This window comes from Schistocerca cancellata, unplaced genomic scaffold, assembly GCF_023864275.1.
Source record: "Schistocerca cancellata isolate TAMUIC-IGC-003103 unplaced genomic scaffold, iqSchCanc2.1 HiC_scaffold_1147, whole genome shotgun sequence".
NCBI classification, from domain to species: Eukaryota; Metazoa; Arthropoda; class Insecta; order Orthoptera; family Acrididae; genus Schistocerca; species Schistocerca cancellata.
Window position 1 is genome coordinate 7415803 of NW_026047146.1, and position 476640 is coordinate 7892442.

General features: G+C 40.8%; 5 protein-coding genes and 1 long non-coding RNA gene across 7 annotated transcripts; 3 read left to right on the forward strand and 3 right to left on the reverse strand.

Moving 5' to 3' along the window:
• Positions 1–12588: 12588 nt before the first annotated feature.
• LOC126159795 (zinc finger protein 729-like) lies at positions 12589–413158 on the reverse strand. Its single transcript, XM_049916576.1, has 2 exons — positions 413152–413158; positions 12589–16609 (listed from the first exon to the last, which is right to left on the reverse strand). Exon 2 carries the CDS (start codon positions 16528–16530, stop codon positions 14596–14598), a length of 1935 nt encoding a protein of 644 aa, XP_049772533.1. The 5' UTR covers positions 16531–16609; positions 413152–413158; the 3' UTR covers positions 12589–14595.
• LOC126159796 (uncharacterized) lies at positions 65057–170895 on the reverse strand. 2 transcript variants are annotated; one of them, XM_049916577.1, is made up of 7 exons: positions 170661–170895; positions 170371–170566; positions 167724–167812; positions 152545–152607; positions 128011–128103; positions 127209–127301; positions 65057–65130 (listed from the first exon to the last, which is right to left on the reverse strand). In XM_049916577.1, exons 3-7 carry the CDS (start codon positions 167793–167795, stop codon positions 65083–65085), a joined length of 369 nt encoding a protein of 122 aa, XP_049772534.1. In that variant the 5' UTR covers positions 167796–167812; positions 170371–170566; positions 170661–170895; the 3' UTR covers positions 65057–65082. The 2 variants fall into 2 exon arrangements, 1 of the variants encoding a protein (XP_049772534.1); XR_007534632.1 differs by lacking the exons at positions 65057–65130; positions 127209–127301; positions 128011–128103 and adding an exon at positions 152410–152430.
• Positions 413159–422600: 9442 nt separating the features above from the next.
• LOC126159797 (uncharacterized) lies at positions 422601–457603 on the reverse strand. Its single transcript, XM_049916578.1, has 5 exons — positions 457493–457603; positions 456260–456348; positions 447389–447451; positions 438177–438269; positions 422601–422673 (listed from the first exon to the last, which is right to left on the reverse strand). Exons 1-5 carry the CDS (start codon positions 457545–457547, stop codon positions 422629–422631), a joined length of 345 nt encoding a protein of 114 aa, XP_049772535.1. The 5' UTR covers positions 457548–457603; the 3' UTR covers positions 422601–422628.
• A 9953-nt stretch (positions 457604–467556) lies between these two features.
• LOC126159811 (uncharacterized) lies at positions 467557–469215 on the forward strand. The gene is made up of 2 exons (XM_049916613.1): positions 467557–468054; positions 468983–469215. Exons 1-2 carry the CDS (start codon positions 467703–467705, stop codon positions 469213–469215), a joined length of 585 nt encoding a protein of 194 aa, XP_049772570.1. The 5' UTR covers positions 467557–467702.
• Positions 469216–469258: 43 nt separating this feature from the next.
• LOC126159812 (E3 SUMO-protein ligase ZBED1-like) lies at positions 469259–470751 on the forward strand. Its single transcript, XM_049916614.1, has 3 exons — positions 469259–469785; positions 469833–469986; positions 470097–470751. The coding sequence occupies exons 1-3, from the start codon at positions 469259–469261 to the stop codon at positions 470748–470750; spliced, it is 1335 nt and encodes a 444-aa protein (XP_049772571.1). The 3' UTR covers position 470751.
• Positions 470752–471207: 456 nt separating this feature from the next.
• LOC126159798 (uncharacterized) lies at positions 471208–471611 on the forward strand. Its single transcript, XR_007534633.1, has 3 exons — positions 471208–471279; positions 471393–471461; positions 471583–471611. It is a non-coding gene; the product is annotated as an uncharacterized LOC126159798 (long non-coding RNA).
• Positions 471612–476640: the final 5029 nt, after the last annotated feature.

Genomic DNA, 476640 nt, shown 5'->3' on the forward strand with positions numbered 1-476640 from the left:
CACAAACACCATATTTTCACTTATTATCAGATGTCATGCTATTTCCACTTCACTATCAAAATTTACTTTAGAATTCATAGTTCTCTTGTCCACAATAGGCAAGTAAAGTTCTTAATTAAATACATGAAGAGACAAGAGATAGGTGCATTCATTTATATAACAGTTAAGAATCGATTTTCGAACAATCAGGGGACAGGGTGGTCCATTGATAGTGACCAGGCCAAATATCTCACGAAATAAACGTCAAACGAAAACACTAAAAAGAACGAAACTCGTCCAGCTTGATGGGGGAAAGCAGATGGCGCTATGGTTGGCCCGCTAGTTGGCGCTGCCATAGGTCAAACAGATATCAACAGCGTTTTTTAAAAATAGGAACTCCCATTTTTTATTACATATTCGTGTAGTACGTAAGGAAATATGAATGTTTTAGTTGGACCACTTATTTCGCTTTGTGGCAGATGGTGCTGCAATAGTCACAAACGTATAAGTACGTGGTATCACATAACATTCTGCCAGTGCGGACGGTATTTGCTTCGCGATACATTACCCGTGTTAAAATGGATCGTTTACCAATTGCGGAAAAGGTCGACATCTTGTTGATGTACAGCTGTTATGATCAAAATGCCAAACGGGCGTGTGCTATGTATGCTGCTCGGTATCCTGGACGCCATCATCCGGACCGTTCGCCGGATAGTCACGTTATTTAAGGAAACAGGAAGTGTTCAGCCGTATATGAAACGACAACCACGACCTGCAACAAATGACGATGCCCACGTAGGTGTTTTAGCTGTTGTCACGGCTAATCCGCACATCAGTAGCAGACAAATTGCGCGAGAATAGGGAATCTCAAAAACGTCGGTGTTGAGAATGCTACACCAACATCGATTGCACCCGTACCATATTTCTATGAGCCAGGAATTGCATGGCGACGACTTTGAACGTCGTATACAGTTCTGTCACTGGGCACAACAGAAATTACGGGATGATGACAGATTTTTTCACGAGTTCTATTTAGCGACGAATCGTCATGCACCAACAGTGGAAACGTAAACCGGCATAATATACACTATTGGGCAACGGAAAATCCACGATGTCTGCGCCAAGTGGAACATCAGCGACCTTGGCGGGTTAATGTATGGTGCAGCATTATGGGAAGAAGGATAATTGGCCCCCATTTTATCGATGGCAATCTAAATGGTGCAATGTATGCTGATTTCCTACGTAATGTTCTACCGATGTTACTACAAAATGTTTCACTGCATGACAGAATGGCAATGTTCTTCCAACATGATGGATGTCCGGCTCATAGCTCGCGTGCGGTTGAAGCGGTATTGAATAGCATATTTCATGACAGGTGGATTGGTCGTCGAAACCATACCAAAGCCCGCACGTTCACCGGACCTGACGTCCCCGGATTTCTTTCTGTGGGGAAAGTTGAAGGATATTTGCTATCGTGATCCACCGACAACGCCTGACAACATGCGTCAGCGCACTGACGATGCATGTGCAAACATTACGGAAGGCGAACTACTCGCTGTTGAGAGGAATGTCGTTACACGTATTGCCAAAGGCACTGAGGTTGACGGGCATCATTTTGAGCATTTATTAATGTGGTATTTACAAATAATCGCGCTGTAACAGCATGCGTTCTCAGAAATGATAAGTTCACAAAAGTACATGTATCACATTGGAACAACCGAAATAAAACGTTCAAACGTACCTACGTTCTGTATTTTAATTTAAAAAACCTACTTGTTACCAACTGTTCGTCTAAAATTGCGAGCCACATGTTTGTGACTATTAGAGCGCCATCTATCACAAAGCGAAAAAAGTGGTCCAACTAAAACATTCATATTTCTTTACGTACTACACAAATATGTAATAAAAATGGGAGACCCTATTATAAAAAACGCAGCTGGTATCCATTTCACCTATGGCAGCGCCATCTAGCGGGCCTATCATAGCGCCATCTGGTTTGCCCCTTCAAGCTAGACAAGTTTCGTTCTGTGTAGTTTTTTCGTTTGACGCTTATTTAGTGAGATATTTGGCCCAGTCACGATCAATGGACCACCCTGTATACAAAGTGTTTGGAATTCACACTAAAGACTAATTTATGCAATGAGTAACCTACATAGATCATGTACTTGACACACTCCCTTAAAATCTGGAAAACACAGCTATTTTAAATTACCCAAGAGTCTCGTAGTACACACTGGTGGGAAGTTATAATGTATAAAACAGTATTATCTGGAGGTTGTGTGTGCCAGCTGGGGTGGCCATGCAGTTCTAGGCGTTTCAGTCTGGAACCGCGTGACCGCTACGGTCGCAGGTTCGAATCCTGCCTCGGGTATGGATGTGTGTGATGTCCTTAGGTTAGTTAGGTGTAAGTAGTTCTAAGTTCTAGGGGACTGATCACCACAGATGTTAAGTCCCATAGTGCTCAGAGCCATTTGAACCATTTTTGGAGGTTGTGTTAGCCTTTTGTAAACAAAGAATAACTCACACTGCAAAATTTTACTAGTAGTCAGGCAAACGCATGCATATAGTGTAGCATACGTTACTGTTTGGCAGCACCTTTGCACGTCAGATGATCTATATTCTTTGTATGTAAGGGATAAAATGGTTCAAATGGCTCTGAGCACTATGGGACTTAACTTCTGAGGTCATCAGTCCCCTAGAACTTAGAACTACTTAAACCTAACTAGCCTAAGGACGTTACACACATCCATGCCCGAGGCGGGATTCGAACCTGCGACCGTAGCGATCGCGTGGTTCCAGACTGCAGCGCCTAGAACCGCTCGGCCACTCCAGCCGGCTAAATCCTGGTCCTCGTAATTTGTGGTGGAATGTATCGTACCTCATGTGGACTGATCTGGTGAAACAAGCGATTTATGGTTACGAATTTTGTCACATGCCATTATAGAAAATGTATTACGCCTTTAAAAACTACACTTTCCTCGATTCTCCACCTACTTTACAATAGACTTCAGACGTGAAATTCTGAACATCACAGGTAAGTCCATAGTCAGAAGACACTGCTACGTGTTGAGAACACAGATCCAGCATGACATAAATACAGGGTATCAATAGTAGGTCAGGAGAACGAAAGCATAGATAAGTTGAATTATATAGTGCTTCTGTATCAACAAATAATTTAACTTCATTACCAGACAATGATACTTGAAATGCACTAAGACACAGGGGGTGTCAAACGTAGTTTCCCAGCAATGGTTTGTGAAAGGTAATGTTTAATTATGTCCAGTTCTATATGAAGTTAAGAGACAAACAATTTTCAAACAACAGTAGCACCTTCACTGTCGTATTGATGAATAAGAAATACTTACTGTTTTGCAAAGAAGGGTAGATGCATTGATTGTTGTAATTACACAGTGATGCGTTAACTGTTCTTGTCACTGCAACAGTTACTGTGAAAGCATGCCATTCATAAATGTTCATTTGCATTTAACTTTAAATATTTCCATGAGTACCTCTTTTTATGCTTTGCGTTACTTTTTTCTGTATTTTGTTTACTGTATTTCATGTGTGATAGAAATGATGTCATGATAGTCACTGTGCTCTGAGACTTGCCAAAAACAGTGAGATCGTTTGTTGTACTAATATGTGGTAAATTACCTTTCTTTAAGCTTTAACACAGTATTTCATTTGAAATACTCTGATCGTCAGTGTGCATCGTTCTTATACAACAATGATTTTATTTCTTCCTTTTGTGGGTAAGCCAGTGACTGTGATTTCATATCCTTCTGGGAAAACTTACTTATTACATGCAGTGCAGTGACGCATGTTATCTTTCCATCCACTTTTGGTATCATGAACTACACTGCGTGTACTCTGGCCAAGTAATACAATACTATTTCTTAATTTTAGTTGCGCTTTTACTGCATCTACCAGTATTCAAATGTGTACGCATAATTAAAACGAGTTGTTCCCACAAGACCTGATGGGAGTTACCTGTATTCGAAATGGTTAATATACAAGTGGACATAATTTTGATACAACCCCACAGATATGAATAAAGGTATGCATGGATCCATGGTTGTACCATTTTGCTGTTAGACAATCCTATGGTGCTTGCACGTGATAATGAAGATTATGCTAGCCTTTTTTTTAACCTGGCTATCTGCTAAAAATGCATGTAGAATCACTGATTCTCATTCTCAGTAAACAAGGACGAATAGGGACAACCTCTCAATGACATGGTTTCTTACACTATTGCTAATGTGCGACGAACAGTCACCCTGTACTGCTGGAGAAATTCTGTAGTCACATATCATTGCAGTTAGTTTCTTAACCCTTCCCTGTTACTCCTGTCCCTACCATCATGTCCCTCAATCTGTTCTGTTCTTCTTCTTCTTCCGTCAAGAAGGGACTAGTCTGAGCACATCTTGACCATGTGACTCTCATAGTACGATAGTTCCAGTTCTATTTCACTACTCCAGCCAATACTATGAGTTATCGCTGCTGCCTTGTTGCAGTGTCTGCCTTAACTATCATCCAAAGACTTATTGCACGGTATGTGCCGACTCTCAATTGGTTAGTTAAGCAAGGAGCCAATGTTATTTTCTAGAGGAATGATTTAGCACATCAGTTGTCAAACAGTAAGTGTTTGATCACTGACAGGAATATAGCTAAGTACTTCATCTAGGCCCCCAATAAGCCTACCTATGATTTATCCACATCATCTTGTCTCATATATCTTAGCAATGGGAATATCACCACTCCATTCACGTGTTTCACAAATTACACTCCTGGAAATTGAAATAAGAACACCGTGAATTCATTGTCCCAGGAAGGGGAAACTTTACTGACACATTCCTGGGGTCAGATACATCACATGATCACACTGACAGAACCACAGGCACATTGACACAGGCAACAGAGCATGCACAATGTCGGCACTAGTACAGTGTATATCCACCTTTTGCAGCAATGCAGGCTGCTATTCTCCCATGGAGACGATCGTAGAGATGCTGGATGTAGTCCTGTGGAACGGCTTGCCATGCCATATCCACCTGGCGCCTCAGTTGGACCAGCGTTCGTGCTGGACGTGCAGACCGCGTGAGACGACGCTTCATCCAGTCCCAAACATGCTCAATGGGGGACAGATCCGGAGATCTTGCTGGCCAGGGTAGTTGACTTACACCTTCTAGAGCACGTTGGGTGGCACGGGATACATGCGGACGTGCATTGTCCTGTTGGAACAGCAAGTTCCCTTGCCGGTCTAGGAATGGTAGAACGATGGGTTCGATGACGGTTTGGATGTACCGTGCACTATTCAGTGTCCCCTCGACGATCACCAGTGGTGTACGGCCAGTGTAGGAGATCGCTCCCCACACCATGATGTCGGGTGTTGGCCCTGTGTGCCTTGGTCGTATGCACTCCTGATTGTGGCGCTCACCTGCACGGCGCCAAACACGCATACGACCATCATTGGCACCAAGGCAGAAGCGACTCTCATCGCTGAAGACGACACGTCTCCATTCGTCCCTCCATTCACGCCTATCGCGACACCACTGGAGGCGGGCTGCACGATGTTGGGGCGTGAGCGGAAGACGGCCTAACGGTGTGTGGGACCGTAGTCCAGCTTCATGGAGACGGTTGCGAATGGTCCTCGCCGATACCACAGGAGCAACAGTGTCCCTAATTTGCTGGGAAGTGGCGGTGCGGTCCCCTACGGCACTGCGTAGGATCCTACGGTCTTGGCGTGCATCTGTGCGTCACTTTAGTCCGGTCCCAGGTCGACGGGCACGTGCACCTTCCGCCGACCACTGACGACAACATCGATGTACTGTGGAGACCTCACGCCCCACGTGTTGAGCAATTCGGCGGTACGTCCACCCAGCCTCCCGCATGCCCACTATACGCCCTCGCTCAAAGTCCGTCAACTGCACATACGGTTCACGTCCACGCTGTCGCGGCATGCTACCAGTGTTAAAGACTGCGATTGAGCTCCGTATGCCACGGCAAACTGGCTGACACTGACGGCGGCGGTGCACAAATGCTGCGCAGCTAGCGCCATTCGACGGCCAACACCGCGGTTCCTGGTGTGTCCGCTGTGCCGTGTGTGTGATCATTGCTTGTACAGCCCTCTCGCAGTGTCCGGAGCAAGTATGGTGGGTCTGACACACCGGTGTCAATGTGTTCTTTTTTCCATTTCCAGGAGTGTAGATGTATGCTTTGCAAATTATGGACTTACCACTCCATAAGAGAACTATCTGGAACCTTGATCATTCTTTTAAGATATTCATATGGTATGTTTTAATTGGACAAAGGTGATTCCAGAAAGTTTAGTACTGCTTCCAATGTGCATCATAGCCTGAAAGTAATACTACTGCTCTCTCTTTTACTGTCTTTCTTTACAACAACTTACATTTAACATAATGATGTAAGACCATTAAACAATGATATAGTTTGAGAAATGTGATATGCCTTGTTCGATGTACAGCCCTCCTGTTTATTCCATATCATTAACTGCTCAACAATTTATGTGTGAAAGGAACCAATGAGACTCGCTAGATAGGCAGTTAGTGTCTTTCAACATCTACCCCATGCAAATGAGACGGAGGATGTTGCTTGGCCTTCAGGTTCCTCCAGGGGCATCGTCCTAACACGGTATGGTTAGCCATCACAGAGACTCTGGTCTGGTCTTACCACTTACTTATGATTTGTCTTTGTACTATGGTCCTTTCTACCATCATTCATCTTGCTGTCACACAAAAACATGAGTGCCCCACTTGCACACTGAAAACTACAGTACCTCACTTATGGTTGTAGTGGCTCCACTCACACACAACACAAACACCTATGACACACAACATTCGCTCTTGGACCCTTACAGAGTGTTCCCTGAGTGGGTATCTGTAATTCATACACTATCATGTTATTTTGACTCATCATGTTTCACCTACCACTGACACTGCTTTGAATACTATGCGTACACAGGCAATAATGTTCCACATTGTTTCCAATCTGAACACTGATATGCCCTTGAGTATCTATCTCTTTAGTATATTTTTAAAATAATACTGGAGCCTCCATTTGATGCTTATGAACACTTGTGCTATATTACTCATCGTCGTTGAGCAAAAGGGGACCTCAGAGATTATCTACATATTCCACTGAATGAAATGTGTCATTCAGCAGTACATAATCACATTTATCAAGCAGTTCCCGGCTGATGCACCTGGCACCACATCAATTTCAGCCTTGCTCACTCCTTCAAGAAGAAATATGAATAATGATGTCTTTTCCCAATGTGGCCGCCACCAATGTTATCAGTTACGCTCATACTCTAATTAAATACTCACTAAACCACAATTTTGTGCATTTGTTCCTCCAGTGTTGTGTTTTACCTACCAGTTAGGCTCTGCTATTTTGATGACATGAGTGCAAACACATCTGATGACCACCATTCTGTGTATGGAAAGATTTAGAATGCTTCAAGCAATCTGTTCAACTGGTCTGTGCTTGCCCATCTGTCACTGAGCATGAGAGCAGTGTCTCTGTATATACATACATTACTGATACTGGTTACTTTTGTGACTCTTTCATTCCCACTAATTCGTACTACATTATGCACTCACATGTAGTACATTATAAACAGGTATACAGTTGGACACAGCCCAGTGCCTTACACACCTACAAAGATAATGTACTTGCCAGCATTGCATCACTGAGAAAAACTATGAATGATTTGCCTCTTTTAACTCATTTACTTACCTCGTGTATCTATAGGCGTTTCTGCTCATTTAACATTCCTTTACTAACTTTAGCTTTGACAAATTTTTATAGCACCAGAATAAAATTCTATGGCTTTATGACACAAATCTTGTATGGCAGCAGCACACTCACTTCGATTCCTACTACTCATGAGTTCATTACACCTTGATAGGCTGATGAGATGACGAAAAACGACTGATTCATCTAGCAACAAGCTCCTGCCCTTCCTATTACTTCCCTTTATGATTAAATGTAAGTTGCAGTAATTGTAATGCATGATGTCACCTCTTTTCCTGTTAATGTATTTGTTTCTCACTTCATACTGTCATGTTCTGCCATCAGTTTATTATCACCTAATTTAATTAGGACTGGCTTGGACCATTTGGGTCCCTCATCAGTCACAAGACTACAACCCTTTTCAAAAATTGACTACTGTGAACACCTGTCTTCAGTCTATTACATAGGCTACCCTGCATGGTGCACAACATGCTTGTTTGCTTGAGACATCACGAGCATGGACAGTTGATCATGATTCCTTTCCTAGTTCACCTCCCATCCTTATTACACCATCTGTTATATTTTAATACATTACAATTATAATTGTAACCAATACTAGCAACTTTAATTTCGTTAGAGACAATTGAAGCTGGTTTGGCCATTTTCCTATCAGGTTAGCCCTCTACTCTTTCCCATAGCTTACCAAGGAAGGTATCACTACTGGGTAGGTCTACTGGCTCCTATTTTGACATCCTTGTCCTAAATCTAACATCTCCATATTCATGCCAGTTTACATAATGGACACTTCCAAAATGTGGTTTCATTCTCATTAGATTTTCAGAAAAGTGGGGATAGAAACTCACATTTGATTTAACAACAAAGTATACAATTAGTACAGCTACAGTAAACCATACACATTAGCCAACTGTTGACCAAATTCTGCAATATGCTAGGCTATAACGTCTTATGTCCCTTCTAAAAGGATGCCAAAAGCAACTGGCTGTGAATTCAGTCCTCTCAACATTCAGCCCTACTCAACATAAATCATCACTATTTTTTCCAAAGAATACCGAACTTTTAAACTTGTGCAAAGCTTCAAGACAACTAGCACCTGTGAACAAGCTATAAATACTGCTGATCAATCATCTTGACTGTGAAGCCATCGAATCTTGGTACCCTGTTGAAATTGCCCCCACATGAGTGCTAACTTTTGCAGCATGCAAGAAGAAATGACCAGACAATGGGTACTACCATCTCTGTCTTTTCATACTGATCTAATTCTCCTTCACTACATAATAGACTCTGTTCATCCTGTGAACAACCAGTCACAGTACCACTCCGCCTTGCTATGCGAGTTTGATTTAATAGAAGTGCAGCTGTGCTGAAAACAAATTTGGTATCCCTGATCAGACTGACGCTGATCGCTGTGATAAAGCTTCCCAGCGAGCTTCATTCTTTGTTACGCAGTATCATGAAATCCTAGTATGCTTGCATGTATGGCTCACTCACAATGAAGACAACCTTTCAGCTAACTACTGACAAACCCACAATATAGTCACTGTGCTAATACTGCAATATTAGGGACTTAAAAACACGATCCAGCGTGACTTAATTCGCAGGGAACTGTGCAAACTCACTGCTACTCTGGAAATAACCAAAGCCTTACAGATCTTGTTGTTTAACACCCAAGCAACAGTTGAATGTTCAAACCCTGCTCACTACCATTCAGCCACGACTGCAAGAGAGACTCAGCCCCAACTTAGTGCCAGCTGAAACCTTCCAGCAAACCATAACTAATAATTCATTTCATGCATCAGTACACATGCAAATGCCCATGTAGGGATCAACCTTGCTGTATTATTGCACTGATGCTATTGTACAACTGTCATGATCTACAGATGTGTTAAATGAGCAGATATCCCTGCCCATGACTTGCACCAGTTGCAAATTTGAATGTTATCACCTTTTCTTTCCTTGTCGCCTGTGTAGCTACTTATGAACGCCATGTTTGGCAAATGGACGTCCTGTTTGTTTGCAAGTGTTGTTCATTGGACTGTCATGTAGTTCGAGGTTCAACTGTGCATTTATAATAATTATTACAAGAGGCCTAACTTATTACCCTGCGCCAGTGTCATGAATTGTGAAATTGCACTGCTTTTAGAGGGTCCTAAATAATTCCGTTGCTCTAGCACAGTTGTTGCAATCCACAAATCTTTATTTATGTCCACTGGGAACAGATTACCGTATTTGGTAGCACAGTCAACTATAGCAACAGTTCTCTGCTGTAACCATACATTTACACATCTGACTTCTCGAGTTTCTCTAACAGTAGACTTTTATTTAACGTTCTTACTATGATGTATCACACCCACCATTAGCTTATCTGCTCATTTAACTTACACACACAACAGCTTTAAACTTTTTCTGCTAATTTGCCTGAAACACCTTTTGTGATGGCACCTAACCGACAGCCTGTCTACACTACCAATCAAATCAAAGACTCGTTTTCTGCAAACCACTGACGAATACTAGCTTGGGAAAATTGCAAGTTACCACTGACCACAGCAACGCACACTTCACTGAGTGGAGGAAGCTGGAATACCTACATACAGCGGTTGCCCTGGTGTCATCTCTCTTGCAGTCACTGTAGTTGTGCTCAGAATTGTTATATGGATCATATGTAATCAAGGATATTGTGAAGTATTCAGATCACCAAAACCGGTGGTGCACAGGAAGCAGCTGTTGGGTAATTTTATACTTAAGTGGATTTTGGATCCTGGCACAATTCAGTCACGACTCTTATTTACGACTAAGCATTAGGAGAAGGGCTGCTAATGTGTATTAGTTTGTTTCCATTGTATAATTTTGTCATTTTTCTTATTCTGTAACATGGGAGAGTTACATTCCACTCAGTTAAGGACCAAACCAATGAGGTAGGATTTAACAATCAGTATCAGTTGAGTACATGAAATAAGATTTAATAACACAATGATAGTGCTACAGTTGTCTTAATGAGATTAGCTTATTATGGATATATAATCGGTTTGTAATGTATCCTTCAATAACTTTGTAATTTTAACTTTTATACTACAAACTGCAGAGATTATAGAAAAATTATGAATCTTATCAATATTATTTAGCTAAACCTCCTTTTGTATTGAAATACCCAGCCCACCTTCTGCTGCACCCCTTCGATGCAGTGTTACAGTCTTCCATGATCTTCATAACTGGTAACAACAAATGGTGGCCCCAATGCTGTCATTCCTGACCACAATACTATATCACTGCCCACGGGAATCACCATTGCAGCAGCCTAGCCACTGCACAGCTGATGCATCTTGACAGCCCCCATGCTGTCCCTGCTGGCTCAGAACGTGGTTGGCACATCTGTTGCCCCTGCACTACAACACCACTGTACCAGTGCATCATCTCACTTGGCTGTATATATTTCTACAATAACCTAAATCAGCCAATTCAAACTCATAATTATTGTACTATTATCTGTAACTTCTTAAATACTTTTGAGTTTTCTATTCCTGTCCACTTTTTTACTGTATTTTGGAAATTCTTTGTTTCCCATATTAGAAGCTTGCATCCCTTAGCAAGAGCCACCCATCCAAAGGATCATTTTCAAATAATAAACTACTACTTTTGTAATTTTGAAATAATTAGCCTGCTGCTACGGATTGAGAGTGACATGTGTGTGGTAGGCTGACAGACTGAGTGGGAAACACTAAATGAAATATGTTTCACTGCAGAGCTGTGGCTAGGCAGGGGCTGGTTCTGTACCAGTTACCACTGTATATGCCTTGCTCACATTCATACCATTCTGACAGTGAGGATGCTGAAGGGTTACACTTCCAGGAAGCATTGCTAGTGAGGAAAAATTCTAGAAACCCATCCAGCAACCAATCAGACAGCTGTTAATGGTCACACAGGTTCATAGAGCATAGCCAGGTTCAATTTGGCTCTCTTTCAACCAGCTTTCAGTCTGATCAGATGTGCCCTTCCATCCCATTCTCCAGCACTATGCCCTCAGTCTGTTAGTGATCTTACAGGTAGAGTTCTGATGTAAACACCAGTCAGAAGTTTCAAAGCACTCTCCATTGTTGTTTTTTTTAACAATATGCTTGACTGCCATGTGTTCCTGGATCCACATCCTACAATTGACTTTTCCTTGACAATTCCTGTGCAATAATTTATTCTGTAGTGATTAGCTTAGGTAATTATTTAAATAGGTGCAGTTACACTCTTTAATTAATTGGTATGCACTGTGTTTATGTAGACTCAGGTCTTTGGGTGGTTTCCCACACAACCACTGAATATGTTTATTTTCTGCTTACATCTCTTGTACTAGAGAAACGCTACATAACCCATCTTTAGCTGCACATATAGATATTCAGTCCGCATTGTGAACCTTTTTTAACATGTTACTACAAATTTTACTGTTTTGCTTAGAGATTCATAATATGTAAAGTCGCCACACTTAGTAGTATATTTTCAGATTCATCTGAATATAAGGCTATTGTCCAGAAGCCTGGTTTTTCTTTCCTTTTATTGGAAAATATTTAGTAAAATATTTAAAAATAAATTAAAAAAATATTTAATAAAAATGCATCTGGATGTACTATCATGAGAAAGATGGAATAAATGTAATCACATCTCTACAAAGTGTAGTAAAACAGAACAGTGCCAATCACTTAATTATAACCAACCCCAGTTGTTACACATATGAAGGAACATGTACTAAACCACTTTCACCAATAACAAATAGCTAGGGAATCAAAAATAAAAACAATCATTCTGAAATTAAAAATGAAGCGTAAGTACACATTTCCTAAAACGTCATGTTTATTTACACAAATTAAGAAAAATATGCAAAATGGAAACATCTTTGACTATAACACTGGACATATTTAGTACTCACATTCTCAGCTCTCCCAAATGTTGTTCTTGCATGTACCTTATACAGTATTAAACGCTTAACAAAGAATTAAGAGGTGCATAACACTTATCTACAATATCTCTGAATTACGTACAGAGCTTTGTGAAACAAAAAAATTTCACAAAAAAATATGGCTATTGTGCACTGGTGTAAATGGTAACCAAGCACAATGATTTTGTTAGATTACACATTTTCCCATCTGACCCATTTACATGAAGATGCATTGATGAGCAAAAATATCATGAACACTGCCTGTGAGGAGAATGAATGCCATGTTGTACACACATGATGCAGTATTCAGATTACAAGTATAGCAGATCAGAGATTAAGAAGGAATTGTTCTACCAATTAGATAGGCTGTGAAAATGTAAATCCAATGACATAAGTGACTTTAGCAAAGGACAGGTTACAGTGGTATTGCAGTTGGGAACTAACACCTCAAAAGTGGTGAAGCTGGTTGGCTGGACCTATGCTACTGTTGTGCACATCCAGAGAAAGTGGTTGAAAGGTGATAAATCCATAACCTTATCAAAAGATGTAATACATCTATACCTCATCACAAATCATGGAGATCAGAGGCTTGTCTGCTCTGTAAAGCTGGAAACGTGGCAATATGAGGCATATCTAATGACAGAAAATAATGCTGGAGAGGCCATACACATTTTAAAACACACAATTCAGTGTACATTTTTGAACATAGGGCTCCACAACATATGGTCTCTGTATGTTTCCATACTAACCCATCAAATTGTTCAATTGCAACTGCATTGCACAAGGGATCATTGATGCTGGAATGGAGGTCAATGCTAATGTAAACTGCCAACTGTCAGGACAAGTGACATTTCTTGTTACACCAGGTGAATGCCACATCCAGATATGCAGTCATGTAGGTGAATGGCACCAGATCGAGGACCCATTATGCTATCGGGCAAGTCACTTGGGCTCCTTTGGGACATCTGGTAATAATTGGAGGCATCATGACAGTTGCAGACATGTCACCTTTATTGGAACTACATAGATTCCTTCATGCCTGATGTGCTCTCCCACAGTGAAGGCAGCTTTCAGCAGGTAACTGTCCATGTCACATGTACAGAACGACTACACAGTGGTCTGAGTAGCATGGTAACTAACACTGATGTCTCGACCACACCATTTAGCTGATTTGAATGTGTGCAATACAACTGGTGCAACATACATCCAGAAATATGAAAACGACATGTCAAGTCCATATCATGTAGAATTGTTCATGTATTGTGTTCCAAAAGTGGACAAACATGCTATCAATTAGATTGTTATATTTGTTGTTACGTTTACAAATGCAGGATTAATATGAACAGAACATAAATGTACACGCTATTAATGACACACACAGCAGATCTCTTCACAAAACATACATTAGTAAAATAATGCCATAACCACGTTTCTCCAGTGTTAAGTTTACTAGCCTTTATGAAGGAAGTGCCATGGATATATTTTTGATAACATTGTTTCTAAAGTGCAGTTAAAGTACTACATAATGACTATGTCTAGAATATTAAGCAGCAAGTCATCACATTTCCTTGGCCTTATACTGAATATTGCATTGTACTTATGATTACTGACGAAGGTAAATCATTTATCACAATTCACAATCTTCTTGTCCCAAGATCGATAGGAAAAAGCAGCAGTGTTAATGACAAAAACACATTTGATTCATGTTTCTGGAGTATTTAGTAATAGAAGTTCTTGACATCACAATCTGTAGATATGGATTTTTATATTGTCACATTATCTGTTACCACTCTATAGTACACATCATTGCACATTTTTTTTCCACAATTCTACCACATTTTAATGTTATTTCACAGGAACTGCAATTTATTGTTCCCGGTTACATCCATTACTTTATAGGCCTTGAGGGCACAAACCAGGAAAACCTATTTGTGTACACCAACACTTACTTGTAGTTTCTTTCTGACGTGAAGCAATGCATGTGTCTTGAGAGTACCCAATTTAGTGAAACTTTTGTCACAGACATCACATTTGTGAGGTCCCCTTCCAATGTGTTCTAATGCATGTGTCTTGAGATCGCCTGACATAGCAAATGACTTCCCACTAATCTCACATTTGTGAGGTTTCTTTCTAATGTGAATGAATGCATGTGTTTTGAGAATGCTGGACACAGCAAAAGATTTCCCACAAATCTCACATTTGTGAGGTTGCTCTCCAATGTGAAGTAATGTATGGGCCTTGAGATTGCCTGCCCTAGCAAAAGACTTTCCACAAATATCGCATTCATGGGATTTCTTTCCAGTGTGAATTAATGTGTGCCTATTGAGATCATTCAACAAAGCAAAGGATTTCCCACAAATATTACATTTGTGAGGTTTCTTCCCAGTGTGAATTAATAAATGTTTCTTGAGATAACTTGACAAAGCAAAACATCTCCCACAAATCTCACATTTGTGAGTTTTGTTTCCAGTGTGAATTAATTGGTGAGTCTTCAGATTACTTGGATGTGCAAACGATTTGTCACAAATCAAACATTTGCGAGGTTTCTTTCCAGTGTGATTTAATAAGTGTGCCTTGAGATAGCCTGACCTAGCAAAAGATTTCCCACAAATCTCACATTTGTGAGGTTTCTTTCCAGTGTGAACTAATTCATGTGTCTTGAGCCTATCTGACCTATGAAAAGATTTCCCACAAATCTCACATTTGTGAGGTTTCTTTCCAGTGTGAATTAACTCGTGAGTCTTGAGACTACCTGATTGGGCAAACGATTTGTCACAAATCACACATTTGTGAGGTTTGTTGCCACTGTGAATTAATTCATGTCTCTTGAGATTGCTCGACAAAACAAAACTTCTCCCACATATCTTACATTTGTGAGGTTTCTTCCCAGTGTGAATTAAAATGTGAGTCTTGAGATAACCTGCCCTAGCAAAAGAGATCCCACAAATCTCACATTTGTGAGGTTTCTTTCCAGTGTGAATTGACTCATGAGTCTTGAGACTACCTGACTGGGCAAACGATTTGTCACAAAACACACATTTGTGAGGTTTGTTTCCAGTGTGAATTAATTCGTGTCTCTTGAGATTGCTCGACCTAGCAAAATATCTCCCACAAATCTTACATTTGTGAGGTTTCTTCCCAGTGTGCATTAATTCATCTATCTTGAGATGACCTGACTGAGAAAACGATTCGCCACGAATCTCACATTCGTGGGGTTTCTTTCCTGTGTCAAGTAATTTCTCTCTCTTGGGATGACCTGACCTACCACACAATTTGCCACAAATACCACATTTGTCCGTACTGTTTGCAGTAAGTAGATCACCCTGAGCACTGACATTAACAGCTGTAGACAAAGTTCCATAGTCACTTATTTTATCAGCATCATTTCTCATAGGTGTGTTACACACGTCATTACAGGACTTCCTTGAAGTTTTCCAAGTTTCCTTGTATGAAGAGCACACATTGTGTTCTGTAACAGAAACTTCTGGCAAACTATCCAAAAGGATACTGCTTTGATGCTCACCACTATAGCCATATTTTTCATGGTTGCCAGCATTTAAGACGTGATCATTCTCACTCATTCTCAGATGTTTTTTCAAACTAAATTTACTGTCAAATATCTCACCACACCACTTACAAACATACAAAGGTGGTTGCATGCCATCAATGTGCATAAACACATGCTTTATGAGTCTGTATTTTGAAGGAAAGCCCTGTTGACAGAAATTACAGCTATATACATGTAATTCCTTTTCCCTCGTACTACAGTCATATTGGGTAGCAACTGAGCATTCTTTATCAACAGTCACCTCTCCTATATGGGTACCAAACTCGTGTGTTGACTTCTCCATATCTATCATAAATTCATCCTGGACCAGTCGATGGTGAGACGTTTCTTCACATGATACGCCACACCTCCCATCAGTACTCTGAGTCAATCTGAAGAGTGAGGAGCAGAATGTTACATGTATATATATATATATAACAAAGAAACAATATTTGAATGTCCATAAATCCAGTACTATAGGGCACAAGTCATAAAAGTGCATAAGAAATTACATATTTACTGTTAGCGATTTAAAATTATAATATTACACCAGAAGGAAAGAACTGATGAGGTAAAAATGGTTTTAAACGAAAATAACCAGAGGAAATTCAATAATGATTAATCTGAGTCACTGTCACTTTCATTTGAAATTTTTAGATCAGAATTAAAATAATTGCATGTGTTACAATCTTTTTAAAATACAGTGCTACAAGTTAATAGTCTACACAAAGTAATTAAATTTATCAAAAGATGTAGCAATTATTAAGTTCAAGGCATTTAAGATTTAAACAAGAGAAATAATTTTTAAATGTTCCTCTTCCATTATCTTAGCTCGTTAAGTGCCTTTTCTTTGTTTTGCAGACAATTTCACCTCTGGCAATGATAAATTTATTTCACCTAGTAAACAGATTTTTTTTGTTTGATTCCCAGTGATTCATGAACTAGTGCAAGCTTCGCTATTTTGATTAGGTATCTAGTATGGATGGTAATTAGGTGGATAATGACTGTTCATGAACAAGAATCAATGTCAGAGGAATCAAGGGGGAAAAAAATGCAAACTGATGAATGAATGTCAATGGTACACTTGCAGATGGTTTCAATCTAAGACTGCGTTTTTGGCACTGCAACTTATATGAAGCCTTGAACAAATGGAAATATTGTCTGAAAGGATGGAAATGGTTGTAAATTTTCCAGTACATTTGCAGTGAGCCTTTTTGAAAAGTTCTACATCTTCCCAACATTTGGTCATCTGGCATTGCAGAACACCATTGACTGAAGGACACACATATTAATGGCCACATCATCACCCATTGAACACTGCAGGCTGACACTTCATACTGAGTGGCAGTGATAACAGCTGATGCATGAGCTACCCCCGTACTATCTGGGTCCCATTATTCCACCTGCAGTTAAACCCTTTCCCACAGATCAGAACTGTGATGTCTTTCAGGTCCCCAGTAAGTGGAACATGTTGGAAATAAAAGATTACAGATACTGAAGGCGTGCCTGCTTCAGTGTTTTCTTTTGTTCTGACTATAACTTTTCACTTTTTTGCAATGTGTTGGGTATATAGTTTTGTTTGGCATGGGTCTGGTAAATTTCGTGTGTTTTTAAACTCTTAATTAGGATCACACGATTTTTTTAACGTAACTGGTATCATTGTATGTGTCGGATTCTAGAAGTTGACAACTGTATCACTAAATCTTGTTATTTCTTTTTAACTCAATTAGATACAACATAGGAAAGTGAAGTAACTGAATATTAATAATGAAGAAAGAAATCGAAAAAAATATGCAAGTAAAGTTTCAAACAAATACCTTTCTGTTTCTCAAAGTACTAGAAATGAAACTTACAATTAAAATTTTATGCTATGCCAGTCAACTGTAAACAAACCAGAATAATGAAGAGAATTTGTGGAAAAGTTCAACAATAAATAAATTTTGATGTTACTTATTTATCAGTTGTTTTAGATACCTCCATGTAAGCATGTACTGGGTACTTGTGTCAAATCCTTAATCTTTACTGCACAACAATTTTTGTTGCAGGTACATTCATACACTATTCATGCAGTGTCAATGGAAGTGCACATATATTTTATCGACACACGTACTACACCCTGGACAATAACACTGCTAATGGTTTAGACCACATATGTTATAAACGTTGGCACTACAGCTCTTACCTCTACTTTATTCCTTCGTTGTCTCGATTCTCAAACCAAAGAGCTGTCATTATGAACAAAAACCCTTTCTTACATTGTATCTACCTACTCTGGTACCCCTCCATCCAACAACTAGTAAGGTCGGGAGAGTAATAGGACTTTGACACCTTTACTTGGTCTTTCAGCCAATGCTGGTTGCGAAGTCCCACTGCATATATATAAGCTAGTTACTGGGGTCACCACTCCCGAAGACAACCAACCCGCCTCAATAATCAATATACGTTGAAGTACGGTTCTTTTAGTCTCAGAACTCATGGATGATGATGTTTGGTTTGTGGGGCACTCAATAGCACGGTCGTCAGCACCTGTACAAAGTCCTACTTTTTACACATTCTACTTTTTTACACAGTCAAAGGTAGCCACTGTCACAGATAATGATGAAGATATGATGAGGACAATGCAAATACCCAGTCACTGGGCAGAGAAAGTCCCCAACGCGGCCAGGAATCAATCCTGGGACCCCATGATCTAGAAGCAGCAATGCCAGCTACTAGACCATGACTGCGGACAGAACTCATTGAGAATAATAAGTCTGTTCAGGCTGGTTTGAGTGGTTGGAGAGACGTGGCACACACTGCATACTGTATAAGACACTGGCAGCAGTCACCATAGTTATTACATTGTAATAACAATAAACACACACTGTTGATAAAAACCCCTGCTGAGTAGCAATCATAGAACGAATGTGGTATGTCTGCAAGACATCATAGCAACTTTATTATGACTCTAATGAGGACAAATAGTCTGAACAGCACCCTGTTTTCATGACAAGAAATCGATCTGAGGCGTTTTCAGTGATTATAATTAAACTGACAATGTTCTGGGTGCTGCAGTGTGGGCTCTATACCTTTGCAGGATGCTGTAACATTGTAGGGTGTTAATTAACTGGTGTCCTCACCAAGTACACTGAAAAATAATTTTTCAATTTCCGCCACCAGGTGAAAATATGGCGCTGTAAGCAGTGACAATGAGGTATCAGTGCAGGAAAAAGAGGAGAAACGATCAGACCAATGATAATGGTGGTTCTGATATGTTTATTAGGATATGATCAGAAGATACATGTTCAAAATGGTCTACTGAATCTACAACATGCTGATCCATGACATGACATGGTTAACAGTTACCTAAAGCATATCCAGTTCAATAAGGTTGATTGTCATCATATGATATCCTTCTCATCAGGAGTATCTGGATACATCCCCAAAAAATCTTTCACATATCCCAACATCCACATGTTGCATCAATTTAGGTCAGGGGATCTCGAAGGCCACATATCTTTAAACTACATAGATATAATGCGGATGATACCGAAGGTTTCATGAAACCAATCGTTCACTCAACAACTGACATATCATGCCACCCCATCTCACATAATGTCACAGACACTATTATGTTCTTGAAATGCTGGAATCTCGTTGCATAACAAGGTCTTTATAAGGTTCATATGTGGCTTATGAAATCACACCACACTGTCACGTAAGCCGAGTGGAGTGGATGTTCCTGCACAAGATTTGTGAGGACACCCCATATGTGACAGTTCTGTGTATTCATAGCCCCATGCAGAGTAAAATATGCCTTGCCCACCCAAAGAATATTCCCCAGCAAAAGGTCGCTCATTTCCATGCATGCCAAAAATGAAAGCAAAGTCACAGCGTTGTATCCTATCATGGGGTTTCTTTAGTCATGGGGTTTCTTTAGCAACACATTATTTTTTTTTTTTTTGGTTGTGGTTTTAGGGCGCAAAACTGCTATGGTCATTAGCGCCCAATCCCCGCAACACATTCTGCGCCTTATAGAGATACTAGTGTAAAATGTGCCACAAAATGTTTTGAACTGTTGATTGGGGTGAGTGTAAGTGTGGGTACTCTAGCACTTACTGCAGAATTTGAGCCATCTGCTGCATGGTCGGTTGTACTAAAAGCAACTTGAGCAACCACTATGAGTGCCTGCTGCACCACTCAATTCACCTATTTCTTCAAATTTCTTGATTGTACTCTTCAACACATTTATTTCAATAATATTCCTCCAATGCAGTGCCGCTGCTCTGATAAAACAAGTGTACCACTAGTGCACAGTGTTTCTTGTCAATAACCACTTCATTGCATTGGAATGCTTAAACCTTAACTAGGGGGTATACTTTGGCAAGAAAAAATTGCCCAATTAGAAACGCGCTTTCTAGGCTGAAAAACGTTTTACTGGATGGAAGTACATTCTTCCATGTCCAAACATTATATCATTTCCCTAGGAGCTGTAAACCTTATCAATCCCTTGAATGGTTATGGATTTATAAACCTGTGCATAACTTCCTGGCACTTTATGAATCTCAACCTAGCAAAAATCAAAGAATTTTTGAAAGATCTTTGATGCATGGAAACATGTACACTACATATTTTTGTATCACGTAAGTATAAACACAAATTCCATCAATTACATTACATTACGCTAGCTTCCAAAGCACTGAAATCATGATTGTGACGTGCTTTTGCCAGCCAAGCATTGCTCTTGTCACATGATCTCACCAAAGATGGCACAAATATTCAGAGCATAGGAAATGATGTAGTCAGCCAATGACAACATGAATGTTAAGATGTGCAAACACACAAACTGAAGACATTAATGATTTAAATTAATATACATCAGTACAACTACAAGAAAAGCTTAGTGTTGCTATATACTATCGACTTTTCAAAAGTTTTTGCTGTTTTTTTTTTTTTCGAGGTGTGGTTAGGCAGGACCCTAAGAGCACCAGCTTTAATTTTAGCAGCTTTATATTTCTGACAAGCACGATTATAAATGTAACTGATGTGCACTGGACACTTCGTGGGTTACATGGCTGTTTACATGTTCTGTACACCACTGACTTTTCCCATAGTAAAGCTTGTTACATGTGAAATCGCTCAAGGACTTATTTCAGTCTTGTTTTTGAAAAGGCAACTATACTTTTAGCCAGCATTAATGCATAAACTGCAATCAATGAAAGAACTATAATAATTATGAGACACTAAACTCGAAACTTGGTCATTTTTTGTGTGTATTATCTTTTCAAGATATATGAAATGCAAGTGTGCCACCAAAATTTAAAATTATGGCATAAATTGCTGGTCTTTTGGGACCAAATTTTTCAACATTGCTGGTCCTAAGCGTTAAGTCTTGAATGAGAATATAATGCTCCACGATTTAAGGAATTCATCACGCAGTCTGACACACATCATCATCTTACATTTACGTTGAAAGGAACACTTCTGAAACCTACATTCGCGATATTGCACCATGTCCTGTTAGAAATGTAAGCAGCTGTGATGTCACAGCCCAGGAATGAGACATACTGAAAGCAGTTCATTGTTAGAAAATATTGCAGAATTTTTAACATCGATGTCGGCAGATGCCTGTGTGTACACTCGTTTTGTTGTTTTGAATGGCGCATTTTCTCTGCAACAAAAGATTTCTTTTGGTGATATTCCATCGTTTTTGTTTTATCGCTGCAGTATTACTCTGCAATGGCGGGATAATGTAATATTTTTTTTATTAGTGTATCAGGTCTTAGCAATCAGAATTACAAAAATTTAACTGAAAAATAAAATAAATTACTGGAATTCTGAAACATCCCTAATCCGGATCTGAGCAGATCTGAGTCCTTTTTGTGTGGCTATATTAAACACAACGCTAGCCCGGTTAGCCGTGCAGTCCAACGCACGGCTTTCTGGGTGGGAAAGAGCACCTGGTCTCCAGCACAAATCCGCCAGGCGGATTTGTGTCGAGGTCTGGTGATCCGGACAGTCTGTGGATGGTTTTTAGGCGGTTTTCGATCTGCCTTGGTGAATGCGGGCTGGCTCCCCTTATTCCGCCTCAGTTACACTATGTCGGTGATTGCTGTGCAAACAAGCTCTCCACGTATGCGTACACCACCATTACTCTGCCATGAAAACATAGGGGTTACACTCGTCTGGTGCGAGACGTTCCCTGGGGGTCCACCGGGGGTCGAACCGCACAATAACCCTGGGTTCGGTGTGGGGTGGCAGAGGGGTGGACTGTCGTAGTCATCGTGGGGTTGTGGACGAAAGCAGCTGCAGTGGGTATGGAGCCTCTCTGTCTTTTCTAGGTCCCCAGTTAACATACAATACAATATTAAAGACCCGGTGTACAGCAGTAACCCCAAAACCATTACTGAGCTGAAAACCGACACTGAGGGGGTCATCGACGACATTGATGTTCCGACACTTCAGTGGGTATTGCAGGATTATGCACTCTGGCTGTACCACAGCATCGCCAATGTTGGCAGGCATATCAAACACGTCATAATCTAAATCAGAATATTTGTAGAAAAGTTTACATGTTGAATAAAGTGTGTAAACGCTGTAGTTTGTAACTAATTTACGATTTTTTTCATACAGTTTAATAATTGTCACCTTGTATCTTTGCTAAGTGACAGACTGGGAACTGGACTAAGGTCTCCATATCCATCACTGCTACCTGTGTTTTGACTGAGCAATTCAATTACAAAAGTTGGTGTGGCTTTCTGCCCTAGTTGAGAATGAGGTTATTATTTCCTTTGTCATAATTCATAGGAAGTTGAAATCACTGTGAATGTTCATCATCCTTCCCCCACAGTATCTCCCTGACATCCTTTACTCTCTGATTCTTTCATGGAAACAATTTGTGATAAACAGAAAAATTAAGGGACCGCCCATTGAAGCTTTCCGCTTTTGGTGAGGTTTGTTTACTGGAGAGTGTACGTCATCCATGTACTAACACACACACACACACACACACACACACACACACACACACACACACATACTCTCTCTCTCTCTCTCTCTCTCTCTCTCTCTCTCTGTCTCTCTCTCTTTAGAACCTTTTACTCTAAATAATTAAGTGTACAGTCCCCGCCTGGTTTCAAGATATTACACTACATTACATTACACTACATTACATTACATTAATACTCGTTCCACAGATCATGAATATGACATTTTGCCATGTGGAGCTTGTGAGTTTAACTTTAGGTTTCTCTACACAATGAATATTTTCTATTTTACAATTACTATTTTATAATTAAAAATTCATCTGCTGAGTAGACGATGTCATCAACATTAATTCTTTTGATTTATTTTTAGATGCTGGTTGGCTATCTGTCAGACTGTTAATGCTACCTGGTAAACGACCAAACAATTTTGTGGGAGCACAATTCATCTCTTCCTGTGCCAAAGTCAGATTTAGCCCACTGCACTTTTCTGTTATCTTTGAACTGTGATTCATCATTAATAACAAATTCCGTAAGTTAATGTACATATTGTAAATGCACTGCTGATACCTCCAGTTCCTTAAGTATCTGCAAGGTGATCTTGCCTGCTCTCCACCTATTATTCTGATTATGCGCTTTTGTGCAATTAATACTTTTTCTCTTAATCATGAGTTAATTTACTGATATGTTTGTCACCAAAATTTGCAATAACCCTAAAAGCATAAGATGCTGAACTGAAATGTTTCGTCAGCTCATTGATGCGTTTCTTCAAATTAATTTTTCATCAATGCACACACCCAGAAATTTCGAATATTCTGCTTAGCAACAGATTTCTGTTCCAAATCTATATTTATCAATGGTATTATGCCATTCACTGCACAGAACAGTATATACTGTTTTCTCAAAATTTGTTGTGAGATTATCTGCAGACAACCACTTCATTTCCTGAATGACATAATTCACAATTTCCTCAGCTAATTATTGTTTGGGTGTGATTACTGTATCATTAGAAAAAGAACTAGTTTTGCATCTTCATGAATGTAGAGTGCCAAGTCATTAACATATATTAAGAAAAATTTGGGGAACAAAACGAATACTGTGGGACATTGTTCTTGATACCTCCCCAGTTAGAGGACCGCTGACTTTACTGTTACTGTTAATTTCTACCTTCTGGATTCTTCCATTTAAATACAAATTAAACCGTAAGTGCATGTCCCACTCACAACAGGCTTTCAGTTCTCTGTTGGAAGTGCTATCAGTTCCATGCGAGCTTTTACTTTGAGTGAATTTATTATTTTCCTAATTTCAGTTGAGGTGGGTTGAATTTCAATTCTATCAATTTTTTTTGTTTGGGGTTTAAGAGCGCTCAACTACTGAGGTCATTAGCGCCCAGTCACAATTGTTAGAGCACGTACAATCTAGTAAAACACAAGGGGGGGGGGGGACACCAGAAAGTTCTTGCAAGGATGCAGATAAAATAAGTGAAAGAGTTAGATGTCTTTGGACAAGCCATTTAAAGTAATGAAACGAAGTACACGAGCAGCTGCTCGCGTGTCATCAGCTAAAACATCCTGTAAAGTAGATGGCAGAGACAGGACAACACGCGATTAACTAAAACGGGGACACGACAATAAAACATGGCACACTGTTAATGCATGACCACAAGGGCACTGCGGGGCTGCGTCACCGGAGAGCAGGTAGCGGTGGCTAAACCGGCAATGCCCAATCTGCAACCTGGTCAAAAGGACCTCTTCTCGCCGAGATGGTCGGGAGGAGGTTGTCCAAGCAGTTGGGAACGGTTTTACTGCCTGGAGCTTGTTTCCTTTAAGTGATGACCAAGTATCCCACCACAAGGACACAAGCCTCTTACAAACAACCCCACTAACGTCTGTTGACGGGAGACAATGGGAGGCTGGCCGAGGCAGGAGGACTGCAGCCTTGGCTGCAGCATCAGCAGCCTCATTCCCAGGCACTCCTACATGGCCGGGCACCGACAGAAAGCTGAAAGGAGAGCCATCGTCAGCAAAAGAATGGAGGGACTGCTGGATCAGTTGCACCAAGGGATGGACCGGATACGGAGCTCCAAGGCTCTGAAGAGCACTGTGTGAATCAGAGCAGAGTACATACGATGAATGGCGGTGGCGGCGGGCATACTGAACGGCCTGATGGAGAGCAAAAAGCACAGCCATAAAGCTGGAACACTGGTCGAGGAGCCGGTATTTAAAAGTGACGGCCCCGACGACAAAGACACAGCCGACACCATCGTCAGTTTTGGAGCCATCAGTGTAAACAAAAGTGTGTCTTGCAAGTCGCGCACGAAGTTCGACAAACCGTCAGCAATACACTGCAGCCGGAGTACCCTCCTTCGGGAGCAAGCTGAGGTCGAGATAAATATGAACCGGAGCCTGGAGCCAAGGTGGTGTCAGGCTCTCACCCTCTCTGAAGGTGGTAGGGAGGGCAAAATCCAATTGTCGAAACAGGCGACGAAAGCGGACTCCAGGGGGCAGCAGGGCAGACACATACAACCCACACTGACGGTCGAGAGAATCGGCGAAAAAGGACTGATAAGAGGGGTGGTCGGGCATTGACAACAGCCGGCAGGCATACCGACAAAGCAGTACATCGCGCCGGTAGGTCAATGGTAATTCGGCAGCTTCAGCATAAAGACTCTCAACGGGACTAGTGTAGAATGCTCCAGTCGCAAGACGTAACCCCCGATGGTGGATGGAATTGAGACGGCGTAAGAGGGACGGCCGAGCAGACGAGTAGACAAGGCTCCCATAATCCCGCTTTGATCGGACTATGGACCGATACAAGGGGAAGCAGGACAGTGTGATCCATTCCCCAAGATGAACCACTAAGAACTCTGAGGCCATTAAGGGAACGTGTACAACGGGCAGCCAAATAAGAGACGTGCGGTGACCAATAAAGTTTCCTGTCCAGTGTGAGCCCTAGAAACTTAGTTGTTTCCACGAATGGGAGAACAACGGGACCGAGATGTAAGGATGGCGGAAGGAGCGCTTTATAGCGCCAAAAGTTGATGCAAACCGTCTTCTCTTCAGAGAACCGGAAGCCATTGGCCACACTCCATGAGTATAGGCTGTCGAGACAACGCAGAAGAAGGCGCTCCAAGAGGCATGTTCTCTGGGCACTGCAGTAGATCACGAAGTCATCGACAAAAAGAGAGCCTGAGACATTAGGTGGAATGCAATCCATTATTGGATTGATCACTATGGCAAAAAGGGCTACGCTCAAGACAGAGCCCTGGGGCATTCCGTTCTCCTGGAGGAAGACGTCGAACAATACGGAACCCACACATACCCTAAACTTTCGATCTGTTAAAAAGGAATCAATAAAAAGGGGCAGGCGACCACATATATCCCACCTGGGCATAGTGCGGAGGATACCTCCTCTCCAACAGGTATCATAAGCCTTCTCCAAATCGAAGAACACGGCTACCGTTTGGTGCTTTCGCAAAAAGTTGTCCATGATGAATGTCGACAAGGTCACAATGTGGTCAACAGCGGAGAGGCGGCGACGAAAGCCGCATTGAACATTGGTAAGTAGCCGTCGAGATTCTCAAGAATCCAAACTAACCGAGCGTTAACCATGCACTCCACCACCTTACAGACACAGCTTGTAAGAGAAATGGGTTGGTAACTAGAAGGAAGGCATCTATCCTTCCCAGGTTTGGGTATAGGAACAACGACAACGTCACGCCAACGCATGGGGACTTACCTTCGGTCCAGACGCGATTCTAGGTACGAAGAAAGAAGCTTTTGCCTGCCGGAGAAAGGTGTGCCAGCATCTGAACGTGAATGGCATCTGGCCCCGGAGCAGAGCACTGGGACAGGGCAAGTGCACATTCGAGTTCCCGCATAGTAAAGGGGGCATTATAATTTTCCAGATTCAGCGAGTGGAAGGAAGGTCGCCGAGCCTCTTCTGCCTCTTTCCTTGGAAGGAAGGCAGGGTGGTAATGGGCGGAGCTTGAAACCTCCGCGAAAAAGCTGCCGAAGGCGTTGGAGATATCCACAGGATCAACAAGGACCTCATTACCTGAAGTCAGGCCAGGTACCGAGGAGTGCGCCTTAATGCCCGACAGCCAGCGCAGGTCACCCCAGACGACAGAAGAGGAAGTAAAACTGTTAAAGGAGCTGGTGAAAGAGGCCCAACAAGCTTTTTTGCTGTCTTTGATGACTCCACGGCATTGCGCTCGGAGTCGTTTGTATCCAATACAATTCGCCAACGTAGGATGGCGGCGAAAGGTGCGTAAAGCACGTCGTCGAGCACGGATAGCGTCTCTACAAACCTCATTCCACCAGGGGACGGAAACGCGACGTGAAGAAGAGGTAGTATGAGGAATGGAACGTTCGGCAGCATTGATGATAACAGCCGTGAGGTATTCGACCTGACTGTCACAACTGAGAAAATCATGGTCCGGAAAGGTCGCCAGGGAGGAGTAAAGTCCCCAGTCAGCTTTCGGTATATTCCAGCTCGAAGGACGTGGGGATGGGGTGAGGTGCAGGAGACGAACGACACAGGGGAAGTGGTCGCTCGAATAGGTGTCAGAAAGGACATACCACTCAAACCAATGGGCAAGAGTGGGAGAACAGATCGAGAGGTCCAAGTGGGAGTAGGTATGAGTAGAGTCTGAGAGGAAAGTCGTGGCGCCAGTATTGAGGCAGACAAGATTGAGATGGTTGAAGACATCCGCCAAGAGGGAGCCTCTCTGACAGGATGCAGGAGAGCCCCAAAGGGGATGATGGGCATTGAAGTCGCCAATCAATAAAAATGGCGGAGGAAGCTGGACAATTAGGTGCATCATGTCAGCCCGACTAACTGCGGATGACGATGGAGTGTAGACGGTACAAACAGAAAAAGTAAAGGCAGAAAGAGTAATACAGACAGCTATTGCTTGGAGTGGGGTGGTCAATGGGATAGGATGGTAATAGACATCTTCCCGAACGAGCAAGATGACTCCACCATGAGCTGGAATACCGTCCACAGGGGTGAGGTCAGAACGCTCCGAGGTATAGTGGGTAAAAGCAATACGGTCAGTTGGGCGCAACTTTGTTTCCTGGAGACCAAGGACGAGCGGACAGTGCAGGCGGAGGAGCAGTTGTAATTCCTCCCGATTAGATCGAATACCTCCTATGTTCCAATGTAACAAAGCCATCGCTAGTCCGAAAAAAGGGGGAACGAAATGGGTGAAGAGCTGGTCACCTCGACGGCCGCGGCGGGCCAAGTTTCGAGGGAACAACGCTACAACCGGTGGGAGGCAGATGCTGTTCCATCGAGTAGTCGCCAGCTGTGGCCGCTTTCCCAGGTTGCGTAGGAGGGGCAGCATCATTCGCCGACGAGAGGCCTCCTGAGCACCTGGCAGCAAAGCATCCCGGCGAAACTGAGGACGGCTGGGAGCAGCGACTCACGGATGGAGCGTCAGACGAAACGCGCCGGGATAGAGAGGGGGATAAAGACTTCAACTGGGAGGCCTTCTTGGAAGTCCGATGAGGCACAGGGATGGTGGGCTGGACCCGAAGAAGGTCCTCATGCGCGGGGTCCATTTTGGAACGCCGGACCTCGGAAGCCGGGGTCCGGAACATTTCCCTTATGGACGCCTGAGAAGAGGATCGCTTCTCAGGCGGCGGAGGGGGAGGAGGAGGAGGAGGGGTGGCTCCTGGGGCAGGGGGGCAGGGGCCGCGAGGGAGGAGGATTTGGAAGGGAGGGATTTGGGAGGCGGACACATAGACCCCGGATGGGGTGAGGAGGTGGAGGCAGGACAGGATAGGGGTGAGGATACTGTGGAAGGAGTGGACACGACTGAGGAAAACGAAGTTGTCAACGTCACGGGATGGAGGCGGTCATACTTCTTCCTGGCCTCAGAATAAGAGAGACGATCCAAAGTTTTTAATTCTTGAATCTTCTTCTCCCTCTGATACGCGGGGCAGTCTAAAGATCTAGGCGAGTGGATGCCAGGACAATTGACGCACTGAGGTGGTGGGGTGCATGTATGTTCCTCACGAAGAGGATGGCCACAATCGCCACAAAGGGGCTCAGCCTCACACCGTGACGACATGTGCCCAAAGCGCAAACACCGAAAGCAGCGCATAGGAGGCGGGACGTAAGGTCGCACTGGTAGCACATCACCTTTACCTTCTCCGGGAGAACGTCCCCCTCGAAGGTGAGGATAAAGGTCCCAGTGTCGATGTGACCGTCTTTGGGGCCGCGCTGGACTCGCCGGACGAAATGCACGCCTCGGCGCTCCAGGTTGGTCCTGAGCTCCTCATCAGATTGCAGCAGTAGGTCTCGATGAAAAATAACCCCCTGCGTCCTATTCAGTGCCAGATGCGGGACAATGGACACGGGGATGTCCCCTAGTCGGTCGCACGCCTGGAGTGCCGCCGACTGAGTGGCGGAGGTGGTCTTTATAAGAACGGACCCTGAACGCATTTTACTGAGAGCCTCGATTTCCCCGAAGATGTCCTCGATGTGCTGGACAAACAACATGGGCTTGGAGGTGGCGAACGTCCCCCCATCGGTCCGAGAACAGACTAAATAGCAGGGGAAGTACTTTGCCCCAAGCCGGCGGGCCTGTCCTTCCTCCCAGGGAGTGGCGAAGGGGGAAAGGGCAGCAGAACCAGAACCAGAGACAGTACCTTTCTTATTAAAAGACTCGGCCGCAGAGCGACCTGATACACATTGACGTTTCATCTGCGAAACGTCCGCCCCGATACCACCCACTCTGACCAGGAGCTCTCCCCACGGGCGCCACCCAGTCTCAGCAAGGGCCACCTGGCAGGATGACCGTTGCCGGGAGTCCTGATGCCCCAAGGAGACGGCCATCTACTCCTTGGCCGATGTGGGGAGGGTGCAGCTCAGGTATTGGCAGTACAATCCCTGTGTTGTCAGGGGGCTACAACCTAGAGCCTACAAGACGACCGCAGCATAACAGGCTGGCTACCGTGCTGGATTTTGGGTGCCATGGAAAGTCCATCATGATCCAATTTGAGGAATAGTGGGTGTGGCTACAACGCCGTTACAATGCAGACTGCCAAGGTCTTAATGCACTGAGGACCAGTGATACACCACGTAAGGCGTCCTTCCCCAAAAGGCTCGTACTTCTGTACAATTTTGAATAATGGAGGTCAAACCCCAAGGGGGACCATCACATGGAAGGCCGAAACGGTTGAAACTCCTTTTAGTCGCCTCTTACGACAGGCATGAATACCTCAGGCCTATTCTTACCCCAGACCCGCAGGGTGATCAATTCTATCAAATTGCATAGATACTGCTTCTTCCATGTACAACCTATTATTTCCTTATGAACAGTTGGATCCTATTTTCTTTCACCATTTACAAAATGATTATTGAAATTACCTCTTACTTCTGGTTTTTGTTAAACTTTCCATTGAGTTTGATAGAAATACAGTCCTGTTTCCTTTCTAGCAATATCCCAAACTGTTTTATCATCAGAGGTGCGAATCCGAGACATTATGCACACAATTCTTGACTTTTTTGATACCTTTTCTTAATACAGTGCAACAGTTTTTTTTAATGCTTGGCTATTTCTGGATAATTATCCTTCTGGCTGTAAAATAAATTTCCATTTTCTGTGTACAACATATTCTTATCTGTTTACTAAGTCACAGCTTTTTAGATTGTTTCTTACGATTACGTTTCGTTGTTTCTTAGGGAAATTATTTTCGCATTAAATTTGAAATTGGCATCAGGTTCCCTGTAGATCTCATCCCATTCTCTTGCTAGCTTTGCAATTGTCAAATTGAATGTGCTATTTTGGATGACTGTTTTGCATTATTTGCATGGAACTATGTGATATAGTATAACTAGCTCTGCATCATGGTCAGACGGACCATTCTGAAAGAAAAAGTATTTATTTGATTAAATTTAAATTCAGTTTATAACATATCTCTCTGGGTGCTGCTTTCCTGTACCACACTGAATACCACACACACAACAATATGCTTCTCTCTTACTACCAGATGGCACAATAAAGAATATAAGTATTTCAGAAATCGTTGAAAATTTCTGAATGGGGTCCTACACACAGCTACAATTATAAAAATGCCATTTAATTTATGCTCACAGGCACATGCATGTTGCTCTAAGCAACATTTTTTTTTTTTACTTTCTAAATTTTTCATAGATCTGCACGACAGGCAGTAAGTGTTTCCTTTGCCGTACAGTACTTTCAACCCATCATTGCTTTTTGAAGTTTGTCACATGTTGTTTATTACACAATTTTGTTTGAGCCACATCAGATCAAAATAAATAATACAGAAACTATTATTTCTTTTCCTGATGCTTTGAATTTACCTCAGAGGAAGAGCACTATTTACTACAGTATTGGATCCTCCAATGGAGTGCATCTTTCATCGTTGCATTTGCTGTACGTGTATGCCAAAGGTTTCAGAATTCTTCCTCTTGATAGGTCGCCCCCCTGTGAAAGCTATTTTATAATTTAAAACTAAACCTACATTTTGCCTTGTAGGATTCTCGCTATGGTCCTGAAATTTCAATACACTACAATGAAGAACATCTTTCTGGAGATCGTCCAACTCCGTTTCCTGGACACAGGTTTCCATCGACTGCACTTATGCAACTATTCTCAGTAAGCACCAGATAACTATGTTGTTGATCTCTGGAGAGCTGATAAGATTTCCTCTCTTTCTACTTTGCCTTTAAGGTCATGAAGAACTTCGTTTACCATGTATATAACACCTTCTGCTGGCTCTGTGTGTTTTGGAACCTAGTCATCTTAACTCAGAAATAAAAACTGCATCTCTGCTTCTGTCCAGTGTGCACACTGACAGTGACTGTCAAAACATCTGCAAAGCCATGTCAACAGCAGCATGAATTAAGCAAAGCATTACCATATGATCTTGTCTGTCTGATACCCACTGCTTATTATGCTATTCGGAAGGCACCTGCGGTGAAAATGACACTGCAGCGAAGGTATGAGCTTAGAGACATGCACCAAGTCAAAATAGGCCAAAGAGTGCTTGTTGGCATTCAAAAAATGGAGGGAAGATGAAGACTGTGAAAACTGGCATAACCCTCTCAACCACCATTTGTCGCTCTATGATGTAGAACAGCACAAACTTTATGCAAGGAAGCAATCTTGTTACCTTTCACAAGTTACGTGTGAAAAGTTTTTGCAAGCCCAGTGCATGTCTTGGCCAAGTGATACATGATGTAGGGTCATTGCGCAAGGGTTTAACAAAGCAGGATGACCATGTGATAATGAGTGGAACAGGAACCGATATTGACATCGATCAAGTCTACAATACTGGGTATGACCTGTTAAAATAGCATCTACAACGAGTTGTACAGATGTGGGCTTGGTTGCTGTTTTCATGTGGGTGGACAGAGAGAGAGAGAGAGAGAGAGAGAGAGAGAGAGAGAGAGAGAGAGAGGCGACAGGGAGGGGGACAGAGAGAAGACAGTAACGGAGCTAGTGCCTGAGGTGCACAGGATGATTGTACATGTAGCAGCTCTTGTTCCAAGTGCCCTCTGCTCTGCATTCACAGAGGTCAAAATTCCGCTCAGTTCAGATGCATGTCATTTTTCACTGATATCAGCGTTAGCATCCAGCCATGAACACGACCACACCCATGGCCACTGCTCCAGCAACTTACGAAAACACACACTGCCCTGTTCTCCTCACATCTCTGAGCCCATTGTCATATCACATTACTACAACTAACATGAATTAAGTGTTGCGTTTGTTTGAATTCTTTAAAATGCCTGTCCATACAACGAACGTTTAAGTACTGATGTACCTGCAACTCTTATTATGTTTCGTTACTATTGTGTCAGTAGTGGGTTGTACTTTCTTTTTTAAATATCTATGTACAACTCTCTCACAGCATTTGCATCTTGATAATAACTAATGAAGACGTCTACTATGTATTATATACAGTTAATACACTTTTTGGCCATGGCATGCTGTAATGGGAGTGGTGGTGATGAAGATACTGAAGCAACTGGCTGCTGTTGCTGTGGCATTCCAGAAAATGAAATGAGGGTACAGTTGGTAAATATGTGAAGAGCAACTGGCTTTGATACAGTTATCAGCCACACCACCTAAACTTCCTAAGCCAACGAGCATAGACATATGTAAGGTGACGATGATGGCTGATGATCTATATCTACATTAGTACTCTGCAATTCACAATTAATGACCTGGCAGAGGGTCATGGAACAATCATTTTAGGTCATGGAACAATCATTTTAATCTACTTCTCTACCATTCCACTCTCACTGCGTGCAGGGAAAATGAACATGTACATCTTTCCATGTGAGCTCTGATTTTTCGTACTTTGCTATGATGATAATTTCTCCCTACGTAGATGGGTACCAATAAAATATCACACTGATGACAAAATTCGTGTTTGAGATTTCACGAAAAAGTCTTGCTGTAGTGAAAAACGCCTTTGTTTTTTACCACGACCCCAGTTCATGTAGCATATCTAAAGCACTGTCTACTTTATTTCTCGATAAAACAAAACGAGCTGTCCTCTTCTGAATTTCTTTGATGTGCCCTACCACACTGCAATACTCCACACGAGCACAGACAAGCCGTTTCTTTAGTTGACCTGTTACGTTTTCCAAGTGGTCTGCCAAGAAATCAGTCTTTGGTTTGCTTTCTTCAGAGCATTATCAACATGAATGTTATGATTTTATTTATTCGTGACTGTAATTCCCATGTATTCAATTGAGTTCACAGCTTTTAGGTTTGTATGATTTATCTTGTGAACGAAATTTAGCACATTCCTTTCAGTACTCATGTGGTTGACTTCATACTTTTCATTATTTACAGTCAATTGCTATTTTTCATACCATACCGATATCTTTATCACTTCACAATTCGCTTTGATCATCTGATGACTTTACAATAAGGTAAATGACAGTATAACGTGCAAACAATCGAAGAGAGCTGCTCAGATTGTTTCCTAAATAGTGTATGTAGGTCAGGGACAAGAGAGGGCCTATAACACTTACTTGACAAACATCAGATATTACTTCGATGGCTTTCTGTCAGTTATTACGAACTGTGACCTTTCTGGTACAAAATCACGAATCAGTGCACACAACTAGGGTGCTACTCCAGGGGCACACAATGTAATCGAAAGTCACTTGTGAGGAATTGAGCCAAAAGCCTTCTGTAAATCAAAAAATATGGAATCCATGTAATGTCATCTGTCCAAATCAGCCATTACTTTGCGAGAATACAGAGATTGTTATGTTTCACAAGAATTATGTTTGTCGAATATGTGTTGGCTGTTTGTCAATAAATGATGTCTTCAAGGTAATTCATAATGTTCAAACAGATAATATTTTCCAAAAACCTATTGCAAAGCGACTTTAGTGGAATATGTCGGCATTTCATCGGATTACTCCCATTTCCTTTCTGGGTTCTGGTGTAATTTGTGTAAATATCCTGTCTTCGGGTACCGATCTTTCTGCAGTTGAAGAGTTGTATATGACTGCTAAGTATGGAGCTATTGTATCAGCATATTCTGAAAGGAACCTGAATGGTGTACAATCTGGACCAGAGGCATTGCTTTTCTTAAGCGTTTTCAGCTGCTCCACTACGTTTAGGATACCCACTTGTAAGTTACTCATGTAGGCGGTTATTCTTTACCAGAATTTTGGAATACTTTGCAGGAATTTAGGAAATTCGTCTTCACTAACTCGCTTTAGTAGCACTGTCGTCAGTAACTTTACCTAACTTTACCATTTTTATCACGCAGTTAAGGTATTAATGCACCATGTCAGCTGTATACTTTACATACAACCAGAATTTCTTCGGGTTTTCATCCAGATTACGAGACGGAGTGTCATTCTGGAAACTGTTAAAAGGCTCTCTCATTGAAATTCGAGATAAATTTTGAGCTTCTGTGAAACTTCGCCATACTTGTTGTTTTTGCATTCTTTTAAATTTGGCATGTGTATTTCATTGCTTCTGCACCAAAGGGATGAATTGTTTCGTGTCAGCACCACCTCTTAATTTGACATTTATCTCTGTTATTACTTATTTTACTTTAAACAACATCTGGACTATGTTTAGAAAGATTTATCTGGAGGAGTGGAAACTGTCTCTTCGCAATGTGTCAAGCGAATTTTTATCTGCTTTTTCAAAAGCATAAATCTTGTGTTTATTTTAGTTAGTTTCGATGTTTCAGTGTTCACTGTTGTGAACTCTTCATGGCTCCAGAACACTGCAGTCACTAATCCCTTTATCTGTTATGCTCCCAGTTTGGTCAGGGCTATTAAGATATCAATGATGTTTTCGCAACCATTTACACTTCAAGTGGGCTCCTGAACTCTTTGTACGAAATAATTTTCAGAAAGGCCATTCAGAACGGTTTCGAACGACGTTTTATGCCTACCACTGACATTAAACATTTATTTACGCCAATATATCGAGGGTAGACTGAAATACCCACCAACTATAATTGTACGATTGGCATACCTATTTGAAATGACAAGTTTTCTTTGAACTGTTCACCAACTGTTTTATTGAAGTCAGAGCGTCGGTAAAGGGAACTTATTAATTTACTCCAGTTGGTAGGTATAAGCTCCACCCGTAGTAATCATAACGTGTTGGCTTTCAGTCAGCATCTTCATCTTCATTAGTTAAAACGTCTGGCCTCAGAGGCTGTGGTCGATCTGTGAAACTACTACTTCATGACATTTCATTGCCAACTGCAGGCAACAACTTCCGAGGTGAGTCAACGACTGGCTACCAGGCCGTGCAGGTCCCAACATTGCTTGTCCATGACTGATTTCCAGTATGATGAGTTCCACGAACAAACATAAGGCATGGCCACGGGCATCCCTCTGAGTCCAGCTGTTGATAATCTTTTCATGGAATTTTTTGAACAACAGGCGCTGCAGTCTGGCAGTAAAACCCCTTTAAAGTGGTATCGGTATGTGGATGAGACTTCTGTGATATGGAATCACAGTGAAGAGAAGCGTATGGTTTCTTGGTGTATCTGAATAGTATTAATACAAAGATACAATTTACTATAGAGGAACAGAGAAATGGACAACTAAATTTTTTGGATGTATCAGTAATTAAACAGGCAGATGGGAGTCTAGGGCAGAAAGTGTATACAAATGAAACACACACCGACCATTACCTTCATAAGGATTTGAACCATCATCCCAGGCAGAAGAGAGGTGTTATTAGAACACTGGTGGAGAGAGATAGTGAGATCTGTGAGCCAGTTTAATTGCAAGATGATCTATATCATTTGCGAATGACTTAAGAAAAATGGATATGCAGACAACGAGATATATCAAGCACTTCATCCCAGAAGGAAAGTGTGTGACAACATTCAGCAAGAACAACTGTCAGCTGGAAACGTTTTTGTTCCATTTATTTATTAATATATATTACGAACCGTATTGGGAAAGTTCTGGCCAAGTTTCTAGTTGAAATAGTCTTTAGATCCACAAAGAAGATTAGTGAGTGGAAACATAGGCTTCTGAGGCCGTCGTCACAGTCAATAAAATTCTTCTGGGTTTGAGGCCGCATTGTCAATTATAAAATTTTGTAATTGACAATGCGACCTCGAACCCAGAAGAATTTTACTGACCAAGATTAGTCAGTGCTTAAGATCGGCGAAAGACGCACGACACCTCTTAAGCAACTCCTGAGGTGTATGAAATTCCGTGTGGCTGTGGGAGGGTTTATATTGGAGCAAAGATAAGAAGTGTCGATACCCGCTAAACTGAACACAAAACTGTCAAATGGGATGTACTGACAAATCAGCTGAAGTAGAACAAGCTTTTAAAGATGCTGATCATGAAATAAAATTTAGTGAGCCTTCGCCAGAACACCTATTATTTTGCAGGTATGTATACGAAAGCTATACAAATTCAGGACCACCACAATAATTTCAACAGAACAAAGGAAGGCTTAAAGTTAGACAGGATATGGTGGTCCACTTTGTTCCAACGACGTGACGATCGATTACATTCAATCCAGAATAATGACGTTAGTCAGAGATAGACTTACAGTCGGCCCCATGTGACGTATGGTGATGCCCTCTATGCACTCTATATAAATGAGATCTCCACGACCTGGCTGCTATCATTGACTCACCTCCGAAGATGTTGCCCGCAGTTGGCTACGAAACATCAGGAAGAAGTTGTTTTACAGATAGACCACAGCCTCTCAGCCCCTAACTTTTAATTGATCACCTGTACTACCTTACAGGAACTATCCACTTCAATTTCACTACACGGTAAACTACTTCGAATAGCAATGAACACTGTATTTCAACTATTCTTTGTGAACATGGTTAGGTCTCTTGAAAAATTTCAGCTGAAGTTATTTCCATACATTTATTGTGGTTGTATCTACCCTCTTTCGGTGTTGTACTTGCATCCTCTGAAACTGAAGATATTTCAGCACTTATCTGAGTCTCTCTAACCTAAAAAAAGACCAGACTCCTCTACATATTCCCCATACTCGTGGAACTGCTTCCTTTGTGTAGTTGACTCCTGACCCACTTAGCAGAACCCATAAATCCACCACCTTTTGGCACTAGGCGACGTATCTGCCACCTACACAGTCGCAGAACAGTCCGGGACTGATTAAGTCCTTCACTCTACTCTGCACCAAAGAACCATTTTCAGTTCTGCCCATGATGCTACAGATGGTGAGCTCCACCTACATCTCACAAGCAAGACTGGCAGTCTTTACTAGTTAGTCGCCTGAAACCAGAGACAACGTCTTCCAATCCGATGTGGCACATATTGTTAGCACCAACGTGAGACACCACCTACAGATGGCTCTGCCATGCTTTTCATGGCATCCGGAAGCACCCATTTCTTATCTGTAAAGACACCTGCCAGTATGCACACGGAATGCACATTGGATTTCTTCCCCTCATATGCAGTCTTATCTCTAAATAGTACCATTATACATCTAACATCAGAGCTTTCAATTACCAATAATACCACTCTCTTAGAATGCACAGTCTTGCATGCTGACCGGACTCCTCTCGAACATGGCAAGTGACTTCATCTGGATCATGAATTTCATTAGCCATAGAAAGCACCCAAATCTGTTCATCAGACGAAATAAGCAGGCACCATGGAAATTCTTTCACTGCCACCCACATGCAGGATGACTTCCCACTCAACCACAAGTGAGAAGTCAATCTCAGAGTGGGCTGTGTCCAAGGTGCCTGCAGCAGTGGACCAATTGGTGGACAACACTGCCTGGAGCTGTGAGCGAAGAATCACCAACTTTATTCTCATCTGAACACAACAATTTTTATATCTGTCCATTCTTACAAAAACATGTGTCAGCTCACAGTACTCTGATGTGCTACTGCTGTTACTATGAGAGCTACCACTGGATTGGGTGATTTAAGTGCTGCAAGTAACACAAAACATATGGGTGATGCAATGTAGACAGTGGTTCTATGCACTACACAGTTAATAAAGCGTATAAATGTGTATGATAAATACACAAATGTGCACAAAATACGAGATCTGAAGCTAAATAACAATAATAAAATAATACAATGATGATGATAATAAAATAATATACAATTATAACAGTAGTAGATGTCACGAAAATATAGTTACAGCAATTGATAAATAGCTTGCTCGCTTGTGACAAACATCAAAGGATAACGATGTCAAGCCATGTATCAGAAGTCCCTATTGCGAGCCTGTTCAAGTATTAATGCTGATGAACAGAGAAAATGAGCAAATAAACCTCTAACAATATGTGCTTTCGTTGCAGCAATGGATAAGATGTTGCAGGAGTAGGCATCAATGTTGTTCAATCAACCTACTGTTTGAATACCAGTGGGTGTAAGCATGTTATTGTCAGTGTAGGGAGTTCTAATAAATTTCTTGAAAACCATCGACTTAGTGATGAAAAAGTAATATAATAATGACATTGACCATCCAATGTGTCAAAGCAGATTTCAGCATTGTTCCACAGAAAAGTTTGCTCTCCCCTGATGTTACTGAGTCATCATATGATCTCTGTAGGGGATTCAGTTGGTACAGTTAAAATATTTAATAACAGACGGAGCACACATCTACAAGAGCAGATTTTTAACATTTTAATGAAATGCGGTACAGGATAAGCTAGGGTGTGGGCAAAGATGGCACTCACATATCCTCCAATTCAACGGCACATTGTGCAATAATCTACTTTTGATAGTTTGCCAAACAATCCACTCATTGGAAACTACCATAGCTCCACTCCATGATGCATTCTGTGCACTGATGGAAGCGGAAATGTACTATTCAACGTCACCTGATGTGCACACTGAATTACGATCTAAAATAAGTTTGTTGGTATACCCAGCTGTAAGGAAGAGTTTAAAAAAAACCCTCTATTTCAATGTAAATAAACAATTACCACCATAACCAAGTGGACAAAATAGTCTCACCACAAGGGTCTTTAAATGAGTGGTCCTGCAATGATGAAGGTAGAAACCAGAAGAACAACACAAATGGTTCATTACTTCCATTGGGGCTTCATGCTGCAGATCATAATTTAGTTATTACACTGTTGACATTCTGTGGGAGTCCACTTAGAGCATGTATATATTTTTCAAAAATTCTGTTTCAGTCAAAATATCATCTACTGCAGGAGATTTTTCATGGAGTTAAGGCACTAACATACTGAACTACCAGCAAAAGCCATGATATTCCACCACCTGAAAATGTAAAACCAAAGAGCACATTCTTATTTGTTAACATCTCAGTGGAAAATCAGGATATCTGCAGATATTTCTGCTTTGATCGCCACATGCAAGTCAATATATTTTATTTCTGTGAGACATACTTAAATGTACCACAGCTGTTGGTCTGAACTTCTGAACAGGACAATCTGAATTTAAAGCATATTTTCCAAGCATGTGTAGTAGCTCACATGTCACTCAATGAATTCGTTATATGTGAGGACTGCCAGAGGAACTCTCTGTATAGTTTGCTGGTTTCAGATAAAACTAATAAATTGAATGAGGGTCAATAGAAACAAAACTTCAACAAGTTTCTTCAGAAAGGCAATGCACCAAACCGTGCCTGTGTCAGTATATTGTACACTATGTACAAATCTGCACATGTCCTGCACATACATTCAGAGGACACAAAGCAAGTGCGTTTGACAAAAAATGGAGCAAATCAACACTAAATTAATGGAACTGAAGGTCTTGTTAAGGGAGATGCTACAAATGATGTGTTGTTGAATGCTTGAATACAGCAATGTGAATTGTGTGTCAATGAGAAATTAAAGAAGTCAATGCAAAACTAATGTATGTGTGGAACAACAATGTGATAGCTAAGACACTTCACTCCCATCACCACCAATTGTCTCAAAGTATAGGGAAGTTGTAAACTTTCAAAAATGGCTTAGTATACAGCAGCATGTTGCCGAAAAAGTGTAATGTTAAAAACTGAGGTGCGAATGGCAATTCGACTTTTGTGAAGGTTAGGTCAACTGCAACGAGACGAGCATCTCTCAAGCAGTTAGCCAATGTGGAGATGCTGACATCAGAACACCATATACAGTGCCGCTATGTGTGAGAAATACGGGAGTTATGCCGACTGATGGTGGGGCTTATAAACCAAACTGCACCTTCCAGTGTGACACCAACGTGGATTCTCTTTCCTGACTTTAAACTGCACCCAAGAATGAAGAGCAACGCCATGGCCTGGCTACTGGGACACATTGCCTATGCTATTTTTGAGATACAACAGAGTGACGCCGTGCACCGACAGGCTGAAAGAGCTGTCAGGGACTATGGATAATAGCAGAAACAGGAGGAGGAGTAATGCTGAGTTAAGACAGAACATATGGGGTCATCAGGACAAAACCATATTTGTTAGGTAAGCACTCAATATGCTTAACCAAGAAGGCAATAAGAATAGGGAAAGTAATTTCAAAGATTGCCTAGGTTGTTACAGTTAATAAGTTCGAAAATGTCAAATGTTAAAAATATACCCTGAAACTCTAAAAACATGCAGTCCAATATTATGCATGACCAACACATGTAAAACCCCAAAAGGATGAACGGAAGTCTCATAGAGCGACAAATACAGGATTTTAACTGAACCAGCAGTAGCAGCTGCACATAGTGCAGGTAAAATAGTCGAAGTTCAGCCTGAGACAGTGAACAATCTACCTCTAGTAACTAAATGAAATCATAGATCGATTACGACTGCTTACAGCTTCAGCTGGTAAAGAGAATGCAGATCACATGAACAAAATATTATCAGTCTTACCTGAGCTTAGAAAAATATACATTGTCGAGTAATTGAGGAGAGAGTTGTTCATGAACTTTACAGACCTGCATGCAGAATATTTCTGATAATACGAGGAATGGATTATGTATGGCAGGCTGATCTCAATCACACAAGACTACTAACAATCAAATAATGGTTTCAAGTACATTCTCACAGTTACAGACACACATTCCAATTTCGCTTGGGCCTTACCTTTGAAAGGAAAGATAGGGAAGGAGGTTTGAGAGGTTTCTGAACGAGTGTTGCACACAGGATTAATCGACTGTCCAACAACGTTGAGACATGATGGAAGTGAATTTTACGACAGGCAGTTCAAAACAGAATTGGAATGATGTGGGATAAATCACTATTCAACAATCTCCCATTTGGAAGCTAGTATTGCCAATTGGTTGAACTGAACAATCAAAAACCGAATGTGGAAGCAATTGTTCTTCAAATGGCATATGTGCAAATGGTTGAACATACAGCCACAAATCATTGACAAGTATACTCGCATTATTCGCCACTGAATTAAGAACAAACCTACTGATGTCACAAATGAATTACGGGAAAGCTTTGAACACAATATTTTCCTCATAGAGCTGGTCATAAGATGTCAAGGGAACAGAACTTTGATGAAATGGGTTAGTTCCTCATCAAAGCTCAACAGCTGGGTGAACACTCACAATCCTATGTAATATGAACAGCAAAGCTCAAACCATGCAGCAGTGGGACATGAGTGCTAGGAAACGTATCATCAAAGTTGGAGGTGGTATTCTCGAGAATCTGCCATCAGAAGTTTGTATCTCTGGATACAATTTCTGTGCAGCTAGAACAAAATTGAAATGGCACCTGGCTTATGGTGATAAGGGCTTTAAGGTTCTGAACAATGTATGCAAAGAGGACAACACTGCCTACACTACAAATAAATCTCCTCATATTGCAGACCAAATACTCACTCATTGATCAGGCTGTGCAGGTATGTCATTGATGAGGCAGTGTTTTCTCGAACTTAAATTGGGTATCGGACTAACCTTCAAGCAATACTGAATGCAGCTCACTGCATACTAAAGAAGAAAAACCTATGGGATGTTTAAAAAATTGGCATATATGAAGACAGTAACTGTTCTCGAGAGAACAGATACTGTAGATGACTGTGCAGCTTTTCCCTGAAATAAATTATAACTAACTGAAACCCTCAGCTGCCGACAGGTGTTGTTGATATACCTCGATGTGGACAGCTGAAAATGTGTGCCCCGACCGGGACTCGAACCCAGGATCTCCTGCTTACATGGCAGACACTCTATCCATCTCAGCCACCGAGGACACAGATGAATAGCGCGACTGCAGGGACTTATCTCTTGCACGTGTCCCATGAGACTCACATTCCCAACTGGCCACAATTCTACCTATGTAATGTACCTTATAGACATTTCCAGGGAAAAGCTGCACGGTCATCTACAGTATTGGTTCTTTCGAGGACAGTTACTGTCTTCATATATATATAGTAAAAGGCTACCCAGCCATTGATCTTCGTCTGTGCGAATGCGCACAGGTTGCCCAAACTCTTATGAGAATCGCCAAAGCGTGCGTGAGTAATGAGTCAATGGGCACATGTCTATAACGTACATTACATAGATAGAATTGTGGACAGTTGGGAATGTGAGTCTCACGAGAAGCGTGCAAGGGATAACTCCCTGCAGTCGTGCTATGCATCTGTGTCCTCGGTGGCTCAGATGGATAGAGCATCTGCCATGTAAGCAGGAGATACCGGGTTCGAGTCCTGGTCGGGGCACACATTTTCAACCGTCCACATCGAGGTATATCAACAACACCTGTCGGCAGCTGAGGGTTTCAGTTAGTCATCATGTAAAAAATTGGTGACAGCGCAAAGGGTGCCTTGAGGCAGAAAGAAGGAAGGAATCTGTGTGTTAAAACGCCCAGGTTACTGCCAATACCAAAGACATCTGGTGGAAGAATTTCGTTTCTGATGCCTCCATTTGCTGCACTGTCAGCCACTGGTTTCATTAGCTAGGAGAGCTGAAATCATATTTCGAGCAGTACAGAGCGCCCGAAAATGCGAAAATTAATTACAAACAGCAAAAGGCATAATATGACCATGGAGGCCATCGCTATCGTTAAAGGCCTATCTTTACAAAACAGGAAATGGCTTGGGCTGTACATTAAAAAAAAAAAAAAAAAAAAAAGGCCCACAGCAATGGTACTGGAAAGAAGAATTAAAAACATAAGAGCTGCTTAAACTCGTCTGAAAATTTAAAATAACGAGATTTCACAGCGATTTTATGTTGGATACACTGCCTGAGACAATGTGGAAATACAAGAAACGTGGAACTGTCAATTTAGATGTTGTTCGGGGTATGGAGCTCTTGTTGATTTAAGGCCACCTGAAGAATTGTGTTGTCGCCACCTGAAGAATTGTGTTGTCACTTCACCAATAGGAACCAGCTACTGTACAATGTTCGACTCTACCATGACATCAGTTGATACCTCTGATGATATTTCTGCATGATACTTTTCCTGAAAATTGCATAAAAACAAGAAGTATGCAAGTCTCCACATCACCTGAATCTGCGATGTAACGACGTTCACTCTAACCATAATTGATCTAAATTGAAAGCAAACTACTTTCCTACAACATATGAGCAGGGGTTAGTGATATGCTGCATTGACTGGTCTGGAAACACACAAAAGCATGGCTAACGTCACTGAATTAATAATAAATTGCATCTAGGGCATGTGGAAGTTGTGGCAATACCTCCAGGCTCTTGGGACACTGATAATTCATATGCATACTTGAAACGTTTTCTTAAAGGATTTGAGGTACATGCAAACATCAATATGTTGAAATCAGAGATAAAAGCAAAACACATTGAGGACCTTAGTCACAAATATTCAACAGGATGGCTACTAGGTTCCTCGAAGGGTCAAGTGATGGTGCATAATACTGATAAAATTTTTTAGTTATCAACCGGTGGCCATATCGCCTGTCAGTACAATTCGTGTAGAGTGTGATATTGCAACGAATCTCGACGACAGATTAGTCCATACTATTTATGCATTTTTGCCTACAGTGTGTCCTGCTTATACAAGTGAAGAAAATGAAGTCCACAATGAACATGGGCTTCTACATGAAGCCAAGGTGGCGAAAGGTTCACAACCATCAGGAATGTGGCAACTATCGTGAAGTTACACTGCTGAAGCAGAAGCCAAAAGTGAACTCCAGGAGGTAACAACGGAGTATGGCGTGCCCCATACTGGCAGACAAGGGAGTCATTGAATAAGAGGGAATAGGACAAGTGGCCAGGTGTGAAACGGCATGCCTATCCAATGAGGACATCATGCCAGTATGACTATCAGTTCAGCGTTTTCTGCATAGACTCTCAACCGGGCTTGTAAAAAGCCGCCAGTAGCGAAACATATTCCATGATGGTGGAGTGTGTTAAGACTGCACATGATGGACAGAGGTGCAGAGGAATGAACTAAACGCCCACAGTCTAGTTATGAATGGGCATGGGATGAAAAAAATGGAGGAGGGTGGTCTGATCCTCTACCCTGGAAGTACCACTTAAGAGATGTGGGACACTGAGGGACTGGGTACTATGTACAGCCAGGTAAGAATACATGGGATGACCAAGAAAGTTTCCTATCAGACATGAGCCCCAGGAATTTTCTAGTTTCAGCGAGAGGAAGAACAAAAGGTGCAAGATTTAAAGAGGGTGTAGGATACTCATTCCGCCTCCAAATATTAATATAAAAGGTTTTGGCAGTGGAAAAGTGAAAGCCACTGCACATGCCTCACGAGAAAAGACGATAGGAACGACGCGGAAGACGCCGCTCAAGGAGACAACTTGATGTAGAACTGCAACACATTGTAAAATCATTGAAGAAAAGGGAGCTGAGATGCCTGGTGGGAGAGTCCACAATATGGTTAATTGGGATAGCAAAGATAATGATACTCAGTATGAGTATTCAGGCTTCTCCTTTTCCTGGATAAATGTGTTTGACACAGCCAAACCATATAAACCTTGAGAAAACTCTGTTTTTCATACTTCCTGTAGTAAATGGGGCAAATATCTCTGAAGCCCCACATGTATAGACTACAGAGAATACCAGCCCTCCAGCAGATGCATCAGGATGATGGTTCAAAATGTGATGAGCACATTTCTGCAAGCAAATCACATCGCTGCATGCCTCAGTCCACCAGGGACCAGGACATGATACAGTAAACTTGAAGTGCATGGTATTGAACATACTGCAGCAGTAAGGATAACGTTCAGAAGACGCTTTACCTGGTCATCACATCTGTGTACAGGTCCTGAGGGAGGAGTAAAGCCTCCAGTCGGCCTTGGAAAGCTGCCAATTGGATTTGTACTTAGGTGGGATAGGAGTCTGCGAATGTGTAGCACATAGAACGTTATCACTTGAGTATGTGTCAGAGGGAATGGGCCATTCAAGACGATGGATGAGCTGGACAGTGCAGAACGAGAGGTCCAAATGGTAATAAATGTGCGTGGAATCTGAAAGGAACGTGGGTGCTCCAATGGTAAGAGAGACGATTCAGAAGGTCAGTTAATAGGGAAGCTCTTGGACAGGTTCTCCATGAGCCCCAAAGCAGATAGTGGGCATTAAAGTCGCCAAGCAGCAAAATGGAGTAAGGGAGCTGAACAATGAGCTAGCGCAAGTCCAACTTGGTAACAGCAAATGATGGTGGAGTGTAGATGTTACAAAGAGAAAAGGTGAAATGAGGAAATGCAGACTGCAACAGCTATCAGTGGAATGTTTAATGAGATGGATCACCAGCATGGTTCCCCTGCGAGGTGGAATGGTGTCCTTGGGGGAAAGGTTATAGAGGACCTGAAGGAATTTTTTTTTCTTGGAAGCAGAAAACAAGCGAACACTGAAATTCCAAGGGCAGCTGCAATTCCTAATTGTCGGATCTAATGCCAGGTATGTTTCATTGGAGAAAAGTTATAATGGGGATTGGGGAGGAGGGAACAAATGAAGGTTAGTCACCCTGATGGCTGCGGGGTGCCAGCCTTCAAAACTTCACTGCTACAGGGAGCAGAGGCTGGAGAATACTGTTCCATGAGATCTACAAACATACTGGCATTTTCCCTTGGTCAGCCAGTGAATTCCATGGCAGAAAATCAGTAGGCAGTGGGCACCAGCAAAACGGAGGTCAGCTGGGTGAGGGTGTATGTGCCAAAAGCACTGAAGGGGATTTCCAAGTCAGGAAACGAGAAAACCTGTTTCTTTCTTGTTTCATTTCTTAGAGCTTTCTAGTAGGAAGATGAAGACCATGTTTTTGGCTGTAGAAAGTCTTTGCACGAGTATTGCTTTTGATCTTTCAGCCTGACAGTTGTGCAGCAGGTGATTTCGCCAACAGGGCAAAGATCTGATGGCCTGTTGCGCAGCTGTAGGAGGAGTTGGGATGCTACTGTGGCCTGAGTGATTTCACTACTGCAATACTGAACTTGAGGTTGCCAGTCTCGGTGGGCATATCCTCCATTATGCATGGCATAGCAAAAACGGTACTTTAAATGCCAGATGGTAAAGTGCACGGATATAGACTAGCTAACAACTGCAAGTAAGAGGGTGGGGTTTTATGTCTTTGACTCGGATCTCCTGGATGGGAACAGGATAAATCTTGAGGAGTGATGCTGTAAGCAGTTGTTGGGCTTGAAAATCGCAATACATGTTCAGAAGCTAAGTTGCATTACAGAAATGAGAAAAGAATTTCACAGGGCCAGCAACTGCAACACCACCTTTCGGAATAATGCACGCATAAAACGTAGCAAAGGACTGACCACCTCTGGTACGTGATACCATGAGGAACTTACGTGCAGCTGAGAGGGACTTCAAATCTTTAGCCTCATTCTGTTTATGTTTAGAAGACACACTAAAATGGTGATATTGAGTCACTGAAAAACAAAAAATCCCCATTATTGCCAACATCTCCAATGGCATGCCCCCTCCACCCTAAGTGACTGTTCACACCTAGGCCACACCTCCTGAACTCCAGGCAGAGGGACCAAGAGGCATTTGGGAAGGTAACAGCTTAGGCAGTCACCCCTCTCTGTGCCTGGCCTGTATCAGAGGGTATGTGCGAACCGTACCTGTTGACCTGGAGCTGGGAATTATGCATTACCTTGTGAATTATGCATTACCTTGTCACCTGTAATGTGTGTAATGAATGGGCAAGCCTTCAGGAACAGACTAGGATGAAGGAGAAACAAACAGAATGAGGATTCAAAGGTTAGGTCTTCACAACCTTACTGAAAGTGGCACCAGCTAATTATGTTTCTTCTTGATAGTGGCCCATAAACTGTCACCACTACAAGCTTGTGTGTTTCCTGAGCATCACTGTGGCACAGCACTGAAAGAGCTGTTCAACACTATATTCATTCACCTACAAGGATGGGAATCAGCTCAAATTTTTCGGTATATAGCCACTCACTCTTTCTTCTTTTTTGTTCGACGACAGTATGACATTAGCTTGTGCCCATCAAGATGAATATGTTGAATTTCATGTGATGTTCTGCATTAAGCACAATACAGCTGCTGATATACCACCTGAACTTTTATTTTCCTGTACGGATATTAGACATTTGCTCTATTTCTCTACCAAGTCACATAATGGTTGTTGCAGAAAATAGCATTACTGACCATACTATCTTGTAATGTCGTTGCTTACTGGTAATACTGAATAATTACAGTAGTGCATTTTATATCTGAAGTACTTTCACAAGTAATAATAATTTTTATTTCTCACAAAGTTCTGCAGTGAATTATGAAAACTTACCTTGCGCTATCAGATGGGTATCTTGTTGAGGTTTCCACCTGAAATATTTGAAGAAATGACCAGTGATTTACAACAGATAAGACAGTAAACAGATTTCTATTAATGCCCACCAACATGTGATTGGTCCACAAAATGCTGTGAGGATTCAAAATATCATTAAAGAGGACATGATAAACTGTAGCAGTTAATGAAACAGAATGATAGTAAGAATTCACTCTCCATTTTCTCACTTTGTTTTCAGTACTGTAAATACCTACACAAGCCAATAATTCATCTGTGGCCATACTTCTTATTAGACACTTCACAAAGGAAAGTGACAATAAGCATCTTTAATCTGTCATGCTTTTACGCCTTGTGTACGATTTTCATTCACTTTTGTTTATTATGAAAACTGCCACTCACTGACAGATGAATCGACCATCCTAAGTGAAACATTTAGGTCTCTGTCCTCTGGGCAGCCCATACCAACTTGTAGAGGTGAGGAGTGACTTCTAAACCCAACAGCAAGTTAAAGAAATGGCTCTGAGAACTATGGGATTTAACTCCTGAGGTCATCAGTCCCCTGGAACTTAGAACTACTTAAACCTAACTAACCTAAAGACATCACACACATCCATGCCCAAGGCAGGATTCAAACCTGCATGTTCTTAAGATTGGGAGGTAGCAGTGTAGTACTTCTGGATACTATGGCATATCGCAACCACAAACGAATGTGCACTGTCAGTGGCAAGAATAGGAAATAACAGTAATCAAAAAGCCAAGTTCCAGTCATCCTTGAAGAAGAGCAAGGAGGGCGGACAGAATGATTTGTAAGCAATCAGCTGCTGCTCCAAGAGAAACATCTCAACAAAACAGTGATATCTGAAGCAACATAAGGGACTGAGCTGACACATGTCTACTGTAAAAAGTCACTTAGTAACAGGTGATTTACATGACGACATAAACCCACTCATAAATTCAAAAAATTAGGACTGGATAGAGTTCCCAAGGAAACCCCGAACTTGGAATGCCGAAGACAAGTCTAAGGTTTTATGGAGTGACAAAAGTTAATTTAACGTATTTATTTTCTGATGGTGTCCAGTATACAGGGTGAGTCACTAACTATTGCCACCAAGAATAATTGTGAAATTATGGTAGGAGTTGAGAAGTTTGTGGGACAAAAGTTGCAGGATAGAATGGGGGCCATAATATGACATTGGTTTTATGTTGCTTCAGAGATATAAAGGTCAGCTTTCTTTTTTTTAGATGGGTTGCTATGGTTTGTTATATATTTTATGATAGCGGCTACAGAGACAAATTCAATTGTGTGTAACAGTAAGGTCTTTGAAGGTCAACAAAGCGTCATAAAGGTGGCATGAACGTCCACTTACAGGTGTTCAAAGTGATGGTCATTGGTATGAATGTAGTGCTGCAATGCTCTTTTCATGGATTGAGTGGTATTCCCTATCACATTGACACTTGTCGAAGAACATGCTCTGACAATTCTCTCATATTTTCAGGTGTAGTTGGAATGTCTTTATAAACAATCTCCTTCGCAAATACCCAGGGATCAATGTTGGGGCCACTCCTGTTCCTTATTTATATAAATGATATGCCCTGTAGTATTATGTGTAGTTAAATATTTATGTTTGCTGATGACACTAGCTTGGTAGTAAAGGATGTTGTGTGCAACATTGGCCCAGTTTCAAATAGTGCAGTACATGACATCAGTTCATGGCCTGTAGAAAATAAACTAATGCTAAATCACAATAAGACTCAGTTTTTATGGTTTCTAACATACAATTCAACAAAACTTGACGTTTTGATTTCACAGAATGGGCCTACGATTAGTGAAACTGAACAGTTCAAATTTCTAGGTGTTCAGATAGATAGTAAGCTGTATTGCAAAGCCAACATTCAGGATCTTGTTCAAAGACTTAATATTGCCATTTTTACTATTCGAAAGGTATCAGAAGTGAGTGATCGTTCGACACGAAAATTAGTGTACTTTGATTATTTTCATTCGCTTATGTTGTATGGTATTATATTCTGGGGTAACTCTTCCCATTCTAAAAGGTTATTTTTGGCTCAGAAACGGGCGGTTCGGGTAACAAGTGGTGTGAGTCAAGCACCTCTTGTCCGCTTCTGTTCACGAGTCGGGGTATTTTGACATTGGCCTCTCAATATACAGGGTGGTCCATTGATAGTGACCGGGCAAAATATCTCACGAAATAAGCGTCCAACGAAAAAACTACAAAGAACGAAATTCGTCTAGCTTTAAGGGGGAACCAGATGGCGCTATGGTTGGCCCGCTACATGGTGCTGCCATAGGTCAAACGGATATCAACTGCGTTTTTTAAAAATAGGAACCCCCATTTTTATTACATATTCGTGTAGTGCGTAAAGAAATACGAATGTTTTAGTTGGACCACTTACTTCGCTTTGTGACAGATGGCGCTGCAATAGTCACAAATGTGTAAATATGTGGTATCACGTATCATTCCGCCAGTGCGGACAGTATTTGCTTCGTGATACATTACCCATGTTAAAATGGAACACTTACCAATTGCGGAAAAGGTCGCTATGGTGTTGATGTATGGCTATTGTGATCAAAATGCCCAACGGGCATGTGCTATGTATGGTGCTCGGTATCCTGGACGACATCATCCAAGTGTCCGGACCGTTCGCCGGATAGTTACGTTATTTAAGGAAACAGGAAGTGTTCAGCCACACGTGAAACGTCAACCACGACCTGCAGCAAATGATGTTGCCCACGTAGGTGTTTTAGCTGTTGTCGCGGCTAATCTGCACATCAGTAGCAGACAAATTGCCCGAGAATCGGGAATCTCAAAAACGTTGGTGTTGAGAATGCTACATCAACATCGATTGCACCCGTACCATATTTCTATGAGCCAGGAATTGCATGGCAACGACTTTCAAAGTCATGTACTGGCTCTGAGCACTATGGGACTTAACATCTGTGGTCATCAGTCACCTAGAATTTAGAACTACTTAAGCCTAACTAACTAAGGACAATACACACATCCATGCCCGAGGCAGGATTCGAACCTGCGACCGTAGCAGTCACGCGGTTCCGGATTGAGCACCTAGAACCGCTAGACCACCGCAGCCGGCCGTCATGTACTGTTCTGCCACTGGGCACAAGAGAAATTACAGGACGATGACAGATTGTTTGCACGCGTTCTATTTAGCAACAAAGCATCATTCACCAAGAGCTGTAACATAAACCGGCATAATATGCACTATTGGGCAACGGTAAATCCATGATGGCTGCTCCAAGTGGAACATCAGCGACGTTGGTGGGTTAATGTATGATGTGGCACTATGGGAGGAAGGATAATTGGCCCCCATTTTATCAATGGTGCAATGTATGCTGATTTCCTACGTTATGTTCTACCAATGTTACACAAAATGTTTCACTGCATGACAGAATGGCAATGTACTTCCAACATTATGGATGTCCGGCTCATAGCTCGCGTGCGGTTGAAGCGGTATTGAATAGCATATTTCGTGACGGGTGGATTGGTCATCGAAAACATACCAAGGCCCGCACGTTCACCGGATCCAACGTCCCCAGATTTCTTTCTGTGGGGAATGTTGGATATTTGCTATCGTGATCCACCAACAACGCCTGACAACATGCGTCAGCGCACTGTCGATCCATGTGCAAACATTATGGAAGGCGAACTACTCGCTGTTGAGAGGAATGTCGTTACACATATTGCCAAATGCATTGAGGTTGACGGACATCATTTTGAGCATTTATTAATGTGGTATTTACAGGTAATCACGCTGAAATAGCATGCGTTCTCAGAAATGGTAAGTTCACAAAATGTTCAAACGGCCGAGTGCTCTGTATTTTAATTTTAAAAAACCTACCGTTACCAACTGTTCGTCTATAATTGTGAGCCATATGTCTATTACAGCACCATCTGTCACAAAGCGAAAAAAGTGGTCCAACTAAACCATCCATATTTCTTTACGTACCTACACGAATATGTTATAAAAAATGGGGGTTCATATTTTAAAAGACGCACTTGATATCCGTTTTACCTACCGCAGCGTCCTCTATCGGGCCAACCATAGCGCCATCTGGTTTCTCCTCCAAGCTAGATTAGTTTCATTCTTTGCAGTTTTTTCGTTTGACGCCTAGTTCGTGAAATATTTGGCCCGGCCACGATCAATGGACCACCCTGTATATATTCCTTATTGTTGTTTCTTGTTACCAATATTAGTTAATTCTAGTTAATTCCCAAGAATAAGCAGCTTTCACTAGGTTAATACTCGCCAGAAATCAAACCTGCATTTGGATCGGACTTTCTTAACCTTTGTGCCAAAAGCTGTGCAGTATACTGCTGCATCTGTTTTCAATAAGGTACCACCCGAATTCAAAACTCTTTAGCAGTAATCCACGCGCTTTCAAATCGAAACTGGAGTTCTGGATTACTCTTCGTATTGTCAAGGAGTTCCTTGAAAAATTAAGCTGATTCTTATAGTATTGGTGATAACGTTTACTTACACATATGGACCGACATTTTCAGGTTCATGAATATTTATTTTTATCTCTTATTACTTTTATGTTGTTATTTCATGTACTGACACGTTCCATGACCTTTGAGATTTGCTCCGGTAGAACTTCACGTGTAAATAAAATAATAATAATAATAATAATAATAATAATAATAACAATAACAATAATAATAATAAACCCCGTGGAGGCCCGGGAAAAGAATAGGCCTCCGGTATGTTCTGCCAGTCGTAAAAGGCGACGATAAGAACAAACCACTAATAGGACTAACCCCCCTTTTAGTGTGACTACTTGGTTCAGAACAGAACTAAAGAAGCCTCGGACAAGTGCCGTCATGGTCGGGGACGACGCTTGAACCCTATGCCCGCCCACAATGCTAACGACACTGCTAGCCAACTGGAAAAGGATTTAAATCCGAATAGAGGTGTTTTGCAGGATATGCTTCCTGCAACCACCCTAGAAGGAAAACAAAGACAGAGGATGAGATGGTCAGATGAAGTTAATCGACACCTCATGTTCTGTTATTACCAAGCAACAAACCTAGGAACCAACACAACTGGATACAGAATACAAGTATACACAACATTTATTACCAGATACCCGGAATTAAAATTTTTAACAGAACAACGACTAGCTGATCAGATCCGTGTAATAATAAAAAATAACAGGATACCCCAGTCAGAATTAGAAAACATCAAACAACAAGTACAACAAATACTGGAACAAAATAATGTGCAATCAGAAGAGGAAGAAGACACAGTAATGGACTCAAACATCCCAGAGCAAACAAACAAAGACCAACACGCATCAATTAAACAATCAGAGGAAAACGAAATCTTAAGACAGCCACCAGAACAAGCACAAATAGAACACGAAGAGAGACACGTGTTAGATATAGAAGAGAAATTTCAGCTGACATATATAGAATACAAAGACACAAATACAGACATTAGACCATTCTTGCATAGACTGCCAAATAACCCACAAGTCGAAACAACAATAAAAACTATCAACACAATCATACACAACAAAATAAATGAAAACACAACTATGGAAGAGTTACAACTACTGGTTTATATAGGAGCACTCACTACACTAAATATACACACTAGGCAGAGATCAGAACAAACCAACACACAGAAGAAACCCATAAAACCAGCATGGCAACACAGGTTACAGATCAGAATAGAAAAACTGAGAAAAGATATCGGACAGCTAACACAATTTATAAGAAATGAAATATCAGACAAAAAACGAAAAAGGTTAGGTAAAATCTCACAACAAGAAGCAATAGAGCAATTAGATGAAAAAAAAGCAGAAATTGCAAGCATTGGCCAAACGACTTAGAAGATACAAAAAAAGTGAAAATAGAAGGAAACAAAACCAAACATTCAACACAAACCAAAAGAGATTTTACCAAACAATGGATAACACACACATTAAAATAGACAATCCACCAAACATAACAGACATGGAACACTTCTGGAGCGGCATATGGTCAAACCCGGTACAACATAACAGGCATGCACGGTGGATACAAGCAGAAACAGACACATACAAGATGATACCACAAATGCCTGAAGTGATAATTTTGCAACATGAAGTCACCCGAGCAATTAATTCTACACACAATTGGAAAGCCCCTGGAAATGATAAACTAGCAAATTACTGGCTAAAGAAGTTCACCTCAACACATTCACATCTAACTAAATTATTTAACAGTTACATTGCAGACCCATACACATTCCCTGATACACTTGCACATGGAATAACCTATCTGAAACCTAAAGATCAAGCAGACACAGCAAACCCAGCTAAATATCGCCCCATAACATGGTTACCAACAATATACAAAATATTAACTTCAGTCATCACACAGAAATTAATGACACATACAACACAGAACAAAATTATAAATGAAGAACAAAAGGGCTGCTGCAAAGGAGCACGAGGATGTAAAGAGCAACTGATAATAGATACAGAGGTGACATATCAAGCGAAAACTAAACAAAGGTCCCTACACTACGCATACATTGATTACCAAAAAGCCTTTGATAGTGTACCCCACTCATGGTTACTACAGATATTGGAAATATACAAAGTAGATCCTAAATTGATACAGTTTCTAAACACAGTAATGAAAAACTGGAAAACCACACTTAATATCCAAACAAATTCTGATAACATCACATCACAGCCAATACAGATTAAGCGTGGAATATACCAAGGAGACTCGTTAAGTCCTTTCTGGTTCTGTCTTGCTCTGAACCCACTATCCAACATGCTAAATAATACAAATTATGGATACAATATTACTGGAACATACCCACACAAAATCACACATTTGCTATACATGGATGATCTAAAACTACTGGCAGCAACAAATCAACAACTCAACCAATTACTAAAGATAACAGAAGTATCCAGCAATGATATAAATATGGCTTTTGGAACAGACAAATGTAAGAAAAACAGCATAGTCAAGGGCAAACATACTAAACAAGAAGATTACATATTGGATAACCACAGCGACTGCATAGAAGCGATGGAAAAAACAGATGCCTATAAATACCTAGGATACAGACAAAAAATAGGAATAGATAATACAAATATTAAAGAAGAACTAAAAGAAAAATATAGACAGAGACTAACAAAAATACTGAAAACAGAATTGACAGCAAGAAACAAGACAAAAGCTATAAATACTTATGCTATACCAGTATTGACCTACTCATTTGGAGCAGTGAAATGGAGTGACAAAGACCTAGAAGCACTCAATACACTTACACGATCACAATGCCACAAATATAGAATACATCACATACATTCAGCAACAGAAAGATTCACATTAAGCAGAAAGGAAGGTGGAAGGGGATTTATAGATATAAAAAACCTACATTATGGACAGGTAGACAATTTAAGAAAATTCTTTCTAGAACGAGCAGAAACTAGCAAAATACACAAAGCAATCACTCATATAAATACATCAGCTACACCATTGCAATTTCATAACCACTTCTACAACCCTTTAGATCACATAACATCAACAGATACAAAGAAAGTAAATTGGAAAAAGAAAACACTACATGGCAAGCACCCGTATCATCTAACACAGCCACACATTGATCAAAACGCATCCAACACATGGCTAAGAAACGGCAATATATACAGTGAGACGGAAGGATTCATGATCGCAATACAGGATCAAACAATAAACACCAGATATTACAGCAAGCATATTATTAAAGATCCCAATACCACAACAGATAAATGCAGACTTTGCAAACAACAAATAGAAACAGTAGATCACATCAGAAGCGGATGTACAATACTACCAAATACAGAATACCCCAGAAGACATGACAATGTAGCAAAAATAATACATCAACAACTTGCCATAAAACATAAACTAATAAAACAACACGTTCCCACATACAAGTACACACCACAAAATTTACTGGAGAATGATGAATACAAATTATACTGGAACAGAACGATTATAACAGATAAAACAACACCACATAACAAGCCTGACATCATACTCACCAATAAAAAGAAGAAATTAACACAACTAATTGAAATATGCATACCCAACACAACAAATATACAGAAGAAAACAGGAGAAAAAATTGAAAAATACATCCAACTGGCTGAGGAAGTCAAGGACATGTGGCATCAGGATAAAGTCGACATTATCCCAATTATACTATCAACTACAGGAGTCATACCTCACAATATCCACCAGTACATCAATGCAATACAGCAACATCCAAACATATATATACAACTACAAAAATCTGTAATTATTGATATATGTTCAATTACCCGAAAGTTCCTAAATGCAATATAACATATACCATACAGTTACAAGGAAGTCACGCGTGACCGAGGTCCGCGTCATGTTCCATTTTTAACCAGACTTAAGTCTGAGAAAAAAAAGTCAATTATAATAATAATCTACACCTCATGTTCTGTTATTACCAAGCAACAAACCTAGGAACCAACACAACTGGATACAGATCACAAGTATACACAACATTTATTACCAGATACCCAGAATTAAAATTTTTAATAGAACAATGACTAGCTGATCAGATCCATGTAATAATCAAAAATAACAGGATACCCCAGTCAGAATTAGAAAACATCAAACAACAAGTACAACAAATAGTAGAACAAAATAATGTGCAATCAGAAGAAGAAGAAAATACAGTAACGGACTCAAACATCACAGAGAAAACAAACAATGAACAAAACGCGTCAATTAAACAATCAGAGGAAAACGACATCTTAAGACAGCTACCAGAACAAGCACAAATAGAACACGAAGTACAAATACAAATACAAATACAGACATTAGACCATTCTTGCATAGACCACCAAATAACCCACAAGTCTGAACAACAATGAAAACTATCAACACAATCATACACAACAAAATAAATGAAAACACAACTATGGAAGAGTTACAACTACTGGTTTATGTAGGAGCACTCACTACACTAAATATACACACTAGGCAGAGATCAGAACCAACCAACACACAGAAGAAACCCACAAAACCAGCATGGCAACACAGGTTACAGATCAGAATAGAAAAACTGAGAAAAGACATTGGATAGCTAACACAATTTATAAGAAATGAAATATCAGACAAAAAATGAATAAGGTCAGGTAAAATCTCACAACAAGAAGTGATAGAGCAATTAGATGAAAAGAAGCAAAAATTACAAGCATTGGCCAAATGACTTAGAAGATACAAAAAAAGTGAGAATAAAAGGAAACAAAACCAAACATTCAACACAAACCAAAAGAAATTTTACCAGACAATAGATAACACACACCTTAAAATAGACAATCCACCAAACATAACAGACATGGAACACTTCTGGAGCAACATATGGTCAAACCGGGTACAACATAACAGGCATGCACGGTGGATACAAGCAGAAACAGACACATACAAGATGATACTGCGGATGCCTAAAGTGATAATTTTGCAACATGAAATCACACGAGCAATTAATTCTACTCACAAGTGGAAAGCCCCTGCAAAGATAAAATACCAAATTTCTGGCTAAAGAAGTTCACCTCAACACATTCACATCTAACTAAATTATTTAACATACCTAAAAACAAAGATGATGTGACTTACCAAATGAAGGTGCTGGCAGGTCGACAGACACACAAACGAACACAAACATACACACAAAATTCAAGCTTTCGCAACAAACTGTTGCCTCATCAGCAAAGAGGGAAGGAGAGGGAAAGACGAAAGGATGTGGGTTTTAAGGGAGAGGGTAAGGAGTCATTCCAGTCCCGGGAGCGGAAAGACTTACCTTAGGGGGAAAAAAAGGACGGGTACACACACACACACATCCATCCGCACATATACAGACACAAGCAGACATATTTAAAGACAGAGATCTTTAAATATGTCTGCTTGTGTCTGTATATGTGTGGATGGATATGTGTGTGTGTGCAAGTGTATACCCGTCCTTTTTTCCCCCTAAGGTAAGTCTTTCCGCTCCCGGGACTGGAATGACTCCTTACCCTCTCCCTTAAAACCCACATCCTTTCGTCTTTCCCTCTCCTTCCCTTTTTCCTGATGAGGCAACAGTTTGTTGCGAAAGCTTGAATTTTGTGTGTATGTTTGTGTTCGTTTGTGTGTCTGTCGACCTGCCAGCACCTTCATTTGGTAAGTCACATCATCTTTGTTTTTAGGTATATTTTTCCTACGTGGAATGTTTCCTTCTATTATAACCTAAACTATTTAACAGTTACATTGCAGACCCATACAAATTCCCTGATACACTTACACATGGAATAACATATCTGAAACCTAAAGATCGAGCAGACACAGCAAACCCAGCTAAATATCGCCCCATAAGATGCCTACCAACAATCTACAAAATATTAACTTCAGTCATTACACAGAAATTAATGACACATACAACACAGAACAAAATTATAAATGAAGAACAAAAAGGCTGCTGCAAAGGAGCACGAGGATGTAAAGAGCAACTGATAATAGATACAGAGGTGACATATCAAGCTAAAACTAAACAAAGGTCACTACACTATGCATACATTGATTACCAAAAAGCTTTTGATAGTGTACCCCACTCATGGTTACTACAGATATTGGAAATATACAAAGTAGATCCTAAATTGATACAGTTCCTAAACATAGTTATGAAAAACTGGAAAACCACACTTAATATCCTAACAAACTCTAATAATATCACATCACAACAAATACAGATTAAGCGTGGAATATACCAAGGAGACTCATTAAGTCCTTTCTGGTTCTGTCTTGCTCTGAACCCACTAACCAACATGCTAAATAATACAAATTACGGATATAATATTACTGGAACATACCCACACAAAATCACACATTTGCTATACATGGATGATCTAAAACTACTGGCAGCAACAAATCAACAACTCAACCAGTTACTAAAGATAACAGAGGTATTCAGCAATGATATAAATATGGCTTTTGGAACAGACAAATGTAAGAAAAATAGCATAGTCAAGGGAAAACACACTAAACAAGAAGATTACGTATTGTATAACCACAGTGACTCCATAGAAGCAATGGAAAAAACAGATGCCTATAAATATCTAGGATACAGACAAAAAATAGGAATACATAATACAAATATTAAAGAAGAACTAAAAGAAAAATATAGACAGAGACTAACAAAAATACTGAAAACAGAATTCACAGCAAGAAACAAGACAAAAGCTATAAATACTTATGCTATACCAATATTCACCAACTCATTTGAAGTAGTGAGATGGAGTAACACAGACCTAGAAGCACACAATACACTTACACGTTCACAATGCCACAAATATAGAATACATCACATACATTCAGCAACAGAAAGATTCACATTAAGCAGAAAGGAAGGAGGAAGGGGATTCATCGACATAAAAAACCTACATTATGGACAGGTAGACAATTCAAGAAAATTCTTTCTAGAACGAGCTGAAACTAGCAAAATACACAAAGCAATCACTCATATAAATACATCGGCTACACCACTGCAATTTCATAACCACTTCTACAATTCTTTAGATCACATAACATCAACAGATACAAAGAAAGTAAATTGGAAAAAGAAAACACTACATGGCAAGCACCCGTATCATCTAACACAGCCACACATTGATCAAGACGCATCCAACACATGGCTAAGAAAAGGCAATATATACAGTGAGATAGAAGGATTCATGATTGCAATACAGTTGACATTATACCAATTATACTATCAACTACAGGAGTCATACCACACAATATCCACCAGTACATCAATGCAATACAGCTACTTCCAAACTTATATATACAATTACAGAAATCCGTAATTATTGATATATGTTCAAATACCCGAAAGTTCCTAAATGCAATATAACATATACCGTACAGTTAAAAGGAAGTCACGCTTGATCAGGGTCCGCGTCACTTTCCATTTTTAACCAGACATAACGTCTGAGAAAGGAGAGAAATAATAATAATAATAATAATAATAATAATAATAATAACAATCCACAGGTGTCAAGCGGCGACGACACATCTTCTCTGTGTCAAATCCAACGATTTGGGAATTGTCTCTGCAACTCGTTTCTAACTATCAGCGAAAAATGTACCGGGCACCCATCATGTTAATACCACATTCTGCTCCTTATTCCTACAGGTTTTTGTTCCAATAACAGACCTACTGTTTCTTGCAGGAATGTGGTGTACTTCCTACTATTAAGACTGCCTTCTGCCTATAATTCTGTCCTCCAGAATCCCACACTACACCATCACTGACCTTGTGTGCAGCTGGGAGCAACCAACATGGATTTTCAGTTGCACAGTAATGAACGTTGTGCAATTTAACATTTTCATGGTTCATGAATGTAGTCTTGTCAGTAAATAAAATTAAATTAATAAATGTGTCATCCCTCTGAATCTGAAGTTGAGCCACCAGCAGAATTTAATGTGATGCATACAATCAATACACGTTAAATCTTGGTGGAGATTGATATGGTAAGGGTGGTATTTATGGTGATGCAGAACATGAACAACACTACTCTGGCTCATGCCAGATTCTCTTGTGATTTGATGCAAAGTAGCACGAGGATCTTGAACCACAGTGCAACAGTACCAGCTCTCACTGAATTTCACTGGCATTCTCTGTAAATAAGAAGCATATCGACCTGTTCTTCAAAGGAATACATCATTCACATTCACTTGATTCAACGATAGTAGTCTCACTGTTCCTGTTAGTGTTCTATTGCAAAACCGTCGAATGGTGTTTACATGTCAATGGCACGTTAGATGGATACACCCTATTTGGCGAATATTTACTATTTGCATGAGATATGAGAGAGAATTGTAAGAGCATGTGCTTCGGTAAGTGCTGATGTGATAAGCAATACCAGTCAATCCATGACAAGAAGATTGCAGCACTGTAATGATACCAATTATCATCACTTCCAACACCATCTGTCAATGGACGTTCATGCCACCTTTTTGCTCTTCGTTGACATTCATTCAAAGACCTTATTGTTGCACATCATTCGATTTATCTCGATAGCCGCTATCAGAAAGTAAGTACCAAACTATAGCATCCCATTAAAAAAACAAAGTTGACCTTCATATCTCTGATGTGACCCCATCTAGCAACAAAACACCAACGTCATATTAAGGCCCCCATTGTATCATGCAACATTTGTCTCACAAACTTTTCAGCTACTCTCATACTTTTGGAGTTATTCTAGGTGGCAATAGTTACTCACCCTGTATGCATAACAATAAAGCTAAAGGGGAAAAAACAAGGATCACGTGTAGATCACTAGGCATGTTGGTTGAATTGTAATGTTGTGGGGATGTTTCCTGTACAGTCACATTTTAGAAAAGAATATGGTTCGATGTAGGAGACACAATATGTCACATAATTGGCTATTTCAGCAGATCATGATTCGAAACACACCTCCACCCATTTTCTAAAAAATTCTTTTCAGGCCAAAAACAAACTTTTTAAGTGCCCAAGCAAGTGCCTGGATCTAAATTCAACTGAGCGCCTCTGATATGAGCTGAATTGATGTGTTCATGGTAGAAGCTACTTAAACAAGGTTTAATTTGTTATCTTACTGGATCCATGGTCTGAACTCTGAATTAACCTGTTAGAAAAGCTTGTGGATTCATTGCCAAATTGATATGCAACTGTAATCAAAGCTCATGGGTATGCAACAAATACTGATTTGTTCTTCAGATCTCAAAATATTATTTTTACGCACTTAGACCTACAAATTACTTTTAATTCAGAAGAATTACTTCTCTCTTGATGTAACATAACCTTGTTTAAACTATATGTAGACTTTTACTAAATAGATTACAATTTCATGTTTTTCAATTACTCAATGGCAGTTTTTTTCCATTACACAGTTATGTCTATGTACTTGTAATTAATGCTTTCTATAAAACATTTTTGGGTGCTACTGTAATAGGACTGTGTTTACACACATGATGAGATGAAAGGAGCATATAGTAAACAACAGTGGCACTATACACAATCTGATGACCCTCTGGACAGCAGCAACAATCCTTAAGTGCATTGTTTCATGTCAGCTCATCACATCAAATCACATCAAATCAATCTCCCTTCAAAGAAAACAACTACCATATTTTACTGACTGTACGGTGAATCTTAATTTTCAAGCAATTTTTAGGAAAATTAAATTTTTATCATTTTTTTGTTATGTTGCAAAGTCAGCCTAAAAATTTCTTAGTTTATAAAACCAAAATGACCTTTAAAAATAACTGAAATTCGTCATCTGACCTTTCCTCTTTCCTCAGCATCACTGTCCTCTTTATATATAAGATGGTCTTCACAACCATTAAGAACATTATTTCTTGAAAGATTTAACAATGATATTTTCTCTCACCCAAGATGACAACTGCTTTATTGACTGACACACTTGTTTCTTTGTAGATCGTTTTAGAACTCCATTTGTCATGAACTCATGTTAGGCTTAATCCATCATGCATTTGGTCCATTCCCCTTCCACAGACTTTAAATACACTGAAGTGCTACAGAAAACTGGTATAAGCATGCATATTCAAAGACAGATGTGTACCCAAGCAGAATATGACAATGGTCAGCAATGCCCATATAAGACAACATATGTCTGTCGCAGCTGTTATATCAGTTACTATAGATCTAATGTAACATAATCTCTAATCTACTACTGCAACAATGGCAGGTAATTGAGATGTAACTGAGTCTGAATGTGATGTTATAGCCAGAGCATGAGTGATGGGCCACAGCATTTCTTAGTGTAAAGATGGAATCTGTTAAAATATAAAATTTCTGAAATCGCTGTCACCAGAAAAAGATACTACATGAACGAAACTAAGAAAAAATGAAGACAATCATTCAGTGTGATGGGAGTGCAACCCTTGTGGAAATTACTGCATGTTTCAATACTGGGCCATCAGAAAGTATCAGCATGCAAACCATTGAACAAAACATCACTGATATGGGCTTTTGGAGCCAAAGGCCCACTCGTGCACCCTTGATGACTGCACGACACACATCATTACGCCTCACTCTGGCCTGTCAATAGTGACATTGTACTGTTGATGACTGGAAACATGTTGCCTGGTCACATGGGTATCGTTCCAAATTTTATTGAGCAGATGGATGTGTACAGGTACGGAAACAGCCTCATGAATCTCTGGACCCTGCTTGTCAGCAGGGAACTGTTCAAGGTGGTGGAGGCTCTGTAATGGCAAGGGGCGAGTGCTGGAGTGATACAGGACATCTGATACATTTGGAAACGACTGAAAGGTGACACATACATTAGTATCCTGTCTGATCACCTGCATCCAGTCACGTCCATTGTGCAATCTGACAGACTTGGGTAATTCCAGCAGTAGAATGTGACACCCCACACATCCAGAATTGCTACAGAGTGGCTCCAAGAACACTCTACTGAGAAACACTTCTGCTGGCCACCAGATTCCCCTGGCATTAACATTACTGAGCATAACTGGGATGTTTCACGACATTCTCCTCGGAAAAGATATCCAATCCCGCATACTCTTTCTGATTTATGGTCAGCACTGCAAGATTCTTGGTGTCAATTCTCCCCCAGCACTACTTCAGACATTAGCTGAGTCCATGCCACATTGTCTTGCAGCACTTCTGCATGCTCACTGGGGCCTGTAATGGTTCTTTATTTACCTGACCATTACGGCACTCCAACCCCAGTTCTCGATACTAGTAATATCGCACTACTTTCCTGCGAAGTAACAAACTTTTAGTGACAATATTCACATTTGGTTTTATTAATGTAAAGGTACTCTGATGTATCGATACATTACAATGATATGGTTCTTGTGTGTATGCATTTCTGTGAGACTGTCATAATCTTTGACTTAGTTGTAACCATTTCAGTGTGAATGCGCACAGAGCAGTCTTTGTTTCACTTTGGAGAAGTTGTTATTTTGCTTTGTAAAAGAACATTCAAGTCTTACGTTTGGTTAAATTGGAAATTAAATGTTTGAAGATTGATACAAAACTGTTTTCTTGATCTGACAATTAAGAAGAAGTATATGTGAATTTACATTTAGTTTAATAAAAATGTGGATCGTGAACACCAAGCCAAAAATTATTTCTATCATACCATTGTTCTGATCTGGGATTGTTTGATCATTAACAATTTCCTGAAAAACGCATTTGTTATGTCTTCAAATATTGCTAAAATACAGATCTGGACCTTCTAGCAGTCAAAGCGGAGTCACCCTAGAATCAACAAGATGAGCCATAACAACTTCGACGAATTTTATATAGGAATCCATTCAAGGTAAGTACCAAAATCAATGACTTTTTTACAGTGACTTCATTATTTCCATTCTGACAATACCATCCACAGTCAATAAATTTGTTGTTGCCTGATAAAGTGAACGTATGCTGTGGGAACAACATTATTGATCTGATTTCTAACCTACTTTGCAAGTGGTGGTATTGTTAAGAGGCCCTACCTGATATACCAGCTTCTATGGCTCTTCAGTCAAGAGTTCAAGAAGTTGCAATTGTGAAGTAAGTCATCCTGCAATAACAGCAAGCTTTGTATTTAACTGCTTCAATATCTCTTTCACAGAATATTACAAATGACTACTACAGTGATATAGCACAAGGAGAGAATTCTTCTTCAATGAAGTGACTTTCCTTTGCTTCAACACACTGTTACTCCACAATTTCATATCAGCCTCCTCCATCGAAGCCTCGTCATGTACGTGAACAACACCTGGAAGTGTTCAGAAGGTTTTGACACTGTTTAGCACTTGAAGATGATCACTGGATGAAGTTTAGTACAATCAACACAACATCAAAGAACAACATTTTAGTGCATTTTTTATGTTCACTTGTTTTTATAGTTACCATTTTAGCAACTTTCATGGCAATTATTTTGTTACTTGGCACATCAAGCCCTTATTCATTATTTAGCTTAGTTCCACGCTGGTTTTCTATCACTGTTGTACAATAATGTGATGGAAAGGTAATACTCTCTCTTCATACACTTATGGCATTTTATGAGATGTTTTGGCCTTTGAGTGCATGCTAAGTCCTTGACATTCCAGAAACCTGTAGCACCAACCAACTCCACCCTTAACATCTGTTAACTTCCAATGTAGCACTAACTTACATGCATGTATTTGAGTCATCTTTGCAGTAACTCCAATACCATTTAGATGGTGTGCTTGAATCCATTTCAATACATCATCTAGTTTTGGTCATTTTCTATTCAGTTCTCTATTTGAACATTTAGCCTTCCTCATGTTTTTCAGTTCTCCGTTACTAGCCTGCCAATAGCAAGTGGTTTTTTTATTGCTGAAGGACTGAAATGCTGCTCAGCTGCTCTGTTTCCACGTTGTTTTTCATATGCTATTATTTATATTTACAGCCTGCATCAAATGCATACCTTTTATTTTTTCCATTGTGAAGCTAGCTACTAAAGAAAATATTATTCTGTTACCAAAAACACAAAAGACTTATGATCATTGCATCAGTGCAGTGAATCCAAAGTTGCTAGATAGAAACAGATTTCCTGCAGCATTGAATATATGGCCATTTTTAAGGCAACCAGGAATTTTGACTCAGACATTGAACCATTGAAGTCATTATATTAAATTCGAGTATAACACACACCTCAATTTTGGAGGCAATTTTTTGAAGAAACAAATGAATTTTACAACTGTAATATATGGTATCAAGTTTTTATAAGCAACACTAGAGATTAATTTCACCAAATAATTAAGGCAACTGAAAATTTATCATGCATTCAAAGTTTCAAGTACTACAAGTGAGATAGTAATGTGAATCTAACATCAAATGCACATGATTGATTGAAACACAAACATCTATACATTTCATCTTTTGCTCTAGTGAGCTATGTTCCTCCCGAGCCAAGAGAAATGCCAGTAACCTGCTATCCATTGGGAATACTTTCCTGTGAGAATAAGCCGACGACTGTGCGGCATTATTTAAATTCACATTCATACAACTTTTGCACTAGCATCTTCAAGAAATTTTACGACTTTAAGGTCAATGCTATGATGGCAAGTACAATTTTTGCCACACATTGATGAACAAAAGATGAATGCGGCCAAAATAAGTGAGGAACAGCAATAAACAAAGCATTAAACAAATAAAATATTCTAACTCTGCTGACTGTTCTCTCAACAATTTAGATGCATACCCAACTGCTAATTTGTCACTTTCCAGCAATAAAATATTATTCACAAATATTACATCGAAAAACACTAAAATTGAATTCAACAGTACTATATCAAACTGTGCATCTGAACTTCAGGAGTTAAATATAGCACTGTATAGTTTTTCATTAATCAATTTTTATAAACACTGATTACAATAACGTTAAACTGTACTACTGGTAAGCCAAAACTGCCAGAAGCATAAACAATACAACAAACAGTAAGGTGAATACATAGTTTGTCTGGAACTCAACTGGATCCAGCCTATCTAAAATTTCACTAAGACTACTCAAATCATGTGACCGAAGCTAAATATACTCCACAATTCTATACACCAAGAGACTGCATATTTTACACTACACCCTTACCTTTATCCTTAGTGAATGTGTGTGAGGTACGTTTTTGACAAATTAAGTACTATTCAGTGTGTTCAAAACATGTCAAGTTCAATTGGTTGTAATTCAAACTTGGTATGAGCAGTAGTAACCTAAAGTACTATGTAAATGAGCAGGAAATTATGATCTCAAACTGGTAAGAAACACTTGTTTGTACACAAATATTTCCACGTATTTACTTACTTTAACAGCTGCTTATGATGGCAGTTTATCATGTTTCACTGATATTTAATGTAATATTTATCTTAGAATGTTTCATAAGGTTCTAAAGCAACCAGCATGGGGAGGTGCTTATCTCAAGGCAGGCTTCACAAAATCATCGCTATAGTACCAACTAATCTAGAAGGTATGTTGAGGAAGGAGGATGGATAATATGCAAATACAGCACATGAGACACTGGAACTGCTCCTCAAAACTCATTTTCCTCAATATGCTCTGGCAGATAACATAGACCAGAATGTGACCCCTGAAAGACAATGGTTCTCAGGCACTCAAAGAGAGGATTGGAAGTCAGCCAAGGAGTGTCTATTTACGTAAAATCCAATGGGCGGTGGGAACATTCTAACCGGTCACGTCACCTGGCCCACATGGAATCTTTCCAGCTCTCTTGAAAGAAGCAGTAGAGAATCCTGTAAGAATCCTGTGCGGGTTATTCAGGGTTAAGTTAGAAGCGGGAGTCATTCCAAATGTCTGGAGGGCAGTGAAGGTTGTCTTTTTGCAAAGCCAAGGAGGAATAATCATCATCCCTGTATGAAAACTGGTCTCTGTATTTCGAGCTGAAATTACTAAAATCTGGGTGTGTCTGGAGGAGATTATACATAGCATCTACATCTATTTAGACAACCAGGCAGCCCTGAAATCATTGGCAGCTCCTGCACCAAGATCTAAGCATGTCACAGGGCTCTGGTAGAGCTAGGGGGAAGCAATAGGGTAAACCTAAAGTGGGCCCCTGGCCACTCAGTGATTGGTGGCAACGAACAAGCTGGCAGATTGGCCAGGATGGGGGCAAAGACTCCATTCACTGGACCATGGAAAGGAAAGCCCTCCAGTTCACTGAACGTTACATTGAACCCTATAATGCTCGATTTTCAGAGTGGGAGTTCCTCATCGTCCTTTCACATTGCCCTGCCACAGCTCCTGGGCCAGATCGGACCCACAGTCAGATGATGAATGATCTCTTGTTTGACTACAAGCAACATCTCATCATCTCCAACTAGATGTGGAGCGATGTCATCTTTGCATCGTAATGGTGGAGAGCACCATTATTTCAGTGCCCAAACCCAGTTAAAAACCACTTAATGTGGATAGCTATCGGCCCATCAGCCTCACCAATGTTCTTCGTAAGCTGTTAGAACATACGGTAAGTCGGTGGTTGTGTTGGGTCCTGGAATCACATAGCCTGCTGGCTGCATGCGAGTGCGGTTTCCACCAGGGTCACTCTACCATTGATAGTTTCCCTCGAGTCTGCCATCAGAACAGGCTTTTCCAGATGCCAACACCTGGTTGCCATCTTGTTTGATTTACGAAAAGCTGAAGACATGACCTGGCAACATCATATCCTTGCCACATTATGTGATTAGGGTCTGTGAGGCATGCTCCTGATTTTTATCCAAAATTTCCTATCACTCCGTATTTTCCATGTCCAAGTTGGTTTCCTCCTATAGTTTCCCCACATATACAGGAGAATGGGGTCTTGCAGGGCTCTGTATTGAGTGTATCTCGATTTTTAGTGGCCATTAACGGTCTTGCAGCAGCTGTCAGGCTGTTGGTCTCACCTTCTCTGTATGCAGTTGACTTATGCATTTCGTACTGCTCCACTAGTACTGGTATTTCTGAGCAGCACCTACAGGAAACCATTCACAAGGTGCAGGCATGGGTTCTAGCTTATGGCTTCCACTTTTCAGCTGTGAAATCGTGTGTCACACACTTGTATCATCGTCGTACTATTCATCTGGAACCAGAACTTTAATGATGATCCACCACTCACTGTAATGGATACATATCGATTCTTATGACTGGATTTCAGTGCCCGATTGACATAGCTTCCTCATCTTCATCAGCTGAAGCGGAAGTATTGGCAGCACCTCAATGTCCTCTGCTGCCTGAGCGACACCAACTGGGGTGCAGATCACTCTATGGTGCTGCAGCTCTATCGAGTCCTTGTTCAGTCCCTTCTTGACTATGGGAGTCCGATTTATTGTTTGGCAGCTTCCTCGGCGGTACGTTTACTAGACCCAGTGCACCACTGTGGCGTTTGACTGGCAGCAAGGTTTCAGGACGAGTCCAGTGACCAGGCTGGAGTGCCTCCATTGAAGATTACGTGTGCACAACTGCTAGCCAGTTACGTTGCACACATTCATAGTTCTCCTGAGCAGCTGAATTACCGTCTCCCTTTCCCATCCACAGCTTTTTATCTCCTGCATCAGAGGCCCAGGTCAGGGCTTAAGATGGCAGTTCGCATCTGATTTCTTCTGTCTGAAGTGGCGTCCTTGATTTTACCACCTATGCTCAAGATCCATTCACGTAAACCTGCGTGGTGTACACTGAGTCCGAAGCTTCGCCTGGATGTTTCACAGGGCCCTAAGGACTCAGTTAACCCTGCAGCTCTTTGCTGTCACTTCCTCTCGATTCTTGACATGTACCGGGACCATGAAGTGGTTTACACTGACAGCTTGATGGGTGATGGTCACGTTGGCTTTGGGTATGTTCATGTGGTACATACTGAACAGCACTCCTTGCCAGACAGCTGCAGTCTTTTGACCGCAGAGCTGGCAGCCACTTCTCATGCTATTGTGTGCATCTACTCATGTCCTGTTGAGTCGTTTCTTCTCTGTACTGAATCATTGAGCTGCCTTACAAGCTATTGACTAGTGCTACCCCGACTGTTCCGTGGTGGCGTCCATCTAGGAGTCCATCTATGCCCGGGAACGGTCCAGTTGTTCTGTGTTGATTGTGTGGACCCCAGGGTATGTCGGAATCCCAGGAAATGAATTTTCCGACACGCTGGAAACCACTTATGGAGATCAGCATCCCTGTAACTGACCTGTGATCCTTATTATGTCACAATATTTTTCAGGTTTGGGAGATGGTATGGCATAATCTCACTACGCACAACAAACTGCGTGCCCTGAAGGAGACTACGAATGTGTGGAAGACCTCCATGCGAGCCTCTCGCAGGCACTCTGTTGTCGCAAGGACCCACCTCTTTGTCACTGTGGCTGACATATGACTGTCATCCACATCTTGCTGGACTGCCCACTTCTAGCCACTCTGTGGTGGACTTTTAACCTTTACAGCATCCTACCTTCGGTGTGGGGCAACAGTGCTTAAACAGCAGATTTAGTTTTATGTTTTATTCGTGAGGGGGGGGGGGTTCTATTGTACCATCTAAGGGTGGGCATTTAGCCTCCCTCTATTTTAACTCTGTCGCACTTTCTTTGCATTTGTCTTCATGGTCATCTATTCCCTAGATGTTTTCATTTTGCCTTATCTTTTTTGGGGGTGAACATTTTAATGTGTTGCAGAGGGGCTGGCTCATCCTCTTTTATTATTATAATCAGCCAGCCCAAACCACGTGCTCTTTGTTTTTAATACCCCCTTCTACTTTTCCTTATGGTGTATGTTTTCCCTGTTGTTTCTTCCATTCTTTCTTGTTCTAGGTGTGGTGTTGGGTGTTTTTGTACCTTGAGCCTTGCTTCCATCAGGAAAAAAGGACTGATGACCCTGCAGTTTGGTCCCTTTATACCCAAAACCAACCAGTCAATCAACTTTGCTCTTCATAATGTTGTTACATTCCATGCAGGATTCTCCATTACTTGATTCCATAAAATATGACGCTTGCAAGACATCAGCGCTGCAGTTGATCTGACACTGAAATTTGCACCATAATTATAATATTTTGCAGTTATAACCAACTGAAATACAGCTTTTAAAGATGAACGTGCATAAGTTGTCTGTTACTCCACCCCACTCTAGCATCATCATGCCTGAGCAACAACACTACACTGTTGAGTGGATAAAGTGTTTGCGAAATACTGTTTTGGTGCTGCTTTTATGTTTGTTCACTGTCTAAAAGTGTGTGGTTTCTAATCTGTAACTGCAGACAGATCTCTTTACTTCAAATATTCTTATGTTGCAAGTCACAAATAAAGTGTAAATGAGTGAAGGTCATGTCACAGTAGTGGTATAGCTCTCACTTTGTTTCTTTTTAGTTTACAGCTGGTGCTGTTAAAGTGAAGTACATTTTGCAGGAAGTGCACTGTTCTTAACATAATTGGGGTGATCGAAATGTAGATCAAAAATAGGTAACTTAATTTCGTAAGTCTGAAGTTGGCTAGGTTACTTATTTTCATCTTGAGGTGTGTATATGTAGCTCCAGAATATGGATACAGTAATATTGTTAAAATACAGGGTGTACATAAAGTCCAGGAACACTTTCCATTATTTATTGCACAAGAACTAAACATTGTACTGATATCACACCCATTGCATTTTGAAAGGAAACTGACATTTTTTTTTTACAAACACTCAATATGCGAACCATGAGTAACACAGCAGACATCAATACGGTAATCAAATTCTTGCCATATCCAGCCCAGCATGTCTCTCGTATGTGCTCCACATTCACTTCACTCACACTGGCATGTCCACTTTTCTTTGCCGGGCACAAGCAACCTGTTGTAACGAATTTGTTATGTCATTGGTAAATGGCCTTCGTTGTTGGTGTCTTCTTACCGTACTTGGTTTTCAACATCTGTTGAACAGCTGTAGCACACTTGGTTTTGTCAAACTCCAGCACACAGAAAGCTCACTCGCAGCTGAACTTGCTGTGTTTGCAACTATTACTGACTATCAGCATATTACCAAATTACGCTGTGGCAGTAGACATCAAACATTTTGGTGTTTCTCTTCAAAATGAGATATGTATGATATCTGTACAATGTTTGGTTCCTGTGAAATAAATGTTCCCAGACTTCATGTGCTCCCTGTAATACGCTGCTGCTTCTAAAAAGTAACACATTCAGAAGCAGTGGTCTGCACCTTGCCACAACAAAAGAACTGTAAAACAGTAGTAACATAATACGTGATTTAAATGGCAGAGAGGTGGTGTGCCCATAGGCCCAGTATAGCCCTCTTTTGTGTGATAAGACAGGTCAGTATTACACAGCACATGGTGCAGAGATGTCATATGAAATAGCAACATGTAACCAAGTGCCACTATTCCTTGCAAGTTCCACAAGCTGGAATATCAGTATGTGTGTGTGTTCGTGGGGCAGAATTATTGGTTGTTCTGTCATGTTTTGGCTCACACAAGGCAAGCTGCAACAACAGTGAGGCAGGTGCAGAACCACTGGAGACAAGGTACTGGAGGACACAATGTGACCACAGTGTGAGATCACCATATTGTCTGCTTGCAAGGTGTTACAGGAAATGCATAGTGGAGCAAGGTGATGCTTACAGCAAGTGGTTTGAAAAGTGCAAATAATGCAACAAAAAGGAGAATTAACTTGGGTAACAGACAGGATATTAAGAGGAGAAGACTTAATGATGGTGGATCGGAATATATATCACAATAGGAAAGGTAGTTCATGCAAAACAGTCACCAACGCAAGTGAGTGGAATAATGCTGGATTGGTTTCATTGGTTTTGTAATAGGACATATGTCTATAGAATAAAAACTGTGCTGAACAGCAGCTTATTATCCCTGTAGAGTACATGACTCTAACAACATATCTTATATGCATCTTCTGGCAATATTACAGTAAAAATAAGTAACATGGATAAAACTAACTACAGTTCTATCTTTATCAGTGATGAAAAAGTAGAATACACACTGCTATATTATTAAAAGAGAATTTGGAGTACAATAATTCAGTTGAATATTGGGTAGTAATTTCGACAGCATGATTCAGTATCGTACGCAATACAGGATTGTGTTCAAAAGGAGGATTCTAGAACAGAAATATGTAAATTAAGGTAAAGCTGTACATAGATTACCATGCCTTGGCGCACAATGAAGTCAATTTACTTCATAAACTCCACATAAATAGGCGTGCCAGCCAGACGAAAGGAAGGTAAGACAGATGGTACTTTATGGAAACAAGCTACTTTCAAATATGAAGTCCAGTCAAAAGAAGTCCATTAAAAAACATTGCTTGACATATTCTGCATCACCCAGCAATGAAAACTCTCTCTTCAACATAAACAGGAAAGAGGAGTGAGCACTCCTGAAGATGGTTGAGGAAAATAATTGTGTAGGCCACAGCCTTATCAAATGAGAGGTATCTGATTTAGGAATTCAGTTTGAGTTCCTCAAAGTAGGAATAAATCTTCAGAAGAATGTCTGTACCACAATCTCAGACTCTGCAGAATGTATAGATTCTTTATGCTTGAAGATTTAGATGAGATACAAATGCACAACATAGAACTTATGTCAGTTGTCACGAAAAAGCAGACTGAGCATATAAACTGCTAAAAAAAAAAATCAGAAATGGATAGAAAGGAACAATATATATGTTACATATGTGGATCTACAACAGGTTCTACTTTGTCATACATTGACACATTCCATGGTATTCTGCCAGAGATAGCTGCCATCATATAATTTTATGGTTCATGACCTCAGTACTTAAATAACACCGTAAATTTAGGAGCTGGATCTGATGCAAGGTGTGGTTCAGCCAAAATAGTTTCCTGTCGCATTAAATTTGTGATGCTTGAAGAAGGTATGGAACACAAACTAATTATATGGTCCGACCACCATGTTGGGCAGAACAATAACTGGAGAATTTTAGCACTTTATTTCTATCTGGTCAACTCCAAGTACTGTGGAGAAACACACAAAAAGTTTTTGTTTGTCACAGTTTCCTACCTTGTGACAGGAACCTTGCAATGATTGAGAAAAGAATGAGTCATAAGTTATGGCTCCTTTAGAATGGAAGCATGTCATAGCTTAGGCCACTGTAGCACCTTCAAAATTGACCATTCAGGAGATGTTGCAGGAATTGAAGGCCATAGGATCTGTTGAGTTGTTTCTCAAAACAGCACCTGCTTAGAAAATGACCAGTGTGCTCTGGCTGAAGTTATGCAGTAACAATCCTTGAGGCATATGCTTGCTTCATCCACGTGAAAGACATTTTATTTTGAAACATGGTTGTGAACATGAATTAAAAGAAATTATGTTGTGTTTTGATTTTTGGCTGCTCTACAGTGGTGTACTGAAACTTGTGACAAGAAGAAAAGTGATCTGTTGTACTTGATGAAGTACATGGAATCAAAATAAAGGCATTTCATGAAAACATTCAGTGTGCCAACTGGGTGTAATGTGCCAGCTTTGGGTCTCAACTTGATAAGACTCATGTTCTATAACTTTTTTAGGACCAAATTAATCAGTTTAAAATAAATATTTGTTTGTATCTTCCTATAATTTTCCTATTTAAAACTTTGGAATTCTAGGCAACCTTATCATTACAGCAAAATACAGAGTGATCTGCAGTAATGCCATAAATCAGTTGCTGTAATTATTTTTGTTTTACTAGTTATTTATTTTCTAAGACCTATCTTTAGTGCAATTTTAAAAAGCTTAACCATTTTCATTAGTCTGCCCATGCAAACAATACAGATCTGCTATTACTTTGTTATTAACAGTTTTTGTCACTTTCATAAAAAGTCCGAAACGTGCAAGACAGCATTATTCATGCACATGCTTCATTTTGCTATGTTCATCTATCAAGTGACACTAATTCAGAATATGATTGATTGGTGCCTTCTTCCAATCACTAGGAAACTTTCATGGCCTCAGTGGTGTTTGATAAGCTAGTGTTATAGAAGGAACAAGTTCAGTGTAATATGAGCAGTATTGTACAGCACCCCATATTATCCAGGTGTGGTTTTTTTTTTCCTAGTAAGTGGCTACACAGTAGAAAATTGACAGAAGTTGATCATCTCAAAATCTGTCAGTTTGGTGGTGTTGCCGGTACTGAAACAAGGAACTCCATTACAATATCCCATGATGAACTAGGTTTGGAAGAGCAAACTGTATATTTTGGGCATGTGTGTGATACCTTCAGTTTTTGTGCCAGTAGGGTGACTGATGGTGATTTAAGTCCAACTGCTGACACTGTTAGGACTCCTTACTGAGAATAACAATCAATATGCATAATGTTAATGTTACGAAATTGGTCCTATGATGTATTGAGTTTCAGGCTAGTGAACAGATCTGATGTTATGTGTACTTCTACAGTCCCATGCATGGGTCAAGGCCATCCACCACTGAGTATCTACCCTGTTAAAAGCACCATCTGTCTACACTAGATTTTGACAGTCAAGCACCATTTAAAAGTATGAAGTTAGGCATACATTGCAATAGTTAAGGTATACTTAAACAAGATGTTTAAACTGAATTTAAATGCAGTGAAAACTAAATAATAAGGAAATATAAACACGGTGGCAAAGTTAAATTGAATGGTGTATACTGTCAATATAAGACTCAGAAGTAGAAATAGCCATACTTAAAATCATTATTTTGAATTAAATAGATTTACATAGCAAGGTTGAATACTTCAGACTGAAGATAATGCATTTCAGTTATATGAATAATTAGGGATATTTGACAGATTTCCCAGTTACATAAGCTACTTCGAAACCAGAACTAAAATCTAAGTTACAACTACGGGTTAATATAAGTTCATCTTTGATGCTGTGTCACTGATCAAAGTTCAGCACAAAACAGAACTATCAGTTGCGCAAAGTGAAAGTTCTTCAGTCACAAAAACATACAACAATTGAATGTAATGAGAAAATGTGAAAATCCTCACGTTTTGCTAAAATCATATCGTCCATGCACTTTTAGAGAACTGAAATGGCACAACTAGTTGGCTGCCCAGAAACTTCAGTTCAACTACTGTCAAAATCTACGCAGACTTAACAGTAACTGTTCACCAGCCCAGACAATGTGAGAAACACATGAGGCACTGCTTATTTAAAAGCTCAAGAAACCATACCATGCTAGTCATCTTCAAACCATCTTACAAAAGTAAATTAAAATAACAATGATCGAAAGTACATAGTTTTTGTTGAAACCAAACAACTTGAAATAAGCACCTTCCCATGTTAGTCACTTTAGAAGCTTACCAAACATTCTAAGATAAATATTACATTAAATACCCGTGAAAACATGATAAACTACCATCATATGCAACTGTTAAAATAAGCAAATACAAGGAAATATTTCTATACAAACAAGTGTGTCATATCAGGTGAGATCATAATTTCCTGCTCATTTACATGGTGCTTTAGGTTACTATGTAGCACATACCAAGTTCAAATTACAACCAATTGAACTGGACCCATCTTGGTCACACTGCGTAATATTTAATTCATCAAAAAAAAAAAAAAAATACCTAAACACACATTCACTAAGGATGATTGATTCGATTTGTTTTTATTTTTGCAGGGAATCTAAAACAGCTTTGGTCTAATCTGGCACTACCTACACCGAAACAGTTTGTTTTGCAGTATTGCTCCCTGTATATCTAGTAATGCCAACCAGTGCCCTTATATAGTGCTAGGAGTTCCTTTACCAGTTCTTTATTAGACCCAATTTCTTCACTTCTAGTTGACCTGAAAATTGTTTCTCTTGTTCTCCAATACCGTGCAGCAGTTTCTTCAGTCTCATCACAGATGCTACATTTAGGATCTTCTTCCATTATACCCATTGTATGTAGGTGTTGTTTGAAATTCCCATGGCTGGTCATCAGTCCTACCATAAGTTTAATCTCTTTCCTATTGAAGCCCAGAATTAGAGATCTTATTTCAAAACACAGCTATGACAATATTACTTTATCATGTTTTTGCTATAGACCTTGGTCCAGTGTTCTGTGTGCTGTCTTCTAAGCCAGTTCCGTAGTTCTAGTTTGATCAAAGCCTTGGTAATTGTCAGGACACGTTCCGGTCCAATGAATGGAGTCTTTGCCCCCATCCTGGCCAATCTGCCGGCTTGTTCGTTGCCACCAATCACTGAGTGGCCAGGGGCCCACTTTAGGTTTACCCTATTGCTTCCCCCTAGCTCTACAAGAGCCCTGTGACATGCTTAGATCTTGGTGCAGGAGCTGCCAATGATTTCAGGGCTGCCTGGTTGTCTAAATAGATGTAGATGCTATGTATAATCTCCTCCAGACACACCCAGATTTTAGTAATTTCAGCTCGAAATACAGAGACCAGTTTTCATACAGGGATGATGATCATTCCTCCTTGGCTTTGCAAAAAGACAACCTTCACTGCCCTCCAGACATTTGGAATGACTCCCGCTTCTAACTTAACCCTGAATAACCCGCACAGGATTCTTACAGGATTCTCTACTGCTTCTTTCAAGAGAGCTGGAAAGATTCCATGTGGGCCAGGTGACGTGACCAGTTAGAATGTTCCCACCGCCCATTGGATTTTACGTAAATAGACACTCCTTGGCTGACTTCCAATCCTCTCTTTGAGTGCCTGAGAACCATTGTCTTTCAGGGGTCACATTCTGGTCTATGTTATCTGCCAGAGCATATTGAGGAAAATGAGTTTTGAGGAGCAGTTCCAGTGTCTCATGTGCTGTATTTGCATATTATCCATCCTCCTTCCTCAACATACCTTCTAGATTAGTTGGTACTATAGCGATGATTTTGTGAAGCCTGCCTTGAGATAAGCACCTCCCCATGCTGGTTGCTTTAGAACCTTATGAAACATTCTAAGATAAATATTACATTAAATATCAGTGAAACATGATAAACTGCCATCATAAGCAGCTGTTAAAGTAAGTAAATACGTGGAAATATTTGTGTACAAACAAGTGTTTCTTACCAGTTTGAGATCATAATTTCCTGCTCATTTACATAGTACTTTAGGTTACTACTGCTCATACCAAGTTTGAATTACAACCAATTGAACTTGACATGTTTTGAACACACTGAATAGTACTTAATTTGTCAAAAACGTACCTCACACACATTCACTAAGGATAAAGGTAAGGGTGTAGTGTAAAATATGCAGTCTCTTGGTGTATAGAATTGTGGAGTATATTTAGCTTCGGTCACATGATTTGAGTAGTCTTAGTGAAATTTTAGATAGGCTGGATCCAGTTGAGTTCCAGACAAACTATGTATTCACCTTACTGTTTGTTGTATTGTTTATGCTTCTGGCAGTTTTGGCTTACCAGTAGTACAGTTTAACGTTATTGTAATCAGTGTTTATAAAAATTGATTAATGAAAAACTATACAGTGCTATATTTAACTCCTGAAGTTCAGATGCACAGTTTGATATAGTACTGTTGAATTCAATTTTAGTGTTTTTCGATGTAATATTTGTGAATAATATTTTATTGCTGGAAAGTGACAAATTAGCAGTTGGGTATGCATCTAAATTGTTGAGAGAACAGTCAGCAGAGTTAGAATATTTTATTTGTTTAATGCTTTGTTTATTGCTGTTCCTCACTTATTTTGGCCGCATTCATCTTTTGTTCATCAATGTGTGGCAAAAATTGTACTTGCCATCATAGCATTGACCTTAAAGTCGTAAAATTTCTTGAAGATGCTAGTGCAAAAGTTGTATGAATGTGAATTTAAATAATGCCGCACAGTCGTCGGCTTATTCTCACAGGAAAGTATTCCCAATGGATAGCAGGTTACTGGCATTTCTCTTGGCTCGGGAGGAACATAGCTCACTAGAGCAAAAGATGAAATGTATAGATGTTTGTGTTTCAATCAATCATGTGCATTTGATGTTAGATTCACATTACTATCTCACTTGTAGTACTTGAAACTTTGAATGCATGATAAATTTTCAGTTGCCTTAATTATTTGGTGAAATTAATCTCTAGTGTTGCTTATAAAAACTTGATACCATATATTACAGTTGTAAAATTCATTTGTTTCTTCAAAAAATTGCCTCCAAAATTGAGGTGTGTGTTATACTCGAATTTAATATAATGACTTCAATGGTTCAATGTCTGAGTCAAAATTCCTGGTTGGCCATATATTCAATGCTGCAGGAAATCTGTTTCTATCTAGCAACTTTGGATTCACTGCACTGATGCAATGATCATAAGTCTTTTGTGTTTTTGGTAACAGAATAATATTTTCTTTAGTAGCTAGCTTCACAATGGAAAAAATAAAAGGTATGCATTTGATGCAGGCTGTAAATATAAATAATAGCATATGAAAAACAACGTGGAAACAGAGCAGCTGAGCAGCATTTCAGTCCTTCAGCAATAAAAAAACCACTTGCTATTGGCAGGCTAGTAACGGAGAACTGAAAAACATGAGGAAGGCTAAATGTTCAAATAGAGAACTGAATAGAAAATGACCAAAACTAGATGATGTATTGAAATGGATTCAAGCACACCATCTAAATGGTATTGGAGTTACTGCAAAGATGACTCAAATACATGCATGTAAGTTAGTGCTACATTGGAAGTTAACAGATGTTAAGGGTGGAGTTGGTTGGTGCTACAGGTTTCTGGAATGTCAAGGACTTAGCATGCACTCAAAGGCCAAAACATCTCATAAAATGCCATAAGTGTATGAAGAGAGAGTATTACCTTTCCATCACATTATTGTACAACAGTGATAGAAAACCAGCGTGGAACTAAACTAAATAATGAATAAGGGCTTGATGTGCCAAGTAACAAAATAATTGCCATGAAAGGTGCTAAAATGGTAACTATAAAAACAAGTGAACATAAAAAATGCACTAAAATGTTGTTCTTTGATGTTGTGTTGATTGTACTAAACTTCATCCAGTGATCATCTTCAAGTGCTAAACAGTGTCAAAACCTTCTGAACACTTCCAGGTGTTGTTCACGTACATGACGAGGCTTCGATGGAGGAGGCTGATATGAAATTGTGGAGTAACAGTGTGTTGAAGCAAAGGAAAGTCACTTCATTGAAGAAGAATTCTCTCCTTGTGCTATATCACTGTAGTAGTCATTTGTAATATTCTGTGAAAGAGATATTGAAGCAGTTAAATACAAAGCTTGCTGTTATTGCAGGATGACTTACTTCACAATTGCAACTTCTTGAACTCTTGACAGATACACTGCACTGAAGAGCCATAGAAGCTGGTATATCAGGTAGGGCCTCTTAACAATACCACCACTTGCAAAGTAGGTTAGAAATCAGATCAATAATGTTGTTCCCACAGCATACGTTCCTTTTATCAGGCAACAACAAATTTATTGACTGTGGATGGTATTGTCAGAATGGAAATAATGAAGTCACTGTAAAAAAAGTCATTGATTTTGGTACTTACCTTGAATGGATTCCTATGTAGATTTCGTCGAAGTTGTTATGGCTCATCTTGTTGATTCTAGGGTGACTCTGCTTTGACTGCTAGAAGGTCCAGATCTGTATTTTAGCAATATTTGAAGACATAACAAATGCGTTTTCAGGAAATTGTTAATGATCAAACAATCCCAGATCAGAACAATGGTATGATAGAAATAATTTTTGGCTTGGTGTTCACGATCCACATTTTTATTAAACTAAATGTAAATTCACATATACTTCTTCTTAATTGTCAGATCAAGAAAACAGTTTTGTATCAATCTTCATACATTTAATTTCCAATTTAACCAAACGTAAAACTTGAATGTTCTTTTACAAAGCAAAATAACAACTTCTCCAAAGTGAAACAAAGACTGCTCTGAGCGCATTCACACTGAAATGGTTACAACTAAGTCAAAGATTATGACAGTCTCACAGAAATGCATACACACAAGAACCATATCATTGTAATGTATTGATACATCAGAGTACCTTTACATTAATAAAACCAAATGTGAATATTGTCACTAAAAGTTTGTTACTTCGCAGGAAAGTAGTGCGATATTACTAGTATCGAGAACTGGGGTTGGAGTGCCGTAATGGTCAGGTAAATAAAGAACCATTACAGGCCCCAGTGAGCATGCAGAAGTGCTGCAAGACAATGTGGCATGGACTCAGCTAATGTCTGAAGTAGTGCTGGGGGAGAATTGACACCAAGAATCTTGCAGTGCTGACCATAAATCAGAAAGAGTATGCGGGATTGGATATCTTTTCTGAGGAGAATGTCGTGAGACATCCCAGTTATGCTCAGTAATGTTAATGCCAGGGGAATCTGGTGGCCAGCAGAAGTGTTTCTCAGTAGAGTGTTCTTGGAGCCACTCTGTAGCAATTCTGGATGTGTGGGGTGTCACATTCTACTGCTGGAATTACCCAAGTCTGTCAGATTGCACAATGGACGTGACTGGATGCAGGTGATCAGACAGGATACTAATGTATGTGTCACCTTTCAGTCGTTTCCAAATGTATCAGATGTCCTGTATCACTCCAGCACTCGCCCCTTGCCATTACAGAGCCTCCACCACCTTGAACAGTTCCCTGCTGACAAGCAGGGTCCAGAGATTCATGAGGCTGTTTCCGTACCTGTACACATCCATCTGCTCAATAAAATTTGGTACGATACCGATGTGACCAGGCAACATGTTTCCAGTCAACAACAGTACAATGTCACTATTGACAGGCCAGAGTGAGGCGTAATGATGTGTGTTGTGCAGTCATCAAGGATGCACGAGTGGGCCTTTGGCTCCAAAAGCCCATATCAGTGATGTTTTGTTCAATGGTTTGCATGCTGATACTTTCTGATGGCCCAGTATTGAAACATGCAGTAATTTCCACAAGGGTTGCACTCCCATCACACTGAATGATTGTCTTCATTTTTTCTTAGTTTCGTTCATGTAGTATCTTTTTCTGGTGACAGCGATTTCAGAAATTTTATATTTTAACAGATTCCATCTTTACACTAAGAAATGCTGTGGCCCATCACTCATGCTCTGGCTATAACATCACATTCAGACTCAGTTACATCTCAATTACCTGCCATTGTTGCAGTAGTAGATTAGAGATTACGTTACATTAGATCTATAGTAACTGATATAACAGCTGCGACAGACATATGTTGTCTTATATGGGCATTCCTGACCAGTGTCATATTCTGCTTGGGTACACATCTGTCTTTGAATATGCATGCTTATACCAGTTTTCTGTAGCACTTCAGTGTATTTAAAGTCTGTGGAAGGGGAATGGACCAAATGCATGATGGATTAAGCCTAACATGAGTTCATGACAAATGGAGTTCTAAAACGATCTACAAAGAAACAAGTGTGTCAGTCAATAAAGCAGTTGTCATCTTGGGTGAGAGAAAATATCATTGTTAAATCTTTCAAGAAATAATGTTCTTAATGGTTGTGAAGACCATCTTATATATAAAGAGGACAGTGATGCTGAGGAAAGAGGAAAGGTCAGATGACGAATTTCAGTTATTTTTAAAGGTCATTTTGGTTTTATAAACTAAGAAATTTTTAGGCTGACTTTGCAACATAACAAAAAAATGATAAAAATTTAATTTTCCTAAAACTTGCTTGAAAATTAAGATTCACCGTACAGTCAGTAAAATATGGTAGTTGTTTTCTTTGAAGGGAGATTGATTTGATGTGATTTGATGTGATGAGCTGACATGAAACAATGCACTTAAGGATTGTTGCTGCTGTCCAGAGGGTCATCAGATTGTGTATAGTGCCACTGTTGTTTACTATATGCTCCTTTCATCTCATCGTGTGTGTAAACACAGTCCTATTACAGTAGCACCCAAAAATGTTTTATAGAAAGCATTAATTACAAGTACATAGACATAACTGTGTAATGGAAAAAACTGCCATTGGGTAATTGAAAAACATGAAATTGTAATCTATTTAGTAAAAGTCTACATATAGTTTAAACAAGGTTATGTTACATCAAGAGAGAAGTAATTCTTCTGAATCAAAAGTAATTTGTAGGTCTAAGTGCGTAAAAATAATATTTTGAGATCTGAAGAACAAATCAGTATTTGTTGCATACCCATGAGCTTTGATTACAGCTGCATATAAATTTGGCAATGAATCCACAAGCTTTTCTAACAGGTTAATTCAGAGTTCAGACCATGGATCCAGTAAGATAACAAATTAAACCTTGTTTAAGTAGCTTCTACCATGAACACATCAATTCAGCTCATATCAGAGGCGCTTAGTTGAATTTAGATCCAGGCACTGGCTTGCGCACTTAAAAAGTTTGTTTTTGGCCTGAAAAGAATTTTTTAGAAAATGGGTGGAGGTGTGTTTCGAATCATGATCTGCTGAAATAGCCAATTATGTGACAGATTGTGTCTCCTACATCGAACCATATTCTTTTCTAAAATGTGACTGTACAGGAAACATCCTCACAACATTACAATTCAACCAACATGCCTAGTGATCTACACGTGATCCTTGTTTTTTCCCCTTTAGCTTTATTGTTATGCATACAGGGTGAGTAACTATTGCCACCTAGAATAACTCCAAAAGTGTGAGAGTAGCTGAAAAGTTTGTGAGACAAATGTTGCATGATACAATGGGGGCCTTAATATGACGTTGGTGTTTTGTTGCTAGATGGGGTCACATCAGAGATATGAAGGTCAACTTTGTTTTTTTTAATGGAATGCTATAGTTTGGTACTTACTTTCTGATAGCGGCTATCGAGATAAATCCAATGATGTGCAACAATAAGGTCTTTGAATGAATGTCAACGAAGAGCAAAAAGGTGGCATGAACGTCCATTGACAGAAGGTGTTGGAAGTGATGATAATTGGTATCATTACAGTGCTGCAATCTTCTTGTCATGGATTGACTGGTATTGCTTATCACATCAGCACTTACCGAAGCACATGCTCTTACAATTCTCTCTCATATCACATGCAAATAGTAAATATTCGCCAAATAGGGTGTATCCATCTAATGTGCCATTGACATGTAAACACCATTCGACGGTTTTGCAATAGAACACTAACAGGAACAGTGAGACTACTATCGTTGAATCAAGTGAATGTGAATGATGTATTCCTTTGAAGAACAGGTCGATATGCTTCTTATTTACAAAGAATGCCAATGAAATTCAGTGAGAGCTGGTACTGTTGCACTGTGGTTCAAGATCCTTGTGCTACTTTGCATCAAATCACAAGAGAATCTGGAATGAGCCAGAGTAGTGTTGTTCATGTTCTGCATCACCATAAATACCACCCTTACCATATCAATCTCCACCAAGAATTAACTTGTACTGATTGTATGCATCACATTAAATTCTGCTGGTGGCTCAACTTCAGATTCAGAGGGATGACACATTTATTAATTTAATTTTATTTACTGACAAGACTACATTCATGAACCATGAAAATGTTAAATTGCACAACGTTCATTACTGTGCAACTGAAAATCCATGTTGGTTGCTCCCAGGTGCACACAAAGTCAGTGATGGTGTAGTGTGGGATTCTGGAGGACAGAATTATAGGCAGAAGGCAGTCTTAATAGTAGGAAGTACACCACATTCCTGCAAGAAACAGTAGGTCTGTTATTGGAACAAAAACCTGTAGGAATAAGGAGCAGAATGTGGTATTAACATGATGGGTACCCGGCCCATTTTTCGCTGATAGTTAGAAACGAGTTGCAGAGACAATTCCCAAAATGTTGGATTTGACACAGAGAAGATGTGTCGTCGCCGCTTGACACCTGTGGATTGTTATTTTTATTATTATTATTATTATTATTATTATTATTATTATTATTATTATTATTATTATTTCTCTCCTTTCTCAAACGTTATGTCTGGTTAAAAATGGAAAGTGAAGCGGACCCTGATCAAGCGTGACTTCCTTTTAACTGTACGGTATATGTTATATTGCATTTAGGAATTTACGGGTATTTGAACATGTATCAATAATTACGGATTTCTGTAATTGTATATATAAGTTTGGAAGTAGCTGTATTGCATTGATGTACTGGTGGATATTGTGTGGTATGACTCCTGTAGTTGATAGTATAATTGGTATAATGTCAACTGTATTGCAATCATGAATCCTTCTATCTCACTGTATATATTGCCTTTTCTTAGCCATGTGTTGGATGCGTCTTGATCAATGTGTGGCTGTGTTAGATGATACGGGTGCTTGCCATGTAGTGTTTTCTTTTTCCAATTTACTCTCTTTGTATCTGTTGATGTTATGTGATGTAAAGGGTTGTAGAAGTGGTTATGAAATTGCAGTGGTGTAGCCGATGTATGTATATGAGTGATTGCTTTGTGTATTTTGCTAGTTTCAGCTCGTTCTAGAAAGAATTTTCTTGAATTGTCTACCTGTCCATAATGTAGGTTTTTATGTCGATGAATCCCCTTCCTCCTTCCTTTCTGCTTAATGTGAATCTTTCTGTTGCTGAATGTATGTGATGTATTCTATGTTTGTGGCATTGTGAACGTGTAAGTGTATTGTGTGCTTCTAGGTCTGTGTTACTCCATCTCACTACTTCAAATGAGTTGGTGAATATTGGTATAGCATAAGTATTTATAGCTTTTGTCTTGTTTCTTGCTGTGAATTCTGTTTTCAGTATTTTTGTTAGTCTTTGTCTATATTTTTCTTTTAGTTCTTCTTTAATATTTGTATTATGTATTCCTTTTTTTTGTCTGTATCCTAGATATTTATAGGCATCTGTTTTTTCCATCGCTTCTATGGAGTCACTGTGGTTATTCAATACGTAATCTTCTTGTTTAGTGTGTTTTCCCTTGACTATGCTATTTTTCTTACATTTGTCTGTTCCAAAAGCCATATTTATATCATTGCTGAATACCTATGTTATCTTTAGTAATTGGTTGAGTTGTTGATTTGTTGCTGCCAGTAGTTTTAGATCATCCATGTATAGCAAATGTGTGATTTTGTGTGGGTATGTTCCAGTAATATTATATCCGTAATTTGTATTATTTAGCATGTTGGTTAGTGGGTTCAGAGCAAGACAGAACCAGAAAGGACTTAATGAGTCTCCTCGGTATATTCCACGCTTAATCTGTATTTGTTGTGATGTGATATTATTAGAGTTTGTTAGGATATTAAGTGTGGTTTTCCAGTTTTTCATAACTATGTTTAGGAACTGTATCAATTTAGGATCTACTTTGTATATTTCCAATATCTGTAGTAACCATGAGTGGGGTACACTATCAAAAGCTTTTTGGTAATCAATGTATGCATAGTGTAGTGACCTTTGTTTAGTTTTAGCTTGATATGTCACCTCTGTATCTATTATCAGTTGCTCTTTACATCCTCGTGCTCCTTTGCAGCAGCCTTTTTGTTCTTCATTTATAATTTTGTTCTGTGTTGTATGTGTCATTAATTTCTGTGTAATGACTGAAGTTAATATTTTGTAGATTGTTGGTAGGCATCTTATGGGGCGATATTTAGCTGGGTTTGCTGTGTCTGCTCGATCTTTAGGTTTCAGATATGTTATTCCATGTGTAAGTGTATCAGGGAATTTGTATGGGTCTGCAATGTAACTGTTAAATAGTTTAGGTTATAATAGAAGGAAACATTCCACGTAGGAAAAATACACCTAAAAACAAAGATGATGTGACTTACCAAATGAAGGTGCTGGCAGGTCGACAGACACACAAACGAACACAAACATACACACAAAATTCAAGCTTTCGCAACAAACTGTTGCCTCATCAGGAAAGAGGAAAGGAGAGGGAAAGACGAAAGGATGTGGGTTTTAAGGGAGAGGGTAAGGAGTCATTCCAGTCCCGGGAGCGGTAAGACTTACCTTAGGGGGAAAAAAAGGATGGGTACACACACACACACACACACACACACACACACACATCCATCCACACATATACAGACACAAGCAGACATATTTAAAGACAGAGATCTTTAAATATGTCTGCTTGTGTCTGTATATGTGTGGATGGATATGTGTGTGTGTGCAAGTGTATACCCGTCCTTTTTTCCCCCTAAGGTAAGTCTTTCCGCTCCCGGGACTGGAATGACTCCTTACCCTCTCCCTTAAAACCCACATCCTTTCGTCTTTCCCTCTCCTTCCTTCTTTGCTGATGAGGCAACAGTTTGTTGCGAAAGCTTGAATTTTGTGTGTATGTTTGTGTTCGTTTGTGTGTCTGTCGACCTGCCAGCACCTTCATTTGGTAAGTCACATCATCTTTGTTTTTAGGTATGTTAAATAATTTAGTTAGATGTGAATGTGTTGAGGTGAACTTCTTTAGCCAGAAATTTGGTATTTTATCTTTGCAGGGGCTTTCCACTTGTGAGTAGAATTAATTGCTCGTGTGATTTCATGTTGCAAAATTATCACTTTAGGCATCCGCAGTATCATCTTGTATGTGTCTGTTTCTGCTTGTATCCACCGTGCATGCCTGTTATGTTGTACCCGGTTTGACCATATGTTGCTCCAGAAGTGTTCCATGTCTGTTACGCTTGGTGGATTGTCTATTTTAATGTGTGTGTTATCTATTGTCTGGTAAAATTTCTTTTGGTTTGTGTTGAATGTTTGGTTTTGTTTCCTTTTATTCTCACTTTTTTTGTATCTTCTAAGTCATTTGGCCAATGCTTGTAATTTTTGCTTCTTTTCATCTAATTGCTCTATCACTTCTTGTTGTGAGATTTTACCTGACCTTTTTCATTTTTTGTCTGATATTTCATTTCTTATAAATTGTGTTCGCTGTCCGATGTCTTTTCTCAGTTTTTCTATTCTGATCTGTAACCTGTGTTGCCATGCTGGTTTTGTGGGTTTCTTCTGTGTGTTGGTTGGTTCTGATCTCTGCCTAGTGTGTATATTTAGTGTAGTGAGTGCTCCTACATAAACCAGTAGTTGTAACTCTTCCATAGTTGTGTTTTCATTTATTTTGTTGTGTATGATTGTGTTGATAGTTTTCATTGTTGTTCAGACTTGTGGGTTATTTGGCAGTCTATGCAAGAATGGTCTAATGTCTGTATTTGTATTTGTACTTCGTGTTCTATTTGTGCTTGTTCTGGTAGCTGTCTTAAGATGTCGTTTTCCTCTGATTGTTTAATTGACGCGTTTTGTTCTTTGTTTGTTTTCTCTGTGATGTTTGAGTCCGTTACTGTATTTTCTTCTTCTTCTGATTGCACATTATTTTGTTCTAGTATTTGTTGTACTTGTTGTTTGATGTTTTCTAATTCTGACTGGGGTATCCTGTTATTTTTGATTATTACATGGATCTGATCAGCTAGTCATTGTTCTATTAAAAATTTTAATTCTGGGTATCTGGTAATAAATGTTGTGTATACTTGTGATCTGTATCCAGTTGTGTTGGTTCCTAGGTTTGTTGCTTGGTAATAACAGAACATGAGGTGTAGATTATTATTATTATCTTCTTTACTTTTTTTTCTCAGACTGAAGTCTGGTTAAAAATGGAACGTGACGCGGACCTCGGTCAAGCGTGACTTCCTTGTAACTGTATGGTATATGTTATATTGCATTTAGGAACTTTCGAGTAATTGAACATGTATCAATAATTACAGATTTTTGTAGTTGTATATATATGTTTGGATGTAGCTGTATTGCATTGATGTACTGGTGAATATTGTGAGGTATGACTCCTGTAGTTGATAGTATAATTGGGATAATGTCAACTTTATCCTGATGCCACATGTCCTTGACTTCCTCAGCCAGTTGGATTTATTTTTCAATTTTTTCTCCTGTTTTCTTCTGTATATTTGTTGTGTTGGGTATGGATATTTCAATTAGTTGTGTTAATTTCTTCTTTTTATTGGTGAGTATGATGTCAGGTTTGTTATGTGGTGTTGTTTTATCTGTTATAATCGTTCTGTTCCAGTATAATTTGTATTCATCATTCTCCAGTACATTTTGTAGTGCATACTTGTATGTGGGAACGTGTTGTTTTATTAGTTTATGTTTTATGGCAAGTTGTTGATGTATTATTTTTGCTACATTGTCATGTCTTCTGGGGTATTCTGTATTTGCTAGTATTGTACATCCGCTTGTGATGTGATCTACTGTTTCTATTTGTTGTTTGCAAAGTCTGCATTTATCTGTTGTGGTATTGGGATCTTTAATAATATGCTTGCTGTAATATCTGGTGTTTATTGTTTGATCCTGTATTGCAATCATGAATCCTTCTGTCTCACTGTATATATTGCCTTTTCTTAGCCATGTGTTGGATGCGTCTTGGTAGATGAGTGGCTGTGTTAGATGATACGGGTGCTTGCCGTGAAGTGTTTTCTTTTTCCAATTTACTTTCTTTGTATCTGTTGATGTTATGTGATCTAAAGGGTTGTAGAAGTGGTTATGAAATTGCAATGGTGTAGCTGATGTATTTATACGAGTGATTGCTTTGTGTATTTTGCTAGTTTCTGCTCGTTCTAGAAAGAATTTTCTTAAATTGTCTACCTGTCCATAATGTAGGTTTTTTATATCTATAAATCCCCTTCCACCTTCCTTTCTGCTTAATGTGAATCTTTCTGTTGCTGAATGTATGTGATGTATTCTATATTTGTGGCATTGTGATCGTGTAAGTGTATTGAGTGCTTCTAGGTCTGTGTCACTCCATTTCACTACTCCAAATGAGTAGGTCAATACTGGTATAGCATAAGTATTTACAGCTTTTGTCTTGTTTCTTGCTGTCAATTCTGTTCTCAGTATTTTTGTGTCTTTGTCTATATTTTTCTTTTAGTTCTTCTTTAATATTTGTATTATCTATTCCTATTTTTTGTCTGTATCCTAGGTATTTATAGGCATCTGTTTTTTCCATCGCTTCTATGCAGTCGCTGTGGTTATCCAATATGTAATCTTCTTGTTTAGTGTGTTTGCCCTTGACTATGCTATTTTTCTTACATTTGTCTGTTCCAAAAGCCATATTTATATCATTGCTGGATACTTCTGTTATCTTTAGTAATTGGTTGAGTTGTTGATTTGTTGCTGCCAGTAGTTTTAGATCATCCATGTATAGCAAACGTGTGATTTTGTTATTATTGTTATTATTATTATTATTATTATTTTATTTACACGTGAAGTTCTACCGGAGCAAATCTCAAAGGTCATGGAACGTCTCAGTACATGAAATAACAACATAAAAGTAATAAGAGATAAAAATAAATATTCATGAACCTGAAAATGTCGGTCCATATGTGTAAGTAAACGTTATCACCAATGCTATAAGAATCAGCTTAATTTTTCAAGGAACTTCTTGACAATACGAAGAGTAATCCAGAACTCCAGTTTCGATTTGAAAGCGCGTGGATTACTGCTAAAGAGTTTTGAATTCGGGTGGTACCTTATTGAAAACAGATGCAGCAGTATACTGCACAGCTTTTGGCACAAAGTTTAAGAAAGTCCGATCCAAATGCAGGTTTGATTTCTGGCGAGTATTAACCTAGTGAAAGCTGCTTATTCTTGGGAATTAACTAGAATTAACTAATATTGGTAACAAGAAACAACAATAAGGAATATATACAGGGTGGTCCATTGATCGTGGCCGGGCCAAATATTTCACGAACTAGGCGTCAAACGAAAAAACTGCAAAGAATGAAACTAATCTAGCTTGGAGGAGAAACCAGATGGCGCTATGGTTGGCCCGATAGACGGCGCTGCGGTAGGTAAAACGGATATCAAGTGCGTCTTTCAAAATATGAACCCCCATTTTTTATAACATATTCGTGTAGGTACGTAAAGAAATATGGATGGTTTAGTTGGACCACTTTTTTCGCTTTGTGACAGATGGTGCTGTAATAGACATATGGCTCACAATTATAGACGAACAGTTGGTAACGGTAGGTTTTTTAAAATTAAAATACAGAGCACTCGGCCGTTTGAACATTTTGTGAACTTACCATTTCTGAGAACGCATGCTATTTCAGCGTGATTACCTGTAAATACCACATTAATAAATGCTCAAAATGATGTCCGTCAACCTCAATGCATTTGGCAATATGTGTAACGACATTCCTCTCAACAGCGAGTAGTTCGCCTTCCATAATGTTTGCACATGGATCGACAGTGCGCTGACGCATGTTGTCAGGCGTTGTTGGTGGATCACGATAGCAAATATTCAACATTCCCCACAGAAAGAAATCTGGGGACGTTGGATCCGGTGAACGTGCGGGCCTTGGTATGTTTTCGATGACCAATCCACCCGTCACGAAATATGCTATTCAATACCGCTTCAACCGCACGCGAGCTATGAGCCGGACATCCATAATGTTGGAAGTACATTGCCATTCTGTCATGCAGTGAAACATTTTGTGTAACATCGGTAGAACATAACGTAGGAAATCAGCATACATTGCACCATTGATAAAATGGGGGCCAATTATCCTTCCTCCCATAGTGCCACACCATACATTAACCCACCAACGTCGCTGATGTTCCACTTGGAGCAGCCATCATGGATTTACCGTTGCCTAATAGTGCATATTATGCCGGTTTATGTTACAGCTCTTGGTGAATGATGCTTTGTTGCTAAATAGAACGCGTGCAAACAATCTGTCATCGTCCTGTAATTTCTCTTCTACATCTACATCTACATCTATACTCCGCGAGCCACCTTACGGTGTGTGGCGGAGGGTACTTATTGTACCACTATCTGATCCCCCCTTCCCTGTTCCATTCACGAATTGTGCGTGGGAAGAACGACTGCTTGTAAGTCTCCGTATTTGCTCTAATTTCTCGGATCTTTTCGTTGTGATCATTACGCGAGATATATGTGGGCGGTAGTAATATGTTGCCCATCTCTTCCCGGAATGTGCTCTCTCGTAATTTCGATAATAAACCTCTCCGTATTGTGTAACGCCTTTCTTGAAGTGTCCGCCACTGGAGCTTGTTCAGCATCTCCGTATCGCTCTCGCGCTGACTAAATGTCCCCATGACGAATCGCGCTGCTTTTCGCTGGATCATGTCTATCTCTTCTATTAATCCAACCTGGTAAGGGTCCCATACTGATGAGCAATACTCAAGAATCGGACGAACAAGCGTTTTGTAAGCTACTTCTTTCGTCGATGAGTCACATTTTCTTAGAATTCTTCCTATGAATCTCAACCTGGCGCCTGCTTTTCCCACTATTTGTTTTATGTGATCATTCCACTTCAGATCGCTCCGGATAGTAACTCCTAAGTATTTTACGGTCGTTACCGCTTCCAATGATTTACCACCTATGGCATAATCGTACTGGAATGGATTTCTGCCCCTATGTATGCGCATTATATTACATTTATCTACGTTTAGGGAAAGCTGCCAGCTGTCGCACCATGCATTAATCCTCTGCAGGTCTTCCTGGAGTACGTACGAGTCTTCTGATGTTGCTACTTTCTTGTAGACAACCATGTCATCTGCAAATAGCCTCACGGAGCTACCGATGTTGTCAACTAAGTCATTTATGTATATTGTAAACAATAAAGGTCCTATCACGCTTCCTTGCGGTACTCCCGAAATTACCTCTACATCTGCAGATTTTGAACCGTTAAGAATGACATGTTGTGTTCTTTCTTCTAGGAAATCCTGAATCCAATCACAAACCTGGTCCGATATTCCGTAAGCTCGTATTTTTTTCACTAATCGTAAGTGCGGAACCGTATCAAATGCCTTCCTGAAGTCCAGGAATACGGCATCAATCTGCTCGCCAGTGTCTACGGCACTGTGAATTTCTTGGGCAAATAGGGCGAGCTGAGTTTCACATGATCTCTGTTTGCGGAATCCATGTTGGTTATGCTGAAGGAGATTTGTATTATCTAAGAACGTCATAATACGAGAACACAAAACATGTTCCATTATTCTACAACAGATTGACGTAAGCGAAATAGGCCTATAATTATTCGCATCTGATTTATGACCCTTCTTGAAAATGGGAACGACCTGCACTTTCTTCCAGTCGCTAGGTACTTTACGTTCTTCCAGCGATCTACGATAAATTGCTGATAGAAAGGGGGCAAGTTCTTTAGCACAATCACTGTAGAATCTTAAGGGTATCTCGTCTGGTCCGGATGCTTTTCCGCTACTAAGTGATAGCAGTTGTTTTTCAATTCCGATATCGTTTATTTCAATATTTTCCATTTTGGCGTCCGTGCGACGGCTGAAGTCAGGGACCGTGTTACGATTTTCCGCAGTGAAACAGTTTCGGAACACTGAATTCAGTATTTCTGCCTTTCTTCGGTCGTCCTCTGTTTCGGTGCCATCGTGGTCAACGAGTGACTGAATAGGGGATTTAGATCCGCTTACCGATTTTACATATGACCAAAACTTTTTAGGGTTCTTGTTTAGATTGTTTGCCAATGTTTTATGTTCGAATTCGTTGAATGCTTCTCTCATTGCTCTCTTTACGCTCTTTTTCGCTTCGTTCAGCTTTTCCTTATCAGCTATGATTCGACTACTCTTAAACCTATGATGAAGCTTTCTTTGTTTCCGTAGTACCTTTCGTACATGATTGTTATACCACGGTGGATCTTTCCCCTCGCTTTGGACCTTAGTCGGTACGAACTTATCTAAGGCGTACTGGACGATGTTTCTGAATTTTTTCCATTTTTGTTCCACATCCTCTTCCTCAGAAATGAACGTTTGATGGTGGTCACTCAGATATTCTGCGATTTGTGCCCTATCACTCTTGTTAAGCAAATATATTTTCCTTCCTTTCTTGGCATTTCTTATTACACTTGTAGTCATTGATGCAACCACTGACTTATGATCACTGATACCCTCTCCTACATTCACGGAGTCGAAAAGTTCCGGTCTATTTGTTGCTATGAGGTCTAAAACGTTAGCTTCACGAGTTGGTTCTCTAACTATCTGCTCGAAGTAATTCTCGGACAAGGCAGTCAGGATAATGTCACAAGAGTCTCTGTCCCTGGCTCCAGTTCTGATTGTGTGACTATCCCATTCTATGCCTGGTAGATTGAAGTCTCCCCCTATTACAATAGTATGATCACGAAACTTCTTCACGACGTTCTGCAGGTTCTCTCTGAGGCGCTCAACTACTACAGTTGCTGATGCAGGTGGTCTATAGAAGCATCCGACTATCATATCTGACCCACCTTTGATACTTAGCTTAACCCAGATTATTTCACATTCGCATTCGCTAATAACTTCACTGGATATTATTGAATTCTTTACTGCTATAAATACTCCTCCACCATTGGCGTTTATCCTATCCTTACGGTATATATTCCATTCTGTGTCTAGGATTTCGTTACTGTTCACTTCCGGTTTTAACCAACTTTCCGTTCCTAATACTATATGCGCACTATTTCCTTCAATAAGAGATACTAATTCAGGAACTTTGCCCTGAATACTCCTGCAGTTTACCAATATTACGTTAACTTTTCCTGTTTTTGGTCTCTGAGGACGGACGTTCTTTATCAACGATGATAATGTTCTCTCTGGTAAGCCGTCAGGTATTTTATCGTTTCGCCCAAGGGGGGGTCCCTCTAACCTAAAAAACCCCCGTGTGCACGCCACACGTACTCTGCTACCCTAGTAGCTGCTTCCGGTGTGTAGTGCACGCCTGACCTGTCTAGGGGGGCCCTACAGTTCTCCACCCAATAACGGAGGTCGATGAATTTGCAACCATTATAGTCGCAGAGTCGTCTGAGCCTCTGGTTTAGACCCTCCACACGGCTCCAAACCAGAGGACCGCGATCGACTCTGGGCACTATGCTGCAGATATTAAGCTCAGCTTGCACTCCGCGTGCGATGCTGGTTGTCTTCACCAAATCAGCCAGCCGCCGGAAGGAACCAAGGATGGCCTCAGAACCCAAGCGGCAGGCGTCATTCTTTCCGACATGTGCTACTATCTGCAGCCGGTCACACCCAGTGCGTTCAATAGCTGCCGGAAGGGCCTCCTCCACATTACGGACGAGACCCCCGGCAAGCACACCGAGTGCACACTGGCATTCTTCCCCGACCTACCCGCTACTTTCCTGAGGGGCTCCATAACCCACCTAACGTTGGAGCTTGTGCCCAGTGGCAGAACAGTACATGACGGCCGGCCGCGGTGGTCTAGCGGTTCTAGGTGCTCAATTCGGAACCGCGTGACTGCTACGGTCGCAGGTTCGAATCCTGCCTCGGGCATGGATGTGTGTATTGTCCTTAGTTAGTTAGGTTTAAGTAGTTCTAAATTCTAGGTGACTGATGACCACAGATGTTAAGTCCCATAGTGCTCAGAGCCAGTACATGACTTTCAAAGTCGTTGCCATGCAATTCCTGGCTCATAGAAATATGGTAAGGGTGCAATCGATGTTGATGTAGCATACTCAACACCAACGTTTTTCAGATTCCTGATTCTCGGGCAATTTGTCTGCTACTAATGTGCAGATGAGCCGCGACAACAGCTAAAACACCTACGTGGGCAACATCATTTGCTGCAGGTCGTGGTTGACGTTTCACGTGTGGCTGAACACTTCCTGTTTCCTTAAATAACGTAACTATCCGGCGAACGGTCCGGACACTTGGATGATGTCGTCCAGGATACCGAGCACCATACATAGCACATGCCCGTTGGGCATTTTGATCACAATAGCCATACATCAACACCATAGCGACCTTTTCCGCAATTGGTAAGCGTTCCATTTTAACACGGGTAATGTATTACGAAGCAAATACTGTCTGCACTGGCGGAATGATACGTGATACCACATATTTACACGTTTGTGACTATTGCAGCGCCATCTGTCACAAAGCGAAGTAAGTGGTCCAACTAAAACATTCATTGGACCGGAACGTGTCCTGACAATTACCAAGGGTTTGATCAAACTAGAACTACGGAACTGGCTTAGAAGACAGCACACAGAACACTGGACCAAGGTCTATAGCAAAAACATGATAAAGTAATGTTGTCATAGCTGTGTTTTGAAATAAGATCTCTAGTTCTGGGCTTCAATAGGAAAGAGATTAAACTTATGGTAGGACTGATGACCAGCCATGGGAATTTCAAACAACACCTACATACAATGGGTATAATGGAAGAAGATCCTAAATGTAGCATCTGTGATGAGACTGAAGAAACTGCTGCACGGTATTGGAGAACAAGAGAAACAATTTTCAGGTCAACTAGAAGTGAAGAAATTGGGTCTAATAAAGAACTGGTAAAGGAACTCCTAGCACTATATAAGGGCACTGGTTGGCATTACTAGATATACAGGGAGCAATACTGCAAAACAAACTGTTTCGGTGTAGGTAGTGCCAGATTAGACCAAAGCTGTTTTAGATTCCCTGCAAAAATAAAAACAAATCGAATCAATCATCCTTAGTGAATGTGTGTTTAGGTATTTTTTTTTTTTTGATGAATTAAATATTACGCAGTGTGACCAAGATGGGTCCAGTTCAATTGGTTGTAATTTGAACTTGGTATGTGCTACATAGTAACCTAAAGCACCATGTAAATGAGCAGGAAATTATGATCTCACCTGATATGACACACTTGTTTGTATAGAAATATTTCCTTGTATTTGCTTATTTTAACAGTTGCATATGATGGTAGTTTATCATGTTTTCACGGGTATTTAATGTAATATTTATCTTAGAATGTTTGGTAAGCTTCTAAAGTGACCAGCATGGGAAGGTGCTTATTTCAAGTTGTTTGGTTTCAACAAAAACTATGTACTTTCGATCATTGTTATTTTAATTTACTTTTGTAAGATGGTTTGAAGATGACTAGCATGGTATGGTTTCTTGAGCTTTTAAATAAGCAGTGCCTCATAGTCTTTGGTAATATATTTGTGTTTCTCACATTGTCTGGGCTGGTGAACAGTTACTGTTAAGTCTGCGTAGATTTTGACAGTAGTTGAACTGAAGTCTCTGGGCAGCCAACTAGTTGTGCCATTTCAGTTCTCTAAAAGTGCATGGACGATATGATTTTAGCAAAACGTGAGGATTTTCACATTTTCTCATTACATTCAATTGTTGTATGTTTTTGTGACTGAAGAACTTTCACTTTGCGCAACTGATAGTTCTGTTTTGTGCTGAACTTTGATCAGTGACACAGCATCAAAGATGAACTTATATTAACCCGTAGTTGTAACTTAGATTTTAGTTCTGGTTTCGAAGTAGCTTATGTAACTGGGAAATCTGTCAAATATCCCTAATTATTCATATAACTGAAATGCATTATCTTCAGTCTGAAGTATTCAACCTTGCTATGTAAATCTATTTAATTCAAAATAATGATTTTAAGTATGGCTATTTCTACTTCTGAGTCTTATATTGACAGTATACACCATTCAATTTAACTTTGCCACCGTGTTTATATTTCCTTATTATTTAGTTTTCACTGCATTTAAATTCAGTTTAAACATCTTGTTTAAGTATACCTTAACTATTGCAATGTATGCCTAACTTCATACTTTTAAATGGTGCTTGACTGTCAAAATCTAGTGTAGACAGATGGTGCTTTTAACAGGGTAGATACTCAGTGGTGGATGGCCTTGACCCATGCATGGGACTGTAGAAGTACACATAACATCAGATCTGTTCACTAGCCTGAAACTCAATACATCATAGGACCAATTTCGTAACATTAACATTATGCATATTGATTGTTATTCTCAGTAAGGAGTCCTAACAGTGTCAGCAGTTGGACTTAAATCACCATCAGTCACCCTACTGGCACAAAAACTGAAGGTATCACACACATGCCCAAAATATACAGTTTGCTCTTCCAAACCTAGTTCATCATGGGATATTGTAATGGAGTTCCTTGTTTCAGTACCGGCAACACCACCAAACTGACAGATTTTGAGATGATCAACTTCTGTCAATTTTCTACTGTGTAGCCACTTACTAGGGAAAAAAAACCACACCTGGACAATATGGGGTGCTGTACAATACTGCTCATATTACACTGAACTTGTTCCTTCTATAACACTAGCTTATCAAACACCACTGAGGCCATGAAAGTTTCCTAGTGATTGGAAGAAGGCACAAATCAATCATATTCTGAATTAGTGTCACTTGATAGATGAACATAGCAAAATGAAGCATGTGCATGAATAATGCTGTCTTGCACGTTTCGGACTTTTTATGAAAGTGACAAAAACTGTTAATAACAAAGTAATAGCAGATCTGTATTGTTTGCATGGGCAGACTAATGAAAATGGTTAAGCTTTTTAAAATTGCACTAAAGATAGGTCTTAGAAAATAAATAACTATTAAAACAAAAAAATTACAGCAACTGATTTATGGCATTACTGCAGATCACTCTGTATTTTGCTGTAATGATAAGGTTGCCTAGAATTCCAAAGTTTTAAATAGGAAAATTATAGGAAGATACAAACAAATATTTATTTTAAACTGATTAATTTGGTCCTAAAAAAGTTATAGAACATGAGTCTTATCAAGTTGAGACCCAAAGCTGGCACATTACACCCAGTTGGCACACTGAATGTTTTCATGAAATGCCTTTATTTTGATTCCATGTACTTCATCAAGTACAACAGATCACTTTTCTTCTTGTCACATGTTTCAGTACACCACTGTAGAGCAGCCAAAAATCAAAACACAACATAATTTCTTTTAATTCATGTTCACAACCGTGTTTCAAAATAAAATGTCTTTCACGTGGATGAAGCAAGCATATGCCTCAAGGATTGTTACTGCATAACTTCAGCCAGAGCACACTGGTCATTTTCTAAGCAGGTGCTGTTTTGAGAAACAACTCAACAGATCCTATGGCCTTCAATTCCTGCAACATCTCCTGAATGGTCAATTTTGAAGGTGCTACAGTGGCCTAAGCTATGACATGCTTCCATTCTAAAGGAGCCATAACTTATGACTCATTCTTTTCTCAATCATTGCAAGGTTCCTGTCACAAGGTAGGAAACTGTGACAAACAAAAACTTTTTGTGTGTTTCTCCACAGTACTTGGAGTTGACCAGATAGAAATAAAGTGCTAAAATTCTCCAGTTATTGTTCTGCCCAACATGGTGGTCGGACCATATAATTAGTTTGTGTTCCATACCTTCTTCAAGCATCACAAATTTAATGCGACAGGAAACTATTTTGGCTGAACCACACCTTGCATCAGATCCAGCTCCTAAATTTACGGTGTTATTTAAGTACTGAGGTCATGAACCATAAAATTATATGATGGCAGCTATCTCTGGCAGAATACCATGGAATGTGTCAATGTATGACAAAGTAGAACCTGTTGTAGATCCACATATGTAACATATATATTGTTCCTTTCTATCCATTTCTGATTTTTTTTTTTAGCAGTTTATATGCTCAGTCTGCTTTTTCGTGACAACTGACATAAGTTCTATGTTGTGCATTTGTATCTCATCTAAATCTTCAAGCATAAAGAATCTATACATTCTGCAGAGTCTGAGATTGTGGTACAGACATTCTTCTGAAGATTTATTCCTACTTTGAGGAACTCAAACTGAATTCCTAAATCAGATACCTCTCATTTGATAAGGCTGTGGCCTACACAATTATTTTCCTCAACCATCTTCAGGAGTGCTCACTCCTCTTTCCTGTTTATGTTGAAGAGAGAGTTTTCATTGCTGGGTGATGCAGAATATGTCAAGCAATGTTTTTTAATGGACTTCTTTTGACTGGACTTCATATTTGAAAGTAGCTTGTTTCCATAAAGTACCATCTGTCTTACCTTCCTTTCGTCTGGCTGGCACGCCTATTTATGTGGAGTTTATGAAGTAAATTGACTTCATTGTGCGCCAAGGCATGGTAATCTATGTACAGCTTTACCTTAATTTACATATTTCTGTTCTAGAATCCTCCTTTTGAACACAATCCTGTATTGCGTACGATACTGAATCATGCTGTCGAAATTACTACCCAATATTCAACTGAATTATTGTACTCCAAATTCTCTTTTAATAATATAGCAGTGTGTATTCTACTTTTTCATCACTGATAAAGATAGAACTGTAGTTAGTTTTATCCATGTTACTTATTTTTACTGTAATATTGCCAGAAGATGCATATAAGATATGTTGTTAGAGTCATGTACTCTACAGGGATAATAAGCTGCTGTTCAGCACAGTTTTTATTCTATAGACATATGTCCTTTTACAAAACCAATGAAACCAATCCAGCATTATTCCACTCACTTGCGTTGGTGACTGTTTTGCATGAACTACCTTTCCTATTGTGATATATATTCCGATCCACCATCATTAAGTCTTCTCCTCTTAATATCCTGTCTGTTACCCAAGTTAATTCTCCTTTTTGTTGCATTATTTGCACTTTTCAAACCACTTGCTGTAAGCATCACCTTGCTCCACTATGCATTTCCTGTAACACCTTGCAAGCAGACAATATGGTGATCTCACACTGTGGTCACATTGTGTCCTCCAGTACCTTGTCTCCAGTGGTTCTGCACCTGCCTCACTGTTGTTGCAGCTTGCCTTGTGTGAGCCAAAACATGACAGAACAACCAATAATTCTGCCCCACGAACACACACACATCCTGATATTCCAGCTTGTGGAACTTGCAAGGAATAGTGGCACTTGGTTACATGTTGCTATTTCATATGACATCTCTGCACCATGTGCTGTGTAATACTGACCTGTCTTATCACACAAAAGAGGGCTATACTGGGCCTATGGGCACACCACCTCTCTGCCATTTAAATCACGTATTATGTTACTACTGTTTTACAGTTCTTTTGTTGTGGCAAGGTGCAGACCACTGCTTCTGAATGTGTTACTTTTTAGAAGCAGCAGCGTATTACAGGGAGCACATGAAGTCTGGGAACATTTATTTCACAGGAACCAAACATTGTACAGATATCATACACATCTCATTTTGAAGAGAAACACCAAAATGTTTGATGTCTACTGCCACAGCGTAATTTGGTAATATGCTGATAGTCAGTAATAGTTGCAAACACAGCAAGTTCAGCTGCGAGTGAGCTTTCTGTGTGCTGGAGTTTGACAAAACCAAGTGTGCTACAGCTGTTCAACAGATGTTGAAAACCAAGTACGGTAAGAAGACACCAACAACGAAGGCCATTTACCAATGACATAACAAATTCGTTACAACAGGTTGCTTGTGCCCGGCAAAGAAAAGTGGACATGCCAGTGTGAGTGAAGTGAATGTGGAGCACATACGAGAGACATGCTGGGCTGGATATGGCAAGAATTTGATTACCGTATTGATGTCTGCTGTGTTACTCATGGTTCGCATATTGAGTGTTTGTAAAAAAAAATGTCAGTTTCCTTTCAAAATGCAATGGGTGTGATATCAGTACAATGTTTAGTTCTTGTGCAATAAATAATGGAAAGTGTTCCTGGACTTTATGTACACCCTGTATTTTAACAATATTACTGTATCCATATTCTGGAGCTACATATACACACCTCAAGATGAAAATAAGTAACCTAGCCAACTTCAGACTTACGAAATTAAGTTACCTATTTTTGATCTACATTTCGATCACCCCAATTATGTTAAGAACAGTGCACTTCCTGCAAAATGTACTTCACTTTAACAGCACCAGCTGTAAACTAAAAAGAAACAAAGTGAGAGCTATACCACTACTGTGACATGACCTTCACTCATTTACACTTTATTTGTGACTTGCAACATAAGAATATTTGAAGTAAAGAGATCTGTCTGCAGTTACAGATTAGAAACCACACACTTTTAGACAGTGAACAAACATAAAAGCAGCACCAAAACAGTATTTCGCAAACACTTTATCCACTCAACAGTGTAGTGTTGTTGCTCAGGCATGATGATGCTAGAGTGGGGTGGAGTAACAGACAACTTATGCACGTTCATCTTTAAAAGCTGTATTTCAGTTGGTTATAACTGCAAAATATTATAATTATGGTGCAAATTTCAGTGTCAGATCAACTGCAGCGCTGATGTCTTGCAAGCGTCATATTTTATGGAATCAAGTAATGGAGAATCCTGCATGGAATGTAACAACATTATGAAGAGCAAAGTTGATTGACTGGTTGGTTTTGGGTATAAAGGGACCAAACTGCAGGGTCATCAGTCCTTTTTTCCTGATGGAAGCAAGGCTCAAGGTACAAAAACACCCAACACCACACCTAGAACAAGAAAGAATGGAAGAAACAACAGGGAAAACATACACCATAAGGAAAAGTAGAAGGGGGTATTAAAAACAAAGAGCACGTGGTCTGGGCTGGCTGATTATAATAATAAAAGAGGATGAGCCAGCCCCTCTGCAACACATTAAAATGTTCACCCCCAAAAAAGATAAGGCAAAATGAAAACATCTAGGGAATAGATGACCATGAAGACAAATGCAAAGAAAGTGCGACAGAGTTAAAATAGAGGGAGGCTAAATGCCCACCCTTAGATGGTACAATAGAACCCCCCCCCCCTCACGAATAAAACATAAAACTAAATCTGCTGTTTAAGCACTGTTGCCCCACACCGAAGGTAGGATGCTGTAAAGGTTAAAAGTCCACCACAGAGTGGCTAGAAGTGGGCAGTCCAGCAAGATGTGGATGACAGTCATATGTCAGCCACAGTGACAAAGAGGTGGGTCCTTGCCACAACAGAGTGCCTGCGAGAGGCTCGCATGGAGGTCTTCCACACATTCGTAGTCTCCTTCAGGGCACGCAGTTTGTTGAGCGTAGTGAGATTATGCCATACCATCTCCCAAACCTGAAAAATATTGTGACATAATAAGGATCACAGGTCAGTTACAGGGATGCTGATCTCCATAAGTGGTTTCCAGCGTGTCGGAAAATTCATTTCCTGGGATTCCGACATACCCTGGGGTCCACACAAAAAACACAGAACAACTGGACCGTTCCCGGGCATAGATGGACTCCTAGATGGACGCCACCACGGAACAGTCGGGGTAGCACTAGTCAATAGCTTGTAAGGCAGCTCAATGATTCAGTACAGAGAAGAAACGACTCAACAGGACATGAGTAGATGCACACAATAGCATGAGAAGTGGCTGCCAGCTCTGCGGTCAAAAGACTGCAGCTGTCTGGCAAGGAGTGCTGTTCAGTATGTACCACATGAACATACCCAAAGCCAACGTGACCATCACCCATCAAGCTGTCAGTGTAAACCACTTCATGGTCCCGGTACATGTCAAGAATCGAGAGGAAGTGACAGCAAAGAGCTGCAGGGTTAACTGAGTCCTTAGGGCCCTGTGAAACATCCAGGCGAAGCTTCGGACTCAGTGTACACCACGCAGGTTTACGTGAATGGATCTTGAGCATAGGTGGTAAAATCAAGGACGCCACTTCAGACAGAAGAAATCAGATGCGAACTGCCATCTTAAGCCCTGACCTGGGCCTCTGATGCAGGAGATAAAAAGCTGTGGATGGGAAAGGGAGACGGTAATTCAGCTGCTCAGGAGAACTATGAATGTGTGCAACGTAACTGGCTAGCAGTTGTGCACACGTAATCTTCAATGGAGGCACTCCAGCCTGGTCACTGGACTCGTCCTGAAACCTTGCTGCCAGTCAAACGCCACAGTGGTGCACTGGGTCTAGTAAACGTACCGCCGAGGAAGCTGCCAAACAATAAATCGGACTCCCATAGTCAAGAAGGGACTGAACAAGGACTCGATAGAGCTGCAGCACCATAGAGTGATCTGCACCCCAGTTGGTGTCGCTCAGGCAGCAGAGGACATTTGAGGTGCTGCCAATACTTCCGCTTCAGCTGATGAAGATGAGGAAGCTATGTCAATCGGGCACTGAAATCCAGTCATAAGAATCGATATGTATCCATTACAGTGAGTGGTGGATCATCATTAAAGTTCTGGTTCCAGATGAATAGTACGACAATGATACAAGTGTGTGACACACGATTTCACAGCTGAAAAGTGGAAGCCATAAGCTAGAACCCATGCCTGCACCTTGTGAATGGTTTCCTGTAGGTGCTGCTCAGAAATACCAGTACTAGTGGAGCAGTACGAAATGCATAAGTCAACTGCATACAGAGAAGGTGAGACCAACAGCCTGACAGCTGCTGCAAGACCGTTAATGGCCACTAAAAAATCGAGATACACTCAATACAGAGCCCTGCAAGACCCCATTCTCCTGTATATGTGGGGAAACTATAGGAGGAAACCAACTTGGACATGGAAAATACGGAGTGATAGGAAATTTTGGATAAAAATCAGGAGCATGCCTCACAGACCCTAATCACATAATGTGGCAAGGATATGATGTTGCCAGGTCATGTCTTCAGCTTTTCGTAAATCAAACAAGATGGCAACCAGGTGTTGGCATCTGGAAAAGCCTGTTCTGATGGCAGACTCGAGGGAAACTATCAATGGTAGAGTGACCCTGGTGGAAACCGCACTCGCATGCAGCCAGCAGGCTATGTGATTCCAGGACCCAACACAACCACCGACTTACCGTATGTTCTAACAGCTTACGAAGAACATTGGTGAGGCTGATGGGCCGATAGCTATCCACATTAAGTGGGTTTTAACTGGGTTTGGGCACTGAAATAATGGTGCTCTCCCACCATTACGATGCAAAGATGACATCGCTCCACATCTAGTTGGAGATGATGAGATGTTGCTTGTAGTCAAACAAGAGATCTTTCATCATCTGACTGTGGGTCCGATCTGGCCCAGGAGCTGTGGCAGGGCAATGTGAAAGGACGATGAGGAACTCCCACTCTGAAAATCGAGCATTATAGGGTTCAATGTAACGTTCAGTGAACTGGAGGGCTTTCCTTTCCATCTGCCGTCTGAGGGTGCAAATTGCTGGGGGTAATTCTCTGAAGAGGAGGCTCAACCATAGTGCTCAGTAAATTGCTCGGCAATTGTGTTTGCGACGGTAGGTAACACGCCATTGATGTTAATGCCAGTAACACCTTCGGGGTCTGGTACCAACAAACACATCTGATCTTCATCCAGACTTGGGATGGGGACGTATGGCACTCAATGGTCGAGACATCCCTCTCCTAACACGCCTGTTTCTGTCTCTTTATTAGTCGGCGAACGAACGTACAAGCCCTTTAAAAGCTATTAGTTGCTATAGGGAAGGGTGGCACTTACGTCGCTGTAGAGCTCGCCAACGCTCTTTAGTGGCTTCGGCGATTTCCGACGACCCTCAAGGTACAGACTTTCGCCGGGGCCACCCTATAGAACAAGGGATCGTGTTTTCTGCCACAGAAACTATCGTTCTAGTGACCTGCTCAACTACCACATCGATGGTAACATGTGAAGTAGTTTCAGTGGTGACAGCAGAGATGAAAGCTTCCTAGTCTGCCTTGTTTTAAGACCATCTCTGTAGACGTCTTGGGGAATGGCACTGGGGGAATGACAGGAAGATCAGTAGGTAGTCACTACGATGCCAGTCGTCATGGGCTCTCCAGTGGACAGATGGGATAAGTTCTGGGATAAATCAATGGCGGAGTAAGTGCGATGAGCCACACTGAAATGTGTGAGGTGCCCAGTATTTAAGAGGCAGAGGTCGAAATGAGGCACTGTAGTTTCAACATCTCCACCTCAGCCAGTAAGTGCCAAGGGGTTAAGGACATTAAAATCTCCAAAAAGTAGGTAAGGTTTAGGGAGTTGTTGAATCAATGCACCTAATGCATTCAGGGGAACTGCACCATCTCGAAGAAGATATACATTGCAGACAGTTATTTCCTGCATCATCCTTATCCTGACAGCCACAGCTTCAAGAGTGGTTTGAAGGGGCACAGGTTCACTGCATACTGAGTTCAGGACATAAACTCCACCTGACACACTATTATCGTCACTAAAGTTCTTGTAATATCCCCTACAGCCATGAAGGGCAGGGGTCTGCATTACCGGGAACCAGGTTTCCTGGAGGACAATGCAGAAAGCAGGTGTGAAGCTAAACAATGCCATGGCTGAGTCAGGTGGTGGAAAAAACTGCAGCTGTTCCACTGGAGGATGACGTTATCGTGAGGCCAAGAAGGCATGAAGCACGCAAGGAGGCAGGTTATGCCTCAGAGTCACCTGCTGCCACCACCGACTGAGTATTTGTATGCATTCCTATTGTGGATGAGTCATCAGTGAGATCCAGGTCCTCAGGAGATGCTGAGCTCTCTATCTCATCCGCAGGTGCAGAATTGGTAGGTAGTGGTGGTGGTGTTGAGGCCACAGGAGGGTTCTTTTTCTTAGCAGACTTCTTTGCTTCTTTGCCTTCTCACTTCTCTTTAGGGGCTTGCTGGGAATACTCCTCTAAGTAGCTTCAGGCATCAAAGAAGACCGTGAAGCTCTTTGTCCAGCAGCTTTTGGCTCCTTTAGCCACTGGTTAGTGTCCTCTGTGGCATTAGTGGAGACCTTGGGAGAGAGTGTCCAAATGGACCCCTTCCTCACAAGACAAGCCAGAGGAGGCTGTTGCTTCTCTGGCTGGGAGGAGGGAACTTATGTCCCCTGCAATTGGGAGAGTCCTTGCTCCCAAAGTAGGTACTTGTGATGGCAATGGTAATGTACACTCCTGGAAATGGAAAAAAGAACACATTGACACCGGTGTGTCAGACCCACCATACTTGCTCCGGACACTGCGAGAGGGCTGTACAAGCAATGATCACACGCACGGCACAGCGCACACACCAGGAACCGCGATGTTGGCCGTCGAATGGCGCTAGCTGCGCAGCATTTGTGCACCGCCGCCGTCAGTGTCAGCCAGTTTGCCGTGGCATACGAAGCTCCATCGCAGTCTTTAACACTGGTAGCATGCCGCGACAGCGTGGACGTGAACTGTATGTGCAGTTGACGGACTTTGAGCGAGGGCGTATAGTGGGCATGCGGGAGGCCGGGTGGACGTACCGCCGAATTGCTCAACACGTGGGGCGTGAGGTCTCCACAGTACATCGATGTTGTCGCCAGTGGTCGGCGGAAGGTGCACGTGCCCGTCGACCTGGGACCGGACCGCAGCGACGCACGGATGCACGCCAAGACCGTAGGATCCTACGCAGTGCCGTAGGGGACCGCACCGCCACTTCCCAGCAAATTAGGGACACTGTTGCTCCTGGGGTATCGGCGAGGACCATTCGCAACCGTCTCCATGAAGCTGGGCTACGGTCCCGCACACCGTTAGGCCGTTTTCCCCTCACGCCCCAACATTGTGCAGCCCGCCTCCAGTGGTGTCGCGACAGGCGTGAATGGAGGGACAAATGGAGACGTGTCGTCTTCAGCGATGAGAGTCGCTTCTGCCTTGGTGCCAATGACGGTCGTATGCGTGTTTGGCGCCGTGCAGGTGAGCGCCACAATCAGGACTGCATACGACCGAGGCACACAGGGCCAACACCTGGCCCCATGGTGTGGGGCGCGATCTCCTACACTGGCCGTACACCACTGGTGATCATCGAGGGGACACTGAATAGTGCACGGTACATCCAAACCGTCATCGTTCTACCATTCCTAGACCGGCAAGGGAACTTGCTGTTCCAACAGGACAATGCACGCCCGCATGTATCCCGTGCCACCCAACGTGCTCTAGAAGGTGTAAGTCAACTACCCTGGCCAGCAAGATCTCCGAATCTGTCCCCCATTGAGCATGTTTGGGACTGGATGAAGCGTCGTCTCACGTGGTCTGCACGTCCAGCACGAACGCTGGTCCAACTGAGGCGCCAGGTGGAAATGGCATGGCAAGCCGTTCCACAGGACTACATCCAGCATCTCTACGATCGTCTCAATGGGAGTATAGCAGCCTGCATTCCTGCGAAAGGTGGATATACACTGTACTAGTGCCGACATTGTGCATGCTCTGTTGCCTGTGTCTATGTGCCTGTGGTTCTGTCAGTGTGATCATGTGATGTATCTGACCCCAGGAACGTGTCAATAAAGTTTCCCCTTCCTGGGACAATGAATTCACGGTGTTCTTATTTCAATTTCCAGGAGTGTAGCTGCACCATATAAGGACGTCAACCAAACGGGGTGGAATCGTCCAAATTTATGTTTAGCCTCTTGGTAAGTTAACTGGTCCAGGGTCTTGTACTCCATGACTTTCCACTCCTTTTGGAGTACTGTGCAGTCTGTCTAGCTGGGGGGTGCTGCTCCATGCTGCTGATACAAGTGGGAGGAGGTGCACAGGGAGCCTCGACATGTACAGTTGGAAATGCATCAGGAAGACATGTGCCCAAATTTCCAGCACTTATTGTACCACATAGGGGAGGGACGTATGGTTTAACATCACAGTGGTAAACCATCACCTTGACCTTCTCAGACAATGACTCACCCTCAAACGCCAAGATGAAGGCACAGGTAGCGCCCCTGTTCTCCTTGGGTCTCCTGTAAATGCATCAGATGAAATGAACACCCACCATTCTAGATTGGCATGGAGCTTGTTGTCAGACTGCAAGAGGTCGCAATGGAATATAATCCCCTGGACCATGGTGAGGCTTTTATGGGGAGTGACACAAACAGGAATATCACCCAGCCTGTCAGAAACGAATAATGCCCGGGATTGGGCTGGGGATGCTGTCTGAATCGAGACTGCACCACTTCTCGTCTTGGACAGCACTGTCACTTCCCCAAACTTACCCTCAAGGTAACAAAAAATTGAGGCTTCGTACACAGAAAGGAGTCCCTGTCCATTCTGCTACAGACTAAATGACAAGGCGAATATGGCTCTCTTCTTTCTGTAGCCCTACGTCCCTCCCATGGCATAGCAATGGAGGGAAATGATTTAGGATCATATCTGTCAGCATTGTACTCGATTTTGCCCTTCTTAGAGACTGCTGGCGCCATACAGTCACCAGCAAGAGGTGACAGTTTGCTTAATTGGGGGTCATCTGCCATGATGCCACCCACTCCGATCAGGGGCTCTCTCCATGGGCACCACACAGCCACAGCAAAGGCCACCTGGCATGATGGCTGTTGCTGGGAGTCCTGGTGCCCCAAGAAGACAGGCATCTACTCCTTGGCATACATGGGCAGTTTACAGCTTAAGCGTCAGCAGTGTGATCCCTGTGTTGTCAGGGGACTACCACCAAATGGTTACATGGTGGCCCTACCACAACAGACTGGCTACTGTACTGGATACTGGGTGCCGAGAAATCCAGTACTGTCATGGGGGCGGAAGAGTACAGGAGACAATGGAAGAGGACATAACCGGGAAAGTGTCCTCGCCCAAATAATTCTACTGCAGGTGGAGATGCAAAGCCATGACAAGAGGCCTAGGAGATCGTATCTAAGGGCACTACGGATAACTCATGCACCACGTAAGGTGTTCTTCCCCAAATGGCCTGCACTTCTGTATAATTTGGAAAGTGGCAGGTCAAATCATAAAATGAGACCTGAACTTATAGGGCTGGAAAGTGAGACACTCCTGTCAGTCACCTCTTACAACAGGCAGCGATATCTCAAGCCTATTCTAACCCCTGGACCAGCAGGGGGAAGCAAAGTTAACACTTGCCATATTGCGAAGATGCTAAGTCACAGATAGGCATAACAAAAAGTGTCACAAATAAAACTTTTGGCCCATAGTTCCTCCATCAAAAATAAGTGACACACACACACACACACACACACACACACACACACACACACACACACACACACGACTGCAGTCTGAGGCAATGCTGTGAGCAGCAGCACCACTGCATAATGGAAGTAGTGGCTGAGCAAGGGTACAAGAAGGCTGGGGTGGAGAGGCATAGTAGGGTAGGGGTAACATACAGTGCAGTGCAGGGTATGGCAGTTATGTGCTATCAGGCGGTTGAACGGTGGGCAGGGGAGAGGTGGGCAGGGGAGAGGTGGGCAGGGGACAGGTGGGCAGGGGAAGGTGGCAGGGGAGGACAGGTGGGCAGGGACAGGTGGGGGCAGGGGAGGGACAGGCAGAGCTGGGCAGGGGACAGGTGGGCAGGGGGACAGGCTGTAGGGCAGGGGGGACAGGTGGGCAGGGGGACAGGTGGGCAGGGACAGGTGGCCGTAGGGGACAGGTGGGCAGGGGACAGTGCAGGGGGCAGGGGGACAGGCTGGGCAGGGGCAGACTGTGGCAGAGCAGGTGGGCAGGGGAGAGGTGGGCAGAAGGGGCAGAGGCTGGAGGGGGCAGGGGAGAGGTGGGCAGGGGAGAGGTGGGCAGGTGGCTACCAAAAAAGGAGAGAAGTAAAATGACTGGGTGTGATGGTGGGATGAGGGCTGTATGGTGCTGAAATGGAACAGGAAGCTGGATGGGTGAGGACTATGACTAATGAAGGTTGAGGCCAGGAGGGTTACATGACAGCAGGCAAAGTTTCCACCTGCATAATTCAGAAAAGCTGGTGTTAGTGGGAAAGATCCATATGGCACAGACTGTGAAGCAGTCATTCAAATGAAGGATGTAATGTCTGCCAGCATGCTCAGCAACCAAGTGGTCCACTTTTTTCGGTGGCCAGCCATGTGTACAGATGGCTAGTTGGTTGTCATGTCCACACAGAATGCAGCACAGCGGTTGCAGCTTAGCTTGTAGATTACGACTGGTTTCAGAGGTAGCCCTGTCTTTGATGGAATAGGTGTTTGTGGTGGTGGTCAGACAATGTACGGGGTAGGTCTTGCATCTAGGTCTATTACAGAGGTATGAGCCATGAGGTAAGGGGTTGGAGCAGTTGTTGTGTAGGAATGGACGAGTAGATTGTGTAGGTTTGGTGGACAGTGGAATACCACTGTGGGATGTGTGTGAAGGATAGTGGGCAGAAAATTTATCACTTCAGGGCATGATGAGAGGTAGTCAGAACCTTGATGGAGAACATAATTCAGTTGCTCCAGTCCTCTGTGGTACTGAGTTACAAGGGAAATGCTCCTCTGTGGCCAGACAATGGGTGGCTGGAAAGATAAGGCATGAGATTTGTTTTTGTACAAGATTGAGAGGATAATAATGATCGGTCAAGTCTCCAGTGAGACCCTCAGTATATTTGACAGACTAGAAGATTCTTTGGGCTATGAGGCACACTTTCATTTTGACCAGTTCTTTAAAAGTAACATTTTTACAATTTTTAATATTAGGTTGCAAAGCCAGGCTAAAAAAATTCTTAGTGTATAAAACCAAACTGACCCAAAGGCCCCTGAATATCAAAATTTAGCTTCTCCTTCATGACCACTGTCTTCTTCATGTAAGAGATGGTCTTCACTGCCTGCTAGATCATTACTTAAGCTGTACTTCTTGAAATACGTGACAATGTCTTCTCTTACTCTATACCATGACCTTTTCCCACTGACACACGTTTCATTCTAGGTCCTTTCAATTATCTCTCTGGTGTGAGTCCTTGCTGGGTTTTTCCTGCAGCATGTCAACTGAATTTGGTCAGAAAATACACCAAAGCAGAAGTGAGCTGCAACAGAGTCAGCCACAGATAGGTGGGAGTATTACATGCTGCAAAGCAAAACACAACCAACTGGCATCGCGAAGCTGAGTCAGTTGGATGTGGTACAGCAACAGGCAATGCTGCAGTACATTAGTGGAACGTCGATGGACTTTCCTCACCTGACATCAGTTGTGTTTAAAATATTTGCCTGAAGCCCTTAACGAACATAGTCTGGAATGTATAAACATTCAGCCATTTGTGTATGAAATGATTCTTGTCTCCATATCAGAGCCAACAACATCCACAAGTCTGCGACACCCAGAGTGACATCCTAGAATGTAGTGTGGGGTCTGCCGTTTTACCATTAGACAGCCTGCCGTGATGCACGAGGGAGCTGGTTGCTCACTGGAGAAAATTCACGGCCAAAATCAGGTGCACCACTGTGGTGTCATCACTGTCGCAACCAGAGACACTGCTGACAGCAGCACTGAGTGACCCCACATTCAGCCTTCCACTGTCAGCAATGCCAGTTGTCTACTATTTCACATGAGAGGCAACTGGAAGCCACTACAAAGCTGTTCCTGATTTACTATGGCTGAGGGCTGGAAAAAAAGGAAGTAATTAAACATATCTACAGTTGTCCTGACATCCCATTTCACTCTCCACATGTGACACTCCAAGGGTCATGCAACACTGATGTCAGAAGTTTGCCTTCTTCTTAGAGCAATGTTTGAACCTACACCCTATGTTACAGTGAATTAAGGGGTAATAGAAAAAATATCTGACAGTCATGAATTTTATGAAGTAGATTTTATTGCAAATAGGGAACCAGTGGATTTTTCTACCCTTAGAGGTAATGGAAGGCATGATTGGTTAGTGACTGTTAGATGTGCACAGTCTAACATGAAAGGTCAGTAAGTCCAATGTATGAGATCACTTCTAGGAAAAGGTTACACATGTAATCACTTGGGCCATACAACTAGGCAGTGCTGGGAGTCAATATGGCTCATAATTACACATAAGAATAAAGTTAATGTATTTTGTCTTCTTGTCTTGTGAATGTTAGTTCTCAAAGTGAGTGTTGTCAAGGACAAAGCTTCAATAGAACCAGAGACACAAGGTGTGCCATAACCAGAAGCAGTATGCATATTGTTAGGAAAGGTAGCAGAAATACCAGCAGATTATAAAGAACTTCATGGGTTGACAGAATCACGAGCGTCAAACAGAGTGTAAATCTGTCAGACAAAAGTTGAATTGTTCCTTGTCCTGGTAAAACTGAGGGTAACAGGAGACGTATTTAGGATATATAGAAGCTCTGAAGGGAGCCATAAGATTTAAAGAATTTAAAGAAAGGTTAATTCAAAGACATATGGAACAAAATAGTGCCAGTCACTATAGACAACAATTAGAGGTAATAACTAAGAAAAATACATGAACTGTGGAAGAATTTGCAGAGAGAATAAGGAAAATTAACGGGAGAACCTGTATACTGGGGCAGGTTGCTGAAGTCAACGACATTATTTCCCAAGAAGCAGAGCAGAGGATCTTCAATGCTTTTTTGAGAGGGCTGCATGCAGAAATAACACACTGTGTTGTTGACAGGGTGTCCAACAGATTTGTGCACCGCAATGTGGCTAACTACAAAGTGTGAGGAGTTCAATTTGTTGACTGGAATGCAGGGCAGATGGTCAGTGTTTGCAGCTAATAGAAGACATTTCAAGTTTGGATGAACAGGCCCTATAAGGATGAAATGTTGCCAGCCTCAGGGTGATGTGAATAAAGTAAGAATGTGTAACAGTTCTAAAAGTAGAGGAGCAGGAGAAATAAGATATTAAACACTAGCTGGGACTCTTTGTCCACCTATGGTGAGTCCCAGTAAGACTAGATGAAACAAAACTGTATGCAGAAGTAGATGCGATAAGATCTGTACGCGATAAGAAGAGTAGTAGGAAGAAAGGGATTCCATGATGATATTGGATGTAGGGATCATGTTTCAGCTGCCACAAGTGATCTGGTGAAAAGTAAGCACCTGGACCCACCACAGTACAGACTGCATGGAGTGGGAATAGAGACTTCACACCATTAGGATGGTGGACATAGGCATCCACATGGATACAGCGTAATTTAAACAATAATTAGAGATTGTGGAACACACAATTAAAGGCTATGACATGATTCTGGCACTAGATTTTTCTATTCAGTATTGCGCCATAATTAACTTCCAGCTACCTAGCGTGAAACATGACAGAAAAATGCTTCAGTTAGGTTAAGTCATGGTAGAGAGGTGGCAAGGAGGGTTTGTTGCAAAAGATGAACTAATTAAACCATGAACAACCATACTAAGACTTGATTTTCATGATTATGTATCTAAGGGTACTGTGAAATTACTTTGGGTCAGTGATGAGTCTAGCTTACCAATAGGAATTTTGTGTTTGATGGAACCATTAGAAGAGAATGAGGTATTAGAACAGGTGGGTTGTTTATTTAACAGACATATCATGCAGATACCTGTTTCTATGTAACATTTCAGCACAGAGGGCATACGATTAACAAACCAGTTGTTAATCGTTAACATGAATATCTTAGAGGAAGAAGAATGGGACATGCGGGCTGTCAGAAAAGGAGAATTGCCAGATATTACTGAAACTGTATGGGGAGCAAAAGTAAAGCGACTAGAGAAAAGCTATAGGGAACAGATGAAAAAACTACTTTTGGAATTCACTGATTTATTTTTTCCTAAAGGACCATTACCAGGTACGCATATTGCACAACACTACATATCAATAGGAAATGAATCATCAGCCTACCATAAACCATAAACCATACAGAAGAGCTAGCAACTTTCATCCAATTTTGGTGTTATAAATCGATCAACAGCTGAATGATGGAATAATTGAAGAATGTAATAGTCAATGGGTGGCAGGAATAGTTGTGCCAAAAATATAGATTGTGTTTGATTACAGACACCTAAACGCGAAAACCATAGTGGATGCCTACCCTTTCCCACACATCACAGAAACTATGCATCATTCTGAGCAATGCTAATATTTTTCAACAATGGATTTGAAGTGTGAGTATCACCAGATACAGCCTGCACCACACGACTGACACAAAACCGAATTTCTGGCACCCTGGGGACACTACCAAATCAGAAGGGTGCCATCCTCACTAAAAAATGCACCTGTAACATTTCAGAGATTGTCGGATGCAATACTAATAAGTTTGAAACTATAGAAATCCTCTGTGCATCTTGATGACATAATCGTCAATGGAAGTGATATCAAACTGCATATTCAGTGATTAAGGGAAGTATTTCTAAGGTTAAAAGCAGTGAAGTTCACACTGAGTACAAGAAAGTGTGATTTTGCTATGGAATAGGACATACCAGAAGATGAGTTAAGACAGACCCAAGATTAATTAGAGCTGTATGTGAATTTCCTATAACATAATCTGTAAAAGAGTAGCAATCATTCTGGACTTGCGTACTATTACCACCAGTTCATAAAAGGATGTGCAGATATTGCCAGAAGGTTACACAATTTAAAAGGGTACTAAATTTGTGTGGTCAGAACAGTGCCAACATTCCTTTGAGTTTAAAGAAGCTTTAGCATTGAGTCCAACTGTGGCATTTCCAGATTTTAATAGAGAATATATTTTATTATGTGATGCATAAAACCATGAACCAGGCTGTGTCTTATCAGAAGAGGTGGAATGCATAGAACATCCAGTAGCTTACGCTCAAGGCAACTGAATTCTGCAGAACGAAATTATTCCATAAGGGAGAATGGAATGTTAACCTTATTTATGGATTCACATATTTCAAATTTTAACAGTATGGTAAAACATTTAGAGTAATAACAGATCATGCGGCATGAAAATGGTTGCTGGGGTTAAAGAATCCTTCCCAATAGGTTGACACGATGCACAGCACGGCTAAGTGAATAAGATTTTGAACTTGTGCATAAAACAGAGAAGAAAGATGGAAATGCAGAAAGCTGAAGTAGAAAAGCAGCAGTATTACATATTACTCAGAATATCAGTGAACTGCAAACGCAAGTAGAAGTCTTAGATAGGGAAGTAGTTATTTAAATGGTTGCAATCTGTAGAAGGTAGTGTTTCAGCTAGGGGTAAATTTGTTGCAAGAAGAGAAGTATTTAAAGGTTCTAAGGAAAGTACAGAAAGAACAATCACCAGAGTTGAGGTTGGTTTCAGCACCTGAGCACTTGCCTTTAATTTGGAGTAGCCAAGGCGTAAGTGAGGACAGATGGAAGAAAAGTTTCCATTTCTATTTCTGTAACAGTAGCATGGAAACAAGCACATCATGACCGCTACGTAATTCGTGTATTGCTCGTCAACTGGGGAATACTGAAGAAATTTGTGAGAGTAATAACTCCATGACTGTTATTAACTGCTAAAGACAAAGGGAGATATGTAGAAATGGAGGAAGAAAAGTTACAAAAATGCCACCAAGAGAAAATCACAGTCTGTCTGAGTATGGTAATAAGAGTGGGGCAGGATTCCTGTGCAATGAAATTGCTAATGGGACAAAGAAGGAAAGAGAATGCAATTAAAAAGTGGTCCAGCCAGTATTGTACTTTCAGCAGGTCGAGGCACATGGGTTGGACCCTAGCTCTGACAAGATGGTAGTAGCATCTAGATGTTTCAAGAAGTGAAGGGGTACACCAGCAACGAGGGCAGGATGAAAGGTGAATGCTTTCTTGTTAAATGGAACAGCGTGCAACATAATGGGGCCTACTTTCTGCCTGTCCACAATGACTGCTGGGAGAACTCACTTGAGTATTACACAGCCACATTTGTACTGGCCAGAGGAGCCCATGCGAGTGCCACCTGCTGCAAACCTAACAAGCTTAAATCAATCTCTAGGGCCAGAACTAATGTAATCTATGAACACACTTCTGAACCAGCAGGAGGGACCAATCTCCCTGGAAACCTTATTGCAGCATGTAAATTCATATTGTGAAGATCAGCACCAGAAAGAGACAACACCGACTATTGTCACACCAAAGACTGCAGCGGCACTTATTCTAATGGGTCTGATATTCTTCTGGTACATAAAAGACAAAGAACATGACCCAGTTTGGACCCAGCCATAGTTCAGATCCCACTGGGTTGGATAACCTGAGCAGAAAAGCAGCAGAATGCACAGTGATATTCTACGAAGACTAACATTTATTGTCACTTTTAAGTGGGAAGTAGAGAGTTAGAAAAACTGTGCAAGGAGCATAGTAATGAAATTGTTCCATGGTATTTGAGTTAAAGTGCAGGGCAAGGGGCCCTATGGAAATGTGTAAGATTCAGTGAATGGTTTAAGGTAACTGTTAGAATGACACTTAGGAGGTGAAATAAGGCTGGAAATAACAATCACCAGTAACTCTGTCCCTCAGATTGACCAAAATATACTACTCATTACACCAGTCTTGATTAAAATGTCAATGTAGTGTATCAACCATAATTGGTAAAAAAAAAATACACCAGAGCAGAAGTGAGTTGAAACAGAACCAGTTGCAGATGGGTATGAGTGTTATGCACTTCAAAGCAAAACATGGCCAACTTGCTTCACAAAGCAGAGCCAGCTGGGCATAGTAGAGCAACAGTCAATGCTGCAACATGCTAGTGGAAAGGTGGAAGCTTTTCATCAGTTGCCACTTGCCTTAAACCCTAAACAAACAATTTGGAGAGCTGAAGTACTCATTGGTTTGTATACTACATAATTCTTGTCCCTTTATCACAACCTACACCACACACCTGTGACAGAAAGTGACATCCCAGAATGCAGCATGGGCTTCACCATTTGAACACAAGACAGGGCAGCCTGCCCGGGGTCACAAGCAAGCTGCCTGCTCACTCGAAACATTGCCTTCTGTGAACATGTGTCAGAGATATACAGCAGGTCTCCGACAATAATGGCAACTCTGGCAGAGTCATTTGCACACAGTTTACTTTGATACAACACATCCAGCAGACGCTGCAAGCCCATATGCCAGTTGCCGTGCAGTACCTTACAGCCAAATAACAGTCCTCTCTTCGTAAGTCACACATGGTCAACCCTGCCTTGGACTTTGGGATACAGTTTGAGTCTATGAACTGTTGCCCCATACAAGAAACAACAACACGATTCACACTAAGCCATCATGCCACATCAATTTTTGACTATCTTGCTTCCTTTCTTTCTATGGCCCTCCACTGCCGGGTCTAGTAGGCATTTCCTCTGTGTCCAACTGCATTGTCAGTAGCTGTGTACATGGTGATTGTGAATGTGGGGCTACACAATAAACACTAACCCATTTCATACCATCACTGACATCACTGGCATAGTTGTCAATTGACCAGACTGCCATCTTCCATGCAGAACACGATCGTATGGACAACTGGTTTACAGCTTGTAGGATTGTATCATGAATGAAAAACAGGGCAGGGAAGTAGTTGTTTGTTGCTTTAATTTTAGATACCATGTAGTTTTCGCCATTCTGTATTCAGTCCTCAATTTGCACATGTAGTCTTCATTTTTTCAGTTCTTCCTTACTTGCAAGCCAATCACGAATGGCTCTTTCTGTTGGAGGAGGACCAAAATACCACTCAGCTGCTTTGTTTCCATATTGTTCTGCATATGCTATTACCTTCCATTTATAGCCCACATCATACGAAACCTCTATTTTTCCATTAGGAAACTACTAAATAAAATACTCCTCTGTTACCAATAACACAAATCATTTTCAGTTCAAGTTCACTGGCACTGTAGACTGCAATGACACATCACTGGCTAGGCAGTGTTCTGGGTTTGTAATACAGGACAGGAGGGGGGCAGTGTTAACAAGCTTGTGAGGCTCCACAACATGTTCATCACATCAGTGCACTGCTGCTGCCAGTTGACTCAAGTGTTGCCAGATAGAGATAGGTTTCCCACAGCATTGAATATATGGCCTTTTTTAAGCCTGGCAGGAATTTTAAATCAAACACTGGACATTTATACATTACTTTTGAGAGTAACACACACCTGAATGTTGTAGGAAATTTTTTGAAGAAAAAAGTGGTATGGTATGATTTTGTTCTCTAAAATATAAGGTCAAATTGATGATGTATCTTTATGAGTGACACTCTTTGGGTGTCAGTGACCTGCCCTTCTTTCCCAACCTTCCTGTATCTGTTACTAACTCTTTCCAGATAAGGGATCTGCTAATTCCAAAAGCTATGGAAGTTCCTTGTACTTTTGTGTGTAGGTATTTCCAGAACTAGCTATTTCACCTCCTGAAGCTAGGTGAAGACCAGCCATCTTGCCTGGCAAATTTGTAGTTTTGAACAATTCCAAAATGTGAACACGAGAGTAAAATATAATTTTCTGAACCTAATCTTTGTCTTTGCATCATGGTTTATCTGTAGTATCTATTTTCCTGTCTGCGGAGGAAAAACGTAAATAATTTCCCACATCTAATTTTTGAAAGTTAGAAGTACGGGTTACAATGATATGAAGAATCTGTCTTCACAATACATACCTAATGTACTGATCACTATGACACTTCCTGTGTGCTGATTTGAACTGCGTAGACCATGTTACAAAGTACATTTTGTCTGGCTACAGTGCTAGAGGCATTTTAAGTTTAAATTCATAATGTTTGCTGCCATATATGCAACTGAAAATACTGATTAAGTTTAACGTCAAGGATTCTTACTACTCAGAAGGTGGGTCAGGAAGAAAGTTTATATTTTTTGTTCGTTAACTTTAACCTACACATTTTTTTAAAAAATGTGCTGTAAAAGAAAGAATTTACAGGGGATTTCTTTTATGGATGAAGCAATAAGTTTCATTTGCTGAATAATTTACATGGTAATACATCTGCATTTGAAGGCTCGTGCAATTGTTACACATTATTAATACTAGCTTTCTGTTAAATATAATGGATAGTAAATTTGAGAGAGAGAGAGAGAGAGAGAGAGAGAGAGAGAGAAATGTTGCAAAACTATAAACAAATCAATTACAGTTGGTTCAATGTAGAGAAAGTGACAAGAAAAAATCACAAGACTTCAGAAGAAAGGAAAGAGAGCAACTTAGCAAATGTATGAATTTAAAGTAAAGAAAAAGTGAAAGAGTTGTGAACTCCTAAACTTCACTCCACATTAAATAATGAAATTTACTTGTCAATAAGTAAAATGGAAAAAAAATGAATTGACATTGACAGGCAATAAAAATACGAAGTAGTTAATGGTACCTTCAGTGATGTAGTGTCAGAAATTAATAAGCAGATTTTATATTTAATATTTCACTGTTTCATTAAAATCTCACAATCTGCTGAATTGGGGATATGTGCAAAATGGATCTCTCAAATCTGGAGATCTACAGACAGACTTTGTAGATAATGCTTCTTGGCATAATGAGACAAAGGTCAAAGTGCTCATCATCACATGAACAAATACAGTCTTCACAGGTTTTGCTTGGATGCTGCAGAAACATTTTATCATGCCATCATCACTAATGAGATCTAACACATGAAAGTTTCTATTGCTGTGTTCTTATATATATTACAGCTGAAGTAAAGAAGATGATCTCATGTCTCAAAAAAGTTTACAATTTGTTGAGATGGTTGTACTCCCCTATTTGAAAACAAGTACATGTTATCCAGTTTGTGTTCGAAAGTATTTAAAGTGAAAATGGACTGTTATTCTTTGCAGCATGTCATGGCAAAGTTGTGATGGATGCTATTTTGGTACAAAATGAGGAGAGGAGTGTGGAACCAGACAAAACACAGAAAATGGTATGCTGGCTGAGCTACAGATATTTATAAATGAGCACAAACTCTGATTCAAGCAAAAACCATGTTTTATGGTACTGGAAGATGGTTTCTGTACAACTTAGTGAGTATAACCCACATTCAGATCAAACGATTTCCTCATATTCAAAATAATATTGTCGTCACTCCAACCCTGAAGCTTGAAAAAACCAAACATCTTCTCATAACTGAGGATGCAACCCATCAAAGATGTGCTGGGTATTCGGAGGTGGAAAATGATTCTTGCTGGGATCAAATGCTGCAGACGAAGACACAATAGCAACAGATGCTGTCAATGATGTGCATATTGATCTGATAAATCCTGGACTGTTTGTCATGGCAGAAATTTTAAATGAGAGAGGTATAAAACAATTGATGGCATCTCTGAAGATGCAGAGGCTATGGTAATGTTTTTGAAACCTGTTACAAAGGCTACAATGTATTCACACAATACAAAAGTGACAGCACTTTATGTTATAACTGAACAGATTTGAATATTAATAAATTAACCAATGATTATTTAAAAAGCCATAGATATTACTTATGTCTTTAGAATTGGGACCTACAACTGTGTTACGAGATAAATCTTTTTTGTAATAAGAAAATGTAATATAATTAAAAATTGAAAGACTTATGTATTTAAATCATACAATTTATGTATAGTTTTAGTTTTTTATTGTATCAAAAATTGCATTATGAATAATTCTATTTGTGTGAGGCATGTATAGAATCTATGATGTCCCAAATGCAATTAGTTTTTGACTTATCTTCAAGATTTCAAGTTTTAGATATAGTTACTGCATGCCTAATGTAACACATTCCTTGTGTATTTCTATTTTAAAGGAAGGGTGCAATTCAAATAATTTATGATTTAAACATAATTTTAAAAAATTCTTTCAGGAGCTATTTTAATTCCACACAGCCAACCGTGTGAACACATTATCAATCATTTAGAAAAGTAACGTTACTATAACAATTAAAGGAACTCAATTTTCATACATGTGACTGCCAAAGAGGAAACTTGGAATCACTCTTTCCTCGGCTGAATTGTACTTTCGATTCAACTGGCATTTAATGAGTAACTATACTGTTGTATTCCATTAAGAAATAGTTTTATCTCTATCCACTGCAACTACCAGGCCTACTAATCATACAACATATTCAAATTATTTCCAACATCAACTGGTGGATATTTAGTGCTTCAGCCATTTCTACAAGGAAGTAAACAAATTTATTAACTAATTTACAGGTTCATCATTGCATTTTATTCATGTGAAATTACTCTTAGAAACAATGCTCATTTTTTGATATTTCAATGCACCCTTTGAATTGTTCATTAAAATTATTTCAACCAATACTGTACCTCAGAACAAGAGTAATTAGTTTTCATGTTGGATAACTGTCAGAACACAGCTGACCCATCACTACTCCTCAGATGTTCTGAGAAAAAATGGTGCACAGATTACATTAACCTCTCAACAGACCCATGTCATTTTATGACAAGAAATTAAGAATCTTCGGACATTTATTCGGCCATAACCTCACTTGGGGCCCATATATATTTTGAGAAAATATTAAATTCTTTATAAACTTGACAACTAAAGACAATATGAATCATCACTGAAGACTTAGCACACATGCACTGAGTTAACTGTGTTGCAAAAGATATGTACAATACCAATCCGTGTTAGCACCATCTGTACCCAGACAATGCGCTTAACAGACCAAGTGTTATTTTGAACATTATACATATTGGTTAGACAGAGATGAATGGAAACAGTTTACCAGTAAAATGAAAAAACGTTATGCCTATGTCCCCATTTGTTGCAAGTATTTGGATGGTACATGGTTAATTGGATTTTTCTGTAAGTTTAATAGATAACAGATACAAATAAGGGAGACTTAAATAATCAATCAAACGTTCTCCTTCACTGTTTACAGTGGTCTCCCAATCCTGGGATGACTTTCATTCTGTAACTGTAGAAGTCACATGGTTTTAAGGTGAAGAACACTTTGAACAAGGTTCACATTGTATTTACATCTTGAAAGGAAGTTCCTTGAAGGTTTTTCAATAGAGAGCAGATAGGAAGAAAATCTGAGGGTGCAAGATCATTTGAATTAGGTGGGTGTGCAATGATTTCGAAACCCAAATCATGTGTACTGTTTTTTTGTCAGTCTAGCAGACTGCAGGCAGGCATTATCCTGGAATGGTGTCTTCTTGGTCATTGTTCATGTACTGCATTTGCAACACATCTCAGTTGTTGACAGTAAATGTCAGCAGTAATCAGTGGTTACATCTCAAGGATGCAATTCGAAGTACACCACACAGGATGTACAACATTGTCTTTTGTGGATGATTTTTGTTGCTGCTTTGTTTGGGGTCAACCATTCCTTTCTTTTCCTTATTTTAGCACAAAGCCACCATTTCTCATCAGCATAATTATACAGTCTAGGGATGATTAGTGTTGCTCACAAGCAACTGATGACAGGCAAGCAAGAATGCACATATGGCCATCCGTTTTTGTGGTTTTGGTTTAGTGCATGTGGTATCCACACACCCTATTTTTGAGCTGTCTCCATTGCATGCAAATATCAGAGAGTCATGAAATGATCACAGTTCATTCAATTTGCCAGTTCTCAAGTACAGTAACATGGCTCATTTTGAATTAATGCATTTAAATGATCTTCATCAAACCCTGAAGCTAAGTCAATAATGGCAAAACAATTCTCCTTAGAATTACGAACCCATATTCTTGCAAAGCTCTGTCCAATGGCATTAAACATAAACAGGGTGCAAATGTTTCTGGCTGCCTCCACTGCTATTACCCCTGTACAGAATTCAAACAAATGAATATGTCAACAGCACTCCTATTTCTCCACTTGGCACTCCACTTTCTAGTGACCACAGTTCCACTAAGTATCTCCAAATGACAAACGGAGAATATGTAAACTCAAATATATGTAAACTCCAAAAGCAACAGTGAACTACAAATAAAAAATGACGATAAATAAATCCTCAGCAACTGGAATACCAACATGCAAAATGAAAGTGCTATCAACTTAAGCACTAGCATAATATTTAGAAAAAACTGAGATAATATCAGGCCATGATAACAATAATTTCTTAACAGTAGCTGAAAAAACTGGGGGGGGGGGGGGGATTGACCACTGAAATTACATCCATAAGACTCAGTCAAGAAGTCTATACTTTACTAGACATCAGTTCCATCAGATGAATGGTCAAATCAATCACAAGAATCATCTAGTGGCAGAAGCAGGAACTCTTCTTATGATCTAATAATGTAATTACTAAAATATTCTGCTGAATTTACAGCATAACTGAAATATGCAGTAGAAGCGGAGAAAACCTACTGCCAATACATTACAACCTTGATCTACCTTTACTTGGGAAACTACAGTGTTACTGTGTTAAAAGAATTACAATTACAAGAACTGAATCTTAGCTTAACAATAAAAAACTGTGTCATAGTACTAAATGATACCTTGGGAGGAAACCTGAGTACAAAATGGAGAAACAATACATACAATTCCCACAGGGCTCAGCATTTGATTTATCCTGACCTACATAAAAGTTGTGGTAAAACCATTGCAGATGCCTTCAAAATCTGCAATTCTTGCTGATGACAAGAACACTGATAACTGGCAAACACATTCTTACTATAAACAGCCAGGAGAATAATGGAACATGCTTGCAACTGGTTTACAGGCAACAGAACAAAAATTCAACATTTATACTTACAAAAACACACATAATGCAATTCCAAACAAATCCAAATGACTTACAGATACAAGGAGATATCAAGGACAGACATTAGATGAGGATCCATGAGTGAAGTTCTTGGGCATTCGGATTGATGATAAATTAAGGAGGCACCAGCATGAGAATGAGTTACCCAAAAAGCACATACCTTTCTGCCTTGCAATTAATCAATGTTCCTCCAGAGTGTCAACTTGCAGAAATGCTTCCTAGCATCCTTTCACTCAGTAGTATCATACAGGATAATCTTATAGGGCATGGCAGCTATGAACAAATTAGTATTTACAAGCTTGTAGTAGGAATGTGATGTGATGTTGACAACTGAAAACCTTGCATAAACCTCTTCATTGACCTAGAGAATCTTTCATCTATCCGTAATGTCTATTTCTTCCAGTAGCAGGCCATTTCTGATTGCTTTACATGTTATAAAATGAGTCTTCAAGGGATGACTAACTGGTAGCAGCAACATTAATAAGGGTAATGTGCTGTGCAATATGAGACAGGAAGTTTTTTTGGTAGTGATCATGATTTGTAATTCAAATTATGTAATGTGATGAACAGTTTAGTGGGATTAGCACTGAACTGAATCTGAAGAGAAGGGATTTCTGGAACAAATTTAAGAAAGTTGACAATATTAGAAAACACATAGATGGACCAACAACAGAAGAGATGGAAAATTATCAGACATACAATTTTTCATATGGATGGTGTACCACTGCATTGGAACCTGCACAGAACAGCACTTCTTAACAGCAAGCACCCTGAGTGATTGATGATCTAACAGGGCTGCAGACCTGACCTTGAAATTTGCTACAGCTCACAGTATGGTATCTTTTTTATTGGTGGGAGTTTGTGAAAGACTCCACCTATGTGCCTCCTCTTCCAACAACTTTGGATGAACTATGATGCTACATGGGAACAGCAGTGAGTTTCCTAAACTGACATGCTTGCAAATGCATGGATCAAATCTATCGCCTGGATGCTTATGTGTGTTGAAAGGTATTTTGATATTTGTGATCAGTAAATAACGAATATGATCCTAAACACAGCTGTGAAAAGCACCTTAATGTTGTATGTGCACACACAAAATGTAAGCAACAGGAAAATCATATGGTTCCTTCGTAAATAAAGGCTATGTAGGCATGTGTAGAAGTAAAAATGTGACCCCAATTCTGTACCTTTATTTATGACAAAGTTATAGCCTTGTGAAACCTGATGATTTTAAACATCATAAAGAATTGCTTATACACGTATAACTTCTTTCAGTAAAATATGGTAACGTTAATTTGTCTTGATGGGTTGCATCGATTACTGAATGTTTCATAATTTTTTTCATAAAATTAAATTTCTTTTCAACACTGTAACCTCTGCTCCAGCTATAATTGGGGTGTGAATGATATTCGTTTGTTCATTCTTTGATTTACACATTGCATTCCATAAATGAAAATGTGGATGGATGTGGGATGAGCCAGGTTGCAAATCTGAAGGCAGAAGCTCCCACAGGAATTTACTGTTGCGAAGAATACTTACAACCAGCTGTTTATGATGTGCTAATCTACCGAAACTGTTAATTATGGGAATTGCTAATAGATTATTTTGTATATATGTATACATGTTTTGACTACTATTAAAAACATCACTGTCGCTCCTATTAAATTAGTCAGCTACTTATTTTGCCTAGTATCTCCAAATACATCAATACTTTGCTATCCACCTAATGGTGCGTGGCAAAGCGTACCCCATAACCCTGCTGGTCATTTCCTTTCCCATTCCACTTGCAAATATGAGAAGAAGAAGAAGAAGAAGACTGTATGTACGCCTCCATGACAGCCCTGATTTCTCAGTTTTTATCTTCATAGTCCTTATGTGCAATTTAAGAAACAACAAAATCGTTCAGCAGTCAGCTTCAAATGGCAGTTCTCTAAATTTCTCAATACTGTTCCTCAAAAGAACAACCCCTTTTTCTCTGGAAATTCTTGTTTGAGGTCCTGAAGCATCTCCGTAACACTTGTGTGTTGTTTGAACCTACCAGTAACACATGTAGCAGCCTGCCACTGAATTGCTCCTCCAACAAAGTGTTACTTTGCTACACTGCTAGCTTGCTCTAGCTTCTCATACAATTACCAAATATAATTCCCAATTCCACAATTAATACAGAATAATGCTGGCCATGTGCCAGTATCAAAATGGTCAGTCTATTTTTCTGCATCATTATTAAGCACTAGCATTTTATGTTCTCCATATCACGAAGACAGCATGTCGTGCTAGCTGACAGAACTACGATATTCACCTCACAGCTGCATGTGCTACTCAAGATCACTGTTATGGTCACACATCCTGCTCTTACATTTGCTGCTCAGGTGTCTACCACTACTTAATTTATGTTACATATTTTCAGAGTAACAAGTGGGGTACACATCAGTGATTTCAGTGCCAACAACATGACATGGTTTTCCAGACCACACAACCAGCCACACACTGTTCTGCACACTTGCTATGGGAGCAGCACTCCCTGCAGTGAACACTATCCCTGAACGTCTGGCCCCGGTGCCATGGAGGCATCTTGTTCGACCTGTGATCTCTTAGGATGCATACGAAGGCCAGTATGGCCTTTTGTATTTTCATGGTACGTGGCCACCAACTACAGTCCAGCCACTTTGACAACTACAGTTATGGCCTAGAACACACTACAGTTCGCTGTTTTGGTCAAACTTCTCATATGCACATCCATGACTACTATGCATGGCATTCTCATTTCTGCAAAACCCTTTTTGTGGAACACTACTACTGTTTCACTTACTGTCTTGTCTGCTTGTGATGCAACGCATCCCTTTAATTTGTTTAAAATGGCATAGTATGAGTCTATGTGACAGTAAGTCTTGGCCTGTTGGCTGTGAATCAGCTACACTCCTTTATATATTCTGAGCTGTCCCTAGCATGATAGCTTGGTTCCTTGACCTGTATGCTTGCATAATCACCACACATTTCAGTGCCTGAAGTATCCTTTATAACTGCAACAAGTTGTTTTATGAACAATGAGATGAAGAATGAGCCAGTACCTAACGTTCTGCAATTGTGTGTTGAATGTTCCCCTGTCTTTGCCTTATTTCAGGTTGTGGCCAGAGTATCAGGGCTGATCTGCAACACACAAATCTTATCTCACTTTTTCAAACCCCCACAAATTTTTAGGACAAACTCAAGAATAACTACGATTCACACAAAAGATAAGAACAGCCAATGTTCTTTTGAATTGTATTTATCAAAAGTTATTGAAAGGAGGAATATTTCTCAAATGACCTACACTATTAGAACTTACACTTCATTTAAACGTGAATTCTGTTTATCCATCACACACAGCCATTATACAATATAGTTTATATCAACAAGTTCAGCCACCAGTCCTCTTCCACTTCTATTTAAAACAGCATGTACCACATGACATGAAAGTCAGGTGCAGGAGTACAAGAATACTCTACAATTACGAACAGAAACAAGTTCCAGATAACTGACAATCTGTAACAATTCCACTGCAATGCATCCTATATTCTACACTATTGCTTGACTACAAGCAATAAATCAGAGATGTAAATACTTACAATATTCTCTGTTACATTCATTTCCAAATTTAGTTCAGGATCCTCCTTGATAAAATCAGTGGACCAAGATATTCCCAATGGATCTCTAACAGACTGAAAGAAGAAAACAACCTGAATTATAACTGCTGACTAACTTCTGTACGTATGACAAATTTTTGGTCATTGATCAAATGAATATGGCATTCCACACATTGTCAGCAAAATTAACCAAATTTAATGCTATTTATACAGCTTCTTGCTCTGTTAGCATGTACTTTCAGTGCCTGCTCTTTAGGCAACAATTCAAATTTGTGTCATGTGTACTGGACGAAAATCATACAGAATTACATAGAGCGAAAGCAGGATTTCAGTAATGATGTAAATACTACAGTGAATAATGACTGGGAACTTTACATTATACCCATCACATATCCAAGATCCACATCATCTGTTATAGCACTTTGAGAAAGAGACATAACAACATTAACATTTACTTCCAAAAGCAAGTCTTCTTTGCTCTGTTGACACCAAGTATGTACTGAAAGCATTCATTACATAGATCCTTAATAAAAAATTAATGCAAGGTTAATGGTTTGTAAGGATCTGCTTGTTACAAGTGCTGTTAAAATACCATCGGTAATAACCTACAAATAGCACATCTAAATAGTGTCAACTGGAAGACGACAAAAAGTCTTGAAAATAACTGGAATCATAGGTTACAATTGTTCACCATCCATGAAAATTCAGCTTGAATTGCCCATTTTTGTATCATGACTTTCTTACTACACTATCTAAACAATAAAGTGCTTGCATGAAAACTTACATTATGCTCAGATCCAACAGCATTTTGTTTCAGTTTGGGATCTTGATTTACCAAAAGAGTAGGGCCATCAGTCTTTAATGGGTCTTCAAGAAACTGAAAAAAGGAAAAAGTTAAGGGGTCAAGGCTTTGTCTGTCTTTTATTCCTACATGGCTCTCTCATAGAGTGGTAGGGTGGAGAGGGCGAGGGGGTTCCAGAAGGGGGGTGGATGGAGAGGGAGACCGGGGGGTGGATGGAGAGGGAGAGGAGGGTGGATGGAGAGGGAGAGGAGGGTGGATGGAGAGGGAGAGGAGGGTGGATGGAGAGGGAGAGGAGGGTGGATGGAGAGGGAGAGGAGGGTGGATGGAGAGGGAGAGGAGGGTGGATGGAGAGGGAGAGGAGGGTGGATGGAGAGGGAGAGGAGGGTGGATGGAGAGGGAGAGGAGGGTGGATGGAGAGGGAGAGGAGGGTGGATGGAGAGGGAGAGGAGGGTGGATGGAGAGGGAGAGGAGGGTGGATGGAGAGGGAGAGAAACTTTCAAACATATATTGTGTAGAAGCTGTCAAGATCATAACGCTAATAATCACATATATTCATCAATTAGAAACAGGCAGTGACGGTATGTGATGCGACAACTCAAATATTTGAAACCAACGCTTTATTTATTCTTGAAAGCAAGCACAACAGTAAGTGATGACCGCAAAATATCAATCAAAACTACTTCTTACATATGGAGCAGCAACGAGCATGGACAGTAACCACACACATTTTAAAAGTGGATGTGTCCTATCACCTGCTAAACCACTGGTTCGACTTCAACCAAGCCAGGTACACATAACTATCTAGACTAAAATACTAAGAAGGTAAGAAGTAGCAACCTCCTATGGAGGTGGGCAGGATGATGTGGCAAGAGGAAGGGAAGAACAACGGACAGACAGGGAGGTGGCAGGAACAAATGGACAGAGAGAGTTTAGCAAATGGACAGAGGTGGTTGGCTGATTGAATGATTACAGGCCCTGAACTACTAGACCATCCATCACTCGTTCCTCAAACAGGCACATAGGTCTATGTGACAGTTGGTAAGAGCCTACCACACACAATCCAGAGCAAGAAAACCCCTAAGTTTATCAGAGGTCAATAAAACTGATAAGGGACAAAAAGAAAAAGGGAGACCGAGGACAAAAGACAGGCAAGGTGCCCCATTTAGGGAGCAACCAGAAGCACTGGAGAGCAGAATGTAATGAGGGGACATATATCGCATAGTTCCCACCACTTACTAGAAATACTCCACTCAGAAATTGCCTTGGAAAGACTAGAAACACAGAAGGGGCAAGAGAAGTAAAAGGACAAAAGATTAATGCGAGAGGGGGGAAGAAGAGTAAAAGAGCAGGTAGGCTGAGAACAGAGCCGGTCCACCAAACCCAGACAACCGCAGTCTGGTCTGGGCAGAGGAGGCTACAGAGTGTTCTGCCAACCCCTCAATGGGCTTAAAGAGAGCGGTAAAAGGCCTCCCGATGAAGTAAATATAAAACTAAGTCAGCCACTGAGGCAACATCTAGCACCAGGGGTAGCACGTCAGGGAGACTGAGAGCAGCTTGGTTAGACAGTACAGCAAAATGTACACCTCTGTTTAATGGGAATTACTACAGTGGGGTGGCACTGGAGGAGATTACTGTGAATCAACGAGATACAGCTGATGTGGATCTCGCAAAGGGTGGTAGAATGCTTGGAGGACCTCCATAGATGTCTCCTTATCACTGGTTGTATGAAGTCACAGTGATCCATTCCATATTTCAGGTTCCTAAAACTTGATTGTGTAATACTGATCAGAGGTCTGTTTCCATAATACTAATTACTAGAGCCAGTTTACTGGTAGCTCGTTTGGGCAAGCTACCAACAAGTTAATTCCCAGGCATCCCAACATGAACCAGAGTCCAAACAATTGTCACTGAGCATCCACATTTCTCAAGGTCATACTGGAATGTGCAAGGGATGCTGAGGGTAATACCGATTGAAAGCTTTCGAACTAGTCAAGAGGTTGCTGCAAATGAAGGACCCACCAGTGGAGGAAAGGATTTGTTCAAGAGCATGAGAGATGGCTACGAACACTACGGCTTCCAAGGGAGGCAGTTCAGTATGACCTGTAACAGCGTAAGCAAAGCCCATGTGATCAGCAATCATGAAGCAATCAGTATAGACTACTGCTAAACTCAAGGATGTACCAAGGATGGAGAAAAATTGGTGGTAGAGGGCCTCAGGAGGGACCGTGTCTTTCAGACCACATGATGGGTCAAGACAAAGCTGTGACCGAAGGGTTCCCCACAGAGTTGTATGTGAGTGGGCCCAGAGGAGAGGTGGAGGAAGAAGTAACCGTAGTTAAGAGGGGACAGGGTGTGGATTGCGATCAAAATCCCTGATCCGGGCCACCATTGTAGAAGATGGGTCTCCATGTTTGGAAAGAGAGGTTGATAGTTTGGATGCTTAGGAGAGTTGCAAACATAAGTAGCATAACTGAGAAGTTGTTCTTGGTACCTGTACACAGTGAGTGGACCCCAGCCTCCATGAGTAATCTGTCCACAGGACTACTTCAAAGGGCTCCTGTTGCAAATCAAATCCCACAATGGTGCATCAGATCCTGTACCCACAATACTGAGGATGATGCTGAATCATATGCCAGACTCCCATAACCAAGACAGGATTGTATCATGGCTTTGTAAAGCTGCAGAAGGGTAGTGCACTACGCACCCCTGCTGGTGTTACTCACGTGACAAAGTGTACTGAGGTGCAGCAAGCACTTTCACTTACAATGCAAAATACTGGGAATTCATGTCAACAAAGAATCAAAGACCAGTCCTAAAAAGCAGTAAGTTTCTGGCACATTGAGTAGTTTGTCAGGAAGATAAAGTTCTGGTTGTGGATGAACCATATGATGTTGACAGAAAACCATGACATGGGTCTTGGCAGCTAAAAACCAGAATTCATAGGTGAGTGCCCATGACAGTGTCTTTCATATGGCACCTTGCTGTCTACATTCAGCGACACCCACACTAGAGGGGCTATAGTAAGAGGCAAAAATAGTCAGCATGCAAGGATGGTGATACTGATGACCTCACAGATGGAGGTGACCATTGATGGCTTGCAGAAAGACAAGGACCCTCAGTACAGAGCCCTGCAGGACTCCATTCTCTTGGATGTGGGGAGTGTTGAGCGAGGCACCAACTAGAACCCAGAACACGCACTGTGGCAGGAAATTCTAGATAAAAATTGGGAATGGATCCCACAGATCCCACTTGTGTAAGATAGCATGGATACGGTTTCACTTCCTGGAGGCATACAGCTTTTGCAGGTTGAAGGAGGAGGCAATAATGCATTGATATTGAGCAAAAGCTGATTGGCTGGCAGACTGCAGGCAAACCAGATCATCAGTAGTGGAACAGCCTTGGCGAAAATCACACTGGGATGCAGTTAGAAGATTACGAGACTCAAGGAGCCACACAGCTGCCAGCTCACTGATCATTCAAGTAATTTATGGAGAACATTGGTGAAACTAACTGGGCGAAAACTGCTCATATGTAAAGGCTTACCCAGTTTCAGCACTGTGACAATCGTGCTTTCTAATTGTTGCAATGGGAACTGGCTCTCGCTCCAGACACAGTTGTAGATGGCAAGGATATGATGCTGACAATCCACTGAAAGGTGCTTGATCTTTTGGTTGTGGATGTGACCTGGCTCTGGGATTGTATCAGGGCAGAGGGCTAGGACACTGATGAATTCCCACTCAATGATTGGAGCTTTATATAGCTCTAGGTGGCATGTAGTAAAAGATAATTGCTTTTGCTCCACCCGTTGCTTGAGAACATGAGACAGGTTGATAATTCACAGATGCTGAGACTTGGGCATATGCAGAGCAAATTGTTCAGCAATAGTGTCTGGGTCAGTGAAGACAGTGCAATTTCAAGGCAGTAGCAGACACACCTACTGGTGTATGGTATATGTAGACACATCTCATCTTAGGTCAAACCTGCGAAGGAGAGGTATCTGACCAGAATGAGATTTTCACTCCGCAGCGGAGTGTGCACTGATATGAAGACAACAGGAGATGAGGTACTGCTGGAAGTAAAGCTGTGAGGATGGGGCATGAGCGATGCTAGGGTATGCTCAGATGGTAGGGCACTTGCCCACAAAAGGCAAAGGTCCCCAGTTCAAGTCTCGGTCCCACACAAAGTTTTAATCTGCCAGGAAGTTTCATATGTGTGGTCCGATGGTTGAAACATGCTGCTCCCAGCGTTCTTGTTTACATCATTTCATCAGGTGGCAGACACGGGCATGAAGCCACTTAAAGTAAATAAGATGCTTCATTGGTTGGTGCCACTTATGGTGCTGGAGCGCCTGCCTACTATCGCTAATGGCCTCTGCAATCTCTGATGACCACCAAGGTACTCTCTTCGGTCAGAGAAGGACACGAACAGGCGATTGTTAAATCAGATGCCAAATGAATGGCTGTAATTATATTCTGGACTGCGTTGTTGATGCCTCTATGCGGTGGGGAGAAAAGGCCAACAGCAAAGCCAAAAGCACTCCCGTCAGCAATGGTAAGAGCCCATCTGGGCATGCATCCAGGATAGTGATGCTGAGGTAGGGACAGGGAGATTTTGGAATGGTCACAACCAGACAGGTCATCATAAACTCCCCATTGGATGGATGGGAGAAGCCAAGGGCTGCAGGTGAAAAGGTTAATGGGCAAGAAAATTCCGTGTAATATGCTGAAGAGTGTGGCGGTATCAGTATTCAAGACGAGAAGTTAAAGTTGTGCCAATAAGTTTCCAAGTGCAACCAGTGATCATGGTTAAAACCCACAAAGGGTTATGTGTACTGCACTTGTCCAAGATTAGGAAAGATTGCGGCGAGGGGGGGGGGGGGAGGAGGGGACCTGAGAAACCAATGCAAATGATATGTCATAAGATGCTTTGTCATCAAGAGGGAGGTAAACACTGCAGACAGTAATATGCTGAAATGCACTTACCTGAGCAGGCACAGCCTCCAAAGGTGTACCAAGGGGCTGAAGTTTGCTAAAGAGTGTATCCAGAACATAAGTGCAAACTCCATTCCAAGTTCCATTGTGTGGTGCGAACTGTGTCATCAGGGGTTGCTGGATTCTCTGTATTGGCCACAGGAGTTGAACAGGTGAGATCTGCCAGTGTGGGGGTACTGGAAGGTCCTCCTCCTTCAAGCACTTTTCTTGTCTTTCCTCTCTTTAGAGGGTTTTAATGATGCCAAGTGCTTCTCTGAATCAGTTTCAGGTGAAGATAATGATCATGAAGCAGTGCAATCAACAGCCACTTGCTGGTGTCCAGTTTTAGATCAGTGCAACCCATGGAAGGAAGTGTCCCCAAGGACCCCTTCCTGATAAGAGTAGCCAGAAGAAGTGTATTTGTCTCATGCTTCGAGGTGGGGACAAATGTCCCTGGTGGATGGGAAGCTATCAATCCCAAAACATGTGTGGAAAAAGCACCAGGAGGGGAGCCCCCAAACCATCTGGGGGTCAGGGACGGATGAGTGGACCTGAGGGCCCAATACAGAAAGAGTAATAGGCAGGAGTACCATCGGCAAAGGGGAAATGTCTTTGTAGCTGTAGCATATGACATTGTGTACATGCTGGGGGCAACAGCTCGCACTTCCTTTTGGCCTCTTTGTCAGTAGGTTTGTCTTGAGTCTTGTATTCTCGTATCTTATTCACTCTCTAGAAAACAGTATAATCTGGTGAGCAGGGAGTGTGGTGCTTTCCACAGTGGACACAGGTGGGGAGAGGGGCACACAGGACAATTGCAAGCGATACTTATCCACAATCTCTACAGATAAGTTTAGTGCTGCAATGCAGACACATACTTAAATTCCAGACACTTTAAGCACCACATGAGCGGGGGGGAGGGGTAGGGGGAGACCTATGATTTCACACTGCATCAGTTTACCATCATCTTGACCTTTTGCATAAATGCATCACCCTAGAAGACCCTTGGGGAGGGGAGGGAAGGGGACATGGACAGAGAATGGAGTGAAAGGTAATTGAGGTCAAGGAGGTTAGAACTAGAGTAAACGAATAGCCAGATGAAGCCAAGAAGTCCACTAGTTTTCCTTAAATGAAAGTTCCTTCATTCTGAAAAACAATGCCACATCATTATTGTACAAAATACGTAACATGTAAGATATCATAACAACTTTCTGCGTCTCTCCAGTATCACTATTATGGTAGTGAAGTGGTGAATTATGGATGCCATGTAAGCTATAAATTTAATGATTTTACAGTTGAGTGTAATTGTGAATTTGACCTAAATCTGCACAAATAAAAATAAATATAATCGTTTTGCTTGCACCACTAGCAATCTTCAGGACTCACAGCGAACAACTCATGTATGCCATCTGGGCACCCATGGTGGTTGTCCTAGGAATCCGAAACTAGAGAGAAATTTTCTGCGATGATGAACAGGCACAACAAATGGCCTTTGATGTGAAAAGCAGTGACCACTTGTTTTATTGTTTTATGTGCAGTAGAACACAAATTCACAGCTGGTTTACTCTCCACCATTTTTCCTAGTCAAATGGTATAATGATGCAGCCACACTCTTGGTACAATTATAGCTGTCAGTGAACATCTATGCACGCCACCAAAGTTAAGTTTACAGCAACTGCCCTCTTGTTACATCCATATTTGTTCTTCCATGATTTTTCTGAGATCTCCTACCTGATGGGTGGACTTTCTCTGCATCCACCATGAGAAAGTCCACCCATCCAGGATCAGGAGATCCTCAGAAAAATCATGGCAGAAAAACTTATTGGCCACTGTAACAAAGAGGGCCAGCTTTGCTATATAAAAAAAGAAAGAAGCTAATTGAGTGGTACAATGTGTGCAGAACAAATACAGCACTTCTGCAGTGGCAATATTAGCAGATGCATAAATATATTTGTGTTAATAATTTCCTTTTACTGTGTTTGTGGAAACCAATATTGTAAGCTTTTCTCTATCAGTATTTAGCTCTTCCTTGTTTGTGGGAATGTGAGAGCTTTACCCTCATTTACTAATTTTGTCATTCATCTTAACCGTGCTGTAGCTGTCACTGCCATGTGACTTAATGTGACTTAGACAAGCACCTGTTAGAAACTTAGGTTGGTGGAGGGGGGGGGGGGGGAAGGGGAACATAACCAATGTGACCTACAAGTGGCCAAAAGTACATTTGACATTCTGGCAGCAAATTTTCTCAAACAACTGAGCCACATATATATATATATATATATATATATATATATATATATATATATATATATATATATATATATATATATGAGAAGCAGAGTTGCTGCCAGGTAGTCAGTCTGAAAGCTACAATCTTCACAATAACTTAAAAGTGATAAAAAGTGAACAACTGCATTACTGGCTATTACCACGGACTTCATTCAGTATTGAGCATAGTGTTCTTAGAAATATGGGGAGTGTGGATGAGTGTGTTTTAGTGCTAAGTGTACCAGTGTTGCATTTTTCAGTGTGAATAAAGTGTTTGAGAATAATTGGCATCTAATTTATCTACATCGTAACAATATAATAAAATGGATCATTATGTAACACAGAAAAAAGTAGAAACATCTGATGATTCTGGTCACCATTCAGTCACAAAAATACCACCAGATGTAAAGGAAGAGCCCAGCACTTCATCGAAACTTCCACAACAAAGTTCATTGACTGATTCCTTTATTCCTATGGATATTGGCAATTATTTGAATATATTAGCATCAGGAAATATTAGTGCTGATATAAAACACAAGCTTCTTGCAGCCCCAAGGAAACCTGGAAATGGTTATGTCTTTCCTACTTCTGAGCACAACAAGGGAGTTCGGGTTGAATGTAGACATGTGCACGATAATCGTTTTGAACTATATCCATGGCTGGTGTTCTCACAAGCCAATAAGGGACTTCTTTGCATTAACTGTCCAATTTTTGTGAATAATAAAATGGCTGGAGGAAAGAAATCCATTATAGCCAAGAAACGTGTGACTGAAGCACTAAAAAAGTTTGCCAAACTTGGTAAAGATGGTGACCCTGAGACTCACTCTCAGCTCAAGCACCATGTTGAAGTGCCAACAGGTGCAAGATTATTTTGGCAACACGAGGAACACAAACTTGAGGTCATAAATCAATTGACAAGACACAGAATGGAAAGCATAAGGGAAACAGACTGTCTTGTACCTATAATAAAAACAATCATATTTCATGGAAAGCAAAATATTCCCCTACAGGGGCACACAGATGAGAGTATATTAGAAAATGATAATGATCGTGAAAGTATAGTGAGTAACATGGGAAACTTTAGAGCTCTTATAAGATTTAGAATTGACGCTGGAGACTTGCAACTAAAACATCATCTTGAAACCACTAAAGCAAATGCCACTTCCATATGTAAAACAATGTGTAACGAACATAATTCATGCTGTGAAACAGTGATGTTATCGAGATTACTGGAGGAAATCAAAGACTCTCATTATTACAGCATAATCTTTGATGAGACTATGCACATAGCGCACATTGCCCAATTGAGTTTAGCTGCAAGTATCAATGAAGATAAGGATTGTAGTGGAAACATTCATGATGAATCTCGAGGGTGTCAACATGAAGAGCGTATTGTTACTGGTGAAGTATTAAGTACAACGATTCTAGGGAGAAGCCTTTCTCTGTCCCTGGAGAACTGCGTGGGTATAGAATGCTATGGTTGCTCAGTATGTCAGAATCGATAGGAACTGTGGCTACAATATTAAAGAAAGCTATCAACGAGCAAGTAGCACCATGTTGAGGTCATCAGCTCAACTTTGTTGTCTCTCGCAGATGCGAAGTTGCAAGTGTGAGAAACTCACTTGGTACTATTGAAGAAGTAGTATCATTCTTTACAGTGTCTAGCAAGCGGTTTGCAACCTTGAGGAGACACCTACAACACTTGCTCCACTCACACTGTCAAATGAGATGGGTTGAGCGACATGATGCTGTTATTCAATTCACAGCTGATCTCCAAATAGTTTGCCAAGTTCTTCAAGAAATACAGTTTTGAAGGGATAGAACAGCAGCTGCCAAAAGCAATATTTTTGCTTGAGTTCTCTGTTATTGTGAGTTTCTTATCACTCTGTTTACACTGAGTGACACTATGTGCATAACATATCCAGTCAGCAAAATCTTGCAAGTCTATCTTGGACGTCACAATGTCAGAAGTAAAATTAGATTCAATGTTCAAGGTGTATGATGACATGAGAGATAATGCTGATATCCGCTTTGCTTGTATTGTTAGAAGCAAAGGCAGTTATCGTAGAGTTAGACATGAAGGTAAGTGTTACTTGTCTTACAGACAGACAAAGACACTGGGAAAACTGATCTTAATGATGATGCTATGACATATTGGAAAAACTTTTTATTCCAACACTGGACAATGTTACAACTGGCATGAGAGAATGTTTTGCCGAAGAAAATATTTATGATATAAAATTCAACATACTTTTGCCTTCACAACTACTGAAACATGATGGTAGTGATCCAGTGCACAAAGTGAATGAGTGCTTAACTGAACTACCATTCTTTGAAGAAGAATCACTCTGTGATTAAAAAGAGACTAATGGGACAGATTCTTCCATACAAGCAATGACCATAAATGAACTTAATGACTGGGATTTGTTATGCAAGCATGGTCTCTGTGTCCTAGATCTGACTATCCTCCTTTGCACATAGTGTACAAGATATTTGCATGTCTACCTGCATCTGTTGCTACAATAAAAAGAAGTTTTTAGACTTTGTGGTGTACAAAGACATTTTGCCAGGAAGAATAGGTGCACAGAATTCATCATTTTAGGAACACTACCACAATTTTATCTTTTTTATATCATAAGATGGCATTGTCTTCTATATGTGTATAATCAGTTCGAGTAAAACTTTCTTAAACTTTCCATTTGAATTAATAAGAAATAATGACAGAAAAAGTAAAGGTGGCTAAAGATATCTTTAGTGTCCCTTCCACGTTTTTCTTTATCTGCCACCATCTCATACAGCCATTGGTTAAGAATTTTCAACTGTCATTTTAACTCCACCCAATTTTAACTCAGTCAATGTGAAATGTCAGCTATCTTTATTGCATCAAAATATTCGAGGACTGAGAAATAAAATTAATGAATTAACTATCTGCATAGATGAATTAGAGTCTTCAAACCCAGCTGACATAATCTGCCTCTCTGAACATCAAGTGACCACTGGTATAGAACTTTTAAGTGTTACAGGGTTTAGGTTAGCATCTCACTTTTGTAGATCAGAAATGGAGAAAGGAGGAGTTGCCACATTCATCAGGAACTGTCATAAATTTAAGAACATAGACATTCATAAATTTTGCCTAGAACAGCATATGGAAGCATGTGCAACAGAATTAGATTTTCACAAAAAATCTATCATAATATTAAGTGTATATTGAGCACCTGCAGGTAACTTTAATCTGTTTGTAAACCACCTTGAAGCTGTACTGGCCCATTTAACAACCAAAAACAAAGAAATAGTGGTTGCTGGTGATTTCAATGTAGATTTCCTTAAAGACTCTCCCAATAAGAACTTATTTGAGTTAGTAACACTATCATTCAACTTAATTCCCACAGTAAAGTTCCCCACTAGGATAGCCATTTGCTCACAAACAGCCATTGATAATATCTTTATAAAAAAGTCCAATGAACATAATTATATTACAAAACCAATAGTCAATGGCCTCTCAGACCATGACATGCAGTTCCTTCTGTTAAATGTTAATACTGAACAGGATATAAAATCTGTTAAATCTGTGCTCAAGAGGGTAATCAGTAAGCCAAAAATTGATTATTTTAGGACACTCCTCAGAGACATTCACTGGACTGATGTTTACAGTGCTCATGGCATGAATGAAAAATATAACATTTTTGCTAATAAAGTGCTTACCTTATATGAACACTGCTTTCCCCCAAAACTTACCAAGGTTAGAGCAAAGTCTACAAAGAAGCCATGAATTACTCGAGGAATAGGGGTATCTTGTAAAACAAAAAGAAAACTGTATCTGTCAATCCGCAACATTTCCAATGTTGATGCTATAGCACATTATAAGAAATACTGCAAAATATTAAAGACTGTAATACGGATGTCAAAGCAAATATATTACAAGGAAAAGATAGTCATATCAGATAACAAAATAAAGACAATATGGGATATAGTGAAGGAGGAGACCGGTAGAACCAGACATGAAGAGGAACAAATAGCATTAAGAGTAAATGATACATTGGTGACAGATGTGTATAGTGTTGCAGAACTGTTTAACAAACATTTTATAACTGTTACTGAAAAGATGGGGTTGTCAGGTTCGGTAGATGCTGCTATGGATTACCTTAGACCAGACATTTCAAGTAACTTCCATAATATGAATTTGACCCTCACTACCCCAACAGAAATAATGTCCATCATAAAATCTTTAAAATCAAAAACATCTAGTGGGTATGATGAAATATCAACAAAGTTAATTAAAGAATGTGATTCTGAGCTAAGTAACATATTAAGCTATCTGTGTAACCAGTCGTTTATCAGTGGAATATTTCCTGAATGGTTGAAATATGCTGAAGTTAAGCCACTGTTTAAGAATGGAGATAAAGAAATAGCATCAAATTTCCGTCCAATTTCACTGTTGCCAGCATTCTCAAAAATTTTCGAAAAAGTAATGTACAGTCGTCTTTATAACCATCTTATCTCAAATAACATACTGTCAAAGTTACAGTTTGGATTTCTAAAAGGTTCTGATATTGAGAAGGCTATCTTCACTTACAGTGAAAATGTGCTTAATTCATTAGACAAAAAATTGCAGGCAACTGGTATATTTTGTGATCTGTCAAAGGCATTTGACTGTGTAAATCACAATATCCTTTTAAGTAAACTAGAATATTATAGTGTAAAAGGAAATGCTGCAAAATGGTTCAAATCTTATATCTCTGGCAGGAAACAAAGGCTGTTATTAAGAAAGAGACATGTATCAAGCTATCAGGCATCATCCAACTGGGAACTAATTACATGTGGGGTCCCACAAGGTTCCATTTTGGGGCCCTTACTTTTCCTTGTGTATATCAATGACCTTTCATCAGTAACATTACCAGATGCCAAGTTTGTTTTGTTTGCCGATGATACAAACATTGCAATGAATAGCAAGTCAAGTGTAGTCTTAGAAAGATCAGCTAATAAAATATTTGTGGACATTAATCACTGGCTCCTAGTCAATTCTTTGTCACTAAACTTTGGAAAAAAACACACTACATACAGTTCAGAACCTGTAAGGGGTGTCCCACAAGTATATGCCCAAAATACGATGACAAGCAGATAGAAGAAGTGGACAGTGCTAAATTCTTGGGATTACATCTTGATAATAAATTCAACTGGGAGGAGCACACCACAGAACTGCTGAAGCGTCTTAACAAATCTCTGTTTGCAATGCGAATTTTGTCAGACATAGGGGATATAAAAATGAAAAAGCTGGCATACTATGCTTACTTTAATTCCATAATGTCATATGGGATTATTTTTTGGGGTAATTCATCAAGCCAAGCTAAAGTTTTCCGGGCACAAAAACGTGCAGTAAGAATTATATGTGGTGTGAACTCAAGAATATCCTGCAGAAGCCTGTTTAGGGAACTAGGGATACTAACTACAGCTTCCCAATATACACTCCTGGAAATTGAAATAAGAACACCGTGAATTCATTGTCCCAGGAAGGGGAAACTTTATTGACACATTCCTGGGGTCAGATACATCACATGATCACACTGACAGAACCACAGGCACATAGACACAGGCAACAGAGCATGCACAATGTCGGCACTAGTACAGTGTATATCCACCTTTCGCAGCAATGCAGGCTGCTATTCTCCCATGGAGACGATCGTAGAGATGCTGGATGTAGTCCTGTGGAACGGCTTGCCATGCCATTTCCACCTGGCGCCTCAGTTGAACCAGCGTTCGTGCTGGACGTGCAGACCGCGTGAGACGACGCTTCATCCAGTCCCAAACATGCTCAATGGGGGACAGTTCCGGAGATCTTGCTGGCCAGGGTAGTTGACTTACACCTTCTAGAGCACGTTGGGTGGCACGGGATACATGCGGACGTGCATTGTCCTGTTGGAACAGCAAGTTCCCTTGCCGGTCTAGGAATGGTAGAACGAAGGGTTCGATGACGGTTTGGATGTACCGTGCACTATTCAGTGTCCCCTCGACGATCACCAGTGGTGTACGGCCAGTGTAGGAGATCGCTCCCCACACCATGATGCCGGGTGTTGGCCCTGTGTGCCTTGGTCGTATGCAGTCCTGATTGTGGCGCTCACCTGCACGGCGCCAAACACACGTACGACCATCATTGGCACCAAGGCAGAAGCGACTCTCATCGCTGAAGGCGACACGTCTCCATTCGTCCCTCCATTCACGCCTGTCGCGACGCCACTTGAGGCGGGCTGCACGATGTTGGGGCGTGAGCGGAAGACGGCCTAACAGTGTGCGGGACCGTAGCCGAGCTTCATGGAGACGGTTGCGAATGGTCCTCGCCGATAGCCCAGGAGCAACAGTGTCCCTAATTTGCTGGGAAGTGGCGGTGCGGTCCCCTACGGCACTGCGTAGAATCCTACGGTCTTGGCGTGCATCCGTGCGTCACTGCGGTCCGGTCCCAGGTCGACGGGCACGTGCACCTTCCGCCGACCACTGGCGACAACATCGATGTACTGTGGAGACCTCACGCCCCACGTGTTGAGCAATTCAGCGGTACGTCCACCCGGCCTTCCGCATGCCCACTATACGCCCTCGCTCAAAGTCCATCAACTGCACATACGGTTCACGTCCACGCTGTCGCGGCATGCTACCAGTGTTAAAGACTGCGATGGAGCTCCGTATGCCACGGCAAACTGGCTGACACTGACGGTGGCGGTGCACAAATGCTGCGCAGCTAGCGCCATTCGACGGCCAACACCGCGGTTCCTGGTATGTCCGCTGTGCCGTGCGTGTGATCATTGCTTGTACAGCCCTCTCGCAGTGTCCGGAGCAAGTATGGTGGGTCTGACACACCGGTGTCAATGTGTTCTTTTTTCCATTTCCAGGAGTGTATTTATTCCTTAATGAAATTTGTCATTAAAAATATATCACTTTTTCAAACCAACAGCTCAATTCATGGAATCAATACTAGAAATAAGAATAATCTTCACAAGGATTTGAAGTCAGTTAGTCTTGTACAAAAAGGTGTGCATTATTCAGGAACACACATTTTCAATAACTTGCCAGCAGCCATAAAAAGCTTAACAACCAATGAAATTCAGTTTAAGGGAAGCCTAAAGGGTTTATTGGTGGCCAACTCCTTCTCCATTGATGAATTTCTTAGTAAAACCAACTGATTTGTATATAAGTACAACATAACTTCTGCACAATTTCAGTGCAGTAATGTGTTCACTGAAAATTTGTGTGTGTGTGTGTGTGTGTGTGTGTGTGTGTGTGTGTGTGTGTGTGTGTGTGTAAGTATAATCTAACTTCTGCACCATTTCAGTGCAGTAATGTGTTCATTGTAAATAAGTATTACAGTAGTTGTATTACATGTTTATTACCTTATAAATAAGTAAAAAACTTTTTTATTTTAAATTCAGTGCATTAGTATTTGTAAAATGACTCTTAGTGTTCATTAAAAAATGACGATCATTCCACTTGGGACCTGTGGAATGGTACATTAGCTTATTTGTTTTAGTTGTAAATATTTGTCATGTATTGTTGTTTTTCTGACATGTTCCACATCCTGGAGGACCTCCTCACTACGGATCAATTGGAATGAAAGTAAATCTAATCTAATCATATGAGATCTGGTGCAAGTTCTGTTGGCCAGCTCTGAACTGTAGCTCGTTTGCAACAACAAAATCTGTTGGTTGGGCTCAGAGGACATCCTAGGCTCACTTTTTGGCTGTTGGCTGAAGAGTCAATGAACGTTTCTTAGTGGGACAAAAGAACATCTTTTAATTTGTAGAGTCAAGCTGCAGATGAACTACTATCACCAAATTTGAAGCAGAGTTTAAGACTCAGATCAGACCTCTTATTAGTTTTGTGATCTCCACTACATATTCTGTGGAACATCTTAAGGTCTTCAAGTAGCAGCAATGAGTATGTTTTGGAGATGTAATCTCATCTTTACAAAACTGTAATGTGTAGATTTGTGCAGTCTATTACAGAGTCGTCTTGTTTGTTTTGAATGGCCAGCAAATGCTTGTCACAGAGCTTCAAACTGCAGTATGTAACACCAGCAGAGCACTGTACGGGATGCACAATTACCTACTGAAAGAAAAGCATATGTTATTCACACCAGTGGAACATATCAGGTATCGGTAGTCAATCACTTAATGCTCCTAGTATGCATTGTTGCTGCTTTCAGATGCAGTGATGCAACTGCACTATCAGTGACTGTTGACCATAATGGCACAGTGAGAGGAGGAATATTGCACTGGCTGAATGTTCGTTGCCATCATTGTGGGTTGACCCCAGCAAGCAAAATTATGTCATACTGTGAAAATTGTTTTTATCAAGAAATGATCATAAGTACGGAATGCCAATATTACACATTCACGTCCACAACACTGCCCAAAGGATTGCTGTAAGGAAAACACGTTCAGATAGTTGGAACACGATATGACAATACATCTAAATGTCTGAAAGAACGGACCCCACATATATAATTAAGGTGATGTCAGACCATGATCCTTGCAATGTAGATGCACACCACACTTGAACTCTTACAGAAACCAATTAGACACCATGTGTACTGAGGATCATGAGCATGAGCACTGCATTAGTGGTGTGTGAATAAGTTGAGTATTGGGTGTGACAGAAAGCACACTAGAGTAGTCCATGCAGATGTGATGACCACTGTGTCTAGATGGCATAGTCGTTACTGCATTGCCTAGTCAGCATGAAACTCTTTCAAATCCTGGTTCAGCACAAATTTTAAGCCCTCCCCATTGATGTAAATTAATGCCCATAGACAACTAATGTCTCTACTTCCTTTGTGCCCTGAGTCATTGTGCTATAGGATCAAAATACTATCTGTCCCCTTGGACATGTCCAAAAGATTAGACAACACATGCATATTTCATGTGTCGAGATTAGATATTAATAAAATTTATTTTGCAGTGATAGTGACTCCTTCCATTTATGTTTAACCAAAAATACGTAGCTTTACTTCGGGCTACATTTCATAACCTTGTTTAGTCAAAACTCTTTGCTCCTGAATGTAGCATTACTGAGCTGAAACAACACCCATAGCAGTCAAAACCAATTTGCATGTATGCATTGGGTTACCATTACTTAAAACAAGGATTAATTTGGTACATAATTTGACAGCTAACAATACCGTAATTTAATCGGGGTTGTTTCAGAATCAAGTTACAAATGTAGCGCTCGCTCTCGCTCTCTCTCTCTCTCTCTCTAATTTTATAATCACATTCCTTCCATGTCTCTGTAGTCAAGAGTTCCAATCTCATTTTTTTTTAACTTTAAAGCACATTTGCAGACTGTTGCACAGCTCTCAATTCTTTTTAATGAACAACTACACAGTGCAGTAATGCATTGGCCTCCACTGGTGAAACATCAAAACGCTATCAAGTTATATATTGCTTTCTCTGTGTGTTTTATAGTTAAGTCTTGAATAGTAGTACTGGAATGGATATCAGATGTGCACGCCGTGTGCAGATGGAGAAGCTGGCCTCAGTTCACGAACAGCTGAAAATGCTTTTTGCCATGTTCAGCAGCTTTCAGACTGCTTTCTATTGTAGTAGTGGTGGCTGAGAATTTGGCGTGTCACATGGGATGCCTAAGGTGCCACCTATTTTGCCCATTGGCTCTGCTGTCAAGACACTTTGTGGTGTACACAATGTGGCTGAGTTGTCCTCACCAAATGGTGAGGGATGGGTCGTAACAGTTAGTGCTGTTTGAGAGAGAGAGTGATGTGGAGGCTGCCTCACCCATTGACCCAGTGAGTGGACTGGCAGGTGTTCATTCATCAGGGACCAGATAGGCCCAAGTGGAGAGAAGTTTTCTAGTTAATCAGGACCTCTAATGTCAAACGCATTATGGAGCTCCTTAGGGAAATGGTGTCCAGTACTGGAAATGAATCGTATATGTACTGAATATGTCTGCCAGGGAGCCTCATCCGAGATGTGGAAAATGTCCTGCCTGTGGCTATCAAACACATAGGGTGTGTTTGGGTTCTGAGGCCATCTTCAGTTTATATTGAGAGGTAGCACAAATGGCGAAGAGCCCCTGTGTCACACGTAAGTGCATGCAGCACACACGGTTTGTATCAGCATTCCCAGAACTGATCCGAGTCCTTTGGTTTGGTGTGAGTGGAGGGTCTCAACCAAAGGCTTCATCGATTCTACATCTACATTTATACTCCACAAGCCACCCAACGGTGTGTGGCGGAGGGCACTTTACGTGCCACTGTCATTACCTCCCTTTCCTGTTCCAGTCGCATATGGTTCGCGGGAAGAACGACTGTCTGAAAGCCTCCATGCACGCTCTAATCTCTCTAATTTTACATTTGTGATCTCCTCGGGACGTATAAGTAGGGGGAAGCAATATATTCGATAGCTCATCCAGAAACGCACCCTCTCAAAACCTGGCGAGCAAGCTACACCGCGATGCAGAGCACCTCTCTTGCAGAGTCTGCCACTTGAGTTTGTTAAACATCTCCGTAACGCTATCACGGTTACCAAATAACCCTATGACAAAACGCGCCGCTCTTCTTTTGATCTTCTCTATCTCCTCCGTCAACCCGATCTGGTACGGATCCCACATTGATGAGCAATACTCAAGTATAGGTCGAACGAGTGTTTTGTAAGCCACCTCCTTTGTTGATGGACTACATTTTCTAAGGACTCTCCCAATGAATCTCAACCTTGTACCCGCTTTACCAACAATTAATTTTATATGATCATTCCACTTCAAATAGTTCCGCACGCATGCTCCCAGATATTTTACAGAAGTAACTGCTACTAATCATACAATAAAGGATCTTTCTTTCTATGTATTCGCAGTACATTACATTTGTCTATGTTAAGGGTCAGTTGCCACTCCCTGCACCAAGTGCCTATCCGCTGCAGATCTTCCTGCATTCCGCTACAGTTTTCTAATGCTGCAACTTCTCTGTATACTACAGCATCATCCGCAAAAAGCCGCATGGAACTTCCGACAATATCTACTAGGTCATTTATATATATATTGTGGAAAGCAATGGTCCCATAACACTCCCCTGTGGCACACCAGAGGTTACTTTAACGTCTGTAGACGTCTCTCCATTGATAACAACATGCTGTGTTCTGTTTGCTAAAAACTCTTCAATCCAGCCACACAGCTGGTCTGATATTCCGTGGGCTCTTACTTTGTTTATCAGGCGACAGTGCGGAACTGTATCGAACGCCTTCCGGAAGTCAAGAAAAATAGCATCTACCTAAGAGCTTGTATCTAATATTTTCTGGTCTCATGAACAAATAAAGCGAGTTGGGCCTCACACGATCGCTGTTTCCAGAATCCATGTTGATTCCTACATAGTAGATTCTGGGTTTCCAAAAACAACATGATACTCGAGCAAAAAACATGTTCTAAAATTCTATAACACATCGACGTCAGAGATATAGGTCTATAGTTTTGCGCATCCGCTCGACGACCCTTCTTGAAGACTGTGCTCTTTTCCAATAATTTGGAACCTTCCGTTCCTCTAGAGACTTGCGGTACACGGCTGTTAGAAGGGGGGCAAGTTCTTTCACGTACTCTGTGTAGAATCGAATTGGTATCCCGTCAGGTCCAGTGGATTTTCCTCTGTTGAGTGATTCCAGTTGCTTTTCTATTCCTTGGACACTTATTTCGATGTCAGCCATTTTTTAGTTTATGCGAGGATTTAGAGAAGGAACTGCAGTGTGGTCTTCCACTGTGAAACAGCTTTGGAAAAAGGTGTTTAGTATTTCAGCTTTATGCGTGTCATCCTCTGTTTCAATGCCATCATCATCCCGGAGTGTCTGGATATGCTGTTTCGAGCCACTTACTGATTTAACGTAAGACCAGAACTTCCTAGGATTTTCTGTCAAGTCGGTACATAGAATTTTACTTTCGAATTCACTGAACGCTTCACGCATAGCCCCCCTTACGCTAACTTTGACATCATTTAGCTTCTGTTTGTCTGAGAGGTTTTGGCTGCCTGTTTGTCTGAGAGGTTTTGGCTGCATTTAAACTTGGAGTGAAGCTCTCTTTGCTTTCGCAGTAGTTTCCTAACTTTGTTGTTGTACCACGGTGGGTTTTTCCCATCCCTCACAGTTTTACTCGACATGTACCTGTCTAAAACGCATTTTACGATTGCCCTGAACTTTTTCCAGAAACATTCAACATTGTCAGTGTCGGAACAGAAATTTTCGTTTTGATCTGTTAGGTAGTCTGAAATCTGCCTTCTGTTATTCTTGCTAAACAGATAAACCTTCCAATATTATATTCCTATTAACTTCCATATTCAGGGATGCTGCAATGGCCTTATGATCACTGATTCCCTGTTCTGCACATACAGAGTCGAAAAGTTCGGGTCTGTTTGTTATCAGTAGGTCCAAGATGTTATCTCCACGAGTCGGTTCTCTGTTTAATTGCTCAAGGTAATTTTCGGATAGTGCACTCAGTATAATGTCACTCGATGCTCTGTCCCTAGCACCCATCCTAAACATCTGAGTGTCCCAGTCTATATCTGGTAAATTGAAATCTCCATCTAAGACTATAACATGCTGAGAAAATTTATGTGAAATGTATTCCAAATTTTCTCTCAGTTGTTCTGCCACTAATGCTGTTGAGTCGGGAGGTCAGTAAAAGGATCCAATTATTAACCTAACCTCCACCCATTATAATTCACAGGAACTATCCACTTCCACTTCACTATAGGATAAACTACTACTAACAGCGACGAACACTCCACCACCGGTTGCATGTAATCTATCCTTTCTAAACACTGTCTCTACCTTTGTAAAAATTTTGGCAGAATTTATCTCTGGCTTCAGCCAGCTTTCTGTACCTATAACGATTTCAGCTTCGGTGCTTTCTATCAGTGCTTGAAGTTCCGGTACTTTACCAACGCAGCTTCGACAGTTTACAATTACAATACCGATTGCTGCTTGGTCACCGCATGTCCTGACTTTGCCCCGCACCCGTTGAGGCTGTTGCCCTCTCTGTACTTGCCCGAGGCCATCTAACCTAAAAAAAACCGCCCAGCCCACGCCAGTATGGTGCAAGTCGAGGAATCTGCAGCCCACACGGTCACAGAACCGTCTCAGCCTGTGATTCAGACCCTCCACTCGGCTCTGTACCAAAGGTCCACAGTCAGTCCTGTCGACGATGCTGCAGATGGTGAGCTCTGCTTTCATCCCGCTAGCGAGACTGGCAGTCTTCACCATATCAGATAGCCGCCAGAAGCCAGAGAGGATTTCCTCCGATCCATAGCGACACACATCATTGGTGCCAACATGAGCGACCACCTGCAGATGGGTGCACCCTGTACCCTTCATGGCATCCGGAAGGACCCTTTCCACATCTGGAATGATCCCCCGGTATGCACACGGAGTGCACATTGGCTTTCTTCCCCTCTCTTGCTGCCATTCTCTGACTGTCCAGACTGCAGACTGCTGGACACGCATTATGAGGTGGAGAATTCTAGGAATACTTGATGGATCAGGGGTGCACTACACAAAGCAAGCTTTTATTTTAGGCTAGGCAGTTGTTTGGGGTCCTCTGACGAATGCATGCTAGTCAGTGCAGAGATACAGAAATCAGACTGCATACAAAGTAAAGACCATACTACTACCAAACTGTTAACAGTAAATGCTTGATGTATTTGTAGATCCTGAATTTAATGCCCTCCAGGAAAGTTGTCATGATCAAAATACTTTTGGAACTGAGAGCTGGCTGAATCCTGAAGTAGAAACACTTGAAATATCTAGCAAAACAAGGAATTTACACTGAAGAGACAGGGGAGACACCACTGGGATGGGAGTGCCAGAAGAGACGAGGGGAGAGGAAGGAAGAGAATGAATATGGATAAAATATGTGCTAAAAATCAAAGCACATGCTATTGGTGGTAACTCCTCAAACACTAGTGCAAGTTGGATTCTCAGATTCAATAATCTTTTTAACAGTTGATTCGCTGGGAAAATTTCAAATTTTATATCAGACTAAACAGTTTCACATGACCAGTAATTATGGGATCCATTTCCATTCTTGCAGATGAAATTATTTTTTTCAAGAGCCATCATACAGAATTACAATCTCATTCAAGATTTTTACACCAGCTAGGTATGTCTGTAGTTTTGGACGTGTTTCCTGTCACCTTTCTTACAAACTGGAATGACCTTTGCCTTTTTCTATACATGTGACAAACCACTGTTTCGTAAATGAACAATTCAGATGGCAGAAAGGGGCCAGTTCGGCACCATTTTTTGTGTAACTGAATCTGCTAACTACACTTTATGGTCGTGTGACCTCCCCTGTGTTCAGCATCTACTTTTGGTGTGTATTTCATATGGAATTTAAGATCATGTAACTATTTATTCTGGTTTCTTTTTTTTTTTCTTTTTGTATTATGTCCCCAATGCTATCATTGCCTAATGAGAATAACTCTGGACTATATTGTTAAATACTTCTGCCCTTTTCTAGTATTTGGTGGCTCAATGGGTAATTGTGACACTACAAATCCAATGGTCCTTGATCATTGAATGGCAAGTACTTTGTAACTGGTTGGGTGAATCGTTTCAGAGGTGGAAAGAGGGTAACAGCATACAGTAGTCAGTAGGAGTGTGTGTAGTAGATAACTCCAGTGTTTAAAACCTCCGGGCTGATAACAGCTTTATCTCTAGTTTAATTTTATGTATACTTTTCTGTCATGTATTCCCTTCTTGACAAAAGGAGATGACCGATCCTTGGCTCTGTCACATACTCCAGTTAACAACTTATTAGCATTACAAAGGGGCTTTCCAAACTTAAAAAGCACGAGAATGCATTCCACATGGAATCTGCAACTTGATTATCTTCTTTCTGGCTGCAGTGCATCTACGTCTGTATAAAAACTCTGCAAGCTACCAAATGGTGTATACTACTACTACTACTACTACTAGGCATTTGTATGGTGTTCTATATGTAGTGTCCTTCACAAATGAACCACAGTTTTCCCAATAAAAAAAAGTTTATCATTCCCCATCCTACTACTATCCTTGTGTGCTTGTTCCACTTCATATCACTTTGCAATGTTATGCCTAAACATTTTATTGACCAGACTGTCAATCTGTACAGTACCATTGTTGTATTCTGACATTATGGAATTGTTTTTCCTACTCATCTGCATTCATTTTAATCTTTCTACACCTGCTATTCATCACCCTAAATGAAAAGTCTGTCCAAGTCATCTTGCATGCTCGTAGTCACTCAGTGATGACCCTTTCCCACACACAATGCCATCAACAAACAGACACAGAATGCTGTTCATCAGATCATTTCATGTATATATAATGAGAATGACCTTATAAAACATCTCGCTATTGAGGTCAAAGTAATGGCCTCTGTTACTTGAGAGGTCTTCGCACCATTGACATATTGGGGAACCTATTCCATATGCTCATACCTCCATTGAAAGTATGCAGTGGGGCACAGTGTCAAATGCTTTCCGGAAATGTAGGAATGTCGAATCTAGCCTGTTGCCAATCATCCATGGTTTGCAGTACATAATTTGAAAGACCAAGATGAGTATCGCACAAAATCCATGCAGATTTGTGTATAGAAACTTATCTGTCTCAAAGAAATTAGTTATAATTGAACTGAGGATGTGTTAAGGAACTATGGAGCAAATAAATGTTATGATATTGGTCTGTAATTTTGCACGCACATTCCTTTACTATTCTTATATACAGAAGCCACCAGAACTTTTTCCCAGACACCTGGGTCTTTGCACTAGGCGAGAGATTTGCAGTAAATGCAAGCTAATTAAGAGGTCCATGCTGCAGAGTACTCTCTGGATAAATGCTTTCAGATTCTGTCTGGACATGGCAACTATTTTGTTTTCAACTCTTCGAGTTGCTTCTCTACTCCAGAGATCCTATTCCTATGTCCTATTCCTATGTCTCATTGTCACACGTGAGTGTGTGACAATGAGATAACAATGTCTGTATGATCCTCCTGCACAAACTTGAAAACTCAGTACAGAGAGGGGTTAGTGATTATCATCTGCTTTCCTCCAAAGATACACCAGACTGGTAAATGACTGCCTGTATAGATGTCTCTGACTCAATGATATTATGCGGAACCAGAAAAGTCTCATGTTCTTTGTAAAATCAGTTGCTCATGTATGATTGTGGTGTTATATGCTTCAAACACACATCTTTTTACAAACACATGAATTTCCATTAACTATTGCCAGTCACCACCGTACATACTTTTTTTGAACTGAGAGTACAACTGTGCTTCCTCAGCATTTTCAAATTTTGTTATTAAACCACAGTGGGTCTTTTCTGTCTGCAATCCAGTTACTCGCCACATACTTATTCATTGTGTGATTTATAGTCCATTTAATGTTTGCCCATATTCCTCTAAGTAAATCATATTGGAAGTAAATGACATTCACTCATTGCCTAAATGGGATGCTGACAACTACTTACCTGCTCTTTCTAGCAAATTTATTCTCCTACCATTCTTGAAGGATCCATTAAATCCATTTACCATTGTTGATTTGCTGGAATCATGATCACTAACCCCTCTATGCACTAATACCATCTATAAGGACATGCTTGTTCATAGTTACAAGGTCTGAAGTATTTCAATTTTGTGCGGGCTGTCGAAGTAGCAGCTTACAACAGTTTTCAGACAACTGTTCAAAAGTACTTCACAAGACTGCCTGTCCATACCACTTGCAATGTATGCACAGACATCTTAGTCTCTACTCAGTAGGTTAGGATCACCTACTTTTTCTGCACTACTTTGTGTAGATTTTTCTTGAATGATTCTGTAACTGTCACAGCAGTATAACATGGTGAATAAAAACATCCAATGCTGGTGTTCACATACACAGACCCATTCAGGAAACTGCTCATTAAAACAGGAAATCATAGCTTGAGTCTTGCTACCAATTATCATGTAACTTCGCCAATGCTATCTAATGTAATTCTTATTTGCGCTTATAATGTAAAGAAGCAATTCTACAAAAACATAAGCTAAACTGTTTCGCCAGCTCAAAGGTAATATTTAAATCCATATGGGGTAAAGTGTAACAAAATATTCTATTTTACCTGTTTCCTCGTTTCCAACCTGGAGCATACTAAATACTGTAAGTCTTGTCATCTTAACCCTAAAGTAAAAACAGAACTGCTAAAGTGAATACACACACAATTGATAACCATCTCATTTTCACCACAACTCAGCAATGATTAATTCCATGCAGTCATATAAATTATAAAATTACCTCTTCCTTCGCACCCTCCTCCAACTCTTCTTTTACATTCATGCTGATTGGGTACACTTCGGCCTATGGCAAAAATAACTAATTGTAATAAAAACAATTTTGTCAAAACAAAACAAAAATTTTGTGAAAAACTGACATACTGAGCCTGTGGCTGTATACGAAGTATAGGTTGATTCTTACACATAAGATTACAGCAACCAGCCACTTTTTATAAAATGGTTGAAATGGCTCTGAGCACTATGGGACTTAACTGCTGTGGTCATCAGTCCCCTAGAACTTAGAACTACTTAAACGTAACTAACCTAAGGACATCACACACATCAATGCCCGAGGCAAGATTCGAACCTGCGACTGTATCGGCCACGCGATTCCGGACTGTAGCGCCTATAACTACTCTGCCACTCCAGCCAGCCCACTTTTTATAATGCTATTTATTCACTTAAATAGCACAATTACCGATTTCAAACTGACTGTTCCATCTTCATATGGCTAGTTCACTCTTTACATTACATTTTGAGTTTTATTTCCCCATCTGACAAAACTTCTTTGGAGTGGTAATGCCCTACAACCAAAACAATATGTGAGACAGTGTCTTTTTAATCGTAATTGTGCCTCACAATAATTTTAAGTGATGTAAACAAATTATCATTAAATGGAAGATGTTTTGGTTACCTACAATGAAGAAATCGTGTCATTGCGTTCCACTGAAGGTTGTTTAATATCGTGCAACATCGATAATTGTATGATGCATTTTTTTGTGAATATATATGCACACAATGTAATGCACCACTTACACAGAAGTTTCATCATGTGGAGGTATGCATACAAAGATGACGATATTACATCCATAACAATGCCAAAGTCTTCCACTCTCAGAGATATTTCATTATGTACTTGCATGTGATGGATATTTACAAATTGTTAATGTTACATTACTTACTACTTACATTGAAAGAGAACTGATTAAAATGAAAATAAACAAATGGAGCAGTCAGTTATAAAGTGTTACTGCAGTGATATTATGTAAATATTATGGTATACATCGGAACAAAGTTAATGAGAGACCTACATAAATAAATGTTACAACTATGGACACGTTATTGCATACATTGAAAGCAGTAAATGGGTTCGGATGGATGTGCACATATAAATATTGCAAATATTTTAAAAATGGACCTTTATTTATTTATTTATTTACTTTTATTTTGAACTTTAAATTGGAAAGCAGGTGAATGAAATTTTGAAGAAAGACAGCATTGGCTAACTCTGTTTGTCCATAGAGGAGATTTTGTGGTGATTTGCTTTCATATACACTCCTGGAAATGGAAAAAAGAACACATTGACACCGGTGTGTCAGACCCACCATACTTGCTCCGGACACTGCGAGAGGGCTGTACAAGCAATGATCACATGCACGGCACAGCGGACACACCAGGAAACACAGTGTTGGCCGTCGAATGGCGCTAGCTGCGCAGCATTTGTGCACCGCCGCCGTCAGTGTCAGCCAGTTTGCCGTGGCATACGGAGCTCCATCGCAGTCTTTAACACTGGTAGCATGCCGCGACAGCGTGGACGTGAACCGTATGTGCAGTTGACGGACTTTGAGCGAGGGCATATAGTGTGCATGTGGGAGGCCGGGTGGACGTACCGCCGAATTGCTCAACACGTGGGGCGTGAGGTCTCCACAGTACATCGATGTTGTCGCCAGTGGTCAGCGGAAGGTGCTCGTGCCCGTCGACCTGGGACCGGACCGCAGTGACGCACGGATGCACGCCAAGACCGTAGGATCCTACGCAGTGCCGTAGGGGACTGCACCGCCACTTCCCAGCAAATTATGGACACTGTTGCTCCTGGGGTATCGGCGAGGACCATTCGCAACCGTCTCCATGAAGCTGGGCTACGGTCCCGCACACCGTTAGGCCGTCTTCCGCTCACGCCCCAGTATCGTGCAGCCCGCCTCCAGTGGTGTCGCGACAGGCGTGAATGGAGGGACGAATGGAGACGTGTCGTCTTCAGCGATGAGAGTCGCTTCTGCCTTGGTGCCAATGATGGTCGTATGCGTGTTTGGCACCGTGCAGGTGAGCGCCACAATCAGGACTGCATACGACCGAGGCACACAGGGCCAACACCCGGCATCATGGTGTGGGGAGCGATCGCCTACACTGGCCGTACACCACTGGTGATCGTCGAGGGACACTGAATAGTGCACGGTACATCCAAACCGTCATCGAACCCTTCGTTCTACCATTCCTAGACCGGCAAGGGAACTTGCTGTTCCAACAGGACAATGCACGTCCGCATGTATCCCGTGCCACCCAACGTGCTCTAGAAGGTGTAAGTCAACTACCCTGGCCAGCAAGATCTCCGGATCTATCCCCCATTGAGCATGTTTGGGACTGGATGATGCGTCGTCTCACGCGGTCTGCATGTCCAGCACGAACGCTGGTCCAACTGCGGCGCCAGGTGGAAATGGCATGGCAAGCCGTTCCACAGGACTACATCCAGCATCTCTACGATCGTCTCCATGGGAGAATAGCAGCCTGCATTGCTGCGAAAGGTGGATATACACTGTACTAGTGCCGACATTGTGCATGCTCTGTTGCCTGTGTCTATGTGCCTGTGGTTCTGTCAGTGTGATCATGTGATGCATCTGACCCCAGGAATGTGTCAATAAAGTTTCCCCTTCCTGGGACAATGAATTCACGGTGTTCTTATTTCAATTTCCAGGAGTGTACATATAATTCAAGCAAATGGATTGTCATGGGGTGACCTTTCCTCACCTTTTATTTATTTACTGCTAAAAGTTGGTTCTGAGTACTAAATACTGGTTTCCCTTTTTAAATGGCATTCTTGAGCTTCCATGCATGCACATTCACTTACTGAATCACTTACGCAGTTTCTAAAGTATACCTTAATACAATTTTCACTGTGTCTGAAGCCAGTTATATCAATCTGTGCACTCTCATTCTCTATTAATCACTTAACTGCTCATTGGGGGCAAGATTTAAATAGACTTGCTCTGTCTGCCTGAAGGCAGCTCTAGAAATCAGTGATCCAGTTTACTTTATTAAATTATCTACATGCACTTTGAAGTGTATTTTAAAAATTTCCTTTTTCTAGTGGTTCCAAGGCAGCTATAAATTCCTCCGTCTTCCAGTATAGCTATTCAGTTTTAAACTTTGAGATGAGTTATGCAACTGTCTTGTCTTAAAGAGACATCTGTTTCCAAATAATTATTTGTTCATTTGTTGAAGCATTTTCTTTAGTTGCATTTTGTGATGGTGGAAATTTTGAATCTAAAATCTAAGAACTGGTGTCAGACACAACTTTTGTCTTTAACTATTGCCTTATTTAAATTATCACTAAACTAAGGTGTGTAATGTCTTAAATTTTAAAAGTTCAGATTGTTGTTTGTAAACCTGTTAATGTATCTGTTTTAGTTATTTTTTTAAATAAATATGTTTCAATAAACAATGGTGACTCATGTGAACCCCAATCCATCCAGTCTTTCCACTTAATTTCCCCTTTTCCTGCTGTATGTTTGGTTGGTAACAGAGGATGGTTATTTTCCTGGAAGTAAAGGGGGAAGGTATCCTCATACTGTCATTCACAATGGTGTGTGTGTGTGTGTGTGTGTGTGTGTGTGTGTGTGTGTGTGTGTGTGTGTGTGTGTGTGTAGGTACCCACTGCTGAACATGGGATCCCATGACTGTCCCAGTTTGTCCTTATTGAAGAAGCAACAGTTAATCTACAAATTTAAAGTGCATCAGTTTCCATGTAAGGGCAGTGTTGCCAAACTTGAGGCTCGTATGGCAGTGTGGACAACTGCTTGGTGATTAGTACCAACTGCACCGTGGAGGTATATGTTGCTCTAGCTGACTGAGCTCCGGCCATGACAACCTTGTGTCAGAATGTAGAGTGTTTAGGAAGTAGTCAACCCCACTGTAAGCAAAGACACACAATTCAGGCACAATTGATCCATTGGGATAATCACTTATGTGGTATTCCACAATGTAATCTCTATTCTAAGTCAGTTATATTGGCTCTGCAGTTACAGGGGTAGGTGCATGACTTGCAACGTGGGGTCAGTCACCTTGAATTAAGAAAATTAAGAGCAATAGGTGGTGAACAAGATTCTCCCACCAACAGATAACTCCTGGAAGTAGTAGCAATGCCACAAACACCTTTAAGGACCAGAATGGAATTCATTTGGGAAATTACCTTACCAAATTATGTTACTGCTTGAAGCTATAACGGAAATTTCAATTTAGAATTTAAAGACAGGTGAAATCCATTCTGTGGATCATGGTCAAATTTATATTTCATGCTGACACTTTGGCCATCTCCAATAATGTTGTTGTTCAGGCATTGTACCCCCTGTGTTAAGCTGTGTTTTCAGTCAAATTTTACACAAAAGTGCAACATTGAGGGAGTTGTGTAAATCAATTATTGGGCTGACATTGTCATCTCATATTAAGAGGCTGCTCAAGCATAAACATTTTTGGCTAGTGCAGTTTCCTCATGAACCTTTTCCTAGGTACATAGATGAATGCATATGGCTATTCCATCCTTGGAATTGCAAGTAACAGAGATATAAATACTCAATAATATATTACAGAAAATGCAGCCACACGACTGTTTATTGCTCTACCTTCGCTAATAAATGCACATCTTTTACTGAATTAGAGGCTTTCGTGTCCGCCATTGAAACCTGAGTTTCGCAGACCAGCAGTGTTGGGGGCTTAAGTGTCATTATCAGGATGGGGATCAAGATTCCAGGCAGTTTAAAAGGGGACCACCCATACGGAACAAGCGTAGGATGTGTTTCCAGTGTAACAAAGAGGGGTATTTGGTATGGCAATGTCTGGTTCTATGGAAATAGATCAATGAGCTGACATCACAAGGAATGGAAGAGGCATAGTAGTGCTCTACTGCCGAAGTGCTGTGTCTGTGCCAAGTCCGAGGTAGGGGAACCCCTGCCTTACCTTTGGGCACAACTTAACCAGGAACCAGTGTGCACCCTCCTCAACTCTGGCAGTTCAGTTTCTCATTTAGATTATCTGTCATATTTGGAGTTCTGCCATATCTGTGAATGGTCTCATTTGCATCCGTCCTCCCAATGTTGAGCTCTCACTGGGCAGATGTAGCCTCCGATTAGCAAAACTGAGTATTGGACAATTTTCTTGGCCTGTGAAGTGGATAGTAATTATAAATCGTTCAGTGAACTTAATTTTGGAATGTGTTTTTCTAAGTGGTAGTGTGTTGGTGTTAGATTGTCAAGGCAGGGTTGTTTATTTTTAATTTAACCCAGCTGAAAAATTCACATTGTGCTCTTGTCAGGTTGCCACAGGAATTCATTTTGTGTTACTGCAATGTTCACAATTTGAGGTCTGTCATCTTGGTCCAGTAGAGATGAAGCAGGTACTCTAAGCTCTTGATTGTTTACCGTAGGTGTTGACTAACAGATTGGACATCACCAATAAAATCCAGTACAAGATTCACCTTACAAATGACATTCCAGAGAGGCAGGATCTTTACAGGCTTTCTCCATTAAAGACGAAATGTATATGTGCTTTAATTAATAATATGTTGTTCGATGAAGTCATCAGGCCCTGAACCTCAGCCTATGCTTCTGCCATATTCTCAGTATCTACAGGCAGCAGTGGGGTGTTTCATCCAGTCGTGGGTTACCATGCAGTTAATGAGAAGGTAGTTTTGGAATCTGTGCCACTTACCAAACTGCATAATTCTTTTACTTGGTTCGGTCGGGCTCAGTATTTTACTGTCCTGGATCTCAATCTTACATATTATCAGATCATGTTAACAGAGGATTCCAAGCATATCACTGCCTTCTGTGCAGATTGGAACCTCTACAATTTTAACAGGGTGCCCTTTGGTTGCCATTATGTCTTGCCTTCTAGATTTTGTTATTGGTGATTTCACGTTCAAGTGTGTCTGTATTTAGCTAGATGGAATGGTAATTTAGAGTTCTAGTCTGTCTGAACACTTGCAACATCTTGAGGCAGTCCTGGTTTATCAGAGGGAGGTGGGACTTACTGTGAAACTATCTAAAATGACACTGGCACATAGGTTTCATTACTGGGACATCTTAGTTGACTCTTATTGCATTAGAATCGACCAGGAACAAACAAGTGATTTGCGAAAAATTCCAGCTCCTAGAAATAAGAAAGGTGTGGCACACTTCATTGGCATGAATTATTTTTCGAAATTTTGTGCCCAATTTTACTAAATTACTGGGACACCTTAACGATTTAAGAAATTTCAAATGGGATGAAAGTCATCCGGTTAGGTTAGTGTTGTTTAACGTCCCGTCGACAACGAGGTCATTAGAGAGTGAGCGCTACCTCGGGTTAGGGAAGGATGGGGAAGGAAATCGGCCGTGCCCTTTGAAAGGAACCATCCTGGCATTTGCCTGAAACGATTTAGGGAAATCACGGAAAACCTAAATCAGGATGGCTGGAGACGGGATTGAACCGTCGTCCTCCCGAATGCGAGTCCAGTGTGCTAACCACTGCGCCACCTCGCTCGGTGAAAGTCATCTGGAATCTTCTGAAGTGATTAAGGTGGCACTTAGCAACCCACTAGTATTAGCCATACCCAATTTTGAGCTCCTGTTTCTCTTGCAGACAGACACCTAACTCTTCTGGAGTAGAAAGTGGCAGGTGTCCTCCTGCAGGAACAGAATGGGAGAGGAGGTGTTGCGGGTTGATGCCCTATAACCTATGCATCTTGGAAATTTTCATCTGCAGGGATGGAGTATTCTATGTATGAATGGGAAGCCTTGGTGGTTTTGTTTGCCCTTGAGAAATTCATAATTTATTTGGAACACCAGGAATTTTGTTTTGGGACTGACAAACCCTTAGTTAGGTTTTGGCTCATTATTTCCTTAACACCTTCTTAGGCAGTCATTTGGGCATTTATAAAACTGTTGTCAAGATCAGACCACACATCACCTGGTCTTCCCAGTGTATGGAAGCCCAGAGGTTGGTGGGGGCCAATGTCATTCAACATGTCACCTTGTCCTCCCTGTATAAGTATGTCCAGAGGTTGGTGGGGGAGTGAGAGCAATAAGGGAGCTGAGATCAACCCAAATTCCCTCATGGGGCTTTTGGAGTCTACCCATCAGGAATGCCTGATGCATAAATTTCTTATAGATTATATAGGTCTGCTTCCTCATGTGTGTGGGGGTATTAGGCACCTATTAGTTATCATGGATGACTTTTCTCATTTTTTTGACTCATTCCAAGCAGAGGAGTGACCATCCTGGTAGCTATCCAGCATGTGTTATGAATTTTTTCTATTTACAGACCACCCAGGATGCTTGTTAGCTTTTGTTTCCCAGCTATTCATGACATTCTGCAATATTGCTCAAAAATGGGAGTTGGGGCACCAGCAAAATAGTGCCTCAGTTCCTGGGACCCTGTGAGATTGTCAGGGTGGTGAGCCTGGTAAACCTTCTGGTTCTCAATTTACACAAAAGTAAAGCTTCATGCATGCACATTACACAGTCGAAGGAGAGTCAATGTAAAGGGCTCCTGAATGGTAGGGAAGGGGGAATTTGGTTTGGTGGTGGAGGTTGAGCCATGGTGCACTCCCTCTTTGAATTTCAGCCCCATGTGTCAGGCAGATGTCACTTCTCACAGCTCTGAGCTCATGGTGCCAGTGGGCATTGTGGAGCCAAACTGGGTGTAGAGGAACAGCAGTGGATCTCACAGACAGTTGGTGTCTTAAAGGTGTACTGGAGGGTGAACCATGCAGGGCTCATGGGCAGCATGTGCTTTTTGGCTGAACTTTATGTATCACTTTCATTATCACCATCACAACAACAACAACAACAACAAAATCAATCTTCTTTCAATAATGGTAACTGCCATAGTCTGATCAGCCCCATCATTAATATCACTCATCTAAAAGCTGGTATGTCCACCTCTGGCACAGGTAACTGAAGGGAGACATTGTAGCATGGAAGCAATGAGGCCTTGGTACATCACTGGATGACATTGGCACCATATCTGTACACTCAGGTCACCTCATTCCCATACATTCTGAAAGGAGGAATGATCTCAGAAGTTACGTTAAATCACATCCCAAATGTGTTTGAGCAGGTTCACAGCTCGTGAGTTGGGTGGCCATCACATCAAATGGAACTCACCACTGTGTTCCTCAAACCATTCTATCACCCTCGTGGCCTTGTGAAATGATGCATTATTTTGATGAAAAATGACACTGCCAGTGGGAAATATGATCAACACGAAGGGGTGGACCTAACATGAACCATGGACCTTGCCACTGGTAGGGAGGCTTGTGTGCCTCAGCAATACAGAGCCATTCGCTAGGTGCAACCACAATGGAGGGTGTCTGTTGAGGGGCAAGACAAATGTGTGGTCCCTGAAGATGGGCAGCAGTCTTTTCAGTAGTTTCAGGGGCAACTGTTGGGATGAATGACTGATCTGACCTTGTAACATTAACCAAAGAACCCTGCTGTGCTGTTACTGCAGACAAATGAAAGCAAGGGGAAACTATGGTCATAATTTTTGCTTAGGGGATGCAGCATTAATGTGTGGTTAAATGATGGTGGCATCCTCTTGGGTAAAATACTCCAGAAGTAAAATAGTCCCCCATTCAGATCTCCGGGTGGGGGTAACTCAGGACCATGTCATTATCAGGAGAAAGAAAACTGGCATTCTACGGATTGGAAAGTGAAACGTCAGATCCCTTAATCAGGAAGGTAGATTTAAAAATGGAAATGGATATGTTAAAGCTAGATATAGTGGGAATTAGTGAAGTTCGATGACATCAGGAACAAGACTTCTGGTCAGATGAATACAGAATTACAAATACAAAATCAAATAGTGGTAATGGAGGAGTAGGATTAATAATGAATAAGAATGGGAGCACAGGTAAGCTACTACAAACAGCACAGTGAACACATTGTTGTAGCCAAGACACACACAAAGCCCACACCTACCATAAGTAGTACAAGTTTATATGCCAACTAGCTCCACCGATGAAGAGATTGAAAAAATGAATGATGAGATGAAAGAAATTATTCAGATAGTGAAGGGAGATGACAGTTTCATAGTGATGGGGGAGTGGAATTCAATATTAGGAAGAGGGAGGAGGAGGAAGAGGAGGAGGAAGAGGAGGAAGAGGAAGAGGAGGAGGAGGAGGAGGAGGAGGAGGAGGAAGAGGAGGAGGAGGAGGAAGAGGAGGAGGAGGAGGAAGAGGAGGAGGAGGAGGAAGAGGAGGAGGAGGAGGAAGAGGAGGGGGAGGAAGAGGAGGAGGAGGAGGAGGAGGAGGAGGAGGAGGAAGAGGAAGAAATGGAAAAGTAGTATGTGAATATGGGTAAGGAATGAAAGAGGAAGGTGTCTGGTAGAATTTTGCACAAAGCATAACTTCATCACAAACTATGTGCTCAAAACTATCCATACACCCCCAAAAACATACTTTTTCATATTAGGTGCATTGTGCTACCACCTACTGCCAGGTACTCCAACTCAGCGACCTCAGTAGTCATTAGACATCATGAGAGCACAATCTGGCGCTCTGTGGAACTCATCGACTTCAAACGTGGTCAGGTGATTGGGGGTCACTAGTGTCACACATCTGTATGTGAGATTTCCACGCTCTTGAACATCCCTAGGTCCACTGTTTCTGATGTGATAGTGAGGTGAAAACGTGAAGAGACACTTGCAGCACAGAAGCATACAGGCCAATCCCGTCTGTTGATTGACATACCGCTAACAGTTGAAGATAGTCATAATGTGTAATAGGCAGAAATCTGTCCAGACCTGAAGGAACAGCAAAAAGGTAGGACTTTTAAGAGATGGGATCTGGATAAACTGAAAGAATCAGAGGCTGTAGAGAGTTTCAGAGAGCATTAAGGAACCACTAACAAAAACTTGAGAAACAGATACAGTAGATGAGTAAAGGGTAGCTTTGGGAGATGGAATAGTAAAGGCAGCAGAGGATCAAGTAGGTCAAATGATGAGGCTAGTAGAAATCCTTGGGTAACAGAATATATATTGAATTTAATAGATGAAAGGAGAAAATATAAAAATGCAGTAAATGAAGCAAGCAAAAAGGAATACAAATGTCTCAAAACTCAGATTGACAGGAAGTGCAAAATGGCTAAGCAGCGATGGTTATAGGACAAATTTAAGGATGTAGAGGCATACATGACTAGGGGTTAGATAGATACGGCCTACTGGAATACTGAAGAGACCTTTGGAGAAAAGAGAACCACCTGTAATAATATCAAGAACTCTGATGGGAAACCAGTTCCAAGCAAAGAAGGGAAGGCAAAAAGGTGAAAGGAGTTTATAGAAGGTCCATACAAGGGTGATGTACTTGCGGGCAATATTATGGAAATGGAAGATGATGTAGACAAGGATGAAATGGGAGATATGATACTGCATGAAGAGTTTGACAGTGCTGAAAGACCTAAGTTGAAACAAGGCCCTGGGAGTAGACAACATCCACTGAAACTACCGACAGCCTCGACAAAACTCTGCCATCTGGTGAGCAAGATGTATGAGAAAGACGAAATACCCTCAGACTTCATGAAGAATATAATAGTTGCAATCTCAAAGAAATCAAGTGTTGACAGGTGTGAAAATTACCAAACTATCAGTTTAATAAGTCACAGCTGTAGAATACTAACATGAATGCTTTACAGATGAATGGAAAAACTGTTAGAAGCTGACCTCAAGGAAGATTAGTTTGGATTCTGTAAAGATGTTCGAACACATGAGGCAATACTGACCATACGACTTATCTAGAAGATAGATTAAAGAAAGGCAAACCTACATTGGTAGCATTTGTAGACTCAGAGAAAGCATTTGGCAATATTGACTGGAATACTCTCTCTGAAATTCTGAAGGTGGCAGTTGCCAAATACGGGGAGTGAAAAGCTATTTACAATTTGTACAGAAACCAGATGGCAGTTATAGAAGTGAAGGACTGAAAGGGAAGTAGTGGTTGGGAAGGGAGTGAGACAGAGTTTAACCTTTCCCCCGTGTTATTCAATCATAAAGGAAACAAAAAAAAAATTTGAATAGGTATTAAAATCCAGGGAGAAGAAATAAAAACTTTGAGGTTTGCCAACGACATTGAAATTCTGTCAGACACAGCAAAGGACCTGGAACAGCAGCTTAGCGGAATGGACAGTGCCTTCAAAGGGGGATATAGAAGCAAAACAATGATAATGGAATGTAGTGTAATTGGGGGGTGATGACAGTATTAGATTAGGAAATAAGACACTTAAGGTAGCAGATGCGTTTTACTATTTGGGGAGCAAAATAACTGATTATGATCAAAGTAGAGAGGATATACAATGTAGAGTGGCTAATGGCAAGGAAAGTGTTTGTAAAGAAGAGAAATTTGTTAACATCGAGTATAGATTTAAGTGTCAAGAAGTCATTTCTGAAAGTATTTTTATGGAGTGTATCCACATATGGGAGTGAAAAATGGACGATAAATAGTTTAGACAAGAAGAGAACAGAAGCTTTCGAAACATGGTTCTAGAGAGGAATGCTGTAGATTCAATGGGTATATCATGTAACAAATGAGGAGATACTGAATAGAATTGGGGAGAAGAGCAATTTGTAGCACAACTTGACCAAAAGGAGGGGTCTGTTTTTAGGACACATTCTGAGGCATCAAGGGATCATCGATTTAGTATTGGAGGGAAGGGTTGAGGGTAAAAACAAAGATGGAGACCAAGGCATGAATACTAAACAGATTCAGGAGGATGTGGGTTGCAGTAATTACTCTAAGATGATGAAGCTTGCACAGGACAGAGTAGCATGGGGAGCTGCATCAATCCAGTCTTGGGACTGAAGATAACAACAACAGAAGGGGTTTGATGTGCTTTGCAACCTGTTTACAATACTGCTTTTCTGACAGGGCCCTGCACGCGCTCCATTGGATCATGGGTGCCCACATGGATATTTCCCAGAGTATAATGGAGGCCCCACCACTACAGCACTGAAGGAGCTGTTCCCCTTGTGGGTGACAGAAATGCACCCTCCCAAAGACATGATGAAGGTATCGGGATTTGCCAGACCATTCAGTGCTCTGCCATTGTGCAAACATCCAGTGCAAATTGTTACATGTGTATTTCAGTTGTAGTTGTCAATGTCATGGCATTAACACTGGCACATTGGTGGGTCATCAACTGCACAGATTCATCATTTGGAGTGTTTGCAGCATTGTGCATTCAGACACACTTGTACTCTGTCCATGATTAATATCTGATGTTAATTACACCACAGTTTGCCGCCTGTCTTGTTTTACCAATGTGCCCAGCCTATAATGTCTACCATCTGTCATGAAGGGTACTTGCCCAACCCCATAGTGTCTGTACATGATGTCACCTTTGTTTCACACTGTGTTGAAGGCAACTGCCACAGCACTCTTCAAACATCCAACAAGCTGTGCAGCTTCCAAAATGCTCATCCCAAGCCGCCAGGCCATCAAAATCTGCTCTAGGTCAGACTCGGATAGATTGTGTGCAGTCCCTATTTTGAACCCTGTCGGCATGCTCACTGATACTCCATGCACTGCACATGTCTGACTAGAAGACAAGGTGGTGCTATTGCCTGGATGAGTTTATATTGATACCAAATCCGTGGTCATGTTTTGGCTGATGTATATATGGATTTAGTATTACAACCTCCAAATGGATGCTGGGCAATGCCAAGGGAACCATTCCACAACATTCAAGGCAATTGTCAAATGCATCAATTTATTGCAAGGGTGTACTAGAAAATAATGCTTCCAAAATTTTGATTCTGTTCTTAATATCAGTTGTCATGCACATTACTCTCTTGATGTTACCATTTTGCTGATGCAATATGCAGCTGCCTCTTGCTGTAGGGTTTGAACTGCAGTGTGTAACATGCGTGTGTGTTATTTAACCATGTCAGCACATGAGAAAACCCTCAGAAAACAGAGCAAAAATTCAAATAGTTCATCCACATGTGGAGCACCCTCTCCTTCAGCAGGACAATGCCAGAACATACACAACTTTTTTTGCGCCTGGAACAGTCTGACGTCTTTGATTCATCTTCCATAGTGAGCCAATTTGAGGCAATGAATTTTCAAATGTTTCCAAAATCTAAAGAACACCTTCAAGGACTTCACTTTGATAGTGATGAATTGGTGTGAGCAGAGGTGAGGATGTGGGTCTGCCAACAAAGTCAAACATTCTACACTGATGACACCAACAGCCTGGTGTCTCATTAGGAGAAAGGTGTCCAGTGCCATGGTGACTATGTTTGAAATAAATATGCAAACACAAAGAATAAAGACGTAAAATGTCAATAAAGTCTGTTTTAATTAAAATGCTTCAAAAATTTTCAAATAAAAATTGTGTGCCATTACTTTCCAGTGTGTGCTAATGCCAAAAATATACATCAATTAAAAATTAAGCAATAATTAACAGGCACAGAAGGTGGCTTTCAACTAATATAATATGAACATGCATCTCTTAAGGTCACAGGGAAGTTCAGTCCATCAACTAACACAGAACATAGTGTATGAGAAGTTTCCTTGTAGGTAGAAGTTACATTACGGGCACCATTTGGATTTTTTGGTTAACATTAGGCTGTGCTACTGGTCAATTTGTTACCACATACTTTACTTGGCTTTCACATTTCTAGGCTTCATCAGCTCACAGCCACACTGCCACCTTTCAACATAGGCCAGGCCTTGAGCTGCACAATGGATCAGTCTCTCACCACAACCAGTATTTCAAGGGGGGAGAGGGTCTAGCACCACATTTTAACCTTGCAGCCTTTGAATAGTTTTCAAGTTCAGGCCCAAGGTCAATGACTATTCAAGTTGCTTTTCATTCACATGACGTATGTTGTGCGTACATATAATTCTGTATGCCAAACCATTATTACGTCAGCAGTCAAAGCCAAAGCCTGAACTATGTTGGGTCTAACCACTCTTTTACCTTATTTCATACAATTTAGTGTATTTACTTTCCTACCATTTCATCACAGTGATAGTTTAGGATTATTGTTGTGATACAGGTTGTCTAATGAATTGCAAGCTGATCACATAGTTTGTACAAACTATAATGAAGCACTTACATATATTCAAATGCAAATGCTGCATTAATGCTATCACAGTACTCCTGCAGTTGCACTCTAGATGGATGTTGAAACAGATTTTTCCAGCACAGACAGTACACAAGTAGTTTGTGTCATTGTGTAAGGACCTTCAATTCTGGTTGGCACAATAAAAATACTAGTGGCACCAAGTGAAATTGTTTGCCTGCTGATAGCTGAGTACCCAACAAATGGTTGCACTGCATTGGATTTTAAGTGACATGTATATGTAAGATAATTTTCCACCAGTAAGTGTAACATTCTGGCAGTTTCACAAACAATACGAGTAACAACATGCAGCAAACACAGAAAGTGGTTATGAACAAACCTGTCAGTATTTAATGTGTAGCCCCATGGCTTCACATATACTTTAGTGCCAACATAAAAATTCATTCTGCACCTATGGGCTGTGTAACTGTTTAAGCTTCCATGTGATTTGTCTGAGATTTAACTTTACTGCTGACAGTTCCAGAACATATTGAAAGTCAACACCTAATGTTAATAGTACTACAGAATGTACTTCTCAGATTAGTGACCACGTGAATGACACTTCAAAATTATTTACAAATAATTTATTTTTTATCATCAATAAATAAATTACCACTCTCATTCCACACCACAATACACTTTAATGATGCATTAACTGCACCCATACCATTTATAAAGTTAATGACACTGCTAACTTTTACAATAGTCAGTTATTCTTAAGTTGCTCATTAAGGTTGTCATTTAAAAGAACCATATCGGAGCTGAATATACCCACTTTATCAGCATAATTTGGTTGTGCACCAAAAAAAGTTTTCCATGTTTACTGAACATTAAATTTAAACTGTTGCTCAATTCTATGTGGGGCTTAATACAAGGATTATTTCAATGCACTGTGCAAAATGCCATATTTAAGACAAAGTTCACCAGCTTTTTTAGTAAATAGAATTACTCACGTTTCCAGCTGTATGACATCAATTGTATGTATTCACACACCATACTGCTCACAGAAATTAATTAAACACTGTTAAGAAATACAAGTAAACTGCTTACCATGAAGCATAACTCAGTATGTACTTCATCTGTTCCCTCTTTTTTTATCCACATAGTTGGCTCCTGGTCCATGGCTTCAGTTCTACAGTCTGGAAAAAAAAAATTCAGATAAGAACAGCTGTAGGTCTACTCAGTTTCCATTGTTACCATGTGGTATAGCTCAAATGCAGTATTTTCACTCGCCTACTGGGTACAGTAAGAGGGTGATTACACAGGAAACAGATTCAAAGTGGTTAAATGGCTCTGAGCACTATGGGACTCAACATCTATGGTTATAAGTCCTCTAGAACTTAGAACTACTTAAACCTAACTAACCTATGGACATCACACAACAGCCACTCATCACGAGGCAGAGAAAATCCCTGACCCTGCCGGGAATCGAACCTGGGAACTCGGGTGCGGGAAGCGAGAACGCTACCGTACGACCACGAGCTGCGGACTCAAATTGGTTAAGGAAAGGATTTTTCCTTGACAAACTATTCACATTTCTCAGGTCATGAAGAGTGAGAACAATCATAAAATAATATGCACTGGAAACAGAATTTACAGTTGCTACTGCTCCTTTCTAACAATAGTTTACGGATACTGTTCTATTGTGATAATTATGAAAGATTGTGTATTTTTTTGTGCATGCACTAACTTCAGCATTACAAACAATCAAAGCATTCAATAGATTGCAGTGAAATTACGGAATTAAACCAAATACTTCATTATACACTTTGCTCATAGCGTTAATTTTAGTCTGATATGGAGGTGATGAAAATCCAGACATACAGACTTTTTTTTTTCAGTGAATATGCATTTTCCACATAGGTATTACCTTCAAACTTTCTTTATCTGTATTCATTCAGAAATGTATACGGAAATACGGAAGCGTCCGATCCCGCCCGTCTGCTTTGACCCATGACGTCACAAATATGGCGGAAACAAAAACAAACACACACACTTTCCACAAGAAGCCTAATGACACTAACGGGACAAGCGCGGGAAATGGGGTGATTTGGGTGGGAGGGAAAACTAAATAGAGTCGACAGAAGCATCCGATCCCACGCGTCGGCTTTGACCCGTGACGTAAGGGTGTCGTCGTGTGTGACGTCATGACGGCGCGGAGTTTGGTTTGAGTGTGGCTGTCTCCAGTTCTGTTTTATCTTATTTTATTTACTTTTCTGATCTGTTTGTTCTATCTCGTGAGATTTTTTAAAATTTAAAAACGCTTATTACTTATTTTAATTATCTGTTTCCTCCAATTTCTGTTTTAGTTTATTATATTTATCTTTCTGATCTGTTCGTTCTATCCCGTGATATTTTTTTAAAAAAAAAGACAAAAAACCCTAATCAGCTACTGGAGCATCTTTATCTTCTATGGGTTGCTGGGGTTATGACCCCTGGGGAGGTGGGTGGGTATTCATGCATGGCTGTCTACACTTACACGTTGTAGCTACGCAAGGCGTCTAAATTTGTTTATATTTAGTTTGCCCCCCCCCCCACCCAAATCACCCCATTTCCCGCACTTGTCCCGTTAGTGTCATTAGGCTTCTTGTGGAAAGTGTGTGTGTTTGTTTTTGTTTCCGCCATATTTGTGACGTCATGGGTCAAAGCAGACGAGCGGGATCGGACGCTTCCATATTTCCACTAAATATAAACAAATTTAGACGCCTTGCATAGCTATAACGTGTAAGTGAAGACAGCCATGCATGAATACCCACCCACCTCCCCAGGGGTCGTAACCCCAGCAACCCATAGAAGATAAAGATGCTCCAGTAGCTGATTAGTGTTTGTCTTTAAAAAAAAAAAATCTCACGGGATAGATCGAACAGATCAGAAAGATAAATATAATAAACTAAAACAGAAATTGGAGGAAACAGATAATTAAAATAAGTAATAAGCGTTTTTAAATTTTAAAAAATCTCACGAGATAGAACAAACAGATCAGAAAAGTAAATAAAATAAGATAAAACAGAACTGGAGACAGCCACACTCAAACCAAACTCCGCGCCGTCACGACGTCACACACGACAACACCCTTACGTCACGGGTCAAAGCCGACGCGTGGGATCGGACGCTTCCGTCGACTCTACAGTAAGCATAATCATTTTAGAATTTTTACCAGCTTTTAAAGAAAACCAGATACATGTAACGCAGATTGCACACTCCAATGTGGAAGTTCTCATTCTTGATTACCATCAAGATTGGACATTGGTTAGTTTTTTCTTACAAAACTGATTTACTGAAACGACTTCCTACTAACTGCAACTAAGATGAATGATCTATTAAAAAGTTCTGATGACATGTAATGCTTTATGTTAGACGAGTTACAGTTAATTTGTACCTTGTATTTCGCCAGTTCGTAAATAACGTACAGTACTCTTATACAGAACCCACATGCTACAACAAACCGTATTTACACATGATTTGACGAATACTAACGACACGAGTGATCAAAGCACAATGAAAACTAACAAAATGCAACAGAACTACAGCATTTCCTTTCAAGCGAACATACTCGAACCATGAAATGATGTAACTGTGGGCACTTGAAAAATGCTTACGTCAGCCCTAAAATCTGGAGGCGCTAAATGTCTACATCACAGTAAATTAACATCACAATCATTATTACAGGTAAGTAAGTCAACATAACCGCACTAACATTGCGAATGGTTGAACTTCACTGTCCGCCTTTTCTGGTCAGATGATGGTGGAGATCACTGCATAGACAAACTGCTCCTGACAACACGTCACAATCTCAGCCGTTTCTTTTACCAAGATAAAGGTAGCGATTTTATCGGACACACCAAAAACAACAAGGACAAATAACTCAAGTATTTGGCTGCTATGAAGATAACCTGAAAAAATTACAACATTCACACACCATCACCGAGTACACCATAGGTGATGTGATCACTATTAAATACAGAACAAAATCTCCTTCTTATGTACCCATAAAAAAAATAATAAAAATAGCAGCAGCCTCAAACATAGCTATCACAGCGACATCACAACATATCGCGAACTATTAGACTCAGACGCAACTGTTATTGTGATAGAATGAAGCACCGTGTTAAACTACTTCCCGAAACAATTTTCTTCGCTTATTCTTGTTTACGGTACATAAACGCTCATAAATTACCCTGAGAATGTCACACACACTTTTCCGCCAAAGCACGAAGTTGCAACTGACCGCACCAGCTAAACCAAAGATCTTGCAGGAAGACAAACCACTTTGCCGTGGTCTATGAGATAAGCAGTATGGAAAAACTGGGAAGATGAAATGCAAAATTAAATTCCATAGAATACCTACTGTACCCCTTTGGTAATTCCTTATCGCTATTTTAGTTCAACAACTAGGTAACTTAAAATAGCTGTTATTGAAGAAATGCGTTTGAAAATTTCTGGGAATCTTAAATCTTCACTGTACCGTGTGGGAAGCACTGATCTGAAAAGTTTTCCTTTGTTACAGTCACGACGGGCATGTACAAGGTGCTTGACAATGAGATCTAGTTGATTTTTCTTGTTTGAGTTATGAGCCCTTAACTCTTCGTCAATGTTTTCTTTAAATCGCATACCAAATAGAAGTTCTTTTATGACATTCCCATCCGAAGAAGAAAGGAAGATTAGATTTAACGTTCCATCGACACCAAGGACATTAGAGACAATGCACATGCTCGGATTGTGTTAAGAATGGGGAATGAAATCGGCTGTGCCGTTTCAAATGAAACATCCCAACTTCTGCTTGGAGCGATTTAGGCAAGTCACGGAAAACCTAAAACTCTATGGTCAGATACTGGTTTGAAACATAGTTCTCCCAATTGCGAGTCCAGTGTGTTAACCACTGCATCACCTCACTCGGTCTAAGCTATATAGCTGGTTTCCTGTTCACATCTTCTTTCGTAACAGCAGCATAGCAAATCACATGATACTGTCATTTGATAATTTTCTCACGGGTTGTTTCATGAACAATAAAAGGTTTGCCACCCCCTTCTTCTCGCATATTCATCATAGTATTCCTGTCAACAGGCCCATCCACTTTTATCAACTTTTTTTAAAATTCTGTAGTGACTGCCAAATGCAATGAGATAAATTCCACTTCACTGTGAGGAAATAACATGAATTTTAAACCAATGAATTCTAGGTTTTATTCCAGTGTTTGTGCACATCAGTAATGTCACCTTTATTGGCTGTCTACAATAGCTCTGAACTTTGTTACCATCAGTCAGCTTTAATTGCTTCAAATTAAAATTTGCTCATTTTTGTGCCTCTTCATCTGATTCATCACCAGATGTCAGTTGATATTCCAGAATAGAAGGAGAGACATCCGATGGCGAATATGAGGCATGATTGTTGTCACTGGTGAGGAAAATATAAGGAAAGTGACTGATATAGGTGGTTTCCCATTCAGCAAACATGAAGAATCAAAGCTACTTACAGAAGAACAGAAACATATTCTAGTGTATTGTGTGCTCTATATTTCAAACTTTCCTTACTCTTCAGCTTGACAAAAATTTAAAAAAAATGTTTCCACTCTGTGTCCATAGAAAATGAAGGAAACAGGGAAGAGAAATAAAACGTTGAAATTTGATTCAAAAACTACAGTATTTCAGAAGAATATTGTTGTACCTACAAGCAAGAGACTACAAATTCTATAGAACAAATTCAATCATATTTTTCCTCTGGAACTCATAACTAACAAATTAGGTCTAGAAGAGAGCTCTGAAACCAAATAAATGCCTCTGATTTTTTTACTCTTTATGGCATAAACGGACAAAACCATAAAGAATGGGCAAAAATACTCACCAAAGGTTGTTGCCAATATATACAGTGTTACCATCACACACATACCACATAAATATTTCCCTGTATGAAGCTTAGGTATTACAGTTGTATAGTTCAAGATAGCTGCCTCTGGCATTACTGTTATCCTATCATTCGCAGTTCTTATTAAGGAACACGTGGGCAATTCAAGACAGCTATTTGTAGCAGAGAAATGCTCACTGATATTATATTTGCATATTTGTTGAAGTGAGTATTGTGATCCAATAGTAAATCCTGAGAGATACCTAGCTGTAGCGCAGGGAAAAGTAATAGTGACGACTCAAAGGTGGAGAAGATCGAGTAACCTAGTTATCGTAGCAATGTGACGATATTTTTTAGCAGTTGTAAAGATTGGTTGAAATACTATGAATAACTGTATGGCAGCTAAAGATACAATGCCAAGACTAGTAAAAATAACCTCAATCAAAGCAGCCAGAAATATTAGAAAATGTCAATAGAAAAATATTACAAAAATACTTAGTTAAAAAATATATTATGAACAAAATAGAGTCCATAACCTCCATATAGTCTAATGTGTGTTAAGGTATGATTTCCCAGCTTAACATTTTCTCTGGAAGCATGTATCAAATTTTAAAGAATTTCAAGTAAAGCAAGCTTGATTCCATTTTAGCAATGTTATCCTCATTCAAAAAATCTTTCACCCAGAATTTAAATGCATATCAGCTTGAAACAAAATGCAGTTTTGAGAATTTTCGGAAGTTGCAAATGCTATGCATAGGATATTTCGCAGTAAACCGGCGTTTGTGTTTATAAGAACATTTTTTCATTCTGATGGGATCTGACGTCATTTCAAATTCAGCTTTAAATATCTGGGAGCACTAATAAATTTTCTGTTGCTATTTAATTGTAACAATTGTGACCAAAAAACCAAAATGAATTTATTATGCTGGAATTAAGAAATCTTAAAATTCTAGTAGTTGTGCAGTAATGTAAATATCTATGTGTCTATACTCAATGTTCTCTAAAATTATTGTCACTCCTTGGTAAGGGAAGTTATTGCTGAAATATAGAATCCGATTCATTTAACAAAGTTAAACTGAATTTTACCACTAAATTTGTTTAAATTTCATACTTGCAAAATGATAGCTCATAGAACATGTTAAAACAGTGTCTATTCATTAATTAATTAGTATCAAAACCCAATAATAGAAAGTTGCAACATCAGGTTCATCTAAACTGGCTTACCTAATATCTTTTTCTTGTCAAGGCTATACGTTTCCTCCTTTCGTAGTGTTTAAAAAAGTATTCATGTCCAAGCTCAGTGCAAAATACATACCACAAAGTTCCACATTCTAGTTTCAATATATTTTACATATAACATGAAGTTTCTTTTTTTGAGAGATCTATGTGCCAATTATGCACCAAATCGATGATGATTGTAGTGTCTACTAATTTATTGACAAAACTTACCTGCTGATACAGGACACAATGTAACAAAATTCACTGTTTAGATGGCATATGTCTTTTTTTGTTGTATGACAACAAACGGACATATACATATGAATGTAAACATTGGATGAAAGTGCACTTACAAAGGCAGCTGTCGACTGCAAATCTAGAAACTCATTCGGAATTTTCTATGCCCTCTAAGGAAAGTTAGCTGGTATTTTATTCTGTTAGGTTAGAATTTAATCACTCAGTCACAGTCTTTGGCCAAATCGGAAACAGGACAAACAAGTAGATTACTGCAATGTTCAACATATATCTCAGGTTGCAGTACACATCAGTTTTTTATTTCAGCCATACTTCCATCTTGAACTTCATTGGCTTTGTAGCTCGCAACTGAACTGTCACTTTCCAACATTTCAAGGTCTTACGCTACTAGTACACTGCAGATTAGTCTGTCAGCACACCTACATTTTCTTCCATTCACATTTGTTGGCTTCGCCAACTCACAGTAAAGTGGTCAAACTCCAGCCCTAACCTAGGACTCAGGCTTCACTACAAGTCATTGTGTCACTACATCTACTTTTTTCCATTTATCAAACAACTACAGAAATCAGTAACCTACCCTAAAATTCATAATAACCAGACACATAAAAGTTATTTTATGCTCTCCATATTAAAAATAATATAATCAATTCATTTCACTTACTGAAAGAAATAATTATGTTAAGTGATTCTTATTGGCTTCCATATACTGCCATCCAATTACCTGAGACCAGCATCAATAAGTTTCTATCAGCACACAATGCAAGTGCCACCAACCCTGTATGTGTATTCTAGCCAAATTCTGTTATGAAATATTAATCTTAATCACCTGTTACACATCAGGTGCATGTTAGGTAATGGTAACAAATGATTAAACACACTCGACCGTTATTACATGTAATTTACTTATTGTTACCACAAGTCAGTATTCATACTTCAACATCTACATCTACATTTATACTCCGCAAGCCACCCAACGGTGTGTGGCGGAGGGCACTTTACGTGCCACTGTCATTACCTCCCTTTCCTGTTGCACTCGCATATGGTTCGCGGGAAGAACGACTGCCAGAAAGCCTCCATGCGCGCTCGAATCTCTCTAATTTTACATTCGTGATCTCTTCACGAGATATAAGTAGGGGGAAACAATATATTCGATACCTCATCCAGAAACGCACCCTCTTGAAACATGGGCAGCAAGCTACACCGCGATGCTGAGCGCCTCTCTTGCAGAGTCTGCCACTTGAGTTTGCTAAACACCTCCGTAACGCTATCAGGCTTACCAAATAACCCTGTGACGAAACGCGCCACTCTTCTTTGGATCTTCTCTATCTCCTCCGTCAACCCGATCTGGTACGGATCCCACACTGATGAGCAATACTCAAATATAGGTCGAAAGAATGTTTTGTAAGCCACCTCCTTTGTAGATGGACTACATTTTCTAAGGACTCTCCCAATTAATCTTAACCTGGTACCCATCTTACCAACAATTAATTTTTATGATCATTCCACTTCAAATCGTTCCGCACGCATACTCCCAGATATTTTACAGAAGTAACTGCTACCAGTGTTTGTTCCGCTATCATATAATCTACAATAAAGGATCCTTCTTTCTATGTATTCGCAATACATTACATTTGTCTATGTTAAGGGTTTGTTGCCACTCACTGTACCAAGTGCCTATCCGCTCCAGATCTTATTGCATTTCGCTACAGTTTTCTAATGCTGCAACTTCTCTGTATACTACAGCATCATCCGCAAAAAGCCGCATGGAACTTCTGACACTATCTACTAGGTCATTCATATATATTGTGAAAAGCAATGGTCCCATAACACTCCCCTGTGGCACGCCATAGGTTACTTTAACGTCTGTAGACGTCTCTCCATTGAGAACAACATGCTGAGTTCTGTTTGCTAAAAACTCTTCAATCCAGCTACACAGCTGGTCTGATATTATTAGGCTCTTAATTTGTTTATCAGGCGACAGTGTGGAACTGTATCGAACGCCTTCCGGAAGTCAAGGAAAATAGCATCTACCTGGGAGCCTGTATCTAATATTTTCTGGTCTCATGAACAAACAAAGCGAGTTTGGTCTCACACGATCGCTGTTTCCGGAATCCATGTTGATTCCTACAGAATAGATTCTGGGTTTCCAGAAACGAAATGATACGCGAGCAAAAAACATGTTCTAAAATTCTACAACAGATCGACGTCAGAGATATAGGTCTATAGTTTTGCGCATCTGCTTGACGACCCTTCTTGAAGACTGGGACTACCTGTGCTCTTTTCCAATCATTTGGAACCTTCTGTTCCTCTAGAGACTTGCGGTACACGGCTGTTAGAAGGGAGGCAAGGTCTTTCGCGTACAGTGAGTAGAATCGAATTGGTATCCTGTCAGATCCAGTGGACTTTCCTCTGTTGAGTGATTCCAGTTGCTTTTCTATTCCTTGGACACTTATTTCGATGACAGCCATTTTTTCGTTTGTGCGAGAATTTAGAGAAGGAACTGCACTGCGGTCTTTCTCTGTGAAACAACTTTGGAAAAAGGTGTTCAGTATTTCAGCTTTACGCATGTCATCCTCAGTTTCAATGCCATCATCAGCCCAGAGTGTCTGGATATGTTGTTTCGAGCCACTTACGGATTTAACGTAAGACCTGAACTTCCTAGGATTTTCTGTCAAGTTGGTACATAGATATTTTAACCATAATGAACATCACACATATAAAAATTCTAAACAAAAACCAAAATTTATTCACATCCTGCAGATATGCATCCATCATTAACATATACCAACAAGAGCTGATAGTTTGCTGCACACACGACAGAGATGCAACATGCCCAAAAAATACTGGATATCAACTTTGAGACACATCTAGTCCCACAAGTGCCCCCTTCCCCTCCGCCCGCCTTCTGTAGCAGATCAGATCTTCAAAAAGTATGGAAATTTGTGTGCAACTTGATGACCTATGCTTTTGCAAACAGTTGTCATGGACAGTGTAGCATGAAGGGTGTCCTCAGTAGAGTATGCACATTGGTGTTGCTGCCATCTGTGGTTCGATGAAATAGCTCGTCGCTTTTTTTGACAAATGAGATTGGTGCTAAGTTGATAGCTGGTCTCTTGGTAACAGGTAAGCCGTTTTTGCCCTTTCGAGTGACACTGTTTATGGGTTATCATTGTTTACTGTATGCACTTTATGCAGACAACAAGCCCACCACTTTGGTTTTTACAAGCCCTAAAGAAACCTTTCCCTGATGTGGCTTTGGCAGTTAGAATTATCAGTCCATTTTCCACAGATGGGAGACATGTTTAAGGGACTGAAAACATGATGACCAACTATCTTTCGAGGTCAATGGAATTTTCTATACCATTGATTGGGAAAATATGTGTCAGAATAAGCAGTCAATATGCAGACAGAGGAGCTTATGTGAGTGGAGACATGGGAATTCAGCTCAAAAGAATTGTATTTTAAGGGAGTCAAAAACTTCATTGTTGTGCAGTACATCTCAACTACCTCCCACACCTTATCATACCTACTGCTGTTTTTTGCAAGCAAGTGTTCATCAAACACTCACTGTGGATCTAAACCCACAGTTAAACTTGTCAAGGACCGCTACATTTGGCCGTGTACTTTGAAATGCTGTTGATCATGCGCTAGTTCATGTGTTTCACTTCAGGCAGCAAAAGCTATCACTATGTACAGTGGCCAATAGGTCATTTTTCTGATCCCAGGGTGCGTTTTTCCTATGTACACATGGAATCTATGTGCCTACTTACTCCAGCAGAAGGGCTCTGGTAAGGTCTCAAGGCAACTGAGAGATACACCTGTTGAGCTGATATGTCTCCAATTATCTACATTTCTGTTGTTGAACCAGCCAAGACTTTTCTTTATACATGACTCACTTGTTTTGACTGCCTGGTATACATTACAATGGACCACAGACAACAGTTCAAATCACCATCATTCCACAAACTGGATATGTTATGAAAGTCTTGTGGCACAGACTGTATTTCTCCTAAGTATGCTCTCATCAGGTAGAAAAACATGTTATTATCAGATTAATATCTGCCACGTCCTGATTTACAGGACTAGACAATTAAGCTCATTTTTGGTTTATGATGGCGTGCTGAAAGCATTATCTACCTCTGTCACAGAATGTCTTGTCATATTTGAACTCTCTTAAAGTGACCAAATGCCACATCACCTACCAAGTTTCTCAAAGTAGCAGCGTAGAGCAGTCGTAAATATCAAGTTAATTCTACATATCACTTTATAAATTCGGTACTGTAGCTAAATTTAATATGATCTTCTCTCCCTGTGTAGTTGGGGGATTGAAATTCCGTTAAAAAATTTCACCACAAAGAAAAATTGATTGACTAATTAATAAAATTGATCATGACAGTCCCTTTGCACAGTGAGTAATTTTTTTTCCTGCAGTCAGATTACACTCGTTAGGTAACCATTACAGATGCTTCTGTGGGGTCTCCGGAGGCTCCCCACAGACTAGGTAGTTACTTCCTCTGGTACCAAAATGGGTGCTAACTGTCTTAAAATAGTTGAAGATATCCAACTATAACTCTAATCTGCTCTCGGTTGCCTTGTCATGCTGGTGGAAGTAAGTCACTTAGAATTCTGGTATGCCACTCCCAAACCATTCCTGCTGAGACCTGTCGGTGTATGGGTGCAGGGAGATGTTTCACTCCCCTCACCACTCCCACATCGACTCCACCCCAATCATCAACCTTCCATTGGGTTTCATGTGAACAGCTGTCACTCCTACCACTGGGTCTTGGACTCCTGCCCTCGTATTGGGTCTACTGCTCCGGTCTTACAACCCACTACTCACTGTGTCAGGTAGCTGATTCCACACCTGCAAAAGTTGTCCTACCTTTCTCAGAAGGAGTGGGAGCTTAAATGCCACTGGGGTAAATACCACAATGCTCAACAACATGCTCCCCTCACCTCTTCTGCAAACGAAAACGTTCTGAGATGTGTTTTCGAAATGGGAATCCACAGAGGGAATGTGATGTTCTTGTCAAGAAAAATTATCGAGAATCATGACCTGAAGGTGACTGCAGAAGAATTCTACTGCTGCCAACATACATTCCGCTTGGACCACAAAGATAAGATAAGAAAAATTAGCGCTCATACAGAGACGTGTACGTAGACCATGTTTCTCTCTCTCTCTCTCTCTCTCTCTCTCTGTTTGTGAATGGAATAGGTAAAGAAATGAGCAGTAACGGTACATGGTATCCTTAGCCACTCACCATACAATGGCTTGTGATGTATGAATTTAGATGTATATGTAAATTTAATGTACATATTAAGATGTTAGTTCATCCATTTACAGGCACACAAAACGTTAAGGAAGAATGTCGTCTCCAATTTATCGAGAAAACAAAGACAGTACTTCTGCTGCTGATTGTCTCTCTGTAGAAATGTTCATATTAGCCCCTAATTCTCTCATTGCAGTCACGTCTCGAGATGTATGTGAAAGGTTGTAATGTGTTTCGTCAGATTATCGGTTACCTGTGATATCCTCACGAATCCACTCATCTTCGATAACAGGATTTGGATACACCTGATTTCGAGAGTAAGAAGTGTCCTCCGCCAAGTTGCAGACACCTGCTGTTTGTTTGACAATCTCATCGAGCTCTATTCCCTTTGTTAGAAGGCTGTCTAGTCTTGCACTAGACAGTGAGCTATCACATCGAAAAAAATTGCACACTAATGTACAGCAGAAAATTCACAACCAAGCACAGTATGCATGGACCACACAAAGAAATTCAGCTGTCTACGCATATCCCCTTGTACATGTCGTAATTCCTTTATGGTATTCTTATGATTACCACACCAGAAATACGACAGTGTAATGGTGTCTGAATCTTTGTTGATGGCACAGTGTATCTCACTCTCTCCCTCTCTCTCTCTCTCTCTCTCTCTCTCTCTCTCTCTCTCTCTCTCTCTCTCCCCCATTCTCTGTCCTCATTATATTTGTAAGATCCACTGGAGCAAAACTACAAACCACAACAATTTCATGATCGCCACCTGGTAGAGAACTGAGTAACATTTTACTGTATCTCTCTCCTGTAATATCAAAAACAAATACCATATCCTTGTTGACATCGACCATATAAATGTATTGGCCCACTGGACCAGGTGGCCAGGTGGTCAGTGATCGAAGTCATTTCCACGGATCTGAGTAAAGTTTTGTAGCGTGTACTGGAGGAAGACCACAGCCCACAGACTATCAGTCATAAGGAGAGTGTTCTTGTGTTGTTGTTTCATATGCAATTTGATACACTGTTTTTGTTCTAAGACACTGAAGCAGTTTATGACTAAAGCTATATACACAGCCACACATGTTGTTTTTCTACCATAAATTTGGGGTCCATGTGAGGTTCGATCCAACTCTAACACGTTTTGATCCATTGGCTCTCACACAAAAGAATAGACAACGCATGATGTAAATTATGCTGCTACCACAATATATGGAATGGTTGGAATAAGAGACAGAGGTGGTGTTTCTTAATGACAAAAATGTTGAATATACTACAATATATGGAAATTGGAAGAGTTTGTGGCGTGGCACAATGTTTCCAAACAGCTGTCCAAAGGTGATAACCTCTACATTTAATCTCATCTTCTACAGTGATTACGTATTCTCCATCAATTTCGCAAGTGTACCACGTTTTCCTTAATTTCAACACATTTTATCGAGTTGCACAAGGTCCAAACCACTACCTTCGACGAGTTGTCAAGTCAACAGAATATCTCATAATGTCACTGTCGCAGTGTTATCAGCCAATGACATTGCAGCATGGTTCTCAATTTCTGTATCACTGCAAAACCAAACCCGTCATTAATCTGCAAGGCCCATATACAAATGGATATATCATGAACCCTATTACTCTGCCTACAACACATGACACAAATACTGTTTCTTAATGTAGGAAATAGCAATCAGCAGAGAGAAGGTGCAAAAACTACCTTCCTTAGGCAAAACACTTCATAAATTCAGTGAGATTTAATGAAGATTTGCCATATAACTCTATGTGGATGCGATTCACAAAGTATTCTCGCATTTGTAGGACAAACTCGAGAATGAAAGAGCTCCCTGCATTGTCTTTGACCAACCCTTTCTGCAACACAGTTGCCAATTTAATTTGCAACTGGCCACATGTAGAAGGGTACTACACCCACTACATTCAACATCTCATGAAGGAACAGAGTGAGCTCGAGCTGAGTATGTGACTGCTGCTCAACGAAGAGTGTTCCACATCAACTTTACTCTCAGCACCCATCCAAGTCCACAGGATCTCCCTGGATGTGTGCATGTCGAGGAGGTGAGCACTCCTTATCAGTGTATAGTAGATATGAGGGCGCTATGTTGATGTAACAGATGGTTAACAAGAAATGTGTGGCTTATGAATGATGGAGCTCCAGACGAATGGAGTTTGAAAAATTTTACATAAATCAGCTGTGATATAAATTCTGGCCTATTGTTCTAGTGTCTGGAGTCAGTACTAAGAAGGTATTGGCAAGATAAAAATGATTGTAGAACATAAACACATACACTCCTAAGGCTATACAGTTGTGCACTTAAACACACTATAAAGTTAAATCCATGTGGTTTTCTGAAATATTAGTCATGCAGAATGCAATGCTCTCAATGCTCTACTGCAGGACATACATGTCCAACATCAGACATACATCCATCCTGCCAGTTTTCTATTCCACTTTCTACGTTGACCGACTTTAAGATGATAAAACTACTTCCTTATATAACAAAGAAAAACATAGATTTTTGTGATACATGCGCAATATAGCCTTCCAAAGTGCATAGCGTCCACTGTTCACAACCGATTACAGTTCAGAAATTATGCTATGCTGGCATCAGTCCTATAAAATGATCGCCAGCAATGGAAAATGCATCTTATGAGGAATTAAACAAATACATAGCAACGGTATGTGACATGTGAAATTATGGACCAATATGCTCTACCTCTGTGAACAGGACAAGTGTCATGCAAATGCACACACAGGATTAGCAGTATCTCACAATGCTACGTCAGTGACTTAGAATCAAAGTAGTTATGAAACTCATGACTCGATTCATGTCCAAAATGTGACACTAAAATGATGTAATTCATATGCATCTTCATCCATCTGAAGGATGGGTCCAAAATAGGATTTCCATCGGTTTGGTGGACATGCTGCACTAACTCCATGTACAGTACACTCTCTCTTCCTGACAAAGATTCAGACACACACACACACACACACACACACACACACACACACACACACACACACACCTGCCAGGCAAATGTATACACAGGCTCTGCAGTACCTAAAAAACGGACCTGTCAGTGACCGAGAATCAAAGTAGCAATGAAACAGCGACTTTATTCATGTTCAAATTTGACCAGTACCTTCGTTCATGTAAAAGAGGATGCTGAAATAGGTTTTCCATCTTTTTGGTGGACATGATTCGTCACACATACGTTGGAAGTTCTCTGTTGGCTGTGGTATGGAGAGGTTTGCTGTTAACAATTGCAGGTAGCACTCTAACTCACACCCTAACAACAGTCTAGAAAATCATCCACGACGGCAGCCAACTTGCAGGTACTCCTACCACTTCAGTAGACATACTATATAATGTCATTGAAAAAAACCATGCAGCAACTGTTGTGTAAGGTACCAGGATCACATTGTTATTACTGGTAGAGAACACAGATAAGCACATTGTAAATGATGCTCGTTAGAGTTTAAAACACTTAGGCAGTATTGTACAAGGTCAAACAAGCAATCCATTCAGTAGTTGCATAATGCAGCCACAAACTTGGTAGTACAATACTCATTACCTGAGAAGGATGTAAAAGATTTTCGTAGTCACATGCCTAGATTTTAGAAAAATAGGTTGCAGTAGATACTGGGAGATGAAGAAGCTTGCACAGGATAGAGTAGCTTGGAGAGCTGCATCAAACCAGTCTCAGGACTGAAGACCACAACAACAACAACAACATGTAAGATAGGTGGTTACAGATAAGTTCGTGGTCATACCTGGGCTTGTGATCTGACATATATAAATTTGTTACACTACATTTCTATGTCATCCGCATTAAACATTCTATTCGAGCTGTCTTGTTATAGTCGATCATCACTGTTTCCCTGGGTCACAATGCTTCCATTTCGATTTTTTCTCATATCTCTTTTGCTGTCACACACTCGTTCCCATGAACAAGAACTTGCCAGCAGTAAACAGACAAGTAAGTACTCTCTCATTCTCCCCCAATTTTCCCGTATTTTGTCGTATCTCCCCTGAGTTTATATGTACTTTCCCTCAATTTTCGTACTTTTTACCATTTTCAGGTCTTTTTCTGCACATTTCTTCTATTTGCATATGCTCACATTGCTGACCAGGTGTGGTTTGATTTTATACATGTAATATACACCAACCTTCTAAAAAAAATCTTACGAATTTCCCTCTTTCTGATGATTTACATGCATCCAATTCCGATGGAATGAGCATGAAAGTAATCGAACTACATAGTCATTTTGTAGCTATGTGTGGCTCTACGAGTGCAGCGTGTGAAGGATATAGTGAAAACTCGAAGTCTGGAAACATTTTAATGTCTCACACCGATGCATCACAGAATGTGTCAGCAGACTCGTGTAGTGCTGCAGTTGATGGGAAACAGTTATGCATGCTGACTTGATTCCCACTGTAACTTGCAGGGAGCAACAACAAGGAGATAAGTAGTGTACACAGGTCCATGGGAGCAACTTCTGTCACTTGTCGCCTGCTCCAGTGGAAAAATACATATATATTTAATGAGATCACCACATTGTTGATGTTGATACGCAGAAACTATTTGTTTCCGATGTATCGGGAGAAAGAGATGCTGTAAAATGGTGTTGTGTTCTCTACCAAGTTACATTCGTGTAGTTTGTATAGTTCGTCATCTTACTCCACTGAATATTACAAAAATAAGGAGGAAAAACAGAGAGATTGTGTGAGAGAGAAAGGCGATGGGAGACACTGTGCTGTCAACAGTACACTATCGTATTTCTTGTATGATAATCACTGTTTTTCTATACCTTACAGTTACGACTTCTTATAGTGTTATTGCTTTCATTATTCATTTTCCTGGTTCACTCTCCTGATGTGTCTCAATGCAGACATTAGTTATGTGTTTTATACATGGAACAGAAAATACTTATAACTACAAACATGAAATTGTAACAATTATATACACAATATGAAAGAATTTCAGGTTGTGAACTATTTTTATGTTAAAATGAAAAGCAATGGCGGCAACGTTAAAAGAGACTGGCGCCTCTTTCATTAAATGACTAAATTAATTCGGAACTTTTACAAAGGTTAATGCAATGTCTTCTGAAAGTAGCAACGGCCACGGCTTTGGCTTGGAGAGGAAATCTTTTGGTAAAATTCATTACTGACTGTGAATTGAAATATGCGTCCTTGCAGAAATTAGTATTAAACTGATTATCAGACTGTGTGATATTAAAATGATTGAAGGTTCTATTGTATTTCACAAACAAAAGACTACGGCGCATGAAATTTCATAACCGAAAGAAAAGCTTCCATATTTGAAGAAACACACAAAATTGTGAATCTATAAACGGTGGAAAGAGGTAAAAATGAAATACGACTAAACTTTAACAGTATATTTTCAGGAAATAAAAGTCAATTTACACTATTTCACAAAGTATATTATTGAAAACAAAAGATCCTCTACATGAAATGAGAGATATTCAAACGCATGCACTTGGTATTCTGATTTCTAATAACAGTTCAGATAATTAAGCACCAATCTAAGAAAGATCTCCTACAACCAATTCTTCGAATCCACTGAATTAACTACGTTACAGAATCAAGCTATCCGAGAGAGAGACAATGGCAAAGCGGAAAGAACAAAAGAGCAGTGGGAAAAAAAGATAACATCACCCTTGTTTGATGACTGTTTATACTACTTAGACGTTATGATCTTTGTATGAATATCGATGTATTTTCTACAGGTATCTGGCATAGTTACATTACTTTGGGTAAATTTCATGTAAAAGTTGGGGGCGTTGTAAAATGCCCCATAAATGTTGAGATGATGCTGCTTTGACTGTTGGAGATCAATATTTAACTAGTGTCGTTTCATTTACTGTTTTCATAGTACAGTCTTACATGTTACATGGATACCACTTCTTTCATTTGTGAAAAAGGGTGATAATTTGAGTACATTTACATTTACATTTTATTTAACATGTTACATGACAGTACAAATATTACAGAAATTCATAGGCGTTTTGTCATGTTACATTCTGAAGTCCATAAAACTTTCACATCAAGCAGGATTATTACACAGAACGTTCAGTTTTTAAACTGTTCTTTCATGTAAGAGTCTTTTATCATACAGCTTTTTCATTTTAAGGTCACATTATGTGAGTTTCTCATAAACGTTCTTTCTCACAAATCAAAATTGTAACTCTTTATAAAACTGACTACGATTAAGAATTATCACATTTTCACAACACCCAATAGAATGGTTTGTAGTTGCAATGATATATGTTCCAATGGGTTGCCAGAACGATGGTTCTTGCTGGTAGACATCAGATGATGCCATGACCCTCAGGTACAGACAGGAACATTGGAAGACATGCCAGGATTTGCAATTGGTTACTGGATGCACGTGGCTAGGTCTTGTTCTTTTGCAGGACAAGCATCTCGGGTATGGGGTACATGGAATACAACAGATTAAGCATTAATATACAAGCATATAATTGTGCGGTTTGGCTGAAAGAGGATGTATTAGTACATGTATTGTCCTATGGATGGATATAATGATTGTATATTCTGTTTATGGTGATAGTTTACAGTTCGCCCTGCCATTTATTTCTTTTGTTTGCGTTTTGTTTGCTGTGGTGAAGTTAAGGTACCGTTCCTGTAGTGTTGTCCACGTTGTCATTTCTGTTCGATTTCATCATGATTGTTACTTGTTTGCAATGAGCATTGCAGTTTATTTATTGGCATATTACGCTATCACTATTAGCATGTTTTGAATTGCTGCTAGTACTGAGCAATCACATGGCTCGCTTTCCACCTCAACAATCCAGAGCTTCATGTGGAACATTGTGAGGTGTGGTTTGCGTTGCTCTCTGTGTACACTCGGTTCGTAGCAGTGTGAGTTTCCTAGAATGGCTACTTGTGCTTTACCTAAGAGTTTTTTCATTTTTATTTATTTACATGTCAAGTTCCATAGGACCAAATTGAGGAGCAAATCAACAAGGTCATGGAACATGTCAGTACATGAAATTACAATATAAAAGTAATAAAAGATAAATATAAAATTTTTATGAATCTGAAAAAGGTCGTGCCATAACTTTCAGTAAACGCAATCAACAATGCAACAAGAATCAGCTTAATTTTTGAAGGATCTCCTCGATACAGTAGAAGGAGTGACCCATGAGGAAACTCTTCAGTTTCGATTTGAAAACATGTGGATTAGTGCTAAGATTTTTGAAATCTTGTGGTAGCTTATTGAAAATGGATGCAGAAGTATAAAGGATACTGCACCTGCATGCATGACTGAACACTTCATTGAAGTTAAGCGTCAATTTTATGGCACATTTTGCAACAGTAGTATTTTTTTTCACTTTTCTCACAGACGAGTTCTGTTGCACAGCTTTGTTTATTTGTACATAAAGTCCACTTACTATGGAGTTTTCTGGAAGTCTTTAATTGCACTGACTTTGGCATTCGTTTTGTTACTCATTTGCATTTACATAGTCTTTTGAGTCAATTACTCTGATACTGAAACTATGCATTTCATCTAACGTCCAAATTAGCTTGTTTGTTTTCTGTGTGGAGAATAATTGGAAATGACACAACCTTACGCTACTTGCTTAACATTTACATTGGAACATGCTGCTCGTGAAAAGTAATTATATCAGTTTTTGCAATACCTTTGAAAATTAGCGATGCAAACTGTTCGGCCATTACTGTATGTGTTATGCTGCCGTGCTTGGCATGTATTTGTTTCGTTCGTATTTGGCAAACAGTTTATTTCTTTATTCCAAGTAAAACCCAGTTCATGGGCCATTTCCAGTCTTATAAAATATTGATGAGATAGTATGCATAAAAACAACTCTAAAATGGGAAACTAATGCCCAAGGACATCAGTAAGTGCCAAAATAAGCATATAGTTCAATTGAAAGATAGAGGACCTAAGCCCCTTGCCTGCTGGCTAAACATTGATGTAGGACATCATCCTATAGAAAATATGTCCTTCAGTATTTATGCACATGAGTACATATACTATTATTCAAAGCTTTTATCTCTAGCTTGAACAACATGTACTTCTGATATGAATAGTGCAGCTATTTACAACTAATAACATATTTTCGAAACAAAGTATAAATTAATAATCTTAAAACAGACACCCTATCTACAATTTCTGTTTAGAAAACTATACTACAATTGACAATTTATTATGTGAGGTATCTTTATAACACAGGTTTAGGCTTTACAAGTAAATCTGAGTGTTGACAATCATTATTTAGTGGTCTTTAAATGCATTTCACCTTCTCTTTACAATATCCATATATCTGCTTTGAGACATCTGCTTTCACAACTAACTCTACTATGTGCATAAGATACAAATGAAATATTTACACAGATATATACAACACAAATGTTACATTTATGAGATAAATTCCTTGAGATGTTTATGTTTGTATTTTTATTTGGTAGTCAGTTGGCTAGTAAATAGCTTCCTTTATGAGGAATGTCCTCAATTTTGTGTAAACCATTTTACTTCAGCTGCAACTTCTTATTCTTCTTTTTCAACAAGGAGAGTTTAAAAATAGCTTTTAGTAAGTCTCTGTCCCCAATTTGGTAGCTCTGTACCGTACCCAAGTTTTTATCATATTTATGTTTTCTAAGCTGTGCTTAGTGAGCTAACGAAGCTTCATTACATTTTTATTTTCCTCCCACGCAATTTCTGTTCTAGGAATTTGTGGAAGGGATTTAATCCATTCATTATTTTCATGTGTCTTTAGCGTAAGTTCTGCAGGTGTAAAAGTGGTGGATGAGTGTGGCAAATTGTCAATAATTTCCTTGAAGGGTTCTATATATTCAATCCACTTTGTCTGTCTATGAGGTCTTTAAGTTCTGATAATCTACTGAATACCCTGCATACTTTTTCAGTGAGATTCCCTTCCAGGTGGTAGCGGGATACTAAAATTTGCTTCAGGTTTTGTTCTTTCAAAAAGGATTTCTTCTTACAGCTGGTGAAATTACTGGCACTGTCGGAAAGTATTGATGAAGGCTTTCCTATTCTAGGCATGTAATCATTAGCAATGCGTTTGATTACAGAAGCAGAGACAGTGGTTTCTGTAGCATACAATTTCACATGTTTTGTGACTACACCTATAAATGCTACTACATACTTAACACCCCCACGTGACCTTGGCAGGAGTTCTCTGACGTCAGTCGCCATGGTCTCCAGTGGTTTAGTTGCCAATATTGCACATAATTGTATCCAAGTACACACATTCATGGATTTGGCTTTCTGACGTGTTATACACTTTCTCAGTATTTGAAGAATATACCATTTCATATTGGGAAAATAACAATAACGTTTCAGTTTCTCATTACATTTGTTTATGTCATAGTGGCCCCTGGAATAGTGTGTACACCTTACCAAAGGCTCTTGGTATTCCAGTGGAATACGTATGCACCATTCATCTTTTCCTGTATCACTACGTTGGAACAGAATGCCATTGTGTGAAGTGAAATGTGGATTTACTGGTCCGCTGAGCTATTGCTTCATTGTGTTGAACCCTGTGTCATCCTTCTGTAAGGCCTCCACATTGCGACACATATTCACATATGACCTCCAGTATGAAGGTTCTTTGAGCAACAGTACTTTACATTCAGTAATCTGTTCAACAACAAGTTCTGAATACTCATGCAGTCCTTACAGTTGGCCATATAGCACGTCTACTACCAAGTTTTCGTTTCTGCTAATGAGAACAATCTCTAAGTCATATTCTTGAAGCACACAATGACTAGCCCGCCAAACGCTGATGCAGCAACTTGCATCTCACGAGGAAACTCAAGGCTTGCTGATCACAAAACATCTTGTCGTGTTTACTATTCACATTGTAATTAAATTTCTTTCATGACCATGTTATGGCTAATGCTCAAATTCGGTGGCATAGTAAGATCTCTTACACTGCAATAGAATCCTACTCGCAAACCCTATGAGTCTAATGTCAACACTGCTGGCACTAGTATCCATCTGGAAAAGGCAAGCACCAAGTCTGGGGAATACGCATCCGTCGTCAGACAGAAATCTCTGCTCATAGCCAGGTGATGCAGAATTTGTGCAACTAGTTGAGCACATTTCATTTTATCCAATGCAATCTGGCACCTGCTTGTCCAACACCGAGGTGAGTTTTCTCAAAGTAAGCTTAATAGTGCTTCACTATTAAGTAACTGACTCGGGACTAGGCGACGAAAGAAACAAGCTAATCCTAAGTAAGCCTTTAGCTGTTATTTAGTACAGGGAGGTGGCATGTTCTTCAATACCTCAATCTTACTCGGTTCTGGTTTTATGCCTTCAGGGGTTATGATATGACGTACGAATTTTATTTTGTATATTACAAACTTGGATTCCTGCATATCTGCAGTGACACCCGCATTCTGGAGCTTGTGAAGTATGTGTCAAGTAACTCAATATGCTCGTTCTACGTTGCAGTGGCTATCAGCAGATCGTCTACGTATACTGTTACTTTATCCAGTAACTCGAGACCTAATAACGTATCTAGAGCGGTGATAAACACACCAGCACTCACTTTTAGCCCAAAAGGTGGTACATGAAACTCATAACTTCTGCCATCGTAAATGAAAGCTGTATATTTTCTTGGTTCCTCGCATAGAAAGATCTGCCAGCAAGAATTTCGTTAATCTATCGAAGATAGATATTGCACACGATAAAATTTCTGTATTTGTTGTTCTAGGTCTTCTGGCCTTGTTTTTAAAGGTAATGTAATCTTACTGATCGCTCGTGCATTCAGCACTAATCGTAAACTATCTTCTGGCTTAACTTGCATGTGGTATACGTTCTTTTTATTATAGCTGGTTTTTCTGCAAAGACCTGTAGATATCTATACAAGAAATTGCATATCTCATTTCTCTGCTGTTCACTTAAGTAATCTGATTTAAAATCTTGCCTGGTAGTATTGTCTCGAGATCTTTCTACTTGTCATCAACATTAGCACACTTGGTTACATAAGCTAGAGCAGTTTATCTATCACTTGTCAGTGGGGGTCCTATGCCGACAAATTTGACTTCATTCGCTGGCAGAATCTGCCATGGCGAAGCTTTTGTTTGAGCAAATTCAGAATTGTATTTTTTCCATCAACTATAATGTAGCATTTGCCTGCTATGAAGTCGAGTTTTGCGTCCTTCCCTTAAAGAAATCCTACAACAATATTACAGTTGGCTGAGAAATCCTCAACCACTAGGAACGTGCAGCACCAGATCCAATTCCTGTCAAGATTTCCAACTCAGCCTGCCAACTAATCTTCTTTACCCTGGTGCATATTGCACCAATAATTCTACAATTTTGGGCTGGTAGCCTGGGAGGTGTACTCTTCTCACATACTTGTTTAAATATACTATAAGAATTAACGTTCGCCATTGCAGCGGTGTCAGTTATTACTACTGCTGGTACTTTACCTACTTCAGCTTCAAATGCAGACTGCACCAATGTATTATTTTGCTCTCTGCAGTAAATTTCCTCATATAACAAGTCATCACGTATATCAGCTCCGTTACTATAACGGATCAGGCTGATCTATTTTTGAGCATTACCCCTACACTATTCTCAATCACTATCGAAGGGCTCGATGACACCGAAATTAGTTTGTTGGCAGGCTGTTTGAAGGTTGATTACTTTCAGTCACTTCAGTTAGCCTCACAGGTTGGTTTTGTACACGCCAGTTCACAATATTATTATTGTTATTCTGATTACTTTGGTTTGGGTAGTTATTCTGTATCAGATGCTGTTGCCCACTGTTTCATTGTGCATTATACTATTTCCAGTTAGCTTGTTTGTTGTTTGGCCATGTTGGTACCGTTATGTTGTTACCCTAATTGTCCCTGTGATTGCTATTCCGATAACCAGGATTACACCGATTGTCATACCTTCCTTTCTTTCCGTAGTGCTGCTGGTTTTACCTTCCTGCGCATGGGCACTTCTGTAACCTTGCTGGGGTATATTTCTGTTGTTTCCATGCCTATTACCGACACCTTACTGTTTTGGTTTGGTATCTGGTTCCCATTAGCACCATTATTGTAGTGCTTGCCGATTGTCCGCTGTGTGTTCTCATGTAACAAGTCTGTTGTGACAACAACAGACATAAACTACTCAATGTCATTTTCAGCAGCATGCAATAGCTTTTGTTTTAAATTTAAAGGTAATTTTGCATTTAAAATTCGAATAACATCTTTTACTGATGTAATCATCGCAGTATCTTCTCTCACTGATATGCTTCTCAAAGCACTTTCGTAGAGTATCCTGTTTACTGTTGTAAACCTCGGGTGAGTACACTTCTTTTCTTAATCTCTCTTAGTGCTTTGGAGGCCAGTACTTTGACAGAAACGCTCGAATTGCTCATACGTTTAACATACCTGTGTAATTTCTGATGCCCACAGCGCACCTTCACCTTGTACATCCTTGGCAACAAATTGTATTCCTTGGGTGTCTGTCCCAGATCTGGGGAGTATGCCTCTGAAACTCTTCATGAAAACAACAGGGTGTTGACCTCCTTTCTTTTCTGGGATGTATATGTGAAACTGACAATGCTTGAGCAAACTCTCGCAACAAGACGTTTGTCAAAGCATTTGCTGCCCCCGTATTACACGATGATTATCCTCCATTCGTGTCAGTATTGTACGATGTTTCTCTTTACGACATATACTACTGTGGAGACAGTAAATGCATATGTGGATTGTTTGTTGCCGTTGCTGCTGGGTTTCTGCCTGCATTACTGGGAATGACTGACAACTCGCAGTTCAATTTGCCTACGTGTTTTTCCACATCATGCTTCCACTTAGGAAGATCACGTTTTAGCATAGCTTCAGTTTGTTCTAATTCTGTTTTTACACCAATATTCCTCTTGTTGTGCTGAGATAAGACATCAGCCCTAGAATTTTGAGTTACGGTATGTAATTTGTTCCTAAGTGCCTTGTTAATAAGTTAGTCCTTCTGATGTAACCAGTTCACAAAGTCGCTATTATTTCTTTCACTTCATGCTGTTAGCACTCGGTAACCTGCTTGTCTTTTGTCATGCAGCCAAGTAACAAGCTCTTCATTCTGCTGGCGATTTTGCAAAACAGTCTGTTGCGCAGTACATTGCAATTCAGACTGCATTTCTTTTAGTTCGCTCATTTTCGAGTTCATCTGTCTTACCAACTCGGATATGTCTTTACATGCAGTTTCTAACTCAGCAAAATTATCAGTAACAGTTTTTATCTTCGAATTTATTTTTCTTATTTCAGCAGGCTGCTCTTCTCCTAGCTGCCGAAAATCTCCACTTAACTCTTCCTCTAAGCATTCGAAATCAACACTCATCTGGTACTGAATTTGGCCACTTATTTCTTCCTTTTGTTGATTTCCAATTTGCTTAAAATCTTCGTTCATTTTGTCCTGAATAACCGTACTAATTTTTACTGTCTGCTCTAGTGCAACATGTATGAAATTTTCATTCATTTGCACATGTGGTTTTTTTGCAAGTTGTTAGAAACTTTGCTGTATAAGATCTGTTAGTTCCTTATACCACTCGGCAAAAGGACAAGATACAGGAATTGGTAACTTAGTATTGGCTTCCAAGTGTGCCGGCATATCAGTTTTGCTTGTGGCAGCTCTTGTAGCCTCTGGTTCAACTTCCGGAAGCTGCCGATGGTCGGTATTTAATTCCAATCGTGTGCATTCATCTCGTCCTCAACTGCCTGATCCTCTCCTACATTCCCCATATCCATGAGTTATACAGACCAAAATCGTAAACGCAAAAATACACTTTCCTACAAACACGTATTCTACATCGAAAAATCACTGTCAGATGTGATAATTACCAACAAAGCTAAACAATCTAACCACGCATAGCGATTACGGGAATCCACTAATAAATTCTACCATCTTGTGGCAAGCAACTTTCATAGCTAAATATCTAAAAGTCACACGAAATAATTTTATAAATTCACACAGGAAAGCAGTTCAGGCCCATCTATTTTCTAACACGAAATGCAAGATTTAGCCTTGGACTGTTTTTCCATACGTTACAGTAGCCACTTCTTATTGTGTTGTTGCTTTTATTATTCCTTTTCTTGGTTCACTCTCTTGATGTTTCTCAATTGCAGACATTAGTTATGTGTTGCATACATGGGACAGGATATAAATATAAAGACAAACGTGAAATTGTAACAATTATATACACAATATAAATTCATTTATTATTTACTCCTTGGCAGTCCTCGTCTGAGGTCTTCATTCATCTTCACTGTCTGTTAATTAGGATTTAATTATTTTACTTGCAAACAAAATGACAGACAGTTTCGGGTTGTGAACTATTTTTATATTAAAATTAAAAGCAGTGGGGACAACGTTAAAAGAAACTGGGTCCTCTTTCATTAAACGACTAACTTAATTCAGAACTTTTACAAAAGTTAATGCAATCTCATCTGAAAGTAGCAATGGCACACAGATTTGGCTTGGAGAGCAAATCTTTTGGTAAACTTTGTTACTGGCCGTGAATTGAAATATGTTTCCTTGCGAAGTTAGTATTAAACTGATTATCGGACTTTTTAATATTAAAATGATTGCAGATCTATCGTATTTCACAAACAAAAGACTATGGCGTATGAAGTGTCGCACGAAAACTATAATAACAAAAATAAATGCTTTCGTATTTACTAAAACGCACCAAATTCGAAGTGTGTAAACGAAACAGGTTTATAAATGAAATATGGTTAAACTTTAACAGTATGTTTTAAGGAAAAAAGAAGTTAACTTACACTATTCGACACAGCCTAATATTTAGAAGAGTGGATCCTCTACATGAAACGTGCGATATTTAAACACACGCACTTGGTATTCCGATTTCTAATAGTTCCAGTCGCGAATAATTAGGTAAGAGCCTAAGAAGGATCTGCTACTCCTAATTCATCGAATCCGCAGAATTAATTGTTTAACACGAATCAAGCTAATCGAGAGAGAAACACAATGGCAAAAAGAATGAGCAAAAGAGCAGAGCAAAAAAGAAAAGAGTGGTGGCCTTGTTTGACAACTACTTATACTAATTATACATTATCCAGAGGCCTCAGGTGTGTTTACATTACTTCGGTAAACTTCGTCTAAAAGTTGGGGAAGTTACAAGTCCATGTATACTCTGCATGGTTGTGAATTTCTCCCTGTACGTTGGTGTTCTACTTTTCACATTGTGATAGCCCTCTACCTACTCAGCGACAGGTGGAGAACTAGACAGAATTCTAACTAATAGAACAGTGCTGTTGGAACTTATTGATATTTCGAGGTAATTAATAGGGGTCTCACTCTCGAAATCAAGTGGATTCAGACGCTATATATCGAAGATTGAAGGATTCCTGAGAATATGGCAGGGTAAGCGATATTGTGAAGGAAGAAGAGTCGAAAGGTGAGCTCAACACCTTTCTTCTAAGTATTGTGGCCAAATTTATTATAATCTCTCTCATACTTCTCGTGAAGTGATTTCAGTACGAAAATCAGGGGCTAATATAAAGGTTTCTACCCAGAGACAATAAGCAGCTGAAGTTTCATCTTTTGTTTTCTCTCTACGCAAGAGACAAGATTCTTCCTTGAGTTCTGTGTGCCTATAAAAGCATGAACTGACATCTGAATAGGTAGACTAAAGCTACATCTATATCTCTATGCATACCCTACAAGCCATTGCATGGTAAATGGCTAAGGGTACCCTCTACCAGTACTAGTCATTTCCTTTCCTATTCCACTCGCAAACAGAGCGAGGCAGACAAAGACTGTCTATATACCTCTGTATGAGCGCTTATTTCTTGTACTTTCTCTTTGTAATCCGATCACAAAAAGTATGTTGACGGCAGTATAATCCTTCTGCAGTCAGATTCATATGTTGGTTCTCAATAGTTTCCTTGAGAAGAACATCATATTCCATTCAAGGATTCCCATTTGAGTTCTTGAAGCATCTCCCCACTAATTTGGCAGCAACCAATACGAAGACTTCTATAGGATTCTATTCTGAGGGAAACCTAGATCCGCAGACTCGTAGACATTTGAGATGTTGCGGTCAGTAGACAGGTATTTTAATACTGTTCACTGGGTCTTTCTTTCCGGGATATTACGAAAACACGTCTTAGAACGTTTAGATTTGCAGAAGGGATGAAGGGGAGAATATTGTTCAGCATCCTGGTATTCACCCCGGTGACATTCAAGCTACCACTCCTTCTGAGGCTGATAGAACAACTTTTGAGAGGTGGATTCATTGACAGCTGCCTGGCATGGTGAGTGGTTGTTGTTGGATGGGAGGGGTAGAGCCCTGACAAGAGGGCAGAGGTTCGCAACCTGATGATGGCATTGGCAGCTGTTCACATGCGACCCAGTGGCATGACGGGGGGGGGGGGGGGGGGAGGGGGGTGCTGGGGCGACACAGAGGTGGAGTGGAGAGTGAAACATGCCACTCTCCCCAGGTCTTAGCAGGAGTAGTTCGGAATCAGTATACCAGAATTCTAAGTGACTTACTTCCACAAGCGTGACGAGGTAATTTAGAGTCAGAAAACAATAATGTTGGATGTCTTCAGGTATTTTACGGCGGTTAGCATGCATTTTGGTATCACTGGAAATGACTACCTAGGTTGTGTGGAGCCTCCAAGAAGTCACAGAAGCTTCTGTAACGGTTCCCCGACTGCAAGAAAAAGAAATTCCTCACCATGCAAACACACTCTCATCACCATTTTAATTAATTAGTCCATCAATTTGATATAAATGACTGCCGCATGGATGGTGAATGTGAGGGGAGAGTACCACAGGTCTCATTCGAGAGTTGAAGTTGTCATGAGGGGTTTTTTGTGTCGCGGCGAGACCTTTTAACGGAATTTCAGTATCCCACCTACACAGGCATATATGGTCATTATAATAAAATTAGCTGTATTACCGAATTTGTAAAGTGACAGTAGTATCATCCTGTGACAGAGGTAGGGCATACTCTTATCAGTCTGTCATGAACCAACAGTGAACTTAATGTTCTAGCACTCTGGTGGTGGACATGGAAGATATTAAGCTGATAATAACATTTTTCTACCTGATTAGAAAATGCTTAGAGGAAACGTAACCTACGCCATAATGTTGTACAGGATTTTCGCAACAAATAAGCTATTTGAAAACACGTGTATGGTCCAGTTTCTATCTACAATTCACATGAGAAATTCAAGGTGTATTGACACAACAATATCCCCATTTGAGACTGGTAAAGTGTATTTTTTTAAAACTAAGGAGTCTACGTCAGTTAATCCATGTCACACATGCTTGTCTTGCATTGTGTCACAGCAGTGGTAGGAATGGTCACCAGGTGTCAGGGATAGGAAGACGTGGCTTAAGGCCCAAGAGGTCATCTATTCAGTTACACAATATGCACGGTAGATAGCGCTGAACTGCACTGGAGGTGAATCGTCAGTTTTCGTTTTTGTCTTGAGATGCTATGTTCCAATAAGTTTGTAAGGTGGCAGAATAAATGGTCAGATTCGCACCTTACGTGAGACCTTTACAAATCGTAATGAGAAGGTGAAGATGACACCTAACGTAAATCGACAGTTATGAGAACATTTGCCTATCAATATGTACTGCAAAAAGGAATGACAGTCTGCTCGCTTCCTTCCTCTTGCGACGTCCTTCCTATGTCATCCTCTACAACACCAACTCCTGTCTCTTTTACCCACTGCAGGCGTCCCCCAGGGCTCTGTCCTCTCCCCTCTATCTCTTGTACATGGCTGATATGCCCAAGCCACCCCCACCTGTCCACGTTCTCCAATATGCTGATGACATCACCTTCCTGGCTCTCCATCCTACCCTTCAACGGTCCCAATGCACCCTCCAAACCTACCTTGACCAGTTCACCACTTGCTGTAACCAGAGGTTCCTTCATCTCAGTCCCTCCAAAACCCAGGCAATCATCATTGGCTGCACCAAACACTCCTTCCGTCTCCATGATTTCTGTCTCACCCTTTGTGGTCATCCCATCCAGCTCACCCCCACCCTGAGATACCTTGGCCTCATTCTAGACCATCACCTCACCTTGACCCCTCACCTCCTGACCATCCAGCAGAAAGCCCATTTCCACCTCCACCTCCTGAAACTCCTCTCTGGTCGGACATGGGGATTGCATCCTGCCACCATCCTCCACACCTACAAATCCCTCATCTGTCCTATCATCTGTTATGCCAGCATTGTCTGGATCTCGGTACCCACCCACTTTTACAAGTCCCTCCAAATCCTCGGACGCCTTGCACTCCGTCTTGCCTTCTATATCAGCCTTACTTCACCCACACACCTCCTGTACGACCTCATCCCCTTCCCCTACCACCTTCTTTTCCTCTAACATCTCTGCATCCTTTACACTGTCTGCACGCTTGATCTCCCCAATCTCTGCTTTCCTCCTCCCTCTCCACCACCCACCCATTGACAGGTCTATATCAATGTATCCCTCCCTCTCTCCACCTCCACTCCCCCCTTCATTTCCAGCACCTCCACCTCCCAGATGTTGAAATTCGCTGTGACATATACACTTCTTTCCAACTGTAACCTGGCTTTGTTCCCCCCTCCCCAGTGCCCCCCTTTTCCTCTCCCCTCCTTCTCCCAGAGCGGATTTTCCTCCTCCCCCTGAGTCCCTACACCCCATGCTCAACTCTTACCTCCCACATCCTTCCCTTCCTGGTCCTCTTTGGCATGCCCCCCGCCCATCTCCCCCCTTTTCCCTCCCTCCCTGCTTTCCTTCTCTCTCACCTCCGTGTACCTGGCGGATCTTCCTTTTTTCTCATCGTCATCAGTGTGCTACATCAGTGTTGCATTTGGTGCCGTTCTCCTGTGCTTCGAGAGCTGTGATTTTAATTGTGTGTTGGACTTGTACATAGTGTTACTGTCATTGATTGTTATGTGCTACACAATCTGTTGATACCTTTATACTCCAGTCATACTTCGCCTTGTGTTCTTTTAATTGTCCCAGTGTGTGGTTTTGTGTGCACTACTTTTTTAAGGTTTTTACCACCATTTTACAGTCGCCCCATTTTTGTCTGTATGTTCCATAATGTTCCCCCCTTTTTTATATCTATGCACACCATATTTTCTCCTTTATGTTACATTCAAGTGTCTTCTATTGTATATTCTATGTCTTTTGGCTGAAGAGCAGTGCATATGCTGCTGCCAGCCAACCCAGATGGGGAATTGAAATACAATATATATATATATATATATATATATATATATATATATGCTCACTGGAACAGTGGGTCGCTGTTCTAATATTATGTCGCTGTTCTAATGTTATTACCCATCCTTACGTTTCTCCCAGCATGTATTCGCATGTATATTGGCGGGAGGCTACTGTGATAGGTTGCTATCCTATCATTGTTACCCAAACTTCCCATATAGGGCTATTGGCTAGAATGGCTGGAGCAACTCTCTGGTGCTGGGTTAACAGCGAAAATATCTTCCGACATCCTGCAATTATTCACGAAACTGGATAGAGCTATTGTCTAGAGCTAGATCAGTGGCAAAGCCAGAAGAAAAAAACTTGGATTTGCTTGCCAATGTTTGAATTTCCAACCAATAGGAATAGGGACATTAAAACGTTCCTCGATTTAGAAAGAGATGTCATTGAACACATAGTATTTCCATAGAAACATTCCTTGATTTAGAAGGAGATGTCATAGAACAGATAGTATTTCATAACGACGGAATTTATGTGCTAATCCGTCAATATGAGGGAGCGAGGGATGCAGTAAAGGAGGAATAGTGCATCGGAAAGGAGATACCCCTATATAAAAAAAAAAATCCTGTCGTTTCCATAGAAACGTTCCTCGATTTAGGAGGACAAGACATAGAACCCATAGTATTTCATAGCGACACAATTCCTGTGTTAATTCGTCAATGTGAGGGAGCTAGGAATGCAGTAAAGAAGGAATAGAGCATCGGAAAGGAGATACACCTATCCAAAAAGAAAATCCTGTCGTTTCCATAGAAGCGTTCCTCGATTTAGACGGACAAGACATAGAACCCATAGTATTTCACAGCGACGCAATTTCTGTTCTAATTCGTCAATGTGAGGGATCGATGGATGCAGTTAACAAGGAATAGTGCATCGGAAAAGGAGACACCCCTATCCCAAAAGAAAATCCTGTCGTCTCCATAGAAACGTAACTCGATTTAGACGGACAAGACATAGAACCCATAGTATTTCATCGCGACGCAATTTCTGTGTTAATTCGTCAATGTGAGGAAGCGAGGGATGCAGTAAAATAGGAATAGTATATCGGAAAGGAGATGGTCGTATCCCAAAAGAAAATCCTGTCGTTTCTATAGAAACGTTCCTCGATTTAGGAGGACAAGACATAGAACCCATAGTATTTCATAGCGACGCAATTCCTGTGTTAATTCGTCAATGTGAGGGAGCGAGGGATGCAGTAAAGAAGGAATAGTGCATCGGAAAGGAGATCCCCTTATCCCAAAAAAAATCCTGTCGTTTCCATAGAAACGTTCCTCGATTAAGACGGACAAGACATAGAACACATCGTATTTGATAGCGACGCAATTTTTGTGTTAAGTCGTCAATGTGAGGGAGCGAGGAATGCAGTAAAGAAGGAATAGTGCATCGGAAAGGAAATAGTCGTATCCCAAAAGAAAATCCTGTCGTTTCCATACAAACGTTCCTCGATTTAGAAGTACAAGACATAGAACCCATAGTATTCCATAGCGACGCAATTTCTGTGTTATATCGTCAATGTGAGGGAGGGATTGATGCAGTAAAGAAGGAATAGTGCATAGGAAAGGAGATACCTCTATCCCAAAAAAAAATCATATCGTTTCCATAGAAACGTTCCTCAATTTAGAAGGACAAAACATAGAACCCATAGTATTTCACAGCGACGTAATTTCTGTGTTAATTCGTCAATGTGAGGAAGCGAGGGATGCAGTAAAGAAGGCAAAGTGCATCGAAAAGGAGATAGTCGTATCCCAAAAGAAATTCCTGTCGTTTCCATAGAAACGTTTCTCGATTTAGGAGGACAAGACATAGAACCCATAGTATTTCATAGCGACGCAATTTCTGTGTTAATTCGTCAATGTGAGGAAGCGAGGGATGCAGTAAAGTAGGAATAGTGCATCATGAAGGAGATACCCCTATCCAAAAAGAAAATCCATCGTTTCCATAGAAACGATCCTCGATTTAGAAGGACAAGGAAGAGAACCCATAGTATTTCATAGCGAAGCAATTCCTGTGTTAATTCGTCATTTTGAGGGAGCGAGGAATGCAGTAAAGAAAGAATAGAGCATCGTAGAGGAGATACCCATATCCCAAAAGAAAATCCCGTCGTCTCCAAGGAAACGTAACTCGATTTAGAAGGACAAGGCATAGAATCCCATAGTAATTCATAGCAACGCAATTTCTGTGTTAATTCGTCGATGTGACGGTGCGAGGGATGCAGTAAAGAAGGAATAGTGCATCGGAAAGGAGATAACCCTATCCCAAAAGAAAATCCTGTCGTTTCCATAGAAACGTATTTCGATTTAGAAGGACAAGCATAGAAACCATAGTATCTCATAGCGACGCAATTTCTGTGTTAATTCGTCAATGTGACGGAGCGAGGGATGCAGTAAAGAAGGATCAGTGCATCGGAAAGGAGATAGTCGTATCTCAAAAGAAAATCATGTTGTTTCCATATAAACGTTCCTTGATTTAGAAGGAGTTGTCATAGAACTCATAGTATTTAATAGCGACGAAATTTCTGTGTTAATTCGTCAAAGTGAGGGAGCGAAGGATGCAGTAAAGAAGGAATAGTGCATCGGAAAGGAGATACCCCTATCCAAAAAGAAAATCCTCTCGTTTCCATAGAAACGTTCCTTGATTAAGGAGGACAAGACATAGAACCCATAGTATTTCATAGCGACGCAATTCCTGTGTTAATTCGTCAGTGTGAGGGAGCGAGGGATGCAGTAAAGAAGGAATAGTGCATCGGAAAGGAGAGACCCCTATCCCAAAAGAAAATCCTGTCGTTTCTATAGAAACGATCCTCGATATAGAAGGACAAGGAAGAGAACCCATAGTATTTCATAGCGAAGCAATTCCTGTGTTAATTCGTTATTTTGAGGGAGCGAGGAATGCAGTAATGAAAGAATAGAGCATCGGAAAGGAGATACACCTATCCCAAAAGAAAATCCTGTCGTTGCCATAGAAGCGTTCCTCGATTTAGAAGGACAAGACATAGAACCCATAGTATTTCATAGTGACTCAATTTCTGTGTTAATTCGTCAATGTGACGGAGCGAGGGATGCAGTAAAGAAGGAATAGTGCATCGGAAAGGAGCTAGTCGTATCCCAAAAGATAATCCTGTCGTTTCCATAGAAACGTTCCTCGATTTAGAAGGAGATGTCATTGAACACATAGTATTTCATAGCGACTTAATCTCTGTGTTAATTCGTCAATGTGAGGGAGCGAGGGGTGCAGTAGAGAAGGAATAGTGCATCGGAAAGGAGATACTCGTATCCCGAAGGAAAATCCTATCATTTCCATAAAAACGTTACTCTGTTTAGAAGGAGAAGTCATAGAACCCATTGTATTTCATAGCGAATCAGTTTCTGTGTTAATTCGTCAATGTGCGGGTGCGAGGGATGCAGTTAAGGAGGAATAGTGCATCGGAAAGGAGATACTCGTATCCAAAAAGAAAATTCTGTCGTGTCCATAAACACGTTACTCGACTTAGGATGAGATGTCACAGAGCACATAGTATTTCATAGCGACGCAATTTCTGTGGTAATTCGTCAATGAAAGAGCTAGCGAGGGATGAAGTAAAGAAGGAATAGTGAATCGGAAAGGTGATAGTCGTATCCCAAAAGAAAATCCTGTCGTTTCCGTAGAAACGTTCCTCGATTTAGAAGGAGATGTCATAGAACACATAGTGTTTAAAGCAACGCAATTTCTGTGTTAATTCGTCAATGTGAGGGAGCGAGGGATGCAGTAAAGAAGGAATAGTGCATCGGAATTGAGATAGTCGTATCCCAAAGGAAAATCCTGTCGCTTCCATAGAAACGTTCCTCTATTTAGAAAGAGATGTCATAGAACACTTAGTATTTCATAGCGACGCAATTTATGTGCTAATTCGTCATTGTGAGGGAGCGAGGGGTGCAGTAGAGAAGGAATAGTGCATCGGAAAGGAGATACTCGTATCCCGAAGGAAAATCCTATCATTTCCATAGAAACGGTACTCGATTTAGAAGGAGAAGTCATAGAACCCATTGTATTTCATAGCGACGCAGTTTCTGTGTTAATTCGTCAATGTGAGGGTGCGAGAGATGCAGTTAAGGAGGAATAGTTCATCGGAAAGGAGATACTCGTATCCAAAAAGAAAATTCTGTCGTGTCCATAAAGACGTTACTCGACTTAGGATGAGATGTCACAGAGCTCATAGTATTTCATAGCGACGCAATTTCTGTGGTAATTCGTCAATGAAAGAGCTAGCGAGGGATGAAGTAAAGAAGGAATAGTGAATCGGAAAGGTGATAGTCGTATCCCAAAAGAAAATCCTGTCGTTTCCATAGAAACGTTCCTCGATTTAGAAGGAGATGTCTTAGAACACATAGTGTTTAAAGCAACGCAGTTTCTGTGTTAATTCGTCAATGTGAGGGAGCGAGGGATGCAGTAAAGAAGGAATAGTGCATCGGAATGGAGATAGTCGTATCCCAAAAGAAAATCCTGTCGCTTCCATAGAAACGTTCCTTGATTTAGAAGGAGATATCATAGAACACATAGTATTTCATAGCGACGCAATTTAAGTGCTAATTCGTCAATGCGATGGAGCGAGGGATGCAGTAAAGAAGGAATAGTGCATCGGAAAGGAGATACCCCTATCCAAAAAGAAAATCCTCTCGTTTCCATAGAAACGTTCCTTGATTAAGGAGGACGAGACATAGAACCCATAGTATTTCATAGCGACGCAATTCCTGTGTTAATTCGTCAGTGTGAGGGAGCGAGGGATGCAGTAAAGAAGGAATAGTGCATCGGAAAGGAGAGACCCCTATCCCAAAAGAAAATTCTGTCGTTTCCATAGAAACAATCCTCGATTTAGAAGGACAGGGAAGAGGACCCATAGTATTTCATAGCGAAGCAATTCCTGTGTTAATTCGTCATTTTGAGGGAGCGAGGAATGCAGTAAAGAAAGAATAGAGCATCGGAAAGGAGATACACCTATCCCAAAAGAAAATCCTGTCGTTTCCATAGAAGCGTTCCTCGATTTAGAAGGACAAGACATAGAACCCATAGTATTTCATAGTGACTCAATTTCTGTGTTAATTCGTCAATGTGACGGAGCGAGGGATGCTGTAAAGAAGGAATAGTGCATCGGAAAGGAGCTAGTCGTATCCCAAAAGAAAATCCTGTCGTTTCCATAGAAACGTTCCTCGATTTAGAAGTAGATGTCATTGAACACATAGAATTTCATAGCGACGCAATTTCTGTGCTAATTCGTCAATGTGAGGTAGCGAGGGATGCAGTAAAGAAGGAAAGGAGATAGTCGTATCCCAAAAGAAAATCCTGTCGTTTCCATAGAAACGTTTCTCGATTTAGAAGGACAAGACATAGAACACATAGTATTTCATAGCGACTTAATCTCTGTGTTAATTCGTCAATGTGACGGAGCGAGGGATGCAGTAAAGAAGGAATAGTGCATCGGAAAGGAGATACACCTATCCCAAAAGAAAATCCTGTGGTTTCCCTAGAAACTTTCCTAGATTTAGATGGACAAGACATAGAACCCATAGTATTTCACAGCGACGCAATTTCAGTGTTAATTCGTCAATTTGAGGGAGCGAGGGATGCAGTAAAGAAGGAATACTTCATCGGAAAGGAGATAGCCGTATGCCAAAAGAAAATCCAGTCGTTTCCATAGGAAAGTTCCTCGATTTAGATGGAGATGTCATAGACCACATAGTATATCATAGACACGCAATTTCTGTGTTAATTCGTCAATGTGAGGGAGCGAGGGATGCAGTAAAGAAGGAATAGTGCATCGCAAAGGAGATAGTCGTATCCCAAAAGAAAATCCTGTGTTTTCCATAGAAACTTTCCTCGATTTAGAAGGAGATGTCATAGAACACATAGTATTTCATAGCAACGCAATCCCTGTGCTAACTCGTCAATGTGAGGGAGCGAGGTGTGCAGTAGAGAAGGAATAGTGCATCGGAAAGGAGATACTCATATCCCGAAGGAAAATCCTATCATTTCCATAGAAACGTTACTCGATTTAGAAGGAGAAGTCATAGAACCCATTGTATTTCATAGCGTCGCAGTTTCTGTGTTAATTCGTCAATGTGAGGGTGCGAGGGATGCAGTAAAGGAGGAATAGTGCATCGGAAAGGAGATACTCGTATCCAAAAAGAAAATTCTGTCGTGTCCATAAACACGTTACTCGACTTAGAAGGAGATGTCACAGAGCACATAGTATTTCATAGCGACGCAATTTCTGTGGTAATTCGTCAATGTGAGGGAGCGAGGGATGCAGTAAAGTAGGAATTGAGCTACAGAAAGCAGATACCCCTATCCCAAAAGAAAATCCTGTCGTTTCCACAGAAACGTAACTCGATTTAGAAAGACAAGACATAGAACCCATAGTATATCATACCGAAGCAATTTCAGTGTTAATTCGTCAATGTGAGGGAGCGAGGAATGCAGTAAAGAAGGAATAGAGCATCGGAAAGGAGGTACACCTATCCCAAAAGAAAATCCTGTCGTTTCCATAGAAACGTTCCTAAATTTAGAAGCACAAGACATAGAGCACATAGTATTTCATAGCGACTCAATTTCTGTGTTAATTCGTCAATGTGAGGGGGCGTGGAATGCAGTAAAGAAGGAATAGTGCATCGGAAAGGAGATACCCCTATCCCAAAAGAATATCCTGTCGTCTCCATAGAAACGTAACTCGATTTAGGAGGACAAGACATAGAACCGATAGCATTTCATAGCGCCGCAATTTCTGTGTTAATTCGTCTATGTGAGGGAGCGACGAATGCTGTAAAGAAGTAATAGTTCATCGGAATGGAGATAGTCGTATCCCAAAAGAAAATCCTGTCGTTTCCATAGAAACTTTCCTCGATTTAGAAGGAGATGTCATAGAACACATAGTATTTCATAGCGACGCAATCCCTGTGCTAACTCGTCAATGTGAGGGAACGAGGGATGCAGTAAAGAATTAATAGTGCATCGGAAAGGAGATAGTCGTATCCCAAAATAAAATCCTGTCGTTTCAATAGCAACGTTCCTCGGTTTAGAAGTACAAGACATAGAACCCGTAGTATTTCGTAGCGACGCAATTCCTGTGTTACTTCGTCAATGTGAGGGAGCGACGGATGCAGTAAAGAAGGAATAGTGCATCGGAAAGGAGATACCCCTATCCCAAAAGCAAATCCTATCGTTTCCATAGAAACTTTCCTCGATTAAAGAGGATAAGACATAGAACTCATAGTATTTCATAGCGACGCAATTCCTGTGTTAATTCGTCAATGTGAGGGAGCGAGGAATGCAGTAAAGACGGAATAGTGCATCGGAAAGGAGATACCCCTATCCCAAAAGAAAATCCGTTCGTTTCCATAGAAACGTTCCTCGATTTAGAAGGACAAGTCATAGAACCCATAGTATTTCATAGCGACGCAATTTCTGTGTTAATTAATCAATGTGATGGAGCGAGGTATGCAATAAAGAAGGAATAGTGCATCGGAAAGGAGATACCCATATCCCTAAAGTAATTCCTATCGTTTCCATAGAAACCTTCCTTCTTTTAGAAGGACAAGACACAGAAACCATAGTATTTCATAGCGTTGCAATTCCTGTGTTAATTCGTCAATGTGAGGGAGCGAGGGATGCAGTAAAGAAGGAATAGTGCATCGGAAAGGAGATAGTCGTATCCCAAAAGAAAATCATGTCGTTTCCATAGAAACGTTCCTTGATTTAGAAGGAGTTGTCATAGAACCCATAGTATTTCATAGCGACGCAATTTCTGTGTTAATTCGTCAATGTGAGAGAGCGAGGGATGCAGTAAAGAAGGAATAGTGCATCGGAAAGGAGATACCCCTATCCCAAAAGAAAATCCTGTCGTCTCCATGGAAACGTAACTCGATTTAGAAGGACAAGACATAGAATCCCATAGTAATTCATAGCGACGCAATTTCTGTGTTAATTCGTCAATGTGACGGAGCGTGGGATGCAGTAAAGAAGGAATAGTGCATCGGAAAGGAGATACCCCTATCCCAAAAGAAAATCCTGTCGTCTCCATAGAAACGTAGCTCGATTTAGAAGGACAAGACATAGAAACCATAGTATCTCATAGCGACGCAATTTCTGTGTTAATTCGGCAATGTGAGGGAGCGTGGGATGCAGTAAAGAAGGAATAGTGCATCGGAAAGGAGATACCCCAATCCCAAAAGATAATCCTGTCGTCTCCATAGAAACGTAATTCGATTTGGAAGGACAAAACATAAAACACATAGTATTTCATAGTGACGCAATTTCTGTTATAATTCGTCAATGTGACGGATCGAGCTATGCAGTAATGAAGAAATAGTGCATCGGAAACAAGATAGTCGTATCCCAAAAGAAAATTGTGTCGTTCCCATAGAAACGTTCCTCGATTTAGAAGGAGATGTCATAGAACACATAGTATTTCATAGCGACGCAATTTCTGTGCTAACTCGTCAATGTGAGGGAGCGAGAGATGCAGTAAAGAAGGAATAGTGCATCGGAAAGGAGATAGTCGTATCCCAAAAGAAAATCCTGTCGTTTCCATAGAAACGTTCCTCGATTTAGAAGGAGATGTCATAGAACACATAGTACTTCATAGCGACGCAATCCCTGTGCTAATTCGTCAATGTGAGGGAGCGAGGGATGCAGTAAAGGATTAATAGTGCATCGGAAAAGAGATAGACGTATCCCAAAATAAAATCCTGTCGTTTCCATAGCAACGTTCCTCGTTTTAGAAGTACAAGACATAGAACCCATAGTATTTCGTAGCGACGCAATTTCTGTGTTAATTCGTCAATGTGAGGGAGCGAGGGAAGCAGTAAAGAAGGAATGGTGCGTCGGAAAAGAGATTCCCATACCCCGAAAGAAAATCCTGTCGTTTCCATAGAAACGTTCCCCGATTTAGGAAGACAAGACGTAGAACACATAGTACTTCATAGCGACTCAATTCTTGTGTTACTTCGTCAATGTGAGGGAGCGACGGATGCAGTAAAGAAGGAATAGTGCATCGGAAAGGAGATACAGCTATCCCAAAAGAAAATCCGGTCGTTGCCATTGAAACGTTCCTCGATTAAGGAGGATAAGACATAGAACTCACAGTATTTTATAGCGGCGCAATTCCTGTGTTAATTCGTCAATGTGAGGGAGCGAGGAATGCAGTAAAGACGGAATAGTGCATCGGAAAGGAGATACCCCTATCCCAAACGAAAACCCGTTCGTTTCCATAGAAACGTTCCTCGATTTAGAAGGACAAGTCATAGAACCCATAGTATTTCATAGCGACCCAATTTCTGTGTTAATTAATCAATGTGATGGAGCGAGGTATGCAGTAACGAAGGAATTGTGCATTGGAAAGGAGATACCCATATCCCTAAAGTAAATCCTATCGTTTCCATAGCAACGTTCCTTGATTTAGAAGGAGTTGTCATAGAACCCATAGTATTTCATAGCGACGCAATTCCTGTGTTAATTCGTCAATGTGAGGGAGCGAGGAATGCAGTAAAGACGGAATAGTGCATCGGAAAGGAGATACCCCTATCCCAAACGAAAACCCGTTCGTTTCCATAGAAACGTTCCTCGATTTAGAAGGACAAGACATAGAACCCATAGTATTTCATAGCGACGCAATTTCTGTGTTAATTCGTCAATATGAGGAAGCGAGGGATGCAGTAAAGAAGGAATAGTGCATCGGAAAGGAGATACCCCTATCCCAAAAGAAAATCCTTTCGTTTCCATAGAAACGATAGCCGATTTAGAAGGACAAGACATAGAACCCATAGTATATCATAGCGACGCAATTTCTGTGTTAATTCGTCAATGTGAGGGAGCGAGGGATGCAGTAAAGAAGGAATGGTGCGTCGGAAAAGAGATTCCCCTACCCCGAAAGAAAATCCTGTCGTTTCCATAGAAACGTAACTCGATTTAGAAGGACAAAACATAGTACCCATAGTATTTCATAGCGCCGCAATTCCTGTGATAATTCGTCAATGTGAGGGAGAGAGGTATGCAGTAAAGAAGGAATAGAGCATCGGAAAGGAGGTCCCCCTATCCCAAAAGAAAATCTGTTCGTTTCCATAGAAACGTTCCCCGATTTAGGAGGACAAGACGTAGAACACACAGTACTTTATAGCGACGCCATTCCTGTGTTAATTCGTCAATGTGAGGGAGCGAGGGATGCAGTAAAGAAGGAATAGTGCATCGGAAAGAAGATATCCCTATCCCAAAAGAAAATCCTATCGTTTCCCTAGAAACGTTCCTCGATTAATCAGGATAAGACATAGAACTCATAGTATTTCATAGCGACGCAATTCCTGTGTTAATTCGTCAATGTGAGGGAGCGAGGGATGCAGTAAAGAAGGAATAGTGCATCGGAAAGGAGATCCCCTTATCCCAAAAGAAAATCCTGTCGTTTCCATAGAAACGTTCCTCGATTAAGAAGGACAAGACATAGAACACATAGTATTTCATAGCGACGCAATTTCTGTGTTAAGTCGTCAATGTGAGGGAGCGAGGAATGCAGTAAAGAAGGAATAGTGCATCGGAAAGGAAATAGTCGTATCCCAAAAGAAAATCCTGTCGTTTTATAAAGGCACATTTGCATGCCGAGCGTGAGTTTCCTCGGAAACGCGAAATATTAATTAAATAAATAATCAGTGACAAATAAATAAAGCCTATGGCACACAACTGCAGCGCTGTGTCGCTGATGAAACAAAAGCACAATTACGTTACTCTTATGTTTGATTAAGAAAAGAGAGAGCTCTGGTAGAAGTGGTGCGAGAAGCACGTATTTTATTCTATTGTCTGGCACACCGCCATATTTCATGTTATAGAAGAATACTGCGAGTTGCAACCAGACTAGGCACTCGATTCTGTAAAGAATTTATATTTATAAAAGTAAGTAGGTTTATGAACTGTAGGCTTATTCATTGAATATATTTGATTTAACTAACTGTGTAACTTTTTTATGTTTAGTAGACAATCACCTCTGTACGACGTTTTGGCATGGCTGGCAAATTATTGTAATATTGAGATTTAGATTATGAGTCCGCACCTACCGCAGCAGTCTTTGGAAACTATTTAATTACGAAGTCCGATTATTTCAGTTTTATTTCACGGTCAACTACGAGTAACATTGCCTTTATGAGAAAGCCATTGTCAAGCGTCTGATACGGAATAATTAAACGTCCACGTTCCAGATAAGCAAATATTTATTGCAATTACAATCACAAACACCATCATACAGATAGAGTAATTAATATTTAAATAATATTTTTTATATTTTATTTATTTTATATTGGCGACTGTGTGTCGGACTTGTTATTTTGTCATTTGTTACATTGTTCTTTTTGTTTCATGTGAAAAATCAACTTTCTGGACCTGGACGTGACTGTATGAGAGATAACAAAAAATCTGAAGATATTTTCCAATTCTAAAATTTTGCGGGAAGACGCAATGAAACTTCCAGCAAAATAAGGTAAGACGCAGCATCTTTGCATTAGCAGGCTTGACCAGACGTATAATTCAGTGTATTAGCTTTTCAGTAGATTCTGTAGTGTTTCTTTCGTGCATAACAGTTTTCAGTGATAAATTTCATTCTCAGTACTTTTCCTTAAACAATAACGTATGCAACAATACCAATACATGAGAGTACAATATGGCCGACTTCTGTACGATACGTAGTAACATGGACAGCAGCCATTACCAATAATCTCAAATTCAGTTTATATTTTTAAATTAACAGACAGCCATTGTTGCTACGAGCAATTCATGCTCAACTGCATTTTATTTTAAAATCAGTGTCAAATATTTTCTTGAAACATATATCACGTGTGGCATGGTAATAACTAGAAATCAATACGCAAAAATGGAACAGCAAAGACGTACTATTCAGACGCAATCCGACTCGGACGAGAGACAAATGTTAGAAAATGACTTTACGACAGCAACCGGTAGTGACGATTTATCAAACATTGACGCAAGTGTTGACGGAAATTTTGACAATAGGCCGTCCACCACAAAAATTTCAAAGTCTCAGTCAGAGCCCATGTTAATGCATGACGTCACGTCTAATGACGCGACGGGGGCACAGACCTTGCAAACGGTAAACATTGCCGACATGTTACAAATGTTAATGAAACAGAACGCCGAAAACATGGCAACCTTACAGACGCAAAATGAACAATTAAAGACACATAATGAACAGTTAAAGACACAAAATGACGGAATCAAATCTGATCTCATAGCAATCAAGATAGGTAATGACACTTTATGTAAGCGTGTGGAACTTATAGACGCCACACTGACCAAACAGATGACCGAACTCAGTACTAAATTTTCCCAGCTTAATACGAGACAAGAAAAGACTACAACTGACGTAGCACTTTTACAGACACAAGTAAAAAACCTTAATGTCACGTGTGAAGTTCTTACTGAACAAATTCAAACATATCCTTCAGTACATGACAACCTTGAAAAACGAATTACTGACGTACAGAATAAATTTGACAATGCTGAACAACACCTGACTGACATCTTACAATCTGATGCCACAGCTCATTTTCAAAATATTAATAAAGAATTTCATGATTGGGTAGTGAACAAAGACAAACATTTTGATAGATGCTTACGTGAAAATTTACCAACAATTGTGCACGACTCCGTAGCGCAATACATTACTAATAACAAACAGCTGATCAGTGACGCAGTACAATCCGTCACTGCACCCATGAGACAATTCACCGATCGACCACAGTCTGAATGTAACGAAAATATCAGTCAAAATGCTCAGTTCAGGAACCAATATACATTCGAGTATGACACACACATACCGCACACGACAAACACACAAGAACAAAACACACCACGACTACAACACATACCACGTTGTGCAAACACAAACACAAGCTATTATCATGGTAAACCACAGCAACATGTTCGTAATTACTCGCCAGCTGAACATACCAGTAATTACAGTGGAATAAATCCATATCACAATACGAAGGAAGTAGAAAGCTTAATGAAACACAGGCAATTTCAGATTTTTATCCCAGAAAAACGAACCATTCATCCGGTGATTTTTCTTAAATCTTTTAGTAACGCATTTCCACGCACTTGGAGTGACCGGAAAAAGATTTCATAAATTGTCGGTTACATCCAAGGCGATGCAGCTGTCTGGGCATACAGTCAAGCTGACGTATGTACCACGTACAGTGAGTTTGAGCGTGCTTTTCTGAACAAATTCTGGTCGCAATCCGTCCAGGAGCGACTCAGAAGACAAATTTTAGAACCTGAAACTTTTAACAGTAAAAATGGCAACTTACGCAGATATTTTGAAAAATACTTGAACATGGGACACTTTTTAGACGAACCAGTCGCAACGCGTGATATACTCCATGCGTTGAAGGCCAAATTGCTTTTCATCATTAAAGAAAAACTCCTACATATCCCGGATGACGATTCAGATTATTTTTTAACAGCCTTAGATTCGGTTGACATGTTACTTGAAGATCAGCGCTTCGCGCGGCAAAACAGCAGCCACAATGTTTACACTAGTGGTATGCAAAACATGCAGGCTTGCCAACTCAATTCTGGCGCGCCCACAGTTGGATACGCGGTACAGCAAAAACAGCAAACTCACATGCCGTTTCAATACGAAAATCAAAATCAATACGCGTATTCCAATACAAACAATAGTTACAACAGTAATAACACTTCATGCGGCAATCCATACAAAAGGCACCGCGGTAATAATTACAACGGTAACAACGGATACAAAGGCAACAACAAAAACACAAACAGAAATAGAAATAATAATAACTACGAGCCAAGACAGCATCAAGGTTGGACTCGTAACGATCAGTACTTCCATTCAAACTCTGCTTTATCACAGCAGCCACCAGGACAAAATTGGAGCATACCTTACGACCGACAGGTAAGTTATAATGCGCAACAGCAACAACAACCGCAAAAGTTTGGAGATCATAATAGGCAATATCCGAATGTGAATATAATAGAAATGACACCTGATGCACAACCTCAATCTGTGTCAGTACCTAGTACAAATGCTAATTCGACAAACTAGAAACAGTCACTTCTATGCCCCAGGTCGTGGCTGAAGAATTCTTGGGGGGCGACTTCAATGTTAATCAGTTATTTGACGCCACAATTGAACAACAAAATATTGATATGCCTAATAATACTAAACAAAAAACTACCTGTTTTATTTATAAGATACAACCACAAAGAGAATATATCAGATGAACTTTTGCAAGACAGTACACAATGTCGTTCAAACACAAATGAAATTGTTTTAGCATCTACTACTGGTGTAGTAGGTGGGATTCCAACTACTATTATCCTAGATACAGGTGCAGCTGTGAGCGTTTTGTCTTTTAATTTCTATAAAAAGATGTGTGAATTGGAACCTGTGCCTGAGTTTCCTGCCCAAAACTGTAAAATAACTACTGCACTAGGTAATAAGTCATGTAGGGTTACGAAGCAAGTTTTTGTAAACGTTAAAATAGGTAATGGAACCGTACAATGGCCATTCCTGGTTGTACAAAACCTTGTGACTAATTGCATATTAGGAATAGATATTATGAGCGAGAAGGACTCTATTATAGACTTCTCCAAAGGTAAATGTATTTTAAATGATAAAGGCAGTGTAATTATTATTGATTTGGACAGGAGAACTCTAAAGCATGACAAACACTGTACAGGGTACAAGGTTCAGTTAGTACTTGACAATGACATTCAAGATATGCAAACACACTCATCTGACACAGAGCTAATGGACTTGAAAACATTGCTTGATCATAAGATAAGTGAAGCTACAGCTCTCAGTGTACATGAACGTATAAAACTACAGGAAGTGTTATCCAAATATTTACAAGTTTTTACCAAACGATTAGGTGTTATCAACACGTATGTATACAAGATTGAAGTTAAGCCTCACAAGATCTTCTACCACAAGACATATAACGTACCGTTATCTCAACGACCTGCTGTGTGGCAAGAATTAAAACAAATGTTAGACTGGAAGGTCATTGAACCATCCACCTCACCTTATTGTAGTCCTCTACTTGTTGTCAAAAAATCAAATGGAAGCATTAGGTTAGTGTTAGACGCACGAGCAATTAATGAAATAATTTTACCGGTTCACACAAAACCCGAAAATTTAGAAGAGCAATTACAGAAATTTCTAGATGCAAAATATTTTTCCACAATAGATCTCGCTAATTCGTTTTGGCAGGTGGGTATCACTCCTGATTCACGGAAATATACTGCATTTATGTTCGGGGGGCGAACCTATCAGTTTTGTGTTCTACCTTTCGGACTGAATGTCAGCTCTGGGGTATTCATTACAGCCCTGGATACCGTGCTTGGCGATGATTTAGTTGAGACAGTCACACACTATGTAGATGATATACTGATAGCTACACAGTCTTGGAAGGAACACGTTGACACACTTCAAAGAATTTTAGAAAAATACGCACACCGAGATCTTAGAGCATTTCATGCTGAATAATGTCAAAGTCATACCCATCAAAATATTGCTAAGCAACTCGAAAAACTCTGTTGTTACAACACAGATAATAAGTAGTGTAGAAATTTTCTTTTCAGCGGTTCCAGAGTCGCAGTTGAAGGCAGAAGAACTCTTCTTTCAGCGCGCGCCACCACCACCTGGAAGACGGAATATCAAAATAAAATTTATGATTACGTAGCAGTGAATGATATATTAATTTTTCACGGAACATTTGTTATTGTAGGTACCACTGACTTGGTATGACACCTGACGAACCGACAGACGTCATCTGTGAAGCGATCTTTTACTTTGAGAAATAGATTAGACGCACATCTCTCAACACGAAAAGCATCTATCAGTAGTCAAGGCCACACAGACACTCTACACACATGCACAAAACGCGAGGAATCGAACATTTTCTCTCTCTTACTATTTTGAATATTTATTGAGTAGTGAAAACGCCTGGTCTTGCCTACTGATGTAATGAATGTTGTGTCTAACCTATCTTAATTTCAGATGACATCACGTGACACAATGTAATAACCTATAGCTATGTAATGATGATGCAGACATGTTTATGTGCAACTGTATTATGTTTATGCTAAGAAAATATGTGACGTGTGTATGTATAATTACTTATTTTTTTAACTGATGTATCATGTAACTGTTACTATGTAAAAAATTTGAACAAAACGAGTGCCAAAAAGACATTGCATAGTGAACCTCTGTTCACGGACATTTACGAACATTACTAACTCTGCAACTACGCAGAAACCTATGTGAAGGAAACGGTTAATGCCATTCATTATGCATCGTACCTATGTAAACGCGATGAACGATTTCCTTGATTAATAACTACGAACATTTAGGTGAGCTATATTCAACAAAAAACTGAAAATTCGTGCATCGTCTAGTGACATTACTACAGTACCTAACTTCAAGATGTTAACTGGATTAAATGGACACAAAGTGCCTGTCCAGAAAACAACACGACGGGTGGAAGAATTTTGGTTGGAACTTCAGGGAATGAAATGTTCTCGAAATGTGATGGACACTCTTACCTGGACTGTCCAAGGATCGACGCCAGCTATGTGCCGTCCGAGGTTCTGCAACCAAGCTTCCACGGAATGTAAAAAACGAACTGCACGTGGACCAATTACTCGACGGGACACGTCTGATCTGTAATAAGCAATGCTTTTAGTCACAACGAACTGCATCACAATGACTATAGTGGAAATGGGAAATGGACACGCTTATGTATTAATCACGTTGTTATACAACGATGTTACTGTGATCAAAAAAACTTTACCACGACGATACTAACCTGAAAAAAATTATTCTGCAGCAGATGAATATGAACTGTAATAACGACAAGATGTGTATAGGTCAACGCACCTGAAACATACGGACATTTTTCTTTGAAGTATTTCAAAACAATACTATGTAACTAAGAACATTCAACAATCTAAGTTGTATTGTGTTATAACAAATATTGTAAATTTAAAACTAAGTTACCTGTCATAGAATGTAGTCTTCATATGTAATCTTGGTTGAATATTTTCTTTGTGCAACGACTGAGAAACGCGCGCACACGAACAATATGAACTGCAATACTGTGCCGCGTGATCTAACTGTACGATATAACGGCAGTGCCGGAGTCACACAGACGCTTCTGCGCATGCGCGCACTCTATCTGCCAACATAAGAACTTTTACGGCGCACCCACATCATTCAAATTTTGTATATAATGTGTATAATGTAAGTCATGTAAATAGTTGTAGATAACTTAGATTTTCTTGTGCCTTTAGGTGAATTGCTCGCCTGCAGGTGTGACCTTTCGCCTCGCAATTCAGGGGCAATATAAAGGCACATTTGCATGCCGAGCGTGAGTTTCCGCAGAAACGCGAAATATTAATTAAATAAATAATCAGTGACAAATAAATAAAGCCTATGGCACACAACTGCAGCGCTGTGTCGCTGATAAAACAAAAGCACAATTACGTTACTCTTATGTTTGATTAAGAAAAGAGAGAGCTCTGGTAGAAGTGGTGCGAGAAGCACGTATTTTATTCTATTGTCTGGCACACCGCCATATTTCATGTTATAGAAGAATACTGCGAGTTGCAACCAGACTAGGCACCCGATTCTGTAAAGAATTTATATTTATAAAAGTAAGTAGGATTATGAACTGTAGGCTTATTCATTGAATATATTTGATTTAACTAACTATGTAACTTTTTTATGTTTAGTAGACAATCACCTCTGTACGACGTTTTGGCATGGCTGGCAAATTATTGTAATATTGAGATTTAGATTATGAGTCCGCACCTACCGCAGCAGTCTTTGGAAACTATTTAATTACGAAGTCCGATTATTTCAGTTTTATTTCACGGTCAACTACGAGTAACATTGCCTTTATGAGAAAGCCATTGTCAAGCGTCTGATACGGAATAATTAAACGTCCACGTTCCAGATAAGCAAATATTTAATACAATTACAATCACAAACACCATCATACAGATAGAATAATTAATATTTAAATAATATTTTTTTTATTTTATTTATTTTATAGTTTCCATAGAAACGTTCCTCGATTTAGAAGTACAAGACATAGAACCCATAGTATTCCATAGCGACGCAATTTCTGTGTTAATTCGTCAATGTGAGGGAGGGAGGGATGCAGTAAAGAAGGAATAGTGCATAGGAAAGGAGATACCCCTATCCCAAAAGAAAATCCTATCGTTTCCATAGAAACGTACCTCAATTTAGAAGGACAAAACATAGAACCCATAGTATTTCACAGCGACGCAATTTCTGTGTTAATTCGTCAATGTGAGGAAGCGAGGGATGCAGTAAAGAAGGAAAAATGCATCGGAAAGGAGATAGTCGTATCCCAAAAGAAAATCCTGTCGTTTCCATAGAAACGTTCCTCGATTTAGGAGAACAAGACATAGAACCCATAGTATTTCATAGCGACGCAATTTCTGTGTTGATTCGTCAATGTGAGGGAGCGAGGGATGCAGTAAAGTAGGAATAGTGCATCATGAAGGAGATACCCCTAGCCCAAAAGAAAATCCTGTCGTCTCCATGGAAACGTAACTCGATTTAGAAGGACAAGGCATAGAATCCCATAGTAATTCATAGCAACGCAATTTCTGTGTTAATTCGTCACTGTGACGGAGCGAGGGATGCAGTAAAGAAGGAATAGTGCATCGGAAAGGAGGCACCCCTATCCCAAAAGAAAATCCTGTCGTTTCCATAGAAACGTATTTCGATATAGAAGGACAAGACATAGAAACCATAGTATCTCATAGCGACACAATTTCTGTGTTAATTCATCAATGTGACGGAGCGAGGGATGCAGTAAAGAAGGAACAGTGCATCGGAAAGGAGATAGTCGTATCCCAAAAGAAAATCATGTTCTTTCCATAGAAACGTTCCTTGATTTAGAAGGAGTTGTCATAGAACACATAGTATTTCATAGCGACGAAATTTCTGTGTTAATTCGTCAATGTGAGGGATCGAGGGATGCAGTAAAGAAGGAATAGTGCATCGGAAAGGAGATACCCCTATCCCAAAAAATATCCTGTCGTATCCAAAGAAACGTAACTCGATTTAGAAGGACAAGACATAGAACCCATAGTATTTCATAGCGACGCAATTTCTTTGTTAACTCGTCAATGTGATGGAGCAAGGGATGCAGTAAAGAAGGAATAGTGCATCAGAAAGGAGATAGTCGTATCCCAAAAGAAAATCCTGTCGTTTCCATAGAAACGTTCCTCAATTTAGAAGGACCAGACATAGAACACATAGTATTTCATAGCGACTTAATCTCTGTGTTAATTCGTCAATGTGACGGAGCGAGGGATGCAGTAAAGAAGGAATAGTGCATCAGAAAGGAGATACACCTATCCCAAAAGAAAATCCTGTCGTTTCCCTAGAAACGTTCCTAGATTTAGATGGACAAGACATAGAACCCATAGTATTTCACAGCGACGCAATTTCTGTGTTAATTCGTCAATGTGAGGGAGCGAGGGATGCAGTAAAGAAGGAATAGTTCATCGGAAAGGAGATAGCCGTATCCCAAAAGAAAATCCAGTCGTTTCCATAGCAACGTTCCTCGATTTAGATGGAGATGTCATAGACCACATAGTATTTCATAGCCGCGCAATTGCAGTGTTAATTCGTCAATGTGAGGGAGCGTGGGGTGCAGTAGAGAAGGAATAGTGCATCGGAAAGGAGATACTCGTATCCCGAAGGAAAATCCTATCATTTCCATAGAAACGTTACTCGATTTAGAAGGAGAAGTCATAGAACCCATAGTATTTCATAGCGACGCAGTTTCTGTGTTAATTCGTCAATGTGAGGGTGCGAGGGATGCAGTAAAGGAGGAATAGTGCATCGGAAAGGAGATAGTCGTATCCCAAAAGAAAATCCAGTCGCTTCCATAGAAATGTTCCTTGATTTAGAAGGAGATATCATAGAACACATAGTATTTCATAGCGACGCAATTTAAGTGCTAATTCGTCAATGTGATGGAGTGAGGGATGCAGTAAAGAAGGAATAGTGCATCGGAAAGGAGATACCCCTATCCCAAAAGAAAATCCTGTCGTTTCCATAGAGACGTTCCTCAATTTAGAAGGACAAGACATAGAACACATAGTATTTCATAGCGACTTAATCTCTGTGTTAATTCGTCAATGTGACGGAGCGAGAGATGCAGTAAAGAAGGAATAGTGCATCGGAAAGGAGATACACCTATCCCAAAAGAAAATCCTGTCGTTTCCCTAGAAACGTTCCTAGATTTAGATGGACAAGACATAAAACCCATAGTATTTCACAGCGACACAATTTCTGTGTTAATTCGTCAATGTGAGGGAGCGAGGGATGCAGTAAAGAAGGAATAGTTCATCGGAAAGGAGATAGCCGTATCCCAAAAGAAAATCCAGTCGTTTCCATAGCAACGTTCCTCGATTTAGATGGAGATGTCATAGACCACATAGTATTTCATAGCCGCGCAATTGCAGTGTTAATTCGTCAATGTGAGGGAGCGAGGGATGCAGTAAAGAAGGAATAGTGCATCGGAAAGGAGATAGTCGTATCCCAAAAGAAAATCCTGTCGCTTCCATAGAAACGTTCCTCTATTTAGAAAGAGATGTCATAGAACACTTAGTATTTCATAGCGACGCAATTTCTGTGCTAATTCGTCAATGTGAGGGAGCGTGGGGTGCAGTAGAGAAGGAATAGTGCATCGGAAAGGAGATACTCGTATCCCGAAGGAAAATCCTATCATTTCCATAGAAACGTTACTCGATTTAGAAGGAGAAGTCATAGAACCCATTGTATTTCATAGCGACGCAGTTTCTGTGTTAATTCGTCAATGTGAGGGTGCGAGGGATGCAGTAAAGGAGGAATAGTGCATCGGAAAGGAGATAGTCGTATCCCAAAAGAAAATCCAGTCGCTTCCATAGAAATGTTCCTTGATTTAGAAGGAGATATCATAGAACACATAGTATTTCATAGCGACGCAATTTAAGTGCTAATTCGTCAATGTGATGGAGTGAGGGATGCAGTAAAGAAGGAATAGTGCATCGGAAAGGAGATACCCCTATCCCAAAAGAAAATCCTGTCGTTTCCATAGAGACGTTCCTCAATTTAGAAGGACAAGACATAGAACACATAGTATTTCATAGCGACTTAATCTCTGTGTTAATTCCTCAATGTGACGGAGCGAGGGATGCAGTAAAGAAGGAATAGTGCATCGGAAAGGAGATACACCTATCCCAAAAGAAAATCCTGTCGTTTCCCTAGAAACGTTCCTAGATTTAGATGGACAAGACATAGAACCCATAGTATTTCACAGCGACACAATTTCTGTGTTAATTCGTCAATGTGAGGGAGCGAGGGATGCAGTAAAGAAGGAATAGTGCATCGGAAAGGAGATAGTCGTATCCCAAAAGAAAATCCTGTCGCTTCCATAGAAACGTTCCTCTATTTAGAAAGAGATGTCATAGAACACTAAGTATTTCATAGCGACGCAATTTCTGTGCTAATTCGTCAATGTGAGGGAGCGAGGGGTGCAGTAGAGAAGGAATAGTGCATCGGAAAGGAGATACTCGTATCCCGAAGGAAAATCCTATCATTTCCATAGAAACGTTACTCGATTTAGAAGGAGAAGTCATAGAACGCATTGTATTTTATAGCGACGCAGTTTCTGTGTTAATTCGTCAATGTGAGGGTGCGAGGGATGCAGTAAAGGAAGACTAGTGCATCGGAAAGGAGATAGTCGTATCCCAAAAGAAAATCCTGTCGTTTCCATAGAAACGTTCCTCGATTTAGGAGATGTCATAGAACACATAGTGTTTAAAGCGACGCAATTTCTGTGTTAATTCGTCAATGTGAGCGAGCGAGGGATGCAGTAAAGAAGGAATAGGGCATCGGAAAGGAGATAGTCATATCCGAAAAGGAGATCCTGTTGTTTCCATAGAAACGTTCCTCGATTTAGAAGGAGATGTCATAGAACCCATAGTATTTCATAGCGACGCAATTTCTGTGTTAATTCGTCAATGTGAGGGACCGAGGGAGGCAGTAAAGTAGGAATAGTGCATCGGAAAGGCGATACCCCTATCCCAAAAGAAAATCCTGTCGTTTCCATAGAAACGTTCCTCGATTTAGAAAGACAAGACATAGAACCTATAGTATTTCATAACGACGCAATTTCGGTGTTAATTCGTCAATGTGAGTGAGCGAGGGATGCAGTAAAGTAGGAATAGAGCATCGGAAAGCAGATACACCTATCCCAAACGAAAATCCTGTCGTTTCCACAGAAACGTAACTCGATTTAGAAAGACAAGATATAGAACCCATAGTATATCATAGCTACGCAATTTCAGTGTTAAGTCGTCAATGTAAGGGAGCGAGATATGCAGTAAAGAAGGAATAGAGCATCGGAAAGGAGATACCCATATCCAAAAAGAAAATCCTGTCGTTTCCATAGAAACGTCCCTCGATTTAGAAGGACAAGACATATAACCCATAGTATTTCATAGCAACGCAATTTCTGTTTAATTCGTCAATGTGAGGGACCGAGGGATGCAGTAAAGTAGGAATAGTGCATCGGAAAGGCGATACCCCTATCCCAAAAGAAAGTCCTGTCGTTTCCATAGAAACGTTCCTCGATTTAGGAGGACAAGACGTAGAATCCATAGTAATTCATAGCGACGCAATTCCTCTGTTAATTCGTCAATGTGAGGGAGCGAGGTATGCAGTAAAGAAGGAATAGAGCATCGGAAAGGAGATACCCATATCCAAAAAGAAAATCCTATCGTTTCCATAGAAACGTTCCTTCTTTTAGAAGAACAAGACACAGAAACCATAGTATTTCATAGCGACGCAATTCCTGTGTTAATTCGTCAATGTGAGGGAGCGAGGTATGCAGTAAAGAAGGAATAGAGCATCGGAAAGGAGATACCCATATCCAAAAAGAAAATCCTGTCGTTTCCATAGAAACGTCCCTCGATTTAGAAGGACAAGACATATAACCCATAGTATTTCATAGCGACGCAATTTCTGTGCTAATTCGTCAATGTGAGAGAGCGAGGGATGCAGTAAAGAAGGAATAGAGCATCGGAAAGGAGATTCCCCTATCCCAAAAGAAAATACTGTCGTCTCCATAGAAACGTAACGCGATTTAGAAGGACAAGACATAGAACCCATAGTATTTCATAACGACGCAATTTCGGTGTTAATTCTTCAATGTGAGTGAGCGAGGGATGCAGTAAAGTAGGAATAGAGCATCGGAAAGCAGATACCCCTATCCCAAAAGAAAATCCTGTCGTTTCCACAGAAACGTAACTAGATTTAGAAAGACAAGATATAGAACCCATAGTATATCATAGCGACGCAATTTCTGTGTTAATTCGTCAATGTGAGGGAGCGAGGAATGCAGTAAAGAAGGAATAGAGCATCGGAAAGAAGATACACCTATCCCAAAAGAAAATCCTGTCGTTTCCATAGAAACGTTCCTAAATTTAGAAGGACAAGACATAGAGCACATAGTATTTCATAGCGACTCAATTTCTGTGTTAATTCGTCAATGTGAGGGGGCGTGGAATGCAGTAAAGAAGGAATAGTGCATCGGAAAGTAGATACCCCTATCCCAAAAGAATATCCTGTCGTCTCCATAGAAATGTAACTCTATTTAGGAGGACAAGACATAGAACCGATAGCATTTCATAGCGACGCAATTTCTGTGTTAATTCGTCTATGTGAGGGAGCGAGGAATGCTGTAAAGAAAGAATAGTTCATCGGAAAGGAGATACCCCTATCCCAAAAGAAAATCCTTTCGTTTCCATAGAAACGTTCCCAGATTAAGGAGGACAAGACGTAGAAAACATAGTACTTCATAGCGACGCAATTCCTGTGTTACTTCGTCAATGTGAGGGAGCGACGGATGCAGTAAAGAAGGAATAGTGCATCGGAAAGGTGATACCCCTAGCCCAAAAGAAAATCCTATTGTTTCCATAGAAACGTTCCTCAATTAAAGAGGATAAGACGTAGAACTCATAGTATTTCATAGCGACGCAATTCCTGTGTTAATTCGTCAATGTGAGGGAGCGAGGAATGCAGTAAAGACGGAATAGTGCATCGGAAAGGAGATACCCCTATGCCAAAAGAAAACCCGTTCATTTCCATAGAAACGTTCCTCGTTTTAGCAGGACAAGTCATAGAACCCATAGTACTTCATAGCGACGCAATTTCTTTGTTAATTCGTCAATGTGATGGAGCAAGGGATGCAGTAAAGAAGGAATAGTGCATCGGAAAGGAGATACCCCTATCCAAAAAGAAAATTCTCTCGTTTCCATAGAAACGTTCCTTGATTAAGGAGGACAAGACATAGAACCCATAGTATTTCATAGCGACGCAATTCTTGTGTTAATTCGTCATTGTGAGGGAGCGAGGGATGCAGTAAAGAAGGAATAGTGCATCAGAAAGCAGAGACCCCTATCCCAAAAGAAAATCCTGTCGTTTCCATAGAAACGATCCTCGATTTAGAAGGACAAGGAAGAGAACCCATAGCATTTCATAGCGAAGCAATTCCTGTGTTAATTCGTCATTTTGAGGGAGCGAGGAATGCAGTAAAGAAAGAATAGAGCATCGGAAAGGAGATACACCTATCCCAAAAGAAAATCCTGTCGTTTCCATAGAAGCGTTCCTCGATTTAGAAGGACAAGACATAGAACCCATAGTATTTCATAGTGACTCAATTTCTGTGTTAATTCGTCAATGTGACGGAGCGAGGGATGCAGTAAAGAAGGAATAGTGCATCGGAAAGGAGCTAGTCGTATCCCAAAAGAAAATCCTGTCGATTCCATAGAAACGTTCCTCTATTCAGAAAGAGATGTCATAGAACACTTAGTATTTCATAGCGACGCAATTTCTGTGCTAATTCGTCAATGTGAGGGAGCGAGGGGTGCAGTAGAGAAGGAATAGTGCATCGGAAAGGAGACAGTCATATCCGAAAAGGAAATCCTGTTGTTTCCATAGAAACGTTCCTCGATTTAGGAGATGTCATAGAACACATAGTGTTTAAAGCGATGCAATTTCTGTGTTAATTCGTCAATGTGAGCGAGCGAGGGATGCAGTAAAGAAGGAATAGTGCATCGTAAAGGAGATAGTCATAACCGAAAAGGAAATCCTGTTGTTTCCATAGAAACGTTCCTTGATTTAGAAGGAGATGTCATAGAACCCATAGCATTTCATAGCGACGCAATTTCTGTGTTAATTCGTCAATGTGAGGGAGCGAGGAATGCAGTAAAGAAGGAATAGTGCATCGGAAAGGAGATAGTCGTATCCCAAAAGAAAATCCTGTCGTTTCCATAGAAACGTTCCTCGATTTAGGAGATGTAATAGAACACATAGTATTTCATAGCGACGCAAATTCTGTGCTATCTCGTCAATGTGAGGGAGCGAGGGATGCAGTAAACTAGGAATAGTGCATCGGAAAGGCGATACCCCTATCCCAAAAGAAAATCCTGTCGTTTCCACAGAAACGTAACTCGATTTAGAAAGACAAAACATAGAACCCTTACTATATCATAGCGACGCAATTTCAGTGTTAATTCGTCAATGTAAGGGAGCGAGGTATGCAGTAAAGAAGGAATAGAGCATCGGAAAGGAGATACCCATATCCAAAAAGAAAATCCTGTCGTTTCCATAGAAACGTCCCTCGATATAGAAGGACAAGACATATAACCCATAGTATTTCATAGCGATGCAATTTCTGTGTTAATTCGTCAATGTGAGGGACCGAGGGATGCAGAAAAGTAGGAATAGTGCATCGGAAAGGCGATACCCCTATCCCAAAAGAAAATCCTGTCGTTTCCATAGAAACGTTCCTCGATTTAGAAATAGATTTAGAAATAGTATTTCATAGCGACGCAATTCCTCTGTTAATTCGTCAATGTGAGGGAGCGAGGTATGCAGTAAAGAAGGAATTGTGCATCGGAAAGGAGTTACCCATATCCCAAAAGAAAATCCTATCGTTTCCATAGAAACGTTCCTTCATTTAGAAGGACAAGACACAGAAACCATAGTATTTCATAGCGACGCAAATTCCTCTGTTAATTCGTCAATGTGAGGGAGCGAGGTATGCAGTAAAGAAGGAATAGAGCATCGGAAAGGAGATACCCATATCCAAAAAGAAAATCCTGTCGTTTCCATAGAAACGTCCCTCGATTTAGAAGGACAAGACATATAACCCATAGTATTTCATAACGACGCAATTTCTGTGTTAATTCGTCAATGTGAGAGAGCGAGGGATGCAGTAAAGAAGGAATAGAGCATCGGAAAGGAGATTCCCCTATCCCAAAAGAAAATCCTGTCGCCTCCATAGAAACAGAACGCGATTTAGAAGGACAAGACATAGAACACATAGTATTTCATAACGACGTAATTTCGGTGTTAATTCGTCAATGTGGGTGAGCGAGGGATGCAGTAAAGAAGGAATAGAGCATCGGAAAGGAGATACCCATATCCAAAAAGAAAATCCTGTCATTTCCATAGAAACGTCCCTCGATTTAGAAAGACAAGACATAGAACCCATAGTATTTCATAACGACGCAATTTCTGTGTTAATTCGTCAATATGAGGGACCGAGGGAGGCAGTAAAGTAGGAATAGTGCATCGTAAAGGCGATACCCCTATCCCAAAAGAAAATCCTGTCGTTTCCATAGAAACGTTCCTCGATTTAGAAAGACAAGACATAGAACCCATAGTATTTCATAACGACGCAATTTCGGTGTTAATTCGTCAATGTGAGTGAGCGAGGGATGCAGTAAAGTAGGAATACAGCATCGGAAAGCAGATACCCCTATCCCAAACGAAAATCCTGTCGTTTCCACAGAAACGTAACTCGATTTAGAAAGACAAGATATAGAACCCATAGTATATCATAGCTACGCAATTTCAGTGTTAAGTCGTCAATGTAAGGGAGCGAGGTATGCAGTAAAGAAGGAATAGAGCATCGGAAAGGAGATACCCATATCCAAAAAGAAAATCCTGTCGTTTCCATAGAAACGTCCCTCGATTTAGAAGGACAAGACATATAACCCATAGTATTTCATAGCGACGCAATTTCTGTGTTAATTCGTCAATGTGAGGGACCGAGGGATGCAGTAAAGTAGGAATAGTGCATCGGAAAGGCGATACCCCTATCCCAAAAGAAAGTCCTGTCGTTTCCATAGAAACGTTCCTCGATTGAGGAGGACAAGACGTAGAATCCATAGTAATTCATAGCGACGCAATTCCTCTGTTAATTCGTCAATGTGAGGGAGCGAGGTATGCAGTAAAGAAGGAATTGTGCATCGGAAAGGAGATACCCATATCCCAAAAGAAAATCCTATCGTTTCCATAGAAACGTTCCTTCATTTAGAAGGACATAACACAGAAACCATAGTATTTCATAGCGATGCAATTCCTGTGTTAATTCGTCAATGTGAGGGAGCGAGGTATGCAGTAAAGAAGGAATAGAGCATCGGAAAGGAGATACCCATATCCAAAAAGAAAATCCTATCGTTTCCATAGAAACGTTCCTTCATTTAGAAGGACAAGACACAGAAACCATAGTATTTCATAGCGACGCAATTCCTGTGTTAATTCGTCAATGTGAGGGAGCGAGGTATGCAGTAAAGAAGGAATAGAGCATCGGAAAGGAGATACCCACATCCAAAAAGAAAATCCTGTCGTTTCCATAGAAACGTCCCTCGATTTAGAAGGACAAGACATATAACCCATAGTATTTCATAGCGACGCAATTTCTGTGCTAATTCGTCAATGTGAGAGAGCGAGGGATGCAGTAAAGAAGGAATAGAGCATCGGAAAGGAGATTCCCCTATCCCAAAAGAAAATACTGTCGTCTCCATAGAAACGTAACGCGATTTAGAAGGACAAGACATAGAACCCATAGTATTTCATACCGACGCAATTTCGGTGTTAATTCTTCAATGTGAGTGAGCGAGGGATGCAGTAAAGTAGGAATAGAGCATCGGAAAGCAGATACCCCTATCCCAAAAGAAAATCCTGTCGTTTCCACAGAAACGTAACTCGATTTAGAAAGACAAGATATAGAACCCATAGTTTATCATAGCGACGCAATTTCTGTGTTAATTCGTCAATGTGAGGGAGCGAGGAATGCAGTAAAGAAGGAATAGAGCATCGGAAAGGAGATACACCTATCCCAAATGAAAATCCTGTCGTTTCCATAGAAACGTTCCCAAATTTAGAAGGACAAGACATAGAGCACATAGTATTTCATAGCGACTCAATTTCTGTGTTAATTCGTCAATGTGAGGGGGCGTGGAATGCAGTAAAGAAGGAATAGTGCATCGGAAAGTAGATACCCCTATCCCAAAAGAATATCCTGTCGTCTCCATAGAAATGTAACTCGATTTAGAAGGACAAGACATAGAACCGATAGCATTTCATAGCGACGCAATTTCTGTGTTAATTTGTCTATGTGAGGGAGCGAGGAATGCTGTAAAGAAAGAATAGTTCATCGGAAAGGAGATACCCCTATCCCAAAAGAAAATCCTTTCGTTTCCATAGAATCGTTCCCAGATTAAGGAGGACAAGACGTAGAACACATAGTACTTCATAGCGACGCAATTCCTGTGTTACTTCGTCAATGTGAGGGAGCGACGGATGCAGAAAAGAAGGAATAGTGCATCGGAAAAGTGATACCCCTAGCCCAAAAGAAAATCCTATTGTTTCCATAGAAACGTTCCTCAATTAAAGAGGATAAGACGTAGAACTCATAGTATTTCATAGCGACGCAATTCCTGTGTTAATTCGTCAATGTGAGGGAGCGAGGAATGCAGTAAAGACGGAATAGTGCATCGGAAAGGAGATACCCCTATCCCAAAAGAAAACCCGTTCATTTCCATAGAAACGTTCCTCGTTTTAGCAGGACAAGTCATAGAACCCATAGTACTTCATAGCGACGCAATTTCTTTGTTAATTCGTCAATGTGATGGAGCAAGGGATGCAGTAAAGAAGGAATAGTGCATCGGAAAGGAGATACCCCTATCCAAAAAGAAAATTCTCTCGTTTCCATAGAAACGTTCCTTGATTAAGGAGGACAAGACATAGAACCCATAGTATTTCATAGCGACGCAATTCTTGTGTTAATTCGTCATTGTGAGGGAGCGAGGGATGCAGTAAAGAAGGAATAGTGCATCAGAAAGGAGAGACCCCTATCCCAAAAGAAAATCCTGTCGTTTCCATAGAAACGATCCTCGATTTAGAAGGACAAGGAAGAGAACCCATAGCATTTCATAGCGAAGCAATTCCTGTGTTAATTCGTCATTTTGAGGGAGCGAGGAATGCAGTAAAGAAAGAATAGAGCATCGGAAAGGAGATACACCTATCCCAAAAGAAAATCCTGTCGTTTCCATAGAAGCGTTCCTCGATTTAGAAGGACAAGAAATAGAACCCATAGTATTTCATAGTGACTCAATTTCTGTGTTAATTCGTCAATGTGACGGTGCGAGGGATGCAGTAAAGAAGGAATAGTGCATCGGAAAGGAGCTAGTCGTATCCCAAAAGAAAATCCTGTCGCTTCCATAGAAACGTTCCTCTATTCAGAAAGAGATGTCAAAGAACACTTAGTATTTCATAGCGACGCAATTTCTGTGCTAATTCGTCAATGTGAGGGAGCGAGGGGTGCAGTAGAGAAGGAATAGTGCATCGGAAAGGAGATAGTCATATCCGAAAAGGAAATCCTGTTGTTTCCATAGAAACGTTCCTCGATTTAGGAGATGTCATAGAACACATAGTGTTTAAAGCGATGCAATTTCTGTGTTAATTCGTCAATGTGAGCGAGCGAGGGATGCAGTAAAGAAGGAATAGTGCATCGGAAAGGAGATAGTCATAACCGAAAAGGAAATCCTGTTGTTTCCATAGAAACGTTCCTTGATTTAGAAGGAGATGTCATAGAACCCATAGCATTTCATAGCGACGCAATTTCTGTGTTAATTCGTCAATGTGAGGGAGCGAGGAATGCAGTAAAGAAGGAATAGTGCATCGGAAAGGAGATAGTCGTATCCCAAAAGAAAATCCTGTCGTTTCCATAGAAACGTTCCTCGATTTAGGAGATGTCATAGAACACATAGTATTTCATAGCGACGCAAATTCTGTGCTATCTCGTCAATGTGAGGGAGCGAGGGATGCAGTAAACTAGGAATAGCGCATCGGAAAGGCGATACCCCTATCCCAAAAGAAAATCCTGTCGTTTCCACAGAAACGTAACTCGATTTAGAAAGACAAAACATAGAACCCTTACTATATCATAGCGACGCAATTTCTGTGTTAATTCGTCAATGTAAGGGAGCGAGGTATGCAGTAAAGAAGGAATAGAGCATCGGAAAGGAGATACCCATATCCAAAAAAAAAATCCTGTCGTTTCCATAGAAACGTCCCTCGATAGAGAAGGACAAGACATATAACACATAGTATTTCATAGCGATGCAATTTCTGTGTTAATTCGTCAATGTGAGGGACCGAGGGATGCAGAAAAGTAGGAATAGTGCATCGGAAAGGCGATACCCATATCCCAAAAGAAAATCCTATCGTTTCCATAGAAACGTTCCTTCATTTAGAAGGACAAGACACAGAAACCATAGTATTTCATAGCGACGCAAATTCCTCTGTTAATTCGTCAATGTGAGGGAGCGAGGTATGCAGTAAAGAAGGAATAGAGCATCGGAAAGGAGATACCCATATCCAAAAAGAAAATCCTGTCGTTTCCATAGAAACGTCCCTCGATTTAGAAGGACAAGACATATAACCCATAGTATTTCATAACGACGCAATTTCTGTGTTAATTCGTCAATGTGAGAGAGCGAGGGATGCAGTAAAGAAGGAATAGAGCATCGGAAAGGAGATTCCCCTATCCCAAAAGAAAATCCTGTCGTCTCCATAGAAACGTAACGCGATTTAGAAGGACAAGACATAGAACACATAGTATTTCATAACGACGTAATTTCGGTGTTAATTCGTCAATGTGGGTGAGCGAGGGATGCAGTAAAGAAGGAATGGAGCATCGGAAAGGAGATACCCATATCCAAAAAGAAAATCGTGTCATTTCCATAGAAACGTCCCTCGATTTAGAAGGACAAGACATATAACCCATAGTATTTCATAGCGACGCAATTTCTGTGTTAATTCGTCAATGTGAGGGACCGAGGGATGCAGTAAAGTAGGAATAGTGCATCGGAAAGGCGATACCCCTATCCCAAAAGAAAATCCTGTCGTTTCCATAGAAACGTTCCTCGATTTAGGAGGACAAGACGTAGAATACATAGTAATTCATAGCGACGCAATTCCTCTGTTAATTCGTCAATGTGAGGGAGCGAGGAATGCAGTAAAGAAGGAATTGTGCATCGGAAAGGAGATACCCATATCCCAAAAGAAAATCCTATCGTTTCCATAGAAACGTTCCTTCATTTAGAAGGACAAGACACAGAAACCATAGTATTTCATAGCGACGCATTTCCTGTGTTAATTCGTCAATGTGAGGGAGCGAGGTATGCTGTAAAGAAGGAATTGTGCACCGGAAAGGAGATACCCATATCCCAAAAGAAAATCCTATCGTTTCCATAGAAACGTTCCTTCATTTAGAAGGACAAGACACAGAAACCATAGTATTTCATAGCGACGCAATTCCTGTGTTAATTCGTCAATGTGAGGGAGCGAGGTATGCAGTAAAGAAGGATTAGAGCATCGGAAAGGAGATACCCATATCCAAAAAGAAAATCCTGTCGTCTCCATAGAAACGTCCCTCGATTTATAAGGACAAGACATATAACCCATAGTATTTCATAGCAACGCAATTTCTGTGATAATTCGTCAATGTGAGAGAGCGAGGGATGCAGTAAAGAAGGAATAGAGCATCGGAAAGGAGATTCCCCTATCCCAAAAGAAAATCCTGTCGTCTCCATAGAAACGTAACGCGATTTAGAAGGACAAGACATAGAACCCATAGTATTTCATAACGACGCAATTTCGGTGTTAATTCGTCAATGTGAGTGAGCGAGGGATGCAGTAAAGTAGGAATAGAGCATCGGAAAGCAGATACCCCTATCCCAAAAGAAAATCCTGTCGTTTCCACAGAAACGTAACTCGATTTAGAAAGACAAGATATAGAACCCATAGTATATCATAGCGACGCAATTTCTGTGTTAATTCGTCAATGTGAGGGAGCGAGGAATGCAGTAAAGAAGGAATAGAGTATCGGAAAGGAGATACACCTATCCCAAAAGAAAATCCTGTCGTTTCCATAGAAACGTTCCTAAATTTAGAAGGACAAGACATAGAGCACAAGGTATATCATAGCGACTCAATTTCTGTGTTAATTCGTCAATGTGAGGGGGCGTGGAATGCAGTAAAGAAGGAATAGTGCATCGGAAAGTAGATACCCCTATCCCAAAAGAATATCCTGTCGTCTCCATAGAAATGTAACTCGATTTAGGAGGACAAGACATAGAACCGATAGCATTTCATAGCGACGCAATTTCTGTGTTAATTCGTCTATGTGAGGGAGCGAGGAATGCTGTAAAGAAGGAATAGTTCATCGGAAAGGAGATACCCCTATCCCAAAAGAAAATCCTGTCGTTTCCATAGAAACGTTCCTCGATTTAGAAGGAGATGTCATAGAACACATAGTATTTCATAGCGACGCAATCCCTGTGCTAACTCGTCAATGTGAGGGAGCGAGGGATGCAGTAAAGAATTAATAGTGCATCGGAAAGGAGATAGTCGTATCCCAAAATAAAATCCTGTCGATTCCATAGCAACGTTCCTCGTTTTAGAAGTACAAGACATAGAACCCATAGTATTTCGTAGCGACGCAATTTCTGTGTTAATTCGTCAATGTGAGGGAGCGAGGGAAGCAGTAAAGAAGGAATGGTGCGTCGGAAAAGAGATTCCCATACCCTGAAAGAAAATCCTTTCGATTTCATAGAAACGTTCCCCGATTAAGGAGGACAAGACGTAGAACACATAGTACTTCATAGCGACGTAATTCCTGTGTTACTTCGTCAATGTGAGGGAGCGACGGATGCAGTAAAGAAGGAATAGTGCATCGGAAAGGAGATACCCCTATCCCAAAAGAAAATCCTATCGTTTCCATAGAAACGTTCCTCGATTAAAGAGGATAAGACATAGAACTCATAGTATTTCATAGCGACGCAATTCCTGTGTTAATTCGTCAATGTGAGGGAGCGAGGGATGCAGTAAAGAAGGAATAGAGCATCGGAAAGGAGATAGTCGTATCCCAAAAGAAAATCATGTCATTTCCATAGAAACGTTCCTTGATTTAGAAAGAGTTGTCATAGAACCCATAGTATTTCATAGCGACGCAATTTCTGTGTATATTCGTCAATGTGAGAGAGCGAGGGTTGCAGTAAAGAAGGAATAGTGCATCGGAAAGGAGATACCCCAATCCCAAAAGATAATCCTTTCGCCTCCATAGAAACGTAATTCGATTTAGAAGGACAAAACATAGAACACATAGTATTTCATAGTGACGCAATTTCTGTTATAATTCGTCAATATGACGGATCGAGCTAAGCAGTAATGAAGAAATAGTGCATCGGAAATAAGATAGTCGTATCCCAAAAGAAAATTCTGTCGTTCCCATAGAAACGTTCCTCGATTTAGAAGGAGATGTCATAGAACACATAGTATTTCATAGCGACGCAATCCCTGTGCTTATTCGTCAATGTGAGGGAGCGACGGATGCAGTAAAGAAGGAATAGTGCATCGGAAAGGAGATACCCCTATCCCAAAAGAAAATCCTGTCGTTTCCACAGAAACGTAACTCGATTTAGAAAGACAAGACATAGAACCCATAGTATATCATAGCGACGCAATTTCTGTGTTAATTCGTCAATGTGAGGGAGCGAGGAATGCAGTAAAGAAGGAATAGAGCATCGGAAAGGAGATACACCTATCCCAAAAGAAAATGCTTTCGTTTCCATAGAAACGTTCCTAAATTTAGAAGGACAAGACATAGAGCACATAGTATTTCATAGCGACTCAATTTCTGTGTTAATTCGTCAATGTGAGGGAGCGTGGAATGCAGTAAAGGAGGAATAGTGCATCGGAAAGGAGATACCCCTATCCGAAAAGAAAATCCTGTCGTCTCCATAGAAACGTAGCTCGATTTAGAAGGACAAGACATAGAAACCATAGTATCTCATAGCGACGCAATTTCTCTGTTAATTCGTCAATGTGAGGGAGCGAGGGATGCAGTAAAGAAGGAATAGTGCATCGGAAAGGAGATACCCCAATCCCAAAAGATAATCCTTTCGCCTCCATAGAAACGTAATTCGATTTAGAAGGACAAAACATAGAACACATAGTATTTCATAGTGACGCAATTTCTGTTATAATTCGTCAATATGACGGATCGAGCTATGCAGTAATGAAGAAATAGTGCATCGGAAATAAGATAGTCGTATCCCAAAAGAAAATTCTGTCGTTCCCATAGAAACGTTCCTCGATTTAGAAGGAGATGTCATAGAACACATAGTATTTCATAGCGACGCAATCCCTGTGCTTATTCGTCAATGTGAGGGAGCGACGGATGCAGTAAAGAAGGAATAGTGCATCGGAAAGGAGATACCCCTATCCCAAAAGAAAATCCTGTAGTTTCCACAGAAACGTAACTCGATTTAGAAAGACAAGATATAGAACCCATAGTATATCATAGCGACGCAATTTCTGTGTTAATTCGTCAATGTGAGGGAGCGAGGAATGCAGTAAAGAAGGAATAGAGCATCGGAAAGGAGATACACCTATCCCAAAAGAAAATGCTTTCGTTTCCATAGAAACGTTCCTAAATTTAGAAGGACAAGACATAGAGCACATAGTATTTCATAGCGACTCAATTTCTGTGTTAATTCGTCAATGTGAGGGAGCGTGGAATGCAGTAAAGGAGGAATAGTGCATCGGAAAGGAGATACCCCTATCCCAAATGAATATCCTGTCGTCTCCATAGAAACGTAACTCGCTTTAGGAGGACAAGACATAGAACCGATAGCATTTCAATGCGACGCAATTTCTGTGTTAATTCGTCAATGTGAGGGAGCGAGGGAAGCAGTAAAGAAGGAATGGTGCGTCGGAAAAGAGATTCCCATACCCCGAAAGAAAATCCTGTCGTTTCCATAGAAACGTTCCCCGATTTAGGAAGACAAGACGTAGAACACATAGTACTTCATAGCGACGCAATTCATGTGTTACTTCGTCAATGTGAGGGAGCGAAGGATGCAGTAAAGAAGGAATAGTGCATCGGAAAGGAGATACCCCTATCCCAGATGAAAATCCGGTCGTTGCCATAGAAACGTTCCTCGATTAAGGAAGATAAGACATAGAACTCATAGTATTTCATAGCGGCGCAATTCCTGTGTTAATTCGTCAATGTGAGGGAGCGAGGAATGCAGTAAAGACGGAATAGTGCATCGGAAAGGAGATACCCCTATCCCAAACGAAAAACCGTTCGTTTCCATAGAAACGTTCCTCGATTTAGAAGGAGTTGTCATAGAACACATAGTATTTCATCGCGACGAAATTTCTGTGTTAATTCGTCAATGTGAGGGAGCGAGGTATGCAGTAAAGAAGGAATAGAGCATCGGAAAGGAGATACCCATATCCAAAAAGAAAATCCTGTCGTTTCCATAGAAACGTCCCTCGATTTAGAAGGACAAGACATATAACCCATAGTATTTCATAGCGACGCAATTTCTGTGTTAATACGTCAATGTGACAGAGCGAGGGATGCAGTAAAGAAGGAATAGAGCATCGGAAAGGAGATACCCTTATCCCAAAAGAAAATCCTGTCGTCTCCATAGAAACGTAACGCGATTTAGAAGGACAAGACATAGAACCCATAGTATTTCATAGCGACGCAATTTCGGTGTTAATTCGTCAATGTGAGTGAGCGAGGGATGCAGTAAAGTAGCAATAGAGCATCGGAAAGCAGATACCCCTATCCAAAAAGAAAATCCTGTCGATTCCACACAAACGTAACTCAATTTAGAAAGACAAGACATATAACCCATAGTATATCATAGCGACGCAATTTCTGTGTTAATTCGTCAATGTGAGGGAGCGAGGAATGCAGTAAAGAAGGAATAGAGCATCGGAAAGGAGATACACCTATCCCAAAAGAAAATCCTGTCGTTTCCATAGAAACGTTCCTAAATTTAGAAGGACAAGACATAGAGCGCATAGTATTTCATAGCGACTCAATTTCTGTGTTAATTCGTCAATGTGAGGGAGCGTGGAATGCAGTAAAGAAGGAATAGTGCATCGGAAAGGAGATACCCCTATCCCAAAAGAATATCCTCTCGTCTCCATAGAAACGTAACTCGATTTAGGAGGACAAGATATAGAACCGATAGCATTTCAATGCGACGCAATTTCTGTGTTAATTCGTCAATGTGAGGGAGCGAGGAATGCTGTAAAGAAGGAATAGTTCATCGGAAAGGAGATAGTCGTATCCCAAAAGAAAATCCTGTCGTTTCCATAGAAACGTTCCTCGATTTAGAAGGAGATGTCATAGAACACATTGTATTTCATAGCGACGCCATCCCTGTGCTAACTCGTCAATGTGAGGAAGCGAGGGATGCAGTAAAGAATTAATAGTGCATCGGAAAGGAGATAGTCGTATCCCAAAATAAAATCCTGCTGTTTCCATAGCAACGTTCCTCGTTTTAGAAGTACAAGACATAGAACCCATAGTATTTCGTAGCGACGCAATTTCTGTGGTAATTCCTCAATGTGAGGGAGTGAGGGAAGCAGTAAAGAGGAATGGTGCGTCGGAAAAGAGATTCCCATACCCTGAAAGAAAATCCTGTCGTTTCCATAGAAAAGTTCCCCGATTTAGGAGGACAAGACGTAGAACACATAGTAGTTCATAGCGACGCAATTCCTGTGTTACTTCTTCAATGTGAGGGAGCGACGGATTCAGTAAAGAAGGAATAGTGCATCGGAAAGGAGATACCCCTATCCCAAAAGAAAATCCTATAGTTTCCATAGAAACGTTCCTCGATTAAGGAGGATAAGACATAGAACTCATAGTATTTCATAGCGACGCAATTCCTGTGTTAATTCGTCAATGTGAGGGAGCGAGGGATGCAGTAAAGAAGGAATGGTGCGTCGGAAAAGAGATTCCCCTACCCCGAAAGAAAATCCTGTCGTTTCCATAGAAACGTAACTCGATTTAGAAGGACAAAACATAGTACCCATAGTATTTCATAGCGCCGCAATTCCTGTGATAATTCGTCAATGTGAGGGAAAGAGGTATGCAGTAAAGAAGGAATAGAGCATCGGAAAGGAGGTCCCCCTATCCCGAAAGAAAATCCGTTCGATTCCATAGAAATGTTCCCCGATTTAGGAGGACAAGACGTAGAACACACAGTACTTCATAGCGACGCAATTCCTGTGTTAATTCGTCAATGTGAGGGAGCGAGGGATGCAGTAAAGAAGGAATAGTGCATCGGAAAGAAGATACCCTTATCCCAAAAGAAAATCCTATCGTTTCCCTAGAAACGTTCCTCGATTAAGCAGGATAAGACATAGAACTCATAGTATTTCATAGCGACGCAATTCCTGTGTTAATTCATCAATGTGTGGGAGAGAGGAATGCAGTAAAGACGGAATAGTGCTTCGGAAAGGAGATACCCCTATCCCAAAAGAAAATCCTGTCGTCTCCATAGAAACGTTCCTCGATTTAGAAGGACAAGCCATAGAACCCAAAGTATTTCATAGCGACGCAATTTCTGTGTTAATTACTCAATGTGATGGAGCGAGGTATGCAGTAAAGAAGGAATAATGCATCGGAAAGGAGATACCCATATCCCTAAAGAAAATCCTATCGTTTCCATTGAAACGTTCCTTCATTTAGAAGGACAAGACTCAGAAACCATTGTATTTCATAGCGACGCAATTCCTGTGTTAATTCGTCAATGTGAAGGAGCGAGGGATGCAGTAAAGAAGGAATAGTGCGTCGGAAAGGAGATAGTCGTATCCCGAAAGAAAGTCATGTCGTTTCCATAGAAACGTTCCTTGATTGATAAGGAGTAATCATAGAACCCATAGTATTTCATATCGACGCAATTTCTGTGTTAATTCGTCAATGTGAGAGAGCGAGGGATGCAGTAATGAAGGAATAGAGCATCGTAGAGGAGATACTCCGATCCCAAAAGAAAATCCTGTCGTCTCCATGGAAACGTAACTCGATTTAAAAGGACAAGGCATAGAATCCCATAGTCAATCATAGCAACGCAATTTCTGTGTTAATTCGTGAATGTGATGGAGCAAGGGATGCAGTAAAGAAGGAATAGTGCGTCGGAAAGGAGATAGTCGTATCCCAAAAGAAAATCCTGTCGTTTCCATAGAAACGTTCCTTGATTTAGAAGGAGATGTCATAGAACACATAGTATTTCATAGCGACGCGGTTTAAGTGCTAATTCGTCAATGTGACTGAGCGAGGGATGCAGTAAAGAAGGAACAGTGCATCGGAAAGGAGATAGTCATATCCCAAAAGAAAATCATGTTGTTTCCATAGATACGTTCCTTGATTTAGAAGGAGTTGTCATAGAACACATAGTATTTCATAGCGACGAAATTTCTGTGTTAATTCGTCAATGTGAGAGAGCGAGGTATGCAGTAAAGAAGGAATAGAGCATCGGAAAGGAGATACCCATTTCCAAAAAGAAAATCCTGTCGTTTCCATAGAAACGTCCCTCGATTTAGAAGGACAAGACATATAACCCATAGTATTTCATAGCGACGCAATTTCTGTGTTAATTCGTCAATGTGACAGGGCGAGGGATGCAGTAAAGAAGGAATAGAGCATCGGAAAGGAGATACCCCTATCCTAAAAGAAAATCCTGTCGTCTCCATAGAAACGTAACGCGATTTAGAAGGACAAATCATAGAACCCATAGTATTTCATAGCGACGCAATTTCGGTGTTAATTCGTCAATGTGAGTGAGCGAGGGATGCAGTAAAGTAGGAATAGAGCATCGGAAAGCAGATACCCCTATCCCAAAAGACAATCCTGTCGATTCCACAGAAACGTAACTCGATTTAGAAAGACAAGACATAGAACCCATAGTATATCATAGCGACGCAATTTCTGTGTTAATTCGTCAATGTGAGGGAGCGAGGAATGCAGTAAAGAAGGAATAGAGCATCGGAAAGGAGATACACATATCCCAAAAGAAAATCCTGTCGTTTCCATAGAAACGTTCCTAAATTTAGAAGGACAAGACATAGAGCACATAGTATTTCATAGCGACTCAGCTTCTGTGTTAATTCGTCAATGTGAGGGAGCGTGGAATGCAGTAAAGAAGGAATAGTGCATCGGAAAGGAAATACCCCTATCCCAAAAGAATATTCTGTCGTCTCCATAGAAACGTAACTCGATTTCGGAGGACTAGATATAGAACCGATAGCATTTCAATGCGACGCAATTTCTGTGTTTATTCGTCAATGTGAGGGAGCGAGGAAAGCCGTAAAGAAGGAATAGTTCATCGGAAAGCAGATAGTCGTATCCCAAAAGAAAATCCTGTCGTTTCCATAGGAACGTTCCTCGATTTAGAAGGAGATGTCATAGAACACATAGTATTTCATAGCGACGCAATCCCTGTGCTAACTCGTCAATGTGAGGGAGCGAGGGATGCAGTAAAGAATTAATAGTGCATCGGAAAGGAGATAGTCGTATCCCAAAATAAAATCCAATCGTTTCCATAGCAACGTTCCTCGTTTTAGAAGTACAAGACATAGAACCCATAGTATTTCGTAGCGACGCAATTTCTGTGTTAATTCGTCAATGTGAGGGAGCGAGGGAAGCAGTAAAGAAGGAATGGTGCGTCGGAAAAGAAATTCCCATACCCCGAAAGAAAATCCTGTCGTTTCCATAGAAACGTTCCCCGATTTAGGAGGACAAGACGTAGAACACATAGTACTTCATAGCGACGCAATTCCTGTGTTACTTCGTCAATGTGAGGGAGCGACGGATGCAGTAAAGAAGGAATAGTGCATCGGAAAGGAGAAACCCCTATCCCAAAAGAAAATCCTATCGTTTCCATAGAAACGTTCCTCGATTAAGGAGGATAAGACATAGAACTAATAGTATTTCATAGCGACGCTATTCCTGTGTTAATTAATCAATGTGATGGAGCGAGGTATGATGTAAGGAAGGAATAGTGCATCATAAAGGAAATACCCATATCCCTAAAGAAAATCCTATCGTTTTCATTAAAACGTTCCTTCATTTAGAAGGACAAGACACAGAAACCATTGTATTTCATAGCGACGCAATTCCTGTGTTAATTCGTCAATGTGAGGGAGCGAGGGATGCAGTAAAGAAGGAATAGTGCATCGGAAAGGAGATAGTCGTATCCCGAAAGAAAATCATTTCGTTTCCACAGAAACGTTCCTTGATTTATAAGGAGTTGTCATAGAACCCATAGTATTTCATAGCGACGAGATTTCTGTGTTAATTCGTCAATGTGAGAGAGCGAGGGATGCAGTAAAGAAGGAATAGAGCATCGTAGAGGAGATACCCCTATCCCAAAAGAATATCCTGTCGTCTCCATGGAAACGTAACTCGATTTAAAAGGACAAGGCATAGTAACCCATAGTCATTCATAGCAACGCAATTTCTGTGTTAATTCGTGAATGTGATGGAGCAAGGGATGCAATAAAGAAGGAATAGTGCATCGGAAAGGAGACAGTCGTATCCCAAAAGAAAATCCTGTCGTTTCCATAGAAACGTTCCTTGATTTAGAAGGAGATGTCATAGAACACATAGTATTTCATAGCGACGCAATTTAAGTGCTAATTCGTCAATGTGACGGAGCGAGGGATGCAGTAAAGAAGGAACAGTGCATCGGAAAGGAGATACCCATATCCAAAAAGAAAATCCTGTCGTCTCCATAGAAACGTAACGCGATTTAGAAGGACAAGACATAGAACCAATAGTTTTTCATAGCGACGCAATTTCGGTGTTAATTCGTCAATGTGAATGAGCGAAAGATGCAGTAAAGTAGGAATAGAGCATCGGAAAGCAGATACCCCTATCCCAAAAGAAAATCCTGTCGTTTCCACAGAAACGTAACTCGATTTAGAAAGACAAGACATAGAACCCATAGTATATCATAGCGACGCAATTTCTGTGTTAATTCGTCAATGTGAGGGAGCGAGGAATGCAGTAAAGAAGGAATAGAGCATCGGAAAGGAGATACACCTATCCCAAAAGAAAATGCTTTCGTTTCCATAGAAACGTTCCTAAATTTAGAAGGACAAGACATAGAGCACATAGTATTTCATAGCGACTCAATTTCTGTGTTAATTCGTCAATGTGAGGGAGCGTGGAATGCAGTAAAGGAAGAATAGTGCATCGGAAAGGAGGTATCCCTATCCCAAATGAATATCCTGTCGTCTCCATAGAAACGTAACTCGCTTTAGGAGGACAAGACATAGAACCGATAGCATTTCAATGCGACGCAATTTCTGTGTTAATTCGTCAATGTGAGGGAGCGAGGAATGCTGTAAAGAAGGAATAGTTCATCGGAAAGGAGATAGTCGTATCCCAAAAGAAAATCCTGTCGTTTCCATAGAAACGTTCCTCGATTTAGAAGGAGATGTCATAGAACACATAGTATTCCATAGCGACGCAATCCCTGTGCTAACTCGTCAATGTGAGGGAGCGAGGGATGCAGTATAGAATTAATAGTGCATCGGAAAGGAGATAGTCGTATCCCAAAATAAAATCCTGTCGTTTCCATAGCAACGTTCCTCGTTTTAGAAGTACAAGACATAGAACCCATAGTATTTCGTTGCGACGCAATTTCTGTGTTAATTCGTCAATGTGAGGGAGCGAGGGAAGCAGTAAAGTAGGAATGGCGCGTCGGAAAAGAGATTCCCATACCCCGAAAGAAAATCCTGTTGTTTCCATAGAAACGTTCCCCGATTTAGGAGGACAAGAAGTAGAACACATAGTATTTCATAGCGTCGCAATTCCTGTGTTACTTCGTCAATGTGAGGGAGCGACGGATGCAGTAAAGAAGGAATAGTGCATCGGAAAGGAGATACTCCTATCCCAAAAGAAAATCCTATCGTTTCCATAGAAACTTTCATCGATTAAGGAGGATAAGACATAGAACTCTTAGTATTTAATAGCGACGCAATTCCTGTGTTAATTCGTCAATATGATGGAGAGAGGTATGCAGTAAAGAGGGAATAGTGCATCGGAAAGGAGATACCCATATCCCTAAAGTAAATCCTATCGTTTCCATAGAAACGTTCCTTCATTTAGAAGGACAAGACACAGACACCATAGTATTTCATAGCGACGCAATTCCTGTGTTAATTCGTCAATGTGAGGGAGCGAGGGATGCAGTAAAGAAGGAATAGTGCATCGGAAAGGAGATAGCCGTATCCCAAAAGAAAAACATGTCGTTTCCATTGAAACGTTCCTTGATTTAGAAGGAGTTTTCATAGAACCCATAGTATTTCATAGCGACGCAATTTCTGTGTTAATTCGTCAATGTGAGAGAGCGAGGGATGCAGTAAAGAAGGAATAGAGCATCGGAAAGGAGATACCTCTATCCCAAAAGAAAATCCTGTCGTCTCCATGGAAACGTAACTCGATTTAGAAGGACAAGACATAGAATCCTACAGTAATTCATAGCGACGCAATTTCTGTGTTAATTCGTCAATGTGCCGGAGCGTGGGATGCAGTAAAGAAGGAATAGTGCATCGGAAAAGAGATACCCCTATCCCAAAAGAAAATCCTGTCGTCTCCATAGAAACGTAGCTCGATTTAGAAGGACAAGACATAGAACCCATAGTATCTCATAGCGACGCAATTTCTGTGTTAATTCGTCAATGTGAGGGAGCGAGGGATGCAGTAAAGAAGGAATAGTGCATCGGAAAGGAGATACCCCAATCCCAAGAGATAATCCTGTCGTCTCCATAGAAACGTAACTCGATTTAGAAGGACAAAACATAGAACACATAGTATTTCATAGTGACGCAATTTCTGTTATAATTCGTCAATGTGACGGATCGAGCTATGCAGTAATGAAGAAATAGTGCAACGGAAAGGAGATAGTCGTATCCCAAAAGAAAATTCTGTCGTTCCCATAGAAACGTTCCTCGATTTTGAAGGAGATGTCATAGAACACATAGTATTTCATAGCGACGCAATTTCTGTGCTAACTCGTCAATGTGAGGGAGCGAGAGATGCAGTAAAGAAGGAATAGTGCATCGGAAAGGAGATAGTCGTATCCCAAAAGAAAATTCTGTCGCTCCCATAGAAACGTTCCTCGATTTAGAAGGAGATGTCATAGAACACATAGTATTTCATAGCGACGCAATTTCTGTGCTAACTCGTCAATGTGACGGAGCGAGGGATGCAGTAATGAAGGAACAGTGCATCGGAAAGGAGATACCCATATCCAAAAAGAAAATCCTGTCGTCTCCATAGAAACGTAACGCGATTTAGAAGGACAAGACATAGAACCAATAGTTTTTCATAGCGACGCAATTTCGGTGTTAATTCGTCAATGTGAGTGAGCGAGGGATGCAGTAAAGTAGGAATAGAGCATCGGAAAGCAGATACCCCTATCCCAAAAGAAAATCCTGTCGTTTCCACAGAAACGTAACTCGATTTAGAAAGACAAGACATAGAACCCATAGTATATCATAGCGACGCAATTTCTGTGTTAATTCGTCAATGTGAGGGAGCGAGGAATGCGGTAAAGAAGGAATAGAGCATCGGAAAGGAGATACACCTATCCCAAAAGAAAATGCTTTCGTTTCCATAGAAACGTTCCTAAATTTAGAAGGACAAGACATAGAGCACATAGTATTTCATAGCGACTCAATTTCTGTGTTAATTCGTGAATGTGAGGGAGCGTGGAATGCAGTAAAGGAAGAATAGTGCATCGGAAAGGAGGTACCCCTATCCCAAATGAATATCCTGTCATCTCCATAGAAACGTAACTCGCTTTAGGAGGACAAGACATAGAACCGATAACATTTCAATGCGACGCAATTTCTGTGTTAATTCGTCAATGTGAGGGAGCGAGGAATGCTGTAAAGAAGGAATAGTTCATCGGAAAGGAGATAGTCGTATCCCAAAAGAAAATCCTTTCGTTTCCATAGAAACGTTCCTCGATTTAAAAGGAGATGTCATAGAACACATAGTATTCCATAGCGACGCAATCCCTGTGCTAACTCGTCAATGTGAGGGAGCGAGGGATGCAGTATAGAATTAATAGTGCATCGGAAAGGAGATAGTCGTATCCCAAAATAAAATCCTGTCGTTTCCATAGCAACGTTCCTCGATTTAGAAGTACAAGACATAGAACCCATAGTATTTCGTTGCGACGCAATTTCTGTGTTAATTCGTCAATGTGAGGGAGCTAGGGAAGCAGTAAAGAAGGAATGGTGCGTCGGAAAAGAGATTCCCATACCCCGAAAGAAAATCCTGTTGTTTCCATAGAAACGTTCCCCGATTTAGGAGGACAAGAAGTAGAACACATAGTACTTCATAGCGACGCAATTCCTGTGTTACTTCGTCAATGTGAGGGAGCGACGGATGCAGTAAAGAAGGAATAGTGCATCGGAAAGGAGATACTCCTATCCCAAAAGAAAATCCTATCGTTTCCATAGAAACTTTCATCGATTAAGGAGGATAAGACATAGAACTCTTAGTATTTAATAGCGACGCAATTCCTGTGTTAATTCGTCAATATGATGGAGAGAGGTATGCAGTAAAGAGGGAATAGTGCATCGGAAAGGAGATACCCATATCCCTAAAGTAAATCCTATCGTTTCCATAGAAACGTTCCTTCATTTAGAAGGACAAGACACAGACACCATAGTATTTCATAGCGACGCAATTCCTGTGTTAATTCGTCAATGTGAGGGAGCGAGGGATGCAGTAAAGAAGGAATAGTGCATCGGAAAGGAGATAGCCGTATCCCAAAAGAAAAACATGTCGTTTCCATTGAAACGTTCCTTGATTTAGAAGGAGTTTTCATAGAACCCATAGTATTTCATAGCGACGCAATTTCTGTGTTAATTCGTCAATGTGAGGGAGCGAGGGATGCAGTAAAGAAGGAATAGTGCATCGGAAAGGAGATACCCCAATCCCAAGAGATAATCCTGTCGTCTCCATAGAAACGTAACTCGATTTAGAAGGACAAAACATAGAACACATAGTATTTCATAGTGACGCAATTTCTGTTATAATTCGTCAATGTGACGGATCGAGCTATGCAGTAATGAAGAAATAGTGCAACGGAAAGGAGATAGTCGTATCCCAAAAGAAAATTCTGTCGTTCCCATAGAAACGTTCCTCGATTTTGAAGGAGATGTCATAGGACACATAGTATTTCATAGCGACGCAATTTCTGTGCTAACTCGTCAATGTGAGGGAGCGAGAGATGCAGTAAAGAAGGAATAGTGCATCGGAAAGGAGATAGTCGTATCCCAAAAGAAAATTCTGTCGCTCCCATAGAAACGTTCCTCGATTTAGAAGGAGATGTCATAGAACACATAGTATTTCATAGCGACGCAATTTCTGTGCTAACTCGTCAATGTGAGGGAGCGAGAGATGCGGTAAAGAAGGAATAGTGCATCGGAAAGGAGATAGTCGTATCCCAAAAGAAAATCCTGTCGTTTCCATAGAAACGTTCCTCGATTTAGAAGTACAAGACATAGAACCCATAGTATTTCGTAGCGACGCAATTTCTGTGTTAATTCGTCAATGTGAGGGAGGGAGGGATGCATTAAAGAGGGAATAGTGCATCGGAAAGGAGATACCCCTATCCCAAAAGAAAATTCTGTCGTTTCCATAGAAACATTCCTCGATTTAGAAGGACAAGACATAGAACCCATAGTATTTCATAGCGACGCAATTTCTGTGTTAATTCGTCAATATGAGGAAGCGAGGGATGCAGTAAAGAAGGAATAGTGCATCGGAAAGGAGATACCCCTATCCCAAAAGAAAATCCTGTCGTTTCCATTGAAACGATAGCCGATTTAGAAGGACAAGACATAGAACCCATAGTATTTCATAGCGACGCAATTTCTGTGTTAATTCTTCAATGTGAGGGAGCGAGGGATGCAGTAAAGAAGGAATGGTGCGTCGGAAAAGAGATTCTCCTACCCCGAAAGAAAATCCTGTCGTTTCCCTAGAAACGTTCCTCGATTAAGCAGGATAAGTAATAGAACTCATAATATTTCATAGCGACGCAATTCCTGTGTTAATTCGTCAATGTGTGGGAGAGAGGAATGCAGTAAAGACGTAATAGTGCATCGGAAAGGAGATACCCCTATCCCAAAAGAAAATCCTGTCGTCTCCATAGAAACGTAACTCGATTTAGAAGGACAAAACATAGTACCCATAGTATTTCATTGCGCCGCAATTCCTGTGATAAATTGTCAATGTGAGGGAGAGAGGTATGCAGTAAAGAAGGAATAGAGCATCGGAAAGGAGGTCCCCCTATCCCAAAAGAAAATCCGTTCGTTTCCATAGAAACGTTCCTCGATTTAGAAGGACAAGTCATGGAACCCATAGTTTTTCATAGCGACGCAATTTCTGTGTTAATTAATCAATGTGATGGAGCGAGGTATGCAGTAAAGAAGGAATAGTGCATCGGAAAGGAGATACCCATATCCCTAAAGAAAATCCTGTCGTTTCCATTGAAACGTTCCTTCATTTAGTAGGACAAGACACAGAAACCATTGTATTTCATAGCGACGCAATTCCTGTTTTAATTCGTCAATGTGAGGGAGCGAGGGATGCAGTAAAGAAGGAATAGAGCATCGGAACGGAGATAGTCGTATCCCGAAAGAAAATCATGTCGTTTCCATGGAAACGTTCCTTGATTTATAAGGAGTTGTCATAGAACCCATAGTATTTCATAGCGACGCAATTTCTGTGTTAATTCGTCAATGTGAAAGAGCGAGGTATGCAGTAAAGAATTAACAGAGCATCGTAGAGGAGATACCCCTATCCCAAAAGAAAATCCTGTCGTCTCCATGGAAACGTAACTCGATTTAGAAGGACAAGGCATAGAATCCCATTGTAATTCATAGCAACGCAATTTCTGTGTTAAATCGTCAATGTGATGGAGCAAGGGATGCAGTAAAGAAGGAATAGTGAATCGGAAAGGAGATAGTCGCATCCCAAAAGAAAATCCCGTCGTTTCCATAGAAACGTTCCTTGATTTAGAAGGAGATGTCATAGAACACATAGTATTTCATAGCGTCGCAATTTAAGTGCTAATTCGTCAATAAGACGGAGCGAGGGATGCAGTAAAGAAGGAACAGTGCATCGGAAAGGAGATAGTCGTATCCCAAAAGAAAATATGTTGTTTCCATAGAAACGTTCCTTGATTGAGAAGGAGTTGTCATAGAACACATAGTATTTCCTAGCGACGAAATTTCTGTGTTAATTCGTCAGTGTGAGGGAGCGAGGGATGCAGTAAAGAAGGAATAGTGCATCGGAAAGGAGATACCCCTATCCCAAAAAGTATCCTGTCGTATCCATAGAAACGTAACTCGATTTAGAAGGACAAGACATAGAACCCATAGTATTTCATATCGACGAAATTTCTGTGTTAATTCGTCAATGTGATGGAGCAAGGGATGCAGTAAAGAAGGAATAGTGCATCGGAAAGGAGATAGTCGTATCCCAAGAGAAAATCCTGTCGTTTCCATAGAAACGTTCCTTGATTTAGAAGGAGATGTCATAGAACACATAGTATTTCATAGCGACGCAATTTAAGTGCTAATTCGGCAATGTGATGGAGCGAGGGATGCAGTAAAGAAGGAGTAGTGCATCGGATAGGAGATACCCCTATCCCAACAGAAAATCCTGTCGTCTCCATAGAAACGTAACTGGATTTAGAAGGACAAAACATTGTACCCACAGTATTTCATACCGCCGCAATTCCTGTGTTAATTCGTCAATGTGAGGGAGCGAGGGATGCAGTAAAGAAGGAATAGTGCATCGGAAAGAAGATACCCCTATCCCAATAGAAAATCCTTTCGTTTCCCTAGAAACGTTCCTCGATTAAGCAGGATAAGACATAGAACTCATAGTAATTCATAGCGACGCAATTCCTGTGTTAATTCGTCAATGTGTGGGAGAGAGGAATGCAGTAAAGGCGGAATAGTGCATCGGAAAGGAGATACACCTATCCCAAAAGAAAATCCTGTCGTCTCCATAGAAACGTAACTCGATTTAGAAGGACAAAACATAGAACCCATAGTATTTCATAGCGCTGCAATTCCTGTGATAATTCGTCAATGTGAGGGAGAGAGGTATGCAGTAAAGAAGGAATAGAGCATCGGAAAGGAGATAGTCGTATCCCAAAAGAAAGTCCTGTCGTTTCCATAGAAACGTTCCTTGATTTAGAAGGAGTTGTCATAGAACCCATAGTATTTCATAGCGACGCAATTTCTGTGTTAATTCGTCAGTGTGAGAGAGCGAGGGATGCAGTAAAGAAGGAATAGAGCATCGGAAAGGAGATACCCCTATCCCAAAAGAAAATCCTGTCGTCTCCATGGAAACGTAACTCGATTTAGAAGGACAAGACATAGAATCCTACAGTAATTCATAGCGACGCAATTTCTGTGTTAATTCGGCAATGTGACGGAGCGTGGGATGCTGTAAAGAAGGAATAGTGCATCGGAAAAGAGATACCCCTATCCCAAAAGAAAATCCTGTCGTCTCCATAGAAACGTAGCTCGATTTAGAAGGACAAGACTTAGAACCCATAGTATCTCATAGCGACGCAATTTCTGTGTTAATTCGTCAATGTGAGGGAGCGAGGGATGCAGTAAAGAAGGAATAGTGCATCGGAAAGGAGATACCCCAATCCCAAAAGATAATCCTGTCCTCTCCATAGAAACGTAACTCGATTTAGAAGGACAAAACATAGAACACATAGTATTTCATAGTGACGCAATTTCTGTTATAATTCGTCAATGTGACGGATCGAGCTATGCAGTAATGAAGAAATAGTGCATCGGAAAGGAGATAGTCGTATCCCAAAAGAAAATTCTGTCGTTCCCATAGAAACGTTCCTCGATTTTGAAGGAGATGTCATAGAACACATAGTATCTCATAGCGACGCAATTTCTGTGCTAACTCGTCAATGTGAGGGAGCGAGAGATGCAGTAAAGAAGGAATAGTGCATCGGAAAGGAGATAGTCGTATCCCAAAAGAAAATTCTGTCGCTCCCATAGAAACGTTCCTCGATTTAGAAGGAGATGTCATAGAACACATAGTATTTCATAGCGACGCAATTTCTGTGCTAACTCGTCAATGTGAGGGCGCGAGAGATGCGGTAAAGAAGGAATAGTGCATCGGAAAGGAGATAGTCGTATCCCAAAAGAAAATCCTGTCGTTTCCATAGAAACGTTCCTCGATTGAGAAGTACAAGACATAGAACCCATAGTATTTCGTAGCGACGCAATTTCTGTGTTAATTCGTCAATGTGAGGGAGGGAGGGATGCAGTAAAGAAGGAATAGTGCATCGGAAAGGAGATACCCCTATCCCAAAAGAAAATTCTGTCGTTTCCATAGAAACATTCCTCGATTTAGAAGGACAAGACATAGAACCCATAGTATTTCATAGCGACGCAATTTCTGTGTTAATTCGTCAATATGAGGAAGCGAGGGATGCAGTAAAGAAGGAATAGTGCATCGGAAAGGAGATACGCCTATCCCAAAAGAAAATCCTGTCGTTTCCATTGAAACGATAGCCGATTTAGAAGGACAAGACATAGAACCCATAGTATTTCATAGCGACGCAATTTCTGTGTTAATTCGTCCATGTGAGGGAGCGAGGGATGCAGTAAAGAAGGAATGGTGCGTCGGAAAAGAGATTCACCTACCCCGAAAGAAAATCCTGTCGTTTCCCTAGAAACGTTCCTCGATTAAGCAGGATAAGTAATAGAACTCATAATATTTCATAGCGACGCAATTCCTGTGTTAATTCGTCAATGTGTGGGAGAGAGGAATGCAGTAAAGACGGAATAGTGCATCGGAAAGGAGATACCCCTATCCCAAAAGAAAATCCTGTCGTCTCCATAGAAACGTAACTCGATTTAGAAGGACGAAACATAGTACCCATAGTATTTCATAGCGCCGCGATTCCTGTGATAAATTGTCAATGTGAGGGAGAGAGGTATGCAGTAAAGAAGGACTAGAGCATCGGAAAGGAGGTCCCCCTATCCCAAAAGAAAATCCGTTCGTTTCCATAGAAACGTTCCTCGATTTAGAAGGACAAGTCATGGAACCCATAGTATTTCATAGCGACGCAATTTCTGTGTTAATTAATCAATGTGATGGAGCGAGGTATGCAGTAAAGAAGGATTAGTGCATCGGAAAGGAGATACCCATATCCCTAAAGAAAATCCTGTCGTTTCCATTGAAACGTTCCTTCATTTAGAAGGACAAGACACAGAAACCATTGTATTTCATAGCGACGCAATTCCTGTTTTAATTCGTCAATGTGAGGGAGCGAGAGATGCAGTAAAGAAGGAATAGTGCATCGGAAAGGAGATAGTCGTATCCCAAGAGAAAATCCTGTCGTTTCCATAGAAACGTTCCTTGATTTAGAAGGAGATGTCATAGAACACATAGTATTTCATAGCGACGCAATTTAAGTGCTAATTCGGCAATGTGATGGAGCGAGGGATGCAGTAAAGAAGGAGTAGTGCATCGGATAGGAGATACCCCTATCCCAACAGAAAATCCTGTCGTCTCCATAGAAACGTAACTGGATTTAGAAGGAAAAAACATAGTACCCACAGTATTTCATAGCGCCGCAATTCCTGTGTTAATTCGTCAATGTGAGGGAGCGAGGGATGCAGTAAAGAAGGAATAGTGCATCGGAAAGAAGATACCACTATCCCAATAGAAAATCCTTTCGTTTCCCTAGAAACGTTCCTCGATTAAGCAGGATAAGACATAGAACTCATAGTATTTCATAGCGACGCAATTCCTGTGTTAATTCGTCAATGTGTGGGAGAGAGGAATGCAGTAAAGACGGAATAGTGCATCGGAAAGGAGATACCCCTATCCCAAAAGAAAATCCTGTCGTCTCCATAGAAACGTAACTCGATATAGAAGGACAAAACATAGAACCCATAGTATTTCATAGCGCTGCAATTCCTGTGATAATTCGTCAATGTGAGGGAGAGAGGTATGCAGTAAAGAAGGAATAGAGCATCGGAAAGGAGGTCCCCCTATCCCAAAAGAAAATCCGTTCGTTTCCATGGAAACGTTCCTCGATTTAGAAGGACAAGTCATAGAACCCATAGTATTTCATAGCGACGAAATTTCTGTGTTAATTAATCAATATGATGGAGCGAGGTATGCAGTAAAGAAGGAATAGTGCATCGGAAAGGAGATACCCATATCCCTAAAGAAAATCCTATCGTTTCCATTGAAACGTTCCTTCATTTAGAAGGACAAGACACAGAAACCATTGTATTTCATAGCGACGCAATTCCTGTGTTAATTCGTCAATGTGAGGGAGCGAGGGATGCAGTAAAGAAGGAATTGTTCTTCGGAAAGGAGATAGTCGCATCCCAAAAGAAAATCCCGTCGTTTCCATAGAAACGTTCCTTGATTTAGAAGGAGATGTCATAGAACACATAGTATTTCATAGCGACGCAATTTAAGTGCTAATTCGTCAATGTGACGGAGCGAGGGATGCAGTAAAGAAGGAACAGTGCATCGGAAAGGAGATAGTGGTATCCCAAAAGAAAATATGTTGTTTCCATAGAAACGTTCCTTGATTTATAAGGAGTTGTCATAGAACCCATAGTATTTCATAGCGACGCTATTTCTGTGTTAATTCGTCAATGTGAGAGAGCGGGGGATGCAGTAAAGAATTAATAGAGCATCGTAGAGGAGATACCCCTATCCCAAAAGAAAATCCTGTCATCTCCATGGAAACGTAACTCGATTTAGAAGTACAAGGCATAGAATCCCATTGTAATTCATAGCAACGCAATTTCTGTGTTAAATCGTCAATGTGATGGAGCAAGGGATGCAGTAAGGAAGGAATAGTGAATCGGAAAGGAGATAGTCGCATCCCAAAAGAAAATCCCGTCGTTTCCATAGAAACGTTCCTTGATTTAGAAGGAGATGTCATAGAACACATAGTATTTCATAGCGACGCAATTTAAGTGCTAATTCGTCAATGTGACGGAGCGAGGGATGCAGTAAAGAAGGAACAGTGCATCAGAAAGGAGATAGTCGTATCCCAGAAGAAAATATGTTGTTTCCATAGAAACGTTCCTTGATTGAGAAGGAGTTGTCATAGAACACATAGTATTTCATAGCGACGAAATTTCTGTGTTAATTCGTCAGTGTGAGGGAGCGAGGGATGCAGTAAAGAAGGAATAGTGCATCGGAAAGGAGATACCCCTATCCCAAAAAGTATCCTGTCGTATCCATAGAAACGTAACTCGATTTAGAAGGACAAGACATAGAACCCATAGTATTTCATAGCGACGCAATTTAAGTGCTAATTCGGCAATGTGATGGAGCGAGGGATGCAGTAAAGAAGGAATAGTGCATCGGAAAGGAGATAGTCGTATCTCAAGAGAAAATCCTGTCGTTTCCATAGAAACGTTCCTTGATTTAGAAGGAGATGTCATAGAACACATAATATTTCATAGCGACGCAATTTAAGTGCTAATTCGGCAATGTGATGGAGCGAGGGATGCAGTAAAGAAGGAATAGTGCATCGGAAAGGAGATACACCAATCCCAACAGAAAATCCTGTCGTCTCCATAGAAACGTAAATGGATTTAGAAGGACAAAACATAGTACCCACAGTATTTCATAGCGCCGCAATTCCTGTGTTAATTCGTCAATGTGAGGGAGCGAGGGATGGAGTAAAGAAGGAATGGTGCGTCGGAAAAGAGATTCCCCTACCCCGAAAGAAAATCCTGTCGTTTCCCTAGAAACGTTCCTCGATTAAGCAGGATAAGACATAGAACTCATAGTATTTCATACCGACGCAATTCCTGTGTTAATTCGTCAATGTGTGGGAGAGAGGAATGCAGTAAAGAAGGAATAGAGCATCGGAAAGGAGGTCCCCAAATCCCAAAAGAAAATCCGTTCGTTTCCATAGAAACGTTCCTCGATTTAGAAGGACAAGTCATAGAACCCATAGTATTTCATAGCGACGAAATTTCTGTGTTAATTAATCAATATGATGGAGCGAGGTATGCAGTAAAGAAGGAATAGTGCATCGGAAAGGAGATACCCATATCCCTAAAGAAAATCCTATCGTTTCCATTGAAACGATCCTTCATTTAGAAGGACAAGACACAGAAACCATTGTATTTCATAGCGACGCAATTCCTGTGTTAATTCGTCAATGTGAGGGAGCGAAGGATGCAGTAAAGAAGGAATAGTGCTTCGGAAAGGAGATTGTCGTATCCCAAAAGAAAATCATGTTGTTTCCATAGAAACGATCCTTGATTTATAAGGAGTTGTCATAGAACCCATAATATTTCATAGCGACGCTATTTCTGTGTTAATTCGTCAATGTGAGAGAGCGGGGGATGCAGTAAAGAATTAATAGAGCATCGTAGAGGAGATACCCCTATCCCATAAGAAAATCCTGTCGTCTCCATGGAAACGTAACTCGATTTTGAAGGACAATGCAGAGAATCCCATAGTACTTCATAGCAACGCAATTTCTGTTTTAAATCGTCAATGTGATGGAGCAAGGGATGCAGTAAAGAAGGAATAATGCATCGGAAAGGAGATAGTCGTATCCTAAAAGAAAATCATGTTGTTTCCATAGAAACGTTCCTTGATTTAGAAGGAGTTGTCATAGAACACATAGTATTTCATAGCGACGAAATTTCTGTGTTAATTCGTCAATGTGAGGGAGCGAGGGATGCAGTAAAGAAGGAATAGTGCATCGGAAAGGAGATACCCGTATACCAAAAAATATCCTGTCGTATCCATAGAAACGTAACTCGATTTAGAAAGACAAGACATAGAACCCATAGTATTTCATAGCGACGCAATTTCTGTGTTAATTCGTAAATGTGATGGAGCAAGGGATGCAGTAAAGAAGGAATAGTGCATCGGAAAGGAGATAGTCGTATCCCAAGAGAAAATCCTGTTGTTTCCATAGAAACGTTCCTTGATTTAGAAGGAGATGTCATAGAACACATAGTATTTCATAGCGACGCAATTTAAGAGGTAATTCGGCAATGTGATGGAGCGAGGGATGCAGTAAAGAAGGAATAGTGCATCGTAAAGGAGATACCCCTATCCAAAAAGAAAATCCTCTCGCTTCCATAGAAACGTTCCTTGATTAAGGAGGACAAGACATAGAACCCATAGTGTTAATTCGTCAGTATGAGGGAGCGAGGGATGCAGTAAAGAAGGAATAGTGCATCGGAAAGAAGATACCCCTATCCCAAAAGGAAATCCTATCGTTTCCCTAGAAACGTTCCTCGATTAAGCAGGATAAGACATAGAACTCATAGTATTTCATAGCGACGCAATTCCTGTGTTAATTCATCAATGTGTGGGAGAGAGGAATGCAATAAAGACGGAATAGTGCATCGGAAAGGAGATACCCCTATCCCAAAAGAAAATCCTGTCGTCTCCATAGAAACGTAACTCGATTTAGAAGGACAAAACATAGAACCCATAGTATTTCATATCGCCGCAATTCCTGTGATAATTCGTCTATGTGAGGGAGAGAGGTATGCAGTAAAGAAGGTATAGAGCATCGAAAAGGAGGTCCCCCTATCCCAAAAGAAAATCTGTCCGTTTCCATAGAAACGTTCCTCGATTTAGAAGGACAAGTCATAGAACCCATAGTATTTCATAGCGACGAAATTTCTGTGTTAATTAATCAATATGATGGAGCGAGGTATGCAGTAAAGAAGGAATAATGCATCGGAAAGGAGATACCCATATCCCTGAAGAAAATCCTATCGTTTCCATTGAAACGTTCCTTCATTTAGAAGGACAAGACACAGAAACCATTGTATTTCATAGCGACGCAATTCCTATGTTAATTCGTCAATGTGAGAGAGCGAGGGATGCAGTAAAGAAGGAATAGTGCATCGGAAAGGAGATAGTCGTATCCCGAAAGAAAGTCATTTCGTTTCCATAGAAATGTTCCTTGATTTATAAGGAGTTGTCATAGAACCCATAGTATTTCATAGCGACGCAATTTCTGTGTTAATTCGTCAATGTGAGAGAGCGAGGGATGCAGTAAAGAAGGAATAGAGCATCGTAGAGGAGATACCCCTATCCCAAAAGAAAATCCTGTCGTCTCCATGGAAACGTAACTCGATTTAAAAGGACATGGCATAGGAACCCATAGTATTTCATAGCGACGCAATTCCTGTGTTAATTCGTCAGTGTGAGGGAGAGAGGAATGCAATAAAGACGGAATAGTGCATCGGAAAGGAGATACCCCTAGCCCGAAAGAAAATCCAGTCGTTTCCATAGAAACGTTCCCCGATTTAGGAGGACAAGACGTAGAACACATAGTACTTCATAGCGACGCAATTCCTGTGTTAATTCGTCAATGTGAGGGAGCGAGGGATGCAGTAAAGAAGGAATAGTGCATCGGAAAGAAGATACCCCCATCCCAAAAGGAAATCCTATCGTTTCCCTAGTAACGTTCCTCGATTAAGCAGGATAAGACATAGAACTCATAGTATTTCATAGCGACGCAATTTAAGAGGTAATTCGGCAATGTGATGGAGCGAGGGATGCAGTAAAGAAGGAATAGTGCATCGTAAAGGAGATACCCCTATCCAAAAAGAAAATCCTCTCGCTTCCATAGAAACGTTCCTTGATTAAGGAGGACAAGACATAGAACCCATAGTATTTCATAGCGACGCAATTCCTGTGTTAATTCGTCAGTATGAGGGAGCGAGGGATGCAGTAAAGAAGGAATGGTGCGTCGGAAAAGAGATTCCCCTAGCCCGAAAGAAAATCCTGTCGTTTCCATAGAAACGTTCCCCGATTTAGGAGGACAAGACGTAGAACACATAGTACTTCATAGCGACGCAATTCCTGTGTTAATTCGTCAATGTGAGGGAGCGAGGGATGCATTAAAGAAGGAATAGTGCATCGGAAAGAAGATACCCCTATCCCAAAAGGAAATCCTATCGTTTCCCTAGAAACGTTCCTCGATTAAGCAGGATAAGACATAGAACTCATAGTATTTCATAGCGACGCAATTCCTGTGTTAATTCATCAATGTGTGGGAGAGAGGAATGCAATAAAGACGGAATAGTGCATCGGAAAGGAGATACCCCTATCCCAAAAGAAAATCCTGTCGTCTCCATAGAAACGTAACTCGATTTAGAAGGACAAAACATAGAACCCATAGTATTTCATATCGCCGCAATTCCTGTGATAATTCGTCAATGTGAGGGAGAGAGGTATGCAGTAAAGAAGGTATAGAGCATCGAAAAGGAGGTCCCCCTATCCCAAAAGAAAATCTGTTCGTTTCCATAGAAACGTTCCTCGATTTAGAAGGACAAGTCATAGAACCCATAGTATTTCATAGCGACAAAATTTCTGTGTTAATTAATCAATATGATGGAGCGAGGTATGCAGTAAAGAAGGAATAATGCATCGGAAAGGAGATACCCATATCCCTGAAGAAAATCCTATCGTTTCCATTGAAACGTTCCTTCATTTAGAAGGACAAGACACAGAAACCATTGTATTTCATGGCGACGCAATTCCTGAGTTAATTCGTCAATGTGAGGGAGCGAGGGATGCAGTAAAGAAGGAATAGTGCTTCGGAAAGGAGATAGTCGTATCCCGAAAGAAAATCAAGTTGTTTCCATAGAAACGTTCCTCGATTTAGAAGGACAAGTCATAGAACCCATAGTATTTCATAGCGACGAAATTTCTGTGTTAATTAATCAATATGATGGAGCGAGGTATGCAGTAAAGAAGGAATAATGCATCGGAAAGGAGATACCCATATCCCTGAAGAAAATCCTATCGTTTCCATTGAAACGTTCCTTCATTTAGAAGGACAAGACACAGAAACCATTGTATTTCATAGCGACGCAATTCCTGTGTTAATTCGTCAATGTGAGGGAGCGAGGGATGCAGTAAAGAAGGAATAGTGCATCGGAAAGGAGATAGTCGTATCCCGAAAGAAAGTCATTTCGTTTCCATAGAAATGTTCCTTGATTTATAAGGAGTTGTCATAGAACCCATAGTATTTCATAGCGACGCAATTTCTGTGTTAATTCGTCAATGTGAGAGAGCGAGGGATGCAGTAAAGAAGGAATAGAGCATCGTAGAGGAGATACCCCTATCCCAAAAGAAAATCCTGTCGTCTCCATGGAAACGTAACTCGATTTAAAAGGACATGGCATAGGAACCCATAGTATTTCATAGCGACGCAATTCCTGTGTTAATTCGTCAGTGTGAGGGAGAGAGGAATGCAATAAAGATGGAATAGTGCATCGGAAAGGAGATACCCCTATCCCAAAAGAAAATCCTTTCGTCTCCATAGAAACGTAACTCGATTTAGAAAGACAAAACATAGTACCCATAGTATATCATAGCGCCGCAATTCCTGTGATAATTCGTCAATATGATGGAGCGAGGTATGCAGTAAAGAAGGAATAGTGCATCGGAAAGGAGATACCCATATCCCTAAAGAAAATCCTATCGTTTCCATTGAAACGTTCCTTCATTTAGAAGGACAAGACACAGAAACCATTGTATTTCATAGCGACGCAATTCCTGTGTTAATTCGTCAATGTGAGGGAGCGAGGGATGCAGTAAAGAAGGAATAGTGCTTCGGAAAGGAGATAGTCGTATCCCGAAAGAAAATCATGTTGTTTCCATAGAAACGTTCCTTGATTTTTATGAGTTGTCATAGAACCCATAGTATTTCATAGCGACGCTATTTCTGTGTTAATTCGTCAATGTGAGAGAGCGGGGGATGCAGAAAAGAATTAATAGAGCATCGTAGAGGAGATACGCCTATCCCGAAAGAAAATCCTGTCGTCTCCATGGAAACGTAACTCGATTTAGAAGGACAATGCAGAGAATCCCATAGTAATTCATAGCAACGCAATTTCTGTTTTAAATCGTCAATGTGATGGAGCAAGGGATGCAGTAAAGAAGGAATAATGCATCGGAAAGGAGATAGTCGTATCCTAAAAGAAAGGCATGTTGTTTCCATAGAAACGTTCCTTGATTTAGAAGGAGTTGTCATAGAACACATAGTATTTCATAGCGACGAAATTTCTGTGTTAATTCGTCAATGTGAGGGAGCGAGGGATGCAGTAAATAAGGAATAGTGCATCGGAAAGGAGATACCCGTATACCAAAAAATATCCTGTCGTCTCCATAGAAACGTTCCTCGATTTAGAAGTACATGACATAGAACCCATAGTATTTCGTAGCGACGCAATTTCTGTGTTAATTCGTCAATGTGAGGGAGGGAGGGATGCAGTAAAGAAGGAATAGTGCATCGAAAAGGAGATACCCCTATCCCAAAAGAAAATTCTGTCGTTTCCATAGAAACATTCCTCGATTTAGAAGGACAAGACATAGAACCCATAGTATTTCATAGCCAGGCAATTTCTGTGTTAATTCGTCAATATGAGGAAGCGAGGGATGTAGTAAAGAAGGAATAGTGCATCGGAAAGGAGAAACCCCTATCCCAAAAGAGAATCCTGTCGTTTCCATTGAAACGATAGCCGATTTAGAAGGACAAGACATAGAACCCATAGTATTTCATAGCGACGCAATTTCTGTGTTAATTCGTCAATGTGAGGGATTGAGGGATGCAGTAAAGACGGAATAGTGCATCGGAAAGGAGATACCCCTATCCCAAAAGAAAATCCTGTCGTCTCCATAGAAACGTAACTCGATTTAGAAGGACAAAACATAGTACCCATAGTATTTCATAGCGCCGCAATTACTGTGATAATTCGTCAATGCGAAGGAGAGAGGTATGCAGTAAAGAAGGAATAGAGCATCGGAAAGCATGTCCCCCTATTCCAAAAGAAAATCCGCTCGTTTCCATAGAAACGTTCCTCAATTTAGAAGGACAAGTCATGGAACCCATGGTATTTCATAGCGACGCAATCTCTGTGTTAATTAATCAATGTGATGGAGCGAGGTATGCAGTAAAGAAGGAATAGTGCATTGGAAAGGAGATACCCATATCCCTAAAGAAAATCCTATCGTTTCCATTGAAACGTTCCTTCATTTAGAAGGGCAAGACACAGAAACCATTGTATTTCATAGCGACGCAATTCCTGTGTTAATTCGTCAATGTGAGGGAGCGAGGGATGCAGTAAAGAAGGAACAGTGCATCGGAAAGGAGATAGTCGTATCCCGAAAGAAAATCATGTCGTTTCCATAGAAACGTTCCTTGATGTATAAGGAGTTGTCATAGAACCCATAGTATTTCATAGCGACGCAATTTCTGTGTTAATTCGTCAATGTGAGAGAGCGAGGGATGCAGTAAAGAATTAATAGAGCATCGTAGAGGAGATACCCCTATCCCAAAAGAAATTCCTGTCGTCTCCATGGAAACGTAACTCGATTTAGAAGGACAAGGCATAGAATCCTATTGTAATTCATAGCAACGCAATTTCTGTGTTACATCGTCAATGTGATGGAGCAAGGGATGCAGTAAAGAAGGAATAGTGCATCGGAAAGGAGATAGTCGCATCCCAAAAGAAAATCCCGTCGTTTCCATAGAAACGTTCCTTGATTTAGAAGGAGATGTCATAGAACACATAGTATTTCATAGCGACGCAATTTAAGTGCTAATTCGTCAATGTGACGGAGCGAGGGATGCAGTAAAGAAGGAACAGTGCATCGGAAAGGAGATAGTCGTATCCCAAAAGAAAATATGTTGTTTCCATAGAAACGTTCCTTGATTGAGAAGGAGTTGTCATAGAACACATAGTATTTCATAGCGACGAAATTTCTGTGTTAATTCGTCAATGTGAGGGAGCGAGGGATGCAGTAAAGAAGGAATAGTGCATCGGAAAGGAGATACCCCTATCCCAAAAAGTATCCTGTCGTATCCATAGAAACGTAACTCGATTTAGAAGGACAAGACATAGAACCCATAGTATTTCAAAGCGACGCAATTTAAGTGCTAATTCAGCAATGTGATGGAGCGAGGGATGCAGTAAAGAAGGAATAGTGCATCGGAAAGGAGATACCCCTATCCAAAAAGAAAATCCTCTCGCTTCCATAGAAGCGATCCTAGATTAAGGAAGACAAGACATAGAACCCATAGTATTTCATAGCGACGCAATTCCTGTGTTAATTCGTCAGTGTGAGGGAGCGAGGGATGCAGTAAAGAAGGAATGGTGCGTCGGAAAACAGATTCCCTACCCCGAAAGAAAATCCTGTCGTTTCCATAGAAACGTTCCCCGATTTAGGAGGACAAGACGTAGAACACATAGTACTTCATAGCGACGCAATTCCTGTGTTAATTCGTCAATGTGAGGGAGCGAGGGATGCAGTAAAGAAGGAATAGTGCATCGGAAAGAAGATACCCCTATCCCAATAGAAAAACCTATCGTTTCCCTAGAAACGTTCCTCGATAAACAGGATAAGACATAGAACTCAAAGTATTTCATAGCGACGCAGTTCCTGTGTTAATTCGTCTATGTGTGGGAGCGAGGGATGCAGTAAAGAAGGAATGGTGCGTCGGAAAAGAGATTCCCCTACCCCGAAAGAAAATCCTGTCGTTTCCATAGAAACATTCCCCGATTTAGGAGGACAAGACGTAGAACACATAGTACTTCATAGCGACGCAATTCCTGTGTTAATTCGTCAATGTGAGGGAGCGAGGGATGCAGTAAAGAAGGAATAGTGCATCGGAAAGGAGATACCCATATCCCTAAAGAAAATCCTTTCGTTTCCATTGAAACGTTCCTTCATTTAGAAGGACAAGACACAGAAACCATTGTATTTCATAGCGCCGCAATTCCTGTGTTAATTCGTCAATGTGAGGGAGCGAGGGATGCAGTAAAGAAGGAATAGTGCATCGGAAAGGAGATAGTCGTATCCCAAAAGAAAATCATGTTGTTTCCATAGAAACGTTCCTTGATTAAGGAGGACAAGACATAGAACCCATAGTATTTCATAGTGACGCAATTCCTGTGTTAATTCGTCAGTGTGAGGGAGCGAGGGATGCAGTAAAAAAGGAATAGTGCATCGGAAAGGAGAGACCCCTATCCCAAAAGCAAATCCAGTCGTTTCCATAGAAACGATCCTCGATTTAGAAGGACAAGGAATAGAACCCATAGTATTTCATAGCGAAGCAATTCCTGTGTTAATTCGTCAATGTGAGGGAGCGAGGAATGCAGTAAAGAAAGAATAGAGATCGGAAAGGAGATACACCTATCCCAAAAGAAAATCCTGTCGTTTCCATAGAAACGTTCCTCGATTTAGAAGGAGATGTCATTGAACACTTAGTATTTCATAGCGACGCAATTTCTGTGCTAATTCGTCAATGTGAGGGAGCGAGGGGTGCAGTAGAGAACGAATAGTGCATCGGAAAGGAGATACTCGTATTCCGAAGTAAAATCCTATCATTTCGATAGAATCGTTACTCGATTTAGAAGGAGAAGTCATAGAACCCATAGTATTTCAAAGCGACGCAGTTTCTGTGTTAATTCGTCAATGTGAGGGTGCGAGGGATGCAGTAAAGGAGGAATAGTGCATCGGAAACGAGATACTCGTATCCAAAAAGAAAATTCTGTCGTGTCCATACAAACGTTACTCGATTTAGACGGAGATGTCATAAAACACATAGTATTTCATAGCGACGCAATTCCTGTGTTAATTCGTCAATGTGAAGAAGCGACGTATGCAGTAACGAAGGAATAGAGCATCGGAAAGGAGATACCCCTATCCCAATAGAAAATCCTGACGTTTCCATAGAAACGTTCCTAGATTTAGATGGAGAAAACATAGAACCCATAGTATTTCATAGCGACGCAAATTCTGTGTTAATTCGTCAATGTGAGGGAGCGAGGGATGCAGTAAAGGAGGTATCGTGCATCGGAAAGAGATACGCGTACCCTTAACAAATTCTGTTGTTTCCATAGAAACTTTACTCGACTTAGAAGGAGAAGTCACAGAATCCATAGTATTTCATAGCGACGCCATTTCTATGTTAATTCGTCAATGTGAGGGAGCGAGTGATGCAGTAAAGAAGGAACAGTGCATTCTAAAGGAGATGGTCGGATCCCATAAGAAAATCCTGTCGTTACTATAGAAACGTTCCTCGATTTAGAAAGACAAGACATAGAACTCATAGTATTTCATAGCGACGCAATTCCTGTGTTAATTCACAATGTGATGTAGCGAGGGATACAGTATAGAAGGAATAGTGCATCGGATAGGAGATACCCCTATCCCAAAAGAAAATCCCATCGTCTCCATAGAAACGTAACTCGATTTAGAAGGACAAGACATAGTACCCATAGTATTTCATAGCGGCGCAATTCCTGTGTTAATTCGTCAATGTGAGGGAGCGAGGGATGCAGTAAAGAAGGAATATTGCATCGGAAAAGAGATACGCCTATCCCAAAAGAAAATCCTGTCGTCTCCATAGAAACGTAACTCGATTTAGAAGTACAAGACATAGAACCCATAGTATTTAATAGTGACGCAATTTCTGCGTTAAATCGTCAATGTGAGGGAGCGAGGGATGCAGTAAAGAAGGAATAGTGCATCGGAAAGGAGATACCCCTATCCCAAAAAATATGCTGTCGTAACTCGATTTAGAAGGACAAGACATAGAACCCATAGTATTTCATAGCGACGCAATTTCTGTGTTAATTCGTCAATGTGATGGAGCAAGGGATGCAGTAAAGAAGGAATAGTGCATCAGAAAGGAGATAGTCGTATCCCAAAAGAAAATCCTGTCGTTTCCATAGAACGTTCCTTGATTTAGAAGGAGATGTCATAGAACACATAGTATTTCATAGCGACGCAATTTAAGTGCTAATTCGTCAAATTGATGGAGCGAGGGATGTAGTAAAGAAGGAATAGTGCATCGGAAAGGAGATACCCCTAGCCTCAAAGGAAAATCCTGTCATATCCATAGAAAGGTTCCCAGATTTAGAAGTACAAGACATAGAACCCATAGTATTTCATAGCGACGCAATTTCTGTGTTAACTCGTCAATGTGAGGGAGTGAGGGATGCAGTATAGAAGGAATAGTGCATCGGAAAGGAGATACCCCTATCCCATAAGAAAATCCTGTCGTTTCCATAGAAACATTCCTCTATTTAGAAGGACAAGACATAGAACCTATAGTATTTCATAGCGACGCAATTTCAGTGTTAATTCGTCAATGTAGGGAGCGATTGATGAAGTAAAGAAGGAATAGTGCATCGGATAGGAGATAGTCGTATCCCAAAAGAAAATCCTGTCGTTTCCATAGAAACGTTACTCGATTTAGCATGAGATGTCATACAACCCATAGTAATTCATAGCGACGCAATTTCTGTGTTAACTCGTCAATGTGAGGGAGCGAAGTATGCAGTGAAGAAGGAATAGTGCATCAGAAAGGAGATACTCGTATCCCAAAACAAAATTCTGTCGTTTCCAAAGAATCGTTCCTCGATATAGAGCGAGAAGTCATAGAACACATAGTATTTCGTAGCGACGCAATTTCTGTGTTTATTCGTCAATGTGAGGGAGCGAGGGATGCAGTAAAGAAGGATTAGTGCATCGGAAAGGAGATAGTCGTATCCCATACGAAAATCCTGTCGTTTCCATAGAAACGTTCCTCGATTTAGAAGGACAGGGCATAGAACACATAGTATTTCATAGCGACACATTTTCTGTGTTAATTCGTCAATGTGAGGGAGCGAGGGATGCAGTAAAGAAAGAATAGTGGATCGGAATGGAGATAGTCCTATCCCAAAAGAAAAGCCTTTCGTTTCCATAGTAACGTTCGTTGATTTAGAAGGACAAGACATAGAACCCATAGTATTTCATAGCGACGCAATTTCTGTGTTAATTAGTCAATGTGAGGGAGCGAGGGATGCATTAAAGAAGGAATAGTGCATCGGAAAGGAGATAGTCGTGTCCCAAAATAAATTCCTGTCGTTTCCATAGAAACGTTCCTCGATATAGAAGGAGATATCATAGAACACATAGTATTTCATAGCGACGCAATTTCTGTGTTAATTCGTCAATGTGAGGGAGCGAGGAACGCAGTAAAGAAGGAATAGTGCATCGGAAAGGAGATAGTCGTATCGCAAAAGAAAATCCTGTCGTTTCCATAGAAACGTTCCTCGATTTAGAAGGAGATGTCATAGAACCCATAGTATTTGATAGCGTCAATGTGAGGGGGCGAGGGATGCAGTAAAGAAGGAATAGTATATCGGAAAGGAGATACTCGTATCCCGAAAGATAATCCTATCATTTCCATTGAAACGTTACTCGATTTAGAAGGAGATGTCATAATACCCATAGTATTTAATAGGGACGCAATTTCTGTGATAATTCGTCGATGTGAGGGAGTGAGGGATGCAGTATAGAAGGAATAGTGCATCGGAAAGGAGATACCGCTATCCCAAAAGAAAATCCAATCGTTTCCACAGAAACATTCCTCTATTTAGAAGGACAAGACATAGAACCTATAGTATTTCATAGCGACACATTTTCTGTGTTAATTCCTCTGTGTGAGGGTGCGAGGGATGCAGTAAAGGAGGAATAGTGCATCGGAAAGGAGATACTCCCATCCCAAAAGAAAATACTTTCGTGTCCATAGAAACATTACTCGAATTAGAAGGAGATGTCACAGAGCCCATAGTGTTTCATAGCGACGCAATTTCATTGTTTATTCGTCAATGTGAGCTAGCGAGGGATAAAGTAAAGAAGGAATAGTGAATCGGAAAGGAGATACTCGTATCCCAAAAGAAAATCCTGTCGTTTCCATAGAAACGTTACTCGATTTAGCATGAGATGTCATAGAACCCATAGTAATTCATAGCGACGCAATTTCTGTGTGAATTCGTCAATGTGAGGGAGCGAAGTATGCAGTAAAGAAGGAATAGTGCATCGGAAAGAAGATACACGTATCCCAAAAGAAAATTCTGTCGTTTCCAAAGAATCGTTACTCGATATAGAGCGAGAAGTCATAGAACACATAGTATTTCATAGCGACGCAATTTCTGTGTTTATTCGTCAATGTGAGGGAGCGAGGGATGCAGTAAAGAAGGATTAGTGCATCGGAAAGGAGCTAGTCGTATCCCATACGAAAATCCTGTCGTTTCCATAGAAACGTTACACGATTTAGAAGGAGATGTCATAGAACCCATAGTATTTCATAGCGACGCAATTTCTGTGTTAATTGGTCAACGTGACGGAGTGAGGGATGCAGTAAAGATGGAATAGTGCATCGGAAAGGAGATACCCCTATCCCAAGGAAAATCCTGTCGTTTCCATAGAAACGTTCCTCGATTTAGAAGGACAGGGCATAGAACACATAGTATTTCATAGCGACACATTTTCTGTGTTAATTCGTCAATGTGAGGGAGCGAGGGATCCAGTAAAGAAGGAATAGTGCATCGGATAGGAGATAGTCGTATCCCAAAAGAAAATCCTGTCGTTTGAATAGAAACGTTCTTCGATTTAGAAGGAGATGACATTGAACACATAGTATTTCATAGCGACGCAATTTCTGTGTTAATTCGTCAATGTGAGGGAGCGAGGGATGCAGTAAAGAAAGAATAGTGCATCGGAATGGAGATAGGCCTATCCCAAAAGAAAAGCCTTTCGTTTCCATAGTAACGTTCCTTGATTTAGAAGGACAAGACATAGAACCCATAGTATTTCATAGCGACGCAATTTCTGTGTTAATTAGTCAATGTGACTGAGCGAGGGATGCAGTAAAGAAGGAATAGTGCATCGGAAAGGAGATAGTCGTGTCCCAAAATAAATTCCTGTCGTTTCCATAGAAACGTTCCTCGATATAGAAGGAGACGTCATAGAACACATAGTATTTCATAGCGACGCAATTTCTGTGTTAATTCGTCAATGTGAGGGAGCGAGGAACGCAGTAAAGAAGGAATAGTGCATCGGAAAGGAGATAGTCGTGTCCCAAAATAAATTCCTGTCGTTTCCATAGAAACGTTCCTCGATTTAGAAGGAGATGTCATAGAACCCATAGTATTTGATAGCGACGCAATTTCCGTGTTAATTCGTCAATGTGAGGGAGCGAGGGATGCAGTAAAGAAGGAATAGTATATCGGAAAGGAGATACTCGTATCCCGAAAGATAATCCTTTCGTTTCCATAGAAACGTTCTTGGATTTAGAAGGAGTTGTCATAATACCCACAGTATTTCATAGCGACGCAATTGCTGTGTTAATTCGTCAATGTGAGGGAGCGAGGGATGCAGTAAAGAAGGAATAGTGAATCGGAAAGGAAATACTCGTATCCCAAAATAAATTTCCTGTCGTTTCAATTGGAACGTTACTCGATTTAAAAGGAGAAGTCATAGAACCCATAGTATTTCATAGCGACGCAATTTCTGTGTTAATTGGTCAATGTGACGGAGCGAGGGATGCAGCAAAGATGGAATAGTGCATCGGAAAGGAGATACCCCAATCCCAAAAGAAAATCCTGTAGTTTCCATAGAAACGTTCCTCGATTTAGAAGGACAACACATAGAACACATAGTATTTCATAGCGACGCTATTTCTGTGTTAATTCGTCAATGTGAGGGAGCGAGGAATGCAGTAAAGAAGGAATAGTGCATCGGAAAGGAGATAGTCGTATCGCAAAAGAAAATCCTGTCGTTTCCATAGAAACGTTCCTCGATTTATAAGGAGATGTCACAGAACCCATAGTAATTGATAGCGACGCAATTTCTGTGTTAATTCGTCAATGTGAGGGAGCGAGGGGTGCAGTAAAGAAGGAATAGTGCATCGGAAAGGAGATAGTGGTATCCCAAGAGAAAATGCTGTCGTTTCCATATAAACGTTCCTCGATTTAGAAGCAGATGTCATAGAACCGATAGTATTTCATAGCGACGCAATTTCTGTTCTAATTCGTCAATGTGAGGGAGCGAGAGATGCAGTAAAGAAGGAATAGTGCATAAGAAAGGAGTTAGTCGTATCCCAAAAGAAAATCCTGTCGTTTCCATAGAAACGTTACTCGATTTAGCAGGAGATGTCATAGAACCCATAGTAATTCATAGCGACGCAATTTCTGTGTCACTTGGTCAATGTGACGGTGTGAGGGATGCAGTAAAGATGGAATAGTGCATCGGAAAGGAGATACCCCTATCCCAAAAGAAAATCCTGTCGTTTCCTTAGAAATGTTCCTCGATTTAGAAGGACAGGACATAGAACACATAGTATTTCATAGCGACACTTTTCTGTGTTAATTCGTCAATGTGAGGGAGCGAGGGATCCAGTAAAGATGGAATAGTGCATCGGAAAGGAGATAGTCGTATCCCAAAAGAAAATCCCGTCGTTTGAATAGAAACGTTCTTCGATTTAGAAGGAGATGACATTGAACACATAGTATTTCATAGCGACGCAATTTCTGTGTTAATTCGTCAATGTGAGGGAGCGAGGGATGCAGTAAACAAAGAATAGTGCATCGGAATGGAGATAGTCCTATCCCAAAAGAAAATCCTTTCGTTTCCATAGTAACGTTCCTTGATTTAGAAGGACAAGACATAGAACCCGTAGTATTACATAGCGACGCAATTTCTGTGTTAATTAGTCAATGTGAGGGAGCGAGGGATGCAGTAAAGAGGGAATAGTGCTTCGGAAAGGAGATAGTCGTATCCCAAAATAAATTCCTGTCGATTCCATAGAAACGTTCCTCGATATAGAAGGAGATGTCATAGAACACATAGTATTTGATAGCGTCAATGTGAGGGAGCGAGGGATGCAGTAAAGAAGGAATAGTGCATCGGAAATGAGATAGTCGTATCGCAAAAGAAAATCCTGTCGTTTCCATAGATACGTTCTTCGATTTAGAAGGAGATGTCATAGAACACATAGTATTTGTTAGCGACGCAATTTCTGTTTTAATTCGTCAATGTGAGGGAGCGAGGGATGCAGTAAAGAAGGAATAGTATATCGGAAAGGAGATACTCGTATCCCGAAAGATAATCCTATCATTTCCATTGAAACGTTACTCGATTTAGAAGGAGAAATCATAGAACACATAGTATCCTATAGCAACGCAATTTCCGTGTTAATTCCTCAGTGTGAGGGAGCTAGGGATGCAGTAAAGGAGGAATAGTGCATCGGAAAGGAGATACTCCCATCCCAAAAGAAAATCCCGTCGTTTCCATAGAGACGTTCTTGGATTTAGAAGGAGATGTCATAATACCCACAGTATTTCATAGCGACGCAATTGCTGTGTTAATTCGTCAATGTGAGGGAGCGAGGGATGCAGTAAAGAAGGAATAGTGAATCGGAAAGGAAATACTCGTATCCCAAAATAAATATCCTGTCGCTTCAATTGGAACGTTACTCGATTTAGAAGGAGAAGTCATTGAACCCATAGTATTTCATAGCGACGCAATTTCTGTGTTAATATGTCAATGTGACGGAGCGAGGGATGCAGTAAAGATGGAATAGTGCATCGGAAAGGAGATACCCCTATCCCAAAAGAAAATTCTGTCGTTTCCATAGAAACGTTCCTCGATTTAGAAGGACAACACATAGAACACATAGTATTTCATAGCGACGCATTTTCTGTGTTAATTCGTCAATGTGAGGGAGCGGGGGATCCAGTAAAGAAGGAATAGTGCATCGGAAAGGAGATAGTCGTATCGCAAAAGAAAATCCTGTCGTTTCCATAGAAACGTTCCTCGATTTAGAAGGAGATGTCACAGAACCCATAGTATTTGATAGCGACGCAATTTCTGTGTTAATTCGTCAATGTGAGGGAGCGAGGGGTGCAGTAAAGAAGGAATAGTGCATCGGAAAGGAGATAGTGGTATCCCAAGAGAAAATGCTGTCGTTTCCATGGAAACGTTCCTCGATTTAGAAGCAGATGTCGTAGAACCGATAGTATTTCATAGCGACGCAATTTCTGTTCTAATTCGTCAATGTGAGGGAGCGAGAGATGCAGTAAAGAAGGAATAGTGCATGTGAAAGGAGTTAGTCGTATCCCAAAAGAAAATCCTGTCGTTTCCATAGAAACGTTACTCGATATAGAAGGAGATGTCATAGAACCCATAGTAATTCATAGCGACGCAATTTCTGTGTCAATTGGTCGATGTGACGGTGTGAGGGATGCAGTAAAGATGGAATAGTGCATCGGAAAGGAGATACCCCTATCCCAAAAGAAAATCCTGTCGTTTCCATAGAAATGTTCCTCGATTTAGAAGGACGGGTCATAGAACACATAGTATTTCATAGCGACACATTTTCTGTGTTAATTCGTCAATATGAGGGAGCGAGGGATCCAGTAAAGATGGAATAGTGCATCGGAAAGGAGATAGTCGTATCCCAAAAGAAAATCCCGTCGTTTGAATAGAAACGTTCCTCGATTTAGAAGGAGATGACATTGAACACATAGTATTTCATAGCGACGCAATTTCTGTGTTAATTAGTCAATGTGAGGGAGCGAGGGATGCAGTAAAGAAGGAATAGTGCTTCGGAAAGGAGATAGTCGTATCCCAAAAGAAATTCCTGTCGTTTCCATAGAAACGTTCCTCGATATAGAAGGAGATGTCATAGAACACATAGTATTTCATAGCGACGCAATTTCTGTGTTAATTCGTCAATGTGAGGGAGCGAGGAACGCAGTAAAGAAGGAATAGTGCATCGGAAAGGAGATACTCGTATCCCGAAAGAAAATCCTATCATTTCCATTGAAACGTTACTCGATTTAGAAGGAGAAGTCATAGAACACATAGTATTCTATAACAACGCAATTTCCGTGTTAATTCCTCAGTGTGAGGGAGCTAGGGATGCAGTAAAGGAGGAATAGTGCATCAGAAAGGAGATACTCCCATTCCAAAAGATAATCCTGGCGTTTCCATATAAACGTTCCTCGATTTAGAAGGAGATGTCATATAACACAAAGTATTTCATAGCTACGCAATTTCTGTGTTAATTCGTCAACGTGAGGGAGAAAGGGATGCAGTAAGGAAGGCATAGTGCATCGGAAATTAGATAGTCGTATCCCAAAAGAATATTCTGTCGTGTCCACAGAAACGTTACTCGATTTACAGGGAGATGTCACAGAGCTCATAGTATTTCATAGCGACGCAATTTCTGTGTTAATTCGTCAATGTGAGGGAGCGAGGGATGCAGTAAAGAAGGAACAGTGAATCGGAATGGAGATACTCGTATCCCAAAATAAATTTACTGTCGTTTCCATTGAAACGTTACTGGATTTAGAAGGAGAAATCATAGGACCCATAGTATTTCATAGCGACGCAATTTCTGTGTTAATTCGTCAATGTGAAAGAGCGAGGGATGCAGTAAAGAAGGAATAGTGCATCGGAAAGGAGATACCGGTATTACAAAAGAAAATCCTGTCGTTTCCATAGAAACGGTCCTCGATTAAGATGGAGTTGTCAGAGAACCCATAGTATTTCATAGCGACGCAATTTCTGTGTAAATTCGTCAATGTGAGAGAGCGAGGGATGCAGTAAAGGAGGAATAGTGCATCGGATAGGAAATACTCGTATCCTAAAAGAAAATTATGTCGTTTCCATAGAAACGTTACACGACTTAGAAGGGGAAGACACAGAATCCATAGTATTTCATAGCGACGCAATATCTGTGTTAATTCGTCAATGTGAGGGAGCGAGGGATGCAGTAAAGAAGGAATAGTGCATCGGAAAAGAGATACGCCTATCCCAAGAGAAAATCCTGTCGTTTCCATTGAAACGTTCCTCGATTTAGAAGTACAAGACGTAGAACCCATAGTATTTCATAGCGACGCAATTTCTGTGTTAATTCGTCAATGTGATTGAGCGAGGGATGCAGTAAAGAAGGAATAGTGCATCGGAAAGGAGATACTCGTATCCCGAAAGAAAATCCTATCACTTCCATAGAAACGTTACTCGATTTAGAAGGAGAAGTCATAGAATCCATAGTATTCCATGGCAACGCAATTTGTGTGTTAACTCCTCAGTGTGAGGGAGCGAGGGATTTAGTAAAGGAAGAATAGTGGATCGGAAATAACATACTCCCATCGCAAAAGAAAATCCTGTCGTTTCCATAGAAACGTTCCTCGATTTAGAAGGAGATGTCATATAACACAAAGTATTTCATAGCTACGCAATTTCTGTGTTAATTCGTCAACGTGAGGGAGAAAGGGATGCAGTAAGGAAGGCATAGTGCATCGGAAATTAGATAGTCGTATCCCAAAAGAATATTCTGTCGTGTCCACAGAAACGTTACTCGATTTACAGGGAGATGTCACAGAGCCCATAGTATTTCATAGCGACGCAATTTCTGTGTTAATTCGTCAATGTGAGGGAGCGAGGGATGCAGTAAAGAAGGAACAGTGAATCGGAATGGAGATACTCGTATCCCAAAATAAATTTACTGTCGTTTCCATTGAAACGTTACTGGATTTAGAAGGAGAAATCATAGGACCCATAGTATTTCATAGCGACGCAATTTCTGTGTTAATTCGTCAATGTGAGGGAGCGAGGGATGCAGTAAAGAAGGAATAGTGCATCGGAAAGGAGATACCGGTATCCCAAAAGAAAATCCAGTCGTTTCCATAGAAACGGTCCTCGATTTAGAAGGAGATGCCATAGAACACATAGTTTTTCATAACGACGCAATTTCTGTGCTAATTCGTCAATGTGAGGGGGAGATGTCATATAACACGGGTTCACAGGTAGATGCCGTGTTTCTTGACTTCCGCAAGGCGTTCGATACAGTTCCCCACAGTCGTTTATTGAACAAAGTAAGAGCATATGGACTATCAGACCAATTGTGTGATTGGATTGAGGAGTTCCTAGATAACAGGACGCAGCATGTTATTCTCAATGGAGAGAAGTCTTCCGAAGTAAGAGTAATTTCAGGTGTGCCGCAGGGGAGTGTCATAGGACCGTTGCTATTCACAATATACATAAATGACCTGGTGGATGACATCGGAAGTTCACTGAGGCTTTTTGCAGATGATGCTGTGGTGTATCGAGAGGTTGTAACAATGGAAAATTGTACTGAAATGCAGGAGGATCTGCAGCGAATTGACGCATGTTGCAGGGAATGGCAACTGAATCTCAATGTAGACAAGTGTAATGTGCTGCGAATACACAGAAAGATAGATCCTTTATCATTTAGCTACAAAATAGCAGGTCAGCAACTGGAAGCAGTTAATTCCATAAATTATCTGGGAGTACGCATTAGGAGTGATTTAAAATGGAATGATCATATAATGTTGATTGTCGGTAAAGCAGATGCCAGACTGAGATTCATTGGAAGAATCCTAAGGAAATGCAATCCGAAAACAAAGGAAGCAGGTTACAGTACGCTTGTTCGCCCACTGCTTGAATACTGCTCAGCAGTGTGGGATCCGTACCAGATAGGGTTAATACAAGACATAGAGAAGATCCAACGGAGAGCAGCGCGCTTCGTTACAGGATCATTTAGTAATCGCGAAAGCGTTACGGAGATGATAGATAATCTCCAGTGGAAGACTCTGCAGGAGAGACGCTCAGTAGCTCGGTACGGGCTTTTGTCAAAGTTTCGAGAACATACCTTCACCGAAGAGTCAAGCAGTATATTGCTCCCTCCTACGTATATCTCGCGAAGAGACCATGAGGATAAAATCAGAGAGATTAGAGCCCACACAGAGGCATACCGACAATCCTTCTTTCCACGAACAATACGAGACTGGAATAGAAGGGAGAGCCGATAGAGGTACTGAAGGTACCCTCCGCCACACACCGTCAGGTGGCTTGCGGAGTATGGATGTAGATGTAGAAAGGGATGCGGTAAAGAAGGAATTGTGCATCGGTAAGGAGATAGTCGTATCCCTTAAGAAAATCCTGTCGTTTCCATAGAAACGTTAACTCGATTTAGAAGGAGATGTCATAGAACACATAGTATTTCATAGCGACGCAATTTCTGTGTTAATTGGTCAATGTGACGGAGCGAGGGATGCAGTAAAGAAAGAATAGTGCATCGGAAAGGAGATACCCCTATCCCAAAAGAAAATCTTGTCGTTTCCATAGATTTAGAAGCACAAGACATAGATCCCATAGCATTTCATAGCGACGCAATTTCTGTGTTAATTCGTCAATGTGAGGGAACGAGGGATGCAATAAAGAAAGAATAGTGTATCGGAAAGGAAATAATCGTATCCCAAAAGAAAATCCTATCATTTCCGTAGAAACGTTACTCGATTTAGGAGGAGATGTTATATAACCCAAAGTATTTCATAGCGACGCAATTTCTGTGATAATTCGTCAACGTGAGGGAGCAAGGGATGCAGTAGGGAAGGAATAGTGCATCGGAAAGGAGATAGTCGTATCCCAAAAGAAAATTCTGTCGTGTCCACAGAAACGTTACTCGATTAACAGGGAGATGTCACAGAGCCCATAGTATTTCGTAGCGACCCAATTTCTGTGTTAATTCGTCAATGTGAGGGAGCGAGGGATGCAGTAAAGAAGGAATAGTGCATCGGAAAGGAGATAGTAGTATCCCAAAAGAAAATCCTGTCGTTTCCATAGAAACGTTCCTCGTTATAGAAGGACAAGACATTGAAGCCATAGTATATCATAGCAACTCAATTTCTGTGTTAATTCGTCAATGTGAGGGAGCGAGGGATGCAGTAAAGAAGGAATAGTGCATCGGAAAGGAGATACACCTACCCCAAAAGAAAATCCTGTCGTTTCCATAGAAACGATCTTCCATTTCGAAGGACAAGACATAGTACCCATAGTATTTCATAGGGACGCAATTTCTGTGTTAATTCATCAATGTGAGGGAGCGAGGGATGCAGTAAAGAAGGAATATTGCATCGGAAAAGAGATAGTCGTATCCCATAACAAAATCCTATCGTTTCCATTGAAACGTTACTCGATTTAGAAGCAGATGTCATAGAACATATGGTATTTCATAGCGACGCATTTTCTGTGTTAATTCGTCACTGTGAGCTAGCGAGGGATGCAGTAAAGAAGGAATAGTGAATCGGAAAGGAGATAGTCGTATCCCAAAAGAAAATCCTGTCGTTTCCATAGAAACGTTCCTCAATTTAGAAGGAGATGTCATAGAACACATAGTATTTCATAGCGACGCAATTTCTGTGTTAATTCGTCAATGTGAGGGAGCGAGGTATGCAGTAAAGCAGGAATAGTGCATCGGAAAGGAAATAGTCGTATCCCAAAAGAAAATCCTGTCGTTTCCATAGAAACGTTCCTCGATTTAGAAGGAGATGTCATGTAACCCATAGTATTTCATAGCGACGCAAATTCTGTGTTATTTCGTCAATGTGAGGGAGCGAGGGATGCAGTAAAAAAGGAATAGTGCTTCGGAAAGGAAATAGTCCTATCCCAAAATAAAATCCTATCGTTTCCATAGAAACGTTACTCGATTTAGAAGGAGATGTCATAAAACACATAGTATTTCATAGCGACGCATTTACTGTGTTAATTCGTCAATGTGAGCTACCGAGGGATGCAGTAAAGAAGGAATAGTGCATCGGAAAGGAGATACCCGTATCCCAAAAGAAAATCCTGTCGTTTCCATAGAATCGTTCCTCTATTTAGAAGGACAACACATAGAACACATAATATTTCATAGCGACACAATTTCTGTGTTAATTCGTCAATGTGAGTAAGCGAGGGATGCAGTAAAGAAGGAATAGTGCTTCGGAAAGGAAACAGTCCTATCCCAAAATAAAATCCTGTCGTTTCCATAGAAACGTTACTCGATTTAGAAGGAGATGTCATAAAACACATAGTATTTCATAGCGACGCATTTACTGTGTTAATTTGTCAATGTGAGCTACCGAGGGATGCAGTAAAGAAGGAATAGTGCATCGGAAAAGACATAGTCGTATCCCAAAAGAAAATCCTGTCGTTTCCACAGAAACGTTACTCGATTTAGAATGAGAAGTCATAGAACACATAGTATTTCATAGCGACGTAATTTCTGTGTCAATTCGTCAATGGGAGGGAGCGTGGGATGCAGTAAAGAAAGAATAGTGCATCGGAAAGGAGATACCCCTATCCCAAAAGAAAATCTTGTCGTATCCATAGAAACGTACCTCGATTTAGAAGCACAAGACATAGAACCCATTGTATTTCATAGCGACGCAATTTCTGTGTTAATTCGTCAATATGAGGGATCGAGGGATGCAGTAAAGAAAGAATAGTGTATCGGAAAGGAAATAATCGTATCCCAAAAGAAAATCCTATCATTTCAATAGAAACGTTACTCGATTTAGAAGGAGATTTGATATATCCCAAAGTATTTCATAGCGACGCAATTTCTGTGTTAATTCGTCAATGTGAGGGAACGAGGGATGCAGTAAAGAAGGAATAGTGCATCGGAAAGGAGATAGTAGTATCCCAAAAGAAAATCCTGTCGTTTCCATAGAAACGTTCCTCGTTTTAGAAGGACAAGACATTGAAGCCATAGTATTTCATAGCGACTCAATTTCTGTGTTAATTCGTCAATGTGAGGGAGCGAGGGATGCAGTAAAGAAGGAATAGTGCATCGGAAAGGAGATACACCTATCCAAAAAGAAAATCCTGTCGTTTCCATAGAAACGATCTTCGATTTAGAAGAACAAGACATAGAACCCATAGTATTTCATAGCGACGCAATTTCTGTGTTAATTCATCAATGTGAGGGAGCGAGGGATGCAGTAAAGAAGGAATAGTGCATCGGAAAGGAGATACTCGTATCCCAAAAGAAAATCCTGTCGTTTCCATAGAAACGTTTCTGGATATAGAGCGAGAAGTCATAGAACACATAGTATTTCATAGCGACGCAATTTCTGTGTTAATTCGTCAATGTGAGGGAACGAGGGATGCAGTAAAGGAAGAATAGTGCATCGGAAAGGAGATAGTCCTATCCCAAAATAAAATCCTGTCGTTCCCATAGAAACGTTACTTGATTTAGAAGGAGATGTCATAGAACACATACACTCCTGGAAATTGAAATAAGAACACCGTGAATTCATTGTCCCAGGAAGGGGAAGCTTTATTGACACATTCCTGGGGTCAGATACATCACATGATCTCACTGACAGAACCACAGGCACATAGACACAGGCAACAGAGCATGCACAATGTCGGCACTATTACAGTGTATATCCACCTTTCGCAGCAATGCAGGCTGCTATTCTCCCATGGAAACGATCGTAGAGATGCTGGATGTAGTCCTGTGGAACGGCTTGCCATGCCATTTCCACCTGGCGCCTCAGCTGGACCAGCGTTCGTGCTGGACGTGCAGACCGCGTGAGACGATGCTTCATCCAGTCCCAAACATGCTCAATGGGGGACAGATCCGGAGATCTTGCTGGCCAGGGTAGTTGACTTACACCTTCTAGAGCACGTTGGGTGGCACGGGATACATGGGGACGTGCATTGTCCTGTTGGAACAGCAAGTTCCCTTGCCGGTCTAGGAATTGTAGAACGATGGGTTCGATGACGGTTTGGATGTACCGTGCACTATTCAGTGTCCCCTCGACGATCACCAGTGGTGTACGGCCAGTGTAGGAGATCGCTCCCCACACCATGATGGCGGGTGTTAGCCCTGTGTGCCTCGGTCGTATGCAGTCCTGATTGTGGCGCTCACCTGCACGGCGCCAAACACGCATACGACCATCATTGGCACCAAGGCAGAAGCGACTCTCATCGCTGAAGACGACACGTCTCCATCCGTCCCTCCATTCACGCCTGTCGCGACACCACTGGAGGCGGGCTGCACGATGTTGGGGCGTGAGCGGAAGACGGCCTAACAGTGTGCGGGACCGTAGCCCAGCTTCATGGAGACGGTTGCGAATGGTCCTCGCCGATACCCCAGGAGCAACAGTGTCCCTAATTTGCTGGGAAGTGGCGGTGCGGTCCCCTACGGCACTGCGTAAGATCCTACGGTCTTGGCGTGCATCCGTGCGTCGCTGCGGTACGGGCCCAGGTCGACGGGCACGTGCACCTTCCGCCGACCACTGGCGACAACATCGATGTACTGTGGAGACCTCACGCCCCACGTGTTGAGCAATTCGGCGGTACGTCCACCCGGCCTCCCGCATGCCCACTATACGCCCTCGCTCAAAGTCCGTCAACTGCACATACGGTTCACGTCCACGCTGTCGCGGCATGCTACCAGTGTTAAAGACTGCGATGGAGCTCCGTATGCCACGGCAAACTGGCTGACACTGACGGCGGCGGTGCACAAATGCTGCGCAGCTAGCGCCATTCGACGGCCAACACCGCGGTTCCTGGTGTGTCCGCTGTGCTGTGCGTGTGATCATTGCTTGTACGGCCCTCTCGCAGTGTCCGGAACAAGTATGGTGAGTCTGACACACCGGTGTCAATGTGTTCTTTTTTCCATTTCCAGGAGTGTAGTATTTCATAGCGACGCAATTTCTGTGTTAATTCGTCAATGTGAGCTACCGAGGGATGCAGTAAAGAAGGAACAGTGCATCGGAAAGGAGATAGTCGTATCCCAAAAGAGAATCCTGTCGTTTCCACAGAAACGTTACTCGATATAGAGCGAGCAGTCATAGAACACATAGTATTTCATAGTACCGCAATCTCTATGTTAATTCGTCAATGTGAGGGAGCGAGGGATGCAGTAAAGAAGGAATAGTGAATCGGAAAGGAGATACACGTATCCCAAAAGAAATTTCCTGCCGTTTCCATTGAAACGTTACTGGATTTAGATGGGAAAGTCATAGAACCCATAGTATTTCATAGCGACACAATTTCTGTGTTAATTCGTCAATGTGATGAAGCGAAGTATGCAGTAAAGAAGGAATAGTGCATCGGAAAGGAGATAGTCTTATCCCAAAAGAAAATCCTGTCGTTTCCATAGAAACGTTACTCGATATAGAGCGAGAAGTCATAGAACACATAGTATTTCATAGCGACGCAATTTCTGTGTTAATTCATCAATGTGAGGGAGCGAGGGATGCAGTAAACTAAGAATAGTGGTTGTGAAAGGAGATACTCGTATCCCCATAGAAAATCCGTTCGTTTCCATAGAAACGTTACTCGATTTAGAAGGAGATGTCATAGAACATATAGTATTTCATAGTGACGCAATTTCTGTGTTAATTTGTCAATGAGAGGGAGCGAGGGATGCAGTAAACGAGGAATAGTGCATCGGAAAGGAGATACTCGTATCCTAAACGAAAATTCTGTCGTTTCCATAGAAACGTTACACGACTTAGAAGGAGAAGTCACAGAAACCATAGTATTTCATAGCGACGCAATTTCTGTGTTAATTCGTCAATGTGAGGGAGCGAGGGATGCAGTAATGAAAGAATAGTGCATCGGAAAGGAGATACCCCTATCCCAAAAGAAAATCCTGTCGTTACCATAGAAACGTTACTCGATTTAGAAGGAGAAGTCATAGAACCCATAGTATTCCATGGCAAAGCAATTTCTGTATTAATTCCTCAGTGTGAGGGAGCGAGGGCTGCAGTAAATGACGAAAAGTGGATCGGAAAGGAGATACCCCCATCCCAAAAGAAAATCCTGTCCTTTCCATAGAAACGTTCCTCAATTTAGAAGGAGATGACGTATAACCCAAAGTACGAGTATTTCATAGCGACGCAATTTCTGTGTTAATTCGTCAATGTGAGGGAGCGAGGGATGCAGTAAAGAAGGAATAGCGAATGGGAAAGTAGATACTCGTATCCCAAAATAAATTTCCTGTCGTATCCATTGAAACGTTACTCGATTTAGAACGAGAAGTCATAGAATCCCATAGTATTTCATAGCGACGCAATTTCTGTGTTAATTCGTCAATGTGAGGGTGCGAGGGATCCAGTAAAAAAGGAATAGTGCATCGGAAAGGAGATAGTCGTATCCTAAAAGAAAATCCTGTCGTTTCCATAGAAACGTTCCTCGATTTAGAAGGACAAGTCTTAGAACCCATAGTATTTCATAGCGACGCAATTTCTGTGTTAATTCGTAAATGTGAGGGAGAGAGGGATGCAGTAAAGAAGGAATAGTGCATCGGAAAGGAGATAGTCGTATCCCAAAAGAAAATCCTGTCGTTTCCGGAGAAACGTCCCTCGATTTTGAAGCAGATGTCATAGAACACATTGTATTTCATAGCGACGCAATTTCTGTGTTAATTCGTCAATGTGAGGGAGCGAGGGATGCAGTAAAGAAGGAATAGTGCATCGGAAAGGAGATAGTCGTATCCTAAAAGAAAATCCTGTCGTTTCCATAGAAACGTTCCTCGATTTAGAAGGACAAGTCTTAGAACCCATAGTATTTCATAGCGACGCAATTTCTGTGTTAATTCGTCAATGTGAGGGAGCGAGGGATGCAGTAAAGAAGGAATAGTGCATCGGAAAGGAGATACTCGTATCCCAAAAGAATATTCTGTCGTGTCCATAGAAACGTTACTCGATTTAGAAGGAGATGTCACAGAGGCCATAGTATCTCATAGCGACGCAATTTCTGTGTTAATTCGACAATGTGAGCTACCGAGGGATGCAGTAAAGAAGGAATAGTGCATCGGGAAGGAGATACCCGTATCCCAAAAGAAAATCCTGTCGTTTCCATAGAATCGTTCCTCTATTTAGAAGGCAACACATAGAACACATAATATTTCATAGCGACGCAATTTCTGTGTTAATTCGTCAATGTGAGTAAGCGAGGGATGCAGTAAAGAAGGAATAGTGCTTCGGAAAGGAAACAGTCCTATCCCAAAATAAAATCCTGTCGTTTCCATAGAAACGTTACTCGATTTAGAAGGAGATGTCATAAAACACATAGTATTTCATAGCGACGCATTTACTGTGTTAATTTGTCAATGTGAGCTACCGAGGGATGCAGTAAAGAAGGAATAGTGCATCGGAAAAGACATAGTCGTATCCCAAAAGAAAATCCTGTCGTTTCCACAGAAACGTTACTCGATTTAGAATGAGAAGTCATAGAACACATAGTATTTCATAGCGACGTAATTTCTGTGTCAATTCGTCAATGGGAGGGAGCGTGGGATGCAGTAAAGAAAGAATAGTGCATCGGAAAGGAGATACCCCTATCCCAAAAGAAAATCTTGTCGTATCCATAGAAACGTACCTCGATTTAGAAGCACAAGACATAGAACCCATTGTATTTCATAGCGACGCAATTTCTGTGTTAATTCGTCAATATGAGGGAACGAGGGATGCAGTAAAGAAAGAATAGTGTATCGGAAAGGAAATAATCGTATCCCAAAAGAAAATCCTATCATTTCAATAGAAACGTTACTCGATTTAGAACGAGATTTGATATATCCCAAAGTATTTCATAGCGACGCAATTTCTGTGTTAATTCGTCAATGTGAGGGAACGAGGGATGCAGTAAAGAAGGAATAGTGCATCGGAAAGGAGATAACCCTATCCCAAAGGAAAATCCTGTCGTTTCCATAGAAACGTTCCTCGTTTTAGAAGGACAAGACATTGAAGCCATAGTATTTCATAGCGACTCAATTTCTGTGTTAATTCGTCAATGTGAGGGAGCGAGGGATGCAGTAAAGAAGGAATAGTGCATCGGAAAGGAGATACACCTATCCAAAAAGAAAATCCTGTCGTTTCCATAGAAACGATCTTCGATTTAGAAGAACAAGACATAGAACCCATAGTATTTCATAGCGACGCAATTTCTGTGTTAATTCATCAATGTGAGGGAGCGAGGGATGCAGTAAAGAAGGAATAGTGCATCGGAAAGGAGATACTCGTATCCCAAAAGAAAATCCTGTCGTTTCCATAGAAACGTTTCTGGATATAGAGCGAGAAGTCATAGAACACATAGTATTTCATAGCGACGTAATTTCTGTGTTAATTCGTCAATGTGAGGGAGCGAGGGATGCAGTAAAGAAGGAATAGCGAATGGGAAAGTAGATACTCGTATCCCAAAATAAATTTCCTGTCGTATCCATTGAAACGTTACTCGATTTAGAACGAGAAGTCTTAGAACCCATAGTATTTCATAGGGACGCAATTTCTGTGTTAATTCGTAAATGTGAGGGAGAGAGGGATGCAGTAAAGAAGGAATAGTGCATCGGAAAGGAGATAGTCGTATCCCAAAACAAAATCCTGTCGTTTCCGGAGAAACGTCCCTCGATTTTGAAGCAGATGTCATAGAACACATAGTATTTCAAAGTGACGCAATTTCTGTGTTAATTCGTCAATGTGAGGGAGCGAGGAATGCAGTAAAGAAGGAATAGTGCATCGGACAGGAGATACCCCTATCCCAAAAGAAAATCCTGTCGTTTCCATAGAAACGTTCCTCGTTTTAGAATGACAAGACATAGAACCCATAGTATTTCATAGCGACGCAATTTCTGTGTTAATTCGTCAATGTGAGGGAGCGAGGGATGCAGTAAAGATGGAATAGTGCATCGGAAAGGAGATACTCGTATCCCAAAAGAAAATAAGGTCGTTTCCATGGAAACGTTCCTCGATTTAGAAGGAGATGTCATAGAACACATAGTATTTCATAGCGACGCAATTTCTGTGTTAATTCGTCAATGTGAGGGAGCGAGGGATGCAGTAGAGAAGGAATAGTGCATCGGAAAGGAGATACTCGTATCCCAAAAGAATATTCTGTCGTGTCCATAGAAACGTTACTCGATTTAGAAGGAGATGTCACAGAGGCCATAGTATCTCATAGCGACGCAATTTCTGTGTTAATTTGACAATGTGAGGGAGCGAGGGATGCAGTAAAGAAGGAATAGTGCATCGGAAAGGAGATAGTCGTATCCCAAAAGAAAATCCTGTCGTTTCTATAGAAACGTTCCTCGATTTAGAAGGACAAGTCTTAGAACCCATAGTATTCCATGGCAAAGCAATTTCTGTATTAATTCCTCAGTGTGAGGGAGCGAGGGCTGCAGTAAATGAGGAATAGTGGATCGGAAAGGAGATACCCCCATCCCAAAAGAAAATCCTGTCCTTTCGATAGAAACGTTCCTCGATTTAGAAGGAGATGTCATATAACCCAAAGGACGTGTATTTCATAGCGACGCAATTTCTGTGTTAATTCGTCAATGTGAGGGAGCGTGGGATGCAGTAAAGAAGGAATAGCGAATCGGAAAGGAGATACTCGTATCCCAAAATAAATTTCCTGTCGTATCCATTGAAACGTTACTCGATTTAGAACGAGAAGTCATAGAACCCATAGTATTTCATAGCGACGCAATTTCTGTGTTAATTCGTCAATGTGAGGGTGCGAGGGATGCAGTAAAGAAGGAATAGTGCATCGGAAAGGAGATAGTCGTATCCCAAAAGAAAATCCTGTCGTTTCTATAGAAACGTTCCTCGATTTAGAAGGACAAGTCTTAGAACCCATAGTATTTCATAGCGACGCAATTTCTGTTTTAATTCGTCTATGTGAGGGAGCGAGGGATGCAGTAAAGAAGGAAGAGTGCATCGGAAAAGAGATACTCGTATCCCAAAAGAAAATCCTGTCGTTTACATAGAAACGTTACTCCATATAGAGCGAGAAGGCATAGAACACATAGCATTTCATAGCGACGCAATTTCTGTGTTAATTCGTCAATGTGAGGGAGCGAGGGATGCAGTAAGGAAAGAATAATGCATCGGAAAGGAGATACCCCTATCCCAAAGGATAATCCAGTCGTTTCCATAGAAACGTTCCTCGATTTATAAGGACAAGACATAGAACCCATAGTATTTCATAGCGACGCAATTTCTGTGTTAATTCGTCAATGTGAGGGAGCGATGGATGCAGTATAGAAGGAATAGTGCATCGGAAAGGAGATAGTCGTATTCCAAAAGAAAATCCTGTCGTTTCCATAGAAACGTTCCTCGATTTAGAAGGACAAGACATTGAACACATAGTATTTCATAGCGACGCAATTTCTGTGTTAATTCGTCAATGTGAGGGAGGAGGGATGCAGAAAAGAAGGAATAGTGCATCGGAAAGGAGATACCCCTGTCCCAAAGGAAAAACCTGTCGTTTCCATAGAAACGTTCCTTGATTTAGAAGGACAAGACATAGAACTCATAGTATTTCTTAGCGACGCAATTTCTGTGTTAATTCGTCAATGTGAGGGAGCGAGGGATGCAGTAACGAAAGAATAGTGCATCGGAAAGGAGATACCACTATCCCAAAAGAAAATCCTGTAGTTTCCATAGAAACGTTACTCGATATAGGGCGTGAAGTCATAGAACACATAGCATTTCATAGCGACGCAATTTCTGTGTTAATTCGTCAATGTGAGGGAGCGAGGGATGCAGTAAAGAAAGAATAGTGCATCGGAAAGGAGATAACCCTATCCCAAAGGAAAATCCTGTCGTTTCCATAGAAACGTTCCTCGATTTAGAAGGACAAGACATAGAAGCCATAGTATTTCATAGCGACGCAATTTCTGTGTTAATTCGTCAATGTGAGGGAGCGAGGGATGCAGTAAAGAAGGAATAGTGCATCGGAAAGGAGATACTCGTGTCCCAAAAGACAATTCTGCCGTGTCCATAGAAACGTTACTCGACTTAGAAGGAGATGTCACGGAGCGCATAGTATTTCATGGCGACGCAATTTCTGTGTTAATTCGTCAGTGTGAGGGAGCGAGGGATGCAGTAAAGATGGAATAATGCATCGGAAAAGAGATAGTGGTATCCGATAAGAAAATCCTGTGAGTTTCCATTGAAAGGGTACTCGTTTAGAAGGAGATGTCATAGAACACAATGTATTACATAGCGACGCAATTTCTGTGTTAATTCGTCAATGAAAGAGCTAGCGAGGGATGCAGTGAAGAAGGAATAGTGCATTGGAAAGGAGATACTCCCATCCCAAAAGAAAATCCTGTCGTTTCCATAGAAACGTTGCTGGTGTTAGAAGGAGATGTCATATAACCCATAGTATTTCATAGTGACGCAATTTCTGTGTTAATTCGTCAATGTGACGGAGCAAGGGATGTAGTAAGGAAGGAATAGTGAATCGGAAAGGAGATAGTCGTATCCCATAAGAAAACCTGTCGTTTCCATAGAAACGTTACACGATTTAGAAGGAGATGTCATAGAACCAATAGTATTTCATAGCGACGCAATTTCTGTGTTAATTCGTCAATGTGAGGGAGCGAAGTATGCAGTAATGAAGGAATAGTGCATCGGAAAGGAGATACTCGTACCCCAAAAGAAAATTCCGGTCGTTTCCATAGAAACGATACTCGATATAGAGCGAGAAGTCATAGAACACATAGTATTTCATAGCGACGCAATTTCTGTGTTAATTGCTCAATGTGAGGGAGCGAGGGGTGCAGTAAAGAAAGAATAGTGCATCGGAAAGGAGATAACCCTATCCCAAAAGAAAATCCTGTCGTTTCCATAGAAACGTTACTCGATTTAGAAGGAGAAGTCATGGAACTCATAGTATTTCATGGCGACGCAATTTCTGTGTTAATTCGTCAATGTGATGGAGCGAGGGATGCAGTATGGAAGGAATAGTGAATCTGAAAGGAGATACTCCCATCCCAAACGAAAATTCCTGTCGTTTCCATTGAAACGTTACTAGATTTAGAAGGAGAAGTCATAGAACCCATAGTATTTCATAGCGACGCAGTATCTGTGTTAATTCGTCAATGTGAGGGTGCGAAGGATGCAGTAAAGGTGGAATAGTGCATCGGAAAGGAGATACTCCCATCCCAAAAGAAAATCCTGTCGTTTCCATAGAAACGTTACTCGTGTTAGAAGGAGATGTCATATAACCCATAGTATTTCATAGTGACGCAATTTCTGTGTTAATTCGTCAATGTGAGGGAGCAAGGGATGTAGTAAGGAAGGAATAGTGAATCGGAAAGGAGATAGTCGTATCCCATAAGAAAACCTGTCGTTTCCATAGAAACGTTACTCGATTTAGATGGAGATGTCATAGAACCAATAGTATTTCATAGCGACGCAATTTCTGTGTTAATTCGTCAATGTGAGGGAGCGAAGTATGCAGTAATGAAGGAATAGTGCATCGGAAAGGAGATACTCGTACCCCAAAAGAAAATCCGGTCGTTTCCATAGAAACGATACTCGATATAGGGCGAGAAGTCATGGAACACATAGTATTTCATAGCGACGCAATTTCTGTGTTAATTCCTCAATGTGAGGGAGCGAGGGATGCAGTAAAGAAAGAATAGTGCATCGGAAAGGAGATACCCCTATCCCAAAAGAAAATCCTGTCGTTTCCATAGAAACGTTACTCGATATAGAGCGAGAATATAGTATTGCACGTTAGAGGCGGATTCAGTAGCGGTCTGCAATATTTAAGGGCATCAGAGTTGGGCATCGTCATCGGTTCGACCGATTGGGCGTTCGGTCGCTGTTACGTCATCGTCATCAGTGATACTGTCCCCGAAGACCAGCTGGCGGAGGGCGTTGCCCGCTGCTGCAGCGGCGACTCGCGGCGTCGTCACGAGCCGCAGCGTCTGCAGGAGGCGCGCTCGACCAGGCCTCGTGCTGCTAACCTCCTACCGCCTGCGCAGTCGCTGACTGAGCATGGCTGCCCGCATCAGCATGTCTCCACCACGACACAAGGGGTGGGACTAAGCTACCGGAAAATGTATTGGATGAACCAACAATAAAGGTGAAGATTGCTAAAAACAGCCACCTTCTTCTACCCAGCCACACCCTACAACCCGACCTCGTCACCCACTACGGTCATCCTATTACAAGTGGTGTCAGTTGGGCAGCCTGCACATCACACAGTGCTGTTACAATTGGTGACAGTAGTGGTCTTCTCCCTGGATTTGGAGGAAATTGTGGCTGGTAATGAACGGGGATATGTGGCAGCTGAGAAGGGCAACAATGTATCAGCAACTTCTGCAACATGACAAGTAAGTGCCAATTTTTCGTTTGGTGATTTGTCTGAACATGTAGCATAGTCCGTCTTCCCTTCCTGTTCTTCTTTCTGGGCTCACTGTAGTCTTGTTCGATAGCTGGTAATGATGGGGCACTCTGTGTCAGCCGAGGTGGCTATTCAGCAGCTAATTGAGGGAGTGTCGGAATTAGAGATACAGCTTGTTGAGTATAAAGAAGTGAGTAGTAATTCTTGACACTAACGCTGTGTTTTTTTATTACCCCTTTCTCGGGAGAAGCCTGGGAGGATGTTACGATTTTTTTGAGAACCTTAGCACGGCCGCTAAATTGGGAAATTGGGGTGCAGAAACACTTTTGCATGTGGCTAAGTTGAAAGTATCTGGGGATGCCAGAGCGTATGTTACATGCCATGAAGAATTAAGGGATGCTCGGACATTTGAAATATTCAAAAAAGGGTTGCTGGAAAGGTATCAGAGGAAAAATACGTCTAGATATTATTGGGAACAATGGAATAGACTGTATCAAAGGAATGGGAAATTAATAGAAGCTTTTGTAGATCGAATTCGAAAAATTAATGTTAATACCTATGAGCTAACGGATTTCGATAGGATTAATGAAGCCATTCTGCAGGAAGCTGAGCAGAGGGCACTAGACGCATTTTTGCAGGGAATAGAACCCGAAGCCTCCCGCAAGATTAGGATGGAATTCCCTAAGACTCTCAATGAGGCAGTCGGAATTGCTGTGGCGTTAGAGAAAGTTGAAGCAGTAACAAAGACGCGGGACAGGGAAGCAGTGTTCAATGCAGAAATAAAATGTTTCTGATGTGGTCGGATGGGACACATTAGACACGATTGCAAGGTTGTGCAAGTCAGGAAATTCAGACGTTGGGTCATCGGGAGCGTAATTGCAATAGGTCCTGGCAGAAACATGATAGGAAACCGCAAGGTGGACCCCACCCCCATCAGTTAAATGGGGCAGGGGGCGGTGCGTCCACTGTGCAAAACCCCCGGTGAGGATTAATGCCAGTGCAGAATCCGTGGCAGACTTTATTCTGACCGGCTTGGTGAGGGGCAGACTGTGCAAATTTTTATTGGATACAGCGTCTCAGGTAACCGTGGCGAGTAGAAATGTACTCGGTGAAAATTAAAACCACCAGGCTGGGCGTTAAGTGGCGTGGGTGGGGGACAGGTGGAGTCACTCGGATCAGCGGTGTTTAACTTCCGAGTGGAAATGAGCAACTTGCAGGCGAAGGTAGAAGTTCTTCCAGTTGATGGCAGCAGCTCTGATGTCATACTCAGACGGGACTTCCCGGTTGCGCATCATGCAAAAGTTAACCTGGAACGGCGGACAGTAGAAATGGACAGAATACAATTTCGCCTAGGTTCTGCGGCCGAAAAGCCATTACTGTCGCAAGGAACCGCCCAGACGTCGGGTGGGCAACCTAAAGTGCGTACAAGGTCCCTTAGGGTTAACTCGCGGGATGCTATACAGAAGCGCACAGGGAAAATAATCTGGACAGATGTTGGAGCTAGTGTGCCGGTAAATTCGTCGTGTGTCGTTGAACCTTAGTCTGAGAATGAGCCGCTGGATAAAATGACGTGTTTTACGCGCCGTAGCGTGCCCTACGTGCGGGAAATAGAAGTAAAAGAGGTTATGCCTGTCAGTGTTGATAATTTTGGCCTTGAAGAGGTGCAGTTAGCACAGGATACCGTAATAGCGAATCTGGAGGTAATAGGGGAAAATGAACTGGATAGGGATTTCGCAGCAGATTACACAATGCCGGGAGAGTCTGTCAGCTGGTCCGCACTGAGGAGTAAAGTAGCACATTTAGAAGGGCAAGACAGAGAAGTCATGGAGAACCTTTTGACAGAATATAAAGAGTTATTTAATTCTCACGGTCAACTGCCCACCACACCGTTAGTTCATCATTACATCCCCACTGGGAATGAAGCACCGGTGTATAAATGTCCATATCGTGTTCCAAAAAGTTTACAGCCTGCCATGGAAGAATTTTTTAATCAACAGCTTAGGGATGGGATAATAGAAACCAGTAGTAGTCCGTGGTCCGCTCCTGTCGTAATAATGGCGCAAGGCATGTCTTTTTTGCTGTGATTATCGTTCCTGAATCAAAAAACTGTATAGGATGCATACCCAATGCCTAATATCACTGAAACTCTGGATAATTTGGGTCAGTGTCGGCACTTCACGACATTGGATCTTCGAAGAGGGTACCACCAGTTCTCCAGTTGGAGGTCGCCCCAAAAGACCGACCAAAGACAGCTTTTTCAACACCTACAGGTCATTTTCAGTATCAGCGAATGCCTTTCGGACTCAAAAATGTTCCGGCAACCTTCCAACGGTTACTAGATAGCGTGTTACAAGGGATGAAACCTAATCAGTGTATGGTACATTTGGAAAACATAATTGTTTTCTCAAAGGACGTGCAAGAACATGTGCGCCGTTCGCGTGAAGTTTTCGATCGTCTGAAAGCAGCGCGGTTAACTCTTCATATGGAAAAATATCATTTTTTGTTGGAAGAAGTCAGTTTTTTAGGTCATATTATAGGACAGGAGGGTGTCCGCACGGATCCAAAACTTGTAGAGGCGGTAATGAATTTTCCAACACCTACAAAAGTAAAAGAGTTGCAGTCTTATTTGGGTCTCGCGAACTTTTACAGGAGGTATCACCATTATTCTCGGGAAGCGTAGGCAGCGATTGCGTCTTGGCGCTGATGTACTTATAATGTGAACCGAAATGAACGGAATCGCTGTTATTTTCTGCCACATTTCGTGACAGATTTGCTGTGTGGAAACTGTTAAAATCATCTCGCAATAAATTCCGCGATAAACTTCAAGTTTCGGTGAATTCAAACATCGCCAGTCACGATTTTGCGTTCCTTCAACTGCTAGACCGTGTTCGACGAGCTGAGGGCGGACGCGCAGTCGGCCACATTCGGCGGGCTTAGCGATGTCTGCACCAGCCGGAAGGAGGACTCACCCCACTCCGCTTAAAGGTCACTGCACAGATGTCGCCGGTGTTCCGTTCCCTGCAGCCATTATTTCGTTTGGCGGAAGACGCACAAGTTAGTGAAAACTTGTCTGAGCGTGCATATTGTACGTCTTTGTGTGATGACAACATTTAGAGATTATTAGACGGAGGTGGTCATGGGTGGTCTTGCAACGTTGTGGTGGAGAAAGCGATGACGATGACTGTAATGACAATGACTCAGAAGCGTCAAGAGGTGAAGGTGACGTCAGAAAAGAAGTGATGATTGATGACAGTGGTTCCGTTTCTGCAAGGGCCTGGTGTGGTACGTCCTCTGTAGAAAGGAGTGAATTCCCTTTCACAGGAAATTCCGGTATAAAAATTTCTTTTGGAGATACTCCATACCTCCTTCTTTTTTTTTCTCTTTTTTTTTTATTTTTTACAGTCGTATTGACCAACTAGGATCACGTTGACAACTTCGGTTCCTCTTCTTCCTTTCTTGTTGTTTCCTATTCTTCCAGTATTCCCTCACTTTCTCCTCATGAAGTCTCTTCCTTTCTTCTGTCCATGTTGTTTCCAATTTTTTATTTCTTCTGCTTTGAAAGCCTTAAGTCTACAACTTTGCTTCCGCCGTTTTGCAATAGACGGCAGCAGCGGCAAGTAGGGCTTCAGGTGGGTGGTCATAGGTGTAATACAATAAGCTTAGGCATCTGTAAACATAATTCCATAAAAATATTAGTCGATTTGTGATTGCACGATGCGATTATTCTCCATAAGTACGTCAACTTAGGTACCCATTTCTCGCCATTTGCGCGAAGTTTTAATTTTCTTCTTTAACATGAAGAAATCTGCGACTGCGCCACTTAACATGCTGGGTACGACGAATGGTGAGAGAACTATTAGCGGAAGAACCTGCAGAGAATGTTTTCACTGCATTAAGAACGGTGAGTTTGATGTCGAAGAACGTTTTCGTAGCTACTGAACAGACGAAGACAGTCATAGGACACCATTATCGAAAGCAATTAATGCGTTCGAACCCAGCACTGAAACACAAACGGCCAAAATACAGCGATAGACACGTAAAGTTAATTTTGCAGCACGTCAGTGCTCGACCCAACGTCGCAAAACTCGTCAGAATATACATGGAAACGTTGAAATGAGAAGTCCTATCCCTCCCGCCGTATTCTCCATACGTTGCCCTCTCTGACTACCACCTTTTTCGATCAGTGCCATACAGTCTGTCTGACCAGCACTTCCAGTCATATGAACAGGTGCAAAATTGAATCGATTCATGGATCCCCCCAAAAGACGCCCAGTTCTTCCGCCACTGGATTCGTATGCTATCCGAAAGATGGGAGATGTAGTGGCCAGCAATGGGCAATACTATGAGTCATAATTTTTTTTGTAAGTTTTTCACAATAAAGCCCCGAACTTCGAGAAGAAACAGCGGAAGCCTAATTATGGACCTAATATTTTGTTTTTAAAACTGTTTCTATGTGCTGACTCTTTGATGTTGTTTCTTTCTGGATCTTTCATTACTTCTGTAATCCACGCTATTGTCAAATTCTTCTTCCAGAAATATACCTGTAGGAGTACTTGTTTTTTAGTCTATTTCCGTTGATTCGGTAGAGGTGTCCGAAAACGGTTAATCTTCGTTTGGCCATTACTTCAGATATTTGCTCTATATTTTTATACATGTTCCCATTACTTCTTATTTTCCAACCATCTGCAGTTTTTATTGCTCCGATTATGTTTCCAATAATCCTTCTTTCTAGTACCTCTAGTTTGTCCATCTCATAGTTCATCGTTAGGCATTCACATCCATATAAACATTCCGGTCGTACGAATGTGGTGTAGTGTTTAGTTTTGTTTTTCTAGGTATACATTTCTCGTTGTAAATATTTTTGGTCAGACCATATGCTCTTTCCATTTTCTTAATTCTTACATTTACTGCAGATTTTTGTAATCCATTCTGTTGTATTGTTTCTCAAAGTTATTTAATATTATCACTTTTTTATCACAGCTTTGCTAACAAAGATAACGAGCGAGACGAACAAATATGCTGAACAGTTCATGAACGCACATACTGTACAAAATGAAATAGCGGTCGCTTGTCCACAAATTGCTAGAAGCAAACAATGGAGAATTGTATTCTTTATTCACTATGGTATTCCTCCAGAAGATTATTCAAAAAGCGGACTCCGAAATGTATTATGCAAAGAAAAAAGTCCTTGAAACACGTGTTTTCAGGGAAGTTAAGTCAGAAACCTGATTCAGTATTCTATTCCAGTTCTTTCATTTTAATGACAGCAGTGCTAATCGAAAGACTGTCATGGAATTCCTGCTAAATTGTGTAGATTGTAATATCTAATTTATAATCTACAGACAGAAGTTTGAGGAGATTTCTTACTCTGAACTCAAATTAATTGTCGATGAATGGCTGTTATGTGTGGAAAGGTCTGTATCAATGAAATTTGCTCGCCTTGATATTAAAACATTTAGCTTGTTTGAATCAAGTACCGAGAATATACGTCACTTTATAATTTACAGTGGAAAAGACACTGTGCTTGAGCCACAATATAGTGAATATCCTCTGGCGTCTAAAGTGGTTTCGTCTTCCCTTCACAGATATTTTAGCAAGGGATACACTGTGTTTATCGACAGGTTTTACGCTAGCCGTCAGCGGGTCGATTTTCTCGTTTTTAAAATCACTTACTGCTCTGGGACTCTTGTGATTAACAGTAAAGAAATGCCAACACCTTTGAAACAAGAAAAACTCGAGACAGGTAATGTTCAGACCTCTTACAGAGGGGAAACTGATGCCAATGAGATGCTGAAGAAGAGAGACTTGAACATCCTTTCCTGTGTTCAAGGTGACGAGTTGCAGCGAACTGAGGAAAGAGTTAAAAATGGTAAAAGCTGAAGTTATACTGAAATACAGTGACGACATTGGCGGCGTTGATTTATCTGACGAACGTATGACCAGTTATTCGGCCACAAGGAAACGTCTTCGGAAATATTTGTGAAACAATTTCGCGATCTCATGGATGTAGCACCTCTGAATTCCTACCTGTTGCACAACAAACGTGGTGGGAAATTCGCAAGACTTGTCTTTCAAATTAATCTCATCGAAAGTTTGCTAGAAAGACACAGTATAGACGTCAGTCCGTCCTCTCAGCGTGGAAAACCTGGACGACCTTGGCAGGTGTCGGCCCCAAAGCGTTTGGTGTACTGGGGACATTGGCGAACGCATTCCATCTAGCACGAACAAGCAGGCGCTGACACGAAAATGCGGTGTGTGTTGGAGCAAAAAGTGCGTCAGTCGGAGAAAAGTAAGAAGATGAGCAGGTGTGTATTGTAAAGAGTGCGATGCTGGAATTTCTGCAATATCGCGCTTTGAACTGCATCATATGAAAACTAATCTGCAATAAATTTGTTCGAGAAAACTGGTCCACCAGTAATATCCGTCCTCAGAATGTCGGAACAAATATAAAATAATTTTATTTTTATAAAAACATCGTTTTTGTGAAAAACTTAATTACAAGTCGCAACAGTAACAAGGTTTGAAATACTCGCGCCTGATCTTCGCGGCGTAACGGCAGAATTCCGAAAGTAAACGCCCCGTAAAGTTTCATCCCAAAGTACAAAAGATATTTAATTCAGTATTAGGTTAATTATAAGACTTTAGTTATAGAGTAATACAGATTTAATATGTATTTTGCTGCACATGTTGCGTAAAGATTAGTCTACACTTTCTCATTTTCATTTTGATGAACAATATGTGTTTTCGAAAACTTCCACACTTATGGCATGACAAAGCATATTTTGAAAGGGCCTTCCCGATGATAACAGACATTAAAACGAAAAGACGTAACAGGCTAAACCCTGAAAAGTAATAAATCAAGTTACTTGTTACAGTACGACGCAAAACAAGCTCAATTGTTGCATTTAGTATCCAGATACGGAGGAACTTATCCTTAATTTTGGAAAATCTATGCATCAACTCTCTATCAAAGAAGAACAGGTGCCACAAGTTGAGCAAAATATTGCCACATTTACGGTCTCATGTGATACATTGATATTTTAAAAAATGTTAACGCATTTCACACACATAGCTGAGAAATCCTCATTTCGAATGAATACCTTACAACTTCGCAAGTTCAGATTCGACATGAAGGGCAAGATACCTGTTGCATCACACTACAGTTAAACAGCGATCTTATGAATGGTCCACGCTCTTCGGTTCCATCGCAGCCGTCCTTGGTGTCTCTGTTCGTAAAATGGCAGCCACAAAGGCACAGAATAGACTTGTTTACAGTTGAAGTTCCTTCCTTAGGCTATTTTTTGTTGGCTGCATAATAAATTGTATCTGATACTGTAGCGGATTTTCCAGCAGTGCCGGATTAGCCACGTAACTGGAGTAAGCAAACGCTACGGACCCCGCGCATTGGTGGTAGTGTGAGGGGGGCTCAAAAACTGTTGTCAAGTTAGAGGTTTCTTTTCTTTCTTCTTTCTTTTAGTCATATCAAGTATAGCAATTATTTGTTGCAAGCAATCTGTGAAAAAGGTGAATTATCTCGCCATTTGGTTAAGTTCGCAACATTCTGCCAACTGATTGATAATATTTCTGGCGTCACGAGGAAGAACAGGGTAACAGGTGTGTCAGAGCTAACCTCGATGGCCAGCAGTAGCTTCTTAGTGACGTTTAGTTCATGGAACAAACCCCCTGCATGCAGCCAACGCCACAGAGCGCACAATTAGAAATGTAAAAGCGCAGGAGTGTTGACGTTGGCAACACTGATTCAAAAAAGAGCAGTTGACACAAGTGCCGAGAGGCACAGACATCTAACAATCGGTGCGTGGAGGCCAATCGCCAACTTTTTTTTACAAAGAAGAAGATTGTTTATGTGGGTGACATCGATTTTATATAGTGATACATATATACCCCGAAGTTTAAACAGTAAAGAAGTATGTTGGGTCTCGTTATGTAACTATGTAAGAACAGCTATTTGTGTCTGATATCATCATAAAACACTGAAGTTTTCATCTGGATGATTTCGAATATAGCAGACATTTATTTAGTGCTCAGAATTTGTTCACCCTTAGTACTAGTATACACTTCAGAGTTCTTAATACCACAATGGAACGTCATTGACTTGACGTCATATTTTAAAGCGGAAAACAGAACACTTATGAAATAACAAACAACCTTGCAATCGATTTTGAGTCAGAATTTGAGCAATAATTTTGATAGTGAGGAACTTTGACCATCCGTGATGCACATTTTAAGCATTAGCACGTTGCAGTACCTCACCCCACTGTATCCTATTAATGGTAAAGAGTGAAGCACGGACACAGCTAATTGGTTAGACAATTATTTTAATAACATGTTAATAATTTTCAATTTACAAATCCGTGGCGTTAAAGAGAGGTGTAGGTCTTGAATCTGTACCTCACATTAATATTGTCAGCTCTATAGTTCAAAGGAAGTGTTCCCTTACGATACTTTTAACAATTTTTCAAAGGATGGTGATCTGGAATCACGTCCGCCCAACTGCTCAGGACGTTGGCAGCGAAAATCATTCAACATTGGACATAGCTTTGCTTCATACAAGTCGGCACTCTTTGATGATACGCTCAGTGGTTTCCACTGCATTGTGGATTTACACATATAATAAAATATATCAACTTGAAGATATCTGTACGTAGGAGCTTTTTAAGAAAACTAAATAGGAGGGTGTTTTTTTATAACAGCTATCGAAGCGAAAAAAATTTTTTTTTAGAATTTTTGTGTGTATGTCTACGCGCACCACGCAAAAACTGATGCCCGCAATTGGATGCGATTTTGATCTGTATTTTTGCAGGTCTAACTTAAAATTTGATACAGATTTCATTTTGACACGCCAGGTAGTGTCAAAGTTATCGCAGCTTCGCCATGAAAGTAAGCGCTGTTACACAACGCAGTCGCGGATAAAAGCTGGTCGCAGTGTAAAAATGCACAAAGAAACCATGTCTCTGACACCAGGTTTTTTTTTTTTTTTTTTTGGTCATCAGTCTACTGACTGGTTTGATGCGGCCCACCACGAATTCCTTTCCTGTGCTAACCTCTTCATCTCAGAGTAGCACTTGCAACCTACTTCCTCAATTATTTGCTTGATGTATTCCAGTCTCTGTCTTCCTCGACAGTTCTTGCCCTCTACAGCTCCCTCTAGTACCATGGAAGTCATTCCCTCATGTCTTAGCAGATGTCCTATCATCCTGTCCCTTCTCCTTATCAGTGTTTTCCACATATTCCTTTCCTCTCCGATTCTGCGTAGAACCTCCTCATTCCTTACCTTACCAGTCCACCTAATTTTCAACATTCGTCTATAGCACCAAATCTCAAATGCTTCGATTCTCTTCTCTTCCGGTTTTCCCACAGTCCATGTTTCACTACCATACAATGCTGTACTCCAGACGTACATCCTCAGAAATTTCTTCCTCAAATTAAGGCCGGTATTTGATATTAGTAGACTTCTCTTGGCCAGAAATGCCTTTTTAGCCATAGCGAGTCTGCTTTTGATGTCCTCCTTGCTCCGTCCGTCATTGGTTATTTTACTGCCTAGGTAGCAGAAATCCTTAACTTCATTGACTTCGTGACCATCAATCCTGATGTTAAGTTTCTCGCTGTTCTCATTTCTACTACTTCTCATTACCTTCGTCTTTCTCCGATTTACTCTCAAACCATACTGTGTACTCATTAGACTGTTCATTCCGTTCAGCAGATCATTTAATTCTTCTTCACTTTCACTCAGGATAGCAATGTCATCAGTGAATTGTATCATTGATATCCTTTCACCTTGTATTTTAATTCCACTCCTGAATCTTCCTTTTATTTCCATCATTGCTTCCTCGATGTACAGATTGAAGAGTAGGGGCGAAAGACTACAACCTTGTTTACACCCTTCTTAATACGAGCACTTCGTTCTTGATCGACCACTCTTATTATTCCCTCTTGGTTGTTGTACATACTGAATATGACCCGTCTCTCCCTATAGCTTACGCCTACTTTTTTCAGAATCTCGAACAGCTTGTACCATTTTATATTGTCGAACGCTTTTTCCAGGTCGACAAATCCTATGAAAGTGTCTTGATTTTTCTGCAGCCTTTCTTCCATTATTAGCCGTAACGTCAGAATTGTCTCTCTCGTCCCTTTACTTTTCCTAAAGCCAAACTGATCGTCACCTAGCACATTCTCAATTTTCTTTTCCATTCTTCTGTATATTATTCTTGTAAGCAGCTTCGATGCATGAGCTGTTAAGCTGATTGTGCGATAATTCTCGCACTTGTCAGCTCTTGCCGTCTTCGGAATTGTGTGGATGATGCTTTTCCGAAAGTCAGATGGTATGTCGCCAGACTCATATATTCTACACACCAACGTGAATAGTCGTTTTGTTGCCACTTCCCCCAATGATTTTAGAAATTCTGATGGAATGTTATCTATCCTTTCTGCCTTATTTAACCGTAAGTCCTCCAAAGCTCTTTTAAATTCCGATTCTAATACTGGATCCCCTATCTCTTCTAAATCGACTCCTGTTTCTTCTTCTATCACATCAGACAAATCTTCACCCTCATAGAGGCTTTCAATGTATTCTTTCCGCCTATCTCCTCTCTCCTCTGCATTTAACAGTGGAATTCCCGTTGCACTCTCAATGTTACCACCGTTGCTTTTAATGTCACCAAAGGTTGTTTTGACTTTCCTGTATGCTGAGTCTGTCCATCCAACAATGATATCTTTTTCGATGTCTTCACATTTTTCCTGCAGCCATTTCGTCTTAGCTTCCCTGCACTTCCTATTTATTTCATTCCTCAGCGACTTGTATTTCTGTATTCCTGATTTTCCCGGAACATGTTTGTACTTCCTCCTTCCATCAATCAACTGAAGCATTTCTTCTGTTACCCATGGTTTCTTCGCAGCTATCTTCTTTGTACCTATGTTTTCCTTCCCAACTTCTGTGATGGCCCTTTTTAGAGATGTCCATTCTTCTACAACTGTACTGCCTACTGCGCTATTCCTTATTGCTGTATCTATAGCGTTAGAGAACTTCAAACGTGTCTCGTCATTCCTTAGTACTTCCGTATCCCACTTCTTTGCGTACTGATTCTTCCTGACTAATGTCTTGAACTTAAGCCTACTCTTCATCACTACTATATTGTGATCTGAGTCTATATCTGTTCCTGGGTACGTCTTACAATCCAGTATCTGATTTCGGAATCTCTGTCTGACCATGATGTAATCTAATTGAAATCTTCCCGTATCTCCCGGCCTTTTCCAAGTATACCTCCTCCTCTTGTGATTCTTGAACAGAGTATTCGCTATTACTAGCTGAAACTTGTTACAGAACTCACTTAGTCTTTCTCCTCTTTCATTCCTCGTCCCAAGCCCATATTCTCCTGTAACGTTTTCTTCCACTCCTTCCCCTACAACTGCATTCCAGTCGCCCATGACTATTAGCTTTTCGTCCCCCTTTACATACTGCATTACCCTTTCAAGATCCTCAAACACTTTCTCAATCTGTTCACCTTCAGCTTGCGACGTCGGCATGTATACCTGAACTATCGTTGTCGGTGTTGGTCTGCTGTCGATTCTGATTAGAACAACCCGGTCACTGAACTGTTCACAGTAACACACCCTCTGCCCTACCTTCCTATTTATAACGAATCCTACACCTGTTATACCATTTTCTGCTGCTGTTGATATTACCCGATACTCACCTGACCAGAAATCCTTGTCTTCCTTCCACTTCACTTCACTGACCCCTACTACATCTAGATTGAGCCTTTGCATTTCCCTTTTCAGATTTTCTAGTTTCCCTACCACGTTCAAGCTTCTGACATTCCACGCCCCGACTCGTAGAATGTTATCCTTTCGTTGATTATTCAATCTTTCTCTCATGGTAACCTCCCCCTTGGCAGTCCCCTCCCGGAGATCCGAATGGGGGACTATTCCGGAATCTTTTGCCAATGGAGAGATCATCATGACACTTCTTCAATTACAGGCCATATGTCCTGTGGATACACGTTACGTGTCTTTAATGCAGTGGTTTCCATTGCCTTCTGCATCCTCATGTCGTTGATCATTGCTTATTCTTCCGCCTTTAGGGGCAATTTTCCACCCCTAGGACAAGAGAGTGCCCTGAACCTCTATCCGCTCCTCCGCCCTCTTTGACAAGGCCATTGGTAGAATGAGGCTGACTTCTTATGCCGGAAGTCTTCGGCCGCCAGTGTTGATTATTTATCAAAATTTAGGCAGTGGTGGGGATCAAACCTCTCTCTCTCTCTCTCTCTCTGGCGGCAGTCCCTGCTGTTGAGCGCCTGACTACTGAACGAGACTAGCGCCTCTAGCGGCGAGAAAGCCAGCTGCAAGATTAACGTTTGTTTCTCATTAATTTTCTACTTAATTAACGAAATTGTTACTATATTGTTGCGTCCCAAGCATTAGTAAATTATCCAGGAACATGAATGATAGTGTAATAAATGTAAACACAGTGGAACCCCATTGATTCTGTGACGTAAGCTACAATTTATTCACGGTGCAGTACTTCTCAGTGTGTCTATAACTGCAGCTCACTCCTCTGAAAGCAAGAGAACGTAATAAACACATGTATCGAGCATGAGAAGCACATAATTATGTTTGTTTCTGTCTGTACTTGTTATGGTAGACACACTCTTTGACAATCAACAATTTTTTAGGAATCTAATGATTCCCAGGTTTTTACATTTTACTCAATTTTCTAATAAACGAGTACTATTGTAAATATAATCAATCTGCTGGAAGATTCTTGCCGTTTGTGGCACTGGTTTCTTGTGTGTTGACAAAGAGTGTTATTGCTTTTGATGTCTTATTGCCATTTTTTGTGGTTTTCACCTCATCTACAGTTGTGATGGCTCATTTGGTAGCTTAAACAATCTACATGTTGCATTCCATACGCGCTTTCCAAGTTACACATTCACTGATCTGGCTGGAAGTGTAGTTAGAAAAATTTAAAGTTGTTGAGTAAATAAGCAAAATGAGATGTAATCTTTTAGGTAATGCAGATTTTTATGGCATTACAGATGTTCCCTATCGTAAAAACTGTGTTACAGATCAATATAAATCATGCTACTTGCATTGCTTGTTTACCGTATTCAGAAGTATATCTTATTGTCGGTTTGGAGCGCTGCTGTCAGGAGTGTATAAAAAATGAGAAGCAATGTCGGGAGTGTATGTTTCACACTGTGGGAACATTCACGATGACGAGGGACATAGCAGAACAAATGCGTGGGGTGTTCCCTACACGCGGATGAAGTAGTTCTCTCTCTCCCTGTCTTCCTCTTTCCCCCGCTCTCCCCTCCCCCACCCCACTTTCTCCCACTGTCTCCCTCTACTATCTATCTGTCTAATCATACGTTTGTCTCTTTTATACATACACACACAGGATTTCTCTCCTTGCTAGTGGGGACACCGCCTGTTATTTTGGAAGGAGACGTATCAACAGATGTGGAAGTAGCTCCAGACACGCCTCAAGGATACATGTTGGATGAACTGATGTTCATGCCGTTGGCTAGTGGCCTTGGAGGCAATGCTAACAGCAGGGTCACAGTTGGTAGAGATGATAGCATTACCTATAATTAAGTACTGTCCGAAAGAAGCTGTGCCGGCCACTGTGGCCGAGCTGTTCTAGCTGCTTCAGTCCGGAGCCGCACTGCTGCTACGGTCGCAAGTTCGAATCCTGCCTCGGGGATGGATGTGTGGTGTCCTTAGGTTAGTTGCGTTTACGTAGTTCTAAGTCTAGGGGACTGATGACCTCAGATGTTAAGTCCCATAGTGCTTAGAGCCATTTCAACCATTTTCAAAGAAGTTGCACAAATATTTACTCAGACTTTTACACGGTTTCAAATAAAAGCAGAGTTTAACAAATTGCTTTAAATCTGCAGATTTCTAAAACAAATCGTTTATTTTACCGGAGGACCAGGAATTTCACTGACTATATAATGGTTCGAATCCATTCGGATTTCAATGAATGACAACATATGTAGAGAAGCAGTTATTACTGACAACAGTCACACACAAAGAAAACATGCACATTCGCTTTTCAGCATACAACTGCAAATATCTCCGTCGCCGTGACGAGTGTCCCTCTGCCACGCATTTGAGTCTTATTTGCACAATATTCACATAGAAAACTGTACACCTAAGAAGACGTAGAAACGTTATGTTCTAGGGTTATGGTATTAATGAGTCACTTTTTGGAAACAGGGAACTCAGATAAAGATCTGGGTGTGCCAATATGTGGGGATATGAAATGGAAATATCACATAGACTCAGTTGTAGGTAAAGTAAGAGGCAGACTTTGGTCCGCAGGCGAGACATTGGAGCAATGCGGTCGGTCTACAAGGGAGACAGTTTACAAATCACTCATGTGACCCATCCACATACATAGCTCGATTGGGTGGGACCCATTACAAACAGATTAACAAGGGATATTGAACGTGTACACAGAAGGGCAGCGCAAACAGACAAAGGAGTGTTCGCAGGAAAGCCTGCTCACAGAAGTTCCAGCGCCAGTACTGAGTCAGCAGACCACACACGGCCCCCTGTGTGAGGCCCCTGTAGCGGCTGCCGAGGCGGACTGCAGTTGGTACCTGCCGCCCTCTCAGCCGTTGGCAGCACTGACACCGCGGCCATGTCCTGCGACTTCAGTTGTCTGTCGCATTTACAGTGAGAGGATGCTAAGTTCACCCAACCTGGATATGATGTGACATCATTATGACGTATATACACTTTAGTTGATTAACACACCTATCGACTTTTACGAACGTTCGAGATTCTAAATTGTCATCAGCTAGTGGTTTGTTTTGACACGTGCGATTCTGAAAACAGCTCAGTGTGGCAGCATATATGTATTTCGCCAAAATAAAAGTGAAAGAGCTGGATATTAATAGAAATATTCCTAACCGTGGCCTTGAAAACACCACGGGCAAGACGTTTCGTAAAAAAGTGAAGTCTTCTTATGTCCCGACCAGATTAGATTGTGTGATTGTTGTATTGAACGCTTACGCCGAAAATAATATTTATTTATTATCAATATTTTAGGATGAGTTCATACAATTGGTGTTGTCAGTACATATTAGATTGTAGCAGCATACTCTTGCTGATTTTTTTTTCTTAATTTATATAGCTGAAAGAGAACTCGTGCAAGCTTGTTAGCTAAGTAATTTATGTGTCCATCCCAAGATAGTCTTTTATCAACCATAATTCCAAGTAATTTTACACTCGGACCGCAGAGACAGGTACCTTAGTGTCCAGTAATGACTGGTGTGTAGAATGATTGAATTTCGAACTTTAAAAGAAAAATATGTGGCATTGTTGAAGAAAAATCGTCGACCGGAGATGAAATACGAGGGGAAGTGGATTTCTCAATGTAATCTTAACCAAAGGTTAGTGTCTTGACGCATCTAAAGATTTTGGCTGCTGAGTGCTTCTTCTCACCGAATACGAATAACCGACGCACTTCAGCTGGGTCAGAAGTACATCAATTTCTGCTTGAGATTCACAATAACCGCGCAATTGCCCGTCGTCATCGATGCTGAACTCTTTCAGCTTTTCTCTCATTAGTCTCTCGAATGCTGAACACATAATTAGAGACGAGCAAACGAAAAACAACGCACAGGACACAAATACAGTACAATACACGATTTAAACGCATGGAACGCAAAACACATCTAAACGAATGGCGCAGAGCACAGCGCTACCCTGTCACAACCTCTCGAAAGTTCACAAAAGTCGAATAGTCGATATACGGTTTCTATCGTTTTCGATGTAGCGTGTATACGTCATAATGACGTCACATCGTATCCAAGTCCGGTGAACTTAGCATCCTCCTTTACAGTGAGCTGTTTCCAGTGTTAGGGTCTGCGACGGGATTTCGTGCTGCAGCTTCCGCTCCGATAAATTTTTGTGCGACACGGATATCGTTAATAAGGTAAGGATGACCATTTTCATTTTTCCGTGCTTTGTTAAGTTTTCTTTTCGAAGTGATAGTAATTCTGTGGTCTCATTTATTTTTTATCGGTTATTTCACTCGCAAATTGCTTGTTAAGATCTTGGTACATTATAGTCATACCAAAATTCCCATTAAGTCTGCTGTTCTAAGGATTTTAGACCTGATTTCAAAGCATTTCAATCGCTCGGTCCGCTCAGAACGAGTTTCTTCTCTTGTTCACGTTCGAATCTTTTTTTTTTTTTTATCGAATTATAGTGTTGTTTCGTATACATCTGATTTGTACAAGGACTAACCTACTGTTACTGAGGAATGGTGAAAAAAATAGCTGCTGCAGTGGAACAAAACGTTTTCCTTCTATTCTAAGGAGACACGATGTTAAGACAAAAATTAAACTACTCAGAAATGAAATAAGTTTGCATTGGCACATCGCTTAGAGCTTGCTCAGTCTGTTCCCGTTATTTATCGCTCGACGTCAAAGCAAGTGGGACGAGTTTTAGCAATTCCTTAGTGGAGCATTGAATCACATGTTTCGGAATCTGAGCTCTACGAAAACTGCAGAGTACGAAACTTCGGCTACACGAAGATTTATTCCAACAGACCACAGAACATGACGTCACGCAAACATGTTTTAGTACAGAACGCTTTTCCATGTAATTTCGGTATATCTTTTCTACAGTAACGTTTGTGGTGACAGACCAGTCTGTTGGATAGGCAGTAAGTTAGGTGAGGTTGTGCTGCATTTCGTCTTTATTCTACCTCTGTAAATTCAGACATTAATAAACTGCTACGTTGACAAAAAACTGATAATTTTACTGCGTACTTTTGCAGACGTCAATGTTCGCCGTTATACATTTATTCTTTGTTCACTTCTGTTAATACGAACTATATATATCCAGACAGTTACTGTGGCTTACACTGATCAAAAAACACTCTTTTTTTTCCTAGTAAGAAGAGTGTATGAATGAGGGAAACAGTACCGCACATAAAGGACCAGTACTGTAGAACTTGATAGTAAAACCAGTCGTCCTCAGTGTATTTTCTGATACGTCTTCATCAGTGTTCAGAATGATGTCAAAATACACCGAATGACAATTACAGATCTTAGTGCAGAACACAACTACTACACATGTTCTTGATCAAACAGTCCACTATGAACCGGCATTCCACACTTGGGCTGTTCGATCAACAGATACGTGGGCAGAAACTGAAGATTGACATGCATATTTTTGTTAAACAAAACCACATAAGATTTTGAGTAACACTTTATCAGGATAAAGAAAGGATTAATCAACTGCTGGTGCGGTTTTGCTTAACAAGAATGCACTCTTACAGCTGTACTATCCCACAGCATAAAGACTGTTGCTATTATATACACCAAAAGCATACACAGTTTATATTACAGCAAGCGGATCTCTTGATATTAATAGGCAAAAAGTAAATTCAACGTTTTTTTGTTGAAGTAAACGAAAAAATAGGAATGCTAATGGTTGTAGACGAACTTTCCAGAAGAAGGGTTGATACGATAGCCTCCTCCCCACCTCCCTGATATCCTGGTTGTGCAGACAGACCTATCTGTAGCACAGCACGAGTTCTGGGTTAGGTTGAAGTAAGGTGGTATCGTTGTGAGATGGGGAAGCCAATGAATGTGAATGTGAAAGGAAGGGTGGGGCAGCGGATTCGTATGTAGCATAGTCTGATGTCCACATTTTCACTGTGTTTAACGCATTCTGGCGTATATATACATTACACCTTCAAAAGTACGACAAAACAAGTCTCCCACGAGTGTTTCACCGATGCCAGACATTGGCTTTCACCTGTGTCGTAATTTGACGGGACATCCTGAGTGCATGGACGGAACACAACACTGACATTTATTTTCCTTCTACATTGTTTGCTTGGACGCCACAGTGTGGTGATACTTTTATGTAGCGTAGATTGAAAGGTGAGTTTGTGATTTGGCGAAGCGTAAGAATATATTGTAACGGGAATAAATTAAATAGTTCTTACTGCTAAAGGTATTTTACGTATATTACATTTTGGTGATTGATTTATCCGGCATTTTCGTCAGCGGTCAAAGGAGATGTGTAGTAGCATCAACAGGTGCCGTATTTTCCAACTGCTAGTGTGGGAACATCATGAAGAGCGCTGGTTTATGTTTTCATTCACAAAATCGGTACAGCAAGAATCGTCACGTGTGGCTATATGTGCTTTGCGTCTCGGTCGGGAAACAAGATCTTTACTGTCATATGATCTTCTGATGCAGATCTGTCAAGTGTTATATGGAGCCCAGAATTCAAATGACAGCCTTCAGTCACCAGTATGCAAATGAACGGACGGTAACAATTCATGGAGATATGTTCCATCTATGCAACCAATTGAAGGCAGGAAAGTGCAAGTGATATATGCAATGTTTCCAATTAAATGTGCGTGAAAGAACACCGGAAATAGGCCAGCTAGAGCATGGAAATTACCGAATACATCTCCAGAACATGAGTAAACACCGCTGGAGATCGCCACTGAAGATGCCTCACAAATAAAAGAAGCGAAACGCGTATGGTAATAAACAAAACTGCATTCAATTAGTTGCATAGACGGACATATCTCCACGAATTTTAAGGCAACTAAAAAAGGACGGAAAACAGAAAAATTAAGACAGTAGCAAATTTACCGTCAGGTTGGGAATTTCATTTTTAACTACATAATGCACACGAAGGTGCACCAAGAATTTTCCCATAATTAACAAATGGCGTGACGTCAGTGACATTTCTCATGGCAACACTTGCCTTCTGCTGTGATTGGCTGAAAACAACACTCGGAGCAGAGGCCAGATTATATTCAGTTTTCGCGAAAGTTAAGTGGCACATTTTGGAGTCATTGTTTATTAAATTGCACACTACTAAACTTTTAAGTTCGTGGTAAATTTATTGTACATAGATACTGGAGAACGAAATCAGCTTCGTATCCATGCAGTCCAGGCACGCAGTACGAGCAGTCGATAGCGTTTCCAGTACCTGGAGCTGGAGTTGGTTGTTGGTTGGTTTGGGGAAGGAGACCAGACAGCGTGGTCATCAGTCTCATCGGGGTAGGTAAGGATTGGGAAGGAAGTCGGCCGTGCCCTTTCAGAGGAACCATCCCGGCATTTGCCTGGAGTGATTTAGGGAAATCACGGAAAACCTAAATCAGGATGGTCGGACGCGGGATTGAACCGTCGTCCTCCCGAATGCGAGTCCAGTGTGTACTGGAGCTGGAAAGACGATTCAGCGATTCAGGACGCTTGATCGGCTGTCTTGCTGTGAAGAAAAAAAAAGGCAATGGGGGAAGACATTATATGGGCCGTCAGGACTGGTTAATAGGATGCAAAAGTTAACTCTCACATTGTTACTCTGTGAGTTCATGACGTATCTATGTGACTAGTATATTTATGCTAAGGTTTGTCACGATTACCACTTTTACTAAAACTTTTTTTGTACAAATAAGCACACGAGTTCTCTTTAGATATTTTTTTTATTTCTTCAACGTAACGTTTACGCATAGTTGACCATGAAAACATCTTTACACTGTGGCGTCTACCCTTATTCCATGCCGGCCGCGGTGGTCTAGCGGTTCTAGGCGCTCAGTCCGGAATCGCGCGACTGCTACAGTCGCAGGTTCGAATCCTGTGTGATGTCTTTAGATTAGTTAGGTTTAAGTAGTTCTAAGTTCTAGGGGACTGATGACCACAGATGTCATAGTGCTTAGAGCCATTTGAACAATTTTTGAACCTTATTCCATGAGTGATATGCTGGATGCTAAAAACTGCAAAACCACGCTGTTCTTAAGTCAAAATCTGTATATACACGTTCATAAAAACATTTTGGTTATAAATGTGTTGTGGGGTGAAGGAAAAACTATGAAGTGTTAACAATAGTTTTTTAATACATCATTTACATATCTAAGTAGTTCACCAGACTACGTAACTAATCAACTTGTTGATAGTTGAAAAGATTAAAATTAATACACATAACACATTGAACCTTAGTTAAAACCCACTATAACCCATGGTGAAATATTAAATCAAAAACTAAAGGAAGATTTACAAACTTAGTTAATCTGATTTCTTTCCATTTTCTCGTCCACAGTCGACACAAAACGAATAAAAAATTGTGTAATCTTCATATAATCAAAAGTTACAATTTGCGCAACATAACCTATTATTTTGCAGATATAATTCTCTACACTTGTTACACGTACACTCTTTGACATAAAACTCGACCGGCGGCGGGCCGCTTCAGAGGCTAAGTCCGCGCCGATCGCGACATGAGACAAAAAAACTGGCCAACTCGCTAATTCTCTAAGTCCGGTTATCTGCACAATCTGGCAACACTGTAGACTGCGGCACTTCCTGGAGGAAAACTTGTCCCAAGATAGAGAGACTCTAGGCTGATTACGCCTGTGGTCTAGCGGTAGCGTGCGTTGTTTCTGTTCATAATCTCAGTGGATCGAGAGCAGCTGGCATAAAATATTTTTATAGCCTCTTCCGTCTGAATGCTGAAGACGTGAATGTAATGGTAGCGCAGATTCAATCTATTTCGCTTTGTGACACACCGATATCAAAATTTTATCTATTAACGATTTTGCGGCAGATTTCCTGCAGACTGTCCTCCTCTGGACGCCGTATGCGGCAAAGCTCCGGCATCCATTTGCTGGCTACTGGCAGCGGCCGTGGCGACAGCAGCGGCGCTGCACTCCCCCGTTCTTTATCGAAAGCGCCTGCTACCGCTCATCGCTTTTGATGATTTAAAACGCTTTATTATTAAATGTTGCTCCACAGAAAATTTCTACAATTTCCATTCACGCTCAAAAGCAACGGAGACAGACGCCCTGATTAGTAGGCGGGTAATCGGCAAGAGCTGAGTATGGCCCGAAATTAATTTTATAGACTGGGACGAAATTAAACCACCTCACTACATTCGATGAATTTATAAATGCTTCATACCTCGTTTCTTTTCCTTTCAAACTTAATTATTTGTGCAACTTTTGGTCAATGTTTGGATGTTTTCGTCAAGCCAGAGTGAGCGTCTGTGGTGTAAAGTGTATTACAGTTCTTGTTTCATTCTTGAAGATATTTTGTTTCCACACATACCAAGAGGCTACAGCTAATATTTTATGTGCAGTGACCTGCAGTATCGGTAAGACTGCTGTGACATGATAAATTTTGCTAAGTATGTATGTATTTATAAACTGAACTTTCTGCAGTCACTCTAACGGTCGCATGTCATGGTCCTTCAACACGGTTCCGATGACATTAAGTTTCCGCTCCCAACAGTTCGTGGCCATTCGCTTGGGATTCGCCCTTAACCACAATCCGAGATGGAGACTCACTTCAGTTACATCTAACCAGTGCGCACTTATTGCACTATTGTAGGAACCGAGATGCAGTATTTTGGATTTAAAATTTTGTAAATTTGTGGTGAGAACGTATGGGACCAAGTAAGCTTACACACTACTTAATCTAACTTAAACTATGGACAATGCCGGAGGGAGGACTCGAAGCTCCGACGGTGGGCACTGTCGGGACACAGCAACCAACCTCTCTGCAGCACATATCTACACACGCTCCTCATCAGACGCGAATTCCCATCTTTGCCGTATACCACATGTGCGGTACTCCCCCCTCCCTCCCCCACCCCCCTCCTCACCGACCATTATTCCACTCGCTCGCGGCCACACTGTATTCCCGCGAGGGTTCGGACGATGTCGTGCGTCAGGGTTCGGACGATGCCGTGCGTCTAGCACTGAAAACTTTAGATGACCCGTCGAGAGCCAAATAATTATACAGGATGTTTCAGGAGAAATAGTAATTATTGTAGGAGATGGTAGTATAGACAAATTGCAGAAACAATGACATATAACATGTGTCCAATTTTTATTGAACATACATATAGCTGGGTTGTAATGTATCTAGAGGTAGCCCTAGATGGAAAAATATTATGGACACCTCACATAAATAATTTGTTCCACTGCGAAAGACAATCTTATAAGCACTAGAAGCTGCTGTAGGGTAAAATTGGGTCTAAACCCATTACTTACTGGATATACACCTCTGTAAAAAGACCATTGGTAATTTATAGGCCTATAATATGAACAAAGTCGAACAGAAGGTGGCTGCTAGGGAGTCTGGCAAAGTGCAGAGACTGATCTGCTTTCACAAACAGATGGAATTAGCAGGACATCCACTCTTGGGATTGATATTACGCTAGACATGCCAGCCTTACACCTGTGGCTTAAAATGGAGACAGCGGCAGGGACATAAAGGCTAAAAATTGGAAATAGCTGGATATAGTTAGAATATACGGAATTTCAAATCAGTTTGGCGCTGGCTCGGGAAATGCCGACTAACTATACAATAACTTGTAGCTGTTTCAATAAACCCTGCCATGTAACAGTTGGAGACAGGGAGCAGTGGAAGAACGAACCACTAAACCGTGCAGGAGACATAATATAGTGGTTTGCTGAGAGGTCGAGAACAGATGAATGTACCGGGTCTGGTGTACTGCCTAGAATCTCTTTAGGGAAGATGGCCACAGTATTACATGACATCTTCTATCAGCAAGTGCACGGAGGAGAATTAGAGTAGACCCTACAAAAATCGTAGCATCCACTTTTATTCAGACAGCCAAGCAGCTCTGAAATCTCTATCAGCCCGTACAACTAGATCGTAGGTCGTTGCAGAATGCCATGAAACATTTTCTTTCGTACGTGTCCGAAACAATTGACATCACACATATAACCATATACAGGGTGTTTCAGGACGAATAGTAGATATTTTAGCAGGCGGTAGTACAGACGAAATGCATAAAAAAATTCCATATAAATGCGCCCACTTTTTATTGAGGACAGAGATACAGCTGTTAGTATACTCTTTGACATAAAACTCGACCGGCGGCCGGCCGCTTCAGAGGCTAAGACCGCGCCGATCGCGACATGGGACAAAAAAACTGGCCAACTCGCTAATTCTCTAAGTCCGGTTATCTGCACAATCTAGCAACACTGTAGACTGCGGCACTTCCTGGAGGAAAACTTGTCCCAAGATAGAGAGACTCTAGGCTGATTACGCCTGTGGTCTAGCGGTAGCGTGCGTTGTTTCTGTTCATAATCTCAGTGGATCGAGAGCAGCTGGCATAAAATATTTTTATAGCCTCTTCCGTCTGAATGCTGAAGACGTGAATGTAATGGTAGCGCAGATTCAATCTATTTCGCTTTGTGACACACCGATATCAAAATTTTATCTATTAACGATTTTGCGGCAGATTTCCTGCAGACTGTCCTCCTCTGGACGCCGTATGCGGCAAAGCTCCGGCATCCATTTGCTGGCTACTGGCAGCGGCCGTGGCGACAGCAGCGGCGCTGCACTCCCCCGTTCTTTATCGAAAGCGCCTGCTACCGCTCATCGCTTTTGATGATTTAAAACGCTTTATTATTAAATGTTGCTCCACAGAAAATTTCTACAATTTCCATTCACGCTCAAAAGCAACGGAGACAGACGCCCTGATTAGTAGGCGGGTAATCGGCAAGAGCTGAGTATGGCCCGAAATTAATTTTATAGACTGGGACGAAATTAAACCACCTCACTACATTCGATGAATTTATAAATGCTTCATACCTCGTTTCTTTTCCTTTCAAACTTAATTATTTGTGCAACTTTTGGTCAATGTTTGGATGTTTTCGTCAAGCCAGAGTGAGCGTCTGTGGTGTAAAGTGTATTACAGTTCTTGTTTCATTCCTTATGGTAAGTCTATGCGATAAACTGTGTGAATACCTTGCAATGCATGCTCTGTAGCAGTGCAGGCACACTGCACATTTGGAGTTCCATGTATGGGTTCATGAAGTATTTATTGTTGATCGGAAGTGATAGTTAAGGTCATCAGATTTAAACCAGAAAAATTTGTCGTTTTGAAGGTTTCAGAGAACGGAAAGGAATTGCTAACGCCGGTGTTAGAAAACGTCTACAGTTAAATGCTATTGCAAAAATTTAGAAGATGGGAACTATATTAATGAACATGTGCACTTCATAAACAATCTTCTGACATGTTAGACCTATATGACGAACAAAGCTCAAATTTATATCGTTGACAGTCGGTTTGAATCTTTTCAGGACCTATTTTACAGTGAAGCACCTTGGAATTTGCAAAGCAGAAATCCATGATATTAACTTAATTTACTAAGTCGAAATCGGACGAAGATTGATGTTTAAAGGCAATCTTCAGATTACGCATAAGAAATTTTTACTAGCAGTTTGCAACTCCATTAATTAAAATGGAAAATAAAAGGTTGCAGTGAGCGGCTTCTACGGTGATTCGAACTTATAGTACAAGCACTGCAACGCACAAGGGAACCTCTGAGCTAACGACACACTGGCGGCCAGAGGCGGACTGTAGTCACTGCGATGTTGCCTGAGCCTCAAAACGCAACCTTAAACACACAAACAGAGGAGGTGGAGATTACTGTTTTAACGTCCCGTCGACAACGATGTCATTAGAGACGGAGCACAAGCTTGGATTAGGGAAGGACGGGGAAGGAAATCGGCCGTGCCCTTCCTAAGGAACCATCCCGTCATTTGCCTGAAGCGATTTAGGGAAATCATTGAAAACCTAAATCAGGTGTTACTTATGTGAAGAACGCCGTTCTTGGAGTCCAGAAATTAAATATACTTTCAAATTGTGTCATCTTGCAGTGGATTATATCGTACGAGTCTTCGATGTGGAAAACGAATGTCAAGTGAATTTAGCGAGGTAACGCCGACCTACACCCGGAAGTAAATGCACTATCAGAGTGTTGACAAATACTTGCTACGACGCTGCCATTTCTCGGCTCTCTGACGAGGCAGCTCTTCAGCGAAATGCTTGCCGTGATTCTCCGATACGGTTCTTCAGAGTGGAGACGCGCGCGCACGTTTGGTTTTTATGCGGCGTTCTCCCCTGATGGTTTCTGACGTCGCCTTGTGGGCTATGTATACATATGAGACATTCAATTATCATTAATCCAGAATGATACAAGTTTCAGCTTCCGGCGTGGAAGAAGGCTGTTGACGCCGACATTATATCATTTCAACGTAGGGAAAGCAAAACGGATCATTCAATGTTTCTCATTCAACATAAAGCATGTGAGATAAATTTCCGTAACGTTCATAATCATCTAAAAATACAAACGAAGTAAAAATACACCGGAAGCTTATTCGAATTGAATATAATGTAAGATACCAAACGCTTTGCACCTCGATGTCGAATTTGTCCACTTGCAATCGTTTGCAGCATGCACATAGAATGTCATGATTACCACGAGAATGAAGAAATATGTTGGTAAGGATGGAAGCAAGAAGAGACGCAGTCAACAAATATTCTATTCCTCGTGGCATTCATTTCATTTGACACGTAAGAAGAGGTAAGGCGGGAATTTACTTTCGTTAACACGAAAGATATGCCGCACATATTGATAACGAGGAAGTCTGCGTCTTCATACGTTTCCTCCTTGAAATCTGTATGCTCTATTATATACTAAGTAGCCCGATCATTGTTTCAGTAATGTTACCCTCTTGTTTGACCCCGTAACGATGAACAGATTCCAAATGCATGTCTCTGCGTGAAAGTAGCTGTTCGAACCCTTCCTGGGTTGTTTTTTGTGTTTTATTGCTTGGAATTCCTGAAGCAGACCACTGTGCCTTCCCCCCTCGTGGGTTAGGTCTCAAAACTAAACCGCTTTGTATCCAATGGCATAATTTATTCATACAGCATCAGCATAAGACTCTTCCGAGTGAGAGAATGACAATAACAATCGTAACAAGAACAAGCAAATAATGAATGATGTTTATTCCAACGCAGGACGAGAATGGCTTTAAATATAAAAATCTATATCTATATCCATATCTATTGATCTTTGAGTTGGCACAATGCAAATATATTCTTAGCATTTAGTTACTGAATTTAGTTCTGGATGTTTGCAGAGAAAAGGAAAAGTCGGTACTTCTCGCTAGTGTAATATAATGTGAACACGACTCAAGCAGGTCCTCAAGCAGGCACTGCTGCATTCTGTTCCCTGACATTGCTCTGATGACGGTTAATGCAGATAGTTCCGATTATGAAATACAAAACGTATTGTAGGTTAGTTCCTAGGATAGTAACATTGAATTTGCGTTGTAGATGGCACATGAACATGATGACTATCCATATTACTCATCAATATAAAAAGACAATATTTTGGGAATTTAGTAGGATTACTCAAAATGAATTCTGAAACTGGGTGACTGACCGCACAGGTGCTAAACGTCGTCAAGAGTATACGATGTCCTAATCGCATTAGGAATATGAAGCTCGTCTTCGACAGCTCGCCACTTTCACATAGCTATCTCCACCCTACTCCAGACAGCTCTCGGTGGAGTTGCACTACGTTGCCGATGTTATGGGAGGCCTTCAAACCGACAACAGACCACATATTGAAAAATACAAGCGAATTCTCTTGCATCGTAAGCTTATTGTAACTAATCTAAAAATTATTGGAGAGGAACATTGTCCTATTCAAAAAAAGTAAAATGTTACACACTGTTGACGTCAAACGGACATTATCTATGTCCTGTCTTGTGTCCTACTCATCTATAATATCAAGTGTACTATGAAAATGATTATATATAATGGATTATAAGGTAATGCATTGATACCAGATGGTGGGGGCCGGCCGATGTGGCCGTGCGGTTCTAGGCGCTTCAGTCTGGAACCGCGTGACCGCTACGGTCGCAGGTTCGAATCCTGCCTCGGGCATGGATGTGTGTGATGTCCTTAGGTTAGTTAGGTTTAAGTAGTTCTAAGTTCTAGGGGACTGATGACCTTAGAAGTTAAGTCCCATAGTGCTCAGAGCCATTTGAACCATTTGAACTATTTAACACAAAATGACATTAAAAATTTAAGTTATTCACGAGCAGCTAGTTGAGAATATGTATGAACATTAAATGACACGACGAACCGTCTTGTTCTGCATATGGATTCAAACCCAGCTCATGCAGACTAAGCAAAGATTTCGTGACTGACGGAAACTAACAGTCATTCCTGATTAGGCATACAGAGAGTGATATACCTCGATTTTAGACAGTATCAGTTAGCAAATATCAACTTTAAATTGCATAACGCAAACACTTTTAACAGACGCGAATTCCTACCCAGCATCTATTGTCCCTGTTAACGAACTACGAGAGACGTTAAATATTGCTTCTTCACAAGTAACTTACTTGAAACGCCGTGAGGTAAAGCTGTGTGTTGGACACGGATTCGAATCCGGAACCTAATCGGATTGCCATCGAAGCACAGTCAAATGTGACATATCGGAATTTCGCGGCAGTAACTAGATGTTTTAACTGAAATGACGAGACGAAACATTAATTTTTTCCTTCCCAGGACTCCAACCCGGCACCTATCGCTGTTATATTCTAGAGAAAACTAACGTTAAATATGGGTTTGTTGCACCAGCAGTGACATGTGAGCATGTTTGAACTGAAATAATATGACGAAGAGTTCAGCGCTCACTGGGAATAGAGCCCCACACATATCGTTGTTGACTACACACAAAGAGACGTCAGCTACCGAATTTTTCTCCACCAGCTGTTCAGAATAGCATCTTGAACTTACAGTCATCTCGCAAATAGTTCTGTGTCTCACTGGGAGTTAAAAACGTCGGATATCGTTAGTGTTCACAGCGAATGAAAATACATTAAAAATCAAAATTATTATCCACCAGCAGATAGGTGTTCCCATGCTAGAGCTTGATAATACATAATTAAATCTTTAGTGCCGGGCCAGGATTCGATCCCATTCACGCATAATATGTGAAGGTGTTGAGGAATCTGCAGTTTTGAACAAACAACAAATTGTAGTCGAGCTGTATTGCCACGAAGGGATCAAATATCGCGTTAAGGGCGGTCTGAGTGGCATTCCCAGTTCAGAACCAATTTTATCGACATACAGAAGCTCAAATAAAAGATGGAATAAGTGTCCTGTGACCATACATAGCGTTTGTGTCGTCACTTGAAATAAATAACTAGTATAAGAAAGGTTACTGGTGATAGAGTTTCTACATGTCGCCACTCCAGACTTTATTGTGGTTCAACCTACCGTCTACTTGGTAAAGAAGGAATATCATCCTTAATGTGAATTTTCAGACTACGCAGCCATTATATCTCCTTCACTTGGTGTAGCCAGGAGAGAATGGAATCTGTCTCTCCCTATCTAAAATCAGTGACAGAAGTGGGAATCGAACCCAGACCATAGGTATAACAACCTACCATCCGTCCAACAGACCACGAAATCCTCTTCTCTGCGAGTCATTTTTCTATCGTAACGCAGTTGCGCCACACTGGATGAGAATTCTGACACACAGGCTCCCTGTAGTAATTTGCAGCATGTTCAGTAAATTCATTTACTTGGTTGACCGAATCACCATGAACTAGCTGCCTCGGCTACCCAGTGCATACATTCGACTATTTTGTAATCACAGAAATAAAATCACGTTACTGACACCCACACACAACTGCCAACAGTGTTGGATGCAGAAGTTTAAATAGGAAGTGTTCCTTTCCACTTGAGCTATTCAATTGCGCTATCTGTTACTAGAAAACGTCGTTCAGTCCAAAAGAAAAGCTGTAACTGTTTGTCTCTCAGAAGTCAAGGCCTGGCCATATGCATAATCTCACAGTGCTGTGGAATCCAAAAGTTCTGGAGGAATAGTTGCCGAGCTCTGGAGCTGTTGTAGCTACGTGTCAGCTTGTAGCATAGATAAGATGTCGCGAGTTCGAATACATTCAGTGCTACATTTTTTAAAACGCAATTCTGCTCTCTGATGAAGTTATCAATCTAATGGAACTTTGAACATAATTCCCTTCACTTCTCAACCCAAAGTAGTCGCATGTGGAAAAAGGACTAACTACTGTGACATTTTGTCCTATTCAGGTTTAATAGACAGCAGGCAGCAGATGCATCTCGAAGATGTGCAGGGAGAGCGCATTGTGCCATAATATGTCAGAAAAGTATTTTCTACATTAGCCGTCGTGTGGTAGTGATATTTGATTCTTCTTCAAACCTTGATTGACAGCTTTAACTCAGAACAAATTTTCTACATGCATGTAATCAATAAACTGCATGTGCATTGTCAGACTGTCATAGGTAACATCAGAGAATTCGCATATATCGCTGATGATTAATTTCTCTCTCATATTTACTATTGTTTTAACAACACTAAAGGAAACCTTACGAAAATTGTGCACTGTATTATAAGAAATGAAATAAAACTAACCATGATAACCTTACGACGAAAGTATCTGTACATAAGCATGCCTCTATCGACGCGAATTAATAAAATTCTACTCACTTAGATTTTGATTGGGTCTGTGTTTAATTGGTATGCTGTGTCATACTCAAGAGGTATGCAAATGTGGCATTTCATAAATATAGTTACGTATTCCTAGAAATCCAAAATTCGCTTGTCAGCAGCGGAAAGAGGCGTTACCTGTTGTGCAGCATTGTAAGTTTTTCAACATTGCACTATGAGCTGTAAGCATTTTCTTGTGATTTCCTTATTGATGTTTGATCTGACTGCTTGTAGCTCTTTCACAGAAGGGATAAAAACGTTTCAGTCAGTGAGACTGGAACTGCGAACCGTAACAGACGCTGTTTCACAGGTCAGCACGTTACCACAGAGCTGGCGAGGAGGTGTGGGTCTCAGTCTCCTATTACGACGGCAATAGTAACTAGAACTCGTAAACCGCTATTTAAAGGTCGAGATTAGTTGCGATTTCCACCTGCAACGACTTTCCTGGGCTGAAAACCGTAAATTTTCAATCTTTTGTTACCCTTCAAGCTATAATAACTCAGATTATTCAATGGAAATGACAGGTAAAATCAAGTGAACTTTGAGGCTTAATTCCGGTCTGGGAAGTGACCATAGCTGGTGTCTCCAAGTCGCGGCTGCTACGGCCTGGAATACGTAATGCGTCTGATTCGCTTTCTGTAACTAGGTTTAGGGACTGGAGCGTAGTTACTAATAATACTCAAAACTGACTGCAAACTGAGCATCATAAATCAGTAACTCTCATTATTGTTTTTATATTTCTTTCGTAAGTGCACTCAAAACTAAGAAAGTCATTCACAGGCGTTTTCGTGCCTCGCCGATAGTCGAGCACAACATACAAATAAAGATAAAAAGGAATGTGTGTGTGTGTATGTGTATGTGTGTGTGTGTGTGTGTGTGTGTGTGTGAGAGAGAGAGAGAGAGAGAGAGAGAGAGAGGAATAAAAAGCAATGAGAGAGAGTGGAAAAAATTGTTGTAAAGAAATTGAATCATGGTATTTAAAGAAATCTTTCATTAAAATGACACGTTCCACATCATTACGAAATGTCGTATTCATGATCTATGGAACAAGAGTTAATCTAATGTAATCTAATCTAATCTAATCACATCATATTGATGATTAGCCATGAAGAGTCATGAATTACCGAAAGTTTTGCCAATACCAGTAACCAAATCTAAACTTGAAAATAAAAGACGACAATTTTTGTAATAAACCGTGACTCCTATCAAGACCCTTTCATCCGTGTTATCTAACCACGAAAGATGTCTGATATACCTCCATTCTGAAGTAACAAAGTGTGCATGCATTTAAAGATGAAGTGCATGATGTGAAGTTCTGTGACGGAGATACGAACCCAACACGTAATCCGATTGTTAACTAAGAAAAATCAAATGTTACGTATCGGTTTTTCTTACGAGCCGCTAGGTGTCTGAATCTAAAATAAGGATACAAACTTTTGTGCCTAAGCGACAATCGAACTGCACACCTACCGTGCATCCACGAATATAGCTTAAGTATCAGTTGCTTACTCATGAACAGTAAGATGTGTGCGTGTTTGACCAGAAATAACGACACCTGTTGCGATTGTTGGCAACACATGAACAGACATTGAAATTGCGCGTTAATTTTCACTAGCAGGTGGGTGTGCACTTGATAAAGCTAGAAATGAAATTATGAATATTTTTGTACTGGATCAGGTTTCAGACCCACATACTTACCTTTGGAGGAGACCTAGAGAAGATTGCAGTCTTGGGAAAAGGAACGAAATGACTGAACTATACTGTTCCGAGAGATTCAGATCCTCGAAAGAGGAGATACGAATTCGAATCACAGTCCAGCACCAAATTTTTAAACGTCCCTAGTTCAATCAAGTACAAGTAAAATAAGAGCCCTGTCCCTTTAAATGGCTATCGGTTCATCAAATAAAATAAAATTTTCTAATGTAAGTAAGCTTACTGGCGACTGTATTTCTTTTTACCATGACTTCCGCTGTGTCATTTCCCAACGTAAACCGGCTCTGCCCAGTTGGTAATGAAGGAACGTGATGTTTAATGCGGATTCTGGATTATAACGTCTTTCTCTTGAGGTTACCAGAGGTAAAATAAATCTGTTTGTGCCTCTTAAAAGTAAATGCCTGAACCCACGCATTGCACCTGTGATAGCTCGTTCCACCAGACCATTGTGGCCACATTACCCAGCCCCAGGAGTGTGCTGTAACGGATGATGTGCTTAGCTTACAAAATTAGTCACGGTGGAAAAAATGCGAGTCTATTAAATGGTCAAGTAGAAGCAAGCTTCTGACGCAGAGATTATGCTATTCTCATGTCAGCAGGATGTAAAGACTCTTCTAAGCATCATAGGCTGGATGTGAAGCCATTTTGATTTTTCACAAATTCAGCAAATTTCTTAGTTCGAGAAAATCCACTGTGAAGTGTGAAGTTGCCGGATAATTCGATTATTACTGTTGGTATGAATAAAATGATATTAATAATAACAGTAATTATCGAATTATCCGGCAACTTCACACTTCACAGTGGATTTTCTCGAACTATGAAATTTGCTGAATTTGTGAAAAATCAAAATGGCTTCACATCCAGCCTATGATGCCTAGAAGAGTCTTTACATCCTGCTGACATGAGAATAGCATAATCTCTGCGTCGGAAGCTTGCTTCTACTTGACCATTTAATAGACTCGCATTTTTTCCACCGTGACTAATTTTGTAAGCTAAGCACATCATCCGTTACAGCACACTCCTGGGGCTGGGTAATGTGGCCACAATGGTCTGGTGGCACGAGCTATCACAGGTGCAATGCGTGGGTTCAGGCATTTACTTTTAAGAGGCACAAACAGATTTATTTTACCTCTGGTAACCTCAAGAGAAAGACGTTATAATCCAGAATCCGCATTAAACATCACGTTCCTTCATTACCAACTGGGCGGAGCCGGTTTACGTTGGGAAATGACACAGCGGAAGTCATGGTAAAAAGAAATACAGTCGCCAGTAAGCTTACTTACATTAGAAAATTTTATTTTATTTGATGAACCGATAGCCATTTAAAGGGACAGGGCTCTTATTTTACTTGTACTTGATTGAACTAGGGACGTTTAAAAATTTGGTGCTGGACTGTGATTCGAATTCGTATCTCCTCTTTCGAGGATCTGAATCTCTCGGAACAGTATAGTTCAGTCATTTCGTTCCTTTTCCCAAGACTGCAATCTTCTCTAGGTCTCCTCCAAAGGTAAGTATGTGGGTCTGAAACATGATCCAGTACAAAAATATTCATAATTTCATTTCTAGCTTTATCAAGTGCACACCCACCTGCTAGTGAAAATTAACGCGCAATTTCAATGTCTGTTCATGTGTTGCCAACAATCGCAACAGGTGTCGTTATTTCTGGTCAAACACGCACACATCTTACTGTTCATGAGTAAGCAACTGATACTTAAGCTATATTCGTGGATGCACGGTAGGTGTGCAGTTCGATTGTCGCTTAGGCACAAAAGTTTGTATCCTTATTTTAGATTCAGACACCTAGCGGCTCGTAAGAAAAACCGATACGTAACATTTGATTTTTCTTAGTTAACAATCGGATTACGTGTTGGGTTCGTATCTCCGTCACAGAACTTCACATCATGCACTTCATCTTTAAATGCATGCACACTTTGTTACTTCAGAATGGAGGTATATCAGACATCTTTCGTGGTTAGATAACACGGATGAAAGGGTCTTGATAGGAGTCACGGTTTATTACAAAAATTGTCGTCTTTTATTTTCAAGTTTAGATTTGGTTACTGGTATTGGCAAAACTTTCGGTAATTCATGACTCTTCATGGCTAATCATCAATATGATGTGATTAGATTAGATTAGATTACATTAGATTAACTCTTGTTCCATAGATCATGAATACGACATTTCGTAATGATGTGGAACGTGTCATTTTAATGAAAGATTTCTTTAAATACCATGATTCAATTTCTTTACAACAATTTTTTCCACTCTCTCTCATTGCTTTTTATTCCTCTCTCTCTCTCTCTCTCTCTCTCTCTCTCACACACACACACACACACACACACACACATACACATACACACACACACATTCCTTTTTATCTTTATTTGTATGTTGTGCTCGACTATCGGCGAGGCACGAAAACGCCTGTGAATGACTTTCTTAGTTTTGAGTGCACTTACGAAAGAAATATAAAAACAATAATGAGAGTTACTGATTTATGATGCTCAGTTTGCAGTCAGTTCTGAGTATTATTAGTAACTACGCTCCAGTCCCTAAACCTAGTTACAGAAAGCGAATCAGACGCATTACGTATTCCAGGCCGTAGCAGCCGCGACTTGGAGACACCAGCTATGGTCACTTCCCAGACCGCTGTAGGATCACATCGGTTCGTCTTCTTCCTGCTGGTACTGTAACTGAGATTTGGCAACAAGGCAACGTATGTTTGGCAACTCTGTGATCGACGAGTTACTTCCTGGTGTGCACGGAATTAAGCCTCAAAGTTCACTTGATTTTACCTGTCATTTCCATTGAATAATCTGAGTTATTATAGCTTGAAGGGTAACAAAAGATTGAAAATTTACGGTTTTCAGCCCAGGAAAGTCGTTGCAGGTGGAAATCGCAACTAATCTCGACCTTTAAATAGCGGTTTACGAGTTCTAGTTACTATTGCCGTCGTAATAGGAGACTGAGACCCACACCTCCTCGCCAGCTCTGTGGTAACGTGCTGACCTGTGAAACAGCGTCTGTTACGGTTCGCAGTTCCAGTCTCACTGACTGAAACGTTTTTATCCCTTCTGTGAAAGAGCTACAAGCAGTCAGATCAAACATCAATAAGGAAATCGCAAGAAAATGCTTTCAGCTCATAGTGCAATGTTGAAAAACTTACAATGCTGCACAACAGGTAACGCCTCTTTCCGCTGCTGACAAGCGAATTTTGGGTTTCTAGGAATACGTAACTATATTTATGAAATGCCACATTTGCATACCTCTTGAGTATGACACAGCATACCAATTAAACACAGACCCAATCAAAATCTAAGTGAGTAGAATTTTATTAATTCGCGTCGATAGAGGCATGCTTGTGTACAGATACTTTCGTCGTAAGGTTATCATGGTTAGTTTTATTTCATTTCTTATAATACAGTGCACAATTTTCGTAAGGTTTCCTTTAGTGTTGTTAAAACAATAGTAAATATGAGAGAGAAATTAATCATCAGCGATATATGCGAATTCTCTGATGTTACCTATGACAGTCTGACAATGCACATGCAGTTTATTGATTACATGCATGTAGAAAATTTGTTCTGAGTTAAAGCTGTCAATCAAGGTTTGAAGAAGAATCAAATATCACTACCACACGACGGCTAATGTAGAAAATACTTTTCTGACATATTATGGCACAATGCGCTCTCCCTGCACATCTTCGAGATGCATCTGCTGCCTGCTGTCTATTAAACCTGAATAGGACAAAATGTCACAGTAGTTAGTCCTTTTTCCACATGCGACTACTTTGGGTTGAGAAGTGAAGGGAATTATGTTCAAAGTTCCATTAGATTGATAACTTCAGCAGAGAGCAGAATTGCGTTTTAAAAAATGTAGCACTGAATGTATTCGAACTCGCGACATCTTATCTATGCTACAAGCTGACACGTAGCTACAACAGCTCCAGAGCTCGGCAACTATTCCTCCAGAACTTTTGGATTCCACAGCACTGTGAGATTATGCATATGGCCAGGCCTTGACTTCTGAGAGACAAACAGTTACAGCTTTTCTTTTGGACTGAACGACGTTTTCTAGTAACAGATAGCGCAATAGAATAGCTCAAGTGAAAAGGAACACTTCCTATTTAAACTTCTGCATCCAACACTGTTGGCAGTTGTGTGTGGGTGTCAGTAACGTGATTTTATTTCTGTGATTACAAAATAGTCGAATGTATGCACTGGGTAGCCGAGGCAGCTAGTTCATGGTGATTCGGTCAACCAAGTAAAAGAATTTACTGAACATGCTGCAAATTACTACAGGGAGCCTGTGTGTCTGAATTCTCATCCAGTGTGGCGCAACTGCGTTACGATAGAAAAATGACTCGCAGAGAAGAGGATTTCGTGGTCTGTTGGACGGATGGTAGGTTGTTATACCTATGGTCTGGGTTCGATTCCCACTTCTGTCAATGATTTTAGATAGGGAGAGACAGATTCCATTCTCTCCTGGCTACGCCAAGTGAAGGAGATATAATGGCTGCGTAGTCTGAAAATTCACATTAAGGATGATATTCCTTCTTTACCAAGTAGACGGTAGGTTGAACCACAATAAAGTCTGGAGTGGCGACATGTAGAAACTCTATCACCAGTAACCTTTCTTATACTAGTTATTTATTTCAAGTGACGACACAAACGCTATGTATGGTCACAGGACACTTATTCCATCTTTTATTTGAGCTTCTGTATGTCGATAAAATTGGTTCTGAACTGGGAATGCCACTCAGACCGCCCTTAACGCGATATTTGATCCCTTCGTGGCAATACAGCTCGACTACAATTTGTTGTTTGTTCAAAACTGCAGATTCCTCAACACCTTCACATATTATGCGTGAATGGGATCGAATCCTGGCCCGGCACTAAAGATTTAATTATGTATTATCAAGCTCTAGCATGGGAACACCTATCTGCTGGTGGATAATAATTTTGATTTTTAATGTATTTTCATTCGCTGTGAACACTAACGATATCCGACGTTTTTAACTCCCAGTGAGACACAGAACTATTTGCGAGATGACTGTAAGTTCAAGATGCTATTCTGAACAGCTGGTGGAGAAAAATTCGGTAGCTGACGTCTCTTTGTGTGTAGTCAACAACGATATGTGTGGGGCTCTATTCCCAGTGAGCGCTGAACTCTTCGTCATATTATTTCAGTTCAAACATGCTCACATGTCACTGCTGGTGCAACAAACCCATATTTAACGTTAGTTTTCTCTAGAATATAACAGCGATAGGTGCCGGGTTGGAGTCCTGGGAAGGAAAAAATTAATGTTTCGTCTCGTCATTTCAGTTAAAACATCTAGTTACTGCCGCGAAATTCCGATATGTCACATTTGACTGTGCTTCGATGGCAATCCGATTAGGATCCGGGTTCGAATCCGTGTCCAACACACAGCTTTACCTCACGGCGTTTCAAGTAAGTTACTTGTGAAGAAGCAATATTTAACATCTCTCGTAGTTCGTTAACAGGGACAATAGATGCTGGGTAGGAATTCGCGTCTGTTAAAAGTGTTTGCGTTATGCAATTTAAAGTTGATATTTGCTAACTGATACTGTCTAAAATCGAGGTATATCACTCTCTGTATGCCTAATCAGGAATGACTGTTAGTTTCCGTCAGTCACGAAATCTTTGCTTAGTCTGCATGAGCTGGGTTTGAATCCATATGCAGAACAAGACGGTTCGTCGTGTCATTTAATGTTCATACATATTCTCAACTAGCTGCTCGTGAATAACTTAAATTTTTAATGTCATTTTGTGTTAAATAGTTCAAATGGTTCAAATGGCTCTGAGCACTATGGGACTTAACTTCTAAGGTCATCAGTCCCCTAGAACTTAGAACTACTTAAACCTAACTAACCTAAGGACATCACACACATCCATGCCCGAGGCAGGATTCGAACCTGCGACCGTAGCGGTCACGCGGTTCCAGACTGAAGCGCCTAGAACCGCACGGCCACATCGGCCGGCCCCCACCATCTGGTATCAATGCATTACCTTATAATCCATTATATATAATCATTTTCATAGTACACTTGATATTATAGATGAGTAGGACACAAGACAGGACATAGATAATGTCCGTTTGACGTCAACAGTGTGTAACATTTTACTTTTTTTGAATAGGACAATGTTCCTCTCCAATAATTTTTAGATTAGTTACAATAAGCTTACGATGCAAGAGAATTCGCTTGTATTTTTCAATATGTGGTCTGTTGTCGGTTTGAAGGCCTCCCATAACATCGGCAACGTAGTGCAACTCCACCGAGAGCTGTCTGGAGTAGGGTGGAGATAGCTATGTGAAAGTGGCGAGCTGTCGAAGACGAGCTTCATATTCCTAATGCGATTAGGACATCGTATACTCTTGACGACGTTTAGCACCTGTGCGGTCAGTCACCCAGTTTCAGAATTCATTTTGAGTAATCCTACTAAATTCCCAAAATATTGTCTTTTTATATTGATGAGTAATATGGATAGTCATCATGTTCATGTGCCATCTACAACGCAAATTCAATGTTACTATCCTAGGAACTAACCTACAATACGTTTTGTATTTCATAATCGGAACTATCTGCATTAACCGTCATCAGAGCAATGTCAGGGAACAGAATGCAGCAGTGCCTGCTTGAGGACCTGCTTGAGTCGTGTTCACATTATATTACACTAGCGAGAAGTACCGACTTTTCCTTTTCTCTGCAAACATCCAGAACTAAATTCAGTAACTAAATGCTAAGAATATATTTGCATTGTGCCAACTCAAAGATCAATAGATATGGATATAGATATAGATTTTTATATTTAAAGCCATTCTCGTCCTGCGTTGGAATAAACATCATTCATTATTTGCTTGTTCTTGTTACGATTGTTATTGTCATTCTCTCACTCGGAAGAGTCTTATGCTGATGCTGTATGAATAAATTATGCCATTGGATACAAAGCGGTTTAGTTTTGAGACCTAACCCACGAGGGGGGAAGGCACAGTGGTCTGCTTCAGGAATTCCAAGCAATAAAACACAAAAAACAACCCAGGAAGGGTTCGAACAGCTACTTTCACGCAGAGACATGCATTTGGAATCTGTTCATCGTTACGGGGTCAAACAAGAGGGTAACATTACTGAAACAATGATCGGGCTACTTAGTATATAATAGAGCATACAGATTTCAAGGAGGAAACGTATGAAGACGCAGACTTCCTCGTTATCAATATGTGCGGCATATCTTTCGTGTTAACGAAAGTAAATTCCCGCCTTACCTCTTCTTACGTGTCAAATGAAATGAATGCCACGAGGAATAGAATATTTGTTGACTGCGTCTCTTCTTGCTTCCATCCTTACCAACATATTTCTTCATTCTCGTGGTAATCATGACATTCTATGTGCATGCTGCAAACGATTGCAAGTGGACAAATTCGACATCGAGGTGCAAAGCGTTTGGTATCTTACATTATATTCAATTCGAATAAGCTTCCGGTGTATTTTTACTTCGTTTGTATTTTTAGATGATTATGAACGTTACGGAAATTTATCTCACATGCTTTATGTTGAATGAGAAACATTGAATGATCCGTTTTGCTTTCCCTACGTTGAAATGATATAATGTCGGCGTCAACAGCCTTCTTCCACGCCGGAAGCTGAAACTTGTATCATTCTGGATTAATGATAATTGAATGTCTCATATGTATACATAGCCCACAAGGCGACGTCAGAAACCATCAGGGGAGAACGCCGCATAAAAACCAAACGTGCGCGCGCGTCTCCACTCTGAAGAACCGTATCGGAGAATCACGGCAAGCATTTCGCTGAAGAGCTGCCTCGTCAGAGAGCCGAGAAATGGCAGCGTCGTAGCAAGTATTTGTCAACACTCTGATAGTGCATTTACTTCCGGGTGTAGGTCGGCGTTACCTCGCTAAATTCACTTGACATTCGTTTTCCACATCGAAGACTCGTACGATATAATCCACTGCAAGATGACACAATTTGAAAGTATATTTAATTTCTGGACTCCAAGAACGGCGTTCTTCACATAAGTAACACCTGATTTAGGTTTTCAATGATTTCCCTAAATCGCTTCAGGCAAATGACGGGATGGTTCCTTAGGAAGGGCACGGCCGATTTCCTTCCCCGTCCTTCCCTAATCCAAGCTTGTGCTCCGTCTCTAATGACATCGTTGTCGACGGGACGTTAAAACAGTAATCTCCACCTCCTCTGTTTGTGTGTTTAAGGTTGCGTTTTGAGGCTCAGGCAACATCGCAGTGACTACAGTCCGCCTCTGGCCGCCAGTGTGTCGTTAGCTCAGAGGTTCCCTTGTGCGTTGCAGTGCTTGTACTATAAGTTCGAATCACCGTAGAAGCCGCTCACTGCAACCTTTTATTTTCCATTTTAATTAATGGAGTTGCAAACTGCTAGTAAAAATTTCTTATGCGTAATCTGAAGATTGCCTTTAAACATCAATCTTCGTCCGATTTCGACTTAGTAAATTAAGTTAATATCATGGATTTCTGCTTTGCAAATTCCAAGGTGCTTCACTGTAAAATAGGTCCTGAAAAGATTCAAACCGACTGTCAACGATATAAATTTGAGCTTTGTTCGTCATATAGGTCTAACATGTCAGAAGATTGTTTATGAAGTGCACATGTTCATTAATATAGTTCCCATCTTCTAAATTTTTGCAATAGCATTTAACTGTAGACGTTTTCTAACACCGGCGTTAGCAATTCCTTTCCGTTCTCTGAAACCTTCAAAACGACAAATTTTTCTGGTTTAAATCTGATGACCTTAACTATCACTTCCGATCAACAATAAATACTTCATGAACCCATACATGGAACTCCAAATGTGCAGTGTGCCTGCACTGCTACAGAGCATGCATTGCAAGGTATTCACACAGTTTATCGCATAGACTTACCATAAGGAATGAAACAAGAACTGTAATACACTTTACACCACAGACGCTCACTCTGGCTTGACGAAAACATCCAAACATTGACCAAAAGTTGCACAAATAATTAAGTTTGAAAGGAAAAGAAACGAGGTATGAAGCATTTATAAATTCATCGAATGTAGTGAGGTGGTTTAATTTCGTCCCAGTCTATAAAATTAATTTCGGGCCATACTCAGCTCTTGCCGATTACCCGCCTACTAATCAGGGCGTCTGTCTCCGTTGCTTTTGAGCGTGAATGGAAATTGTAGAAATTTTCTGTGGAGCAACATTTAATAATAAAGCGTTTTAAATCATCAAAAGCGATGAGCGGTAGCAGGCGCTTTCGATAAAGAACGGGGGAGTGCAGCGCCGCTGCTGTCGCCACGGCCGCTGCCAGTAGCCAGCAAATGGATGCCGGAGCTTTGCCGCATACGGCGTCCAGAGGAGGACAGTCTGCAGGAAATCTGCCGCAAAATCGTTAATAGATAAAATTTTGATATCGGTGTGTCACAAAGCGAAATAGATTGAATCTGCGCTACCATTACATTCACGTCTTCAGCATTCAGACGGAAGAGGCTATAAAAATATTTTATGCCAGCTGCTCTCGATCCACTGAGATTATGAACAGAAACAACGCACGCTACCGCTAGACCACAGGCGTAATCAGCCTAGAGTCTCTCTATCTTGGGACAAGTTTTCCTCCAGGAAGTGCCGCAGTCTACAGTGTTGCTAGATTGTGCAGATAACCGGACTTAGAGAATTAGCGAGTTGGCCAGTTTTTTTGTCCCATGTCGCGATCGGCGCGGTCTTAGCCTCTGAAGCGGCCGGCCGCCGGTCGAGTTTTATGTCAAAGAGTATACTAACAGCTGTATCTCTGTCCTCAATAAAAAGTGGGCGCATTTATATGGAATTTTTTTATGCATTTCGTCTGTACTACCGCCTGCTAAAATATCTACTATTCGTCCTGAAACACCCTGTATATGGTTATATGTGTGATGTCAATTGTTTCGGACACGTACGAAAGAAAATGTTTCATGGCATTCTGCAACGACCTACGATCTAGTTGTACGGGCTGATAGAGATTTCAGAGCTGCTTGGCTGTCTGAATAAAAGTGGATGCTACGATTTTTGTAGGGTCTACTCTAATTCTCCTCCGTGCACTTGCTGATAGAAGATGTCATGTAATACTGTGGCCATCTTCCCTAAAGAGATTCTAGGCAGTACACCAGACCCGGTACATTCATCTGTTCTCGACCTCTCAGCAAACCACTATATTATGTCTCCTGCACGGTTTAGTGGTTCGTTCTTCCACTGCTCCCTGTCTCCAACTGTTACATGGCAGGGTTTATTGAAACAGCTACAAGTTATTGTATAGTTAGTCGGCATTTCCCGAGCCAGCGCCAAACTGATTTGAAATTCCGTATATTCTAACTATATCCAGCTATTTCCAATTTTTAGCCTTTATGTCCCTGCCGCTGTCTCCATTTTAAGCCACAGGTGTAAGGCTGGCATGTCTAGCGTAATATCAATCCCAAGAGTGGATGTCCTGCTAATTCCATCTGTTTGTGAAAGCAGATCAGTCTCTGCACTTTGCCAGACTCCCTAGCAGCCACCTTCTGTTCGACTTTGTTCATATTATAGGCCTATAAATTACCAATGGTCTTTTTACAGAGGTGTATATCCAGTAAGTAATGGGTTTAGACCCAATTTTACCCTACAGCAGCTTCTAGTGCTTATAAGATTGTCTTTCGCAGTGGAACAAATTATTTATGTGAGGTGTCCATAATATTTTTCCATCTAGGGCTACCTCTAGATACATTACAACCCAGCTATATGTATGTTCAATAAAAATTGGACACATGTTATATGTCATTGTTTCTGCAATTTGTCTATACTACCATCTCCTACAATAATTACTATTTCTCCTGAAACATCCTGTATAATTATTTGGCTCTCGACGGGTCATCTAAAGTTTTCAGTGCTAGACGCACGGCGTCGTCCGAACCCTGACGCACGACATCGTCCGAACCCTCGCGGGAATACAGTGTGGCCGCGAGCGAGTGGAATAATGGTCGGTGAGGAGGGGGGTGGGGGAGGGAGGGGGGAGTACCGCACATGTGGTATACGGCAAAGATGGGAATTCGCGTCTGATGAGGAGCGTGTGTAGATATGTGCTGCAGAGAGGTTGGTTGCTGTGTCCCGACAGTGCCCACCGTCGGAGCTTCGAGTCCTCCCTCCGGCATTGTCCATAGTTTAAGTTAGATTAAGTAGTGTGTAAGCTTACTTGGTCCCATACGTTCTCACCACAAATTTACAAAATTTTAAATCCAAAATACTGCATCTCGGTTCCTACAATAGTGCAATAAGTGCGCACTGGTTAGATGTAACTGAAGTGAGTCTCCATCTCGGATTGTGGTTAAGGGCGAATCCCAAGCGAATGGCCACGAACTGTTGGGAGCGGAAACTTAATGTCATCGGAACCGTGTTGAAGGACCATGACATGCGACCGTTAGAGTGACTGCAGAAAGTTCAGTTTATAAATACATACATACTTAGCAAAATTTATCATGTCACAGCAGTCTTACCGATACTGCAGGTCACTGCACATAAAATATTAGCTGTAGCCTCTTGGTATGTGTGGAAACAAAATATCTTCAAAGTACCCTTCCACACGGCGACTTTGCACAGGCAAAACAGAGGACTTGGAATTAAAGACGTGCCTTTAAACTAATACATGCCACTAAGACAAGCATCACGAAACTTCTGTTCCTCTCGTTAGATCCTGGAGATAGGAACGCTCCTGTTAATGTAGCACGCCAGCCTAGATTACGTCCGAAAGTACTATGGCGATTGGAGCTGTATAAGACTTCCACCAGCACAAACCAACACTAGAACCGTCTACGATTGTATTACCAGACATCGTCTACACAATGTTGCCGGCCGCTGCAGTCCGGAACCGCGGGACTGCTACGGTCGCAGGTTCGAATCCTGCATCGGGCATGGGTGTGTGTGATGTCCTTAGGTTAGTTAGGTTTAAGTAGTTCTAAGTTCTAGGGGACTTATGACCTAAGCTGTTGAGTCCCATAGTGCTCAGAGCCATTTGAACCATCGTCTACACAAACCAATTCCGGTGAATTAACCTACAGAAAACTGGAGAAACGTCTGGAAAAATATCAACAATAAAACTATATCAACTAGAGTCAGTGCCGTATGGTGCGACGTTGTAAACGAAACCATACCCACAGCGGAACGATTATGAAAAATCAAATTGAGACCATCTTCATACCGCGACAAATGTGCGCTTGTAGAAACTGTAGCGCACACCTTCTTATGTGAAAATAGAATCAGAATTTGGAACTGGACTACGAAGAAATTACCACTAGCCACAGAACCGCAGAAAGTCATATACCGACAACTGAAGCTTTAAACCTAATTGGAAATGTTACCCGTCCGCAAAGAATAACAGTTATTCGTGGCTTCTAGGACAGTTTGTGTTGTACGTCGTAATAAACAAAACTTAGAAGAGTGCATGTTTTATATTGCAGAAGAACATTTTAAGCTGAAGAGGAATAACAAATATAAGGAAAGTTTTAAAATTTTTTTATCTATTGCTTTATGTGGGCTACAAAGAGATGGACAGTTTTATTGATTAAAGCGACGACGCCACAACACTATCTTTGCTTAAGTAGGTAGTCAGCGCTAAATTATGTGCGCCACCATTAACGTTGCCGTAAGCAGTTTGACAGCATAACACCATCACAACTACTGGCAACCTGAACCATTATCATCACGCAGTTGTAACTCGCAGTGATTACAAGTTTCCCATGTTTGTCAAGAACAGCGGAAAGCGCCTCTGAAGTTCCGTTTCCATTACGCCTAGGACGGAGAGAATCCTAAATATCAGTAATAGGTCACCTAGCGAAGAGAAGAGTCCACGTACTGTCTCAAGTTCTTGCAGTTTGATGTTAATGCAGTTCCAGATGGTTTCGCACTAACAGGTTCTTTTGGCTATCTGAATACCCATATTGGAATTATATAAGTGTAATTGCTAGAACGTTCAACTACCTTAATAACACCTCATTCTGGGTTGAATACGACTCGGAAAGAAACGTTAATTTGACGTTTCCATCCATCTCCGGACGTCTTACTGAATGAAGTCTGAAGTGCACGCACAGTTGTGTTGCCCGCCGCAAGGATTCTGTGAAGTGTTGTGGCAGCTGGCGGTCATTACTGAATACAGACATGTGCAAATATCCTCATTGCTCCAGGGGAACTCGTCTTTGTTGCATTTTTTCCATACCGTAATTAGCACAATAACATAAGGCTTGTTCAGCTGAAAAGCTTGATGCCCACAAGTCCTTAAATAAGAATCTCCTAACGTGAGTAATGCATGAAAGGAAACAGCCTTTTGGACAAAACAATGGACAGCTCCCTGCTTTTTGCGTTTCCGATAGCGCCTACGATAAGAATCTGGTGTCATATTATGTTTCAGAACCCTAAACTGTTTATTTTTTTACCTCATACTAAAACAAAAGTTATGATATGACAAGAGGAAATGACTTATATGCTTCTCAGGAACTTGAGTTTTTCGTGTTTATTTTCCCACTTCATACTAAAACAAGGGCGTTAAAATGAGAAGAGGATATGAAATATACGCTTCCAAGACATAATATTTCCTTGTGTGCTACTACTGCATACATGAAAACCCTGCAGTTAATTTTTGTATGTTGGATAAATTTTGATATCACCTCACATTCCTTTGTGAGAAGGTTCCTATTTTCTTGGGATTCAAATAGAGTGGACATTTCATCACTGGTTAATATTCTGATGACTAATGACATGATACCCGTTGCAATTGCTCCATGGCTCCTGTGAGTAGAGTCTCACGTTGGTTACTATAAGAACACGCCGGCAGTGATATCCGCTCACTGCGGTCAGAGACAAGGTGATTTCTTTCTGCTTATGGCGAAGCGTCTGCTGCAGTTTCCACGCTCAGCCAACATAAACAAATCGCGGCGGCATTGGGCATTGCTGATCGCTGCGCTTGTCGCGAGCCTCGACAACAAGAGCGCACTGTCTCTGCTAACGATACTATGGAGTTAATACATCTTACTTAACGTAATATGCAGGACGTGGGTTGGGTGAAAATTCAGTTCGTAACTTCCCATCGCATTAAAATACTTTACAGTCATATTTGATGAATTATTTATTGTTGGTTGTCTCTCTAATGTTAATAGTATTGATTCAGATTGCGCCGGCCGGTGTGGCCGTGCGGTTCTAAGCGCGTCAGTTTGGAAACGTGTGACCGCTACGGTCGCAGGTTCGAATCCTGCCTCGGGCATGGATGTGTGTGATGTCCTTAGGTTAGTTAGGTTTAAGTAGTTCTAAGTTCTAGGGGACTGATCACCTCAGTAGTTAAGTCCCATAGTGCTCAGAGCCATTTTTTTTTTTTTTTTGATTCAGATTGTGCATGAACACGAAAACACACACACACACACACACACACACACACACACACACACACACACACACAGTGATTGATTCTAGTGAGGCTGACAACTACTGTGTGTTGAACAACACATGCACCAGTCAGTTCCTCAGTTGGCGTCGAGTGGATGAGTTTTTTCAATTATCTTGCATTGCAAGAATTGTAAGGAGGAGCCTGAAAGTAAATGGTCTTGTATGCTAAAGAGCTGCCACAAAGCAAATCTTGACCGATTATCAGATAATTGTCCACATGGGTTTTGTGGACGAGTATACTTTAAGTAGCCGCGCGCGATTAGCCGAGCGGTCTGGGGTGCTGCAGTCATGGGCTGCGTGGCTGATCCCGGCGGATGTTCGAGTCCTCCCTCGGGCATGAGTGTGTGTGTTTGTCCTTAGGATAACTTAGGTTAAGTAGTGTGTAAGCTTAGGTACTGATGACCTTAGCAGTTGTCCCAGAAGACTTCGCACACATTTGAACATTTTTTTATACTTTTAATAACCAACCCACCCACGATCTATACGTAAGATTTTTCGAAGGCTTAGGGAATTGATTTCATTAAATCGTCGACAGTGTAGCGTGATGGTTTACTTCCCAACATATGTTTTCTATATTTATGCAAAGGTCGCTTGCTTTTGTAGATCCACGTGGCAATGGCCTTGTTACCTCTGCCCACATATTCTCTATCTGGTTGATGTTTGGTGATCGTGGAACAAACGGCAACAGCTTTATCCTCTCTTGGGCCTGAAACCAATCTCGCACTGCTCTGCTATGATGGATGGGGCTCTGCTCCTGTAAATAAACTATTATCTCGTTAGTCCATGTATTTATATTTAAATAACGTATTTGTAATAAGCACATTGGATTATTATTTTCCACAGTGTTTAAGAATTCAGGCCCTGTCATAGATAAGTGATCTATATTCAACAGTCCGATTAAGAACGTGATTTGCCCTGTCTATCACATGATGAGAGTCCTAGTCAGATATCCACATTAAGACTGCCTAGCTGAATCCGATTAGAACTGTCTGGTATCGAAACGAAATTACAGAAATCGGATAATTTGACCGTCTGTATTGCAACAATTCTGCGCACATAAATTCCTATGATGGAGTAACAGGTAGCAACTGTCTAGGAAAAAGTGAGAAATATGTCTTCTAGCAGCAATGTAACGTAATTATAACCCACATTTATGTGATGGAAATACTGAATCGAACAATACACATCTATTTCAGTGGTTGGAAGATACACCATATCGGATTTGCTGATGACATAATGACAATAATAATAATAATAATAATAATAATAATAATAATCGCGTGTGGCGGATAGGGGAAACCCTCCCCCATATGGGTGGTACCGAGGAAATCAAATACTAGGGGTGAATCAAATACTAACACAATCCTGATCGGCTACCAAATCTGTTGGACCCAAAATCCAGACACGTCTGAGTGAAAATCACCGCTACTCTGGTCACCGTCTCTTAGGTCAATGAGCTTGGCTGACAATATTTGCTTTCAAAGGCTTCAACACCCTCTGGTCCTGTCCGGTCCTCGTATCACCCAAGCCAAACCAATGAAACACAAGCAAACATGAACTATGCAAGCAAAGTCAACTTTACCCCAGGTGGTACACAACCCGACTGTCGACAGGTGGCAGTCGGATTTTCGGATTCTGGGGAGTCCAGATTAGCACGGCAGAGAATATCGAAGATCTCTGGTAAATTTCCCTACAAGGAAGAAACATGCATTTAAAAGTAAACATCGATACATTGATCCAAACACGAAAACTAAATAATCTCACAAAAGAAATCCACCGACAAAAAATTCTCATTCTTGCTCTTCAAGGACCACGACTAACTGACAATGAAACCTTGCATTAGGGAAACCATTGCGTCTTCAAAAGCAAAATACCACAAAAGGTAGCGAAAGGCGTACCAATCTTCGGTATTGCATTTCTCGAACACAGATCTATCATCAACTCTGTCAAAGAAATCACACCCATCAACAATGAAAAGGTTCAAATGACTCTGAGCACTATGGAACTTAACACCGGAAGTCATCAGTCCCCTATAACTTAGAACTAATTAAACCTAACTTAACCTAAGGAGATCACACACATCCATGCCCGAGGCTGGATTCGAACCATCGACCGTACCAGTCGCGCGGTTCCGAACTGAAGCGCCTAGAACCGCTCGGCCACCATGGCCGGCCCATCAACAAGCGACTTATGGCTATGCTCATTCAGAGCCACAGTAAAAAATATACGCTCATCAATGCACGTGTCCCCACCAACATCGAAAATAAGAAAAACTCCGAAAATGTCGAAAAATTCTGGAACACACTCGAAAATACTATGAGCAAAATTAACCAGGATGACGTGAAAATACTAGTGGGAGACTTCAACTATCTACACTCCTGGAAATGGAAAAAAGAACACATTGACACCGGTGTGTCAGACCCACCATACTTGCTCCGGACACTGCGAGAGGGCTGTACAAGCAATGATCACACGCACGGCACAGCGGACACACCAGGAACCGCGGTGTTGGCCGTCGAATGGCGCTAGCTGCGCAGCATTTGTGCACCGCCGCCGTCAGTGTCAGCCAGTTTGCCGTGGCATACGGAGCTCCATCGCAGTCTTTAACACTGGTAGCATGCCGCGACAGTGTGGACGTGAACCGTATGTGCAGTTGACGGAATTTGAGCGAGGGCGTATAGTGGGCATGCGGGAGGCCGGGTGGACGTACCGCCGAATTGCTCAACACGTGGGGCGTGAGGTCTCCACAGTACATCGATGTTATCGCCAGTGGTCGGCGGAAGGTGCACGTGCCCGTCGACCTGGGACCGGACCGCAGTGACGCACGGATGCACGCCAAGACCGTAGGATCCTACGCAGTGCCGTAGGGGACCGCACCGCCACTTCCCAGCAAATTAGGGACACTGTTGCTCCTGGGGCAGGTGAGCGCCACAATCAGGACTGCATACGACCGAGGCACACAGGGCCAACACCCGGCATCATGGTGTGGGGAGCGATCTCCTACACTGGCCGTACACCACTGGTGATAGTCGAGGGGACACTGAATAGTGCACGGTACTTCCAAACCGTCATCGAACCCATCGTTCTACCATTCCTAGACCGGCAAGGGAACTTGCTGTTCCAACAGGACAATGCACGTCCGCATGTATCCCGTGCCACCCAACGTGCTCTAGAAGGTGTAAGTCAACTACCCTGGCCAGCAAGATCTCCGGATCTGTCCCCCATTGAGCATGTTTGGGACTGGATGAAGCGTCGTCTCACGCGGTCTGCACGTCCAGCACGAACGCTGGTCCAACTGAGGCGCCAGGTGGAAATGGCATGGCAAGCCGTTCCACAGGACTACATCCAGCATCTCTACGATCGTCTTCATGGGAGAATAGCAGCCTGCATTGCTGCGAAAGGTGGATATACACTGTACTAGTGCCGACATTGTGCATGCTCTGTTGCCTGTGTCTATGTGCCTGTGGTTCTGTCAGTGTGCTCATGTGTTGTATCTGACCCCAGGAATGTGTCAATAAAGTTTCCCCTTCCTGGGACAATGAATTCACGGTGTTCTTATTTCAATTTCCAGGAGTGTATTTGGGACAGAAGAAACCTGTAGAAAAATCATTGGCACAAATTCAACACACCGAAACGCTTAGACCAACGGCACACGTCTGACTGACATTTGCCAACAATTCAACCACAAAAGGACGTCTTCCCACTTTAGGAAAAAACCAGTTCCCAGGTAACATGCTTAGCTAACAGGTGGAAGCTGCTTTCGATCGCCATTCGCGACTCGCTGAAAGCCAGATTTTTAATTCTTTTGTAGCACAGCTACAAGCAGGCTGATAAAAACTCAATAAGGGAATCGTAAGACAACGCTCGAGCAAAATTCGTCTTGCTACTTTCAGTAACTCTTAGTGTCAGAGCGAAAACCTTACGGTACTGCCAAATTCATAATGCCACTTTTGTTTTCTGCCGTCATATTTTTTGTTGTTGTGAATACATAATTTTATCTATGAAATGTCATATTTTCATAATACTTGCGAATGGTACAGGAAATGAAATAAATACAGATCTTTTCGAAGTCGAAAGTTGGTAATATCCTACTAATTCGTGTTAAAATAGGTTCAATCGTCTCACAGACACTTAATGCTTCATTAAGATAGACTGCCGTCGTGATGTTTCTGTAGTAAGCTGAATTTAATTTGTATTAGTACAGTGAATATTTTAATTGCATTTTCCATTAGTTTACTAAACGCAACAGTAATTATCAAAGAGAAATTAATCAGCAGCAGAATTTTCTTTCACGATATCTAAAACGATCTGACAATGCTAAAGTTGTTTACAAATTCTACGCCTGTAGAAACCTACTGGTTCTAACGATGTCATTAAACCAGAGTAGTTTTAAGAGTATTTCCGTCTAGAAATGAATTGCCTTGACGCTTTATCGATCAAGAGCGGTAAAGGTAAAATTTTACAAATATACGACGAGAGGGACAAGTGCTTGAGAGAGGACTTCCCTATCAATACAAGTGCCTGAGAGACGACTTTTCTATCAATCTCCTGGATAGTTTTGTTTCTCAAATCAACATAGTGCGTTATCATGCAGTAGCACAGGTGATGTAGTTTTGTTGCTCGATTTTCTTACACTCCGACCGAAAGGAATGCTCGATGAGTGACCTGATGACGTTCAATAATAGTCACTCCGTTGATTTTTGTTGTTCCGAATGAGAGCATGCAGTACTCCTACACCAGACTTCTGAACTTTGCCTGTTGAATGCAAATGTCGCATGATGGTTAAATGATAATCTATCACATATATCAGTAGTCGAGACTTCCTTAATGTGGAAAACCATTCATGCCAGAACGATCTTTGTTGAAACACGAATATCTTTTTCTGGCGTATTTTTACCAAAAGCACTCGCTCCAAACACAGTTCAAATCTTTCTAGCTGCCTCCTCTGCATTCACCCCTCTGTTATACCAAAAGTAAACGTTGTGTTTCAGGTGTTACACCTTTTTCCACTTGCGACTCAATTTTACAATGCTTAACTGTAGTTCATGATTTTCAAGTATGCAATATCGAATGTTTAACTGCAAGATGATAACTAGAACTTCAAATTCGAAAATGACAGTTGATACACACACTGACAGCGTGGCACCGCGTTCACATGGGCGGCGCCGGATTTCAGGCGGCGGGTGGCGTCTAGCCGGTGGCCGGTAGCCGCTGCAGCGCGAGGAAACGCTCGAGCGTAAGCTGTTATGATCGCAGCGCAGCCACGAGCTGTCCTGCGGATTTGTTTCTGAAATACTTGTCATTGCTGGTGGGTAGAATGTTAAGCGAATTATCTTCGATGCTCAATCAGAATCATAACTTTAGACCGAAATGTGGTAAAAAAAAAAAATAGTTGGACACGAACAGGCGACCATAAGCTTCGAATGCATGTTCGGTGGTTGATCCTTCCACTCAGTTTTTTTATTACAGAGGCCAACCGGCTCTCTGACCGAACACGCTGAGCTACCGTGCCGGCTAGCACTAGACCACGGGCTCACACAATCCGAGAACATCTCGGAAGTAGACAACACTTCCTCCTAATGCTTCCGCATCTTACAGTGTTGCCAGATTGTGCAGATGGCCGGTCAGTTTTATTCGCTACGTTAAGTGAATAGACTCGGACTTAGTCTCTGTGGCAGGTGGCCGGCGGTTAGTTTTTATGTCTAAAACTGTACGCCAATGTGTTTCATTCACGTATCTGTGTGGCGCTAAAGTGTGGTTATGGATGATACTTATGCTCAGATTGCGAATGTAACATCATAAGTAAAGAGAGGGAAACGAATGAGGCGTCCTTCGTCTTCCGTAACATCAAATATATTTTAGTTATTCTAACTTAAATGAACTGCGCAGAAAATCATTCACCAGAAGTAAATAACTTGTTAGCAACATCAGATGATATTAACAGCTTACCGGCGCACGTTAGCCGTGCTTTCAACGGCTTCATATCGCGGATCGCACGGCTGCTTGCGCCGTCAGTTCGAATCCTTCCCCAGGCGTGGATGTGTGTTAAGTTAGGTTGGTTTAAGTAGTTCTAGGTCTAGAGGCTGATGACGTAAGCAGTTTGGTCGCATAGTTCTTGGAGCCATTTTTTGACCTTTCACGTAAATTTTCTTTTCATAAACGGCCGTATCTTTAGATTGCGTTGACATAGAAGCTCACTTTTTTACACCACCAAGGGACCGGTTACCACAAGAAGTGCGATACATTTCCGCTTATTATGTCTACCTGTTCTAGAGGTAAACAGGTTTTAAAGGTTGGGTAGACCGATAGACGGTCAAGAAAGTGAGGCTTGTAGGATTCCATTTTTACCGGTTTAGGTGACGAAATCCTAACAACGAAAACAGCTACGACAGATACTGAAGATGAGGGCTGCATAAATAACACCCCCTCCTCTTTATTCGAAATGTTCTAGTTGCAGTCGATACATCAGCATATTAATCGTAGCTACGCTTTCGATCCAAATCACGTTTACAGGAATGCAAATAGAATCCATTTGCCTATACACGTGGTAGTTCACATCCCAGTATTAATGCTACCGCGTTTTAGAAGTGCGAACATTCCCATTGATAGCTAGCTTAAGAAACACTTAGGCTAATGAACGTTTTCTGGCTGTGGCGAGTCTAGTGGAGAATTCGAAACAGTGTAGAATACGTTTGGCAGCTGTGTAGCCGTTTATTTCTTGGGGTGGTGAAGAAATATCCAACTAAATTTACTCTCTAATAACAGTATTTTGCTATTTCGATAAACATCCCGAATGGTTGTCACATAAGCGGTGACATAATGGAAGAAAATTCATGTTTTTGAGTCCAGAAAGCTCTATGCAACAGAAACTGCAGATCATTTTGCCATTTTCATTGCGAAATTGCTGGGTTATTCATGTCTGGGGTAATAATAGAGGGCTGCATGTGTTGTCTGCTAGCGTAGTGAAAGAAGGTCTGGTTTGTTTTCGGTTCTAATCTCGATGGAGGCAGGTAGAATATCAGTAACGCAATTTTAAGAAATTCTCGCGGCCCCATTATGTTTTATCGCTACCTTTATTCTGTACTGGCGCCCTGTGCATGTCAATATGACACTCTTCAAACATGTTACTGCCTACTTTTTCCGCTTCTGTCAATAATGGAATTGACTTAAGTGTGGCACTGAATGATTTTTAACTGAATTTCGTTATGAATCTTCACGCATTGTTAAATTTGCACACTTTCATGGTAGGTCAGCAACGGTAATCCAGTATGACTGGTCTGAACGTTGACACAGACCGTTTCGCGGCCGAAAGCGGATAATATTTTGCTAATTCGTAACGATCCGGCGTTCTTTGTATTACTAAAACAATTATGTTATCTCGATAAGTTGAAATTCATTTTTATTGGTACAGTTCATACCAATTAGCGTTTCTTCTTTCAGTTCTGTCTTATTTTACGTGTTGTATTTAACACATTAATCAGCATTAATATAGTCTTACAAATTATTGAAAACAGCCTAAAAAGGTTCAGATAGTTTGTCAATTTCACGCAAGTTCATAGTATGTTGGTAGCACTTCGTCGCCTTGCCTGTTATGCTGTGTAGCAAACTTTAAAGCCGTGCGGATCAGCATAACGAAAAGGCGAGGGGTCTCGCTCGTTTTGTCCACGACTGTACATTATTATAAACTGTCTTGGGGACTCCTGACGAAACAGACGCAAAACGCTGGGATTTGGACACACAGCAAGCGCTTTCGGAAACAAGTTAATCACGAAGTGTTGTTACATCAACAGGCGCGCCTGACCCATCTTGAGAATAACCTGTTAGCCACAACTAGACAAATACAAGTTGTAGCCGACAGATTAACACGACACTATGGTGCACTTGAACAATCCTTTAACCAAGAGTGGACTCATCTTCGCTCGGGATTACGTAATCTGACTATCACATTGGACATTGTGAAGACCATGCAGATTCATTTATTTAATATACACACAGCACAGTTACACGTACACATGTTACACTCGGCCATTCAACTCGGACTGCAAGGAAAACTCAGTCCACACCTGTCACCCTCAGAGCCCTTCTTGCACATCCTACACAATGTGTCGTCGCAAATTTTGGCCCCTAAACAAATGCTTTAAGCTGTGCGGGAAAGCAACCTCCCCTTTTACTTTGCTGCCTTGGAGGTTCGATTTTCCAGTAATTCGGATGGTATTCGGATGCGAATGAGGTTGCCAATCACGTGCGCAAATTGCGAATACGAGTGCTATCAAATATACACTTTTCCAGTCTCTTGGGCCACCCTTTACCACCATGTTGTTTGCCAGACTCTAGAATTTTTAATAGTTAGTCGGGATCGACAAACCCACGCCACTCTCTCTCACGCTGAACTGTCCAGTTGCACCCATACAACACATTACCTATGCTCCACGCAAATTTTACACTCTAACACTACTGACTGCGAGATGTCTAGCTGAAACTACTACACCTCCATGTCCTCGTGTTCTAGTCTCAATTCGTCAACCAATAATTCAACCTGTTGGCAACAGTTTTCTATTCGCTGTTCCACAGACCGTCACCGCCACCCTGGTGTGCCACCGTTCAATGTCAGAGACCGAATCGTACCGGGTAACACTGAATAATAGTGGCCTAGTGTATAATAGTTCAAGATGTGATGTATACGCTGCTTTTATGAGGATATCAGCTCAATTTCACTCCACCTTTCAGGTCACCATTCCCACATTTACCTTATACCTTCCTGAACTCTCTTTTAAACTCCATTACCATGAGAAACTAAAGAATTTACCGAATACCAATGATTCAGACCTACTCCAATCGATCAATCATTTCCTTACCTAGGAACATAACCAAGTTGCTCTTGACCGAGTGGCCTCACATATTGCTGATTGGCACCAAACCAAGCCATTAACCACCGTTGTATGACCCACCGCTGGTTCGGTAATCATCACTGTAATGATTCTGATTATAGTATCCTGGATACTCTGCAAAAGAGGGTTTTTCAAATGTTTCACTTCCTTCCGAGAAGTAGTAGCACCCCCACAACCTGAAGGTGAAAATCACACCTGAACCTACCTGCCAACCTTGGTGCATGTGATCAGGCATGACCCCCCCCCCACCCCCCCTTAGAATTAAGTTGTAGTCTAGGTGTCAGGTAAATGAATTAATTTTGCAATGGATTTGTATTTCTATGTAAAGTCTATGGAATTCCAATTTAATTGCCGAGTCTTAACACTCATGTAAGTCATTTTGTTTTCTCTTTAAATTATTGTCATTTTGTAATGTTCTCATTCACCCACTTGGGTAATTACCATTGTAACCCTAGGTTTAAGAACTCAAAGTAACATTACGGGGCAAAAGCCCCCTTGTGACTGTCAGGCCTTGGCGCATTCTCTCACCCCCACGAGGGTGGAGTGTTTCGGTGTGCTGTGCTCCAGCGTCCATCGTCATCGCTTGAGTACCCACCACCACTAATACCGCCGACACACACACTCACACCAATCAGACACTAGTCGTGTGATCACGTGGGGACGCGGCCAGGAGCGGCGAGGGCGGCTCGGAAACAGGTCCGCACCCTCTTAGCTTCAGACCTCGGCCCCGAGTAGTCGCTCCTCTAGCCTCTGCCTCTCTCCTCAAACCTCCTGACGGCAACCCCTCTTGGGGCTGCTCAGCCCTACGTAGGCACCCACGTACCATCGTTACATGAATAAACAGGGTCCATTCCAACTTCATTACTTTTCATTTTAACATCGCCCACCGCTCGCGACCTCTATCCTGATGAACAAGAGGCATAAGCAATTAGGCGCGACGCTGGAAGAAGCGTTATCTGAATGGAGAGAGAGCAAAGTTCACAGCTTCTGAGAAAGTTGTCGCGAGTCACAGTCTGGGAGCAACTGTCTGTCTGCCGCATCTTGAAACGAAAAGTCTAAACTAAATCAACAGCAGCCGGACGCGAAGGGCGAACAAGTTCTGTTACGTAGGAAGACTACCCAGTAATCTGTTCGCAAGACATGGCACTCCGTGGATAGATTAAAATGGCGTAACTGATCATTGATTGGGACACAGTGCTGGGCACACATCTTACAACTGGCAGGATACGCGAGACTCTGCTTCAGGTCCAGTTTCGGAAATTAGTTTGCTGCCTCAAGTAGGGAGAGATTCCAATGTTTCTCTTAAACTATCCTATAATTTTAGAATGTAGAAAACCGGTTATGACCGTCAAGAAAAAGACAATCCTAGAAAATCACAGAATAAGAAATGGAGTGATATTTAGACAACATAAATGGAGTAAACTGAATGGAATATTATATCTGTGGAAAACATAATATTATGTGACTAATTTAAACAAATATGATACAGTAGTGTATAATTTTCTATTTAGTATAGAATGTTTTATACCTTTTATGATATGTTAAGTGGAATGGAGGGTTTGTATCGATTTTGAAAGGGATGGGTAGTGTAAGTAAAAGAATGGTTTATGACAACAGGTAAATCATGACTAGCACTAAACACACATCACACCTCTCCGACAACCGTTACAGACTACACGAACACAATTCCGCTTACACACAAAGAAATACTGATACGCAAACAATGAAGTTACTGATTGGATGGATATAAGAACTGAACCGCCAAGTAGTGTAGGGGGAGAGAAATGTGTACATCTGGCTATCACACACACACACACACACACACACACACACACACACACACACATATATATATATATATATATATATATATATATATATATATATATATATATATATATATATATATATATACAATGGGCATTGTTGTTGATGGGGAGATAGTCATACTGCAGGTGCAACCGCAATGGAGGTGTATGTGTTGAGAGGCCAGACAAACGTGTGGTTCCTAAAGAGGAGCGGCAGCCTCTTTTAGTAGCTGCAGGACCAACAGTCTGGATGACTGACTGATCTGGCCTTGTAACACTAACCAAAACAGCCTTGCTGTGATGGTACTGCAAACAGTTTCAAAGCAAGGGGAAACTACAGCCATAATTTTTCCCAAGGGCATGTAACTTTACTGTATGGTTAAATGATGATGTCGTCCTCTTGGGTAAAATTTTCCAGAGGTAAAATAGTCCCCCATTCGGATCTCTGGGCAGGGACTACTCAGGGTGACGTCATTATTAGGAGAAAAAAGAGCTGATGTTCTATGTATTGGAGCAAGGAATGTCAGATCCCTTAACTGGGCAGCTAGGTTAGAAAATTTAAAAATGGAAATGGATAGGTTAATGTTAGATGTAGTGGGATTTAGTGAAGTTTGGTTGCAGGAGGAACAAGACTTCTGGTCAGATGAATACAGAGTTATAAATACAAAAACAAATAGGGGTAATGCAGGAGTAGGTTTAATAAAGAATAAAATAAATAGGAGCGTGGATAAGATACTACAAACAGCGTAGTGAACACAATATTGAAGCAAAGACGGACACGAAGCCCATGCCTACCACAATAGTACAAATGTATATGCCAACTAGCTCTGCAGATGACGAAGAGATTGATAAAAAGTATGATGGGATTAAAGAAATTATTCACACAGTGAGGAAGACTAATATTAATAGTCATGGGTGACTGCCATTCGATAGTAGCAAAAGGAATAGAAGGAAAAGTAGTAGGTGACTATGGAATGGGGGTAAGGAATGAAAGAGGAAGTTATCTGGTAGAATTTTGCACAGAGCATAACTTAATCATTGCTACATTTGGTTTAAGAATCATGAAAGAAGGTTGTATACATGGAAGAGGCCTGGAGACACTGGAATGTCTCAGATAGATTATATAATGATTAGACTGAGATTCAGGAACCAGGTTTTAAACTGTAAAACATTTACAGGGGCTGATGTGGGCTCTGACCACAATCTGTTGGTTATGAACTGAATATTGAAACTAAAGAAACTGCAAAAAGGTGGGAATTTAAGGATGTAGGACCTGGATAAACTGAAAGAACCAAAGGTTGTAGAGAGTTTCACAGAGAGAGAATTAAGGAACGATTGACAAGAACGGGGGAAAGAAACACAGTAGAAGAAGAATGGGTACCTTTGAGAGATGAAATAGTAAAGGGAACAGACGATCAAGAAGTTAAAAAGACAAGGGCTGCTATAAATCCTTGGGTAACACGAATAAATGTTGAATTTAATTGATGAAAGGAGAAAAATATAAAAACGCAGTAAATGAAACAGGCAAAAAGGAATACAAAGGTCTCAAAAATGAGATCGACAGGAAGTACAAATTGGCTCAGCAGGGATGGCTAGAGGACAAATGTAAGGATGTAGAGGCATATCACTAGGGGTAAGATAGATACTGCCTACAGAAAAATTAAAGAGATCTTTGGAGAAACGAGAACCACTTGTATGAATATCAAAAGCTCAGGTGGAAACCCAGTTCTAACCAACGAAGGGAAAGCAGAAAGGTGGAAGGAGTATATAGAGGGTCTATACAAGGGCGATGTACTTGAGGACAATATTATGGTAATGGAAGAGAGTGTACTTGAAAAATGTAGGTGGACATAGTATCTACTAACAGGTGGAGTATAGATAGACATAGTATCTACTAAGAGTGGGTTTATATCTAAAGGTAGTGTCTATTAAGAGTCTGGGAGTGTAGGAGGAGGACTCTAGAGGATTGGATGAAGTATCAAAACAAGGATATGTGAAGTGTATAACAGATTTATATTTTTCCAGAGAGTATTTAATTATAGTGTACATAAGCATTTGCTAAGGATATAGGGCAGGCATACCTACATAAAGATAGGACGACCTGTGGCCTGAAGAATAGGGGTGTTTTAAAAAGGGGCGTACCTACCAGAACGGAAGGAGGAAGTGCACTCATAGGGTCAGCCCACATGTAAGGTATAGGTACTGATGCTAGGGAAGTCACAACATTTAATAGGAATTATTCTGATAAGTTTGAATTCTATGCACTTCTCGCATTATTGTGTTTTATGTGAGTTTACAAGTCTCGAAAAGAATACTGTCATTTGTCTTGAGTTCAGCCAGACTACCAACTACTGTAAATAATGAAACTAGTACGTGCTAAAGAAAAAATAGTACAAAGAATTAGAATAAAGGATGAAATACTCAAGTGTCCATGACACCTGGAGGTTACGATTGGAAATCAGATATGTTGTCCGCAAGATTCCTAGATATCAAAGAATTGGCTCCAACATTAGGTGTAATGCTCAAATTGTTATTATCAAAGTAGAATGAGGAAAAAAGAAGAGCTAAGTATTAAGTAAAAGGCTATCCTCAATTATTAAAAGAAATATAATGTCTACTGGTTAAAACGTCAACTAGAATTACGTGGGATATTAAAGTAAATAGTGATTAAGTATAAAATATCGCGTGTTCGATCTGAGGGGAGGAATATGTAGTGCTTCGAGAATTTCAGTGTAAATTGTAGAAACACTCAGCGTTTCACAGTCTCGTACACCCGATATCGTAGATGTAAGAGAAAGGAACCCTATTTACTGCGCGCCACCCGTGTGTGCAGGTTTGAAGTTCATCATAAGAATACTGTAGACGCGGCAGTCGAACGGGAAACTCAAAAATTGGCAGCCGTGATGAAGGAACAAGGAGCAATAATATGTTACTCTGTGCTGTTTTGGTGACTATGATTATTGTAAAATAAAAATGAACTACTGAATTTAGACTTTCAAGTAACTTCATGTGTTGGGCTTGAGAGAAACAAGACGTGTTCATAAGTGCTGGTGTTTATTAAGCCAACTATATTGTAAATGTATTCGAATCAGATCTGACGCTATGCAAGTCAGTTGACCTGCACGAGTTAAAATATTGCAGTCGAAAAATAGTGAATTAGTTCTTTGTGGAAAGTGAAATATACCATGACTGAATCAAAAGTATTCTGCGAGTACCTAATTATTTCAAGAGTAGAGAGTGAGTTTGATAAATTCCTATAACCAGCATTATTCTTCGAGGAAGAAGCAGCTTTCAGAGATCGATGTAGCCAGAGACGAAGATAGGCTTTGCAAGTCAACTGATGTGGATGCGGTGTGAATTTTAAATTCAGTCTGACTTCACATCGCTTCTTGTAGTCAGAAGTGTTAGAAGTGGTAGTATGGGGACACCTTTGATGGCAATTGATATCAAATTAATTATTCGATTTAATTAAATTGATCAACTAATTACCTCCATTCCCTGATGACATCATGGGTTTTCCATAGCTAGTGTGTGTCCCCTTCCCCCAACAACCTTCTGGGAAATCCCTGCCCCTCCCCTCCCTTCACCTAGAAAAAATGGTGAAAATTCAAATTTTTGATGGGAAATTTAAAATTTCGAGGTAAATTCGAATTTGGCAGTAAATTCAAATGCTAATTACAATGTATTACAGAGGACATAATAATAATTAATTATAACATATTCTTTATAGAAATTTAATTTGCATATCATTTTGGAATACTAACACAGTCTAATTAAGACTTCACAATCCCAGATGGCTGACCTAGATCACTAGTGCAGTCTAATGGAAACGACAGGATTTTCTTTTGGGATACGACTATCTCCTTTCCGATGCTCTATTCCTTCTTTACTGCATACCTCGTTCCGTCACATTGACGAATTAACAGAGAAATTGCGTCGCTATGAAATTCTATGTGTTCTATGTTGTGTCCTTCTAAATCGAGATACGTTTCTATGGAGACGACAGGATTTTCTTTTGGGATAGGGGTATCTCCTTTCCTATGCACTATTCCTTCTTTACTGCATCCCTCGCTCCCTCCCATTGACGACTTACCACAGGAATTGCGTCGCTATGAAATACTATGGGTTCTATGTCTTGTCCTCCTAAATCGAGGAACGTTTCTATGGAAACGACAGGATTTTCTATAGTGGATAGGGGTATCTCCTTTCCGATGCACTATTCCTTCTTTACTGCATCCCTCGCTCCCTCAAATTGACGAATTAACACAGAAATTGCGTCGCTATGAAATACTATGTGTTCTATGACATCTCCTTCTAAATCAAGGAACGTTTCTGTGGAAACAACAGGATTCTCTTTTGGGATACGACTATCTACTTTCCGATGCACTATTCCTTCTTTACTGCATCCCTCGTTCCGTCACATTGACGAATTAACACAGAAATTGCGTCGCTATGAAATTCTATGTGTTCTATGTTGTGTCCTTCTAAATCGAGATACGTTTCTATGGAGAGGACAGGATTTTCTTTTGGGATAGGGGTATCTCCTTTCCTATGCACTATTCCTTCTTTACTGCATCCCTCGCTCCCTCACATTGACGAATTAACACGGAAATTGCGTCGCTATGAAATACTATGGGTTCTATGTTATGTCCTCCTAAATCGAGGAACGTTTCTATGGAAACGAAAGGATTTTATTCTTGGAAAGGGGTATTTCCTTTCCGATCAACTATTTTTTCTTTACTGCATCCCTCGTTCCCTCACATTCACGAATTAACACAGAAATTGCGTCACTATTAAATACTATGGGTTCTATGTCTTGTCCTTCTAAATCAAGTTACGTTTCTATGGAGACGAGAGGATTTTCTTATGGGATAGGGGTATCTCCTTTCCGATGCACTATTCCTTCTTTACTGCATCCCTCGCTCCGTCATATTGACGAATTAACACAGAAATTGCGTCGCTATGAAATACTATGGGTTCTATAGCATGTCCTTCTAAATCGAGTTACGTTTCTATGGAGACGACAGGATTTTCTTTTTTGATAGGGGTATCTCCTTTCCGATGCTCTATTCCTTCTTTACTGCATCCCTCGCTCTCTCACATTGACGAATTAACACAGAAATTGCGTCGCTATGAAATACTAAGGGTTCTATGTCTTGTCATTCTAAATCGAGAACGATTCTATGGAAACGACAGGATTTTCTTTTTGGATATCTGTATCTCCTTTCCGATGCTCTATTCCTTCTTTACTGCATTCCTCGCTAACTCACATTGACGAATTAACACAGAAATTGCGTCACTATTAAATACTATGGGTTCTATGTCTTGTCCTTCTAAATCGCGTTACATTTCCATGGAGACGACAGGATTTTCTTTTGGGATAGGGGTATCTCCTTTCCGATGCTCTATTCCTTCTTTACTGCATCTCTCGCTCCCTCACATTTACGAATTATCACAGGAATTGCGTCGCTATGAAATACTATAGGTGCTATGTCTTGTCCTTCTAAATCGAGTTACGTTTCTATGGAGACGACAGGATTTTCTTTTGGGATAGAGGTATCTCCTTTCTGATGCACTATTCAGTCTTTACTGCATCCCTCGCTCCCTCACATTGACGGATTAACAAAGGAATTGCGTCGCTATGAAATACTATGTGTTCTATGTCTTGTCCTTCATAATCGAGGAACGTTTCTATGGAAACGACAGGATTTTCTTTTTGGATAGGGGTATCTCCTTTCCGATGCACTATTCCTTCTTTACTGCATTCCTCGCTCCCTCACATTGACGAATTAACACAGGAATTGCGTCCCTATGAAATACTATGGGTTCTATGTCTTGTCCTCCTAAATCGAGGAACGTTTCTATGGAAACGACAGGATTTTCTTTTGGGATACGACCATCTCCTTTCCGATATACTATTCCTATTTTACTGCATCCCTCGCTTCCTCACATTGACGAATTAACACAGAAATTGCGTCGCTATGAAATACTATGGGTTCTATGTCTTGTCCTTCTAAATCGAGGAACGTTTCTATGAAAACGTTAGGATTTTCTTTTGGGATAGGGGTATCTCCTTTCCGATGCACTATTCCTTCTTTACTGCATCCCTCCCTCCCTCACATTAACGAATTAACACAGAAATTGCGTCGCTATAAAAAATACTTTGGGTTCTATGTCTTGTACTTCTAAATCGAGGAACGTTTCTATGGAAACGAAAGGATTTTCTTTTGGGATACGACTATGTCCTTTCCGATGCACTATTCCTTCTTTGCTGCATCCCTCGCTCCCTCACATTGAAGAATTAGAGCAGAAATTGCGTTGCTATGAAACACTATGTGTTCTGTGACAACTCCTTCTAAATCGAGGAACGTTTCTATGGAAATGACAGGATTTTCTTTTGGGATACAACTATCTCCTTTCCTATGCACTATTCCTTCTTTACTGCATCCCTCGCTCCCTCACACTGACGAATTAACACAGGAATTGCGTCGCTATGAAATACTATGGGTTCTATGTCTTGTCCTTTTTAATCAAGGAACGTTTCTATGGAAACGAGAGGATTTTCTTTTTGGATAGGGGTATCTCCTTTGCGATGCACTATTCCTTCTCTACTGCATCCCTCGCTCCCTCACTTTGACGAATTAACACAGAAATTTCGTCGCTATGAAATACTATGAGTTCTGTGACAACTCCTTCTAAATCAAGGAACGTTTATATGGAAACAACATGATTTTCTTTTGGGATACGACTATCTCCTTTCCGATGCACTGTTCCTTCTTTACTGCATCCCTCGCTCCGTCACATTGACGAATTAACACAGAAATTGCGTCGCTATGAGGTACTATGGTTTCTATGTCTTGTCCTTCTAAATCGAAATACGTTTCTATGGAAACGACAGGATTTTCTTTTGGGATAGGGGTATCTCCTTTCCGATGCACTATTCCTTCTTTACTGCATCCCTCGCTCCGTCACATTGACGAATTAACACAGAAATTGCGTTGCTATGAATTACTATGGGATTCTAAGCCTTGTCCTTCTAAATCGAGTTACGTTTCCTTGGAGACGACGGGATTTTCTTTTGGGATAGGGGTATCTCCTCTACGATGCTCTATTCTTTCTTTACTGCATTCCTCGCTCCCTCAAAATGACGAATTAACACAGGAATTGCTACGCTATGAAATACTATGGGTTCTCTTCCTTGTCCTTCTAAATCGAGGATCGTTTTTATGGAAACGACAGGATTTTCTTTTTCGATAGGGATTATCTCCTTCATGATGCACTATTCCTACTTTACTGCATCCCTCGCTTCCTCACATTGACGAATTAACACAGAAATTGCGTCGCTATGAAATACTATGGGTTCTATGTCTTGTCCTCCTAAATCGAGAAACGTTTCTATGGAAACGACAGGATTTTCTTTTGGGATACGACCATCTCCTTTTCGATGCACTTTTCCTTCTTTACTGCATCCCTCGCTCCCTCACATTGACAAATTAACACAGAAATTGCGTCGCTATGGAATACTATGGGTTCTATGTCTTGTACTTCTAAATCGAGGAACGTTTCTATGGAAACGACAGGATTTTCTTTTGGGATACGACTATTTCCTTTCCGATGCACTATTCCTTCTTTACTGCATTCCTCGCTCCCTCACATTGACAACTTAACACAGAAATTGCGTCGCTATGAAATACTATGTGTTCTATGTCTTGTCCTTCTTAATCGAGGAACGTTTCTATGGAAACGACAGGATTTTTTTTGGGATAAGGGGATCTCCTTTCCGATGCACTATTCCTTCTTTACTGCATCCCTGGCTCCCTCACATTGACGAATTAACACAGGAATTGCGTCGCTATGAAATACTATGGGTTCTATGTCTTGTCCTCCTAAATCGAGGAACGTTTCTATAGAAACGACAGGATTTTCTTTTGGGATACGACCATCTCCTTTCCGATATACTATTCCTACTTTACTGCATCCCTCGCTTCCTCACATTGACGAATTAACACAGAAATTGCGTCGGTATGAAATACTATGGGTTCTATGTCTTGTCCGTCTAAATCGAGGAACGTTTCTATGAAAACGATAGGATTTTCTTTTGGGATAGGGGTATCGCCTTTCCGATGCACTATTCCTTCTTTACTGCATCCCTCCCTCACTCACATTGACGAATTAACACAGAAATTGTGTCGCTATAAAAAATACTTTGGGTTCTATGTCTTGTACATCTAAATCGAGGAATGTTTCTATGGAAACGAAAGGATTTTCTTTTGGGATGCGACTATTTCCTTTCCGATGCACTATTCCTTCTTTACTGCATCCCTCGCTCCCTCACATTGACGAATTAACACAGAAATTGCGTCGCTATGATATACTATGTGATCTATGTCTTGTCCTTCTTAATCGAGGAACGTTTGTATGGAAACGACAGGATTTTCTTTTGGGATACGACTATCTCCTTCCCGATGCACTATTCCTTCTTTACTGTATCCCTCGCTCCGTCACATTGACGAATTAACACAGAAATTGAGGCGCTATGAAATACTATGGGTTCTATGTCTTGTCCTTCTAAATCGAGTTACGTTTCTATGGAGACGACAGGATTTTCTTTTGGGATAGGGGTGTCTCCTTTTCCGATGCACTATTCCTTGTTAACTGCATCCATCGATCCCTCACATTGACGAATTAGAACAGAAATTGCGTCGCTATGAAATACTATGGGTTCTATGTCTTGTCCGTCTAAATCGAGGAACGCTTCTATGGAATCGACAGGATTTTCTTTTTGGATAGGTGTATCTCCTTTCCGGTGCTCTATTCCTTCTTTACTGCATTCCTAGCTCCCTCACACTGACGAATTAACACAGGAATTGCGTCGCTATGAAATACTATGGGTTCTATGTCTTGTCCTCCTAAATCGAGGAACGTTTCTATGGAAACGACAGGATTTTGTTTTTATATAGGGGTATCTTCTTTCCGATGCACTATGCCTGCTTTACTGCATCCCTCGCTCCCTCATATTGACGGATTAGCACATAAATTCCGTCGTAATGAAATACTATGTGTTCTATGACATCTCCTTCTAAATCAAGGAATGTTTCTATGGAAATACTATGTGTTCAATGACATCTCTTTCTAAATCGAGGAACGTTTTAATGGAAACGACAGGATTTTCTTTTGGGATACGACTATCTCCTTTCCGATGCTCTATTCCTTCTTTACTGCATACCTCGTTCCGTCACATTGACGAATTAACAGAGAAATTGCGTCGCTATGAAATTCTATGTGTTCTACGTTGTGTCCCTCTATATCGAGATACGTTTCTATGGAGACGACAGGATTTTCTTTTGGGATAGGGGTATCTCCTTTCCTATGCACTATTCCTTCTTTACTGCATCCCTCGCTCCCTCACATTGACGACTTAACACAGGAATTGCGTCGCTATGAAATACTATGGGTTCTATGTTATGTCCTCCTAAATCGAGGAACGTTTCTATGGAAACGAAAGGATTTTATTTTTGGAAAGGGGTATTTCCTTTCCGATGAACTACTTTTTCTTAACTGCATCACTCGTTCCCCCACATTCACGAATTAACACAGAAATTACGTCGCTATGAAATACTATGTGTTCTATGATATCTCCTCTTAAATCGAGGTACGTTTCTATGGAAACGACAGGGTTTTCTTTTGGGATACGACTATCTCCTTTCCGATGCACTATTCCTTCTTTACTGCATTCTCGCTCCCTCACATTGACGAATTAACACAGAAATTGCGTCGCTATGAGATACAATGGGTTCTATGTCTTGTCCTTCTAAATCAAGTTACGTTTCTATGGCGACGACAGGATTTTCTTAAGGGATAGGGGTATCTCCTTTCCGATGCACTATTCCTTCATTACTGCATCCCTCGCTCCGTCATATTGACGAATTAACACAGGAATTGCGTCGCTATGAAATACTATGGGTTCTATGTCTTGTCCTTCTAAATCGCGTTACATTTCCATGGAGACGACAGGATTTTCTTTTGGGATAGGGGTATCTCCTTTCCGATGCTCTATTCCTTCTTTACTGCATCTCTCGCTCCCTCACATTGACGAATTATCACAGGAATTGCGTCGCTATGAAATACTATGGGGGCTATGTCTTGTCCTTCTAAAACGAGTTACGTTTCTATGGAGACGACAGGATTTTCTTTTGGGATAGAGGTATCTCCTTTCTGATGCACTATTCCTTCTTTACTGCATCCCTCGTCCCTCACATTGACGAATTAACAAAGGAATTGCGTCGCTATGAAATACTATGTGTTCTATGTCTTGTCCTTCTTAATCGAGGAACGTTTCTATGGAAACGACAGGATTTTCTTATGGGATAGGGGTATCTCCTTTCCGATATACTATTCCTTCTTTACTGCATCCCTCGCTACCTCACATTGACGAATTAACACAGGAATTGCGTCCCTATGAAATACTATGGGTTCTATGTCTTGTCCTCCTAAATCGAGGAACGTTTCTATGGAAATGACAGGATTTTCTTTTGGGATACGACCATCTCCTTTCCGATATACTATTCCTATTTTACTGCATCCCTCGCTTCCTCACATTGACGAATTAACACAGAAATTGCGTCGCTATGAAATACTATGGGTTCTATGTCTTGTCCTTCTAAATCGAGGAACGTTTCTATGAATACGATAGGATTTTCTTTTGGGATAGGGGTATCTCCTTTCCGATGCACTATTCCTTCTTTACTGCATCCCTCCCTCCCTCACATTAACGAATTAACACAGAAATTGCGTCGCTATAAAAAATACTTTGGGTTCTATGTCTTGTACTTCTAAATCGAGGAACGTTTATATGGAAACGAAAGGATTTTCTTTTGGGATACGACTATGTCCTTTCCGATGCACTATTCCTTCTTTGCTGCATCCCTCGCTCCCTCACATTGACGAATTAGAGCAGAATTTGCGTCGCTATGAAATACTATGTGTTCTGTGACATCTCCTTCTAAATCGAGGAACGTTTCTATGGAAATGACAGGATTTTCTTTTGGAATACAACTATCTCCTTTCCTATGCACTATTCCTTATTTACTACATCCCTCGCTCCCTGACATTGACGAATTAGCACAGAGATTGCGTCGCTATGAAATACTATGTGTTCAATGACATCACTTTCTAACTCGAGGAACGTTTCTATGGAAACGACAGGATTTTCTTTTGGGATACGGCTAGCTCCTTTCCGATGCACTGTTCCTTCTTTACTGTATCCCTCGCTCCGTCACATTGACGAATTAACATAGAAATTGAGTCGCTATGAAATACTGTGGGTTCTATGTCTTGTCCTTCTTAATCGAGGAACGTTTCTATGGAAACGACAGGATTTTTTTTGGGATAAGGGGATCTCCTTTCCGATGCACTATTCCTTCTTTACTGCATCCCTGGCTCCCTCACATTGACGAATTAACACAGGAATTGCGTCGCTATGAAATACTATGGGTTCTATGTCTTGTCCTCCTAAATCGAGGAACGTTTCTATAGAAACGACAGGATTTTCTTTTGGGATACGACCATCTCCTTTCCGATATACTATTCCTACTTTACTGCATCCCTCGCTTCCTCACATTGACGAATTAACACAGAAATTGCGTCGGTATGAAATACTATGGGTTCTATGTCTTGTCCGTCTAAATCGAGGAACGTTTCTATGAAAACGATAGGATTTTCTTTTGGGATAGGGGTATCGCCTTTCCGATGCACTATTCCTTCTTTACTGCATCCCTCCCTCACTCACATTGACGAATTAACACAGAAATTGTGTCGCTATAAAAAATACTTTGGGTTCTATGTCTTGTACATCTAAATCGAGGAATGTTTCTATGGAAACGAAAGGATTTTCTTTTGGGATGCGACTATTTCCTTTCCGATGCACTATTCCTTCTTTACTGCATCCCTCGCTCCCTCACATTGACGAATTAACACAGAAATTGCGTCGCTATGATATACTATGTGATCTATGTCTTGTCCTTCTTAATCGAGGAACGTTTGTATGGAAACGACAGGATTTTCTTTTGGGATACGACTATCTCCTTCCCGATGCACTATTCCTTCTTTACTGTATCCCTCGCTCCGTCACATTGACGAATTAACACAGAAATTGAGGCGCTATGAAATACTATGGGTTCTATGTCTTGTCCTTCTAAATCGAGTTACGTTTCTATGGAGACGACAGGATTTTCTTTTGGGATAGGGGTGTCTCCTTTTCCGATGCACTATTCCTTGTTAACTGCATCCATCGATCCCTCACATTGACGAATTAGAACAGAAATTGCGTCGCTATGAAATACTATGGGTTCTATGTCTTGTCCGTCTAAATCGAGGAACGCTTCTATGGAATCGACAGGATTTTCTTTTTGGATAGGTGTATCTCCTTTCCGGTGCTCTATTCCTTCTTTACTGCATTCCTAGCTCCCTCACACTGACGAATTAACACAGGAATTGCGTCGCTATGAAATACTATGGGTTCTATGTCTTGTCCTCCTAAATCGAGGAACGTTTCTATGGAAACGACAGGATTTTGTTTTTATATAGGGGTATCTTCTTTCCGATGCACTATGCCTGCTTTACTGCATCCCTCGCTCCCTCATATTGACGGATTAGCACATAAATTCCGTCGTAATGAAATACTATGTGTTCTATGACATCTCCTTCTAAATCAAGGAATGTTTCTATGGAAATACTATGTGTTCAATGACATCTCTTTCTAAATCGAGGAACGTTTTAATGGAAACGACAGGATTTTCTTTTGGGATACGACTATCTCCTTTCCGATGCTCTATTCCTTCTTTACTGCATACCTCGTTCCGTCACATTGACGAATTAACAGAGAAATTGCGTCGCTATGAAATTCTATGTGTTCTACGTTGTGTCCTTCTATATCGAGATACGTTTCTATGGAGACGACAGGATTTTCTTTTGGGATAGGGGTATCTCCTTTCCTATGCACTATTCCTTCTTTACTGCATCCCTCGCTCCCTCACATTGACGACTTAACACAGGAATTGCGTCGCTATGAAATACTATGGGTTCTATGTTATGTCCTCCTAAATCGAGGAACGTTTCTATGGAAACGAAAGGATTTTATTTTTGGAAAGGGGTATTTCCTTTCCGATGAACTACTTTTTCTTAACTGCATCACTCGTTCCCCCACATTCACGAATTAACACAGAAATTACGTCGCTATGAAATACTATGTGTTCTATGATATCTCCTCTTAAATCGAGGTACGTTTCTATGGAAACGACAGGGTTTTCTTTTGGGATACGACTATCTCCTTTCCGATGCACTATTCCTTCTTTACTGCATTCTCGCTCCCTCACATTGACGAATTAACACAGAAATTGCGTCGCTATGAGATACAATGGGTTCTATGTCTTGTCCTTCTAAATCAAGTTACGTTTCTATGGCGACGACAGGATTTTCTTAAGGGATAGGGGTATCTCCTTTCCGATGCACTATTCCTTCATTACTGCATCCCTCGCTCCGTCATATTGACGAATTAACACAGGAATTGCGTCGCTATGAAATACTATGGGTTCTATGTCTTGTCCTTCTAAATCGCGTTACATTTCCATGGAGACGACAGGATTTTCTTTTGGGATAGGGGTATCTCCTTTCCGATGCTCTATTCCTTCTTTACTGCATCTCTCGCTCCCTCACATTGACGAATTATCACAGGAATTGCGTCGCTATGAAATACTATGGGGGCTATGTCTTGTCCTTCTAAATCGAGTTACGTTTCTATGGAGACGACAGGATTTTCTTTTGGGATAGAGCTATCTCCTTTCTGATGCACTATTCCTTCTTTACTGCATCCCTCGTCCCTCACATTGACGAATTAACAAAGGAATTGCGTCGCTATGAAATACTATGTGTTCTATGTCTTGTCCTTCTTAATCGAGGAACGTTTCTATGGAAACGACAGGATTTTCTTATGGGATAGGGGTATCTCCTTTCCGATATACTATTCCTTCTTTACTGCATCCCTCGCTACCTCACATTGACGAATTAACACAGGAATTGCGTCCCTATGAAATACTATGGGTTCTATGTCTTGTCCTCCTAAATCGAGGAACGTTTCTATGGAAATGACAGGATTTTCTTTTGGGATACGACCATCTCCTTTCCGATATACTATTCCTATTTTACTGCATCCCTCGCTTCCTCACATTGACGAATTAACACAGAAATTGCGTCGCTATGAAATACTATGGGTTCTATGTCTTGTCCTTCTAAATCGAGGAACGTTTCTATGAATACGATAGGATTATCTTTTGGGATAGGGGTATCTCCTTTCCGATGCACTATTCCTTCTTTACTGCATCCCTCCCTCCCTCACATTAACGAATTAACACAGAAATTGCGTCGCTATAAAAAATACTTTGGGTTCTATGTCTTGTACTTCTAAATCGAGGAACGTTTATATGGAAACGAAAGGATTTTCTTTTGGGATACGACTATGTCCTTTCTGATGCACTATTCCTTCTTTGCTGCATCCCTCGCTCCCTCACATTGACGAATTAGAGCAGAATTTGCGTCGCTATGAAATACTATGTGTTCTGTGACATCTCCTTCTAAATCGAGGAACGTTTCTATGGAAATGACAGGATTTTCTTTTGGAATACAACTATCTCCTTTCCTATGCACTATTCCTTATTTACTACATCCCTCGCTCCCTGACATTGACGAATTAGCACAGAGATTGCGTCGCTATGAAATACTATGTGTTCAATGACATCACTTTCTAACTCGAGGAACGTTTCTATGGAAACGACAGGATTTTCTTTTGGGATACGGCTAGCTCCTTTCCGATGCACTGTTCCTTCTTTACTGTATCCCTCGCTCCGTCACATTGACGAATTAACATAGAAATTGAGTCGCTATGAAATACTATGGGTTCTATGTCTTGTCCTTCTAAATCGAGTTACGTTTCTATGGAGACGACAGGATTTCTTTTTTGGGATAGGGGTGTCTCCATTCCGATACACGATTCCTTGTTAACTGCATCCCTCGATCCCTCACATTGACGAATTAACACAGAAATTGTGTCGCTATGAAATACTATGGGTTCTATGTCTTGTCCGTCTAAATCGAGGAACGCTTCTATGGAAACGACAGGATTTTCTTTTTGGATAGGTGTATCTCCTTTCCGATGCTCTATTCCTTCTTTACTGCATTCCTAGCTCCCTCACATTGACGAATTAACACAGGAATTGCGTCGCTATGAAATACAATGGGTTCTATGTCTTGTCCTTCTAAATCGAGGAACGTTTCTATGGAAACGACAGGATTTTCTTTTGGGATAGCTGTATCTCCTTTCCGATGCTCTACTCCTTCTTTACTGCATCCCTCGCTCCCTCACATTGACGCGTCAACACAGGAATTGCGTCGCTGTGAAATACTATGGGTTCTATGTCTTGTCCTCCTAAATCGTGGAACGTTTCTATGGAAACGACTGGATTTCTTTTTTTATATAGGGGTATCTCCTTTCCGATGCACCATTCCTTCTTTACTGCATCCCTCGCTCCCTCACATTGACGGATTACCACATAAATTGCGTCGCTATGAAATACTATGTGTTCTATGACATCTCCATCTAAATCGAGGAACGTTTCTGTCCAAGCGACAGCATTTTCTTTTGGGATACGACAATCTCCTTTCGGATGCACTATTCCTTCTTTACTGCATCCCTCGCTCCCTCACATTGACGAATTAACACAGAAATTGCGTCGCTATGAAATACTATGGGTTCTATGTCTTGTCCATCTAAATCTAGGAACGTTTCTATGGAAACGACAGGATTTTCTTTTGGGATAGGGGTATCGCATTTCCGATGCACTATTCCTTCTTTACTGCATCCCTTGCTCCCTCACATTGACGAATTAACACAGAAATTGCGTCGCTATGAAATACTATGGGTTCTATGTCTTGTCCTCCTAAATCGAGGAACGTTTCTATGGAAACGATAGGATTTTCATTTGGGATACGACTATCTAATTTCCGATCCACTTTTCCTTCTTTACTGCATCCCTCACTTCCTCACATTGACGAATTAATACAGAAATTGCGTCGCTATGAAATACTATGGGTTCTAAGTCTTGTCCTTCTAAATTGAGGAACGTTGCTATGGAAACGATAGGATTTTCCTTTGGGATAGGGGTATCTCCTTTCCTATGCACTACTCCTTCTTTACTGCATCCCTCCATCCCTCACATTGACGAATTAACACAGTAATTGCGTCGCTATGGAATACTATGGGTTCTATGTCTTGTACTTCTAAATCGAGGAACGTTTCTGTGGAAACGACAGGATTTTCTTTTGGGATACGACTATTTCCTTTCCGATGCACTATTCCTTCTTTACTGCATTCCTCGCACCCTCACATTGACGAATGAACACAGAAATTGAGTCGCTATGAAATACTATGTGTCCTATGTCTCCTCCTTCTAAATCGAGTTACGTTTGTATGGAGACGACAGGATTTTCTTTTGGGATAGGGGTGTCTCCTTTCCGATGCACTATTCCTTGTTAACTGCATCCATCGATCCCTCACATTGACGAATTAGCACAGAAATTGCGTCGCTATGAAATACTATGGGTTCTATGTCTTGTCCGTCTAAATCGAGGAACGCTTCTATGGAAACGACAGGATTTTCTTTTTGGATAGGTGTATCTCCTTTCCGATGCTCTATTCCTTCTTTACTGCATTCCTAGCTGCCTCACATTGACGAATTAACACAGGAATTGCGTCGCTATGAAATACTATGGGTTCTATGTCTTGTGCTCCTAAATCGAGGAACGTTTCTATGGAAACGACAGGATTTTTTTTTATATAGGGGTATCTCCTTTCCGATGCACTATTCCTTCTTTACTGCATCCCTCGCTCCCTCATATTGACGGATTAGCACATAAATTCCGTCGTTATGAAATACTATGTGTTCTATGACATCTCCTTCTAAATCAAGGAATGTTTCTATGGAAATACTATGTGTTCAATGACATCTCTTTCTAAATCGAGGAACGTTTTAATGGAAACGACAGGATTTTCTTTTGGGATACGACTATCTCCTTTCCGATGCTCTATTCCTTCTTTACTGCATACCTCGCTCCCTCACATTGACGACTTAACACAGGAATTGCGTCGCTATGAAATACTATGGGTTCTATGTCTTGTCCTCCTAAATCGAGGAACGTTTCTATGGAAACGACAGGATTTTCTATTGTGGATAGGGGTATCTCCTTTCCGATGCACTATTCCTTCTTTACTGCATCCATCGCTCCCTCACATTGACGAATTAACACAGAAATTGCGTCGCTATGAAATACTATGTGTTCTATGACATCTCCTTCCAAATCAAGGAACGTTTCTCTGGAAACAACAGGATTTTCTTTTGGGATACGACTATCTACTTTCCGATGCACTATACCTTCTTTACTGCATCCCTCGTTCCGTCACATTGACGAATTAACACAGAAATTGCGTCGATATGAAATTCTATGTGTTCTATGTTGTGTCCTTCTAAATCGAGATACGTTTCTATGGAGACGACAGGATTTTCTTTTGGGATAGGGGTATCTCCTTTCCTATGCACTATTCCTTCTTTACTGCTTCCCTCGCTCCCTCACATTGACGAATTAACACGGAAATTGCGTCTCTATGAAATACTATGGGTTCTATGTTATGTCCTCCTAAATCGAGGAACGTTTCTATGGAAACGAAAGGATTTTATTTTTGGAAAGGGGTATTTCCTTTCCGATGAACTATTTTTTCTTTACTGCATCCCTCGTTCCCCCACATTCACGAATTAACACGGAAATTGCGTCGTTATGAAATACTATGTGTTCTATGATATCTCCTCATAAATCGAGGTACGTTTCTATGGAAACGACAGGGTTTTCTTTTGGGATACGACTATCTCCTTTCTGATGCACTATTCCTTCTTTACTGCATTCTCGCTCCCTCACATTGACGAATTAACACAGAAAATGCGTCGCTATGAGATACAATGGATTCTATGTCTTGTCCTTCTAAATCAAGTTACGTTTCTATGGAGACGACAGGATTTTCTTATGGGATGGGGGTATCTCCTTTCCGATGCACTATTCCTTCTTTACTGCAACCCTCGCTCCGTCATATTGACGAATTAACACAGAAATTGCGTCGCTATGAAATACTATGGGTTCTATAGCATGTCCTTCTAAATCGAGTTACGTTTCTATGGAGACGACAGGATTTTCTTTAGGGATAGGGGTATCTCCTTTCCGATGCTCTATTCCTTCTTTACTGCATCCCTCGCTCTCTTTCATTGACGAATTAACACAGAAATTGCGTCGCTATGAAATACTAAGGGTTCTATGTCTTGTCCTTCTAAATCGAGAACATTTCTATGCAAACGACAGGATTTTCTTTTTGGATATGTGTAACTCCTTTCCGATGCTCTATTCCTTCTTTACTGCATTCCTCGCTAACTCACATTGACGAATTAACACAAAAATTGCGTCACTATTAAATACTATGGGTTCTATGTCTTGTCCTTCTAAATCGAGTTACGTTTCTATGGAGACGACAGGATTTTCTTTTGGGATAGGGGTATCTCCTTTCCGATGCTCTATTCCTTCTTTACTGCATCTCTCGCTTTCTCACATTGACGAATTATCACAGGAATTGCGTCGCTATGAAATACTATGGGTTCTGTGACATCTCCTTCTAAATCGAGGAACGTTTCTATGGAAATGACAGGATTTTCTTTTGGGATACAACTATCTCCTTTCCTATGCACTATTCCTACTTTACTGCATCCCTCGCTCCCTGACATTGACGAATTAGCACAGAAATTGCGTCGCTATGAAATACTATGTGTTCAATGACATCACTTTCTAACTCGAGGAACGTTTCTATGGAAACGACAGGAATTCCTTTTGGGATACGACTAGCTCCTTTCCGATGCACTATTCCTTCTTTACTGTATCCCTCGCTCCGTCACATTGACGATTTAGCACAGAAATTGAGTCGCTATGAAATACTATGGGTTCTATGTCTTGTCCTCCTAAATCGAGGAACGTTTCTATGGAAACGATAGGATTTTTTTTTGGGATACGACTATCTAATTTCTGATGCACTTTTCCTTCTTTACTGCATCCCTCACTTCCTCACATTGACGAATTAACACAGAAATTGCGTCGCTATGAAATACTATGGGTTCTATGTCTTGTCCTTCTAAATTGTGGAACGTTGCTATGGAAACGATAGGATTTTCCTTTGGGATAGGGGTATCTCCTTTCCTATGCACTATTCCTCCTTTACTGCATCCCTCCATCCCTCACATTGACGAATTAACACAGAAATTGTGTCGCTATGGAGTACTATGGGTTCTATGTCTTGTACTTCTAAATCGAGGAACGTTTCTATGGAAAGGACAGGATTTTCTTTTGGGATACGACTATTTCCTTTCCGATGCACTGTTCCTTCTTTACTGCATTCCTCGCTCCCTCACATTGGCGAATTAACACAGGAATTGCGTCGCTATGAAATACTATGGGTTCTATGTCTTGTCCTTCTAAATCGAGTAACGTTTCTATGGAAACGACAGGATTTTCTTTTGGGATAGGGGTATCTCCTTTCCGATGCACTATTCCTTCTTTACTGCAACACTCGCTCCCTCACATTGACGAATTAACACAGAAATTGCGTCGCTATAAAATACTATGTGTTCTATGTCTTGTCCTTGCAAAACGAGGAACGTTTCTATGTAAGAGACAGGATTATCTTTTGGGATAGGGGTATCTCCATTCCGATGCTCTATTCCTTCTTTACTGCATACCTCTCTCCCTCACATTGACGACTTAAGACAGGAATTGCGTCGCTATGAACTACTATGGGTTCTATGTCTTGTCCTCCTAAATCGAGGAACGTTTCTATGGAAACGACAGGATTTTCTTTTTGGATAGGGTTATCTTCTTTCCGATGCACTATTCCTTCTTTACTGCATCCCTTGCTCCATGACATTGACGAACTTACACAGAAATTGCGTCGCTATGAAATACTATGTGTTCTATGACAACTCCTTCTAAATCAAGGAACGTTTCTATGGAAACGACAGGATTTTCTTTTGGGATACGACTATCTCATTTCCGATGCACTATTCCTTCTTTACTGCATCCCTCGCTCCCTCACATTGACGAATTAACACAGGAATTGCGTCGCTATGAAATACTATGGGTACTATGTCTTGTCTTTCTAAATCGAGTTACGTTTCTATGGAGACGACAGGTTTTTCTTTTGGGATAGAGGTATCTCCTTTCTGATTCACTATTCCTTCTTTACTGCATCCCTCGCTCCCTCACATTGACGAATTAACAAAGGAATTGCGTCGCTATGAAATACTATGGGTTCTATGACAACTCCTTCTAAATCAAGGAACGTTTCTATGGAAACGACAGGATTTTCTTTTGGGATACGACTATCTCATTTCCGATGCACTATTCCTTCTTTACTGCATCCCTCGCTCCCTCACATTGACGAATTAACACAGGAATTGCGTCGCTATGAAATACTATGGGTTCTATGTCTTGTCCTCCTAAATCGAGGAATGTTTCTATGGAAACGACAGGATTTTCTTTTGGGATACGACCATCTCCTTTCCGATATACTATTCCTATTTTACTGCATCCCACGCTTCCTCACATTGACGAATTAACACAGAAATTGCGTCGCTATGAAATACTATGGGTTCTATGTCTTGTCCTTCTAAATCGAGGAACGTTTCTATGGAAACAAAAGGATTTTCTTTTGGGATACGACTATTTCCTTTCCGATGCACTATTCCTTCTCTACTGCATCCCTCGCTCCCTCACATTGACGAATTAGCACAGAAATTGCGTCGCTATGAAATACAATGTGTTCTATGACATCTCCTTCTAAATCGAAGAACGTTTCTATGGAAACGACAGGATTTTCTTTTGGGATACGACTATCTCCTTTCCGATGCACTATTCCATCTTTATTGCATTTCTCACTCCCTCACATTGACGAATTACTACAGAAATTGCGTCTCTATGAATTACTATGGGTTCTATGTCTTGTCCTCCTAAATCGAGGAACGTTTCCATGGAAACGACAGTATTTTCTTTTGGGATAGGTGTATCGCCTTTCCGATGCACTGTTCCTTCCTTACTGCATCCCTCGCTCCCTCACATTGACGAATTAACACAGAAATTGCGTCGCTATGAAATACTATGGGTTCTATTTCTTATACTTCTAAATCGAGGTACGTTTCTATGGAAACGACAGAATTTTCTTTTCTGATACGACTATCTCCTTTCCAATGCAATATTCCTTCTTTACTGCATCTTTCGCTCACTCACATTTTCGAATTAACACAGAAATTGCGTCGCTATGAAATACTATGTGTTCTATGACATCTCCTTCTAAATCGAGGAACGTTTCTATGGAAACGACAGGATTCTCTTTTGGGATAGGGGTATCTCCTTTCCGATGCACTATTCCTTCTTTACTGCATCCCTCGCTCCCTCACATTGACGAATTAACACAGAAATTGGGTCGCTATGAAATACTATGTGTTCTATGTCTTGTCCTTCTAATCGAGGAACGTTTCTATAGAAACGACAGGATTTTCTTTTGGGATAGGGTTATCTCCTTTCCGATGCACTATTCCTTCTTCACTGGATCCCTCGCTCCCTCACATTGACGAATTAACACAGGAATTGCGTCGCTATGAAATACAATGGGTACTATGTCTTGTCCTTCTAAATCGAGTTACGTTTCTATGGAAACGACAGGATTCTTTTTTGGGATAGGGGTATCTCCTTTCCGATGCACTATTCCTTCTTTACTGCATCCCTCGCTCCCTCACATTGACGAATTAACACAGAAATTGCGTCGATATGAAATTCTATGTGTTCTATGACATCTCCTTTTAAATCAAGGAATGTTTCTATGGAAACAACAGGATTTTCTTTTGGGATACGACTATCTCCTTTCCCGTGCACTATTCCTTCTATACTGCATCACTCGTTCCATCACATTGACGAATTAACACAGAAATTGCGTCGCTATGAAATACTATGGGTTCTATGTCTTGTCCTTCTAAATCGAGTTACGTTTCTATGGGGACGACAGGATTTTCTTTTGGGATAGGCGTATCTCCTTTCCGATGCACTATTCCTTCTTTACTGCGTCCCTCGCTCCCTCACATTGACGAATTAACACAGAAATTGCGTCGCTATGAAATACTATGGGTTCTATGTCTTGTCATTCGAAATCGGCTAACATTTCTATGGAAACGACAGGATTTTCTTTTGGGATAGGGGTATCTCCTTTCCGATGCACTATTCCTTCTTTACTGCATCCCCCGCTCCCTCACATTGACGGATTAACACAGAAATGGCGTCGCTATGAAATACTGTGGGTTCTATGTCTAGTCCTTCTAAATCGAGGAACGTTTCTATGGAAACGATAGGATTTTCTTTTGGGATAGGGGTATCTCCTTTCAATCTGGTGTTAGATAAGGTCATAAAAGAATGGGAAACATCACAACAGGGGATAACCTTAGGAAACCTACAGATTAAATGCCTGGCTTTTGCAGATGATTTGGCGATTGTCACGAAAGATATATAGGAAACAAAAGACGCTATTGAAAAACTGCACGAAATCGCTTCCAAAACTGGACTACAGATCTCTTACGAAAAGACACAGTTTATGAGCACAAAGAAACTCTCATCTCTGAACACAAAGTGTGGCACGATTTACAAAACAACAAACTTCAAATACCTCGGTGAAACACTACAAATGAGTGGACATAACAGAGACTCAAAAGAAGAAAGAAAGACTAAACTGGACAAGGCATACAAAGTAGTGTGGAATCATTACAACAAGAAGTCTATCTCACAAAAAGCCAAATTACGCCATTACGACACGGTGGTGCTCCCCGAGGCACTATATGCAGCAGAGACCACACTAATCCGAGGGCATACACGTATCAGACAATTAGAAAAAGTAAAACGGAAAATACTTAGGAAAATATTTGGCGCATCTAACAACAATGGAATATGGATCAAGAAACCTACGGAGGAACTGTACAAACATACGGAGACAATCACAGAAAAGATTAGAAAACGCAGACTACAATTCTATGGACACCTATACAGAATGCCATCACAAAGGCTGACCAAACAGATCTTTGGCTGGGTAACCACTAGAAACAACAAATGGGTGGCAGATGTAGAAAACGACCTGAACCAGCTCAACATAACAGCAGACACAATAAAAGACAGAATAAAGTTCTGAAACATCATTAAGAAAAGTAAACTACATGAGATACAATGCGACAAACAAACAGGCATAAAATGGACCGAAGAACGAAAGCAAGATCACAGCCAGAAGATGAAAGAAATATGGGCAACCAAAAAGGCAATCAAGATGAAGCCGAAGACACGAAGCCGACAAGAAGCATGGACAGAGGACCGGAAACAGAAACACAGCGAGCGAATGAGGGAAGTTTGGGCAGCAAGGAAGGCAGCAAAAGGAACTGGCCATGTAGTTTAGTCCAAATGCGCTCTTTAAGGGCAAAACACCAATAATATATATATATATATATATATATATATATATATATATATATATATATATATATAATAAACACAAATTTTTTATTAGAAACAACTTTAAACAGCTTTAATTTTTTGCATTTCTTTGCTAATATTAATTCGGCTATTTTTTTAAAGTAATAGTCACAATGTAAAGTAACTGAATATACTGGAACATGCTACAAGAAAATTTAAGGTTTACTTTTCATTGCACCAGTTTTTCACAGTTTTCGTGAACGCTCTTAGCACGTTGCCATTTCGCTAGAAATACTGTTGTGGACAGTTTTCCTCTTTCTTTGATATGGACAAAATCGACAAGTTTTTCTTTTTTAATCGGTATCGTTGAACATGACGCGTCATCAACTTGAACTAAAGATTTACTGCTGTTGGCTAACGATTGTGACTGTAGTTTTTTTAAATATCTTCTTTTACACATGAAATAATATTTCGTAGCTCTAGAGGCATATTGCAGACTACCAGTCGGGATTTCACAAAATCTTGGAACAAATATAGAGAAACTCTTATCGGGATGTCACAAGGTGATATGGTTTCTTTTCGGCAAAAGGCCATAAGTAAATATTTGCGTTTTGTTCTGGGATGATGTTCGGCAAAGGACGCGCATATACGTGGTCTTTCGCACAACCCAATGCAAAGAAATCCGTGGCTGTCAGGCCCAGAGGTCCAGGTGGCAGAGGACGCGGTACGAGGGATTCGACGTTCTGGGAGACGTTGATTTTAAAGTTTTCGCCTCTTTCCGATGCAAAGCATTTGCGCAATGGTTGAAATTTTGAACTTTCCAAAATGAAATTTTCACTCTGCAGCTGAGTGTGCGCTGATATGAAACTTCCTGGCCGATTAAAACTGTGTGCTGGATCGTGAATCGAACTCGAGATCTTTGCCTTTCGTGGGTAAGTCATCTAAGGCAAAGGTCTCGATTTCGAGCCCCGGTCTGGCACACAGTTTTAATCGGCTGGCGAGTTTCATTCTGAACATTCTTTTACACTCTCTGTAATCGTTAGTTACAGCGGTTTGTTACCGCTGTAGCGAATTTTAGTTGGTCTTACAGTGGAGCCCATGCCGTGTGGCTGGCCTCCCACGCCCTGTGCTATTATAACGCCGGCAGTCGGGCTGCGGGAAGCGGCTCAGACAACAAACTGGTTGTCAGCTGACCGCCAACCGCTGGCCGGCCGCTGTCACAGCGGGGATATGACGCCAGCACTCGTGGCCGCACTTCCGGCACACACACACACACACACACACACACACACACACGCTTAAACACGCGAATTATTCCTGTCGCACATCAGCAGTGATGCATCTACGCAAATACGACTTGGAGGCGTGAAATCGCTACTTTGCTACAGCCGCTTCCACCTAAAAGGTGAACACGTCCTTACTTGGCCAGTACATCGACACTGGATGCAGAACTCTGATCAGCTGGTGTGGCCAAGCGACTCTAGGCGCTTCAGTCTGGAACCGCGCGACCGCTACGGTCGCAGGTTCGAATCCTGCTTCGGGCATGGATATGTGTAATGTCCTCAGGTTAGTTAGGTCCACGTATTTCTAAGTTATAGGGGACTGATGACCTCAGATGTTAAGTCCCATAGTGCTCAGAGCCATTTTTGGAGACCTCTGTGTCATAGACTAAACTGGTGACGTCGCCCGACTGATCTACGCAAACCGAACGGTCGTCATTATCGGTTCAGTGTCACAGCGTGTAATATCAAGTGTACCCACAACCAATCGTCATAAACTCTCAACACTACTTAATCATTCGCGGCGCAAATACATTCTCACATCGACTCCCAGACACAGATGGAGTAGTTTCTGAAAGGTTCGGGGAAAAGTTGCGTCTCGTTACCAGACAGGTACTTCACTCATACAATAATAGTTGGTGGTGACTTCAATGTACCCGCAAGACGTTGACGAAAATGCATAATTCAAGCCAGCGATCGTCATAAAACATCGTCCGAAATTCCACTAAATGCTCTCTCCGAAAATTATTTCGAGGCCCTGGATTAGGAGCCCACGCTTACGAAAACATACGTGACGTCTTGGCAACAAATAATCATGATCTGACAGGAAGCACCATTACAATTATGAGGGTCTAATCCAAATTCACCGCGAATAAAGGCAAAATATATCCATTTGAAAAAAGTAGATACAATTTCGCTTCACACCTACCTAAGAGACAGTCACTCCGAACTAAGTAGACTATAGTGGTATTTAAGTACAGGCGCTGTAAAGAGGGGCGGATTATGTGGATTATTTCGAAGTGTGTACTTTCAACAGCAGCGTCTGTGTTGGCACTTACACAGTTTCTCGCTGCCATTACCAATGAAACAATATACATTGATTGATATGTTAACTATCTTTTGACCAGACTGATATTTACCTCTTATTTCTTGAAGAAAAGGAAATGCTGTCCATCGCCATCATAAAGGGTGCAGTATAACACATACATCAAAAAAAAGTTTTGTATCACCCCAGTTTCCAGATCTCCTGAAGATAGACATTGACTGTGTGTATCGTATCACATACACAGTCCCTTTGACTGTTCAGAGATGTCACTAAACCTGCCGAAAGATGTAACCAACCGTGCATGAGCAGCGCCTATTAGACGTGGGGGGTCCGACAGCCGATCAGTTCCAGTCATTTCACCAGGAAGGAGGTACACGGCTCGTGTTGGCTGTAGTTCAACCCTGCCTAGACGGTCAATACCGTGGTTCAATCGTGTCCACATTGCTACTTTGTGCCACGAAGGGATCTCAACAAGGGAAAGTGTCCAGCCGTCTCGGAGTGAACCAAAGCAATGTTGTTCGGATATGGAGGAGATACAGAGAGACAGGAACTGTCGATGACGTGCCTCAGTCACGCCGCCGAAGGACTACTACTGCAGTAAGTGACCTCTACCTACGGATTATGGCTCGGAGGAACTCTGACAGCCACCATGTTGAATAACGCTGTTCGTGCAACCACAGAACGTCGTGTGACAACTCAAACTGAGCGCAATAGGCTGCGTGATGCGCAACTTCACTCTTGACGTCCATGGCGAGGTCCATCTTTGTAGCCACGACGCCATGCAATGCGGTACAGATTGGCTCAACAACATGCCGAATGGACTGCTCAGGATTGGCATCACGTTCTCTTCATCGATGAGTGTCGCATATGCCTTCAACCAGGCAATCATCGGAGTCGTGTTTGGAGGCAACCTGGTCAGGCTGAACGACAGCCACATTGTCCAGCGAATGCAGCAAAGTGGAGGTTCCCTGCTGTTTTGGAGTGGTATTATGTGAGGCCGACGTACGCCGCTGGTGGTCATGGAAGGCGCCGTAACGGCTGAACCATACATGAATGCCATCTCTGACCGACAGTGCAACCATATCGACTGCTTATTGGTGAGGCATTCGTCTTCATGGACGACAATCCCTGACCCCATCATGCACATCTTGTGAATGACTTCTTTCTGGATAACGACATCGCTCGACTAGAGTGGCCAGCATGTTCTCCAGAAATAAACCCTATCGAATATGCCTGGGATAGACTGAAAAGGGCTGTTTGTGGAAGACGTGACCTATCAACCACTCTGAGGGATCACCGTTGAGGTGTGGGACAACTTGGAGCAGCAGTGCCCTCATGAACTTGTGGATAGTATGCCAGGACAAATACAGGCATGCATCAATGCTAGAGAACGTGTTACTCGGCATCAGAGGTTCCGGTGTGTCTAGCAATCTGGACCACCACCTCTGAAGGTCTCGCTGTATGGTGGTACAACACACAAGTTTGGTTTTGATGAGCAATATAAAGAGCGGAAATGATTTTTCTGTTGATCTCTATTCCAATTTTCTGTACAGCTTCCGGAACTCTCGGAACCGAGGTGATGCAAAACTTTTTTTTATGTGTGTACAATCATAAATTGGGCCGCCATTGTATCCGAATGTTGCACGCTACTATGTATCCAGCAATACAGAAATGAAAGAAACTGCCTCTGTTTGCAGAAGAAATATTGTAAAGGACTTTTGTTCAAATACAGGGTTATTACAGATGGTTGAAGCGATTTCACAGCTCTACAATAACTTTATTATTTGAGATATTTTCACAATGCTTTGCACACACATACAAAAACTCAAAAAGTTTTTTTAGGCATTCAAAAATGTTCAATATGTGCCCCTTTAGTGATTCGGCAGACGTCAAGCCGATAATCAAGTTCCTCTCACACTCGGCGCAGCATGTCCCCATCAATGAGTTCGAAAGCATTGTTGATGCGAGCTCACAGTTCTGGCACGTTTCTTGGTAGAGGAGGTTTAAACACTGAATCTTTCACATCACTATGCGTGAAACTTGCCCGCACGCGTTCAACCATTTCTTCGCTCACTGCAGGCCGACCCATTGATTTCCCCTTACAGAGGCATCCAGAAGCTTTAAACTGCGCGTACCATCGCCGAATGGAGTTAGCAGTTGGTGGATCTTTGTTGAACTTCGTCCTGAAGTGTCGTTGCACTGTTATGACTGGCTGATGTGAGTGCATTTCAAGCACGACATACGCTTTCTCGGCTCCTGTCGCCATTTTGTCTCACTGTGCTCTCGAGCGCTCCAGCGGCAGAAACCTGAAGTGCGGCTTCAGTCGAAAAAAACTTAATGAGTTTTTCTACATATCTGTAGTGTCTCGTGACCATATGTCAATGAATGGAGCTACAGTGAATTTATGAAATCGCTTCAGTCATTTGTAATAGCCCTGTACACATAGCTGTCAGATACACGCAACACATCCACCCAGAATCGTAGACGGGAAGAGACAGATAGTTGAAGAGTGAAAAATTTGATTTCGGCTTAAGGAAACATTAGAATGTAGGTATATGTTCATCTTTCTTTTCGTACATACCTCTGTTTGGAGTGGGCATGTTTATACTGTATCTTTGAGTCACACAGTGCAGTAATATTTAGTAAATGGCATATGCTTTATAGCCAAATCAAAATAAGATATAACACTACTGCCCCCAGACTGTATACTGGCGTTGTCCATGATTATTGGACGTACGTAACATAAATAATCAAATTTGACGTGAAAGTACCGCTGAAAATATTTTTTGTCCTGTCTGGGGATCAAATCGTCGTAAAGTTCTGCGTCCTACGCCACTACAAAGGGCAGTTAGAGCGTTTCATCACTGTAGGCACACGTAAGTTTGATCACTGCTTCAGACAAGGTTGTATTTCTCATTCAACGCACGCTAACCTTATCGTATTTAGACAGTTTTTCTTGATATACCTTTTCATTTTAAATATTTCCGACACCCTTTTCATATACAGTTTTCCTTACATGTCTTTGTACAAGTACATAAAATTTTACATGCGTTACATAAATTACTACATGACGTAAATTTCCTCCTTATAACTACTCATAAAAGTAATTTTAATATTAGCTGAGACAGGAGGTCCAATGCGTTTTGCTTATATACAAGATTGTACATTAATTTGTCACATCGTTTTCCCTGTTGGCATGACAATAACTAAATACAAGTGAATAACATTAAAGAAATCCTTTTCGCCTTCAAAATTCGTAAGGCAACATTTACACGACAATTTATTGCATATTAACTCTCATCATTAATAAATCATTTGTGTTCAGAATGTGAGTGTGTGGGTACTATTCTGTCATTCTGCGCAACGGATTAATCTGAGATGTACCCTTTACCATGTGGCTCCTGCAAGATGCAATTTCCACCCCCACACTACTACAGAAGTCAGACAGACGCTCCTAACGTTCTATAGAGATATGCCTGAAAAACATTCAACACTAAATATCTTGTGGAGTCGTCCGCTGTAAGGAAATGACACAAAAATTCACACAATTTCTTACATAACTAGTGGGTTACTTGGGTACTGGAGTAGTGCTAGTTAGTGTAAGAAAAACATGAAACTAATGAAAAATATTATTTACTCTGCAAAAATTCAGAGAAATCACAATGGCACTTTCAGTTATGAACGGAACAAGTTATTTCTGGGTTCTTTTCGGAATGTGAAGTCACCTCTTAAGGATAGGATTCGCTAATGAAATTTCTATACAAAGTCTAAGATTGTTATTGACTTGGCAGAATGGTGGAGAGCCACGCCTACACAACTTGAATAATTATCCATTACAATGTACAAGGCTGTCACGTGTGAACTGCAGTGAAGTGTATGGTTGTGGAGGAAATATGGGGCTCGCTATAGCTGTAGCGCACCATACCATAAGCTGCGAAGACTGCTGTCTGCACCGCTCGCTGCTGACAAATAAGGTAACTCTTATTCTATCTGGATTGACCTTTGCCAATCAAACTCTCCCTATGCCTTGATGAAGTCAAGGTCAGTTAACCAGTCCACCGTGATGCCACACAAAAATTCACTCACAGGCATTTAACTATAACTCTGTCCGTTCACACTGCACAATAAATGTGGTGGCTAACACAGTGAACAACACTTAATCACAAGGACTCAATATAGAGTCACACTCCGATTTGCTCTCGATAGAGGTGCTCTCCCAGTGAAGTACTGAGGAGAGACTTAGTCCTCGTTCTTTGAGTACACTTATGAGCGCACACGCCCTCATTACATATTCTCGCTCCAAGTGCGACAACGGAATGGCCCTTCTCCACGCCAGATGTGAAGGGGTATATCTTTCGGTCTCTTCCATTACTCCTTCAGCTCAAGGCGTCAGAAATGTCGTCTGCCAATCAGCATTGCTCTTCTAAAACGGTAGAATGACGTATCGTTTAAGGCGACCAATCTGGAAATCTGTAGAATCGGCGTTTGGCGTTTGCTGTCTCCCCGTGAAAACCTCTGAAACTGCATGCTATGTTTGTAAAGAATGCGTAGGCTGGGTGCTCCCACACAATGTAGCAGAATTTGCTTTTAAGCCGAACATGGGGTCGTACTTTCACTCATGCAAACGCTGTCTGCTCTAGTCTGCAGCTCGTGGTCGTGCGGTAGCGTTCTCGCTTCCCGCGCCCGGGTTCCCGAGTTCGATTGCCGGCGGGGTCAGGGATTTTCTCTGACTCGTGATGACTGGGTGTTGTGTGCTGTCCTTAGGTTAGTTAGGTTTAAGTAGTTCTAAGTTCTAGGGGACTGATGACCATAGATGTTAAGTCCCATAGTGCTCAGAGCCATTTGAACCATTTTTTGTCTGCTCTACGATCAGTCACCGACCGATGTAGATAGGCTGAATCGTTCTTTGAAGGGACTGGCCTCTTGGCATGTGGTCCACCTCTCCTGAACTAAAAGCTCCTGTGTCTGTCATGTCTTGAATGTGTGTGTTTCCAACAGCCTTGAGTATCTCAACCCCCGTGCGCACTTGTTATTTGCGAATTGTTTAAATAAATTCATACAACATTGACATTATCTTATCAAGTTTGGGTTCGAATGAAGCGTCTTGATGTGCAGAATATGGTTTTGAGGGCGGAATATGTAAACAATAAAGGTCAGGAGATCACGGCCTCTTATATATCTCACTCCTTTTGACAAAATTTTTGTCTGGGGTTTGTCAATGCCGAGGAAAACATTGACAAAGTCAGGCAAAAATTGTTCTTTTGGATTTTCGAATAAACTTTTCTCAGCCATTCTTAACAATTTTTTTCTTATGATTTCTTTATAGCTATTGTTTCTATTTTTTTAATTCCACAATTTATGTTTTGTTGTTAGGCAAATATAGAGTTTACAAAGGTTGTTATTCTTTGTCGTTTATTTCCAAAAATTGTTTTTACAATAATAATTTTTCTAAATTCGTAAGTGTACAGTGTATTATGTCTTGGTGTGGTTATCTCTTTTCTTCACTTAGGCTTTGTGTAAATGTTTGCAAAAGCTCTGTTGTGTTACTTTTTTTAATTTATTTAGGTATTATGTTTCTCTTTATGTGTCAATTTTTTTGTGTAAGTATGAAGAAGCGTTTCCTCTTAATTCTATCCTCAGTATTAATATTATAACCCCAAAAAGGTGTTTTTGAATGTTACTTAAAGAAGAAAAATGGTGCATAAATCCTTTTCTAATTTTACATTTAAAAGAAATAAATAGACTTTCCATGAGTTTGTGAGATTATATACACTCCTGGAAATGGAAAAAAGAACACATTGACACCGGTGTGTCAGACCTACCATACTTGCTCCGGACACTGCGAGAGGGCTGTACAAGCAATGATCACACGCACGGTACAGCGGACACACCAGGAACCGCAGTGTTGGCCGTCGAATGGCGCTAGCTGCGCAGCATTTGTGCACCGCCGCCGTCAGTGTCAGGCAGTTTGCCGTGGCATACGGAGCTCCATCGCAGTCTTTAACACTGGTAGCATGCCGCGACAGCGTGGACGTGAACCGTATGTGCAGTTGACGGACTTTGAGCGAGGGCGTATAGTGGGCATGCGGGAGGCCGGGTGGACGTACCGCCAAATTGCTCAACACGTGGGGCGTGAGGTCTCCACAGTACATCGATGTTGTCGCCAGTGGTCGGCTGAAGGTGCACGTGCCCGTCGACCTGGAACCGAACCGCAGCGACGCACGGATGCACGCCAAGACCGTAGGATCCTACGCAGTGCCGTAGGGGACCGCACCGCCACTTCCCAGCAAATTAGGGACACTGTTGCTCCTGGGGTATCAGCGAGGACCATTCGCAACCGTCTCCATGAAGCTGGGCTACGGTCCCGAACACCGTTAGGCCGTCTTCCGCTCACGCCCCAACATCGTGCAGCCAGCTCCAGTGGAGTCACGACAGGCGTGAATGGAGGGACGAATGGAGACGTGTCGTCTTCAGCGATGAGAGTCACTTCTGCCTTGGTGCCAATGATGGTCGTATGCGTGTTTGGCGCCGTGCAGGTGAGCGCCACAATCAGGACTGCATACGACCGAGGCACACAGGGCCAACACCCGGCATCATGGTGTGGGGAGCGATCTCCTACACTGGCCGTACACCACTGGTGATCGTCGAGGGGACACTGAATAGTGCACGGTACATCCAAACCGTCATCGAACCCATCGTTCTACCATTCCTAGACCGGCAAGGGAACTTGCTGTTCCAACAGGACAATGCACGTCCGCATGTATCCCGTGCCACCCAACGTGCTCTAGAAGGTGTAAGTCAACTACCCTGGCCAGCAAGATCTCCGGATCTGTCCCCCATTGAGCATGTTTGGGACTGGATGAAGCGTCGTCTCACGCGGTTTGCACGTCCAGCACGAACGCTGGTCCAACTGAGGCGCCAGGTGGAAATGGCATGGCAAGCCGTTCCACAGGACTACATCCAGCATCTCTACGATCGTCTCCATGGGAGAATAGCAGCCTGCATTGCTGCGAAAGGTGGATATACACTGTACTAGTGCCGACATTGTGCATACTCTGTTGCCTGTGTCTATGTGCCTGTGGTTCTGTCAGTGAGATCATGTGATGTATCTGACCCCAGGAATGTGTCAATAAAGCTTCCCCTTCCTGGGACAATGAATTCACGGTGTTCTTATTTCAATTTCCAGGAGTGTAATTATACTAAGTTTCTTTACAAAAGGTTTTAAGGTATCTATAAATTGTGGACTTTACATACATAATAAAAATAATTACTTTTACAAAGAAAGGGAAGAAAAATATCATATTACAAATGTGTATAATTTTCATAAATTTACACTTGTTTTAGTACAGAGGCAATTTATTTATTTATTTATTTTTCGAAATAGTCTTTTCGTTTGGTGCTGCTCTATCAGTTTCTGTGCTTGACGATCTCCATTGAAGTATTGCAAGGTGTCGACTCATTTATATGGGTGTCACAAATCATGTGAGAAGCACTATAGCATCCGATACTGGGTCTTATTTGTTGACCTTGTCATCATGAAGTGGTATTCTAACCAATGGTTGTTAATGACTGTGGTTTACTGAATATACAGTGATGTCCTTGTACTCCTTTACTGTCACACCTGGTGCAGTATGGTAGTTCAATGATTGTAGTAGACTACTGACGATCATCACCCAATATTGTGCTGTGACATCTCGGTACTTCACACCTGGTTCGGTATGGCGATTTGATGATGTGGTAGAGAGAATACTGTTCATTTTGATTAATCTATTTCTAGATAATTTTGGTTGGTACTACTTAATAATCTGTTTGCTGTTCGCTTGTATTTGTTTTTACGATTCAAGGTTTATTTTTAGAGAGGTGGTTGTGGTAGTTGCCATGCCTCAAAGTTCATGGAAAGACGTTTGTAGCAATTTGCTTTGTAGGATAGGAGAGAAAAATATCTTGCTGTCTTCTGCCCTTTTTCATCTTGCATTTTCTGTTCTTCTCTTCTTTCTTGCATTCTTCTGTTCTTCTTAGGCTAGGAATATGTGAATTTTAGTGTAGGAGTGATATAGGATTTGTAGGATCTGACTGCCTTTCCAAATGTTACTTGATGAGTTTGTAGATCTTAGTAATTTTTTGTACCTTCATTGTCGTCTCGTCGTATTATGATTCTCCCCACGCTCTTCTGTTGTGTAGCAGTGTCGTGAAATATGAAATGTCCATGCTGCACGTTGTGCTCCTGAAGTCCAACCTGGTTGCAACCTGCATTTCCAGTGTGGCGTTGGTCTTCATGTTGTTTTTGCCCTAAGTGCTTTCTCAACATGTCTGTACCCTCTCCGTCGCTATCTCAAAGCATCTGGTGTTAAGGGAGCTGGTGATTGGTGTTGGTGGCGATGTCCCTCTGACGCATAGAAATATTTACAATTTTTGTTTTACATATATTTGTTATTTACAAAAAAACTCTGATTTTATATAATGCAAAAATTATCTAATAGTGGCAATAATTGTTGTATATATATGATTTCTTTTCTTTATTCTAATTATGTCCTACCACTTCTTCATTCTTTTAATTGTTGTGTACCATTCATTATTTGTGTGCATGTTGTAGTGTACTTGATACTGCAAGAGATTGTTAGTGTGTATTGTGTCTGTTTTTCTTTTAATTAATGTGTTATTTTGTTGATTCTTAATTTAACTTTTATTTAGTGGTTAATATAAGATACGGTGGACATTAGTTTGCCTAACCTCTTCCGCATTTTTCAATTCAACCTTTACATTTTGCAGTATTTGGTGACCTAACTTCTATATCTGGCTTGTCTTTGCTGTATTGTTCTTGTCTCTGTGGACCATAATTTCCTCGGTAATTATTCGCGCCCTGGTCTCGCCAGTTGCTGTTTCTAACATCGTGACCTCTTTCAAAGCACCCTTGACCATTGGCATTTTGATTCCTAAACCCAGATCCGCCACTGTATGAGTGTCCATTACCGTTCCTATTTCGGTACCAATTATTCAGGTTATCGTTTCTACGCCAATTGTCTCCATTGTGCCACTGTCCTTGTCTGTTAAATTGCCTGAAATTATTGGTGTTAGGATTACGATTATTATTATTGGAATATTCGTTCCTAGTCCTCTCCTTTTGCTGTTCCCTTTCCTTTTTTTTTTTTCTTTCACCTCGTCTTCTTTGAACATAAATTCAAGTTCCCTTAAAACCTCTTTGAATTCTTCGGTATTTTCATTTTTTCCTACTGTCGCCTGTTGATACTTTACCGGTAATTTCATTCTACATAGACGTGTTAGCTCTCCGTTACTGTATGGTTTGTCAAGGCATTGATTCCTTTTGTCCATTGTATCAAAGAATTTTACCACGCCTTTCTCTCCTGAGTTTTCATATGGTGTCATCGGAAGTAACTCGTATTTAATTTTGTTTTGCGCCTCCTTGGACCAATATCTTTCGAGAAATGCTGTTCTGAACTGTAGGTAAGACGTACAGGTAGCCGCGATCTTTTCCATCACCTCTGCTACTGTCCCTGACATATGTGCACAAATGAAGTCAAGTTTGTGAGCTACACTCCAGTGGTTTGGTAAGCCTACCTGAAACTCATCGATGACTGTGCGTGCATGCAAGCTACCGCCTTCTTCCTTGAAATGTTGAAATTTTCTAACTGTAAGGAAGTGGTCTGTATCGTATCTACTCATAAATCCGGTTTGTGGCTGATTCATGGACACAAATAATCTGCCACTGCTTGTCTCGTCGTGTTTATTCTCTGGTAATCTACTGCCTGTCTCCCTATTTTCAATTTCCTGACTCATATCCGCATCACATGGTATCATTGATGAACAAAAGTGTTGTTCGTGTGTTTCGTCGTTCGCGGTATAGTACCTGTGCTGCTATTATGTTGTGTCGCTGGATTTACTGGTTCAGTTGCCTGTCTTTCGATTGGTGTCGGCTGAATGTGTGTGTTGAGTTTTTCTAGATACTGTGCCTGGTCCTGTGGCATGTCATGTATTACTTTAATCGGGGTTTCTTCTTTTGATTTCTGCGTGAGTGGTCTGCCTTGGTTCTACTTGAACTTTCTTAGACGGTGCGTGTTCGTGTACTGAATTAATGCTTGACGTATCAGTTGTTTCGCTACAGGTGTAATCGGTCTCGACTTTTTCTTCTATTGTTTGTATCAACTCTGTTCGAAGCTTTTCAAACTGATCTTTGTTTTTAAGTTCTATTTTATTGATCCGCTGATCATATTTTTTCAGTGTAACCTTTGCGACCTTGCTTTGAATTGCTTGTTCTTCCGAAATTTATATAGCTGTTCGAGTGGCTTTTTTCGTAAAACGTTCCACCTTTTTGTCAATGTTTACGATGTATTTGTCCACGTCATTGCATGACTGCTGCTGACCTTGTGTTAGTACCTGAATTCTTTCTCTAGATTCTTTCGCGTCTTTGTTTATCTGAGTGATCTATTAATTCTAGCGATCTCTTCTTCCATCTGAATTTTGACCTGTTGAATCTGTGTCTTTATCTCTTGTCTCAAGTTCTGATTATCCTGTTTCAATTGCTGATTCAATTCCTGATACTGTTTTGTCATCTGTGTATTAATATCCTGATTCTGTTTCGTCATACTAGCGTTCATTTTTTGTAACATCTCCATGATAACGTCCTGTCCTGTAACACTACCTTCTGCTGAACTATGCACTCTCGATCTATTGTTTTCCACTCGGTCAGTTACGTCGTTTGCTGGGCTATGCTGTGACGTTTCTAAGTTTGAGAACTGCAATAACCCGTGCTGTCTGTGTTGAGGACTAGTTGCGTTTGTCATTGAACCATGCAAACAAATCCGCATTCTGCCATCTCTGTTGTGTATGTCTTGTGTTTTCAGGTACAGTATGTTCGACGTATTCTAAATGTTCCCCCTCTTCCTCACTGTCTACTTCTCTTTGAACGTTAGCTGACTGCCAGTTCATTGACTGTATTGACGCGTATTCTGTCTCTGAATATGCCGCAGACAAACGCGTTTCCTGTGCTTGTTTCGCTTCTAATCTTTGCCATTTCATAAGCGGGCTGCCTATTTCTGGCTCAGAATGTGCCCTACCTGGAATTTCATATTCTGGAAATTCGATGTTCTCGTCCCCTCAATTCCCATCTGCCTGATCTGTCTCAATTTAATCCCAGTCTAACTGAGCATGCTGATTCTGCTTCTCCCCGACTGTCCTATTCTCTGATTCACCTTCTGTCCTATTCTCAATAAGCACGTTTACTTGCTGTCTATCTGGTTGATTCTCCCCAATCTTGTCTACTTGCTGCCTCTTACGTAAACTTTTGGCTTGTACTCTCGTTAACATGGATATTCTTTCAACACACCACAGCTCTATCTACAAAACTGTACGACCAGCTAAATGTTGGTTGAACCAACAACAACAACGTCGTGACTTCTCGGCTAATATTCTATCTGCTCTACTACAATCTCCACCTGTGCGCTTGCAAAGGGAGAAAAATGTTATTTCTTAATTCTAACTTATATGATGCTGCGCCACACTGTGTCTCTTCATCACTCTGCATCTTTGCCTATCACCTGAAAATCCTACGCCCTAACAGCTACACAAAAATCGTAAGAAAATGCAAAATTTTCCAAAACACACCCTTTTCCCTACAATTCTGCTTTCTTCGCTACCTATATCTATTCTAATCCCATTCTTTGCGGATAGCTATTTAATTCATGAAAGAAGTTCTTCAAAGTGCTACTGCTGCGACCTGCCGTACCTAACTATCCTGACACTTTCCTATCCTGGTAGCTTACCTACTTTACCTATCCTGGCAGGGTCGCCATTTTCTGTGAGCTTGTGGGTGCTATTCTGTCATTCTGCACAATGGATTAATCTGAGATGTACCCTTTACCCTGTGGCTCCTGCAAGATGCAATTTCCACCCCCACACTACTACAGAAGTCAGACAGACGATCCTAATGTTCTAAAGAGAAATGCCTGAAAAACATTCAACACTAAGTATCTTGTGGAGTCGTCCACTGTAAGGAAATGACACAAAAATTGACAAATTTCTTACATAACTAGTGGGTTACTTGGATACTGGAGTAGTGCTGGTTAGTGTAAGAAAAACATGAAACTAACGAAAATTATTATTTATTTTGCAAACATTCTGAGAAATCACAATGGCACTTTCAGTTATGAACTGAACAAGTTATTTCTGGGTTCTTTTCGGAATTTGAAGTCACCTCTTCAGGATAGGATTCGCTAATGAAATTTATATAGAAAGTTTAAGATTGTTACTGACTTGGCAGAATGGCTGAGAGCCACGCCTACTCAACTTGAATAATTATCAATTAGAAAGTTGCTAGGTACGGTCAAGGCTGTCGCATGTGAAATGCAGTGAAGTGTATTGTTATGGAGGAAATATGGGGATCGCTAGAGCTGTAGCACACAATACCGTAAGCTGCGATGACTGCTGTCTGCGCTGCTCGCTGCTGACAAATAAGATAACTCTTGTTCTATCTGGATTGACCTTTGCCAATCAAACGCTACCTACGCCTTGATGCGGTCAAGGACTCCTATTCGCCCCTAGTCTAACTATTGGCGTGGTACACTGGTCAGATAACCAGTCCACCACGATGGGACTCAAAAATTCGCTCGCAGGTGTTTAACTATAACTCTGTCCATTCACACCGCACAGTAAGTGTGGTGGCCATCACAGTGAACAACACTTAATCGCAAGGACTCAATACTGAGTTGCACTCCGATTCGCTCTCGACAGAGGTGCTCTCCCAGTGAAGTACTGAAGAGAGACTTGTTCCTCGCTCTTTGAGTACACTTACGAGCGCACACACTCTTGTTATTTGTTCTTGCTCCAAGAGCAGCAACGGAACAGCCCCTTGCCAGACTTGAAGCGGTATAGCTTTCGGTCTCTTCCATTACTCCTTCAGCTCAAGGCGTCAGAAATATCGTCTGCCAATCAGCATTGCTCTTCTAAAATGGGAGAATGACGTTTCGTTTAAGGTGACCAATCCAGAAATCTGTAGCATCGGCGTTTGCTGTCTCCCTGCGAAAACCTCTGAAACTGTGTGCTATGTTTGTAAAGAATGTGTAGGCTGGGTGCTCTCATACAATGAAGCGGAATTTGCTTTTAAGCCAAACATGGGGTCGTTCAACCCTTTCACTCGGGAAAATGCTGTCTGTTCCACAGGCGGTCGCCATCCTACATAGATAGGCTGAATCGTCCTCTGAAGGGACCAGCCTCTTGGCGTGCAGTCCGCCTCTCTCAAACTAAAAGCTCTTGTGACCACTGTGTCTTGAATGTGTGTGTGTACGCCAGCCTCGATTATCTCAATCCCGGTGCGCACTTGTTATTTGCATATTGTGTACATGAATTCATAGAACACTGACTTTATCATATCGAGTTTGGGTTCGAATGAAGGGTCTTGATGTGCAGAATATGATTGTGAGGGCGGAAAATGTAAGCAATGAAGGTCAGGAGACCACTACGTCTGACAACAACTTTTATGATGATCTAGTACTCTAACTTTTAAACTAATGGCCTAGTTTTTGTGTACATGAATAATTTGCAAAACACGTTGCACACCAGGACTGGAAAAATAATATACATGTATGTAATCTGACGATATGCATGAACTGCTACCATCATCTCAGCATTTGTAATTCCAGGTTGCTAACGAAAGGAATGGAGAACTTCACTCTCGCATTTCGAACATAAGCAAGCTTAACTACGCTTAGCCACACTTGTCTCAATTCAACCAGGTGGTGGTCTTCAAATCTACAGTAAACTGTGACAAGGAATGGAAAGAAGCATCTATCATCTCCAGCTGATATCCATCGTTTAGATTTCACACAATGATTGAGAAAAGCCTTTGCGAAAGTTTCATAGTGTTTTGTGACAAACTAATTACTCAGTGTTTGCAGCACTATAAATAAAAGTTTTATCATTGTGTCATGCAATTAATAAAATTAATGTCATTTGCTCAGAAGGTCCTGTAATGATTGTACTTCAGTGTTGTTAATTTATACTTACCGTTGCTAAATGGCATATGCGTTATGGCCAAATCAAAATGAGATCTAACACTACTGCCCCCAAACTGTATACTGGCGTTGTCCATGATTACTGGACGACAGTATGCAGTAGCAGTGCATTTTTCGAACGGACATAACATAAATAATCAAATTTGACGTGTAAGTACCGCTGAAACTACTTTTCGTCCTGTCTGGGGATCAAATCGTCGTAAAGTTCTGCGTCTTACGCCACTACAAAGGGCAGTTAGAACGTTTCATCACTTTAGGCACACGCAAGTTTGATCACAGCTTCAGACGAGGTTGTATTTCTCATTCAACGTATATATGTATATCTGTAAAGACTTTACTACCAAAGGTGTGCCCAAAAGAAATGTTGGTGGAAGAATATTTAGATAAGCTCTGATCATGTTTAATTGTCTTGAACACTTGTGTTCTGCGTTCATATCTGTTACTTCCATTCTTCAAATATGATCCCACCCTTTTATGCATCCTCTGGTAGATCAGGACGCCAGTATCATTTCACAACATTTTACACACTCTATCTTCTCCCCATGAACCATAGACCTTGCCATTGGTGGGGAGGCTTGCATGCCTCAGCGATACAGATAGCTTTACCATATGTGCAACCACAACGGAGGGTTATCTGTTGAGAGGCCAGACAGATGTATGGTTCCTGAAGAGGGGCAGCAGCCTTTTCAGTAGTTGTAGGGGCAACAGTCTGGATGATTTACTGATCTGGCCTTGTAACACTAACCAAAACAGCTTTGCTGTGCTGGTACTGTGAATGGCTGAAAGCAAGGGGAAACTACAGCTGTAATTTTTCCCGAGGGCATTCAGCTTTGCTGTATGAATAAATGATGATGGCGTCCTCTTGGGTAAAATATTCCCGAGGTAAAATAGTCCCCCATTCAGATCTCCGGGCGGGGACTACTCAGGCGGACATAGTTATCAGGAGAAAGAAAATTGGCGTTCTACGGATCGGAGCGTGGAATGTCAGCTCCCTTAATCAAGCAGGTAGGTTAGAAAATTTAAAAACGGAAATGGATATGTTAAAGTTGGATATAGTGGGAATTAGTGAAGTTTGGTTTGATCCCGACCTGTTTTTTTTTTCCTTTAAGCTAATATTCTGCTTCAACCTACATTCAACTAAATCTGAATGAGGCCCTTCCTCCACTACTTCAGATAGGAAGCCAAACTGATTTGCTAAGTGAATTTTATAAGTTTTATCAATTGTTTCCCTTTTTCGCCCTTTGCTATCTACCTTTTCCTAGCGCCCAGAGTCCTTTTCGTCCCTTAGCTTACATAATTCCAAATTCGCGATTTCTAATTAAGCCTTAATGGCACAAATCTTTGCCTCCTGTTCAGCGATTTTTCTATCCTTTCTATGTAACCTACACTGCCATGCAAGAGTTTCATTAACTACCCTCGTTTCCTCTCCGCTGCACTCTCCCCAATGAAACCACAACCTACAGTCTATACAGAACACTCCCTCTTTCTAGTTTCTATGGCAACCACCACGCTTATCACACATGGTTTGATAGTAAAACGTAACACAAAAGCAGAAAATAACTACAACAGCACAACAGTATTGTAAGCTGTACTAATATGTAACTAAACATTAATGTAAACAAACTTACAAACTTGCTTCAGAAACTTTTAATTAACCACACAAATTCTGGACGAGAGACACGAATTAATTTAACTTTGAAGTGCTAAGTCTAGTCAAAAACAAATATCTACACTTGTACGAAAGATACGTTTAAGTATGTAAACAAACTCGCGACTATTGGCCTTTACAAAATACTTCCTTTTCGATGTAATTACGTTTATAAAAGCGAAACATTCAATAGATAGATTAGATAAGAAGTAAATGCACTAGTCTAAAATGTAATACTAACTAAATTAGCTCTTATTTCAATATTAATCGCTTAACTTAGTGAGAGCTTTGTACGTGCACATCTGCCTGGCTACAGGGCTGTCAACCTAAGTACATGAAATAACATTCCATAAAACAATGAAAGTGTTACAGTTGTCATAATGAGATTAGTTTACTACGGATATACATTCAGTTTGTAATGTATTCTTTAATAACTTTGTAATTTTAACTTTTATACTACAAACTGCAGAGATTATAGGGAAAGTAATGAATCTTATTAATATTATTGAGCTAGACCACCTTTTGTATGGAAATAACCAGCCAGCCTTCGATGATGCACCCATTTGATGCAGTGTTACAGCCTTTCATGATCTGCGAGGCTAGACCATAACTAGTAACAACATTTGCTGGCCCCAAAGCCGTCATTCCGAACCACAATACTCCATCACTGCCCACTGGAATCACCATTGCACCAGCTTAGCCACTGCCCAGCTGATGTATCTTGGCAGACCTCATACTGTCCCTGCTGACTCAGTACATGGTCGGCACACCTGTTGCCTTGGCACCACCACCACACCACTGTATCAGCGCATCATTCAGTTGGCTGCGTATATTTCTACAATAGCAAAAATTATTTCTACAATAGCCAAAATTGGCCAATTCGAACTCTAAATTATTGTACTATTACTTGTCGCTTCTTAAATACTTTGGAGTTTTCTATTCCTGTCCACTTTTTTTACTGCATTTTGGAAATTATTTGTTTCCCCTATTAGAATGTTGCATGCCTTAGCAAGAACCACCGGTCCAAAGGAGCATTTTCTAACATTAAACTACTATTTTTGTAATTTTGAAATAATTAGCCTGCTGGTATGGAGGGGGAGTGAAGTGTGCATGGTAGATTGATAGACCGAGTGGCGAACACTTTATGAAATACGTTTCACTGCAGACCTGTGGTTAGGCAGGGGCTGGTTCTGTATCAGTTACCGCTGTATATGCCTTGTTCACATTCATACCATTCTGACAGTGAGGATGCTGATGGGGAGACACTTCCAAGAAGCATCGCTAGTGAAGGAAACCACCTAGACAACCATCCAGCAACCAATCAGACTGCTGTTAATGGTCACATGGGGCCATACAGCATAGCTGGGATCAATTTGGCTCACTATTGGCAACCAGCTTTCCGTCTGATCAGAGGTGTGCTTCTATCCCATTCTCCAGCACTATGCCCTCAGTCTATCAGTGGCCTTAGAAGTAAAGTTCTGATGTAAACACCAGTCAGTTGTTTTAAAGTACTCTATTTTCTTTAAACAATATGCTTGATTACCCTGTGCTCCTGGATCCACAACCTACAACTGACTTGTCCTTGGCAATTCTTATACAAGTTTATTCTGTAGTGATTAGCTTAGGTTATTATTTTAATAGGTGCAGTTACACTTTTAATTTATAGGTATGTACTGTGTTTATGTAGACTCAGTTCTTTGGGTGGTTTTCCAAACAACCACTGAATGTGCTTATTTTCTGCTTACATTTCGTGTACCAGAGAAACACCGTATGACCCATCCTTAGCTGATGCCTATAGATATTCAGTCCATATTGTGTACCTTTCTTAACATGTTACTACAAATTTTACAGTTTCTTAGAGATTCATAATATGTATGGTTGTCACACTTTGTAGCACATTTTCAGATTCATCTGAATATAAAGCTATTGTCCAGAAACCCAGTTTTTCTTTCCTTTTATTGGAAAATAATATCTAATACAAATTTAATATTTAATACAAATGTATATGGATATTGGCTATTATGAATAACCTATACAGCAGTTGTGGATGTACTATCATGAGGAAGATGGGATACAATGTAACCACATCACTACAAAGTGTCACAGATAAAGTGTAGCAACACAGAACAGTGCCAATCAATTACAACTATCTCCCATTGTTACACATATGATGGAACATACTAAACCACTTTCAACAATAACAAATAGGTAGAGAATTAAAAACAATCGTTCTGAAATTAAAAATGAAGCACAAGTACAGATTTCCAAAAACCTCATGTATATTTACACAAATTAAGAAAAATACCCACGATGGAAACATATTTGAATATAACAAGAAATATTTGGTGCTCACGTTCTAAGCTCTCCCAAGTGTTGTTCTTGTGTATACAAATAACTGGAATCAAATCATAACACCTAATGTTTGTTTACCTATTTCATTTTTTTTGTAGAACTTACACAGTATTAAATGCTGAACAAATAATTAAGAGGTTTGGTGCGTAACACTTATCTACATTATCTCTGAATCATGTACAGAGCTTAGTGAAACAAAAATATTTCACAAAAAATAAAAAAAAATACAGCTATTGTGCACTGGTGTAAATGGCAACCAAGCATGATGAATTTCTTACATTACAGTTTCGCATCTGACTGATTTACATGAAGATGCACTGATGGGCAAAAATGTCATGAACACTGCCCATGAGGAGAATGAACGCCACATGTTGTATGCACATGATGCAGTGAGCAGATTATAAGTATATAAGCAGACCAGAGATTTACAAGGAATTGTTCTACCAGTTAAATGGGTTGCAAACATGTAAATCCAATGACATAAGTGACTTTAGCAAACGTGAAGTTACAATGGCATGGCAGTTGGGAACTAGCAGCTCAAAAGTGGTGAAGCTGGTTGGCTGGATCTCTGCTACTGTTGTGAACATCTGTGGAAGTGGCTGAAAGGTGATAAATTCATAACCTTATGAAAAGATGTAATACATATACACTTCAACACCAATCATGGAAGTCAGATGCTTGCCTGCTCTGTAAAGCTGGACATGAGGCAATGTGTGGCATATCTAATGAGGGATAACAATGCTAGAGCAGCCGTACACGTTTTTGAACAGACAATTCAATGTACATGTACATTGTTGAACATGGGGCTCTACAACATATGGTCTCTGTATGTTTCCATATCGATCCACCAAAATGTTCAATTGCAACTGCAGTGGGCAAGGGATCACTGAGGTTAGAATGAAGGTCAATGCAAACGTCAACTGCCAGGATGGGTGACATTTCCTGTTACACCAGGTCAGTTGTACATCCAGATATGCTATATAGGTGAATGGCGCCAGATGGAGGGTGCATTATGCTATGGGGGCAGTCACTTTGGCTCCTTTGGGACATTTGGTAGTAATAGAAGGCATCATGATAGTTGCAGACTATGTGACCTTTATTGAAACTGCATTCCTGGTGAGCTCTCCCATGCTGAAGGTATCTTTCAGCAGGATAATTTTCGATGTCACATGTGCAGAACAACTCCACATTGGTCTGAGTAGCATGGTAACTAACACCGATGTCTTGACCACACCATTTAGCTGATCTCAATGTGTGGAATACAACTGGTGCAACATAAACCCAGAAACATGTAAATGATGTGTCAAGTACTGTGTTCCAACAGTGGACAAACATGCTATTAAGCAGGTTGCTATATTTGTTGTTACGTGTACTTATGCAGGATTAGTACTAACAGAACATAAATGTACACACTATTAATGACACAGCAAATCCCTTGAGAAAACATATCCAAGTAAAACAATTATTATAATTGTGTTTCTCCAGTTTTGAGGTTACCAGTCTGAATGAAGCAAGTGCCATGAATATATTTTTACTGTCACTGTTTCTAAAATACATAGATACAAGTACTACATGATGACTTTGTTTGGAATAATAAACAGCAAGTCATCACATTACCTTGGCCTTATACTGAATATTGCATAGTACTTATGATTACTGACAAATGTAAGGATTTATCAGAATTCACAATCTTCTTGTCTCAAGATCTATAGGAAAAAGCAGCAGTGCTAATGACAAAAACACATTTGATTCATGTTTCTGGAGTATTTAGGATTACCATTTCTTGACATGTAAAGTGGCAGATACGGATTTATATATTGTCACATTATTGCACATTTTTTCACAATCCTACCACATTTTAATTTTATTTCACAGGCAATGCAATTTACTGTCCCCCTGCCACATCCATTGTTTTATAGGCCTTTAGAGCACCAACCAGGAAAATCTATTTGTCGTAATTTCTTTTTGATGTGAAGTAGTGCATGTGTCTTAAGAGTTCCCACCTGAATGAAACTTTTGTCACATCACATTTGTGAGTTCTCCTCCTAATGTGTTCTAACGTATGTGTCTTGAGATCACCTGATCTAGCAAATGATTTGCCACAAATCTCAATTGTGCAGTTTCTTTAAAGTGTGAATTAATATGTGACTCTCGAGATGACCTGAATGGGCAAAAGATTTCCCACAAATCTCACATTTGTAAGGTTTCTTTCCAGTGTGAATTATTGTGTGTCTCTTGAGAGAACGTGATGTGGCTAACGATTTGCCACAAATATCGCATTTGTGGGGTTTCTTTTCAGTGTGAATTAATGAGTGTGTCTTGAGATCACCTGACCTAGTAAAAGATTTCCCACAAATATCGCATTTATGGGGTTTCTTTCCAGAGTGAATTAATGAATGTTGCTTGAGATCACCAGACCTAGCAAAAGATTTCCCACAAATCTCACATTTGTGAGGTTTCTTTCCAGTGTGAATTAATGAGTGTATCTTAAGATTATATGACCAAGCAAAAGATTTCCCACAAATCTCACATTTGTGAGGTTTCTTTCCAGTGTGAATTAATATGTGTCTCTTGAGATGGTGGCCCTTAGCAAAAGATTTCACACAAATTTTACATTTGTGAGGTTTCTTTCCAGTGTGGGTTAATACATGTTTCTTGAGATAACTTAACATAGTAAAAGATTTCCCACAAAACTCACATGTATGAGGTTTAATTCCAGTGTGAATTAATGTGTGTATCTTTAGACTGCTTGTCAAGGCAAAACATTTCCCACAAATCTCACACTTGTGAGGTTTCTTTCCAGTGTGAAGTAATACGTGTTTCTTGAGACTACCTGACACCGTGAAAGATTTCCCACAAATCTCACATTTGTGCGGTTTCTTTCCAGTGTGAATTAACATGTGTGCCTTTAGATTACCTGACCGGGCAAACCATTTGTCACAAATATCACATTTGTGAAGTCTTTTCCCGGTACGAATGGAACCATGTGTCTTGAGATCACCTGATCTAGCAAACAATTTGCCACAAATACCATATTTGTTGGGTCTGTTTGCAGAAAGTAGATCAGCCTGGGCACTGATATTAACAGCTATAGACGAAGTTCCATAATTACTTTTTTCCTCTCTATCATTTGTCATGTGTGTGTTACACATGTCATTAGAGGGCTTCTTTGACACTTTCCAAGTTTCCTTACATGACGACTGCTCACTGTACTGTGTGACAGAAACTTCTGGCTCGCTATCCAACAAGGTACTGCTTTGATGCTCATCACTATGGCCATATCTTTCATGACTGTCAGCAGTTAAAAATTGACAATTCTCACTCATTCTCATATGCTTTTTCAAGCCAACATTACTGTCAAATACCTCACCACACCACTTACAAACATACAAATGTGGTTGCGTTCCATCATTGTGCATAAACACATGCATTATGAGTCTGTATTTTGAAGGAAAGCTCTGTTGGCAGAAATTACAGCTATATACATGTAATTCCTTTTCCCTCGTACTGCAGTCATATCGGGTGGCAACTGAGCATTCCTTATCAACAGTCACATCTTCTGTATTGGTACTGAACCCATGTGTTGACTTCTCCATGTCTATCACCAACTCTTCCTGGACCAGTCTATGGTGACAAGTTTCCTCACATGATTTGCTGCAGCTCCCACCAGTAGTCTGAGTAAATCTGAAGAGTGAGGAGGATAATGTTAAATAAGATACTCAACAAAGAAACATTATTTGAGTGACCATAAATCCAGTACCATAGGCCACAAGTCATAAAAGTGAATAAGAAATTACATATTCAGTAACTGTTACTGATGTAAAATTACAATATTCCAACAGAAGCAAAAGACTGATGAGGTAAAAATGGTTTAAATCGAAAATAACCAGATGAAATTCAATAATGATTAATCTGAGTCACAGCCTACTTGATCTGAAATTTTTAGATGAGAATTAAAATACTTCACCTTCACGTGTTACAATCTTTCTAAAATACAGTGCTAATAGTTAGTAATCTACACCAATTTATTAAAAGTATAAAAAATGTATCAGTTACAAGTTTTAATTCAAAATTCTTAAGTTCATGGGATTTCAGATTTATTTAAGAGAAATAATTTTTAAATACTACTGTTCCATTATCTTAGCTCTGTAAGTACATTCTCTTTGTTTTGTCAACACTTTCACCATTAGAAACGATAGATTTATTTCACCTAGTAAACATTTTTTTTGTTTGATTCCCAATAAGTCAATGACTAGTGCAAGCATCAATATTTTGATTAGGTATCTAGAATGGATGTTGATCAGCTGGATAATGACGGTTCATGAACAAGAATCAATGTCACATCAACCAAGGGAAACAATTTGCATACTGATGAATGAATGTGAATGACAAACCTGCAGATGGTTTTAATCTAAAACTGTTTTTGGCACTGCAACTTATATGAAGCCTTGCACAAATGGAAATACTGTCTGAACAGATGGAAATGGTTGCAAATTTTCCAGTACACTTGGAGTGAGCCTTTTTGAAAATTTTTACATCTTCCCAACATCTGGTCACCTAGCATTGCAGAAAACTGTTGACTGAACGACACATATAAATGGCCACATTATCACCCATCAAACAATGAAGGCTAACACTACATATTGAGTGGCGGTGATAACAGCTGATGCATGAGATACACCTGTAGTATGTGGGTTTCATTATTATACCTGCAGTTAAACCGTTTCCTACAGAACAGAAACGTGTGATGCATTTCAGGTCCCCGGTATGTACATCGTGTTGGACATGAAAGATTAAAAAATACTGAGGGCGTGCATGCTTCCGTGGTTTCCTTGTATCCTGATAGTGATATCTGAATCTTTTTGCAATCTGATGTATAGTTGTTTGGTATGGTATCTGACAAAATTCGAGTGTTTTTAACTACTAACTGGGATCACACGTTTTTTCAAAGTAACTGGTATTTTAATAAAGTGTCAGATTCCAGAAGTTAACAACTGTAGAGGACAAGGGGTTATTTTTAAGAAATACTGTGCGAAATTGTGATTTATTGAGTTTCAGTGTGCGATTTGCCAGCCTCACGGCAAACAGCTGATGAAGGCTGGCCAGCATGTTATGCAGGTGACACAGTTTTGCAACGAGCGTCAGTATGTGTGTACGTGCACGGCAGCCATCAGAACGCAGCATTAGCAGAATTACGTAGGCGCGGGCCGCGTGTGGCAAAGTTGCGTTAGCCAACTCATCAAGAACCCTCTAATAAACACGCCGCTGTGTAACCGGCGGATTCAGCAGGGGTCTGCACTATTTAAGGACATCAGTGGTGGGCGTCGGCATTCGGTTCGATCGATTAGGCGTTCGGTTGCTGTTAAGTCGTCATCAGTGACGCTGTCGCTGTCCATGTCCCTGTCCCTGTCCCTGTCCCTGAGGACCGGCCGCCGGGGGGTGTTGCCCGCTGCTGCACCGTTGACTCCCGGCGTCATCACGAGCCACCACGTCTGTGAACTGGGCCGTGCCTCGTGCTGCTAATCTCCTACCTCCTGCACAGCTGCTGACCAAGCACAGCGTCGCATTCCCCAGACTGCAAGCATCAGCAAGTCTCCACCACAACACAAGCAGTGGGGTTGAGCTACCGGAAAATGTATAGGAAGAACCAAAATAAAGAGGAAGATTGTTAAAAACAGGCACCTTCTTCTACCCAGCCACGCCCTACAACCCTGACCATGTCACCCGTTCCAGTCATCCTATAACAAGTGGTGTCAGTCACGCAACTTGCGCATCACACACTCCTGTTACAATTGGTGACAGTAGTGGTGTTCTCCCTGTATTTGCACGAAATTGTGGCTGGTAATCGACGAGGGTATGTGGCATTTGAGAAGGGCAACAATGGATCAGCAACTCCTGCAACATGACAAGTGCCAATTTTTCGTTTGGTGGTTTGTCTGAACCTGTAGCATAGTCCGTCTTCACTTCTTGTTCTTCTTTCTGGGCTTACTGTAGTCTTGATTCGATAGCTGGTAGTGATGGAGCAGTCTGTGTCAGCCGAGGTGGCTATTCAGCAGCTAATTGAGTGAGTGTCGGAATTAGAGATAGAGCTTGCTCGGTCTAAAGAAGCGAGCAAAGAATGGTTTCCTGTTAATGCAGTAATTCTTGACACTAACGCTGCGTCTTTGGTCACCCCTTTCTCAGGAAAAGCTGGGGAGGATGTTATGATTTTTTTTTTTTTTTTTTTTTTTTGAGAACCTTAGCACGGCCGCTAAATTGGGAATCTGGGGTGCAGAAACGCTTTTGGAAGTGGCGAAGTTGAAAGCAACTGGGGATGCCAGAGTGTACGTTACATGCCATAAAGCATTAAGGGATGCTCAGACATTTAAAATATTCAAAAAAGAGTTGCTGGAAAGATATCAGAGGAAAAATACATCTAGATATTATCGGGAACAATTGAATAGAATGTATCAAAGGAATGGGGAATCAATAGAAGCTTTTGTAGATCGAATTCGAAAAATTAATATTAATGCCTATGAGCTAACGGATTCTGATAGGGTTAATGAAGCCATTCTGCAGGAAGCTGAGCAGAGGGCACTAGACGCATTTTTGCAAGGAATACAACCCGAAACCTTCCACAAGATTAGGATGGAATTCCCTAAGACTTTCAAAGAGGCAGTCGAAATCGCTGTGGCGTTACAGGAAGTTGAAGCAGTAACAAAGACGCAGGACAGGATAGCAGTGTTTAATGCAGAAATAAAATGTTTTGGATGTGGCCGGATGGGACACATTAGACGCGTTTGCAAGGAAGTGCAGTGCAGGAAATGCAGATGTTGCGGTCATAAGGAGCGTAATTGCAATGGGTCCTGGCAGAAACATGATAGGAAACCGCAAGGTGGGCCTCGTCCCCCTCAGTTAAATGGGGCATGGGGTGGTGTGTCCACTGTGCAACACCCCCGGTAAGGATTAATGCTAGTACAGAATCAGTAGCAGACTTTTTTCTGACCGGCTTGGTGAGGGGCAGACCATACAAATTTTTATTGGATACCGGGTCTCAGGTATCTGTGGCGAGTAGAAATGTACTCGGTAAAGTAGAATTAAAACCACCACGCTGGGCGTTAAGTGGCGTGGGTGGGGGACAGGTGAAGTCACTCGGATCAGCGGTGTTAAACATCTGAGTGGAAATGAGGAACTTCCAGGTGAAGGTAGAAGTTCTTCCACTTGTTGGCAGCAGCTACGATGTCATACTCTGATTGGATTTCCTGGTTGCGCATCATGCAAAAGTTAACCTGGAACGGCGTACAGTAGAACTGGATGGAATACAATTTCGCCTAGGTTCTGCAGCCGAAAAACCATTACTGTCGCAAGGAAATGCCCAGACATCGGGTGGGCCACCTAAACTGCGTACAAGGTCCTTTAGGGTTCATTCATGGGATACTATACCGAAAGGTACAGGGAAAATAATCTAAGCAGATGTTGGAGCTAGCGTGCCGGTAAATTCGTTGTGTGTCGTTGAACCTTTGAAATTGAGCCGCAGGATAAAATAAAGTGTTTTACACGCCGTAGCGTGACCTCTGTGCGGGAGATAGAAGGCAAAAGGTTGTGACTGTCAGTATTGATAATTTTGGCCTTGAAGAGGTGCAGTTAGCATGGGGTACCGTAATAGCGAATCTAAAGATAATAGGGGAAGATGAACTGGGTAAGAATTTCACAGCAGATTACATAATGCCGGGAGAGTCTGTCAGCTGGTCCGCACTGAGGGATAAAGTAGCACATTTAGAAGGGCAAGACAGAGAAGTCATGGAGAACCTTTTGACGGAATACATACAGTTATTTAATTCTCATGGTCCACTGCCTGTCACACCAGTAGTTCAGCATTACATCCCCACTGGGAATGAAGCACCTGTGTAAACATCCGTATAGTGTTCCAAAAAGTTTACAGCCTGTCACAGAAGAATTTATTAATCAACAGCTTAGGGATGGGATAATAGAAACCAGTAGTAGTCTCTGGTCCGCTTCTGTCTTAATAGTGGGTAAAAAAAAATCACCTGATGGGGGAAAGGCATATCGTTTTTGTTGTGGTTATCGTTTCCAGAGTCAAAAAACTGTATCGGATGCATACCCAATGCCTAACATCACTGAAACTCTGGATAATTTGGGTCATTGTCGGTACTTCACGACCTTGTATCTTCGAAGTGGGTACCACCAGTTGGTGGTCGCCCCGGAAGACCGACAGAAAACAGCTGTTTCAACACCTACAGGTAATTTTTATTGTCGGCGATTGCCTTTCGAACTCAAAAATGCTCCGGCAACATTCCAACGGTCACTACATAGCGTGTGACGAGGGCTGAAACCTAATCAGTGTATGGTATATTAGGACGACATAATTGTTTCCTCAAAGGACGTGCAAGAACATGTGCGCTGTTTGCACGAAGTTTTCGATCGTCTGAAAGCAGCGCGGTTAACTCTTCATATGGAAAAATGTAATTTTTTGTTGCAAGAAGTCTGTTATTTAGGTCATATTATAGGACAGGAGGCTGTCCGCATGGATCCAAAACTTGTTGAGGCGGTAATGAATTTTCCGACACCTACAAAAGTAAAGGAGTTGCAGTCTTATTTAGGTCTTGCCAATTTTTACAGGAGGTATATTCCACAATTTCCGGAAATTGCAAGGCTCCTCACGCAGTTGTTGAAGAAAGGAGCAAAATTTCGCTGGTCAGCAGCATGCAGAGAGGCTTTTCAAATGTTAAAAAAGATGTTAACATCTAGTCCGGTTTTGGCTTTTCCAGACTTTAGTAAAAAGTTTATATTATCTTGTGACTCTAGCAATTTTGATTTGGGTATAGTATTATCTCAGGAAATAGATGGGCAGGAGCACCCAATAGCATATGCTTCCAGACATTTAAACAATGCAGAAAAAAATTACTCAACAACTGAGAAGGAGTTATTGGCATTAATTTTCGGAATAACCTATTTCCGGTGTTATTTGTATGGACAACGTTTCAAGATGATTACTGACCATGCAGCACTTAAGTGAACTACTAAATATTGCAACATATGGTTTCATACATATGAAAGTGAAGCAACTGAACATTAAGAATGAAGAAAAAAATCCAAGTAATATGCAAGTAAGGTTTCAAATAAATATTTTCGTATGTTTCTCAAAGTACTACAAATAAAAATTTTAATTAAAATTTTTTTACTGTGCCGATCTTTCATTAACAACCAAGTACAAGATACAATTCCTGGAAAACTTCAAGGATAAATAAATTTTGATGTTAATTATTTATAAATTGTTTGAGAAACCTCCATGTAGGCATTGTGTAGGTACTGGGTACTTGTGTCATATCCTTAAAATTTACTGCACAGCATTTCGTGTGGCAGATACATTGATAAACTATTCATCTACATCTATGTGATTACTCTGCTATTTACAATGAAGTGCCTGGCAGAGGGTTCAATAAACCACCTTCAAACTGTCTCTCTACCATTCCACTCTCGAACGGCACACAGGAAAAACGAGCACTTAAATTTTTCTGTGCGCGCCCTGATTTCTCTTATTTTGTCGTGATGATCATTTCTCCCTATTTAAGTGGGTGCCAACAGAATGTTTTCGCAATTGGAGAAGAAAACTGGTGATTGTAATTTCATGAGAAGATCCTATCGCAATGAAAAACGCCTTTTGTTTTAATGATTGCCACTCCAATTCATGTACCATGTCTGTGACACTATGTCCCCTATTTCACGATAATACAAAACGAGCTGCCCTTCTTTGTACTTTTTCAATCCGTCAGTCCCACCTGATGCAGGTCCCACACTGCATAGTAATACTCCAGAACAGGGTGGACAAGTGTGGTGTAAGCTGTCTCTTTAGTAGACCTGTTGCACCTTTAAGTGTTTTGCCAATGAATTGCAGTCTTTGGTTTGCTCTAACCACAATATTATCTGTGAGATCGTTCCAATTTAGGTTACTTGTAATCCCTAAGTATTTAGTTGAATTTAACGCCTTTAGATTAGTGTGACTTATCACATAATCGTAATGTAGCTCATCTCTTTTAGGACGCATGTGAATAACTTCAGACTTTTACTTATTCAGCGTCAATTGCCAGATTTTGCACTATACAGATATCTTATCCTAAATCATTTTGCAAGTCGTTTTGATCATCTGATAACTTTACAAGACGGTAAATGACAGCATCATCTGCAAACAATTTAAGACTGATACTCAAATTGTCTCCTATGTTGTTAATATAGATCAGGAACAATAGAGGGCCTATAACACTTCCTTGGTGAACGCCGGATATTACTTCTGTTTTACTCGATGACTTTCCGTTTATTACTACGAACTGTGACCTTTATGAAATGAAATCACGAATCCAGGCGCACAACTGAGGCGATATTCTGTAGGCACACAGTTTGGTTAGACGATGCCTCTGAGGAACAGTGTCGAAAGCCTTCTGGAAATCTAAATACATGGAATCAATTTGACATCCCTTGTCGATAACACTTATTACTTCATAAGTATAAAGAGCTAGTTGTGTTTCACAAGAACGATATTTTCTGAAACCGTGCTGACTGTTTGTCAATAAATCGTTTTTCTTCAAGGTACTTCATAATTTTTTAATACAATATATGTTCCAAAACCCTACTGCAAATCGACGTTAGTGATATAGGCCTGTAATTCAGCGGATTACTCCTGCTTCCCTTTTTGGGTATTGGTATGACTTGAGCAATTTTCCAGTATTTAGGTACATATCTTTCTGTGAGCTAGTGGTTGTATATAATTGCTAAATATGGAGCTATTTTATCAGCTTACCCTGAGAGGAACCTGACTGACATACAATATGAACCGGAGGCCTTGCCTTTATTAAGTGATTAAAGCTGCTTCGTTACTCCGAGGATATCTACTTCTATGTTTCTCACCTTGGCAGTTGTTCTTGATTGGAATTCAGGAACATTTACTTCGTCTTCTTTGGTGAAGGAGTTTCGGGAAACCGTGTTTAATAACTCTGCTTTAGTGGCACTGTCATCAATGACTTCACCGTTCTTATCGTGCAGTGAAGGTATTGCGTCTTGCCACTGGTGTGCTTTATGTATGACCAGAATCTCTTTGGGTTTTCTGTCAGATTTCGAGACAGAATTTCGTAGTGGAAATTATTGAAAGCATCTCGCATTGAAGTACGCGCCATATTTCGAACTTCTATAAAACTTTGCCAATCTTGAGGATTTTGCATTCTTTTAAATTTAGGATGCTGTTTTTGTTGCTTCTGCAACAACGATCTCACCCACATAGTGTACCATGGGTGGTCAGTACCATCACTTATTATTTTATGTGGTATATATATCTCTCAATTGCTGTTGATACTATCTCGTTGAAAACATTCCACAACTTTTCTAAACTTACATGATCAGATCAGGGTTGGAGACTGTCTTTTAAAAAGGCTTAGGAGCATTTTTATCAGCTTTTTTAAATAGATATACTTTGCATTTATTTTTGATGGTTGCAGTAATGATGGAAGTGAACATGTATTTTATCAACACACATACTACAGCCTGGACAGTAACACTGCTGATAGTTTACACCACATCTGTTAAAGATTTTGGCATGATAGCTATTACCTCTATTTTATTCCTTCCTTTGTTCTCTCAATTCTCCAACTAAAGAGCTGTCAGTATGAACAGAAACAGTCTCTTACATTCGATCTATCTACGCCGATAACCTTCTACCCAACAACTAGTTGGGTTGGGGGATCAATGAGACTTCGCAACCTTTACTCAGTCTTTTGGCCGAGGCTGGTTGCGAAGTGCCATTACACGTACAGGGTAGTATTACGATGGGGTCGCCACTCCCAAAGACTAGCCCTCCCCACCTCCAAGACATAATTAGTGTACCCAAACTGTTTGCACCCAGTGTAATCCATTGTAAAATGCATATGTTTGGAAGCTGTGTAACTGAGGCAGAATGTGGGGACCAGCCTGGTATTCACCTAGCAGGATGTAGAAAACCACCTAAAAATCACATCCAGGCTGGCCGCCACACTGGCCCTTCATTGTTAATCTGCCAGGTGGATTTGATCCAAGGTCGGCACGCCTACCGGAATCCAGGAAGTAGTGCGTTAGTGCTCTCCGCTACCCTTGAAAATACTACATCTGGTTCCATCTACTAAGGAAAGATTGTCAATGCACTTGATGCCAGGGTTGGAGACTGTTGTGAATACAAGCAAGCCTATTAAAGCTTTTTCTCAGAAACATCAATATCATGCAAAGAAGGTACATTCTTTTGAACATTTTTATATTCTCAAGATTTTGTTTCATCACTGTTGAATCTCATCTAAAATACCTTCAGGGAAAGTACACCTGATTTCTAGTTCAATGTCTATTCCTGCCCAATGCATTACCACTAGATCACAGGGCAGGAATCTGCAAAGCAATGTTATATTGTCTAGCATTAACATTGCTTGGATTGTGCATTTATCCATTTGAGTTTCCCCTACCATAAAAGCAGGAATCATGCTGATATGACTATGTCCTCTGTTATCATTATCATTTCCACGACGACCACTACTACCACCACCAAGCCATTTTCTGAATTTGTATCACCAATTTCCATCATGTAATCTTGATGAATATTACTGTCATCCACAACTTCACAATTCATTTATCCAAATTTACGTTGAAGTACAGTTCTCTTACTCTCGGAATTCATGTATGATGCTGATGCTGATGATGATGATGATGATGGGTTTGTCGGGCACTCAACTGCACGGTCATTAAGTCCCCTTTCCTACACAGTCCTTTCCTACACAGTCCAATGTAGCCACTGTCACGAATGATGATGATCAAATGATGAAGACAATGCAAACACCCAGTCATTAGGTAGAGAAAGTCCCCAACCCAGCCAAGAATCGAACCCAGGATCCCATGATCCAGAAGCAGCAATGCTAGCTACTAGACCATGAGCTGCGGACAGAACTCATGGAGAATTATAAGTCCGATCAGGCTGGTTTGAATGGTTACAGAGACATGGGGCACACTGCACATTGTAAAAGACGCTGACAGAGGTCACCATAATTATTATACCATAGTAACAATAAACAAAAGCTGTTGATAAAAACCCCTGCTGAGTGGCAATCATAGAACGAGTGTGGTATCTGCAAGATGTCATAGCAACTTTATTATGGATTTACTGAGGGTAAAATTGTTTGAAAAGCACCCTGTTTTCATAACAAGAAGTCGATCCAAGGTATTTTAAGTGATTATAATGAAACTGACAGTGTTCCAGGTGCTGTAGTGTGCACTCTATACATTGCAGGATGCTGTAACATTGTAGGATGTATATTAAATGGTGTCCTCACCGAGCATGCTGAATAATAATTTTTCACTTTTCGCCACCAGGTGAAAATATGGCGCTAAAAGGAAAGAGAATGAGGTATTAGATAGGAAAAGAGAAGAACCATAGTGCAGGTAAAATAACTGAGGTTTAGCCTGAAAGACTAAACAATCTACTTCTAGAATATATAAATTATGGTAACTAAATGGAAACATAGATCGATTACGACTGTTTACAGCTTAAGCTGGTGAAGAGAATGCAGATCACATGAACAAAACATTATCGATCTTACCTACGCTTCAAAAATTATGCATTGTTGAGTAAGTGTGGAGACAGTTGTTCATGAGCTTTACAGACCTGCATGCAGAATATATCTGATAATACGAGGAATGGATTATGCACGGCAGGCTGATCACTTGGATATGCAAAACTACTTACTATCACATGATGGCTGCAAGTATGTTCTCACAGTCACACACACACACACACACACACACACACACACACACACACACACACACACACACACACACACACACATTCCAATTTCACTTGGGCCTTACCTTTGAATGTAAAGACAGGGAAGGAGGTTTGAGAGGTTTCTGAAGAATTGTTGCAGACAGGACTAAATCGACTGTCCATCAACCTTGAAGGCATATGATGGAAGTGAATTTTACGATAGGCATTTCTAAGCAGAATTCGAATGATGTGGGATAAATCACTAAGCAGAATTCGAATGATGTGGGATAAATCACTAAGCAGAATTCGAATGATGTGGGATAAATCACTATTCAACATTCTCATATTTGGAAACTAGTATTGCCATATGGTTGAACTGGACCATCAAAAATGGAATGTGGAAGCAATTTAATCTTCAATGTATGTGCAAATGGTTGAACATACAGCCACAAATCATTGATGAGAATAATCCCATTATTCACCATAGAATTAAGAGCAAACCTATTGAAGTCACAAACGAATTACAGGAAAAATTTGAACCCATTATGTTCCTCATAGAGTGGGTCACAAGATGTCAAAGGAACTGGGCACTGATGAAATGGCTTAGTTTCTCATCAAAGCTCAACAGCTGTGTAAACACCCAGAAATTGCTATGTAATTCGAAAAGCAAAGCTCAAACCGTGCAGTAGTGTGAGATGAGTGCTAGGAAACGTATCAAAAAAGTTGGAGGTGGTATTCTCGAGAATCTGCCATCAGAAGTTTGTATCTCTAGATACAATTTCTGTGGAGCTGGAACAAAATTGAAATAGCACCTAGCTTGTGGTGACAAGGGTTTTAATGCTTCTGACAATGTATACAAAGTGCACATCATCGCCTACACTACAGACAAATATCACCGTATTGCAGGTATTTCAAGGACCAGATATTCATGTAGCACAACCTATTTCTGAATATGTGGTTGATAAGGCAATGTTTGCTAGAACTTAAATTGGATACTGGACTAACCTTCAACCAATACTGAATGCAGTTCACTGTATTCTAAAGAAGAAGAAAAACCTATGGGATGTTTAAAAAATTGGTGACAGCTGTAAAAGGTGCCTTGAGGAAGAAAGAAAGAATGATGTGTTAAAAAGCCCAGGTTCCTACAAATACCAAAGACATCTGGTGGAATAATTCTGTTTCAGATACCTCCATTTGCTGGGCTGTCAGCTACTGGTTTCATTAACAAAGAGAGCTGATATATTTCAAGCAGTACAGAATGCCCGAAAATGCGAAAATTAATTACAAGCAGCTAAAAGTCATATGACCATGGAGGCCATCGCTGTAGGTGAAGGCCTATATTTACAATACAGGAAATGGCTTTGGTTGTACATAAAAAAGCCCCACAGCAATGTTACTGCAAAAAAGGATTAAAAACACAGATCTGGCAAAACTCGTCAGCAAACTTAAAATCATGAGATTTTACAGCGTCTTTATGAAAGATATGCTGCCTGAGACAATGTGGAAATTCAAGAAACATGGAACTGTCAATTTAGATGTTGTTCGGGGTATGGAGCTCTTGGTGATTTAAAGCCACCTGAAGAACTGTGTTGTCACTTCACCAATAGGAACCAGCTGCTTTTTTTTGTGGTTTTAGGGCGCACAACTTCAATGGTCATTAGCGCCCTGACTACTCTAAGAATGCAACGCGAGGCACAAGTTGACAAAAACAACTAAAAGGGAAAACACGCTAAAAGAGACTGACAGGCATAGGATTAAAAAACAACATCATCAAATGTCCTTAGCGAGGTTTGTCAAATTGATAAAACAAAGAACACGAGCAGCTGCTCGTGGGTCATCCGCTAAAATGGCATCGAAAGTATTAGGCATGTTAAGATCGAGGCGCAGTGTGTTAAGATCGGGACAGGACATTAAAATGTGTCTAACCGTCAGCAAGTGCCCACATGGGCAGAACGGCGCCGGCGCAGCCGTCAGCAGATGGCGATGGCTGAACCGGCAGTGTCCAATTCTTAACCGGGCTAAAACGACCTCCTCCCGCCGAGAAGGGCGTGAGGAGGACGTCCAAGCCATGGGAAGAGGTTTTAAGGCCCGAAGCTTGTTGTCGGTAACTGCAGCCCAATCGGCATGCCACAGCGACACAACGTGCCGACAAATGACCCTGCTAAAAGCGGACGAAGGGACACAACGAAAAGCTGTCCGAGGCTGGAGGACCGCAGCCTTGGCCGCGGCATCTGCAGCTTCGTTCCCAGGGATACCGACATGGCCAGGAACCCACATAAAGCTAACCGGAGAACCGACGTCCACCAGCCGCTGAAGAGAGCATTGGATCCGGTGTACGAAAGGATGAACCGGGTACGGATCACTGAGGCTCTGGATGGCGCTCAGGGAATCTGAGCAGATGACATAAGCAGAATGTCGGTGACGGCAGATGTAATGAACAGCCTGGTAGAGGGCAAAGAGCTCAGCTGTGAAGACCGAACAATAGCCATGGAGCCGGTATTTGAAACTTTGTGCCCCGACAATAAAGGAACACCCGACCCCGTCATTGGTCTTAGAGCCATCTGTATAAATGAAAGTCATGTTGATGAACTTCGAACGAAGTTCCAAAAAACGGGAGTGGTAGACCGAACCGGGGGTGACCTCTTTTGGGAGCGAGCTGAGGTCAAGGTGAACGCGGACCTGAGCCTGGAGCCAAGGTGGCGTGCGGCTCTCGCCCACTCGAAAGGCTGCAGGGAGTGAAAAATTAAGGTGTTGAAGGAGGCGACGAAAGCGAACTCCAGGGGGTAGCAGGGCAGAGACATACAACCCGTATTGACGGTCAAGAGAGTCGTCAAAAAAGGAACGATAAGACGGATGGTCGGGCATTGACAGTAGCCGACAGGCATACCGACAAAGCAGTATATCGCGCCGGTAGGTGAGTGGCAATTCGCCAGCGTCAGCATGAAGACTCTCTACGGGACTGGTATAAAATGCTCCGATCGCAAGTCGTAAACCCCGATGTTGTATGGAGTTGAGGCGGCGTAAGATGGATGGCCGTGCAGAGGAGTATACGAAGCTCCCATAATCCAGCTTGGAGCGGACGATCGACCGATATAGACGAAGTAGGACGGTTCGATCCGCTCCCCACGACATACCACTGAGAACACGGAGGACATTTAAAGAACGGGTACAACGGGCGGCCAAATATGACACATGTGGAGACCAGCTAAGTTTCCTGTCAAAGGTAAGGCCTAAAAATTTGGTTGTCTCCACGATTGGGAGAGCAACGGGACCGAGTCGTAAGGACGGTGGGAGAAACTCTTTGTAGCGCCAGAAGTTAATACAGACCGTCTTCTCGGCAGAAAAACGGAAGCCATTGGCGACACTCCAGGAGTAAAGACGGTCAAGAGAACGCTGAAGACAGCGCTCCAGGACACGTGTACACTGCGCGCTGCAATAGATGGTAAAATCATCCACAAAAAGTGAGCCTGATACATCAGCTGGGAGGCAATCCATTATTGGATTGATCGCGATGGCGAAGAGAGCGACTCTCAAAACTGAGCCCTGTGGCACCCCATTCTCCTGGCGAAAGGTGTCGGACAGGACAGAACCCACACATACCCTGAACTGTCGATCCATTAAAAAGGAACGAATAAAAAGAGGGAGGCGACCGCGAAGGCCCCATATATGCATGCTGCGGAGAATGCCCGCCCTCCACCAGGTGTCGTAAGCCTTCTCCAAATCAAAGAACACAGCCGCGGTCGGGCGCTTCCGCAAGAAGTTATTCATAATGAAGGTCGACAAGGTAACCAGATGGTCAACAGCAGAGCGGCGCCTACGAAATCCACATTGTACATTGGTAAGTAGACGTCGAGACTAGAGCAGCCAAACCAATCTAGAGTTAACCATTCGCTCCATCACTTTACAGACACAGCTGGTAGGCGAGATAGGTCGATAACTGGAAGGCAAGTGCTTGTCCTTCCCAGGAACCAGCTGTTGTACAATGTTCGACGCTCCCATGACTTCAGTTCATACCTCTGAGGATATTTCTGCCTGATATTTTTCCTCAAAATTGCATAAAAACAAGCAGTATGCAAGTCTCCACATCATTTGAAGCTGCGATGTAATTATGTTCACTCTAATTCTAATTGGTTTAAATTGAAAGCAACCTACTTTCCTCCAATATATGAGCAGGGGGTAGTGATGTACAGCATTGACTGGCTGGAAACACACGAAAGCATAGCTAACTTCACTGATTTAATAATAAATTGCATCTAGGGAATTGGGAAGTTGTGTCAATACCTCTTGGCACTTGCAACATTGACAATTCATATGTATACTTGAAACGTTTTTGTTAAGGGATTTGAAGTATGGGGTCCACGCAAATGTTCATATGTTTAAATCAGAGATAGAAACAAAATACATTGAGGACTTCAGTCACAAATATTTAATAGGATGGCTACTAAGTTTCTCAGAGGGACAAGTGATGGTGCATAATACTGAAAATTTATCAACTGGTGAACCAACTGCCAGTCACTATAATTCGTGTAGAGTGTAATATTGCAATGAATTTTGTACCTTGACGACAGATTGGTCCATACTATTTATGTATTTTTTTCCTACAGTGGGTCCTGCATATAAAAGTTAAGAAAATGAAGTCCACAATGAACATGGGTTGCTACACAAAGCCAAGGTGGCGAAGGGTTCACAACCATAAGGAATGTGGCAGGTACTGTGAAGTTAAGCTGCAAAGAAGAAGCCAAAAGCAAACTCCAAGAGGTAACTGAGATGAATTGCATTACCTGTACTAGCAGGCAGGGGAGTAATCGAATAAGAGGGAATAGGATGAGTGGTGAAAGCGAAATGGCATGCCTATCCACTGAGGAAGACATCATCATGCCAATATGACTAGTTGTGCAGCATCTTCTGCATAGACTCTAAACCCGGCTTGGGTAAAACCCACCAGTGGTGAAACATACTCCATGATGGTGGAGTGTGTTAAGACAGCAAATGATGGACAGAGGTGCAGAGGAATGAACTGAACACCCACAGTCTAGTTATGAATGGACATGGGATTTAAAAAAAAAAAAAAAAAAAAAAAAAAATGGAGAAGGGTGGTCTGAACCACTTCCCTGGAAGTACCACTTAGGAGATGTAGGACACTGAGGAACTGGGTACCATGTACAGACAGGTAAGAATACGTGGGAGGACCAAGGAAGTTTCCTATCAAACATGAGCCCCAGGAATTTTCTAGTTTCAATGAATGAAAGAACAAAAGGTGCAAGATGTAAAGATGGTGTAAGAAACTCATTACGCCGTCAAATATTCATAGAAAAGGTTTTGGCAGTGGAAAAGTGAAAACCACTGCCCATGCTTCATGAGAAAAGACGATAGGAACGACGCTGAAGACACCACACAAGGAGACAGGTTGGTGTGGAACTGTAACAGACAACACAATCCTTGGTGAAAAGGGAGATGCCTGTTGGGTAATTCCATAATATGGGTAATAGGGATAGCAAAGACAATGATACCCAGAACGAGCATTCAGGCACCCTGTTTTCCTGGATAAATGTGTCTGACAAAGTCAAACCATATAAACCTTGAGAAAACTTTGTGTTTTCAAAACTTCCTCTAGTAAATGGGGCAGATGGCATCTAAAGCCCCACATGTACAGACTACAGAGGATAACAGCCCTCCAGCAGATGTATCAGGATGTGGAGAGCACATCTCTGCAAGTGAATCACATCGCTGCACGCCTCAGTCCACCAGGGACCAGGACACGCTACAGGAAACTTGAAGTGCACGGTATGGAACATTCTTTGGCGGTAAGGATAACATTTGGAAGATACTTTACGTGGTCATCACAGCTGTGTAAAGGTCTTGAAGGAGGGGTAAGGCCCCCAGTCGGCCTTAGAAAGCTGCCAATTGAATTTCCACTCAGAGGAAGTGATCACTTGCGTATGTTAGAGGGAATGGGTCATTCCAGGTTGATATGGCGTGCATTATTGTGCTCTGATCTTTTTTAGAGTGCATGCTATAATCGATTATAGTTCGCTGTTTTGGTGCTGGTGACACTCCGGTGGTGATTTGCTATTACGTCGCTGGTGTGTGTTCTTGGTGGCTGGCGGAAAGCGAGATGGTAGTCTGTTTCCGGGTATTGCACGGAACGTGAAGTTTGCTCTGCTGACCTGCTGGTGAATAGCGCTAAGGTGGTTGTGCCTCGCAACATGAGCAAAGTGGTCTGGGGCGGAGGTGCCTTGCCACTGTGCTGGCCATGCGGTGGTGATTAATTGGAGTCTGTGTACTTGTTCTGCCTGCCTGTCTGATGTGGAGGTCCGGTGGGGTCCTGTGATAATCTGGCCGAGAGACAACTAGTTGCTAAATTTTGGAGTCGTCTGCCAGGTTAGGGTATGGGCATGGTTGGCTCTTCATATTTTCTGCTGGAAGCTCCAGCATCGGTTTCTCAACTTCATTCTGATGTGGGACGGCGTTGTTGGAAGTTTTTGCTGTGTGTGTGTGTGTGTGTGTGTGTGTGTGTGTCACGTTACGATATTTGTTGGTACTAATTTACTTGCTCAATTGGAGTATCTTATGGTTATCCTGCTGAGTGGGTCGTTACTCACCCGGTCTGCTCAGTGTAATCTTTGGTGCGGCCTGTATGTTTTTTTTTTTTTTTTTTTTTTTTTTTTTTTTTTTTTTTTTTTTTTTTTGAAGGAATTCACGTAGGTGGTTCCTGTTACCTGCCTGGGGTTGCGTTCATGTATGGTATATTTGGCATTTGATGTGTTGGGTAAAGTCTGCGTAAGAAAAGCAGTTTTTTATCTTGTGTTGATATTATCTGTCGTGTGTTACAGAACATAACCAAGGTGCATAAGTGATGGGCAGATGTGGGAGGCATGTCAGGGAGCTCTCAGCATTTATTTCAGGGACCGTTTCTAGTGGGAAACCTGTGAAGTGATGAGAGCTCACTCATCTGTGATTGCGTTGGGAGTTGCCCTTGTCTTTTGTTTGTATCAAATTATTAATTTCTTCGGAATTCACATGAAAGATCAAGCGACAGATATTTGGAGCGGCGTTGTTTTAGTTGCAGCTCGCGCAATCATCTTATTCGGGCCTGTCCGGTGCCGCGGACACCCCGTGATGCTAAATGACGCCAGGGGAAGAGGAGAAGGATTTGGAGATGCAGGAAGATAAATTGGCCGGTTAATTGCCGGGCCATTCGTGTTGTCTCTCGCCCCTCCTCTCCTTACATTTGCATGAAGATTGGGGATGAACAGATTTATGCCCTATTGGATACTGGTAGTGCCCATTCTATAATAGATAAGAACTGGTATTTTGAATTTAATACACTGGCCCGTAGTTCAAATTTGCTTCTTATTGAGGTAAAACGTCGTGCGGCCAATCGGCAGTTGTTGCCTATCCTCGGGGAACGTAAGGTTAGCTTATCTGTCGAAAAATTTTCTTGGCCAGTGAAGTTGTCGGTCGCCGAGCGGTTAAATATCCCATTGATCTTGGGATGTGATTTCATATACAAAGCGGGTCTTATTATAGATTGTTCTAGAGGCACATTTCATTTTCGGTTCCAACCTGGAACGAAAATTGCCTTCTGTGATTGTAGACAGGGAGGAGGTTGCCAGGTGGTCTCTGTACAGGAACGGCTCCCTGTTACGGCCCATTTAAACCATAGCCAGACTGACGCATTACAAGCGTTGTTGATGAATTACCCTGAGGTGATGACTGATAAGCTCAGGGTAACTAGCTTGATTCAGTACAAGATCCAACTTATTGACAACACTCCTGTGTAAGACACCGTATAGACTGTTCCCTCTGAAGATGTGCATTTTGAAAGACAAAATTAATCAAATGTTAGAAATGGGGGTCATTCATTATTCCACATCTCCGTACGCTTCACCTGTGTTCTTGCTCCCTAAGCCAGGTAAAAACAATCACCGTGTCGTGGTGGATTATCGTCTTCTTAATCAGAAGGTTATATTAGAGTTGGTACCCTTGCCTGATCTCCATAATTGTTTCACCTGGTTTTGCGGCGAGAAAGTATTTACTGCATTAGATCTAAACCAAGCGTATTTTCAAATTCCCCTTAGTGAATCTTCTAAACCCGGCATGGAATTTACCACCGATTGGAACTTATTTGAGCAACAGAGTTCCATTCAGTTTGGCTACGGGTGCCACTGTTCTTTCAAGACTTCTGGACAGAGCCTTGGGTGATCTGAAGTTTCAGTGCGTCTAATTATTTAGACGATTTGGTAATTTACAGTGCGTCGTTTGAGGAACACCTTACACATGTGAAGTTGGTATTTGAAAGATTACATAATGCAGGTCTGACGGTTAAGCCTTCCAAAATAAGTTTGTGTAATACTAGTATTGTCTTCTTGGGGCATGTTGTCTCTGAAAGAGGTGTGGAGGTAGATCAGGAATGCACATGAGCTATTAAAGAGTTTCAGCCTCCCTGCGATAAACAATGTATTGCCCGTTTCATAGGTATGTGTAATTTTTTTCGTAAGTTCGTCCCTGATTTTGCATTGTTAGCGGATCCCATCAATCAGTTACGAAAGAAAAATGCTACGTTCCATTGGGGCTCGAAGCAACAAACTGCTTTTCTCACTTTGAAACAGGCCATCGCTAATCCTCCAGTCCTTGCAGTACCTGATTTCAATTCGTAATTTACTGTGCAGACTGATGCCTCCCGGGGAGGAATTACCACCGTATTACTACAAGGCCAAGAAGGTAGTCGATGGCCGATTGCTTATGCATCGCGTCGTTTATCCGATCCAGAACGAAAGTACTCTGTTTATGAGTGCGAGACTTGGGGTGGTGGTGTTTGCCCTCGAAAAATTTTCATTTTACCTGGAACATCGCCCGTTTGTACTGGAGACTGACAATCAGGCTCTCAGTACGGTGGGCAGTTCGCATATCTGCCTTTTGATTCGAGGTTAGACACATTTGTGGTGCGGATAATACAGTCGCGGATGCTCTCAGTAGGATGTTCATGGATGGGGAAACGGAGGAAGGAACTGAGATAGGAGTGGGGGCCTTACTGACGGATGTTCTGGGGTTATTTTGCGACGCACCCCAGAAACAAATTGATGATCTATATTGGGGACCATTATATCAGCGTCTTAAAGAAGGTGAAGAGGTACCGGGCCTTCAATTTCACAATGCCATTTCATGTAAACAGCAAAAGGGTTCTGGGGAGTACAAATTGTGTATCCCTAAGGAGCTAGTAACTATGGTTATTAAATTTTTCCACGACACTGCGTCAGGAGGGCATATGGGATTTAGTAAAACCTTAAACCACGTGTGAGAGCATTTGTACTGGGTGGGTTTGTATACGAACGGTAGGAGTTTTGTTGCGAAATGCAATGAATGCAAGTGAGGCAAACCTGATGTAGGCCCCCGTACTGGATTTCTTCAGTCAGAAAGGGAGTCCAGTCCCATGGAGCATCTCTATTGATTACATCGCCCCCCCTACCTCGAACTAGGAAATGTAATAAGTACATGTTGGTGGTAGATGACATATTTTCGCATTATTCCTGGTTGTTGCCAACCAAGAGAGTCATGGCAGATATTACTGTTCAGCAACTTGTTCGTGTTTTTTCTTGGTTTGGCCCTCCGAGGATCTTGGTTAGTGATAACGCCCCGACTTTCTTGTCAGGGTGATTTAAATATTTTTGTTTCTCTCAAGGGGTAAAACATATAACCACAACACCGTATTATCCCAAGGCCTCCTTTGCTGAATGAGTCAATCTTAACTTGAAAGCCACCTTGTGCATTTTTCATACTTGTTCCCCTACAAGCTGGGACACGTCATTGCCATAGCTCAATCAGGCATTTCACTCAGCGCGTCACGAGTCAACCGGCAGTATGCCTAATGTGTTGATGTTTGGCATTCGATAAATTCCCGTGTCTAACTTGACAAATATTAATGATTTACTGCCCAGGGAAATTACTCCAGCACACCTTCGTGAGAATTGGAACACAGCGAGGCGTAACATTCTGCGTGCGCACAATAGACAAGCCAAACATATAATCGTGGTAGATGCCCCTTTAGAGGGAAGGTGGAGGGGCTTAGTTTTTGTCCGTAACACATCCTCTTTGGGACATAATTAGATAAAAGGTAAGCAGCAGCCTCCTTTCTGTGGACCCTATTGAATAGAAAGGATTTTAGGGCCAGTTAATCTTTTGGTTAGGCAGTTGAGTTCTCGGAAGTTCTACTGCATCCATATAAGCCAAGTTAAGCTGGCTAGGGAACACGTGTAGGCTTGACACAGGCGTTGTGTCAGAGGGAGCTCCATTCTGGGCATTTTTGCTCCCCCCAACCCCCACCCGTGGGTTTTGGGGGGAGGAGATTGATATGGTGTGTGATACTATCCTGTGATCTTGTTTAGAGCGCATACTATAATCGATTACAGTTTGCTGTTCTGGCGTGGGTGGCACTCCGGTACTGATTTGCTATTATGTCACTGGCATGTGTTTGTGGTGGCCGGTGGAAAGTGAGAGGGTAGTCAGTTTCCGGGTATTGCACAGAATGTGAAGTTCGCTGTGCTTGACCTGCTGGTGACTAGCGCTAAGGTGGTTGTGCCTCGCAATATGAGCAGAGTGGTCTGGGGCGGAGGCGACTCGCCGCTGTGCTGGCCATGCAGTGGTGATTAATTGGAGTTGGCGTACTTGTTCTGTCTGCCTGTCTGATGTGGAGGTCCATTGGGGTCGTATGATACTCTGGCCCGGAGACAACAAGTTGCTAAATTTTGGAGTCGTCTGCCAGGTTAGGGTATGGGCATGGTTGGCTCTTCATATTTTCTGGTGGAAGCTCCAGCAGCGGTTTTGAACTTCATTCTGATGTGGGACAGCGTTGTTGGAAGTTTTTGCTGTGTGTGTGTGTGTGTGTGTGTGTGTGTGTGTGTGTGTGTGTGTGTGTGTGTGTGTGTGTGTCACGTTACGATATTTGTTGGTGCTAATTTACTTGCTCAACTGGAGTATCTTTTGGTTATCCCACCGAGTGGGTCATTGCCCACCCGGTCTGCTCAGCATTACCTTTGGTGGTGCCTGTTCATTTCTTTTTGAAGGAGTTCATGTAGGTGGTTCCTGTTACCTGCCCGGAGCTGCGTTCACCTATGGTATATTTGGCATTTGATGTGTTAGGTAAAGTCCGCCTAAGAAATGCGCATTTAGACAGTATATGAATAGTGAATTACTTCTGCTTGGTATATGTGGTCTTCTGGGACCTGAACAACACCATCGCATCAATTTGGTTTGTGTCACAGCATTAAGTGGTATGTTCTGTATTTTTATCTCACTGTGTTATTATTAACTTGGTGGAATAGTCGCGTTTGTTGTCGTTAAGGCACTTCTAAGACTGTGGTTGGACTATTCATGTGCGCTTGGCTTTTATTGTTTTGTTTTACGAAGTGAGAATTGCTTATTTAGATTTGTGTGTGTTGGCTTCTGGCACCTGTTAAGTGCACCTCAGATAATGGCACCATGGCTATGTTCTGTCAGGATGTTATATTGTTATTTGATTTTTTAATTTTATCTTGTGATGATATTATCTGTCGTGTGTTACAGAACATAACCAAGGTGCGTAAGTGATAGGCAGTTGTGGCAGGCATGTCAGGGAGCTCTCAGCATTTATTTTGAGGACCATTTCTAGTGGGAAGGCTTCAAAGTGTTGAGAGCTTGGTCGTCTGTGATTGTGTTGGGAGTTGCCCTTGCCCTTTGGTTGTATCAAATTATTATTTTGTTATTATGTTTATTGGTTGTGTGTTGTGCTTCTTTTATTTTATGGTGCCAAGTCCCATTATCGTTTATATAAATGATTTTAAATTGTATTGCCAAGTTAACTTATTATTGGATTTTGTCTCTTGGGTAAACTCTAAAAGCTGTTTGGATATTATTGGGTGGAAATCCTTGGATAGTTGTCCTATAAGAACACACATTCCAAAGATGACAGGCGAGCTGGACAGTGCAGAACGAGAGGTCCAAATGGTAGTAAATGTGCATGGAATCTGAAAGGAACGTGGGTGCTCCAGTGGTAAGAGATGATTCAGAAGGTCAGCTGAGAGGGAACCTCTTGGACATGCTCTCTAAGAGCCCCAAAGCAGATGGTGTGCAGTAAAGTTGCCAAGCAGCAAAAAGGAGTGAGAGAGCTGACCAATGAGCTAGAGTAAGTCCGACTTGGTAACAGCAAATGATGGAGAGGTGTAGATCTTGCAAAGAGAAAAGGTGAAATGAGGAAGGGCAATGCTGACTGCAACAGCTAGCAGTCGCATGTTAAATGAGATGGATGGCCAGCATGGCTCCCACATGAGGTGGAATGCTGTCCTTGGAGGTAAAGGTCACAGAGGACCAGAAGGAAACATGAAAGGTCAAATGGGTTGTGAGGACAATTTTTTTTCTTGGAAGCAGAAAACAAGCGGACACTACAATTCCAAGAGCAGCTGTAATTCCTCCTTGAATCTAATGCCATTAATGTTCCATTGGAGAAGAGTCATCATGGGAATTGGGGAGGAGGGAACAAATTAAGATTAGTCACCTTGGTGGCTACTGAGTGACACCCCTCAAAAATTCACTGCTACAGGGGGGAAGAGGCAGCAGAATCCTGTTCCATGAGATCTACAAGCATATAGGCACTCTCCCTGGGTCAGTCTGAATTCCATGGCAGAAAATTTGTAGGCAGTGGGCAACAACAAAATGGAGGCCAGCCAGGTAAAGGTACATGTGCCAACACCACTGACAAGGATCTCCAAGTCAGGGAATAAGAAAACCATTTGTTTTTGTTTCAGTTCTTAGAACTTTCTAGTTGACAGATGAAGACTTGTTTTTGGCTGTAGAAAGTCTTTGCAGGAGTACTGCTTTTGTCCCTTTCAGACTGACAATTGTGTAGCAGGTTATTTCGCCACCAAAGGTAAAGATCTGATGGCTTGTTGCGTAGCTGTAGGAGGGGACAGGGATGCTATTGTGACCTGTGTGATTTCACTACTGCAACACTGAATTTTAGATCAGGAGTCTGGGTGGGCATATCCTCCATTATGCATGGCATTGCAAAAGCGATACTGTAAATGCCAGCTGGTAAAACGCACGCATTTTGACTAGATAAGAACTGCAAGTGACAGGGTGGGGTTTGGTGTCCTTCACTCAGATCTGCTGGATGGCGTGCTCATTAAGACAGCAGAGAGGAGGCAAACAGCTGCCCTCATGAGCATCTCTGCCAAAAGTAACACACTTTGCCATGTTTTGACAGGACACCCATTTTATTATAATGTTGACACTTGTAGGAACTCAACTGGTTTGGAATGTATGGTTGGACTGTGTTTACTTTATAGCTTGCCTTAATCTTTGAGGCAAAAACTACTCGAGCAAATGGTAGAAAATGAGTGCATGTGGGCATTAACTTTGCATCATTCTTTTCATAAATGAGAAAAAAATTTCACAGAGCCTCCAACTGCAACACCTTCCAGAATAAGGCACACATGAACCATAGTAAAGAACTGACCCTCTCCTGTACGTGATACCATGAGGAACCAACGTGCGTTTGGGAGGGCCTTCAAATTTATAGCCTCATTCTGTTTATGTTTAGTAGACACACACTAAGATGGTGATTGATACATTGCAAAAAAAATCACCCATGATTGCCAACATCTCCAATGGCATGCTCTTTCCAACTGGGAACCCCCTCAGAGGGGGATTCACCTACCGTAAATTATTGTTCACACGTCAGGTCACACCTCCCGAACTCCTGACAGAGGGACCAATTGGCATGTGGGAAGGTAACAGCTCAGGCACTCACCCTTCTGGGCCTGACCTGTATCAGAGGATACGTGAGAACCCTACCCGTTGACCTGGAGCTGCCAATTATGCATTACCTTACACCTGTAATGTGTCTAACAAATGGGACAGCCTTCAGAAACACACCAGGACGAAGGAGAAATGGAGATAATGAGGATTCACCAGCTAAATCTTCACAACCTTACTGAAACTGGCACCATTTACTTACGTTTCTTCTTGATGGTGGCCTGTAATGTCACCACTACAAGCTTGTGTGTTACCTGAGCACCGCTGTGGCACCGCATTGAAACAGATGTTCAACACTATATTCATTAATCTGAAAGGCTGGGAATCAGCTCCAATTTTTGGATATATAGCCATTCACCCTTTCTTCTTACTTGTTCTACTGCAGTATATTAGCTTGTGCCCATCTAGAAGAATCTGTTCAATTTGCAGTGATTTTCATGTGACGTTCTGCATTGAACACAATACAGCTGCTGATATGCCACCTGAACTTTTATTTTCCTGTATGGATATCTATTTATCTAGGAATAGTCACATAATGGTTGTTGTGAGGAATAGTATTAATGAATAATTACAGTAGTGCATTTTATATCTGAAGTACTCTCACAGTTAATAAACAAAAACTTATATTTCTGGAAAAGTTCTGCAGTGAATTATGAAAACTTACCTTGCACTATCAGGTGCGTATCTTGTTGAGGTTCCCACCTGAAATATTTGAAGAAATGGTCAGTGATTTACAACTGATGAGACAGTAAATAAATAGAATTCTATTAACGCCCACCAACATGTGATTGGTCCACAATATGCTGTAAGTTAGGCTTGAAAATATCATTAAAGAGGACATGATAAACTGTTGCAGTTAATGAAACAGAATGTTAGTAAGAATTCATTCTCCATTTTCTCACTGTGTTCAGCACTGTAAATAACTACACAAGCCAGTAATTTGTTTGTAGCCATACTTCCTACTAGACACTTCACAAAGGAAAGGGACCAATAACATCTTTAACCTGTCATGCACTTACACCTTGTGTAAAATTTTCTTTCAGTTTCTTTCCATTATGAAAACTGCCATTCAATGACAGATGAATCCATCATCATAAGTGACTCATTTGGGCCTTTGTGCTCTGGGCAGCCCAGACAAACTTGCAGAGGTGAGCAATGACTTCTAAACCGAACCTTAAATTCACATCCGGAACTACATACAGGCTTGGACCATTAAATATACAAACATTAATAAATATTGGCAAACTCAAAATAGTTTCAAACATTGTGAACGCACAAGTTAAAATTGGCATTACAAAATAACACATTCACAGATGATGAAATATCACAATCAGAAAACTGTAGATTCTTAACGGAGAACACAGGGAAGAAATTCGCTTAACTACTCCAGAACTAGGATCTGCATTCATAAATGGCAATTATGATGCAAACGGTACCAAATTTTTCATTACCTCCAGAAAGTCTCTCTCCCTGCAATAATTCAATATTTAGGTGAGAGTTACACAATAATCAATGCACATGCACCAATAAATCAGGATAACAAGAACAATGCAGAAGGTAAAACAGTCCTCAGAACAATGTTGAGAAGCATCTGATGAAGTAAGGGAGGAAAACATACAAATTTTATTAAACTTCTATCCTCAGACTGGTACAGAATGGAGACGAGAGCATTTTCTGCCTAAACTGCTATTAAATGTATTTATTCACAACTGGAATTTTGACTGTTATGCCATTCTCAAGTGACAGCACACTATGAACTAAGTCAAAGTTATTAAATGTCATGCCTAGTGCTTGGGGAGTGGATATTAAGATGTACAGTATGATATGACTGTGACAGAAATTAGTACACGAAGTACTACCATTGTCTAGACATACAGATTACGAAGATCCTCATCTTGTAACGAATATGGAATTTGTAAACATTGTTAACACAAGGAAAGTATTACCTCAAAAGGAATTATAAAGAATTCAGACATCACACTCACCTACCACATGAGAATTGTACAGCTGCCAAATTAATTTTGAATAAGTACATTCCGTAACACTCCTGCTCCTGGTAGAAAATGTTTTCATTTACGAATGTCTGCCTGACTGGATGTAAGAAAAAAGGAAAATTGGCAAGAAAAAGACATTTAGCATACACCACTAAAAAGATATGAGGACAACAATAATATGATTTGAGAAAATCAGACAGCTTATGTGCCAGTAGCAAAGCACAATTCCAAAAAGATGAAGAATTCTAGAGTCAGAAATAGATATCTGTTGAAATTGACCATTACCACTGAATAATTAAAGTAAGATTCCTGGCCTAGAATAACTGATAACCATGTGCACGTAGGATTCAACGAAATTCCATGAAAAGTGCAAGGAGAAAACTACAGCAGTAATTCTGAAATACGAGGTATATCAGAGATGGCTTAGGGCAGGATGGACCTGTGGAGGCCAAATTGATAAAGGACCGAAGGAGCAAAATACTATTGGAATACATCCGTAAAATTTTAGAAGCAAGACTGCTTTTATTCAAAATTCTTAAAGAATCTGAAATACAGAAGACAACACGGGTCGTCTTAAAAGAACTACAGCCTCATTTGAGATAAGGACAGACTTTAGCCAAGGCAATGTACTAACTCCATTATTCTTTCAGACTATACTAGAAAAGTGAATATTGAACAGATGGAACAGTTGTCAGAATCTAATATCCAGAAGTTGACTACTACTTAGTTAGAAAATTGATAATGTCAAATTTGTTTGTTCAACTTTTGTAGATAATTTAGCAATGCTGATTGTGTAGAAAAACCACAGAAAAGAGAGAAAGAAATACAGTAGGAAAAGCATGACTACCCATCTCTTCTGATAAGAAGCAGTAAAGCAGAATTGGGTAACAACAGGACTGGGAGGGTCAGGGGAAGACAAACTTAAGGATCTATGAGAAGTCATGTAGCCAAATGGTGGGGAAAACGGAACCACAAGAGGAAGACTATGAAAGTCGGACTTTGCATTTCAGTTAACAGAAGACATTTATAGTAAAAATTCATTCTCCAAAATTGCAGAACCTACAACTTGCAAGGCAGTCATTTGGCCAGAATACACATCTGTACCACAAATACCTGCTTTAGAATCAACAAAAGATAATGAAAATTACGAAAAAGAAAAGATACTAGGAAACAGAACACCAGCACAAACATTTAAATTCAGAAACAATACAGAAATATACATGAAGATGCAGGAAAATAACTGGAGACTAAATTTGGCAAACAAGGCTAATGAGACTTAGCATACTGAAAAGAAATACTGTGCAGCAGTACTAAAACCATAAAAAAAGAACTTATTGGCTTACAGGAGTGCACAAAGACCTACAAGAAATTTGTATAAATTAGCAAGATATTTAAAACCAAACCAAATCCAGAAACAGGACTGAGCTGGTAAATTGTCCACAGCATAACAGTTCCAAAATGACAAGATAGAAACTGGACGTCAGGTGTGTGGAAAAAAAAATGTGTACAGATCAAGGAGTAGCATACATAAATGTAAAACCTTAGCTGGACTGTAACTGATCAGGAAAAAAAAAATTGTTGCACAGTTGTACCTTTTCAGTAAAGCATAGCAATTATGTATGTACTGCAAACAAGTTGCAGCAAGCAGGTCAGAGTGTCTCTGCAAATATGCAGATAACAGTATTAGGAGTGTTTTGTTAGGCTACAGGAGACCTCAGAAATATTTTGCAGTGGTGGTGGTATGCTGTCAGTACTGCCTGCATGCAGTCACAAAAGAGTAATGCATGTAAGTGTCACTCCATCAAGAGCTGCATGCTGCTGTGGTTACATATCTAGTCAACAAACAAGATCATACAATAACAATATAAGTATATATTCCTTTAGCTCTAAAGTATGTAACTTGCCTTGATGGTATGGTATCCATTAACAACTATGACTGAGGTATTTACTCAGTGACTGTTTACTTGTAGAGAACTAGAAGTATAGCAAAACAACACTTGCTTGATGTGAGACAAGCTGTCTTGCATGTCTTCAAGATTGGGAGGTAGCAGTGCAGTACTTCTAGGGACTATGGCATACCACGACCACAAACAAGTGTGCATAGTTAATGGCAAAAACAGGAAACAAAAGTAACCAATAAGCCAAGGTCAGGTCATCATTGAAGAGCGAGGAGGAAGGACAAAATGGTTCAAATGGCTCTGAGCACTATGGGACTAAACTGCTGAGGTCATCAGTCCCCTAGAACTTAGGACTACTTAAACCTAACTAACCTAAGGACATCACACACATCCATGCCTGAGGCAGGATTCGAACCTGCAACCGTTGCAGTCATGCGGCTCTAGACTGTAGCACCTAGAACCGCTCGGCCACTCAGGCCGGCAAGGATGGACAGTGTGTGTGTGTGTGTGTGTGTGTGTGTGTGTGTGTGTGTGTGTGTGTGTGTGTGTTGGGGCTTATGGGCACTCAACATCGAGGTCATCAGCGCCCTGACACACATTAAAAGGAATGAATGTGGACAGACCTAATAAAACTGAAGCACTCACTCAAAGAAACCAGGAAAATGCTGCACAAGAAAGTAAAACCTAAGGAAAGGGAAAACATAGCAACAAGAATGCCACAGGAAAATGTCATTGGCTGGCCACTTACATAAAATATGTGCGAGCTTGTCACACAGTGAACAAGTTAAAATCCTCTCCCTAAAATCTTTGTAAAAACATTTGACATGGCACAGAATTTTAAAACTTTAACCACACTGGGCCGAGTGTTGCCTAAGTGAGATGGCAGGTCCGCCGTCAAGTCAGCCATGGCCCGCTGGTCAGAAAATAAAACGCAATCCAATAAAACGTGGCGCACGGAGACCTGGACGCCGCAAGCACCACACATTGGAGGGTCCTCTTGCCGGAGCAGGAAGCCATGCGTCATAGGGCTGTGGCCTATTCGAAGCCGCGTGAGGAGAACCTCATCCCGTCGATGGGGCTGAAAGGAAGTACACCACACACGTTTTGTGGGCTTGACTATACGGAGCTTATTGCCAGTCACTTCCAGCCACTCATCCTCCCACCGACGCATGAGTGCGTGCAAGGGGATAGCACACAGATACGTGTGGATCGAGACACGCCTCCTTGGCTGCTAGATCTGCCCTTTCATTCCAGCAATGACGACATGCCCCAAAACCCAGCAGAAAGCTACAACCTTCCCCAGTCGCTGTAGTCGGAGGAGGGCAACCTGGATGGTCTGGACTATTTTGTTTGCCGGATACAAACGTTGCAATGAGTGAAGGGCTTTGAGTGAATCGGAACAGACAAGAAATTTAGGAGAGGAAGAAAGCCTCATCTGCTCCAGTACCCGCAAGATTGCAGACAATTCCGCATCAAAGACAGTAAAAGTCTGAGGCAATCGGACCTTGAGGACACAATCCGGAAAAACAACTGAGCAACCAACGGAATCCCCTTGTTTTGATCCATCCGTAAAAACAGCTACAGAGTCGTGGCACTCAGATAAAATGGCAGAAAATACTGCATTAAAAACTGTGGCAGGAGTGCAATCTCGCTTGTACTGCAATAAATCTAAAATCACTCCGGGCCTTTTCAGTAACCAGGGTGGCAGGCGGTTAAAACCCAGGATTTGGGGTTGTACAGACTCCACACCAAGGGATTCTAGCACACGTTGCACACGGAGACGGCGGGAAAAAAGGCGGTCCAGAGGTGGATGGGCAACAAGATGGTGAGCAGGCGAGCTGGGAGCTACAAGAAACTTACATGCCTGGCGCACCAGCAGGAGCTGCCGCCGGATGGTAAGTGGCGGTTCGCCAGCCTCAGCACAGAGGCTGGGTGCGGGACTGGTCCGATAAGCAGCCGTGGCCAGTCGAATCCCAGCATGGTGAACTGCGTCAAGGATCTGCAAATAAGACGGCCTTGCTGACCCATATACTGTGCACCCATAGTCCAGCCGTGAACGCATAAAAGCGCGATAAAACTGAAGGAGACACGCCCTGTCCGCTCCCCAAGACCTGTGGCTGAGGCACTTGAGGATGTTCAGTGCCTTCAGAGTTCTGGCTTTCAAGTCACGTAGGTGTGACAGCCATGACAACCTGGAGTAAAAAATTGGGCCCAGAAAACGCACTGTGTCTCTAAAATGTAGGACAGTATCCCCCATATGCAAGTCAGGCAAAGTAAAAAGACGACGAGAACGATTAAAATGAACACAAACACACTTATCGGCAGAAAACCGAAAACCCGTCTTTGCAGCCCACTCCTCTAACCGCCGCACTGTTAGCTGCAACTGACGGCTCACGGTTGCAACACTGGAGGAGGAACAGAAAAAAGTAAAGTCGGCCACAAACAAGGAGCACTGTACTGGACTCCTCACTGTAGACGTTATACTGTTGATGGCTATGGCAAAGAGGGTAACGCTTAAAACACTGCCCTGGGGGACACTATTCTCTTGCTCAAAGCGATCAGACAGTGTGTTACCAACGTGGGTCCGGAAAAACTGCTGAGACAGGAAAGACCGAATGAAAATGGGGAGGCGGCCACGAAAGCCCCATTGATGCAGTTGTGCAAGAATACAGTGTCTCCAAGTAGTATCATATGCCTTACTGATATCAAAGAAGATACCGATACAGTGATGCTGACAGAGAAAAATCCTGCTGAATAGCCACCTTCAGGAGAGTCAGGTTGTCGACCGTGGACCGAAATTTTCGGAATCCACACTGAAAGTGGCTAAGGAGCTGTCTGGTCTCTAACAGCCAGACCAGACGACGGTTAACCATCCGTTCCAGGGTCTTTCCGACACAGCTTGTCAAGGCGATACTACGATAACTACTGGGACATGTGCAGTCCTTTCCCGGTTTGAGGAGAGGTATGAGGATTGCCTCCCTCTACGAGGTAGGGAACACTCCTGTCTGCCATATGAGATTAAAACATACAAGGAGGATTTCCTTTGACGCCGCTGGCAGATATCGCAGCATGGAGTACCGGATGCAGTCGTAACCTGGTGCAGTGTCAGAAGTCTCATTAAGTGCCGATTCAAGTTCCCACATGGAGAAAGGGAAGTTGTAGGCCTCAGAACTGTTCGACCGAAAGTCCAAGTTCACTCTTTCGACAGTCGCACGATAGCGACGAAATGCTGGATCCTGGGTTGCAGTGGCAGTACTTTGTGCAAAATGCTCTGCCAGCGTCTGAGCAATGGCTCTGGGTGTCGTTTGGAAGTATCCCTGGTTCAGGACTGCAGCTATTGGTAAACGGCTGCGTTTACCGGAAATCCTCTGGATGGCTTCCCATACTTTTGTGGAACAAGTGGAATGGTTGATGGAGTCCAGGAACTCCTGCCATGACCTTTTCTTGCCCTCTTTAATGACACGGCGTGCCCTGGCTCTTGCGATTCGAAAGGCGGTAATATTGGCCGCTGTTGGGCGGCATTTAAATCGTCGAAGAGCCGCACGCCTGTCCTGGATGGCTGAATGGCACTCTTCTGTCCACCAAGGTACAAGGCGCCGCTTAAGAGGGCCAGAAGACCGTGGTATGGACAGGTCAGCAGCATGATGGATCACTAGTGTGATGTGATCCACCCATTCCTGTACGCTGTTGTGGCGTTCAAAGACAGCCAACCGAGTGAACAGTGGCCAGTTTGCTCTGCCAATCATCCATGACGGCGGCCTCTGCTCCAGCAATACACCATCCAGGAGATGAATGCGGATGGGGAAGTGATCGCTGGAATGAAGGTCGTCAATGACCTCCCAGTGAACAGAGTCAGTGAGGATTGGAGAGCAGAAAGATAGGTCAATGGCTGAGAATGACCCAGTAGCAGTAGAGAAATGAGTCGGAGTACCTGTGTTGAGGATGCACAACACTTGGGATGTTAGGAGGCTCTCAAAAATTCGACCTCGAGCACAAAGAGAAGTGGAGCCCCACAGGACATGATGGGCATTGAAGTCTCCCAGGAGGAGAAATGGGCGGGGGAGTTGGTCGATAAGATCTGTGAGAGCCTCTAAGTTCACTGCATCCAGAGGGGGTAAATAAAGGGAGCAAACGGTAAGCCTCCGACGTGAATGAATTTCAACTGCAACTGCTTGCAGGTCAGTATCCAGGGGAAGAGCAGAGGAGTGGTGGTCATTATTGACAAACACGGCGACTCCACCTTTGGCACTTTCTCCAGTCAGGTCATCTTTGCGATATAACGTATAGCCGCTTAGTACAGGAGCATCAGAAAGTTTGAAATGCATTTCCTGTAAACACAAGCACAGGGGACGTTGCCGTGCTAGGAGGTTAAGTTCCTCCACATGTGCCCGGAATCCATTCACGTTCCACTGTATAATGGGAGCCATCTATCAGGGTGGGAGTACCTTCATTCTCACTTTCTGTCGGGGAGGAGAGCCCACAACAGGTGGAGGCTCAGTTTTGGGGCGAGATGATTGCCCCAATCTGACATCAACCTCCATCGCCTCTGAAGAGGAGTCGAGAGAGACGTCAGAGAGAATGACATCAACATCAGCAGATTGATTAACTTCAGCCTCCTTCAGTGGCGAGTCTTCACCTTTGGCTTTGGTTTAGATTTTATGGCCTGAGGTGGCATTGGAGCCAAAACCTCAGAAGCAGTAGGGGGTGTAGCAGTGCTGGGCAGTGCACAAGACTGGACCCGGGAAGGGGCAGGAAGTTCCATAATGTCAGCCACCACAGCTTGGTCAGAAGGCCGGGGGGGGGGGGGAGCAGCAGGATTCACAGGAATGGCAGCAGCACATATACATTGACAAACGCAGGTGCTAGTGCTGACAGTAGCAACCTCCGTTTGTGTAGCGGCATCGGTTTTCAAGACTGGCTGTTTCAGAACAGAAGAAAAGGAGGCAGCGAACGTGGGCGGCTGCATGGAGTTTTAGATTCTCTTTGCCTCACTATACGGGATGCGTTTAGTGGTTTTAAGTTCCTGGATCTTCCGTTCCTCAAGGAAAACTCTGCATTCCCTACTCCACACAGGGTGACCCCCAGAGCAATTGACACACTTGGGAGGAGAGGAGCAACCAACTCCCTCATGGACGGCTTTACCACATTTCCCACAAGTGGCTTCCCCTTTACAGCCGAGAGTAGTGTGACCAAAGTGTTGGCATTTAAAACACCACATGGGGTTGGGGTAATAAGGCCATACACTGAGGCGTAGGAAACCTGCCTTCACATGCTCTGGCAATTTGGTGCTGTTAAACGTAAGGATAAATGAGTCAGATTTCACGAGAGCACCATCCACCCGTTTCATAACGTGTTCCACGTTGACAATTCCTTCCCGGGACCATTCAGACTTCAGTTCGTCCTGGGGAATGTCAACGAGATCTCTGCAAGTCACAACACCCTTGCTGTAGTTCAAGGTGTTGTGAAATTCAGTCTCTATCGCAAACTCCCCAAGAAATTGTGCCTTCTGAGGGTTCTGGATTTGCTGGAAGCTAGATGTTTCAACCAGCAAGGTGCCATTTCGCAAGCGCTTTACAGACTTTAACGTGCCAGCAATACCTTCTAAGCCCTTCTGTATATAAAATGGCGAAACTTTTTCAAAACTCCCATCTTTTTTTTTTAATTATGAGAAACACATTCTGCGAAGCAGCATGCATTCTGTTACTACTACCTGAATCAGGAGGACTGGCTACACGAGCCCTCTTGTTAGATTGGGTGTTAGAACCTACCAGTGGCCCACCCTTTCCTCTGGGAGGAGGAGAAGAAAAGTTCGAGGGTTCCATCTCGGTCCCACGAGCAGCTAGGGAACTAGAAGTCCACCTAGACAGAGCCCCGCATGCCTAGGTAAGCCTTATACAACTGAGGTGCGGCAGGTTCCCCAGAGGTTGCCCGCTAACGACTGTTCCACCTCAACAGCCATGCATCTCATCAGCGCGCAGCACACCTTGAGATTGAGGGGTTGTTTATAGAGGTTTATTCCATCCTCTCGATCCGGGCGATCAAGCCAAGATTCCCATTCCCTGAGACACACAACGTTCGACCTCCGCGCCACACGGTGGTCGCTGAAGTATTTCCAGAGCTTACGGTGACAGGGGACTGTCGGCGCTTACCAGTCCCCAGCTCAGGAACCCCGGGGTCGCCAAGCCCGTACCCAGCAAATGAATGCTGAGCCCCTGGGGGCAAAGGAAGGACAGAATGATTTGTAAGCGATCAGCTGCTGCTCCAAGAGAAACATCTCAACAAATCAGGGATGACCTGAAGCAACATAATGGACTGATTTGATGCACACCTACTGTAAAAAGTCACTAAGTAACAGATGATTTACATGATAAATGACATAAAACCACTCATAAATTCAAAAAAATAAGGACAGGATAGAGTTTGCAAGGAAACATCGAACTTGGAATGCCAAAGATAAGTAAGATTTCATGGAGTGACAAAAATTAATTTAACATATTTATTTTGTGATGGTGTCCAGTACACAGGGTGAGTCACTAAGAATTGCCACCAAGAATAACTCTGGAAGTATGGTAGGAGTTGAGAAGTGTGTGGGACAAAAGTTTCATGATACAACAGGGTCCATAATATGACGGTTTTTACTTGCTTCAGAGATATAAAGGTCAACTTTCTTTTTTTTAAATGAGATGCTATAGTTTGTTACATATTTTCTGATAGCCGCTGTCGATACAAATCCAATGATGTGTAACAGTAGGGTCAAAAAGGGTCAAAAAGGGTCAAAAAGGGTCAAAAAAGGGTCAAAAAGGGTCAAAAAGGGTCAAAAAGGGTCAAAAAGGGTCAAAAAGGGTCAAAAAGGGTCAAAAAGGGTCAAAAAGGGTCAAAAAGGGTCAAAAAGGGTGGCATGAACGTCCATTTACAGAAGGTGTTCAAAGTGATGATCATTGGTATGAATGCAATCTTCTTATGAAGTGAGTGGTATTCCTTATCACATTGGCACTTATCGAAGCATATCCTCTGTCAATTCTCTCTCACATATCTTCAGGTGTAGTTGGAACATCGTTATAAACAATATCTTTTACAAATACCCACAAGGAATGCTCCAGAGGCATCAAGTCTGGTGAACCATTTGGCCATGACACATCACCTCCATTTGGGAACTGTCTCTGCAACTCATTTCTAGCAGTCAGCGAAAAATGTGCTGGGCACCCATCGTTTTGATACCACATTATGTTCCTTGTTCCTAAAGGTATTTCTTCCAATATCATAGCTAATGTTTCTTGCAGGAATGTGGTGTACTTCCTACTACTAAGACTAACTTTGATGAAATAGGAGCCTATAATTCTGTCCTCCAGAATCCCACACTGTATCATCACTGACCATGGTTTTTGATGTGCAACTTGCAGCATCCAATATGGATTTTCAGTTGCCCAATAATGCATGTGATGCAAATTAACATTTCCATGGTTCATGAATGTAGCCTCATCAATAAACAAAATTAAATCAATAAATGTGTCATCCCTCTAAATCTGAAGTTGAGCCATCAGCAGAATTTAATGTGACACATACAATCCGTACTACATGATTCTTGGTGAAGAGTGGTACGGTAAGGATGATGTTTATGGCAATGCAGAACACGAAAAACACTACTCTGGCTCATGCAAGATTCCCTTGTGATTTGACACAAACTAGATCAAGGATCTCTAACCACAGTGCAACAATACCAGCTCACTGAATTTCGTTGGCATTCTCCGTAAATGAGAAGCATATCGACTTGTTCTTCAAAGGAATACATCATTCACACTTGCTTGATTCAATGATACTAGTCTTACCGTTCTTGTTAGTGTTTTATTGCAAAACCATCGAAAGGCTTTTACACGTCAGTGGCATGTTAGATGGATACGCCCTATTTGGCGAATATTTACTATTAGTATGAGATAGGAGAGAGAATTGTAAGAGCAAGTGCTTTGATAAGCACTGATGTGATAAGGAATACCACTCAATCCATGATAAGAAGATTGCAGCACTGCACTGATACCAATAGTCATCACTTCCAACACATTCTATAAATGGACATTCGTGCCATCTTTTTGATCTTTGTCAACCTTCAAAGACCTTATTGTTGCACATCATTGGATTCATCTCAATAGCTGATATCAGCAAATAAGTACCAAACTATAGGATCCTATTAAAAAAATTAAAAATCAAAGTTGACCTTCATGTCTCTGAGGCAACCCAATCTAGCAACACAACACCAATGTCATATTATGGCCCTCCATTGTCCCAGACAACATTTGTCCCACAAACTTTTCAGCTACTCTCATGTTTTCAGAGTTATTCTAGGTGACAATAGTTACTCACCCTGTATACATCACAAAAAAGCTAAAGGGACAATCAGGTACAGATCACTAAGCATGGTGGTGGAAGTGTCATGGTGTAGGGATGTTACGTGTACAGTCACATTTTACAAAAGAATATGATTCCTTGTAGCAGACACAATATGTCACATAATTGGATATTTCAGCTGGTCCACAATTTGGAACACACCTCTGTCTATTTTCTAATTCTTTTCAGACCAAAACTGAAAATTTTTGAGTACCTAAGCCGGAGCCTGGATCTAAATCCAACTAAACACCTCTGATCTGTGCTGAATTGATGTGTTCATGGCAGAAGCTACTTAAACAAGAATCAATTTGCTGATATCTCACTGGACCCATGGTCTGAACTCCCAATTAACCTGTAACAAAAGCTTGTAGATTCAATGGCAAATTGATGTGTGGCCGTGATCAAAGCCCCTGGGTATGCAACAAATACCAATTTATTCTTCAGATCTCAAAATAGTTTTATTCTGATATACTTAGACCTACAAATTATTTTTGACTCAAAAGAATTACTTCTCTCTTGATGCAACATAACCTTGTTTAAACTTGTACTAAATAGGTCACGAATTCATATTTTTCAATTATCTAATGGCAGCTTTTTCTGTTACACACGTTTACGTAATTTTAATTAATGCTTTCTATAAAACATTTTTGAGTGATACTGTAATTGGACTCTATTTAGACGCATGGTGAGATGAAAGGAACAGATAGTAAACAACAGTGACGGAGTACAAATACTGTTTTGCTCTGCAGATCACTATATGCAATCTGATAACCCTCTGGGCAGCAGCAACAATTCTTAAGTACAGTTTCTGATGTGAGCTCATCAGATAAAATCAAAATGCATTCAAAGAAAACAACTATCAAATTATACAGACTGTAAGGTGCACCTTAATTTTCAAGCAATTTAAGGAAAGTACATTTTTATAATTTTTATTAGATTACAAAGTCCGCATAAAAATTTTACTTTATAACCAAAATGACCTTTAAAATCACTGCAATTCATTATCTGAACTGTCCTCTATCCTCAGTATCATTGTCCTCTTATATCTAAGATGGTCTTCACTATCATTAAGAGCATTATTTATGCTGACCTATTGAAAGATTTAACAATGACATTTTCTCTCAGCCTACATCATAACTGCTTTGTTTACTGACACCTGTTTATTTCTAGATCATTTTAGAACTCCCTTTGTCACGAATTCTTGTTGGGCTTAAACCATCATCCATTTGTTCCAATCCTCTTCCATATGCAATTTAAATACACTGAAGTGCCATGGAAACTGGTATAAGCATGCATATTCAAAGATAGAGATATGTAAACAAGCAGAGTATGTCACTGCAGTTGGCAATGCCTATATAAGACAACAAGTGCCAGACAGTAGATGTATCAGCTACTACTGCAACAACAGCACACAATTCAGATTTAATCAAGTCTGAATGTGGTGCTATGGCCAGAGCATGAGGATAAGACACAGCATTTCTGAGGTAGCAATGAAGTGGGGATCTGCCCATATGACCATTTCATGAGTGTACAGTGAATATTAGGAATTTGTTAAAATATAAAATATCTGACATCGCTGTGGCCAGAAAAAGATACTGTACGAAGGAGAGAAACAACAAATGAAGAGAATCATTCAGCGTGATGGAAGTGAAATCCCTGTGCAAATTGCTCTACAATTTAACGCTGGGCCATCAAAAAGTATCAGCGTGTAAACCATTCAACAAAACATCACTGATACGGCCTTTTGGAGCCAAAGGACCACATTATTGAGTGTATCAGCGATGTCTTGCAACAAGCTCTTCAGAAAAGATTTCCACTCCCTCATATGCTTTCTGAATTATGGTCAGCACTGCAAGATTCATGGTATTAATCCTCCCCCAGCACTACTTCAGACATTAGCCGAGTCCATGCCATGTCGTGCTGCGGCACTTCTGCATGCTCACTGGGGACCTACATATTAGGCAGGTGTACCAAATTCTTTGGCTCTTCAGCGTCATGTATTTGTCAAGACATCAAGAAAATGCAATTGTGTAGTAAGCCCTCCTGCAATAACAGCAAGTTCTGTATTTAACTGTCTCAATTTCTCTTTCACCGAATTTTATAAATGACTAGTAAAGTGATCTAGCACAGGAAGAGAACTATTCTTCAGTGAAGTGATTTTCCTTTGCTTCAACACACAGTTAATCCTTAATTTCATACCAGCCTCATCCATCCAACTTTCGTCACATATGTTAACAACACCTGGCAGTATTTCCTAAGGTTTTGACATTGTTCAGCACTTGGAAATGATCACTGGATTAAGTTTAGTGCCATGAACACAACACGAAAGAACAACAGTGTAGGGCATTTTTTCAAGTTCACCTGTTTTAATAGTTACCGTTTTAGCACTTTTCATGGCAACAATTTTGTTACTTGGCACATCAAGTCTTTATGCACTATTTAGCTTAGTTCCACACAGGTTTTCTTTCTATGTTGTATAATAATGTGATGGAAAGGTAATACTCTCTTCATACTCTTGTGGAATTTTATGAGATGTTTTGGTCTTGGTTCACATGCTATGTCCAAGACACTTTATAAACCTGTAGCACCAAACATTTTCACCCTTAGTATCTGTTAAGTTCCACTGTAGCACTAGCTTACAAGCATGTATTCGAGACATTTTTGTAGTAATTCTAATACCATTTGGATGGTGTGCTTGAATCCATTTCAGTACAGCATCTTCTAGTTTTCGCCATTTTGTATTCAGTCCCCTATTTGCACATTTGGCCTTCATGTTTTTCTGTTCTTCTTTACTAGCCTGCCAATAGCAATTTTTTTTCTGTTGCTGGAGGACTGGAATGCTGCTCAGCTGCTGTGTTTCCACATTGTTCAGCATATGCTTTTACTTTCTATTTATAGCCTGCATCATATGAGTACCTTTTATTTTTTCCATTGTGAAGCTAGCTACTAATGAAAATATTCATCTGTTACCAATAACACAAATCACTTTCAATTCAAGTTTGCTGGCACTGTAGACTGCCATGACACATCACAGGCTAGACAGTGCTCTGGGTTTGTGATTGCTGGGCATGTGGGAGACACTGTTAGCAAGCTTGTGAATCCCTGTAACATGTTTGTTACACTGGTGCATTTCTGCTGCCAATTGAATCCAATGTTACTAGATAGAAATAGATTTCTTGCAGAACTGAATATATGGCCATTTTTAAGGCAACTGGGAATTTTGACTGAAACACTGTACTTGTTATATTAAATTTGAGTATAACACACCTCAATTTTGGAGGCAATTTTTCGAAGAAACAAATCAATTTTATAAACCTTAATATATGGTATCAAGTCTTTGTAAGCACCAATTGAAATTAATTTGAACAAATAATTAAGGTAACTGAAAATTAGTCATGCATTCAAACTTTCAAATACTACAAATGAGATAGTAATGTGAATCTACCATCAAATGCACAGGATTGATTGACACTTAACATTTCCCATTTAACATGGGAACACAAACATCTATACATTTAATATTTTGCTCTGGTGAACTATGTTCCTCCTAAGCCAAGAGAATTGCACATAACCTGCTATCCATTGGGAATACTTGCCTGTGAGAAAAGGCAGACAACTGTGAGGCAGTATTTAAATTCACATTCATATAACTTTTGCAGTTGTATCTTTGAGCAATTTTAGGACTTTCCCAAGGTCGGTGCTATGATGGCAAGTAGAATTTTTGACACACATTTAAACTTAATCATAAACTCATTGACAAACAAAAGATGAATGCGGCCAAAATAAGTGAGGGACAGTAATAAACAAAGGATGCAACAAATCAAATATTCTAACTCTGCTGACTCATCTCTCAAAAAATCAGATGCATAGCCAACTGCTAATTTTTCACTTTCCAGCTATAAAATATTATTCAAAAATATTATATAGAACAACACTAAAATTGAATTAACAGTACTACATCAAACTGTGCAGCCCAACTTCAGGAGTTAAATAGAGCCCTGTATAATTTTTCATTAATTAATTTTATAAACACTGATTACAATAATGCTAAATAGTACTACATGTAAGCCAAAACTGCCACAAGCATAAACAATACATCATACTGTACAGTGAATATATAGATTGACTGGAACTCCACTGGATCCAGGGTATCTACAATTTGATTAGAACTACTCAATTTGACCAGAGCTAAATGTACTCCACAATTCCATACACCAAAAGACAGCATATTTTACACTACACCCTTATCCTTATCAAATGTGTATTAGACACTTTTTTGACAAATTAACTATTACGCAGTGTGATCAAGATGTGTCAAAATCAATTGGTTGTAATTCAAACTTGGTAAGTGCCACGTAGTAACCTAAAGCACCATGTAAATGAGCAGGAAATTACGATCTCATCTGATATGACACATTTGTCTGTATAGAAATATTTCCTTGTATTTACTTACTGTAACAGTTGCATATGATGGCAGTTAATCATGTTTTCGCTGATATTTAATGTAATATTTATCTCAGAATGTTTCGTAAGGTTCTAAAGTGACCAGCATGGGAAGGTCCTTATCTCAACCCAGGCTTCACAAAATCCTCACTAGAGTACCAACTAATCCACGAGGTACATTGAGGAAGGAGGATGGGGAATATACAAAGACAGCACATGAGACACTGGAACTGCTCCTCAAAACTCATTTTCCTCAATATGCTCTGGCAGATAACAGACCAGAATGCAACCCCTGAAAGACAATGGTTCTCAGGCACTCGAAGAGAGGACTGGGAATCGGCCAAGGAGTGTGTCAATTTCAGTAAAATCCAGTGAGTGGTGGGAACATTCCTACCGTTCAAGTCACCTGGCCCAGACAGAATCTTTCCAGCTCTCTTGAAACAAGCATGAGAGAATCTTATAAGAGTCCTGTGCAGGTTATTCAGGGTTAGCCTAGCAGTGGGAGTCATTCCCAATGCCTGGAGGGCAGTGAAGGTTGTCTTTACTCAGTAGCCAGGGAGAACTGATCATACAAAGGCCAAGGATATGAGACCAATCAGTCTGGTTAATGTACATGTTGGGGAGAGGAGGCTAACTAGGGCTCCTCTACATTCAAACCAACACTCATAACCAGGTAAATCAAGTGAGACAGCTCTCCACCTATTTGTTGGGAGGGTGGAGAAAGCACTTTGCTTTCAAGAAATAGCCCTCTGCATCTTCCTGGGCATCAAGGGGGCTTTTAGTAACAGAACCTTCAATTCCATGGTTAGGTCCACAGAGGTGCATCCTAGTGACCACTATATGTAGGTGTACTAGGGCCATGCTTACTGGAAGGAGGGTAGGGGCCACATAATGAATGAAAAAATGGTAATTAACACCACTAGAGGTTGTCCACAAGTAGTAGTTTTGTCCACTTTATTGTGGAAGCTAGTGGTGTACAAATTCATTGAGAAAATAAATTCCAAACAATGCTTTTGCCACGGATACGCAGATGACCTTGTCATAGTAATACCTGGCAAATTTGCTGACACGGTTAGGGATATTGCACAAGGTGCACTGGACATTGTGAAAGATTGGTGCATTAAATAGGACCTAAACATTAATCCTAACAAGACTTGTGGTACCAATCATGAAGAAGCATATCCAACACAAGAGCTGGAATCTAAAGCTTTTTGATGAAACTCTACCTGTGAAGGGGATAGTGAAATATCTAGGGGTAATCTTAGATGAGAAACTAACATGGACCCCTCACATTAAAAGCATCTGCGCCAAGGCGAATTGTACTCTAGTGAGTACCAGAAGGCCTTGTGGCAAAAACTGGGGCCTAAGATCCTGAAGTATGCACTGGACACACACAACAGCAGCTAGACTTAGAATCTCCTATGGGGCCGTAGTGTCGTGGAAGAAGGTCCAACACCAGGTTGCAGCTAAGGAGCTTGCGAAGGCGCAGATACTGGCACGCTTTGCCACAACAGGCAGAATTAATAGCACACCAACCACTGGGATGTAAGCCATGCTGGACATGCTTCCACTACATCTTTGGGTTAAGATGAAGGCAGCAGCTGGTGCATACAGACTCAAAACTGGTAAAAACTGGATCACGTTGGGATATCCAGACACACACACTAAAATAGTGAGGCAAATATAGAAATGGCTTGGGAAATGCCGCCCGACTATATAACAACTCCCAACTGTTTCAACAAGCCTTACAATACAATAATTGGAAGCAGGAAACAGTGGGAAAACAGTTAGACACCACACAGGGGACGTTGTCTAGTTCACTGATGGGTTGAAATCAGACCAAGGCGCTAGGGCGGGGTATACAGGGTTCAGCCAAGACTGGAGGGCTTCATCTCTCTAGGAAAACTGGCCTCTGTATTCCAAGCTGAAATTACTGGAATCGAGGTGTACTTGGAGGAGAATATATATAGGTGCTACAAGGACTGTAGCATCTACATCTATTCAGACAGCAAGGTAGCCCTGAAATTATTGGGAGCTCCTGCAGCACAATAGAAGATTATTGCATAATGTCACAGGGCTCTGGTGGAGTTAGGGGATGCAATAGCGGAAACTTAATATGGATCCTTGGTCACTCAGGGATCAGTGGCAATAAACAAGCTGACAGACTGGCCAGGATGGGGGCAAAGATTCCATTCAGTGGACCGGTACCTGTCCCGATAATCACCAATGCTGTGATCAAACTAGAACTATGGAACTGGCTTAGAAGCAGCACATAGAATACTGGACTAAGGTCTATAAGCAAAAACATGGTAAGGTAATGATTCCAAAGCTGTCCTTTAAAAGATGCTCTGTAACACTGGGCTTGAAGAGGAAAGAGATTAAACTCATGTTTGGACTGATGACCAGTCATGGGAATTTAAAAAAAAAAAAAAAAAAAAAAAAAAACACAAAAAAAAACACCCACATACAATGGATATAATGGAAGAAGACCGTAAATGTAGCATCTGTGATGAGAGTGAAGAAACTGCATCACACCTAATCTTCCAATGCATGACATTGGAGAGCAAAGAGAGAGAGAATTTTCAGTGCAACAAGAAGTGAAGAAATTGTGTCTAACAAAGAACTGGTAAGAGACTCCTTGCACTATCTAAGGGCACTGGTTGGCTTTACTAGACATACAGGGAGCAATACTGCACAATAAACTGTTTCAGTGCAAGGTTAGACCAAAGATGTCTTAGCTTCTCTGCCAAAATCAAATTAAATCCATCATCTTTAGTGAATTGGTGTTCAGGTATTTTTGAAAAATTAACTATTATGCAGGTTTTAAATAAGCAGTGCTGCTGTACCTCATAGTCTTTGGTAATGTATGTGTGTTTCTTACATAGTCTGGGCCGGTGAGCTATTACTGTTAAGTCTGCATAGGTTTTGACAGAAGTTGAATGGAAGTCTCTGGGCAGCCAACCAGTTGTGCCATTTCAGCTCTCTAAAACTGTATGGATGATAAGATTTTGAGCAATACGTGATGATTTTGACATTTTCTCACTACATTCAATTGTATGTTTTTGTGACTGACGAACTTTCACTCTACGCAACTGATAGTTCTGTTTTGTACTGAGCTTTGATTGACAGTGGCAGAGCATCACTGATGATTAACACTCAGTTGGAATGTAGATTTTAGTTCTGATTTCACATTAGCTTATGTAACTGGGGAATCTGTCAAATATTCATAATTATTCACATAGTTGAACTGCATTATCTTCAATCTGAAGTGTTCAACCTTGCTATGTGATCCTATATAATTCAATTTAATGATTTTAAGTAAGGCCATTTCTATTTTTGTGCCTTACATTGACAGTACATGCTATTGAACTTAACTTTGCCACTATGTTTACATTTCCTTATTTAGTTTTCACTGTATTTAAATTCAGTTTAAACAACATGTTTAAGTATACATTAACTATTGCAATATATGCCTAACTTCATACTTTTAGATGTTGCTTGACTGACAGGCAGCTGGTGGTTTTAACAGGGTAGATACTCAGTGGTAGATGGCATTGACCCACGCATGGGACTGCAGAGATACATTCTGAAATCAGCTCTGTTCACTACCCTGAAACTCAATACATGATAGGACCAATTTCAAAGCATTAACATCACACATCTTGATTGAATTTTCACGCTAAGGAATCAGCTCACAGTGTCAGTAACTGGACTGAAATCACTATTGCCCTATTGGCACACAAACTGAAGATAACATACAAAAGGCCAAATATTCAATTTTCTCTTTCAAATCTATTTCATTGTGGAATATTGTAATGGAGTTCCTCCTTTCTGTACTGGCATCAACATCAAAACGACAGATTTTGAGATCAATTTTTGTTGATTTTATACTGTGTAACCACTTAATAAGAAAAAAGGCACCTGGGCAATATGAGATGGCTGTACAACACTACTCATATTACACTAAACTTGTTCCTTCTCTAACAGCAGCATATCAAACATCTCTCAGCCCATGGAAGTTTCCTAGTGGTTGGAAGAAGGTACCAATCAATCATATTCTAAATTAGTGTCACCTGATAGATGCACATAGTCATAGCAAAATGAAGCATGTGCATGAATAATTCTGTATGGCACATTTCCAAGTTTTTAGGAAATCGACACAAACTGTTAATAATAAAGTAATAGCAGATATTTATTGTTTGCAGATGCAGACTGTTGAAGATAGTTGGTTGGGCTTTTCAAAATTGCACTAAGGATAGGTTTTAGAAAATACATAACTATTAAAATGGGAAAACAGCATATAGCAAATGATATACAGCATTACTGTATATCACACTCTACTATAGCTATAAAGTTGCCTCGAGTCTCAAAGTTTTACGTAAAAATATTATAACAAGATACAAACTAATATTTATAGTAAACTGATTACTTTGGTCTTAAAAAAGTAATAGAACATCAGTTTGTTATCGAGTTGAGACCCAAAGCTGGCACATTACACTTAGATGGCACACTGAATGTTTTCATAAAATGCCTGGATTTTGATTCCCTGTATTTAGTCACATCCAATAGATTGCCTTTCTTCTCCATAGAAGTTTCAGTACCCCACTGTAGAGCAACCAAAAACCAAAATGCAACAGAATGTCTTTTTCTTCATGTTTAAAAAAACTATGTTTCACAATACAATGTCTTTCACATGGATGAAACATGCTTATGCCTTGAGGATCATCACTGCATAGCTTCAACCAGAGCACAGCAGTAATTTTCAAAGTAGGTGGCATTTTGAGAACCAGCTCAATGGATCCAATGCCCTTGAAGTCTTCCATCATCTCCTAAATGGTAAACTTTGAAGGTTCTACAGAGGCCTAAGCAATGACATGCTTCCATTCTAAAGGAGCCATAACTTTTGACACTTTCTTTCCTCAATCACTGCAAAGTTCCTGTGACAACGCAACTATGACTCTAACATAATAACTTTTTATGTATTTCTATGCAGTACTTGCAGTTGACCAGACAGAAATATAGTGCTAAAATTCTCCAGTTATTGTTCTGCCCAACATGGTGGTCAGACCATGTAATTAGTTTGTGTCCCATACCTTCTTCAAGCATCACAAATTTAATCAGATAGGAAACTATTTTGGTTGAACCAAACCTTGCACCAGATCCATCACCTAAATTTACCGTGTTAGTTAAGTACCAAAGTCATGAACCATTAAATTATATGACAGCAGCTGTTTCTGGCAGAATGCCACGGAATGTGCCAATGTATGACAAAGTAGAACGTCCACACATGTAACATATATATTGTTGTTCCTTTGTAGCCACTTCTGTGTTGTTTTTCAGCAGTTTGGATGCTCAGTTTTCTTTTGCATGACAACTGACTAAGTTCTATGTTGTGCATTTGTATCTCATCTGAAGCTGCGATCATAAAGAATCATTAGTTTCTGCATAAATTGAGATTGTGGTACAGACATTCTTTCGAAGATTTATTCTTACTTTGAGAAACTCAAACTGAGTTCTTGAATCAGAGACCTGTCATTTGATATGACATGTGGCCTACACAAATATTTTCCTCAGCCATCTTCAGGAGTGGTCACTCCACTTTACAGTTTATGTTGAAGAGTGAGTTTTCATTGCTGGGTGATGCAAAATATGTCAAGCAATGTTTTTTGACACACTTCTTTTGACTGGACTTCATACTTTAAAGTAGCTTGTTTCAATGAAGTACTGTCTGTCTTGCTTCCTTTTGTCTGGCTGGCACACCTATTGACATGGAGTTTATCAAGTAAATTGACTTTTCATTGTGCATCAATGCATGGTATTCTTTGTACAGCCTTAACTTAATTTACATATTTATGCCCTAGAATCCTTCTTTTGAACACACTTCTGTATTGCACACATGGTCTTGAATCATGCTGTCAATATTACTACCCAATATTCAACTGAATTATCATACTCCACATTCTCTTTCAATAATATAGCAGTGTGTATTCTACTTTTTCATCATGGATAATGACAGAACTGCAGTTAGTTTTATTCATGGTATTAGAATTATGGGACAAATTTCAATGTCAGATCAACAACAAGCAATGGAAAGTTGATTGGTTGGTTGGTTAGTTGGTTGGTTTTGAGTATAAAGGGACCAAACTACAGGGTCATCAGTCCCTTTTTTCCTGACGGAAGCAAAACTCAAGGTACAAAAAAACTCAGCACCACACCTAAAAAGAAAATGAATGGAATGAACAAATAATGTGGGAAACATACACCACAAAGAAAAGCAGAAGGTATTAAAACCATAGAGCATATAGTCTGGGCTGGCTGATCACAATAATAAATGAGGATGAGCCAGCCACTCTGCAACAAATTAAAACGTCCACCTCAAAAAGACAAGGCGAGATGAGCACATGTAGGGAAAAGATGACCACAAAGACAAACAAATGCAAAGGAAATGTGACTGAATTACAATGGAGGGAAGGTGGCGACCTCAGCTCTGGCTAGAGATGGGGCGTGAACATTATTCATTTGTTCATTCTTTGATTTACACATTGCATTCCATAAATGAAGATGTGGATGGATGTGGGATAAGCCAGCTTGCAAATCTTAAGGCAGAAGCTCCCACAGGAATTTACCTCTGTGAAGTATAGTGACAACCAGCTGTTTGTGACAAGTGCTAATCTACTCACATGGCTAATTATGAGAACTGTTAATAGATTATTTTGTATGTATGTATGTATATGTACATTTACTACTATGAAAAATATCATTGTTGCTCCTACTACATTGGTCAGCCACTTATTTTACCTAGTATCTCCACAAACTTCTATACTCCGCTATCCACTTAATGGCGCATCACGAAGGGTACCCCATAACCCTGCTGGTCATTTCCGTTCCCATTCCACTCACAAATACAAGTGAAAAAGACTGTGTATGTGCCTCTCAATCAGCACTGACTTCTCAAATTTCACCTTCATAGTCTTTATGTGCTGTGTATGTTGGAAACAACAATATCGTTCAGTAGTTTGCTTCAAATGGCAGTTCTCTAAATTTTCTCAATAGCGTTTCTTAAAGGAACATCACCTTCCCTCTGGGAATTTTCATTTGAGTTCCTGAAGGATCTCCATTACACTTGTGTGTTGTTTGAACCTACAAGTAACAGATGTAGCAGACTGGCACTGAAATGCTTCTACAACAAAGTACTACTTTATCTTGCTAGCTTGCTCTAGCTTTTCATGCAATTACCTAATAAAATTCCCAATTCCACAATTAACACAGAATCTTGCTGGCCATGTGCCACTATCAAAATTGTCAGCCCTATTTTTCTGCTACATTATTAAGCCCTTGCATTTTATGCTCCTGAGACCACAAAGATTGCATGTCACTCTAGCTGACAGAGCTAAGATATTCACTACACAACTGCATGTATTACTCAGGATCACTTCTATTCATAGATTTCTCAGGTGTCTACCACTCTTTAATCTAAGTTAAATATTTTCAAAGTAACAAGTGGGGTACACGTCAGTGATTTCAGTGTCAACCACATGATATGGTTTTCCAGACCACACAACCAGCAACACACTGTTCTGAACACTTGCTGTGGAAGCAGCACTCCATGCAGTGGACACTATCACTGAATCTCTGGCCCTGGTGCCATGGAGACATCTCTATCGATCTGTGATCTCTTGGGCTGCATACAAAGGTCAGTATGGTCTTTTGTATTTTCATGGTAAGTGGTCACCAACTACAATCCAGCCACTTTGACGAGTACAACTATGCCCTAAGACACCTTACAGATCGCTGTTTTAGCCAAACTACCCATATGCACATCCCTTACTACTATGTGTGGCTTTCTCATTTCTGTAAAACCCTTCTTGTGGAACAACACTACTACTGTTTCACTTACTGTCCTGTCTACTTGTGATGCCAATGCATCCCTTTCATTTGTTTAAAATGGCACAACATGAGTCTCTGTGACATTAAGTCTGGCCTGTTAGCTGTGAATCAGCTACACTCCTTTACATACTCTCTGAGCTGTCCATATCATGATAGTTTGGATCCTTGACCTGTATGCTTGTGTAATCACCACACATTCCAGTGTCTGACGAAGCCAACATTTCAGTGCCTGAAAAATCCTTTATAACTTCAGAACATTTGTTTATGAACAATGAGATCAAGAGAGAGCCAGTACCTAACCTTCAGCAATTGTATGTTGAATGTTCCCAGTCTTTGTCTAATTTCATTCCTGTGACATGTTTATCAATGTGAGCATCTCCTTCCCTTAGCAAGGTCATAAAGCATACTTAAAAAAATTATCTTTTTTCTTTAGATCTGCCAGGACTCTAATGGTGAGGTCATACATGGCTTCAGCTATGTACAATCATTCACCAAAAGCCATATGCAGAGTTTTTCTATTACTGAAAATTTTATAATTAATAGAACAGGTACCACAGAAGCTGCCACAATATGTGCCAACGTATCGGGGCTGATCTAGAACACACAAATTTCATCTCTGTTTTTCAAATCCGAAAATTTTTTTAGGAAAACTCAGGAATAACTATGATTCACACAAAAGATAAGACAGCCAATGTTCTTTTGAATTCTATTTATCAGAAGTTGTTGAAAGGAGGAATATTTCTCAAATGACCTACACTATTGGAACTTACACTTCATCTAAATGTAAATTTCATGACCATCACATACCACCATTATACAATGTAGTTAATATCAACAAAGGCTACAGAGAACAGGATTATACCAGACACTAATCCCGTTCCACTTCTATTTAAAACAATGAGAATGTAAGAGGTGATATGATATTCAAGTGCAAGAGTATAAGAATACTCTACAATTACGAATAGCAACAAATTCCAGAAGACTGACAATCTGTGACAATTCCACTGCAATACAACTTTTACTCTACACACTTACCAAAATACTTATTATTTGACTACAAACAATACATCAGAGATGTAAATACTTACAGTATTCTCAGTTATATTCATTTCCAAATTTAATTCAGGATCCTCCTTGATGAAATCAGTGGACCAAAATATTCCCAATGGATCTTCAACAGACTGAAAGAAGAAAACAATCTCTGAATTATAACTACTTGCTATCTTCTCTGTGTATATGACAGCTCTCAATATTCCTTTCTCATGAGTATCATCCAACTTTGCAGAGTCTTATCGATTGGGAAGTGTGTGTCAGAATGCATCCAAATCAGTTCTATGGGCCCTGATTTTGCTATCAGCCATTGTGCAGTATTTATTTGGCATATTGTCACTTTCTATTCCTGTCACATAATCCACTCTGATTTCAGAGGCAATATGACCTACTCTATCGGATGGTCATACTCACATATACAAATTTGATATATGTGTGTGGCAACATTTCAAAATTAAATTCAGATAATATAGAGATGCAAATAATCTTATAGCTGTAAACCCATAAACAGGAGGACATTTTGGTCATTAATCAAATGAATATGGCATCATTGGAAAGTAAAGGGAGGGGGGGACATGTGGAAGAGGGAGGGAGGGAGGTGGGGGAGGTGTGAGGTGGAGGAGGGAGGGAGGGAGGGAGGGAGGGAGGGAGGGAGGGGGTAGGGGGAAATAGAGAGGGAGGGGGGAAGTTTCTTATGAATGTGTTTACACTAAGTGACATGCGCATAGCATATCCAGTCAGCAAAATCTTAAAAGACCCTATCTTGGACGTTGCAAATGGCAAAATCAAAATTAGATTCAATGCTCAAGTGTACAACAGCATGAGAGCTAATGCTGACAGCCACTTTGCTCGATTTTTTGAAGAGGCAAAGGGAGTTATTGAAAAGAAACATGGAGATGAGTTTTCCTTGTCATACAGGCAGACAAAGACACAGGGAAAACTGCAATCATAATGATGCTATGACATATTGGAAAGTAACTTTTTATTCAAACACTGGACCATGTTATGACTGGCATGATGGCGCATTTTGCTGAAGAAAATATTTATCATTTAAAATTCAACATCCTTTTGCCATCACAACTACTGGAACATGATGGTAATGATCTGGTGCACAAACTAAATCAGTGCTTAACTGAACTACTGTATTTTGAAGAAGACTCACACTTTCTGATTAACAAGAGACTAATGCGACACTCTTCAATACAAGCAATGAGCATAAATACCCTTAATGATTGTGATTTTGTTATGCAAGCATTGTCTCTCTGTTCTAGATCTGACTATCCTACTTTGCACACACTGTACATAATATTTGTCTATTGCTACAGTAGAAAGAAGTTTTTCAACAGTGTGGTGTACAAAGACATGGCCGAGGTCGACAGTGAAGGAAGGTTGACTTAATGGCTTACCTCAGTTGGACACTCACCCTGGCATTGCTTGTCCTGCTGACAATGTAATTAACCAATTTGTCAGGAAGAGTAGGTGCATAGAATTCATCATTTAAGGTACATAACCACAATTCTAACTTTTTTAACATCATAAGACAGCATTGTCTTGTATATGTGTATAATCAGTTTAAATAAAACTTTCTTACACTTTCCAGATGACTTTATTACCTTTTATTACAGTAAAAGTAAAGGTAGCTCAAGATATCTGTAGTGAACCCTCCTTGAGGTTTTTCTGTATCCACCACTGTCTGACCTGGTGCAAGTGCCATTGGCCAGCTGTGAACTGTGGCTCGTGTGCAACAACAAAATCTGTTGGTTGGGCTCAGAGGCCATCCTAGGCTCACTTTTTGGCTGTTGGCTGAAGAGGCAATGAACATTTGTTAGTGAGGCAAGAGAACATATTTTAATTTATGGAGTCAAGCTGCAGATGAACTACTATCACCTAATTTGGAGCTGAGTTTATGACTCAGATCAGATCTTTTATTAGTTTTGTGATCTCTACTACATATTCTCTGGAAAATGGTAGGGTCCCTGTGTAGCAGCAATGAGTACATTTCAGAGATGTAATCTCGTATTTACAAAAGTGTAATGCATAGATTCATGCAGTCTATTACACAGTTGTCTTTTGTTTGTTTTGAATGGCCAACAACTGCTTGTCTCAGAGGCTCAAACTGCAGTATGTGACACCAGCACAGCACTGTAAGGGATGCATAATTACCTACTGAAAGATAAGCATATTTTATTCAAACCAGTAGAAGATACCAGGTATCAGTAGTCAATCACTTAATGCTCCTAGTATGCATTGTTGCTCCTTTCAGATGCAGTGATGTGCGGCACTATGAGTGAGTGTTGACGATAATAGCACAGTGAGAGCAGGAATATCACACTGGCTGAATGTTTGTCCCCATTCTTGTTGGTTGATCCCAGCAAGCAAAATTATACCATATTGTGACATTTGTTTTGACCAAGAAATGATAACAAATATGGAAAGCCGATATTACACATTCATGTCCACAATGCTGGCCAAATGATTGCAGTAAGAAAAACATGTTCAGATTGTTAGAACAGGATGTGACGATACATTGACATATCTGAAAGAATGGACACCACATATATAATTAAGGTGATGTCAGCCAATGATCCTTTCAGTGTAGATGCACACCACACTTTAACTCCTACAGGAACCAGTGAGACACCATGTGTAATGAGGATCATAAGCATGAGCACTGCATCAGTGGTATGTAAGCATGCTAGAGCAGTCCACGCAGATATGATGACCACTGTGTCCAGATGGCACAGTTGTCACTGCAACTGCCCAGTCCGCATGAGACTCAGGTTCAATTCCTGGTCCAGCACAAATTTTCAATCCTCCCCATTGATGTAAATTAATGCCCACAGACAACTAATGTCTTTACTTCCTTTGTCCCTGACTCATTGTGGCTGCAGGATCAAAATACTGCCTGTCCCCTTGGACATGTCCAAAAGAACAGACAACACATGCATATTTGACATGTTGGGATTAGATATGAATAAAAATTAGTTTTGCAGTGATAGTGACTCCGTCCATTTATGTTTAACCAAAAATATGTAACTTTACTTCGGGCTAACTTTCATGACCTTTTTTGGTCAACAATCTCTGCTCCTTGAATGTAGCATTATTGAGCAGCCAAATTCTGCCTGAAATAACACCCATAGCACTAAAAATCAATTAGCATGTATGCATTGGGTTACTGTTACTTGAAACAAAGATGAAGCCGGTACATAATTTGACTGCTAAAAATACCATAATTTAATTAGAGTTGTTTCAGAATCAAGTTACATATGAAGGGCTTATTTCAATAGAAGTACAAGTCCATTTTTGTTCATCTTCAGATACGGAGTCCTAAAGTTAAATCTGTGCTGAAAAATCTGCAGTTGAGAAACCACAAATATTCAAGCATATGACTTCTTGCTAGACATGAACCTTTCTTTCTCTTTGTTTGGATCATTAAATTCAGAAGCAATATAGGCAGAAAAGTGGGTGTAATGGACTTGTACCACTATTGAAATAAGCCCTTCATATGTAGCTCTCTCTCTCTCTCTCTCTCTCTCTCTCTCTCTCTCTCTCTCTCTCTCTCTCTCTCTCTCTCTCTCTCTCTCTGTGTGTGTGTGTGTGTGTGTGTGTGTGTGTGTGTGTGTGTGTGTGTGTGTGTGTCTTTATCTCATCTCATTTTATGATTAGATTCCTTCCATGCTTTTGTAGTAAGGAGGTGCAATCCCATATTTTACTAACTTTAAAGTGTATTCGTGGTCTGTTGCACAGCTCTTAATTCTTTTGAATGAACAGCTACACAGCGCAATAGTGAATTAGCCTTCACTGGTGAAACATCAGAACAATAGCAAGCTAGATATATTGTTTCTCTGTGCGTTTTATTGTTAATTCTTGAATAGTAGTACTGGAATGGGTATAATGTGTGCACGCTGTGTGCAGATGGAGGAGCTGGCCTCCGTTCACCAACAGCTGAAGATGCTTTTTGCCACATTCAGCAGCATTCAGGCTGCTGCCTATTGTAGTAGTGGGGGCCGAGAATCTGGCTCATCACATAGAATGCCTAAGGTGCCTCCTATTTTGCCCAATGGCTCTGCTGTCAAGACACCTTGTGGTGCACCCAATGTGGCTGAGTTGTCCTCACCAAATAGTGAGGGATGGGTCATAACAGTTAGCGCTGTTTGAGGCAGAGAGTGAATGTAGAGGCTGCCTCACCCATTGACCCTGTGAGTGGACTGGCAGGTATTCATTCATCAGGTTCCAGACAGCCCCAAGTGAAGAGAAGTTTTTTAGTTAATGAGGAGCTCCAACATCAAATGCATTATGGAGCTCCTTGGGAAAATGGCATCCAGGACTGGAAATGAATCCTATGTCTACTGAATGTGTCTGCCAGGGAGCCTCATCCGAGATGTGGAAAATGTCCTGCCTGTGCCTACCAAACACACAGAGTGTGGCTGTCTACAAGCTGTGGCTCATGTTTGGGTTCTGAAGCCATCTTCATTTTGTATTGAGAGGTAGCACAAATGACGAAGAGCCCCTGTGTCACACATGAGTGCATGCAACACACACAGTTTGTATCAGCATTCCCAGAATTGATTCAAGTCCTTTGGTTTGGCGTGAGTGGAGGGTCTCAACCAAAGGCTTCATCGATTCTCTGGCTGTCTGAACTGCAGACCGCTGGAAATGCGTTATGAGGTGGAGAATTGTAGGAATACTTCGTGGGTCAGTGGTGCACTACACAAAGCAAGTTTTTTTTAGGCTAGGCAGTAGTTTGAGATCCTCTGATGAATGCACGTTAGTCAGACCTCATACAAAGTAATGACCATACTACCATTAACATGTTAACAGTAAATTCTTGATGTATTTGTAGTCCCTGAATTTAATGCCCTCCAGAAAGTTGTTATGATCAAAATACTCTTGGAACTGAAAGCTGGCTGAAACCTGAAGTACAAACCCTTCAAATACTTAGCAAGGCAAGGAATGTACACTCAAAAGAGACAAGTGAGACACCACTGAGATGGGAGTGCCAGAAGAGCTGAGGGGAGAGGAAGGAAAAGAATGGATATGGATAAAATTTATGCAATAAATGAAAGCACATGCTATTGGTGATAACCCCTCAATCATTAGTGAAAGTAGGATTCTCAGATTCAATAATATTTTTGTATTTCCAACATATAACTATACTTAAAATACGTTTTGCGACAAATAGGTAGGCAGTTATGGAAACATTCAGTTTCATTCCACAGGTTGTGTGTGTGTTAGCTATGACTGACTGACATAATCACAAGAGAAGGTATCTGTATAGTTTACATGTGGTAATGGCAGGTACTTCACACCTATCTATTTGTACCATTGAGTTCTAATATATCTTACTGCTTCCATGTAATTTAAGGCATAAGGTAATGATTAACTGCATGGCACAAGTGCTGAGTCATTGAAAGGCACATCAACTTAGCTAGCTTTCCCACAGATACTACTTCAGAACTATGGTCTCATTTTACAGGCTGACTACATTGTGGCAACACTGTGAAAAAGCAGAGTAAACAGTTTCACATGACTGATAATTATGGGATCCATTTCCATTCTTGCAGATGAATTGATTTTTTTCAAGTGCCATCATAAGGGATCACAAAATCATTCAAGAAGACTTTTACACCAACTTGGTATGTCTGTAAATTTGCACGTATTTCCTGTGACTTTTCTTACAAACTGGAATGATCTTTGACTTTTTCTATACATGTGACAAACCACTGTTCCATAAATGAACAATTCGGATGGCAGAAAGGTGTCTGTTCAGCACTGTTTTTTGTGTAACTGAATCTGCTAACTACACTTTATGGTCATGTGACCTCTGATGTGTTCAGCATCTACTTTTGGAGTGCATTCCATATGGAATTATATGGATTATAGCTCTGGACTTTACTGCTAAATGCTTCTGCCTTTTTCTAGTACTTGGTGGCTCAATGGGTAATTGTGACACTACAAATCCAAAGATCCTTGATCACTGAACGGCAGGTACTTCATAACTAGTTGGGTAAATCAGTTCAGAGGTGGAAACAGAGTAACAGCAAATGGTAGTCAGCAGGACTGTGTGTAACAGAGAACTCCAGTGTTCAAAATCTCCATGCTGATGACAACTTTACCTCTAGTTTATTTTATGTTTGCCTTTCTGTCATGTATTCTCTTCATGACCAAGCAGATGACCGATCCTTGGCTCTGTCATATACTCCAGTGAACAACGTATTAGCCTTACAAAGGGGCTTTCCAAACTTATAAAGCTTGAGAATGCATTTCACATGGAATATGCAGCTTTATTAGCTTCTTTCTGGCTGCTGTGCATGTATGTCTGCAAGAAAGTTTGCAAGCCACCAAATGGTGCATCGTTGATGGCATCTTGTACTACTACTACTACTACTACTACTACTACTACTACTAGGCTCTTCTATGGTGTTCTATATGTAGCGTCCTTTACAGATGAACCACATGAACCACAGTTTTCCCAATATAAAAAAGTTGATAATTTCCCATCCTACCACCATCCTTCTGTGCTTGTTCCACTTCATATCACTTTGCAATGTTATGGTTCAAATGGCTTTGAGCACTATGGGACTTAACTTCTGAGGTCATCAGTCCCCTAGAACTTAGAACTACTTAAACCTGACTAATCTAAGGACATCACACACATCCATGCCCGATGCAGGATTCAAACCTGCGACCGTAGCGGTCCCGCGGTTCCAGACTGTAGTGCCTAGAACAGCACGGCCACACCGGCCGGCCCCTGCAATGTTATGCCTAAACATTTTATTGACCTGACTGTCAATCTGTGGAGTACCAATATTGTATTCTAACATTATGGGATTGTTTTTCCTACTCATCTGCATTCACTTGAATATTTTTACATCTGCCATTCATCACACCAAATAAAAAGTTTGTCCAAGTCATCTTGTATCCTCATAGTCACTCAGTCATGACCCTTCCCCACACACAATGCCGTTAGCAAACAGACACAGAATACTGCACATCAGATCATTTCATACATAGATATGGCACTATTCTCTGTGGCACTATTCATGATGCTCATGTCTCTGAGAAACAGTCACTGTTGATGTCAAAGTACTGGCCTCTGTTACTTGAGAAGTCTATGTGCCATTCACATCTCAGGGAACCTATTCCATATGCTCATACCTCTATTTACAGTATGCAGTGATGCACTGTTAAAACGCTCTCCTGAAATCTAGGAATATGGAATCTAGTCTGTTGCCCGTCATCCATGATTCACAGTATGTAATTTGACGGAAGACCAAGATGAATATTGCACAAAATCAATGCTGATTTGTGGATAAAAACTTTTCTGTCTCAAAGAAATTAATTATATTTAAACTGAGGATATGTTCAGGAACTCTGGAGCAAGTAAGCGTTATGATATTGTTCTGTAATTTTACAGGTATGTTCTTTTACCATTATTATATACAGAAGCCACCTGAACTTTTTCCCAGCTGCCTGGGTCTTTGCACTAGGAGAGAGATTTGCAATAAATGCAAGCTAAGTATGAGGCCAATGCTGTAGAGTACTCACTGGACAAATGATTTGTGATTCTGTTTGGACATGGCAACTATTTTGTTTTCAACTCTTCCAGTTGCTTCGCTACTTCAGGGATCCTATTACTACGTTCCCAAACAGGGGTCTATGTGGGAGTGAAAGAACATGTTTGTATGATCCTCCTGCACAAACTTGATAACTAAATACACAGAGGGGTTAGTGATCATCATCTGCTTTCCTCCAAAGCCACACCAGACTGGTCACTGACTGCCTGGATAGAAGTCTTTGACCTGAAATGTCTCATGTTCTCTGTAAAATCTGTTGTTCATGTATGATGGTGGTAGTTGTATGCTTCACACATAGATCTTTTTACAGACAGAAGAATTTCCATTAACACTTGCCTGTCACCACTGTGCATACTTTTTTGAACTGAGTGTACAACAGTCTGCTTCCTCAGTCTTTTCTGAATTCTGACATTAAACCACAGTGGGTCTTTTCTGTCTGTAGTCCAGTTACTCACCACATACTTATTCAGTGTGTGATTTACAGTAAATGACGTTTAAACGGGATGCTAACAACTACTTACCAGCTCTTCCTAGCAAATCTATTCTCCTAGCATTCTTAAAGGATTCATTAACCTCATTTACCATCCAGAATGAGATTTTCTCTCTGCAGCGGAGTGTGCGCTGATATGAAACTTCCTGGCAGATAAAAACTGTGTGCTGGACCGAGACTCTAACTCGGGAGCTTTGCCTTTCACGAGCAGGTGCTCTACCATCTGAGCTACCCAAGCACAACTCACACCCTGTCCTCACAGCTTTACTTCTGCCAGTACTTCGTCTCCTACATTCCAAACCTTACAGAAGTGAACCTTGCAGAAGTAAACCTGTGAGGACGGGGCGTCAGTCGTGCTTGGGTAGCTCAGATGGTAGAGCACTAGCCCGTGAAAGGCCAAGGTCCTGAGTTCAAGTCTCAGTGCAGCACACAGTTTTAATCTGCCAGGAAGTTTAATTTACAATTGTTGCTGTGCTGGCATCATGATCACTATCGCCTCTCTGTACTGATACCATTTGTAAGGGCAAGCCTGTTTGTAGTTACAGTGTCTAAACTATTTCAATTTTGCGTGGGCTGTTAAACTAGCAGCTTACGACAGCTTTTAGAAAACTGTTCAAAAGTACTTCACAAGACTGCCTGTCCATACCAATTGCAATGTGTGCACAGACATCTTAGTCTCTACTCAGTAGGTTAGGATCACCTACTTTTTATGCAGTACTTTGTGTAGATTTTTCTTGGATGATTCTGTAACTGTCACAGCAGTATCACATGGCGAATAAATACATCCAATGCAGGAGTTCACATACACGGAACCATTACGGGAACTGCTCATTAAAACAGGAAATCATAGCTTAAGTCTTGGTACCAATCATCATAACTTCATCAATGCAATCTCATTTAATTCTTATTTGTGCTTATAATGTAAAGAAGCAATTCTAAAAACTCACAAGTTGAACTTCACCTGCTGAAAGATAATGTTTAAATCCAGATGGGTAAAGTGTAACAAAATATTCTATTTTACCTGTTTCCTCATTTCCAACCTGGGGCATACTGTAATACTGTAACTCTTGTCCTCTTTACCCTAAAGTAAAAACCGGACTGATAAACTGAATACACACAAGCAATTGATTACCACAGCTCAGCAATGATTAATTGCATGTAGTCATATAAATTCTAAAATTACCTCTTTATTCGCACCCTCCTCCAACTCTTCTTTTACATTCATGCTGCATGGGTAAACTTGGGCCTGTGGCAAAAATAACAAACTGTAATAAGTACATTTAAGCAGTCATAGTCCTCCCACGTTATATAAAATGTATCACACAGATAAACCCCAACTGTCATACTACTTTATAACTAAATAGAAGTTATGGTTAAGTGTTCTCTTTTGAGTTCAAAATTCTGACTGATCAGTTCACTATGCTATACTTCAATGGGAGGAAGCAAAAAATTGTAAGGCGGATAAATGACAATGCCTTTGAAAATTCATTATGATCTTCAGCTTCAGCCTTCTCCCTATGCTGTTGTTTTCAATCATATTTTCTAGTTTCATTATCTACATATGCATATAATGGTACTGTAATCAAATAAAATAACATGGCTACTACCTAAAACAATGATATCAATGTTGATCAAAAAATCGTTGTTGTTCATATCAAATTACAATACAGCTTACACCAACAGTGTGGACACACACACACACACACACACACACACACACACACACACACACACACACACACACACACACACACACCCTACCTTGGCACACTACGTAATACTATTCTAACTTCATGAATTCCTTTTCATGGGACAAGCACGTTCCTAACAGTACAAAAAGAGAGAGTAGGCTACAGGCTACACCAGTCCTATTTTGTGGATCCGAACTATGGGTTTTACTTGCTGATCTCAAAAGAAGACAAAGTTCTGGAAAGAATATTTATGGAGCAGCATCAGCATACCAAGACTGAAAAACCCGTCATGTCAAAGGAAGTGCTGGAATGAGAACAAATAAAATAGTGATAGCATAGGAAGAAAATCATTAAACTGATATGGGGATCTGTTGAGAACATTAGATAATTAGCAGCCAAATAATAATTTTTGATTGGAAATCGCTTTACGGATAGAAACTAAGTAGACAACTTAACTTTAAGAAAGAGCGTATCGACAAAATAATGAAGCAAAATGGTGTATGCAAAGAAGATGCCCTGAAGAAAGATGCTGGACAGAAAATGGAAAGAATACAGCAACATGTTATTAATTGATCTTTGTATTAATTAACTGCCATCAATAATACTAATATACAAGTACAAATAATGATGATGATTATGATTTTAATAATAATAATAATAATAATAATAATAATAATAATAATAATAATAATAATAATAATAAATGAAAAGCACCAGTTTGCTTAATATGATTATGATTTTATTATTATTACTATCTGAGCCATGGCGGGCTACCTCTTTGAATTCCCATCCTGCACTTGGTGATGTCACTTCTTTTGCTTGGAACTCGTGGAGCCATGGGGCACAGTAGAGCCACACAGGATATGTAAACAGTATTTGCCATTCAGCCACAATTGACAGAATGGAGTGACTAGTAGCCCTTTAAAAGTTCTGTCAAGTCAATAGTTGCAGGCACAGGTGTTAACAAAAGACGGAACATTGGTGTGGTCTTGGCTATCTGTATTTGCTACTGGTTCTACTCTGTGGAAGTCACATTACGCAACAATCTTTCTCATCTGAAAAACTGCCTGACTTGAGTTGTGTTGCATGACTTAATGCCTCGTGGCGTTGCCTTGGAAGGGGTTAGGGTAGTGTCCAGCAACCACACAAGCTTGTTATTGCTATTCAGTTCCCCGCATTCAGCAGTGGATTCGATGATTTGGCAATCCTGAACACTGCTTTAAGCGTGACCATGTTTAGCCTTAGACGAAGTTTTTGATGAGAATCATCTGACGAGTCCATTGATCTGCCCAACTATCGTGGCCATGTGGTTGTATTAAGTGAGAATGACAGTGGAATTTAGATACTCCTTAGTCTGCTCCAGTTTTCTACTGTTGTGGCACACTGATTGTTTTGGACTTGGACTCAGGGCAAGCTTATCATGCTGTGGCTGTTAATATTGCCTCTGTACATCAGCCTCATGGAATTCACCGCTGCCAGCTACTGATAGGCTGACTTCACTCAAGTTACGTAAATCACTATAAATCACTATTTAAAATTTCTACTAAAATTTTGTACATTTTGATTTTTTGGGGGTTTGTTGGGTCGAGTGCATTTGTTGTACATACTGTCTAGCACTGTTATAATGGTCACATGCTGATCATCTCTATGTGAATCTCACGTCATATTCAGATGTCATCCAGACTTGTGAAAATATAGCCTGTTGGTAAGTAACAGGCACATTTGAGGCTCACAGGCTGGAACAAGCAAAAGTGTGTAAAAGTGTTACTGAGCTCTGATTGTTTTTTGTGTTTGTTCAGTGGCTATTTGTGAGCTGGAGAGTGAAAGAAATTTATTCTGTCTCAGGGCTAGTTACTGCTTACTACATTTAGTTGTTCAACTGTTTGTTATTTGAAAGTTGTCATGGAGTGACCTTTTAGCACCTGTTATTTATTTACTGCTACTAGTTGGTTCTGACTACTAATTACTGGTTCTCCTATTTAAAGGGCGTTCTTGAGCTGCAATGCATGCACATTCACATACTGAATCACTTACACATCTTCTACGGTATACCTTAATAGAATTTTCACTGTGTCTGAAGCCAGTTATATCAATCTGTGCACACTCATTCTCTTATTAATTATTTAACTGCTCACTGGGGCAAGATTTAAAGAGACTTGCTGTGTCTGTCTGCATGAAAGCAGCTCTAGAAATCAGTGCACCTGTTTACTTTATTAAATTATCTAGATGCACTTGGAGGTGTATTTTAAGAATTTCCTTTTTCTATTGGTTCCGACGCAGCTATAAATTGCTCTGTCTTCCAATGTAGCTATTCAGTTTTAATCTTTGAGATGTCTTATGCTTCTATGTTGTCTTGAAGAGCCATCTGTTTCCAAATAATTATTTGTCCATTTGTTGAAGCATTTTCTGAGTTGCAGTTTGTGAAGATGGAAAATTTGAATCTCAAATCTAAGAACTGGTGTCAACACAGCCTTTGTCTTTAACTATTGCCTTATTTAAATTGTAACTAAACTAAGGTTTGTAATGCCTTCAATCTGAAAAGTTCAGAGTGTTGTTTGTAATCCTGCAAATGTATCTGATTTTAATTATTTTTCTTAAATAAATACATTTTAATAAACAATGGAGACTCATGTGAACCCCAATCCATCCAGTCCTTTCACTTAATTTCCCCTTTTCCTGCTGGATGTTGCAGATATACCTAAGTTGAAACAAGGCCATAGGAGTAGACAACATCCATTAAAACTACTGATAGCCTTGGGACAGCCAGCCTTGAAAAAACTCTGCCATCTGATCAGCAAAATGTCTGAGACAGGCAAAATACCCCCCAGACTTCAAGAAGAATATAATAATTGCAACCCCAAAGAAAGCAAATGTTAACAGGTGTGAAAATTACCAATCAGCTGTAGTTGGGAAGGGAGTGAGACAGGGTTTTAGCCTATCACTGGTGTCGCTCAGTCTGTATATTGAGCAAGCAATAAAGGGGCCAAATGAAAAATTTTGAGTAGGAATTAAAATCCACAGAGAAGAAATAAAGACTTTGAGGTTTGCCGATGACATTGTAATTCTGTCAGAGACAGCAAAGGGCCTGGAAGTTGAACAGAATGGACAGTGCATTCAAAGAGGGATATAAGATGAACATCAACAAAAGCAAAATGAGGATAATGGAATGTAGTCTAATTAAATTGTATGATAATGACAGAATTGCATTATGAATAAGACAATTAAGGTAGTAGATAAGTTTTGCTATTTGGGGAGCAAAATAACTGATAACGGTCAAAGTAGAGAGAATATAAAATGTAGACTGGCAATGCCAAGGAAAGCATTTCTGAAGAAGGGAAATTTGTTCACATACAGTATGCATTTAAGTGTCAGGAAGTCTTCTCTGAAAGTATTTGTATTGAGTGTATCCATGTATGGAAGTGAAACATGAACGATAAGTAGTTTAGACGAGAAGAGAACAGAAGTTTTCGAAATGCGGTGGTACAGAAGAATGCTGAAGATTACACGGGTAGATTGTGTAACTAATGACAAGATACTGAATAGAATTGGGGAGAAGAGGAATTTGTGGAACAACTTAACAAGAAGAAGGGACTGGTTGGTAGGACACGTTCTGAGCCATCAAGGGATCATCAATTTAGTATTGGAGGGAAGCATGGAGGGTGAAAACCATAGAGGGAGACCATGGCATGAATATACTAAACAGATTCAGGAGGATGTGGGTTGCAGTAGTTACTCGGGGATTAAGAAGCTTGCACAGGATAGAGCATCATGGAGAGCTGCATCAATCGATTCTCATCACTGAAGAGCACAACAACAACAGAAGGGGTGGATGTGCTTTGCAACCAGTTTACAATACTCCTTTTGTGACGTAGTGCCTCGCACGAGCTCCACTGGACCCATGGGTGCCCACGTGGTTGTTTCCCGGAGTATAATGAAGGCCCCGACAGTGTAAGAGTCTAGGGGCTGTTCCCCTTGTGGGTGACAGAAATGCACACTCCCAAAGGCATGATGAAGGTATCAGGATTCTTCAGACCACGCAGTGCTCTGCCATTGTGCCAACATCCGGTGCCAATAGTTACATGCCTATTTCAGTTGTTGTCGATGTCATGGCGTGGGTCACCAGCTGCACAGGCTCATCATTAGGAGTGTTTGGAGCATTGTGCATTCAGGCACAATTGTACTCTGCCCAGCATTAATGTCTCATTTTAGTTACACCACAGTTTGTTGCCTGTCTTGTTTTACCAAACTGCCCAGCCTATGATGTCTACCATCTGTCATGAGGGGTACTTGCCCAACCCCATAATGTCTGGCCATGGTCTCACCTTCGTTTTTCCATGTGTTGAAGACAACTGCCACAGTACTACTCAAACACCTGACAAGCTGTGCAGCTTCCAAAATGCTCATACCAAGTCTTCAGCCCATCAAAATCTGCTCTCAGTCAAACTCTGGTTGTGTGCATTCCCTATTTTACAGCAAGACAAGATGCTCACTGATACTCCAGGCAACGTGCATGTGTCTGACTAGAAGACAAGGTGAGATGCTATTGCCTGGATGAATTTATACTGATAGCAGATCAGTGGTCATAATGTTTTGGTTGTTGTGTATATGGATTTAGTATTATGACTTCCAAATGGATGCTGGGCAATGCCAAGGGACCATTCCGCAACATTTGAGGCTATTGTCAAATGCATCAATTTATTACAAGGGTGTACCAGAAAATAATGACTCTAAAATTTTGATTCTGTTCTTAATATCAGTTGTCACGCATATTACACTGTTGATGTTACCACTTTGCTGAGACAATATGGAGCACCCTCCTGTCACAGTGTTTAACATGTGTGTTATTTAACTGTGTCAGCACGTGAAAAAACCCTCAGACAACATAGCACCAATTCAAATAGTTCATCCACATGTGGAGCACCCTCTCTTTCAGCATGACAATGCCAGACCATACATAACTTTTTTTGCATCTGCAACAGGTCGACACCTTTGATTCATAATTATTGATCATCCTCCATATGGTCCCGGTTTGACCCAAAGAATTTTCAACTGTTTCCAAAACCTAAAGAACACCTTCAAGGACTTAACTCTGATAGTGATGAATTAGTGTGAGCAGAGGTGAAGCTGTGGGTCTGCCAATGAAGTCAAACATTCTACTTTGACAACACCAACAACCTTGTGTCTCACTGGGAGAAAGGTGTTCAGTGCCACGGTGATTATGTTTGAAATAAATATATAAACTATAAGAATAAAGATGTAAAATATTAATAAAGTTTGTATTAATTAAAATGGTTCAATCATATCCAAATAAAAATTTTGTGCCACCTTTCCAGCATGTGCTTATGCCCAAAATATACACCAATTAAAAATTAAGTTTTAATTAATTTGGCAAGGAAGGTGGCTTTCAACTGATATAATGTCTACATTTATCTGTTAAGGTCATAGGGAAGTTCAGTCCATCAACTAACACAGCACACAGAGTATGAAAGACTTCTTGTAGGTAAAAGTTAACATTATGGGCACCATTTGGATTTTTTGGTTAACTTTAGGCTGTGCTACTGGTCAATTTTTTACCACATCCTTTACTTGGCTTTCAAATTTCTAGGCTTTGTCAGCTCACAGCCACACTGCCACCTTTGAACATAGGCTAGGCCTTGAGCTGCACTATGAATCAGTCTCCCACCACAACCAATATTTCAAGGGGGGAGTGGGTCTAGCACCACATTTTAACCTTGTAGCCTTTGAATAGTTCTCCAGTTTAGGTCCAAGGTCAATGACTCTTAAAATTGATTTTCATTTACATGACTTGTGTTGTGCATACATATCATTCTGTATGCCAAACCATCATTACGTCAGGGGTGAAAGCCAAGGCTTTAACTATGTTGGGTCTAACCACTCTTTTACTGTATTTCATAAAATTTACTAAATTTAATTTCCTACCGTTTCCTCACTGTGATGGTTTAGAATTAGTGTTGTGATACAGCTTGTCAAATGAATTGCAAGCTGATCACATAGTTTGTATGAACTATAATGAAGCACTCACATATATTCAAATGCAAATGCTGCATTAATGCTATCACAGTACTTCTGCAGTTGCACCTAAGATGTATGCTGAAGCAGACTTTTTCAGCACAGACAGCACACAAGTAGTTTGTGTGACTGTGTCAGTACCCTCAATTCTGGTTGGCAGAATAAAAATATAAGTGGCACCATGTGAATTTGTTTCCCTGCTGATGGCTGAATACCATACAAACAGTTGCACTGCACCAGATTTTAAGGGACATGTATAAGTAAGATTATTTACACCAGTAACTTTAACACTGTGGCCGTTTCACAAATGATATGAGTAACAATGTGCAGCAAACACAGAAAGTGGTTATGAACACACCTGCCAATATTTGATGTGTAACCCCATGGTTCCATCAAAACTTCGCTGCCAACATACAAATTCATTCTGCTGTGTAACAATTTATGCTTCCATGTGATATTTGTCTGAAATTTAACTTTACTGCTGACAGTTCTACTTACATATTGTTCACATATTCAAAGCCAACAAAATGTATTTCTCAGATTAGTGACCATGTGAGAGTCACTTCAAAATTATTTACAAATTAATGTATTTTGGAAATACAGAAGCGTCAGATTCCACCCGTCTGCTTTGACCCACGATGTCAAAACTACGACTTGAATATGGCGCCTATGACATCATTATGTAAACATGACCACGAATATACATTGAAAAACCAACACACACACATTCCACAAAAAAAACCCAATGAAACTAACGCGACAAGTGTGGGAAATTGGGGGTTTTTGGAAGGGGATAAAGTAAATATAAACAAATCTAGACACACACCACCATACCAAATAACACAACACGATGAAAAAACCGACAAAACAAAACTCCCCAAATTATCCTCTGGAATCTGACACTTCCCTTGACCTATGTAGATCAACTGCAGCTCCCAATCCCACAAATTGGAATCGAACACTTCCCTTGACCTATATAGCTCAATATCAGCTCTTGATCCCACAAATAACACTTCCCTTGACCTATATAGCTTAACAGAAACTCTCGATACTGGAACACCCACAGCAACCACAGATTGGAATCGAACACTTCCCTTGACCTATATAGGTCAACAGATACTAACAATACCAAATCATAAAACCCAAAACTACAACCACATCCACAATCATAACTACCTCAAAAAACTCAAAAAACCAAGAAAATTGGAATGAAACACTTCCCTTGACCTGTTATCCTTACGACATCTCCCTGGTCTGAGACGCCGGAACTTTAGTAAGCCTCATTTCTTCACGACACACTGAACACTTCAAAACTTCATCCGAAACTCTGAATAGTTGAAGAACTTTTATTAGAGGCTACACACTGTCCCCCATCATCGCCGACAATTGAAAACTGTTGACCTTGTCGGTCATATCCATTCCTACCAAAGACATAAAAAAAGCCATTTACCATAATTCACATATGATGAACAGAAGAAACTACAATAACATCGACATAACAAAACCAAAATTGTTAACTCACTGAAAAATATTCCGCTGAAAGCACAGTCACTACCGATACCATGCAAATGAACCCCATACGCCACGTAACACACTACCCATAAACACACTACCAGAAAGAACCACTGACCACAACAATACACCACCTATAAACGTGCCACACACGCAAACTAAACCAAAAACATCACCTAACACACAACACGTAAACACACAAGAGAGCACCACCAATCACATCAAAACAATAACTACAAACATGCCACTCTCATAAGCTAAATTCCACTAAGTCGTGATGTCACACACCACAACAGCCTTACGTCATGGGTCAAAGCCGACGGGTGGGATCGGATACTTCGGTCAACCCTTTATTTTACATCAATAAATAAATTACAATTCTCATTCCATATCACGATACACTGCAATAATTCGTTAACTGCCGCCATACCATTTACAAATTTAATGGCACTCCTAACATTCACTATAGTCACAGTTATTCTTAAGTTGTCTTAGGTTGTCATTTAAAAGAAGCATATCAGAGCAGAATATACTAATCTTATGGCAACCATTTTATCAGTATAATTGGGTTGTGCATTAAAAAAGTTTTCCATGTTTACTGAACATTAAATTGAAACCCTTCCTCAGTTCTATGTGAGGTTTAATACAAGGCTTACTTCAATGCTCTGTGCAAAATGTCATATTTAAGACTGAAAGTTCATCAATTTAGAAAACAAAATTATTCTTGTTTCCAGCTGTATGACATCAATTGTATGTATCCACACATCATACTACACACAGAAATTAACGAAACACTTACGAAATACAAGTAAGCCACTTACCATGAAGCATAACTCAGTTTGTACTTCATCTGTTCCCTCTTTTTTTATCCACATAGTTGGCTCCTGGTCCATGGCTTCAGTTCTACAGTCTGAAAAGAAAAAGCAATCAGATAAGAAAAGTTTTACTCAGTTTCTGTTACAATGAGGCAGTATTTTCACTCATATATTGCGTGCAGTAAATGACTGATTACACAGTAAACAGATTGAAAGTGGCTGAGGAAAAGTGTGTTCAGTTATATAAACTCATTTACATTTCTAAGGTCATGAAGAGTGAGAACAATCATAAAGTAACATGCACTGGAAACTGAGCATTTAAAGTTGCTAGGTAACTGCTCCTTTGTAACACTGGCTCATGGATACTGTCCTGTAGTGACAATTATGGTAGATGTGCAATTTTGGGTGCATGCATTAACTTCAGCATTACAAACAATCAAAGTAGTCAATTGATTGCAGCGATATTACTGAATAACACCAAATATTTCATTCTACACTTGGTTCATTGTGTTAAGTTCAGTGTGATAGGGACATGATGAAAATCCGGATGTACGGATTGTTTATCAGTGAATATGCATTTCCAACATAGGCATTACCTTGAAACTTCCTTCATCTGTATTCTTTCACGGAAGTATGCTCAATTTAGTACAGTAAGCATCATCATTTTAGAATCTTTACCTGCTATTTAAGAAAACCATATACCTGTACCCTAGACTGCACACTGCAACACGTAAGTTCTCATTCTTGATTACCATCAAGATTAAACATTGGTTAGCATTTTCTAACAAAACTGATTTACTGAAACGACTTCATACTAACTGTAACTGTGATGAATGAGCTATTGAGTTCTGATGAAATGTAATGGTTTATGTTAGACAAATTACAGTTAATCTGTACTTGTATTTCGGCAGTTTGTAAATAATGTTACAGTACTCATACAGAACTCCATTAAAACCCACACACTACAACAAACTGGTATTTACACATGATTAGACGAATACTAGCGACACGAGTAATCGAAGCACAGTGAAAACTAACAAAATGCAACAGAATTACAGCATTTCCTTTCATGTGAACATACTCAAAACATGATGTGCTGTATATAGTAACTGTGGGTACTTGAAAAAAATGCTTACATTAGCCCTAAAATATGGAGCCCCTATATGTCTACATCACATCACAGAAAATTATCATCACACTGATTATTACTGCTAAGTAAGTCAACATAACCGTACTAACATAGCCAATGTTTGAATTTCACTGTCCGCCTTTTATCGTTAGTCACGAAGTACATGATGGAGATCACTGTATAGAGAAACTGTTCCTGACAACACGTCACCCTCTCAGCCGTTTCCTTTACAAAGATACACGTAGCGATTTTACCGGACAGGCCAAAATCAAGCACTAACAACTCAGGTATTTAATTGTTATGAACATAACCTGAAGAATTACAACATTCACACACCGTCACTAAGCACGCTATAGGTGATGTGATCACAATTAAGTACAGAATAAAATCTCATCTTTCTGTACCAATTAAAAATTAAAAAAAAAAAGAAAAAAAAGGCAGCAGCCTCAAACACAGCTACCACAGCGTCATCACAAGATATTCGCGAACTATTACAGTCATCAAACTCAACTGTTCCTGTGACAGAAATTAAGTACGATGTTAATTTACTCGTGAAACACATTTCTTCACTTACTCTTGTTTGCACTTTATAAACGCTTACAAATTACCTGGAGAATGTCACACAAATTCCCACAACACCACGAGGTTGCCGCGGACTAGAGGTGGCAAAAAATAACGTAACTGATAGAAATAGCCGGTTACTGAAAACTAACGGTTACTGCGATAACCGTTCCTCTGATACAGGCAGTTATTTCAATAACTGTCTAATGTCAACAGTGCCTCGCGCCATCTGTTGACCGAAGATCGTACTACGCTTTCTCGTCAACTCATCGGAGAACTGGCTAGGAACTTAGGAGAGGATAGACCATTTGGAAGACGTTCTATAGGCCATGGGAATAACTGTGAGACTGCGCGCCATCTGTTGACAAGAACTGTGTACTATATCGTGCGCCTTCGTTACTTTTAGCACAAACAATTAAATAAGATTAATGTCCGAGCGTTGGCTGATAGGAGCTGCAGTACAGGCATTAACAAGTACGGTCGTTCCCTTAAGCCACCGCCTCATATGTCAATTTAGCTTGGACTGGTTGTATAAAGAGAGGCACCATAAGGAATTCGAGCGACTATGGAAATAACTGTCAGAGATAGGTATTTTCCTCTGGCAGTTATCTTTATTGGCTCACAGTTCTCGCTCTCTGGCAGTTATCGGACTACCATTACGAGTAGTGATGGGCTAAACTGCGATTTTCCGATATCAGTGATTTATGTGAATGCTACTTTTCAGTATCTGTTAGTCTTGACTGTGATTTGTCGCAGTTAAGAGTGGCAGTTAAGGAACATAGGTCGTGTATCCCTCCGCCACTGCTATTTCTGCGATTTCTGCTACTTCCGCGATTTCTGCTACTTCTGCGATTTCTGTGACTTCTGCTACTTCTGCGATTTCTGCTACTTCTGCGATTTCTGTGACTTCTTCTACTTCTGGGGTTTCTGTGATTCCTGCGATTTCTGCGACTTACCACCGTACGAAAAAGTTACATCTGTCAACACAGAAAATTGCATCTCAACAAACCTGTCATTGGCAAGTATGTTTTACGTTTTTTCTTCCGTTGGCTTTAATTTTGTATTAAAGAAACAACTGTGAAAATATTAATAGTGTAATTAATATGTAAGTAGCCGTACAATACCGTAATAGTTCGTATTTAGAAAATGAATTCTAACATATTGTTTTGTCCACAGGTACCTGAACTACATTTTTGTCACTCAGTAAAGTGATAACCCAAAATATCATTGTCAACAGATCTGAAGAAATTGCCACTGCGTCTTTAGACCGTTTTCGTCAGACGAGAGGTTAGTTTCTAAGCGTTTCGATGGACTTAATTACTTCAGTGAGATCGTTCATGCAAATGTGATATTCACTATAGCAAATATTAGCAATTTACTCTGTCAATTATATTGCTAGTAATTAATGACAGCAAAAATTGTTTAATAATCCTTGTGTTTTTGCAGACACAGTTCTGACTCTGATTACTGGTTGCTGTACGTATCTATCCACATCAAGGCTGTTTTTGAGAGAGACTCGTGAAGATTCAAGACAGCTCTTAGAGGATTTGCAGTTTAAAAGTGAAATAATTGTGAAATAAGTGTGTGAATGATTAAACTGTGTTTTATCGAATTTGTTGTGCTATTTTAAAGGAATAATAAATGTCAAATACAGTGAGTGAATCATAAAAATCTCATTTTCCACATGTTTAAGCCGTCCTATACCCATAATTTTCCGCCACTTACTTATTGGTAAACACTTGTTGGAGAGTGACATGCCCCCCCCCCCCCCCCCCACTTTCTCCACAATCTTGGTGTGACACTGACCTGTAACTTATCCCGAAGTCTACAATATGCATTTTGAGGCTGTTGATATGAAAGTGGGAAGTACAGAACTTCCAGTTAAATCAGGAATAGCTTAAGTGCATTACTTGAAAGTAACACAGGAAAAGCTTACTTGTGTAGGTGATAGTAGTGTCGGCAAAAAGTTCTTGTGTGTGAAGTTGCCATGTAGAACACCAGGTGTAAAACTTTTCTCCCGAGTCTTGAACTGTGTCGGAATAAAAGTGAGGCATTCATATGACTGTTTTCATTTCTCTATACTTATACAGATGTCTGAATTCTGCTGTGTTAACATTGCAAAGTCCTGTAGGCATGTGGAGTATTAACCTAAACTGTCATATTGGAGGCAGAATCAAACACATTTGTTACGTTACTTGATATTTTCAGGAGAAAAAGGCAATGTTGTTTCTTATTAATATAATACATTCAGAGTCACAGCACTATTTGACCAACCATAACTGATGCTGAATGTGCATGTCGTCATATAATATGAAGGGCTTATTTCAATAGTGGTACAAGTCCATTACCTCCACTTTTCTGTCTATAATGCTTCTGAAATTAGTGATCCAAACAAACATAAATAAAGGTTCATCTCTAGCAAGAAGCCATATGCTTGAATATTTCTGGTATCTCAAATGCAGATTTGTCAGCGATCATTTAACTTTACGACTCTGTATCTCAAAATGAACAAAAATGGACTTGTACCACTTTTGAAATAAACCCTTCATATGCACACACAGCACATGGATCTCGCGAGGCACAAGGCTCTCACAACGAAGTACGTACGTCGGTCAACAGATGACACTAGGAAAAGTATGTTAACTGCGTGTTTTAGTTGTTACTTGCGACTCTTAGTTGCGATTTGTTACAGAAATCGCAGTTTGACTCGGTAGCGAAAAGCGTAGTATGAACTTTGGTCAACAGATGGCAGTGCTAACTGCGCTTTTTAGTTGCTACTTGCGACTCTTAGTTGCGACTTGTCTCTGAAATCGCAGAATGTTGTTGTTGTATGTGTATCGCAGAGATGGGCGTAGTACGAACTTTGACCCACAGATGGCACTGTTAACCGCGCTTTCTAGTTGCTACTTGCGACTCTTAGTTGCGACTTGTCTCTGAAATCGCAGAATGTTGTTGTTGTATGTGTATCGCAGAGATGGGCGTAGTACGAACTTTGACCCACAGATGGCACTGTTAACCGCGCTTTCTAGTTGCTACTTGCGACTCTTAGTTGCGACTTGTCACGGAAATCGCAGTTAGACTCGATACCGTATCGCAGAGATGGACGTAGTACGAACTTCCGCCAACAGATGGCACTGTTAACTGCGCTTTTTAGTTGCTACTTGTGACTCTTAGTTGCGACTTGTCACGGAAATAGCAGTTGGACTCCATAGCGTACCACAGAGATGGACGTAGTACGAACTTTGGCCAACAGATGCCACTGCTAACCACGCTTTTTAGTTGCTACTTGCGACTCTTAGTTGCGACTTGTCACTGAAATCGCAGAATGTTGTTGTTGTTGTGGTCTTCAGTCCTGAGACTGGTTTGATGCAGCTCTCCATGCTACTCTATCCTGTGCAAGCTTCTTCATCTCCCAGTACCTACTGCAACCTACATCCTTCTGAATATGCTTAGTGTATTCATCTCTTGGTCTCACCCTACGATTTTTACCCTCCACGCTGCCCTCCAATACTAAATTGGTGATCCCTTGATGCCTCAGAACATGTCCTACTAACCGATCCCTTCTTCTGGTCAAGTTGTGCCACAAACTTCTCTTCTCCCCAATCCTATTCAATACTTCCTCATTAGTTATGTGATCTACCCATCTAATCTTCAGCATTCTTCTGTAGCACCATATTTCGAAAGCTTCTATTCTCTTCTTGTCCAAACTATTTACCGTCCATGTTTCACTTCCATACATGGCTACACTCCATACAAATACTTTCAGAAATGACTTCCTGACACTTAAATCTATACTCGATGTTAACAAATTCCTCTTCTTCAAAAACGCTTTCCTTGCCATTGCCAGTCTACATTTTATATCCTCTCTACTTCGACCATCATCAGTTATTTTGCTCCCCAAATAGCAAAACTCCTTTACTACTTTAAGTGTCTCATTTCCTAATCTAATTCCCTCAGCATCACCCGACTTAATTAGACTACATTCCATTATCCTCGTTTTGCTTTTGTTGATGTTCATCTTATATCCTCCTTTCAAGACACTGTCCATTCCGTTCAACTGCACTTCCAGGTCCTTTGCTGTCTCTGACAGAATTACAATGTCATCGGCAAACCTCAAGGTTTTTATTTCTTCTCCATGGATTTTAATACCTACTCCGAATTTTTCTTTTGTTTCCTTTACTGCTTGCTCGATATACAGATTGAATAACATCGGGGAGAGGCTACAACCCTGTCTTACTCCCTTCCCAACCACTGCTTCCCTTTCATGTCCCTCGACTCTTATAACTGCCATCTGGTTTCTGTACAAATTGTAAATAGCCTTTCGCTCCCTGTATTTTACCCCTGCCACCTTTAGAATTTGAAAGAGAATATTCCAGTCAACATTGTCAAAAGCTTTCTCTAAGTCTACAAATGCTAGAAATGTAGGTTTGCCTTTCCTTAATCTTTCTTCTAAGATAAGTCGTAAGGTCAGTATTGCCTCACATGTTCCAGTATTTCTACGGAATCCGAACTGATCTTCCCCGAGGACGGCTTCTACTAGTTTTTCCATTCGTCTGTAAAGAATTCGTGTTAGTATTTTGCAGCTGTGACTTATTAAACTGATTGTTCGGTAATTTTCACATCTGTCAACACCTGCTTTCTTTGGGATTGGAATTATTATATTCTTCTAGAAGTCTGAGGGTATTTCGCCTGTTTCATACATCTTGCTCACCAGATGGTAGAGTTTTGTCAGGACTGGCTCTCCCAAGGCCGTCAGTAGTTCCAATGGAATGTTGTCTACTCCGGGGGCCTTGTTTCGACTCAGGTCTTTCAGTGCTCTGTCAAACTCTTCACGCAGTATCGTATCTCCCAATTCATCTTCATCTACATCCTCTTCCATTTCCATAATACTGTACTCAAGTACATCGCCCTTGTATAGACCCTCTATATACTCCTTCCACCTTTCTGCTTTCCCTTCTTTGCTTAGAACTGGGTTTCCATCTGAGCTCTTGATGTTCATACAAGTGGTTCTCTTATCTCTAAAGGTCTCTTTAATTTTCCTGTAGGCAGCATCTGTCTTACCCATAGTGAAATAAGCCTCTACATCCTTACATTTGTCCTCTAGCCATGCCTGCTTAGCCATTTTGCACTTCCTGTCGATCTCATTTTTGAGACGTTTGTATTCCTTTTTGCCTGCTTCATTAACTGCATTTTTATATTTTCTCCTTTCATCAATTAAATTCAATATTTCTTCTGTTACCCAAGGATTTCTAATAGTCCTCGTCTTTTTACCTACTTGATCCTCTGCTGCCTTCACTACTTTATCCCTCAAAGCTACCCATTCTTCTTCTACTGTATTTCTTTCCCCCATTCCTGTCAATTGTTCCCTTATGCTCTCCCTAAAACTCAGTACAACCTCTGGTTCTTTCAGTTTATCCAGGTCCCATCTCCTTAAATTCCCACCTTTTTGCAGTTTCTTCAGTTTTAATCTACAGGTCATAACCAATAGATTGTGGTCAGAGTCTACATCTGCCGCTGGAAATGTCTTACAATTTAAAACCTGGTTCCTAAATCTCTGTCTTACCATTATATAATCTATCTGATACCTTTTAGTATCTCCAGGGTTCTTCCATGCATACAACCTTCTTTTATGATTCTTAAACCAAGTGTTAGCTATAATTAAGTTGTGCTCTGTGCAAAATTCTACCAGGCAGCTTCCTCTTTCATTTCTTAGCCCCAATCCATATTCACCTACTACGTTTCCTTCTCTCCCTTTTCCTACACTCGAATTCCAGTCACCCATGACTATCAAATTTTCGTCTCCCTTCACTATCTGAAAAATTTCTTTTATCTCATCATACATTTCTTCAATTTCTTCGTCATCTGCAGAGCTAGTTGGCATATAAACTTGTACTACTGTAGTAGGTGTGTGCTTCGTGTCTATCTTGGCCACAATAATGCGTTCACTATGCTGTTTGTAGTAGCTTACCTGCTTTCCTATATTCCTATTCATTATTAAACCTACTCCTGCATTGCCCCTATTTGACTTTGTGTTTATAACCCTGTAGTCACCTGACCAGAAGTTTTGTTCCTCCTGCCACCGAACTTCACTAATTCCCACTATATCTAACTTTAACCTATCCATTTCCCTTTTTAAATTTTCTAACCTAGCTGCCCGATTAAGGGATCTGACATTCCACGCTCCGATCCGTAGGACGCCAGTTTTCTTTCTCCTGATAACGACATCCTCTTGAGTAGTTCCCGCCCGGAGATCCGAATGGGGGACTATTTTACCTCCGGAATATTTTACCCAAGAGGACGCCGTCATCATTTAATCATACAGTAAAGCTGCATGCCCTCGGGAAAAATTACGGCCGTAGTTTCCCCTTGCTTTCAGCCGTTCGCAGTACCAGCACAGCAATGCCGTTTTGGTTATTGTTACAAGGCCAGATCAGTCAATCATCCAGACTGTTGCCCTTGCAACTACTGAAAAGGCTGCTGCCCCTCTTCAGGAATCGCAGAAAGCAGTGCTAAATTCGACCAATAGATGGCTCACGTCTTTGAATATGAAATACTACTTGCGACTGCTAACTGTGACTGAAATCGCAGTTAGATTCTGTAAAGTTGCAACTGTGATATCTGTGACTTCTCAGTCACTGTGATTTCTAACAGATACGCGATTTCCTGCCCACCACTAATTACGAGTAACCTGGAAGTTGGTAACGGAATAACAGTTTGTCTGTGTTCCTGATACAGTGACTCCAGTCTTAGACCCCGGTGATGTTACAGAGACGATAGTTACTAGAGCGAACAAATATTTACGTACTTCTTCGGAAATAGCCGCTGGCCGTCGCGAATGACAAATAACATGTCAGAACGTATAACATAATACAGTGGAATATAATAATTATTATCCTCATCATTTGTCAGGAGATTGTCAAAATATGTGAATATATCACAGTAACTGCTAATATTTACAGAATTGATACATTGTCAGAATAAAACACAGATACGCACTTTCAATAAATTTATCATACACAGAATACCCGATCTTGACTATTGCAACCAAGTGCTGTCAAAACTGAAATATAGCAGAATTTTTACCTAAGTTGGTCTATCAGTCTCTGTTACGATGTTCATCTACAGAGTGGAAGGAGCGGTCAATGGAAGCGTCTGATTCCACACGTCTGCTTCGACGTAAAGGTGTTGTGGTGCGTGAATGTCATTACGGCACGGTGTTTATGAGTTGGTTTTTGTGTGTGTCGATCTAGGTTGCAGTGCCGGAATTTGCTGGTGGTAATTATTATTTTTTTTCTAGCTGTGATGTTTTGTGTATTTATGAAGTATTGAATGTGATTTAATTTATGTAGGGATGATTGATTTGTGGACTTTTGGGATTGTGGTTTTATTTTTCGCAGTTGTAGGTGTTGGTTTTTTGGCATCAGTAACTGTGGTGGACCTATATAGGTCACCGGAAATGACTGATTCCCATTTTCATAGTTGTATGTGCTGATGTTTTAGTATCGTCATCTGAGGTTGACCTATGTAGGTCAAGGGAAATGTCCGATTCCAATTTTCGTACTTTTAGTTGTGGGTATTGGTGTTTTGGTATGGTCACCTATGGTTGACCTATATTGTTCAAGGGAAGTGTCCGATTCCTGCAGATTTTTGTTGGTATAGCAGAATACTGTATTTTTTTTTTTTTGTTCTTCATTTTTGTGTTTTGGGATCATGGTGTGTTTTTTTTACTAGAATGTCCTCACTCTGAAACCCCCAACTTCCCGCAGTTGTCCTGTTGATTTGATTGTATTTTTGATGGGAAATGTTATTGTATTATTTATATGTATCTTCGTGTTTGTTGCCATGTGTATGTAGTAACGTCATAGACACACTTAAAATAGCTATTTCCGGCATATTGATGACGGGTGGAATCACACTTCTGTATCAAATAGTCTTTCAAACACACTGTAAACCGTGCTTTATCTGAAACCAAGTTTTTAATGGTTGCTGACTTGCTGGCAGTTTATTGAAAATGCATGTTCCTGAATATTGGACCCCTTTTGGGCCAAGGTAAGTGATTTTAGGTCTTTATGTAGATTGCTGTTCCCATTTCTAGTACTGATATTGTGTATTAAGCTATTGGTTGGAAATACTTGTAACAAATTTCATTAAGGAATAAATATACTGGGAAGCAGTAGTTAGAATACAAAGTTCCTTGAACAGGTTCCTACATGATGTTCTTGAATTGATATCACAAACGATTTTTATTACACGCTTTTACATGCGAAAAACTTTTGCTACGTTTGATAAGTTACCACAGACTATGCTCCCTTATGAAATAATAGAATTAAAAAATGTGGTATGCCCTTCCCAACTGAATTTATTATCGAGTTGTAGTCCCAGAAATGTAACACTGTCAACCTTTTCTGTCTGCATGTCTTCATATGTTATAAACATGCTGTAGCTGGAGAAATCGAGCAGTTTCCAAATCTGACATAAAACTTGGATTAGCGTACTCACACTTTCCCCAATAGGACTAGCTTTTACACCACAAGAATAAACGAATCTGTCACATTACGCATATCTTTTGTTGTATTACAAGACTGTACTCTTTATTCTATTATGTGAGCAGCACAAGAAATTAAGCTTCGAATTTAACCTACAGTACTCAGTTTACGTATTACTTCATACTTAAAAACGCACATTGTTAACATTTTACTTAAACAGTGCTTTGGCGAAGTTCCGCATACTTTCTGTCGCAGCTGCGAAGATAATATTTCTAATAGCGACCGATAACCTACAAACATATAATCTGAAACACTAATAATCGTTCTAACATCAACTAAAATGTACCCGGAGTTAATAAACTGCGGTTATGACACGATTCATAAGACATTCCTGCTATTTCACACTACTCGCAGTATTACTGATAACTAAACTGATGGATTCCAACTATGTCGTAATTTAACTGTCGGAGTTATCGGTATTCGCTAGCGAAAAATAACTTGGCAGTTATTAATAACCGTTAATGATAACGGTTATCAAAGAATAACTGGAACGGTGATAACGGTTACTCCAGAATAACCGTTTTGCCCACCTCTAACTCCCAGGTTATCTGTGGTGGTAGCCCGATAACTGCCAGAGAACTAGAACTGCGAGCCAATAACGATAACTGCCAGAGGAGAATACCGATCTCTGACTGTTATTTCCATAGTCGCTCGAATTCCTTAGTAACTCTCCTTGTACTACCCGTCCAAGCTAAATTAACACGTAAGGCGGTGGCTCAAGGAATCGACTGTACTTGTTAATGCCTGTACTGCAGCTCCTATCAGCCACGGCTCGGACATTAACTTTATTTAATTGTTTATGCGAAAAGTAACGAAGGCCCCTCGAAATAGTACACAGTTCTTATCAACAGATGGCGCGCAGTCTCACAGGTATTCCCATGGTCTATAGAACGCCTTCCAAATGCGCAGTACGATCTTCGGTCAACAGATGGCGCGAGGCACTGTTGACACTAAACAGTTATTGAAATAACTGCCAGAATCAGAGGAACGGTTATCGCAGTAACCGTTACTTCTCAGTAACAGGTTATTTCTATCAGTTACGTTATTTTTTGCCACCTCTACTGGGAGTTGGTAACGGAATAACTGTGTGTCTAGACGTTCCTGACTCGGTGACTTCAGTTAAAGGTCGTAGATCCCGGTGATATTTCCAGAGAGGGTAGTAACTGGAGCGAACAAATATTTTCGTACTGCTACTGGCCATCGGGGAGAGGGGATGGCAAATAACGGGAATCTATTGTCTCATTTCTCTGCAATTCTTGGTGTTCCGGAACAGGTGTCACTCTCTTTCCGGCCTTTGGTTGCGTTAGAGGGTATTGACTTTCGTTCCGCGTTCTTGTTTTTCTTGGTATTGTTGCTATTACTACCAATAGTTGCCAACATGAAGAGGTCGAGGACAAGCGAACTGTGGTCATATTTCGAAATTCTTGATCGAGAGTTTACGAAATGTACTTTGTGCGGTAAGAAATTATCGTACAAATCGACGACGACGAATTTAAAGAAACATCTCCAGAAATCACATTTAATTGTGAATTTCTCTTCACAAAGACCTTCGGAGCTAGATTTGGGTGAGTAATGAAAAAAATATATTTATTGCAATTACGGTTATTTCAGTGCATGCATAATCATTTATTTTTTTATTTTATTAATTTTTTTTAAGATAAGAGCATGCTATACAGTGTGGTGCTTTGTGCATTTTTACACGCAAGTTTTCATTTGTCGTGACTACTTAAGCTGTCGATACCACCGCACCTGTTTGCCTTGACATTTTCAAACATTAAATTATGTTGCATATGGTGCGGGAATACTTAATTATTTAATTCGAAGTTATTGTTACAGGTGTAATAACGATAGTGCTAATAAAATGCCACTATGTGATATATGAACTGTCGTCTCGCAATTATTAGTAACTAATTGGATTGTATCAGTGCTCATTCCTGTGTATCATTTGTTTGTAACCCTGTCGATGCCGGGGGGGGGGGGGGGGGGAGGGAATTAGATACTGTTTCATATTTTAAAATTTTGAAAAGGATAATTGTTTTTAATGGAGTCTTCAACTGAATTCCATAAATGTTTTAAATTTTGTGGTGAAACTTAACCCAAAAATTTGACACATTAATAGTACATGTGAGTTTCCACAGTGACAGTCATATTGAATATTTTGAAGTTCAGGGCCCTTCTTATACATCAGTATTTGTTTAAAATATGATATGTCAACAACAATTAAGATATTTTTTAGGGTGGAAATACAGTACCCTACCTTCCTCCCAATACACATTATTGAAAATGAAAATGTGTTGGTGTTGCTAGGATTAAAGAAGAAACTTGAAGAATAGTCATTACTAAAACTGAGTCAATTGTCAACTTGTATGAAGTAAATATTCAAGCTGCAAGTACCATGTAGAATACTGTACGCAAACAATGTAATGTATATCACCAAAAATATGGCATCATTTCTATTGTGCTTATGCTGATATGAAACCTATTTTTCTGTAGGTGAAACCCTTCCTGTAGAGGTGATCCTTGGCACCAGTAGTGTGGAAGAGGAGCGAGCTGCTCCAGCCCCCTCAATGCAGCAAGGTGTTCAAAGTTCTATGACATCGTACCTCTCCAAAAGGATCGGAGTGAATCAGAAAAGGAAGATAGATGGGCAACTTCTTCAGCTGTTCACTAAAGACTTCCAACCATTTTCAGTCGTTGAAGATTCGGGGTTTTGTGTGGGCCCTTAATCCTGGTTATGAGTTACCAAGCAGGAAGCGTATTTCAGATGTAATGCTGCAAGCAGCATACACAGCAGCAAAGGAGAAAGTGGTAGACAAACTGTCAGCTGCGAAGACAGTTTGTTTGACCACAGATTGTTGGACATCGGCAGCAAATGAAGGTTACATGGCAGTGACAGGGCATTTTGTGTCTGAAGATTTCACCTTGCAATCGGTGTTGTTAGGATGTTCCCAATTGTCTGGTGCACATACTGCTGCGAATCTGTTGGCATCTCTAATAGGCACGACAGATAACTTCAGGCTGACAGACAAAGTTTTGCTGCTTGTGACAGATAATGCACCAAATATTAAAAATGCAGTATCCGCCGTTTTACGGTGGAAACACTTTGGGTGCTATGCACAGACACTAAATCTTATTGTGCAGAATGCACTAAAACATTTTGTGTCAATTCAGCAGAAAGTCAAAACTATTGTAGCATTCTTCAAGAGAAGCTGCAAGGCAACAGAAAGACTGCTGACATACCAACAAAATAATGGGGCAGGTCATGTTAAAAAACTGGTGCAGGAGGTGCCAACAAGGTGGAACTCTACTCTGTGTATGTTGGAGTGAATAGTTGAAATTAAAGATGCAGTGAAGACTTCATTGTACTATTCACAGTTGATTTTCAACAACTGACAGATGAGGAATGGAACATCTGCTCAGAACTCTGCTCTGTGTTGAAGCCATTTGCACAGGTTTCAACACAGCTTAGTGCTGAGTCATATCCTACTGGCAGCCAAGTAAGTTAAGCAGCTTTTTTCTTGCTAAAATGTTAGCTGTGGTATTATGGCATAATCATTTCTGAGATATTGTACTGTTTGTGTTATATTGAACTTATTCCAATTTTCAGGTTATTGTTCTGACAAGGGGATTATTATCAGTGTGTGCAGAACTTTTGAAAAGGCCATTTAACAGTGTGACAAGGACTATCATTGAAGAATTAACAACAGGCCTGAAGGACCGTTTCCACAATGTAGAGATGAGCAAATCTATAGGAGTAGCCACTCTACTAGATCCACGCTTTAAATCTCTTGCGTTTGAAAGCCGAGTTGCAGCAGATAATGCAAAGAAACAGCTTATTGAACTAGTAGCAGAAAAGATGGGTGACAGAAGACTGACAAACACAGGCCAGAGCCATGAAACTGTGTCAACTTCAATCACCACTGATCCCTTGTCAGTATGGGGTGTCTGTGATGCAATTGTAAAATCAACACAGCCCCAGGGCACTCCTCAGTCAGCTGCTATTGTGGAAGTACAAAGGTACATGGACAGCCCAGTTATTAGTAGAAGTGAGGATCCACTGGCATGGTGGCGTGAAAATCAATATATTTTCCCAAATATTGCTAAAGTGGTGAGGGAAAAATTCAATATAGTGGCCACTTCTGTGCCGTGCGAAAGAATATTTTCTAAAACTGGTATCATTATAAATGAAAGGCGAACACGGCTGAAGGCGTCCAAAGTTGAGAAACTTATATTTCTAAATATGAACAGTACTAACTCCTGAATTTCCTATTACAGGGTACGTGTTATTTATTGTATTTAATGAGAGATTACTGGTCCCAAAATATGCTTTTCTTATCTTAGATGTTTGTTTCAGTAGTGGATTCGAGAGGCACACCAACACCAGCAGATGAGTCTCCGTTTAATTCTTGGGATATTATAATAGTAAGGTAATTCTAGTTTGGGTACATATTTGGCAGATTTGATCTCTCCCTTAAAATGGAGATATAACTGTAGGGCATAGCATATATTTGTTATGCTACATTAAGAGTACTAGTGGTTTTGTGTTGAAGTGTTTAATGTATATTGTCAGTCAGTAAGTCAGAGCACTTTGTTCCAGTTATAAGGTACTAGTGGTTTGGATACACATTTGGCAAATTTCACCTTTCACTGAAAATGAAGGTACAGTTACAGTCCTTAAGAGTAAACTGGCAAATGGTAACTCAAAGCTCTTGGTTCCTGTTACAGCTCCAGAAGTCAGTCACCAGCAGCAAATGTCACACAGTTATAAAATGGGAAACTTGAAGAATAAGGTACTAGTGATTTGGATACATGTGTGGGAAATTCAACTTACACTTAAAATGCAGGTACATTTGAAGTGTGTGATGTAGTTTGGCAGTCAGTAACACACAGAACTTTGTTCCAGTTATAGCTCCAGAAAACCGCCACCAGCAGCAGATGTCACAGTTATAAAATGGGAAACTTGAAGAATAAGGTACTAGTGGTTTGGATACATGTGTGGGAAATTTCACCTTTCACTTAAAATGAAGGTACAGTTACAGTCCTTAAGAGTAAACTGGCAAATGGTAACTCAAAGCTCTTTGTTCCTGTTACAGCTCCAGAAGTCAGCAGCAGCAGCAGCAGCAGCAGCAGCAGCAGACATCACACAGCCATAATGCGAGAAGCTTGAAGAATAATGTGGTAGTGGTTTGAATACATATGACATATTTCACCTTCAGTTTAAAACTGAAGTTTGTTTATATTGGCAGGTGGTAACTCGGAGCACTATGAATTATAACCATGGAATTTTATTTCTGTGAATCTTGGTTCCAGTCTTTGAGATGGTGTCTGTCACTGGAATGACTGGTTGTCAGTACAGGGCCCAAGCAAAAACCAGACCTGAAACTGAAAGCTGCAGAAGCCGGCCAGACAGGCACCCCAATGGCTGCTACAATCTGTGTGAGACAAGGGTGTCATTATATTGCAAATTTAGTGTAAAAAGTTCCATATTGTCTGAATTTGTTCTATATTGACAAGACATTCTAGTACCACAGAGTTTCTTATCTGCAAAAGTACACTAGCCAATACCAGTGGCACAAAGGTAGTGCCAAATTACAAACTATCCGGTAACAACAGAAGTATTGCTGGACAATGAACAATAAATAATATGCAAAACCTGAGGAATTCAGAATTGGTTTGAAGAAATAGAACAGTATCTGGAAAGAGAGTAACATTCTCTCTCTCCCTCCCTCCTCCGTGTTTAGAGTATTCCTGTAATAAATAGCTAATAGCATACCGAGAACATAAGGGTGTCACAGTGGAGATTTGTTTTCTGGTACAGACATCTGATAAAACTATTCCACAGCAAAACTTACTTTCAGTAGATGTATCAGTGCACTCCCATAGGATAACAGAATATTCTGTCCTCCAGGAATCACATTGGGTACACCACTTACAGCATTAACTGTACAGCAACTACAATGTTCTGTGAGCAAGTAATACCAGTCAGTATCTTTAATTTTAACATAACACTTTACTCCCATAATTACCTGCTTCTACGTGTGCTTGTACTACAGGTTATTGGTAAAGCAAATACTAATTGAATAGGTCTTCACACTTTTAATACTTACCAGAAATTCTGAAAAAGTAAATTATTTTATTACTGTATCACCTGTATGGTAAATTAAGAGGTGCTGACTGGTTTCTTTGAACATTTAATAGAAGCCTTCTTTTTACCTGCTATTGATAAAGAGCCATTCCAAGTTCTGTACAGAACAATCTCTCCCATTTTTCACGAGGTTTGTTATTCTGTACACTAATATTGCTTCTTCTAAATGGTAAATAATGCATTCAGACATTGTTGGTATTAAAGGTAATTCATGACATAAATTATATTTAAACCAGAAAATTAAAGGTTCCACATGGCACATGAAAAATACTTTGCTACACACATGTATGTACAGATTCCAAATTGTCTGTGAATTTGAGTAACAAACTTTTTTAAATAGAAATATGAAGAGCACAATACTTTGGGCCTACAACAACTCAAACGTAAAATACTTAAGTTCCCTATGGGTAACTTTGTTGTACACGTGACTCGTGCAACTTCTTTCACTCTTAATGGAAAACAAAATGGTTTATGTTAACGTTAACTAGCAAAAAGTGTAACCATTGTTACATAATTTCTGTGAAGTAAGATTCCTTAATGTTAATTCCTTCCTTTGTTGTCATAACTTCAGTTCCATGTGAAACATATGAACTAACAAAATGAAATGCTTTTATTACTATGAACAACAAAATATTTTTAACATTTAGTACACAGTTCAAATCAGCAAAAAATGCAACCGTATAATTAAGGTAAATGATGAAAATTAGGCATGTAACAAGTACTGAAATTTCCTAAATTGCCAAGTGCAACTGCAATCACTGTATTCTTTTCTTTGCAGTGCTAGAAAGATAATTCTATATGATTATTTGCATTCTCTTCCCCCCTCCCCCCCCCCCCTCCAACACAGGAAAATATAATAGGAAGACCTCCTAGCAAAATAAAGACAAAATTCAGAGAATTAGGTTTCGCCTGACTTAGGCTCCCTTATTCTAGAATGGTTCTAAAGTAAAAAGAATGTTTACGATCAATTGGAACATTGTGTTCATTCTAGGAAGTATTAAAACAAGAATTGACAAAGTAACAATTTTATTGCTCTTATGTTGCAGAGTATCCACAAACATTACTGTTTGAAACATAGGGCCACTGCATACTTCATTAGATCACGCCCATCCTGTGATTAAACTGTTTTCTTAAAGTGAAAAATTCAAATTAACATAGTTATTGAGGGACATATTTTCTCACACTAAAAGCCATCTGTCAAATAAGTCTCAGAACTTTTTTTCCATTAATTTCACACAAATCACCTGTTTTTAATGCAAGTGCATATTTTGTAACACCAAACATCTTAAAATAAGCTTATATAATAAACAATTAGAATTTTGTTCCAATATCTACACAGGATGTAAAGAGTTAATTTTACTTAAATGTGATTCGTCCTTTGAAGTTCATCATTACACAACAACAAATCTATGGACAAAGTAGTTTTAAAAAAAACTGTCAAAATGTCACACCCATCTGCATGGAATGTTCCATTACATAATCTTTTCCAATTTGAGCACTATACATGATTAAACAATATGAGTTTATTTAACTTCTGCCTTATACTTGATTTGTTGTTTAAAATTTTCTCAGCAGACATTTTTTTCCCATATGTTTTTAAGCATATGCAGGACTACAGGGATGCAATCTTACAAACAAGTTGAGTCTGATGTAAGTCCTCAATCCCAATTTCATTATGGTAATCATGACCAAGAGCAGGAAATGGGTAATCTACAAAATTATTTTTAACAGAATGCAAAATCTTGGCCTGTATATATTTCCGTCGCATATCCCCAGCAATCACAAACATCTGAAACAGTTTATCTGAGTATTCTACAACAGAGTATACGCAGCCTCTTGTTTTAACCAGTTCTCCCTGGTTAACAAAATTTACAAATGCATTTTTACTGGCCATATTTGGAAAAGCATAGAGAGCATCACATTCTAATGCAGATTTAACTATTGGTGGCTTCAGTATGTGAAGGCAGTCTTTGTATGTGATCTGCCTTGACAACAGCAATGACACATACCCTGCAGTATAATAGACTATGTTTTGCTTGTAAAATGAGAACTTAATCTTATCATCAAGAAGTGCACACCACTTCTCTATTTCATTTTCTGCAGCACTTTCATCACTTTCTACTACATGCTTTCTTGCATGAAAATCATAAACAGGTGGCAAACAACACACATTAAAATTTGAGCAATTCTCATTCATTACAGTGACACTGTTACCGAAGAGCAACTTTCTCATGGCACATTTGAACTGGTATGCATTTGGATTGTTGTTCCAACCACCTCTGGGCCGAATGCAGGAAAAAAAGCTCTAAGTGATCTTGTGACAGTTTATATGTCAGCAAATACTTCAGAGGAGATTCAACACGAAGCATACATGACAGAGCTATGTGCCTGACTGATTGCATATCGAAAATTATCCCAAAAGCAAAAGTACTTCTTGCATGGAGCAGCAACGGAACACCAATAATTTTTAAGCTCTTGATATAATTTTTAGTGTCTGAAAATACCAAGCCAATAAGATTTGTTGTCAAGTCTCAGGGGGCTCTTATACCGTTTACCTAATGGATTTCTGGAGTTCAGAATATCAAAAATCCTATCAATATAATACAAAAATTCTACTGTTGCTTCACTTCCTTTAAAATTTGGATCACCAACCCTCCTCAAAAACTCTATACTATCTGCCACACTAGAATTCAAAGTCTGTGCAGCTAATGAAACATTCATTTTTCTATTTACATAACTTATATGTTGTCCTGATAGTTTGTTGGCAAATGTCATACCTTCTTCTTGTTGTACCTTCAATTGCTCAATGAAATGCCATCTAATAATGCCAGTTGGAGACTCGATAGATACTTCTGCTACAGCATTTATGGCTAACTTAATCATATGACACATGTCAAAGATACAATAAACATTGTATTTTTCCACAGGATGAGGAAAGTGGCTTTTAAAATCACCCTTGGAAAAATTTAAAGTACAGCCAAGTGCTTATATTTACCTTGCAGCCATCACATGTAACACACCAAACCCTAATGCCAGAACTATGCAGCCTCTCAAAGCAGATGTTATCAGTGTGTCCTGATTATTTGCCTGTACACCGTTGATAAAGAAATATGCAATCGGGTATTTAAATTTGCCTTTAATAGAGACAAGCATGAAAGTCAGAGCCTCAGATGCCTAACCCTGTGTATTGCTTAGTTCCTCGGTCCCAAACTACTTGCTTCCTAATTGCCATACTATCTACAATTAGACATGAATCGCTGAACTGGTCCCTTACAATTGGGTTCAAATCAATGTACTTAAAAAAAATCTTTTAAGAAGCCAGGTTCACAGTCTACACTTGCCACCCATTTGGAAATCAATGATTTATGGGGCAGAAGCATTAATTTTTGCTGGTGAATAAAAGTACACAGTCATCACAAACATTTTCACATTTGTTGTGTATCTATTACCCTTTGACGAGAGAGAGTTGTTCACTTAATTGCACACTAATTCCACTTGTGTTCCTTTCTGATGATTGAAGAAATTATGTAACTTCTTAGGAAGATGCTTCTCCTTCAATGAACTTATGATGTCATCCATGGAAAATACTTTCTTCTCTCTTCTTCGAAGTTTTTCACAGACACACTTCAGTTTACGTTTTAATTCGTGCACAATGTCTGAGAAAAAATTGCAAGTTTCGGTCGCCTTGTCTTCCATTTCTACTTTCGACTGTATACCACAATCAATTACTGAAGAACCAACTGTACTCTGAAACAAAGAAATAATTTCGTTGTATATGATTGAAATAACTCAATGCTTGATGAAAAAATATTATAAGAAAACTTCGGGCGTGTGAAAACATCCTTATACTAACGTTTTTGACACAATTCGCAGCTTCTGCATTGGATAATTGGGACATGCTTTCCACGGAAGAATTCTCATTGACAACATTCTCCACGCAATCAGTAGGTTCTGCAGCGGGCAAATCGAGCACAGATTCTATGACAGAACGCTAAAAACAAAAATA

What these genes read in the sequence shown, in the direction of transcription:
- LOC126159795 (XM_049916576.1), bottom strand. Translation starts at nt 16,530, where the DNA reads ATGATAGATATGGAGAAGTCAACACACGAGTTTGGTACCCATATAGGA.
- LOC126159796 (XM_049916577.1), bottom strand. Translation starts at nt 167,795, where the DNA reads ATGGACCAGGAGCCAACTATGTGGATAAAAAAAGAGGGAACAGATGAA. An exon ending in CTGTTGGATCTGAGCATAAT is followed by an intron (nt 127,302 to 128,010) that starts GTAAGTTTTCAT and finishes TTCTTCTTTCAG; the next exon opens with TCTGTTAGAGATCCATTGGG. An exon ending in TGAATGTAACAGAGAATATT is followed by an intron (nt 65,131 to 127,208) that starts GTAAGTATTTAC and finishes GAACACTTCCAG; the next exon opens with GTGTTGTTCACGTACATGAC.
- LOC126159797 (XM_049916578.1), bottom strand. Translation starts at nt 457,547, where the DNA reads ATGTACTTCGTGACTAACGATAAAAGGCGGACAGTGAAATTCAAACAT. An exon ending in AAACTGAGTTATGCTTCATG is followed by an intron (nt 447,452 to 456,259) that starts GTAAGTGGCTTA and finishes TTTTTGCCACAG; the next exon opens with GCCCAAGTTTACCCATGCAG. An exon ending in AGGAGGGTGCGAATAAAGAG is followed by an intron (nt 438,270 to 447,388) that starts GTAATTTTAGAA and finishes TTCTTCTTTCAG; the next exon opens with TCTGTTGAAGATCCATTGGG.
- LOC126159811 (XM_049916613.1), top strand. Translation starts at nt 467,703, where the DNA reads ATGGCAAATAACGGGAATCTATTGTCTCATTTCTCTGCAATTCTTGGT. An exon ending in ACCTTCGGAGCTAGATTTGG is followed by an intron (nt 468,055 to 468,982) that starts GTGAGTAATGAA and finishes ATTTTTCTGTAG; the next exon opens with GTGAAACCCTTCCTGTAGAG.
- LOC126159812 (XM_049916614.1), top strand. Translation starts at nt 469,259, where the DNA reads ATGCTGCAAGCAGCATACACAGCAGCAAAGGAGAAAGTGGTAGACAAA. An exon ending in GTGCAGGAGGTGCCAACAAG is followed by an intron (nt 469,786 to 469,832) that starts GTGGAACTCTAC and finishes TTGAAATTAAAG; the next exon opens with ATGCAGTGAAGACTTCATTG. An exon ending in CATATCCTACTGGCAGCCAA is followed by an intron (nt 469,987 to 470,096) that starts GTAAGTTAAGCA and finishes TCCAATTTTCAG; the next exon opens with GTTATTGTTCTGACAAGGGG.